A 576,716-nucleotide genomic window follows, 5' to 3' on the forward strand; every position below is an offset into this window, starting at 1 on the left:
ATAGATGGAGCAAGAGAAGATGGGGAAGCTATTGAGAGAGATGTTGCAAGAAAGGGATTCACATCAAATGTGAGGTAGGAGGAAACCTGTTGGTGGTTCATGCACACGGTATCAGAACAGAGAACAAGGATCTCAGTAGGCTTTTTAAAGCACAAATTCAATTTAGTTTCTAGGAGGCTGAACAAACAAAATACATATATTATAAGAAGCTGTTAATTACAGAAAAGGCCAGTGCTTGCCATGAGTTTTAAAGCAGTTCCAACTGTCTGAAGGGTAAAGAATGAAAGAAAACACCCTGTACTGAGAGTCAAGAAACCTGCCCTGGCTTTGCCATTAATTTATTGTGTGAAGACATTTAACAAATCTGGGTCTCAGCATGGTCCCTTCCAGCTCAAATATCTATGAAGCTATCATTATGAGGAGGATAACTACCATTGTTGGGGACCATCTAGAAATCAAAGAGCTAAGCTCAGAAGAACTGCAGAAGGCTATTTGATCTCTACAGTTATTCCCTTCTCAGTTACCTTTAGGACTGTTCTATAACAGCCATTGTTGATTGGCTATCCTGTAGCCATTCCTCCTTCTCTTTTCTAACAAAACTCTAATTCCATTCTAGTATCTACCCTCCTTCACACAGCCATATACTTCAGTGGAACCTGGGTCAAACCCCGGCTCAAGGGGATGATACTGATTATTCTATGTCAATTACATTGTTCCCATTTCTTTTGCCAATGACTGGTTTTGGAGTGAGTATATGATGCAATTTTGGCCAATGAGATGTGAGAGGATCTTGCGTGAAGGGATTGCTCCTGGGAAAGGTATATTCATTTTAAGAAGAGAAAAAAGGAAGTGATGGTTGCTTTTCTTCACTGGACATTATCAAGATAGGATATACCTCTTGAAACTGTTGTATCTATCTTGCACCCATGAGTATATAAGATACCCTCTGGGATGAAGCTGAGAAAGAATCAGGAGAGGCAGGGCTGAAGTGCTCAGGCATTAGACCTACAGCCAACCATAACCTTGAACTTTCTTTATAGTAGATAATAAATTCCTTTATTATTTAAACCAATAAAATCAAGGATTTTTGTTGCTTGTCACTGAAGGCATCCTAACTGACACATATTTGAGTTGGTGCCCTGCATAACTGCCTTAGAAAATATCTAAATCGTGTATGATTTAGAAAACCTAGATTAAAAAGAAGTAAATCCAAGTCCAATTTGGGCTCAAATTCAATTTCATAATTTATGACAGCTATACCTTTACTCTTGATATTCTTCCCTACCTGATTGCTTTATTTTATATATATTGAAATAAGTGTTAGAACCTTTCTTAAAAAAATTATAAAATTCTAGATATGTCCTGAAGACCATTTTTTTTACCTAATACATTATATGTCTTATATTTTCCATCAATAGGCCATTTGACAACTCACAATGAAAAGTATACAGTTGATAATCCTAAAGTAACCTTGATAATTAAGTTTATTTATCATATAATTACTGAGATATGCTAATAGATGTTGTTACACACTAACTGGGAAATTATGTTTCTACATTTCTTTTTTATTAATAAGATACCACAGCAAGCAGGAAGTATATACCCATATCTCAATACTATAACAATATTTCAGGGAAAAATTAAGATATCAATTTCACATACCCTACAGTTTTCAACAAAATGAAATTTAAGATTGTATCATACAATGCTATTAAAGACAGTGTATTCCATGAGTACTAACTGAATCCAAATAAGAAACTTTTCTGTAATTGTGCTTACAAACAATAATTTCCTATTGTCCTTCAAGAAAAATTTTTCTTAATTTTTTTTCTTTTTTTCAGGAAACTTTTATAAGCTTAATGTTAAAAGTCTATTTCCAAAATAAAATTTAAAAAAATAATAATAATAAAAAGTCTATTTCCATTGTCAAATAGCCCTGAATTCAAGTTCCAAATCTTCTGCTTATACTCTGTGATTTTGGGTAAGTTACTAACTCTCTCATTTCCAGTAGCTATTTAATAGTGAAAAGCAGTACAATGAGAATTGATAAAAGAATGTATATAAAATATAGCTCAGCGATACACAGCATATTCAGTACTCAATATTTATTATTAAAATTTCTAATTCAAGCTTTCTACCAGTGTTCTCTTCCTCGTTTCATATCACTAGTAGTAAAAAGAAAAGTATTTAAAGCTCTTAGATTTGAAAATTATAACCTGGGTTACTACTATAGCTGTGTACAACTTCATGCTCACAGTAAATTGTCCTATAACTTATTTCTATGTGCTCTGAATCATTATTTAGAAACATGTTTTATCTCCTGTGTAGAACAGTAGGCTTCCGGAAGGCAGAGCCGGTATCACATTCAGCTTACTAATTCCCACAATATTTCACCCACAGTGCCAGCTTCAGAGTAGACCCTTGAGGTAGGTTTGTTGACGAAATGTGTGACCAATGCCCCTATTTCCTATTCAGAAATACATTTTGAAGAGAAGTGTCAACAATCTCTTTAAACATGGGTGAGTGGGCCAATTAACACCTGAAATACATTTAATATTTACTGTGACTCAGTAATATCTGATGTTTGTCAATATCTAGAGTGTTGGATCTTATAACAAAACCAGAGGGGAAGATGTAATCCTGACCAGGAATGGGTCTTCTGCATCCTGATCTCCTGTCTAAGGCAGATACTCAAAAGTCTAACTCTTTGTGCCATACTTCATCCTCATAAAAGTGGCTTTTTTTTGAGGGAGGGGAGGAAACTGTTCTTCATCTATATAACAAGTATACTCATCACTTGCCCAAGTAAGACTGTCCCTAAGACAAGGCTAGGGAAGGAGCCAGTGCATTAAAAGTGCAAGGGAGAGATCAGTCATGTTTTAAATATATTTGCAAAAATATGTTTAAATAAGTTGCCAACATTTAAAAATTGGAGAGTTCACACTAAGTCCCAGATCTCTGACTTCTTTTGGAAAATCAGACCTGGCAGCTCAAGGTCCATATTCTAGCTGGCCAGTCATTAGCACTAAGCAGGCAGCAGCCTCTGGCCTTGGCTCCGTGCACTCAAGCTTAGCACTGGCGCCGCTTGGCCTCTCATCCATTTCCACTCCATATAACTCAAATGCCCAAAGTTCTGACCTCAGAACTGTATTTCCATTGCGTGTTCCTTAGAGTCCAGGGGTGTCATTCCGTTTCTCTAGTTTTTATAAGGCTGTGTTCGTGGTCATGGTTGTTAAGCACACCATTTGCCTTCTTTGATTTTTACCAAATGAGAAACTTTCTGGAGCTTCTTTGTTTTGAGCACCACTCCGACCCCCATCTCTATTCTTCTGCTCTTCTGTGTGTGGGTCTTGTAAGCATTGTTTGTTAGCGATAACGAGTCTGTCTGCACAGAAAGACCTGGGAGATATGAGAGCCAGTGCCTATATTTAGTCTTCTATTCCAGTGAAGTCAATGAGAAGAGGAAAAAGTCATTGAACAATCAAGTCACAGCTGACTGAAGCTGTTTAATTGCCTGGGAGACACAAGAGACAAGGTCAACAGGAATCCTATCCATGAGAGATGTCTGCAGAGGGGATAACGGTCAGGCCGGTGATGGGCTGCCTCAGAGAAAGAGAGAGCCAAGGTTCTAGTAAACAGATATTTAGCATTCTCCCTTGATCTTGGGGAAGCTCCGCTGAGCAAAGGGTGACTTAAGGATGCAGACACAGTGGTTTGTCTTCTAGTTTTTGAATTAGTTACCCTAGACAACCAATTGTCCAGGATACCTCAGCCACAAAGTAGATGTAAAGAGCATTGTCTATCATGTTGCTACGGAGTGCTTTCTCAAAGGAGGAAACGCTGTAATGCAGAGAGAGATATCATGGTTTAAACATGAAGTGTCATGAATTTGCTTCACAGGAATAATGGCACCATGTGGATATACTGCTAACATGTGACTGGATTCCTGCACCTGGACTTGGCTAAGCTTTTTCATGTCATTGCTCCTTAGCACTGCCCTGTTCTCTGCCTGGTGAACCTGTTCCTCCTTGATCTACAACACACTGCACTCTCCACTCCCATTCTCATGCTCTATTTACATCATAGCACATCTCCCCATTGTATATGTATATTTGGGAATTGCCTTTCTCTGCCCTCCATAATATAAGCTCCAGGAATGTAGCCTTTGATGTTCTGTTCACTGCTGTATCCACAATGCCCAGGACACCCAGTAAATATTTGTTGAATGAATGAATATGCCCATTTTGTACATACTTGGGTGCATATTTTACACTATTTGGTACCTTACTTTCTTCACTTAAAACACAGTTTATCTCGGAGAATATTCTGAATCAGCTAATACAGTGTGTCTGTGTCATTTTTAACAGCTGCATAGTTTTCCCCTAGATAAATGTAGCATCGTTTATTTTACCAGTTCCTGTGATGAGCCTTTAAGGTGTTTCCAAATTTTTCCTATGAAATAATGCTGCAAAGGGCATCCTTGGCCATTTGTTTTGGGTGGCATTCATACCAATGTCTATATGACAATATCTAGAAGAGGAATTGCTGGGTCAAAAGGTATATACAGTTAAAAAAATTTTGATAGCTATTACCAAATCACTTTCTAAAAAAGATGAACCTATTTACATATATGAGAGATCCAGTTTCCCCACAACTTGACCCAACACAAACTTTCATTAAACTATTTTTATCTTTACGGCTCTGATTGATGAAAAAATGGTGCAGAATATCATTGTTGTTTTAATTACTATTTCTTTAACTATGAATGAAACGGAGCAATTTTTAAGATTATGTTAAAACATTTATTTTTCTCTTTCTGCCAGCAGCCTGCATAAAACATTTGCCACTTTTTCTTTTTGATAGATTGTGGTTTAGTTTTTGTAAAAGGTCCTGGCATATCAAAATAGTTGTTAGTTTTTTGTCTCTCATATGTTGCTAATATTTTCCAGATGTGTTATTTGTTTTCATGTAAATAATTTAATTGTTATTGGTCAGATTTATTCATCTTTTCTAGTATGGCTTCTGGGTTTTACATTTTCCTTAGCATGGGTTTCACCTTTTCCTTAGCACGGGTTTCCTTACTCTTAGCTTATTATTTTAAAAATCTTATAATTTCCTCTAGTTATTTTTTTAAATGTCATTCCCTACATTTCATATTAGATCCATCTTAACTTTATTTTGGGATAAGAGATGAGGTAACGATTGACTTGTATTTTGAGTGAACCAATCCATGGTGCCCAATCCATTTATTGAATAATTCTTCATTTCCACTGAATATCCATGTTCGTTTGAGCCTGTTTCTGGACTCTGTCTTCTGTTCAATTAAACTAGACAATTCTTTTTCTATTTAAATTGAAGTATAGTGGATTTAAAATGTTGTGTCAGTTTCAGGTGCACAGCAGTGATTCAGATATATAGAAATAGATATACACATATATATATATATATTCTTCTTTCAGATTCTTTTCCATTACAGGTTATTACAAGATATTGAATACAGTTCCTTGTGCTATACAGTAGGTCCTTGTTGTTCATCTATTTTATATATTGTTGTGTGTATCTGTTAATCTCAAATTCCTAATTTATCCCTTTCCCCTTTTCCCCTTTGGTGACTCTAAATTTGTTTTCTATGTCTGTGAGTCTACTTCTGTTTTGTAAATAAGTTCATTTGTATTGTTTTTTTTAGATTCCACATACAAGTGTGAAATTAGACAATTCTTAAAACAGTATGTCCCTCTCTAACACATTTTGTAGGTTTAGTAGGAAATACATGATTTGGGTAATGCTGTTATTATTAAGATCATAGAATTAGATCAATATGAGCCCCGGGGATACATCTTAACACCATTTATTTGTGGAGTTCTCATTTATCAAAGCCCTTTCACAGGTATTCACCCTTTTGATGTTTATAACTGCATATCCATTTAATAGATTTTTGACACGAAATGTCTAAAAGTTGTGTCTAACCTGGTTTTCTCAACTAGGAAATGCAACTCAAGCTTTCTGATTCTAAGCCCTTTCTGATTCTAGTGCTCCTTCCACTACACCACAGGTAATACCAGCTCAGTAATTTAATAATAAAAACATTACAACATATATTATATATGTGTTTATCATAAACTATGTAATCTCATGTTTATAGACATAAACACCTCTTAAAATTCTTAAGAAGAATGAGGTAGGATGTACACAGAAAAAGGAAGGATGTATACAGAGAAAAAGGTAAACTTAAGTGTAGATCTGCATTTACACACTTTTAAAGATGATAGATCTATCCAGAGGCATTTCAGGGAAACACAACAAACAAACAACATTAGATAAAGATGCTTTGCACTGACCACTGAAATAGAACCACCCCTGGCACATTCAGTGATAAGAACACGGCAGTCAAATACCCTGGAGAACATATACATAATATAAATGTATAAATGTATATATAAGTAATTAACCACATTTAGGCTAACAGAGGAAACTGGCAAACGTTCACTAACTGAAGTGGAGCTTGGCCAAGACATTTATCTCTACTTCTCCTTGTTCTGATTCCAAATCAGAGAGAGTACGGGCCTTGTGTTTTCTGGTAAAGTACAGACCTATGCAACAATCAGCATGTTTTCTCGTACCAGAGCCAGTAACCCCCAACAATGAGTATTTGTGAGTCCTAACTGGTTTCTCTAGGTGGGTGGTGGAATAATAGCCTACTACAGTCATTCATTCTCTTCCTCAAAAGAACCAAGGGTCTGGAGAAGTTCTGTTCAGTCACAGGGCAATATCCCATTTTAAATACAGTATCTAGTGATGTTTGTCCATGAATAAAGTCAATAAAAATGTTTGAATCCCACTAGGCAAAAAGAGCTTAGATATATGGCTGTTGGGTGACAGTGCTGGTTGATCTTTGTGCTCTCAAAGGCTCTGATGTTCAATTACTGACCAATCATTAACCACAAAGTATTTAAGAGTAATAATGTGAGGAAAGAAAGAACAATGACTATATCTTTAACATTAATCATATTCAGCCTTAAACTAACTTTTTAGGTCCTTTCCAAACAATTTACAAGGGTGCAGATATAGGTATCTTAGGATAGCACAGGTATTTCCTTCCAGTTTGTAGGCACAGGGAAAAAGAAGAAACCTATGTTTGTAAACATATATAAATCTAGGGGGATTCTTTTCAAACTTTAACTTTGAATTAAAGTTAAAATTAAATTTAAATTCTTTTTAAACTTGAAATTAAAAGCAGGAAATACAATCTAGGGCTAACTTTATATATATATATATTTTTATCTACTAAGGAAAACAAAGCGAAACTTTGAATTCTTACACAAATCTTTAGCAAATGTCTTGAATCTTCTCCCTCTTCCCACCACCCACAAGATGAAGGACCGTGGACTTCCTGCTGGAGCAAGTAATTGCTCAGCCACTTTGGAATCCGTGGAACCCTTTGCAGTTTAGTTGGGACAGGCACATACAATTGTAAAATCTTCCTTTTTTCACATAGAACTCAGAACCTGAAGTCAGCCTCCGAGACCTTCTGCTTGATATGCCCTCACATCCCAGGTTACATACTCCCCAAACTGGCACAGATTTTATCTCAGAAAACTAGTTGTTGCTTCCATTGACGCCTTCCTATTTTTATATTAGACTCAAAACATCCCATTTTAGGTCTTTAGAGGAATATTTTCACTGTAGGGTTGGCACAATTGCCAAGCAGTGTTTAAAAGAATTTAGGTCACAGCTTTTAGGAGTCAAAAAGGAAGGGAAAGGGAATCAATTAGATGTCAGAATTGGAGATGGAATAGATCATTAAAACTCTGTTCTTCCAAGATAAAGCGAAGAAGTAGGAGAGTCTAAAATGTAGCACTAAGTGGCGGCATCAACTCTGGGCCGCATTCCCCCAAGTCACTAGCTCAGTCATTTCATAAATATGAGCTGAGCTCCCACTATGGGCCGGGCCCGAGCTAAAGCTCCTCATGCAAAGGTACCAGATTTACACTCAGAGCCCCTAAGGTTTGCGCTCATGGAATCTATCAGTCCTTTCAATGGCAATTGTTTGCCATGCTAGACGAACTCTTTAGGACGTATGGAAGGTGATTATCCTGTAATTGACTAAAAGTGATCTTTAAAGTCAATATATGGATCACAGGATAAACTCGTCTCATATTTCTGCCAAAAATGTTTGCTTGGAGTAAATCTTTACTTCTTTTCTGTCGCAAGGGGAAAACTCCTCCTACCACTCCCAAGAAGCAAGGCAAAAAAAAATTCAAATGGTTTTTTATTTAATAAGAGTGTTTACCGCCGTCAGGATAGAAGTCTGGTCGGCTCCAGCAGCCTCCCGGAGCCTAAGCGCTGGGTGCGCCGCCGCTCCGCTCTCCCCGCCCCGCCCCTGTCCCGCGGAAGGACTAAAGCCACGCCCCCACTGGCCTCTGGGCGGGGACCCAGGAGGCGCCCCGCCAGCCTCTGCGCTGAGCGACTGCCGGTCCCGTAGTGCAGCTGTCTCCGAGCCCAAGAAGTCACACCCGTCTCGGGCCGGGAGCTGAAGCCCCAGCCCACGTGGCGGCGGCTGATGAGCCCCGGCGCTGCGGGAAGCGCCCGGTGCGGTTCTTCTCTTCGCGCGGGCTGAGGAGTGGAGAGATGCCCCCCGCCCCAGCCTCTCTAAGGGGCTAGTTCCTCCGCCTTCCCTCCCAGCACGCCGCTTCAGTAGGGTTTGTTATCGCTTTGGGGATTTAAACAATGGCTTAAAAGGAGACGCGAAATTTAGTCCAAAACCTTGAAAGGAACCCGGCCGGTCCGCTCCCGGCTGTTTGCGTGCATGTGCCCCGTCTCTGTTCCTTTCTTCTTCCCTTTCTCTCCACCGTCCCTTTCCTTCCCTTTTCTCCTTTTTCCTCGCGGCGCCCTCCTCCCAAATTTCCACGTTCGGCGAGTGTTGTGAAATTGAGGAAATTTAAATGTTGGATTAGGGTCCCTTCTTAGGCAATGGTCTGGGGCGGGACCCTAGCTTTGGGTTCGAGTGGTCGTGGGCCTTAATAAAATTTCCAAAAGTAAGGCATTCTGTATGATCTTTCTTAAAGTGACGTCCAAGATTGAGCGCCAAGCCCCCCGAAACCTGGATCCTCCCTTGGCCACGTGCGTTAGTCCACCAAACTGCAGGCTTGGCCCAGAGTGCCGCGCATGTCCCAGCTGACTCGGGAGAAGGCGCTTCGGCCCTTAAAGACAAGTCTCCTTCCTGGGCCCTCCAAATCCCTAGATTTACGTGGCAGATTCCGAAGTAGAACACTAACAACTAAAGGGGAAGCTAGGGTGCTCCATCCTTGAATACATGGCTGTGAAAGCGACTCATTCGGTTTGGGGTGGCGGGGGGCTCGTTGTCCTCCACATGTGCTGCATTTCTCCATCAGGGGGCGCCCACACCCACCAAGAAACTCCCTATTCCTAGACATCTGGGTTCTGCAAGCTCGAAGCACAGCAAGTGGGGGTAGATCCGAAGGAGCGCACCGCCTCCCTCGCTCCTCCCTCCTTGCCAGCCTCCGCGGACAGAGGAGGCAGGGATTTCACACTAGCCATTCATTTGTCAGCCGTGGGGGGAGGGGACGCAGGAGCGAAAGAGACCAAGCAGAGGCTGGAAGAGGGGAAGAGAGGCAGAGAAGATGGAGACAGAGAGGGAGAGACAAAGATGAGAAACGGACACAGATAGCGAGGCTGTCCTTCCGCCTGTGGGTGTGCGCACCGCGGGACAGCTCTCCAGGCGCCGCGTAGATTTCTCCTCCCTCCCGTAGCATCTCCCGGGGAGTTGCAGGACTTGCTACGGCGCAGCTGGATCCGAGAGCAAATAGTTTAAGCTATGACACTAGTTTTCTACCTCGCTCTCCGCTGCCTAACCCACTGACTGCTCCACGCCCAGTGACACAGACAGTGAGCCTGGACAACCCTGATGCCCCCCAGCCCTCACGCACCAGGGATGTAGACCGGTGGCGCCCACGCCTCCGCAGGGAGGTGGGGCGCTCCAGCCGAGGGCGTCCCCCGGAGCTGCCGCCACTCGCTCTCCGCCGCCGCAAGACCCGCCAGTAAAGTTGCTCAACTAGGGCCGCGGGCTGGGAGGGGGTGGGGAAATGGAAGGAAAAGGAGGACTGCAGTAGTCCGGGCGAGAGGGCTGGTCCTAGAGGCCCCAGATTCGGGTCCCCGCGCCACCTTTGTCTGAAGAGCGATCTGAGCGCTGGTTTGCTCGTTGAGACCAGAGCAAAAGCCTCCACTTCGCTCCTCAGGGTGAGATAAAATTCTTGCACATCCCAACTGGTTCGGGGCAAGCTTTTCCCGCCCTGGCGCCTCGCAGACCTCCGCGTCGCTCCAAACACCCCACCCCCATCCCCTGCTCCCTCCCGGCCGGCTCCGGCGCACCGCGCGTAGGACAAAAGAACCCAGGGGCACCGGAGAGAGCCTTGACAGCCCCCGCGTCGCCGAAGAGACGCGGACCGGGGACCCTGCACCTCCCCGACCGGACCTCCTCCCAGACCGCCCGCGGGCTGAGGGGGTCACGTCCGCGCAGGTCCCGGATCGCCCTGTCAGAAGCTGCTTGGGAACAGCTTTCCAGGAACGCCGGGCACTGACCACACATCAGGGGCCGGGAGCCAGGTGGCCTGCACCAAGGCGGCTTCGGGGACTTGTATATGGGCAAGTCTCGGTGGTCCCCATTCAAACTTTTGCCTCGAGCAGGTTAAAAAAAAAAAGAAAGAAAAAAAAAGGATCAAGGTGCCACGGGTCCCTCCTCTCCAGCTCAAGACCCCACGACGTTTCTAGGGGTTCTCTGCATTCCCTTCCCTCCCTTCCCCCAATTCCATTTGTCCTTCTACTCCCACCCCACCCCGGGCTTCTTTTGTCTGGATCTTTTTCAGCACCAAGGTTCCCCTGTATTCTTCTCTCCAAACATCCTTCTGAAAGTTACCTGCATTTTTTACAGTGCACATATTTTCTTAATTTCTCAGAGCTAGTTCTCTTAGCTTTAATTAAAGCCTTCTACCAATTACAACGTACTTCTTTTTTCTAAACTCGATTTTTTTTCCTATAAGTTTTTCTTTTTCTTTTCTTTTTCTTTTTTTTTTTTTTAAGGGGGAACAAAAGAAACGTGATTACCTTGAAAGGCGGCTTTACTGCAGTTGAGGGGAAAAATTCACCTCAGCGCTGCGCGAATGGGCTCGGCGTTGCCGGGGCGGGTCACATAGGAAGCGCGGTGGCCTGGGGAAGGGTGCGGGATGGTGCTGGAGGATGCGGGAGGATGCGGGGCTGACCGCAGAGCCCGGTCCCAGCGCCTGTCCACAGCACCTAATGTTCGCGGCTGTTGCGCCCGCCCGCCTGGAGTTCCTCCCCAGAAAGGCTCGGGGCAGCTCGCCTGCAAGTTCAAATGCGGGTTGTGACACCCATCATCATTATATCACAGTACCGTCAGCACCGAGGAGGAGACTCAGCGAGGAGGAGGAGGAGGAAGAGGAGGAGGGTTCATTCACAGGCTCCTCGAGCGCTCCGCAGCTTCAGCCACTCCTAAAAGCCCAGGCTTGGAAAGCAGGCAAAGGAGCGGAAAGGCAGCTCCCCGCGCTTGCGGTAGGGACCGCCTGCCTCCCTCCCCAGGCACTCCCACCTCTCGGCGTTTCTTCCTGACAAGAAGTACCAATCGGCTTGGGGACAGCAGCGCTCCCCATTCAGCGACTCACTAAGTAACATCGCGCTGTGCGCCAAGGAAACCACTGCCTTCCCACCCCTCCCCACCCCCGCTTCCCCGCCCCCCGTGCTGCTAGTTCTGGGTTAGGGGAAAGGAGCCCCCAGGCTCCTGTGGGGCAGGCCAGCACTAGACAATTGAGTACCGTCAGTGCTTCTTGGGAGCAAATGAAACTCTGTAAAATCAGCAAAGAACTTGGTTACAGTGTGTTTACGCGGCCACCGAGCCTGCCTGTCCCATCTGAGGGACGTGTCAGGCTCCTGGCTTCTGCCAACCTGAAAGAGACACTGAGAAAACGAGATCCTTCTGAGACCTAGAGGGAAAGCGTAAGAATTCCCCATTGCTTCCCCCGGGAGCTGCCCAATGGGGAACCCAACGTCATTGCGCAATCTACAAAGACCCCGGTAATAATGGGCCGGACAGGAAATTCCCCGAAGCAAATCCCTTGTCGGATTCAAACAGATCCTCTTCCCCTGCCACAAACCTACAGAAGTCTAGATTCAGCTTTCTTCTTTCTTTCTTTCCCTCAGTGTTTCAAAGTGCCCCTCATGGTAGAACATTTAGCAATTTTTCTGAGTAACAGAGGTTCCTTGGATATATCAATCACCATCCTTGTGGTCAGGAAACGGGACCATAATCTTTCATGAGTTTATGTGATTTTTATATCTAGCCAGGTCCACCCGACTATGTAAACAGCATCAACACATGGAAGAGTCCCCTGCATTGTGTTACAAAAGACTTCCAATAGGACCTGACAGAGCAAGGGTCAACCAGTTGACACAAAGGATTTCTGCCCCTTAGAAAAGAGGGACTTTGTATCTTACTTTTCTTTGAAGTCAAGTATTGAGTTTATACAATGGAAACAAAATAAATCCAAGGTGCATATCAGTTTAACACTGGGGATACTGGAGTGGAGAGCAAACTTTTCTTTCTACACAAATATGGAAGTATTCCAAATATGGAAAATGAGATAATTCTTCTCTCTGAAGTCCCTACTTATAAAATTATATCAAACACAACACCTCACAGAGTGATGATTAAAGGAGAAAGTCCATTTTCACTCTGAATTTCTTTGAGTAGGTTGGCTTAAGCTCATACTTTAAAACTTGTAGCAGCCTAGACTCTTGTTGTAATGTTTCTTTTGAAAGTTGTATGTGTTCTGCATGATCATAGATTTTAATTAATAAACAGGTAGAAGATTTGTTAGGAGAACTTCAGTCCTCAAAATGTGCATTATTTATTTATCTGTCTATCTATCTATCTATCTACCTATCTATCTATGAGCTCACTACAGTGAACGATGTAACTATTAATTCTAGGATTTGGAAATCAACTTATTTGTTTTCAAAATGATTTATTTATTCTTAGTACAGTTATTATACGACCATTTCCAACATTGAGATTCTAGTCCATTAAAATATATTTAGAATAACAGAGTCATAGAACAGAATTGGAGTTCAACCTTTACGTTTAACAGATAAGCAAACCAAGGCCCAGAAAGTGACTTTCCTAAAATTACACGATTAATAGCAAAGCTGTTACCAGCACACAACTCTTGACTCCTGGTCCAGTGGTCTTTTCAGTGCTCCTCATAGCAACTTTATGACCGAGATGAGCTCACTCAGAAAGGGAGAAAAATGAAATAAAAGAGTCTTTATTGAAGTTTATACCCAGGCATTAGGTTAGACCTTTCTCTGAAACACTTCAAGGTATATATTATTATTCTCATTTTTAATTTGAGTGAACCTAGTTGAGTTCCAAAGAATTTAACTGTCCTGCCCACAGCCACTTTATAAGTGGTAGATCTCCCAATCTGAAAAGCTTATTATCTCCCCATTACCCTGTTCTCCCTTCATAATACAGTTAAGTAAAACTTTTCTACAAAGGAGACCTAGAGCAGAAACAAGAAACTAATAGCAGATTAATATCCATTTTCAAGCAAATGTTAATGGTTAACATTCACTACAAATAATACCATCTGCACATAATGGAACATGATTAAAATTATGGGTCAGCTACTCCTTATATACTGAGATATTTTCCTTTATCTTGCCAAATGTGTTTCTCCAGCCCTCCAACGTTTTGGTTCCTTGTAGTGTCCATAGACATTACAACTCTTGATTGAGTAGTTCTATGGGGCACTTTCTCAGGCAGACATAACTAGTCAGAACTTGGACAAAGTTGAAAAGCTTTAAACTGCATGCCTTTTCTTTACCTTGGCTTGTAACATTATTATTTAGAAAATTAAATGCTTCTTCAAGCTGTCAAATAACCAGAATGAAATGACACCCCTGAATATCTGCTTTCTTTCTCTAAGGCAGATTTCGCCCTCTAGCTATGTATGATAGAGAAAGAACAAAAAGGAAAGCATACCTGGTACATCCAGGATAGAGTCTACAGCTGTATTATTTCTATGTAACTCTCCTTGAGGACATCTTTATCTTTCTTTCTTTGTTTTTTCTTTCCTTCCCTTCCCTTTCTTTCCTTTCCTTTCCTTTCCTCTCTTTTCTTTTTCCTTCCTTCCTTCCTTTCTCTCTTTCTTTAATAAAGAAAAAGAGAATGAGAGAAAGTTATTTCTTATTCTCCTATGTCTGAAAAATCATCAAAAGTTCTTGAACGAGAAAATATATATTTGCAGCTTTTATAACTAAAACTATATTTGCCCAATACACTTGTCTGAATTAAACAGTAATTAAAATATCATTCTGTGCATCCCCCTTTAAATCATGTCCTTGTACTGGGGATGTTCTGTATGTAAACTCCATGGTCCCAGGTGTAGATAAAACAAGCTCTTCATTCCCAGCGCTGGTGTCTACAAGAAACCAGAAGCCAGAAGCTACGTGCCTTGCTTCATTGCCTTGATCTTGTCTTTAGGAACTTGGCTGAGGTCAGAGGGCAGCCAGCCAAAGACTTAGAGAAGAAAGGTGTAGATGTCAGGTGGGTCTCCAGAGAATTTCATTATCTTTATCTAAACCTCCTTCTGAGGTCCTTTAGGATCACATTTCAGTCTTCTCCTTTTTTATTGATCAGGTGAAGTGTTCTTAGACATCGTATTATCTGTTGCTGCACTAGGAATGACAAGGTTCCAGTCCCATCCACACTCCGAAAACAGAGTTCACATTTCAAGTCCCTGATCTGGCTGATCCTAGGCACAATGAAGCAAATATCCTCTCTGGGTGGTGAAAGAATGTGAAAGATTAAAAATGCACCTTTAATGAATTCCAAAGACCCTAGAAAAAGGAAGTCAACCCTTTAAGATTGCTTTAAAAAAAAAAATTTACAGATTAGGGAAAGACATTTTACCCAACACTTCAAATCTTCTTTGGTTTCTAGGAAATGCAGAACTATTCAATAATATAAGGTCTTTGTTGCTTTCTTTAAAAAATAAAAGAAAGCCTACAAAAGGCAAAGTGATGGTGACAAGCTCATTACACTTTAGCCTGAAGTATATAAATTACTCAGAGAAATTAAATACAGACAAATATCCTTAGAAAGCCATGAAGAATGCGATTTTTTCCCCCAGAAATCAGATACCAAGCTTTTGCTCCCCAACCTCCAAATCAAAATGTTACAGTAAAATGTTTCTTTCAATAAGAGAGTTCTTTTTTTTTTTTTTTTTTTTTTTTTGCTGTAAATGTCCTGTTCATGGTTGGGTAGATTTCTCCAGAACTTAACTGGAAGACCATCTACATCATGACAGAACTATGCAGGCCAAAGCCAAGTTCCAACATGGAGTGATGGGAAAGGCTGGGCTGCTGAGAGGAGATGACTTCATTGGGGAGAAGGGAGGCTCTCTGAGTAGGTCCACGCTGCAGCCAAATGGCTCAGCACATCTGCACTTGCCCTGGGGAGGCTGCCTGGAGGAGAGTATCAAAAATGCCATCGTTTTTGTAAAGGGAAAGATCAAGGCATAAATAAAGCAGTCCAACTAAATTGAATCAAAGATAGCAACCTTAGTCACTTTCTCAATCTCTTTTCTTTTCCTCCCCACAGACTGACAAGTATAAGGTGTTTTTTTTTTTAAATTTATTTTTATAAAGCATCTGTCTGACTGAACCAAGGCAAACCGAAGAATCTTGTTTCTGAACACAAGGAAGCGGTAGAGATCTTAGAATCTATGCGGCAGGGCAGAGAGCAACGCAGAGGGTTTCTTAAGAGGCAAAACTTTAGCAGTTGCTGTGTATTTTCAGTGAGTACCAGGCTCCATGTATTTAATTAGAGGACAATGGGACCCATAGGACAAGAAGCTTAATGAAAGCACCATGGCTGGGGCAAAAAGCCAACATAGCATCATTACTGTCTCCTGTGAGCAAAGGTGGAAGTAAGACAGAAAACAAAGGACGTTCTGCAGAGTGAGAAGAATGTTTGGAGAACTCTAGTACAGGTATCAGAAAAGGGAGTAGAAGTAACAGCAGTTATTTTTATTCTATCAGTAAAAAGAATTGAAGGACGAGATGAATGTCAGGGACTTTAGGCTCTTGTCACAAAATATGAGTGATCACATTTTAACCCTGTGATACAAACGAGATTAAGTATTTGCTATAACTCATCAAGAAAAAAAGAAGAGAAGAACATCTATAGACTCAGCAAATACTTGTCACAAACAGACTGCTCTCAATTTCGCTTCTATTTTCTTTGCTCAAGTCCACAAACATTTACTGAGCACCTTCTATGTGCACTGTTTTAGACCTTAGGTATTCAGGAATAATTCAGAAGGTAAGAATTGCTTCCCATCCTAAAGAAGCTTATAATTTCAATAGAAAAAAATTAATTTATTAGAGTAGTCAAGCTTATGACCTACATAATGACAAATGAACTTAGAGGGGGAAAAAAGTATTTGTGTGTGTGTGTCCTTTGGCTGGTTCACTCAGCCATCATTTAAAAATACGCCACTGGGGGCTTCACTGGTGACGCAGTGGTTGAGAGTCCGCCTGTCGATGCAGGGGACACGGGTTCGGGCCCCGGTTCGGGAAGATCCCACATGCCGTGGAGCGGCTGGGCCCGTGAGCCGTGGTCACTGAGCCTGCGCGTCCAGAGCCTGTGCTCCGCAACGGGAGAGGCCACAACAGTGAGAGGCCCGCGTACCGCAAAAAAAACCAAAATCAAAAACAAAAAAAAAACACGCCACTGACTACAAATAGATTAGGGAAGAATGGTAGCCCAACAAATCTATTTCCTTTACTAGAAAATCTCTTCACACACACATTCTACTGACATTGAATCCTGGGCATTAATCTAGTTATAGATGAAGAAACTGTGTTTCTTACTTTTCCATAATAAAAACAGTTGGCTCGATGATATGTACTCAGAATTCATTTTAAGTTTCTGAAAGTCTTCCAGAGTTGATAAATCAAACCAAAGTTAAAAAGTGGATGATCAAGTGGGGTTTATCCCAGGAATACAAGGATTCTTCAATAATCGCAAATCAATCAATGTGATAAACCATATTAACAAACTGAAGGAGGAAAACCATATGACCATCTCAATAGATGCAGAAAAAGCTATTGACAAAATTCAACACCAATTTATGATAAAAACCCTCCGGAAAGTAGGCATAGAGGGAACTTACCTCAACATAACAAAGGCCATATATGACAAACCCACAGCCAACATCGTTCTCAATGGTGAAAAACTGAAACCATTTCCTCTAAGAACAGGAACAAGACAAGATTGTCCACTCTCACCACTATTATTCAACACAGTTTTGGAAGTTTTAGCCACAGCAATCAGAGGAGAAAAAGAAATAAAAGGACTCCAAATCAGAAAAGAAGAAGTAAAGCTGTCACACTTTGCAGATGACATTATACTATACATAGAGATTCCTAAAGACTCTACCAGAAAACTACTAGAGCTAATCAATGAATTTGGTAAAGTAGCAGGATACAAAATTAGTGCACAGAAATCTCTTGCATTCCTATACACGAATGATGAAAAATCTGAAAGAGAAATTAAGAAAACACTCCCATTTACCACCACAACAAAAAGAATAAAGTACCTAGGAATAAACCTACCTAAGGAGACAAAAGACCTGTATGCAGAAAACTATAAGACACTGCTGAAAGAAATTAAAGATGATACAAACAGATGGAGAGATATACCATGTTCTTGGATTGGAAGAATCAACATTGTGAAAATGACTATACTACCCAAAGCAATCTACAGATTCAATGCAATCCCTATCAAACTACCAATGGCATGTTTCACAGAACTAGAACAGAAAATTGCACAATTTGTATGGAAACACAAAAGGCACCAAATAGCCAAAGCAATCTTGAGAAAGAAAAATGGAGCTGGAGGAATCAGGCTCCTGGACTTCAGACTATACTACAAAGCTACAGTAATTAAGACAATATGGTACTGGCACAAAAACAGAAATATAGATCAATGGAACAGGATACAAAGCCCAGAGATAAACCCACACACCTATGGTCACCTTATTTTTGATAAAGGAGGCAAGAATATACAGTGGAGAAAAGACAGCCTCTTCAATAAATGCTGCTGGGAAAACTGGACAGCTACATGTAAAAGAATGAAATTAGAACACTCCCTAACACCATACAGAAAAATAAACTCAAAATGGATTAAAGACCTAAATGTAAGGCCAGACACTATCAAACTCTTAGAGGAAAACATAGAGGTAGAGCACTCTATGACATAAATCACAGCAAGATTCTTTTTGACCCACCTCCTAGAGAAATGGAAATAAAAACAAAAATAAACAAGTGGGACCTAATGAAACTTAAAAGCTTTTGCACAGCAAAGGAAACCATAAACAAGACAAAAAGACAACCCTCAGAATGGGAGAAAATACTTGTAAATGAAGCAACTGAAAAGGATTAATCTCCAAAATATACAAGCAGCTCATGAAGCTCAATATCAAAAAAAACCCAAACAACCCAATCCAAAAATGTGCAGAAGACCTAAATAGACATTTCTCCAAAGAAGATACACAGATTGCCAACAAACACATGAAAGGATGCTCAACATCACTAACCATTAGAGAAATGCAAATCAAAACTACAATGAGGTATCACCTCACACCAGTCAGAATGGCCATAATCCAAAAATCTACAAACAATAAATGCTGGAGAGGTGTGAAGAAAAGGCAACCCTCTTGCACTGTTGGTGGAAATGTAAATTGATACAGCTACTATGGAGAACAGTATGGAGGTTCCTTAAAAAACTAAAAATAGAACTACCATACGACCCAGCAATCTGACTACTGGGCATATACAGTGAGAAAGCTATAATTCAAGAAGATTCATGTAATGTTCATTGCAGCTCTATTTACAATAGCCTGGACATGGAAGCAATCTAAGTGTCCATCGAGAGATGAATGGATAAAGTTGTGGCACATATATACAATGGAATATTACTCAGCCATAAAAAGAAACGAAATTGAGTTATTTGTAGTGAAGTGGATGGACCTTCATACAGAATGAAGTAAGTCAGAAAGAGAAAAACAAATACCATATGCTAACTCATATATATGGAATCCAAAAAAAAAAAAAAAAAAGAGGTTCTGGAGAACCTAGGGGCAGGACAAGAATAAAAATGCAGATGGAGAGAATGGAGTTGAGGACACAGTGGGTGGGGGGACAGGTATGCTGGGACGAAGTGAGTGAGTGGCATGGACATATATACACTATCAAATGTGAAATAGATAGCTAGTGGGAAGCAGCTGCATAGCACAGGGACATCAGCTTGGTGCTTTGTGACCACCTAGAGGGGTGCGATAGGGAGGGTGGGAGGGAGATGCAAGAGGGAGGAGATATATGGGGATATATGTTTATGTATAGCTGATTTACTTTGTTATAGAGCAGAAAATAACACACCATTGTAAAGCAATTATACTCCAATAAAGATGTTTAAAAAACAAGTTAAAAGGTGGAAGGAAAGCATTAAATGTCATTCTAACAAGAAAAGAATTCAAGGAAATTGCTCACTCCAAGGACACTAGGGCCCTTGGCTGTTGAACATGAGTATCAAATGTAGACATTAAAAAACTAGAAAAAAGAACATTGTGCTAAAAACTGTTATTCTTCTTAGTCCTCAGAAAGTTGAAATACTTTTATTTTAAATATAGTATCAAATTTAGTTTCACTCAAAACTGCAGTTGTGAATGTATAATGGCCCTTCCCGTGCCCTATTTCTGCAACTCCTTTGGGGAATTTTTGTCTCTTTTTCTCTCTGTTGGTAGCTGCCTGTGACTACCTCCTCCTTCCCATACCATTTCACAAAATATTTATTTTTTTCCCCTAGTTTTATTGAGATATAATTAACACACAACATTGTATAAATTTAAGGTGTAAAATGTGCTGATTTGATACATGCATATATTGTGAAAGGTTTACCACAATAAGCTTGGTTAACACATCCTTTAACTCACATAATTACCTTTTTTTTGTTGTTATGGTGAGAATATTAACACTCTACTCTAACAGCAACTTTCAAGTATACAGCACAGTGTTGTTAACTATAGTCACCATGCTGTACATTAGATCCCTGGTACTTACTCATCTTATAACTGAAAGTTTGTACCCTTTGACCAATCTCCCCCCATTTCCCCCACCTCTCATCCACTGGCAACAACCAACCTACTCTCAACATAAAAGGCCATATATGATAATCCAAGAGCTAACATCATACTCAAAAGTGAAAGGTTGAAAGCTTTCCCACTAAGATTGGGAACAAGACAAAGTGAGAGTGGTTTGCCCACTCTCACCACTCCTATTCAAAATAGTACTAGAAGTTCTAGCCATGACAATTAGGCAAGAAAAAGAAAAAAAAAATGTATCCAAATCAGAAAAGAAGAGGTAAAATTGTTTCAGTTTATTGATGATACAATCTTGTTTATAGAAAATTCTAAAGACTTCATCAAAAAACTGTTGCATTAATAAACTAGTAAAGTTGCAGAATGCAAAATCAATGCACAAAAATCAGTTGCATTTCCACACAGTAACCACTATCTGAAAAAGAAATAAAGAAAATAATAGCATCAAAAACAATAAAATATTTAGTTAAGAATAAATTTAACTGTGCGTGTGAAAGCTCTATGCACTGTAAACTAAATGACATTAAGGAAAGAAATTGAAGAAGCCACGAATAAATGGAAAGATGGCTTGTGTTCATGGTTAGAAAAGTTAATATTGTTCATACTACCCAAAGATATATATAGATTCAATGGGATCCCTATCAAAACCTCAATGACATTTTTTAGAAACAGGAAAAACACAATGTCTATCTTAGCTTGGGCTCTTGTTGAGACAAGCCCTGAAACAAGGATTTGAATGCAAGTAGTTTATTTGGGAGACAAGGCCAAGAAATGTCTATAGAGAAGTAGGGAAGGAGACAGAGCAGGGAAGGAAGCTAATGAAGGGTACATTTCAAGTAGATTGTCACTACGGGCAACTGGAGCTTGGTCCCACCAGGGGATGCTGAGAAACCATGCAGAACATGAACCTCAGTGGTATCCCATCTGAGAGAGAGGGAGCTGGAATATTTATACACCTGTCATTGGTTGAGGGCTTTTCCAGGGGGGTAAGTCTGCCACTTCTGCATGGGTGCAGGCAGACTGGGCTCTGGTGGCCAGAGAAAGCTCTCAGGTTAAATGATGCTGGGTCTGCAATGAGAAGTTGGTCCAGCATGCACAGAAATGATAACAGTAAGTGGATACAGGTGGGGTACCAATTACTGCTGCTGTAATTCTCCATATTCTAATCACCACCTGCACTGGCTAGGACTGCAGGGCTGACAACAACAGGTTTTCTACCTGGGTTAGGGTAAGATGAGATGACAGTCTTAGGATATCAGGGAGGAGTGTGAATCCATCCAGAAGCTCCTCCTTAGGCCACTTTCCAGCCACACCAGCATCATCCCTACTGCTACCTTTCCCACACCCAGCGCTGTCTTAACAGGATCCCCAGCCTGAATCTCAGTGCCTCTTCTCCCGCCCACAGATCTAGTTTGACTCCCTCATACAACTCAACCCCCAGGAAGAACTAGCCAGATGAGGCCCAAAAATTGCTGTCCTGGAAATCGTAAATGAATCTTAAATTCATGGAAGTTACAGTCTAGAAGGACTATAAATTCACTTTCTGCAAAGTCCTCTTACTTCAGACGTGTAGTCGCTGGTGGAAGTTCTGTGAGAACAGGGCCTTTATATGTTAGGTTCACGCTGTACATACAGTTCCTTAGCCCAGTGCCTGGCCCATAGTAGGTGCTCAGCATATATGTGTTGAATAGATGTGGAATGAACACTCTGCTGAGTGCATTCTATGCCCTGAGAAATAAGGAAGGTTGGGGCCAAAATGTAGCAGGCAGGGAAGATTCCCCATACCTACCCAACTCCCCTTCTTTTGGGCCATCTGTCCTCACCATGTGCCATCAGCAGCCCTGACTTCACCTGGGCCCCAGTTCCAGGGGCCAAGAGAGCCCCTTTTCCTCTTGCAGTTGAGGAATCCAAATCCCCAGCAAACCAAGTGGAAACAGTGGCTTCATTTTTGTAAGGGAATTGTAAACAATAATACCATTAATTCTGCCCTCCTCAATGTATGCTCTCAATGAGTAGGTGCCACGTGATTTAAAATCTTTGAGACAATGTATTCTGAGATCTGAAAGAACAATTTTACCTTATTCATAAGTAGAGACTGGCACGTCAGACTGTAAACAAAATAGGAAAGGATACCTCCTGTGGGAATGATAATTGTGTCCTTAGAAGTGGAGGAAGTGGAGCAGTAGAGATCAAGAATGCCCACACCTGAGCAATAAGCCAGAAACGCGATTGTAATTGGGAATTATTTCCTAAGATGACTCAGAGATGCCTAACGAAGACAGGAGGGCCTGATCACAAATAGAATATCCTGAGGGAGGACAGTGTTAACTTGGGAACAGATGAGTAGATGATGTTTGGAAAACAGTGGGAGAGTAGTAAAGAGCAAAGGTGAGAACAAAATTAGGTTGCTTAAGACCAGGTTATTTGGCAGACTCTACTCAGTGAGGTGAAAAAATAAAAACCTGGAAGTTATTGGGTTTTATTTTTCCAGTCACTACCCAAACTACTATATCAAATGTCCCCTTCACATTGAGAATAAAGTTCTTGAATCTTGGGCAGATTTCATAACAATCTGTACACTTTTCATTAATATATGCCTGTTTTTACAGAGTTTAAAATGCTAACCTCATATAGGAATTAAGGTTTTCTTTCTACCAAAGCTTCTATTTCTGTGGCTCGAGGGACATGAATCGGGGAGGGGAGGATGTGACCCAGCAGGCTGCTCTGAGACCCTGCTTTTGGTCTTTTCCTGGCTTCAGCGTCTTTGTTATGAAATGGCAGAAGAGAGGGTGAAGGAAAGGAACAAGACCCTCTGACTTAAGTGGCTGCTGTTCTAATCCTCTTTGGAATCATGAAAGCTTCCTTGGATAACAGTGACTGACAGCTGATGCCCTTGGTGTGGCAGGTATCTCAACTCTGGCCACCGAGGACACATGTGTACTTTCCAAGAGTCTCTAAGGGACATCCCCCTGTGCAATTCCCTGCCCTAGGAGATGCAGCTGTGCTTCTTTCACCCTCCTCCACTTGATCTCAGTTGATACGCCCCATATCCCCTGGTGCGGTGGTCCCCTAGTCTGACAGGCCACCCTTGGGACACCAGCAAGGCAGCTTAGTGCAGCTACTTTCTGCTCTGTTACTTAGCCCATCAAAATACTCCAAACCCTGGTTCTTCCCAGACCACATAGTGGGAACACAGGCTACCCATGCCCTCTGTCCTTCCAATCACTTCTCTCCAAATATCTTTGCTCCTGTTCAGGTAGGTACAAGGATGAGCAACAAATCCACTTCCTATGCTGAGTTCCACTTCCTACAGACATCCTGAATTTCTGTGAATTATTCTCTTGTAGCCTCCTTTTTATTTCTCCCTTGAGGAGAAGAGAGAAAATAGACAGCCCTCTACCCACACACACACACACACACACACACACACACATACACACACACACAGACACACTCACACACACACACACACACAGTGAAACATAGTATAGGTGGAAAGCAGTGTGAGAGATATCAGTGAGGTGAACAACAAGTTGTCAGGTTGTCCAGAGATGCAGCCATATGTATCTCATGGGTGAAAAAAAGATTTGCCTGCAAAGAAAGGAATTATAAAAGCCTTTCCTCCAGTCTCCTCTGCCATAGCCCCTTGGTTTTCTTTCTGTGCCCTTGTGTACCTGTGTGTGTTCATGAGCTTCATATCCCAGACCTTTATGTCTCATTTGAATAAAAACCTTCCAGGCATTCCAGGGATTAGGTAATCCCATACCAAATTCCAGAATTTCTTCTGATTCACAGCATTTTGGCAACTCCATGAAAGTAGAAGAGCTCTTCCTCTGGTTCAGCAGTACAGGAAGAGGAACACTGCCAAGCTCCTGAATTCAAAGGGCAGGTGTTTGATGTAGGGAAGAAACGGGAAGGTAGTAGTGATCTCAGTTCAGACTCAGGCAAGGTAAATAGGTTCCCGACATGTCAAGTAGTTTCTGATCTGTTTCAGATAGAGGAATTTACTAAGCTTTAAGGTCTTAAAAGTTGAGTGACACATAGAATACAAGAAAGTTGCATAATGGAAAGACCATTAGAATCGAAGTCACCAGATGGGGGTGTACATCTCAGTTCTACTACTACGTACAAGTTTTGTAAACTTAAGGAAGCCAATTGACCTGCCCGAGTATTTTCACTGGCCATATGGGGGTAACAATATCTATACAACAGAGGTGTTAACACAAAGATTTGATGAGATAACAAAATAAAGCACCCAATAAAGTGGCCAGGCCACCACGTACAGCTGTGCACTATACAAGCGTCCAGCCAAGCGAATAAGCAGGGCTTGAAATAGCTCCCAAGGTCTGTTAGTTAAGCCACTGACCCAGCACAGGGCTACACAGGACAGGAGAAAGGGGCAAACTGTCTTCCACATCCGACACAAGCCTACCACTGAGACTTGTACCAAAGATTCTATCTTCCCACAGCTGGCACCTCTTTCTAATTTTCATAATGTCTGTAATACTTTAATAGCTACTAAATGAATGACTAAATGGAAGACTGTCTTGTAACGGGGGTGCTTAGGCTAATCTTCCCAGCCCTCCTTGAGAATAGCTCTCAATACATCCACAAGAGCAGGCTCCAAAAGAATGAATTAGGACTTCCCTGGTGGCACAGTGGTCAAGAATCCGCCTGCCAATACAGGGGACACGGGTTCGAGCCCTGGTCTGGGAAGATCCCACATGCCACGGAGCAACTAAGCCCATGTGCCACAACTACTGCGCCTGTGTGCTGCAACTACTGAAGGCTGCACACTTAGAGCCCGTGCTCCGCAACAAGAGAAGCCACCGCAATGAGAAGCCCACGCACCACAACGAAGAGCAGTCCCCGCTCGCCACAACTAGAGAAAGCCCACACGCAGCAACGAAGACCCAATGCAGCCAAAATTAATTAATTAATTAATTATTTTAAAAAAAGAATGAACTAGTCAAGGACCATCTGCAGCTAGGTCAGCGTTTCTCAAGATATATCTTGTGTCACTGCAAAAAATCATTTGGAATTTATAGCTCTGACACCAAAATCACAAGCAATAGCAGGAAGATGAAAACATGGAGCTGCACGACAATTGTGCTTAAAGAAAGTGAAAAGACAATCCACAAATAGGAGACGATTTTTGCAAATCATCTGTCTTAGGGAACTTGTATCTAGAGTCTATAAAGTACTTTTACAACTCAATAAGAAAAAGACGAATAACCTAATTTTTAAAAATGAGCAGAGTGTCTGAATGGGTATTTCTCCAAAGAAGCTATACAAATAATCAGCAAACACATGAAAAGATGCTGATTAACTATCAGGAAAATATTATTCAAAACCACAATGAGATACTACTTCACACCCGCTAAGATGGCTGGAATCAAAATGTCAGATAACAGGGCTTCCCTGGTGGCGCAGTGGTTGAGAGTCCGCCTGCCGATGCAGGGGACACGGGTCCGTGCCCCGGTCCGGGAAGATCCCACATGCTGCGGAGCGGCTGGGCCCGTGAGCCATGGCCGCTGGGGCTGCACGTCCGGAGCCTGTGCTCCGAAACGGGAGAGGCCACAGCGGTGCAGAGGCCCGCGTACCGCAAAAAAAAAAAAAAAAAAAAAAGAAAAAAGGAAAAAAAAAAAGTCACATAACAAGTGTTGGTGGTATGTGCTGAAATTCAGAACCCTCACATTCCAGCACTGGGAATGTGAGATGGTGCAGCCACTTTGGGAAATGGTCTGACTATTCCTTGGAAGGTTCAACATAAAGTTACTCACTTGCCCCAGAAACTTCACTCCTAGGTATATATCTGAGAGAAATGAAAACGTATGTCCACACAGAAACTTATAATCAAATGTTCCTAGAAGCATTATTCACAGTAGCCAGAAGTGGAAACAACCTACATGCCCATCAGCTGATGAATGAATAAATAAAATACGGTATATCCATATAAAAGAATAATATTCAAAAATAAAAAGGACTGAAGTACTGATATATGCATGTTACAACATGGATGAACTTTGAAAACATTACTCTAAGGGAAACAAGCCAGACACAAAAGATCACATAATGTATGATTCCACTTACATGAAATGTCCAGAATAGGCAAATGTATATAGAGAGAATATAGACTAGTGCTTTGCCTAGGGCTGGGGAGTACGGGGAAATGGGGTTGGCTGCTAATGGGTATGGTGTTTCTTGTAGTAATGAAAATGTTATGGATTATGTTAGCACTGATGGATGCATAACTCTGTGAATACAATAAAAAGCATTTAATTGTACACTTTAAATGGGTGAGTTGTATGGTATATGAATTATATCTCAAAAGGCATTAACAAAAATGTATATTAAAAAATTACTTGTGATGCTTGTAGAATTGCAGGTGCCTGAGCCCTTCTTCAAACGCACTAAATTGGAATTTCTGTGAGTGAAATTCAGGAATGTCCAATATAAACAAGTACACTGGGTCATTCTCATTTGTATCAAGTTTGTCACCCACACAAAAAGTTTGTCCTACCAATGAATTGTATTATATCTGTGTTGCAGCTTTTGCTGGGAGACTTTTCCTTGTAATACACGTACATCTGAAGTCCAACAGTTGAGAAATAGTTTGGACAAAATAAACCTCTCTTCTCAGTGTTAATAGTTAAAGGCGACTAAATGGAAGATTCTGTCTTTCTAGTTTTCTTATTAGTGTGCTCAGTGATAAAAATGAAAGGTAATACAAGGAAAACCAAGGAAAATTTCAGTAATTCATGGAAGAAATTTCTATTACCATTGTCCCCACAATCAACCAAAATAAAGACAAGAAGGCTCTAGAGAAGGTGTCTAAAGCTTGGGGGATCTAGCTTCTACTCGCCCCTTCACCATCAAGCACTGGGATGAGATTTCATCTCCCACATCTCAAATCTGGCCATTCTTTTTACAGTGTTTGCCAAATCAGAATAAAAGTTAGTGGTGAGGGATGTTAGTTTCAGCTGCATGACACAATAAATATTAATATTAAAAATTTTCATATTAAAGATCTTTTACTCTTGGATTGTATAACTGCCTTTATATTTGTATAGAATGTTAGTATTTACAAAGTTACAAAGTTAGTGTTCACTAGTGACTTAATCCTTGAACTATCCCTGTGTAGTATATATGAAAGATAGTAACAGGCCCTCTGGCAGAGACTCCTAGTTGCTCCCTATGTTAAAAATGTACCCAGAATAAAAAAAAAGAATTAAAAAAAGAAAAGAAAAGAAAATGGTCAGAAGAACCTAGGGGCAAGACGGGAATAAAGATGCAGACCTACTAGAGAATGCACTTGAGGATACGGGGAGGGGGAAGGGTAAGCTGGGACAAAGTGAGAGAGTGGCATGGACATATATACACTACCAAACGTAAAATAGATAGCTAGTGGGAAGTAGCCGCATAGCACAGGGAGATCAGCTTGGTGCTTTGTGACCACCTAGAGGGGTGGGATAGGGAGGGTGGGAGGGAGGGAGACGCAAGAGGGAGGACATATGGGAACATATGTATATGTATAACTGATTCACTTTGTTATAAAGCAGAAACTAACACACCATTGTAAACCAATTATACTCTAATAAAGCTGTTAAAAAAAAAATGTACCCAGAATTAGTTTTAGTCAGGTATGGTAAGACTGCAGACATGGAAATGATTGTCATGAAGGAAGAAGTTTGTACTCACAGATCCCTAGAAATAGATGAACGGCATGCCCCACAGGGTCACCTGGAGAAGGACCAGGGATGGTCAAAAGCCAGAAGAGAAGCGAGAGCAGAACATGATCCAGAGCCTTTTATTATTATTATTATCATTATTATCATTATTATCATTATTTTGTGGGAGGTATGGACAAGATGGGGTAGGTTCACTGAGTAACTTTGGGGTTGGATGGTTTGAATAGTTTGGCAGGCCCTGGGCTGTAGAGGTGGTCCCTAATTGTCCAGCCCCTAGCTCCGGGAAGATGTAGGGATTGTGTTAGCTTGGTGTGTGAGCATTTGATAAAAGAGATGGTTGAGGGTATGGGCTCTGGATTGGTTGGCTTCTGAATGGGAGGCGTGCTCTTCTTTAGGAATTAGCTAGCTCCAGGAGGAGCAGTCCCTCCAGGATCAAGGCCCCAAATACCAGAGTGTCAAGAACATAGAAAACAAGGAAATATAGTCGGTGTACTTCCTCCCCATCTAACTGTCCAATAAGTCACTCCTTCTTGCATAGCATACTTGGATTATCACTACTGGGAAAATGACAACATTTCCCAGAATCTCTTGCAATCACAAAGGACCGCATGACCAAATTCTGGCCAATGTGACAGGAGGGGAAATGATGTGAGCAAATTCTAGGATATGTCCTTCAAGGATGGCAACATGGTCCCTCTTCCTTCCTCCCTTCATCCTGCCACCTGAAATGCAGATGTTGCAGTTAGCCTTCTTGGATCATGTGTATAGGACAACAGCCTAGGGATGGCAGAGAAGCAATGGAGAAGGAGCCTAGGACCTGTGACTCTGCTGTGACAGTGTTGATCTGCTTACATTCAGTTAATCAGATTGACCCATGAGAGAGAAATCAACTGATAGCTTGTTAAGTCACTAATTTTGAGCCTCTGTTACAAAGATTAAACCTGTATCCTAACGTAGATAGTTGAGCTGTGGTGTCCAGTTGTGCAAGCATCTTTCACACTGCACAGCGTACAGCCTCTGTGCTGCACATGGCACTCTAAATACAGTTCCATTTCTCCAATGAGGACAGCAAAGCTCAAGGAGGTTAGGGCACACCATTAGCAAATCTTAGACCCAAAGCCCTACAAGGATTATAGAATTGACAGAGGACAATGTGGTAGTTTCATTATAAAATAAAATATAGTAACACATCAACTTTCTTAGGCAAAAGATAAAAATATGTTAAGTACTAGAATTCAACATTTACCTACTTAAAAATAAAAGTAAGACATTTAAACAAAAATAGAGTTGGAGACAATTCTGCTGAATGTTGTTCAGCATGTTCAGAGGAGCAGGGTTATCTCCTTAAATTTGACAGCCAACATGACCGGCTGTGCATGGGGGCAGTTACGATGCCTGGATGTGTGGGTCTATCATTTGCATGCATTAAGATGGAAATTGAGCAGCCATATTTTACTTACATGTGCCAGTAAAGTGATTGCACTTCCCAAGGTCCCTTTGTACTCATAATTGCGTGATTTGTGAACCAAATGAGTAGTTTGAGGATGGAAATAGGTACATAGGAACTCCATTGGGGAGGTCCAATTTTGACATAAATGACTAGAGACTTTTTTATGAAAGAAAGATTAGATATTGGATTCAAATTTAGTTTATTTAGAACATGTGATATTTGGGGATTCATTTATTTGAAGGGTCCAATTTGATTTTCAGTACTTAAAATTGTGTTTTAATTGGGAGATGTAGTTAAGTGATGATTGAAATAATTAATTTGTAACAAGAAAACAAGTATAAAATATTTTCATCAGTAGGATATATCATATGAACTCTGCAGCTGTAAGAAAAATAGTGTCAAAATTTTATATGCACTGTAACAATATTCTGCAATTATCTGCCAGTTGCTCTAAAACACACGTGTATAATAATAGCAATTGCAAAACTGAATTTTGGGGCTTCCCTGGTGGCGCAGTGGTTGAGAGTCCGCCTGCCGATGCAAAGGACATGGGTTCGTGTCCCGGTCCGGGAAGATCCCACATGCCACAGAGCAGCTGGGCCCGTGAGCCATGGCCGCTGGGCCTGCGCGTCCGGAGCCTGTGCTCCGCAATGGGAGAGGCCACGACAGTGAGAGGCCCGCATACCGCAAAACAAACAAACAAACTGAATTTCGCCTCCACAGACCTAAGAGATACTTTTCTAAAAACACCCTAAAATTCATAGTTTAATTTACAAGTTTTCCCCTTCCTTGAAAAGTCATATTTTTTCCCTCTTGTTCAAGTACGTTTCATAGGAAATGAAATAGTCTTAAAAGCAAGCATTCTTTATTGATTCAGAACTTTTCCTACTCTAACTAGTTCTGTATTACTATAAGCAAAATACTACTATATCTCCTATGTCATAAGTTGTAATTAGTAGAAGTGCTTTCATATACTCTCATATTGCTTGAAAATTAGCTTTGCGTTTTGTATGGCTGACATGGTCTCCAGTTCTTCCTGAGGGCAAGAAGCGAAGCAGGAGGGCCTGTGGCCTGAGGTGAAGGCCCCTGGGAGTGCTGGCTTCATGTGGCTGGCATGGGGCAGTACTGTTAGCCATCTTGAAATAATGATTTTAGAACAATTTTAACCTAAAATCCTGGCTAAAGTTACATTCAAACAGTTTGCAGCCAGAAGTAGTTTTTAAACTGAATGGGGCAACCACCATTAGGTTTGAAAAAGGATGTTCTTCTTGGTTAAGGTAAATGTACAAGGCTGGCATTGATTTCTTACTTCTGTTTTGGTGGTAAGTCTAATCATTATACTATCTTCCTGTTATGGAAACCAAAATATTTTGTTTCCAGGAAAGTGTTTGGCTAAAAGAACAAAAGGTACTACAATCTCAGATGAGCTCTAAATTTCTTTCATTCATTCTCCAAACATGATTATGGTAGTGATAAAGAATAATATGACAATAATAAAAATAACAGTAATAATGACCACCAACTGCTGAGTATTTAATATAAGCCAAGCATATCTTCATAATAATCTTGAAGAATAGATATGATTACTCTAGCTTTACAGAAGGGAAACCTGAAGTTCAGAGGAAAAAGACACTACCTCAAGCAGTCAAGATACGACTGATCCCCCCCTGCTGTGTCCATGTACAGCATACCATATATGTCTCTATACAGTTTTTGGAGGAGATAGAGAAAGGGACTGAGGGCAGAGAGAGAAAGAGTGAGATTACAGCAAGCAAGCTCATATATGTCTTATGAGAGCATGACAGTGTGGATTTATGGTGACAAATTTTTTTTTTATTCTCAGACCTGAGATACCATCAGGTCCAAAGCAAAACTTAATCTAGGAAAAGGTTACAACTGAATTTCCAAAGAATAAGTATTCTTTAACTTTCCCAGGAAGCTCTTACGGTTTAGATAGAGGGCCACTTTTTTCCCCTTTTTCTTTTCTAAACTGAAGCTGAACAGAACAGGGACTGCCCTATTCCCACCCTCTTAAAAAAAAAAAAAAGAGAGAAAGAAAAAAGAGAAAAGGGGAGGGAAGTGTGTGGCAAACTGCTTATCACATTTAAGTGGCCTCAGACTTAGTTAAGTGCTCTGTAAATCCTTACCATCCCGGACGTAATGATAAACTCTATTCTGGGGACATATTATTTTGATTTTGATAATTTGTCTTCTGCCTCATTCAGTTTTACGCAAGAACACAGAAAAATCAATTGGTGTTTTGTTCCATTGCTTTTAGTCAATTAAATGCTTCTTTTTACCTTTTTTTTTTTTTTCCCTACCAAGCTTCAAAGTAACATGACGTGATAGCATCAGCCTTGGGTATTAGCCCTCACAGATAGAAATGTTCTTGAAATAAGCTCAATAGGACTTTCTGTAATAACTTATCCGTGTTCTCAGACTCCTATCAGTCCCTGAGGTAGTCATAATAAACATGAACTGAAGTTTCAAAATCTTCAGGAAATTCTGGCCTTAAAAAAAAACAAAAATAAAAAAACTGTCTTTGGAGGTTTCTTTAAAGTTAATGCAATGTTTACAAATTAAGTCAATAATCTATAAAAATAAAACCAGAAATTCTTTAAGAAGATAACTAAGAGATGTCCGTTTATATGGTACTAAAAATGATAGACTTAAAATTTTCCAACAAAAGTAAGACAGCAATTTCATAAGAATAAGACTCTGTAAGGGGAAAATGAGCATTAAAAGTTTGGGCATTTCAAGTGCTCCATTTTCCTAAAGAGAAAGTGGGATTTAGAAAAGTAGTTTATGACATTTTCATAAAAGTGTAAAGTTTGTAAAGCAGGTTTAATAAACATTAGTTCATTTATTAAAATATCTTTGAGGTGGTCTTGTTGCCATGTAAAATTTAGTTTACCAGAAAAAGTTTAGTCCAGACCCAAATTATTTTCATTTTACTGATATACCACTTAGAGATACCACGCACTGAGCAATCCTAGGTCACACATTGTGACCTGAAGTGTCTATCACAGCTAAACTCCTCAAGTTCATCTTTTTTTTTTTTTTTTCCACATCTTGGCCACAAAGCACAATGGGTTTCATGTTTATTTCTGGAAATTACTATAGCCTAATGGACACTCTTCATGTTTCAGAAATTTCCAACTCTAATATGGATGATTTTCTTACAACAAATTTTCTTCTTACAACTTAAAAATTCATTTCCTTGTGGTTTCTACCTTTGAAAACATCTGCTCTTTTATACCATCCTGCCTGCCTCATGTTGTTTCTATAGCCTGTAAACTTCTTTTTCTGCTTCCCACCTTGGTTTATCTGGAAAAAACTGACCAAAATTTCAAGACCTAGATTAAGTTTATAGTGCTCCATGAAGTTTTTCTGAGGTAGTCCCACGCTCACCCCTACCTCACCCCTGCTGCCTCTCAGAAGAGGTAGCTACTATAAATTTTATTTATTTATTTATTTATTTATTTATTTATTTATTTATTTATTTTCAGCTGCATCGGGTCTTCGTTGTTGTGTGCAGGCTTTCTCTAGTTGCAGCGAGCGAGAGCTACTCTTTGTTGCAGTGCGCGGGCTTCTAATTGCAGTGGCATCTCTTGTTGTGGAGCACGGGCTCTAGGAGCACAGGCTTCAGTAGTTGTGGCACGGGGGCTCAGTAGTTGTGGCATGCGAGCTCTAGAGCGTAGGCTCAGTAGTTGTGGTGCACGGGCTTAGTTGCTCCGCGGCATGTGGGATCTTCCCGGACCAGGGTTCGAACCTGTGTCCCCTGCATTGGCAGGCGGATTCTTAACCAGGGAATCTGCTACTATAAATTGTATGTACTTCCATTATTACATTTATCCCAGAAGGCTAAAATTCATGGGTTACATAACTATAAAGCAAGGATCATGGTTCTTTTGTTTGTTTGTTTTGTTTTATTTTGTTTTATACCTGTGTCCCAGATTTCTGGAGCAGAGTTTGACATCTAGATAACCTGAAAAATTATTTGGTGAAAAAAATGAATGCTGAGAAAGAACATCTGATTTCTATTTCAGAGATTCTTTTGTTTCCTTCTCAGTTCTCAAAATGAAATAAATTCTTTAGTGCACCTATTTTGTCGTCATTAAAAAATTATTCATAGACATATAAAGGTTGAAACAGCAATAGACTGCCTGGGTTTGAAATGTGACTTCACCACTTTACTAGCCAAATAAACCTGGAAAAGTAAATTAATTCTACCATCTCCCCAAAAGAGAAGTCTTCAATGTATTCATCTGTAAAATAGGGATTATAACCCTACTTACCTCATAGGGTTCTTGTGGGTATTGGAGGATATAACGTACACAAAGGACTTTGCCCAAGGCCCAGAACATGGGAACAATGACCAATTATCAGGCTAGTGTCTAACAATCTATTTTCATTTTTAAAATCTGAGAAGAAAATCCCTGCTTTGTGGCGACTCCCCTCTCCCTTTTCTCCCCCTCCTTCTCCTCCCCCTCCTCCAACAGCTTTATTGAAATATGAGTGACAAACATATTAATGTGTCCAGAATTGAAAAAGTGCTGCACCCAGTCAACTGTAAGAACTTACTAAATGAAGATGGGTAGCTTAGAAACCCAGTTACACATCAGCTAAACTGCAAGAGAGACCTCTAAGGGCTTTTTCACTTTATTATACTTTACATCTGATGCAGTTTATCAAGCAACTCTCATTAAATAGGGTTTGTAAAGATACTCTTGCCCTAAGTACTCTGGTGGCTGATTAACAGATCACATTATGCTTCGTGACTTTTCTGGTGTCAGCAGGGTGTTTTGTCTGTGAAGAGTAGATTTCCTAGCTTTGGGGAGTTAGGGCAAGTTAAATGCCACTCTCTGACAACTCAAAAGGAAGGTCAGCCCTGAGACGCTCTAATCTGAGTCACTGGCTATCATTTTCTGGGAAGTCACAGAGTGGAGAGTTCACGGACTTGTGGATCTGAGGGTTCTCGTTAGTGCACATTTTAAGTATCCATTCCCCTCATGTTATTCTTCCATCTTTATATTGTTTCAAATGAAAGCCAATTCAGAGGAGAAAATTATTCTAGCCTTTGGGTGAAACCAATGACATGCACATATCGGAGGTGGTGGCATGGAAAGTGGCAGCCTTCTGGGGCAAGTAAAATGGTTCCCAGAGGCTGAGCAACCTCTGGGGGAGCCTCTCAAGATGGTGAGTGTCCTGAGGCAAAGAGGAGGCCCTGACTACAAGGTGTTCATTTGTAATAAATCCCTCTAGTGCAGGTTCAGACTGGTGATGGAACTGGGCAAGTGAAACACCCTCACTGTGTGTAAAAGGCCTGTAAATAAATGTGCCCACGTTTCAGGAGTTTCGAACATGAACTTTTTGGATCCAAAGGCCCTGAAGTGAAGCAAAACGAAAACAATAGTGAAGAGTGAGAAAGAAGAGAAAGCTCAAGTGGTGTAGGCTGAAGTCTTTAAAAACTACAAAGTCAATGTTTTATCATAATTATTGAAAAATCAATTTACTATTTTCCCCCAATTTTTGTATTGTGGTAAGAAACACATAACATAAAATTTACTATTTTAAATAACCATTTTAAGTGTACAGTTCAGTGGCATCAAGTACGTTCACATTATTGTGCAACCATCACCATCATCCATCCCTAAAGCTCTTTTCATCTTCCAAAACCGAAATACTATACCTATTAAACAGTAACTTCTCATTCTTCTGTCCACCTTCCCCCTCCCCCCTGCCCTCCCGCCCCTGGAATCACCATTTTACTTTCTGTCTCTATGAATTTGACTATTCTGTGTATTTCACGTAAGTGAATGTCTGTCTTTATGCCAACTCCACACTATTTTGATTACTGTAGCTTTGTAATAAGTTTTGAAAACAGGAAATATGATTCCTCTAGCTTTGTTCTTCCTTTTCAAGATTTTTTGGCTTCTTGGAGTCCTTGAGATTCTGTATGAATTTTACGATGGGTTTTTCTATTTTTGCAGAAAAAGGCATTGGGATTTTGATAGGGATTGCACTAAATCTGTAGGTTTCTTTGAGTAGCATTGACATCTTAACAACATTAAGTTTTCCAATCTATGAACAAGGGATGTCTTTCCATTTATCTATCTTTCCTTTATTTCAGTAATGTTTTGTATATTTCATTATACGAGTCCTTCACCTCCTTGGTTAAATTAATTCTTCAGTATTTTATTCTTTTTGATGCTATTGTAAATAGAATTGCTTTCTTAATTTTTCTAGGATTGTTGTTAGTTTAGATACCAATATTAACACCAAATATAGAAATAAAATAAGTATCTCTGGCCACAGAAATAACTTGAATCTAAAATAAGAGTCAATTAACAGAGCCAAGTAAAAGAAAACACCCTTAGATCCTCAGGTATTCCAGGTGGAAATAATCCAAGGTGATTAGTCTCTGTGTTGAGTGCCCCCTTCTTTCTTTACTTCTGAGGGTTATAATGATGGCTGGCTGGATGAATGGTTGGATGGAGGAAAAAATATCTCTATATTTAGTAGATAGCACTCTTCAAAGTTTTTTTCCTAAGCCTGCTTTATCAACTTGAAATTGACCAAACTAACCTAATCATTTCCTCTAAAGATTTTAAGTCGTGTAAGCAGAGGTGGTTCACCATAAGAGATACATGTGGGGTAGGTAGCAGTAAGAAAAGCATACTTGTGGGGACTTCCCTGGTGGTGCAGTGGTTAAGAATCTGCCTGCCAATGCCGGGGATACTGGTTCAACCCCTGGTCTGGGAAGATTCCACATGCCATGGAGCAACTAAGCCTGTGCACCACAACTACTGCTCCTGTGCTCTAGAGCCTGCAAGCCACAACTACTGAGCCTGCATGTCACAACTACTGAAGCCCACACACCTAAAGCCCATGCTCTGCAACAAGAGAAGCCACTGGAATGAGAAGCTTACGCACCACAACAAAGAGTAGCCCCCACTCGCTGCAGCTAGTGAAAGCCTGTGCACAGCAATGAAGATACACCCAAAAGTAAATAAATAAAATTAATAAATTTATTAAAAAGAAAAGCATACTTTAGGTGCATGAACAACTTGCATATAACCAGTACTGTGATGGTAAGTGTTTAACAATTGGCTCTCTGCAGAGGTGCAGGATCCCTGATTTATAGTGTTTCCCAATTTTCATGGCTTAAATACTCTCACTGTGGCCAATTTCGAGTTATCAGTGTGGTATCACTGAATGAGTTCCTGGGAAGAGGTGCACACAGTTGGCCCTGTGATGATGGTACAAGCCAGATCCAGCTCACAAATGGATACAACTGAACCACTGTTCCAATGTGAATAAGTTATACATTTTCTGCAAGAGATACAGCTTTCCCCTCTGACACGCTCCTGTTAAGGCACCTGCCTTCCTAATGCCCCCTATCTTGTTCTTATGGGTCTCCTAATGCTCTACTATAAATCTCAAGTTTAAGCCCATACTCCTCACCTTCCTAATCTTTATATGCTATACTCTTGAAACAATCATTTTAAAGAACATAAATAATAAATTATTATCTCAATACATATACTTTACAGGAAAATATTAATATAATTAAGAAAAGAAATATTACTAGTTATGCCACTCTTCAGAGATAAGCACTGCAAATTCTTTGATGCATAGTTTTCTAGACATTTTTATTTACATATTTTCATATATATGTATATATACATATTTTTTCATATGTACTTCATATATTTTAAGTGCATTAAATAACAATAATACTACACTTTATACAATGTTTTATGATTTTTTTACCTTCAAAAATATTATAATTTTTAAAATGTTGAAATAACAGGGATATAGAATTAAAAGAAGAGGTTATATGGTAGAAAGCAGAGAATATAGTTTCCTAGAGCACTAATTCCGTTACCTATGTCTTGGAAAAAGGATTCTCTGATCCCATAAACATTAAATACTAACCTTCCTTTTGAAACTCCGTAATGTACTTTAGCATCTTAAACACCCTAAGTATTCTGTAGTATGTTTTACTCAGTTTTCACCGAGTAAAATTATTTAAATACTAACATCATTAATATAATAATATTTAGTAATACTAAATAACTAAAATAATTTAAAAAGAACTTATTTTTCATGCAAAACCAATTTCACTGAACATTTTAAAAAATGCTTTAAGCTTCTGTCTGGATGTACAGTGATTTAGTACTCAAGTCCTCTGCTATTGGTTATTTGCATAGTTCTAACTGGTGTCTGCTGAAACCAAAGCTGGGATGGACATTTCAGTACCAGGTAGCAAAGATGCACACATTTTACATTTCCCTCCAGAAGTTTACTTACTTAGTGCAACTGTTTCTCTGTGCCCTCAGAAACATCAGATAAAATATTACTTTTAATCGACACTAATCTGTCAGGTGATAAATAATGTTTATTCTCCTTTTAATAAGCACATCTTTGATTACTAGTCTCATACTTCACCTTTAGGCTCAACAGGTGAAAACTTTATTTGTTACTGTTGTTGTTTAGGTTTGGTTTGATTTGTGGATTTGTTTGTTTTATGTATTTATTTATGTATTGGCAATTACCATTTTTACTACTAACATTTGTTAAGTGGGAATAAAAACCTGCTGGCTGCCTTACTAGAAACCTACATCATTGATATGGAGATAGCTAGAGCAAAGAGCTTGCAGTTATAGGAAAAGTAGAGACAAAAATTACTGCATTCCTGCATTCTGCTTTCAAACAAGATAATTTCTTAAAGGAATTTAAAGAGAATACTACTATGCTTCAAAGTAGCTTAAATTACTGAAGAAATTATAAAGCTTTCTATTATTTAAAATTAATTTTAAAAATTTTTTTAATTTTCAAAAAATGTTAGAGTTTAGTAAACTAAATTCAATTAGTACTTGTGTTAATGGATAAAGGTTAATGTAAAAAAAAGCAGCTGAATTTTACCTTAAATGTTATAATATATAATTTATCTTCAAGAAACCTAGATGCCTTTTGAAAAACTTTGAAAATTCTTTTTTTGGAAAACAATTTTGCTTGAAAATCATTGGTTCAGGCTGCTTATGTTTTATGCCTATTTTTTCTCTGTATTTTTCCTTAGGGTCTGTTTTTCTTAAATCTAACTTACTTTTCTACTTTAAAAACACTATCACTTAAATGCTTCTTTATTTAATCCCTCAAAAATGGAGAGATACTTGGCATTTTTTATAAAAAACAAAGACATGAAGTTGAAATTAGAGCAAACAAGTAGAAAGCTTATTTTAAAATGCATGGTCAGTATTGAAATAAAGCTACCTTGAAGCTTGGTACTCTCTGCACATACTAGGTGCTTGTTTATTGGTGATTGCATGGGATAATGAATGAATTATGGACTTAGAGAAGAATGAAACAATAGTTTCATTCAAAATCTCTCACAGAAATCCCATGTTTCAAAATTTAAGTTATTGGTAAGATATAGACCTGCCACTGTACTCAGTTTTATATGAGACCAATATTTTTTCAAATAAATTTTGAAGCTCCTAAAGTTGAGGTTTTATTTTAGTAAGAAAACAGTAGAGCAAAATAAACTACACAAGTATTGTAATGTGTCTGTAAGACTGGTGGTAATGTATGTCAGAGAATCCTATTCTAAAATAAAATTTAAAAATTGAGCACAACTCCATGATAGACATCCTAAAAATTGACAAAGTACATAATAACAATATGACTGAACAATTTTAAATGGTTTTGTATTTTGCTGATCACAGTGGTCATACATACGTACAAGCCCTATTAACCAGCGACGCTAGATGAGTTCCTAGATACCTCACTATAGATGAGTTCCTGGATACCTTCAAATATCTCTGTAATCTACAAATTGGCTATTATTATACATGCAGGAAACAGAAGATCAATTTATGTTTGAAGAGTCTAATATTATGTTTTCAAATGATACTCACAATATTTTTCTTCAACCTCTAGACAATTTTTCAGGTGGCTAAACGCTGGGTCCAATTGCTAATCTGTAAAATAACTCTCAATACACCATTTTCTATATATTTTCAGACTCAAGGCTATCAAAAGATCTGAAAATTCTTCAGTTAAACACACACATATATATATATGCATACACATACACACAGTAACCTCACCCAAAAAGGTTTTATCTTGATTAACCTAGCACTTTCCAAACTTCTTGATGGTAAGCTCCCCAAGGACACAGACAATGTGGTCCTAGCACCTATCAAAGTTCCTGGCACATATAGATGTCAATAAGTATCAGCGGAATGAATGAATGGATGGATGGATGGATGAACGAATGAATGAAGTTTGGGAAACCACAACTAAATTTCTTTGGTGCTCTACATAGGATATATTCATAAAAACATAATTCTAAAGTAAAATTTGTTTTGACATCTGAAACAACCCAATAATATTATGAGTATCCTTTGCAGCCTTCAAAGTCTAGTATAAGTCTGGCTTCCTTGAGGACTCTTTCTCCTATTACTCTAGTTGTCATCAATCTTCTCTGAAATTTTATAGCACTTTTAGTCTCTACCACATAATTTAGCACTGAATTATACACTGTCTTGTAGAATTCACTACAGCATGTTTGATTTATGACTATCTGACTTCTGGCTACCCACATTTCTGGTGCTCTGTGAATATAACCATCATATGATAACGAACATGCAGCACATAAATATGCCTCTCATTACTAGTAACTACTGTATGATTACTAGCTATACAGCCCTTTATATTGATGCGGTTCATTTAAAACTATTATCTCATTTGGTTTCACAATAATGGGGCAGTTGACATGGGTGCAATTATCCCCATTTTACTGATGGAGAAACTAAGAACCAAAGAATTAATGTTCCAGTGATTAGATATTCATTAGATTATGGACAAAACCCCAGCATTTATGACATCTAAAGCCCATTTACTTGCTTCCTGGTCTATTTTCTGACTTGCACAAGGTAAGCCTTGTTCTGACATTCAGAACCCATCCAGCTCTCCGGTCTTTTTGCCCTGCACAACTTTTATCGGAGACATTAGTTTCTAGACAATTAGTGGTTCAAGAGGCTGAGGAGAGAAAGCGAAAGAAAGAGGAAATAGGGAGAAACCCGAGGGAGGTAGAGAAAGGGAAAGATGCTGGGAAGCAGAGACCCAGACTGGAGGACTCTAGCCCTATCTGGCCAGCAGATGTTTTGCTTGGTCGTCACAGAGCATTTTTTTAAAAAGTGAATTCATTGCCAACTTTTAAAATGGCAAGTGTTCTCATCTATATTTCTGGCTTCTCTTGAAAATACAGACGAATGGCTAATTAGTTTCAAATTTCTGCATGGCGACAACTGGCTACAGCTGAGTAGTGGCTGCTGCCTCAAGACAGTGTGTGTGCCCTCTAGCTACCCCAGTCCCAACCCCTCTCTTATCTCACTCCAGGCAGCGTCACTCTTCCAGCCTCTTCAGGGATTTGCAGCTGTTTCTTCCATATTGTATTATCTTATCACTGTCTCTGACTTTCTATAGGTATCCTCAACTTTAATGGATTTATTTTAATTATGCAATTCTAACCAGAGGACTACCTGAAGTCAAACTCTTTTTTAGCGGAATAAATCCATTCACTGAACAAATATTTATTGAGTGCCTACTATATACCTGGCATTGTTTAGGATTCAATGTCATTACTTCAGGATTATATCTTGGATTTCCCCTAAATTGACTAATGATTATGATTACAAACGGTATCTGATAAAGAGTTAGTCTTATGACTAGGATACAAACGCTTTTAATTATACACATTCAGGATCAAATTTCGACAACGATTTGGTCATCAAATCCAAGCATAGCTTTAAGGATTCCAAAATAATGAAGTAATTCTGTGGTAAATTAAAGGATTGGTTCGAATATTTTAAAGATTTGTGATCTGGTTTTCTCAACTGTGTTACAGATAATAAAAACAATACAATTTTTAAAATTAGGTTTGCCTCAAGAAGCCAGGCACACTTGGGTTTGAGAGTGACAGATGAGCCAAAGCTTACTCCCTAATTCCTTTAGGTGTTACCCAGAACTTAGAAAAAAAGAAAAGGTGAGAACAAAGCAGATACACATGGATAAGTTTCTGTAAATCTTTTTTATCATCCCCACACGTCTCTTCAAAGATGCTATCACACTCCCCAGAGAAAATCTACTGAATTTCGTTAATCCTATATGGCTATACCTTTAATTTCTGACTAATTACTGTAAAGGTCAGGCAGAATTTATGGTAAGTAAAATAAGACCATCAAAAGGTTTTATGTACTTGGTTACCATGTGTATTAAAATCTTGTGTCTGTCACAACAAATTACTACAAACTTAGTGCCTTAAAATAATAGAAATTTATTTTCTCACAATTATGGACTACAAGTCTGCAACCAAGTTGTTAGGCAGGCATCTCTCCCTCTGAAGGCTCTAGGAAGGGACCTTCCTTGCCTCTTCTAGCTTCTTGTGGTACCAGGGGTTCCTTGGTTTGTGGCTGTAAAATTTGAATATCTGCTTCTGTGTTCATATAACCTTTTCCTCTGTGTCTGTGTCTTCTCTTCTTTCTCTTATAAGGATACTTGTCATAGGATTTAAGGCCCACCAGGGTAATCCAGGGTAATCTCACTTTAAGATCCTTAAGTTAATTACACGTGCAAAGACCCTTTTTTCCAAATAAGGTCACATTTCCAGGTTCCGGGGGTTAAGAGGTGAACATATTTTTTTTTTGTCAGTCCACCCTCTGACAGAATATACCACATTTCACTGTTTGATCTCCTGATACACCTCTTAGAAACATTTATACCATACAGATATACTATTTATACTTAATGTGGCTCTCATTTTAAATTCCATGAAGGGCTGAGCATCAAGTCCTTGGTCAACAGCACAAGGCTTAATTCTGCCACGATTTCTATAGAAAAAATTAGATGTGATTTATGACATGGCTGCTTATCTGTCTTCCATGAATATTTAAATGTTAGTTCAACATTCAAATAACATTGTAAGCTCTGAGAATCCAAGCACAGTGCTTTATATTTATTTCTCTTTTCTACTCAACACCTAAGACAGCCTAATGCACATTGACGGATATTTATTGATTGCTTTTCAATTAGTATATTCATTTTGAAATCAGTCTTTTTCCCTGATCTCTGTAGAGATTTTGCTAAGAGTATGAATGTAGCAGAGGAACAAGAATAGCTTTTGTAGGACAGTATATTTTCCTTCGGGGGTCGGGTGTGAAAGCATGACCAAGACTAGCTCTAGGCTGATAATTTCTTCATTCCTCCCTCCATCCCCTACTGAGTCCTTTCTATTTGGTTATTTGGATTGACTTACATACCTGCTTCTAGAAAATACAGGTAAAAAGAGCAAGCCTGTAAAGTCTGTTCAAGAGCAAGTTACAAGATCATGGCTTAGAAATTTTGACAAAATCCTTTGATCGATTTAGTTAGGACTGAGGCTCTACAGGACTGCCACTGGGCAATATGTCTGTAGAACTCAGGGAGACTGTATTAATACCTTGGTTAGAACTGTTTGGAACGATTATCTTGAAAGGAAGGAAGGAAGTGGGTAAGGAGGGAGGGTGGAGAGAACTTTAGTTTGAATAGATATTAGGATCAATAGATAAGTTATTTTTAGGTTCAAAGAACTTCCAAGGTTTTTTTGAGACATAGTAAGAGATAAAAGAGAGAGAAATTAAACAAAAGTCTGTGGAGAAGTGAAGAAATTTTGCACTGGGTGGTTGCTTGTAGGAAACAGGAGTTAAATTCTCAGAAGGTCATGAGCTGGCTGGAGGTACTTAGTGGCAAAGAAAAACTAATGAAAAGGGGGAAAATGTGTTTGTGGAGAAGGCTGGAGAAATGTAGAGCCTTGTGCTGCAATTACAGTATGAATAGCTGGACAATCTGGGGCTGCTGGAAGAAATCATTAGCGCTGGCTAAATGAATATGTTTCTGTTGCTAAAATAATTAAGTACCTTAGAGGCATCAGAAGCTGTGTTGAAGATCTGTAGCAATTCTCTTGCTATTGCATTAATTAACTCAGACCACCCTCTCCTAAGCTTCTTTGAACCTCCACTGACAGAACTTATGGCTAATTTTTCCTAGATGGAGAAAGAAAAACTAGTGCAGTTATATCCTTTTGTTCATTCTAAGCAGTGGTCACTTAGATTTCCTTAAGCTCAGTGAAAACATTATCCAGGTGAAGATTCCACTCCACACGGAAATAACTACTAATCCAAAGTCCTAAATTAGCCTCTGAATGGTCTTCCTTTAAACAAAAAAGCCTGTAAAACTCTGAGGCTTTGGTGATGAACTGGATGAAAAGTTGGGCTACCTATATAGTCCTTCTGCTTGGGAGACGTGTGAATTCTACTACCCCTTTTCTGCATGTCTCGCCAAGGTGTCTTTGAATGCTCAAGGACTGTTTTCAAACCAAACTGATAAGAGACTAAAAAGATTCAGTCTGAGCTTGCTGGACATTATCTTTTTTCCCTAAAATGCCTACCACACTGTAACTGTGAAATACAAATAGGTAAAAATTAAATCAAATATGGTCAAAATAAATACATTTTTCTTACCAAAATGAACGTGTCTTTTACTTTTTATTTTTAGAAAGCAAAAGCAGTTACAAGGTTGAGATGCATGTCAGGTGGAGGAAGGAGAAGCTATGGGTAGGATCCATCAGCCACAGAGAACAAAGCTCCCTCTTGTTCTGGTGGGGAGTGCACAGGCGAGGGACATGTCCACTAGGTGGCGATTCATCTCTTACATTAGTCCTAGGATGGAAGAACCTGGCTGCTAAGCACTGTGATGGGCGTGAGAAAGGTAAATATGGATTGTTTGCCTTAAAAATCACTTTTCTATGAAAATCAGTTTTGAAGAATGGTGAGAACAATGCAGTTCCCCCTCTTAGGATGAAAATTGAGTACTATCATTATGGAAGATTTCATAATTAAGGTTCTGAGTATCAAGCACAGCTGAAGAATTTTGAAGCTGGACATCCCGATCATCATCCTCGTTTTGCAAGTGAAGACACTGAGAACCAAGGATATCAGATCTCTTGCCTAAGGTGATAGTATTAGATAGGGATTAGGCTCCATGTCACTTGCATCATCCTGGTCCCGGTTAAAAGCTTTCGTCAACAAATGTACATATAGGCACATTAAGCTCTAGGCACAAAGCTAGATGCTGAGGGTGCAGAAATGGCACCTGTCTTAAATCAGCCCTTATAGTATAGCTGGAGAAACAAATAATCTCATGGCCATAAAAATACAGAGAGTGCGTTAAACAATGACCAGTGCCTGGTGCTCCGAACAGAATGTGTCATGTGACAAGGCAAAGGCAGGCCTTGAGAAAAGTGAGGCAAGGCTGAGGGTGTGGGAGAGGAGGTGAGTTCAGAAGCTGGTCAAGGACTCAAACAAAGGCAAAGGTAAGGCAGTTTGGTTAGAAATGTAAAACATAAGTGCCAGGGGTTAACAGCAAGGCTGTGCCGTAACCAGGTTAGCTGCAGGATCCATGTGGGAGTCAGATGCCACACAAGCCAAAGCCCAGGCAAGTGAGTAGAGACCAGGAAGATGGCATGAGGCAATCATGAGGGAAGCCAGAGGTTAGGCAAGGTGATGAGGAAAGCACCTGGACAGCGAAGACGGGCAGCAGTTGATCAGGTAACCAGTAAGGATACAAGAATCTGGTGTGCAAATCAATTTTGTCCTAGTCAGGAAGCTTCTAATATGCTTTCTGCTGGGACAAGAAATAGTTCCAAGACGTGAGCAGCCCAGAATCTGCTGGAAAGCACACACAAGTAGGACTCCATTCATTCATTCATTCACTTATTCATTTATTCTTTCTGTTGTTCTTGATGAAGCTACATATACAGAGAGAGATTGAGTTTACTCACCTAACAACTGCACCCAGCTACGGAGTTATCCTTATCAAAATTTAACAAACTTGGTATGCAAAATTTCAGAAATCTATGCTCATCTCAAAACATACAGGAGAAGATCTGGTGAAGAAGACGTGAGGAAAAGATATTACAGTAGGCACATGGCCTCTTTTGAAGAGAAGCTATCTTGGAATGCATTTGTGAAGAATCTCTAGCTGTTCGTGACCACATACCTGCTGCCAGAAACAATTTCCAATTGAGAGGAAGCATTGGGTCTGGGAAAGATGGAAGCAAGAACACCAAGTAAATTGTCTGTGAGAAAGACAAGTTCTTCCTTTACTCTAGAAAGTGAATGCCAGATCAGGCCAATATTAACCTACTCCTACACAAATTTTGCCTCCAGGCCTTATGATATTTACCTGTTTTCTCAGGCGCCCCTCCCCCCCAAAAGCCGTAGGTGGGTCTCAGATCCTAACAGCATAATTTCATCATGAAGCAAAGTACCAGGAGGGTAGAGCTGAGTTTTCTGTTGGACGCTGACTGTATTCATTATCTCTAACTCCTAACTTGACATGTTTCACTCAAACCAAATACAAATCTTGGCTCATTGTTGGTTTGAATTTACCATGTTCAAGTGAGTCTGGAATATGCCTCTTATCTGGGATGTGAATTTTTGAAGACATGATTTATGATGTTTTTATCCTCTGAAAACATTATGGGATTATTTTAACGAACAACTCAATGTGTCACAAACCTTGGGAAGGGCCGGTGGGTTGCTGACATTGTTCTATTTCTTGACGTATGTGGTGGTTCCATGTTATTTTGTTTGTTTTATAATAATGTTATTTTATATATTATACTTTTCTTTATGTGTATTATATTTCATAGTAAAAAAAAAAGCTTAAAAAATGTTACGCTCTGTGTTTTTGAATCTGTGAGGCCCTTTAAGAAACACAGAGAAGTGCTAACGAACCCAATAGTCTTATTCACTGAGAACCACTGACAATGAAAAACTGGCTTCCAGCTGTATAATAACAATTTCTTTTATAGTTGCACTTTAAAAGTAAAGCATTTTAATGTATATTTCCACTTTCTTTTTAATGACTCAAAAACACTTCACGAATATCTTTTTGCTTTTCTTGGCCTCCCGGTAACCAGATGAGGGGATGCTGGCCCAGTTAACTACATCATATAAATTAAGAAAATGAGAATTCTGAAATTAATTTTTTCATGTTTAAACTCTATCCTTTGAACTCTCATTTCTTAGCTTTGCTTTCTCTCTGAGGAGGAGGGTGTACTTGGCATAGTGCTGCATGTCATTCATTCACCTCAGAAAAGTTAGCTGACATCTCCAAAAGCATTTGTCCTTCTGTTAACTTACTCCAGGTGTGTTAGTGACAGAACATGAGACTTGGGGCTCAGGTGTATGTTCATTACAACACACTTGAGTTTTCAATCCTTCCCTGAACATTCTGCTAGATTAAACTGGCCTTCCTGTCTCCCTTTGTTAGACTGTGTATATATATCTCCTCTATATAATACTGGAAACAATCCTTGCGAGTCTTACACTGCCATGTTTAGATCCAATCAAAATTTGTGGTTTCTGTTTCAAACTGACCTGGAACCTTTGGTGTTTGGTCTTGTTTAATCTTGGCAAAGTTTTGTTTCCTGTTTCTAAGAATGAACTATTATTAGGCTCAGAGGCTTCTTGCCCATCTAATAGTTCTTAGAAAGCCAATTGTCATTGTGTGACTGAATCTAGTAGGTTAAACATTCATTTTAAGGAAATACAGCCTGGAAGAATCCAAAAAGAAACACAAAGAAAATGTACTTGACAAAAATCACTTGTATTTAACAAAAGTCTAAAACACTCAAAAATAGTTTATAATTTTACATACTTAAAATACTAGAGAAAACCCTAGTCCCTAATACTTACTTATAAAGTGTTTCACTGTCATAAAACTTTATGAAATAACTTTTATTTAGTTTATATAAAAAAGCTCAGGCTGGAAATCAGGATACATAGATCAAATTTTCTTCTGCCAATAATCAACTACTATGTAAAATTTGTTAACCTCTGCTACAAATTTGTTTAACATTTTTTGTACAGTAAGTTAGTACATTTTTTTTTTCATTTGCACTTATTTAGTTACTTATTTAACATCTTTATTGGAGTATAATTGCTTTACATTGTTGTGTTAGTTTCTGCTGTATAACAAAGTGAATCAGCTATACGTATATTTATATCCCCATATCTCCTCTCTCTTACATCTCCCTCCCACCCTCCCTATCCCACCCCTCTAGGTGGTCACAAAGCACCAAGCTGATCTCCCTGTGCTATGCGGCTGCTTCCTACTAGCTATCTATTTTACATTTGGTAGTGTATATGTGTCCATGTCACTCCCTCACTTTGTCCCAGCTTACCCTTCCCCCTCCCCATGTCCTCAAGTCCATTCTCTACCTCTGCATCTTTATTCCTGTCCTGCCCCTAGGTTCTTCAGAACCATTTTTTTAAAAATTTTTTTAGATTCCATATATATCTGTTAGCATACGGTATTTGTTTTTCTCTTTCCGACTTACTTCACTGTATGACAGACTCTAGGTCCATCCACCTCACTACAAATAAATCAATCTCGTTTCTTTTTAGAGCTGAGCAATATTCCATTGTATATATGTGCCACATCTTCTTTATCCATTCATCTGTCGATGGACACTTAGGTTGCTTCCATGTCCTGGCTATTGTAAACAGAGCTGCAATGAACATTGTGGTACATGACTCTTTTAGAATTATGGTTTTCTTAGGGTATATGGCCAGTAGTGGGATTGCTGGGTCATATGGTAGTTCTATTTTTAGTTTTTTAAGGAACCTCCATACTGTTCTCCATAGTGGCTGTATCAACTTACATTTCCACCAACAGTGCAAGAGGGTTCCCTTTTCTCCACACCCTCTCCAGCATTTATTGTTTGTAGATTTTTTGATGATGGCCATTCTGACTGGTATGAGGTGATACCTCATTGTAGTTTTGATTTGCATTTCTCCAGTGATTAGTATTGTTGAGCATCCTTTCATGTGTTTGCTGGCAATCTGTATATCTTCTTTGGAGAAATGTCTACTTAGGTCTTCTGCACATTTTTTAACTGGATTGTTTTGGATTTTTTTTTTTTTTTTTGATATTGAGCTTTATGAGCTGCTTGTATATTTTGGAGATGAATCCTTTGTTAGTTGCTTCATTTGCAAACATTTTCTCCCATTCTGAGAGTTGTCTTTTCGTCTTGTTTATGGTTTCCTCTGCTGTGCAAAAGCTTTTAAGTTTCATTAGGTCCCATTTTTTAATTTTTATTTTTACTTCCATTTCTCTAGGAGGTGGATGAAAAAGGATCTTGCTGTGATTTATGTCATAGAGTGTTCTGCCTATGTTTTCCTCTAAGAGATTTATAGTGCCTGACCTTACATTTAGGTCTTTAATCCATTTTGAGTTTATTTTTGTGTATGGTGTTAGGGAGTGTTCTATTTCATTCTTTTACATGTAGCTGTCCAGTTTTCCACTGGACAAGAAGAACCACTTATTGAACAGGCGGCCTTTTCTCCATTGTATATTCTTGCCTCCTTTATCAAAAATAAGGTGACAATATGTGCATGGATTTATCTCTGGGCTTTCTATCCTGTTCCATTCATCTATATTTCCATTTTTGTGCCAGTACCATACAGTCTTGATTACTGTAGCTTTGTAGTATAGTCTGAAGTCTGGGAGCCTGATTCCTCCAGCTCCTTTTTTTTCCCTCAATATTGCTTTGGCTATTTGGGGTCTTTGTGTTTCCATACAAATTGTAAAATTTCTTGTTCTAGTTCTATGAGAAATGACACTGGTAGTTTGATAGGGATTGCATTGAATCTGTAGATTGCTTTAGGTAGTATAGTCATTTTCACAATATTGATTTTTCCGATCCAAGAACGTGGTATATCTAGCCATCTGTTTGTATCATATTTAATTTCTTTCATCAGTGCCTTATAGATTTTTGCATACAGGTCTTTTGTCCCCTTAGGTAGGTTTATTCCTAGGTATTTTATTCTTTTTGCTGCAATGGTAAATGGGAGTGTTTCCTTAATTTGTCTTTCAGATTTTTTATCATTCGTGTATAGGAATGCAAGAGATTTCTGTGCATTAATTTTGTATCCTGATACTTTACCAAAATCATTGATTAGCTCTAGTAGTTTTCTGGTAGAGTCTTTAGGATTCTCTATGTATAGTATCATGTCATCTGCAAACAGTGGCAGCTTTACTTCTTTTCCGATTTGGATTCCTTTCATTTCTTTTTCTTCTCTGATTGCTGTGGCTAAAACTTCCAAAACTATGTTGAATAATAGTGGTGAGAGTGGGAATCTTGTCTTTTTCCTGATCTTAGAGGAAATGGTTTCAGTTTTTCACCATTGAGAACGATGTAGACTGTGGGTTTATCATATACGGCCTTTATTATGTTGGAGTAAGTTCCCTCTATGCCTACTTTCTGGAGCATTTTTATCATAAATGGGTGTTGAATTTGTCAAAAGATTTTCTGCATCTATTGAGATGATCATATGGTTTTTCTCCTTCAATTTGTTAATATGATTTATTGTATTGATTGATTTGTGTAAAGAATCCTTGCATTCCTGGGATAAACCCCACTTGATCATGGTGTACTATCCTTGCAAGTTGCTATTGGATTCTGTTTGCTAGTATTTTGTTTGCATCTATGTTCATCAGTGATATTGGCCTGTAATTTTCCTTCTTTGTGACATCTTTGTCTGGTTTTGGTATCAGGGTGATGGTGGCCTCATAGAATGAGTTTGGGAATGTTCCTCCCTCTGCTATATTTTGGAAGAGTTTGAGAAGGATAGCTGTTAGCTCTCCTGTAAATGTTTGAAAGAATTCGCCTGTTAAGCCGTCTGGTTCTGGGCTTTTGTTTGTTGAGAGATTTTTAATCACCATTCCAATTTCAGTGCTTGTGATTGGTCTGTTTATATTTTCTATTTTTTCCTGGTTCAGTCTCGGAAAGTTGTGCTTTTCTAAGAATTTGTCCATTTCTTCCAGGTTGTCCATTTTATTGGCATATAGTTGTTTGTAGTAATCTCTCATGATCCTCTGTATTTCTGCAGTGTCAGTTGTTACTTATCCTTTTTCTTTTCTAATTGTTGATTTGTCTTCTCCCTTTTTTCTTGATGAGTCTGGCTAATCGTTTATCATTTTTTTTATCTTCTCAAAGAACCACCTTTTAGTTTTATTCTCTTTGCAATCGTTTCCTTCATTTCCTTTTCATTTATTTCTGATCTGATCTTTATGATTTCTTTCCTTCTGCTAACTTTGGGGTTTTTTGTTCTTCTTTCTCTAATTGCTTTAGGGGTAGATTAGGTTGTTTATCTGAGAGTTTTCTTGTTTCTTGAGGTAGGATTTTATTGCTATAAACTTCCCTCTTAGAACTGCTTTTGCTGCATCCATAGGTTTTGGGTCATCGTGTTGTAATTGTCATTTGTTTCTAGGTATTTCTTTACTTCCTCTTTGATTTCTTCAGTGACCTCTTGGTTATTTAGTAGCGTATTGTTTAGCCTCCATGTGTTTGTATTTTTTACAGTTATTTTCCTGTAATTGATATGTACTCTCATAGTGTTGTGGTCAGAAAAGATACTTGATATGATTTCAGTTTTCTTAAATTTACCAAGGCTTGACTTGTGACCCAAGGTATGATCTATCCTGGAGAATGTTCCATGAGGACTTGAGAAGAAAGTGCGTTCTGTTGTTTTTGGATGGAATGTCGTATAAATATCAGTTAAATCCATCTTGTTTAATGTGTCATTTAAAGCTTGTGTTTCCTTATTTATTTTCATTTTGGTTGATCTGTCCATTGGTGAAAGTGGGGTGTTATAGTCCCCTACTATGATTGTGTTACTGTCAATGTCCTCTTTTATGGCTGTTAGCATTTGCCTTATGTATTGAGGTGCTCCTATGTTGGGTGCATAAATATTTACTATTGTTATATCATCTTCTTGGATTGATTCCTTGATCATTATGTAGTGTCCTTCTTTGTCTCTTGCAATAGTCTTTATTTTAAATCTATTTTGTCTGATATGAGAATTGCTACTCCAGCTTTCTTTTGATTTCCATTTGCATGGAGTATCGTTTTCCACCCCCTCACTTTCAGTCTGTATGTGTCCCTAGGTCTGATGTGGGTCTCTTGTAGACAGCATATATACAGGTCTTGTTTTTGTGTCCATTCAGCCAGTCTATGTCTCTTGGTTGGAGCATTTAATCCATTTACATTTGAGGTAATTATCGATATGTATGTTCCTATTACCATTTTCTTAATTATTTTGGGTTTGTCATTGTAGGTCTTTTCCTTCCCTTGTGCTTCCTGCCTAGAGAAGTTCCATTAGCATTTGTTGTAAAGCTGGTTTTGTGGTGCTGAATTCTCTTAGCTTTTGCTTGACTGTAAAGTTTTACATTTCTGTGTCAAATCTGAATGAGATCCTTGCTGGGTAGAGTAAACTTGGTTGTAGGTTTTTCCCTTTCATCACTTTAAATATGTCCTGCCACTCCCTTTTGGCTTGCAGAGTTTCTGCTGAAAGATCACCTGTTAACCTTATGGGGATGCCCTTGTATGTTATTTGCTGCTTTTCCCTTGTTGTTTTCAATATTTTTCCTTTGTATCTAATTTTTGATAGTTTGATTAATATGTGTCTTGTGTGTTTTTCCTTGGATTTATCCTGTATGGGACTCTCTGTCATTCCTGAACTTGATTATTTCCTTTCTCATATTAGGGAAGTTTTCAACTATAATCTCTTCAAATATTTTCTCACTCCCTTTCTTTTTGTCTTCTTCTTCTGGGACCCCTATAATTCAAATGTTGGGGCATTTAATGTTGTCCTAGAGGTCTCTGAGACTGTCCTCAATTCTTTTCATTCCTTTTTCTTTATTCTGCTCTGTGCTAGTTATTTCCATTATTTTATGTTTCGGGTCACTTATCTGTTCTTCTGCCTCAGTTATTCTGCTATTGATTCTTTCTAGAGGATTTTCAATTTCACTTATTGTGTTGTTCACCATTGTTTGTTTGCTCTTTAGTTCTTCTAGGTCCTTGTTAAATATTTCTTGTATTTTCATCATTCTATTTCCAAGATTTTGGATCATCTTTACTATCATTATTCTGAATTCTTTTTCAGGTAGACTGCCTATTTCCTCTTCATTTGTTTGGTCTGGTGGGTCTTTAACTTGCTCCTTCATCTGCTGTGTATGTCTCTGTCTTCTCATTTTGCATAACTTACTGTCTTTGGGTTCTCCTTTTCGCAGGCTGTAAGTTTGTAGTTCCCGTTGTTTTTTGTGTCTGCCCCCAGTGGTTAAGGTTGGTTCAGTGGGTTGTGTAGGCTTCCTGGTGGAGGGGACTGGTGCCTGTGTTCTGGTGGATGAGGTTGGATCTTGTCTTTCTGGTGGGTGGGACCATATCTGGTGGTGTGTTTTGGGGTGCCTGTGGACTTATTATGATTTTAGGCAGCCTCTCTGTTAATGGGTGGGGTTGTGTTCCTGTCTTGTTAGTTGTTTGGTATGGGGTGTCTAGCACTGGAGCTTGCTGGTCATTGAGTGGAGCTGGGTCCTAGTGTTGAGTTGGAGATCTCTGGGAGCACTCTCACCAATTGATATTACATGGGGCTCGGAAATCTCTGGTGGTCCCATGTCCTGAACTTGCCACTCCCACCTCAGAGGCTCAGGCCTGACAGCCAACTGGAGCTGGAGACCCTGGAGCACCAAGACCCTGTCAGCCACATGGTTAGAGTTTGTCCTGTGGTTGTGGCTGCTGCAGTCCCTTCAGGAGCTCCCTGGCACCACGGGCATTCTGTGCATGTACCCACAGGTGTTGGAATGGGGGATCATCCCTGCCACACAGTTGGGACCCATCAGGACATTTTTTTTTGTACCATAATTCTTTATTGAAAAGACTCATCCAATTTTTCCAATTTCTTCCAACATGGGAAGAAAGCAGAGGTGGTCCCTTTGGTAAAGCTCACAGAAAGTGTAAAGATGGCACAAATGTGAATGCACGGCATTATTCACCATGGAAAGTCATCCCCATTAGCCGTAGGAAGCCAGCCTGAGGCTTCATGCTTATTGTCACTGTCTCCCAGGTGTGCTTGTCAAAGGTACATACTGAGATGCCAGATTCCTGAACCCCTGTCTTACACAAGTTTATTATATAATCATTCGTTTTTAAAATGGATTTCATCTGCTTGAAATGAGTCTCAAGGAAGTCAAACAAATGGGTGTCACTCTTGTCTGTAGCCAGTTTTGTAGTTCCAGCAATAATAGATTCACACATTGTCTGGGTGTTATGCACAGTCCATTGTGATCAGCCTGCTCTCCCATCATCAGGGCTGGCTTTATTGATATCTTGAGGCAAATGTGTCCACGTTTTTGGTTCTGCAGTCCTGTGGTGCTTTGGGGTACCTGCAAGGAGGATGTGGTCACAATGGCAGGTAACTGAGAAGAGGTGGCTGCTGCTTAATCTGGGAGGTGTGGGCCCTTGGGGCAATTTGCAGAGAATGTAGTGGTAAAATGGGAGCATGGCTTGGAGTAGCTGATCAGGAGCAAGATCTAGGTTCCAGACACATACACTTGAAGAAGGAAACTACAGTCATCCTAGGTGTTTAGCATCTGTCAACTCACTAAATTTTTATGCTATAGTTTCAATTGTCAGAAGACAATAATAGACTTCGTCTTCTGGTCATGATAGGGTACAAGAACCAAATAAATCCTTTCTTCTTAAACAATCAGAGAACATGACAAAACATGTGAAACAATAATTTTAAGACATTGGACAACAGGAATCAACATACCATTATCCCAGAGAAGGGCATGAAAGGGGAGAGCTTATTTCCTGGAGGCAGTTTACAGGTTACAGCACAGTACAATGTGCAATGTGCAAAGCATGTTGGTTTCACTGAGTTCAGGAGATAGAGATCAGAGTTTAGGAAAGCCAAGGAGTTAGAATTCATGCGACAGAGTTAGCAGAGGAAGGAACTGCACAGAGAGAAAGCTCTGGATCTGCAGAAGGGTCCCCTTGAGTCTTAGGCTGAGGACCAATCTATATAGCCATGGAAGGAAAACAAGATTCTAATTGTAAGGAAACATGAGACAACCAAAATTAAGGGACATTCTATAAAATAACATGCCTGTATTTTTCAAAGAGTCAAGGTCAAGAAAATGAAAGGAAGAGTGAAGAACTATTCGAGATGGAAGAAGTCTATAAAGAGATATAACAACTAAATGCAATGAATGATCCTGAACTGGATCCTGGAGCTCTGTGATGGTAAAAGGAAAAGTGGCAGGTGATACAGCCTCCTGGCACAAAGAGCCAACCATTCACCACTAGATTATCAATGACAAAAAGGCAGGAAACATGTCAATCTTGTTCACTACTATATACCTGGTGACTAGCACCCCAAATGCTTTACATATATGTATAGGTCCTCAAGAAATAGTTTCTAAAATAAAGAATATATGAATGAATAGCATGTTATTGGCAGATTTTTAGATCTCTTGGTTGCCATTCCCATTTTCTGAACTTGGTTGGTCTCTCAGCCAGTTGTCATTTCCATGTCTTGAGCTGCTTGGTTCCCGTAGAATTACAAGTGGGGAGAGTGTGTACTTGACCATTGCTACTCCTCCCACAGCCCTCTGCTTTCTCTCCCCTTAATGACTAAGCTTCTGACTTTCTTGCTCATAGTCACCCATGGACACACCCATAAGACTAAGAAATTCAATACAGTTCACAACCGGAAGAAAGTTCATTATCCCAAAAATAGCTGAGGTTTTTTCCATTGAGCCACTCTAGTTGCCATTCCTCCAAATTCCAATGCCTGCACTTTTCACAGCCTTAGCCTGAAGAGCTGCATAATGACTTTTTTTTTTGTTAAACAATAAGCCAGTTTGTTGGTACCTGATAAGGGCTACTGTTTCCTATAGCTGGTGGGACCATTTTGATTAATCTTAGTATCCTCTACAAGCACTGAACAGAGTGTCTTATACATGGTAGGCTCTTTTATTTATTTATTTTTTCATATTTTAAAATAGACTTCATTTTTAGAGCAGTCATAGGTTCACAACAAAATTGAGTGGAATATACAAAGAATTCCTTTTTATCCCCTGAACCTACATGTTCAACCTCCCTCCACTATCCTCCCGCATATCCCCCACCAGAGTGGTACATTTTGTCATGGTACACTCTTTTTTTTTTTTTTTGAATTAATTAATTTATTTTTTTTATTTTTATTTCGTTGTTGCTTGTGGGCTTTCTCTAGTTGCAGTGAGCGGGGGCTACTCTTCCTTGTGGTGCATGGGCTCCTCATTGCAGTGGCTTCTCTTGTTGGGGAGCATGGGCTCTAGGCACGCGGGCTTCAGTAGTTGTGGCTCACGGGCTCTAGAGCGCAGGCTCAGTAGTTGTGACACACAGGCTTAGTTGCTCCGTGGCATCTTCCCAGGCCAGGGATCGAACCCGTGTCCCCTGCATTGGCAGGCAGATTCTTAACCACCGCGCCACCAGGGAAGCCCAAAGTACACTCTTGATTATAAACACACACACACACACACACACACACACCCACACACAGAATACATTTACTGTCCATGCATCACACTTCATAATAAAGACATTAATTGATCTTGTAGGTTTCGTGTCTGCAAAACAGAAGGTGGCTGGGGTTGATTAATGGAAGCCTTCACTATGCTTTATTTAATTGTGCTATGGTAAAGGAGTCTGTATCTCCAAGCGAACAGACAATTTATGCTTCATTAAATTCTCCTCTCGTCTTTGCACTTCAGGTACTTCGATTAGATGGCAGCTCTACTTTGAATGGCTCATTCAAGCATGACAAGATGCCAGTGAATATCTGGAGAAGCAATAGAATTAAAAGCACCCTTTACATCTGGAAGACACTACCTCTCACTTCTTATAACACTCAGTTGAACCCAGTAGTTCATAAATATTCATAAGTCTGAAAAAAAGTACCTTAGATAAATGAACAAACACCACAGAATTTCTTGATGGGAGGCTCAACTAATGCTTCAAAATTAGAAAGCTATTTTTACAGAAGTGAAATGTTTGCCTCATCTGGCACATTTGAGAACAAGGCGGCTTAGAAATCTATTTATTTTTAATTACAGTATGCATAGAATATTAACCCTTCAGTGATTAAGTATGATCCACTAACATATAAAGCCTGCAATATGTAAAGTCTGAAGACTTTCTATTTTCTGAAATTGAATGATACATTGTATATTTGAATATTTTCTTTGAAATAAGTTTAATTTCAGTCCAAATATGAGCTATGTTTTAACTTTCATATATTGACTTGAATTTACAACAATAAGAAAGGTTTAAATATGTGGGGATAAAATTTTATATAAGTTCCTTTATCATCTTCATAGAGAACCGGATAGCCTGTAATTTTATCAGTGAAAAACTGAGAATCTTAAACTTGTTTCTCTTTGAAGACAAATAATAAAAGTATTACTGGTTCCTTTCAAAGTAAAAGCTTACAATATATTTAAGTTGTTTATATTCATGAGCCAACAAAGTCATGTAAAATGATTCTTCCAACTCTTTTCATTTCAGCAGACATAATCTTTAACCAAAATGTAGCCTTTATAACTGGATGTTCTAGCTCCTTTAAAAAAAAAAAGTTGCCATCTTCTCTGGGATTTCTGCATCACTTTCCATAGTGTCTGATAAAATGCCTTCCTTACTTTATTCTCCAACTTGCTGACATCCAAATGCCTTGGAAATAGAGCTAGGAGCTATTGCACTCTCTTTGCATTTATATTTTCTCTTTCCTGATGGAAACCAGGGGCTTTTAAAAGCAGCTTAATCACATTTCTCAGAGGTACAGGTTAATTCCAGAAGAAATTCAATGGAAATATGGAGACTTTCAGAGAAAAGAACGGAAAAAGCCAGAGACCAACTGAGATGGATATCAGTGATGTTCACGAGTTGAGCCCTACATGATGGATTTAATTATTCAGCAGCAACCTTACAATTTCACTGTCTTCCCTCTATGGCTGGGCAAATATTTTTTACAAAAATTGCCTTTTTAGTTTATTTACTATCTTCATGCCAAGAAGTCCTTTGAACTACTGCTGGTATTTGTCTCACCAAGACTCATCTCTTTCACTGGAGCCATGGCTCTCCCCCTTCCTGCCCCCACGCATACTTTCCTTAAACAAACATCCTTTTAAAAAAAAAAATAAGCAAAGAAAATCTCTGCTCTCCATTTTTGTTTGACTTCCCACATATTGCTGTTAACTGTTCCCCAAACACAGATGGAAGACCTGTTTGGACTCTTCCACTGATGGCTTTTTCCAAGATCTCCCCTTTTTAAATATTATGATTTATTCTCCTGAAAAGAAATTGTCCCTTTCAGCGGTTTTCCCCCTCACCAGGAATTGGTTATTTGTAACTTGCCATTTTGGAAGTAATAGCTCTCTGGGGACAAAGTGTACAAAGATGGAATGGCCAAGTGTATGGTTAAGAAACCTCACAATTGATGTTTCTCTCATTTGGCATCTCCTGAGTAAAGAGAAAGGGCTGAAGATGGAAGGAGACAAACCCACCAATAATCTCTGGTTGAAGGAAGGACACATACATGAAGAGGAAAAAAATGATTCCTTCACTTCTTTATCACCCCAAATTTTCTTGCTTTGCCACTGAGCCAGGAAGGGTGTGGCCACTGTGCTCTCAGGTGTGGGATTATTTCAGAGCACAGTTTGACCTTGTGCATGCAGGAATGTAGTAAGGACACTGTCAATTCACAATGACTCTTGGAAACCAAGATTGTTCTTTGCTGTGTGTGTGGGGAGGGCGGGGGTTGGGGGTAGGCAGACTCCTCTTTGTCACACAGAGCAAATACTTCCAACATGAGACCATATAAAAATCTATCTAGCATGATTTCAAAATGATATAAGGTTTTACTTAGAAAAGAAGAAGTTTAATGTACAGGAAGAAGTACTCAAGAGATTATCGGGAACCTAAAAATTGGTAAGAGTCTTGCACTTTGGATCTGTCACTATTAACCTCACCTGTCTTTATAAAATAAAAAGTTTCCTTAGAATCAGCTGTAGGTTTCCTTCTAATGTTAATATGTCAACAGATAGATACATAGGTCTACCTATATAAAGAGATAACTATTATATGTTGAGATATATATATGGAATTATACATAGGATAAGAATTATATATAATAGAGATTTCTATATATATAATAGAGATAGCTACACACATACATATATGTATGTATATATATATATATATATATATAGAGAGAGAGAGAGAGAGAGAGAGAGAGATGATCAATAAATCAAGTTTCACAGGATATAATTTCTTGAATTAGCTTTCTACACACATGTGTGTGTGTGCGAGTATGTGTACCCTGTATTAGTGCGATTGTTCACCAAATATTTTTAGATTTCCTTCTTGTACACACAAGGTAGGACAGCATTTCCCTGTCCCTTTGAAGTGAGATGACACCATGTGACTTGCTTGGCCGGTGAAACGTGAGCAGAAGTGGTATGTTTCACGCCCAGGTGGAAGTTTTGAGAGCCAGCGTTCATCTCATCATATTCCCTTCCAGCGGCTGTGGCAGCCGTAGAAGCATATAATGACACAAGGTCTCTGTCAGTCTGGCTTCCTGAGTGATCTGGAAGCAGAGACTCCCAGCAGCCTGTGCTGAACATGCAGTGTCAGCAAGAAATACATTTTTGCCTGACAAAACCACTGAGATATAAGTATTGTTTGTTACCACAGCATAACTTAGTCCAGAGGTTGGCATACTTTTTTGGTAAAAGGCCAGATAGCAAATATTCCACTTTTTATTTTTCTTAACAAGCCTTTAAAACAATTCTTAGTTCCAGACTACACAAAAATAAGCTGCAAACCAGATTTGGCCCTAGTTTTCCAATGCCCTTACCTAGCCTATGTTAAGTGTAAAAGGCATTTACTTCTCTCTGCATCAGTTTATTCAACCGTAAGATAGAATACAACTGTCCTAATTATCCTCTCAGAGTTTCCTTAAGAGTAAAAAGAAGAAATGGAGAGGGGTTTATTTAGAAAAAAGTAGTATTTACACTATACAAAATGCTATTATTTCAATGAAAAGATTCAAAGTAAAACTTCCAAACAAAAATAGTTAAAAAGAAATAAGTTTTCTCCATTGTATCCTCTTTATTTTCATGTAGTTAACCTATTTCAAATGGAGCCCTTTTGTACAGTGTGTTCTACACTTCCCCACGTGTGTTTTACAGAGCACTGGTCTGCTAAGATGCTACACGCAGACACACACACACACACACATGCACGCACATAGGGTCTTCGGATAAATAAATTTAGGCAATCCTACATCCTGTGTCCATGGAATACTTATTATCCATAGAGTATTTACTATCCATGGAATACATATGACCTATCAATATCCAATGGAATTTCTATTCAGCCCAGCACACTCTGGGCAGCCTTACAATGCCTCTTAGTTCGTACTGAGCTCCTTGAAGTTAAGTCAGGGATTCCCCAACCCCCGGGCCATGGACTGGTACTGGTCCGTGGCCTGTTGGAATGGGGCTGCGCAGCAGGAGGCGAGCGGCGGCAAGCAAGGGAAGCTTCATCTGCCGCTCCCCATGGCTCCCCATCTCTCCCCATCGCTCGCGTTACTGCCTTAACAATCCCCCCTCCCCCGTCCGTGGAAAAATTGTCTTCCAGGAAACCGGTCTCTGGTTCCAAAAAGGTTAGGGACCGCTGAGTTAAATCATTGCTAGTATGACTGGTCAAAGTCTGAACTTATCCTGCTTCCCCAAGTTCTATGTTTCCCCAGTCTTATGGTTGAGATCTAGGTTTACAACATCTCTGGACAATTTGCATGCCACACTTGGGCTTGAACACCAGTTGTTGGCTATGGTAAAAATTAATTTCATGCTAAAGTCCAAAACTGCAACAAATGCAAGTTATCTTGGCTTTAAAAGAAACACTCAAGAGAAAGTGCTGGATGGGAGAGGAAGAGGAAAATTTTTGATTATTTGAGTTTTTATCTTTCCAGACAAATTATTTTATAAGAATCAAGAGAATCTGCAGTAGCACTTTCTGAAGAACTTCAGGCTTTTAAAAGCAGAGCTCTACAGAGATCTTGTCATCTGAGATTGACACTGGGTTGTTTCACTCTCTTGTGTGATAATCATCTTTATTTACTATGTTATTCAAACCTAATTCAGCATGCGGCCCTAGAATGAGTAAGGAATATTTCCCATTTAGAATGGCATTAGAATGTTTTAAGTTAGCAAATCCAAGAAAGGGAGAATCGTGAGACAATAAAGAAATTTAAAGCTAAATTAAATATGCTTCAGATATACCATCTCTCTATATATATATATTATATATATATTCCTACATATATATACACATAATTTTATTATGTGACTGCAAAGAAACTTCAGAAATGTGTTAGTTGTGCCAGAATAGATATTTCTACTTCAATTTTCATAGAATTACAGAATGTTACACACACGATGATTTTGGTAATTTTCCACAAGATACAACAGGGGAAAAAACGTGTTAGAGTATAAGGTTCATGGTAGTAAGTAGGGGTCTATCCCATGAAAAGAAATTGCCTCCAAATGATACAATGTGGAGTTCTTCATGCATCCCCATCTTTCCTGCACTGAATCAAAGTGCCAGGGTAATGGAAACTGGATTTGAAAGACCTGAGCTCAAGTAAGAATTTTCCAACAAGTAATAGTGTGATGGGAGGAAAGTAACATAACCACTCTGAATTCTACTTATTCACCTAAAAAATGCAGATAATGATCTCTCTCTCCCTGAGCCTGTTGCGAAGGTACTTCTAGATAATGTATACGGAAGTGTCTACATTGTTTTATAGGCATGTGTTACATTATGTGCTTAATAAATATAGATATGAATCTGAGTCAGTTCATATGTTTGAACCAAATTATCAATGATTCAAAATGCACAGATCCAACTTCCCCTTTCAAACCAAGACTATCGGGCAGGTGCTAAGGGGTGAAAATGTGTTTCCTAGCTGTGCTTGAGCTGCAAAAATTAACAGAAAGCCAGACTTAAAACAAACTTAAACTGTAATAAAAAATGTATTTTTTCCTTCAAGATGAAGTTGAAGGTAGTGTGGCCTTCAGGGCTGGTGGATTTAGCAACTTAAGAATGTCATCAGGGCTTCCCTGGTGGCGCAGTGGTTGAGAGTCCGCCTGCTGATGCATGGGACACGGGTTCGTGCCCCGGTCCGGGAAGATCCCACATGCCGCGGAGCGGCTGGGCCCGTGAGCCATGGCCGCTGAGCCTGCGCGTCCGGAGCCTGTGCTCCGCAATGGGAGAGGCCACAACAGTGAGAGGCCAGCGTACCGCAAAAAAAAAAAAAAAAGAATGTCATCAAACATCCAGGTTCTTTCTCGTTCTTCTATCTTGTCCACAGTATTAACTTCATCCCACATCTCTTTCTCCAGTGGGAGTAAAGGCAGCTCCTCTCAACTGTAAGTCCCTCCATTGAGTCTGACTGGGCCAACTTAGGTCACTCATTCTTCAGCAAATGATTGGCTTAAGCACTGGTTCCTCAAGAAATGCTGGCAAGGAAGATGGGATTATTATAATTGGCTTAGTCAAATCAGAACCTGCCTCCAGAATTAGGGTCAGCTCCCAAACCACATGGCTGCTGCATGTAAGAGGGTCAATTACACTATCCCTGTAACTAGCTTTTTCTAAAAGACCTATATCGTTTTTTGATTAGCTTGATATAGTCACCATGCTGCTTTCAAATGCCAATAAACGATTCAATTTTGAGTTAGAAATTTATACTAATGTGATTTTTAACAGTATCTTCTCTTACTTGCTTTATCTAAACTAGTCATGTAAATTAGCCCAGATCATGCAAACAGGAAAGAAATTTAGCTTAGTTTGAGAGAAACCAGGCCATAGAAAAGAAGGAATTTTTCTTCCTAGTTAGGAATTATATATGAGTACTGCATTCCAAGACAGGGCTCTTCATCACCAACTGATGTGCCATAAGTGACATTGATGAGTAAGTTTTGACCACATAACAATTTTAGCCAGATGATATTTTAGGGTAAAAATCTGATGTCTGAGTCATGGTTCTTCCACTTTCTGTGTGACCTTCAGCTAGTTACTTTACTCCTCTGGGCTCACTTTCCTGCAATGTAAAATGGAGTCAAAAATAGTACCTACCTCATAGGGTTGCTATGAGGATTAAATGACTTAATATGTGTAAGCGGCTTATGCAGGATGTAGAAGTAGGGAAGAAGTATTTGCTATTATTACCATATTACTATTATTATTATTATTCTAATTTAAGATGGTGAGCTATCTATTAAGGATGTTTTAGTCTAGACAAGAAAAATAAAAGTGGAGATAACTCTTTATATGTATTTTCAAGATTGTTATGAAGAATTTGCTTTTAACCAAACTATACTGCATTTTAGAAAACTATGATAAGATTTGTGGGAAACACAAATCTGGAAAGACATATTTCATGCAGAATGACGGAAACTCAGCACCTCATTTTGTATGCACCATGCGGCTATAAAACTCCCCAGAACATTCTCATGCCAAGTCCCAAAGTGCAGGAAAGAATCTGGTTTGTTTTAAATAGCATTTGAGTACAATTTTAATTGCCAGTTGTTCATGAATTTAGCTTGACTCTGAAAAATACAAAATTATCAAATCTCTTCTTCAACCTATTATGTTATAGAATAATTGTCCTTATGTGATTGATATTTTTGGAATATCCTTTTAATTCCAGTAGTTTTGAAAGCCTGTGAGTGGTTTATGTTGTTCACCGATTATACGAATACAAATGTTATTCTAAAACATTTTAAAATAGTACTTAATCCAATTAATGATATAATAATAAAACAACTAGGACACTAACATAGGCTACTTTGTATAGTTTGCTCTAATGTTGAGCAAATGAGGCCAAAATTATCGATTCTATTTAAGTATGACATGGTCTAGTTTGAAAAGCTCTGTTCTATAATAAGTGCACTTCCAGGCAGCCTCCTGGGACTGCTGGCTTTTGAGGACACAAGAGAGACTAGGCAAGGGTGGGGACGCTAGAGCCTGAATCTATGCAACTGTTAGAAAGTAATTCAGAACTGTTCTTACAGATGATGGGTCAGTGAGTGGCATTATGAGTAATAATAATCATTACAATTGCAGGTTATTGAATACTTACACCTGCTAGACACAGTGATAGATGTTTTACAAAGTGTGTTTAATTTGATTTAACCTTCATAGCAATACAATGAAGGAGGTATTATTATCCCCTTTCCAAAGAAGAAGAACATGAAGCTTGGAGATTTAAAGAAGCTTGCTCATAATCACACAGCTAATAACTGGCAGAGCCATAGCAATACGTGGAAGAAATGCTTTTCTTCAGAGAACGATGTTGGAGGATGGACCTGCAGGGCAACTGCTGGGGCCACTGAGCTTACTAAAGCATTGATGTTGCTTTCCAATATTTTTTTAACTACACTCGATAGTTTTCAGACAACTGCATCAAAAGAAAAATTTTAAATATAGCAAAAATGCAAAAAAATCTCTTTCTGATTTTTTCTTTAAGGAGGAAGACTGGATAATGATAATAATAATTGGTATTATTCAGTACTTACTGTGGGTCAAGCACTGTTTAAACACATTTAATCCTCTTAATGACCTCAGGTATGAGATAGATATTATTTTACTCTCATCTTACAGATGAAGTAAATGAGGATAAAAAAGCTAAGTAATTTCCTCTAAGATCACACAACCAACCACCAAAAGGAAAACCAGGACTTAAGTAACCTCCATATAAGGACAAAAGCCCATGCTCTTACTGAGATATTACAATGACAAAAATAAACAGCAAAGAAATGCTTACATAATTTGGCGAGTTTGTGATAAAAATTGTACCAACTCTCTATTACTCCATCCAAAATTACCCTCCCTAATTTAGCTCTCAGAATCATTTATCAATGGTTTCATGGTATTATGCCTATAACGAAAGCCTCTGAGAAAATATAAATACTTCCTGGGATACAAACATGCAGAGAATGGAGTATACGAGTTCCTCACACATTTTGAATGGGATGCAGAGTCTCATCTAACTTGTTTTTCATCTAATTGGTAAAAAGTCATAATTGTGTTGATGCTTCCCTAAGGTACAGACGATCTGTATAAAATGCTTACATTTACTTACAGCATGTGTGCACTCAGCCATAAAAACAAAATGGAGAACAAATCAAATTAAATCTCATCATTTGTGCAAATACATGTCTCTTTGGTCGCACCTTCTTAATGAATAGTAGCGGACAAGCAACACAGCTAATAAGTTATTTTAATAGGGTGATGTAATGGCGTGTGAACTGTTACCTCCTGGGAGAGTGAGTGACAGATACCAGTTCTCATTACTGTGTAGATTAGTCTCAGAGAATTCATTAGTGCCCAGTGTGGCAGCTCTGTTGAGTGCCCTTAATTTGGAAAGAGAGACAGGAAGCCTCTGTGGCCAAGAAACTAAAGACGGATGATCTGGAATAGAAGGCTTTTAGGGCAAAGGACACTCCTCAGAAGGTGGCAGTTATTCACCTAGTTTTTCAGGCGATTGGTGACAGCTCTCTTCCCTGTAGTCTACATGGCTAAACACGAGGAACAACAGAGGACTGCTGGATTTCCCCTCGCATCTGAGAAGGCAGGTTTAATGCAGAATGTTTCAAAGGTATCATACATTCATATGACTTATCTCCATGATAAATGACTTTTTAAATTTTACAGAATGACAGTGGGCAGAAGTAGCACATAAAAATGCAATTTATCAATAATCCTGATTTTTCCTTTTTAGGTAATTGTTTTAATCCTTTCCACCAAACCAAGCAAGCTTGGCACTGACTGAGTTAAAAATTCTATATGTGCAGTTTCTGCCACATGCTGCTAAAGATATTTCTTCGAACTAGCTTCATAACAAACACAATCTTCTGACTTCTGGGCAATTAAAGGTACCAACATAGCACTGTCATATATTGTTAAAAAGCTTTCAAGGTTTCTTGACTGCAACCCATAGTAAGAAATACGTTTTGCACACAATCAATATCCATATACATGTAGGCATTGCATAGGTAAAATTATTGTTTCAGTACATGTGATAAACTGTTATCTGTATTGCTCTATATGAACCTCTTCCTTTCATGTATACTATTCTATAGTAGCCTAGTCTATTTTTTTAAATATTGTTTTTGTTTTTAACATCTTTATTGGAGTATAATTGCTTTACAGTGTTGTGTCAGTTTCTGCTGTATAACAAAGTGAATCAGCTATATGCATACGTATATCCCCATATCCCCTCCATCTTGCGTCTCCCTCCCACTCTCCTTATCCCACCCTTCTAGTTGGTCAAAAAGCACTGAGGTGATCTCCCTGTGCCATGCAGCTGCTTCCCGCTAGCTACCTATTTTACATTTGGTAGTATATATATGTCAATGTTACACTCTTAGTTTGTCCCAGTTTACCCTTCCCCCTCCCGGTGTCCTCAAGTCCATTCTCTACGTTTGTGTCTTTATTCCTGTCCTGCCCCTAGGTTATTCAGAACCAAGTTTTTTTTTAGATTCCATTTATATGTGTTAGCATGTGGCATTTGTTTTTCTCTTTCTGACTTACTTCACTCTGTATGACAGACTCTAGGTCCATCCACCTCACTACAAATAAATCAATTTCGTTTCTTTCTAGAGCTGAGCAATATTCCATTGTATATATTGTGCCACATCTTCTTTATCCATTCATCTGTCAATGGACACTTAGGTTGCTTCCATGTCCTGGTTATTGTAAATAGAGCTGCAATGAACATTGTGGTACATGACTCTTTTTGAATTATGGTTTTCTTAGGGTATATTCCCAGTAGTGGGATTGCTGGGTCATATGGTAATTCTATTTTTAGTTTTTTAAGGAACCTCCATACTGTTCTCCATAGTGACTGTATCAATTTACATTCCCACCAACAGTGCAAGAGGGTTCCCTTTTCTTCACACCCTCTCCAGCATTTACTGTTTGTGGATTTTTGGATGATGGCCATTCTGACTGGTATGAGGTGATACCTCATTGTAGTTTTGATTTGCATTTCTCTAATAATTAGTGATGTTGAGCATCCTTTCATATGTTTGTTGGCCATCTGTATGTCTTCTTTGGAGAAATGTCTATTTAGGTTTTCTGCCCATTTTTGGATTGGGTTGTTTGTTTTTTTGATATTGAGCTGCATGCGCTGCTTGTAAATTTTGAAGGTTAATCCTTTGTCAGTTGCTTCATTTGCAAGTATTTTCTCCTATTCTTAGCATTGTCTTTTCGTCTTGTTTATGGTTTCCTTTACTGTGCAAAAGCTTTTAAGTTTCACTAGGTCCCATTTGTTTATTTTTGTTTTTACTTCCCTTTCTCTAAGAGGTGGGTCAAAAAGGATCTTGCTGTGATTTATGTCATAGAGTGTTCGGCCTATATTTTCCTCTAAGAGTTTTATAGTGTCTGGCCTTATATTTAGGTCTTTAATCCATTTTGAGTTTATTTTTCTATATGGTGTTAGGGAGTGTTCTAATTTCATCCTTTTACATGTACCTGTCCAGTTTTCCCAGAACCACTTATTGAAGAGACTGTCTTTTCTCCACTGTATATTCTTGCCTCCTTTATCAAAAATAAGGTGACCATAGGTGCATGGGTTTATCTCTGGGCTTTGTATCCTGTTCCATTGATCTGTATTTCTGTTTTTGTGCCAGTACCATACTGTCTTGATTACTATAGCTTTGTAGTATAGTCTGAAGTCCAGGAGCCTGATTCCTCCAGCTCCGTTTTTCTTTCTCAAGATTGTTTTGGCTATTCAGGGCCTTTTGTGTTTCCATACAAATTGTGCAATTTTTTGTTCTAGTTCTGTGAAAAATGCCATTGGGAGTTTGACAGGGATTGCATTGAATCTGTAGATTGCTTTGGGTAGTATAGTCATTTTCACAATGTTGATTCTTCCAATCCAAGAACATGGTTTATCTCTCCATCTGTTTGTATCATCTTTAATTTCTTTCATCAGTGTCTTATATTTTTCCACATACAGGTCTTTTGTCATCTTTACTATCATTATTCTGAATTGTTTTTCAGGTAGATTGCCTATTTCATCTTCATTTATTTGGTCTTGTAGGTTTTTACCTTGCTCCTTTGTCCGTAACAATTTTTTTTTTTTGTCGTTTCATTGTTTTTTTTTGATGGGTGGTGCTGTATTCCTGTCTTACTGGTTGTTTGGCCTGAGATGTCCAGCACTGGAGTTTGCAGGCAGTTGGATAGGCAGTTGGATAGGCAGTTGGTCTTGGTGCTGAGACGAAGACCTCCGGGAGGCCTCACTCTGATTGATATTCCCTGGGGCCTGAGATTCTCAGTCTAGCAGTTTGGACTCAAGCTCCCACCACAGGAGCTTAGGCCTGACCTCCGGCCTGGGAACAAAGATCCCACAAGCTTCATGGCACCGTAAAAGAAAAAAAAAAGGAAGAAAGAAAAAAAGGAGCAGTACAATATTAAAGAATAGAAAACAAAATAAAATTAGAAAGATAAAAAATATATTAGGAAATATAAAACTATAATTGAAACAATTGCAACAAGGTAAAATAAAACCACAACAGGAAAAAGAAAAAAAAAGGCGGGGGTGTGTGTGGAAAAAGCCAGAAGGAGAGATCACTAACGAAGTATAAAAATAAAATAAAATTAGAAAAATGAAAGATTTATTAGGAAAAATAAAAATATTAAAGAATCAACAACAATGAATCAACAAGGTAAAACAGAACCCCAATCTAAAAGAGGAAAAAAGAAAAGAAAAAAAAAAAGCTTTGGCTATGGGGGCAGAGTTTAGGCAGGGGGTGGAACTTAGGCAGGGGCGGGGATTTGGGAGGGATGGGACCTAGGCAGGTGGGGGCGTGACGTTCAAGCATGGGGCGGGGCCTCTGCTTACGACCTACACAGAAGGGGAGAGGTCGCGTGTTGAAAGGAGGACCTCTGGAGGGTGGAGTTCCGGAGTTTGGAGGTAGGGCCCTGAGTGAGGGTGTGTGGGTGGGGTTTAGTCCCAGCGTTGGAGGGGGTCTCTGAGTGCAGTGGTAGGGCCCTGGGTGGGGGGGGTTTAGGGGCGGGGCTTGGGCTCTGTGTGGCAGGAGGGAGGCTCCGAGGGCAGAGGATTAGGCCCGGGAGCCTAATAGGCTTCCCGTTGCCTAAGTGGACAGGGAAAGCACAGGCCCCATTCCCTTCCGTTCCTCCGCACCCCTCCCCCACTGTCTCCCCCAGGGTCTCCCCGTCGCCGCTGGACCCCTAACCGTGGGTGGGTCCCGCTGGGTGTAGGAACTCCTTCCCTAACCCAGCCGCCCTTCAGGGGTGCTAGTCCTAGGGGTCCGGCCTTTACTTTTGCTCCCCCTCCCCTCCCTCCCACTCCCTCAGGACCTGTTCGGCTGGAGGGGGCCTAGGTGGGCAGAGGATCAGGTCCGGGATCTCAGCAGGTTCCTGGGGGTCCAAGTGGGCAGGGGAAACCTGGTCACGCTCCCTTTTGATCCTCTGCCTTCCCAATGGTTCCCCAGTTTCCCCCTTCGGGTGTGGGATCCCTTCCCCTCTCCCAGCCGCCCCTCAGGGCCTCCAGTCCCGTCCCGCCTTCACTCCCCCCACGCCCCACGTCCTACCCGGGCTCTGGGGGTTCCTCCCATCCCCTTAGGTGTCCGTGGTCCCCCACCGGTGCCTGGTATGTGCCCTAGTTGTGAGGAGATGTGAATTCTGTGTCCTCCTAGTACGCCATCTTGACTCTGCCCCCAAATTTTGGTTTTTAAAAGTGCTGATTTTATGTTAAAAATTGATTTTACCACCTACCAATGGATCAAGATCTTCACTTTGAAAAACTGTATGAAAGAACCATATCTCAGGACAAAAGACCTTTTCATATTAATTTTTGTAAAAATAATAATTTATTTTTTGAGTGCTTATTACAGGCCAGGCACTATGCCAGTGCTTCATAAAATTTCTTACTTAATTTACTCTCCACAACAGAGATAAAAGTAGATATTATTATTCTACTTCTCAGATGAAAAAAATCAAGCTCAGAGAGGTAATGAAAGTTGCTGCAGTTCACATAGCTGCTAAGTGGCAGAGCTATAATATTGACACATTGTAGAAATGCAATAAGTATTGATTGAATGAATAAACGAATGAATAAATTATGGTTGAGAATGAGGGCTCAAGCTGGCTGACTATTGACCATTGGGTATATTAACAACTAATCCTCAGTGCAGTATTTCTTCTGGACCACAGTCTAATACTTTGGCTCTCAACTATCTCAAAATAAAAATAAAGCTTTTATCTAAAAATGCAAAAATTATTTCTTGATTGGGAGGGGTAATAATAAATAATAATAATGATAATACTGATGATGATTGTGGCTAACATTTATTGGTTACTTAGTATGGGCCAAGCACTACTCTGAGTGCTTTCACATGTTGGTATAAAATAATAGTAGCCACCCCACTAGGTTGTTATGAGGATTGAATTTATTTAATTCTTACATCAACCCTATGGGGTAAGTACTATTCTTATCTCTGTTTTATAGCTGAGGAGACTGAGGCACAGAAAGGTTAGTGACTTGCCCCAGAACACGAGCTAATAAAACTCAAGAAGTCTGTCACCAGAGTCTAAGCTCTTAACCTTTACTCCCTCCTGTAATCACTGGAGATCAGCTAAGTTCTTTCATCGCGAAAGCAAGGTTGATACTTTCCAAAGCAAATATAATAAGAAATGCTAAATGCTTTAATGGAGTGACCCATCCATTATGAGTCATTCTGCTCTCCTAACATATTCATGATTTCTTAATTTTAGAGAATTTTTCTGAAGGTTTGGATATGGCCCATATCACTCAGCACAAATATTAAAAATTATGATTTCAGAATATCTTATATTGTCATGTATTGGTATTTTATAAAGTTAGTGATAAAATATACCTTTTAAGGAATCAGTCATATTTTATTTTTAATAAAATCAAAATAAGAAATATTTGTGTAGTTAATAGCAATTCACTCTAAGACAGTGTTGGGGAGACAAAAACACACAGTCTCAAATATAATCATGGGTACTTTACTGGTGGAGAAATCTATGGTGGGACATTTCATTGACAGAATTTAAGGGATTAATATGAGCTTGAAGAACAAACCATTGTAAAGCCAGAAGCCAGGTCATAAGCTGATCCCATGAGCAAACAAGAGAACATAGCAAAGAAGAGTGGTCAGAAGACAAGTGTGCACTGCAGATCCTTCAAGCTATTTTGCGGTGAGAGTTTCTCCCTTTGGTTCCCAGATAATCTCCTAAATTAGTTGAAGCCTATGCACCCTACCACATAAACATAGTGGTAAAATCGGTTAGAAATTTTGTAGCACAGAATGCCAGTGCCTATACATACACACAACTTTCCTCTTCTACCTGGAACCAACACTAAACCGTACTTCCTGGCCTCTTGACATTCTGACCAATGAAACATGAGTAGAAGCCATGTGCCTGGTCTCTAACAACCTCTCTTGGGATCCTCCATTCTCATTCTCTTTCCTCATCCACCTGCTAGATGACACTAGGCAAGCTTGTGTTGAGGAAGGAAGCAAATTAGGTCCCTGATCAAGTGGGTGGGGCAGGGGCTCCCTGACAGCCTGCATCAGAGAACGGCGAGAGTGAGAATAAGCTTTTACTTTATTAGGTCACTGGGATTTTAACAGCACCTAACATTATTTTTCTGAACTAAAACAGTCCTGGAGTATGCACACTGGGGCGAACGCTGCATTTTAAATAAAGATAATGATTGGTATTTAGTGATGTGTGTTGGGGAAAATGGGTGTGTTATTTGTACACGTGGCCTCACCTGCAAAGGGCTGGTTGATCCTGTTAAGAGTCATGACTGCTCCCAGCAACCACTCTGGCCCAGTAGTAGTCAGATTGGTTCTCTCTCCACTAAGTCTGCTGGAACCTGCTGAGGGACCTGCTGCCCTCCTCTCAAGTCCCATGGACCTGTGACTCCTTAAAGACTCACGTGGTGGAGTCTGGGTAAACTACCTGAGTTCAATCCTGCTTTCACCTCTTAGTGGCTGTGTCACTTGGCAGTTTGATTAACATCTCTGTGCTCATCTTTCTTATCTGTTAAGTCATTAAAATAATAATACCTATATCATAGAGTTGTTTTGAGGACTAAACAAGTTAAACAATATAAAGCATTTAAAAGAGTATCTGGCACATGGTATGCACTCAATCAATGTTAGTTATTACTGTTATCGTTTTTATCATAATACTTGAGTCATTCTTCCCCTCCTGCTTGGAATATTAAGCCTTATAACTCTTACATCTTTTCTAGGCAAAGGACCTTCTCTCACCTTTTCTTCTTCTCTCCATGTCTAGGGATGCTGGGAGGCAGTAATAAAGTTTTCTTTTACTATAATTCTATTCTTTGAGTTCACTCTTCTATGTTCTCACACAGTCAGAAGGGAAGAATCTTTTGGTTTTTTTACTTTCAGACTTATAAAAAAGAAACCTTTTTATTATTTTTTAAAATTTATTTTTGGCTGCTTTGGGTCTTCGTTGCTACGTGCGGGCTGTCTCTAGTTGTGGCAAGCAGGGGCTACTCTTCATTGCGGTATGTGGACTTCTTATTGCAGTGGCTTCTCTTGTGGAGCACAGGCTCTAGGCGCACAGGCTTCAGTAGTTGTGGCGCACAGGCTTAGTTGCTCCACGGCATGTGGGATCTTCCCGGACCAGGGATCGAACCCGTGTCCCCTGCATTGGCAGGTGGATTCTTAACCACTGTGCCACCAAGGAAATCCCAAGAAAACTTTTACATTTGAATTGGCTTAAGACACTCACAGGCAACAATAACTTGGAGGTGAGATCTGGGTCCAGGTGGATGTGCCTGTCCCCTTCCTGCTGCTGAAAGGGCATTTTTACAAGGCATGAATCTGAGTTCAGATTTCTGTTGCCCAAGCCTACCCAGTCTTTGCCACATTTTTCAGTGTGGCTGAGTTACAGTGGGAAGTTCAAGGCCAGTTTTCCTATCATGGTTGTAAGGAATGGGTAGCTCCATCATGAGCCAAGATTTTGGTTGAGGGGAGTGGAATTTATAATGAATTTTCACATATTAAGACATTCTTAATTTTTTTCCCAAATCCCTGGCAATAGGTAATGATTAATGCTTGAAAGGACATTGCTGCCCTTTCTCTTTCATTGGACACTTTATCATGGAGGCAGCCAGACTCGCTTATGAAGGTTAAAAAGTAATTATTGGCCAGAGTGTTTCAGTTCCATTTCTCTCCATTTCAAAAGTCAGTTAACTGTCCATAAGTTTAAAAACAGAACAGATGGGGTAGAAGCAGAGACCATGAATGTGACCAAAGGTACATGGTAACAACAAAGGGAACCTTGTCGATATTGGGATGACGATAATTGCTCAGACTTGCCCACACTGTCTGCACTGAGTCCATTGCTCACAGAAGATTAAAAAAAAAAAAAGAAAGAAAAAGAAACAAAGAAAAGGAAAAGAAAAAAGAAAGCATAGATGCTCACTTGATTTTTAAAGCTTGAGTACAAATCATTATCTATTTGGTTTGTTTCATAAATTAAATCCCTGAAATATTTTATTAGTGATTTATAAGTGATGCATATTTTAAAATTAAGAACTTTTGTGAAAAAAAACTTGTCTTCAATGAGAGAGGAATAAATATTTTCACTTGGAAACAGACGATGCAGAGCTTTTTGTTTGCACTTCCCCCCCCCCACCTTTTTTTTTTAAAGTGAAGGGGCAGGATTGCCAATAAAGAAAAATGATGAGTTGTAGGAGACTGAATACTAGGAAGTTAAATCAAAATACATATCTTTCAAAGCTTAAACAAAACACTTCTGTTTACCTTGTCTTTCTACCTAGTTTTCTGTTTTATACAATTAGACATGCTGAATCGAATTGCTCTTAGACTTCTTTTATAATAGCTTGAATGTTCTAATTGTACCAACATTATATTCACAAAATATAGCAGGTTTTTTTCATTATCCTTGGCTGCCAAGTATCTGAACTCCCTTCCTATATTCATCTATTATCTATTCATCATTAGACAAACTGAAAAAAGGCCAGACTCTCACTTTCCCAGTTTCTCTAAGCAAGATATAGGCATAAGACCTGACATCCACTAATCACATACATATGCCATATTTTGAATAGAAGGCTATTGATACAAAGCAGGAGCTCAGGGAATTCTTTCTAGAGTCAGTGACTATCGCAACAAGACTCCACTCCCAGGGCAGCAGGGACCATGGCTCCCTCTGGGTGAATCAGTGCCAGTGGTGTTGGCAGTTCAAACAGCAGAGAGAGCCATATGCTGGGGAGGTCAGTTTCACCACACCAGTGGTGCTGGGACAGTGCTTCTGGTTGTGTGGCCTTTGAGCCTGCTACTCCTATGATCTCAGCAAATCAATGAACTATCTGGTATCCTTTTTAAATCTTTTTCCTTGGAATTATCTTAGATTTACAAAAGAGTTGCAAAAACAGTAAACAGAGCTTCCATATACCCTTCACTCAGCTTCCTCTAATATTAACATCTTACATAACAATGGTACATCTATCAACATTAACAATGGTGCAATACTATTAACTAACCTCTATTCAGGTTGCCTCCGTTTTTCCACTAGCGACTTTTTCTGTTTCAGGATACAATTCATGACACCACACTACATGCACTCATCCTGTCTCCTCAGTCTCCTCCAGTCTGTCACGGTTTCTTGGTCTTTCCTCATCTCTTATGGCTGTGACACATTTGTGGTCAGGTATTTTGCAATATGCCCCTCAATCTGGCTTTGTCTGGTGTTTTTCTCTCATGATTAGACTGAGCTTATGGATCCTGGAAGAGGAGTCCACAGAAGTGATGTGCCTTCTCAATACATCACGTCAAGAGGTACAGGATTTGGGGACTTCCCTGGCGGTCCAGTGGTTAAGACTCCGTGCTTCCAATGCAAAGGGCGTGGGTTCAATCCCTGGTTGGGGAACCAAGATCCCACATGCCGCATGGCGCGGCCAAGAAAATATTTTTTAAAAAAACGAGGTAGGGGCTTCCCTGGTGGCGCAGTGGTTGAGAGTCCGCCTGCTGATGCAGGGGACAAGGGTTTGTGCCCCGGTCTGGGAAGATCCCACATGCCACGGAGCGGCTGGGCCCGTGAGCCATGGCCGCTGAGCCTGCGCATCCGGAGCCTTAAAAACAAAAAACAAAAAAACGAGGTACCGGATTTTGATAGGTCTTATCACTGGCGATGTTGTTGACTGTGACATGCAGGTTAACCTAGTGTTTGTTACATATCTCCAATGTGAAGTTACTATTTTTCCCTTTCTATATTCTGTTTGTTAGAAGCAAGTCACCATGTTCAGCCAGAGGAGGATATTAAGTTTCAACTTCTTGAATTTATGGACATATGTTAAAACCACCACAGTAATTAATAAATAAAGGAGATACTTTAAAGTGATGCAAACATTTCATTCCTCCTTAGAGTTTCCACCCACTAATTTCGGCATTTGTCACTGGATCCTGCCTGCAGTGCAGGTACTGTGGTGTTCTAATGGTTAGATTCATTTGTCACACTCTGCATCCCATCCTGGGTTCTCTCAACATCCTGATTAATCCTTTTACACTTGCATACAGGTTGCACAGTGTACAGGTCTATGATTTTTGACAAATGCATGGAGTCATGCATCCAGCTCCACAGTGCCACACCGACCGACTCCATGACCCTAAATTTCCCTGGGCTGCCACTTTACAGTTTCCCCATCCGTCCACCCAGAACCCCTGGAGATGGCTGATCTATCTCCTGATCCTATAGTTTTGCTTTTCCCAGAATGACATATAAGTGAAATCATATTGACACTATATGCAGCCTTTTATGTATGGCTTCTTTCACTTAACAAAATGCAATTAAGATTCATACATGCTGTTGTGTGAATCAATAGTTTGCATAAGAATTCTATTTTTCAACAGCGACCTGTCTTATGCTTTCTTCTGCAGGTCTGGAGTAGAGACATATTTTATTTGCTCAGTATTAGAAAATGCAGTATTCATTCATCTACTTGTTAAACTCCTCCTTTGGGCTCAGCACACTATGCTAAGACCTGGGAATTCATCAGTGAACAGGAAGGACTATGATATATTGTGATAACTGTATCAAGACAGCAAAACTATGCAGAGCCATGGAAGCATACTGAAGAGCTACCTCAGCCAGTCACGGCCCCAGCAGATTTCACAAAGGAAGTGACATCTTGGCTGAAGGATAAAGAAACAATAATAAGTAGGAGTTAAGAGGAGAAGTCACACAGAACAGGTAAGGGTGCAAATAGTTCCAGGCAATAGGGATTGCACTTTGAAAGGCCTATAAAACATGTGAGGAAATGAAGTATGTTCAGAAAAGTCAAAACCTGAAATTAGAATGAAGTGTCAGGGGCCCATCAGGAATAGCTGTGTATGCCACGTTAAAGTTTGTGGACTTTGTCCTCAGGTAAACTGCCTACAATAAGGCCTGGGAGTCCCAGCAGCTTTTGTCTCACCTGCTCCCAATCTTACCTCCATTTATCTCCCAATTTTTTAGTGTGAACCACAGGGAAATAGTAAACTTTGGAAATGTAGTAATTTTAATTTTCCTATTTTGAGGTTGAAGTGAACTTAGGAAGTTCTTTTGAAGCTCTGCTTTCCTTATACAGATGCAGACTCGCTTGTCCTAAGGGAGGAGATGATCAAGAGTTTGGATTCAGAACTGAAAACATGTTTTTCTTCGGGAAGGAAAGTAAACAAAAAACATGATGACAAAAGGTAAAACTCTGAATAAGATTAATGAGTTCATTGTGCTTCTGATAATAAGATTGGCTCGGAGAGCTGACTTATTTAGATTTTTTTTTTTTCTGAAGCCAGTTCTATGGCCAAAGTCTGAATGTTTTCACTGTACACTGATAGGCAGAGAGCTGCAACTGAAAATGGAGTTTAAGTATTGGATGTAGAGCGTTGATCTTGTGCTTGAAATGTTTGTCTCTCTTCTTTTGTTTACTGACATGTAATTAACAGTATTAATGATTTAAAAGGGAAAAAAAGGCATTGTCAGACAGCTCTTCCTCCCTTGAAAAAGGTATTTCATGAACATTTTCCTCATTCAGTAAAAGAATCTGATTGGAGGTCCATTGACTATGCCATATAAAGAAGCACTCGGACTGGTAAGTAAAAAACATACAGTTGTTAGTAAAATTTAAAATTTCTACCAGAAATAGTCTTTTAAAAAAGAATCTGAGGAGGAAACCTTCAAGATGATGGAGGAGTGAGACATGGAGATCACCTTCCTCCCCACAAATACATCAGAAATACATCTACACGTGGAGCAACTCCTACGGAACACCTACTGAAGGCTGGCAGAAGACCTCAGACCTCCCAAAAGGCAAGAAAGTCCCCACGTATCTGGGTAGGGCAAAAGAAAAGAGAATAAACAGAGACAAAAGAGTAGGGATGGGACCTGCACCAGTGGGAGGGAGCTGTGAAGGAGGAAAGGTTTCCACACACTAGAAGCCCCTTCGCAGGCGGAGTCTGCGGGTGGCGGAGCGGGGAAGCTTCAGAGCCGTGGAGGAGAGCGTAGCAACAGGGGTGCGGAGGGCAAAGCGGAGAGATTCCCGCACAGAGGATCGGTGCCGACCGACACTCATCAGCCCGAGAGGCTTGTCTGCTCACCCGGCGGGACGGGCGGGGGCTGGGAGCTGAGGCTCGGGCTTCAGAGCTTAGATCCCAGGGAGAGGACTGGAGTTGGTGGCGTGAACACAGCCTGAAGGGGGCTAGTGCACCACAGCTATATGGGAGGGAGTCCAGGAAGAAGTCTGGACCTGCCAAAGAGGCAAGAGACCATTGTTTCAGAGTGCGCGAGGAGAGGGGATTCAGAGCACCGCCTAAATGACCTCCAGAGTTGGGCGCGAGCCGCGGCTATCAGCGCAGACCCCAGAGATGGGCATGAGACGCTAAGCTGCTGCTGCTGCCACCAAGAAGCCTGTGAGCAAACACAGGTCACTATCCACACCTCCCCTCCCGGGACCCTGTGCATCCTGCCACTGCCAGGGTCCTGTGATCCAGGGACAACTTCCCCAGGAGAACGCACGGTGTGCCTCAGGCTGGTGCAACGTCATGCCAGCCTCTGCCGCCGCAGGCTCGCCCCGCATCCGTACCCCTCCCGCCCCCCAGCCTGAGTGAGCCAGAGCCCCCTAATCAGTGGCTACTTTAACCCCGTCCTGTCTGAGTGAAGAACAGACGCCCTCAGGCAACCTACATGCAGAGGTGGGGCCAAATCCAAAGCTGAACCCCAGGAGCTGTGCGAACAAAGAGAAAGGGAAATTTCTCCCAGCAGCCTCAGGAGCAGTGGATTAAATCTCCACAATCAACTTGATATACCCTGCATCTGTAGAATACCTGAGTAGACAACGAATCATCCCAAAGTTGAGGCAGGGGAATTTGAGAGCAACCGTAGACTTGGAGTTTGCTTTCTGCATCTAATTTGTTCCTGGTTTTATGTTTACCTTAGTACTTAGAGTTTATTATCACTGGTAGATTTGTTTTTTCATTGGGTTGCTCTCTTCCTTTTTTTTTTTTTTTAATATATAGGCATATATATATATTTTTTCCTTTTTCTCTTTTTGTGAGTGTGTGTGTGTATGCTTCTTTGTATGATTTTGTCTGTATAGCTTTGCTTTTACCATTTGTCCTAGGGTTCTATCGTTTTTTTTTTTTCTTAGTACACTTTTTAAAGCTTGTTATCATTGGTAGATTTGTGTTTTGGTTTCGTTGCTCTCCTCTTCGTGGTTTTTTTTTTTTCTTTCATTTAATTACATTTTAATCTTTTTATTTTTAATCATTCTTCCTCCCTCCCTCCCTCCCTCCCTCCCTCCCTTCCTTTCTCCCTTTTCTTCTGAGCCATGTGGCTGACAGGGTCTTGGTCCTCTGTCCAGGTGTCAGGCCTGTGACTCTGAGGTGGGAGAGCCAAGTGGTGGACCAATGTCCGAGTTCAGGACATTGGTCCACCAGAGACCTCCTGGCTCCATGGAATATCAAATGGTGAAAGCTCTCCCAGGGATCTCCAGCTCTACTCAACAACGAGCAAGCTCCAATGCTGAACACCCCATGCCAAACAACTAGCAAGACAGGAACACAACCCCACCCACTAGCAGAGAGGCTGCCTAAAATCATAATAAGGTCACAGACCCCCCCAAAACTCACCACTGGACGTGGTCCTGCCCACCAGAAAGACAAGATCCAGCCTCATCCACAGGAAGACAGGCACCAGTCCCCTCCACCAGGAAGCCTACACAACCCACTGAACCAACCTTAACCACTGGGGGCAGACACAAAAAACAATGGGAACTATGAACCTGCAGGCTGCGAAAAGGAGACCCAAAACACAGTAAGTTAAGCAAAATGAGAAGACAGAGAAATATGCAGCAGATGAAGGAGCAAGGTAAAAACCCACCAGACCAAACAAATGAGGAAATAGGCAGTCTACCTCAGGTAGACTTTTTCAAAAAGAATTCAGAGTAATGATAGTAAAGATGATCCAAAATCTTGGCAATAGAATGGAGAAAATACAAGAAACGTTTAACAAGGACCTAGAAGAACTAAAAAGCAAACAAATGATGATGAACAACACAATAAATGAAATTTAAAATTCTCTAGGGCTTCCCTGGTGGTGCAGTGGTTGAGAGTCTGCCTGCCAATGCAGGGGACATGAGTTGGAGCCCTGGTCTGGGAAGATCCCACATGCCGCGGAGCGGCTGGGCCCGTGGGCCATGGCTGCTGAGCCTGCGCGTCTGGAGCCTGTGCTTCGCAGTGGGGGAGGCCACAACAGTGAGAGGCCCGCGTACCACAAAAAAAAAAAAAAAAAATTCTCTAGAAGGAATCAATAGCAGAATAACTGAGGCAGAAGAATGGACAAGTGACCTGGACAATAAAATAGTGGAAATAACTACTGCAGAGCAGAATAAAGAAAAAAGAATGAAAAGAATTAAGGACAGTCTCAGAGACCTCTGGGACAATGTTAAACGCACCAACATTCAAATTATAGGGGTCCCAGAAGAAGAGAAAAAGAAAGGGACTGAGAAAATATTTGAAGAGATTATAGTTGAAAACTTCCCTGATATGGGAAAGGAAATAGTCAATCAAGTCCAGGAAGCACAGAGAGTCTCATACAGGATAATCAAAGGAAAAACATGCCAAAACACATATTAATCAAATTATCAAAAATTAAATACAAAGAAAAAATATTAAAAACAGCAAGGAAGGAACAACAAATAATATACGAGGGAATCCCCATAAGGTCAACAGCTGATCTTTCAGCAGAAACTCTGCAAGCCAGAAGGGAATGGCAGGACATATTTAAAGTGATGAAAGGGAAAAACCTACAACCAAGGTTACTCTACCCAGCAAGGATCTCATTCAGATTTGATGGAGAAATTAAAACCTTTACAGACAAGCAAAAGCTAAGGGAATTCAGCACCACCAAACCAGCTTTACCACAAATGCTACAGAAACTTCTCTACGCAGGAAGCACAAGAGAAGGAAAAGACCTACAATAAGAAACCCAAAACAATTAAGAAAATGGGAATAGGAACACACATATCGATAACTACCTTAAATGTAACTGGATTAAGTGCTCCAACCAAGAGAGACATAGACTGGCTGAATGGATACAAAAACAAGACCCGTATATATGCTGTCTACAAGAGATCCACTTTAGACCTAGGGACACATACAGGCTGAAACTGAGAGGGTAGAAAAAGATATTCCATGCAAATGGAAATCACAAGCAAGCTGGAGTAGCAATTCTCATGTAAGACAAAATAGACTTTAAAATAAAGACTATTGCAAGAGACAAAGAAGGACAGTACATAATGATCAAGGGATCAATCCAAGAAGTTATAACAATAGTAAATATTTATGAACCCAACATAGGAGCACCTCAATACATAAGACAAATGCTAACAGCCATAAAAGGGGAAATCGACAGTAATACAATCATAGTAGGGAACTTTAACACCCCACTTTCACCAATGGACAGATCATCCATAATGAAAATAAATAAGAAAACACAAGCTTTAAATGATACATTAAACAAGATGGACTTAATTGATATTTATAGGACATTCCATCCAAAACAACAGAATACACTTTCTTCACAAGTGCTCATGGAACATTCTCCAGGATAGGTCATATCTTGGGTCACAAATCAAGGCTTGGTAAATTTAAGAAAACTGAAATTGTATCAAATATCTTTTCCGACCACAATGCTATGAGACTAGATATCAATTACAGGAAAACACCTGTAAGAAATACAAAAACATGGAGGCTAAACAACACACTACTAAATAACCAAGAGATCACTGAAGAAATGAAAGAGGAAATCAAACAATTCTTATAAACAAATGACAATGAAAACACGATGACCCAAAATCTATGGGATGGAGCAAAAGCAGTTCTAAGAGGGAAGTTTATAGCAATAAAATCCTACCTCAAGAAACAAGAAACAACTCAAATAAACAACCTAACCTTACACCTAAAGCAATTAGAGAAAAAAGAACAAAAAACCCCCAAAGTTAGCAGAAGGAAAGAAATCATAAAGATCAGATCAGAAATAAATGAAAAAGAAATGAAGGAAACAATAGCAAAAATCTATAAAACCAAAAGCTGGTTCTTTGAGAAGACAAAATAAATTGATAAACCATTAGCCAGACTCATCAAGAAAAAAAGGAAGAAGACTCAACTCAATAGAATTAGAAATGCAAAAAGGAGAAGTAACAACTACACTGCAGAAATACAAAGAATCATGAGAGATTACTACAAGCATCTATATGCCAATAAAATGGACAACCTGGAAGAAATGGACAAATTCTTAGAAAAGCACAACCTTCCAAGACTGAACCAGGATGAAACAGAAAGTATAAGCAGACCAATCACAAGCACTGAAATTGAGACTGTGTTTAAAAATCTTCCAACAAACAAAAGCCCAGGACCAGAAGGCTTCACAGGCGAATTCTATCAAACATTTAGAGAAGAGCTAACATCTATCCTTCTCAAAGTCTTCCAAAATATAGCAGAGGGAGGAACATTCCCAAACTCATTCTATTAGGCCACCATCACCCTAATACCAAAACCAGACAAAGATGTCACAAAGAAAGAAAACTACAGGCCAATATCACTGATGAACATAGATGCAAAAATCCTCAACAAAACACTAGCAAACAGAATCTAACAGCAAATTAGAAGCATCAAACCCCATACGATCAAGTGGTGTTTATCCCAGGAATGCAAGGATTCTTTAATATATGCAAATCAACCAATGTGATAAACCATATTAACAAATTGAAGGAGAAAAACCATATCGATAGATGCAGAAAAAGCTTTCAACAAAATTCAACACCCATTTATGATAAAAACACCCCAGAAAGTAGGCATAGAGGGAACTTACCTCAACATATCAAAGCCCATATATGATAAACCCACAGTCAACATTGTTCTCAGTGGCGGGGAAACTGAAATCATTTCCTCTAAGATCAGGAAGAAGACAAGGTTGTCCACTCTCACGACTATTATTCAGCATAGTTTTGGAAGTTTTAGCCATAGTAATCAGAGAAGGAAAAGAAAAAAAAGGAATTCAGATTGGAAAAGAAGAAGTAAAGCTGCTACTCCTTGCAGATGACATGATATATACATAGAGAATCCTAAAGACTCTATCAGAAAACTACTAGAGCTAATCAATGAATTTGGTAAAGTAGCAGGATACAAAATTAATGCACAGAAATCTCTTGCATTCCTATACACTAATGATGAAAAATCTGAAAGAGAAATTAAGGAAACACTCTCATTTACCGCTGCAACAAAAAGGATAAAATACCTAGGAATAAACCTACCTAAGGAGACAAAAGATCTGTATGCAGAAAACTATAAGACACTGATGAAAGAAATTAAAGATGATACAAACAGATGGAGAGATAAACCATGTTCTTGGATTGGAAGTATCAACGTTGTGAAAATGACTATACTACCCAAAGCAATCTACAGATTCAATGCAATCCCTATCAAACTCCCAATGGCATTTTTCACAGGCCTAGAAAAAAAAATTGCACAATTTGTATGGAAACACAAAAGACACCAAATAGCCAAAGCAATCTTGAGAAAGGAAAATGGAGCTGGAGGAATCAGGCTCCTGGACTTCAGACTATACTACAAAGCTACAGAAATCAAGACAGTATGGTACTGGCACAAAAACAGAAACATAGATTAATGGAACAGGATACAAAGCCCAGAGATAAACCCATGCACATATGGTCACCTTATTTTTGATAAAGGAGGCAAGAATTTACAATGGAGAAAAGACACCTCTTCAGTAAGTGGTGCTGGGAAAACTGGATAGCTACATGTAAAAGGATGAAATTAGAACACTGCCTAACACCATACAGAAAAATAAACTCAAAATGGATTAAAGACCTAAGTGTAAGGGCAGATACTATAAGAAAACATAGGCAGTACATTCTATGACATAAATCATAAAGACTATATAAGAAAACTATGTTTTTTTAGAGGAAAACATAGGCAGAACACTTTATGACATGAATCGCAGCAAGATCCTTTTTGCCCCACGTCTTAGAGAAATGGAAATTTAAAAAAGTAAATAAACAAATGGGACCTAATGAAACTTCACAGCTTTTGCACAGAAAAGGAAACAATAAACAAGACAAAAAGACAACACTAAGAATGGGAGAAAATACTTGCAAAGGAAGCAACTGACAAAGGATTAATCTCCAAAATTTAAAAGCAGTGCATGCAGTTCAATATCAAAAAAACAAATAACCCAATCCAAAAAATGGGCAGAAGACCTAAATAGACATTTCTCCAAAGAAGATATACAGATTGCCAACAAACACATGAAAGGATGCTCTACACCACTAATTATTAGAGAAATGCAAATCAAAACTACAATGAGGTATCACCTCACACCAGTCAGAAAGGCCATCATCCACAAATCTACAAACAATAAATGCTGGAGAGGGTGTGGAGAAAAGGGGACCCTCTTGCACTGTTGGTGGGAATGTAAATTGTATGGAGGTTCCTTAAAAAACTAAAAATACAACTACCACATGACCCAGCAATCCCACTACTGGACATATACCCTGAGAAAACCATAATTCAAAAAGAGTCATGTACCACAATGTTCATTGCAGCTCTATTTACAATAGCCAAGACATGGAAGCAACCTAAGTGTCTATCAAGAGATGAATGGATAAAGAAGATGTGGCACATATAGACAATGGAATATTACTCAGCCATAAAAGGAAATGTAGTGAGGTGGATGGACCTAGAGTCTGTCATACGGAGTGAAGTAAGTCAGAAAGAGAAAAACAAATACCATATGTTAACAGATATATATGGAATCTGAAATAAATAAAAAAGGTTCTGAAGAACTTGGGGCAGGACAGGAATAAAGACGCAGATGTAGAGAATGGATTTGAGCACACGGGGAGGAGGAAGGGTAAACTGTGACAAAGTGAGAGAGTGGCATGGACTTATATATACTACCGAACGTAAAATAGATAGCTAGTGAGAAGCAGCCGCATAGCACAGGGAGATCAGCTTGGTGCTTTGTGACCACCTAGAGGGGTGGAATAGGGAGGGTGTGAGGGAGATGCAAGAGGGAGGGGATATGGGGATATATGTATATGTATAGCTGATTCACTTTGTTATAAAGCAGAAACTAACAGACCATTGTAAAGCAATTATACTGCAATAAAGATGTTTAAAAAAATAAATAAAAATAAAAAGGAATTTGAGAATGTTGTAACGCTGGCCAGCAATTTGGTCATCTTTCCCTATGATTGCCGTTGGTAATTATCTAGTGATATTGATCCAGATACTTCAAATAATGCAGCATGGAGACAGAAAAATATATGCTAGATCAGCATTTAAACTCCCTCTCACAACCCCCCACACCTTCTTCCCCAGTGCCATTTACAACTCCATGTGGTAGATACTATTAGCATCCACATTTTACAGATGAAAGAAATGAGGCTTACAAAGGTTAAATAATTGCTTTGGGTCACACATCTGGTAAGTGGGCATGAGCTGGGATTGAACCCAGATCCACTTGATTCCAAGTCTGTGGTACCCATGTGCAGTTTGCTATTTTCTTTTTCAAATTTGGAATTTCATTTGTCAGTCTTTTTAATAACTGTATAGCCATCCACTACACATTCATAATTTGCTTAATCAGACTTCTACTGAGTTGCATTGAGGCTGTTGCCAGTTTCGTGCTATTACGAAAAAACACAACCATTAAATCCTTATACCTACTTCTTTTCCCATTTGTGCAAATGTACTTACAGGATAAATTCCTATGTATTGAGCAGAAAAAGCACAATATGGTCAATTGATTTTAAAATTTCTACATACTATAATAATGGAAACATTTAATCTGTTGATGGAAAACAATACTTCATGAGAGCCTTAATTCTTCTATAAGTAGAAAATGTAGTTTTTCTTTTCCTTGTAGCTGTAGTCTATGTCTGATCCTAGAGAACATAAAGTCACCATGAAACCACAGTGTGTCGAAGAGAGTGGTACCTACTTGTTAAAAACATGTATGCCCTAGAGCCGAGATGCTGTGAATTTTTACTGAGGCTCCATTTGTTAGCTGTGTAACCTTGAACACATCATTACTATTTTCTAAGCCACAGTTTTTCATGTGAGATAGCCTAACCACCACTTTATATAAGGCTATTTTGATCATTATTTAAGAGAAGACAGGTAGAGCACTTAGCATCATACCTGGCACATAAAAAGTGGCCAATATGTATTCATTACTATTATGTGTCTATTAATTCTGTATATTTATCTTTTGTGTGTGTGACAACACTTTTAGTATCCAAACCTCCACATGAGTTAATATGTTATTCATATTCATTCATTCAACAATATTTATTGAACACTTACTATGTGCCAGGCACTGTTCTAGGTGTTGGGGATACAGTGTGCCCAGAGAAAGATGATTCATATTTAATAGCCATCCAAGTTCTATAGAAATCAGAATGTTTTAATGTACTTTTAACTTAAAAAATAACATCAATTAAAATATCCTGTGAAGCAGAATTTAGGATATTTAATTATAACTCTAAAGATTTGGTATTATTTTAAATTGATTTAGATTCTTCTTTAAAAATGAAAAATGACACTACTGTTTATGGGTCAGTGGCAAGTGGGAATCCTTTTTACACCTGCCTTGTGTCATTTTTCTTGATCAGACACTAAATAAGCCATTTTTTAATAATTTAACAAGATCATTGTTTTATACCATGGTTTCTGGATCACCAAAGAATACAGCTTAACTTTTACTTTCATCTTTCCACGTAGAAAAATAATATGTGATAGGGTTTCTGAATCCTATATTTCAATTCACCTTCTTTAAAAATATCAGTTGAACAAAAATATCAGTTACTATTGCAGAAAGTGGGAACTTAAATGTATATTTCACTAGAGATACACATTTTTGAAAATTCAGTAATTCAGTATCAAATAGGATATACTTTTCAGTATGTGTATGTATACATATATATATTTTTTTACACCACTAGCAGTGGTATTTAGTGGATAAGCAGCAATCCTCTTATTGTTATTTAAGTCTCTGTGTACAGCTTGGAAAAGTTAGTAAGGGATCAAAGTCTGCCCCGAATGATGTCATAACAAGGTAATATGGAGTCTGATTATGTGAAAAGCTGGATATTTACACAAGGAGGTCAGAAACCAGCTGGCTACATATAAACTAAAGAAAAACCAACAAATGTCTTAAGACAGTTCTTATTCTTGATCTGCTAAGGACTTGCAAGCTTAGCACAATTTTTTTAAGACCCAGATATTGAGAATGTTTTCTAAGTCAGCACAAATCCACACAAAAATTTTGTGTGGCTTGCTACCCAAATTATCCTGGAGGCAATAAGAAAATTTATTTTCCCTTTGCATGACATTATTTAAAAATTATAATGTTGTTTTGAAAAACTGTAGCAACATTTTACCTCTAAGATTAAAAAAGAATTCTCTTAGATTCAATAAAACAACTTGGGGCTATTTTTGTATGTGTTTTGCTTTTATTCTACAGATCTGAACATTTATTCAAATTGGACTTAGTGCGGAAATTCAATTGATTACTCCGGACTAGCACCAGTATCGGAAGAAACACATATCTGAAAAGTCAGCTCTGATTGTTTGCCTTCTTTCCTCCCTCCCTCTCTCCTTCCTTCTTTCTTTCTTATTTTGCTTTTTTTCCTCATTTCCCTCCTTTCTTTACTTCTGTTCTCTCTCATTTACTTTTATCCCCCCTCCCCTTCTTTTTTCATGACTAAAATATCAACAACCAATATCATGAAAGATTACTAAGTATATAAAAACTTGGGTCACTTATACTGCAAAAATCATTACTGAATTATTGAAACTATTTTACCTTCAGCAACTACATTCATTCTCTTCAAAAGATGGAAGCTGTATTCTAAACTGAGTAATGGATTATAGGAAGGAAAAGATGAACCAGAAATGTGATATTTCAGGGTTATTCCTTAAAAATAGAAGTGAGAAAAAAATGAGAATGACAAACCAAAGCTGTATATTCAGGCCTAATAACAAGGATAGAAGTCGTCTAGGATCACAATTCTAATGTTAGATTGAAGATAAGATTTGTTAAATTCTTTGATTCAAATATATCTAACTGCTATATTCATTCTATGATAACTTTATCAATTTTTTTAAACTCTTGATTGCCAAGATTATTGCATACCATCTGATTTTTATAAGGTTAAAAAGCACTCAGTGTTGCTGTCTGGAGCCATTTGTATTAGAATGCTTAAAATACCACAAGAGAAGTCCCACACAGGTATGATCCATGGATTTTGCTGATTGAGATATACATTGTCTTATTGATGAACTTTAATATCTGGTAGAATATAAAAGCACTACAGAGCCACAGAGAGACTTTGACATTCACAGGAAACTCCTTTTCTGAACATTTGGTTTTAATAAACTTGAACTTTTTAACTTGCTTTAAATCTTTAACTCTTTCTTATACTTTCATAGATACTTCATCTGGCCAATCTTTTAAAATAAAAGAAAAATGATTAACAATCCCCTTTCAGCACAATATAATGTAGCAAAGGACCACAGCCACAAGCGCCAAAAGCGCAAATACACAAATAGTAGTAAAACAATTGTGATGTAATGACCCACTTGTTTGTCACTGTGGCTCAGGATACACAGGTGGGGTCAAGATAAAACAGCTGTTAACACAAAGCTAAAATGTCAACTTACACTTGGGCTGGGCCATTTTGTCCAAAGCAATTAATGTCCTCCCTAGGCCCCCCACCTCTTATTTTCCCCAATGTCTACCTCTGCTTCCTGGTTCCTTGAAGTTAAAGCAATTTATGAAACACGACTTGTTCTTTGAAGATAATGAGTTTTACTACTTCACGTGAAAAAGGGCTAACTAACTTTTGCTTCTTTTTCCCAAGACTGGACAGAACTGCAGTAGTCTCAGAAGATCCACACGCTATTCAAAGATCTCCTGCAGGGTTGTGAAGCCTTGACTTTCTCAGGAGAACGGAATTGCTCCCTTGGAAAATAAGGGATTTGATTGCAGTACATGAGTCATTCACTCATAGTAAGCCCCAATGGAAGTTTTGTTTTATATTTTCAAATCGAAAGAACTCTGTCTTTTCCTCATAATTACAACAATATTTTGTGCTTACTCTATAAATATTAGAGAATCTAGAAAGGTAAGACGAGGTCTTAACTGTAGCTGTGCTAGGCATTACAACCATTTTGTTGCATACCCTTCTGTAATTTTTAATATGCATTCAAACACACAGAGTTGTTTACCAAAATACATCCTTTATATTGTGATGAAAAACACATAACACAAAATTTACAATCTTAACCATTTTAAGTGTACAGTTTACTCACATCGTTTTGAAACAGATCTCCAGGACTTTTTCATCTTGCAGAACTAAAACTCTATATCCATGAATCATCAGCTCTCCCCCCAGCCCCTGGCAAGTACCACTCCCTGTTTCTATGAATCTGACTACTTTAGATACCTCATATAAATGCAATCATACAGTGTTTGTCTTTTTGTGAATGGCTTATTTCACTTAGCTTAATGTCTTCAGGTTCATCCATGTTACAGCATGTAAAGGAATTTCCTTCCTTTATAAGGCTGAATTATACTCCATTGTATGTACGTACCACTTTATGTTTATCCATTTACCCACTGATGGACACTTGGGTTGCTTCTGCCTCTCATGAATAGTGCTGCTATAAATATGGGTGTGCAGTATTTATAGTTTAAAATTATTAAAATTATGAACATTATAATGAACTTCTATGAACATAAATAATTGTATAATTGGTGAATTATTTTCTTAAGAAAATTCCTAGAAGTAGAATTGCTGAGTCAAAGGGTATATGCATGGAAAATTAATGTATGTTTCAAAGTAATACATTCACAAGGTACAGATCAAACATTACAAAATTTCTTACAATCAAAATAATCGTGCTCTTTCCCATGCTTCCCCATCCTCAGCCCATTGACCAGATAGATCCAGAAGCAAATTTTCGAAATTATTTTTTTTCCATTCTCTTGGTCAGTTGCCACAGTCATTCTAGATCACTAGTTCTCAACCATAACTATACATTACAGCCACCTTAGAGGCTGTTAAAAAATCATTTATTTCTGGACTCTATCCCAGACCATTTAAAGCATAATCTCCTAAGGTGGGGTCTGGGCTTTGCCCCTTATTAAATAATATTTTTATTTTATTTATTTATTTATTTTGCGGTACACAGGCCTCTCACTGTTGTGGCCTCTCCCGTTGCGGAGCACAGGCTCCGGACGCGCAGGCTCAGTGGCCATGGTTCGCGGGCCCAGCCGCTCCGCGGCATGCGGGATCTTCCCGGACCGGGGCACGAACCCGTGTCCCCTGCATCGGCAGGGGGACTCTCAACCACTGCGCCACCAGGGAAGCCCTTAAATAATATTTTAAAAATCTTCCTAGGTGATTCTAATAATGCATAGCCAAACCTGAGACTCGCTGTTTTGGAGGAGTTTTGGAGGAGTGCTATTCGAACTCTAACGTGCATATGAAACACTGATGGAACTTGTTAAAATGCAGATTCCATTTCAGTAGTTCTGCAGGAGGTCGGGGGTGGGAGGAGCTGAGGTTCGGCTTTTCTAATAGATGATGTCAAAACCTCCGGTCTGAGCTTCCCTGGTGGCGCAGTGGTTGAGAGTCCGCCTGCCGATACAGGGGACACGGGTTCGTGCCCCGGTCCGGGAAGATCCCACATGCTGCGGAGCGGCTGGGTCCGTGAGCCATGGCCGCTGAGCCTGCGCTCCGCAACGGGAGAGGCCACAACAGTGAGAGGCCCGCGTACCGCAAAAAAAAAAGCACACAAAAAAATACCTCTGGTCTGCAGACCACACTTCATTGTATTGAGGAGCTAGATAATACGGATGTTCTTCTATTTAACTCCTTTTGACAATAGGCAGTGACTCCCTGAGTTAAAGACAGAGTTTGCTTCTTTTCATTCTCCCCTCTCACCTCCTTCTTTCAATGTTTGTTATATTATTACTTCTACTTCTACTATTGATTACTTTTGTAATTTTATTAGATAATATAACTAAATTCCAATTTCTTTCTCCTATATTGACAGTATTTCTTGATACTCAACCCCCCATTAAAAGATGAGATGATTAGAATCCTATTTTTCCTTCCATCTTTCCTCTCAGAAAACTTTTGTTCCATCTTTTGTTAGCTTTGCTTTGACATATAAATAATCCAGGTAGGTACTATTCTGTTCTCTCCTGGAACCACAGATAAATCTGCAGTTTTATGTCCTTAGGTTGTTTCTTAAAGCAGAAAACCAACAAACAAATTTGCTGGTGTCAGGCTTTAATGCAAAAACAGATCTACGCCATGCCAAGTGATGCACTAGGCTTCCAATGCCTTCTCCACGGGCCCTCGTTCAGGAATCTGGGCCACCCAAAGAATACTGTTCCTAGCATGAAGGTCCACTGATTCCTTAAAATCACAGCATTTAGGTTACTTCCTACTTTGATCAAGTACAATTTTTCCCCTGGAATTCCTATTATTTCCACCCCGACCCCATCCCTTTTGTTATTTGTCCTTTAGTTTTTCCACACTCTAAGTCATATTCGCTATTCCATGGATCGTCCCAGAAGCCTATCCCTGGGCTATGGTCCCACTCCCTGTGGCAACCTGGGACATCCCTTTACTCCTTTCCTGGGTCAGATCTATTGTTCCCCCCTTCCTAGGTTGCTGATCTGTTCTGCTGAAGCACTCTCAAGCAGCTTTGTAATAACTCATAACCTTTTTCTTCCTAGAAGCTTTTAGATTCTTCTTTTTAATTATATTGTTCTGAAATTTCACCACAATGTGGCTAGGTGGGGGTCTTTTTTCATTCATTGGGTTAAACATTCAGTGGGCCATTTCAAACTAAAGATTCTATCCTTCTTGGGCTCTGGTATGTATCTTTTTTATCATTTGCTTGGATCATTTCAACACTTCTTTGCCTCTCTCTCTCTTTACAGGTGTTTATTGGTTGAACATAGGTCCTCTCAATTTGTTCCTCATGTTCTCCCTCTTTTGCTTGTTGTTTAATATTTTGGAAGATTTCTTTGATTTTTATTTTTCTAGTATCTCTACTAAATTTTTAATTTTGGCAATTACATTTTAAATTGCTAATACCTCTTCTCGTTCCCTCATTGTTCTATTTCTTGTTTTGTAGATGTAATGCTTCCTTGAATCTTTTTGAGGACATAAGGATGATTTTTAAAGTTCTTTTTTGCTTTTCTGTTTTATAGAATTTGGTATTTCTCTTTTTATATTGCTAGTTCTCCTTACATTCTAGTGATTCCTCTCCGTCATTAAAAAAGGAGGCTTGGGTAGATGGAATAGATGTTTCTGCTTCTGTGTGAATAACACTGTTTTCCTAATGGGTGTCTTCCCTTCTGAAATTTCTTCCTAGGATGGGTCAGGCAGTGTTGACTGGTGAACTCTGATTGAGGATCAATGGAGTGAGAACTGGCTGTCAGGCTGAGTGCCTGCAAAATGCCCCAATGATAATGGCTTCCCTTTGAGGCACCAACAAATTTAGAAATGTTATCTTACCCAGTTTGTTTAATTTTAGAGAGGAGTAATCATGTTTTGCCTGGGGGTAAAATGCTGGCCGCCTGCTCATGGTGTACATGTTGGAGATGGGGTGCTGACTGGAAGAATTCAGAACATATTCAGACCTTTAAGTAATCTCTCTCTTTTTAGCTCCATCTTTCACTCTCTCCTTCTGTTATGTCTGCTGACTCTGTACCAAAGGCATCTGGGGTTCCACGGCGCAGATTAGCTTTCTTCCTCTACGTACAGAGCTGACAGAGTCTCCTCCAAGCTGATGATTTCTCTGCCCTTTTCTTCTAATGGCCCCTGTCTATATTTTGTAGTCCTGAAGTTATTAAATATCTCACCCTTTAGTAACACAGACACACCCACATGCTCTCCTGTCTGTTGTGCCAGGCAGCTGCCTTTTTGCTTTGCTTTCAGCCATTATTCACCACTCCTCTGCTCTGCTCTCCATCACAGGGAAGTGACTCCTGCAAATGACATGTCCATGCCAACTGGCTTCCACCTAGGTTCAGCCAGCGGGAGACTGATGGGATGGATATTGGAGAGGAGGAAGAAGAGAGAAGGCAGGATATTTCTCTCTTCTCTTTCTGCCTTGGGCAATATCTCTAGAAGTGGCTACATTTTTCCATCTTGTCCAATATGTCCTGACCCCAAGCAGCCCCTTTTCGCATGGTTCCAGCTCCTGCCACATAGTCCTGGCTCCTGGGCTCCAGGGGTAATAACTTCTTCTTTGGTCTTTCTAGTCCTGGTGCTGATAGTAGCACCCAATGTTGCTAATTTATCTGTTTTTTTAAACATGTTCCTACACCTTCATAAATAGTTCTGCATGGTGAGTTCTCTCTATTGAACTATTTGGCTCAACATTTTCTGGCTGAATTCTGAGAGATACAGATATAAAGGGGATATTCTATTCTATATTTCCATACTTTTAATTCAATGAGGTCTTTGAAGAAATGGGAGGCCAATGCATGTGTTCAGTCTGCCACCTTGAATTGGAAAATACATGCATTTTGAGGTTTTTGATACATATTGCTAATCTGCCTACTAAAGTGTATGCATCAAGTTACATTTCCACTAACAGTGTTATGATACCTGTATCCTGTCACCCTCAAAACACAGGGGATTGACACTTCCTTTTAATCATTGCATCCAACCTTTGTATGGGGGATCCAATAAAAATTTCAAGTTTACTTGGCTTAGAAGATCTCATATTCGTGTTGTGCTAACAGCTGGAAATGATCTCTGAGTAGATAGAGCCAATAATACTTGTCTAACATTTGATTCAAGATGGCTGGCCAAGTTATCAAGGAGCCCAGAATCCCTGCACTATGAGAAAGACACAGAAAGCAGCTTTTCCAGTGTCTGCTTCTTATATCTACAAGGGAGGAATTATTCTGGCTGTCTAGCAAAGTAAAATTCCCCTAAATAAATAAAATCATTGCTGACATCCAAATTATCAATGCATGACTCAGAGAAGAGAGTGTCTCACAAAAGACTGAGTCAAAATCAACTCCTAATGTTCCTGCTTCCTAGCTTAGACATTTCCTGGAAAAAGCTGTCTCCTCTCCACACAGGGATCTCACATAGATTCCCAACCAGAGGACTAAAAACAGTAAGAGTATTAGAAATAAGGGACTTCTGGGTTCCACTTACGGAGTAGCATTACAACTACAGCACTCACCGAAATTGTGTGGATATTTAAATCTGGAGTCTTGATTAGCCACATCTGGCCATGACTCAGTCCATTTTATAGTGCCTTTGACGAATATTTTTATCTTCCCTGCAATAATGCTCTCAATACGCGTCACCTGATCAGTTGCTGGTAGTCACTCCACCCAAGCAAGACCTCCTCTTGTGCCTCCCGTCCACATACAGAGCACACCGAGATATGATGTCATCAACTAACTGTGCTGCAAAGCACATAATTTACACTCTTTGGCCTCAGTTTTCTTATCACATGAGGCTGAATGATCCTGAAACTTCCATACAGATCAGAGCAGGAGCCATGATGGCTGGGAAATAGGTGTCTTCAGGAGAGCCATTCAGCCAGGGCCTTATATTCACAAAGGGCCTCAAATCTGGCCTTTTGATCTGCATTCCAAAAAAGGTTAGTTTATTTTTTATGTGTTTAAAGCATGCTTTTAAGTACTTAAAGTGTGATACAATTTCTGCTATCCTGTTCTGGCATTTCTTCTTCTTCTTTTTTAATATTCCAGGAGACACAAAAAAATGAAGGTGGCTCAGATCTCTCTTGACGCCCCAGAGGCCTGGGCCCTATTATTCAATGAGTCTATTCACATCTCTCTCACTCTCCCTATGGTCTATGAACAGGTTACTGAAGGATGGAGAAGAGATTTGGTTTTAGGAAGTGATGAAGTGGTGTTCTGACTAAACCCAAATGTTCTGGTGACTGCTGGGGTGGATCCCAGTAATTCTGCCAAGTTGGGATTAGCACCAGTGCTACTTTCCCTTGGTGGAAATTCAGCCCAAAATCATGGTTAACGAGAAATAAAGGGAATCCAGTGTGCAAGTGGACTTCAACGATAATAATCACCAGAAAGTTGTTTTCAGAGCTTCGAAGAAATAAAAATGAAAAACCTCATCAAACACATTAACACACCATTTGTAATTTGCCTAATGGACATATTTGTTGAAAACTATTTCCAGTGAGACAGATGAAAAGCCAAAGTGGTCAATAGATTGGGCCAAATCAGGTACAAAAAATGTCTCTGAGGCCTCTTTTATTTCATTTCACCAAGATCTTCTACACATGTGGTTTCTCATCAGTCTTGTCCATTATAACCTGTTCTTTTGAACCCTAGGCATCAAGGTTAGGTTCACAAATTGGTTTATAAAATAACCATTTATTGCTTTCTATAGTCACAAAAGTTGTAAAAATGCTCTAAATGTATGTTTTACTTTATACCTGAGAGATTTAAATTTAATCCAGTTAGCTCCTTATTAAAGATGAGACACCGGGCTTCCCTGGTGGTTCAGCGGTTGAGAATCTGCCTGCCAATGCAGGGGACACGGGTTTGAGCCCTGGTCCGGGAAGATCCCACATGCCACGGAGCAAATAGGCCCGTGTGCCACAACTACTGAAGCCGGTGCACGTAGAGCCTGTGCTCCGCAACAAGAGAAGCCACTGCGATGAGAAGTCTGTGCACCGCAACGAAGAAGAACCTCCGCTCGCCGCAACTGGAGAAAGCCCGCGCACAGCAACGAAGCCCCAACGCAGCCAAAAATAAAAAAAAAAGAAAATAAATAAAATAAATTAAAAAAAAAAAAAAAAGATGAGACACCAAAGCATTTAGCGTGACTAAAACATTCCATGTATGTTGTGCTTTTATGCAAACATAGGGTAAATTTTGGAAGTCACTTGGCTTTTTCAGTCCACTAGAGTATCATGTAGGAAATAGCTACCAGGAGTCAACAGCCTATGGGGCAGGGTTCTGAAAAACTGGGTGCCTCTTGCTCTCTGCTAACTATTTGGCTCAAGCACGCAAACTAATTTGTCCATGCAAGACACCACTTCTAGCTTGCCACTTTTAAATAAAATCTGTTCTCTCAGTGTTCTTTACTGCTCAGCAAATACCTATCCCAACCCAATCCAATTCTTTGGTAATGGCTGAGGTGAAAGATAACAGTGACATCTTTATGTATTTCCAAGATCAACTTTGGCTATCTATTCTCAGCCCAAGTAGACACATGAGTACATCTTCTCAACGTTCCAGGTGATGTCAAAAGGCAAAGCATGTTTCGTGGATAACAAATGACATCTCTGTTTGTTTGTTTGTTTTTGGCCATGGCGTGTGGCATGTGGGATCTTAGTTCCCCGACCAGGGATGGAAACTGCGCCCCCTGTAGTGGAAAAACGAAGTCTTAACCACTGGACCGCCAGGGAAGTCGTAGACATCTCTGTTTTATAGAAACTATTTCTCTGGGAAGTAAGGCATATTTTTTCCGGTTTCTGCAGATATCTGGAAATTCAGAGTCTCAAAGCACAAACAAAAGCAAAGACAAAAAACACAACAAACAACAACAAAAAAACTGAAAAATTTTCCACTTAGATGATATCCACCAACATAGAGATAGTAAGAAAAGCAAGTCCACTCTTTCTATAAGTGTATCATGCTATGTGGTTAATGAGCCCACAACCAGGCAAAGGGATGCTCTTCAGTACAAGCAAGGGTTTTCTGTCTGGCTGGAGTCTTGGACACTGGTGGGGAGTATTTGAAATTAAGTGATCTAAGAAATCACTTAGAAAATAAAAACTTCTGGAAAGCACTTTTGCACTGTGGATTAGGTTGTGACTACTGCCTCTGTACAGCATCTGCCTTATCCATGCTCAGACAAGAAGTACATATGAGCAGGTCTCGTTCTGGAGGAAGCTGCCTTCCAAAAAGAGGTTAAGTGGCTGGCTGGAGAGGAGAGAGCTAGGAAGTGGGAGAGCCAGGATTGGAACGTCAAAGTTAGTGGCTTCAGCCCATTTGATCCCACTATGACGCTACCTCCACTCTGCTGAAAAAAAATTGTTGCTGGAATTATGGAACAGGCACTCACGCTATTTGCGATCATTTGGGGGAAATGTTCCCAGTTAGCAGTAAGAAACATTTACTTCTGCTGTGGAGGTCATCACGAATGGGGTATGGGATTAATTCGTTTTGGCAGCCATATCCTGGAGGGAAAGGGAGAGCCAGAATTATCTCACAGACAAATAGAAAGGAACAGTAAGTTTTACACCCACTGGCTTGAAAACGATAGCCAGTTCCCCTTGTGACGTCTGCCTTGAGCTGAGTAATGCACTTGAGAACTGTTTTGCCAGCCACTCAGATCATAATCTTTAACCCCTTATATTAATGGAGCCTGTGACACTGTGGCATGGGAGAAATGATACACTGCCAGGTTAAAAACATGATGAAAAACTGCTTTTATCATTCTTCGTCACTTTCAGAGATGCTGGGGCCAATGCAAGTGGTAACAGCATCTGCTAATGTGGCAGAAAGGGTCAAGTCAGAACTCACAGCCTTATGGCCATAACACTGACTTATTCTGAGTCCTCTTATTAAGGATGCTGGGTGATGAGTGGATTTTCTACCTTGTTAACTGCTTCGTGCTCACAGGTTAGTGTTCTGTGTCTCCTAGTAATCTATTTGCTTTGTGGTAGGACAGGATCTCACAAACTTTGCTCTTGAATAACTCACATGGTTTTTGCTGTACTATGAAACCACCAATATCTATATAATACTTTTCTTTAAATTGACCCCCCTTTTCTACTATTTTAAAAGATTACATCACTACTGTAAATGGTTAGAGTATATTATTTGCCTTAAATAGGAGGTAGCTATAAAATATATAATGAATATAAAACAATGCTTTAAAGTTTAGGTAAATATTGTTACCTCGTGCTAAAAACGTTGAATGTGAGCCCTAGATACTCTCTCTGTCAAGAAAGAAAGAAAGGAAGAAAGGAAGAAAGGAAGAAAGAAGAAAGAAAGAAAGAAAGAAAGAAAGAAAGAAAGAAAGAAAGAAAGAAAGAAAGAAAGAAAGAAAGAAAGAAAGAAAGAAAAGAAAAGAAAAGTGGAGAGAGGGCAGGGGACACTGTAAGGAAAGTCAAACACATGCCAGCACTAACTTAAGATCTCTTTTGTGTGATCAGAGGATTGAGAGAAAATTGATAAAGGAATCAGTTTTTCATTATAGGATTCAGAGTAATGATGCTGGGTCACTGTGCCATCTTGTGTGCTCTCTTAACTTGGGAAATACTGTAGGGAAGAGTTTTTGTAAAACTTGCCTTGATTGAAAGAGCATTTCTGCTGTTCAATTAGATGCTCATGAGGAAGAGAACTTAAGACAACGTTGGGTGTTGCTTTTCCTCCACAGTCAATGCCACTTGACACACAATATGAATTATGTGCTCAGCTATTCGAGTAGCTTGTTCTCTTGGTGAGGAGGGGCAAATATATTTGAAACAAATAATGACTAAACAAATCAACGCTCAATGAAGGGTTCTTATCCAAGTATCTGGCCAGATGAAAGCACATAAGAAGTCCCTGGGCTCCTCTGCATGAATAATACACAAAACAGTGCTTCTTCTGGGCAAATCAGAAATGAGTCATGTCTGATAGAAGCAGCCCAGTGGGACCCAGGGCATGGCAAGCAGAAGGCAAGTAAAAGGAAGGTGGGATTTCTGATCCTACTTTTCTGCCCCTGGAAGTACTATCTGTGGTCAAAGAAGGACAGAAACCCTACTCAGACTCCTAAAGAATTGGCCTTTGGATGGTCTGATGGTGCAAGATCTGATGGTGTTTGCTGTGTTGAGTATGGACTAAGGTGGGCTTTAGCACAAAAGCATCCTGCAGAAGCAAAGACTGAATAAAACAATTTTTTTTGAATTTTATTTTATTTATTTTTTTTATATACAGCGGTTCTTATTAGTTATCTATTTTATACATATTAGTGTATGTATGTCAATCCCAATCTCCCAATTCATCCCACCACCACCACCACTCCGCCCCACCACTTTCCCCCCTTGGTGTCCATACGTTTGTGAATAAAACAAGTTTGTGTGTTGAAACATACTGCAAGTATTTTGAAGAACAGATTTTTATAAGGCCAACAATTTTTAAAACATTAAAGAACATGTTTTGCCTCCTGTTTAAATCATCATCCAGTGGCTTTCTAGCAAATAACTATATCAAGAGGCCAAACTTTTTGAGTATGAGAACTGTATCATGCTATACATTATATTTTCAATGTCTACGATTTGAGAAAACACACAGTGATCAAAGGCTGCTATTAATTCAGCAAAGCAAGTAAGCAAATTGGTATTTTATTCAAAATTTCATCTATAGACATCTAAAAAAATAGTAGTGTGTGTGTATATGACATATTATTTATTTAGTCTACTATACTAACTGTGCATATGGATACATAGGCCCCTTACAATAAATTCTGCTACACCCAGGGGCCCAAGACCTACTGGTTGGGAACCACAGGGTAGGACAGGCTTATGACTGATGACAATGAGGAAAGCCTGGGGCACATCTGCTGGACTTCCATTGGTTTTATCATCATGACCCTCACACTTTCTTCCTGAAACCCTGTACTTGGATTTGTTTACTGAAAATATTTTTTGTATAAACTTCAACAAGTTGGTTATGACTTTCGCAGTGGAAACTTTTTTCTTTCATGCTAAAAAATGAATTGCGCTTTGGATAGAGACTTGAACAACTAGCAGAAAAGTTGTTTTAAATTCAAGATGTACCAGTCCACTACTGCATTTAACGATATGTTCTTCCTTAAGGCAGGTGGTGATACACGGTTGTTTGCTGCACGACTTTCCATACCTTTGTAACATCTGTATTTAATAATAAATGAAAGCACAAGGATTTCCTGCATCTCAGTTAAAAAAAAAGAAAAAGAAAAAAAAAAGGGCTTCCCTGGTGGCGCAGTGGTTAAGAATCTGCCTGCCAATGCAGGGGACACGGTTCCAGCCTTGCTCTGGGAAGATCCCACATGCCGCGAAGCAACTAAGCCCGTGCACCACAGCTACTGAGCCTGCGCTCTGGATCCCGTGAGCCACAGCTACTGAGCCTGCTCTCTGGATCCCGTGAGCCACAACTACTGAGCCTGCATGCCACAACTATTGAAGCCCGTGCGCCTACAGCCTGTGCTCCGTAGCAAGAGAAGCCATTGCAATGAGAAGCCCGCGCACCACAACAAAGAGTAGCCCCCGCTCGCCACAACCAGAGAAAGCCCGCGCGGCAACGAAGACCCAACACAGCCAAGAATAAATTAATAAAATAAATAAATAAATATATATATATATATTATCACCACAGGCCAACAAAGTCTACCAATAACGTTCTTACTTGCTATACAAAGCAGAGCTAAGCAACACTGTAAACCTCTTTCTGAGTGCTTGATGGAATTTCAACTCATTTGTCTTAGCAAATGGCATCAGAACTTGGGATTCAAAATGTGCTTGTAGACTTTAGCTCAGTTGTGCTTCCATTCTTTTGTGGCTGCCTTGTGTGTGACCCTAAGGACAGTTCTGACTTTCTCACAGGCAGTTTATCCAGTCCTTCATGGGTATCTTCCTGCAGGTGCCCCCTCTCCCTCCTGCAACAACAGTGTCTCCTTACCATGGCACGACTTTCCAATAAACTTGTCTATATTTGCTGTCTACATGAATTCACGTCCTAGCCGGTTTCAACCCATTCTACTCTGACTTCTGTCCCCGTTGTCCCACTGAAAGTGCTCTTGTCATGATCACAAGCCACTTCCATATGAGCCCAAAGGTCACTTTTTGGTTCTCAGCTCACTTGCTTTCTAAGACTCATCTGACATGTTGACACTCTTTTGAATACTTAAGTTTGTATCAACTATACTCATTCATTTATTCATTCAGGAAGACTTGTTCTAAGTACAATGAATAGAACAGTGAGAAAGAAGGAGTGGGTTCTTGTCTTTATGAATGACAATGTGAGAGAGACAGAGAGGGAAATACACAGTTACAATAAAGTGTGCTAGATATTAATATTAGGGTGGGGAAAACACTGTGTTAAGAAAGGACTTATGGGCTTCCCTGGTGGCGCAGTGGTTGAGAGTCCGCCTGCTGATGCAGGGCTCACGGGTTCGTGCCCCGATCTGGGAAGATCACACATGCCGCGGAGCGGCTGGGCCCATGAGCCATGGCCGCTGAGCCTGTGCGTCCGGAGCCTGTGCTCCTCAACGGGAGAGGCCACAACAGTGAGAGGCCCGCGTACAGCAAAAAAAATAAAATAAAAAAAGAAAGGACTTATGAGGAATGCCTAATCAGGATGTAGATGGGCATGGAAACTTTCCTGAGGAAGTGAAATCTAATTCAGGACTTGAAAGATGAACAGGAGGGGAAGAGAATGGAGAAAGTGAAGTGAGAAAGGGGACCCAAGACAAACAAAAGAGCAGATGAAGGGGCTTGGAGGTGAAGAGAGATTGTGGAGAGATGGAGTAGTTTAGTGCCAGTCAAATGTAGGGTATTTGGGGGGAAAGGGTAACAAAGGCGGAATGATAAAAATGTCACCAGAGGGAAGAGGAATCATATGACAGCCCTTGTAAGACAATTTAAGAAGACTGGACTCTTTCATTTAAGGCAGTGGGGAGACACTGAAGAATGTTGAGCTGGAAAATGACTGAAGTGGAAGAAAGGATTAGAACGCGACAAGGTTAGAGGAAGGAAGACTTGTTAGGAGTCTGTCTCATTGATCCAGGCAACAGATGGTGGTAGTATTCATGGAACAGAAAAAACATTACAAAGGAAGAAACAGCAAAATCTGGTGATTGGCTGGGGCCTAGGATAGGGAACAACATCTGGTCAGGGAGATGTAAGAGTCAATAATAATCCTGATAAGGTTGGTGCCTTTCACCCATCTGGAAAACACCCAAGTAGGAACAAGATGTGGCTAAAGGCAGAAGGGAGATTATGAGTTCCGTTGACACTCTTCACAAGCAGAGACACAGACAGGCAGTGGGGACCCTGAAAGATACTGGCTCTCCTCTGTCTCTTTCAAGTATAAGTAAAGGAAGGAGGAAATAATGATGATGTCTCTGTTCCTGGGACCCATCTCAGGGAGTACATCTGAGGGACCCATGATGCATGATGTGGAGAGTGGGCATGACATGCTTCTAGGGGGAATCTACCTTTCTTCTAAGTGGGAGGACACTTCCCATGACAGTCAGACAGAAGCCACCGCTCAAGAGCCATGGCTTTGAGAATTGGGGTATCAGGACTCTGCAACGAGAATCAGATACTTAGTGCCAAAGCTCACATGACCTCATTGCCAAGTTCTCAGCAATATGCTTTAATAGGCCTCAGTGGTCATAGAGGGTAAGGAGTTTGGGGAAGTAGAAGCAGCCCTGAAATAGCTATAACCTGAGTGGGGGCTCTTGTCCTTTCTCAGGATCCTGGCAAGGTCTAAGCAATATATCCAGGTTTGGGATCAGCAAATCAGACCAAGTTGAAATGAGTCTAGACAGATTGGATGTATGGGAAGAAAAATATTAACTTTTCTCATCTTAGCTTTGTTGGCTTGTGAATTTTCTTTTGTATTTTAATGGCACAAACCATTTGCAGTGGAGGTCTTATTTCTTGCAAGATCATCACTTGTGCAATCCTATCTGGAGCAATATGTAGAAGTGAAAGAAAAAATGAGGAAATGTATTTCAGTCACTTTGAAGAAATCATTCAAATTGCTAGATATTTGTTTAATGCCAATACCTTTCTAACACACTTAGTTGAAATACTGTGCTTTTCTGTGCTGTTAGCAGGACGAAAATGAAAGAATTCAAATATTGTGGTGCAAGGGGACCATTTTTCTGTTTTCAACATGAGTTTTCCAGTTCATGTTCCCATTACTTATCATCTATCACATCCTCTGTCTCTCTCCATGCTAATATTTTACACATAAAATATTTATTTATAATTATAAATATTTATATAAAATATTTTATAAATAAATATTTGTAATTTTATAAAATAAATATAAATATTTTAATAATATAAATATAAATATTTATAATTTTTACACATAAAATATTTCCAACATAACCTGTGTCAACAGGATATCAATACACCATTAATTGAGTGTATTTCACTCTTGGAAGTCTGTTAAGAATGCCCAGAAAAATTCTATTTAGCGTATGTTAAGGGTTGAATTTTCTTCTACAAATGAGCAAATTTCTTCTAAGTTAAGAACTGTGGCAGGAGCTACGGGATATGGGCTCATCGGTGACCTGAATTTCTATACACAGAGTCCGGTCAACTTCCTGACAAGGGTGGCCAACTCCCTTCTGCTGAATTACTCATTGTCAGCCACACCAGAGAGTGATTTAACTCAGTTTATAAGACTGTTCCACTATGCTCAGTGTTTAGTTAGTCACCAGCATCAGCTTTTGTTGGTCCCACATCATACAGTCCCCATCCTTCCTCTGTAACAGTTTTGGCTGCAATGGAAGTGGCATTTTAACACTAATAACCTGTACCCCTAATGCACCTATTCTTGTGCACCAGGCGCTGTTCTAAACGCTGTTTTACATGATCTCATTTAATCCTTAGAATCACCTGCAATGTGGGATTATTAGCTGCATTTTAGAAATGATGAAACTGAAGTTCAGGGAGAGGAAGACATTTCCCAAGGGTCATCCAGAACTGGGGTTTGAACTCAGCTGTTTGACTCTTGAATCTGTCCCCTTAATCACTGGACCAATGGCTTGCAAATCTGTTCCCAAAGGATGAAGGGGCAGAGCTCCAGGATCCTATGCCAACCAAGCAACTCTTCTTTTGTTGTTTTATATACTGAGGTTCAATGTAGAGCTTATTGAAATAAGGGTCCACAGCCATGTTTTAAAAACAGTTTGAAGGGCCTGCATTGGCTCTGTTGTCTCTGGGCAGCATTTGAAGCAGTTCTACTGCACATGGAACCCAGAAGTGCCCGCATTGTGCACTTGAGGGCCACTAAATGATTGATGAAAAGAAAAACCCTACTGATTGGCTACAAAGCCTAAAATCTTATGTCAGTGACTCTGGGTTAGATCAACGAAGGCCTGTCAAACTGATCATATGACAAGACAAAGGGTAGCCCAGTACAAATTAACTCCCATCTATCTTTGGCATCAATTTATTAGCCACCTTGTCATTCAGGAATGTCCCAGGACAGGAGACATGGGCCGGTATATTTTGTTAGTGGGAAGGCCAGAGACAGTTAAAACAGTGGGGACCCACTGAAGAGCTCATGAGAGATCAAGTGGGACAAATGAGGGAAAAGCTTTTTTTTTTTTTTCTCCATAATGGGCTAGTCCCACATAGCAGAAATTAAAAAAAAAAAGAGAGATGGCTCTGATGCATTGCAGTTTATTTGAAAGGCAATTAATCAGATTTAATTTCTTAGCGGCCACTCTAAGAAACTACATGGCAAGTCTCTTTATAATTTTTCCTAATGACAGTTCTACAATTAGAAAAACATTATTGTCTTCCTTCTAGAGACAGCTATCATTTCCCAGTTCAGAAAAGATGTTGTGAGAATTTACTGTATGGCATGAAAACTTTTTGGAAGCAAAGCATCACTATTATCTAATAGATAAAGGAAGCCCAGATTATAGAGAAGTAATGTGTATAAACCACAAACACTCAGCAAATCAAATGCAATGGGATTTCCTGTTTGTCTGTACTTCAAAGTTCTTGTACACCAAAAGGCAGAAGCTGAGGAATCTGCCACTTTGATGCTGCAAGTAATTTTTTATATCCCAAGAAGTGAGACCTAGAGCAGACAGATTTTTGATTCTGTGAAAAGCGATCCAATATGGCTTTCAGTTCTGAAAAATAAAGGAAGTAACTACCCTCTGTTCTTCTTGGGGGAGAAATAATAACCTGGACTCAGACACTTAAACCCAGAGGTCCATTTAGTCACATAAATCAAATATAATCTAACAGACTTCTCTTTCTCTGAAGATACTTTTTGTGGTGGAGGAGGGCAGAATCCAGGGCAGAAAACTTTTCTTTTTCTTTATATAGATTTATGCTGCTTTACAATAGCATATTGTTTATTGTTAAGAAGACCCTCTCAGAGCATGCAGGCATGTATGTGTGTGTGTGTGTTTGTGTACATAAATGCATTGTGTTTATGCGTTACTGTTCCCATACAAGATCTTGTATCAGAGAATCTGAAGACTGCAGGGAAGTTGGGTATGTCTGAACGTGACATTTTATAAAAGATTTTTGATTGGGTTACAGATGTCCATACTTGGTGTAATAAACGACTCAATAATCACAGTTTGGGAGAAATATACTGATACTGAAAAATTTGTCTGCTGAAGTATATAGATTAAGGCTGGTTTGGGTAGAGTATGGAGCTTCCCTTGGAGAATTAACACAATCATCCTGGAAAGACAGATCCTGGGATATGCAGTGATGGGCCAGGAAGCTGACATAAGATGACGAGATAAGACTAGGCACTTCTTTTTCCTTTGGGGCCTCAAGGTAATTGGGCCAGGAGGGGAGACATGTTAGAGGAGACTCCCACTGAGGGGGGTGCATATGTGTGTGCTGGAGGGTATGTGATGATAAGCTGGTTCTTGCAACATGGCCGCATGTCACTGGTGACTCCCTATAGGTCTGGCTATGGTAATTAAATTAGTCAGTGTGGTGTACTTCCCTGGCATAGTTGCCAACTTTTTAGGTTTTCAAGTAATCAGGGTTGTAGCATAGAATGACCACCAAATTTACCAATATGGAATTCACTGGGGTCCTTGATAAAGACTTATTTAAAGTAACAGCCTGGTCTCTGCTGCACTGTGGGGAATCAAAGAAGGCTTGATGCCCCTTTTGGGGGTGAAGCAATATGGTGGGGCAGTGGCAGCTTAAGGAAACTCATTCTAGGGAGATAAAGGAATGATCAGTGGCCCACAGAAGGAAGTGGGACCTAAAGCATGAGCCAGATAGTTGGCTGAAATGATAAATGATGACCAGGGAGAACCTGTAGAGAGAAGAGCCCAACGGTCACATAAGGTGAAGGCTCAGATCTTTACTTTGGATATTTAAAGTTAATATGAACATGGCAGCGCAAATATCTCTTCAAGATAATGATTTCATTTTCTTTGGATACATACAGAAGTGGGATTCTTGGATCGTATGGCAGTTGTATTTATAATGTTTTGAAGAACCTCCATACTGTTTTCCATAATGGCCGAACCAGTTTACATTCTCACCAACAGTGCACAAAAGTTTCCTTTTTTCCACATGTTCACCAATACTTGTTATCTTTTACTTTTTTAAAAAAGAAATATTTATTTATTTGGCTGCACTGGGTATTAGTTGAGGCACGTGGGATCTTCGTTGCTGCATGCAGGATTTTTAGTTGTGGCATGTGGGATCTAGTTCCCTGACCAGGGATTGAACCCTGGCCCCCTGCATTGGGAGCATGGAGTCTTAGCCACTGGACCACCAGGGAAGTCCCTATCTTTTACTTTTTGATGATAGTCATTGTAACAGGTGTGAGGTGACATCTCATTACGGTTTTGATTTGCCTTTCTCTGATCATTAGTGTCATTGAGCATCTCTTCTTATACCTGTTGGGCGTCTTACTTCTTCTTTGGAAAAATGTCTATTCAAGACCTTTACCCATTTTAAAATATGGTTATTTGTTGTTTTTGCTATTGAGTTGTAGAAATACCTTATATATTTTGGATATTAATCCCTTATCAGATGTATGACTTGCAAATACTTTCTCCCATTCCATAGGTTGCCTTTTCATTCTGTTGATGGTTCCCTTTGCTGTGCAGAAACTTTTTAGTTTGATGCAGTTCCACTTGTTTATTTTTGCTGTCTGTGCTTTGATGTCAATTCCAAAAAAAAAATTCATTTCCAAGTCCAACATCAAGGAGCTTACCCCCTGTTTTCTTCTAGGAGTTTTATGGTCTCAGGGCATACATTTAAGTCTTTAATCCATTTTGAGTTGATTTTTGTGTATGGTGCAAGATAAGACTCCTTTCATTCTTTTGCATGTGGTAATCCAGTTTTCCCAACACCATTTATTGAAGAGACTATCTTTTCCCCATTGTGTATTCTTGGCACCTTTGTTGAAAATTAGTTCATTGAAGCATTATTAGTCACAGTAGCCAAAATATGGAAATAAAGTGTCTGTCAAAAGATGAATGAATAAAGAAAATGTGGTATATATATACATATATATATATATATAGAATGGACTATTATTCAGCTTTTAAAAAGAAGGAAATGCTGCCATTTGCAACAATATGGATGAAACTGGAGGGCATTATGCTAAGTGAAATAAGCCAGACACAGAAAGATAAATATCATATGATCTCATATAATCTTATATGTGCAATCTAAAAAAAAAAAGCCAAACTCACAGTAACAGAGAGTACGATGGTGGTTATAATAGGCTGGTGGGGGGCATGGAAGATATTGATCAAAGGGCACAAACTTTCAGTTTATAAGATACATAGTTCTAGAGACCTAATATACAGCTTGGTGACTATGGTTAATAATAATGTTTTATATACTTGAAATTTGCTGAGAGTAGATCTTAAGTGTTCTCACTTGAGTTATTTTTTCTTAAGTTTAAGTTAGTTATAAGGAATCCAGTTACTCAGTTTTCTTCTATTCAGATTTTTGTTATTATCTTGGCACTTTGGGTTATTTCTGAGTAAAGCAATTGGTAATGAGTCTAGGAGATGGAGTTTATTGTTTTTGATGGGCACATTTCTCTAGTTTGTGAATTATGGACCAGAAATGGAATGGTAGCTCAAAATAAAATTCAGGCACAAAGAAGTTTGTTTTTAATCTTCATGTAGGACCCTATAACAGTATAAGTGTCTCTACCTTCTTGGACTAAAGACATCATGCTTTCCCATGACACAAAATGGAAAATCATTCCACTGTTCCTGGCACAGCTTGGAACACACACCATGTGAAGGAGTCATAAAATATTTTACTTGTTTTATCTTACTTTTTCCTCTTGCTAGTTCCCTTTATTTTGGCAGGAGGTGGGATGTGATGACCTAAATTAGGCTTTTCCACATCTAATTCCCAGATTCTTGGACACCAGTTTTACTTTCCTACTTAAAGATATATGAACTTCCAAAAGTTACCCAGAAAGAGTTTCACCGAAGGCAAATGTCCTATCAGTTATAGCATGGTCTGAAACAATTTATTTGAATGGGATTTCCATTGCCTTTTAAGCAGATCGGTCACATGAAGCAAATTTACAGTACAGTAAGTGGTATTTCCTGAGGTGATGGATCTCCCGTCTAATGGCCTCTGAGCACAATTCGCATAAACCATAATGCTTTTTGCACACCAGCCTGTAAATGCCCAGTGCAGATTTTACCAAATAAGCTTCCTTCTGCGTACAGGGTTCTAAAAGTCTAGGCAAGCAATTCAAACAAAATTGTGTTTGCCTCTCTTCACTTTTTTCTAAGTTTATACCCCTGGGTTTTTGTTAACATTTAAAAAAAGATATTTAAAACTGCACTTCAGCCACCTTGTAAAATGAAAGAGTACATTGTACAGGCACCAAAGGTACACATCAGTGCTTTTATCACATTCAGGGTCCTGCTCGGCTACACTAATTGGAAACATGTGTTGAAAATGCAAGACAGGGTTTTCAGCTGTTCTCTAATTAAATGGAATAAAATAAGGACTAAGCCTCACATTTCTTTATAACAGGCTGCTGGGTTGTTCCATTAGCAGGACTGATGTGGGGACGCTGATACTTGCTTCAATATTTAAGACATTCTCAATGATTCTATGGTATGATTTAGCCACATTCATAGAAGGCCTGGTTGCAAATGCTTCTCTGATAAGGCGATAAAGGAAAGTGATAGAACACCTAATTATTTTCAAGTGCACTGGAAGATTGACTTGTGAAGATTTTCTATGTTCTTATAAAGTTCAGTTACTGAGAAAATCATCAGCGAGGTGGAAAAAGTGCCTCTTCACGCACTTGCCCACTGAAATCTGTGCAGAAATAGTGGCCAAAATATGTATCTACTAGAAAGACAGTGAGAAATATTGTCTCAAGTTTTCTGTTGAAACTTGAAAACTAAATATAATTTGATTTTTCAAAGAGTGTTATTTCTGCCACTTTATATTTAGGGAAAAGGTACTCCATAGCTCTTCACTGTCCTGAGATCAGAATCCCAGGGAATAAAGGGTTAGTTCACAATGTCTCCTTCCAGGATTTAAGCCCCTCTTTCATGATGCTTTATGTTATTTAACATCCATTGAATGGCACCAGTGTATTGAAATCCACGCCCTCCTTCCCCCAGTGAGGTTTGGATCCAGAACAGGTACAAAGTGCTGAAGCCTTAGGAAATAAACGTGAATATTGCTTCCAATAGCGTGGTTACACCTACAGCCTCCAGGAAGAGGTGCAAGAAGTGAATTAATGAGGACAGCGACGGCAGCTCCTCCAAAGGTGTATACGAGCCGCATTCTGCAGGAAATGGGGATGTCAAAGCAGGGCTGGGAATGTTCAAGAAAGAGGCTAGTTGCACAAGAGGCTTAAAAATATCCTGAAATCACTCTGAGAGGAAATGATGAAACCATTTCTGCTTGTACCAAAGGCCTGGGCCCAGGCACTAGAAAGGGGTTCACTCTGTTGTGAGCGCGTCGTGTCGCTCTAACAGGAGACTCGCAACTTCCAAAGATTATCGGAAAGGTTTAATCTGTGGCGGTCTGCAGTGGGTTTTGACAATTTTCCAGACAGACTGGGAATAGCATCATGGAGTTATACAAACCGCAAAGAGATGGGAGACCTCTGGGTGCCTGTGGTTATGCCCTTATGTGCTCCCTTTCAAAGTACAAATCTAATCAGGTCATCCCTTACTTCCCTTAAGATCCTTCTATAGCCGTTCACTCAAGTCAAAATCAATAGGTAGCCTGCACTGCCCTCTCAGCCTCGTGCTTCATTTTTTCTCTCTCCCTTCACTGAAGCCTCAAGGCACAGAAGATGCCACACCTACCCGTTCCTCAGAGCCTCAGCCTCTGGATCCCTCAGCCAACTGGCAAGGCCAGAGTCATCCCAGAATTCAGCTCAAACTTCTTCTGTCTCCTCTTTCAAGTTTCCCTTGGCTACAGCCTCTTCTCCCTGTACTCTCCCAACAAAATAAGATCAGGCTGATTCTCCCTGTGCACTGAGCACACGGGGCACAGCTCTTTCACAGCACTTACCACACCCTGATTGTCTGTGTACAGCTCTGCCCCTTTTCTTAGTCTTGCCTTCCAGACACTGAGAGACAAAAGTGATGTCTTATTTATTTTTCTAGCCCCAGTACCTGGCAGAGTGCTTGGCACAAAGTGTTGAGTAGACATTTGATGAGTGAATGAACACATAACACGTTAGGACTTGTGTTCTAACTATAAGTGAGAACTGTGTGTAAACTTAAGGTACCATATCCTTGTTCAGAATCCAAATTTCAAATTCTTGAGTTTAATAAGATGACTGATACAAAGGATAGTAAAAGTGAAAGTACCACTGGGTTACTATCAGCAAAAGAAATTCAACACTGGCTGATTGTAGGCAGTTAGAAAGTTACTAAATGGTAGAAATGAACTTATTTACAAAACAGAAATAGAATTACAGATGTAGAAAACAATCTTAAGGTTACCCGGGGGGAAAGGGGAGGGAGGGATAAATTGGGAGACTGGGATTGACATATACACACTACTATATATAAAACATAACTAGTAAGGACGTACTGTATAGCACAGGGAACTCTACTCAGTACTCTGTAATGATCTATATGGGAAAAGAATCTAAAAAAGAGTGTGTGTGTATATATATATATGTATAACTGATTCACTTTGCTGTACAGCAAAAAGTAACACAACATTGTAAATCAACTATACTCCAATAAAAATTTTTTTAAAATTATGAAAGTTACTGATGTCATGTATGACAGGTTAGAGCTGTAATAGGAAAAACAAAGAAATGCCTTTCAGGGACTTCCCTGGTGGCACAGTGGTTAAGAATCCACCTGCCAATGCAGGGGACATGGGTTCGAGCCCTGGTCCAGGAGGATCCCACATGCCTCAGAGCAACTAAGCCCATGCGCCACAACTACTGAGCCTGCGCTCTAGAGCATGCGAGCCACAACTACTTAGTCCATGTGCCACAACTACTGAAGCCCGCGTGCCTAGAGCCTGTGCTCCACAACAAGAGAAGCCACCGCAATGAGAAACCCGCGCACCACAACAGAGTAGCCCCTGCTCGGCGCAACTAGAGAAAGCCCACGCACAGCAATGAAGACCCAATGCAGCCAAAAATAAATAAATTAAATAAATAAATTTTAAAAAAAGAAATGCCCTTCAGAAATGTCAATATTTTATATAAAATTTCTCAAGAAAATACTAGTATTTGTTTTATTATATACTTTTTTTTCTCTCTCACCTTCCTCAAATGCCATAATTCTTACAGAATATAAAATTCTTATTAAACAAACATGGCCTTCAGATGATATATTGTTAAGTATGAAAATCTGTCTCCAAGTCAGAATTTTGACATTCTAATCATAAGGAAAGATAACCAGTTATGGCCGATACAGAAGAACTGCAATTTTATCTTTTGAGGGAGAGTATGAATAAATGAATTAATGAGTGAATACATGAACATACTTAAAGCTCTGGGATAGATTTTCTCTTCCCTAGAAAGCACTTGTACAGACACCTAAAGTGTTTTCCTCTGGAGTTCGTCATTTTTTATATTTCAGTGGCCACTCCACCTCCCTTCTGACAGTTACATTATTTCTTTAGATAGGTCAATACCTTCAATCAGGTCTTGCTTTGCCTAGAAGTCATGCCATCTTTTAAAAATGACATTGCAGGTACGGTACACAGTATTATTTTAACATTTAACACTAGGGAAAATGTAATATGAAAACATGTTCCCCGACTGATAAAAACAAGGAACAATTAAAAGAAAGAGATAATAGCTGAGTGGTTCTGCATGAGAAAATAAGAGGAATTGGGGGAAAGCTGAGAGGAGAGGAGAGGAGGGAGGAGAGAGGGAAGGGATGGATGGACAACGTGGCAGGAGGCTGGATCCAATGGAGACAAGTTGCCAATGGGAGATTCATGAGTGGGAAAGCCAGAAGACTTTAAAGAATAGAGTTATGGTAAAATCAAATATAAGTGCTCATTTTGAGGTAAACTGCCTCTCTCTGACCCACACCTTCAATAAATTCTGCTATACACAGAGATTTCTCAGTCCTTTTGTCATGTAATGACAAAATTTGTCATGTAATGACAAAATTTGTCATGTAATGAGAAAATTTCATGTAATGAAATGAGTTCCATGGCTGAGTTGGCATGGATGGGAGAAAAAAGAAAATTGGGGTTGATAAAACATGAGGCTCAGCCCCACAGAATTCAGAGCAGAGGTAGCCATGAAAATAAATCCCGCAGGAATTCACAAAATTCTTGGGAAGAGCATCAGACTTTAGAACGGATCAGGGACAAGGAGCTTGAGCTAATAAATTTCAAAGAGAGGGTCAGTGTAACTGATAATCTGGTGGTACATAACTGTGCTGATTCATTATGTGCAACACAACCATCATAAGACAGAACAGCAGTAACAATCATACGATCTTCCATATGTGCTTCACTTACTGTGAAGCAGGCACTGTGCTAAATGCTTTATCTGCATTATCTTACTTAATTCTCAATGTATGGATAAGAAAGCTCAAGTTCAGAGAATTTGCCCAAGGTTAGACAGTTAACAGCTGGCAGACACAGAGTAGAAACCTGGCTCAAGTCCCCAAATTCACATTACTAATTCCTATTTATTCTATTATCAGGTTCTAGCCAGAAGACACCAGATTTTTGTTCCATGTATATACTGAAAGCTATTACAAATGCAAAATTGTCTTTGTTATTCTATGTGATTAGCTGTTTTAGTCAGTGCTTATCAAAATACAGTTATATAACAAACTATCCCAAATCTCAGTGGCTTTGAGTAGAAAGCAATTATTCTCATGCTCACAATCAGCATGGTTGACTATAGTTCAGTTTATCTAGATTGGGCTCAGATGGAAGGCTCTTCTCTAGGTTTCAGGGTAGTGAGCTTGGCTCCAGCTTGGCAATGAGTTCAATTCCACTCTGTATCTCACGAGGGGCCCAGGCAGGAAGGGTGGCAGCTACCCGGGGCATGTCTGTCTCATGGCGGAGATCAGCATCTCCCAAAGCGAAAAGCAGAAACATGTAATGCCTCTTAACTCCTAGGCTCAAAAACGTGTATATTGTTATTTCATCCACATTTTATCAGCCAAAGCAAGTCAACTGAGTGGTGGTGGTGAAGAGCAAAAATTTATTGACAATAGTTTAACCTTTCATAGTAATCTAATTACTCCTCTGTAAACTTAGTTCCTCAGAGAGATACATTATATCTCTTAGGGGAGTGGAACAAGATTGTTTCCAATATTATTTAGTAGGGGCTCTGGAAAATTTCACATGCTTGAATTCCCTAAATGTTTGCAAAGCATAAGGACAAAACCATCTCTTTCAAGCCTACTTCTCTCATCATCTCTACCACCATTTTGTCCCAGTAGGGATTCTAGAAGTCTCATGAGGTTTTCAATCGGATCACTTAATTTAGGAGAGGCCGGGAGGGAGGGAGGGAGAGAGAGAGAGAAAGAGAGAAAGAGAAAGAGAAAGGGGGGGGGAGGGAGAGGGAGAGAGGGAGAGAGAGGGAGTACCCACTTTGCTGTACACCAGAAACTAACACAACACTGTAAATCAACTATACTTCAATAAAAAATAAATTTAAAAAAAAGTAAGTGTTTCAGGACTAACCTACATTCTATTTACTGGAACAGTGGCCACCAACATTGCTCCTGCCATTAATAGGAACATCTACTGTCAAGAAGGAAATCTCTCTCTTTTTTCTGTAGAACCAAGAGCCTTTAGGGACAAAGAGACCCTTACTCAGAAAGCATAGTTCTCAGTGAGATTGTGAGATGAGAGTTTAGGATGAAGGGCCTCCAAAAGGGAGAAGAAAAACCAACATATGAACAATAAAATTCATATTGAATTTTATTCAAATAGAGGAGAGGAAAATCAAAAAGTGAGGGTCATAGTTGGTAAATGAGAGGGTATGTGTATATTTGAAAGGGAGAAAATGAGTAAAAGGGAGGCTGGAGAGTGTTTTAGGTTGAGTAGGTTAAAGAGAGCTGGGAGACAGGACAGGAGATGGTGCTTGCCTGTCATGTATTTTCCAAGGTATCCTTTTCCAGTTATTAAAATAGAGGAAATCATTTCAGGTTTGAGCACAGAACACTTGCAAATGAAATCTGCCCTCCTGAGAAGCATTTACTAGAAGCTGTCAGATCAGCAGTGAAAAGTTTTAATTCAGACAATAGCTACACATGGATGCATGAATAGTTCTTTTGTGACTATATCGTTCTCCCTTACAAAATGTGTTAACTACCTATTTTTTTAAATTTCCTGATTTATAGGTAAGTTCATGAGGGCTTTCATGAATTTAGATGTCAGCTATTTAATTTCATTTTATTAAAAAAGGATTCTATACAAATATAACTGAGTAAAAGAATGAGAGAGACACAAAAGAATGAGGGTTGGCTGCACCTCTGGGAAATGTCTGCTAAGGGGCCTACTGACTGGCCTTCCTTTCCCATTCCCAGATGCCCAGGAAGGGTTCCATGACCTGAAGTTTTCTGGAAGCCCATACCTTCCCAAGGAGGTGCCAGTTAGAACTGTGGGGCTCAATTCTCTCCGTATCTCTATTATATAACTTAGTTTCACACTCCTAAATGCTCCAGGCCGACATTCCTCCTGGGATACCTTTTAACTTGTCTTCTTCATTCGGATGATTCACAATTACAAACTTGGAAATTAACCTCACACCTGATCCCCCAGGACCCTCTGTACTCTCCTCTGACCTGGAAGACAGCTTCACCCTCAGCTGACTTTCCCCCAACCCCTACCCATTTCTCTTAAGCCCCCAACTGGATCCTTTATCTTCTATGGATCCTCACCCACAACTTTAAATTTTTTATCCTTCTCTTTAAGCCACTTATCCTACTACTCCTTGATATTATAGTTCACCATACAGCGGTTTCGAGCCCCAATCTCAACGCCACTCTCATACACTCACTCATATACTCCACTCTTGGAGAGCAGACCCCAAATTTCACGTCACTATAAACTCCACAGTAACAGAGCAGTTGTACTATTCATTGCCTCATTTAGTGCCCAGAACAGAGATTGACACAAGCGCTTAACAAATATCTGGTGAATGGATGGATTTATCCTTAAATTCTCCACATGGCTCAGTTCTGTATTTTGTGCATAACTAATCCCTTATAAACATTTGTTGAAACAAACTTACCCAAGAGCTGCTTGGCTCCAAAACATGGGATCTAGTATTTTATAAATTTGAGTTATGCACCACTAAGAAAAAAGTTTTAAATAGTTTCTTGACCTTTTTTAAAACTACATAATAAAGATGTCTCTTCCTGGGATGGGATTTTTTTCTTCCATGAACTTCCCTAATGAAGCCTGACGCATACCATCTGATGCCAGGGTCAATCATTATAAATCTTAAGCTGAAAAAACCTTCAGAAATGCAATCACCTTGTTTTAGAAGTGAGGGCACCAAGATCAAAAAAGCCATGCTGCTAGTGGGAAGCTGCTGCGTAGCACAGGGAGATCAGCTCGATGCTCTGTGATGACCTAGAGGAGTGGGATAGGGAGGGTGGGAGGGAGGCTCAAGAGGGAGGGGATATGGGGATATATGTGTACGTATGGCTGATTCACTTTGTTGTGCAGTGGAAACTAACAGAATATTGTGAAGCAATTATATTCCAATGAAGGTATTAAATAAATAAATGAGAATAAAATCATATTCATAATCATTATCATCATCAAGAAAATAATTTAGAAAACAAAAAATGAATTGGTAGACTGAAACAAAATCATAACCATCACATCAAACTAATTGCTAACGGCCTAAACACCATCTACTGATAGAGATTAACAGAATGTGTTTTAAAAAAAAACTTAACTTTATGCTTACCACAATAGAACATAAAATATAGGTTAAAACTAAATTGACAGAAAAGGATGTACAATTCAAATAGTAATAATAATAATAAGGCTAGAGTCTTTATATTAACATCAAATAAAATCAATTTCAAAACAAAATACATTTCCAGAAATAATAATGCTGAAGATATTAAAGGTCTCTTAACTGAACAAATGTTTGAAATACAAGAAGCACCTGTCTGGTGGCAAGCCAGCATGTGTGCAGTCCTTAATAAGGAGTCCAGGCTTCTCCAGCCTTTCTATCTGTTCCAGAGGTTCTTCAACCAGCCAAGGGTGCTGGTCTCCTACCTAGGACCCAGGAACTGACACACCGGGTCTGTGGCTCTCAACCCACCCACTACCCAGAGAGGGTGCCCACCCAAACAATCTCCCTTTTTCTCTGAATCCCCTCATAGGAGCACAAGTCCTGACCCAATTGCTTTTCTTTCCATTTTTCCCAATTATGTGCATATCCATCTTATAGCCTTGGTTGTACAGGAGTCCTTATGCCAGCATAAGGACAATATGGCATAGTCTTTATGCCATCCTGGTATGTGTGATCTGGTTTCAATATAGTTTTTTTTAAATTGGAGTATGGTTGATTTAAAATGTGTGTTGGTTTCTGCTGTGCAACAAAATGAGTCAGTTATATGTATACATATATCCACTCTTTTTTAGATTCTGTTCCCATGTAGGTCATTACAGAGTATTTAGTAGAGTTCCCTGTGCTATGGGTAGATCTTTATTAGTTATCTATTTTATGTATGGGGGTTTCAATATAGTTTTGATTTGCATTTCCCTAATAAGTGATGAAGTTGTGCTTCTTTTCATGTGTTTCTTACAATTTTTATATCTTCTTTGTAAACATAACTATTCAAATCCTTTGGTAATTTTCCCACTTTACCAAGGTATAATTGGCAAATAAAATTGTATATATGTTAAAAAAAAAAAAGCCATGCTGCATTATAACTCAATTCTTGTGCCTTCCATTTCAGTGTCTTCCACAACAATCTATTTTAGAGTATGGACAATGGAAAAATGTGGGAAAAAAATCATGGCATGGAATGATAGAATCTGGACATCTTAACCAAATCTATAGATATCTGTCTATAGAGGACAAGAACTTTAAAACCACAAGAGATAGAAAAGAGGAAACTATGATTATGGGCTTATTCTGTTCTGTTCTAACCAGCTGAATTAATCTGACACATAGCAGTGGTTGAAAAGATCCACTGCCCTGAAAAAATACAACTGACCCCTGAACAACATGGGGGATAGGGGTGCTGACCCTTCAGATAGTCGAAAATCTCAGTATAATTTATAGTCAGCCCTTCTTATCTGTGGCTCCTCCATATCTTCAGATCCTCCATATCTGTAATTCTGCATCTGAAGACTCAACCAACTGCAGATTGTGTAGTACAATATTATTTACTATTGAAAAAAATCCGCTTATAAGTGGACCTGCATAGTTCAAACCTATGCTGTTCAAGGATCAACTGTACCATGAACTTTATAGATTCTCTTGTTATGATTACTTAGGAAACACTTTCCATGTATCCCTTTCTCACCACTAGTGAGTTAACAGCCAAAATTGTTTTCTTCTTCTTCTCTTTCACTAAAAAAAAAATATATATATATACATGTATATAACATATACATATATACATACATATATACACTGATGTATGCTAATTTTGGTTAGTCATTTGTGGTCTATTCATATGTGGTAGCATTATCTTGAGATTCTGGTACTTTATGTACACAATCTCCTTGGAAAGATCCAAGGTAAATCTTGGATTATATTAATTCATTATTATAGTGAGTTTCCTAGGTGACTGAGTAGAATTTTATAATTATATTTCACATATTTATATTTACATTTAATTAAAATTTTTCCTCTTAAATGGAAGCTAGTATAGAAATAAAAATGCAGTAAAATTTCTATTTAAAATATTTTGTTGTTCTATTGACTTAATAAAATCCTATTTCTGATATAAACAATAATGTATAATTTCCTTCTCATTCTCTCTCTGTAGTCAAGCCTATGTGTAAACATTATGTATATTTATTTATAATTAATCACAAAAGGTAGTTGAGCTTTCTGAACAACTATTTCTTTGTATCAAATCATCAAGCTAAATTTCAATCTTTTAATGAGTTTCTTTTCAAAGTGATCTAGTAACTTAAAGAAACTAGACGATTTGAGGGGCTACTACGTGATAGACGTGCATTTATTCCTTCAACAAACACTTACTAAGTCTCTAAGAATCCAGCCCTGTCCTAGGTACTGGAAGGTAGAGAGATAAACCAGAGGGCCATGCCTCTGCTATGATGGGGCTTACTTTCTATAGGGAGACAGAGAAACGGGGGTGGGGGGGAGGGGGGAGTTGGGGAGAGAGAGAGAAGGAAAGAGAGAGAGGGAGAGGAGGGAAGGGAAGGGAAGAAAGGGAAGTATTTAAAGTTTGGAGATATTAGCATATAGATGGTATTTAAAACCACAGATAATCTAGGGAGACAATGTAAGTAATGAAAAGAAAAGTCTAAAGATTAAGCCCAGGACACTGAAACTTTTAACTGTTGGACAAGGAGAAGGACTCAGCCAAGAAGTCTAAAAAATTAGTGGCCAGAATGGAAGAGAAATACAAACAGCATATGTTACTGCAAAAGTCAAGTGAAGAAAATGTTTCTTAAGGAGAAGTGATTGGCTGTCAAATGTTTCCCTGAGAGGCTTAATAAGATGAGGACTGAGAAAGGACCAACTAGCAACATGGTAGTCACTGTTAACTTGAGTGGCATGGAGGGAATGGATGTTCAGCTGGATAGAAGTGAATGAGAGGTCAGGAAGTAGAAACGATGAATATTTAAAAAACAAATCTGTGCCAGATGTAAATGGGGATAGATAAGTGGATACGAAAAGGTCCTTGTCTTCAAAGAGGGCCCTTGTACCTATAAGATAAACCTTTTATCAACAATCTCTGAAAAACACTCTTTGATACAAAGCAGGGTTACATTTATATTAATATATACTCTATAAAGACCTGTTACTATATTGCAGGAAAAAGTTTAACTAAATAACATCTTTTATTAAGGACACAAAATCTTCAATCAAAAGTTTTATCATCAGATTTTCAGGTTGTTTGTGTACAAACTAAAAATAGATTTTACACATCATTCCACACATTAAAATGCTCAAACATCAGTGTTCAGAATATGACTATTCAAAAAAGAATTTGTAGACATTTTCTTTGTCCTATTTTCAAAATCTTCTGAGACAGAATAGATAGCTACTACATATAATATGTGTGAACTGAATAAGGTAAATGTGACCTTTGCAACAAAAAGGTCTGAGATTTTATCTAATTCTAGGCATGCTGAATGAATAGTTTAGAATAATGCACTACTGTCATCAAATCATATCTTCACATACATGTGTAATCCATTTTGCATAATGGTTTCAGCTCAGTGTGTATGTAATTACATTGTAAAGCACACTAAGAGCTGCTGCTGAGTTGAAATTTTTCTTTTGTCATTTAAGGAAATGAATAGAAAACACAGTCTTGTGAACATCAAAGTACTTTTTGAGACAATTAAATCTCATCAAAGAGGTCTCCTGGACTACTGTTTCTTAGAGTTTCTAAAGACATGTTTTCAGCTGGGCTGTGATCCTTTTTCAGCATCTCAGGTAGTGGAGGATCAAGCCTGGAGTAAAAAGAAAAATCAAGACAATTTTATTTTGAAAAACTACATACAGAGTAAAAGAAAATTAAGAGATACATAAGTGAAATAAAAGTTAAACCCTGCTTCCAAACTGCTGCATTCACATAAAGAGAGATGAAAGGCATTTAATTTCTTTAACTGCTTTGGAATTAATCTGCCTCTATTCTGAGCTAACGAAAATTCAAGGGCCTAAAACAATATTCATAATTAAGGTCAAGAAATAAAATATCCTCTGTGCTGTACTTTTATGCCAAGATACTGAAGATTTCTCAAGCCATTTCTTTAATAATTCCATCACAATTTACACTTTCCTTCGGCTCCCTTAAGTTCTAACTATTAACATTCATTTGAATCTCAACAGCAGGAAGTTCTATCACATAAATTACTTTTAGTGGTCATTTGATTGTAAGTGTGTATATAATGACTTCACGTTTTTAGCAGTTGCTGATGAAATGCTGTTGGTCCATTCTTTTACTGAATCTACATATCTTCATTTAGTAAGTAAATTTATTCAGTTTCAGTACTGTAGTTACTACATCAATGGACTGATCTCTATATTTATGTAAATGTTCTCCGAGTCCTAGGATAAAAGGCATGATCACTAACGGATAATTGGTGTTTCAAAAATGGTGAGCTGGAGGGTAACAGAGCTCAGTCAGAAGAAGACCCTAGGAATGTATATTTATACCCTTTTATAAACCTGGTCTGAATCAACCCAGTAATACTCAGTAAAATGCCCATAATTCCAACTACAAAGGCAGAAGCATCATAGCAGTTTGGTACAGCTAAAAAAGAATAGGACTTGAGGGACCTCCCTGGTGGGTCAGTGGTTAAGAAACCACCTGCCAATGCAGGGGACACGGGTTTGATCCCTGGTCTGGGAAGACCCCACATGCCGTGGAACGACTAAGCCCGTGTGCCACAACTACTGAGCCTGTGCTCTAGAGTCCGTGAGCCACAACTACTGAGCCCGCATGCCACAACTACTGAAGCCCATGCGCCTAGAGCCCATGCTCCGCAACAAGAGAAGCCACCGCAATGCACCGCCTGTGCACCACAACGAAGAGTAGTCTCTGCTCGACGCAACTAGAGAAAGCCTGCGCGCAGGCATGAAGACCCAACACAGCCACACACACACACAAAAAGAATAGGACTTGAAGTCAGGACACATAGGGTTTAAATCTAGGTCTATTTCTTATTAGCCACGTGACTTTAGGCAAGTCATTTAACCTAACCGGACTTCTGTTCTCTCACCTCAGAGGTGGTCTAAAGATTAAATGAGATGTTATAAATGAAAGTGCTTGTAAATTCCCACAAAACATTTGGAAAATATTATTATTAGCTCCTAATATTGCATAAATTACAAAAGAGCTCCTGCTAATAGTTTCTTTAATTTAAAAGACTAATCAACTAAAGATCCCCAAATGTTATGTTTAGATTATGAGTACTTCCAAAAGCCTGCACCCATACTTAGTTGCACAGATTATTAAAAATGAATCCACCACAGGGTCCTCCTTGGCCTCATGACTGCATACAATTAACCATGGTTGGCTGCTACTAGGCCTGGGACATGTTCTGTCTTATCCTGAGCAAGCCAAGTTCAGATAACATAACCCTCACAGGAATGCGGAGGTGCTATGCATTAATGCATTGTCAAGATGACAAGTACTACCCTCTGGGAGTTTCAATGCTAAAATTAACAATAAATACTGACATAATTACTGTAACATGTAATTAAATATCTAAAAATATATTCCATAGAAGGAGAAAATGATACAGTACAGAAGTATAATTATTACATGTATAAGTTTTCAATGTCAACTCAAAACACATTATACATCTTAGAATTGCTTTTTCTCCTCCTAGCAAAAGACAGAATTGAATTATTTCAATTAAAAAGCCAGATATGGAAAAACCTCTGTAATTTCATTCGTCATCTAGACACTGTACAACCAGAACACAAAGAGTGATCAATTTAGTTAAAAAAAAATCAGCATATGACAAAAGGACCACTCTGAAGTGACAAGTCTGAAGGGAATAGATCCCTGGTTCTCCATTTAAGATTCCCATCTTTTTCTAAAGTCATGGGGAGCCTAAGATATAGATTTTGACTCTTTTGTTCTTAGTGTCTAGTACATAATACGTGTTCAATGAAAGCTGTTCCATGAATGGAGATCATTGTTCTACAGCTTTCATATCTGTGGTAAGTCAACAGAGTAAATTTAAAACTCTCCCCACAACCAAAAAAATAGTTTAATCATTTTTATAAGTAATAAATGTTTATTGTAAGACTTTATAAAACTCCTGAAAAACATGAAGAAAGTTAAAATGTCCATCATCCTACTTTATATCATTTGTATTTTCATGTCTTATTTTTTACAAATATGAGATTATATATATAATTTTGCAGCTTGATGTCTTTACTCTAAAATATATTAGAAATGTCTTTGCATGTTGAAAAATATATTTAGATCTATACTCATTAATTTTAATTTGTTTATACTAAGAATACACTGATGACTATTTGGGTTGGTTCCATTTCTTAATGCTCTTATAAACAGCACAATGATCAATAACCTTATACCTATATCTTAGTATATTTATCATATTATTTTTTCACGAGCATGCTTATTCCAAGCATTCACGCTTAGAGGTGAAATTTGAAAGCAAATAACTCAGAAACCTGTACCTGAAGTCTTAATAGAAAGTGAGCTAAAGAAGCAACTTGAAACTTGGGAGTTCCTCTCTTTCTAACTAAGTTACAACCACTAGTTATGGACCACTATAAATTCTAAATCTTCCATGAAGACTTTTTTTTTTCCATTTTTTTTAAACTTTCCACATTGAAGTTGATTTTCATTTTCTCTAATCATTTAAAGTACCGAATGTCTGCACCCAATATTTCAATACTAGTTTTGCCTTTAATCAATATTTAAGTATGTACTATGATCAGGTCATTGTGTTAGGGAAATATAACAAATGTGATAAAGGTAACACATAATTTCTGCCCTAAGGAATCTTTCAGCTAAACTTTTTACTTTCTCTAATTTTTTTCAAATATGTTTTTTCACCCTAAACATTTTATAAGTAGCTTTAAGGCAATGACTGTGTAATATAATTTGTTCACAGTGATATATCCCTTTAGGAATTTCTATAAATATTACATCAGTATATAGGATTCAAGTAGACTTTTAGATAGTTTTTATGGACAACATGGTTCAAAAGGAAGAATCCTGAATCCAAGGTTAGGCAATCTTTATTTATGCTTCACAACGTTAAGATTTTGGTCAGGTGGCAGCACCTTTCTGGATCTCTGTCTTGATTTAAGCTGTAGAAAGTTAAGGTTACTATAAATGATCTTGGAAGTTCTTTCAGTCCCTAAATTCTGAGACAGTTATACTCAAATAGACTACTTTGCAAAATACAGGCTCTCAATAAATACCTGTGGAATAAATGAAAAAAGGTGAATTAAAAAGGAAAGGTTAATGAGAGAATAAGAAATTGTCTTTGTAGAGTTAAAGGCTAAAGTATAAGGATTTTTCAAATAAAGTGAATAAATGAAACTTCTCCAGATGACAGCCTTATTAAAAAATGGCTTATAGTCTCAATAATTTGCAGAGTTTTATGTTTTATTACTTGATTTCACACTGCATTAAAACACACACACACACACACACACACACACACACACACTCTATAACTTGAATCAAAATTGCATTACCACCATCTAATTAACAGTAAATAGTGTAGATCAGAAGTTAGATTTGTCAAAAGAAATATCTCACCCTGGGAAAGTTTCTCTAAAATGTTAGAATGAATGATTGACTTCTAACTTACTGAGAGTTAAATTATCAGCATCTTTTAAAATGATTATTTCCAGTTATTGGCTCATTTTGTAAAGACATTTTCTCAGCCACGTTTAATATTGGTATTACCATGGCTGGAGTATCAACCTTTTCTTATTTAAATGAGAATCATTAGTATTGTTTGGAGTGAATTACTTGCATTTTATAACATATTCTGAAAATAATATTTCTGAAAAATGTCAAGGTGCCAGTCTGAGCAGACTGAGAGGTCCAGGAAAAGGTGTAATGATTGATGGCACTGTGACACTTGAAAAATCATTTTCCTTTGACTATGACACAAACAATGGTTCTAAAGTCAAAAACCAAAAGTCAATTTGTATGTGGCTTAACTATATCTCTACCTACACATACAATTCAATTCCAGGTGAATTAAACATTTAAATGAGAAAAGGCAAAATTTTAAAGCATTTAGAAGAAAATAGAGGAGAATTTCTTTAGGATCTTAGGATAGAAAGTTTTTTTAAGGTGGAAAGTGAAACCATAAAGGTAAAGATAGATAAATTCAATTACATTAGAAGGATTAGAAGTAAGTACTCCTATTCATCAATAGACATCTTAAAGACAGTGAAAAGACAAGTCCCAAACTGAGAGGAAATACTGCAACATATGCTACTAACAAAGGATTATCTAAAGAATTCCTACAAACGATTTTTAAAACTCCAACATTATTAAAAAATATATGCCAAAGACTTCAGGAACTTCCAAGAAGAGGGAACAGTGAGGGCAAATAAGCATATGATAATTAGCTCAACTTCATTAGAAACCAAGAAAGTGCAAATAAAAACCAGTATGAAGTATTTTATACCAGATTAGCAAAAATGAAAATGTCCAACAATAGCAAAGATCACAGAGAACATGAAATGACAAGATGAATTACTACTGGCTGGAGTATAAACATTTGAAACTACTTTAGATAACAATTTGGCAATAACTGTCCATGTACATGAAGATTTATGTACTTATAACTAGGAATTCCACTTCTAGTTACATACTCCAGGAAATATTTGCATATGTGTGTCAGGAGATATGTGCACAAATGTTCACAGGTGCATTATTTATAATAGTGAAAAACTGAAAACTACCCAAATGTCTCTCCACAGGATGGGCAAGTAAATTATGGAATTTTCACACCATGGACTATGATGCAGCTACACACATGCACGAATCTCAAACATGATGGTGAGCAAAAAAGCAAGGCACAGGGCTTCCCTGGTGGCGCAGTGGTTGAGAGTCCACCTGCCGATGCAGGGGACACGGGTTCGTGCCCCGGTCCGGGAAGATCCCACGTGCCGCAGAGCGGCTGGGCCCGTGAGCCATGGCCACTGAGCCTGCACGTCCGGAGCCTGTGCTCCGCAACGGGAGAGGCCACAGCAGTGACAGGCCCACGTACCACAAAAAACAAACAAAAACACAAACAAACAAACAAAAAAGCAAGGCACAAAATAATACACAATATGATTCTATTTACTTAAAGTCAAAAACATGCAAAACTATATAATATTACTCTTTGAACACTGATGTGTGTGTGTGTGTGTGTGTGTGTGTGTGTGTGTGTGTGTGTGTATCTGTGTATGTACATAATAGTTCTGGATCTTATTTGCTCTTCCAAGACAATGCTCTCAGATTTCTGAGTCTTATAACTTTGGCAACTGTGAAGATGGTTTTACAGAAGGGGCAGGTTGAGTACTATGCATAAAGGGTTCCATTTCAGATATAACGGGTGACTCTGAAGTGACCGCAGGATATCTAAATGGAGATAGATGTTGAGTAGGTAAATGCTTGTATAGATGTAGAGCTCAGGAGAGATGACTGGACTACATGTACAGAGATAGCAGTCACTACCATTACTACTGGCCACTAAAGACAAATGAGTTGAAGAGATCTTCAAATGAGTTGAAGAAACTCCCAGAGAGAGTCTACCAGAGAAAAAACGTTTAATATAGAATCCTGGGAAATGTTAAAATTACAGGGGCAGATGGAAAGAGAGGGAAATGAATAAAAGGAGACTGAAATAGAATGATTCAAGAGATATGGGGAGAACCAGGGAAGAGAGTTGTTGTGGCAGCCAAGAACCAAGTTTATTTTGTGTGCCCACAGCTTGTGCTACTCCCATTTGCCACCCAAATGCTGGCTTTCTATACAACTTTGACTGCTGAATCTGTAAACGCATGTTAGGTAAATTATTTTCACCCACTAAGAATTATCTGGAGCTGAGAAGAATAAGCTGGAAGGATGCTGCTATGCTTGTGATTCGTTACAGACAAGAAGAACAGGGAATGTTTTCTTTGGGAGGAAGAAAGTCTTAAACCCTTGGACTGCAGCCGTCAGAGCAAAAAATCTAGCAAAATGGTCAATGGTCAACTCCTGCCTGGACACAAAAGCAGAGCATTTTTAAGTAGCTCTTTCTCTCACATTAGGATAAAATATATTTTATATATATATATGTATATAGATAGATAGAGAGAGAGACAGAGTGGGAGAGAGAGACAGAGACAGATAGAGACAAAAAGAGAGAGAGAAAGAGAGCTTTGTTTTACTAGCAACTTCCCTGGCATCTATCCACCTCACCTCTGACTTTCCCCTGGGACTGGGGTAGAGGTCAGATGTGTGGCAAGAGATGAAGATGAGAGATGAGGTAAGGGCAATGTATTAGGAGAGAAACAGACCTGAACATTGGTTGAGACATACATTATTTGGTAATAATAAAAGCCAAATATCTAATGGTTTGTTTTTTAGGATGTAACAAATCAAACCTTCATCAAAATGGCCACAAAAACAGCCAAGTCAGAGTATTATGTACTTGTTACTATTAAATAACTAGACAGCTATCGAACTGGCCTTAACAGAGTTCTCATTATCGAACAAACTCAATTAGAGAAACACCTTTTAAATGGAAAAGTTATAAATAATGGGCTTAAAGATTTGACATCACCAACATTACCACTGTATTTTCAAATTAAATTTTAGTATTTAAAAAAATATTTGAACTTTGAATAAATGGGAAAATAGCAACACATTTCTAGTTGACCATATAAAAACCAAAAGCATCTCCTAAATAAATTAACAGACTGAAGTCATCAGGATTCAGTAAACAAGTGAATTCTAAACATTGTCTGGAATTCAATAGGCCTAGACAGCATTTCACTAGTCTGAGAAAATGAAAAGAAGTTGAAACTTTCTTTCTGGTAACCAAAATGGCAAATAAATAAATTGTGTTAGTTATTTTCAACTAAATTCCTAAATTTTTTTTAATGAATATTCTTTTGCTGTTTAACTTTATCAAGAACAAGAATAAAATAGAAATAGGCTTTTGAAATAAGTAATTTTGAATAAAACATAGAATAGAGAATTATGAAGAGTAAATATACAATGTTAAAATGCACTTACATGCTTTATAGATATTGGGAAAGAATAATTATAAAATTTCCCTGTAAAATATTCATATTATGGGTTTGAAAATAAGATTCTCTAGTTCTATCCAAGTTAACATTTAAAGTTACAAACATTAGGATCAATATGTCCATAATCCACAAGGATGCCAGAATTTATGTAGGAATTTCATAATAATAAATTGGAAGATTTTGTCATTCGTACTCTACTTTATTTAGATAAATAACATTACTGTGGTAATTCATTAGATCAGCAATATCAAAGCCCATACATGCTTTAAAAACTCAATACCTGAAAAACCCTATGTTAAACTTCCCGCATCCCTTGCAAGTTTTGAAACGGTATAGGTGACATTTGCTACTGGTGATCTGTGCGCATAAAAGCAGAAAACTGTCATCTTAATAAAAAATTATTTTCCACAACTTTATTTTTAAGATAGGCCATTGCTCTTTGCTACTTGGTGTGCTACAAATGAAGCCTCCCTCACTAGATTAGAAGCTTCTCAAGTAGAATGACTCTGCTTTATACGACCTGGCTCATAAACGTTCCAATGATTGCATGTATTAATTAATGAACAAATGATTGAATGAATGAAGTAGACAGTATTAACAAGAAGCCTCAATAAAGTTAAGCAACCTGCCCAAAGCCACACAGCCAGTAAACATGAACGTGAGCAGGCAGGCAAGTCAACAGTGAAGCCAGGGTATTAGCCTAGGTTTCCCTCACTCCGAAATCCATACCCTTCTTACTATAGCAGTATATGGGAGTCACTAATTCTTATTTCTACTGCAGAGAAAGGCAACTTGGTGCTGTGCAGTGTGTCTGAAAAAGTAATTCCATGAGGCACTCTAAAAAATAAAATCTGCAGTCTAAAATGTTTGGAAAGTATTTATTTTTCTCCATTAAGTCCTCTAAGTGTTTCATGTGCATATTATACATTTAAAGCTATTAAAGTCATTCCATAAACTTGTTAAATTATTAAGTAAAACAAAAGCAAGGTGCAGGAGAGTGTGTGTAGAAAATTAGAGTGTATACACACACACACACACACACACACACACACACAAATATATGTACAAATTTATATGTGTGTGTGTATGTGTGCATTTATATGTATATAGAATATCAGAATATCTCTGGAAGGATTCACAAGAAACCAGCAATGGCCGACTCTGGAGAGAGGAGTTTTGGCTGAAGGCCAGGGATAATTTTTGCTGGATAGTCTCTTAAACTGTTGAGATTAAAAAAACAATTTATACACAGATTATATCTTTTTAAAGTGCTTTAAGAAAAAAATAGCTTGTTTATCCTCAGTTTTACAAATGAATTTGGCAGTCAAAGCCTCTTTTCTCACTATCTCTCAATTACTAATATCCCAAGAAACAAGTGTTTCTAGAACAGCCTGCATTGCTTGCTTTCCTGAGAATATAATACCTACTAGCCTGAACCCAAAAATGTAGTGGTCCAATGAAGGAAAATAAAAACACAGAAAAAAAAAAAAAAAAAGAACTCTACTTCAGGCTACCAAGAGAAGTGTAAAAAACATGGGCAGAAAATAATACCCAGCCATGGAGGTTAGTGACTTCTAATGAACCAGGAACCAGGAGTGATAGTTTCACCACAATGTGGAACCAGCTGTTGGTTTCCTGCTGCTGCTGTAACAAATTACCATAACATAGCAGCTTAAAACAACACAAATTCATTATCTTACAGTTCTGGAGGTCGGCAATCTGACCCACGTCTCACTGGGCTAAAATGCAGGTGTTGGCAGAGCTGTGCTCCTCTCTGGAAGCTCTAGCGGAGAAACTTCCAGAGGCTACTCCCCTCCTCCATCTTCAAAGCCAGCAATGGCAGGTGGACACCTTCTCACATCACATCACTCTGAGCCGGCTTCCTTTGTCACATCTTTCTCTGACTCTCCTTCTGCCTCTCTCTTCTTTTGTGATACAATGCACCCACCCGGATAATCTAGGACAATTTAGCTACTTTTATGGTCAGCTAATTAGCAACTTTAATCCATCTGCAACCTTAATGTCCTTTTGCCATGTGCTCTAACATAGTCTCAGGTTCCAGGAATTAAGACTTTGACATCCTTTTTTTGGTGGCAGGGGGAGGGGAACGCAGTATTCTGCCTACTGCTCCAGCCTTAACTTGGTTAGGGCTCAACTGTAATCTATCAGTTCAAATGTTTCAGGATCACTTAACAGAGAAACAGGCTTTGAGTAAGAGCAGGACCCACAAGGCCCAGAGTTAAAAGAAACCTTCAAGCTGGCTGGAGGAGGCATCTGCAAAGTCTGTGCAATATGACTTGAAACTCAAAAGAATCCACACTGGGGCTTCTTATCTAGAGAAGAACTGAACCAGAATCATTGAGATAGGCTGTCAACTACATCATCCATCACCTACCGTGTCTACTATTTACTGAGTGCTTACCGAGGGTCAGAGACTGTGCAAGATGCTTGGGATATAAAGTGAACAAACAAACGGTCCAAGGCAGAGGTAACCCTGAGCGGCTGAGCTCCCCTGAACATACACTAACTACAACCCTTGTCTAGGGGATAACACAGAGACTGTTTCACTATGACAGCTCTAACGAGTGAGGCTCCACAGACAATGCTACCTTCATGGGTGTGTTACTGTGCTGTCAGTCACCCAAGGCCACAAGCTTAGAGGGGCCTCATCCCTGCTTTAATGTTCTGTTGTCACTGTCTTGAAATTCTTAATAATTTTGAACAAAAGGGCTCTGCACTTTCGTTTTACACTGGTCCTGCAAATTATTGTAGTGTGTCCAGACCACGCACTTTCAGCGACCTTCATACACCAGACCCAAACTGAACCTAAACAATTGCTCAATTGCTCACACTTATTCTGGACCAATAAACAATGGGACTTTTTTTTTAAACTAATTATGTACTGATGTATGGACTCATTCTGTCCTATTCAGAATGGAGTTTTGATCCTTAATTAGCCTAACCACCAGTAAACCTCCTTTTTAACACTTGAAAAGCACGTGCTTTTTCTCTTCAGGGAAATACTTGGTGAATTTTTTCACTGGTAATTTTTTTTTTGACCTGTAAATAAATAAGAATGAATGTAGTTTCCCGGCAAATAAATACTCTGCTTTGTTAGGTTTCTCCTTCTCCTCCCTTGCCTTCTCTCTCTCTCTCTCTCTCTTAAAGCTCCACTGTCTTTTGTTTTATAGTAAGAGAATTCAGTTTCTATTTTAATTAACAGATTTTTCCATTATTTTAGTCCTTGCTAGTGGACTTGATTCTTAGTGTTCTCAAAACTACCCACTCTAATTAATTCCTTGGCTCACAAAGCAGCAAGCCTCTCATCAGTGCCATCCTGTGCTGTGGCCTACCTATCTCTTTCCCTTTTGATTTGTTGAATATCAGTCTGCCCCAAATCCTTCCTGAATATTTTCCTAGCTTTTCATGGAATGGGTGACCAAGGATCATGTGGCAGTCAGACATTTTAAAGAAGACAGACTACTTTGTAACACCACCAACATCATAGAACTTTTAGATAAAATGAGTATCATATAACTGATACATAAAATGAACAAACAAAAAACATCTCTTCACAAAGCATACTAACTCAATGTGGTATTATTGGCAAATGTAAAGACAGTCTCTGCTCAAATTCTGGGAGATGTTCTGTCTTAAAGAAACATGCCAGAAAGGAGTCAGAGCACTGCAAGAAGGCAGATGGAAACAATCTACAAAATTCTGTGGATTTTGATTTTGAATTAAAAAGATTAAATTTTTCAGTTGACTTTAAAAATATAACCAAAGTGTAAAGTAAAACCAAGCTGTATAGAATGTTTTTAAAACAAATCACTATACCTCACAACTGGTGGCAAGTCACTGTGAGATAAGGCAGTATAAGCCATGGAGGATTCAGTCTATATGCTCAGAATGACTGGAGAAAGACCTATCTAACCTTTTTGCCCTGGAAAAGTTTATTACATGTATGGTTTTATGATTTCAATAAAAGTTCAAATGTCACTGCTAAACTGCAATCCAATCCACACAAAAAGATGTTGACTGCAGTTGTGTGTTATGTTTAGATAACTATCTTTACTAAGTGCACTATATACCTTTCTCATTGTGATATCTTTATGATTACATAAATTACCATTTTTTTCAAGACTTTTTACTGAACTAATGTTTATTTTGAGGAAGTAGAGTAAGTGCTACATATGGTTCCATTAGTGTATTAACTGGTACAGTTTGTTCTCATTCGTTTAAATGTCCCATTGCAATCTATGTCTTAAAAATAATATTATTTAGTCATAATTCTCCAAAATTCATAGTGGAGGAAGCTTTTACATGGCACTGAACTATCATTAACAAATGTAATGAGATCAGTGTCTTGTAAAGGCATTGGTTTGATTTGCCAAAATGCAGGACTGGCTGTAGCACTTAATTATTAAGGCTGGAACAGACACATTCAGTAAATAACTGATCAGCAATTTAAATAACCACTGTTACCTAACTGATCTTATTTTGCTACTATAAGAAAGCTATATATCTCAGCTTTGATCATCTGCCATCTGAACTGTACAATTATTGACATTTCTCCTTGCCTTTTATTGTTTTCTCCTTCAGCCCATCTTCCAACTGCTGCAAATGCTTTCTATACACAAGTCTGATTATTACTTTGTACTCCTACAAGGCTGTAGTTGAAACTCCCTTGGCATAGCAAAAAAAAAAAAAAATCACAAAATTTCTAGCTTCATGTCTGCCTTTCTGGTTCTAGCTATCCAATGCTCTTCCACACCAAACTTCTTGTCATCCACCAAATGCATCATTCTGTCTTCATTGCCATTCTTTTCCATACAGTTCCCTCAGCTTGAGGACTCTTTCTCCTGCCTTCTTTACTTAGCAGGCTCCTACTCATCATTAAAAGCCAAGTTCAGATGTCACTGCTTCTGGGAAACCCTCCTAGGCAGAGGAATTAATTATCTCCTATTCTCCCATAGTACATCTTAAATCAAGCAGCTCTTTGTTCCTATACCTATTGCTGTGTAATAAACGACCCTAAACTTAGTGGCACAGAACAATGACAATTTTATTATGTTCGTACTTTCCATGAATCTCACAGGGCACAGTGAGGATGGTTTGTCATTGTGCCATGGTATCCGGGCCTTAACTGGGGATACCAGAAAAACTGGGGCTGACATGATGGCTGGGAGCTGGAATCCTCTGAAAAGCTCATTCACTCATATCTGGTGCTTGGCTGGGAACCTTGAAAGAGTAGGACTGGCTCCTGGAGACTCTTCAGTGGCTTGGCTTCCTTACAGCCTGGCAGCCTAGGATAGTCAGACTTTTTACATGAAAGCTTAGGGCTGTAAGCATGAGGTGCCTTTGTTGACTTAGCCTCTCTGCAAATCACAGAGCATCACTTCTCCTGCATTCTACTGTTTACAAAAGAGTCAAAAGCCCACCTAGATACAAGGGGAGGGGATATAGAAACCACTTCTCAAAGGAAGGAATATCAACCTCAGACTTTAATTCTGCACATCTTTGTCACTTATATTGTAAGCAATCAGAGAACAAGGACTATGATTTAGAATTACTGTTTCTTTCAGAATCTGGCACAATTCCTAGAATAATGAACTATGTGCACTGAAACTGACTAAGAAGTGTCTTATTGAGGGTGTTTGCCTTTTTTCTCTAAGAGCTGAGTATGAAAAAGCTATAGCTAGTTTCATATACAATTTACACACAATAAAAACCATTCCAGATCAGAAGGGCAACTATATAGATTTTTAGAAATGCAATCACATAAAATTTATACTTCAGCAAGGAAATTTTAATTTCTGACAACTTTTGCTGGCCACTAGTTAGCTCACTTTCCATCATGAAGTAACTTAAATTATTTACTTTTCCAAGTAGTTTTGGATGTTTATAAATTTATATGCTTACAAGTTCACACAATACCATTAGTTTAGTTATACTCCACTTCACTGGAATGTTTGGGAAGGGAGATCTATGGTTAAATGAATGGTGTTTCAATCCTCGTGGCTAAAAGCCTCACTAGCAAATGCTGGTCAACTTCTAAATAAACACGCACTCAGAACCCAACTACTAGAAGGATCTAGGTAGTTGGATTTTCTATTAACTTAAGTTTCATTAAGTTATTATTATTATTACTTAAGCTTTAGGAGTGTTAGTTAATTTAAACCTCTTCTATCTGGTTATTGAGAAACAACAACAGTAAGAAGCAATCACACTTTCATTACTAATGCAAGTAAAAGTCAGAAGTGAAATAAAATCTTCATCTCCAAACATCCTTTATTCTGAGAAGAAATGTGACCCCTGTTAGCAACACGGAATTACCACCAACAATCTCACCTTCAATGACCAATGAAGAAGAAGAATCAGATTTCAAAAATCAGAAACCATCAACAGAAATTAAATGTTAAACCAAGAAATTCTAACACTTGTTTGGAATTAGGAAAGCTGTCACCCATAAATTCACATGCAGCCCCAAAAGACAACCATGAAAATTGAACAGGCTATAACCATGCATGGAAAATATTCAGCTAGATTCTACAGTCTGATCATAATTTCCCTTAAAATATATATAACCTCCAAAGTCCCCTCAAAATGTTACTAGGCCTCTGTGGATGGGTAATCAGAGAAAATCTTAAATGTTAATTCATTTAAATTGCTGTCTACAGTGCATTCTTTTACTGCTTTCTGTAAAAATAGGCCTGCTTATCATACTGCAAAAGAAGAAAGATATTTGACATTTCCTAATCTATCATTGGACACTTTTCTATAACTAAGAAATTTGGAAATGACTAGAAGGACCACCTAAAAATTCCATTTTTAAGAGTATTAAGTTTCCAGAAGGCAGGAACCATGCTTATCTTTGTATAGTTTAACCACATATAGGAGATTTACAACTTAGGAAAGAATTGTTCTTAATAGAGTTTGTTTTTAAACAAACTCAGGATACATTTTTTAGAAATGTTATAAATAATAGATTTTCTCAGATCGTTCCACTAAGACTATTTAGCCTATGATATAGACAAACTATTAGAAAGTATTAATGATGAGAACTAGTGGTCAACATAATTATAAGAATCTGTTTTTCATACATTCCTTACTTCAAGCAATATTTTCTCAGTATAAGGCACTGTGCCAGCTTCTGAGATGAACAAATAAAACATAATCCCAGACTTTGAAAATCTCACAGTCCAGTTGAACAAAAATGTATTTGAATAATTAAATATAACATGTGTGATGAAGTATGTACAAAGTATTGATTTGTAAGATTAAAAAAATATTTTACTTTCCAAATCTAGATGTCAGGAACACATCTGTGCTTATGGAAGGTTTATTTGTATTTGCAGTTGTACACATAAAAATTAACATGTTACACATTTTGATGTTTACTACATGGTAATTTCCCATAACTCTTGAAGAGATACTTGATTATTAACGATTAAAAGTAATTTTTACTCACAATAGCAATGACTGTTTTCTTTCCTTAAGCAACTTTTCTCATAAAGAAAATGGAATTGATTGCTGTATCAGAACACTGAATATTTTTTTTTTCTTTTTTGTTTTGTTTTTTGCAGTACGCGGGCCTCTCACTGTTGTGGCCTCTCCCATTGCGGAGCACAGGCTCCGGACGCATAGGCCCAGCGGCCATGGCTCACGGGCCCAGCCACTCTGCAGCATGTGGGATCTTCCCGGAGTGGGGCACGAACCCGTGTCCCCTGTATTGGCAGGTGGACTCTCAACCACTGCGCCACCAGGGAAGCCCAGAACACTGAATATTTAAGGGAAACATTTATTTATACTCATGAGAATTTTATTAAAATAATGATAGACACTATCCAGACAAACCCAATCCAAATAGCCAACATTTAGGTCGGATGCGGTTAAAAGGCTATTTCCACATCTGAATTTCCCTTATAGGTCCAAAATTCTAGTATTGTATTTTCAGGATAGAAGAGACTAGTGTAACTTTTAGGTTTCATCCAAAGTTATGAATTTAAATTTTCTGTATAACCTTCTCTCCCTAACTTATTTTGGGTGTTGAATCATAATAAAAAAAAATTCCTTAGCATGAAATTGTTACTTCTTAAACATTTGGTAAAAAGAAATAATGAAGTTTCCTAATCATTTCTTAAGAAGACTTAGACTTCAAATATAGAAATTCTAAAATCCTGTTAACAATCCTAGTAGATGCAAGCAACAAAAAATTATTTATTTGGGGGTATATAAAGTAATATATATGCCTATTACAAAGACTTCAAAAATTTCATCAAAATAGAATAAAATAAAGATTATCCTCTGTCTATTCACCTGTTGATATTTTAGTGTATATCTTTTTTGAATTTATATACATGATATTACATATACAAAGTCTTTTTAAAATAACTATACTATGAAAAGTACTTTTTATTATATTTTTCTTAAAAATTAATTGAGGAATACCTCTCTTTGTCAAGAATTGTGGGTATACATAATCATTTTTAATGGCCTCATAGTATTCCATCACACTGAGCTACCTTAAAATTATAACTAATCTTGATCCATAGACAAATACTAGAAATAATTTAAATACTTGTTGTAAATTACATTTCAATGAACATCCTTAAATATACTCTTTCTAATAATGTTAAGACAACAGGTCTATTTAATTCTAATTGAAAATGGTTGTCTATAAGACTATAGTTCCTGAAATTTCCTACTCTTAGGAATGCTCAGGGGAAAAGTACAGCTCACAACGAAGAAAGTAGCATATATGTATTTTAACTACCTGGAAATTAAATTAATTTTAGATAAAAGTTCTATGTTAAGAACAAACACAGTAACAACACATATAAACCTGGAAAAAAATAGTGATTAAAACCTGGGAAAGTGGGACTTCCCTGGTGGCGCAGTGGTTAAGAATCCGCCTGCTGATACAGGGAACATGGGTTCGAGCCCTGGTCTGGTAAGATCCCACATGCCACGGAGCAACTAAGCCCATGTGCCACAACTACTGAGCCTGCACTCTAGAGCCCATGAGCCACAACTACTGAAGCCCATGCTCCTAAAGCCTGTGCTCCGCAACAAGAGAAGCCACCACAATGAGAAGCCCCTCACACTACAATGAAGAGTGACCCCCGCTCACCGCAACTAGAGAAAGCCTGCGCGCGGCAATGAAGACACAATGCAGCCAAAAATAAATAAATAAATAAATTTATTAAAAAAAGAAAAAAAAAACCTGGGAAAGTGAAGAGAGTACTCATTAAAATAAAATAAATAAAATATTACCAACATAGAAAATAGTTAGAAATTCTTTATGTTTCTCATTGAAGACCACCCTCACTTTGCTTCTAAGTCAAAAGGTTTTGCTATTGGACTTCAGAGGTGGACCGCATAAATATTATATACTGACTGCTATTTTTATTTATTTTCCTTGGGGAAATTAGATTAGGTCATCTGACCTATTACATAAGATAAGTGTTTTGTGTCTGCTAGTTGACGTGTGGGCCAAACTCTCTTTCTTAAACATGAAATAAATGGTTATTATCAATTTGGAGATAAGGCAAAGAGTTTTTTCACAGAATTCAGGGAGAGTCAGAGCATACAATGTTTCTGAGCCTCGTGTGCAGAGGATAAGTAAAAGGACAAAAAACAAAGGTGACAACTCATTGAAAAGTTTTTTATTCATTGAGATATTGATATTTTAATTCAAGTATACATAATCATGCTCTGATGTCACTCTGCCACATATGTAACTGAAGAGAATAATTTAAGACAGAAAAAGATAACTTTTTTAGAAGAGAAACTTGACCTTTCTTGGTACAAATAAGAATCCCACCTGGAAGTTTTAGATCTTCCAACACAGTCTGAAGCTGCCCTCTCTGTCTTGTTTTTTTTCAAATTCAATATTCAAAATTCTGTTGAAAGTCTATTCAAAGTTGCTAATCTATCACTGAGAACAACAGCTAACACTTGTTAAATGTTCTCCTTATGTCAGGTACTGTGTTAAACTCCTGATTCATGTAATTGTCACGATAATCTTATGTCCTGTATGGTCTCTGTTTTCCAGATGGGAAACCAAAAGTTTAGATATTTGAGCAACTCACCCAAGTTCTCACAATTCATGAATGGCCAATGCAAGACTTGAACCCAGGCCTGCTGGCCTCCTCCATGCTTTTAACCAGTGCCTCTTTCCCTTTTTCTCTTTGCCTCAGATGTCTTTTCCTTCATTATTACATGCCCACATTCTACTTAATGTTGAAGGCTCAGCTAAAATTCTACACCTTCATGAAACTTGCCCTGAACTCTGCCTCTTTGAAATCTCATATCACGCATCACTACAGAATTATTCTAACATAAAGTAAACTAATTCTGCTCAAAACAACATAGCTTTATGTGTTACCTGGTTAATTATAATGTGTGAAATTGAAAGCAGGGCCATTTACAGCAAATATTTCTTAAAGCGCAAAAAGGTGTTTACAGTCAGATTATAAGCTCTATTTTTCCTTAAAGTCCTTAACATCACCATCTTAATGGACAAATACTTAATAAACATTTGAGAGTGAATTATGCTTTACTGGACATTGTCTGCATAATAGTCAATTGACATGGTCACTGCCCTCTTTGACCTTAAAATCTAAAACAGATGTCATGGTATAAACAAACATAGAAAGAGATAAAGGTGCTCACATACATCTGTTCAACAATTGAAATACACTGCATGAAATATTTACATTATGTTCTACTCACAGTGCAAGTGGGGTGTGTGTGTGTGTGTGTGTGTGTGTGTGTGTAGAAGGCTGAAGTGTTCATATTCAGGGTTGAGGTAAGGATTTTTCAAACGCAGGTTTTGTCTGTATAAGAAAGAAGGCAATGGCTCACATCTGGGAGACTGGGACTTTATTAGAAGAATACAGATGTCAATCACCACAGAATAACCACTGTACACATGTGAACCAGATGCTTCCATGTAAAATAACCCAGGGTGTTTCACAGATGAATCACTGAAAATGTAATTACACATTGGTCCTAGTTTATTGGTAACAGGTTCACTTATGTGGAAGCCATATGGTACTATCCATCCTGAAGTAGTGGAAAATACAAAAATGGGTACTTTGAGATGTTAAAATATAAACTCTTCTTCTGCTGCTTTGCTATATTATCCTTGTGGTGAGGTAAGTGATGATTATATGTGTTCAGTCAAATATCTTTGGGACAGATGTCTATTGCTGCATTTTATTAGTAAAGATTGTGCCAATAAAGTTTACATTATATCCTCTCCTTTTCAAAGGATTTTACTTCAACAGAAAATAAAATGTTTAGTGGCCGTACAACTCCTATAGATCTAATTAATGATTGTTAGGGTAAGTATTCATGTACAGTACCTCAGAATGTGAGCTCAGTATTAAACTACTACAAATGTTTTCTTTTGCATATAGTTTAAATGTTGATTCAATATATATGGATTCGTTGCAGATAAACAAAACCCATGTAAAAGCTGTCAGGAATCATCTATGTTTTAAAACATTGATTCTCTGAGCTCCAAGGGTCACTAGTCTGTGTTTCATAAAGCTGTCTACCTATTTACATAATCGATTGCTTGTTTTCTTCATGTGTCAGAGCACCATCTGACAAGTAGAGATGGACCTCTCTAGTTAACAGCAAAGCCTTTTAAGAGTTTAATTTTCTTTTTCGAGGAGACACTTTAAAACAAAGAAAATCAGCATGCCAAAGTCTACTTCTATGGAACACTTTGGTTAGGAAACTATATACGAGGTGGGCACACAGCATCAAAGGTATCTAGAATATTGTACCCAACCATCCCTGTTGTAGTTTAAGGCTGAGGTAGAAACAGTTGGAAGTATTCTCAAATAACCTGGGCCCTTGGGACATAATACTGAGCTGTATTTTAATGCTTTAGCCCCAGGGTTTTCTTTTATTGTTTGACTACATAGTCAAAAATGTCCTGGCAGATTGATTTGCTGTGTCTTCCCCTTTCTCTCCAGCATCAAAAGGGAAAACTCAAACCTGTTACCTTAAATTACTCAGTGTTTTCAATAACTTAAAAATAGTTTTATGTAATATTTGATACATACTATATAAATACATATAAAAATCATCATAATAAATCAAACTAATGCATTGTTACAGCTTAATTTAAGAATACAAAATTACCAATATTGTTACATCCAACATGCTCCTTCCCCAACCTTATCCCCTGGCCTCCCCACAGAGTTATAACTGTATCCTATATTATGTGTTAATCATTCCTTTGCCATAAAAGGAGAGTTTTATTACACATGTACAGATTCCTAAATAATGTATAAATCCTACTTTATTTTTGAGCTTTATAAAAATGGAATCACACTATTGCTAGCCTTCTGTGACTTGCTTCTTTCACTCAACATTAAGTAACTATGATTCCTCCATCTCATTCATTTCACTGTTGTATATTATATTGTGTGATTTTATATACATATGTATACATATTATAGTTGTGTATGTACACACATTATCTATCTATTATCTATCTATCTATCTAATACAAACAACACTGCTATGAACATTCATATATGAAATTTTTAGAGCACATAACACTAGAATTTCTCTTTGGTAATATGTCTAGAATCTAAATTTCTAGGTCATACTGTATGTGAATGTTTTAACTTTTTACAGAACAAATTGTTTTTCCAAGTGTTTGATCTAATTTTCATTCCTATTAGCAGTGTTTAAGAGTTCCTGTTGATCAACTCCTCTCCAACACTTGATACCGTCAGAACTTTAAATTTTTGCCAAAACGATGTTAAGTGGTACCTCTCTGTACCATGTTAAAAGAATTTTATTTTTGAGGTTGAAAGAAAAAGTTGAAGGCACAGTATTATTTGAAAATAAGTTGCCAATGTGTTGCCTCTGCTACCTCACTACTTTAGTGAGTATTTGGTGAGCACAAATGTCCTTGTAAACATTTTCCTACTTAACCACAATATAACCATAAAAATCAGAAAATCAGCACTGACACATTACTGCCATCTAATCCTCAGTCTCCATTTAGGTTCCAAGAGTCCCAACAATATCCTTTCTAACAAAAGGATCCAGTCCAAAATCACACATTACTTTAGTAATCACATCTCTTTAGACTCCTTTCTCAGTACCTCAGTCATTTCTTGAGGTAATTTTGACAATTATTGGCCAGTTATATTGTAGAATGTACTCAATTTGAATTTGCCTGATTTTTTTCTCGTGGCTTGATTCAAGTTACGGACCTTTGGCAGAACAATGACAGAAGTGCTGCTGTGCTCTTCTTATCGCATCTGCTCAGGTGGTGTATGATTTCAGTTTGTACCATTACTGATGCTGTTCACTTTGATCACAAGGTAGTGTCTGCCATGCTTCTCTACTATAAAGTTTCTTGTTCCCCCTTTGTCATTAATGTGTTTTATGAAGCAATAATGAAGGTGACCATATTTTCATATTTGAAAGCTATTTGTGCATATCTTCTCTGGAATGCTTGCTTAAGTCTGGCCCATTTTTCTAATGCTGTCTGCCTTTTACTTTGCTGATTTAGGAGGAGAACACAAATTCTTTTCCAATTATATAGGTTACAAATATTTTATCTCGGTATGTAGTTTGTCATTTTCCTTATGATATCTTTTGAACAGAAGCTCTTTATTTTAATGTGGTGAAATTAATATAGCTTTTCTTCTATGGGTTACACTCTTTCAGCCTTATTTAAGAAACTCTTCCTCCAGACCTTAAAAATATTCTCCTGTGTTTTCTTCCAAAATTTTAAACTATTGCCCTTTATATTCACATTTTTAATCCATTGGAAATTTATTTTCATGGAGGTGTGACGAGGGAATTAAATTTCATTATTTTTCAAAGAGAAAACCAACTGTCCTAGTAAATAGTTGATCTTTTCCCTAGTGAACTATATTACTACTTAGTCGCATACAAAATCTGTATATAAGCATGAGTGTACTGTTAGACTCTAGTTTACACAACTGTCTATGTCAGTGTCAATATCATACTTTACTACTTACTCTTCTTCTATTACAAGTCACGATATTTGGTATAGAAAGTTCCCCCATTTTATTCTTCTTCAGCACTACTTTTGGCTATTCTTAGCCTTTTGTTCTTCTGTGTAAATTTCAGAAACAACGTCCCAAAATTTTGTTGGGATATTAATTATAAATGTAGTGAATCTACAGGCAATTTTGAGAGAACTGAAATTTTTATGATAGTGAATCTTCCTATCCTTCAAAGTTTAAAATTTGCTCCACCTTTTAATAATTTAATCCTTGTTTTTTTTTTTTTTTTTTTTGCGGCACACGGGCCTCTCACTGTTGTGGCCTCTCCCGTTGCGGAGCACAGGCTCCGGACGCGCAGGCTCAGCGGCCATGGCTCACGGGACTAGCCGCTCCACGGCATGTGGGATCTTCCCGGACCGGGGCACGAACCCGTGTCCCCTGCATTGCCAGGCGGACTCTCAACCACTGCGCCACCAGGGAAGCCCCTAATCATTGTATGTTTTGAATTACATTTTCTAATTATTTTTTTTCTAATTATTTGATGCTAGTGTATAAAATTCAATTGTAGATTGCTTTTAGATTGTCTATGTAGTCAGTCATAGGAACTATGAGTATTGAAAACTTTCTAAGATCTATACATTTTATTTCTTTTTGTGCTCTACATGCATTGGCTAGGATCTCCAATACAATATTGAATTGAAGTAGTGATCGTGGGAATCTTGATCTGAAAAAATGCTTCTATTTCTCATGAGCTCTTGTTAGGTATGTAAGGAAATTCCTATAAATCCTAATTTTCAAGGAAATGTTATGCTTGGGTGGTGAATTTCATTAAATTTCTATGCACCAATTGAGTTGATCATATGTTTTTTCTCCTTTTATCTACTAATGTGATACATTATAATTATTCCTTCTGGAAATAAACCCAACTTTTTCATCATATATTTTTATGCTTAAAATATGCATTGCTAGATTTAGTTTTCTAATACCAGTCAGGATTTTTCTTTTCCACCTATATTCAGGAATAATATGGGTCTGTAATTTTCTGTGTCGAGCTGTTACTTTTTTTTTTTGGTTCCAGAACTGAGGTTATGTTAGCTTTATAGAATGAGTTGGGAGTGTTCTCCCATTCACTTTGCCAGAAAAGTTTGATAGTATTAAAATGACTCGTTCCTTGCAAAATCTGAGGACCTTCCTCCAGAGAGGATTTGTGTTTATTTCTAATGAGAGCAGGGGGTACCACCCCTGGGTGCTCAGGGCCTAATGTAGTCCTTCAGTGGCTGCATTCAATCAGCATGTTTATCTCAGGGCAGCACAATTTTTCAGTTTGTTTACTGCTTGTAGCAAGGTGCCTGCTTTGGCTTCAGCTTGCTGTTTTGGTCTTGAAGATTCTTATAATTTTCATCTCATTTTTGTGTGCACTAGAAAAAATATGTATATTCATAATTCAGCATTTTACATTTTAGTGGATCTCAGAATGTCTAGTTTGCCATAATATCAGAGAAAGATCCAGTGATTTCAATTTGTCAATAAGTAATGTCTTGTCATGGAAGAGGTACCTAGTTTGGAGTCAGATAAAGCTGGATTAAAATCTTGGATCTTCCACTTTAGTTATCATGTGATTTTGAGGAAGTCTGAACTTTTCTGAGCTTGTCTCCTCTTCAAATTGGGGACTAACCCCTACAAAATATAAATATAACTGATATTTACTGAACACCAAGAGTCAAACACTCTTACAAGTACTTATAGGTCTTAACCCATTTAATCTTTACAACAGCCCTGTGAAGTAGTAGTATTATCATCACCTTTGCATAGTTGTGTAAAATTAAAGGGTGTTAAGTAACTTCCCAAGGCCATAAAACTAATAAGTGGAGGAGATAGGAGTCAAACCTAAAGTCTGACTCTGTTGTTAAAAAAAACACTGTGCTATAATTTGAAGCATTAAATCATTCAAATTACGTAAAAAGTTTGCCATGGTACTTGGCACATAATAAGTACTTTAAAATAATAGCCAAATAATAATAACAACAATAATAATATAATTAATAGTGGGAGAATTTATAAGGTGAATAGATAAATAATCATGATACATCCACATATGGAGTGCTACTTATTAAAAGCAATGAAATATTGACACAGTTCTACATGGAAGAATCTCAAAGGCATTATGCTACGTGAAAGAAGACAGACTCAAAAATGGCTACATACCGCATGATTTTATATGACATTCCAGAAAAAGCAAAAATTGGGACGGATCAGTGTTGCCAGGGCTGAGTGTGGGAAGACAGTACAGACTACAAACAGGCGTGAAGACACTTTTTGGGATGATGGAAATATTTCCTAGCTTTATTGTTTGTTTGTCAAAATTCATAGCACTATACAACTAAGAATCATGAATTTTACTTTATGGTAATTTTACCTCAATAAGCAAAACATACAAATTAAAAACAGGTAGCAATCTTTCCCCTGAAAGAGCATTTTCAAGCTATATTCATGATGAGCTTTTCATCTCTGATTAACATACAGAGTTATGCTGTTAATTATTTTAAAAATCTACTGATTAAAAAAATACAGTGTATTGTTAGTTGTGAAACACATATCCATGGAATAGCAATAAGAGTTCCTTACCAAGCCTCTGGTAATGGAGGAAAGTGATTAAGGAAAGGGGCTTGTTAGTTTCAAACTGTCAAGGGATGTTTAATATGTTTCTTCTTAAGAATTTCTATTTCTTTCTACACTCTTTAAGACATAGATTATGAGATGCTTTCTGGCAAGAATTACTTGCTATAAGACCAAACGAAATGTACAGTACTAAAAACTAATGTTATGCAATGACAAAATTACACTTGTCAAAGCCAAACTTCAAGAAATAAACCATATTGTAGTTCAAAATGGAAGAGTGGAAAACGTGGTATTAATAGAGTATATAGATACAAAACGGATTTTCCCATAAAGAATATTAAATGTGAAATGGCTCATGCCTGGTTAGAAGGATTACTTAATTTATTTCAATCATACTTAAAAAATTAGACACAGATTCTATCATGAATAAATAAAATGGAATTTGGAGGAAAACTGCCTATTAGTAACAAGAGAACTGGCTGAAAGCAAGTAAAGTCACAATTTCTAAAAGTACAATAAGCTCAACTATGTGGTAGTTTGATTATGAGGCAGAAACATTTCCAGCCTCACTGCAAAAAGGGAATATTGACTTTGGAATTAGATCATAGTAGGGAATAGAATAGGAAATGCCTACATTTCAAGAAAGACTATTCTGTTCTACATTGTTCTAGGAAGCAACTTCATAAAAAATCACTTGAAGGGCTCCCATCTTATCTGTGAAAGTAGCAAAAAGTGGGGAGAGATCCCATTATAGTTGATGACCCGGGACCAAATCAATCTTGTGAGTTCCCAATAATTCTATTTTCAAATGATTTTTAGTCTGTTTTTACAGAGTGGGTTTGTTTTTGAATTTAAATGGTGACAGTAGGTATATTATCTTGAGTCAATCAAAATCTTTACCTTCTTAAGGTGACTACCTCATGTCAAATAGATCCCATTTACTAGAGCATATTTTATTCTTCCTAGAATAATAAAAACTGTATTTTCCTTCTTCCAGCTGCATAAAAAGCTGCAGGGATAGCAAAAGCCAACCCCATCTTATGTACTGAAAAAAAAAAGCATTGATGCAGACATCTTACTGTTTCTCTCTTACATCTGTTAGGCTGGGGCAAGGATAAGACCTGTTAACATTCTAAATAAATTAACACAGTATCCCAAGTACAACTGTGACTTTTGTAAAATTCACGTTGGTATATTGGCTGATTAAACTGGTAGTTACTTTTCAGCTTAGTTTCCCTATTATTGTCAAATGGTAACTAACTGAAATAATTTGTTGTCTAGAGACTAGCAGACTAAATAATTTTGGAATGACTGGTTTCCAGGCTTAGGTTGATGTGGATAGAAACCAGAGAGATAGAGACAGCATAAGACTATCTTTTTTGTTAACAGAGTAGCTGACAGACATAACTTATGAAAAATCCTTGAAAATTAATGGAAAGGTATATGCCTCTGTAAACAGATGATACTACCAATGTACATGAAACACTTGGGTATCTCATTACAAAACTAAGGGATAAGTATATTTTTAGGATAATCATAGAAATATTTTGTTTTGCAGTAAAATGAGAAGTAGAAATTGTAAAATATTTAAAATAAATTTTTTCTATAAGTGAATTTTAGCATATATACTGTTCCTATAGGTTATCATACTATTATACTATTATCTTGATTATTTTTATAGGATATAGAGGAAAAAATGATATATACAGGAAAAAAATGAAACTATGCTCACAGAAATAATGAGAAAGAGGATTTCCTAGACTAAGCGCCATCCATTATTCTAGTTACTGTGCATATAATTAAAGTATTTTTAAAGTTGTATCAATGGGAAAGCTCTCTTGGACCATTGATTAAACAAAACAAAACAGAATATTGCCATCTAAATGAATTCTAATCTCCTTCTCAGTTCTGCTTCGATTTCCATTAATAGCGAAGTTGTTTAGACTGTATTGGAGGCAATTATCCCAGAAAACCCTCTGCCAAAATGAAATGTGAAATTAGACCTCCCTGAGTGGCTGAGTTTACAATCTGTTTTTGAGTGGGGTGTAGACATGGTTCATTTTACCTAGGGTTTGGGTCAGAGTCCAAGAAGGTCTGGGGAGGGGTTGTGAGCTCCACGGCCCTCAGGTGAGCTGGAGATGCTGAGGAGGGGAGCAAGCCTAGTGAATACGGCCAAAACGCTATTAAAAAAAATGTTTTCCCTAGTGTTTTGGGAAGTGCCAGTATTTGGCTTCTTTCCCTACAGAATTAAAAAGTTTGATAATGCCTAATGCTGTGAAGGGTGTGGGAATGAAATTCTCAGTATCTAGTGATCAGCTAATCCAGTTTCTTGGCTCTGGGAAAATAACTAAAACCAACAGCTGCTTTTTAAATTTTACTTTTCTTGTCATCCCTGGATAATCGAATTGTCCTTTATATTATAATCTATCTGTCTTTACCTTGTTCTCACAGCCAAATCACTGATACCTGATGCACGCTATAATAAATATCCACTTGATTTATGACCTCTTTTTGTTACCATTCTAATACTTAATCCAACTTTGAAAATAGATTTCAAAACTCATGCAGATTCTGTTCAGTTTGCACAATTTCTAGAGGTCCGCAACACAGTATCAGGTGTTTTGTTCAGTCATCATCACTACTTCTATTGTTTAATTTTGACAAGAGAATACAAAGAAATGACCTCTCTCTACTTTTTACTTGGCCCAAAACTTCTAGGCAAACTTAATAATCCAAATAAAATGAAAGAAGATAAGAGAAAGATTTAATTAAAATTGTTGCCTTATTTTTACTACGATTTGAGTGGCTGGTGATTATTTGTATAACTAGAATAAATGATCTCTCTCTCCAACTGATCACACTACAACACTGTTGAGATGACTTTAATCAAAATTTCCATCTAATAACCTCTCTAAAACACCCAGCTACTAGCAATGACAGGAAATAATAATTATTCTTTACTTCTGTAACACTGGATTATTCCTTTATCTTATTTGTAGTATATATATTACTCTTTCCAAGAATGCTTCATACAGCCTTACGGCTCTTCTTTGATAAATATGACAACTAATCAAAATATTAAAAGTCAATGAAAATTATGTTAGCGCTTAGTATTTCCTGAAATAAAATATGCAATTCAAAATACGGTCTTGTATTATACAACTCACTGCACTTTTTTTGTTTTGCCATTTTGCACTCCTCTCCTTGCTTGGAAAACTCTTATTTTTACTTCAAGCCTCAGTCCAGATCTTCTAAGTAGCTTTATAAGAACTTGATCTGTCAGAGTTAGTGCTCCATGCCTGTCCTCCCACTTCCTTTCTCCCACATACCTCCCATAGCGCTCTCACTGCGCAATAATTACTAGTTTTTGTGTCTGTCTCTCACTAAATGTTGAGTACCTCAGTATATTCATTTCTGGTGATTACTGCAACAAATTATCACAAACTTGATGATTAAAAACAATACACATTGGGGACTTCCCTGGTAGCACAGTGGTTAAGAATCCATCTGCCAATGCAGGGGACAGGGGTTCGAGCCCTGGTCCGGGAGAATTCCACATGCCGTGGAGCAACTAAGCCCGTGCACCACAACTACTGAGTCTGCGCTCTAGAGCCCGCGAGCTGCAACTACTGAGCCCGTGTGCCACAACTACTGAATCTCACGTGCCTAGAGCCCCTGCTCTGCAACAAGAGAAGCCACTGCAATAAGTCCACGCACCGCAACAAAGAGCAGCCCCTGCTCGCCACAACTAGAGAAAGCCCGTGCACTGCAATGAAGACCCAACACAGCCAAAAACAAAACAAAACAAAACACATTTATTCTCTCACAGTTCTGGAGTCGATAAGTCTAAAATCAGTATCACTGGGCCAAAATCAAGGGGTCAGGAGGGCTTAGCTCCCTCCATACTCACTAGGGAAGAATCTGGTCTTTGCTCCTTCCAGCTTATACGTGTTGCAGCATCCACTGGCTTGGAGGCACATCACCCCAGTCTCTGCCTCCACCATCACACTGCTCTCTCTCCTTCTTTCTGTGTCAAATCTCCCTGTACCTCCATCTAAAAGAATATGTGTAATTGCATTTGGGTCCACCTCAATACTCTAGGATAATCGTTGGATAATCCCAAGATCCTTAACTTGATCACATCCACAAAGTCTGTGCCATGCTATATATGGTAACAGTCACATGTTCCAGGGATTAATATATGGACATCTTAGGGGGCAATTATTCAGTCTATCACACTCAGTGAGGGAGAGGTATCTTATTCATGTTGATACCTTCAGTCCTTAGTATATTACCTGGCGCAGAGTAAATGCTATATAATTGTTGCATAAACAAATACATAATTTCACTGAGGTTTTAACTGTATATAAAGTCATGCAAAATTGTGAGTTTATAGTGTTCAGTAGAATTCAGTATTGAGAAAAACTGACTAGAGGCTTTCACAGGCTAATAGTAATGTTATTAGTGGCCATATATATTGAATAGCTGAATTTGTTTTATAATTAGGTTCCCATTTAATGTCTAACAACACTCAAAAACTATGCTGACATCAAATAGGAAAAAATTCTTCAACCAGAAAAATTTACAAATAATTAAATAACTGTTAAGTGTGACAGCACCAAACATATGATAAGAAATAGCTTACCAGTACAAGCTCACTATTTTTCTAATTAAAAATACAGTTCACATATTTGCAATTATTATCTTTAAAAGGGTTGTTTTATTTAAAAATCATACATACTAGGTAATGAACTATTAACTAACTCATAGAAGTCAATTGGATCCCTCAGAGATTAAATATGAATGTCACTGGTGAACATCTAACTGGTTTCCTGGTCTTCGTGCCATTTTGGTGTGACTTAATCATGAGTAATAAGGGAAAATATCACAACACATTACAGTTTCTTTACACCTTGATCAAAGATGATAAATGTCATGATAGAGGCCATTCTTCAGGGATCACTACATCTCTGCAATTACATTAATGTTCCTACCTGTATTCCACAATTCCAGTTAATGCCATGAAATAAGCCCTCCATACTTGTGCCTGTAAGGTAGACAGATCTAACTTACCCACATAGTTTATATTATGAGGTATCAAGTTGTTTGTATGTTTGTCTCCAAAGTGTACTTGAGATTAACAGCAATTTGAAAAATAAAAAAGTGAATATTGTTAACAAATATTTAATTATTGTTAACCTTATTAACAAATATTTGCGGTGGCTTAATAGAACATACCAAGCTACCAAGAAAATAATTTAATCTAAGTTTCTCTTTGTTAATAATATAAAAGTTTCCATGAAGGAGAAGGATCTAAAATCTCTGAAAGCACTTACTTTCAAAAGATTTGGGTATTTTGTTGATGCACCCTGCTATGTCATTCCAAAATATCTGATGAAATTTGTGGCAAATTCTGCAACTTGAAAAAAATGAAGTGAAACTGATATAAACTTATAGCACCCATAATGCTCAAAACTATTGTTTACTGAATATTGGAACAACAGTGTCCATTGAAAGCTGTTATCATTTACATCATTTAAATTGCTCCCTCTTTCAATTTTGGGTACAGAGAATCCAGACTATTACGCATAACAATTTTATCTGCAATTAAAACTCTTTTGTGCAATCAAATGATTTTCTTTCACTAGGTCAGATATTACCTAAAAATGGTGTTAACGGATAATTATCAGAGTATGGGACTATATTACTTTTATCCCTTTATTAGAGCAAGGGGTATGATTTATTTATTTGACTAATAGTTTTTTTTTGTTTGTTTTTAAACTGGTGTCTGCTATGTGCTAAGATCATCCTCTTTAAAGGAATATATATTAAAGTAACATCTACTAAAAGGAGAAGTCTACAGTGTTAGGAGATATTTGAAAATCAAAAGAGAGATATATGGAGCAAAGATGTGATTAAACAATAATTAAATAATTTGACTGAGAATAAGATTTTATTTAAGATTATATTCTTGTCTAGACATAAGATGTCTAGCAATTCTTAACTCCTAAAGGTATTAGTAACAAATAACATACAAAAATCACTCTCCTTATGAAACTTAAATTTTAGGAAAAAAAGAGGCAAATAAAATAAATTAGCATATGATATTTTAGAGAGTGAAATGTTCTATGGAGAAAAATTTAAAAAGGAAGTAGATTGGAAGTGTGATGGAACTACAATATCATATAGCACAATCAAAGATGAAGTTGAGATATGAGCTAAGGTGTGAAGGAGGAAGCAAGTCGATATGTAAAGGAAGAGCATTCTAGGCAGAGGAATGCTTGTGCAAAACGAGGCTACAACTGATGTATCTGAAGAATATGCAGGAGGCTGGTGTGGCTGGAGCAGAGTGAGCCCTAGAGAGAAGAGTAGATGAGCTCAGAGAGGTAAATGGGACAGATAGGTAAAAACTGGGGGAAAAACCAACATAAATATCCTGCAGTAGTAGACTGATTATGTGTATCATGAGAACTCTGTACAATGAGATACTTTTAGAGTCATACCAAGAATAGGTTAGATCTAAATGTGTTGGTATTAAAAGATCTCAATGGCCAGGGTAAGCACTGTATAATACCATGATCCTATTTGTGTATATTTACATGTGGTCTTTATGTCAGAAAAATGCTTTCCAAAAGGATACATAGGAAACGGTTAATAGCAGGAACCTTTAGACAGAAGATCCAGAAGTGGAGTGGAGTATGAGAGAGGTTTTTACTTTTCATTTTACACTTTTCTGTACTTTTAAAAAAAAATCTCTACATATTACTTTTACTCTAAAAATACAAGAAAAAGAGCTATTTGTGTATCTGCAGCATGGTCTCTTTTCAGTCAAACCTCATCAGCAGTTGAGGTAAGAGTTTTACCTTTTGCAGTTTGGATGCCATCTCAGCATCCTTAAATGAATTTCGCAAGTGTTCTTGTTTCCTAACTTCCTTTCTCAGAGCTTATTCCAATGATTTTACCAGGTCATAATAACTTCACTAAGAAAAATCAGTTCCTCAATTTCCTCTTGGCTACTTAGCAACAATGTCAACCTTAGCACTTTCATTTCCATAACTTCTCCATGCTTACTTCTGTGCCAGCCAACTAGAATCACACATATGACTACATTCCCTCCTGCCTCCATCCTACAGATAAGCTAAGTCCTCAATCATCCAGAGGTGCATTTTCTACTCTTCTCAGAGAAAGAGTCTCTTCTTTCAAAACTCTCCTCCCATATGACGACTCTCTGAATTCATTCAGAACTTCCAAACACAATTTATCCTGTATTAACTATATGTACACATCAGTTCTGTTTCACATTAAGCATGAACTCTCTGAAAGAACAGGGACCAGGTCTTTCCTTTCCTTAGTATCTTCCTATCTTGACCTCATATGATACTCTGCACACAGATGTTCTGTTCATGTTGCTGCATTAATTGGCAATTTTATTAATTCACATTGCTTAGAAAGTACAGTTGACCCTTGAACAATGGGGAGTTAGGGGCGCAGACCCTCTGCATAGTCAAAATCCACCCCCCAAATGCAGTTTTTCTCTATCTGCAAATTCAACCAACTGCGGATCACGTAGTATTTACCATTGGAAAAAACCCCACATTTAAATGGACCCACGCAGTTTTAACTCATGCTGTTCAAAGGTCAACTGTAATTTTATAAAAGCATAGGGAATGATGGAGCCCAGAGTGGTCATGTGAATAATCTCAAAGCCTTTGTGGTAAATTCTGTGTATTTTTCTGCTCATCTTTCATTCATTCTCTTTCTAGGATAACTTTTTACTACTGCAGGAGCTGGAAAGCTAAAAACTGTATTTCTGTCTCCTTTGTAAAACTACTGAGATATCTAGAAGGTGAAAAGGCGGCAAAGGACACCTTCTTGACTTATTTTACTGTCCCCCCCATACCCCCAAAAGCAAAGTCTTAATGGAAAATTAAGAGATGGGTTTTTTTGGTTTGTTTTTTTCCTGCAGCAGATTCCTGTGCCCATTTTTCGGCTGTGTGTCAAGAGGCAGTTGTGGCTGAGGTGACGGTCAGAATACAAGTTCCAGTGGCCATTCACCAATTTTAGGGTGTCATGCAGAGGAGGTTCCTGGCAACTGGATTAGAGTTATGGTAATGACTTCTTGTGTTCTCATGGCAGCGTGAGGTAGACCATTCTTATAAGTCCACTAGAGCACAGTCCAGGTTTTCCAATGACTTTGTGTGTATTAATTTTCTGTGGCTAAATTATGACAAACTTGGTGACCCACACAAGAGAAATCTATTCTCTTACAGTTTTAGAGGCCACAAGTCTGAAAGGAGTCTTACGGGGCTCAAATTAAGGTGTTGGCAGGACTAAGCTTCCTCCAGAGGCTCTAGAATAAATCCATTTCCTTGTCTTTTCCAGTGTATAGAAATACATTTCTTGTGTTCCTTGGCTCATGTCCGCTTCCTGTGTGTTCAAAGTCAGCACCTTAGCATCTTCTCTGACTCTGCTTCCGTCACGTAGCCTCCTTCTCTTCTGTCTGAAATATCCTTCTTCCTCCTCCTAAATAAGGACACTTGTAATTGTATTTAGGGCTCATCTGGACAATCCAGAATAATTTCTGCATCTAATTATCCTTAATTTAATCACAACTGCAAAATTCACTTGTCATATAGGATAACGTTCATGGGTTCCAGGGATTAGGACTTGGATGTCTTTGGGGACTATTATTCAGCCTACCACACTACGCCTTCTTCTTTCACATGTCACCACATGGGATAACACAGTCACAGGTTCCAGGCATTAGGAAGCTGACATCTTGGGATGGTGAGTGGGAAAAAGCATTATCCTACCTACCACAGAAAGGTATAGAACACATGTGAAAACATGATATAAAAATAATAAACTTTTGGGCTTCCCTGGTGGTGCAGTGGTTGAGAATCTGCCTGCCAATGCAGGGGACACGGGTTTGAGCCCTGGTCTGGGAGGATCCCACATGCTGCGGAGCAACTGGGCCCGTGAGCCACAATTACTGAGCCTGTGCGTCTGGAGCCTATGCTCCGCAACAAGAGAGGCTGCGATAGTGAGAGGCCCATGCACCGCGATTAAGAGTGGCCCCCGCTTGCCACAACTGGAGAAAGCCCTCGTACAGAAACGAAGGCCCAACACAGCCAAAAATAAATAAATTAATTAAAAAAATAAAATAAAAAAAATAATAAACTTTTTAATGCTGCCAGGAGAATTTTTTTCTTTTATCACCTTCCCCACATCTGGCCCACCCTTCCTATTTAGCTTGGACTCCTGCTGCTCTACTAGATAAACCTCCTGCTAGAGCACATCAAGCGTCCACAGGTGGCCACATGAACTTCCCCCCTCTGGAAGGAGGTGGAATGGCCTCCTCCTTCCTCTCCCTAAAGCTCAATTCTCCCTCATTATTGCCAGGACCAACAGAAATCCTTCCCACTCCCTAAAATCTTCCCCTATCACTTCAGTTAGAGAGAGTTTTAGGATCCTGTAATATTGCCTTTACCATAATAAGATTTATGACTGTGTGCAGTTATCTTCACATATGACCACATCTTTATCCTCAGAAGGAATGTGAGCTCCTGGACATCAGATACTCTAGTTTGCATTCACAGGCAGTTAATTATTTGTCATTCCTGAATACAGCAAAAGGAAATTCACGCTACTAAGCTTAAAAAACATGTTGACCTTTTTTAAACAGTGATTCCTCTCCCGTTGCGGAGCACAGGCTCCGGATGCATAGGCTCAGCGGCCATGGCTCACGGGCCTAGGCGCTCCGTGGCATGTGGGATCTTCCCAGACCGGGGCACAAACCCATGTCCCCTGCATCGGCAGGTGGACTCTCAACCACTGCGCCACCAGGGAAGCCCAACAGTGATTTTTTTTTAAACTGAGACATAACTGAATGTAACAGTGTATAAATTTGAGGTGTACAAAATGGAGGTTTAATACATTTATTTATTAGCATATTCCTATTTTTATATATACAGAATATGTGTATTTGTTCTCTAAACTTCCTATTACATAAACATTAGTTTTAAAATTCTTATTAATTTCCTGTGCTTTCACTTTGTACTTAGACCAGTCACCAACTGCAAAGAGATGACAGTAGATGAAATGTAAAAGTTCCTCTTTCCTAAATCCTTAATCCATTTGTGAAAAGACCCAAAATAATTCTTTCTGTTCAAAAAGCACAGAAAATCACATTCCTCTAAATATTAACAAAAGTAGCTTAACAGAGCATGGATAAAATTTCAATTTTAATATTTCAATGTTTGTAATTTAATGTGATCACCATAAATAGCCATCTCAAAAGGGCAAATTACATTTTCTACGGATAATACTCTCTTAAGAGTTGATCTTACTATGCAAGAAATGAAAAGGATGGTTTCCATATCATGAATTCCTAAACATGGAACTATGGACAACTCAAATCAGATTTGAGTATTGGGATAAAACTATTAATTGAAATAATTATGAATGAAGACTAAGCTGCACAAAGATTTAATGATTATGAAAGTTAAAATTTAAAGAATGGCTTGTGGATTATACAAGGAGTAAAAGTCAGTTAGAAACATTTCATTTAAAAAACACAACTAGGATTCTATTTACTATTATTTTAAGTTTAGGAGATATTATTTAATAAGAACCTTTTTCTATTAGGTAACAAACATGCCAAATATTACAAGTACTTACATTTTCTCAGGATGTAAATAATTTTCAAAGAGAACTTTTGAATTAAGGACAAAAAACATGTTCAAAAGTGTGGAGGACTTTTGGCACTGACCCTTCTAAGGAAACCGGGTAATTATTCTGTAAAATGCCTGTATCCATATATTAAACAAGATCTCTATGTTCTCCAAAAGATAAATGGTTAAAAGTTGTCTATTTCTAGGGCTTCCCTGGTGGCGCAGTGGTTGAGAGTCCGCCTGCCGATGCAGGGGACACGGGTTTGTGCCCCGGTCCGGGAAGATCCCACATGCCGTAGAGCGGCTGGGCCCGTGAGCCGTGGCCGCTGAGCCTGCGCGTCCGGAGCCTCTGCTCCGCAACGGGAGAGGCCACAACAGTAAGAGGCCCGTGTACCGGAAAAAAAAAAAAAGAAAAAGTTGTCTATTTCTATAATATATTAAGTTCTTCCCACACACATATTTTTTCATTCAAATATCCCCTACCATGTACTACTACTTCCATCCATGTGCCTATGCTTCTATCTATTCATCTATCCATGACATTTATGTCTATTACATTAAAGGAAATAAACTGCTTACAATAAGTCAATGCTTTCTTAGTAATCTGACTACACAAGGGTTTCTCACTGGACTCAAACTTCATTTTATTGGTGGAACTCCTTCTTCAAATGAAATCTTGTAGAAGTAATCTGACAAGAAAAACAGTAAAAAGTTAAACTGCTCTGGGAATGAGGGAGAGGAGGTAGGAAGAAGACCGTCTCATTTACCACCAGCTCCCTTGGTCCTCCAAAATATATCTGACAAATTTTTAGGGCTTCATGAAACACAGTTGGAAAGGGGGGAATATATAACGTGCTTTAGTGAGACACAAAGTATACTGCGTGTTTCATAAGGGCTTTCTTCACAGAAGTTAAAAGATAAGGTTCAATCATTTATAGTTATTTGATCTGGAATTTTCTATCTGTAATTCCACATGGTTCTAGATAGGCAATCCTTTATAGCATGTACATGTAGTAAAGAACTGAATACATAACCACATAATGCCTCCTGGCTTTCACCTTACTTATGCAGTTCTCTCAATCTTCCTGCTATGCCCTACATTTCAACTAAAAAAGAACTGCTAACTGCTTTCTGCCCCTCATGCATAGTTTTTGTTTTTCTATTCCTGTGCTTCTACATCTGTCATTCTCTGTTGGGATTCTGCCTTGCCTTCACCATTCACAAACCCAGCTCTTTAACACTTTGGTATAAAGCTTCCTGATAGTCATGACTTTCAGTGTGCCCTCCACCTGGTCTACGACACCCTGCTTATGATTCTCTTAACAAATAAAAATATTTTCTTATAGTTTTCTTAAGATATATGTTCTATTTTGCCTTGAAGTATAGATTTTGTATACTTGTTCATCTCTCAGCTAAATTATAGCTATGTCCAGGGAGTTACATTAAGGAAAGCTGGTAGCCCCTCAGTGTTGAGTATAGTGTGAGATCTTTCAGAATTGCTTATGGAAGGGCCATAGATAGAAAAATTACCTATTCTCTACAACTCCTCCACTGCCCCCAAATGCCAAACAACTGGCAGAAACTATGTATAACCACTTTTTAGAAAAAAGTGAGTAAACATTACTAGTTTGAATTAATAAAATTAAAAATCCCATCAGAATTCCCTGAGTGCTTTTCGAATTCTTCCATTAGCAAAAAAGTGTGCTGGACTGAAATACTTTGGGAAAAAGTCTTGTACCTCTGTTCAATATCTGGCCAGGGTGAGGCTAGAATACATAACAGGGGGAGCGGGAATAAAGGAAACTGTGCTCTCCCTCTGGTGTAGTAATAGCCTTGAATCCCCAACACGAGCAATTCTGACTACTTACTGCCGCAGAAATAAGGTCTGACCAAAGCGTTGAACAATGAAATATTTTAGAGTTACAAAATTTCCCTTTCTCCTTTCCCCTTTTTTTGTTGTGCTCTCTTCTCTGTTCTGTATTTTGTGCCTCACAATGGAAGAAAAGAAGGCACTAAGATGAGTCAGGATTTCCAGCCTCTGTGATAGAAACACTGGCTGAGCTGAAGCACTTCAGTGATGCAGATTCCTGTTGCCTAATCGGCCCTCTCACAGGAGTTGGGGAGGGATATTGCTGCTGTGGCTTTGCACACATCATCCACTCGCCACCAGTGTCAGGTATTGTTGAAAATTCTAAACTATACAAAGTCTAAAACAACAATGGCTGGGAACTGTATCACTCCATCTCTATGACACTGACACTCCTTTGATCATAAAATTATTTTTGTTAACATAAAATCTTAAACATTTGGCACCCGAAGTCAATCTTAAGAGTCCACAATCTTAAGAGATTTACCTGATTACTTGAATGTTTTTAAGTTTGGCTCCGCTTTAAATTGTGACTATAAAGCCTAACATGGGAATTCAATAATCTGTGATTTCGTCTACTGACATATTTTTCTTTACATGTCTAAAATGAGATGAACACAGAATGACAAATTAATCTTAAATAAATTTTAATGTGATGACAAATTCCATGGTTTTTAATAACTACTCATTTTCCTACTTCTTGGTCCTCATGAATATTTACTGATGTATAGATACAAGCACTGATTATGCAACAGAACATATAGGTATCATAACAACTCTTGATGAGGACCACATGGTCTCTGCTCACTAAGAATTTGCAGTCTTCTGTAGAAAATTCACTGGACTGTTCAGGGATAAAATTGGTATGGTTAATAGTTTTGAGTTTTTTCGGGATAACTGAGCACTAATGCAAAAGATGTTCGCTGAAAACTTTTGTGAAATACATCCTACTTTCCTGATTTAATTAATAGAGCCTGCAGATTAAAGTTTAATATCTCCATCATGTGATGATCCTGAGAATCAGTTCTCACTGCGTTGTGATCCTGAGAGATTATTCTGAAGCTCCTTGGATACTGTTATTTTAAAAATACTTAATATCATCTTTCTCTTTTTTAATTAATTCTGCTTGAATTTCTAATTATTAAGGCTTTGTATAATTAAGCTGTAGTTACAGTCAGGGAGTATAATATAAAGAGGGGGTACCTTGATCTGGGTCAAGAAAGTAGAGTTGACAATGCTCTGAGATCTCTGGGTAACCTAGAAAAAGACCTTTGATTGCTGTGTCCATCCCCTGCTTTGGAAAGTGGCATCAACAGTATACTTCCCAGGACTATTGAAAGGGTAAAATAATGATAATAACAGTATAAATATATGGAAAATAAATGAAAGTAGGTTATAATTTTATTATTGTAAATCAGAATAATATGCTATAGTACAGACCCCACTAGCCAAGTATTTTACAACAATTTTATTTAGATAGACATTTCCCAATGAAATGGCTGAGAAAGTTGCTGTTTGCACAGAGGCTAAATTATGATGAATCCCTCCTTGCAGAACATATTGTTTAATGAACTTTTATTTTGATTTTCTTTGACAAATTTGGGTTAATTTCTCCAGAATAACCAACTTTTAAAAACATATTACTCATATTAAGTTAAAAACTAAAATCAATAAGGCATACTATACTACTTATTTTATTAAATTATAGACATGCATGTCTTGTGAGTATAATTCTCTGATTTGTCACTATCTTATCTAAGAACATCGTGTGTTAGTTATTTTCTAAAATACTCCTATACTGATTGCTTTATGTTAAACAATTTACCATCTTATATTTGAAAACAGGTTATATGTGTATGATTTTAGTTAGCAACAAGGTTTTATTGCTGTGGACATGTATTATAAAAGTTATCGTAACAAAATCCATATTTACACAGTAAACCCTTTTTTCCAGGACAGACTGAATTACAGAGTAAGCAAACTTATAGCATTTTGTTAATTTTTGTTAATTTTTAAATAGGTAATATATATACTTGGTAAAAACTTTAAAAGGTACACAGTGGTACACAAGAAACAGATCTTCCCTTCATTTTTATACCTTCAGCCAATAACTCTCTCTAAGAACTAACTGCTATTATCAATTTCTTAGCTACACTTCCAGAGATAATTCTAATGAAACTGAGTTTTAATGCTTTTAGATTTATATATTAACCCAGTCTAAGTTAATGTGGTAGGCCATGGTATGCTGTAGGACAGAATTTTCCAAAGGGTGATTTTCAGAATTAAACTATAGACTTAGTTCACAATAAGGGTTTCACTATTGGTGTGTTACCTGTAATAAATGTATCACACTAAAGCAAGATGTGAATAATAGAAGATGAAGGGGGGTATATATGGAAATACTCTGTACTATTTTCTCAATTTTTCTGTAAATCTAAATTAAAACTATTCTAAAAAATATAGTCCATCATAAAAAAAAAGTTCATTTGGGAGCTGAAGATTCCGTTCTAATAGGTTGCTGTCGTGAGGTCTTGGTCAGCTCAGTATAATGGTCTTCTCAGCTGCAAAATGATTAGTAAGGTTTGGGTTTTTTTCTTTTTTCCCCAATCACTATAAAATGTTCTCAGGATATGAATTAGTTAGAATTAGTTTATTTCCATGTTTGTTATTAATTCAGAAATTCAACTTCAGTTCAGTAATTCAATTTAATAAATATTTTTAGGTTGCTATATCATACCAACCAATCTGAGTGTGTCTTTAAAGGAAACAAAGTTTTTGTTTTCTGAAACAAAGGAAACATTACTCCTAGAGTTTTATCTAAATATCAATTTATGCAAAAATCTATAGTTTATGTGAAATTTTTACAGCAAAAAAGCAAAGGTAAATTTTCTCTAGACAATATCTAAATGATTATATATTTGGGAGGGCACTCAACTCTTGATTATCTGGTAGAAGATAAACTAAAGTAATAATTAATCATAAAGAGTACATTTGTAAAGAAATGAAAATTACTATGAATAAAACAACTATATACCAAAAGATATTTGTAGTAATAAATAAACGGTACAGAGCTATCTAAGATAGCCTGATAGACTAGGCCCTATCCCTCAGTTCATACAGCAGTATTTGTGGGGTACAGGCATACTTCAGAGATAATTGTGGACTGGGGTCCAGACCACTGCAATAAAGTGAATATCGCAATAAAGCGAGTCACATGAAATTTTTGGTTTCCCAGTGCATATAAAAGTATGTTTACACTATATTGTAATGCTATTGCACACTACAATATAGTGTGCAATAGCATTAAGTGTGCAATAGCATTATGTCTAAAAAATGCATATACTTTAATTAAAAAATGCTTTATTATTAAAAAATGCTAACCATCATCTGAGCCTTCAGAGAGTCACAATCTTTTTGCTGGTGGAGTGTCTTGCCTTGATGCTGATGGCTGCTGACTCATCAGGGTGGTGGTCACTGAAGGTTGGGGTGGCTGTGGCTATTTCTTAAAATAAGACAACAATGAAGCTTGCCACATCAATGACTCTTCCTTTCATGAACAATTTTTCTGTAGTATGCAATGCTATTTGATAGCATTTTACCCAGAGTAGAACTGCTTTCAAAGTTGGAGTCAATCCTCTCAAACCCTGCCATTGCTTTATTAAATAAGTTTGTGCAATATTTATTCTAAATCCTTTGTTGTCATTTCAACAATTTTCACAGCATCATCACTAGCACTAGATTCTATTTCAAAACACTTTCTTGCTCATCCATAATAAACAATTTCTCATCTGCTCAAGTTTTATCATGAGATTGCAGCAATTCAGTCACATCTTCCACTTCTAGTTCTAGTTCTCTTGCTGTTTCCACTACACCAGCAGTTTCCTCCTCCACTGAAGTCTTTTGCCCCACAAAGTCATCCATGAGGGTTGGAATCAACCTGTTCCAAACTCCTGTGAATGTTGATATTTTGACCTCTTCCCATGAAACACAAATATGCTTAATGACATCTAGAATGGTGAATCCTTTCTAGAAGGTTTGCAACTTACTTTGCCCAGATCCATCATAGGAATTACTCTTTATGGCAGCTATTGTCTTATGAAATGTATTTCTTAAATAATAAGACTCAAAAGTCAAAATGACTCCTTGATCCACGGGCTGCAGAATGGATGTTGTGTGAGCAGGCATGAATACAACATTAATCTCATTGTACATCTCCATCAGAGCTCTTGAACGACCAGGAGCATTGTCAACGAGCAGTAATATTTTGAAAGGAATTTTTTTCTGAGCAGTAGGTCTCATCAGTGGGCTTAAAACAGTAAACCATATTGTCAGCAGATGTGCTATTATCCAGGCTTTGTTGTCCCATTTACAGAGCACAGGCAGAGTAGATTTAGCATATTTCTTAAGGGCCTTAGGATTTTCGGAATGGTAAATGAGCACTGGTTTCAAGTTAGTCACCAGCTGCACCAGCCTCTACCTAACAAGAGTCAGCCAATCCTTTGAAGCTTCGAAGCCAGGCATTGACTTCTCTTCTCTAGCTATGAAAGTCCAAATAGCATATTCTTCCAGTATAAGGCTATTTTGTCTACAATTAAAAATCTGTTGTTTAGTGTATCCCCCATCATTAATAATCTTAACTAGATCTTCTGGATAACTTGTAGCTTCTACATCAGCACTTGCTGCTTCACCTTGTACTTTTATGTTATGTAGGTGGCTTCTTCCCTTCAACCTCATGAACCAACTTCTGCTAGCTTCAAACTTTTCTTCTGCAGCTTCTCCACCTCTCTCGGCCTTCACAGAATTGAAGAGAGTTAGGGCCTTGCTCTGGATTAGGCTTTGGCTTAAGGGAATGTTGTGGCTGGTTTGATCTATCCAGACCACAAAAACCTTCTCCATATCAGCAGTTAGGCTGTTTTGCTTTCTTATCTTTCGTGTGTTTACTGGCATAGCGATTTTAATTTCCTTCAGGAACTTTCCCCTTTGCATTCACAGTGTGGCTAACTGTTTGGTACAGGAATCCTAGCTATCAGCCTATCTCTGCTTTTGACATGCCTTCCTCACTAAGCTTAATCATTTCTAGCTTCTGATTTACAGAAAGAGTAAGACTCTTTCTTTCACTTGAACACTTAGAGGCCATTGTAGGGTTATTAATTGGCCTAATTTCAACATTGTATTGTATCTCAGGGAATAGGGAGGCACAAGGAGAAGGAGAACGATGGGGGAATGGTTGGTGGGTGGAGCAGTGAGAACACACACAACATTTATTGATTAAGTTTGCTGTCTTACATAGGTGTGGTTCATGGCAGCCCCAAACAACTACTGTAGTAACATCAAAGATCACTGATCATAGATCACAGTAACAAATATAATGATAATGAAAAAGTTTGAAATATTCTGAGAATTACCAAAATGTGACACAGAGTCATGAAGTGAGAAAATGCTATTGGAAAATGACTTGCTTGACACAGGGTTGGCACAAACCTTCGATTTGTAAAAAAAAAACCAAAACAACAAAAAAACCCCACAATACTTGAGAAGTGTAATAAAGTGAAGCTCAATAAAACAAGGTATGCCTGTATTCTAACACCACTGAGCAAGAATTTTAGTTGAACTTCTAATTAAGGGTAGTAATGAAAGAGAAAGGAGGCATGTGTCTGCTTAATTCAAGACTCATAAATACAAGGATCTTTACTAAGAGTTGTTTAACAGCCCAGTACTTTTTTGGCAGATAATTTACATGGTCTTGAATCCAAGTACTTGTATTTCTTTTACACTTTTGGGTAACATCTGTGGACTGTGTTGAACTACTAGATTATTCATAAATTTGTTTTATGTCATATTGTTATTAGTTTTACAGTTTTGTATTAACCATGATTCTGGGTAGTCTGTGGTTTCCTTTCTATCTATTCGTCATCCCATTTATGCCAGTTAAACAAGGGTTGAATGTAGTTTGAGTTCCAAGTAATTAGTTTTACTATATTCTCAAATTGTTTCCTGATTTGCCATGTGTCATCTGCAAATATTATCAGAGTTTTCCCTAATTATATTTGTAACCATTTTTTAACCTGAAGTTGCATTCAGTTGAATCATTCCCTCAAATCCTTTATTCTTAAATAGTTTACTCCACATAATATTAACTAAATATAAGTAGGGTATGTGGTATTCTTGTCTCTCTAATTGAATTTTCTATTGTGTTATTTGTAGGTTTTTTTGCTAGATTATACTTGATTTTCACAAGTTATTGCAGTATAAAATTAAAGTTATTTTAATTGACCCATTCTTTAAAATTTGCCATGAAAATAATCTCTCTTTTTTACAATTTGGAAGTATAGTAGATTATTGCTGTTACTTATTTTCCTTATACTTTATATTATACTACCACAATAATAATCAAAGCTTTCTTATAAGAACATCTAGTCACCAGCCAACATTTATGTGATGTCTCCTATACTATGTAATAACTGTTCTTTCAAATGCATGCTTTGCTTTAATTTTACCCACAATGAGATATAGTTGAAACCTTTCTTCACACATAAATTTAAAAATATATATCCATCATTTTCCTTTACTGTTAGGGCAGCAATATATCAATAGATAAAGCATGGATTTTAGACTGTTACTACCCAGGTTTGACTCCCTTTTATGCCACTTATAATCTGTGATTCTCTGCATCTCAGTCTTCTCATGTATAACATGGGGATAAAAATACTAGGTATGTCATAGATTTAATGGAAGGATTAACTAAGGTAATGCATGTAAAGCACTTTGAAAAACTGATACATTTTAAGTCCTTAATAGTATTAGCTATTATTATTTCTGCTGGTGTTATTTTTCAGCCTCCCAAGAACCCTTATGAGCTATTTCTCCTTGAATTAGGTCTTCCACAATTTGTTTTCTATTAAAGATGAAATTTGTGTGTCACAATAAGCTGCCTTATAGCCATCTGATTAACTTTACCCATTAAGTTATTCTGCTTATACCTTTAGTATAAATCTTGCTAAATTTTAGCTTATGAATTTGAATGATTGTTTCCAATATTTGAAAGGCTAGGTGTTTGCATAATATCTCTTGCTTAAAAGAACTAAACATGCTGAGTGTGAGTGTGTGCGTGTGTGTGTGTGTGTGTGTGTGTATACACATATACATACATTTGTTATTTTTCTTAATAGCATTGGAGAGCTGATAAAGTACTAGGGAAATTATTAGAATACAATCTAAGGAAGGCAGGACCCTAGAGGGTTAAAATGCACTAAAGCCTTTTTTTGCCTGAGGACATTTACTGGAACTTTGTGACCCTAAGCTGCAGTTTTCACACAGTTGCGGGGCACAGGGGTACAGAGACAAAGCTTAGGGCTTGCCCAAAGAGGAGACCCTCCCCCATAGAAGTGGGTCACCCGAGATTCATTTAGTAACCACAAACCTACCCTTGGGTATATTTGCAGCTCAAATTAATGTGACTTGGGTAGTTTAAAAAACAAACAAACCAAACCAAACCCTCAATGGTGAATGTGTTAGCTGGATTGTGGTAATTCTTTCACAATATACACATATCATCATGTTGTACATTTTAAATACATTACACTTTCATTTGTCAATTATACCTCAATAAAACTGAAAAACAAACAAAAACACCTCAAACCAGGTAGTTTAAAGTAGTTGAAGACCATTAGTGCCTCTTTGTGGCAGAAGCAATGACAAATATTTTTCAGAGAAAACACCTTTATACTAGGTCTTAAAGAACTCCTACCAGTAATTTTCTACGGAAAAATGAGTATCACACAGTAAAAAATTACTTCACTCATAAAGAAACAACACTTATGAACAAGAACAGTAGAAACAAGAACAACAGAAACTGGTTGCAAAGATTTCAAATATTAGAACTAACAGACAGCAATAAAATAACAATGCTTACTAAATTTCAAGAAATAAAAGATACTCTTAAGAATAGTAACAGGAAACTATAAACAATGATAAAGCATGTTTGAAAGAGAACCACATACAATTTCTAGAAAGAAAAAATATAATACCTGAAATTCAAAATTCAATGGTCAGGCTTAACAGAGATTAGGCTTTCAGATATGAAGAGAGAATTAGTAACCTGAAACATGACTAGAAGGAATTATGCAGAATTCAGCATAGGAAGTCAAAGAAAAGTTAAGAGACACAGAAAATAGAGTAAGATGGCCTTACCTAAGTGTAATTTGAGTTCCAAAAGAAAGGGACAGAGAGAATAAGGCAGAAGAGATATTTGAAGAAATAATGACTGAGAAATTTTCGGAACTAATGAAAGTGACCAATCATTCTCCTTAAAAATCACAAATCACAAGCAAAATAACCAAAAAGAAATTCACACTTCGATGTACCAGAGTGAAACTTCAGAACACCAAAGACAAAGAGGTAATCTTAAAAGTAGCCAGTGAGAAAAGGCAGATTACCTCCCAAAGAGTGATTGTGAGACTGTCAGCAAATGTTCAGTTTCCCATGAAATTAAATCTTTAGCATGTTGAAAGAAAATAACTGCTAACCCAAATTCTAGCTCCAGTAGAATTTTCACAAGAGCAAAAGTCAAAGACATTTTTCAACCCACTAAAAACTGAGAAAATTTGCCTCTAGTAGAGTTTCATTAAAGGCAATTCTGAAGAATGTATTTCAAATAAATGGAAAATAATCCCAGATAGTAGTTCTAAAATGCAAGTAGTTCTAAATCCAAGAAGGAAAATAAGAACAGTGACAGTTATAAATTTGTAGATAAATTTAAATGAGCACTGGCTATATAGATGAAATAATAAGAATGTCTTTAAAAAAAAAAGACAGAATTTAACTATCCTCAAATACATTAAAATAACATATAACTTTGTGGGATTTGGGTATTAAAGGATTTTAAGGAATTAAAGTTTAAAGGAATTTTAAACTGATTTTAAATTTTAAATTTTAAACTGATGGGAGCAAAAGGGTATGTGATTGACTTCTACACTTTCATAAGTTAAGAAAACATGTTGGAATTGTAGAGTAGCCACTAAAAGAAGAGAAACAGTATATTTACTCCAAAACAGTAAAAAGACAAAAGTTGAAAGACAAAAACTATCAGATGAGATTAAAAAAACAAAACAAAAACAAACAAACAAAAAATGCAGTTAAATGCAGTATACCAGAGAGATTTCCAAAACGTAAGGATATCTAAAGGTAAAAAGTAACAAAGATGGAAAAACATGTATACCAGGTAAATGCTAACAAAAAGAAAACTCATGTGGTTATATTAATATCTTTTATTGAGATAAACAGCATTACTAGAAATAATGAGAGTGATTTTACAATAATTTAAAGATTCCATTTTTCAGGAAGATAAAACTATTTTATCTAATAACATAGACTCAGATTAACAACTACATAAGATATAGACAAGCTTATTATGGTAGTGAAAGATTTTAACACATCTCTTTTCATAGAATAACCAGAGGAAAATGGATGTGGATATAGATTTTAATAAGAAGATTAACAAATTTGACCCACTGAACATATATAGAACACTTCACCCAACAAATGCAGACATATTCTCTTCTAGCACATATAGAACATTTATGGTGCCTAAGAAAATTTTCAACAAACTTCAAAGGACTGAATCCATATAACATGTGACCTAAACTCTGTCACTTATTAGCTTTGTGACATTGCTGAAGTTCTTTAGTCTTTCTGAGCTTCAGTCTCCTAACTTCAAAATGGGGTAACAATGGTATACGTCAGCTGTGTAACCAGAAACAGAAAGAGATGATGCACTGACGGGTCCTACACGCAATGAGAGATGGTTTAGATTTTAAAATAATGAATTTAAACAAGGAATGGTATGATTAGATATGTTTTAGAAAGATCATTTTGGCAGCAAGATGGAGAATGGCTTAGAGAAAGGGAAAACTAGAAGCAAGGTGATATGTTAGGAAAAATTATAATACATCAGATGAGAAATAATGAGGGCTTGAAGAGCATGTGAAAGGACATATCTTCACAGATACTTATCTTCCTGTTTACAATTTCAGTGCCAAAGAGAACTAACAGAAACTAGGTCTACTAAACGTATAGCTATTACTTTAAAATTCTTTGGTGAATAACTGAATATGTTAAAGCACATAATTTTTTCATTCATTATAAAGAGAGAATTTAAGACACAATCTTTAAGGCAAATGTCTCTATGACCTACACGGAAAAGCAACTGAGCTATGGTATATTTTATTTGTGTGTATATACATATATTATATAGATAACAGATATAGATTTATTTTTTAAGTAAGTCTATTTTTAAAGTATTCTCTGATCTCACTCTTTAATATCGTCTAAAGTTTAATAATCCTCACTGTTAGGTATTTCTTCACAGCCAATCCCCCAAAGCAAACACTGCATATTTCTGTTACCTGCTATTAACAGATACTTAAAATACTTGCCTATTAATGTATTCGCTAAATAATCTTAGAAAACTCAAGAGAAAATATTTCTATGCACAGATTTTTGAGGCCATTCAGTTTGTTAACACAAATGAAGCGAATATTAAAGAAAACTCTATTTTCTTTATAATTTTCATTTACTTGGAATTTGGCTAACATATAAAAGTATATGTAATTTAAATTTGAGTAAGTGAAGTTAAAATTAGTCTGAATAATATGTCTGTGTAGCATAAGCATTCTATATGGAAGAGGTCCCCCCCAACTTAGTTTTGCTTTTGCTTTTTTTATCATGGACTCAAAGGCCATAAGTGGTAGGAAGCAAGATTTAAATTTAGGGGGAATAACAGTTGGCTAGTGTAAATGATAGTGCTGATACGGACAGCTATTGCAGAGAATGCCATTGTGGCATATCCTTGCTAAAAGAGTTCTCATTTCTCATAGTACCAAATTAATTTTCATCTGCATGTCCTATACAAGAGTGTCATAAAAGAAAATGAGATTCATTCAAAATGAAAGGGTGTGCTGAAATAAAGTGTCAGAATAAGATGGATGGAACAGGCAAAGAGGTAGATGTGATTCCAAGCGATTTTACACATTGTTTCTGCCAATCATTTTGGAACTCTTCCAAACGTTACATCGAATAAAGTCAATCTCAAGAGAGATTTGTAATTTATATAATTTACACTTTGGCAAAAAGTAATGCTAAGTATCACTGCTGCTGCTATCTGGAAAGAAGAGCAGAGGGGCAAAAGGAGATCAAGGTCATGTTTATTTGCTACTTCTCTCTTATCTTCCACTGCAAAGCATCAAACTGTATCTTGAATCTGACAATACATCACCCCTTTCATCTTCCATCTGGATTAGAGCAGCCTTTTAACTGGTCTTCCAGAGTTCCACTTGGGACCACTTTCAATCAATCTACCATAGAGCAGAAAAAGTGATCTCACAATGTAAATCAAATAACAAAATTCACTGTTTAAAACCCTGCAAGTTTCCCAAAGCACAAAGAATAAAATCCAACCTCCCTTACTTTGGGCTCTAAGCTCTGTATGATCTGGCCTGCCTACCTCTCCGTGTGTGTGTGTGTGTGTGTGTGTGTGTGTGTGTGTGTGTTAAACTCCTGTGTATGTTACTACCCAACCGTGCCGAGTTTCTACCCACCTTAGAACATTTGGATATACCCTTCTTTCTTCACGGAATACCTTACTTCTAAAAGCCTATTCCTATGTAAACAGATTACATGCCTATGTAAACAGATTACATGAAGCTTAAATATTACCTGCCTCGAGTCTTTCCTGACCACATATCTCAACTCCCTGTTTTTAGCATACATCATAATGTACGATTAGTTTTTATATTTGTCAACTTTTTACAAAGTTACTTTCCTAACATGGAAGCTCTATGATGACAGAGTGGTGTGTATCTTTTCTAATGGCATCTTTTTATGTACAATTTTTTATTACAGAAATGTAAGGTAGATTATTCTATAATAATCTTACATTATTCTAATGTAAGGCACATCGTTTTTTTTACTTTGAAATAATAGCACAGTGTATTAAAAAGTGTGTTCCATGCTAATACATGACGTTTGATGAAAAAGTGGTCCTAGGTCAAACAATTCTTTGCAAGTGCTACAAACTATATGTTCTTCTTGAGGGTCCCCAATACACATTAGGATATTGAAAGCTTTGAGAAGTAAAGGAATCCTTTTAGTTTTACTCAATCCATTGATTACTGTATTTGTAGATTCTGCAAATTCCTTCTTCATTTTCTTACTTAGTAGCATTTATTAACCTCTTGAGGTATTAGTGTTCAACATAAGAAACTTTGAGAAATGATCCTATAGAGTTCCAGGGAAGAACAGTTTGTTCATCGTCTTTTCTATTTACCTACCTAAATGTATTCAAGGATTTCATCATAGCACCAAATGGTTCTCCCCCAAACCCTCCTATTCTATAAAAATGTCTTTAAATGTCCTAAAAATGCCTTTAAAAGTTCTAAAACAATGTCAAGAGGTGGAAGAAAAGCATGATCACTAAAGCTAAGTAAATTTAGATGAACTAGTAATAAATCACTAATAATTTACGCATACCTAAAATTCAGGCCTAGATCCAGACTTTCCATTTTGTGTGTTTTATTTTCAAAACATGGTCCTTTAACCATAATTATGCTAGTTTTATTGTTATTCTTATTATTTTATTGATTTTTGTTTGTTTGTTTGTTTTCTTGTGATCCAATAAGGCAACCAGAAGTCCTCTCAATTAATTCCTACAAAGCTATTCAGGTAGAATTTGCTGCTACTGGTAATCTCTGGGTATGGTTTTTATAGGCCACACATATTCTTTGAAGTAATGTAAGTGTTACTTGGATGTCCACTGCTCCTAAAACATTTTTGTTTAGCCAGTTCACTAGAAGTTTCACTGATAGTTATAAATACTTGGAGTACATGACTTTTTATAGCATAATATAGTGAAGATAAATTTCCATTGGTGAAGCTATTTTTATTACTCCTTGAACTATTTTGGTTCAAAACACCAAAAATTTAAACCTTGAATTCAATTATACTGAATCTTTGTTTTTGTTGTTCCCATCATCTTTTGATTATTTCTTTGGCACAAAATACTATTTGAGTAGAAAAAAATCTCTAAGTTTCGTCTCTGTAGTTAGGAACTTTTGTAGATATACATGCCATTGGTTAAGCACAAGTATGTCTGTTAGCCTAACAACAGATGGTGTAAATAGTCATGGTCATTTTTTTGTTGTTGTTATATTTTATTCTTTAGTCCACAGAGTGTTTAAAGTATTATTTATACCTATTTATGATAAAAAGAGAAAAAGACAAAAGTTAAACATCTTTGACCATTTTGGAAAAGAGATATAAGAGTTAAAGTTAGATACTAATGACATTATTAATATCTACAATTTTATAAGTGAAACCAACTTTAAAATATCTATACATTGGTTGCTTTTACAGTGTTAATTTAAAAGAAACTTTTGTAACCTACTCTGTTCAAAATTGCTTCTGTAGTTATAAATTCTTGTATATTCTAACCTTTTTCTTAGGTAATCTGATGTAAAATCACATTCATTCACTCATTTATTAATTCAAGAAATATCTCATGTTTGTCTAGCACTCAAAGTACAAGTATCTTGCTAAGTGCCATGGAATACAGAAGGTGCCAGGGCACTACCTCAGCATTCAAGCAGCTTAAAAACCTAGTATGGAGGTAATTCACATACATAAATACCAGGCAAAATGGATTAAAAATTAGATGATGTACTTAATAGCCTACAAGCTCAAAGAGGAAAGATTGCACTCAGGATTTACAGGAAAGTCTGGTAGAAGAGGTGACTTTTAAAGGCTAGGATTATAAAAGAAGTAGGAAATAAGAATTTTCAAGCAGAGAGTTTAGGCAAAACAAAAACATAAAAGTGAAGGGATGAGAAATATTTGCAGAATTTCAGTAAGTCTGATTTGAGAACAGTGACTGATAAGTAAATCATAGGGTAGTATTAGGAGATAAGATTGTGGAGGTTTGGTCATGAAAAAGGACATCATTTTCTTTGGGAGAGGAGGGAAGAAGCTATGGTGATATATAAGACAAATATGACTGGTGACAAATAATAAGGAGTGGAGAACATCTTCTACTGGGTCCATGACTAGAGACAAAGTCGCTGGTGTGGTGGGAATGTATCCATGGAAAGAACAGCTTAGTCAGATGACAAAAATGGAGATCCATATCTTTATTTACATTTTAAATTATAACTGTTAAATAAAATTACATTGAGCAAGAACTGGGCCAGTAATAAATCTCACTATTATTTCTATTGTTTATGACAATAGGAACTAATTCCAGTTCCTATAATATACTATATACTGAGTTTAAAAAGATGACTTTATCCTGTCACTAAATCTACAATAAAATAAAGACTTAAGTTCCTCTCTTTTCTAGTGAACTAAGAAAAATCCAAAATATACTTTTTGTCAGCTAGTCTAGAAAATAAACAAAAGACACACATTTGATGAAATTGTGAATTTACGAAAAAATAATTTCATTAATATGCAATTGATCAAACAACTAAACCAAAAAAATAAAAGGTGGGGGGAGGAAAGAAAGAATTGCTGGTCCATTAAGTTCACTGGGATGTTAACTAGCCTGTAAGTATGAGAATAAAGAAAGAGTCCTGCTGTGTTTAACTTGCAGAGCTATAAATTATTTTATCTACAAAAATAAATCATTTCATTAATTTTGAAAATATGGTACAATTCAAAATTTCATTTATATGAAATAAAATAATGCCACTTCATTACCATAAGGCAAACAGTGGGAAAGTCGAATACATATTTAAAGATTTACTTCAAATTAGATACTAGAGCTTAAGTTTGTGGCTAATGAATACCACAAAACACTCTGAATTCTTCAGCAGAAAAACATTTAGTCAATCCCAATTATTCTGGAGGATACTTACTAGAATTGGTAATAATTGTAAACAGAAAGTGCTCTCTGCAAGTGTTTTCCAAAATCCCATGAGACACTCCAGTAAAAGGTGTTTTAAATTCAAACACATTTGGGAAATGTTGATTCAATAAAGCTAACACGTAAACGTTCACTGTGAATCTCAGGGAAGGGCTATAGCCTGCAAAGTTTCCCCAAAGCAGATGGCTAGGGAACCTCTTACTTGCCGGACAGTTCTTTTTTTACTATTTCAAGGAACAAACTCTGAGATGCTGCTTTATGAGAAATGATGGGATTCAGTTTTCCCTACAAACTTTGGTAGTTTCGCTTAAACTTTCTTTACGTCTTGTTCACAGAATGTCCTCAAGTCCCACATCTTGCCCTATACCTCAAATATATATAAATACACACACATACACACAATATATATGCCGCAGTTATACAAATACAAAATTTTAAATATGTATCTTTCATATCTATCTACCTATCAAAATTTACCCTCTCTGAGCAATGCCCCAGGATCCAGTTGTTTTCTCCTTCCCTTTCTCCCAAATCAAAAGTCTTAACACATAGTGCCTCTGAATCAGGTGTCATAGAAAAGCACATAATTTGGCAGATAAAGTTGGTAACAATCAGGTGTACAGAAATTTTAAAAGCATAGGGCTATCTGTCTTAACCTAAAGAAATAAACCATAAACAGTAAATGAAGTTTGAAGGTGGATTAAGTCAGAGGGAAGATGTTCTATTCTGCTGATTCAACAACTATGCTACATAAGCATCTATCCACCTTGTTACGTGTAAGTCCAGTAACAAACTTTTATCCAAGGAAAGCACTGCTATTATTCTTTGGGAAAAGTATTTAAATTTCTCAATGTTCTTCTTCTACCCTTCCCAACACAAAAGAAAAAAACAGAGACAGAAACAGAAAATAGAAAAAGAAAGAAATAGAGAAAGAAAATTCAGGCACATTTTATAGGAAAATGACAAAACTTTTTTTTTTTTTTTTTTTTTTTTTTGCGGTACGCGGGCCTCTCACTGTTGTGGCCTCTCCCGTTGAGGAGCACAGGCTCCGGACACACAGGCTCAGCAGCCGTGGCTCACGGGCCTAGCCGCTCCGCAGCACGTGGGATCTTCCCGGACCGGGGCACAAACCTGTGTCCCCTGCATCAGCAGGCAGACTCTCAACCACTGCGCCACCAGGGAAGCCCCAAAACTTTTTTTACACATATTTTATAAATTGTATAATTGCATAATCCTAGTGTGAACTGTGACATAGAGTTATATAATTTATGAGCTGAAACTACTCTTACTGATGACCTGATCTAAAAGTCTCACTTACGTATGAAATTTTAAAAGGAAGGAGAGGTGATAAATGAACTCAAAGTCACACAAACACATGGCCTAACCAGAGCTTAAAACCCAAATCTTTCAACTCTTTGTCCCCTAGGCTTTCCAATTCACCAGAGTGCCTCCCACATTTTTGTTTTGTCTTGCTTTTGAAAATCTTCACACATTGCAGAAAAATAAGATATAGTAATACATTTTGTGCTTGTATTCTATGTACTTACATATCTAAATATTAAAAGTTACCAACAATGTTTATTTTATTTCCTTTCTAAATTTATTCATATTCATCTGCTGATTTTGAAGTCTTGACAACACATGCATAACCTACCTAAGCTGAAACATGACAAAGTAATGATTTTTGTGAGTGTACATTTCTCCTTCAAAAGTGATACTATTATTGGGACTTCCCTGGTGGTCCAGTGGTAAAGAATCCGCCTTCCAGTGCAGGGGACGTGGGTTTGATCCCTGGTTGGGGAACTAGAATCCCACATGCCGCGGGGAAGCTAGGCCCGCATGCCACAACTGCTGAGCTTGCATGCCACAACAGGAGAGCCTGTGTACCACAAACTACAGAGCCCGTGCACTCTGGAGCCTACGTGCCACAACTAGAGAGAGAAAAACCGCATGCCACAACTAGAGAGTAACCTGCACATCGCAACAAAGAGCCCGGGAGCCGCAACAAAAGATCCCGCGTGCCGCATCAAAGATCACAGGTGCTGCAGCTAAGACCCAACACAGCCCCCCCCCAAAAAAAGTGATACTGTTATTATCATGCCTAAAGAAAAGCACATCTTTACCGGCCAATATTCACAAGGGGTGGTAATTTTGTAGCATTCTACAAATCTCTGAATAGTGACTATTGACAAAAGGATAAAAATTCAATTTATTTAGATTAGAGAAAAGAAAACTGTAGAGAACTTAGACTTCTTTGTATTAATTTAGAAAATCCCTGAGCTCTCTAAATTACTACATGAGCTCTTAAACAAGAAGTCACAAATAATGAAAATTTTCCTTTTATGCAAATAATAAGGTGAAACAGATTCTTCCCAACTATTTTTCAGTCAAGAAACTGCTAGCTTGAGCCTTAATAATGTGCTTTTTAAGTGTCCAAGTAATGAAGATTTATTTTTAGCAGAGAATCCTTATAAATCATATGGTACAGAATATAATCAGAGTACTTGTAATGTAGTTATCATGCAATAAGTATTTATAAAATGAATGAAATACAGATAGACATTTAAGTTTTGACTTTCTTAAACAGAATTAATAAAAGTATCCACTTTATATATCATTCTTATATAATGTATACATAACCACATTTTTATAATTTCTCAATTGTTAAAGCTGAATTTAGTCAACAATATTTCTGTTCTCTGTTTTGGATTAAGTAAATTTAATGTATTACATAAGGGAGATGTCCAGTTTCATTTCTGATATGTAACGAGCTTGGAAGTCATCACTCCTATCCTTACAAATAAAGCTGAACAAACTGAAAATCAGTTTGTTGGACCAATCAGATAATTGAGATTGGAGAGCAAACCACCACCTCAAAATCTGGAGAGATAGGTTAATCCAGATTATCAAGGCTGAGATCTGTTTCCCTGGAGTTGAGGACCCGGGAGCCATAAATTGGTTAACTGGCAATGCATTGCTGGAGGCTGAATGTAGACTAGCTGGAGATTAAGAAACTCCTCCGGGGGTGGGGGCGGGGGGGGGCACAGTTTTGGGGAATCCCCACCCTTTCCTGGATTTTGCCTCCAGGAATCCCACCAGGTTCTCATAGTAAAGATCCAAGAAAGATCCTCTCCTGATTCTAGCAGGGGGGAGGGAATGAGTCATCTTTGTGAAATACACCCAGAGACTCTCTGTAGCAAAGGCCTACTCTCCAGGGAAAAAGACCTGATCTGAGTTTCTTCCCACATGGGGTAAGGATATTTCTCATGCTCCAGCCTCCCTCCCTTTCTTATTTCACTTAAGAGGAGAGGGGGAAAAAAGAGCTATAACACCAGATAAACACTTGTGAAACTCACAGCCCCAAGACACAGGCCTGCTGAAAGACTGATATTTAATCATAAAAAGGTAGAATGCCTTTCTCCTACACCATACCATCACACCAATAGGGTTTCAGTAAAACACAGTTGATTAGAGTCGAAAGAGCTGGAAGATGCAGACTCTCTTTGAGGAGAAGTATTCAGGGAAGTCCAAAGATAAGAGGAGAGACAAAAACAAGGGCACCGGGGGAATCTGAAGCTTCTGACAATAAACATTAGATACTGCACAACTCCTAGCACAGTAACATAAATCCTCACATTAAAGTCCTCTTCAGCTCCTATTACTCAATACATGTTCAGCTTTCAACAAAAAATTACATGACATGATAGACAGCAAGGAAAAAAAAAACAGTGTTAAGAGTAAAAGCAAGCATCAGAACCTGACTGAGACATGGAATGGATGTTGGAATCATCACACAGAGAATTTAAAATAATTACAATGAACATGTTAAGGGTGCTAATGGAAAAAGTAGACAATTTGCAAGAACAGATAAACAATGTAAGCAGAGAGATGAAAACTCTAAGAAAAAAATCAAAATGAAATGCTAGAAATCAAAAGCACTATAATAGAAATGAAGAATATATTTGATGGGCTCATCAACAGACTGCACACAGCCAAGGGAAAAAAAAATCAGTGAGCTTGAAAACAGGTAAGCAGAAAGTACCAAAACTGAAATACGAAACATTAAAAGAATGAAAAATGACGATTTCAAAAAGTATAACATATAGAGGAAGCAGAGTAGAAGAAATATCTGAAGTACTAACGTCTGAGAATTTTTCAAAATTAAAGACAGAAAACAAGCCACATATCCAGGAATGTCAGGAAATACCAAACTAGACAAACACCAGAAAAAAAAAATAAAACAAAAAACATACACCTAGGCATATCATATTCAAATTGCAGAAAACTAAAGACAAAAAAAAAATCTTGAAAGAGGCAAAAGCAGGTAAGATATCTTACCTAGAGAGGAACAAGTAAAGAATTACAGTGGACTTCTCATCAGAAACCATGCAAACAAAAAGAAAGTGGAGTGAAATATTTAAAGTGTTGAAGAAAAAGCCCAAAAACCTAAAAGTCTATATCTAGTGAAATTATCTTCAAAATCAGAGAAATAATGCTTTTCTCAGAAAACCATCAAAAAGATATAACAGACAACAAAACATAATAATCCTAAGTGTTTATGCAGCTAATAACAGGGTCAAAATACAAGAAGCAAAACTGATAGACCTGAAAGGTGTAAAAGACAAATCCACTATTAGAGTTGGAGATTCAATACCCTTATTTGAGTAATTGACAGATCAAGCAGGCAGAAAATCAGTAAGGATACAGTGGGCCTGAATAGCACTATCAATCACCTTGATTTAAATGACATTTATAGAATCCTTCATCCAACAACAGCAGGATACACACTCTTCTCAAGCTCACAAGTAATATTCACAAAGATAGACCATCCACTGGGCTATAAAACATAGCCTAACACATTTAAAAGAACAGAAATCATACAAAGTATGTTCTTAAACCATAATGGAAATAAACTGGAAACCAGTAACAGAAACGTTACAGCTGGAAAATTCCAAAGTATTTGGAGGTTAAACAACATATTTCTAATTACTTCCAAACAACATACTTCTAAACACATAGGTCAAATAAAAAATCTCAAGAGAAATTTTAAAACTCTGAAATAAATGAAAAGGAAAATACAACTTATTAAAATTCGTGGGACAGATGAAAAGCAGTACTTAGAGGGAAATTTATAGCTTTGAATGCGTATATTTGAAAAGAAGAAATATCTAAAATCAATAACCTAAGCTTCCATTTGAGGAGACAGAAGACTAACTTAAGCTTAAAACAACCAGAAGAAAGAAACAGTAAATATTAGAGCAAAAAACAATAAAATTGGAAACAAAATAGCAATAGAGAAAATCAATTAAACCAAAAGCTGTTTCGTGAAAAGATGAATAAAAATTATTACATTAGACAATGTATATGGAAGTACCTTGTAAACTGTAAATATTTTATATAATACTGAATTTATTCATTAATTTAAAATATGTCCAAATAAGAAAATTAAACATTTGGGGGAAAACTGAACATAGTACAGATGGTGAAAACACTGACAGCAATCCACAGTCTTTTGCGTAATTTATGGACGAGATATATCACAAGAATTTTATGATTAGATTCTAGATACCTGCCTGCACTTCCATCCGGAATCATCTATAAGATTAGCAAAGAAAACTATTTGCATTATAAAATGGTGTTGTAAGTTGTCAGGCTGAAATAATCAAACATCAACAGTAATAAAATTTAACTCACCTTTATTTTACAACCCTTTGGATTAACTTTTGCAGAATAAGGTCTAGAGAGCTGTGCTATCTTCTCCCTGTTACCCTGGGATGTTGAGTTGTACATTGTTTGAAAACAGATTTCCTTGTCAGATGGATAAGCTTCTGCCAATAATTTTGCACTGAAGATTTTTCTTTTTCTTCCTCATATTGTCCCTGAAACCTTATGAATGGACCAAATACCAAATCCACTGACAGATCTAGTATGTATGCCTTTCATTTCCAATTGCCTATCTAAGAATGTGTTGACTAGAACTGTGTGTGTATACATACATAGATTATGTATATACACACAAAATTCATATATATACATATACATATGTGTGTATATATGTATGAATGAAAGTGTATATGTGTCTGTATATGTGTACATACACACACACACACACACACATACACACGCACACCCCTCTCCAGTTGGTTCTGTTCCTCTGGAGAAGCTTGACTGACACAAAATTTTCTATTTGTTCATTTCTGCCTTAAGCTTCCCAGTGACACTGATGCAATGCTTAGGTCTTTGACATTTAGGACCAAGAAGATGGCTCATGTTCCTGGAATAATGATGTTCAATAAATTTTTATTTTCATCTGATCTAAGCAGCAATGGGAAAATACGTTTTCACATGATAAAAGTCCCAAACAACAAATTCTGTTCTTAATTCCATCTTTACTACCAATTAAGAAATTTTTAAGGAAGCCTTCTTATAAGGGCTTCAAGATATATACTACACATTAGTATGTACTTGCAGTCTAGCTAAGAATAATAAAAACTTTCACCAAAACCTTGCAATGTTTTATGATCTATATCAACAAATTTTTACAGTATGTGTTAAGTCGTTATGCTACATAGCTACAAATGTTAAACAATTATTTTCAAATAAAAATTACATAATAATAAAGAGAAACATTTATTATCATAAGATATACACTATGCTATGTGTTTTACATGGATTATCTCATTCAACATCAAAACAAGAGGAAAGAAACAAACAAAAAACTATAAGCTATGACCTCTTAATATGACCTTTAACAGAGAAGAAAAAAGTTTAGTGATATGAAGTAATTTGCCTGAGGTCAAAAAAGCTGGGAGCTCATGATTCTAAAGCCTGGGTTCTTAACTGCTATTTAACCAAGAAATGATTTTGAATGAATAGAATTCATTCCACCTTTCCAAACCAGTGACTGACTATGTGTTGACTTTGTTGTAGTTACTGAAGAACAGAGGTCAGTGGTACGCAATTCTTTTGAACAATTTCTAGGATAGGAATGTGACTAGCAGATAATCAGATTAGTATAAGTATCTGAAAGTAGCATTTAATATAGTCTTTGAAGCAGAAAATGCCAGGAAAAGGTAATAGCAACTATCTTTCAACAGTTTAACTCATATCTGTTTAATTTATAGCAAACATCAAAATTAACAAGAAACTGATACGTGGCAAAAAACTGATTTTGATAGCAATATGTGTTCATTGGAACCTCATAGTTACCACTATAGAGTGAGAGCTGCTATTAGGCAAGCTTATTTTGGAGTATACTATTTAGACGTGGATCTATATCCTTACTTTGCCATATCCTTGGGAAAGTTCGCTTGGGAAAGCTCCCTGTACCTCAGTTTCTTCATGAGTTGAATGAGGATAACAAGACCTACCTTGCAAGACTGTTGTAAAGACTAGAGAGAATCTATGTAGCGAATGGTGAAAACACAGTAGGTGCTAAGTAAATTATGGCTGCTGTTATTATTGCTATCATTATTACTGTTATCACAAATAAATGTAGAAGGTTGCCTGTATTATAAAGAGCAGATCTTGGAGAATCACTTCAGAGAGCCACTAAGTGAGGGTGAAGACCACAGTTGGCTGCTTTGGGCGTGGAATACAGGTGACATGCTGTCAGACGGAAAAGCGAATGTGTGAGTCAGAAAGGTCAAAGAAGAACTGTAACAGGGAGCTTCTTTTAGAGATTTTAGGCATGAAGTTGATTAGTGGAGAAAGGATACTGAAATTCACACAGACAGACCAAGTCATAGTCCATTGGTCCCAAGAGTCACATTTAGGTTTCAGTCAGAGATGTGTGGTGTGTGCTAAATTATTCTAGAACCTCACCCAGCTATGGATATTCTCTTACTAACCAAGCATTAAGGGCTGGATCTGCTGCCTTTTCTAAAGGAACCCATGACAAGGTCAGGGGATATTTTTACATGAATCCCACTTCTGATTCAAGCAAACTTTGAAAAAGGTAATAGCGAGCTCCTGTGAAAAGTCATGTTTTTAAGTTCTTGTAAATCAGACGCTACATCCCAGGAGGGTGGAGAGAAGCGGAGGTAACCACAGTCCATGCCTCCGCCCCTCTGAATAAAGCCCAAAGGAATTACCCACAGGACCAGAAAAAGTTATACAGTGCAGAATTACAAGAACATACTCATGGTTCTCAGTGGGATTTATTACTTTCAATTTACCAAAGCTCTTGTGATGAAACAAACATCCCCCTTCACTTTGATTGATATTAATTTGTTGCACAATATAGCACCACAGCCAGTTTCTCTTTGTAGAGTATTTCCCAAAACTATGAACAAATCAGAATGATTCTGAAAAGATAGTTACTTTCCATTCCTTTGTTTTACACAGAGATTCCAAAGAGAGCTTGATGACCTGTTTTTATTTACAAAATGTAGTAACTCCCCCACTTACCTCTCAATCTATCCCTTCTCTTTTCTGGTATAGTCCAATAACTCCCAGAATCCAACTCTACATTCTTTACAGTTTTTAAAAATTATTTTAAATTCTACAAGTCATACACGAATGTACTTAGACTGTACTTTAGATAAGGCTAAAATCTCCTTTTAGATACTCACCCCCGCCCCCAATTTCAACCCCCATCTGCATCAGAGGTAGCCATTATTAACAGTGTATATGTAACCTTTCAAAACCTTTATTCATCAATAGAAAATACTTGCTATTTTCTGTTCTGTTTTTTACCAATTGCCATTATAGGGTATGTACAATCTTGCAACTTGCTTTTATTAAGTTGTAAGAAATTCTAGGGTACACATATTCATTTATGGAGGCTAAAAGATTAGTGGAAACAATGGTGGACACACAGCAGGTTCTAAGAACCTGTGCACAACCATGAAATTTTGGGTATGTTACTAACTTCACTATCCTTATTTCTGAATAATCTTCCATCTCCCTCTCTTACAGGTTTTGTGTAAAAACTAAATGAAGTAATATGTGTGTGTGCTTTAAAAGCTGCACAGTTTTATATATAAATAAAATGTGATTTCTTAAATATTATCTGGAAAATAAAATCAGGTAGTGCTACTATTCTAAAACTATACACTATAGGTATTTAACTCAAAATTTTAACCAAGAAGTGCCACAATACTGAAACATTTAGCTAGTGGCATAGCATTCCTAGCTTTGAATGCTCCATTGGAAGCATTACATCAAAGGTTTAATCATGAGAAAATAAATTTGCATGTAAGCTCAAGTTATTAAACTGTTTACAAATTTGATTCAATTTTTAATTCTGTGAGCTTCTGTGCTTGATTCCTAGAGTAAATGAACAGCAGCCCTAATGTATTAAAACAGTTAGAATAACTAAATCAGAAAACAGATTTGCAAAACCATGACATTTAAAAATATTTTAAAATTTATCCCAAATCTACTATTTTAGTAAAAACAACTGTGTAAATTATTTCAGTTTAAGTTACAACTCTTTTTAGCAAAATACTCTTTATAAGATATAAGCCTGGAAGGTCTGCATTTTAAGTAAATTCAGACATTAAGATTCTTGGGGGAAATAGTTAAAAAAGAATGAACTACAAAGTCCCCCTCATTTCTAGTTTTTTTCAATAACAAACAATATCACCTTCACCTAAACTGAAAACTGCCATGTATTTGTTCTGTTTGCTTTTCATTATGAATTACTCACTTTTAGTGGGGAGGAGGGAGCTGGGGGTTCAGAGAAGGTTTTGGGGGAGTGATATGTTTTTCAACCTTTCCAATTTCCTTTATTTGAAACACATTACTTCACACTGTTTCTTCAGCATCTCCAAGTTCAAAGGGCTACCTAATTTTCACTGCTTAATATTAAAACAAAAAAGAACCATGGGCTCAACATCATTAATCATTAGAGAAGTGCAAATCAAAACTACAATGAGATATCATCACACACCGGTCAGAATGGCCATCATCAAAAAATCTAGAAACAATAAATGCTGGACAGGGTGTGGAGAAAAGGGAACACTCTTGCACTGTTGGTGGAAATGTAAATTGATACAGCCACTATGGAGAACAGTATGGAGGTTCCTTAAAAAACTAAAAACAGAACTACCATATGACCCAGCAATCTCACTACTGGGCATATACCCTGAGAAAACCAGAATTCAAAAAGAGTCATGTACCAAAATGTTCATTGCAGTTCTATTTACAATAGCCAGGACAATGTAAGCAACCTAAGTGTCCATCAACAGATCAATGGATAAAGAAGATGTGGCACATATATACAATGGAATATTACTCAGCCATAAAAAGAAATGAAATTGAGTTATTTGTAGTGAGGTGGATGGACCTAGTGTGCGTCATACAGAGTGAAGTAAGTCAGAAAGAGAAAAAGAAATACTGTATGCTAACACATATATGGAGTCTAAGAAAAAAAAAAAGGTCATGAAGAACCTAGGGGTAAGACGGGAATAAAGACACAGACCTACTAGAGAAGGGACTTGAGGATATGGGGAGGGGGAAGGGTAAGCTGTGACAAAGTGAGAGAGTGGCATGGACATATATACACTACCAAATGTGAAACAGATAGCTAGTGGGAAGCAGCCGCATACCACAGGGAGATCAGCTCGGTGCTTTGTGACCACCTAGAGGGGTGGGATAGGGAGGGTGGGAGGGAGGGAGATGCAAGAGGGAAGAGATATGGGAACATATGTATATGTATAACTGATTCACTTTGTTATAAAGCAGAAACTAACATACCATTGTAAAGCAATTATACTCTAATAAAGATGTTAAAATAAATAAATAAAAGAATCACAAAGGGCTCCCAGAGGGATCTGGTTTGATTTGGAAAATGACTAAATTGGCAAACACACCTCTCAATGGGAGGTGTCACTATTGTCTCCAGCAGCCCTAGAAATGAAGTCCCAAACACATGGAGTCATAAAAAAAAAAAAAAAAGAACGGGAAAGTACCGAAGTATATACATATATGTAAAAAATATTACATAAAGCCATAACATTTTGGGGGGTGCCAATGTGATCATAGCAAGATAACTCAGAGCTGAGTTAAGATCCTGAAACACAACTAAGTCAGAGTGATTTCCAAGTACATTCATGTCTGAGAAGGAAGGTGGGGCAGATGGAACATGTATCTAATGTCTACCTTTTAGATGCCAAGAGTGAAGGTGAACTGTAAGAATTATTTGAGGTCAATTTAATCCAACTCTAAATTATAAATCTAAGTGAGCATACACATTTAATGAGTTAGTGGAATAAAGTAGATTATAAAACTCTAATTGTATAAATCAGAACAATGAGTCATATGACAGTTTTAGGACGCATTTTAATGTTTTATAGTTTGTGCCAATTTCTCTAAATAGAGAAATTCTGACCACTGGTACTTCAAATTTTCACTCATAGGAAAAAGTAAGCAATAACACAATGACAGATGCTCAGACTAGGTACACAAAAATGAGAGAAATGAAAATTATAACTATCCATTCTACAAATTAGGTGAACAGCAGAAAAAGCACATGGAATCCCAGAAGACCACAGGCTCCCAGCCCTAGCTTCAATATACTAAAACATTTTGGATCACAGTTTCTTCAAATATAAAATGAGGAGGTTGGACTATATCTTCAATGTTCTCTACAGCCTATGATATTTCATGGGAAAAATTTCATAATGGTAGTGGGTTTATAAAACCTATGATTTGAATGCCAAAAATGGTAACCTGGGAAATTTTAATGGCTTGTGGAATATTTATTGCTGTCAACTAATTCTTTTTTTCAAAAACCATTTTTTGGGGGTCTGGCTACAGAAATAATTACACGTTATCTGTAGGCAATGTGGAAAATAGAGACAAACCCAACTAAGAAAAAGAATGACCTATAATCACTACCCAAAGATAACCTGATCTGTTAACATACCTGTTTCCATATCTATTGTTATATCAATTACTGTAATGTATTGAATCCAGTGGTTTTCAAATTTTTTTATGCGCAGAATCATTTTTTTCTAAAGAAAATCTCACATGTAACCTTAATATGTACAAGAAATAAAAGTGAAAATACTCTGAAATGGTGATGAAGGGCCAGGGTTTTTCTGAGGTGATTGTCAACACACTTCTATGGAGCCCTGTACTCAAACAAGTACTGCTTTAAAACCATTGACTTAATTTCCTAATGCTGGACATTTACACTATTTCTGTGGTTTTGTTTGTGTGTTTGTTTTTATAAATAACATTCAGATCTTTGTGCACAGTCATGGTTATTTCCTTAGGATAATTCCTGGAGGCTAAATTTCTGGATCAACTGGTTTTAAGGTATTTATTGTCATACCAGCTTATCCTAAGGATCACCCATTGTATAGTATAATCGTAGGGATAATAAATTTTAGCATTGGAGGAGGTTAAGGTTTTGTACGTAGTTGGTGCCGTATGTATTTGATACTATTCCTAACAAGGATAATCGGCTTCGCAGGCTGCGAACAGCAGTAGGATGGTTGGTATTATGCTGGCTAAGGTAAAGTGTGAGTTTAGGATTATTAGGGTTGCCATGATGAATAGTGATAATATTATGCCTTCTAGACATAATAGTGAGGACATTAAGTGGGATCGATATATTAGCAGCCCTACAAGGGATATTGTGAAAGCCATAATAATATTTATGTACACTAAAGACACTTGGTAGTTATGAGTTTAGTCATAATCTAATGAGTCGAAATCATTTGTTTTATTTTAAACTAAATACCATATTCAATTCATTCTAGCCCCTTTTGAGTTCATTCATAGGCTGGGCTAATTGCCAATAATGAGATTAGAAGTAGAGCTATGGTAAGTATTGTTTTTAGATTATTTGTTTGAGTTGCCCAAGGGAGGGGCAGTAGGAGGGCAATTTCTCGGTCAAAGAGGGGGAATGTGGGCTTCCCTGGTGGCGCAGTGGTTGAGAATCCGCCTGCCGATGCAGGGGACACGGGTTCGTGCCCCGGTCCGGGAGGATCCCACATGCCGCGGAGCGGCTGGGCCCGTGAGCCATGGCCGCTGAGCCTGCGCTTCGCAAAGGGAGAGGCCACAACAGTGAGAGGCCCGTGTACCGCAAAAAAAAAAAGAGGGGTAATGTGATTGCTACTAGGAAAAATTTTATAGAAAAGGGCAGGTGGGTGTATCCTGTGGGGTCAAATCCACATTCATAGGGACTTATTTTTTCTGTTCTAAGTGTTTAGCTGAAGGAGTCAGAAGGCGATGAGTACGAGCAACGAGGCCAGTGCTGTATTTGTTAGTAGGGTTATTATTAAGTTTCTTATTCTTTTTCGGAGTGTACCAAAACTAACTGATTGGAATTCAGTTGTACTAATTAATACTAAAAGAATTATGAGCCTCATCAATAGATGGATACGTAAAGGAATAGTCACACAACATCTACAAAATGTCAATATCAAGCAGCGGCTTCAAAGCCGAAGTGGTGGCTGGATGTGAAGTGGAATTTTAATTGGCGCAGAAAACAGACAATAAGGAAGGTGGACCCAATGATTACGTGCAGTCCATGGAACCCTGTGGCCATGAAGAAAGTTGATCCATATACTCCATCTGAGATTGTAAGTGGAGCTTCATAATACTCTGAGGCTTGTAGGAGTGTAAAATATACGCCCAGGGCAATTGTAATAAAGAGGGCTTGGAGTATGTGCTTGCGATTTCCTTCCGTAAGGCTGTGGCGGACTCAAGGAATAGACACGCCAGAGGCTAGTAGCATGGAAGTGTTGAGAAGCAGTACCTCTAGGGGGTTTAGAGGGCAAATGCCTGTTGGTGGCCAGCACCCGCCTAATTCAGGAGTAGGGGCGAGGCTTGAGTAATAGAAGGCTCAAAAGAAGCTGGTAAAAAAGAGGACTTCTGAGACGATAAATAAGATTATTCCATATCGAAGCCCTTTTTGGACAATTGGTGTATGGTGGCCTTGGAAAGTGCTCTCTCGAATAACATCTCGCCACCACTGATATGTTGTTAGAGTATTAGTTAGTAGGCCTAATATTAGTAGTTTTATCGAGTTGAAGTGGAATCACATGATTAGGCCCGATGTTATTAGGAGGGCTGAAAGGGCTCCTGTAAGGGGTCAAGGACTGGGCTTTACTATGTGGCATGTGTGGGTCTGGTGGGTCATTATTATTGTCATGCAGATAAAGGCTTACTAGGAGGGTAAACACATAGGCTTGAATTATAGCAACGGCAAATTCGAGGATAGTTAAGTAGGGTAAGAATGATGAATGTAATAAAAGCTGTGGTAGTGCTGATGCTGTGCTAAAGTTGTCCCTCCAGTTAGATGTATTAATAAATGTCCTGCTGTAATATTGGCTGTTAATCACACGACTAGTGCTACTGGTTGGATAAACAGGCTAATAGTTTCGATAATCACTAGTATGGGGATGGGGGGGAGGGTGTGCCTTGCGGCAAGAAGTGAGCTAGAGATATTTTTGTTCTGTTATGAAAACCTGTAATCACGGTGCCCGCTCATAGGGGAACTGCTACTCCTACATTTACTCAGAGTTGCGTGGTGGGTGGAAACGAGCGGGGAAGTAGTCCTAGAAGGTTGGTTGACCCAATAAATAAAATGAGTGATATTAGAATTAATGATCAAGCCTGTCCCTTGTGATTATGGGTGCTTATTATTTGTTTTGATGTAAGTTGGACTAGTCATTGTTGAAGGGAAATTATGTGATTATTAGTCATTTTGATGTTGGAAATAAAATACTTTTAAACATAATAATTAAAATAACTACAGGGAGGCCTATTATTGTTGGGGTTATGAAAGAGACAAATAGATTTTCATTCATTTTGTTTCTCAAGAGGTGGACTGTTTTTACACTTTGGTGCGTGTTGATTCTGGGTTGGGGTAATAAGTGTACTTTGTGACTTTTAGTTGAAATATAATAAACAGTGTTAGAAACATAGATGAGATGGTAAGGAATCATGTTGATGTATCTAATTGTGGCATGCCATTAAGGAGAGTCTCAGCTCTCGGTCTTTAACTTAAAAGGTTAACGCTACCTAGCTTCTTAATGAGTTTAGAATATTGATGCGGATCATTTTTCGAAGTATTTTAAGGGTACTAATTCAAGGACAATTGGCATGAAGCTAAGGTTTGATACACAAATCTCTAAACACTGTCCGTAATACAAACCTGGTCGTATTGATATTAGGGTTGTTTGATTTAGGCGCCCTGGGATTGCGTCTGTTTTCAGGCCTAGGGAAGGTATGGTTCATGAGTGTAATACATCTTCAGAGGAGATCAGTATTCGGATTGTTATTTCTATGGGCAACACTACTGGGTTATCTACTTCTAGCAGTTGTAACTCCCCTGGTTTTAAATCTGATGCTGGGATTATATAGGAGTCAAAATGTGAGTCTCTGTAGTCAGTGTACTCATAATTTCAGTATCATTCGTGGCCTATAGTTTTTACAGTAAGAGACGGGTTGTTGACCTCATCTATCATGTACAGAATTCGCAACGATGGCAGGGCAATTAAAATCAAGATAATGGCCGGTAAGATGGTTCAGATGGTTTCTACTTCTTGTGCATCTATTGTGCTGGTACATGTTAGCTTAGCTGTTAGCACTAGTGAGATGATACAAAGAACCAGAGAGCTAATTAAGAAGACAATTATTAGTGTGTGGTTGTGAAAGTGTAGTAATTCTTCCATGATGGGTGATGTTGCGTCTTGAAACCCTAAGTTGGAAAGGATATGCCATAGAGGTATACAGAATTTCCACCTGTGACTTAACTTTGACAAAGTTACATAAAACTTTACTAATATCTCAATTATGGAGAAAGACATAGTGGTTATGATGTTGGCTTGAAACCGATAAAAGAGGGTTTGACTCCTTCCTTTCTTGACTATTTTATACTGACGTTAAGTTGGCTCCTCAAATGTATGATATGGTGGAGGACATTCATTTAACCACTCTAAGTTTGTAGTAGTAAGTTCTACTGCTAGGACTTCTCGTTTGCATACGAATTCCTCTCAGATAATGAAAATTATCACCATGACAGCTGTTAATAAGATGAATGAGCCTATTGATGAGATAGTGTTTCATGTTGTATAGGCATCTGGGTAGTCGGAGTATCGTCGAGGTATGCCAGATAGACCTAAAAAATGTTGTGGGAAGAAAGTTATGTTGACACTCACAAATATGATTACAAAGTGAATTTCTGCTCATGTTGAGTTGAATGTATATCCTAAGAATAGTGAGAATCAGTGCACAAACCCTCCTGTGATAGCGAAAACAGCCCCCATTGAAAGTACATAGTGAAAATATGTGACTACATAGTAAGTATCATGAAAGACAATATCTAATGATGAGTTAGCTAGGACAATATCTGTTGGCCCACCGACTGTGAAAAGGAAGATGAAACCCAGGGCTCACATCATGGCTGGGGACCATTTAATGTTACCTCCATGGAGTGTTGCCAGTCAACTAAACACTTTCTCTCCTGTTGGGACAGCGATGATTATAGTGGCTGATGTAAACTGTGCTCGTGTGTCAACATCTATACCCACTGTGAATATGTGGTGGGCTCATACAATGAACCCTAAGTATCCAATTGACATTATAGCTCATACCATACCCATGTACCTGAAAGGCTCTTTTTTTTCCTGAGTAACAGGTTACAATGTGTGAAATCATTCCAAATCCGGGCAGGATTTAAATATATACTTCAGGGTGTCCAAAGAATCAAAACAGGTGTTGATATAAGATGGGATCTCCCCCTCCTGCAGGGTCAAAAAAGGTTGTGTTTAAGTTTCGGTCAATTAGCAGTATAGTGATTCCGGCTGCTAGTACAGGTAAGGATAATAGAAGTAATACTGCTGTGATTAATACTGATCATACCAATAATGGTGTTTGATATTGGTTTATAGTGGTGGGTTTATATTAATAATAGTGGTGATAAAATTGATAGCCCCTAGAATTGAGGACACACCAGCTAAATGTAGGGAAAAGATAGTAAGGTCAACTGAAGCTCCTGCATGTGCTAAATTTCCAGCCAAGGGTGGATATACGGTTCAGCCTGTACCTGCACCAGCTTCAACTAGTGACAATGCCAGCAACAATAAGAAAGGAGGAGGGAGTAGTCAAAAACTCATGTTATTCATATGGGGGAAAGCCATATCAGGTGCTCCAATTATTAGAGGCGTAGCCAGTTTCCGAAGCCACTGATCATAACGGGTATGACCATAAAGAAAATTATTACAAGTGCATGGGCTGTTACTACCACATTATAAATTTGGTCGTCTCCGAGCAGTGCTCCAGGCTGACCTAATTCAGCACGAATTAGTAGGCTCAGGCCTATACCTACTATTCCAGCTCAGGCACCAAATAGCAAATATAAACTACCAATGTCTTTGTGGTTGGTTGAGAATAATCAGCGGTTTTTGAACATAGGTAAAATGGCCAGAGTAGGCCTTAGACTGTAAATCTAAAGACAGGTGATGTCCTCTTTTTGCCAAGCCCTGTGGTGTATTGTTCATATTGAATTGCAAATTCGAAGAAGCAGCTTCAACCCTGCAGGGGCTTCTCCCGCTGTTTTTTTTCCTGCTGCGGGAGAAGTAGATTGAAGCCAGTTGACTAGGGTATTTAGCTGTTAACTAAAAATTCTTGGGAGATGTATCCCTCCAATCTAGTGAGGATTAGCTTCATTAAAGTGTTTGATTTATATTCAGTTGATGTAGGATATAGTCTTGCAATCCTTATTAGGCAGGAATTAAGTAAATTATACTTGCTTAGGGTTTTGAAGGCTCTTGGTCTGTTTTAACCTAAATTCCTATTCCAACACTGATAGTATTGGTGTGAGGGGCAGAAGTATTGTGGATATTACGATCATAGTTGGTAGGAGGATTATTTGTTTTGTAGAGTCAAACTGTCATTTTATTTTCACGTTTTTTATGGAGGGGAACGTGGTCAGCACCGTGGAGTATGTGAGTCGCACGTAGAAGTACAGGTTAAGTAGTGCTGTGATGGCTATAAGTGTGGGTAAAATAATATTATTGTTTTTTGTTATTTCTTGAATAATTATTCATTTAGGCATGAATCCTGATAGTGGTGGGAGTCCCCCTATTGATAGTAGAGTGCCTAGGGTAAGGGTTGTGATAACAGGTGTTTTGTTTCATGTGTGTGACAGTGACAGTGTAGTAGTGGCCGAGCTGTGAATAAATAATATGAATATAGTGAGGGTTATTATAGTGTAGATTACTAGGTTTAGAGTTGTTATAGTTGGGTTGTATAGTAAGACAGCTGTTATTCAACCTATGTGGGCGATTGATGAGTAAGCCATGATTTTTCGGAGTTGGGTTTGATTTAATCTACCTCACCCTCCGATTAGAATGGACGGTATGGATAGGGATAGTATTAGGTTTAGGTTGATTGATGGTGAGATTTGCTAAAGGATTGATAGAGGCGCAAGTTTTGGTCATGTCAATAGAATTAGGCCTGCCATTAATGGGATGCCTTGTGTTACCACGGACACTCAAAAGTGAAAAGGGGATAGTCCTAGTTTTATGGCCAGGGCTACTGTTACTACTGTTGATGCTGTTGGGTTGAATATTTTTGTAATAGTTCATTGGCCGGAATATAGTAAGTTAATGATGACTGCTATTATAAGTAGCATGGATGTGGTAGCTTGTGTTAAGAAATATTTAGTGGAGGTTTCAATGGCTAATGGGTTAAAGTTTTTTTTTATTATAATGGGGATAATGGCTAGTATATTTATTTCGATCCAATTCAGGCTAGTAATACACCCAAACCAGTTGACACCAGGAGGAGGTACCCATTTTCTGTTCTACTTTTAACAGTCACTAACCCATGTGTAACATTTGAATCAGATTCTATTTCTCTCTGACATAGTTCCTCTTCTTCCCTGTCTCTTCCTCATGATACCAAACAGGTTGCTGTTAAGGTTAAATAAGTGCCCTCTTCGAAGCATCAATAATTCGTTTTTGTTAAATGCCACCAGATGCCCAATGGATTAGTCTTTTGCTTTCTTCGAACGATGATCAGTCAAGCAGTCAGCTTCTATATAGGAATGAGCAACCAAAGCATATAGACCCCTCTGGAGGGGAATATCTTTGTTACTTGGTGCCTTAGGGCACAACATGCCTTACTTTAAGTCTTATATGTTATATCTAAGCTTTGGTTAAAATCTATTCAAAGCAGCCTCTGACCCCAGATTCCCAAAAATGAACAGTATAAAGCAGATTTTCAAATAAGAAGAGAACCTGGAGATTATCTATGTTCTTCATTTTATAGATGATGGTACTAAGGCCCACAGTGGCTTCCTAGAGCCCAAATTATGACACAAAGACAAATTATGCATTATCTCTGTCCCCAAGGAGTTGACCGCCTAGCGGGAATACCAACAAACAAATCAACAACACTATTCTGTGTGATAGATACTATGGGAGAATAAGGTAACGCAGGTACCTCAGAAGGACAGGTTGGAAGACTTTTCTGAAGAAGGCAACAGTTTTACTGTACTTTGAAGGAAGTGAATGGGCCAGTGAGATTAAGAAATAGAAAGGCAGTAGGGCCTTCTAGGCAAGGGTAAGCATAAAACTTTGGAAGAACTGGGAATAATTCAGTACTCTAAAGGATAAACCTTAAAAAGTGGCTGGAGAGGAGGACACTAGGGGGTCAAAATTTGAATGCACACAAATTACATAAATGGGTGAAACTTCATGGATTAGGTCCCTGGTAAATTAATGTCCTCTCTAAAGAGCAAAAGTCAGTATAGCCAATTGTTACCATGTGAGGGGATAATCTTATAATCTGAAGATAAGCCAGAAATCTTTTAATTTTTAAATCAGTGTTGGTACCAAATTTTAAAGAAAACATGGTACAAACAAGACCAAACACATATGTGAGTTGAATTTTGCTAATAGCCTGCCAGTTTACAACCTCAGGGCTAGAGAGTTAGGCCAGGAGCAGCTCATGAAAGGCTCTGTGTACTAAGCTGAGGGGTTTGGACTTTATCCTGAAAACTGTAGGGACTCATTAAAAGACTTGAAGTGATTAACATCTTAGAAGGGTCACTCTGGCAGCTGTGTGAAGTCTGGAAGGTTGCTATGTAACAAGTGCTTAAACCAAGGTGGTGACAGGGACACGGAAAGGAGGAGGCAGATTTGAAAGATGTTAAACAAGGCAAACAGTTTAGTAAATTACAGTTGAAACTTGAACGTAGGTCTCCTACTCCCTTGCTTGATATTCTTATAACTATACCAACATTGTAGGATGCCTTTTTGAGCAGAATACTATTTGGTTTGCAATTAATAAGTTACAGGGGAGATTCTTTGCAAACATTACCTTGAAACACCAGAATTTTTCCTATAGATACTATTAGTATAGTGTAGGCAAACACTACACTAAAGTAAACCCCAGGAAAGAGGATATACAGAGAAATCACAAGGAGATAGACAGTGGGCATAGACACTGACTGTGAATAAAGCCCATCTACCATGCTTCACTGGCTAACATTCTATGCCAGTTTACAACTAAACAATGGATGAAGATATTATTAAGTATTTGGTAAAGGAAAAGAAGGGACTATCTTACTGCATTCCTGCCTCAAAAATTCTATGACTAAAAATTACTCAATTAATGAGTTTCTGGATCATCAGCATTGTGGTTAATCCCTGCACACTTAGTGCAAGTGAAGACTACAGCTTTAATTTGGTTAGTACATTTTTTAGTTCAATGAATAACGGAGCCAGACAACAAGCAAGTCAAGTGGCAAGTGAAGTCATTAGGTGGGGTGAAGTGATATCAAATCTCTGAGTGTTTTCTCTCTTAACCTTCTGGATGGGAGCTGGACTCCATTTGTCTGACTGGCACAGATGAGTTTATAGAAGAGCATTTGTTAAATAGCTCTGTGAATAATAAAATCTACCCCTACTACCTGCTTGACAAAAAGCTGAAAATGCTGTATTTTTCTTTATTAAACAAGATATTAATTTGCAAAGTTGTTGAAGAATTTGATGTTTCCTAAAGTTTCCATATTACGCAATTACATTGGTACAGAGAGAAAATAAAACTTCCAAATCATAACATCTGGAATGATGTTATATATCTTTAAGTTTGTAATAATATAGCTAAACAGTGGCTTATTGTGACCCTCTACTCTGTTTATGGCAAGGGTGTCAATGTTTACTTCATGGAAGTGGTATTGAACTTTCAACCAATGTTGTCTTATGGTTATTTTTTTAAGCAGTACTGTGATGGTACTAAGAATATGCTATATGTAGACTAGACTCTGTGTTCTATCGGTTGGAATAGGTTAGGTTACACCACAGTAGCAAATATCCCAATAAATCAGTGGCTTGAAACAACAAAGCTCTGATTTCTCATTAGTGCCATACGTTCATCACGGGTAGCTTGGGGGCTCCACTCTGTGCTGTCCTCATTCTAGGACCTTGGATGACAGGGCAGTTAGCAGCATTGCCAGTCACCTTGGCAGAAGGAAAGAAAGTTCTCTGGCTCAGAAATTACACATGACGCTCACTTTTAATCAAAACTTGCCAGTGAGAACTAGAATCACAGCTGCACTCAGCTATAGCTATGAAGTTCAATTTTACCATGTGCCCAGATGACAGAGAACTGGAAATATTTAGTGAACAGAACTAATGACTATCACAGTCACCCAAATAATTGGTCTATTATGGTTTCATGTATCTTTTTTTTCTCTACTTGGCTGGACTGTGAAGTTAGAACCTATGACTTAAAAGGCTCCCAACAAATTCTTTTGATCCAGTACATGAAGAGAACAGCTTGATTAAAGTGTGATTTCAATAAAGTAATTATGTCCTTTTGGAACTTTTCCCCCAATACTATATTTTAAAGTTCAGTTCTGATACAGTAAAGTTGCCAGAAATAGATAACAAAATTATTCAGATGAATTGCAAGCCCAGAAAGTAATCACCTGGCTATGCAAGCCAGGTGTAATCATAAAATAGATAATCAAAAATGGACTGAATTCATTTTTCCACAGATGTTACAATCTATTAAAGAATAAAGCCTGGAACTCTGACACTACAATATTATCTCTCTTTACCTTTACTGTATTTACTGTTTAAAGCTCCACATTAGGAACCACTCAAGCACTGCTGAAGAGAAACACTCTCTCATGCCAAGTGTTCTCACTCTAAGATCATAGCCATAAATCCCAAATGTTTAGGACTCTCAAATCTTTATCTCCAGACCTCACTTCTTCCAGGAACTCCAGAATCATATATCTTGCTATCTCTGCTTTGATGTCTACTAAGTATTTTAAACATAACCTAGCCAAAACAGAACTTTTCATTTTTCTGCTCTGCAAATCTGCTTTCTTAGTCCTTCCTGTGTCTGAAAACAGCACCACTAACATAGTTCCTCAAGCTAAAAGCATAGGAATCCTCCTGATTCCCCTCCGTCCCTTATTCTTCTAAGTCAGACCTAGAAGCAAGTCCTGGCAACTTTACTGCTAAAGCATACCTGCGGTCTAAGAACGCCTCGCTCTTCCCCCAGATAGCCTGAGCCGTGACCGACTTTCTCCTGGACTACTGTAAAACGGCCTAGCTGATCTTCTGTTTTCACTAACCCCCACCTCTACATCCGTTTTCAACATAGTGGTCATAGCAATCTTTTAAACAAACATCAGACCATGACATTTCCCTCCTTAAAATCTCCCATTACACTGTGAATAAAATTTAAAGAATATCGGCCCTCAAAGCCCTGCATGATCTGACTGAATCCATCTGACTGACCACACAGTTATATTATCAATACATACCACTCCCTCGCTTTCCCCCTACATGGGCCCTCTTTTCTTCTGCATGCCAGGTTTGGCTCACCTTAGGGCCTTTGCATTACTTGTTTCCTCCCAGTCTTTGCAGCAATGTCTGCTTGTCATTTAGGTTCCGTTTTAAATATCAATTCCTCAGAGAGACCTTCCATGACCTCTTTATATAAAGAGGAACCATTTAATCACTATCTTTTACGTCACCCTCTTTTTTTTTTAAGACACCAATTGTACTTGAACATTTGTTACTTTTTTTTTTTTTTTTTTTTGGCTGTGTTGGGTCTTCATTGCTGTGCGTGGGCTTTTTCTAGTTGCAGCGAGCAGGGGCCACTCTTCATCGTGGTGCGCGGGACTCTCACTATCGCGGTCTCTCTTGTTGCGGAGCACAGGCTCCAGACGCGCAGGCTCAGTAGTTGTGGCTCACCGGCCCAGTTGCTCCGCAGCATGTGGGATCTTCCCAGGCCAGGGCTCGAACCCCTGTCCTCTGCATTAGCAGGCAGATTCTCAACCACTGTGCCACCAGGGAAGCCCACGTCACCCTCTTTTAATTATCTGCATATCTCTTGATTATTATCTGATGTGTCCTTGTTTGTTTATTGTTTGCTTATTTCACACCACTAGAATGTAACGTCAGCTGTTTTGTGCTGTGCCATATTCTCTGTGACGAGATCAGTGCCTGGCTCATGCTAGGTACTGAGCAAATATCTGTTGAAAAGGTATTTATGATTTGAGTATGTACAAGGTACATGGTATCAGCAAGCAAGATACAAATGTTACATAACATAACACTTCTAAATTCATCTTTGGCCACTTTATAATTATTCTGGAATTTCCAGTGATAAAAATTATTAATTATATAGTGATAAATATATATATAGTGATATAGTGATAAATATATAGTGATAAAAATTATTAATTATAAATTATTAAACCTACTAATACATAAATTAAATGCTTTCATAGTATAATTTTATCACAAGTAGTTAACTTGGAAGACAATTTGCATTCAAACCTAGACAGTCAGACACTAGAAGGGAAAAAGAAAATGAACAAGAACCGAGTAGCAGTAGTAACCAATGCTGAGCATCTACCACGTGACTGGCACATTATATTAGTCCCCTTATCAATTTTAATGAGGTGGGTATTACTATTCCCACTTTAGGAATTAGAATATTAAGGCTCAGAATGATAAAGTATCTTGCCCCAAATCACACAGCATGGAACAGAGTTAGGATATTAATCTATCTCTAATTCTTTACTCCATGGCATGCCCTCAGAAGGCAGTTGCCTGGGGAGTCCTGACTGAGGAGCAGCAGCTACTACAGCTGTAAAATTAGTGATCTCTCTCTCAAAGAGCTGATGGCTGGTAGACCTTTTTTGTTGTTGTTGTTGTTGTTTTTGCGGTACACGGGCCTCTCACTGTTGTGGCCTCTCCCGTTGCGGAGCAACAGGCTCCGGACGCGCAGGCTCAGCGGCCATGGCTCACGGGCGCAGCCGCTCCGTGGCATGTGGGATCTTCCCGGACCGGGGCATGAACCCGTGTCCCCTGCATCGGCAGGCGGACTCTCAACCACTGCGCCACCAGGGAAGCCCTGGTAGACCTTTTAATAGAGAGGGAACCACAGACAGGTGCAGAGCCTTCAGATAACGATCACATTTTACTGTATTCATTAACTTTATATTGTATGAAATTTTACATTTACGTTCAAGTGATACTGGTTCTCCATTTAAGATAAAGTGTAGCTTCTTCTTTAAATAAGCTATTTAATTTAAAAAGTAAAGTGATTTAATCAATAATTAACTCATAGTGAAAGTGTTACCAAGAAGTGGCAAAACTCGTGGAAGGAGGCAGTGAAACTCAGATACAATGCAAATCCAAATGGTGGCCCATGCACAACTGAAGTTTAGGAAATTCAAGGCATTCATACTTATCTTTTTAAGTAGGTTTTCAAAAAAAAAAATTAGTGACATCTGAAGAATAAAAGGTGTAACAGCAACGGAACATCCCATATTAACAGAAGTGTGGCGTCTCATTCTTCTCTGTATAGATCACACCACATCTGAAATATAAAGGGACTCTGGGAACACGACTTTAATGGAACACTGGCAAACTATACACGTTCAGTGAAAGGCAACCCCAACCAAGAGACTGCCCATGTAAAACCATGCTATATTTGGGGAGTGCTGATAAACTTAGGCTCTTCCAGTGTGCAGAGGAGAAAACTCAGAAGATGAAATGGTCTCCAAATTTAATGGAGTGATAGTTAGGGGTTGGGTTTTAATGGTATGTCTTAATGTGAAAATCATATTATCCTGAAAAACTCTTTGGAAAATATTATACTCCATCACGATATACCAATTTCAATTGGTCCAGCACCACGGGGTTTTCCTGCTATTTTGATAAATGGCTTTTTGTGAAGTAGTTATCTTGTGTTTAGTGGTCAGTTGTATGAAAAAGGTTTCTCTTTAGATGTGCTCCTCATATTATGGAAGGATAATGAGAAAACAGGGGATAAGAAGATATGTTTCCCACTTGACATCCACTCCTGGGCATGTTTGAGTAGAATGGCCCGAACTATTTAAATTGTTCTTTTTCCTCTCTCTCTCCTCCTCCCCTTTTTATGGTGGGAGAGGAGAATGGAGAGTGTATGTTGAATGTGCATAAGCTGTCATATAGTTGGAGAACACAACTCCACTATACTATATGAGTGACTTTAATGTAGAATATCTGATATGACACAGAAGGCAGAAGAAGTAGGGCTAACAGGTAGACACTGGCATGTGAAACAGGCTTTCATTTAAAGCAGTAAGACTTTTGTCTCACAAAATATTTATATAAAGGTTACGTGACCATATATTTTGGATTAGATAATAAATTCCATTCCAATACTAATACAATAATTATCTGAAGCAAGTGGGCAAAATGAAAATAAAATAGTAGGAAGAAAAGAATTACAGTCTGCTACTTTAGATCATGCACAATAGCGTCCCCTTCATTGCCTGAAATCCAAATGGGAGTGTAATAAGTAATAAATTTAAGAATCTTAGAGTAAATCAGTGATCTATGATATCTCAAAAGTTCAGACTGAATGAGTCACTGGATTGGATGTCTTATGATTATAAATTATTTTAAATAAAGAATAGAATTACAATAACTATAAAGTTTAAAGAAAAGTGCAAAAGACAGTAGAAAACGAAATAAAATAATGTAAATGCCAAAAGAAACAAGATTTTTCAAAGTTTCAGGTGACTTTAACAAAAAGAAAATTTCAATTGGGCTCACTGAAAAGACAAGGTATAATACTACCTCTGAAACATAATTCAGGAACACATTTGAGTCAGCAGTTGATTATAAAGGGCTAAATAAAATCCCTTCTGTTTTCCTATATGTAGCCTGTGTATATCTGTATTTTAAAAGTTGTTATTTTATGTAGAAATTATCTTTTTAACTATATGACTTGGCTGCTAGCTCCTTGAGAAAAAGGAATGGTACAGTGCCTGGTACTCAATAAATGTGGGCCTGAATTCTGAGATGAGATATATATGACATATTAGCGAACACCACTGACCGGGTAACTTTAAGATTAGAGTTAGAAGATGATTTTTTTTAAATGACAGCATGTTTAAAGCATGAAAAATAATTATTAATAGCAAACTTCTGAAGGAGGATTTGGCAGATATACACAAGACTCCAGACAACCAGAAAAATAAACTTTTAACCTTTACATATTATTATACTGAGATTCTTTCCCTCCCTTTTTCTTTTCTTCCCTTTTACTCCCTCTCCTTCTTCCTCTGACATTTGTTTCTTTCCAAAAATCTTTCTTTCCTTTCCTTTTTTTTTTTAAGACATGCTTTTCTAAATTTTCAAAGACACATGCTATAGGACTTCAAAAAGGAATTGAAATTTGTGATGAGTTCAAGATTTCTCTTTTTCAACTAAGACTTCAGCCCCATGAAAGCAAGGACTCTGTTTTGTTCACTATTATATCACTTAAGACAGTGCCTGTCAAATATTAGGCCTTCAAATATTTGCTGAATAATTTTTTTATTAGAAAAACTATCTCCTCCAAAGAGTCCTGCTTTAAATATGGGACTTCCTACTGGTTCACTAATAGAAATTATCATTGTTTATAAATGTATTATAGAAAATGGTGGAAGACATTTCCACACTATGTATATACTATAGAGTATGTGCAGAGAGTTGAAAGAACAAGTGATATAAACATGAAATTCACAGATGATAGCATATTAGAGATAGATGATAAAAATGATGATAAATAGAAAAGAGTTAACATGTACTGAGTGCTAGTATTTGTGCCAGGCACTGTGCTAAGCATTTTACATGCACTATCTAAAAATTCTCACAAATCTAGGTAGGCACTATTATTACCCCTTTTTTTTACTGATAAGGAAATCAAAGCATATAAAGGTTCAGTGCGATGTCCACAAGCTGACAGGTAGTAAGTTGTGAAGCTAAAACACAGACCCAGGCAGTTGGATTTCAGAATCCATACTCTAAATCACTATAATATGGTGTTTCACTACATATAAAGTAAATCAAGATAATTTTGTCTGGTTAAGTCCTACATTTTTTAGAAAGAAAAACTAAGGCCAAGAAACGTTGAATAACTTGGTCAAGATCACTATTTTCTACTTGATTTGGTCATTAACAAAAGCATAACAACACATTCTCTTACTTCCTATATTAAATAAGCAAGCAAGCAAGCCTACAGCCCTCTCTGGCTACATCTCTACTTGTCTGCTCATTTTTAGAGCAAAACTCCTTCAAAGTTTTACCCATATTCTGTGTGTCTAATTCTCACCTCATTCCACTCTAATTAGTCATCTGTCTCAAAACTCCCCCTGAGACCCTGGTAGAGTCTCTGTCCTTATTGATTTCTCAGTAGCAGTTGAGAGTTGATCTTTTCTTTTTGAAACATATTTTTAGCTTCTATTAAATCATAATCACCTCATCTTCTTCCTACGTAATAGTCCCCCTTTCTCAGAGCTTGGCCTCTCACTGGTGATATATGTAGAACCTAGTCCCCAAATCCTGAAACAAACGTTCTAAAGGCTCAGTCATGGGTATCCTTTATTCAGAATTTTCTCTGATCCTATGGTTTAAATACTAATTACAGTCAATCCTCATTATCCATGAATTCCAAATTCACCTACTAGCTAAAATTTACTTCCAACCTTCAAATCAATACTTAAAGTGTTCTCTCAGTCATTTGCAGACATGCACATGCATGGATCAGTGAAAAATTTGAGTCCCTGAAGTACATGTGCCCAGCTGAGGTGGAACGAGGTTAGCATCTTCCAGTTTCACCGCTCATACTTGTAAACACAAGTGTCCTTTTGCAGTGTATTTAGTGCCTTTTTTTTGCATTTTTGCATTTTTGTGCTTTTTATTGCAGATTTTGCTTTTTTAAATGGCCCCCAAGTATAGAACTGGAGTGCTACCTAATGTTCCCAATCACAAGAAGGCTATGATGTTCCTTATAGGAGAAAATATGTGTGTTAGATAAGCTTCATTCAAGCATGAGTTATAGTGCTGTTGGCCATGAGTTCAATGTTAATAAATCAACAATATATATCAAATATGGTGTCTTTAAACAGAAATGTACATAAAACCAGGTTATGTATTGATTGGTTGGCAAAAATGTGACCAGAGGCTCCAGGAACTTAACCCTGTATTTCCCCTAGAGACAATGACACAGTATTTGTTAATTCAGTGTCCCCAGCAACTTTATAGAACATAACTGTGAATGAGAATTGACTGTATATGCCTGTGTCCCCCAAATCTTTGTTAAACAAATGAATGAATCAAACAATTAGTTCAAGTGGCAGGGGCAAGGTCATTCAGAGCATGGTACTATTAAATGTAATATATTTTCTTATTTGCAGTCACTTATCTGCATGTCCATCCTGGGTTAACGGAAAAAAGGTAATAATTTTTCCTTTGTGTTACTGGTGCCTACCTCTAGTATTCATTTTAATTAGGCATTCCAAATGTATCTGGACCTCATATCACATGGCCTCATTATCACACTGGATCATAATTATTTACTGATCTGTTTCTGCAACTATATCATATCCTTCCAAAGGCGAAGTACCTGTTCTATCTTGTTTGGTGCTGTAGCCCTGCACCAGGCACAGTGCTTGATATATAATAGGTACTCTATTCCTATATTAAGGAGGAGATAAAAGACAGAGGCCTATAACCATATCTAATGATAATCTGTAATGGTCAGTTTTCTTTCCTGTGCTGGGTTATTTTCCTCCTTTAGAAGTTACTGGTGTATGTTCCTAACAGTTTATATGGAAGACTCCAAAAGTATACTTTAGACTGAAAGACCATCTTATTACTCAGTAAGAATATGGAGATGTTCATTTGTCTTACTTGCACACATAGCAGTTGAAAACAAATGAAATATTTTCTTTAATGGTTTCTGTGCTTTATATGGTGCTATTTATTGCTTAGCCAAAAATAAACCTCAATAAATTAAAAAGTATTATTTTCATGGTTTCTGAATATATAGGTCTGTTTGGCTTTATATCATTATCTCGTAACTTCATTAGTTTGCCAAATTCACTTGTGAGTACAATTCCTATTTTATCCCCTATAGTCTGGAAATTCCTACAAAGTCATATATCTTGGCCCTAGGCAAAACACTTTATAAAATCAGCACTATATCCATGACAGATTGTGACAGTGAAAAAGTTGATTTTCTCTGTAGTCCATAAGTAGAATATATCTCCAAGCAAGAAAAATCCCGTAACTTCAGACTACAATGAAAGTACATGTCCAAAAGGAATACTTCCTGGGATTGGAGCTAACAAGAACCCCACCTACATCAAGGAAGGCTTTCAGAGGCTATAGTACACATTCCAGAATGACAACTTTTTTAAAAATGGGACTTGGACAACAACAAAAATAAATAATTTTTAAAAATGTGACTTGGACATAGTTTACTGATTAAAATACTTTCCTATATGCTAAAAATTAATTTTAAAAAATTGAATAAAAAGAAGTAAAATAATATAAAATTAGTGTAGTATATGTCTATATACTTGAGTGTACAAATATCCCAGCCTGACAAAGAAAACTTTTCCAGTCTTCTGGGAAGTCAATGCCCATGACCACCAAGTTTTGTTTATCCAGCTTTTGCGGTAGGCTGATTTCTAAAGTAAGACAGATGACTTACTTTTATAAAGACAATGTTTAACAAATAGCTTTCAATAACTGATGAGGTTTCCCAGTTCTTCCATAGTAAGAGGATAGCAACCTTAAGTGTTTCTCAATCCATCCCTTCCCTTTTTTTCAATCACGCTCACACCTATAATCATTATTCTTCTTCAGATCATTCTTCCTGGACTACTGTAATATCCTAGCTTCACTGCCAATCTGTAAACATTCCCTCCATCAAATGTATGGTTTCCAAAGAAATGTTCCTAACGTACTGTTCATTATGATATTCTTTGGCTAAAAATGTTTAACAGGTCCTTGCTGCTTTCATAAAAGAAGTCCAAATAAATCAGCTTAGCATTTAAGTACCAAATTCCATCTACCTCGCTAGTTTTATTCACATTTCTCTGCATCTCATGATAAGGTCACTGGTTCCCTATCTTCCAGACTCTTCCTCCACACATTTACTTATGCACTCTGTTCCTCTGACAGGAAGGCCCTTCTTAGTCAGGAGATATTTCATTTCTGTAACAAACAGACCCCAAAAGCACCATGGCTCAATCCAGCTAGACATTTATTTCTCTTTCACACAACAGTCTAAAGGTAGTGGGTAGTCCGTGGTGGATATGCTGCCCTGCCCCATGAGATTGTCCAGGGACCACAATTCTTCCTCTTTTTTTACTCTACCATCTCCTAGGATGTTTTCTTTAAATGCCTGGTAGAAGACGGGCTGAGAAGGGAGAAAGAGACAGGGTTGTCAAGAATGTATGTCAAATCATTTTATGGGCAAGATCCCCAAATTGTACATATCATTCCCATTCACATCCTATTGGCAAGGACTGTGTCACATGGCCATAACTCACTGCCAGGGAGGCTGGGAAATGTATCCTCTAGGCTGGGAGCCATGTGCCCTGTTAAAACATGCAGATGCATGGGATGGCAGAACGGGTTCTATTACTAAAAGAAAGAAGGGGAATTGGGAGCCTAGATTCAATTATCAGTTTCTGCATTATCTTTCTTCAGTTTTTGTCTATAGACACCCCCATTTACTTTACAAAGCTAAACTCAAATATCACCTTCTTCTAGCCAGTCTTCTCTGATCTTATCACATCAGCTTATTCCATTGTCCTCCGAATGGAATATCAACTCTTCCTTCTCTGAAATTTCAAAATTCTTGTACCTATTATGGAGTTGAGCACATTTTAGCTATATACATATTAAAGATAGTCTGTCAGGAAATATAATGTGGCCAAAAAGGAAAAGATAAATGTATACTATTGATTAATCTTCCTTCATTGTTTTATTTCCTATACAAAGATTGTAGAAAACACAGTCTTTATTCTGTATTTCTAGAAGTGGTGTATGCAGAAGACAGCATTCAATAATGCTGGTAATGATAACACTGCCTTATTCAATTCACTGATAAATTATAATTTAAGGAATTACTTAGAAACAAAATTATTGTAAAAGATTTTCAAGTAAACAATGTCTTAAAATTTTACTGAAAAAACTTTTAGTAATGATGTTTAAACAAAGCATGTCTGTATTCTTTGTCCTTTCATAATGATTTACCAAAACTGAACAAAATCCTTGAATAATACTTATGAATAGTTATATACTTTTAGTTTATTTAGGTTTTCTGTTTGTTCATTTCTTGTTTCTTTATCCTCATATTCGATTTCCTTCACACAAGCTTAGAACATGAAACAGCCATTTTATTTCATTTCAGGATGTTTAATACAGAACAAATACCTATTTAACATTTAGTTATATATCATAGTAGATGATTTAAGTTATAGAATTTCACTGTTAAAATGTAAATTTTGAATACAGTATGCCAAATAATAAAAATTAAATGCACCTCTATTTCTTTCTTTGAATATTAAACTATAAATTATGAACAGGGAGTCACTTCCTTTGATTAATAACCCCTCTGACCAGGTATAATGAATATTTACACATTATTCTGTGTTGGTAGAGTACTTAAAATGCCTGAAATAATAATGATTATCAAGTGAAATTTGGAAAAATTTTATGTGAGAAACTCTTTCAAGTGACAGAAATATAATATATATGAAATATGTGATAAATTCCCTTTACCTAAAACACAGAAAGATTATAACAGCTTCTTATTAAAATTGTTTTAAAACAGAAATCCAAGTCTGTCAGTAATTTGAAATCTAAATGCATGTAACAGCCTGAGGGAATTGTAGTACAGGTTGTTCCCAGGGTGAGCTATAAACATGGAAATACTCTATTTAAACATCTATGTAATCTCCATTGAAACATATTATTTTGAAATTATGTTAAAAAAGAACTTAAAATGCATGTACTTATAAGCCTAAACTTCGGACACATTTAATAATCATGCTTTAAAAGGCCATAAAGCTGTGGTTGATATTGAATATGTTTTTTAAAAATATTAATATTTTGTCCTTTCTGTATAGCTAAAAAAGTCCACTCAGGCAACCTGTATCTTAAAGTGTAACTGCTGATTTTATTGGCAAACCTATAATAATGCATATGATCAATCTTTACTTAATTATTTTGAGTTGCAAACACAACTAATAAATCATCTTTGAAATGCACTGACCATAATCAGTATATTCTGGAACAAGTCCAGGGGGCCATTAATCAAAACATGCAGCAAGGAAAGTGAGAGCCGCAGCCTGAAGAGTTAGGTAAACACACAGTGAAGTTAATAAAAACCTATCTCATTTTAAAACCACCACTGTGTTTACTTTTGCAACTAAGATAAACATTATGATAAAATTAAAGTTGTATAAAAAATGAGGTTTGCTAATGATGACCAAAGCAAATATATAGCAATTGCACATACATTTTATGTCCCTAATTTGACACTAGAGAAGTTTAAAGTTCAGTTACTAAAAACCTTCAAGAATTAGATATTTAAATCTGATAAATTATATTATCCACGAAAATTAAATACACACAAGCACAGACACACACACACACACACACACATCAAATATGTTGCGGTTTAAATTAGAAAAAAAAGCAATCAAGGTATAAACATGAAAATAGGTTCTTTTTGAAAGAAGAGGATGGTCAACTACTATATTCTAAATTGGCAGATGCAAATGAATAAACTGTAAAAAACGAGTAAATGTTTGAATGAGTTTGAAATTAAATTTTAAATGAAACAAAATGATAGAATACAAATGCATATATATAATGTAAATATCTATCTATTTATTTACATACTTATTATCAACTGCTTTTAAAACCCGGTCTTCCAATTGTGTTATTTTCCTTCGATATAATCTTATTGACTGCTAATTGGAAGGAAAGACGATTTGCTGAGAAAGGTATGGGCAATCCTCATTTCCATAAGAATTATGAGGAAAGGAAACACTACAGGTTTAAAAACTCCATAAACAAAGTTTCCTTTTCAGGAAGAGATTTCCAAGATTTAGCCAAAAGCCCTGGGAAAACAGTGCTTTAAAAATAACAGTGTATCACAGTCTTAGAGCTTCCTACTTCGATGGTGCTTTCATTCATGTGATCTCATCTGACCCTCATATACATGTTGAAAGGCAGGCAGGAGGTATTATTAAACCAGTTCTTGTACTCACAGAGCTGCAGTTCTATCTCTACTGTGATATTGTAGAAATTTTGAACAAACAGTCGAGAGTCACTGAATCTGATATTTACTCAGCTCTTAATTCACTGAGTTTCTGTAAGAATTAAATGAATGAATTAAAGGAATTTAAGTGCTTAACACAACCCCTGGTGCACTCTAATCGTATTAAATATTAGTTATTGAAGCAGTATAATAAAGTAGCTAAAAAGTATGGTTTTTGGAATAAGATGATCCTAGATTCAAAATCACAGATGTAGCATTGTCTTTGGGCAAGTTATCTAATCTCTCTAGAACTGAGCTTCCTAATCTATAAAATGGGTATAGTTTAGTGAGACATATAAAGGGCATATATAAAGGGTTTAGCACAGTATCTAGGACATAAGTATTCAGTGAATGTTAAATATTATCATTATTATTGATAGACGGATTTGATTAATAACTTATGTAAATACAAAATATCATTAACAAAAATTAAAAGGCAAATGATAGTCTGGGTAAAATAAAATTAATACTCTTAGATATAAAGCAATAGGAGACAAAGACCTCCACTGAAAATCAGCTGAGGTTATGGATAGGTAATAAACAAAAGATGAAATGTCAATAATCAATAAATGTCAGAGAAGAAGGATGTCTCTAAAGGTTAGGTACAAAAATTAAACAATGAGATACTATTTATTGATTAAACGATTAAAATGACCTGGCAATGATCAGAATGAATTGGAAAATAAAAGAACAAAAGGCAAACACTGCTTGTGGGAGTACCAGCTATGATAGCTTTCTGGAGGAACTCTGTCAAAACATAACAAAGGACTAACAAGTACATATACCTAATAAGTACATTACTAACCTAGTAATTTCACTTTGGGGAATTCATACTAAGGAAACAATCAGTCATATGTGCAAATTTATGTACAAGTATATACAACATTCTTTGTGATAGTACAAATGTGGATAAGGCCTAAATGTACAGTATGGGACATGGTTAAAGAAATTATGATACATTTACACAATGGGACACTATAAATATAAAATGATGTTGAAGCAATGTATCTATTAAAGTAGAAATACATATTTGAATATTAAAATAGCAGGCTACATCATAAACAGTATGAGCCTTGTTTTGCACGTAAAGTGTGGAAGAGAAGAGATCTGCAAATATACAGAATACCATGGTGTTAATAGTGGTGGTCTCCATGTGGGTGGGTTTATGCATTTCCTAGCTACCATTTTGTTTCTGTATACTTTCTGCTTTTGCGGGGGAGATAAGCATGCGGTGCTTTTACAATTGGGAAACAAAGAAAATGAACCTCATTTTATTGAGAAATAAATGGATTCCTTTAGTAGGTAAGTGGATAAACTGTGGTACATCCAGACAATGGATTACTATTCAGCACCAGAAAGAAATGAGCTATCAAACCATCAAATGATATGTAGGAAATTTAAGTGTATATTATTATTATTATTATTATTATTTTTTGCTGTACGCGGGCCTCTCACTGCTGTGGCCTCTCCCGTTGCAGAGCACAGGCTCCCGACGCGCAGCCTCAGCGGCCATGGCTCATGGGCCCAGCCGCTCCGCGGCATGTGGGATCTTCCCGGACCGGGGCACGAACCCATATCCCCGTGATCGGCAGGCGGACTCTCAACCACTGCGCCACCAGGGAAGCCCAGGTGTATATTAAGTGAAAGAATGCAATCTGAAAAGGCTGCATACTGTATGATTCCCACTATAACACATTCTGGTTAAGGCAAAACTATGGGGATATTTCAAAGATTGGTAGCTGCCAGAGGTTAAGGGGAAAGAGGGATAAATCGGTGGAGCACAGAGGACTTTTAGGGTAATGAAACAATTCAGTATAATACTACAATGGTGGATACTTGTCATTATATATATGTCCAAATCCATAGAATGTACAACACCAAGAGTGAACCTGTAAAATACGGACCTTGGGTGATAATGATTTGTCGAGGTAGGTTCATCAATTGTAATAAATGTACTATTTTGATGGGGGTTGCTGAGAGTGGGGAAGTTGTGCATGTGTGGGGACAGAGGTACATGGGTACTCTCTGTACTTTCCACTCAATTTTGCTGTAAACCTAAAACTACTCTAAAACATATATACAATGGAATATTACTCAGCCATAACAAGAAATGAAATTGAGTTATTTGTAGTGAGGTGGATGGACCTCCAGTCTGTCCTACAGACTGAAGTCAGAAAGAGAAAAACAAATACCGTATGCTAACACATATATATGGAATCTAAAAAAAATGGTTCTGATGAACCTAGGGGCAGGACAGGAATAAAGACACAGACGAAGAGAATGGACGTGAGGACACGGGGAGGGGGAAGGGTAAGCTGGGATGAAGTGAGAGAGTAACACTGATATATATACACTATCAAATGTAAAATAGATAGCTAGTAGGAAGCAGCTATAGCACAGGGAGATCAGCTCCGTGCTTTGCAACTACCTAGAGGGGTGGGATAAGGAGGGTGGGAGGGAGACGCAAAAGGGAGGGGATATGGGGATATACATATGCATATAGCTGATTTAAACTCTATTTAAACTTTATTTGACTGCAATTGGGCTACAGTGGGGAAGTGGACTCTCTAGGACCCTGGAAGGCTCTGATAGACATGAGAACTTTGGTGCAGAGCCAGGAGAGCCTGATGTGTATAATTATTCCTCTAAACAAAAGTGCATGGATTGTGCAATTTCATCCAGGATCATGCTGTAAGCTTCTAGAATAAAAAGGAAAGACTGAGCTTTTCTGAGTCGAGGAAGATTATATCTTAAACAAATTGTATCAGTGGTGGCTGTGCAGTACCTCACCCCACTCCAAGGAGGTGAAGAAATACTATGCTAAGATGTGCTGCACCTTTTCCTGCTCTGTGTAGCCACATGGACTATGATAAGATTGTGCAACCTTGGCTAATTAAATCGTGAACTTAACGTAGGGGTGCGTGAGTCCACATGTGTGTGTGGATTCACGTGTTGATTTACAACCTAACACTCACCTAAAATATTGCAGCTACACAACTACTTAATGGGACCATTTAAAGGTTGATTCAGAACACAGAGTTAAAACTTCTTCCTTACAGTTCAAGAAGCAACATCTGTGAAAAGTTATAATTTGATATTATTTTTAAGGTTGTTTGGAACAATGTGTTAGAACTCTGTGTTTTCAGAAGACATCCATCACAAAGAAGACTAAATCATGTCTGTGTGCCTCACACAAGAGATGTGAACCTATATATTTTTACTTGATACCCTGCAGAAAGAAAGACTACATAAAAGTGTCTAAAGACTATACAAGTATTTTTTTGTACTTTTGGCCCAAACTATTTTAATGATTTTATCCTGTAGCTGAGATGATGTTGAACTCCTTCTTTTAGGGCTGTACGAATGTGTTCCAATCACTAGAATTCTCTTAGAAAATGACCCTGCTGCTCCCAGAAGGGCAGTTGGTCGGACAAGTAGGAGGTTTTCTAAGCAGTAGTATTGTGGGGAGATGGGGAGGTGGGGAGGAAGGTCCTATATACAAGCTAACATTTTGTTCTTGAGATACATTTAATGCCTAAAACTCTATAATTATGGTTGAAAGGATTTTATATACTTAAAATCACTAATGTTTGAGAATTTTGAGAGTTCGTATCCCAAACTATGGCCCTAAAGAATGCTATCCCTTGGAATGTCACTAATCCCTTTTTGGGAGGGAGGAAAGCAGACTGCATGACAGTGCTATGCTTGAGTACTTTTGAAAAATGATTAAACAAGTCAAATGAATTATTTACTATGGATTTTTTTAGATCCTTTAACATATAAATCTCCAAGTTTTAGGGTTTGGAGCATAAGGGAGCATGGTAGCTGTGGTATGCAGCAATTTCTTTTTTTTTTTGAGAGGGAAATTTAGTTTTATTTATTTATTTTTAATTGGAGTATAGTTGCTTTACAATATTGTGTTAGTTTATACTGTACAGCAAAGTGAATCAGCTACACGTATACATATATTCCCTCTTTTTTGGATTTCCTTCTCATTCACAGACTGCATTCTACAGAATTATGTAAAAGGAGATCCTAATAGGTATCCCACAGAGGGTTTCATATTCAAATAAGTTTAGAAATTCCGATTGAATTTAAAAATTGCAATTTCTAAACTTATTTGAATATGAAATCCTCTGTGGGGTACCTATTAAGATCTCCTTCTATATAATTCTGTAGAATGCAGTCTGTGAATGTTACCATAAAGAATAAATTCTGTACTCAATATCATTTAACTTTAATAAACGTCTGAGCTTTCTTGCCCCCCACTATTCAAATCTCAGAGCTAGAGGCATTTTGTTCCACCTATATATTTAGCAGCTCTTTTGATCACAGAAGCTAATGCTTTTTCTAGTCAAGAGTCATTTAAGGAGGAGCTCAGAATTAAGTTAGAGTTGCTTGAGATTTGCGATAACCCTTGTTCCTGCTCCAATAAGAACTTCATATCCCGGTTTTGATAACTAGGTCTGCACGGTGTAGCCCTGTGTTTGGCTCCTTGTCTTGGTCTCCAGTACAAACGTGATTTGGTTGTAACTTGGGTTTGGCTCTCTTCTTGGCCATCTCTCCCAGGGTCTGGAGCCTTGATTCTAAGAGAAAGTTTTCATTTACAGGTCCCTTGTTCAGATACAAATTTCAGTATCTCTTAAAAAAGTAGTTTGCTTTTGATAAAGAAAATCTACAGAAATGAGAAACAGAACAGCCAAAAGAAGGTAAAGCAGAATTTGCAGGTGGGGAGAAATGAGCTGAAATAGTTGAAGGAGTAACAGACATTAAAGTATTGATTAAATCACTTAAACTGAGCATTTTGTTTATTGGCTGACTTTGTTAACTGGTTGCTAATTTCAACAGACTGGGACATTGATTCAATTTAGACAAATAAGTGAATAATGACTGGATTAATCATTTTGTTAAAATAATCCAACTAGTCTACCTAACCATAATGATTTCATGTCATACCAACAAAATGGTATTAATAGACTTTTATTATATTAGCTTTCTGAGGATGTTGAAAGAATTAATAAGAGCTCTTAAATTTAAAAAATTGAAATGAAAATTCTTCCTCAATTATTATGTTATATGATAAAGCATTAAAAATTTAAGCTGGGTGTCTAATAAAGCCCAAATATAGTGTTATTTAATTTAAATACATATTGTGTCATTGTATATATATATATATTTTTTTTTTAATTTACTTTTATTTATTTATTTTTGGCTGCATTGGGTCTTCATTGCTGCGCATGGGCTTTCTCTAGTTGGAGCCAGCAGGGACTACTCTTCGTTGCAGTGCACAGGCTCCTCACTGCAGTGATTTCTCTTGCTGCAGAGCATGGGCTCTAGGCATATGGGCTTCAGTAGTTGTGGCACATGGGCTCAGTAGTTGTGGCTTACGGGCTTTAAAGTGCAGGCTCAGTAGTTGTGGCGTCCAGGCTTAGCTGCTCCACAGCACGTGGGATCTTCCCGGACCAGGGCTCGAACCCGTGTCCCCTGCATTGGCCGGCGGATTCTTTTTTTTTTTTTTTTTTTTTTTTTTGCGGTACGCGGGCCTCTTACTGTTGTGGCCTCTCCCGTTGCGGAGCACAGGCTCCAGACGCCCTGGCTCACGGGCCTAGCCGCTCCGCAGCATGTGGGATCTTCCCGAACCGGGGCACGAACCCGCGTCCCCTCAACCACTGCGCCACCAGGGAAGCCCTGGCAGGCGGATTCTTAACCACTGCGCCACCAGGGAGGTCCATGCCATTGTATATTTATAGAAAGTGATTTTACATTGTTTACACTCAGAATTTTACTTGATGATATTAATAAAGTATATAAGGATGAAAATAAGTTCACAGTTTCTGTAGTCTTTGTCAGCTGGTTCATTTTGTTTAATATGTAGAATTAAAAGGACATACCAAACAACTCTACAAATCATAATTTCAAGTAATGTAAGACAGTAAATAGCAAGGAATGTATAGTACATGGTTATGTTGAATAATAACTCTTAGTGTTGATGCTAGTTGACAGACAGGATGAGGGTTCCCCAAGTATAATCATATTGTGTGGATTGGTCACACTGAAATTTTTAATGAATATTTATCAATAGATACCAGATTCAAGGATTTCAGAGTCTTACTAAAAGTGGGAGATCATCAAAGATCTAAAAATATTCCTGAAAAAAATTTGTATTTACCAAAGAAAAAGGCAAAATGTCAGTACAATTCTGCACCCCAGGACTGCTAAAACATGCCAATTTAGGCTATTATCCTTGTGAGTACTCTACATAAGTTTCAGTGTGTTTTCAATTTTCTAGTTTCCTGTATTTCAAAAGAATGAAAGTTTTACTACTGGGAATCCAAAACTGTACAACATTCAGCAGTTTGAAAGCAGAATTAAAAAATGAAAAAGAAAGGAAGGACGATAGTTTTAGATAATTTTAAATGACTATATCTAAGAAGACACAATAATGACTAAAATATCAGAGATTTCTAGTCAATCTAATATTTTGATAACCCTTAAGAAGAGTCAAAAAGCAATATCAAAGTGTAGGGAAAACAAGAAGAAAAGTCCTCTGCAATGTGAGAACCAGAAATGCTATCATATACATGAGAAAAGGCTGAATTTTTAACAAGGGTCACACAGCCCAGCTTGGACTGGCCTCTGAGCAGCCTTCAGCCTCATCGCAAGCCCTCCCTTCCTTGCTCCCTCCACTGCCATCACCCTCACACAGTCCACCTCAGCGCATGTTTATAGGCTGTTTCCTCTGCCTAAATCTCTGCTCTCTACTCCACTACTGTACTCCTCATATCTATGTAATCGTATGAGTAATGTTTGTCTTCTCTCACGTAGACTAAGCTTTATGACATCAGGGACTGTGTCAAGTCTGCTCAGCATGTAAACATATGTTAAAAGAATGATACATGAATGAATGAATGAGGGAAAGCCATAGCTACAATTATTTTGTTCTCAACAAACAACAGTAACTACTGGGCATTTCCTTAGACAATGTGAAATCATGTGGTAGTCATACAATGAATGTAAATTCTACTGAGAGGCTACTGCAGGAGATACAGAGGAAATACCATTGTGAGCAACTGACAGAAATGTTTGAAATCCAGCATATGCTTAGAATTGAAAACAAGTAATGAAGTCAGGCTTCCTAGCTAAATTTAATGGGATATAATGGTTAATAAGCCATGGTAATGCAACTATAAACTCAAAACCCAATGATAAACAGACAACAAAACAATGCCACTATTAACTGTACAATGCAAACTTTTATGCAAGAAACTTGAAAACTCCCTCCTATCAGGTTCAGTTTCCTGAATGCATGGATTGTGCCTGTCTTGGCATCCTCATTGTCTATAACAGAATCCTAAAACTTCTTGCTCTCAGGACCCCTTTACACTTTCAAAAGTTCTTGAGGACCTCAAGAACTTTTATTCATGTGGACTGTATTTGCCATATTCAAAATAAAAACTGAGAAAAAACTTAAAATATGTATTAAATATTTAAAAAATAATAATGAACCGAGTATATGATAACATGAATAACATATTCTTTACAAAAATCATTATATTTCCCAAACAAAAAATCTTGCGAGATCAATGTTTTGCAAATCTGTTGATGGCTGGCTTGAATGAAAACAGTTAGATTTTCATTAGCTTCTGCACTCAAACAGATATGACCTATTATTTTAATTAAAATATACGAAGAAAATCTGGCCTCACATAGCTATGGAACTGAAGAAGGGATGACCCTGTGGATCGTCACAAAGGGCCTTGGGAACCCTCAGATCCTCATTCCATACTTTGAATACCAGTGGTCTGTAATATCATCTGCCACAAGGCTATTGTTCAACTACCATTTGCTAAATTAATGAAAAGTTTAGAGAAAAAGAAATAAAATCTTAGGGTATATATATATATATCTCACACACACGTACAAATGATTTGTACATTCATTTTGGATTCAACTGATAATATTCCGTATAAATGCAGACTGTTTTACTGCAATGAAATGTTAGTTATCCCAACACCTCAACATATGACAACTAAATTGGGATGTATACTGAAGGAGGGCAGTCTGAAGCAAAAAGTGAAAAACAGTGAAAATACAGTTTATAATTCCAAAATCTAATAGAAATAAATAGATTACTACAAAGAGACATTTTACTTGAAAAAATACCAAGCATAATCAAATCAAGTGGCTAAGCTGAATGTTCTATGAGTCTCTTTAAAGCAGTAAATTCGATCGAAGTTCTTTACTGAACACAAGCTGGATTCTAATGTTTTTAGTATCCTACATGCCATTTCTAATTAATCCATAAAAACCACAAGAAAAAAAATTTACTTATATTTTTAGCACTTCTGCTTTAAATATTAATAGGAATTACCCAAAAACCAGAGAAAATAAATTGATTCAAACATTTTACAATTTCCAAAATCATAATTTTTGTTCTTAAAAATAGCTGTAAGTAAATTCAGAAATAAAAATATAATTTTAAGATTATATATTAGATTTTTAAATGTCATCTCACTATTTGACAAAGAATAAAATGACTTACTTTTCCTTTTCTTGAAGCCGATGCTCCTGAGAAGCCATTTTAGGCTCTGTCCCAAGATTTTTTTGCATCCGCTGCCTCCTCTTTCTAGTTGGTGCAATATCAGTGACATCAGGACTTGAAATAATGGAATCATCTCTTCTTACAGCAGCTAAAATAAAATCACATAAAAATGTGACCAAACAAAATTATGCATATAATTTTTGAGCGCAGTATCAACATTGAAATATAGCAAAATTATTTTTTTTATTTATTCAGATTTGGTGAAGTGAGCTAGTTAGATAGTATATAATACTTTAATACCAATATAAAATCTGAAGTATATTGTACACACGGAACAACTTGATCAAAATGGTCTTTGCCTATCTTGAGCAACAACCTTCTCAAATGCATAGATAAAACTGAATTAGAGGCACCTCTAAAAGGTGTTTGGTGGGGGGGATACTGCTATGGGAATAATGAATCAAACTGACAGCAAAACAGTAATTGTTAGCAGGAATGGGGACCTCTAGCGCTCCAGAGATAATTTTCATAAACTTTTTAGCCAACTGTAGGGAATAAGCACAAGAAAAATGTAAGAAAATACTATCAGATGTCTCTAATGTGGCTAAACCATTAAATTACCCTGAAAAATGTTTGATATACATGAAACAGAAGCAACAATAGAAACAGGCTTGATTTATATTCCTTTATTCTCTATGAAAAACTTAATTGCCAAGAGCTTTAGGAGAGTTCAGAATATTCATTGTTCCATCCAATACACAGTATATTCTCTATAACACGTTTCTGTAAAAGAGAAGAGCTCCTTTGCTATTGGTAAATCATGAACAATATCAGTATAATTTGGACTCTGGATGTCCTGTTGGTTCATATGATTTTTTTCCAGCTTGTTAATGTTTAAAAGTGATCAGGGGCAAGCTTTCACCCCAATTAAAGAGAAAACCTTAGCAATGTATAAAGGCCTTAAAAAGTGGAGATGAGTGTCTAAAAATCCTATACAAGTCCATCCCGTTAGCACAAACAGGGGCTGGTTTAGTGGAGTCAAGAACCCTATACTTTTCAAAAGCTAAGCTCTCTGCTGAAGCTGCAATTATACCTAAAGAGCTGTGAAGACATTTCTCCCTGTATCTCAAATCAGATGTTTAATTTTGATGAAACTAGTGCAATCAAATGCATTCAATACCTCCTATCTCCTCCGTTTAAGAGGAAGTATGATGATGCAAAGGGTTGCCGACTGTGATGCTTGGTGCAAATGTTGTTAGAGATTTAATGGAGTTAATGTTTTGATTAGGATTGTAACTGGAGAACCAACAACAACAATGTAAAGCTGCATAGACTTTAAGTGCTCTGCCCAAAACTTAACTGTTTTTTCCCCATAAGCTCTATTAATTTTAGTGTGCTAATTTGCAGAGTGAGTAGTTGTTCAGGCACACATGTATCACATTCTAGAAGAAAAGTCTGCATTTTGAGTTCTCATTCTGTGCAGTCCAGGCTTCTCTGAGTGACCTGACATCACTTGGACACTACTGACCACTCTCTTGAAATGCTTCTTTTGATTTTTTTTTCCTGGAAATAACTACCATTTTTGAGAATGTATGTGCTAGACACTTTGCTATGGGTTTTATAAATATTATCTTATTAATCTTTAACCTTGTGAAGTACTTACTAACTTCATTTTATTTATGAGGAAACCAAGACCTTAGAGAGGTTAAGTAACTTGCCCAAATCACACAGCTTTTGCTTTTATATTTTATCATTATGACAGTTAAAAAATATTTCTGCCTGGTAGGCAAATTACTTATTGATAAAATATTAACTGAATGTTCATCAAAGCATATTTTACTTTCCAAAGCTGCTTAAGTTATTAAGACATGTAAGTTCCATTAGATTTCTTATACATTATTTTATTAACCTCTAAAAATGTATTGGGAGTAAAGAAAGGTAAATAAAAAGGGGTTTTTTCTCTGAACGTATTCCAGCTGAATGATTCCCTGATTTTTATTAAGCTATGAGGTGACTAAGGAAGATAATTCTGATTTCTTACCCAGTCAGCTCTTACACGGGGTTTACTCAATCACATAAGCAATCAACAAAGTACAATCTTGTCTATGAATAAAACTAGCAAAATTATCAGAGTTAGAGGATGCTTCAACTGTAGATAGACTTGTAAAATGGAGAAAGATTGCATTTAATGACATGTTGGACATTTATGAGGGAAGAATGTTAAGTTTAAATTAAAAGGTAAGGTGAACTTTTAAAAAATAAAGTTACATAAAAGTTCTGCCATTCATTTCAAAACTCCAGATAACAACTTACGCATTGGCACCCAACAGGATATTTTATACATCAAATGGTTATATTATTTGTTATAATGCCTAGAATTTACTTTAAAATGCAATGTGATTAAAGGTGTGTATTAGTAAGAGTGTGGCATCTACTCAAGAATTACGAACCAGGAGTAGTTTTCTGGGATTCTAATAATAAAGTCTATATACTTGAGGGGGCTACTAGAGGCACTTATTTTATTTGCATCTCAATAACTGATGATTTACTAATTAGTATACTGAATGACAAAAATGTGTATCTATTGGTGAAAACAAGGTATGAAAATATGCATGATGAATATTGCATATGAGCTCTCATGAGTAAAATTAAAGGCATTTAAGATACAAAAATTGGCTAAAGTATTTTAGAGATACTCCCCACCATTTTATGAACAGGCTATAAGAATCCAATGAGGTCTGTTTACTCTTAGAGACGATGCCCTGTGCTAAATCTTCAAGTAGTTCTGTGTCTAGTTGTGAACTCTGGATGATTACTGTTGCCTGATGCCAGGAAAAATTGCCATTCCTACCTCAGGAATCTTTATATTTGTCAAAAGTGAACATTTTATATGAGGGGGTGACTGGAACACCTAAAAGGACACACAGCTGGAACTTCTTCAAGCTTATAGAACAAGTTCATGAATTATTTTGTCTTTACTTGTTAGTAAATATTTAGCTGATAATTGTATATGTAGGAAAACCTAATCTGATAATTTATTATTATTCCTACAGTTTAAACTTCTTGGTGGCTATCATTATGTACCACAAAGAACTTAAGAGTTTTGTATAACCAAGAGTTTCACTACTGCACCATTTTTATTCCTTTCTCTTTACAGTTACAGTGTAGCTCTCTGTAACACTGCCGTAAGGAAAAATGACTACCATATAAGCTTAATTACTGGTTAAACCAAATATATCTTTTCTGGTTTGTGTTTGCACCATGAGAAACAGTTTTCCCTTCAGTTTACTACATACATGCAAGAGCGAATCATATTGTAATAGCTTCACTTAATATATATGTCTTTAACATGAAGTTTTGATAATAATTATATAGCCTTTTAAAAAAGGAAAACATTCCATCTTATCCTTTCCTCTTCACACTGCAATGCCAGTAACCAGGAAAATGAGGCGCTACTCCAAACATCTGGTACCTACGTGTTAAATTGCTCAGCTCGAGCATTCCTCAAATTTCAAGCCATCCCACCTCTCTCCACTACTTCTGCTGATGTTTGGTCCTCACATTCCATTTGGTCTCAAGGCTGTATACTTTATTTCTATTCTGACTGTGGATACCTTGAACAATGATTCTGGATCTCGAAACAAGCAAAGCTGTTTTATATACAAAAGAAGAGATCTGAACTATATCTACACAAAGCCAAATATGGAACTTCCAAAATGTCTATATTATTCATAACCCTAGATATTTTTAATGGTGACAAAGTTTTCACTTTCAAGTTTTGTATGCCATTTTTAAGGGAAAAAATCAATTCATATTAAGTTTACCAGGTAATACATATTCATTTTAGCTGTGAGGAAGAGTTTGAATATAGTTGGAAAGAATAACAAATGTTCAAAGGGTAATGAGAAGGAGTGTGGCCTGTTTGGAGGAGTGTTCATGAGAGAAAAAGATGCAGGAAATGAGACTGGATAAGTATGGGCAGCAGGTAAAGAGAGGAAGGAAAATGAAGATAGAGAGACATGTTAAATAAATTTGCAAGCTTTCAAATCCAGGCAGAAGAGTATGAATCTGATATTGACAGGGGAGATTTTTTCTGAGATTCCACAACCAGAATTCTCAGTTTTTAATATTAACATCAGTCTCTTTGTCATAACAATGTGTCTTTCACCATTTCCAGGAAATTAAAAAAAGAAAAGAAAAGAGAAGAGAAGAGAAGAAAAGAAAGGAAAAGAAAAAAGAAAGAAAAGAAAAAACTATTGCCAATTAACTTACTATAGCTGAAATACTGATTGGCAGAGCTGTGGGATGAATTTCAAGTTCTAATTAGCTTCACTGCATCTAGAAAATGGGGAATCTTTACACAAGCCTTGTTATTGTAAAAGGAGGCTCCACAGAAAGCCACACTTCTTCTCATCTGACAGAAGAACTGTAGGAGTTTGGCAGCAGTAGTTCAGACATGAGAGGGGCAGAGTGTTGGCCTTCCTGGGTGCTCTCAATGTTGAAGTGAAATGACACTGTTGGCTAAACTGCCTAAGCCCCATGAGTTGAACTACCTGGTAAACTTAAGTCTCTGATGATTAAACACCTAAATATTAATATTTTAAAAAATCATTTTTCAGATTTATAATTAATTTTATTAGGAATTCTTTATTATCTCATATCTATGGATTTTTTTTTCCTTCTTCATAATATACATATCTTCACATACACAAAGAGTTTATGGAACTGTAATGGAGATTGTCACCATTCTCCTTCTGGTCCCCCACCAAACATATACACCTATCTCCAGCCCCTGAACCCACCTCCCTCCCACACAAAAAAATTAATGTCCTGAGACATGTTATTCATGGCAATGGCTCCTTAGCTCTTAAATTACTGAATGAAGAAGGCTCTGATCTTCAGGTCCTTAGACCAGAAAAAAAATGTATGCTATTTACAACATGCCATATCCAAACAAAAAACTTTGAGTGGTTCCCCATCACCTATAAAATAAGGTCCTAAGATCCTAGTCCTACATTCAAATCTCCCTACAACATGACCCTCACCTGCCTCTCTGACCATACCTCCCACAAACCTTCTACCATAGAATATAAACTATTCCAAGGGCTCCAGGCTTCCTACAGCTTCCTTTTTTGTTCCTTACTTTCCTTGTCTTGAATGTCTTCCAATCAGCACAGCCCATTTCAGTCATTTCAGTCACCCCTAGTAGTTCCAATCCATACCAATCTCTCCTTTCTCTATAGGGCTTATAGTTTGAACCACTCATTTTCCACATACTATCTTGTATTGTTATTCTTTTTATATATATCTCCTATTTCCCAAATAGATTATGAACACCCAACAGCTAGAGGCCATGCCTTATAGTTTGCTATATTCCTAATGTATTACCCAATAGTGTTATACATGAGAAATGTGATGACTTGAACTCTTATTTTGAAATGTGTATCTTATTTTTTTAATCAAAACTTATTTACTTATGGACCTCAGAAGAAGTATAGGGAAAAATCCAATCAGAAGACCTGGGTTGGGATCTTTATTTCTGTTATTTACCTTTGATGTATTACAGAATCTCTAAGTTCCTCTGTGAAAAAATGTATATTAACCATGATTACATGGGATAATATAAACTGTTTTATAAATCATAGTGTCAGAAATATTTGATATTGTCAGAAATATTTGATATTTTCAGAAATATTTGATATCAGCAATAAGTATTATTAACAAAATGTGTGTGTCCTTACAAAAGATCAAACTGAGATTCATTTTTTTAAAAATTTTAAATGTTTATTATTATTATTTTCTATTATATAAGTTTCAGGTATATAGCATTATAATTCAACACCTGTGTACTGAGATTCATTTAGGTGAATCTGAAGAACTTTGAGGCTATCTTCTATAGCTTCTTAGGCACATAAAAATTAAATTTAAAAAATTAAGATAAATTCATGGTTTTCCAAATTCAAAATAACCCAACTGTCACAGAACTATCATCTGTTATGAATATAGATCAGCCAGTCTGCTGTGGCTGTTTTTTGCTATTTTATTCATTTCATAAATGTTTATTAAGTGCTGGAATCAATAAGTCATTGTGTTTTCTTTTGAAAGATGTAAAATATTGAGGAGAAAAACCAAAATCCAAACCTTAAAATACTACCCTAAGTAAATCTGAAACTTCAAAAAACATACTCTTTCTTTCACCAAGGAAAATAACCAACCAATGTGCCTCTGTAGTTTGTCTTACTGACAGGTATAAAGATAAGCAAAAAAAGCTTAGATAAGGTTAGTCACACCATACTTCAATAAGCAGTATCTTAAAGTGACTTATCTTGAGGTAGTAAATTTCTAATCTGACCAAACAAGCAAACATTATTTTTCCCTCACCGTTCGTCAAACAGCCCTTTTCTAAATCTGTAATCAGTTTCTACCCAGCTTTCACAATCTAACCTGAATAACTGATGACCATCTTACACGGAAGGTCAATGGTCTAACCTATTATTAACAATCACCAAATAAACTGATAATTAACATCGCACTAAACACTTAAAAGTGTATGTATGTGCGCACATCCATGTGCATACACTTTTCCAAAAGTCAGGCTCCTCTTTTAGCCAGCACAGATGGGAGTCAGACTTAATGACAAATACTTACTGACACTGGGGTAACCCAAAAGGTCATCTTTGGAAATCCAATACTTTCAATGTCAGAGGCAGGGTGGGCCACTAAAGATAAAATACAGGCTTCAGAAGTGTTCACAGTGTAGAAAAAATATAAGTTGAATATACTAAGTTTTGTTCCATATCTACAAAACAATCCACTTAAAAATATATTTCTAAGAATTCTAATATCAAATGAACTCAGTTCTTGAAATCTTAAGGATTCATTTATTCTTTCACTTATTCAACAAATATTTATTGAGTAGTTTCTATGTGTCAGGCACTATCCCAAAGACACCATCACCATGTACTCAAAAAGTGTATAATTGAAGGGCAGAAAGACACAACTATTTTTGCAAGAAAACCATAACTTACACAAGCAATTATAAAGGTACGGATTTGAAAGTTCTAAGGTAGGCAGAACTTTCCAGCCTTTTACTATTTTTTCCAAATTAATCTGTGAAGCTTTAATTCCTCTTTTTTCATTATGAAACACCAATTATAACTTGATTTCTTATTCCGAGTTTTTGGTTTTATTTTTTTTTTCTTGTATGGGTATTTCTTTTGAAAGCATAATTGTTAGTATCAACCAGCTCTGAAGTAGGTTTCCCAAAGGAGAAAATCAAAAGACTGGCTCACTCTGAGCGACCTAATAAGAAAAGACTGGGTTTCAAAATTAAGTTTTAAGGATGTTCCAAAATGAACTCGAACAACATATCTGAACTGAAACTGTAAAATTACCTTTATAGGTAGTCCTTCATAAGTCCCCACAACATCCTTAGTAGATTTCATCATACTTTTAATAATTTATCTAATATTTATAAAACTCCATGAAGGCAGGGGCTGAGCTTGTCTAATTCACTGTTGGTATAAGACGGACTAGCATGGTCTCTAATACATAATAATTCCTCAATAAATATTAGTTGATAGGCATAAATTCTAAAATATGAATAGAGTTAATAATAACTTTTAAAATATTATTTTAAATGTACATAAAATACTACACTATCGATTAGCTATGCCTGCTGCTGCCAGTCCAGTTAACATTAAGAAAATAAAAATATTAGTAGGGAAAAGCAGTTTATGAAAGAGCAACATTAGCCTTCAATTTATATTATTTTATGAATCAAAATAACAAACACTGGAAAGTCATTTTAATGGTTAATAAGCTTTCAGAAAACAAAACCACAATTTTTCAGCTTTCACCAGCTTTATGAAGGGGTCTCTGCCTATGACCTACATCATGCAATGTTTGGAGCCAACATAAAGCTTTCATTGTTGTACATGAGTCAGGTATGGACTTCTGTCAACTTAAGACATTTTTTTCCAGCATTTTCTTAATAGATTTAAAGCTTTTTAAAATTTTCATCCTCTTTTATGTTGGCCAACTTTTAATAAAACCTGGACATTTTACATAGCTTCAAGAGGATTTTATTGAACTAGTATAACTGAAAAAAATGGACAAAAATAAGTGAAATACAAAAACTAATGAAACGATACAGGGAATCTTCCAGTTTGTTTCTATTTTAATAATGTGTTACCATTATATTATCTTCAGTGACTCTAGGTGAACTGGTTAGAACTAGGACAAGATCACTAGTGTAACTAGCAAGTCAAAATGAAAAATGTTGACATTTTCTCTCTATTAATACCAACTTAATTTGCCTATCTGAGTAATTATTTGACTCTTTACAGTCATTATGAGTCAGGATGGAACTCAAAACCTTACCCTTGCTATTCCTGTTTCTGCTGAATCTGTACTCATCCTGAAAAATCATTCTTATACAATACTCGTAAGATGTTTTTACTAAACTATTAGAGTTAGCATCAAAGCTGATATCCAAAAAAAGTAAGCTTTTTTTTTTGTGTTTCTATTGAATCAGTACCTGAACCAGAAGTTTTAAACAAACATTTTGTGCTGAGTCCACTCTAAGACAATAACATCAGCTTTTACTCAAATGATTTATGAACTCATTAAATTTACCTCTTTTTCCTCTGCTGGTGAACGGGGTAGGTAAGAGTCATTAACCTGCAGCACAAACCCTTTCTTTGAATACTCACAGGGGTAAGAAGAAGAACTTGACTGTGGTTCTGTGACATGACAGACTTTCCCACTTCATTTGCTAGTATTTGCTTAATCTTAGATTTAGAAGAACTTTGATACATTAAGAAAAAGTGCCTTATTTGCACTTATTTAAACTCCTTTACAATAAGGTAAATGCCTCTCTGGTATCACTTAGCCAGTTTGGAGTAGTTGTATGAAGAAGCAAATATGAAGTTAAATTTCTGAGGTGTCCCTTGACAACTGTGGGATGCTTTTCAAAAGGGAGATCCCCAGATCTGTGGTGCTAGGCATGTTGTGCCAACTATCTTTCAAACCAAATGTGATTAAAGTAATACTTTCACTAAGAAAGATTAAGGAAAAATATGTGCCAAATGGTCAAATAACTAAGATAACGTTTACATGGAATTAGCAAAATACTTCACAAGGATCCTAAACCTGACTCTGTTAATCAACATCTTAATGATTTAGTGTAAATCCCGTAACAATTCTGTGAAGGTTTTTATTTTTAATCCACAAAATCAGGTGTGGAGAAGTTAGACCAAATAGTTATTTCCAGTGGCAAAAAAGATGCCCTGATTCTACAATTTAAGTTGTTATGCTTTTTAAAAATGATTACCTTAATATTATTTGGTAAGAAAAAGAAATGTGCTTTCAGACCATTTTGAAGCACTTTTAAGTTAGTTTGGGGTTAAATGTTTTAACCAAATGAGAAAGTTTTTCTTCAGAAATTTCATTTCCAAACATTTTACACTGTTTCATAATGCTTATGGAGTTTTAATTTTTCAATGAAAACCCTGTAAAGTGTTTATTTTTAAACAAATAATTTGTATATTCTTTCATCTTAATACTCAAAAGTAAACAAATAAGAGCAAAAAATATTTTAGGCATTGATTTGACAAAGAGAATAATACTTCAGAAATTTATTAGTTTATTATGAACCTATACTCCTCACATTAGAATGTATACTCTTCACATGTTTATGAAGTTTGTCTTGCAATCATTTTCAACATGTTGCTCAGTAATGTGCAGTCTCAGGACAAAGCCTTCATAATGCCATTATCCCTACAACTTGCCAATAGCCAAACAATCATTCTTGATGCCTTCCAAAACTTCATCTTACACATCCAATCAGCACCTCCTAAAAAGTTCTTAAATTTGTCTAATAATTCTCTGCATCCCCAGTACGTCCATAATCTCTTACCTAGATTATTGCTATAGCTTATAAATGGCCAAAGCAGTTACACTTCATTCCCTACAAAACATCTAGGAGAATTGTTCTAAAAATACAAATTTGATCAAGTCATGTAATCTTCTACTGCCTTGAAGACAAAGATAAAATTCCTAATAAACTTTATTGTCTCCTACTTTTCCTGATTCAGCTTACTTTTACAGCCTTATTGAATTTTGTTTGATGTTCCATTCTACCTCTCTCTCTACTCCTGAATTCTGCACATGTGATCTTCTTCTAGGAATAGTGTTCCACCATCTACCACCCACTGGCTAACTCACACCCATCCTTGATATCTCAGTAAAGATATTACTCTGTCAGGAGGCCTTAGAAGTGTCAATTAGATATCCCTTCTATGTGCCTTCATAGTACGTTTTACTCCTTCTATCACTGCAGTATAGAAGAGTGGTTAAGGTCACAGATGAAGGAAAATAGAGAAAAACTGTTTTGGGTTTTCCTAAGGAGAAGTAGATAAAGTGGGGTTAAATTTTATTGAAAAGTCAGTGAATAAGGCAAACAATCACAATTAAGCAAAACTACCCTTGAAAATTCCTTAAATTGTCCAATAAGTACAATAATACACAGTATATATAACTCTGTATAGTAATGTTCATGCAAAACTACTTAATGAATACCATAGTACATAGTTTCATAGAGAAATTATATTCAGAAAGAAAATTACCCCAGGTTTTCAATAATCTAAACACATCATGAATACAGAAAGATTCAATTCCTAGTTATTCTAGTTTAATGTCATTATCTTAACCTTCTATGAAAGATGTCAGTTCTTCTGATGCTTCCTTATTCAGATTTCTTTACGGTTCCAAATTAATTTTTCATTGTTTTCTTTCCTGGGTCACATTATCACCTTATTTGCTTGGCTACCTAAATCAGTAATTACCGTTTCCTTGTCAATAGCCCCAAACTTTAAAAGTTAGTCATACTTGTTCCTAGGTTTTTCACAATGGTATTTACTCTTGTCAGGCTTAATTTTATCCACTACTGTAGACATACACTTGTTAAGTAGAATAGTAGGCAGGCAGCAGAACTATTTAAAAATGTGATTTTCTTCATTTGTAAAATCTATATTTATCTAGAAAATTTAGTTAAATAAGGTTAAATTAAGTATATATATGATGCCACTTCACTATAATTCATAAATGACTAGTCCAAATTTCAATCTCTCAAGGTATTTTAATCATGAAATGGGAAGTAGGGACATCATACCATAGTGGGCCTCACAGAGTTATGCGTCTTACTCTCCCTGAAATTCATAAAACAAGCTTTTGCACAGATGCACTTACCATAATGTTTAGTCAAAAATGAAAATGGACAAACTGTTACTATGAAGAGCTAGAAATTTTTAGGCATTATAATTTTGTATAAAATGAAAAAAATGATAAAACTACCAATATAAGTAATGTCTTTCCAATGATGTAAATGCTGTGTATTCCCACATTTTTTATGTTTATAATTAATCCATAATAAACTGACATTTAGGAAAATAGTTCATCATGTTGCCTGGTATGTTGTAGGTGCTCAAAGTATCATTGTTGAATGAAAATATCACCAAGGAAAATACTGAAGATTTTATAAATAGACTCTAAAAGAGAGCAAACCTTTTGTAGTTAAGCATAAACAAAGATAGCAAAATAAGCCATTACAGAATATTGAGTAGAGTTCCCTGTGCTATATGGGAAAAGAATCTAAAAAAGAGTGGATATATGCATAACTGATTCACTTTTCCATACACCTGAAACTAACACAGCATTGTAAATCAACTATACTCCAATAAAAATAATTTTAAAAAAACATAGAAGTTTGACTGATTTGTTTATCCATAAACATAACTTCTAAAAAAAAAGCCTGTAATATTCATTATAAAGCAAACACTGAATTCAAAACCTAATACATTAAACTACGGTTGGCATTTAATGCCCTTGTGGAGAATATTCTAACCTTGTACAAAAGAGTATATTATTGGGCTTCGCTGGTGGCGCAGTGGTTGAGAGTCCGCCTGCCGATGCAGGGGACATGGGTTCGTGCCCCGGTCCGGGAGGATCCCACATGCCGCGGAGCGCCTGGGCCTGTGGGCCATGGCCACTGAGCCTGCGCGTCCGAAGCCTGTGCTCCGCAATGGGAGAGGCCACAACAGTGAGAGGCCCACGTACCACAAAAAAAAAAAAAAAAAGAGTATATTATTTGTAAATAATGGCTACCAGACATCTTAGCCAAGAAACACAGTTACAGAGGGAAGTTACCATAACACAGCCGGGAAAGTACAGAAGCAGAAAAAAAGTCTGTACTTGTGTTGGTGTTTATTCAGATAGATAAATGGATCCATATCTATATAAATACATATAGATTATATATAAATTAGAAAACCAAAAACTGTAAATGCCCTAAATAAATGTGAGATGTATTATGCCTAACCAAGGCCAAAGATAAAGAAAAAAATAACTGGGCAGAAACTTAGACAAATAACTTGATAGAGAAAATATAGAAACATGAGGGTGAAAGAAATGGAGACTTTCAAGAATGAGTATTCAACAGACAGTAACACATTTCTTGTTGGTCACATGATTATTGTAGATGACTATACAAAGAGGTTTAAACTCACTGTCTAAATAATTGCCATTGGATTTATTTTACCAATTCAAAGAGCAGAGGAAAAAAAGGTAAATGTAATGAGTTCATAAATCATTTGAGTAAAAGTTGATGTTTACTGTCTTAGAGTGGACTCAGCACAAAATGGTTGTTTAAACTTCTGGCTCAGGTACTGATTCAACAGAAACATAAAAAAAAATACTTACTTTTTTTGGATATCATCTTTAATGCCAACTCTAATAGTTTAGTAAAAGTATCTTAGAGTATTGTATAAGAATGATTTTTCAGGATGAGTACAGATTCAGCAGAAACAGGAATGGCAAGGGTAAGGTTTTGAGTTCCATCCTGACTCATCATGACTGAAAAGAGTCAAATAATTACTCAGAAGTAGGCAAATTAAGTTGGTTTTAATATAGAGAAAATGTCAACATTTTTTATTCAGTAACCTTAATGCGTCCCCCTGCCCACAGTCATCCCTCTGGTGGGAATATTTCTCAGAATTAATGTAGTTTTAAGTCTGAATATTCCCACGCTTTTTTGTTTTATGTTTTTCTGGTATGTAGAATATACAAAAGAGTCCACCATAAAAGAATCCATAAATGAATTGGGAAACAACTCTATTTTAACATTCTGAAGATCTTGAACATATGAAGCTTGTATTTTCTGAAACTTGTAATTCTAAAACTTTATAGACTACATCCCCAACTTCCGTACTAAAACCTATTAACATATTGACGAACTGGTGTTCTTTACAACATATTTGGAATGATATTATTGGAAGATTCCTATACAGGTGTAGCAATAGTATAAAAGATTACCTAGGGACCATACTTTCTTTAGGTGGTGGGTTTTTTTAAATCATTTCCCATAACCACCAAAACTATCTTTTATAGCAGTAGCTCTCAACAGGAGGTGCATTTTATAATCCTCAGCACGTAAAAAATGTAAAACCCCAGCCCTCACCTGTTAAAAATTCTGATGCAATAAGTCATAGGTTATTACTTATGTTTTTGAAAAGTTTCAACAGGTGTTAATCCATTAGCACAATAGTGCTAATGATGAGTAACTCAAATACCAGTTACCAATGATAACTTCAGAGTAGAGTCAAAGAACCAAAGTTCGGGTGCTTTAAATCTTCTAGCAGATTTGTTATTGTCAATTCATAAATATTTCACATCTTAAAAAGAGTACATTTTTACACAGCAAAAGCAATTAGGCATGTGTTTCTTTGCTCACAATATACAATTCTTTCTTAGATATGTATGGTAATCTGTGAGCTATTAGAAGGGTAGTGACACAGAGAGTAGTTACCAGGCAGGAGAAAGATACATACCCACAAACTTTATCATCCAAATCAAATGTCTTAGACAATTTGAAATATATTTCTGTTCAAATATTTGGACAGCAAAGACCTTCTCCCCCTTTTTTGAGCCCTATAATATCAGCACAGAGTAGTTAAAAGTACACTAGATGTGAATTAGGAGATCACAGTTTAATCCTCAGCTAAGACACCATCTAATAGTGAAATTTAAAAAAGTAACTCCACTAGTCCTAAACTTCCTAAGCTCAAAAATTATTGGGTTAGACTAGATCATTGTGTTCTAAGTGATCTAATTTCTAAGTCTAAGTCACTTTGTGTACTAACATTTAAATATATTGCAATAAATACTTTCAAAAGTAGAAAACCAACTTTGAAAGGTCACATTTCTAAATTCTAATAAGACTATTAAATGAAAATGCGTTATTGTTTTTAATCAAACAGAAACAAAATAATATTATGTAAGAAAATGGGAATGTATCTTAGTCTGTTAGGGCTGCTATAACAAAGTATGACAAACTGGGTAGCTCATAACAACAGATTTATTTCACACAGTTCTGGAGGCTAGTCAGATTGGTGAAGACTGCATTTTGCCAGTGTATCTGAATAATTGCCTCTAAATACTGATTTTGCAAGATTGGTCAGATTCTGGTGAAGGCCCTCTTCTGGGTTGCATATTGCTGACTTTTTTCTCCTTCTTCACATGGTAGAAGGGGCAAGGGAGTTTTCTTGGACCTCTTTTATAAGGGCACTAATCCCATTCATGAAGATTTCACCCTTATGACTTAATCAATTCCCAAAGCTCTCACTTCCAAACATTGGGCATTAGAATTTCAACATATGAATTTTGGGGGGACAAACATTGTGATCATAGCAGAATGCATATACTTTGCATTTACTGTTTATATAAGGAAGCACATAGGATCTACGATTGCTTACATAGAACACTGATAACAGTAAGACTTTAAGACATATTAGCATATGAATAAATTAGCTGTTATTTTAATAATAATGGCAAATACCTAGCTACATTATTCTAGTGTTTCATTTAGATTAACTCATTGAATCTCAACAACTCTATGAGATAGGCACTATTATCATCTTTATATTCCATATGAGAAATCACTCAAGAGACATTAAGTACCCAAGATCACAAAGCTAATAAATGGCTGAGCCAGTATACAGACTCCTGTAATTGTTCTTTATGGGTAAACTAATATAGTCATTAGTTAAATATATATGTCATGAAAACCATGTATTAAATAGATACCAGCCTTTTATAAAATTGCCCTTAAAAAAATTAATAGACACAATCTCTACCCATAAGGGATAATAATCTAGGAACAACAATGGAATAAAAAATAGAGATAAAAAAAAATCACCTTCCTTTCTTAACAGTTGGTACATTTTTTAAATGGTTTAAGCAGCAACTAGAAATTCTGTAAGGTTTAAAGTTTTCTCTTTTTTTTAAAGTGCATTCATATTGTATGTTGTCAAAACTTTTATTTTTTACTATTATTTTTTAATAGATCTTTATTGGAGTATAACTGCTTCACAATACTGCGTTAGTTTCTGTTGTACAACAAAGTGAATCAGTCATATGCATACATATATCCCCATATCCCCTCCCTCTTGAGCCTCCCTCCCACCCTCCCTATCCCACCCCTCTAGGTCATCGCAAAGCAATGAGCTGATCTCCCTGTGCTATGCTGCTGTTTCCCACTATAATCATTCAGGATTTAAGACCTTGCCAAGAGCTGGACCTTGGCTGCCAGTGTAACAACATAGATGTCAAGCCCATCATGACACTCAAAACAATTGCCTTGAATCCTGAATTTAGGGAAGTAGAAAGAACACAAGGAAAAATAAGAAATTAAATCATAAAGTATCAAAGTTGGGAAAGAGGATGGTATGAACACACCCTCATGCCATGCCTCTACAGTTACAGAAAATCAGGCTTTAGAGGCAATTATCCAGATACACTGGCAAAATGCAAATGTTATCTCTCAGGGAAGTAACTGGAACTTCTGCCTGATTACCCAGATCACTATCTCACCACTTTGGGAGACCTGGCCTCAAGGCTTTTTTTTCCCAGTAGATCACGGTAACACACAATAATATTAGATCCAAATTTATGTATTTATTTTTAAAATAAAGTCAGAAAGCAGGGAGGGGGAGAGAGAAACACAAAGGGTGAAGAGAGGATGGAGGAGAACGATGGGGAGGGAGAGAAGACAGACCAAGAAGGAAATATTTATTGAACCTCTATCTAAAATTAATTTATATGTTTTTCTTCACTGATCACATGAAATATTTTTAAATATCTCTCAATTATTTATTCTATCCATGTAATTTTAAGGTAAACAATCATTCATTTTAAATACAGATATCACCTAACATTTTAAAATTGGAAATTTAAATAAACTGGCACATTTTGACATTCGTGAAAAAACTTATACAGTCGTTCAAAAAGTAATTTGTGTAACTTTTCCTTATTTATTTTATATTTATTAATATGTTATTTCTATGATGACAATACAAATGATATTCTTAGGTTTCTAGTAGCTACATGTTTCTGTTTTGTTTACGTTTTTTGGACAATAAATTATTTTAAAATCTACTAACTCTAAGTTGTTATACTAAACATGATAGGTCCAAAGATCAATAAGGTCACTTCCTAGACTCCCTTCTTCAAGTCTACACGGCAACAGTTTAATTTCAAAATCTCTTGTTTCAGTAATTATAATAAAGAAAACAGGGCACCCTAATGATTTAAGCCATGAATAGTTTTTTATTACCAAAACACCTGTTGCTATTTCCACACCTATTTTCCTTAAATACAGAAGAATGTTGACTTTGTTACCCAAGGACATCAAAAGCTAAGAAAACAAACTTTCTTTAGTAGAACCATTCTCAGAACACTTCTCTCAACACAAGTGATTTTTACATGCTGCTCCTTCTCAGGATGGGGTTCCTATAAAGTGGTTTACATTAATGTTTCAAACTGGTGTGATTTATCTTTGATATGTTGCTAACATATAGCCATGTTTAACTTCTTCAACACAGTAGTAATATTAGTATTAATATATGAAACTGACCTCAGCAAAAAAATAACCTCTACAAAGCTGAATTTAATTTTATCATAACTCAGGTTAAAGGTGTTTTCAATTCCTTAGAAAGAAATAATTGATTTCCATATTGGACAGTAGTTAATGCAGGACTATCCTTCCAGAAAAAAGGGAAATACAAGAGGTGAGCCCAGGACCACTCTGTCTTTCTGACTGGTGGCACTTTCCAGGCTGCAGCACAGGGAGGTAGAAGGAACTCAAGCCGGGCATAATGATTTCACTCAACTGAAGAGGCAGAAATCAGAGTCTGGTGTCATTTAAATAGTTGGAACCTGCGGGGCTGGGTACTGAAAAAGAAATAACTGCCCCAAAAATGAGCCCCCACAAGGGTCACCTTAAGTTATTGGATGAATAACAAGCTGCAAGTGCAGACAGCAAGACTGTTGAGGCCCAGCAGAAAATAGCTGATGAGCCAAAGCTGTGAGCTGAATAGATACTCCAGATGTTAAACATATACTGAGAGATGTAGAACTTCTGACAGGCAGAGTAAAACACCACACTGAAAATGCTGAGCATTCAACGATACTCCTGAAATGTTTAAACCCACCCTAAGAAAGCTTAAAAAGAAAAGAGAAGGGTCAAACTTGTTTGCCAGAAAATTAACTGCCTGCCAGAACAAAACTCAACACTCTTTAAAGGAAGACAACAGATTCTAGACTCCCAACAACATAAAGATCGCAGTACCTAGTATATAATAAAAAAAATTACTAAACATGTACAATAGGAAAATTTAATCCATAATAAGGAAGAAACAACTAATACTTAAAGTACATGATGAGGAGAGTTATATTCAGTTTTCTACTGTATTCACCATCGTAAAATAGTACAATCTTCGGAATTTTAGAAAAATAATATCTTCAAATTACACCCATATGCCAAACATTTTAACTTTAGGTATTATCTCAAAAAGATACACTCTGAGAGCCTGCCTTCATCTGCCACATCCCTACTATCACGTACTCCCTGCTCTATTAATTTAGACTTTCTCAGTGTCTGGCATGAAGCAAGATGTAAGCTTTGCAGAGCTCTGAACATCAACTTTATGCTTGCATCTAGGGAGGCTGGTTAGGCTAACAAATTTAGCACATCCTCCTGTCTTGTCCTTCCTTTCTCCACATCATTAAAATGTGCTTCCAATTTCCTAACCTATTGCTTCCTGTATCCTGCTGACATCAGTATTCAGGATCAATGCTCTGTCAATATCTCTTTGCTAGCTCTCATTTTCATTAAATTGATCCACAATCCAGGTAACTATGTGCAGGAGATTACCTTTTTTTCATGATAAGAAACTCCTTGTTATGTACTGAATTGTGTCCCCCCCCAAATCCATATTTTTAGAGCCCTAATCCCCAATACGTCTCAGAACGCTACTGATTTTAGAGATCAGCATTTAAAGAGGTAATTAAGGTTAAATGAGATTGTATGAGTGGCCCTAATACAAAATGACTGTTGTCCTTACAAGAAGAGAGACACCAGGGATACGCACACATAGAAAAAAACCCACATGAGGACACAGCGAGAAGGAAGCCACCTGCAAACAAGAGAGTAGAAACTAAACCTGCCGACACCTTGATCTGCGGCTTCCAGCCTCCAGAAACGTAAGAAAATACATTTCTGTTGTTTAAGCCACCAGGCTTGCTATGGCAACCCTAGCAAACCAATACACTCCTGAATATATTTTCATTTTTTGCTGGAACATTCACTCAACCTTCTCATCATTGCAAAACTAACTTAATGACACTACATCCCTTAAAACATCATTCTTATCCCTCGAAGACAAGTGTATAACCAGAACACTTACCAACTACTGCTACTTCTAGACTATTACTCGAATACAACATCTCAGACTTTAAAGATAAGTTTGATTTTGAATGGAAACAATATATAAAGGTGGCGGGGGAGGGGGGGGAGAGAGAGAGGTGTCTTGTTTGCAAATACAAACAGCCATGTGGTGTTACAGAAATTACTTTTTTTTTTTTGCTGTACGGGGGCCTCTCACTGTTGTGGCCTCTTCTGTTGCGGAGCACAGGCTCCGGACGCACAGGCCCAGCGGCCATGTCTCACGGGCCCAGCCGCTCTGCGACATGTGAGATATTCCTGGACCGGGGCGCGAACCCGTGTCCCCTGCATCGGCAGGCGAATTCTCAACCACTGCGCCACCAGGGAAGCCCCAGAAATTACTTTAAGATACCCAGTTTCCTTGCTGACTGTCTGTGTAACCTTGGCAAACTACTTAATCTCACTGTGGATAATAACAGTACCTACTTCATACTGCTGTTGTAAGTTAAATATGTTAATATTTGTAAAGCACCTAGCCTGGCACATTAACTGTTATATAAGCGTTTGATATTATCAAAGGAACTGATTTTGGATGGGACTGCTAAGGGACTAAGTGTAGTGTGTGTGTGTGTGTGTGTGTGTGTGTGTGTGTGTGTGTGTGTGTCTACACACGTATATCGGTAAGTATAGTGTATGTATATATATGTAAATGTCTCACATATATATGAGACACTTGGAGGTAAATGAAGGTTGGATTCAAAAATAATTTTAAAAATAAGTAGAGCAAAACTGAAGCGTTTTAAAATTTATTTTCAGGTTAATGAGGATCAAACATTTTTACAATCTCAGAAGAAACTTGGTACAGGTGAGAGGAGAAGCATGAATGAAGCAAGACACTGAAAGAGATTAAGGAGGGCAAGTCTGTCTGGAGCAGAGTTTTTCAAACTGCAAGTTGTGACCCATTAGTAAGTTATAAAATAAATTAAGTGGATGGTGTTCAGAATTTTTTTTTTTTTTTTTTTTTTTTGTGGTACGCAGGCCTCTCACTGTTGTGGCCTCTCTCTTTGCGGAGCACAGGCTCCGGACGCGCAGGCTCAGTGGCCATGGCTCACGGGCCTAGCCGCTCCGCGGCATGTGGGATCTTCCCAGACTGGGGCACGAACCCGTGTCCCTTGCATCGGCAGGCGGACTCTCAACCACTGCGCCACCAGGGAAGCCCGGTACTCAGATTTTTTAAAACAAAATATCTTAGAGAATATCAGAGATCATAAAATATAACAAGCGTAAGTATTGTTTCATAAAGTGTGTGTCAGCTTTACACACACATACAAATGTGTTTATTCAGTTGAAATGTGAAATATATTCTTATTGTATAAGTAAAAGTTGAAAGACTTATTTTAGAGCATAAGGCATCTTTGAAAGAGATAGACTTTTCTTCTGAGGTGAGAAGAAAAAAGGGTCAGTGAACTGGCACTGGGAAAGTATTACTCTATTTCACAGAATTAATTCACATGTATATTATATTCATTACAAGAAAAACAGACTTGTGCTGTTTGGATTTTAAAATAAATAATATGAATCCAATGATTTAACAAATGTATTAACTTAAAAATCTTACAACTCAAATTTTTATTTTCTTTATTTTTTATTGCTGAATTTTTAACACAGTGAATGAATCACTCTTTGAAAGTCCTGTGGGACATTAACCAGATGTCAAATATAAAGATTGGTTTTCACACATCTGTATTACTTATTTTGGGTTACTTTAGAAACCCCTCAAAAATAATCTTTGTTTTTTCTGACAGTGCCCTTAGAGGGTAAGTTTCAGAGCTCTCAGTATCTCATGGTACTGGTTATCCCTAGAGACCTTGCCCACTTTCACAGCTTCAGAAACCACCTACACACAAAGGCACAAGCATCTACCATTGTGTGCTTTCTGGATACAGGATTCCAACTGTTTCCAGTATATTTTTGAAAAATCTGAGGTCTCGGGACTTCCCTGGTGGCGCAGTGGTTGAGAATCCACCTATCAATGCAGGGGACACAGGTTTGATCCCTGGTCCAGGAAGATCCCACATGCCGTGGAGCAACTAAGCCCATGCGCCACAATTACTGAACCTGTGTTCTAGAGCCCATGAGCCACAACTGCTGAGCCTGCATGCCACAATTACTGAAGCCTAGAGCTCACGTGCCACAACTACTGAGCCCATGCACCACAACTACTGAAGCCTGCGTGCTCTAGGGCCTGTGTGCCGCAACTACTGAGCCCGCGTGCTGGAACTACTGAAGCCCGTGTACCTAGAACCTGTGCTCCACAATAAGAGAAGCCGCCACAATGAGAAGCCCCCGCACCGCAACGAAGAGTAGCCCCCACTCACCACAACTGGAGAAAGCCCATGCGCGACAACGAAGACCCAACGCAGCCAAAATATATATATATATATATGAGGTCTCCCAAACATAAATTTAGTATGTGAAAATTTTAATTCATTACTTTTGATTTCTAGCTTTACCATCTACCTACTAAATTACGATGGAAACCTAAAAGTCAGGATGCTCCCATTCGTGTGGAAGAAATCACCAAGTTCTGTCAAATTTTATCTCCAACAGCCTGCTGTCTCTCCCCCCTCTATTTTGGAGGACACCATTTTCTCTTGTTTTTATTCAGTACCCTTTTAATTCATCTCTGCCTTCTGGGTTTCCTCTTTCCGGTCCATCCTCCACACCACTCTAACCAGAGTTTTCTTTCTAAAATGTCAGTCTAATCCTAACACTCTCAGACTTTCTGTCCAGCTCACCTCTCACCACTCTGCCACACATGTTCGGAGCCAGTCACATACAACTTGTCTCCCTTCCTTGAATTTGTCCTACTCTTTTATTCTTCTTAAAACAAACAAACAAAAAACAAAGTACCTTCATGCCTTTGCATATGTTGTTTTCTCTACCTGGAATGTCCTGTACTATCTTCTCAACCTTCTCACTCTTTAGTTTTACTCCTCACTCTTCAATATACAGCTCAAACCTCACCATCTCTGTAAACCATCCTCTTTACCTCAGGGCACTTTCTACATAGCATTTTAAACACTCATTCATTAATCATTCATTCACTTACCATATACTAAGTACCTTCTATGATGTATACTTGTTACTTTACATTGTAATTAACTGTTCCTTTCCTCAAATAGAAGTTAAACTCCTAAAAGGCAGAAACAACATCTTGTTCAATGTGGCATCCCTGGAGCCAGACATCAGGCCCAAGACCTAACAGGCACTTTAACAAATGTTGAAGTAAATAAATTAATTTGATGCTTTCTAACACACTATTTTCTTCTCCCCAACAAAATTTAAAATTTTCTGAGAACAGAATCATTAGGCACTTAATTATTAATGACATAGTCTAGTGTGAACAGGAATTAAACAACTTTTATAAAGAGATACAAGCCTACTTAAGAGATGCCTGAAACTTGGAATCATTACATCTATTGGTGGTCTCTTAGCAACTAACTATTTCTGAAAGAAAAAGTTAACCCTATTTTGCCTAGTTTCTGTGCTTCAAAAATTCTGTATCTTAAAAAATTTTACATTTCCTAAGAAAATGGTTTAATTTTTTTTTATTACTAATGAACCTGGGAGCCATATAGCTAAAAGGTATGATGTAAGCTTGCTTCTTTTATGAAGAATAAATTGACTCATGGAAAAATCAAACTTACTTCAACATCAGCAAAATCTCTCATGTAAATACAATTCTCTCTTATTTGCTCATATACACACATAGATGAATGCTTTGTGTCTACTGGCATTTATTAGTGTATATTATTTTATTTCATAGCTCATCCTTTAATATTTATCTTTGTGTTATTTAAAATCAATCTGCAAATTACAGAATTTGCTCAAGAAAGAGCTTTGTGAGCATTTAATAACATCTACTGATACAAATAAGCACTAAAAGATTATTAGCACACAGCAGCTTTGTCCAAATTCTGAAAGGCCCACAAGGATGAAGGCTCATTGTTTATCCTAACAATTTACATTTCTCTGAAGCCTGGCAGATCCTTTCCCAAAATCAAAAGTATTTGTTCAAGAGGCAAACTCTTATTTTCTGAGTACTGCCACTATAACTCTTCATAAATCTCATCAAATTCTACTAAGATTAAATTCCAGGAATATTTTTAATAAATATTTGAATTTCTAGAATGAATGCTATTGGCAACATTTTCTTTAGATATTTTTTGAAAATTTAAATAAAATATAATATTTAACAGTGGTACATCTTACCGTGACCACTACCAATAGTAATAGCGATATTAATAATAATGCTAGCTTCAGCTATTTTTTATTGAGTATTGATGGATACTATATTAAAGGTATAATTAATACTATATAAATATGTAAATCATAAAGATTTATTTAAAGAGGTTTAAATTTAAACCTTTTTGAACTTATAGTAGTCTCCATTAATCCCCTGCCCTGACTTAGCAATACAAATAAGGTAAAACATACATTTTCCTAGTGACATAGGAGAAATGTTCTAGCCCAGACTGATAAATTTTATACATTTTAAGTTTCCCCTTGATTATATTTCTAGATTATAATTTCTGATGGGAAGAATTATCAAATACCTTAGGACTTTCCAAAAATCAGATGGAGGGAAATAAAGCTGTGATTTCAGCAGTGAGTCACTTATATAATTCTTTTCAGAATTATTGGGATGGCAATAGGTAGAAGAAAACTTAGGAATACCCTTCTACCAAATGGCATTACATAGTTATCTCCTAGGCCACCACAGACTTTCCCTGACCTCATTATATTGTAGAACAAACAGTAGACTTTAAATGCATTGGAAAACCATAAATTTAGAGCTGGCTGAACTTCAGAGATTATCTAATTTTCTCCTTAAATTTTATAGAGGAGAAAAATGAGATGCAAGAGGCTAGCAAAAATGCCTTGGTGAGAGAATTAAGGTATTGGTAGCACTACAGTGGAATCTTAGGTTTCATAGTGCTGTAAATAATTGCGGTATAAATCACTCAATAATTATTATTGGTAACTAAAATTTTTTTAATGGAAGTTATAGGAAATAAACATTTCTTGATAATATATAAATTCAAGAGAGATCTGTGCTTTTCTGGGGAAGAATGAGTTGCCCCTAATGCAGCAGTCAGTAAGCAAAAAATCAATTATACTATACTAAATTAATGCTTCAAAAGTGATGTACAGTTGGTCTCACAGATTCAACCAACTGTGGATTAAAAATATTTGGCAAAACAATCCCAGAAAGCTCCAAAAAGCAAAACTTATTTGCTGCACCCTGGCAACTATTTATATAGCATTTATACTGCATTAGGCATTGTAAGTAATCCAGAGATGACTTATGGTATATGGGAGGATGTGCATAGGTTATATGCAAATACTATACCATTTTATATAAGGGACTGAGCATCCTTGGATTTTGGTATCCACCGGGGTCCTAGAACCAATACCCCACAGATACCGAGGAAGGACTCTAGTCAATTATTAACAACAGCAATAGTGCTGAAGATTAAGGAAGAGTAGAGGAGGCTTTTATTCTTTCTCTGGATTCACGTCCAGAGAAAATCAGAATTGAATCGGTTGGGTACTTCCATTTGCCTATTGCACAGACAGACACAGAACACATGGGTATGCAGGTCAAAGTTAGAGAAATAAGATTTATATTGACAATGGAATTATTCAACTATAAAGGGTTCTTTACAGATTGATCCTTTTATGCATCAAATTAAATAATAAATAATGTCTAAGTAACTGTTTATTTTCCAGTATAATAAATGTCAAAATAGCTTTCTGACTTCAATATTCTTTACATTAAATCTTGTCAGTTCACCCATATAAAATAAGATTTAACAACCAAATCTAGTTATTACTTGACAATAAAAGAACCTGAATAACAGAGTTAGTAATTAAAAAGCATAGACTTTGTTGTCAGCCACAAGTGAGTTCAAATTTTAGCTGTTTATCTTACTAAGTGAATGACCTTGGACAAATTACTTAACCTCTCTTGAATTGAGAGCTCTAAGGCCTAATATTGATCGTGGTCAAGATTAAATGAGATAAATTACGTAAAGCACACAGCATGGCATCCCAACAGAGCAGCACAAAATCAATGTTAGTTCACTTTCCCATTACTCTTTTGACCAGAAACTTACCAGACTCATTGACCTTGCTCTTGAACAGAATTTGATTAAAATAATCCTAGGTATCCTAATTTAGATATTAGAATGAAAGGGGCATAAAAGAGGTTATCTAGATGAATGTGGACAAAACTCCACATATTCAACCTCAAACTGTACGAGTAGTTTTAGATGAAAGTCCTAATGCTCTAATGCCTAGTCTTTTGCACAGCCACCTAAGAAACGGAACAGCTCAGCTACTGTTTGAATTTTTGGTTTGAGGCAATAGTTCTACTAAAGACTTTTGTGGAGCTCTCCCTAGTAAGATTTTTCATAGACCTTTTACATAAATATTAGGACAATTCAGTGTGACAAAAAATGTTGGTTACCCCTTAGGTACAAAGCACTATGCTGATGCTGGGAAGCAAGAGTAAACCATGGTATTATCCCTTTTCTTTAGGAGCTCATGTTCAGGCAAGTAGACCACTGATTAAATTGGTGGCATTGCTGAACATTTTAATATTGATCAGGAATGCAGAAAATGTAAAAGGCTGATGTAGAATATTGCAACTTTTATGTGAAAATATTTTATGGAAGCATAATTAGTTTGCACTTTGGCTTTTAAAACATTTTAGGAAAGAACATATTTCATGGAAAGAAAAGAATAATGAAGAATAAAAGTTTTCTTTGGGGTGATGTCCAACAAAATAGAGATTTAAACCAAGCTGACCTGCAGATGAAAGAAGTGTATTTTGCAGGGAAAGTCATTAAAAACACCTTATAACACGTTGTAAAGTCCAATAGCAGAGGGAATTGTGACTCATTTAAACTCTAACAAATGACGAATCCATGTAAGTGGGTCTCACAGGCAGTTTATAATCAATCATAGTCAATGAATCTGTGAGTAAGTGGCACACCAGCCAAAGAACAGAAAATGAATGGAGTCTTTTAGCTAATTTGATATAACACAATGTTTAAATAAGTGTTATGAAGCGTAGAGAAAAACAACTGAATAAACCATACTTTATCCTTCTGAAATAGGTAGGAAATTGCGCCAAATAAAAGTCATAACTGCTTGGGCTTTGTTTAGCAATATTACGATGCTAAAATAAACTCTGAGGCAGTCCTGATGTTATGCCAGGTAACAACAATAAAAGACCAAATTTGTGAAATTTTACTAATGACGTTTAAACAACATGACAGGTAAAATGAATTAAAAATAATAATCCAATGTAAACTGCATTTATTGTGTTCATGTCAAATATATTCAATTATACTGTAAAGGATGCACTCACCACTTTATAAACAAATTTAAAAATTCTATTTTGAGCAAGGCTCTGTGTTAGGTGATGCAGGAATAACAGAAAATTAACTCATCTACCTCTTAGAACACAGAACAAAGAGTATGGGAAACAAAGAAAAACGCTATCTCCTAAATGAAAGAGTAACATTGACAAGAATAATACTAGTCCATGTGCTCTAGAGAGTGCAAATACTTTCATATATATTATTGATACATGGCTTCCAGAATCCCTGCCTGATACAGAAGTAAGGGACATGTATCCTTATCCACAATAATAAAGGGAAGATTAGACATGAGCTCTCAGCTCACTGTCTAAATCTTTTCCATTAAAATAGGCTATGCTTCTCCTTATGAACATGTATTTTATTTACATGATGCTGACAATCAAATAAAGAAGTAGCACTAAAATGAGGTACCATCTAAAACATGTGGGTTGTTACCACTTATGTGATATTTAAATAAGCAGATAGAACAATACACAAGCAACCTTAGGCAAAAAGGAATTCTTACAAGAGGGTGACTTTTCAGAATTCAAATGTAAAATTTCCTTCTAAGTGAGCCACACAGATTAGTTCTTAAAGTATTTAATTTTTGATTTTTAATTCTCTGGTCCTAAATAAGCATGAAGTGAATGAAGCAACACAAAGATGCTAATAAAGTGGCAGCACCTTCATCTTATGTTTTTAAAGCGACACACTTCTTATTCTGAGTTACCAAGTGACTGAGCTGCCAATCACACTATTTGTAACTTGAGCTATAAGAAACTGGCTTGAAAATAAAGGCTTTCCAACTGACAGCATGACTATGGGAGGTTCTCCATTTAACTATCAGATGCTATTTTTTTGTTTTGTTTATCTTTGAGTTTAAAATAAAATGTAAAAGAAAGGCTGTCACTTAAAAAGCAATTAAATTTTTTAAAGAAATGACTCATTATTGCTGATCTCCTTTGTAATGGAAATTACAGCAAGTATAAAATACTTTGCACACCATGTTTTAAAGATATTGTTCACGTGAATTCTGACTCTAATGGTAGCAAAGTCTAATTTTATTTCACTTTGGAAAGCTATACCATAATATAGCAGAGAAAGATCTCCTGTGATGTCTTGATCTGCAGTTGAAAAGTCATGAAAAGAAGCCTTCAGAGTTTTCAAGAAGAAAGTCACATTAATTAGCCTTTGAAATTAGTCTTTTTTATTAAGGAAAGTGCCAAGTGTTTTGTCAGGTAAACTAAACCTATTTGACATTTTTTAATCTCTCAAAAATTGATACTATTAAAATTTTTATTTTAAAAAGTAATATTACCTAACTTCATAATTTTGCACTTCCAAATCAAGTATGCTACAAATATATCTATGAAAAAGAATAACCAATAAAAGTAAATAAAGATAAATGCACAGATCCTCTATTTCAGTAAACACTTATTAAAAACTTAATCTAGTATCAATGAAATTAACCCCAGTATAGGAAGGCAAATTAAAAAGTATATCAAATATTGTTATGCACTTTATTTAATTTTCAATAATCTCACGTTCTGTTGGAAATAAATTAACTTTCTAATCATTCAAATGGTAAAATGTGGAAAATAGTGCATGCTGTATTAAAAAGTGCATACTAATTACCATATTAAAGACTGAACAATTTAGAAGAAACATGTTTAATTTTTATTAACTCAGTGTTTTCCAAACTTATTTGGTCACAAAACTCATTTTTAGCAAAAAATATGTTAATATTTCTTGCTAGAATAGTTTTAAGGGAATGAAGATCATTTGTCAGAAGATATTTCTCTAGTTCAAATTCATCTGCCTGTTAGTACTCAATCGAACCATTTCTTCCAAATAAAAACCATTACAAATGTATTCAAAGGAAGGCATTCTTCAGAATCTGTCACTGGCCTTTTGGGTCAACAATAATAGAATTATCCCTGAAATCCTATCACCAATTGTTAACACTACTGGCCTCAGCAGTTTTAATAACCTTGGAGTCACCAAAGTGATATATTGAAGAAAGAGTTCAGCCTGACTTGTATAATCTTAGTTAATGCATCTTGTAGTCATCACAATATTTGCCATCATAATGCCTAAGAGTATCATCGTATATGTCAAAGCCTCATATCAAGGCCAGCTCACACACCAAAGTTTTTAAAAATTCACATTTACATTGCAATACCATTCCTAGTTCCCTCCCAATGCCATAAAGCCCACCTCCAATGATAAACAGTGGAGCATTAAATCAAGAGACATGGAAAGGATGAACAATAGTGTTTAAATTCTGGAGTTGTTTCTGTTGATTTTAATTATCTTTTGCTGGGATTCAGTTAAGGTGCTAATTTGCACTTGACAAATCCTCTGCAAATCAAGCTGGTCTCTGTTTTTCTGCACCAAGGGAGCTGTAATATTTGGTTGAAACACACAGAATTGCCAGTATTTGGCTATTATTGACACACATAAATCCCATATTGCTAATATAGGGATGGTAAGGTGTATTGTGCCTAAATATATCTTAATCAAAAAAAGAGACTGTAAATGTTTAAGGTAAAGGAAAAAGCAGAATATCATAAAGGGCCTCATGGAAAAGAATGCAGCCAAAACTGATGACCTGAAAAACCAGCATCTAGGGCACTTCAGTTCCGAACATTTTTTTCTTTTTTTTAATGAAGGAAGTTAACCACCGAAGTTTACATGTTATAAATGAAAAATAAAACAACAATGAAAATCTTTCAAAATAGTGTTTTTTAAAATAGTGAAATGTAGATATCTATTATGAATGGATGCTCATTAATTATTGGCCAGCATCTAAAACCCTAGATGTGGACTCAACTTTTTAGCAACTGAGCACTGGTGATTTTATTATAGTTATTCTTGAAAATATTATCAATAATTGCTTTTCAAGTGTTGGCTTACACTAGAGATTAGTTTTACCTCTTTAAAACCTTTATTCAAGTCCTACTTCAGAAAGAAACTTTGGAAGCAGAAAAGTACCTGGTTTTTGCTCTCGAGTTATTTATAATCAAGATGACATATCTAAAAGTAGTATCACAATGAGATTCAACATGAAACCAACGTTTGGTCTACCACATACATTCAAAATTACGAACAACAGACATACTTCATTGCAAAAATTGTTATACATTATTTCAATGATCACAGAACTGAGATTAAATAAAGAACTTTTTAATAAATAAAGTGCAGAGTTGTAAAATATAGATACCCAGTTTCTTTCCTAGGAAATCCCTTGACCAATCCACTTCACCAAGCATGAAGGATTCCTGACAGTGGCATGGAAAACATAACTTTTTCAGGAGATGACTCTTAGTTTTGCTGTTTTCCACGTCTAGCCAACAGCCATTCCACCATCCCTTCTTATCTGATTGCAGATACACTTTTTGTTCACCTTCCACAGGGGAGCCTTAGGGATGAAGGCTTGACTAGTTAAGCCAATCATTGAAGGTATGTCATTCTCCCTACAAGTGATGGTTTCAGAAAAGGGTTTGTGGCAATTCTTTAAGAAGCCCTGAGAAGAAATGTACATAAACATATGATAGATATGCTGAAGCAATGACAGCAGTCTTGTATTTTACCACATGAAAGAAAAAGCCTGAAGAGAATAGAGTAGAAAGATAAAAAGAACTTGAGTTCTTGATGAAAGTGTGGACATACTGAATTATCCAACCATGGAAATTCTTTATGTTCAAACTTGCTATTGAGATAGTAAACTCCTTGTTGCTACCTAAAACTGAGTCTTTGTAATACTTGCAGCTGAAATCATCCCAACTGGAAAACAAGCTAATATCTGTTAGATTGTTAGACAACAATCTTGAAAATGCATGTCACAGAGCACAGTATTAACCAGAGAAAACCATATAGATAATTTAAGACAATTACTTCTTAATTATATGAACAGTTTACTACAAACCCATTTAGTATATGACTACAACATGCTTACTACTAGTTTCGGCACTTTTATATCATCAACGGAGAAAAAACACTTTCAAAGTACATTGCATACATCTTTCTTCAGTAAAACAATATGGGGCACACACATAATTGAATTTACTAAACAAATTATTTTTAAAAAATTACTACATTTCTTTTAGTTGCAAGACACTAAATGAACTAGGTGCCATGAGGGACCACCACCTTCGAACAGCTAACAACCTAATGGAGAGAAACATATCTTCATAGTAGATTAAAATACCTCCCTAATTGACTCCTGATATAAAAGGAAGATAAGTAAAGAACAAATTAACAAATATTGGAAATATTAATAAACAAAAGTGGATCAGTTGAAAATATTTAGGCTGGAGCACAGAAATCTGAAAGGATTGAAATTATGGAAAAGAACATAAGAAACGTGTGAAACATGGTGAAAACTCTAACATGTGGAAAACTCTAATATCAGTGTAATCGTATTCTCAGAAAGGGAGAAGGGAAAGAACAGGATAGGGTCAATATCTGAAAAATTACCAGCCAATAATTTTCTAAAACTGACAAAAGATGCCAAGCTGCCAATTCAAGAAGCTCTACGACTTCAAGCAGGAAAAATAAAAAGAAGACCACACTTAGGTACATCGGAGAAAACTTGCTAAACACCAGAGCCATAGGATAAAATCAGCAAGAATAAAAAAAAAGACGTTAACTTCATAGGAGCGTCAATATAACTAAGAGCTGACTCGTTTACAAGGAGCAAAAGAAGCCAGAAGACAATGGAGCAGCATCTTCAAAGTGCTGAAGGAAAATCAACTGTCAACCTAGAAATCCATAACAGCAAAAATTCCTTAAAAAACTGAAGGCTTTCACAAAAACCACAACCAAGAGAATTTGTCAAAATCTGAAGTACGCTAAAAGAAATATTAAAGGCAATTCTCTAAGTTGAAGAAAAATAATCTGGAATGAAAACAGAAAGCATAGAAAAGAATAAAGAACAAAGTAAAAGGTAAAGATATGGATAAACGTAAATGAATATTAACTTTTCAAAGCTACAATAATACTTTATGAGGTCTAGAATATATGACAAATTCAAATACATGCTACAACAATGCAAAATAGTGATGCGGCTAAGCGGTCAAAGTGCCCTAAGTCCTAGCATTATCTAGGAAGTATGAAAGTTAAATTTACATTAGAATGTAATAGGTCAGAGATGTATGTTGCCACCTCTAGAGTAACCACTATGACAAAGATACAAAAAAAAAAAGATACAAGAATGCATAATTAACAAGTTAATGCACAATTAACAAGGGGGGAAGGTTAAATAATAAAAATAAATAGTGTCTTAGTAGATCTAAATCTAAATATATAAGTAACTACTTGAACTATAAAGGGAGTAAACAAACCAATTTAAAAGACAAAGATTATCTGGGTAGATTTAAAAAACAACTATATATTGCTAACAAATGACAGATTTTAAATATATGAAAGGTTGAAAAAAATGGAAAAACATGAAAAAGATAAACCATTGTAAACAGCAAGGAAAAGAAAGTTATAGTTATACTATTATCAGACAAAGACAACTTTAAGGAAAGAAACATTACTAGACATAAGGAGAGATATTTCATAATGATAAGAAAAAGTCAATTCATCAGAGAGATAAAACAATTCTAAAATTTCTATCCACCAAATAATATATAAACAGCATATAGAATAAGTTTATACTTAAAACTATAAATCTATGTTTTTTTAATGTCCATATGGACATTTGATAGTGTTACTTAATATTTATTTAGCACCTCTTTACCCAAGGCTTTTAAACAAGGACTGAGTATAAATCACCATTCTCCTGCCTTATTTGCTTTGCCATCAAATCATAACACAACTTCCAACAGAGACATGAACATTCCCATTCATCTTAATGGTGCATTAATGTCACCAAGCTATAGCTTTTCTAGTAGAATGTGTGCCCACTCTATTAAGTAAGAAGGAGGCCAAATATTCCATGCTTCCATTTTTAGGAGCCTTAAATTATTTTATAAAAATGAAGGCATCAAATATACTTGAATTTAAAATATGAAATCATACTCACAGAACTCTAAGATTTTAATTAGTGTTCTATTTACTGAACATGAAGAATTTTAGCACGGGAAGCATTCTCAGAGATGAGCTCTGTGGTTAGATGCCTGTGTTAGAACCTCAGCTCCATAACTTATTAGGCTTGTTACACTGGGCAAGTTCTCTAATCTTTCTGTGCCTCAGTTCTCTCAGCTGTGAAATGGTCATAATCACAGTACACACTTTGTAGGATTGTTATTAGTTGTAAATGAAACAACGCATCTAAGAAACCTAGAATAGACTCTGGCACCCATTTATAAGGGCTATGAGTAAAATAACTATGAGTCTGTAGTCGTTGTGGTGGTGGTGATGATGCTACCAGTAATAATGGTAGTGGAACCATAACAGAACAGTAATAGTAATAGAAGTAGATGTAGTAATGGTAGTGGTGGTGGTAGTGGTGATAGTAGTAGTAGTAGTAGTAGTAGTAGTAGTAGTAGTAATGATATGATAGTTAGGATAGATAGAAGAACTATTGATAGTCTTCATTGTCAGTATAACCACCAACTTCCAGGGGTCACACACTCAAATACTTCCAGAAATCATGCAAGTGATATCAATGAATGAACTAAGCCAGATCTAAGAGAAGTGTTGAGGACTACAGAAAACAGGAAACCTATGCCCTGCTTAAATGCATTCAAATTTATTATTTGAAACACTGATATCACCGAGGAAAAACAAAGTATGAGACCTAGATTGTAACAAGGATCAACAGTTTACAACCTCTGACTTAGTCCAAGTTATGCATTTAAATTTTTTAAAAAATATGGTTGTTAATATAGCTAGTCATTGTGCTTGAAAGTACCCTAAGTTTTTTTTTGTTCTGTCATCCCCCAAGTTATAACCCTTCCTCTCTCCCCACAGAATCCTGAGTGCCAATAGGTATATATTTGCAGCTACTATTTCTCAGCATTCTTGAGCTTTACAAGGCTTGAATTTGGCACTTAGGGTCTCAGTCTGAGTATTTCTTTTGCCTACCCTACTTGTAACTGTTCTCTTTCACTGCATCATGCATTCAGACTCTGCTTAGCAAGCCTGCTGATATCCATCCTTCACACATCCCCAGGCCCTCAGAGTTAAGTCGCAGCAAATATCATTGTCAATGCTGGTGGGCTGGCAACATTCCAGAACCTCATCACTGGTAACCTTCTCTATCCTTTTGATCTTAAATATGGCTTATAGGTGATATTGATGAAATGGCTAAAGGAACCAGATGTGCTGTCTGTGGTAGAGATCCCTGTCACAGTCACAGAGAGACGAGAATCCTACATATTACAGTATAGACATTCAGCTGATTTAGAGATTGCTGATGCATTACACCCATTTGTCTTAACAGGGGTTTGCAGTTTTACAGTGCCAGTGAAAATGTTTAGCTTCATTTTTCTCGGTCAAATTGATAAATGTAGTAAAACAGATTTCTGAAATCTGTTTTACTACAATGAACCCAAAAAACAGTGTAACACCTTTTGCATTTATTAGGTGTTACAATACTCAATTACACCCACAATCATCTACACCCACCCAAAGGTCTCATGACTTACATTAAGAGCTTCATAAAAACTTGGTAGTAAAATCTGACTTCTTTTTCACAATATTCTAAATCTGTTCTAGAGCCACAGAATCAGCCTGAGATGGAAGGTTTCTAAACATTAAGATCAAATAGATCTTACGTGTGTAAAATAGAGATACAATGTGAGTCACATAGAGAATTTTAAATTTCTTATTAGCCTTATTTTAAAAAGTAAAAAAGAAACAGATGAAGTTAAAAGTAATATTATATTTAACTAAATATATCTAAAATATTATTTTAATATATAATATCAAAATTTATTAGACATGTTACATTCTTTTTTCATACTAAATTTTTGAAATCCAGTGTGTGGTTTATCCTTACAGAACATTTCAATTTGGACTAGCCACATTTCCACTGTTCGAAAGCTTCATGTGACTGATGGCTATTTTATTGAACAACGCAGCTCTAGACAAACCTCCAGTCCAATGTATTAATAGATGATGACTTAGCTTCTGTCTGAACACTGCTATTTTCTCTTCTTTTCATCTCAATTTCTCACTTATTCTAAGCTTAAGTTTCCTTTTAATGAGTCTTATTCCATCTTTTCTGGTTTAAACTCCATTCTCCTAGGTCAATGGTTCTGAATCTTTTTTGGAACATGGTCCCCATTGAAAAGATAAAAAGTTTGGGTCCTTGCTCCAGAAAAACGTACATTTCCATTGTTATGAGTTGAATTGTATCCCCCCCGCCAAGAAAGATATTTTAGAGTCCTAATCCCCAGTACCTAAGAATGTGACCTCACTTGGAGATAGAGTATTTAGAGGTAATAAAGTCATGAGCTCAACTGTGTGGGCCCTAATCCAATATGATTGGTGTTCTTATTAAAAGAAGAAATTTGGACACAGGTACACATAGAGGGAAGATGATGTGAAGAGACACAGGGAGAAGATGGCCATTGACAAGCCAAGGAGAGAATTTTGGAATAGATCCTTCTCCCTCATGGCCCTCAGAAGGAACCAACCCTGTTGACATCTTGATTTCAGACTTCTAGTCTCCAGAACTTTAAGACAATTTATTTCTATTGTATAAGCTACCTAGTTTGTGGTACTTTGTTACAGTAGCCTTAGCAAACTAATACATGCATACATACATATAATTTTACATATAATTCCAAACGGCTCAAAGATCTCCCCACTAAACATTTTTTAAGAACCAGAGGTTGGGCTTCCCTGGTGGAGCCCTGGTTAAGAATCCGCCTGCCAATGCAGGGGACACGGGTTCGAGCCCTGGCCCGGGAAGATCCCACATGCTGCGGAGCAACTAAGCCCGTGCGCCACAACTACTGAGCCTGAGCTCTAGAGCCTGCGAGCCACGACTACTGAGCCCACGTGCCACAACTACTGAAGCCTACGTGCCTAGAGCCTGTGCTCCACAACAAGAGAAGCCACGACAATGACAAGCCCATGCACTGCAACGAAGAGTAGCCCCCGCTCACCGCAACTAGAGAAAGCCCACGCACAGCAACAAAGACCCAACACAGCCAAAAATAAATAAATTTATAAAAACAAATACAAACAAGAAAAAGAACCAGAGGTTAAGAACTCACTTTGGATTAAACAAATTAAAAAGCATTTATGTAGTGTTTCTGTCACTTATTAACATTAATTATATCAACCAACATTTGTCCTAAGTTCATTCTCAGATCAGGCTTCTTATCACAAGAATGGTAAAATAACATTTTTAAACTATTCTCAGAATTCCTGCAAGTCACTGCATGTTCTAAGGTTTAATATGATTCTCATGGGTTATGCTACACTTTCAGACTATAACCTTATTTACATGATCTTCTGCTCATGTTTAGTACATGTCCTCTTAAAATTGGGACATACAGAAATATGGGAAAATATTTATTTTCTTTAGATACTTCCCTTTTTCTCACCTAATTCATATACGAGTCAAAACCATATAAAGCAGGGTTTCTCACTTGGGGTCCATAGAATAATAAAGCCCATTTTAAAAGTTCCTAAGGTCTTATAATTTTGCGATCTGTTTCACAATACATTCTATCCTTCATTGTTATGCACACTAACATATTAAAGACTAGGAGAGATTATGCAGGAAAGAAAAAAATTGTTTAAGTTAAATAAGTGACCACATAGTTTTTTCTCACATATGTATTACCCATTGACACATCATGTAGATGACTACTTATGTCAAGTTGCCATACTCTGTAAAATCCTAGTCATACATACTTGGAGAACGATGGTATAAATGTAGACACAGAGCAGGCTAACCTCACGTTATTTAGATTCACTGGCCCAACCCAGTTAGCCACTGTTGGCAAGATCATTACTGCCACCAACAACACTGTTGGATGTGGGTATCACCTTCCACTGATAATTAAGTGAGACTGAGGTGGTCCAGGCATAACAGTTTCCAGTCCTCATGGCCTCCTAGGTCCTGACAGAACTCCATACCTATCAAGTTCAGGAAACAGAGGATGGGGGAACAGCAACGATAGTGGCTGGGGCAAGAACTCCACAGACTCCCAATTCTTACCTAAATTTCAGTAATTTTTTTAAGCATAAATACTTCTAATATTGCTGTTTGCTTTTTGCTCATTTCCAGAGCAATGAAGTATATGTTTATTTCTTTTTTGACAATTTTAGATACATAATTACTTTTGGAAGAGAGATTCTGCCAACCTTCTCATCACCCATAGCCAGAGACATATATTCTTAACAGTATTTATTTTTGTCTCTCCAAGAACATAAAAAAATATAGAAATAGTTGCCTAGGAGGTTATATCAAAGTTATATTTTAATAGTGGGGTATAGAGAAGTTATCACAAATTTGCTAAGTACCTTTGGTACATTTGAGAGTTCTCAGGTAAATAAAATACTAAGTCAAAATCTAAAGCAATTAATATACACAGGGAGTGAGGTAAATCAGAGACAGAGAAAGACAAATACTGTATGATCTCACTTATATGTGGAATCTAAAAAAGCCGAACTCATAAAAACAGAGTGGAATGATGGTTACTGGGGGCTGGGGGTGGGGAAATTGGGGAGTTGTTTAAGGGTACAAACTTGCAACTAGTAGATCAATAAATCCTGCAGATCTAATGCACAGCAGAGTGATTACAGTCAATAATACTGTATTATAAACTTCAAAGTTGCTAAGAGACTAGATCTTAACTGTTCTCACCACAAAAAAGAAATGATAAATATGTGATGTGATAGAGGTGTTAGCTAACTCTTCGGTGGTAATCACATTGCAATTATAAATGTACCAAATCAACACATTGTACACCTTACACAATGTTATATGTCAATTATATCTTAATTTAAAAAAATATACAGAGGGATGACCTCAATAGAAATATGTACATTCTGGAATTTTCTCCACAAGCTTTACATCATAAAGCCTAGCTTGTTCAATCTAATGATATTGACTACCTCTATGGAAAATTTATGTATAAATAGGATCTTTCTTCTCTTTAGAAGAAAAAAATGTTCTCATTATTCTATTGCATCAGTGGCAGTCTCTTTAGTGCTAGCAAAGTCCCAAGGGTTTTTACAATACCTCAAAAAGAAATGTGCAAATGTGGGCAATCTATTGTTACAGAAGGCAAATACTTTCTCATTCTTTTCTCCTGTGTGGCCAACAGTAATGTACTTAACATTTCTAGGCCTCTGTTTCCTCATCTGAAAAATGATGGGCTTGTACTAGAAGATCTAGAACTATATTAGATCTAGATTTCTCAAATATATGCCATCATTTCTCTGCAACGTTGCTTATGTATAAGAGCCCATGATCGCTAGGAAATACACTCAAATTGCTTTTCCAGTTTTGTGATAGGTTCTACTAAATCAAGCTTTTACTTAGAATTTATAAACAAATGTGCCTATGATAAACAAGCTGGATAATATTAAGGGCATAGTCTGTGATTCCAAAGCTGAATTCTGAGTAATCTCTTTGGCAGGACATGCTGTTATTCCCTCCGTGAGTAGACATTCAGTGTTCAAAGCAACGAGCTCTTTGATACTTTGAAATTTTGGATTCTGTTCTATTTTTAAAAGCTACTATATCAGTATTCATCAACTGTTTGACATGGCCATTCATTTATATTCAAAAAGGCTATTCTATAATTACCCTTCCTTTCAGGAAGCCTACCAACTAAGAGAAGCCTGAATTACTGATAGCAGTTATACAGGGACCTTCCTGTTGGTTAAGAAGGAGGACTAATTAAACTAATGTGCTAAGTCTCGGGCTAATAATTATGCAGAAAAGTGGTAAGAAAGCTTATTTTATCAGTTTTTAGTGGTTGTGCACCTTTAATATGAAGCTAAGAAGGCTAAAACATTCTAGAATAAGTATATTTCTTATTTGAACTTTTGGTAAGGCTGATTTAATTGTTCTCTAAATGTTATAAATCTGTCAACTTTTAATAGAAATAACTATAATTTTAAAATACTGGTTATTCATGAAAATAATTTTAAATAATATTAAAAATAATTAATGACACGTTAAAATAAGTCCTCTTGTGGTGGCTAAGTAGGAGCCAATTAACCATATCTTTTCAAAATGCTTCACATAAAGATCCTATTTCTATAAAATAAACCCAATTTTCCCCTAAATATTCACATGCATTATGAATTCTGTTAAGACTAAGAAGTGCTTTGTAATAATTGCCAAAATTCTTAGAACATTCATATAAATTTAAAAATTGTTTTCACATAATTCTACTTTTATTGCAGTATCAAAATGGTTATGAAACAATATAAAAATCTGCATAATCCTAAGTTATTTCTTAGGTTAGATCAGCTATTGTTGGGGCAAATGAAAGGCCACTTGCATGCACTGCTGCTTAGTGGCCTTTTGTCACTAAAATGCTATACCAATTACACTTATATCTCTGTATATTTTGGTGAGGTTCTGTTATTCAGTGGACCTAGCTCAACTTGAAGTTTCTCCACAGTGATGGACCTCAGGTATCACCTTGAATTGTAACTAAAGAAACAGGATTTCCTGTAGAGAAGGTTGTTTAATAATATCTATAATAACCCAATACGTTTCCATTGAATTAAAAAACAAAAACAACTTAGGAGGTAGGAGGAGTCCAGACTAACCAGGAAATCCTTAAAGCCACAAGGAGTTAATACCAACTAGATGAGAATGAAAGTGATCCATCCTCCTTTGTAATCCAGGAATTGAGCTATAAATAGGGAACACAGCAACTAGTTTATCTATCATAATCTTAATCTGAAACAAAGTAAATATCTATGAACTCTAGGGCTTTAGTATTCAGTCACAGTTTAGGAAATAAAGTCTGTAAAACAAGTGCTACCTCTCTAGAAATTCTGGAAATTAAGACATAGAGAAAGCAAATCTTACTAGAGAAAAACATAAAATGTAATCGTGGTGTGGTATCGACTGTGATGTTCAAGTTTTAGAATACTTCAGAGATCTACTTTTAGCTAATAAACTGTTAGTGAATACTTTAAAGGTTTTTCTTAAACCTTTGAATATGGTGTAGTACATATGAACATGATGTCACTTATTGGATTGAACTACTTATCATTAGTTATTTCCTCAACAATCCTAACGATGAGGGAAATTTAAAAACTCTGGAGGTAAAAAGTAATAAAACAGATTGCTTATTCATAAAAATGTTACCTATCAGTGTCCTACAAACTACAATATCCCTTCCCTACTTCTGGGTATATGCATAAAAATTGTTTAGTGGTTCCACAATATTCATTCTAATCTTTTACTTGAATGAATATTGTGGAACCACTAAATGATTCTGGGCTCACTAAACCTCTTCATCATGCAGGAATGAGGTAATAATGTGAACAACTCATGAGGAAATCTGGTGATTTTAATAATTAATGATGAAAATATATTTCTATAATAAAAATTACTATCAAGTTACAGATCTAGCCATTTAAAGAAATGGCTTTCTGAAAGATAAATGTATTAAATCCCATCGATTTGTTTTCCTCTAGTTTTTATTGTACAGAAAGCACACATGAACCCGCAATATCTAAAATAAATTCATGTATTTACTTGTACTCTAAGAAGTTATTGTCAAGACAGCAGAATAAGGAAGAAATTCTCACTGCTGTACCCCAAACACATAGTAGTAATATATAAAATACCAAAAGACTAAACTGTAATTAAAAAAAAAAAAAATCTCATGGACTAAGAATATATTTTGTCACCATAAAAGAATAGATTATAGAATCTGGTAAATTATGAGGCTGATTTTGTTGTTTAACATATATTTTTCCTCAGATCTATGGAATCTAGTGCTTAATGCAAAATTAAGCATTTTAGATCTAAGATTCACTTTTTTTTCCTTTAGCAAACCAGTTTCATGAACACTTCTTGCTGAAGCAGAGAGAAAAGAATAGTTAAAACTTCTAATAAAAATGCTCTTAATTCTTGACATAGAAAACTTGCCAAAAGCAAGTTAAATGCAAAAAAAAAAAAATTAGAATCAGAGACCTATGGTCAAATATGTTGTGAACTAGATATGAGTTAAAGAAAAAATTCCATGTAAAATATAGAAAAAATACGCAATGACTTAAACATTTTTGAAGAGAAATTTTGCCAAATTTAAAAGAGTACAATTATAACGTAAAGCTTTGCTTAAAAGAGACAACACATAAAGGACCCCATTCTCATATACCCATGTTTAACCGTATACTTTCTCTTCAAAAATAATTTTCATCTACATCAAAGTTTCGTGAGATACTCTGAATAGGGAACAAAATCAAAGGCCATTGTGTTTAATAAAAATTCAGAATGTTCAAATTGGAAAGAGTACAGATTCTCTTTCTTTATGAGCTTTCAATTACATCTGATTATTTTAAAAAAGGATTTCATTTTAAATGGGCCACAAATGTAAACCAAGCATAGCCTCCAAATGAAATTTTACTCTCACGTGCAAAATGAGAGTCTGTGTATGACTGACCCAATTCAAATCTAATTAGAATTAGATTAATCAATCAACTAATTTAATCAACAACAGAACGTTTCCATGAATGTAATTAGACACTTTCCTGTGTCTTTGTTCATTTATTCTACCTTCTTTCCTGTCATTAGGGGAAGTGCCCATGCTCCTAGCTAAATGAATCCTGCCGTTTGTGCATCTGATCCCATCTTATCTACTTAGAGACAGTATTCTAGCAATTCTTACCTCTGTCTACTGCCTGGACATTTTTTTCTCTCTCTCCTTATGTACTCCCATCAGTATGCAAACATGGCAGTATTTCTCTCATCTAAGAGAAAAAAAAACCCTCTTGACCTCACTTCCCCATCAAGCTCTTGACCTGGGTCTTTCCTTTTTTTTTTTTTTTACAGTAAAACTTGTTAAAAGCATTGCTTATATTTGCTATCTCTTCTCCAAATCTCTTCTCATTCTTTTTGAGGCTCCTATTCTATTCCCCACCATTCCACTGAAAATGTTTTATTAAGAGCCCCAATAACATTTATATTGCTAAATACAGCAGTCAGTGCTCATCCTCATCTTCCTTGACCAATGTTCAGCATTCAACTCAGCTGATCACAGTCTCCTCCTTGAAACACTTTGTCGACTTGGCTTTCAGGATACCATACCTACAATATTTGCTGCTCCCTCAGTCTTCTGCGTTGGTCTCCTCATCTTCCTGACCTCTGCGCACTCAAGTGTATCAGGGCTGAGTCCCTAGACCACTGCTCTTTTCGGTCTTCTCAAACTCCCTTGAGATCTCAGCCAGCTCTAAATACCATCTTATTTGTCAGCAGGAGCCCTCCCCCAAAGTCCCAATTTGTATATCCATCTCTCTACTCAATACCTCAGAATTAATGTTTCCAAAACTGAGTTCCAGCCCTTCCCCTTGCAGTCTCCCCCACCTTGCTAGGTCAACTGCACCTTTCAATAGTTCATTCCAAAAAGCTTACCATCACCGCTGTCTTTCTCTGATGACCCATACCCACTTCATCAGCAAATCCTGCTGCCTCTAAACATTTCTAGAATCTGCCCTTTGTTTACCACCTTCACTACTTTCACTCTCGTCTAAGGCCCTCTCATCCTTCAATCACTGTTGAACTAGCTTTCTGTCTATCTTCTGCACTTATCATCCTATATTCTCAACACAACAGATTAATCCTGTTAAAACTTAAATCTCATCATGCCACTTGACTAGTTAAAATTCTGTAACAGTTTCCAGTATCACTCAAATTGAAAACTGAAATCCATACAATGGCCTAGAAGACCTTATACATTATCTGGCCTCTTTGACCTCATCTCCTAATACTCCCTATCTTCATCTTTCCACTTTATGCATACTGCTCTCCATGCTATTACTTGAACACATCAGGCAAACTTCCACTTCAGGGCATTTGTACTTAACTGCTTTTTCTGCTTTCCCACAGGTAGACTTACACCTTTTCACCGAGGTCTTTTCTGGTGCCTTAGCTAAAATCACAACCCTCATCCCTATTCCCAACCTGACATTTTTTATCATCCTTCCCTGGTTTATTTTTCTCCTCAGCATTTATCACTAACATACTTTAATTTACTCATCTTTTTATTGTCTGTTTCCCTGGCTAGAATTTAAACTCCACGAAAGAGGAAATTTTTGTGTTTTGCTCTCTACTGCACAGAAGAGTTCCTGGTACATATTTGACATGAAGACATATCTTGCTTATCGTTTATGCATCTTTGTTTAATGAGGAATAGTATACTTTGATGTACATGTGTGTGTGTATGTATATACATGTGCATGCTTGCTTGTTTTGTTGTTGCCAACGAGTTGCTGGATTTTATAATAAATATTAATTTTTAACATTAAGTAGTTGAGGTTTTAGACTAAAAACCCTAAAGAATGTGTGTAGAAAAATTATTTTTATAACATTTTTCTTTAAGGTTTATTATCATAATAAGTAATAAATAATAAGCCCAAGTGAGATGTTCAACAAAGGAAATAAATGTATTTACTTTACCTGGACTGGGATTAGGTGGGATTTCACTTTCCTCATCAGTACTTTCATCATAGATTGCATCTCTGTCAGTAGTCATTTCAGAACATGTTGGAGTTTCCCTAGAAACAGAGAGAGGCAGACTTACAAATTATTGGTTCATTCCTGGCTAGGTATCAAATTCACCAGTAAGTAATTATAGAAAATATCCCTGGAAAAACATTATAATTAAACAAATATATATTGAAATAGATATAATTAAGATGAAAGCACTTTAAAGACTATATGTTAACTCTCTTAAGAACAAGTTTCTCTTTTACCTTATATAAATGTGGTTTAGTGCTCACTATAATTAATTCTTGAGTCAGTTTATTATCATTTATTATTTATCTATCAAATCACAATACTATTCTTCTAAATTACCTTCTGTGGGTCACAGAGTAATCAGTACTTTACTGATCTCAAAGCAGTTCTGCCTTTCATTTGGTCTCCCCAAAACTCTGAGATGGGTACCTTTATTCTTATTACGAAGATATCCAAGTAAGGCACAGAGAGTTTAAGGATTGTCCAAGCCATACCACAGTCATAAGTCACCTATGATTCTTCCTTAAAAATCAAGTACATATTCACACTTAGAGTCACTTGATTCTAAAATTAAGCATTGCTTAGACATCGAGATTACAAATGTGTGCCCAACTCTATGGTTCTGCAGAAGATGAAAGCTTTTAATTAATATATTTCTTAGTGATGCCTAAGAATTAAACTAGTATTATTTAGGTAAATCTCATGCCAGTTTTATGATTTAAGTCTAGGTGTGACAGTTGGGCAGTCATGGAGAGATCATGTTGAGTATTCTCTAGTCCACTGCATCTAACAACCAGAGCATCCAACCCCAGACTATCAAATGATCTCATATTACTAAAAAGTTGGCATCTAACTTTCATTAAGTTTGGGAAGAAATTGCACTAAAATGTCTGCATCTGCCATCCCAAAACAGGAAGGTCAAAATACCTTTTATGCTCGATGTTCTTTTCCAGTTCTTGAACTTCATTTAACAATTTATTTAAGCTTCTGATCTTTGCTTTCTTCTCATTCAGCACCAGAATGAACCGTTTATAAAGATCAGTCTCCAAAGCTTCCTTAGCACTCACACATTTTTCAAATCTAAAATATAAACAAACAAATAAATAAATCATGCAGGTTTTGTTTTAGTATTCAATCTAATACTGAAGACAATTTCAAGAAAATTTTTCAAGAAAAATACAATTAAAACCATTTAAACATGTTTTCATTGACTTAAAGTTTTATATAGGTAAACAAATAATTAGAACTTATTGTTCATTAGCGTTTGTAGTTTACATACTGAGAAAAGGATAGAAATTGGAAACTGACAGCAAAAAAGCTTTTAAAACATCTAAATGCCTAAATGTAATAACTTATTCACATCTTTGGTTTATTTCCAAAAGCACATATTTGTGGGAGAAATTTCAAACAAGAGTAACTATAGCCTATGTTTCTTGTACTTTGTTAATATTACTATAATAGCAACCATGATCTTGTTTTGTGATTAAGTGATTTACTTAATCAGTTCTCCCCAAATAGATTATGAACTGCTCCACAACAAGAACATGACATACCCAGTTGTATCTTATAACCCAGCAAACACACACACACACATACATATATTTATCCAACTTGAAATTTCCAAGGAGATTAATGAAACAGCAAATGTGAAACACTATACATTTTAAATTTTAGATATATAAGACAAAACATAAAATTCTCTATCATTTATAATTCTTCCTACAATGTTCAAATGAGCTAACAAGAGACTGTACTAATTTTAATCTCTCAGATATATATAAAATAAAGAAGGCAAACTAGCAGAGGTTGTATATACTTGATATGTGCATACACACACACCATGAATAAACCTCTATTTTAAAGATTCAAATATAAATTATTTCATGTAATATATTCTTTTAAAAGGAGTTTAGTTCTGCCTGGTTTTCTCTTTACCATACTGTTAATTATACTTGTTGTTTTATACAGGTATTCTAGTATTTTCATTATATATATTATTTAACTATATATATTTTTCAGTGAAATAGAAACAAAAATGTCAAAATTTGATATACACGTCCTTATACTTTCAAGAGACTACCTAGCTAGAAATGCAAAGAATTAGGGCCTCTCATGGGATGAAAGGGAACATATGGCATTATATTTTCTGGGACCAATTACAGCAGTCTTATACCATAGTCATTGCCAAGGCTGTGAACTCCGTAAGGGCAGAGAGCATGTATGTTTTATTGGCTGCTTTATCCTCTGTGCCTAGCATAGTGTTTGGCATTCAACAGATGTTGAATAGCTATTTATCAGATAAATGAATGAAGTGAGCAAGTTAATATGGACATCTTATGAAGAAATGTAAAACCAGTGATTCTGAATATTATATTTTTCACTCCTTTAATAGCTATTCACTATTGTAACAGTAATATTTTTCATCTTCTTCAAGCTTCTAAAAAATTGTGATATTTAAGTGATGCACATAATGGTACAGCTAAAAGAGTTTAGGAATAGAAAGGAAGAAAATAAATGAAAGAGCGTAGGGATGCTTAATGCTTATGTTTTGTAAAGAGGGAATCAATTACATTGCCTAAAAGGCTAATGGATTTAAAAATAAATAAATGTGACCGAAAGATGCATGAAAGTAAAATTAAAATGAAACCTGGGATGTGGGTCAGGGGAGAAAAACAAGACCAGGGGAAGTGATCAAAATTCCTCATCTTATAGCAGGGAGCACACAAGTAAATCTTAAATTTCAGAACATTAAGAAGCAGAGTGAATAAGTATATGTAGCAAATCACCAAAAGAATGAAAATAGAAATTCTAAAAATTAATTACCTCCAAGGGTAGGCTAAGGATAGAGGATTTTTAATTTCATACTCATCTGTACTTGATGAACATTTTATACAGGCTTAACTTTAATTTAAAAAATTGTTTATCCACTTGCAAAAAAAACTGTGATAAATATTAATATAGCAGTAACTCTATCATAAGCAAAGCTCTCTGAGAAAGAAGTACTCCAAAAGGTGTGGGGAAAAAAATAGAGCCAAAGTTGAGGAGAAGCTGCCAATATTGATGGCTTATTTTAAGCTGGGATATGTTACTGCATTTATATTTCAGATGCAAAGTGTTTGTAAACATTATATTCTTATTTTCTTGTACTATTTTCCAATGTAACACAAGTTTAAAAGATAACTAGAGGGCTTCCCTGGTGGCGCAGTGGTTGAGAGTCCGCCTGCCGATGCAGGAGACGCGGGTTCGTGCCCCAGTCCGGGAGGATCCCGCATGCCGAGGAGCGGCTGGGCCCGTGGGCCGTGGCCGCTGGGCCTGTGCGTCCGGAGCCTGCGCTCCGTGGCGGGAGAGGCCACGGCAGTGAGAGGCCCGCGTACCGCAAACAAAAAAAAAAAAAAAAAAGATAACTAGAACATACACCTGAGTGTACAATAATAAAATACTTTAAACATATACAAAGTAAAAATCAGTTATAAAAATTTACAATAAAAATCTTGTATAATAATTCAATATGTAAATCCATAACTATAGTAACCAATTAGTAACTTATCTGATTTAAAGGCATATTTAATTTCTATATAAATCACTTCAATAATTCTTGATTGAAAGATTATGTGTACTTATCAACTATCAAGCAAATTTCCAAACCTTTATTAAAATTAACATTTGGTATAACTCATGAATTAAAAATAGATATCAAAATGAAATATATCTTTTTTGTCTAAAGAATATTATTAATCTAAATAGATAGTGTCACGGCTACACTGTCAAAGGTAACAACATTTCTGTGATAGGAAAGCAAACTCAGTAGAATGCATGGCATTCTGTGAGTTAACCTTGCTTGGTTTTAGCAAAGCTTTAGGATTTTGTTACAACCAAACCTCTAATCATTAAACTGAATAACACTTCCTAGACAAAGCTGGGGAGTGGGGGTTGGCTAGGAAATAGTATTATTGTGAATAGTTTCAGGATATGAATTTACTCTTGATTATTAATGATTAACAAATTCAGAGAACTCTATCTTTTTATTTAATATTCAGTAACTAACAGGTACATACCATCCTCCCATCACATTTGTAATGTCATTCCTCCCTTACAGCATTATGATGTTACTATGCCTTCCATATTATTGATACTTGCCTCCTGCCAATCCTCCACGTCAAGAACTGAACAGGTATTAGTTAGTGAGACATACGGGATTCATTGCTAAGTTTAGCCATACTAAAGGAGAACTCACATACAACCAGATCAGACCACAGCTAGTCCAAGGATCATCTCTAAAGCAAAGCTCAAACCTGATGAAACCATAAATAACATCAAACAGGAAAGGCCTAATGATGCTTTATCCTTTTAACAGTGACTGGGACAACAGAACAATAAAGTTTAATTAGCAGCCTAGGACTGAGGTATCTAGGAACTCAGACCAAATGACAGTACTTAAAAAAAAAAAAAAAAACTAAACTAAAAGAGTAAAAACTAAATATGGAAAACACTGAATATTCAAATATTTCTGGATGGGAAAACAAAGAATTTAAGAATAAATCTCAAAAATAAAACAACAAAAATGAGAGCAGAAACAAGGTAATTTCATGGAGAAATAACATCCAAAATAAAAGAGTAAATGATAACCCAAAATAAAACAACAGATATGTAAATGTGAACATGTGGTACTTAGAAACAGTGCAGTAATCCTTGTATTTACAGCTCTGATCAAATTTATATCCAGGTCAGGGTTGTGCAGCAAAAGAAAATCTTCACAGAGTTCAGAGGACAAAGAATGCTAAAAAGAAATGGAAAAGCAAGCAGTGGTAAAGAGATTTAATAAGCCTCTAAGTACTGAAGAAGATGGTAAACAGCTGTTCCTCATCCTTTCTGATGACAGAACAAGAGGAAATGGCCTTCAGTACACCATGAAGGACTCAGATTACCAATAGATGGAAGGAAGAATTTTCTGCCTGTGACTGTTCTTAAACAATGTAATGGGCTACCAACAGGAGTTGAAGATATCTCTTGAGGTCTTTAAAAATTGGACTAAATTCATCTGGCTATAATGTGATCCTAGCTTGAAGGCAGAGAGATGAAGTAGAAGAGCTTTCAAGGTCTCTTCTATTCTAATGATTCCATGAGTGTCAACCCAATTCAAAATGCTGAAAACTGCCTTCAATTATAGGTTTAATAACTATAACTCAGAGTAAAGCTAGAGAGTTTCTAACTTGATGTCTGAGTGCAAACAAAAGACCTATTCAGTAACGTGGAACTTGAGAGTTGTTATTTGAAACTAAATAGGAAAAACCAGTGAAATAAATATAGCTAATGACCTAAGGATTTACATACAATATTTCTAATGTCTTCTCCTTTATCTAAACTATACAGAATTAAATTAATCCAGTAATGTCACTTGTTTAAAATGGAGCTAAGACTGCAATTATTAAATAGCAAATAAAAGAATAACAGCAAATATATATGTTAAAAGTCTACACGTTAAAGCTCATTCTTTTTACTCTTACTGTAATTCCTCACTCCTTACTCAAACCTTATTTATTCTCCACTGTCATCCCAAATGGAAACAGCTTTAGATTTGGCTCTGATTATAATAATGATACATATTTAAATACAAAAATATATGCAAAAAATACTCCAAAGAAGTAAAGGAAAATTTAATTCACAATTCCAGACACACACTATTATCATTTAATTTTCTCTTTCTAGATACTCTCTATCTGAAGACATATTTTACAAAAAAAATGAGACACTCTTCATATTTTTGGAAATTCACATTTTGCCTCAACACATCATAAACATTTTCCATGGTATAAGCACCATGTATATGATTGCTTTTTGCTCATATAATATCCTATTGTGTATTAAATATATTTCAGACCTATCTACTATAGCTTCTAAGGGAATTCTCAGCACCTATTTTGTGACCCACACCCCCACTCTCCCAGGCACACATAGTCTTGAAAAACGATAAGGAAGAAATGATTGGATCATGAATGGACACTGATGTAAGACTAATCAGAAGCAGCACGGAAACTGAACTGTGACCAGGCCTAAGGAGAAGACCTCAACTCTACTATCTATGTGGTCAGTTACCTAACTCAGTATGTTTGTATCCTATTTCTAATCTCTCTAAAGACTCTTGATCAGTACTACTGCCTTATGGAAGCAGGAGCTGTAAATCCTTTGCTCATTTCCCAGTGTACTAAGGCTCTGGAGAGGGAACACTTCAGGAAATACTGCTTGGCCATTTACAGCTCTTTAAAATGGCCACTTTCTGTATGATAGGAAAGAAAACCAAATTTGGAAATTAGATAAATCTACTAATCCAACATCTAGAATACAACCAAGAGCCTAGAATTCTCTGGAGTGGACTTTGTTTCCTCTGTTTGAAGGGCCACTCCAAGGGCACACATCTTCAATTCCTGAAGAAGATATGTGATCCAGTATTTACAAAAAAAAAAAGAATAGCTGGAGCATAATAAGACTGGTGATAAGCTACATGGCTATGCTTTTGATCAAATAGGTAACTTTTTGCCACAATAACACAAAAGAATTTTCTGGGTAATTCTGAAACAGCAAATCAAGCATCCGTGGGGCACATATTATATATACCCTCATACGCTGTTTTACAGCACAAGGTATATTTGTCTCCACTGTCTCATCTTTGTTCCCTGCTGCTTTCCATCCTATGGCAGTGGTGTTGAATACTGATGAGATAATACCTCTTTCAACCTCTTGCAGACATTTTAAAGCAATCTGCTCAAGTACCAAGTACCCAGTCTGCATTTTTGTGGGCAATTTGTGAATCAAATTTCCGATCATCCTGAGGGTATTTTGAGTTTTTAATATAATGGCTTATCACGACCAGGGTACGTCTCATTTCATTTGATTTATTTTGTATATAAAAATAGAAAAACATACTCAAACTACTGATATGAGCCCCAAAACATGCTTTCTAGAACAAATATTTGGTATTAATTCATAAGAACATGAATTTTAAAGAGAAAGAGAAATGTTAAATTATTTTTCTGTATGGTTTCCTAACATTTATATAATTTTGATTTGGTCTAATTACTTTATATAATTGGAGATAAAAATTAATTCAGAACTAAAAGAAAACAAGATATTTTATTAATATAATAAATGAGAGCCAAATAGAACCAAGTTTTAGGTGATAGGTGTTAAGTTGATGCCTTGCATTAATTAATAAATATAAGTAAATGTATAGAAACAATATCCTCTAGTCAACCTCATTTTCACATACATATATTGATGATGAAAAAACCCTTCACGTTTTTCATGCACTCTCCCATATACTTACTAATGTCCATAAAGAACAATCTTAGTGAGTGCCCTAAAAAGATCCTAAAATGGATAAATGTTCTTATGTTTTAGAGCAACTGGTTTGAATGAAAGATAAAAAATCTACTTTACATACTGGATGTAATAATAATTATTATTATTTTATATATTCTACATAATTATTTCAAATGCTGCAATGTATATATATACAAATGCATGCATATTATATTAATATATCTTTATAGAGATACAAATATTCACAACATATATTTTATTTCCTTCAAACATCTTTTACATAATAGAGTAATACAGGCTACACCCTGGAGCAGTCTAGGTTATGATATAGTTGAGAAAAATGCATAATTGAGAAGATAGGTCACTTTCTTCTTCATCGTTTAAAAGATAAGGAGCAAAATCAGGAAAATAAAGGCTTTTCAATGTCTTATTCAGTAGTAACAATTACTTCTTTTTAAAATGCTGATAGTATGAATTTTCAATCAATCAGCAAAAATAAGTCTTTATTAGGAACCAAAACACAAACTTCACCTGAAATAGATGCCATTCATAAAAAGATTCCAAATAAGGAATCAACTATGCTTATTTATATTTCATGTCTTTTTTATTCATTATTAATCTTATAATTTGAAGTCAATTAATGCTTATAAACATCAACTTCCTAAACTTTGATTAATATTAATGAGTTCTGATTCTCATTGTCCAATTACTCTTTATTGTTATTAGTTTGCCGGGGCCACCAAATACTAAGGACCTAAAAGTGTTAATGTACTCATATAATGTACAATAATGACCAATAATTTAGTTCAATCACATTAAGTAAAGGTACAATTAATGACAGATTTCATTTTAAATATATGCTAGTCTACATATATTATAAATGTATAAATCATTAACTTATAGCTACAATGATATAAAGAGCTTAGTGTTTTTATGATACAAGCACATTATGCACACACCGTCCTTGGACATCATTCCAGTCTCTCAGAAGCCTTTCATTTTCTTTCTGTAGGTGCTCATTTTTGGCTTGGTTTTCTGCAATGGTGTCCAGGCAACGACAAATAAGTTCTCTAATGACCTCAGCTGGGTTTGCAACTTTCTCTAGGTTGAAGGAACCAAGTCTGAACTAGGATGAAAGGAAAACATGATTAGCTTTGGGGGAGAATATCAAGATTGAGTGGCCCAGTTTTAAATACACATATTTTCTTCTGAGGGGATGAGGGGAAAAAAGTTTAAGATTTAAATATAGCTCATTTACCAGATATAAATACAATGAACAAAATTACTGGGCAACTTCCTACTTTCTTACTAAAGCTTATCAGATAAATCAACATATAACCTAAGAATAATGCTTTTTAAGTGGTAAGTCATTCTCCCACCTCCTAGCAGAAAAGAAAACAACATAAATACCATATAAGCATACTACCATCTGTTTGCTACTACCTAATTTAAGTCACTGTGCTCAGAATAAGGAAAGAAATTATACATGAAGACTCTTTTTTTTTTTTTTGTGGCCATGTGGCATGCATGCAGGATCTTAGTTCCCTGACCAGGGATCAAACCCGTGCCCCCTGCAGTGGAAGCGCAGAGTCTTAACCACTGGACTGCCAGGGAAGTCCCTACATGAAGATTCTCAACTCTGGTTTCTGTTAGTACTGATAGTAAAATCAAATAACTGACAGAAGCTACCTGTGAAGAAAGAGAAAAATTTTTGTAATACCTAAGAAAAATATAGGGTTTTAAAAAACAGATAAAGGAGTAATGACTGTTACCAGGTTTATCAAAAACCAACAATTTATTACTATAAATTATAAATAATAATGTCACATGTCAAACTTGAGTACTTTTGCATAAAGGTAAGACATAAAAATATCTTAATTCCTCTGTTAGAGGGCACTACAAAATAAAACCCTGTAATAAAATTTTATTATAGTTAAGGAATTCTGAAAGGAACACAGGCTCTCCTCATTTGGTAGATAAAGATACTGAAACACAATGATTTACTAATAACTATAATATCCTTACTATTAAAATTAGAATTATTGTAACTAAAATAAGCTTTTAAATGACAATTATAATTATATAGCCACCATACCTTACAATTGAAGTATAACTCAAGCATAGCACAAATACAAATTAATCTAATCATCACCAAAATGGAACTATTATATCCATTTTATAGATTTGTAAAGTGAGATTCAGAGTAGTTATCTAATATACTGAAGGAATAAAATCAAGATCCTACTATACTATCCTGTTACACTGTTTCCTGACATAAATGAGTATGCTAAACAAACAAGTAAGAGGAAGAATTAGGTTCAGAACCTACACATAATTCTGAAGAGAGATTTTAAAGGCATTAAGTAGGTGGCAAAATTGAGGGTACAAAAGGGGTTTTTTGGTTTTGTGTTGTTGTTTGTCTCCTGGATCAGTAATTTCTATTACGGCATTCACTAATAGGAATATTTCTAAAGTGTCTTGCTTGTAAAGGAGTATTTCTATAAATATGTTACATACAGATTGAGAAATATTTAATAGTGATTGATAATTCTGAGACAAATCACTGTTAGTCAATTTACAAATAAAACTAAAAGTCACTACAGTAAAAATCCAATGTTTGCAATCTGAGTGGCAATTTATAAAACATTTCAGTTAATTCCTATAATTTAGAATCATTTAGTTGTTTAACCCCACAAAGTAAACTTTTCTGGATGAATTATGTTTACCAATTTATTTTAAATTTTCAGATCGAAAACACAGGTAGATATTTTACTTAATATTTTAGAAACCCTGTGAAAAGACCTAAACACTGACAATTCCTAGGTGTTAAAAAACATTTATATATACTTGCTTAAAATGTAAAGGAAAACAAAGGATATTTATATTCTTGTATTATAGGCACACTTTAGAGGACTGAATAGTACTGGTTTAGTCACAAAGAAATTGAGTATGTATTTGTGTATTTTTTTTTGAAATCCGAGGAGGTCACAATTTCTTCTTAATCCTTTAATTTGTTTTATCTGTTTTATCTCACCTCTTTCTCTTTCTTAACAAAAGAATGGGAATCAGATTAAGAAAAATTGTCCTTTATTTCAATATTTCAATGAGTATATCCAGTTGTGTAGATAGATATATAAAACCTAAATTAGAGCTTAATTCTAATTTTAATAGTAAAATTATTATTTTAAAATAGTATAATTATTATTATTAAACCTTTACCCAAAAAAGACTTGGAAAAATTCTAAGAATTTTGAAATTATTTCAGACTATTTGTCACATCTGATTTATTTCTCTTATACTTAGAATCAAATGGCCAAAAACATTTGCATATAAGTGCATATAATGAGTCCGTTTAACAAGTATATAAGTTTAAATAGGAAAGTTTTATCTATGTAAAGAATATATAAATTGAAAGTAAATTTGAGCACTAACCTTTTAAAGCTTCTCTTATGCAAACAAACATACAAAAATTAAGATTAGCTGTAGAATATTACTTCTTTGAGTCGATACAGAACAGAAGAAAAATTAAGCTTATTTTATTTTTAGACAATAGATTACATTATCAGTAAAACATAAACCCACACTGTGATTTTGTATTCTCGCATTATCACAATTGTCAGGAAGCTTTGACTAAGATGGACATTTTTAGAAGGAAAAGAGTTTTTCATCACTTGGAAGTTTCAAAAATGCCAAATGGATAATGATCCATTATCCATTTCAAAGTGTGATATTCAGGATCACACGCTGATCCTGAATACAGTAATCAGTAAAATACAAATGCACAGATAAACACAAGTCTAGCCTCCTAACATTCCATTTTAGATGGCAAAAGAAAAAGGGAACAATTTTAAATCACTAATGACAAGAAACTTTTTTCAAAATATCATTCAAATCCTTACATCCAAAATTCCAAAAGAGAATTCTTAAATTTCTTCTTGGCTATTTAGTATAGAATAAACTTAAAATGTCATTTCTTCTTAAGAGTAGGCAAGTATTTTTCAGTTTCTATTTTTTCTAATTATATTCACTAGTTTGGGGTCCTTTAACAGGCGTGAACATCTGTTATTCCAAACAATAAAAATAATCAAGAAGTATTTAAAACTCAATCCAAGAAAAATATTTTACTTGAGATATTCTGCTTATTTTGTAGAAAAATTCTGGAATGTATGAGAGAGTGAGTCTGCTGGACCATCCTGTCTGTATACACATGGTTCAGAGCCAAGGCAGGAAGCACCCTTCCACTCTCACTACCTCTGTTCCAGCCTGTCTACCTCATAGATGCAAGGGACCACACGCCCATGTGAACTGGACTTAGAGAAGGGCCTCAAATCAGGCCTAATGAATTGAGAAGCATAAAATATTTCTGTGCTCTAACTCTATATTCAGCCCATCTTTATACCATCCCTCAAATGAAGTGGCAACTTTAGAAAAGTATTGTTTTTAAAACTAGCAAATTCCAACAAAAGTTACACTGTATGTTTTTGTCAATTTAAAAATCTTTTGCTTTAGTTTTTTGTTGGACATGTAAGGCTATTAACACAGATGTTCTTTATTAGTTCTGTAATTTCAAAATAATCTGCAATATGAAATCAGGACTTCAAATGGTACACCAGAGTCAGAAACCACAAATTAAAGACATTTTGAAAGTATATCTCTTCTTTAGAGGCATGGGCAAAAATAAATTTCTCTTTTGTAGTTAGTTCTCAAGATCGTATGGAGAATTCAGTGTACACAAACCTATACTAAGCATCTCATTCAGTCTATAATCTAAGATTTTAAGCTATGTTTTTATTTTTCCATGTAAAAAAAAGTTGAAAACAATTAACTTCTTAAATACTGGTAATCATAGTAGGTTGCACTAGTTGACTCTAAACTGTCATTATTTTAGCTAGCAAAACAGATAGCATCTTTGATCTGATCTGCATTAAAAATTCTCAATTTCAGAAAACTTATCCATTTTCTTTAGCCAGGCTTTTATTCTGGATGCCTATCTGTCAATTCTTTAAATCCAAGATTAAATGCCACACCCCCTTACTCATCACTTCAAAGTCCAGAACAAATTCTCTTAAAACTACTTTAGCCTACATTGGCTTCTCTGTTCTTGATACTTCAGAGTTTGTCTCACACAATTTTTCACTCAGTTTCATCCTCCCTATATTTTTCTCTTGTTTCAGAAATGCAGTCTTTTCCTTTAAATTTCTAGCTCTTTGAGGTCAGAGACCCTATATTATGTCTTCCTTAGTCTCCACAGTGTCTTATACAGTTCTAGACATATATTAAGTGCTCAATAAAGACTTGAATTTTTTAAAATTGCAATGATCCTTATTAATAAGAGAATACAATTATAATGTGGCAGGGTAAAGGAAATAATTGGGACAGTGATTCTCTGAATACAAATTAAGAAATATTTTAATCTGTTTAAGGATGTAACAGTTTTATTTTATTGAATAGTATAATTTCAACCAAAAGGGCATGGTTTAAATATTGCATAATAGCTCTCAATACTGTGATAATACATAAGTTTAATAAAACCTAAAAAGATACTTTTTTTTTAAAGAATGTATAAAGTTATATATGTACTCAGTTATCAGGTTCTTTGGAGTGGCCAAACAGATAAAAGAGAATATATAGTATTGGTAAAATACACTAAATAAACACTAATTCCAGGGGAATTGTTTATGGTCATTCCACATGTTTCTGGGGATAGGAGGATTATCAAGGTGTGAGTTGATACTCTGCTTAGAATATATCAACTAAAGAGCTGCATTTTGATACGTTATCAAAGTAGTCTAAATAACCTTATAAAATTAATATTTGTTACTGTCCTGGGAACCAAGATGTAAAGCTAAAGGAAAAGGAGGAATAAAGATATCTTGATGTGATTCCTAGGCAATAATGGTCAGACAGGAACTCCGTTCTTTTCAGTATGTGTTTTTAAATTTATTAGTATTAAAAAAAAAGTTTAGCTGTGCCTAGATATGTATACACTAAAAAAGTAAAGCCTATTCATTATAGTTTGTAATACAGGATATTTTGTTTATTGTAGACAAATACATAGTTATAAATATACCATTGTTGTAATACATAGTTGTAAAATTCTAGTAATAAAGGAAATCAGTCAAGTTATGTAGTAAAAAAGAAACTAAACTGTATTACTTTGGCCTAGTTATGTTAATCATCAACTGTAAGTATTCTGAATCAACTATTTCTTACTAAGGTCTTAGTATCATGAACTCTTTGGTTTTGTGACCTGCTGAAATGTTATTTTAGATTTAAATAAAAAACATTAAAAATGAATCTTCTAAAACAGTGACATACCTAGGTTGACAACTGGTCACATTTAACTTCCAAGGTAGCTAGAACTGAGAAAAGAATACTGATAAGGACTTTCTAAGCAGATAAGAGAGCTTTATTGTGAGGCTATTAATCTCACCTTTCCAACTATTTTCTTGACCAAATTTCTTAAAGCTTATTTAAAAATGTTTAAATATCTCAAGATGATTATATGATCAAACAAGGCTCTGCATATGCAGAGTTGTAGATCTGTAGATCCTATAGGTTCTTACAATTAAAATGCAATCATCTAAAAGTGAAAATACACTGAGCTCTAATTATAGGGCTAAAAATTATTAGATTTTAAGGACATGCTATATGCTTTAATATATTAAGTACCATCTAAGAATTATTTGGTATTCATAATTGCAAAATTCATTGGTGGGAGTCAGAGAATCCTTGAGAATGAAACGCCCAAAGGTCCATGTGATAAGACTATCTCAGAAGTTACTTTTACTTTGAATGACTGTAAATGTTCATTCCATTATGTCTTGAAATAGAGATGATGAGCCTTTTGGTTCAGGAAAATATAGTAAAAACTAGAAGACTTATCTGGTCTAATTAGGAGTTATAATTAACAATGAAAATTTTTACTATACATGGATTTAGAATCAACTAAAAGGCTTTTCCCACAGTTAACTGAATTGGGGGTAGTGGGGTAGGTAGAAGGCAGGGGTTACCTATTATTTGTCTGTTACTTTAATTTTGATATTAGAAAAAGAAATATTGCCTTGGATTTCCTGACACTCTACTAGATCTCATAATACTCATCTAATCATATCTTCATAGTATGCTTCTCTGTCTTCCACTTATAGCCTAAATGGTAATATTTCTTGGAATGGTCCCTTGACCTACTTCTCTTTTTTCTCTGTAGAGTTTTAGGGTTATCCACAATCACAGCTTCCATTACTACAGATAAGCTGAAAACTGCCAAACGTGTATCTACAGGTGGTACCTCTCCTAAAGTCCAGACTTCTATAAACATTTAACTCATTTTTGGAGTAATGTCACCAGTATGTCCTATACAGACCTGAAACTTCAAATGCTAAGACAGAATTCATTGTCCATCCCTCTCACTACTAAACTAACTCCTGTCTGTACTTTCCGTTAGACATTCATTCAGTTACACTTGGGTAGTCTAGTGGGTGAACATGGACAATTATCATAGCATTACAATATTAACTTTTTTTTCTCATACTAGTCTGAAAGCTGCAAAGGGATAGGGGCTACATATTACTCAAATTAGTATTCCCATTCTTACATGGGTAAACATAGAATGTATTCATTTATCAGACTTTCTGAGTATGTACTATATGTTAAGCATTGGAGATACTGTTGTGAACAAGAAAAACAATGTGTCCACTCTCTTGGACCTTATAGCTTAGTAGAGGAGGTTGATGATGCCAAATGATCAAATAATAATTTCACACAGTTGTAAATTCAATGAAGAAAATAAAATGAGTCATAAGATAGCTATTAGAGGGCAGAGTATGCTTAGATATAGTGGTCAGGGAACAAGTCCTTGCAAAAACTGAGGTAGAGAACAGAGATGAGATTGGAAAGGTAGACAGGAGAGTAGATCATATAGGATTTTGTAGGCCACAGTAACAAGTTCAGAACTTATTCTAACAAAAAGCCATCAGAAGATTACAGGCAGGAAAACAAGTGCTTACAGAGTACTCAGCATTTCCTCTAAGATTGCCCCCAATTATCCCAACCTCCTGGTACTCAGACCCCATGTAATTCCCTCTCCTTGAGTGTGGGCAGGTCTCTGACTTGCTTCTAACCAAGAGATTATGGCAAAAGTGACACATATCAGAATTTCAGACAAACTAAAAACAAACAAAGAAGCATAAAAAATATACTAGGAATCTGGTTTGGAATTACACTCATTTTCAAGTTATTTTATAAGGAGTTAACTTATTTCCAACATGAATTACAGTGTAATTTCTCCATTCAGGACCACTGTATTTCTTTATCTAATCAAGAGGTTTTTTTATATCCTTTGGTTAAGTTTCTCATTGTTAATTTTTTGTTTCTGTTTTCATTTTTAAAAAATTTTATTGAAGTATAGTTGATTTACAATGTCATATTAGTTTCAGATGTATAACATAGTGATTTGATATTTTTACAGATTATACTCCACTTAAAGTTATTATAAAATATTGACTGTATTCCCTGTGCTGTACATTATATCCTTGTATCTTATTTATTTTATACCTAGTAGTTTGCATCTCTTAATCCCATCTCCTATCTTGCTCCTTCCCTCAATCCCTCTCTCCACTGGCAACCACTAGTTTGTTATCTGTATCTGTGAGTCTGTTTCTGTTTTGTTACATTCATTCATCTGTTTTATTTCTTAAATTCCACATTTAAGTGAACACATTTGGTATTTGTTTTTCTCTGTCTGATTTACTTCACTAAGCATAACATCCTCCAAGTCCATCCATGGTGTTGCAAATGGCAAAAATTCACTCTTTTTATGGCTGAGTAATATTCCCGTGTGTGTGTGTGTGTGTGTGTACCATATCTCCTTTACCCATTCATCTCTTGATGGAAACTTAAATTGCTTCCATATCCTGGTTATTGTAAATAATGCTGCTGTGAACACTGGGGTGCATATATCTTTTCAAATTAGTGTTTTCGTTTTCTTTGGAAATACATCCAAGAGTAGAATTGCTGAATCAGATGGTAGGTCCATTTTTAGTTTATTGAGGAATGTATATACTCTTATATCCATAGTAGCTGTACCAATTGCTTATTTTTAAATCAAACTCCCTACACTGTAGCTGATAAGACTCCCAAATGATGTGTAGGTAGAAATATGAATGTAACTGCCTACTTAGTAGTCTTATTTTTTGTTATTTTGAATTTCTTGGTCATACCAAAAGGATTATATGGTATTTGGGAAAGTTAGCAATCTCTATTTTAGAATCCCAATACTGACATTTATTTGAAAGTGGGTCGTGAACAAGCAATTATAACCACTGTATTCAAAATAATGACTTATCCTATAAGACATTCATGAACACAATCTAAGGGCTGGGCATGAAGGATTTTAAAAATAAGCCACAACAGAAATAATACGAAACGGCACAAAAAACTCCACTCTCGAGTCAGTTTGAAATTGATTTGTCTTCTAAAAACGGTTGATTACTTTAACACAGTAGCATTCCAGAGTGGCTATGACAGAGAAAAATCTCACTGGGGCTGGGATCACTGTGTGCTGTTGCTTAGCTCCTAAGGCCTCATAGAAACAATAAGCAAGCCAACACTGGGAAAAAAAACACTTACAATATGATAAAATATCTATTATGAGAAACTTAGGAAATATATCTTAATAGGACATAGTACAAAATATCATGGACTATTTATTTCTGAATTTAAACCAGTTTACACTGTTTAGTAACAACTGCTTAGGTCTCTCTAACGTTCTCTAGGAAAATTAAACGAAAACAATAGAATCTTACATTTTTTTCTGATTATGAATCCTGGACTTTCGTAGTTAAAAATTACAGAAACTTAAAGCCAACCTCCAACCTCCCAATCCCAAAGCACTGAACTATATATGTTTGATGAAACAGCTTGACTGGTTATAAGGCATTATATTGACATTAGAAATTTTTGGAAACAAAGAAAATCATAAATACTTATTGTGTTAACTATAACTGCATTTCCTTAAAATCAGTTATCATAAACTAGTAAACTCAAAAGGGGTGATCTTTAAAAAGCCATAGAAGTACCAAGTATTTTAAAATCCTAGTTTAAATGAAATGATAAAATATAGGAATCCAGAAAAAATATGTCCATTTTTTGTTTGGTATATGAATTTCTTTCAAAAAAATTTCACAAAGCTTAATAATTGTCTTTTTAAACTATGGATTAAAAAATTCCATCTTGGCGGAATCAAGATGGCATACTAGGAGGACACGGAATTCGCGCCTCCTCACAACTAGGGCACCTACCAGGCACCGGTGGGGGACCACAGACATCTAAGGGGACGGGAAGAACTCCCAGAGTAGGCCCCCGGGTAGGACGTGGGGTGTGGGGGGAGTGAAGGGGGAGAAGAAGTGGAGGCGGGACGGGACTGGAGGCCCTGGAGGGTCGGCTGCGGGAGGGGAAGAGATCCCACACCCGAAGGGGGGAAATTGGGGAACAACTGGGAGGTCAGAGGATCAAAAGGGAGCGTGGCAAGGTTTCCCCTGCCCACTTGGGCCCCCAGGAACCTGCTGAGATCCCGGGCCTGATCCTCTGCCCACCTAGGCTCCCTCCAGCCGAATGGGTCCTGAGGGAGTGGGAGGGAGGGGAAGGGGAGCAAAAGTAAAGGCCGGACCCCTAGGACTAGCACCTCTGAGGGGCGGCTGGGTTAGGGAAGGAGTTCCTACACCCAGCGGGACCCACTCACGGTTAGGGGTCCAGCGGCAACGGGGAGACCCTGGGGGAGACAGTGGGGGAGGGGTGCGGAGGAACGGAAGGGAATGGGGCCTGTGCTTTCCCTGTCCACTTAGGCAACGGGAAGCCTATTAGGCTCCCGGGCCTAATCCTCTGCCCTCGGAGCCTCCCTCCTGCCACACAGAGCCCAAGCCCCGCCCCTACACCCACCCACCCAGTGCCCTACCACTGCACTCAGAGACCCCCTCCAACGCTGGGCCTAAACCCCACCCACACACCCCCACCCGGGGCCCTACCTCCGAACTCCAGAACTCGGAACTCCACACTCCAAAGGCCCTCCTTTCAACACGCCACCTCTTCCCTTCTGTGTAGGTCCTAAGCAGAGACCCCACCCCACGGTCAACCATCACCCCTCCACCCGCGTAGGTCCTTTGCCACCCAAAACCCTGCCCCTGCCTAGTTCCACCCCCTGCCTAAACTCTGCCCCTATAGCCAAGGCTTTTTTTTTAATCTTTCTTTTTTCCTCTTTTAGATTGGGGTCATTTTACCTTATTGATTCATTGTTGTTGATTCTTTTATAAACCTTTCATTTTTCTAATTTTATTTTATTTTTATACTTTGTTAGTGATCTCTCCTTCTGGCTTGTTCTCCGCCCCCCCCCACCTTATTTTTCTTTTTCCTGTTGTGGTTTTATCTTACCTTGTTTCAATTGTTTCAATTATAGTTTTACTTTTCTAATTTATTTTTTATCTTTCTAATTTTATTTTGTTTTTTATTCTTTGATATTGTACTGATCCTTTTTTTCCTTCCTTTTTTTTTTTTTTTTTTTTTTTTTAACGGTGCCATGAAGCTTGTGGGATCTTGGTTCCCAGGCCACAGGTGGGGCCCAGGCTCCTGTGGTGGGAGCTCGAGTCCAAACTGCTGGGCTGAGAACCTCAGACCGCAGGGAATATCAATCAGAGTGAGGCCTCCCGGAGGCCCTCATCTCAGCACGAAGAGCCAGCTCTATACAACTGCCTGCAAACTCCAGTGCTGGATGTGTCAGGCCAAACAACCAGTAAGACAGGAATACAGCACCACCCATAAAAAAAAGAAAGAAACGACAAAAAATTTTGTTTAGGATGAAGGAGCAAGGTAAAAACCTATATGACCAAATAAATGAAGACAAGATAGGCAAACGGCCTGAAAAACAATTCAGAGTAATGATAGTAAAGATAATCCAAAATCTCAGAAACAGAATATAGAAAACACAAGAAACTTTTAAGAAGGATCTAGTAGAAATAAAAAGCAAACAAGCAGTGATGAGCAACACAATTACTAAAATTAAAAATACTCTAGAAGGAATCAATAACAGAATAACTGAGCCAGAAGAACGGATAAGTGACCTGGAAGATAAAATGGTGGAAATAATTGCCAAGGAGCAGAATAAAGAAAAAAGAGTGAAAAGAATTAAGGTCAGTCTCAGAGACGTCTGGGACAACATTAAATGCACCAACATTCAAATTCTAGGGGTCCCAGAACAAGAAGAGAAAAACAAAGGGTCTGAGAAAATACTTGAAGAGATTATAGTCGAAAACTCCCCTAATGTGGGAAAGGAAAGAGTCAATCAAGTCCAGGAAGCACAGAGAGTACCACACAGGATAAACCCAAACAGAAACACACCAAGACACATATTAATCAAACTATCAAAAATTAAATACAAAGGAAAAATATTAAAAGCAGCAAGGGAAAAGCAACAAATAACATACAAGGGAATCCCCATAATGTTAACAGCTGATCGTTCAGCAGAAACTCTGCAAGCCAGAAGCGAGTGGCAGGACATATTAAAAGTGATGAGGGAAAAACCTACAACCAAGATTACTCTACCCAGCAAGCATCTCATTCAGATTTGACGGAGAAATTAAAACCTTTACAGATAAGCAAAAACTAAGAGAACTCAGCATCACCAAACCAGCTTTACAGCAAATGCTGTAAATGAAATTAAAACACTCCCTAACATCATACACAAAAATAATCTCAAAACGGATTAAAGACCTAAATGTAAGGCCAGACACAATAAAACTCTTAGAGGAAAACACAGGCAGAACACTCTATGACATAAATCATACCAAGATCCTTTTTGACCCACCTCCTAGAGAAATGGTAATAAAAAAATAAATAAACAAATGGGACCTAATGAAACTTCAAAGCATTTCCACAGCAAAGGAAACCATAAACAAGACAAAAAGACAACCCTCAGAATGGGGGAAAATATTTGCAAATGAAGCAACCAACAGAGGATTAATCTCCAAAATATACAAGCAGCTCATGCAGCTTAATATCAAAAAAAAAAAAACCCAAAAAAAACAACAATGCAATCCAAAAATGGGCAGAAGACCTAAACAGACATTTCTGCAAAGAAGATATACAGATTGCCAACAAACACATGAAAAGATGCTCAACATCACCAGTTATTAGAGAAATGCAAATGAAAACTACAATGAGGTATCACCTCACACCAGTCAGAATGGCCATCATCAAAAAATGGCCATCATCAAAAAGGTTACTCCACACCTTTGTGGAAAGGGTGTGGAGTAAAGGGAACCCTCTTGCACTGTTGGTGGGAATGTAAATTGGTACAGCCACTATGGAAAACAGTATGGAGGTTCCTTAAAAAATTAAAAATAGAACTACCATATGACCCAGCAATCCCACTACTGGGCATATACCCTGAGAAAAGCATAATTCAAAAAGAGTCATGTACCACAATGTTCATTGCAGCACTATTTGCAATAGCCAGGATGTGGAAGCAACCTAAGTGTCCATCGACAGTTGAATGGATAAAGAAGATCTGGCATACATATACAATGGAATATTACTCAGCCATAAAAGGAAACAAAATTGAGTTATTTTAGGGAGGTGGATGGACCTAGAGTCTGTCATACAGAGTGAAGTAAGTCAGAAAGAGAAAAACAAATACCATACGCTAGCACATATATATGGAATCTAAAAAAAAAAAAAAAAGGTTCTCATGAACCTAGGGGCAAGACAGGAATAAAGACACAGACGTAGATAATGGAGTTGAGGACACAGGGAGAGGGAAGGATAAGCTGGGACGAAGTGAGAGAGTGGCATGGACATATATACACTACCAAATGTAAAACAGATAGCTAGTGGGAAGCAGCTGCATGGTACAGGGAGATCAGCTCCGTGCTTTGCTACCACCTAGAGGGGTGGGATAAGGAGGGTGGGAGGGAGATGCAAGAGAGAGGGGATATGGGGATATATGTCTGCATATAGCTGATGCATTTTGTTATACAGCAGAAACTAACACAACATTGTAAAGCAATTATACTCCAATAAAGATGTTTAAAAAATAATAATAATAAAATAATTCTTCTGTCAGAATTTTCATCCGAATATATTTACTAAGAATCCTAACAAGCATACTTATTATAATTTAATGGCTGATCTCTAAAAACCAAATTCCAATCTAAAATATTTATATAGAAAACTAGTAATATTTACTTTGATTTATTTCTTTATTGACCTACATACAAGATAAAAAGAAATTATTGGTCTAAAAAACATTTAAAATTTTTCAAGGTAGTTTTTTTTAGGTGATAATTACCTAATAGGAAAACTGCCTGTACAGTATAAAAATTAACAACTATTTTTAATGAGATTGAGAAGAACTGGAGAGTACAATGAATGGTAACCATGCATTTAATTGAATTTTCTCACAAAGAAAAATGTAATTAAAAGTTAACATTGAGATAGTTCTAGTTCAGCTAATAGCAAAGTAAGCTGTATTAGACTAAGCCCTCCTGGAGATAACAATTATAAACTCTGACGCCCCCCCCACCCTTCAGGAAAAAAAAAAAAAAAAGAACACCCAAGAAACAAAACCCTATTTCAAAGACTGAAGAATGACAGAAAGCAGGCAGCAACTAGAAAGTACTCAAATAGGGTGAGATCCATGTTTGTATGACTGTTCCTCACATGGCACTGTCCAGTCCTAGAGCTCATGTAGAACAAGTAGAGTCCTCTTTTCCTGACTTGAGGTGTCAAAGGATGGAATTCTGGGCTAAACAAACACACACACACACACACACACACACACACACACACAAATAAGTAAACAGATGGAAAATAGGAGAGAAAATGAGAGGATCAGTACAGTACAGGATGAGTTAAAATCCACATAATAGAATTAGCCAAAAGAGACAACAAAAAAAAGCAGAAGAAATACATGAACTGAAAGATTTAAATTTCCAAATGGAAAGGGTCTACTAAGGTCCCAGCACATTTAATCAAAAGAGGACTCATAGCAAGGCACGGCATCATCAAATTTCAGAACATATGGGACAAAAAGAGAATCCTAAGAGATTACAGAGCAATAAAATAGGTTACTTGTCAATGAGTTATAAGGAATTAGAATGGCACCAGATTTCCATGGCAATGTTGGATACCAGAAGTCAATGAATTAATGTCCTCAAAATAATAAAGACATGTTCAGAGAATATGTTTCACCACTCAATGTGATGAAATAAATCAAATTATATTTCTCTGGGCTAATTGTAATAAATTCAGATTTTGAGCTCTGGATCTAAGACTAAAGTAGTACAAGGAATATATGAAATACAGTCAATAAGTTTCTGTAGAATTCTACATGAAAACTTGAAATTCAATTAAATATTCTTTCTTTAGTTCCTACCATGTATATGTACAAGGCAATCTACATTATGGAAAGATGAATCAGATAGAATATCTGCTTTACATAAATGTAAAGAGGGTGGTAGTATTTTATAAGGCCTACAATGTTAGTAGATTAATTTTAGAAAAATTGATACAAACTATAATACTACAACCATGAATTTTCATCCATTAAAAGCTCAAAGTGTAAATGTAGCCAGACAAAAATGTCGAAATACTGCAGTAGTAAAATTACTGTTTTCAATGAAGTAATGTCATTACTAGATGAAATACCAAGTGTTTTGTGGTAATTATGTAAATAAGTCATGTTACATATAATAGCACCTAGCTGTTAGCAAATATTAAAACCAGAAACTTAGTTAAGTCCAAAAGAAATCAACTGCTTTGGCATATTGTAGTTCCACTTCTGTGAACTGTTTCTTATGAAGCAATCTCAAATGAGAACACTTACCCATTGCCAAAAATGTCCAAATGGTATCGCAGTTATTGTATTTTGACAATGTAGTAATCTCCATTCATTCAATGGGGTGCTAAGGGATGAATCTCTAAAACTCAAGTGAGGGAGCAATGGAAGGGAGGGTGGCATTCTGAAAATACCGTGTATACTGAGATATATGGTTACATGAAAAGTCATAGCCAATGGGGAAATAATGTCAGACACAAAATGAATATTTCATAAAATTTTTAAAGAATAATTTTTCTTTGTATGACTCAAAAGGTCAGATCAAAGGTTTATGTTTAGCTATGAGAAATGCTTTGGCACTTATTGTCATGGTTACAACATATTAAGGGAGAAAAAAAGCACTCCCCTTAATAAGCCAGTTCAGAAAACCACAGAACGTAGACTCTTTAAAAATTATCATGACTTAATTTTATAAATCAGTGTTTGGTTATAAATTGAAGAAGGAGGCCATAATGCCTGGTGTGCACATACAGAGCTCCTCATTGGAAAGGGAGCTCTGACAGGTTTATTTAATTTTTAAACTGGGTAAGTACACTTCTCAAGTTCATGACAAGCTTTTACAAGTTCATGCTTTGGATAAACTCAAATTTGCCACTGAAATATTGCTATCTGGGCCAATGCATAAGCCAAAGAAAGTTATATGGGGATGGCCAACTGCTTTTGAAATGACTTGACCTAAACTCTTCCCAAAGGGATTCTATATATTAAGTGACAGCAATCGTCACATTCCATGTTCCTTAGAATCACTACGGAAGTAGTAACTTTAAGCAAATAAATAGAAGATGGCTCCCATAAGGTTAGGTTGTTTTCCTAAACTGGACAGAGCTAATATTTCAGTTCATTGTACATTAGTCTCATAGGAAATAGAAACCAGGCATTATTGGGGGGCTAAAAAAGGCTATTTTTTATTCTGTCCTTGTTTCCCCTTAACCAAAATACTCTCATCCATATGGATATACCTAATATACTTCCACCCTCAAAGGTCATCTGTGTAGATCTCCTCTTAATGATTTTAAGAAATCTGGCCACCTTGACTCTGCAATCTAGAAAGATTTTCTGAACTTGAATAGCTACTGGAATAGCTATCTGAAATGTAAATTCCTATTTGTTTAGCATTTGTTTAACTGAAATTTTTACTTTTAACAACTCTGTATCTTAGCAGCAACTGTTTTTATTGAGTATAAATTCAAAGTCTACTTTACAATTTTGACGTTGTCAAATGTAACAATTAAATTGGTTTTAATAGCCATTTCTTAGACCCAAATGTGATATCAAAGATTGACAATTAGATTTGAATTCTGGTTTTTCTGAACACACTTCTTTCTTCCTATGTATATTTTCCTTTTGGCTGAAGCTAAAAATATGAAAAAAAATGGGATGTGTCACAAAATGGCTCTAAAATTTGAAATTCTCTTCTTTATGTTATCTGCATTCTTGGTACTTAAATTCCAGAACAAGATATACAATATATAAATATTACTGTCTAGGATGAGGTTGCTTTACCAACAAGCTGTGACCTTGATCTTTGAACTTCAAAAATTTGAAATAATACTATCATCCAACCTGTTTACCCTAATTCCCAGGTAATTTATGAGTGACATTCAAAAAGAAAAAGAAAAACTACTATGTAACTTCAAAGAATTGTTCATTCTCACACTTTTAATCCAACAAACAGTTTAAAGGAATTTTTCACCAAATACTAATATATATATCAAAGGTACAAAGAAATAATACAGTGCTCCTGCCCACAAAGTGACTCTTATAAAAAGGTACCTGTTATATAGTATGAGAAGTGTTATTAAAGATGCTCATTAAGGGCTTCCCTGGTGGCGCAGTGGTTGAGAGTCTGCCTGCCGATGCAGGGGACACGGGTTCGTGCCCCGGTCCGGAAAGATCCCACATGCCGCGGAGCGGCTGGGCCCGTGAGCCATGGCCGCTGAGCCTGCGTGTCCGGAGCCTGTGCTCCGCAACGGGAGAGGCCACAACAGTGAGAGGCCCGCGTACCGCAAAAAAAAAAAAAAAAAAAAAAAAAAAAGCTCATTAAGATGCAAACTATCATATATAGAATGGAATGGATAAACAACAAGGTCCTACTATATAGCACAGGGAACTATATTCAATATCCTGTGATAAACCATAATGAAAAAGAATATAAAAAAGAATATATATATAAAACTGAATCACTTTGCTGTACAGCAGAAATTAACACAACTCTGTAAATCAACTATACTTCAATTTTTTTAAATGCTCATTATATTCAATGTTTTTCACAAGTTCATCAATCTCAGAATAGATGAGCACATTTTGGGGATTATAGTAGCAGTGTGAAATTTTAAGTATGATATCAATATATAGGACCATAATCAGACTCTCAATGTCAAGATTGGCAATAGCTAGTGTGATGGTTAATTTTATGTGTTAATTTTATTTGGATGCCCAGAGAGCTGGTTAAACATTATTTCTGGGTGTGTCTCTAAGGGTGTTTCTGGAAGAGATTAGCATTTGAATTACTGAACTAAGTAAAATAGATTGCCCTCCCCATTGTGGGCGGGCACCATCCATACAGTTGCCGGCCAGAATAGAACAAAAAGGCAGAGGAAAGTTAAATTCACTCTCTACCTGACAACTTGAACTGCAACATGGATCTTTTCCTGCCCTTGATTCTCCTGGTTCTTAGGGCTTCAGACCTGGACTGGAAATTCAATATCAGCTCTCCAGCTATCAGGCCTTTAAACTACACCACCAGCTTTCCTGGGTGTCCAGATAGTGAGACTTTTCAGCCTCCATACTTGTGTGACCCAATACCTTATGATATCTGTATCTATATAGATAGATACTTTATATAGGATATATATTTTTTTTCTCTGGAAAACTCTAATATAGGTAGTATTTCAGTCTTATAGTGCATATGGTTATGTCCTAAAGATAACTCATTTCCTAAATTCCCCCACTGTGCCCTGATTATCTTTTGGCCAATTCAATTAAAAAAAAGAAAAACGTGAAGTGGGTAAGAATTACCTTTATCCAGGTTTTTGTTTTTTTTAATGAGTGTTGATTGAACATTATAAATAACAAAATAAAGAAATACTGAAACAATATCTAAAAATAAAACCAGAGAATATCGCAAATAATGACTGTTTTTGGAACATATGCAGAAAACAATTTCTTGTAGACAATTCACGTCATCACTGTGAACTACCATTGAAATAGGGAACGGTCCAGAATGTTTTCAACTTGTGAGATCAACACAAAAACAGGATCACAAAAAGAATTTGTTCACAATTTTACTGAGAGGGAGAAAAAGAGCAATGATGCAAATTTTTCCATTGTTTTTGTCTCATCAGTGAGTAACCTAGAGGAACCACCCTGTCTTGGATTAAATATGATTTCCCTCTCATTGCCAACAACAATCTATGATTCTTTTTAACATGAGTATCTACCTCTAATTCCATGCAAGTATGCTTCTGTGGGATACTGGAGAGAAAGATTTTTTTAAAGTAGTTCAATATGACATTTCTGAAAAACAGAACTAAAATCTGCAGAGACAAACTCTAACAAGAAAATTTCAGTACACAAAGCACTACAAACTTCATCCTTCTAGATTTATGTATGTTCAATAATCCCATTTACATTTCATGTTTTAATCCAATCATAAAGAACTACAGTGGAAATTCTATTAATCACCTCCAATAACCAAAACCATCATTCTCAAAACACCTTAAAAAATCATAGTTTAAAATGCTCTTTAATGAATAGCAATGGTTAAGAAACCTTCGAAAAATTATAAATATTTATTGATGGATGTAAACAAAGAGAAAGCCTTTCAGTATCTTACAGAGAAAGCAACAAGAGCAAACTGGAAGCCCTATTTTCTCTATGTTCTGAACATACAACACCGTCAGGGGAGTCCAAATTCCTATACTCCAATGAAAGTATAAAAGGAACAAGACATTGAAAATGTTGAAGGGTTTCCACCATCACTGCCACTATAACAGTATTACAATGGATTATTCTTTGTCAATCAAAATGACTCTATTGATTCACTTTTGGTAGACCATAAAGGTATGCTTTAAGATTTTCCAATAGTGCTAGAGAGCTGATACCTACTTTTGTCTGTATTGCCTTTTTAGCAATTTATGTGGACACACAAAATCAGTATGTAAGTGTGAAAGTACAATCAGCACCATTTAAATCAATTTCACTGAGTTTCTGGTATGTGTTAGAAATTGTTAGGGGCTGAGAGTGAAAGCATAAACAAAGCATACTTCCTGTCCTTATGGAAATCATAATCTGGCAGGAGAAACTGAAACGTAATCAGTCAACTAAGATTCAAAATGATCTGAAAATTATGAATGGGATGATGTTACAAAAAATGATAAATACTAAGACATTTAGTCTTTATTCTCTAGGTCAGGGCTTGTAAAGTCACTGTCTTCAGGGGCTAGGCAGGTAAAGTAAATGAATAAAGTTGATGGGTTGGCAAAACTATACAGAGCATTTCCCACCTACAGGGGCAGCTACTAGTAATAATAGTGGAAGGAGTAGTTGCCTTGTAGAAATGTAGGCCAGGCTACGCAGATTTCTAATTTTTCAAGAGATGCCAGAAATCCATATTTTTAGGTATAAGCTCCTGATTTAAATTCTTGGAAACTCGTTTAAAGTGTTTTCTGCATATAAGGGCCAAACATAACCTGTCCATAGTCCATATGTGGTCCTCTGGTAAAGGCAACAAGGTGGGACTTCCACTGATTTTTAAGCAGAATAGTGTGATTAGATTTGCATTTTAGAATGTCCCTCTGGTAGTAGATGAGAGTAGGGAGGACCAGAGACAGAAAAATCAGCTGCTTGGACAAGTTCCTTCAAAAAAGATAGTGGACTTATACCTGAGCCACAGAAAAGTGCAGTCAGATTCACTTGAGTGAAGAGAACTGAGGACCAGGCAACATATAAGTTGAAGGGAAGGAGCAGATAGGGAGAAATGAAAATACAAGAGTAAAGCTGAGTGTGAGGGTGAGAACACATGCAGGTCTAATAGAGTAAATTCAAGGAGGGGTGGGAAAGACCAGGAAGGAAGAATTTAAACTTCAAATAAAAAGTCTTCCTTTTCTGAAACTAGAGGAAGAAAAGAATACAGACACATATGAAGATGGAAAAAAGAAACTGAAGAAATACATACCTAACAGCCTCTATTATTTTAATGGTAGGCAGAATTCTAAGATGCACCTCAAGATTCCAGTCCTCTGGTGTACATGTTCTGTGTAATCCTCTCCTTTTGTATGTGAGAACTTGAGAATTTAATGAGATAGTCTCACCCATGATTAGGTTAGGTTATATAGCACAGCTGACTTTTAAAAAGACAGATTATGGGCTTCCCTGGTGGCGCGGTGGTTGGGAGTCTGCCTGCCGATGCAGGGGGCGCGGGTTCGTGCCCCGGTCCAGGAAGATCCCACGTGCCGCGGAGTGAATGGGCCCGTGAGCCATGGCCGCTGAGCCTGTGCGTCCGGAGCCTGTGCTCCGCAACGGGAGAGGCCGCGGCGGTGAGAGGCCCGCGTACCGCAAAATAAATAAATAAAATTAAAATTAAAATAAATTAATTAAAAGACAGATTATTCTGGTGGGCCTGAGCAAAGCACATGAGCCCTCAAAATGGACTGGGATCTTTGTGAAGAGCAAGGAGTCAACTTGAAGGAAGTTCTCTGTTGCTGGATTTGAAGACGGAGGGAGCCATAAGAGTGGCTTCCTGGGGCTGAGAACAACCCTTGGCTAACAGCCAGCAAGGAAATAAATGCTGCCATCAACCAGGTGAGCTTGGAAGAGGAATCTAAGCTCCAGGTGAAAATGCAGTTTGGCTGACACTGTGATTTCAGACTTGTGAGATCCTGAGCAGAGAACCCACTTGTGCCATGGCTGGACTTCTGACCTATAGAAACTGTGAGATAATGGATGGTGCTTTAAGCTGCTAAATTTGTGACAATCTGTTATATAACAATAGAAAACTAATGTACTTAGTATATAGAAAATACAGTTTTTTTGAATGAAACAACAGGGACTGCTTCAAGATAAGGCTGGTGCAACTACCATGAGTGAGTCAAGCTGAATTCATTTTCTAGCAACTTTGCTTTCATTAAGCTTTACCCAAATGTCCTATCAGGCACAAAATGATTCACTAGAATGAGAAATAACCTATGTTATATAAAATCTTAAGTTATATATCAGAGGAGTTGGACAGTTACAACTAGGTTTTCAGAATGCATTCCCATGAAAAGACTGGAGAAGAAAGCAGATGGATGCAGCAAACTCACAAGATACAAAATCACTATTTCACTGGTGGTTAACAAACATGAAAAATGTTATCAAGTGATTCCTGAGAATTTAACACTTTCAGAAGAGTCTAGCCATCATACTTGCTGAAAACAAGTATACCTTCAATTTTCTCCATTCAGTAAAATAAATGACGTTTCTAATAAAACTCTTTAAAAAATCACGTATGTATGACAAAAGATTAACATAAGTTTCATAAAATTATTTCAGAAAGCATTTCAATAATTACGGTAGAAATAAAACTTATGAAAGAATGATAGCATTATTGCAGTCCTGTTGGCATTTAATCACTTAGTCTTTTGAAATCACTCTGTTTACAGTCATACTTACTGTCTGGTTTCCACAGTAATAAACACACAGCCTGTTTATTTTAAATATTTCATCCTGAAATGAGAAAGTTTTTTTTTTCTCAAGCTTATCCTGCACACTAACCAAGATCCCAAGCCAAAAAGAACACAGGAGACCAAAAGTGGGAAAGACAAGTAAGATCCAATATGAACATTATCCAGTCTTTAGATGTAGAGAAGAAAAATGTCAAACTCCAGCTGTTCTAACTTCATAGAAGGATAGCCCAGATTGGCCTAGTCTTTGTCTCTTGAGGGAGACAAGCAGCCTGTGACACGATGTGTCCATTTTGTTCATTTTATGTTAGCAAGTACAGCACTCGCTTTGTGTTTCATAATCCTCTTGTAAAAGTTCAACTCTCTTTCCCTAAAGAGAACAAAACAATTCTCTCTAGATTAAAAGTGAAAGTCTACTCCAAATCAAGGAATATAAGAAAATAAATCTTTTTTTTTTTTTCCTGCATCTTGGTGATCACATTTATTGGAAGGGTTGGACAAAAATAAAAATGCCATTTAGCTTAAGAATTTGTGAGTTATCTGCAAATCAACTTATTTCAGAAGTGGAAGAATTCTTGGTTATTTCTTAAAATCAAAACGTACGCCGGTTTCTCTTTTGAGTATCTTCTACATTTAAAGAGGCAATCATACAAAATCTCCTATTTTCCACACAGGATAAATTCTTTGTTTCAACCAACTCTCAATGGTGGGGCAACTAGCACAACACCGTCTCCCCGGACAAAGAGCATCGGAATATTCCGTTTTGTTGATTTATATATCTCTTCATATGTTTCTTCATCAATTTCTATCGTTGTCACAGTTTCTTCCACATCTCCCAATATCATATTTAAATGCTGATCATAGGCATGTAACCTGCCTCGAAGCTCTCTGTCATTTCTCATTTTCACATAGATTCGTTCATCTAGACTGAGCCTGATGAGATCCAGAGGCTCTTCTACAGTGTTGGTAGTTTGTTGCTGGTCCACGTCATCCGCCATCTTTCAAACCCTGCGCTCGTTTTTCGAAAATCAATCTTTGAGAAAATAGTATTTAAAATTTAGAGTTGTCCTCATATGAACAGTTTCAAGGAGGTATTCTTTGCTATCCAGTCAGCATATATTCTAAACCACATTTAAACTTAGCCAAACAACATAAAATCATCCATAATTTTAAAAAGGAAATGAACTATGAAAAAATGACTATTTTACAAAAAATTAGAACATAAATCTGAAACATATTCTTCAAAAAAATGGAAGGATAAAACAGATGTTAAATGATAATGGGGAAATATTAAAAACAACTTACGTTTGGCAAATTTCAACTCTAACTCAAAACAATCCAACACATCAAATAATCACACCCACTACCAGCCCCCTCAGATTCATCCCTCTTGGCTCTCTGACCAACCCCTACTCCAAGATGGACCTATGCTCTCTAAGTCAATTGTAGTGCAGTCATCCTGGATCTCCCTTCAGCATCATCTTGAGGATTCTCTTTGTTGTACACCCTGCTTCTCAGATCATGTGGCATGAGTTGAAAGCTTGGCTCATCAATCTTCAATCATTGCTAAAATATGCGTTTAAAAACTATGCTAACTCTTTAGCTTCAAGTTCTGATATGCAGTGTTTTGGCTGCTGTTCAATTCTAAATATTACATAATCTTTCTTTAAATTGCTTCTCTGGCCCATGAATTTTCTTATATGTGTATGCTTTATATTTGTGGCAGAGACAATCTTTTTGTAATTAACTATAGAAAACTAGAACTGCATGTTGATTCTCTAGTTTACCAGAGTCCTTTGTGGACTAGTACGTAGTTAAATATTGTCATGCTTTAGTAAGATTGAAAAGAAGTGGGCTTCCCTGGTGGCGCAGTGGTTGAGAGTCCGCCTGCCGATGCAGGGGACACGGGTTCGTGCCCCGGTCCGGGAAGATCCCACATGCTGCGGAGCGGCTGGGTCCGTGAGCCATGGCCGCTGTGCCTGCGGCTCCGGAGCCTGTGCTCCGCAACGGGAGAGGCCACAACAGTGAAAGGCCCGTGTAACGCGGGAAAAAAAAAAAAAAAAGAAGAAAAAAAGTGTATATTCTCTAATGTTAGATAAAGGGATCTATTTATCCATCTACCCATTTAGATAGATCTATTTATCCATCTATCCATTTATCTACCTACTTATCTGCTTATCTATCCATCCACCCATCCACCCATCCACCCATCCACCCATCCATCCATCCATCCGAGTAATCTTGTTAAAATACACTGTTCACGTCTTCTATTTTCTTGCTGTTTTCTCATATGCTTAATATATTGATTTTTGAGAGAGATGTTTTAAAAACTTTCAATATGATTTTGGATTTTTAAATTTCAACTTGTAACTGAGTCAATTAATTGTTGCTTTATGTATTTTGAGATTATGTTGTCTGGTGAATATAGGTTCTCAGAATTATTATGTTTTCCTAGTTCTTCCCTATTCACAGCAACACTTATTGGCTTCAGGCATATTTTTGGTATAATAATAAAATTCCCTCATAAATTATATTTTGATTAGTATTTGTCTGGTATATTAATTTTATCATTCTTCTCAATCATTTTGATCCTTATGTTTTAGATGTCTTTCTTATAAATAGCATAAAGTTGGATTTTGCATTTTGTAGAATCTAAAATCTCTTTCAATATGAGTTTATATTCACATAATTGATTTACCAATTTATTTCTACCATCTTACTTTGTTCCTCTATTTTCTATGTCTTTATGTTTCCTTTGCTCCATTTTATTATGTTTCATATTCCTTTAAAATATGCTTAATCACTTAAAATATGCTTAGTTTATATTACTTTTTTATATTATTTCATACTTCATGGTAATAACTGTCCTTTTTATTGTGGTTGCTGACTGTATCATGTTAGTCATGTTAGATGATTCATGTGGGCTGGAATTTTTTATTTTGAACTTGTCTTCAGAAGGGGTATTCTCTTCATAAGATTCCCATCTGCATGGGCTTTGCACTAGCTTCTATATAGCTTAGCATTTGCTTTTGCAAGAGTTTGAGAAATTATTTATGACAATCTCTTGGCCTGAGATCCCTGTGCTGTGGGGACAGTATAAACTGATTCCATTCAGACATGTGCACAAGAGGCTCCCTCCCTTTTCACCCTTGCCCTGCCTCCCACAGTGAATTCCTAGTATCCTATCACCATGTAGACATTAAATTCAAGCCTCTAGAACTATACTGGCCAAATGACCTCTCTGGCCAATGCAGCATAACTCCAGCTTCAAGTTATCTTTTCATTTCTGTCCCCTGGAGATTTCACCCCTCTTTTCATGTCTCAGCATTTCTATGAACCTGGAATGGGATGGAGGCTCATATCATAGGTCAGTCCTAGAAATCCATATAACAATTTTCTGATCACTCACATTACTTTCATGAATATCATTCGGTATTTTATTGAGTGCTCAGCTCAGCACAAATGTGAATGACAAGAAGGTCATGTTCTCTGTCCACTTGTATTTACAAAAGGCCTGTGGATTATGCATCATTGTCCTCAGCAATTTCAACATGCAGTATTACCACGATTCCAGTTTTTCTATCCAGGACATAAAATCCTCTAATTCCATAGTGTCTTCTTCATAATATTTTAAGATAAATCTAATAAAATCAATTATGTTTAGAGATTACCCTAATCATAAACATGTATATCACCTCAAGGAATGCTAGAGACTTCAGAAAGAATATCTCCTCACAGAAACTAATTTTACTTTCAGAGGTTATACCTATTTAGAAACGAGGGTTATTTCATTATTCCCTGGATCAGGAAACTTTCACATTTGTTTTCATTTTGAATTGAAAAATGATAACTAATTCTGCATGTTTGTTCAAAGTTTTAAAGCTCTAGGATGTTATTTTATTGTATAATAGGATTATCTTAAACCCTTACCTAATCAGGTCATAGTTTCTTTAACATTTCACATTATTTAGAGCATTGAGAGAAAAACAATTTTAATTACTATTTAAAATTAATTAAACATATCAAAATAAACAGATCAGACAATACACTATCATAACTTATACGTCCTCCATAAAGCAAATTCATATTCCTAACAAGTTTTATATTGCCAGCTATAATTATGAGTTTACTCCTAATAATTTCTTACAGTCTTTAACAAAATAAAATCAATGTGATTCATAGATGCAGTCTTATTTAGCTTGGGAGAAGATATGAGAGATTGAAAATTTTTTTTTAACAGAAATACTTTAATATAATATGTTACATGCCCAATATATATTCCAAAGTGTAAAATTTTAAAATTTCCTGTCCTTAATCTCAGTACTATCTAAAAAGTAATGACTTTTGACTTTTCCAAAGAATAATCTATTGAAAATGTTACTGTAAAACATGTGTAACAAAAATTTCTCTGAAGAACAGCTTAAATATGTGAAATTCACTCACAGGCTCTGCTGACAGAATAAAATTAATTACTATATATTCTAGAATTTCAAGTTCTACTTTAGAAAGTATAAAACTGAGATTTTTTTTTTTCTGTTTAGTAAATTCTTATATAGAGGTCACTAGAGTGGATAAGACTTCCAAACAGTTCAAATTTCTTTCTAAGAATCAGGTAATTTTTAAAAATTATTCTTTAAGTTAACAATCAGTAACTTTTGGTTTTGTCTCTGTTTTTGCTTTGTTTTGTTTAAGAACCTTAATGCCCTCTATTATACCATTTATTTACAAATTTCATACAAGAAGACCTTTGACATGATGGTTAGATTTTCTAAGACCTTAGGAATTCACATTTACAAAACATAAACCTTTCTAATAGCTCCTAACATTTTCAAAGCCACAGTGCTCTCAGGAGATGGGTTTCAGATATGTTTTGTTACAAGTTAAGAGCATTTTCAATATTCACCAAAATTTTCCTTCTGATCTGATGACCATTTTTCCATAAAGACACAATGTTTTGGACACTTCAAAGGCTACTGTAACAAAATATCATATTATATGTGGATAAGTAGGCAACTCTCCCATCTAAGAATCTGTGATGCAAAATTAAAATTCATAGTTACAGAAAATTACTGATCATTTCTGTCCTGTCATAGACCCTTAGGGATTGCTCATGATTTGGATATTAAAGTTATAAATATTGGAAGCCTACTGATATAATTCATGATTTAACTTTTACCTTTGGTCTTCTCCCTGAGTTAATCTAAATTGCAATGCTTTATTTTGTTTTACAGTGCTCTGTCCACAGGTATACAAGTATAGCAATGTGTCCATTAAGATCATTTCATTAATGAAACGATCCCAAATTTGGCAATGCTGATGAGTAATGAGATATCAGTCAACATTAACAAATCAGTTTGCACAACTACAGGACAATCTAAAAGAAAAATAACTTTATTTGGGACACTTCCTAACTCTTATTTATTCAGTTATCTTTCTTTTTTTCACACTAATAAACAACTGAGAAACCCAATTGCTTGAAAATAAGCTACTATAAAAAGAACTGACACAGACCTGAGAGACTCCACAACAGCAGCACGGACTATTTCAAACAGTCACAGGTGTCCACCACATGACAGCTAGCATGTTGACCATGACGTGATGAAAGTCCTCTGTCCCCAATGTATTCGTCATAAGGTGTGAGTGGCCATCTGTTCTCTATTTATGTTTCTAGAAACCCAGTAACTTTAGAGATGCCTTCACATGGGGAAAAAAGTGTATTAAAAACAAAAAGGAGACAGCTATAAAATGTCCCAGTGGCAAAATGTGTGATACATTTTAGTAGGTATATAACCAAGAGTTAATCAAAAGCCTTCCATATATTTCTTCCTTCCTTTGTCAATAAGCAAAGCAGCTGAAGAGGTGGTTGTGAGTTTACTGAAACTGGTAAACTCCATAAACTCCACTATTACAAATTGATTGTCATTAAAATAGAAATCCAAAGATAAGACAGGAAATAAAACGCAATTTAATTTAATTTTTTCCCCTGATTAACTAATGCTTAGCCAAGCGAAGTTCACATAGTTCATAGCTATTTAGTTAAAAATGACAACAGCAAGCAGGGTAACCCAACATAAGAGGGAATTAGCATCCTCACTGCAGAAAATAAATGAACTTAAATTATACATAAGCATTGGACTTCAATTTCTACTCATAGAGACTGAATAAGATTTAAAGGCATATGCCAAACTAGAATTTAAGGTAAGAGTACAAAACAGTTGCTGGTATAAGTAAGCCAAAAGTAGCAAATTCACATGAAATTATGAGTCCACATTCAAGGACAATATAGAAAATATAGTCTACTTATTAAAGTTCTTTATACTTCTAATAGAAAAGAAAAATGAACAAATACGCTTAGTGAAGGAAAGAACAGTACTTCATGAGTAACCTGGAGCAACCCAGTGCTCTACTAGCATATAATTCTACTGAGGTTTAAAAAATTGCAACTGATTTGAATTGAAATAAAATAAATGGAAGTTGAGTATATTAATAAGTATTAAAGGGATTCCCTAGACTTCTTTAATCAGATACTGTTTTTATTCTTATCTATTGAAAGGTATAATTTGTAATCATAGGGACACTTTTTAAGGTCAAAAATTTCTTATTATTCATCCAATAAAAATAAAAATAATTAAGGGCACAATGGTCATTTACTAGCTATGTGCCTCTCTGTGTATCAGCTTCCTCATCTGTAAAATGGGGATAACAGTATCAACCAAGGGACTTCCCTGGTGGTCCAGTGGTTAAGATTCTGTGTCCCCAATGCAGGGGGCCCGGGTTCGATCCCTGGTCAGTGAACTAGATCCCACATGCCACAACTAAAAGCCCGCATGCTAAAAGATCCCGTGTGCCTCAACTAAGACCCCGTGCAGTCAAATAAATAAATAAATAAACAGTATCAACTGCATACAGTTGTTGCTATTATTAAATTAGCTGACATAGCACTTATAACAATCCTAGCTCATATAAATGCTATATTAAGTGCCTGAAAAATGACAACTTACAGACTATCATGTGACAAATTTTAAAAATAACTGTTTCCAAGTAATCAAATTTATATTTGGTCTTCTTAAGTGGGGGGACAAAAGACATAGAGGTCTACACTATCTCTTATGCCACTGAGGTGACAGCAGTCTGTAAACAACCAAAAGATAAGACATGAAGATACCTTGAGAAGAAAAGCAGGAACACTCTAATGACAGGCAATCTGACTTCCTACATGAAAATGCCATCTGATTAGAATTCTGAAAGAACACTATCTGAAGTAATAATAACAAAAGAACTTCACAGCATAATATAAACAAAAGTTATCAATCATCCTATATGGTACACTGGTGATAGCTGACTACACATACTTAATATCCAATTTTGCTTATAAAAAATTTGATAACTTGGAACAAAGAGGCTATTACTAGAACATTTCAAGGAAGATACAAGTAAATGAAACAGAATTGATTAGACTACTTGCCAAATAGACACTGCACATACATAATTATAATTAATAATAATGCATCAAAGATCTATAGAATATGATTTATGTATTTGATCATGAATTTGAAAGCTGACTGCTGTACAATCACAAGCATAGGCTCCTTGAGCTTTTTCTTTTGTGTTCCCTGAAATAATTTAATAGTCTCTGATTGATACAATTCAAATGGCATACCCTGTCATTAAAAGTTAGTCTTTTACAGGGCTCTCAGAAATGTAATTATTTAATAAGCTTAATTTTTTTCTTTAATTTCAGAAATAGGGTAAAATTTGGAAGATAAGATTCAGAGCCACTTCCACTTCTTTTTTATTTTTAAAATTTTAGCTCATGACATATTGAAAATGAGAAATATCAAACACAGTCTTAAATATAAGGAACTCTTCTAAATGTTTACGTTTAACAAATTATTGATTTAACATAAAATTATGTGCCTTTATAACGGTTTAATATAAAATTCTATGCACTTCTAATCATAATAAAATCATGCATTTACAATAATAAACAGAAGCTCTGCAATATTCATAGTGCAATATAGATGATATAATCTGATAATGGGACTCAAATTTTAAGAATTAAAAGAATATTATTTTTTTATCCTGTCAGGGTGTCTCTGGTACTGTAGGTAAACTCTTATTTGAAAGTGTCATCAAAAAGTCTAAGTTTGTCTAAAAACAGAGCTACCATACAACCCAGCAATACCACTACAGGGCATATACCCTGAGAAAACCATAATTCAAAACGAGTCATGTACCACAATGTTCACTACAGCTCTATTTACAATAGCCAGGACATGGAAGCAACCTAAGTGTCCATCCACAGATGAATGGATGAAGAAGATATGGCACATATACACAATGGAATATTACTGACCCATAAAAAGAAACGAAATTGAGTTATTTGTAGTGAGGTGGATGGACCTAAAGTGGACCTAGAGACTGTCATGCAGAGTGAAGTCAGTCAGAAAGAGAAAAACAAATACCATATGCTAACACATATATATGGAATCTAAAAAAAAAAAAAAAAAAAGGTTCTGAAGAACCTAGGGGCAGGACAGGAATAAAGACGCAGACGTAGAGAACAGACTTGAGGACACAGGGAGATGGAAGGGTAAGCTGGGATGAAGTGAGTGAGTGGCATGGACATATATACACTACCAAATGTAAAACAGATAGCTAGTGGGAAGCAGCCGCATAGCACAGGGAGATCAGCTCAGTGCTTTGTGACCACCTAGAGGGGTGGGATAGGGAGGGTGGAAGGTAGATGCAAGAGAGAGGAGATATGGGGATGTATGTATATGTATAGCTGATTCACTTTGTTATAGAGCAGAAACTAACACCATTGTAAAGCAATTATACTCCAATAAAGATGTTAAAAAAAAATCTAAGTTTGTGACATATATACACTACTATATATAAAATAGATAACTAACAAGGACCTACTGTATAGCACAGGGAACTCTACTCAATACTTTGTCTTCTTCTCTTAATTTGGATGTCTGTGTCATGTATCTTGGAGAAGTATATCTTTACTTGGAGAACTATATATATCTTTACTTGGAGAAGTAATGCAATTTGGTGAGCGGTATAAGAAAACTATGAAAGGAATGAACATAACTATATGAATTAAAAAATAAATAATTTATACTTTTTGCTCAATGTTGTACACACAAGATTAGTTCTTTATGATTATCATATTTTCTATTTCATAACTAAAGAAAAAAGCACAGTTTCTTTCAGCAAAACTGGGCAACATTCCCTTCTGTCTCCTACAATTAAAATCTATTACAGTTCTCCAGCTTAATATGCCAGTCTTATGAAAAAAATATTTGTGATATTCATTATGAGTCATAAAAGACAAACACCTAGTTGTCTTTGCCCATTCATAAATTACTTCCCCCTACCTTCCTCTTTTGTTTCTCAAAATTCATGATGACTTTACAGTAGTTGACATTACTATCATCTTTGCATGAAATAACTGTTATTTTGTGTATATTAGGTAAATTTTATTGGTTTATTTTTTTAAATACATTCAAGATAAAGTCTCTTTCACAGATTGGCAATGATTTTACATTAATTATCAATATAAAATCCTCATATTGCTTCTAGAATATAGACAATAATTCTTTCACAGTCTAGAAGATCTAATCCCTGTCATATGAGGGGTGGTTGTTTTTCTTAATTTATTAAAAAGAAAACAAGAATTCTTTTTAAATGGAAAAATAACTATTAGATCTAATCCATCTCCTGTCATGGATTTATTCCTAGCCCAGAAGCATGACAGATCGTTACAGAAGATGATGTCCTAGTCCTTTACTTGATAGAAATCCCATGGTTTCACAAATTTGAAGTTACTGAATAGTCAGCTTTTCTCAATTTGTTTTCAAGAGATAAAAATCCCACATAAGCATTTAGATTTAGGGAGTGCTTCCTCAATACAATGAGATTATTATAGAGCAGTCATATCTTTATTTACAAAAACTTCCAAATTGCATTTGAATAAGCAAACTCTTCACCATACAATGTACTATCTACCTAAATGTAGGTTCTTGATAAACAGCTGATTGGATGGACAACAAATTTCAAAACAAAGATTGGTGTTTTCAATCACAGAATATCCAAAGTTTGGGGGTGTTGTGTTTTTCTTAACAGCTTTCATTCATGCACTAGTGGCCATTATCATAACTTTATTTATTAAAAATGTATTCATGTTCTTAAATGTTCACAGCACAACTTTTATGTAAAAAAAATTTTAAATCTATACTTCTCAGACTAGGTTTTATATCGTATTAGAAGTATGTGGCTATGTCCAAGGAAGTGGGCACAGCAATCCACATATTCAACTGGCACATCAAGTGAACACTTAACTCAGGCATTTTGAGAGGTGGAAATTTTTATAAATATTTAAACTATCACAAGTACAATATGGAAGAGAATATTGAAGTCATGGGTATATTTTAATTCCATTTTTAACGAAAATAATGCACACATGTAATTTAAAAAGTCAAAGAGTTCTGCAAGATTTATTCTGAAAAAGCCCCATTCCACTCCCACACCCAGATTCCAGCTCCACAGAAGCATCCCTTTTCATGCTTTTAGCTACTTTTCACAACTTGTCAATTTTAGCCATTCACTAATTATTTCCTTTATAGTCTTTCTTCAATCTCCTCACTATGCAAGATGTGAATTTAACTCTTTTTACCACTCTTCACCCCTAATTCATTTTCTCTGCTTCCACTCATTCACCACAGTTAAACTTTTCAATAAATCATTTCAGTGTTTACCTAATGATGCAATGTATAAAACTGTTCATGGCTGAACTACATAATACACTATGTTTTATTATTTTCTTCCTTGTACAGCAACAGTTAACATGAACAACACAGGTTTGAAGTGCATGGGTCCACTTATATAGTACTATATAATCCAAGATTGGTTGAATCCAGGGATGCACAGCTGCAGATACAGAGGAACTGGGAATACGGAAGAACTGTGGATATAAAGGGCCAACTGTAAAATTCCGGGCAAATTTTTTGACTGGGCAGGAGGTCAGTGCCCCTGACTACCACGCTGTTCAAGGGTCAACTTTATTTGTTTTCTCTGAATTAATTATTGCCTCATTTTTGCACCTGTATTCTACATGCTTATCACTAATTCATCCCCAAAGTCTCCAACAGAGTTATAAATGTCTCTCAACATGGACAACCATTAATTAGGCAATACATTTTCCCCTGGGTAAAACCTTCCTAAAGCCCACCATCATCTTGTCAACTCTCAGGTGGTTACTCCCTAAGGCTGAAACAAAGCAGTTATCCTGGGATTTCACCCCATCACCATCAACCTATCTTTCCCTTTGCTTCTCTCCTTGGATATCTATTTATGTAATTACCTGTATTTTCCTTCTTCCTTGGTGTACTCCCCTGTTTTAGTGAAACACACTCTTAAGAAACTTAATGAGAAGGAATTTTTGTTGGATAAAATTTCTGAGAGCTTAAATATCTGCAAGTATCCTTATTGACAACTGACAGTTTGGTTGGTTATGAAAGAATTCCCGGTTAAATATTATTGTCCCTCAAAATTTGGTCTACTTCTTGCTAGCTTCCAGTATTGCTATTGAGAATTACAAATATTTTCTCATTCCCAATGTTTAGTGTGTATTTATTCTATCTATTTTCTTCCTTTTCCAGATTTTTGGGAGTTCATCAATATATTACTGGTGCTTTGAAATTTCACAATGATATGTGAGCTGGTATGGGTCTTTTTACATTCATTGTGCTGGACACTTTCATATATGTTACATATGTCCCATGTATCCAACAAATATTCTTGTATTTTGTCTTTTAAAAATTAAATTCTTCTTTATCATTTTCCTCTTTATTTCTTTCTGGAACCCTTACTAGAGAATGCAATTTCTGGATTGATGATCAAATTTTCTTTCCTCTCCCATTTCATTCTCTTTTTCTTATAATTTTACTTCCTAGAAGACTGCCTTTGTTTATCTTCCACTATTCTAATATTTTTTTAAACTTATTTTAATTTCTCAGAACTTTGCCCTTTCTCTGACAGCTCTGTTTTAATAGCATATATCCTATCTTTGCCTTACTAATGCAAACTTCTCTTATTTATCTGAACATATTAATTATAAGTTATTAGAAATTTATTCTTTCCCCTTCAGTATCTCTGTTTATTCAAAGTTGTTTTATATTTTTTATTTGATTTGATCACTATGTTTTATATTACAGGATTTCCCCCAATGTCTGGCAATCTTTGCTAGCCATCTGTATTTGACAGTGAAAAACTAAATTTCTGTATGGGGAGGTCTCTGTATAGTGTGGTCACGCAGAGACACTGTATTCAAAGACCGCCCCCCTACCTGCTGATATCTGAGAGTCTTTACTCTTGATCAGCTCATCCTTGTCCTTAGGAGTTATAAGACTGGCTGCTTATATTCTTGCAATTAAGCATGGGAAGGGAGCCTGTTCCCATTGTTCATTATGGAGACTTTCATTTAATCCTCATGTTTTTAGTAAAGTCACTCAACCTTTCTTCAGCTTTGTTTGGTATCTGTAAACCCAGATTTTTTTTTCTTCTGAGAATGAGAAGAGGGAAAATTAGGTACATGGCTACCTGGGTGGTCTACGGGTCCCTTATTAGCCTTACACAAATTATCATGGTTTTAACACTGTTCTATACCCTTAGCTTTGGAGGTATATAACTGGTACCTCCAATTCCTGAGGCTTTCTGTTTAGGAATCTGTTTGCCTCTGTAGCAACCTCTCCTAAAAGAATTAGACTCTTTTTCCATTCCACTTACTGAGTTACAAATCGTTTGTCTCCCATCTTCAAAAATTGTATAGATATTTCTTTTTTTTTTTAACATCTTTATTGCAGTATAATTGCTTTACATTGTTGTGTTAGTTTCTGCTGTATAACAAAGTGAATCAGCTATACATAGACATATATCCCCATATCCCCTCCCTTTTGCATCTCCCTTCCACCTTCCCTACCCTACCCCTCTAGGTGGTCACAAAGCACCGAGCTGATCTATTTCTTAGATATTCTCTGCTATTCTTCTTAACTTTGTGAATTTATACTGAGTTTCTGCCATGTTAACAGAAAGCATCATATGAAATATTTAAAGCAATACACTTCAAGGAAATTTTGCATTTATGCTAGCTAATAGGCCATACACCCAGTTCACTCCCTTTAGCCAAAAAGTATAATTGAATGGAAATGTTTGAGGAACAGTGGTTAAATAAACATAGTCTCTGACATTGAAAAACTAATGAAAAACATCTTTGGCAAAAGAGCAAAGGCAAAACAATGGAGCACAGACAGTTGGTTTCAACAAATCATGCTAGAACAACTAGATGTCCATATGCAAAAAAAAAAAAAAAAAAAAACCTAGGCACAAACCTTATACACATCAGAAAAATTAACTCAAAGTGTGGATCATAGAACTATATGTATAGTGCAAAACTATAAAACTCCTAGAAGATAATATAGAAGAAAATTTAGATGACCTTAGGTACAGCAGTGAGTTTTTAGATACAACACCAAAGACACAATCCACCAAAGAAATAACTGATAAACTGAACTTCATTACAAAAAATTCTGTTCTGCAAAAGATAATTTCAAGAGAATAAAAAAACAAGTTACAGACTGGGAGAAAACATTTGCAAAGACAAATATGATGAAAGACTGTTAACCAAAATATACAATGAACCCTTAAAACTCAGTAATAAGAAAACAAACAACCCAATTTAAAAATAAGGGAAAGACCTTAACAGACACCTCACCAAAGAAGATATACAGATGGCAAATAAGCATATAAAAGATGTTCCACACCATACGTCATCAGGGAACCACAAAATAAAACAACAATGAGGTACCGCTACATACTTATCAGAAAGGACAAAATCTGGAACACTGACAATACCTAATGCTGACAGGACATAGAGCAACAGAAACTTTTTCATGAATGGTGGAATTGCAAAATGGTACCGTCACCTTGGAAGAGAGTTTGGGGGTTTCTTACAAAACTAAACATACTCTTACCACACAATCTAGCAATTGCAGTTTTTGGTATTTATTCAAAGGACTTGAAAACTTTATCTACAAAAAAACCCTGCACATAGATGTGTATAGCAGCTTTATTCATAACTGCCAAAACTTGGAAACAACTAAGATGTCCTTCAGTAGATGAATGAACAAACTGTAGTACATCCAGACAATGGAATAATATTTGGTGCTAAGAAGAAATGAGCTATCAAGCTGTGTAAAAGACATGAAGGAATCTTAAATGCGTATTACTTAATTTAAAAAGCCAATCTGAAAGTCTACATACTGTATTATTCCAACTATGTGACATTCTCTAAAAAGCAAAACCATGGAAATAATAAAAAGATCAGTGGTTGCCAGGGACTGAAGTGGAGAGAAGGATAAGTAGGCAGAGGAACAGAGGATTTTAAGGCAGTGAAAACACTCTACATGATACTGTAATTGACGGATACATGTCATTATACATTAGTCCAAACCCACAAAATGTATAACACCAAGACTAAACCCTAACATAAACTATGGACTTTGGATGATAAATGATGTGTCAATGAAGGCTCATTGATTGTAACAAATGGCGTTGATCACTGAAGAGGCTGTACATGCGTGGGAATAGGGCTGTACATATAAGGAAAATCTCTGTAATTTCCTCTCAGTTTTGCTGTGACCCTACAGCTTCTCTAAAAATATTGATTAGAAAAATAAACAATTAAAGAAATAAGATAAACCAAATCTAGTTGTAACTGTAACCATGTAAAAGTCCAACAACTGGTTAATGGATAATCAAATTGTGGTATATGAAAGCAATAGAGTATTGTTCAACGATGAGATGGAATGAACTACTGATACAGCCACCAATTGGATAAATCTCACAGATGGTATGCTGAGCAAAAGAAGCTGGCCATATCAGGTTACATACTGTATGATTCTATTTACGTAAAGTGCAAGAACAAGCAAAATTGTTCTACCTTGAGAGAAATCAGAAGGGTGACTGCCCGGTGGGGATTGACTGGATAGGGGCACAAGAAAACATTCTGAGGTGATGTTAAGGTTCTGTACCTTGATTGAGGTGGTGGTTACATAGGTGTATACATCTTCAAAAGGCATCAAACTGTACGTTTAAAATCGGTGCATTTCACTGCATATAAATTTTATTAGAAAGAAAGAGAGAAAATACATATGTGTGTATATATATCTCCAGCTAGTTAAATAACCAAAAGTTTTGCCATAAGATTAGTGATATATTTCATATTGAAGATTATATCTACCTTAAAATAGGTTGTTTTACAATAATTAATATTTTACCAAATAAATACTGAGGATTTCGATTTTAGATATGTTTAAGACATAAATCTGAGAGATACTCCCTAGTTTCAACATTTCCTTGTTCAACTAATAAAAACTAATTTTTAAGTAAGATTCATCAATTTTTTAGACCTCTTCACTACCTAAAAGTATTATCTCGCTAAGGAACTTAATTTGATGTATATGATAGTATTTCTCAGTTATGACTTTTGATTATTTTTAAAGTATATCATAATTCAAAAAGAGTCATGTACCAAAATGTTCATTGCAGCTCTATTTACAATAGCCAGGAGATGGAAGCACCCTAAGTGTCCATCAACAGATGAATGGATAAAGAAGATGTGGCACATATACACAATGGAATATTACTCAGCCATAAAAAGAAACGAAATTGAGTTATTTGTAATGAGGTGGATGGACCTAGAGTCTGTCATACAGAGTGAAGTAAGTCAGAAAGAGAAAAACAAATATGGTATGCTAACACATATATATGGAATCTAAGAAAAAAAAAGGTCATGAAGAACCTAGGGGTAAGACGGGAATAAAGACACAGACCTACTAGAGAATGGACTTGAGGATATGGGGAGGGGGAAGGGTAAGCTGTGACAAAGTGAGAGAGTGGCATGGGCATATATACACTATCAAACGTAAAACAGATAGCTAGTGGGAAGCAGCCACATAGCACAGGGAGATCAGCTCGGTCGTTTGTGGCCACCTAGAGGGGTGGGATAGGGAGGGTGGGAGGGAGGGAGACACAAGAGGGAAGAGATATGGGAACATATGTATATGTATAACTGATTCACTTTGTTATACAGCAGAAACTAACACATCATTGTAAAGCAATTATACTCCAATAAAGATGTAAAAAAAAAAGATGTTAAAAAAAAGTATATCACTGAGAATATATTAATATTTTAATGCTCACGAAATATTGTAACCTTTTAAAGAATAACTACCATAGCCTAAGTAATAAATGGCATGTTCACATGGTGGTGCTCAGTTTGCCTAACTTTTATTTTTTACATTTTATATGTTATTTCTTTTTTTTTTTTTTTTTTTTTTTTTGCGGTACGCGGGCCTCTCACTGCTGTGGCCTCTCCCGTTGCGGAGCACAGGCTCTGGATGCACAGGCTCAGCGGCCATGGCTCACGGGCCCAGCTGCTCCGCGGCATGTGGGATCTTCCCAGACCGGGGCACAAACCCGTGTCCCCTGCATCGGCAGGCGGACTCTCAACCACTGCACCATCAGGGAAGCCCTATATGTTATTTCTTAATGCCAGTTCAGCACATTTTCATTTCCTTGTGAATAACCATTTTCACAAAGAAATAGTTTTATTACTTCATAATAGTTTTTGTTTATAACATTGTGGGTCGCAAAAAGACAAAATTGTTTTGAGTTATCAATTTATCAATTTTAGTCTCTCACTTAGTGACCTAACTTCCACAGAAAATCCTTTGCGGTATACAGGATTTGAATTTGTGCCTTGGGAAAGAAATTATTTTACATCACAAATTTGGGAAGCACAACAATGTAAATTCTTGAATACCAAGGATACACTCAGAGCTATAGGCCTTTAGTCAGTCTTCATCGAGAATTTTATCATTTAGTTTTAATGTTTTTATTAAGTTTTTCTAATTACACTAAAAACACTAAGATAATAGAATACACAGTTTTTTTAAACTACTCGTACCCCATATTATCCATGAAAAGAACAATGTTTAGAAAGATGAGACAAAAAGAAATCAAAGTGCATAAAACCCTCAGCCAGAAATAAGCTACTACATGAAATACATAATGTAAAGACATATACAGTAACTAGGACTGAGATGTCTGTTATGTAATTATTATTTACTCAACTATACAAAATGTACATTTCGCACAAGCAAAAATACAATGGTAACTTGTTCATTTATTTTAGATGATATTAGCACAAACTCATAATATAATTACATAATTATATAATATAGTAATAATATGATTTCACAATACATACTCAAAATTAAATAACATTATGTATGCCTGTTTAGGAAACTTTCAGTAATTCTGCCATAATCCCTTCTCTTCCATGTTTGTATTCCATGTATCAAAGTAAGTATGAGTATTCCTAAATATAAAACATTCAAATAATTCAAAAAATAAAAGTTCTTACTTATTAAATAGCTGAAAAAGATCTATGAAACATACTATAAGTATACATAATTTAAAAACAGTAATACGTAGAGATTACTATTACTAGCATTTAGGTCCTCTAGAAACCTAAATTCAGTTCCTAAGACTCACATGTACTATGTGAATCATTCCATAAGACATTTTTTTGCTTTCTATACAATGAATAAATCACCTTGAAACAAATGTAAATATAGCAGTAGGGGCAAAAAAGAGGATGAGTAAAAGGAAAAAACAGAAGTGGCTTAAAGGGCATGACTACAATAACAATATAAATCTGAACAAAGCAAAACATTTTCTTAAAGTGAAGTCTATCAAATGATGCAATAATCTCCCTAGGTATGCAATGAACGCCCCTTCACTTAAGCCTGATCACATCTGAGAACTAGCCCAGACAAAGCACTTGAGAAAATCCCATCTGGACCAGACCATTATTGGCCGGGGAATTGCTTTGATGAATGTCTTAAATTTTCAACTGTTTGTCATTCAAAAGGCAAAGAAGATAGGTCACATTCCCTGAAGAATATACTTGTAAATAAATGATGCTTGAAGACCTCATTTCAGAATGAAAGGTTATATCCTTTTCAATTTGCCCTTCTAAAAATTTTGAAATAAAATAGTTAACAGTTCTCTGGCACTGAACATATTTCATTCACAACTGACCTATCAGTTATAATAACTTGTTTTATTTACTCTTCCATTTTAAAGCTACCAATTTCCAGAAAGCATTTAACTAATGAGAGTAAAATTAACATGTAAAAAAAATGAAGATTACAGTTCATATTGCCTGTATAAAGCTAGAGAAAAAACAGCTAAAAGTTTCAAACAAAATATCCTAGAAGTTCCTAGTTTTTAAATAATTTTTGAAAGAAATCGTTGTGTTAAAAACGACTTTTCTTAAGTTTTTCTTGGTACCAAAATGAATATTGACATTCAAATTGTGTAAATGATTTTAAAGCATTCTACATGCTAAATTACTATTAGTTAATCATATTCTAATCATGTCTATTCTTACAGCTTGAACAGCATTTTTAGGTGCATTTTTTGATGTATTAGAAAAAGGCCTAAACTATGATCATCTAAGAGCTGCTTCCTGATTTCAACTCTAAATAATTCTAGAATAGGCTAATTTAAAATGAATCTTCACCTGCTGGAATGAAATCCACTGAGGACAGAGTTAGAGACTCAATAAACATTTATTTTGTACTTTACATATAACTTATTAGTTTCCAATTTCACATCATGTAAGATCACATGAAACTAGTAAACTAGTAACTAGGCTAGTAAATACAACTAGCAGGTGACTGGTATGTATGGAACAATGAATAGTTTTGTATACTACTCGCTTGAATATAAGAACTGAGGGAAAGGTGACAAAAGTAATATTTTGTTAACTGTCTAAAGGTGACAAAAGTAATATTTGTTAAAGTATTTTAATCCTTTCCCTCTTTAGAAATACATCAAAGTTCTCTTCAGAGTTTAATGAGGACTCCCCCAAGGAGGTCTGATCGAGAATCAAATCTTGAGCATACTTTTAGCAAACAAGATCTGACAAGCTTTGTTTTTAGAAATTAAATTTTGAAGACTTTCTTTTTTAGAGCAATTTTAGGTTCACAGCAAAATTAAGAGGAAGGTACAGAAATTTCCCGTTTACCCCACACACACACAGGCATCGCCTCCCCCATTATCAACATATTCAATTATCTGATGTACCACAGCTAATTTATCTATTCACCTACTGAGGGATATCTTGGTTGCTTCCAAGTTTTGGCAATTATGGATAAAACTGCTATAAACATCCCTGTTCACGTCTTTGTGTGGACATAAGTTTATAGCAGCTTTATTTATAGTTGCCAAGACTTGGAAGCAGCCAAGATGTCCTTCAGTAGGTGACTGGATAAATAAACTGTGGTAATTTAAATTTAAAACAAAGAAACAAACTGTTACTTTTCCAAATGTGTGATTATTATAATACTGGATATGCTTGTTTAAATTATATCCATTTTCTTCCTTGTTTCTCAGCCCTAAAGCTAAGAATTATTTGTTTTAAAGAATGCATGAAGGGCTAAAAAAGAGAATTCTGGATAAGTTGAGAACATCAGCAAGAGTACAGAATAAAATAACAGAGTGGTTTCTGGGCAGACCACATGCATCTGTCTGGATATATAAGAATCCATAAGACTGGGAATGATTAGCGATGAAGGGGGATGAAGACACAAGCCAAGTAACAGGCACCTTAAAGATTACGTGAAGAAGTTTGAGCCATATCCTGTAGGGGACCAAGAGGCACTTTGTAGTTACCTCGTGACTTGTCCAGTTGATCTGTAAAGTTGGTACGTAAAGAAATCACTTACATAAAATAATCCTAGGGCTTCCCTGGTGGCGCAGTGGTTGGGAGTCTGCCTGCCGATGCAGGGGACACGGGTTCGTGCCCCAGTCCGGGAAGATCCCACATGCTGTGGAGTGGCTAGGCCCGTGAGCCATGGCCGCTGAGCCTGCGCGTCCGGAGCCTGTGCTCCGCACAGGAGAGGCCACAGCAGTGAGAGGCTCGCGTACAGCAAATAATAATAATAATAATCCTAAAAGTAACTCCATGTTTTGTCTATAATTAAATATTTAATGAATATCTACTGTGACAGTCTCAAATAATGGGCTCCCCCAAATATATTCACTTCCTGATCCCTGGAACCTGTAACTATTAATTTATATGGCAAAATATGTGATTAAGTTAGAGGTCTTGAGAGAAAGAGCTTATCCTCCTTATAAGTGAGAGAGGGAGTTTACACACATACACATACACACACACACACACACACACACACACACACACACACACACACACAAGAAGGTAATATGAAGATGAGGCAGAAACTACAGTGATGTGGCCCCAAGACAAGGAACAGCAGCTATAAAAGCAAGAAAAGGCAAATAAAATAATGTGAATGTATGTGAATGTCATTTAACTGCACACTTAAAAATGGTTAAGATGGTACATTTTATGTTACATGTATTTCACCATTTTTTTGTTGTTTTTGTTAACTCCTGCAATGTGATAATTCAGAACAGCCATATTCAGCACTCAGTGGTTTTCTCTGTATAATTCCTTGTAAAGCATATTGGTTATCACATAGGGAACTAAGGCAGGGGACCATGCCAATGTCTGAGAAACTTTCTCTAGGAAGCTGCAGGAGGGGAAGCTAGTGTGACTAAGACTTCCTGTGGTCAAGCAGGACACTTGAGAAGGGAAATGCCAGCTAGAGAGAGACATCTGAATTAAAGTCAGTTGTTCTTAACTGCAGCAATTTTGACCCTCAGGGACATTTAGCAATGCCTGGAGACATTTTTGGTTGTCACAACTGGGAAGTTGCTACTGGCATCTAGTGAGTAGAGGTCAAAGATACTGCTAAACATCCTACAACAACAGCTCCCACCACCCCCACAGCAAAGAACTGTTTAGCCCAAAATGTCAGCGGTGCTTACTTAGGCTGAGAAACTCTGACACAGATGGATGTAGTAAATGTATTTAGATGTTCATATGCAGATACAATAAAAGTTAAATTTCAAAAATATTAATGTTGATTTTAAAAGAATAGGTTTGCTGGCAAAAGACAACATAACAAGGTGTGTTTATTGAGGGTCTAGTGTGTGCCAGGTTTTGTTCTAGCTTCTGGAGTACCAACAAGACAAATTTCTTGTCCTCGTGGTATTTATGTTCTAGTTGGGAGGGTAGACCCCTAAGAACTGTGTACATTTCAGATAATAATTATAATAATAGCTCATAGTTAATTATGAATTAACTCATTTAATTCTCCCTATTAGCCTAAGAGATATGTGCTACTATAATCCCCACCTTATAAGACACTGAGGCATATAGAGGTAAGTAGCTCATCCAAGGTCCTAGAGCTGACAAACCCAATCTGACTTCTTTGAAGCATTTAAAATTGATCGTACAGTCAAACAGACTTTAGAGGTTAACTATGCTACATGATTTTTCACCACAAGTTTTTTTTCAACCAGAAAAACAAACAAACAAACAAACAAACAAACCCTGGGAGAGGCAAGGAAAGATTTTCCCCCAGAACCTCTAGAGGGAGTATGGCCCTGTCTACACAGATACCTTGATTTGGGGCCTCTGGCCTCCAGAACTGTGACAGGATAAATTTGATTTAAGCCATCCAGCTTGTGGTAATTTGTTACAGCAGCCATAGGAAATTAATACCTACTATATGCAAAAACCTTGTATTGTAAAGTAGCAAGAAGATATCTACATATCTATATCTATGTATCTACCTATCTAACTATAAATTTTAGACACAGGCAAACATGGAAAAGATAACAATTGTCTTCATAAAATTAAAACAATCATTAATGTGTATTTTACTTTTAAGAATAAACATAGTGTCTTGAAATTAGATTCAGAACTCTATGGAAAACATATATCATAATCATGACAGTATTTTCTTCACAAGGTAGCATTTTATGAGAATAGTATAGCCACTGACTGTCACAATTAGAGAAAATAAGATGAGAGACAGAATGATATTTAACATGCAGGTGGCTTTCTTCCTGGTATACCAGGTTTACCTACTGTCAAAAAAGTGATATGTCAAGAACAAGAACTGTCACTGAACTGAATCCAAAAGTAATTATCTTTTCCTTTGTAGAAGGTTTATAGAAAATCTCATCAATGAAAAGTTTTTAAATGTATATTATTTTTTATCAAACTCTAAAAGCTGATGAACAGACATTATTTCCAAGAAAGCTATAAAATCTTCAGTTAATATAAAAATGAAGGAAGCTATTTTCATTTTAGTTGTGCTTCTATTAACAACAATAAAAAAAACTTCATTTAAAACCAGTGACACACATTTTTCCATTTTGATTACCAAGGGTCTATGTGCACTGTTATTTCCGATTAATACATTTCTGCTGAAATTGCACCACTAGGGAAAAGTCACGAACCCACTCAAAGAAAAAATTAAATGTCAGTACATAATAATGTAACCTGAATATGTGGTTTAATGTGGAATAAAAACAGTAAAGCTTTATAATACATATTCAGTTCAGTAGAAATTATCCAAACCCATACATAACTACAATATTTTCTATATGCATCGTTTTCCTTGCTAAAGCACTTTGTCACTACAGACACTAGGACTGATCCCAAGGAGTACTCCAAAATGGAGCTATAGTTAGCCAGGTAGTCACAGAACTACTTACAATTCCATAAGAATGGCTTAAAATTATTATTTTCTAAGCCTATATAGTACAAAACATACTAACTTATAACTAATATTTTATAGAAATTTTTATATGATATAATAGTTCTTGGTAACTAAAGTAATGAATTAGCTGTTACCAAACTATAAAAGATTGAAAAGGTTAATTTCACTGCTGTTAATGATAGTTAAATATTGATTTCTAATTATTCAAATTAAAAAATATATATCCACGTTTAATTTTCAAGGAACTAAGAGATTCCCCCCCTTCCTAATTTAAACTTAATACCTAAGAATATATACCTGTATATAGAAGTACAATTGTTCTAGGGCTTCAAACATATTTATTTTAAATGTTTTAAGTTTAAAAGAATGTTCTGGAAAGATCCATGTTCTTTTCTTCTTATTCAATTTTTAATGTTGAGAGAATTGTGGATTCATATGCAGTTGTAGGAGTAGTACAAAGAGATCCTCTGTAGATTTTACCCAGTTTCCCAAATGGTAACATCTTGTAAAACCACTGTGCAACATCACAACCAGAAAACTGACACTGCTATACTCTACTCATCCAGATATCTACAGTTTTACATGTATTCATTTTTGTGTGTATATTAAGTTCTAAATATTGGTATTTTACGTGTAGGTTCCTGTATCCATCACCAGAATCAAGAACACATTCCATTACCACAGTTTCTTCAACTATAAGAATCCTTCATGTTGCTCTGTCCCTAAACCCTGGCAACCACTAATCTGTTCTCCATCTCTATATTTTGTCATTTCAAGAATTTGATATAAATGGCATCATTTTGCAATTGGCCTTGTTCACTCAGCATAATTCCCTTTAGATTCATCCAAGTTGCTGTGTATAGGAATAGTTCATTCACTTTTATTGTTGAGTAGTACTCCATTTTAGATGTACCACGGTTTGTACAACCATTCACCAGTTGATGGACATATGGGTTGTTTCCAGTTTCTGGCTAAGAACATAGCTACTAGGACCATTATTGAACAGTTTTTGTGTAAAGATAAGTCTTCATCTCTCTGGGATAAATGTCCAGGAGTATCATTGGTAGGTCATGTGATAAGTGTATGTTTTGTTTTATAATAACCAGCCAAATTGTTTTCCAGAGTGACTGTGACAATTTACATGCACACAAGCCATGCACCTGATTGTTTTTCCACATCTTCTCCAGCATCAGCTACTGTCACTATTTCTTATTTGAGTCATTCTTATAGGTGTGCAGTGATATTTCATTGTGGTTTTAATTTGCATTTCCCTAATGGCTAATGATGTTGAACATCTTTTCATGTGCTTATTTACCACTTAAATATTTTCTTCAGTGAACAAAACAGTGAAATGTCTGTTCATATCTTTTACCCATTGTTATAATTTAATCATTTGGTTTTATTTCTAATGCATTTTCAGAGTTCCTTATATATTCTAGACACTAGTCCTCTGTGGGAAATGTGGTTTGCAAATATTTTCTCCAGTCTATAGTTTGTCTTTTCATCCTCTTCACAGGTCTTTTGCAAAGCAAATATTTTAAATTTTTTTAAGTTCCATTTTATCAATTTCTCCTTTCATGAATCATGCTTTTGGCATCAAGACTAAGAGCTTTTTACCTATACCTAGATCCCCTAGATTCCTTATGTCACCTTTTCTAAATATATATAGTCTTATGTTTTACATTTAAACCTGTGATCCATTTTGAGTTAATTTTTGTATAAGGTATGAGGTTTAGGTTGGGCTTCATTTTCTTGCCTATGGATGCTCCAGCACCATTTGTTGAAAAGGCTATCCTACCTCCATTTACGTGCTTTTGCACTTCTATCAAAATCAGTTGGGAAAAAAAAAAAGGTGGGGGAGCAGTCCCAGGTGGCTGTAAGAGTTGCCACTTCACTTCTTTTCACCATCTTCCTCAAGAAGAGCCAGAGCAAAAAAAAAAAGTCTAATTTATGCTAATTTTAGATTAGCATAAATCTTAAACAATGATGCAAAGTGGAGCAAAGCCATCTTAATTACTATGCTCACCTCTTGAGGCACTTCCTGGTTCCCTGACCCACAGTCGACCGTTCCCTGATAATTCCTGCCTCAGGACTTTATATCTACTTTGATTACAACACTTAATGAATTAAAGTAAAATCATTTCTTGAAAACATCAATTATCATAATTGTACGGGTCTTTCAGTGGTTCTCAATTCTGTTCCATTGATCTGTGTCTATGTCTCTGCCAATACCATACTGTATTGATTAGTGTAGCCTATAGCAAGCCTTCATATCAAGTAGAGTGATTCCTCTCACTTTATTCTTCCTTGTCAAGATTGTTTAGATATTCTAGGGTCTGTGCCTTTCCATTTGAATAAAATTTATAAATTTGACAGTGTCTATAGAAAACTTACTGCAATTTGATAGAAAGTGAATTAAATCTATGGATCAATTTGGGGAGAAATGAAATCTTTACTACGTAGAGTCTTCCAATCCATGAACATAATATATCTCTCCACTGATTTAGATCTTCTTTGATTTCTGATATAGATTCTATACATGTTTTAGTAAGTTTATACCTGAGTATTTCATTTTCTTTGGAACAACAGTGAATAGCATTATTTTTTATTTTAGTTCCTACATTTTTATTGTTTCAAAGTATTTTTTAACTGGCTTACATTTGATTGGGAAAATTGTTAAAGACTTTGAAATAGGCAAAGAGATACCTCCCAGTCTTTTCAATGGAATGCTGGATGTTCTCTAGAGAGCCTTCCAAGTTATCTGATTCTATAGAGGTGTACAAACATAACTGTCTTAGACAGGCTCTTTTATAATTTGGTAAGTTATAGAAAACTGACAGTGCTAATGATTTTGTACACAGAAATGAATTTTGTCTGGAACAAATACACTCATTTTCACCCACAGAAAATATGAATCTAAATATTACATTGCCCTATAAAATATTATGCAGTGTTATGTGGATTAGTAAATTTATTTCAGAATTACTGATTAAATATACATATATATATAATATTCTCCTTTGAAATAGTTTTAACATAGGCTCCCTCATTAATTAATAAGTTAAGTAGAAATTTTTATGGGTTCATTTTATATTTATAGGAGAGTCATGATTTTTACATTTTGAAGGTATACTTTTAATAGATATAATAAAAACCAGAAGTAGGTTTCATTTTACTAACCTGCACCTGAGGGAGTTTACTTTCCTTGCTAGAGTACGTAGATATAAATTTTTCACTCTACAATTGTCAAACTGTAAAACTGGCAAAATACCTAATGCAAAGGTCAGCAAACTTTTTCAGCTAAGGGTCAGATAGTAATATTTTAGCCTTTGAGGACAATGCAGTTCTCTGTTGCAATGATTTGTCTCAGCCATGTAGCACAAAAGCAGCCATAGACAATATGGAAACAAATCAGCATGGCTATATTACAATAAAACTTTATTTACAAAAACAGCAGACAGGCTGGATCTGGCCAACAGACTAGTTTAGCCACCCTGGCCTAGAGCATTGATTTAGAAAAGCAGTTCTCAATTTTTTTTTTCTAAAATAGCACCCATATTTACAAGCAAACCACTCTGCAGATCTATCACGGTTGAAATCTCTTGACTGTGGCATTGCCAGCTGCTTCCATGCAACACCCAGTTAGTTAATTACAGCGGTGCATCGGTTTCTCACAAGTGCTTCTGACTAATATGTCTAGATGCTCTGACAAAAACTGACTACTGATGATGATTATTTCATCTTCTGATGCCAATAGAATTAAAAGGGTGATAAATCCTCTGAGTAAAGCATAGAAGACATTTTCAAGCCCACTGTATTGTTCATGGGAAACCACCAGTTCTCAAAAAGCAACAATGTTGTTTGTAACATAAAAATATGACATAGTTGGAATCTTGATTGTCCATGAAAAAATTCACAGTTTAGTGTGCAACTGAAAACTGTGGGTCTCAAAAACTATTTCAAAGGAACAGAGCAGTGCTCAAATAAACCCTTCTCTATTTTTCAAAATTCCACATTTTAATTGAGCAAAAGATTGGTTAATGATCTCACATACTTATGCTACGTATTGTGTATACATGGTCCACAACCTCAAATAAAGTAAAGCACAGCATTTTAGGAGGTAGGTTAAATATTTACAATACCTATGTCAACATACAGGGTGTTGTGGAAATACACAGAAGGAATAGAATTCAGACCTGTAAGAGAAGACGGGGTGGAGGTAAGATGGCTTGAGAAACCAAGGGGCATATGTTGATAAGTGTCAAAGTGCTGGCAGTTAGTCAGGATAAGGATAGTGAGAGAACTAGCAGCACCAGCAGAAAGAGTTTCTTCGTGAAAGTGGACAGGGAAAGTTGGAGAACACCAAATCATGAAGGGTCTCATATGCCATGATAAAAACTTTAGTTTTATCAGAAAACTTTGGAGAATTGTTAAAATATTTTAAGCAGGAAGGGGATACAGAATGTGTTACGACTAATAACAAATTATTTGGCTTTAAAAAGTCTTTATAAATTAGATGCACTTAAAATAACCAATGTAATTCTAGTTACTTTTCAAAAGTGTTTGTAGTTACATTCATGGGGAAATAGAAAAAGAAAACAGAAATGTAGCTATTGTTAACTTATTACTAGACCACTTTCACACACTATCAGAGAAATATTACTGTTCCCATTATAAGTAGGTTGAGGCATAGAAGTTTAGGAAAATGCCCTAGGCCACACACTGAGTGAATGGGCTGGCTTTGGTGACAGATAACAGGAGTTATCTATCACCAAAGCCCAAGCTCTTCTGATTACATATTGGCAACATTTTACACTTCTAGGTTCTCATTTCTCTTCCCTTAATCTACATGTATGTTTTTGTACCCGTACCATACCATTTTGATTACTGTACCTTTGTAGTGTAGTTTGAAATCACAGAATGTGATACCTTCAACTTTGTTCTTTCTCAAGATTACTTTAGCTATTCAGGATCTTTTTGTGGTTCCATACAAATTTTAGAATTATTTGTTCTAGTTCTGTGAAAAATGTTATGGGTATTTTGATAGGGACTATATTGAATCTGTAGACTGCTTTGGGTAGTATAAACATTTTAACAATATTGATTCATCCAATCCATGATCACAGTATATATTTCCATTTATCTGTGTCACCTCCAATTCCTTTCATCAATGTCTTATAGTTATCAGGGTACAGGTCTTTCACCTTCTCGGTTAAATTTATTCCTAGGCATTTTATTCTTTTGTTTTTTGTGGGTTTTTTGCGGTACGCGGTCCTCTCACTGTTGTGGCCTCTCCCGTTGCGGAGCACAGGCTCCAGATGCACAGGCTCAGCGGCCATGGCTCATGGGCCTAGCCGCTCCGCGGCATGTGGGATCCTCCCAGACTGGGGCACGAACCCGTGTCCCCTGCATCAGCAGGCGGACTCTCAACCACTGCGCCACCAGGGAAGCCCCATTTTATTCTTTCTGATGCAATTATAAATGGGATTGTTTTCTGCATTTCTCATTCTAATAATTGTTAGTATATAGAAATGCAAGTTTTCTGTATCTTAATTTTAAACCCTTCAATTTTACTAAATTAATTTATTAGTTCAAATCATATCTTTGGTAGAGTCTTTGGTGTTTTTATGTACAGTGTCATGCCACCTGTAAACAGTAATAGTTTTACTTCTTCCTTTTCAATTTGGATGACTTTTACTTCTTTTACTTGCCTAACTGCTATGGTTAGGACTTCCAATACTATGTTGAATAAAAGTGGCAAGAGTGGGCATCTGCATCTTCTTCCTGATGTTAGAGGAAAACCTTAAAGCTTTTTACCACTGAGTGTATTAGCTATGGGTTTGTCATGTATGGCCTTTATTATCTTGAGTTATGTTTCTTCTATATCCACTTTGTTGAGAGCTTTTACCATGAATAGATGTTAAATTTTATCAAATGCTTTTTCTGCATCTATTCAGATGATGATATGACTTTTATCCTTTGTTTTGTTAATGTGGTATATCACGTTGACTGATTTGTGGATGTTGAACCATGCTTGCCTCCCTGGAATAAATCCCACTTGATCATGGTGGATGAGCTTTTTAATATATTGTTGAATTTGGTTTGCTAATATTTTGTTGAAGATTTTTGCATTCATTTCCATCAAGGATATTGGCCTGTAATTTTCTTTTTTTGTAGTGTCTTTGTCTGGTATTGGTATCAGGAATAATGCTGGTCTCATAAAATGAGTTTGGAAGTGTTCCTTCTTCTTCAATTTTTTGAAATAATTTGAGAAGGACAGATATTAACTCTTCTTTCAATGTTTGGTAAAATTCACCTGTGAAGCCATGTGAATCCGGACTTTGTTGGAGTTTTATTGATTACTGATTCAATTTCATTACTAATAATTGGTCTATTTGGATTTTTTATGTCTTCATGATTCAGTCTTGGAAACGTGTATGTTTCTAGGAATTTATCCATTTCTTTTAGGTTGTCTAATTTGTTGGCATATTATTGTTCATAGTATTCTCTTATGACCCTTTATATTTCTGTGGTGCTGACTGTAATTTCTTCTCTTTCATTTCTGATTTTATTTATTTGCATCTCTCTCTTTTTTTCTTGATAAGTCTGGCTAAAGGTCTGTCGATTTTATTTATCTTCTAGACAACCAGCTCTTAGTTTCATTGATCTCTTTATTTTTTACTTTTAGTTTCTATTTCACTTATTCCACTCTGATCTTTATTATTTCCTTCCTTCTACTAACTTTGGGCTCTATCTGCTCTTCTTTTTCTAGTTCCTTTAAATATAAAGTTAGATTATTTCAGATTTTTCTTATTTCTTGGGGTAGGCCAATATCACTATGAACTACCTTCTTAGAACTGCTTTTACTGTGTCTCATAGATTTTGGAAAGTTGTGGTTCCATTTTCATTTGTCTCAAGGTATTCTTGATCTCTTTTATATCTTTGTTTACCCATTGACTATTTAGTGGCATGTTGCTTAGTCTCCATATTTTGTGTTTTTTCCAGTTTTTGTCTTGTAATTAATTTCTAGTTTCAAAGTGTTGTGCTTGGAAAAGATGCTTGATATGATTTCAGTCTTCTTAAATGTACTGAGACTTTTTTTGTGTGTGGCCTAAAGTGTGATCTATCCTGGAGAATACTCCACGTGCACTTGGAAAAAAATGAGTATTCTGCTGCTTTTGGATGGAATGCTCTGCATATATCTATTAAGTTAATCCCCTATAATGTGTTGATTAAGGCCAGTGCTTCCGTACTGATTTTCTGTCAGGATGATCTATCCATTGATGTAAAAGGGGTACTGAAGTTTCCTACTATTATATTGTTGTCTATTTCTTCCTTTATTTCTGTTCACACTTGCTTTATATGTTTAGTTGCTCCTATGTTGGGTGTATAAATCTTTACAAATTTTATATCCTCTTGTTGGACTGACCTCTTTATCATTATGCTGCTCTTCTATGTCTTTTCTTGCAGTCTTTGTTTTCAAGTCTATTTTCTATGACATAAGTATTAGCAAAGCAGCTTTCTTTTCATTTCCGTTTTTATGGAATACCTTTTTCTATCCCTTTACTTTCAGTCTGTTAGTGTCTTTAGGTTTGAAGCAAATCCCTTGTAGGCAGCAAATAGCAGGATCTTTTTTTTTTTAATCCATTCAACTACCCTATGTCTTTTGACTGGAGAATTTAGTCCGTTTATATTTAAAGTAATTAGTGATAGGTTTGTACTTATTGCCATTTTATTAATTGTTTTCTGGCTGTTTTTTTAGCTCCTCTATGTTCCTTTCTTCTTGGCAACTTTTTATAAATACTTACCTTAGGCTATCACCACAAGCAATACTGTGAAGTTACATCATACACATACTTAAGATACACAAAATCAACTCTATGTGCTTATGTAAAAAAATACAAACAAATATTTTCGGTACAAAGCACCTAAACTAAAGGTAGCTTTTACTATTTTACCTGGTGGCCAGTGAAAGAAGCAGTAATATCTTTTATCACTAGAGGAAAAAACTGCCTATGCTGCACTTATTTTAGATAGTGCCATAGATGTTATACTTAAGACGAATTTAAAGGACTTTCGAGGGTAATTTTTACTACATTCAATTATTACCTTAGGAACTGACTTTAAAACTTAGCCCTCATTCAAGACTCCACTATAATTGTAACATAAATTACAATAATTTACACTAACTCATTTTCACTTAACTTACCACTCTCTACATTGAGGGCCATAGACAAACAAACCACTTAAAAAGTGCTATATGCGGGGCTTCCCTGGTGGCGCCGTGGTTGAGAATCTTCCTGCCAATGCAGGGGACACGGGTTCGAGCCCTGGTCTGGGAAGATCCCACATGCTGCGGAGCAACTAGGCCCGTGAGCCACAACTACTGAGCCTGCGCGTCTGGAGCCTGTGCTCCGCAACAAGAGAGGCCGCGACAGCGAGAGGCCCGTGCACTGCGATGAAGAGTGGCCCCCGGGCTTCCCTGGTGGCACAATGGTTGAGTCCACCTGCCGATGCAGGGGACACGGGTTCGTACCCCGGTCTGGGAAGAGCCCACATGCCGTGGAGAGGCTGGGCCTGTGAGCCATGGCCGCTGAGCCTGTGCGTCCGGAGCCTGTGCTCCGCAATGGGAGAGGCCACAACAGTGAGAGGCCGTGTACCGCAAAAAAAAAAAAAAAAAGTGTGGCCCCCACTTGCCACAACTAGAGAAAGCCCTCGCACAGAAACGAAGACCCAACACAGCCAAAAATAAATTAATTAATTTTTAAAAAATTAAAAATAAAAAAGTGCTATATGCTTATGTTTACATAAGAATGTTTATGTAGGAATTTTGTTTTTATTTTAAACAAATCTTATTTTAAAACTTACTATATTAAAAAAACACACAAGCTCTATTTATATAATGACATATATTTCAATATAAAAAAATTCTCTTGACCAGCAGACTATGAATTATACAAACACCTAATTCCCTGAATAATTAGGTTTATGTTTATCATGAAAGTAACAATTCCAACCACACTAAATCCTAGAAATACTTCACACTAGTTTATAGCTGTGTGACAGAGCACAGAATAATTTTTGGAAAAAAATCATAGCACACAAGTCCAATAATCTTTCTCACTGTTCATATACCATCAGTGCGAGGACTTGTGTGTGTGTGTGTGTGTGTGTGTGTGTGTATATGTATTTATTTATTGATTTTTTGCGGCACGCGGGCCTCTCACTGTTGTCGCCTCTCCCGTTGCAGAGCACAGGCTCCGGAGGCGCAGGCTCAGCGGCCATGGCTCACGGGCCCAGCCGCTCCGCGGCACGTGGGATCTTCCTGAACCGGGGCACGAACCTGTGTCCCCTGCATCGGCAGGCGGACTCCCAACCACTGCACCACCAGGGAAGCCCTTGTGTGTGTGTGTATTTATGTTAAACCCTCAGTAAGTAGTAATACTCACAAATATCTTCATTGTACCTATATTTTCTGTGACTAATGAAAACAAGTTCATCTTAGAGCATGCCTTTTTCCCTTAATTGAGCAGTTAGTTAAATTACCTGAGAAACACTCTGAACTCCAAGTGACCTCTGCTATTCCAAACACTATATCCTTAGACCAGTTATACTACCACTCAAACCCTGACCTACCACATCATCCTTAGGAAGATTTAACACCAAGAGGATTCCCCTGCAAAGTAGAACACTTACTTCATTATGATAGATTGCTATGAATGTGCATCATTCAAGGACACCAAATAAAATTGGTATCAGAGAGATAACTGCTTTTTTAATATTCTCAAAAATCCCACTGTAGTGGCAAAACACAGAGACAGACAATACAAATAAAATATTTTATGAAGAATGATAGCATTACATAGAAAGCTAGACATTATTTAAAATAATAAGATGTTTTCCATGCTAATATTTAAGAGAATAGCCACAATTTGAAGATTCAATTTACTTATCAGATTTTAGATTTATACGAAAGAAGATTCTTCCTATATTTTTTAATATAGAATATTAGCAGCTCAGGCACTTGGAAAGATTCATTTCTAAGTAATCACTAACTTAGATCAAGCACTAAGTCACAGAATCAGCAATGCTATTTGGGTAAGTGGCAGCAGTTTAAGCAGCCAATCCTCAATAAGCCCTCACTGGACTCTCTGTGGGTGGTCCATTTTGACACTGCCGTCAGTTTAGCCACAGTATACCAAACAAACTGTTACATTAATAGAAATAACAACATCCTCTGCTCACTCTACTCAAAACCCAAAAAAAGTGCTGCTATATAGAACATTTACAACCTGCCAGATAGCAGCTTAGAGGATTAGCATATCAGTGCATTTATAAATCAGTTCTAACAACATCTCTTTTGATGAAATATTACTTTGGTTGGGATTAAATATTTCAAAATACTGAATCACACAGAAATGCAACTTCTTTGATCACTGCTTCAAAAAATTAAAAGGAGAACAAGAATTATAATCAAGAATACTAAAAAATATGTGGAGTTTCTTGTTGTATTGAATAAATTATTCATTTTGCTTTCAAGCCGCCTTTAATCATTACGCTGCTATTAAAGTATAACATGTGGGGCTTCCCTGGTGGCGCAGTGGTTGGGAGTCTGCCTGCTAATGCAGGGGACATGGGTTCGAGCCCTGGTCTGGGAGGATCCCACATGCCGCGGAGCAGCTAGGCCCACGAGCCACAGCTACTAAGCCTGCGCATCTGGAGCCTGTGCTCCGCAACAAGAGAAGCCGTGATAGTGACAGGCCCACGCACCGCGATGAAGAGTGGCCCCCACTTGCCACAACTAGAGAAAGCCCTCGCACAGAAACGAAGACCCAACACAAAATAATTAATTAAAGTATAACATGTAACACAATGTAACATGTAATGACACATTCATTACACATGTTTCCTATATCTCAAAAATAATAAAAATAAAAATATTGTAGACCAAGAATAAGGTAATATAACACATTTCAATGTGGTTCAGTCATTTGAAGAATACATGCTAACCCTGATTAACTAAACAGAACAAGAGCCCAACATAAACTCTATGAATACCAGAATACTATGTAAAGTGGATACTTTTCTCACATTTCAAGATCCATTAAAAAGAACCATCAATGGGTTGATCCAAATCTCTGCCTGGCTGCAGAAACCATTAGGAAATAAAAATATAAATCAATATGGTCATATTGATGTATCAACTATACGATCTGATAATTAAATACAAAATGCACTATATTTTAGTATTCTGATAATAGTAAATTTCTTGTTTTAGATAGGGCTATTCACTGTACAACACTGCAAAAATAAAATATCATAAACTCTTGTTTTTGCTGGTAGGAATTAAAGTTCTTACAGCTTGTTAAATATTCTGTTAAAAAGCATATCTATTTAGAGTACATTTAATACAATTTCGTTGCTATTTTCTTGTGTCTTTACTACAATTTCTTTATTATTATTGTACTGAATGTCCTAATTAAGCTATCTATTCCAGGGAAAGTCATTTATTCACTGATATCTTCACCCCTCACAGACCCAAAGTAAGTACCTAACACAAGGCATTATATAAAGCAGGCACTCAATAAGTATTTGGGGTTTTTTTTGTTTTTTTTTTTTTTTTTGCAGTGTGCGGCCCCCCCACTGCCGTGGCCTCTCCCGCTGCAGAGCACAGGCTCCGGACGCGCAGGCCCAGCGGCCACGGTTCACGGGCCCAGCCGCTCCGCAGCATGTGGGATCCTCCCAGACCGGGGCACGAACCCATGTCCCCTGCATCGGCAGGCGGACTCTCAACCACTGCGCCACCAGGGAAGCCCAGTATTTGTTTTTAAAAATGTAAAGTTACGGGCTTCCCTGGTGGCACAGTGGTTGAGTTCGCCTGCCGATGCAAGGGACACGGGTTCGTGCCCCGGTCTGGGAAGATCCCACATGCCGCGGAGCGGCTGGGCCAGTGGGCCCATGAGCCATGGCCGCTGAGCCTGTGCGTCCGGAGCCTGTGCTCCGCAACGGGAGAGGCCACAACAGTGAGAGGCCCGCAAAAAAAAAAAAAAAAAAAAAAAAAAAAGTAAAGTTACATAAACATGTCTTTAAGGACTTGTTTTACATTCTCCTTTACTGGAAGCTGAAGATTGAGGCTATGAATAGATAAGTGATGTCAAATCTGGTTCAGATTCATATCATTACAGGATGTCCTCTAGTGAACCATGAAAGTAGCTCCAGAAGTATTCTGAAGAATAGAGCTCCAAGAAGCTCCCATCAATCAGAGATGGCACAAGGGAAGAGACTTTGAGTTAATTCAATTCCTCATTTCATAAACATTTAACTGAGGATCAAAAGTAAGCCAAAAAGGTTCAAGGTCACAGAGCAAGTAAGTGGTCCCATGTTAAAATATAAAATTACCTAAAAAGCAAAAAAGAAGAAACTACAAAGAAGATTAAGATGAACAGAAGAATTGCCACAAAATAGCAGCTTTTACTGAGTGCCTATCGTGTATCTGGTACGATGCTAAATAATTTTATACAATAATCTCATCTTAAACTCCCATCTGCCACATGAAATAGGTATTAATTATCCACATTTTTTAAAGATAATGAAACTGAGATTCAGAGAGGTTAAGGAAGTTTTCAAAGGTCACAAGCGAGTGTAATATGTAGCCAGAATTTAAAGTCAGAACTATGTGACTTCATATCTGGTACCGTTAACCACTTTGTTTAATACTCTCTCTTCCAGCAAAAAAACTTTGATTTTCTGTTTTCCTGCAGTACATTTCACAGTTACAACAAAATTAACCTTTTGTTTTTTCCTGTGACCAAAACTACAAAGCACACCTAAACATCTTAAATTCAGGCTTCTGGACTTAGGGTTGGAAACAGAAACAGAGAAGACTAAGAGAAATAATAGAAAACATCAAATTTAATTGTCACTTTCAATAACTGACATTCATTTGAAATTAGTTTGTTTTTTAGTAAGCATAATAAAAACACAAAGGATACTAATACTTATTGAATTCCTTCTATGAGCCAGGCACTATCCTGGGTGTTGGGAATACAATGATAAACAGTTCAAGTCCTTGATATCAAAAAATTATATAAAGAACATATAAAATTAATATCATAGTGTTTCCTCCTTTCCAGGAGTATTTTTACTATCAATTATAAACTTTTTAGAGGAATCCATTTTGTCACCCCAATGCAGACACGCATGTTAATAAAATAAAACCTAAAAGGCTTTCTTGATAATGACCACACAGTCAAATAGCCACTAGGAAAGGTAACTATGAGATCATATAAACTGTGTATCAGCCAATACATGACCTGGGCTGATTACTTGTTTTTCCTCTGACTTTTCCAATTCAGTTTGAAACAGCTCAGAGAAAGTCTCCTTGCCAGATTGTTTAGTCTCACAAATCTCACCATTAGATATTTTTTCCTGAGGTTCAGCCGAACTGGCCCTTTGCTTACTTTCATTTCATAACTCTTTTGAGTGTCAATACCAGCTGCTCACTTTCCCTGGAAATTGTCCACTTTTCAAATACAGGCATGACTTTAATTAGACAAGGCATAAACTAGGACAGCAGAGAGACTGATTCTAAGAAATTAGGCCAGAGCACCAATTTCTGAACAAGCGTAAAGTTCAACAATATAAACATACTTCTTTTGAAATATGGAGAAAAGCCACAAGACCATAAGGGACTGGAGAGCTCAAAAGCTAGGTACAGATCTCTACTTCTAGTCATGGTCAAATAGTTCCCATAAAACCAAACCTACCCTAGATAACAATTACACTCTGAATAAAATAGTTTAGGAAAAAGAAAAACAAAACTGAAGGCACAGGAAAGTGAACAAAAGCAGGCTGAATCTGGAAAAAAAGGGAATTGCACTGAATAAGATTCTCATTTTTATGGCCTGAGTTAGGACCCCAATCCCTGCCATGAAGAGCAGTTAAAATTTAATAGAAAACAGTAGTCTTACTCTCCTATAGAATTGAAGACAGAATCCAGGGAAACCACAGCAAGAAAGTAAGGGGAAGAATTCTGTAAAGGAGAGAACCAGAGAAGGGAAGCTCTAAATTCTATGGATAAACTGTTCAAGTCTCTTGCTAATCCTCAAAACAAGTATGTAAGAGAAAGATTCCAAGCAGCCTTCCTAAGGTTAAAAGAACTGACCTGAAATTTCAGCTAACACCCACCACATGGGAAACAGAATTTGAAGTTGGAGTACAGCCAAGTTAAATGACTTAAAAAACAAACAGGCAAAAAAAAAATTCAATATTCTTCAAATGAGTCTAACAGAATCCACTTTCTATAATATATCGTTCACAATGTCCAGGACAAAATCTGAAAGTTCTCAACAAATGAAGAAACAAAAACATATTAAAAATAGAATACATACAATCAATGAAGATTGACATGAGTTTATCCAGATGTTGCAATTAGCAGACAAGGGTTTTAAGTCAGCCAATATAACTATGATCAAGGATTTAAAGTAAAATATGATGATAATAAATGAAAAAGCAGAGAATCTTAGCAGAGAAATAAAAGTTATAAAGAAGAACCTAAAGGAAATATTACAAATAAAAAATATTAAATTCAAAAACTACTGGATTGAGTTGAAAAATGAGACAATGTACTTGAAGAAAGATCAATATAGATGACTGAATCTGAAGAACAGAAAGAAAAAGGATTTTTTAAATAAATAGAGCCTCAAGACCCTTTAACTGAAGTCTCAGAAGGAAAGAAGAAAGAGAATGACAGTAAATAAAACTTTTTTGAGAAATAATGGCCAGAATTTCTCAATTTTAGTGAAAGACATAAATTTACAGATTCAAGAAACTCAGGAACCCCTGTGAAGTAATTTTAAACTCCACTCCTAGGCATATCATGGTCAAATTGTTTAAAACCAAATATAAAGAGAAACTATTAAAAGAAGCCAGGAAAAAAACACATTATAAACAGGAGAACAATAATTCAAATGAATGCTAAATTCTCATCAGAAACAACAGATTGAAAAACAGAAAATTAACACACTGAAATTTCTAAAACAACAACAAAAGTCTATCTAGAATTCTTTGCCCAACGAAAAGATCTTCCAAAATTGAACGCAAAATAAAGGCAACTGAAGATAAAATAAAACTAAGAGAACTCATTGTCAACAAACCTACACTACAAAAAATGCTACAGCAACATCTTTAGGCTAAAAGGAAATGATACCAGATAAGAATACAGATCAGCAGGAAGGAATAAGGAGCAAAAAGAAATGGTAAATATCTGTCCCACAGTATAATGTTAAAATTTTTGCTTTTAGCAGTCTTATTTTTTTTTAATCAAGAGGAAAAGTTAATCAAGTTGAGTGAACTTGTAATATTAACTTATACTGAATATCTTTAAAATTAAGTAACAGCTATTCCCCCCCAAAAAAATTAAGTAACAGCTGTTTTACATTACATTTCTATATTTTCATTTAATTTAAATGTTCAACAGACTTTACTATACTTAAGTATAATGGTAAATTAAAAAAAAAGAAACACTAATAAAAGTGATTCTCCAAAACTCAAAACAGCACTGGAATAGGTAAACCATTTAATCTCTGAATCACCTTAACAAATAATCATACCTATTCCACAGGGTTATAAGGAGGCTGTAAAATGACATAAAAAAAGGTTGTCACTTTTCATCAAAAAGTATTCTGTCACCGATAACTATTTGAACCTCTATATTTAAGTGGCATGAAGTGTAAAAGATCACATGACATAAATGAAGTTGCATCCCAAACAGACAAACAAACCTATTGAAAAACAGTTATGTTAAACAGGATTTGTAAAAATTATTTGAACAAGTAATTTATCTGAAGGAGATTTTAATAATGTCTAACATTTAGCACTTAGAAATAAAAATAAAATCACAGCTGGGATCTCTAAATAACAATTTTGAAATAACATACAAGGGAAATGGGCATCTCAGGGATGTCATCTACCCAGTTGCCATGTACAGAATGAGCTATTTTACCAGTGTAATCAAAATTAATGATAATTTCTTTAAAAATAAGGAAGCTTACCCAGACAAAACTTCAAAGATCCTTACAAACTTGGCAACATAAGCTCAGTATATACTGGCTGCATGTGGATGTGCAATTTGTCTTGCCATGACTCTTTCCATTTACTGCTGCTCCTTTAGCCAAGGCCCTCCCAACTTTACACCTGGAATATAGTGAATGCCTCAGAACTTTAATAAATCAATTCAATAAAAATTTGAGCACATTAACTACATCCAAAATTAAGAGACATTATATAGAGCATGGTAATTAGCCCACATGCTTTTGAAGTCACTAGCTCTGCCACTCACTAGCTATTTGGCTCCGAATTAAGTTAGACACCACTGAACGTTAGTTTCCTCATCCATAATAGTGAGAGAATAACAGGACCTATTTCATAAAATCATCAGGGTTGCATGTGGCATAATGTATGGCATACAGAGGTCATTCTCATTATTAAGCACAGTAAAAGAATGAAATATGACAATTACAATGTCCCAGACCTTATGCAGCTATAAACTGAACTCAATTCAGTGTAAATCGCATTACGACATTATTCGATGACCTATAGGAATAACAAGAAAGGTGACACCAGTTTTGAAAAAAAAGGAGAAGGCAAGTGAAAACTTCTTGAAGAATAAGGCATTTCCACATACCCACAAAAATATGCACTTTTCATAAGATAGTATATGTAAGAGATTAGAGAATAACAAGGGCCTTACAGAGGTGATCAAAATATCTGATTCATTTCTGTCACAAAGAGATTGAAATAGCATTATTTTTTCAGCACAAGGCTATTAATATATTTATCTGTTTCAGATTAGTATTTTGGGAAGTTTAACACCAAAGAAGCACACTGACTGAATAAATCTCATTGCAACACTTTAAAAGAATACCCATACAAAGGGCTAATGCCTCTAACACAGAAAGACCTCTTAACATTTCAAGTACAAAGGACCAAAATCCAACAGAAAAAAATGTAAAATACATGAACAGACCATATATTAAAAAAAGATAAAAAAAGGCCCATAAACATATAAAAAGGTGTTCGAATTCATTCAAAATTAGAGAAATGCAAATTAACACTGAGGTACCACTTTGTACCTATCAGACTGGAAAAAATTAAAAAGTTTAGCAGTACGTTCTGTTAGTGAGGCTCTGGGGAATTAGACATTTCATATGTTGCTGATGGTAATACAAACTGGTCCAACTCTTCTGGAGGGGAATTTGGCAATATCTAAGAAAACAATATATGCATTTATTTTCTAGCAATCACACATCTGGGAATTTACCCTGAAGATAAACCCCCAACAATGCAAAAATACATAGATAATTCACTGCAGCACTGTCTGAATTGCAGAATACTGGAAACAACTTAGATGCTCATACATAGGAGAGAAGTTGAAAATTTTATATTACCACACTATGGAATACGAAGTGCCTGTAAAGATGAAAGAGGAAAATCTTTATGAATTGATGTGGAGTGATTTCCAGGACACGCTGTTATGTGAAAAAATAAAAAATGCAAAAAAAAAAGTGTTTACAGCATACTACACTTCATATAAGAAAGAATAAAATGTGAAAAAATATACATGCTCATTTGTACTAAAAAAATACGGGACATATAAACCAGAAACTAATGAGCTTGGTTACCTAGAGGAGCTGCTGGGAACTTAATGAAAAAAGTATAGGAATGGGAAGAGGGTAGTAGGGATGAGGGAGAAGTAGCCCTTTTCTGAATATACCTTTGTATATAGCTGATTCTTGGCAATTGTTCACATCCCAAAAACCAAATAAATAATATCAATCAGAATGTGAGTTGAACCCAAAATGGAATAGGAACACTGAAGGGATGGGAAGGAACAAAACTAATTTAAGACATTCTGGAAAATCATATTTTAAATGTACATTGTAAGGATAAAGACAAAAAGAACTATATACAAATAGTGCACCATATTTAGAAAATTTTTCACTGGGATACAAGTAAACAATTCTGAAACTACTTTACATTTACACTAGGACTGAGTAAATAAGTAAACATATTGTGGATAATGAAAGCCAGACTTTTCACTGCCAGAGGAAGTAGCAAATAAGCAAGAGGGGAAGGCTAGAATAAACTCTGTGACACTGGGTTGAACGAAAGGTTTTTAACATATATACAAATGGAGAAATGCAGATGTGTGCACATATATTTATAAGTTTACACATGTATTTGCTAGCTCTGCTAGTCCACTGAGGGGACCCAGAAGCAATGGCACCGCAGTAGCAAGAAGCCCACCTAGTACCCACATGTTGATTATAAAATATAATCTTAAATAAAAGGAACTATTGCTCTTTGCATAAATGGTTGATTCCAGGGCTGAGTCAGGAAAGACAAGATGAGCCTGGTACATCTTGCGGTGCCAGAAAGTCAGGAAGGGCTCAAGGTAATGGAGACATATCTAAAAGACCTGAAAGTTGAAGAAGTTCCTAATGGCAAAATCGAGGACAATTTGAGCAATAAAATAAATAATGAGAGCAATTTAACCCATAGAATAAAATAAATGTACTGATAAGAGTACACACTCATATAAATAAATAATTGAATAAATAAATGGAAGAGAAGAAACAGCTTTTCCTTACAGTAGAATTCCAATTAATGAAGAATTCCAATTAATGAAGTAAAGGAATGATGAAACTAGAAAATCATAATTAGATATATCAGACTAATAACTGTTGGAGACAAAAATCATCAATGCATGTTAAAATTAGTGGGAAAAATTATGATGAAAAATAGGGTATTTGTATACTCTCAAAATTATTTAAACACAAGATACTTATTAACAACAAAAGGAAAAACTAGCAAGTTTACAGTGGAAAGAAACCTGGCAGACACTCCCTTAATCAAGTATTCAAAGTTAATATCACTAGTAATAATGCAGATAGATAACATGTACCTCATAATATGTTTCACTGAGAAGGATAGAGCATCATTTCTTTGATATTCTTGTAAAAATCCATAAATTCAACCTAACCATGAGAAAACATCAGACAAAATAACCAGCCAGTGTTCTTCAAAGGTAGGAAAACCAAGACTGAAGAACTTTCACAGACTAAAAGATAATGGAGACCATCAAATGCAATGTGAGACACTTGTATTCTGGACCAGGAAAAAAACTTTAGTGAGCATAATGAACTGAAATGTTTGTTTCTCCCCAAAATTCATACATTGAGGCCCTAACCCCTTCTAATGTGATGGTATTTGGAGGTGGGGTGTTTGGGAGGTAATTTGGTTTAGATGAATTCACAAGGGCAGGGCCCCCCTGATAGGATTAGTAACTTTATAAGAAGAGGAAGACATGTATACTCTAATATGTATAAAATAGATAACTAATAAGAACCTGCTGTATAAAAAAATAAAATAAAATAAAATTCAAAAAAAAAAAAAAGAAGAGGAAGAGATTAGAGCTAGCTCTCTGTCCACCACATAAGAATACAGCAAGAAGGCAGCCGACTGCAAGCCAGGAGGCAGGTTCTTCCCAAGAACTGAATCGGATGGTTCCTTGATCTTGGACTTCCCATCCTACAGAACTGTAAGAAATAAATTCCTGCTATGTAAGCCACCAGTCTATGGTATTTTGTTACAGAAGCCACAGCAGACTAAGAGTGGTAAAAATGGGAAAATTCAAATAAGATCTGTAGATTACTGTGTCAATGTTAATGTCCTGATTGTTAATAATTGTACCATGATTACATAAAATGTGAATATTAGGGAATATAGGATAAAGGATATACAGGAATTCTCCTTAGTATTTTTCCACTTTCTCTATAAGTCTAAAATTAAAGTATTAAAAAAGATAGCTGTCAAAAGATATAAACTGATCAAGAACCATAACAAATCAGGAAAAACATCATTATAATCCACCATTATGGTTCTAGTCACATGGGCATATCTCCACTATTGGACTGGTTTTGGATCATTTGTAGCCAGAAATATCACATCCTCTCCAGAAGTTGCACAAATAAAGCAATTAATCTTTAATTGTTATAATGGTATACCTTTTTAAACAATTATTTTTTTGCATGCTTCCAGTTTTGAATAAAATTATTTACTATGTGGCCAATTTTAATCAATGTATGTTATGCTACTATACCAGAAAATTCAACAGAGAAAATGAAGCTCTGGATCCACCAGTAAACTTACATCTGATAGAGCATACAGTATAACAATAACATGTGTTTAACAAGGCTTCTCTGAGGTCAAGGGAGTTCTAAGTCACTCCCAATTTTTTAATCTCCAGACACATTAAAAGTGAAATCAAGATTACAAAAATTATATAATCATATTTAAATTGATTTTATTTATAGTGTGCTTCAAATGATATAGCTTGAAATGGGATAAAATTTTAAACTGGCATAAAGAATGTCTGCTAAGACAATGTGTATAAACCCATTTATAGATAATATCAGAAGTATATGCTGGAGGCCCTTCTGAATACAAGGCCTCTTGGGACAGGTCACAAACCATACAATTCACCGTTAACAAAGATCTGCACACACGCATCAATCTTACTGCCCACAGCCATAAACTCTGGGTGTTCTCATTATTAGCCTATTTGAACTCAGTTTTTTCATCATTAAATAAAGACAAATGACTTGCTGAAACCCATATAATTAGAAATAGATACAAGACTCAAGACAAGATCTCAAGTTCTTTCCATTATGCCACATTTCCTCTCAACAAAAAGGTCACTCCCAAGACACCCAGATTTGCTGGAATTTCAAACTCAGCTAAGACATGGTCACTGCCCTCAAGGATTTTACCGTATAATGGAAGAGACACCCAAGTAAATAATTAATAACAACGAATATTTATAAAGTGTCTATTATAAGCAAGAACTGTCCTAGAAAAAGTATACACACACACACACCTATACACTAATTCATTAAATCCTTACAATCACTAAGTCAGGTATTAGTATTATTTCTGAACTATAAGAGAAAAACTGAGGACAAACAACTGAATAAGCTGCCCACAGTCTAACATCTGAGATCCAAATCAAGTCATCAGGCAATGGGACAGTAGCATGTCCAGAATGGGTTACACAGGTGCAGTAGGCTATAAACTGTTTTAGTAGTGAATTTTTAAAGTATAAAAGTATAGCCTTTAAAAAATGTATAATAGTTTCAATGTCATTTGAACAGTATTTCTCTCTCTATAAACTTCCTAAATTCAATATTTTTTGAAGAGGTACATACAGCTATACTATACTGCATCTCTTCCAAACTTAACCACTGAAATATCCTAGGTGGTCTAATTATTACATTAGTTATGATTTTTTATCAACATTAAAGATTTGTGTTCTGCATTCATTTTTAAAATACCTAGTTTTAATATCAACTTAATTAGCAATTAAGTTCCACAATTTTTCCTGCTAATACAAAAGTATGTACCGCCTTCATCATCATCATCACCATCTGATTTTAGATGTTCCTCAAATATTTTAGATTCTATTAATCTTCTCAATTGGTTATTTACCTACAATTTCAGGATAGTAACAGTCAATGAAAATCTGATTCTTGACTGAATTTCATAATAAACAGTTTTCTTCTAGAAATAAAAAAGCAATGCCTATCTAAGAAAACAAACAACTGAACGTAATTTGATTAAATTGATAAAGAAGACTGTAGGTCTTTATAGCTTCAGAAAATCAAGTTGTCAAAGTATAACTAATTTTAATTTTTTCTATGCAATAATTTAAAACAGTATTGAGAATGTAGGTGATTATAAAGCAATTATACTCCAATAAAGATGTTTAAAAAAAGAATGTAGGTGATCTAAAAATATTTTGCAAATTTAAAATTCTAAAGTGAGAATGTCAAAGGCCTAGAATCACCTTAAGTACTTTATCCTTAGAAGACTCAAATTTTAAATGATGATAACTTAATGACTTAGTTAAAGCTGGAGCATCATGAGAATTAAAAGAAAATCCAAATTCAAAAAAAGTAACTAAATAATGAAGATTATCACAACTCGGGTGCCTTGATAATCTTCTTCCTAACCTTAGTGTCTTAAGTGCATGGCATGAAGCAATGATACCTAGAAGACCATGCCATCCTACTCAGGGGGGAAATACCATCTCAAATTTTAAAAGTTTCTGTAGGGGCAAAATAAGTAACAAATCTAAGAGACATTATCACTACATGTGATCTAACTCAAGGTACTGTAATTGACAGACAAAGCTAACATGCTACACATAATCGCAAAATTCTTCATTTTATTACCCTGTGTAGAAAGAATGGGAATCAGATAAGGGAGTTGGAAGTATTTTACCTCAATAGGGTATAAAATTGGACCTAAAATAAATGCTCTGGTCCTCTTTAACAGAGCTTTAAAAGGCAAGACCCTAAGGATTACACTGTTCCAAAGTAACTTAAACTGTGTCCCAGAACAAAACAAAAGTTTATAGAAATACAAAAATATGCAGCACCAAGTAAGATTTACAATATTTGGCATCCAATCAAAGATTAGCAGCATGCAACAAAAAGAGAAAATATAACACAGAAAATATGATAGGGCAGAAAAATCTATCAATACCTATGCCAAAATAATACAGGTTACCAAATTAATGGACAAGGTCATTGAAAGTGACTATAATTTTATTCCATATATTCAAGAATGTAAAAAAAAAGATTGTACATGGTAAGAAGAGTTAGAAAAGACATTAAATAGATGTGAATCAAACTTTGATGAAAATCACAATTTCTGAGATAAAAGATACACTGAATGAAATTAACAGCATATTACACATAGCAAAAGAAACAGTGAATATGAAGACAGAGCAATAGAAACTATTCAAAAATAAAAATGGGGAGAAAAAAAAGAAAGGAAGAAAGAAAAGAGGATCAAGGAGCTATAGGACAAATTCAAGCAACATAATATACATGTATTGATATATATAATTGGAGTCTCCAAACAGGAAGGAAGGGAAACAGAAAAACTATTTGGATAATGACCAAATTTTGCCAAAACTGACTAAAAATATAAACTAACAGATCAAAGAGGCTCAATAAAGATAAAAAACTACACTAAGGCATATCATAATCAAATTGTTCAAAGACAGTGATAAAGAGAAAAATTTTAAAAGAAGCTGGAGAAAGAAGGCACATTGCTTAGATACGAACAATGACAACTGACTAGCCAGAAGACAATAGAGCAACATTTTTAAAGTACTGAAAGAAAAAGCTGTCAACTTAGAATTTTCTACTCAGTGAAAATATCTTTTAAAAAGAAGGGTGAAATACAGACTTTTGCAGATTCACAAAACCTGAAAGAATCCATCACAAGCAGACCTGCATGAAAAGAAACATTAAACAAAGTCCTTCTGACAGAACATAAATAATATTACATGGAAAACTGGACCTACACAGAAAAATGAATTGCTCCAGAAGAGGTAAATTTGTGGGTAAATATAAAAGACTTTCAAAATATTTAAATCACTTTAAAAGACAACTCAGAATTCTGATTTTGGACAAGATGGAGATAGCTCATTACATTCTATTACTCTCACTAATTACAAACAAAAATCCTGAAAGACTTAAAGCAACTATTAAAAGATTCTTTAAGGTAGAGAAAAGAAAGCAGATTTACTAGGAACCTTGGAACTTGAGGAAAGACTTGGCAGAAAGTTCCCTGGTTGGTTTTGTTTTGTTGACTTTCATATATCCAACCTGGATATTAAAGAAGCCTGCAACATGAAAACACCAGTGGGTACAAATAAGCAAAAAGAAAAACTACTTCTGTCTGGCCGTGGTAAGTAGAAAAGGGTAGCCAGGAAAGACAGAAGCCTTTTGCCTAAAACCCTTCCCCTCTCAGTTCAGGCTAAGAACCCAGAAGAAACATGCCTATCCCCATCCTGATCCCAATCCTGTACTAAAGACAGGAGGCTGTAGGTGGAGCCTCGTCTACCACCCTCACCCTGAACTCAGAAGGTGAAGTCCCTTCCTCTCTCTACTTGGGGCTGTGGCCATGGAAATGGTGGGCAGGGACTTAACATCCAGCCATTCTCACCCTGCACTAATCAGGTGGCACTCTTCTCTCCAGTACCACAGACATACACCATGATCAAGTATATTCCAGGAATGCAAGGCAAAAGTTCAATCTTTGTAATCCACCATATTAACAGTCTAAAAAAGGAAACTCATATAACCACGACTTGATACAGAAAAAAGCATTTAAGACAATTCAATATCTATCCATAATAAAACCATCAGCAAACTAAGAATAGAAAGAAATTTCCATAATCTGATAAAGAGCATTTGAAAAATAAAACTACAGCTAACAGCATACTTAATGGTGAAAGCCTGAATGCTTTCCCCCTAAAATGGGGCATAAGGCAAGGATTTCTGTTCTTACCACTAAAATTCCACATAGTAGTTTCATATCCTAGCCAGTGAAATAAGGCAAAGAGAGGAAATAAAAGGCATAAAGATTGGGGGGAAAAAAGGAAATAAAACTATACCCACTGGCAGACATTATTATATAAGTAAAAGATACCAACAAAACTACACACACACAATAAAACAACAACAACAAAACACTCCGGAACAAATAAGGAAATTTAGCAAGGTTGGGGATTATAAGGTCAACACAAAAAAATAAACTATATTTATATATGAGTAATGGAACTATTGGAAACTCAAATTTAAAAAAACAAAACCACTTATAATAATTCCAGAAAGACTGAAATAACTAGAAATAAATCTAACAAAACACGTACAGGATCTGTGTGCTAATAAACACTACAAAATACTGATGAAAGATATCAAAGAAAACCTAAAAAATACTGTGTTTATGGACAAGAAGACTCAATTGTGTTTTTTTTGTAAATAGAGTAAAGCTGCTTTTAAAATGTATTCGGAAAGGCAAAGAAACTAAATTATCTAAAACAACATTGAAAAAAAGAATAAAGTTAGAGGAATTACACAACCTAATTTTAAGGCTTATAATGTAGCTACAGTAATTATGCCAGTGTGGTACTGGTGGAGGGATATATACATAGATTCATGAAACAGAATACAGAGTCCAGAAATAGACCCACACAAGTACAGCCAATGAGTTTTAATAAAGGGGCAAAAGCAATTCAATGGAGAAAGGAGAGTCTTTTCAACTAATGGTCTTAGTTCAACTGGACATTCATATCCAAGAAAATGAACCTTAACCTAAACAAAAGTAACTCAAAACAGATGATAGATCTAAATGTAAAACATGAAACTATAAAACTTTTTTAAAGAAAATCATGGAAAATCTTCATGACCTAGGGATAGGTAAAGAGTCCTTACACATGACACCAAAGAATAATCCATAAAAATTTTAAAAATCCACAAATTGGACCATTCATCAAAAATAAAAACTTCTGCTCTACAAAAGACCCTATTAATAAAATGAACATACCAGGCTTCCCTGGTGGTGCAGCGGTTAAGAATCCGCCTGTCAATGCAGGGGACATGGGTTCGAGTTCTGGTCCGGGAAGATCCCACATGCCGCGGAGCAACTGGGCCTCTGCGCCACAACTACTGAGCCTGCGCTCTAGAGCCCATGAGCCACAACTACTGAAGCCTTCGCGCCCTAGGGCCGTGCTCTGCAACAGGAGAAGCTACCTCAGTGAGAGGCCCACGCACAGTAACGAAGACCCAATGCAGCCAAAAGTAAATAAATAAATAAATTTTAAAAGAAAAAAAAACAAAAAAAAACTCATTTCAACCTCCTAGAAACTTCTGGTTTCTTCTGCAATTTCTCTTAAAAAAAAAAAAAAAGTGAACATACCAGTGATAGACTAGAAGATATTTGCAAATCACATATCTGATAAATAAATACAAACAATGCAACTAAAAACATGGGTAAAATTTGAAAAGACTCTTCACCAAGATGGTTATACAGATGTCAAATAAGCACATGAAACCAACATCCCCAGCCATTAGGGAAATAGAAATTAAAGCCACAATAAGATACCATACATACCATGCCTATTAGAATGGCTAAAATAAAAAATACGGACAACACTAAGTGCTGGAAAGAGTGTGGCTCTTTCATACATTTCAGGTAGGAATATAAAATGGTACACCCACTTTGGAAAACAGTTTAGCAGTTTCTTTATAAAGGTAAACACATACTTGTCATACAAGCCAGTATTCCCAATCTTAGATATTTATCTTAAAGCAGAGACCAGCAAACTCTAAGAGGACCAAAAGCAAATATTTCAGTCATTGCACACCACAGTGTCCTGTTGTAGCTATTCAACTTTGCCATTATAACACAAAAGCAGCCACAGACAATACACAAACAAATGGGCACACTTATGTCCCAGTAAAACTTTACCAAAATGGGCAGCCGATTTACAGGATATAGTTTGCCAATCTCTGCACTAGAGAAATGAGGACTTATATTCACACAGAAACCTATGCATGAATGTTTAAAGCAGCTTTGTAATAGCCAAAAAGTAGAAATGACACAAATGTTCTTAAGTCATTAATGGATGAACAAACTGATACAGTCATACAATGGACTACTCAGAAATAAATAAAAATAAATTATGATATTTGCAACAACTTGAATGTCTCTCAAGGGCATTATTATGCTCAGTGGGTGCGGGAAGCTAATTTCAAAAGGCTACATACTATATGATTTCATTAATGTAATATTCTTGAAATAACAAAAGCGCAGTGATGAAGAACAGATAAGTGGTTGCTGAGGGTTACATTGGAGAGCCGGTACAACTATAAAGGGGTAGCACAAAGGAACAAAGAGGTTTCTTTGTGATAATAGAACAGTTCTGCACCCTGATTGTAGTAGTGGTTATATGAATCCATACATGTAATAAAATTCATATAACTATAAACACACAAAAATGAAACAAAAAAGCATAACAACAAAAAAACAGATTACTTGTAAAAAGTAGCAAAATCTGTATAAGGTTTGTAGTTTATAATATTGTGCCAATGTCAATTTCCTGCTCTTAATAATGTACTATGGTTATATATTGTTATCATTGGGGAACCCAGGTGCAGGGTATCCTGAACTCTATGTCTTATTTTTGAAACTTTTTGTCAGTCTAAAATTATTTCAAAATAGATTTTAAAAGTTAATTGGCTGTTAAAAACAAAAAGTATTACAATATATTGTGGAGTTTATAACATACATATCAACAGAAGTAAAATGTATGACCAAAATAACATAAAGGCTAAGAGAGGAAAAATGGATGCATAATGTGTGTGTGTATATATAATGTATATTGCTATAAGAGTTTTAAACTATCTGTAAAGCAGTATATCACTTCAAGGTAGACTGTGATAAGGTAAAGATACATGCTATAAACTCTAAAGCAAGCATTAAAATAGCGTAAAAATGAGTTATAAGCCAACCAAAAAGATTAAATAGTATCATAAAAAAATACTAAAGTAGGCCAAAAAAAGACACAATAAGAGAAACAAGGAAATAAGGTGAAACAGAAAGAGACAGCAGATTTTAAAACCATCATCAATAATTACATAAACTGTAAATGCCCTAAACACCCCAATTAAAAGACACAGATTGCCAGATTGGATTAAAAAAGCAAAATCCAACTATATATTTCTTAAAAGAAACCCAATTTAAATAAAGATAAAAATAGTCAAAAGCAGAAGGATGGAAAAAGATATGTCATGCTAACTCCTATCAAAAGAAAGCTGGAAGTGGATTTTAGATCAAAGAATTTTAAGTGTTAGAGGGTCATTTCATAATGATAAAGGGATCAAATCATCACGAGGACAAGACAAACCTTAATGTTTTGCACTTTATAACAAAGATTCAAAAATACATGAAGCAAGACCTGATTATGCTTCAAGGAGAATAAACCAATCCATAATTACAGTTACAGATTTGAATACATTCTCTGTCATTGGTGCAACAAGTAGATAGAAAATAAGCAAAAATATTGAAAACTTAAACAACAAGCTCAACCAACTTGATCTGACATTTATAGAACAATCCACCAAACAACAGCAGAATAAACATTTCTTTCAAGTGTTCAAAGACCACTGAACAAGAGAGACCATATTTGGAGCCTCAGTATAAGTCCAAATAAATTTAAAAGTTTAGTGGGTGCCTGGAACCTGGAGAGTAAGCAGAGTGAGGAAGAAAGGGGCTAATTGGGGATTGACCTCAAAGAGGCACAAAGGAACTGCCTAGAGTAATGAAAACTGAATTTTACATAGGTACATTCTATTGTATGTACACTACACCTAAACAACAAGAAAAATTTTACTTGATTTTGACAGAGACCTGGATTCTACCCTACCTGACTTACTACCTGTGCTTTCCTTAGGAACTTGCTTATGCTTTTAGCAACTGTTTCCTCACATACAGAGAGTGACGATGCCAACACCACATGATGAAGTGAGAGTACATGTTAACTGAAAAGGAGATTAACTGGAAAATAATAAGCAAATATTAATACTCAAAAGTTCTCTTAGAGCATAGTTTTTATATGCTAATTCCTACTTCTGTTTTTGCTCTAAGTTGTTTATTTTCTGAAAAATCCTGGAATAACTGAAAAAATTAAAATATAATGACTGAGGTGTTTCTTATAAAAGAAGAAAACACTTTAAATCAAAGCAGAGCAATATGAAAAAAGAAAAGGAAAATGAGTTCTCAAATACAAAACTGTATAACTAAAAATTAATTTTTTAAAGTAATAATTCTGAAGTCTTTTCCATGGCTTAACTACAAAACATATACTTTGAGCAGGACTTCTGCACCACTTACATTACTGATTTAGTTCCCACATTCCAAAAGGTCAGGAATTATAAAGCGTTAATACAAAAATGGCAGACGTATACAAATATTTTTATCATAGAAATAAAGAATACTGCAATTTCTTTTTGAGGCATTCAAGCAACACATTTGCAACCCATACTCCCACAAACCTGAAAATCATTACTATTTTTGACAAACTCTTTGGCAGAGTACCATAACAAATGCTCCAATTCTGATATTTCATCTGGAAATACCCATTTGATTTCAAAGTCCCCCAAACCACAGGGACACATGGCAATAATATAGGATTTTAGACTGCTGTTTTTAAAAACAACTTTGAATGTTTGGGCTAACTTATTTTACTTCATTTTTATATATCTGAGAAATGTAAGTTAAATAAATATAGAGAGGTTGTTTGAACTTTTTTAACTTCCACTTAAAAAAAGTTATGACATATAGTAAGATACAAACTAACCTATACCTTACTATATGTTGTAACATTTTTTAAACAACTGAAACAATTATTTATAATGAAAATTCTAGAGAAAGACCCTTGTAACAATAAAAGTGAATCCTTCTAAATGACTGAATGACACTTCAATCTCTCCTAAAATGTAACATGCAGAGATTGCTCCTTGTTCCTCAATATCCACCTTCCCCTTTTTACACAGTAATGAAAATTTCTGGGCATAGGACACAGCTGAAGATCACACTTCACAGATTCCCTTGCAGCTAGGTGAAGCCATGTGACAGTTCTGGACAATGGGATGCAAGCAAAAGTAATGCTTGCAATTTTACAGTGATAGTCAAAGAAAATGCATGTGTGCTTTATTTTCTCTTTAACTCAGTCTTGTTACCTGAAAGGTGAGCATAACAGTAACAATGAGATAAAAACTCCCTGGGTCCCTGCATCATAAAACCATTGTATTAACCCAGGCCTGCCTATTTGGATCATTACATCAGAGAAAAGCAAACTTCCATGCTTTTTAAGTCATCAAATTTTCAGGCTAACTGTATCCGAAGCCAATATCTGCTGGTGGGGCAGGAGAGAGGAAGGGAAAGAAAATGCAAAAAGACTTTATTTTAATTCTAACAGAAACCTAAAGCCAATTTTCATGTATGCTTCTAGTGTGTGGGGGAGGGTGTGTATGTGTGCTTATCATGTTTAATTTTCTTTCAAACCTCATGGCTTTCCTTCATTAGGACTATTTTTAGAAACATAAAACTGCAGTATGTTAGATGACCTGGAATGAATCCAAGAAATCACTTCAAAACTTTATAGATGAGAAAACAGATGTATGAGCAAGCTAAACTATGAACCCATGGTTACTCTTTTTTTTTTTTAATTTTTGAATTTCATTTTATTTATTTTTTTATACAGCAGGTTCTTATTAATCATCAATTTTATACACATCACTGTATACATGTCAATCCCAATCACCCAATTCAGCACACCACCACCACCACCCGACCCGTGGCTTACCCCCCTTGGTGTCCATACGTTTGTTCTCTACATCTGTGTCTCAAATTCTGCACTGCAAACCAGTTCATCTGTACCATTTTTCTAGGTTCCACATACATGTGTTAATATACGATATTCGTTTTTCTCTCTCTGACTTTCTTCACTCTGTATGACAGTCTCTAGATCCATCCACGTCTCAACAAATGACTCAATTTCATTCTTTTTTATGGCTGAGTAATATTCCATTGTATATATGTACCACATCTTCTTTATCCATTCGTCTGTCGATGGGCATTTAGGTTGCTTCCATGACCTGGCTATTGTAAATAGTGCTGCAATGAACATTGGGGTGCATGTGTCTTTTTGAATTATGGTTTTCTCTGGGTATATGCCCAGTAGTGGGATTGCTGGGTCAGAGGGTAATTTTATTTTTAGTTTTTTAAGGAACCTCCATACTGTTCTCCATAGTGGCTGTATCAATTTACATTCCCACCAACAGTGCAAGAGGGTTCCCTTTTCTCCACACCCTCTCCAGCATTTGTTGTCTGTAGATTTCTGATCATGCCCATTCTAACTGGTGTGAGGTGATACCTCATTGTAGTTTTGTTTGTTTGTTTGTTTTTGCGGTACGCAGGCCTCTCACTGTTGTGGCCTCTCCCGTTGCGGAGCACAGGCTCCGGACGCGCAGGTTCAGCGGCCATGGCTCACAGGCCTAGCCGCTCCGCGGCATGTGGGATCCTCCTGGACCGCGGCACGAACCCATGTCCCCTGCATCGGCAGGCGGACTCTCAACCACCGCGCCACCAGGGAAGCCCCTCATTGTAGTTTTGATTTGCATTTCTCTAATAATTAGTGATGTTGAGCAGTTTTTCACGTGCTTCTTGGCCATCTGTATGCCTTCTTTTGAGAAATGTCTATTTAGGTCTTCTGCCCATTTTCGGATTGGGTTGTTTCTTTAATATTGAGCTGCATGAGCTGTTTATATATTTTGGAGATTAATCCCTTGTCCATTGATTTGTTTGCAAATATTTTCTCCCATTCTGAGGGTTGCCTTTTCATCTTGTTTATGGTTCCCTTTGCTGTGCAAAAGCTTTTAAGTTTCATAAGGTCCCATTTGTTTATTTTTTTTTTATTTCCATTACTCTAGGAGGTGGGTCAAAAAAGATCTTGCTGTCATTTATGTCAAAGAGTGTTCTTTCTATCTTTTCCTCTAAGAGTTTTATAGTGTCTGGTCTTAACATTTAGGTCTCGAATCCATTTTGAGTTTATTTTTGTGTATGGTGTTAGGGAGTGTTCTAATTTCATGCTTTTACATGTAGCTGTCCAGTTTTCCCAGCACCACTTATTGAAGAGACTGTCTTTTCTCCATTGTATATCTTTGCCTCCTTTGTCATAGATTAGTTGACCATAGGTGCGTGGATTTATCTCTGGGCTTTCTATCTTGTTCCATTGATCTATGTTTCTGTTTTTGTACCAGTACCATATTGTCTTGATTACTGTAGCTTTGTAGTATAGTCTGAAGTCAGGGAGTCTGATTCCTCCAGCTCCATGTTTTTCCCTCAAGACTGTTTGGCTATTCGGGGTCTTTTTTGTCTCCATACAAATTTTAAGATTTTTTGTTCTAGTTCTGTAAAAAATGCCATTGGTAATTTGATGGGGATTGCATTGAATCTGTAGATTGCTTTGGGTAGCATAGTCATTTTCACAATATTGATTCTTCCAATCCAAGAACATGGTATATCTCTCCATCTGTTGGTATCATCTTTAATTTCTTTCATCAGTGTCTTATAGTTTTCTGCATACAGGTATTTTGTCTCCCCCCAGGGTTACTCTTATAAAAAAAATTAGGTCTTTTTTACATGGCTCATGAATGAAAATGTTTTCTGAAGGAACAGAGCAAATTATGAGAGAAGAAGACTTTTTTTTTTTTTTTTTTTTTTGCGGTACGCGGGCCTCTCACTGTTGTGGCCTCTCCCGTTGCTGAGCACAGGCTCCGGACGCGCAGGCTCAGTGGCCATGGCTCACAGGCCCAGCCGCTCCGCGTCATGTGGGATCTTCCTGGACCGGGGCACGAACCCGTGTCCCCTGCATCGGCAGGCAGACTCTCAACCACTGCGCCACCAGGGAAGCCCAGGAAGACATTTTTAATTAAGATGTATTATTTGCATGACAAAGTATATACTGCAAAATCCATATGAACTGTAAAAGGCAGAGCGAAAAGAGTGACACAAAGTACATGATAATCTCTTGAGTAGGCAACAGTACTTATTGTGAAGAGATAATGAGTTCTAAATGCTTGTACTAGAGTATGCTGTCATCCAGAACAATCTACTGCCAACTGAAGTGTCCTGGTGATGGAGCAGGAAGGGTCCCAGAGGTTTGTACTGTACGGAGAAAAAGAGTTAGCGTCCAACTGGCCATTCAACATTTATCCCAATGAGAATTAAGCTAAAATTAGAAGTCTATGTTATCTGTAAGGAAAAGCCAATGAGAGCAAAAATGAAATTTTGAGTATTATGAGCTCAAAACCAATCTCATGAAAATTATAGATCCATCCCTCAAAAAGAATGTATATAAACGTCAACATACACATTATACATATTAAATATTTCATTGCTTTGGAAATGGACAATTAAAACACAAGGTAATATTTCAAAAAAAACAGGTCTTCTTGAATATAAAAATTAGTAGTTATTTCCTTTTTAAAAATAGGAAAAAAAGGAGAAAATTTGATAGAAATGTAAATTTCAAATAAGTCATATGACTTGAATACTCAAAATGTTCAAATTATGCAGTGATCTTCAACACAGAATTAGACACATAAAACTTTTTGAATTGATGACAACAAATGCCCAAAAACCCTGACTCTAAGAGGTATGAAACTGGTAGCTAATGTACTTAGAACTCATGGAATATTCTTTGTCATGGGAGAGTAACCTTATGTCAACAACAGAACAGAATTCACTATAACCTTTTGAGGTGAATCTATGTTCATTCTTTTCTTCTAAGTGTAGGAGGTCATTTTTGGCAACAATCAGACATCTGTGTCATCAAGGAATGGATTACAAACTCCTTTTAAAGTTTTAGGTCATCCAAAGCAAAATTAGCCTTAAAAAGTATTCTGCCATGTTTCCAATTGTCTGCATATTTTTGCCAGCAGATGAATTTAAAAGATACTGTCACTCTGAAATTCAATTTGCAGAAGCACATCCTACAGCACTAGAAGATTCCCACGGAAATTTGGCCAAATAAACTTGTGATTTTCATCTGCATCCGTAAGGCTGACTGTAGCACCTCATACTGAAAGTTTTATCTCATTCAAACATCCAAAAATATCTCTCAAGTAAGCCAAGTCATGAACTCCTCCTCAACAAACCATTCTGAAAGTAGCCTTTCTTTTTCTCATACGCAAATTAATAAGTGAATAAATAGTGAGGCAGGAATCTAAACTGCATTGTAGTGCTTTAGGGCATATTTGTTAGGGAACCAACACTCATCTGCCTTACTAGGAATCTCTTAATCTGTTTCTATTTTTTTGAGAAAACCTGTTGAAAAGCTAGTGGTTCAAGCCTTTGGCTCTGATAAAGTTGATTAATATCAGGGTAGTAAGCAAGCTATCTTTCAGGATTATTGTCACGGTTTTTGAGTCTGATACATGCCAAGCCAGCTGTAAACAACTGAAGTCATGAGGACTTTCTTCACAAAGGCAGCAAGATCCGATGTATCGCTAAGCATGTCAAGTACTCCATCCAAACCCTCCTTTTCACCATGTCAAAGATACCAAAAGCCTTTCAGGTACCCAAAAGTACTCTCACACTCTTAATTTGTTATGCACCAGTGTAACACAACACATATGAAAACCAGAAACTGGAGGCATGAAATAATGTTAGTCATTACATACATATGCTTGTTGAGTGGGAAATGGTATTATAACCAATTTGACAATGATCTGCTTCAAAATATTAGAAGAAACAGTCAGCAGTTCCATAGTATATAACATCATTTGATTGTACTTGAGCCACAGGAAAGAGTATTTTGCGATAAATAACAAAATTTCAGTAGTCAGTTCAAACCTTACCCTAATTTAAATTATCATCTTAAGAACCTCAGCTTATTGAAACTTACATAAATTGGCAGCTAAGTACTATAAGTATGTATCTTCTAAACAATTAAGAATAATTCTAAATTTTTCAGAAACAATTACTGAAGCCAGGCTCTGTATTATTCTATACAGGATAATATATATTTCAAATTAATGATTCCATCTGTTGCTTCAAATGTTTCTCTAATTGGTGAAATCCCTTTAATCATTCTGAATTAAAGATTTTTTTTAAAAGAATTTTTTAAACTCAATTTACTTCCGGCACAAACTGTTCAATAACTGTCTCTAAATTTAAGAAAGCTTGGGTTGAAAGTTATTTCTTTCTATTTTAATACTTCTAAGTTTGATAATATAAATAAAATACCTTAATTTCTAATCAAATGTCTTACTACACTTATCTATATAATTTTGTAATTGCAAATACATGCTAATAAAGAAGAAAATAGGTTATAATTATTAAATATTCAAAGAAAAATATATTATTTTCTTTCTCAAAAATCAGTATTTCCCCAAACTCATTTCAGTAAGCCTTGTCTCATGGTCTAAAACTTCTGACACCACTTTTCATACTGCTCATTCGTGTAATTATCTCAATAATACTTAGTCTTAAAGCATTAAAAATGAAATATATTTTCCAATAGTTTTTTTCACAATTCATTAACATAAAGCATTTAATGACTATAACTTTGAAGCATTTTTCCAACTTGGAAACCAAGTACTTTTTAAACTTTTGTTTCTGAGCTATTCTGGGAATAATATGCTAGTTACTTAAATAATTTCTCAATAAGTATTCTCTAACATTTTACCAATTATAACATTATGGAAAGTTTTACTTACTGAAACATCTTTCAAGTTTTTCTCAAAGGAGAAGTGACAAGACTCTTTCGAAAAATTAAACTTGTATGTGTCAGTTGGTCCTGCTCCTGACACCAGTGCTTTTCTCAGTTCATCAACATATTTCTCTTTTTCCATTGCCATGTCATCAGCTTCTTGGGAAATCTTTGATTCACAAACTATGAGAAACAGTAATAAAAGCCTTATTTACTTGAAAATAAATTCTAAACCTAAGAATAAACATATTTACCTGTTGCTACTAATTTATTACTTATGTAACAGAAATTTAAACAAAAAGTAAAATCAATGTCTGCACCACACATTTTTAAGTCAAATTATACCTTTTAACTGAACTAGCAATCTTTGAGACATTAATTTAGTCTCACATCTCATTGGAAAGCATTAGACTCCTTGTGTTCTTTCTCTGTCCTCAGATCAAATACATGGATTATAAGTTACCACAGAAAGAACCGTCTTATGTACCTGCTCCTAGGTCATAGCAATTATTTCCTATAATGATTAATAAGCTCAATATTTTAAAACATCTTTCTTCCTTGCCTCAATTATTAAAGAGATTAAATAGTCTATAGTCTATTTCTCACTCACATGGGCAGAGTCAAATTAAAGTAAAAATGGAGTTCATTCTTCTCATCTCATTATGTGCCAACAATAAAAATGGTAGATGAAGGGAGTCGATGAGGAAGGAAAGGGAAGGGAATTAATATTTATTGTCTCCTCTATGGCTTGCATTATATTATATATCTGGCTTCCAATTCTCTCATCTAGGTACGTTTAAAGCTGATGTTTTACTCATCCGTAGAGATTTTTACTTCAATGATTACATGTTCAATTTTAGATATCCTCTGTTTCTTTTTCATAATATCTTGTTCTTGCCACACCCTTCTTTTCAATATTTGAAGGATTTAAATATATTTAAGATCTCATTCAGATCACTCTCTTTGCGTGGTTCCTAGGGTATGAATGCCATTTCTTCTAGCTGCTGACACATTCTTGCTCTGCCTTTTTTCCTTTCCTGCTTTGTGAGGTGTGAACATGACTCTCCTCTAGCCAGAGTATCAAGTGCTCTGGACAGCAGAAAGTCTTCATTTAAGACTTTACTTATTTATTTTTTTAAATAAATTTATTTATTTATTTTATTTTTGGCTGCGTTGGGTCTTCACTGCACGCGGGCTGTTCTCTGGTTGTGGTGAGTGGGGGTTACTCTTCGTTGTGGTGTGTGGCCTTCTCATTGCAGTGGCTTCTCTTGTTGTGGAGCACAGGCTCTAGGCGCGCGGGCTTCAGTAGTTGTGGCACGTGGGCTCAGTAGCTGTGGCTCATGAGCTCTAGAGCGCAGGCTCAGTAGTTGTGGCGCATGGGCTTAGTTGCTCCGCGGCATGTGGGATCTTCCCCCACCAGGGATCGAACCCGTGTCCCCTGCGTTGGCAGGCGGATTCTTAACCACTGTGCCACCAGGGAAGCCCTTCATTTAAGGCTTTAAATGAAGGTTGCTGGTTGGCCTTTCTTGTAGTCCCTACAGGTTTCACCAGTTCTGGACCAGTTTTGAAAGTTAATTTCTTCACTTGGTTTTTATACTTGTGGCAAATTTAAGACAGCTCAAATTTAAACCCCCCACCCTCACACTTATAAAACACAGACAGGATTCTGATTTCTGTTAGGACTTTTAATTTACTCATAACCCTTAGTGACTACTCTGATTCTACAACTCCAAGCCAGAGTAATTTTTTGTCTGTTTTTTTAAAGATTTTATTAACAGGATCACTTCCAGGTTACTTTCTTTATCTTTAGAGATAAAGAAATTCCTTAAGAGGCCTGCAGTCTCAACAGGCCACTCCACTCAGGTATTACAACCACAGTCGCTTAGATGTGTATCTAGTTCAGATATTCCATGAACTGATAGTTCTTTAGTTCCCATTAACCACTTCGGTTTTCAGATACCTCTTCACACATGGCACCTGGGGATTCCCTTTCTTACATTCAAAGGCTGCAATGTGTCTGTTTATTTGCTTTTAAAATTACAAGATTTAATCTAATATTTATTTGGAATGTACGTATGGTTGGGTGGTTTCCTGTATCAACTCAGGATACCACAATGATGAAAGACTCATACGGTTCTATACTTTTTTACTTAAAGGTTACATTTATCTATTTTATTCCTTACAACACTGAAAGATAGATATTCTCATTTTACAAATGACAAAAGTGAGGCTCAGAGAGATCAAGTAATGGTCTAGGGTCATGAAGTAGGTAAGTGGTAAAACTGGGGTCATACTTATATCTCTCTGGTTGTTCTGGTTTGAGGTGAAGCAGAGATATGGGACATTAGCTAAATTATTTACTTCCATAATATTAAAAAAACACACTGGTATGAAATAATATAGAAACAATAAAATCTTGATTAAAGAATCCCTAAAAATATAACAGCTTTGCATAACGTTGGTCCATGTGCTATCAAGGGTCTGGAAGCCCCATGACAGGCAATGAGGAAGAGAGTCCAGGAATGCATCCATATATTTTTCCTGATCAGTTTTTGATAAATTCTAATATTGAAATATGAGTCTCAACACAGCCTTTGAAAAAAGGTAAGAATAAAAATATGCTTGTGTAATTTTACAGCTTCTAAAATACTTCAACATATTTTTTTCTCTCTCTGAAGCACATGCATATTTAAGATGATCACCACTATCAAATCTATTGACCTTTCAAATACCCTATTAGCTCTTCTGAAAAAACATAAAAGTAAGAAGGCAAATGCATCTTATCTGAGGAATAATTTCATATTCTGTGTTTGGATAATTTTGAAGAGTTATAAGTATCTAGAGAGAGAAATTATTTCTCAGAGAAATAGGAAATAATCTGTAGAAACTATCTTTAATGCAACTATAGAAAAACTTATAAGAAAACATGCAAAAAAATAAATGATACAAATGAACTTCTTTACAAAATAGAAAGAGACTCACAGACTTCAAAAACAAATTTATTGTTACCAAAGGGGAAAGGTAGGATGGGGGGGATAAATTAGGAGTTTGGGATTAACATATACACACTACTATATATAAAATAGCTAACCAACAAGGCCCTACTGTATGGCACAGGGAACTCAATATTCTGTAATAACCTATATGGGAAAAGAATCTGAAAAAGAATGGATATATGTATATGTATAACTGAATCACTTTGTAGTACACCTGAAACTAACACAACATTGTAAATCAACTATACTCCAATATAAAATAAATATATTAAAAAAATAATAAAGTATGTCTACTGATAAAACATTTAGTAAAAAGTATTCTAAATTTCATTACAATGAAAAGATGCCTGTCTGAAAATACTTATAGAATTTATTGATTCAATTCATTTAGTCCAAAAATGCTTAATGAGCATTTACTATGTGCCAGGCACTATTCTAGGCATGAGGGATACAATCATTAGACAAAAATGCCAGCCTTATGGAGCCTTGATTCAAGTGCTGACATCTTAGATAACCTTTCAGATACCCTCTTAGTATGTTACTCCATCTGTGAATGCTGCATTGGTTAGTGTTTCAAAATATTTCATTCTTGAGAGGAAAAAAACATGTGAAAGGAAATTATTTCTATTTGTGCCTCTCCTTTAAAAAATATGTTTTGTAAAAAAAGGTATTAGTTTAAGAAGAAAAATTTACTTGAACATTTCCTATAACAGCCAATGTGAAATTCTGACTGCCTATTTAGAACTTCAATCCTAGAAAAACAATTTGGTCACCGGTTTTGAATTTTGTGCTGCAGGAAGCACAGCTGTAAGCAGTCAATGCTCCTTTAAAAACTTCAGTGACCAGGGATAAAAGCCATGAAAATAATAAAATTCAGCAAGGATACAGATGAGCAACATAATATGGCATAAAAAGTGAGCAGGCCAACATGACCAAAAAGCAAGCAATTGTTCTCAGGCAGGTAGAATCCAAGAAAGCATCACTTTAACACCATTTATGGGTAGGTGAAGATGTAAGTAAGGAAAGAAAATTCTTTACTTTGGATCCTTATGTATAATGAACCAAAAGACTGCATATCCTAAGTTTGTGTCAGAGCTGAGAAGACACACAGACGTAATAAGTCATCATATCACGGACCCACTTTTCTACTTCATTCTTTAAAAATCATTTTTCTACTGAGCTCTGTCACATAATCTCCATATAGGTCACCAAACATATCAGTGTTTAGAACAAATATAGGTGGATATAATTATTTGATAATAAATGCATTAAAAAGTTTAATTTACTCTTCAATGAACTTTACCCCAGAGATGGGTGATATAAGTTTCTTACCGCTGACTGCAATTCTTATGAAAGTCAAATAACAGTCATCGATCATTAACCCACTTTGTGACTTAACCCTGTGATATAATCCTCTATAATGTTGAAGTGATGATAGACCACATGATAATTAGACCCCAAAACATTCATTAGATAAAACACTGCTAATGGAAAAGAAATCAGTGAGTTTAGTGTGTGGGAGATTAAAAGGAACCCCACATCCTTTTAATTTCACTCAAATGAAAAGAGAAAAAAAATTATCCAAATTGAAGGTTGCAGAAATCAAAAAGTTGTACAAAAAACAGGATGAGGTATAGGAAGGAAATTCATTTTCATGTTTCAATTATTTAATTGTTTCAATTTCTTAATTATCTTATTGTCTATCTGTAAAGTGCCAAACCAAATTATATTTATGTATAAGACTTAACTAAACATGGAAACAATGTTATATTATTTGATTACGTATTTTGTCCCTGAAATTCACACGTGAGTAATAAAAGGCATTAAACATTTGTGAGATTTAAAACTTCAATATCTTTGAAAATAAATGACCAGATCCAGTGCACTATAAAATTTTCTGTTTGAAAGCTTGTTCAGTACAGGAAGCCAAAAGATTAACAATCCACCAAGGGATACAGAAGTTTGATATCACATTTTTGTCACACTAAATTTCATTAGCTGAAAAACAAATGGTAAAACATACTGCATTTATGATCAACGCCAACAAGTAAATATGAAACTGGAGTTTTCATTAAAATATATGCTAATTCTAAAATGAGTAGTTTCCTTTCTTCTTTTTCCTAACCAATTTTATATATTTCAGGCATCCTTTCATTCTTTCTTTCAGAGAATATCCATCAAGGCATGTATGTCCTATGTACTGATAGAAATACTTATGAACAGTGGTTGGCAAATCAGATGTGTACTTTGCTCTCAATGAATGTAGGCTAGTGAAACAATATTCATGTTAACAATATTAAGAACAACTGCCAGCACATTTTGTATGACATAAACAAAATGTTCCATAAATGTAAAGTTAACTTAAATTTCTGGTTAAATTAAGATTTAACCACGGTATTCTTTTTCTTTTCCCAGTCCTTAATGATATAAAAAAAAATTCAAACAACGTATTATTGTTCTTTGTCCTGGTGAATGAGGTTTACTGACTACATCAAAATTTAATATTTTTCTTTGATAATTAAGGTTCTTAAAATACCTCAAGGTCATTCGTCTGACCACAACTTCTTGTTATACAGAATAAACCATCTGTTAATTGGAAATATCTAAGTTATAAATTCCTTACATACAACCAACCACATCACCTAGGACCCGCCTCCTGGGCTGTGCTGTTGGAACTGCTCTTTTCTCCCTGAAAACTGGCATTAGACTACTGCCATGGTCTTCAACCCTGTGTACCATTTACCCCAAAACAGAGTTATTGTCGCTTGGGTATACCTTCACCAGCATACATAGAGCTAACCTGACAAATTTTCCTCCAGTCCTGCACTGCAATAACCAACCAACCACTGAATTCTCTTACATAGAAATTTACAGCTTAAATAGATACCATAACAGGTACTACAAACATTATCCTTGAAATTTCTTTATTTTACAGTAATACTTATATTACCATTCCTCATTCTCTGTCATAAAAAAATGAGTAATAAAAACCAAAACCCTGTAAATACAAATTCAGTTTGACTACATTGTATAACAGAATTTGTAACACTCAAGAAGAAAACAAAACTTCACAATGTATTGTGATTTTAAAAGGTGATATAATAATTATTACAGTAATAAATTTTAGGGGAATATTTCAAAAGTTGATAGAAGATACAAATAGCACATAAATTAACATGACAAAATTATTTTACCTAAAACATCATTTACAACATAACTCTAGAAATGACTATTTCATAACTGTAGAAATAGCTTTTTAAATCTTTCAATAAAACACTTTAGAAGTATATTATCAACAAAATTTTGCTATATGAGTAAAACATAATTCTAGATATTTTGACTTTACACCTGCAATGTTCCATAAATGATTTCAGGGTCATTAACCTCTTTAAAAAGATTATTACCAAAGATAAAAAAAGCAAAAGTCTATTTCATAAAATAACAGCCAAAATCCCATAAATGGGTTTGAACTTTGGTTTACAAAGTTTTAGGCTATTAGTTCTGCTTCATTTTGTTACAAATGTAGTACATGTTCACTGGAAAATAATTCAACAATATAAGTATATGAAATAAAAAGAAAACCACCACCACCCCACTCTCCCAAGCCTTGGCCCAGCCAATCCACCTTCCTGTGCCTCCCAATATTTCCCTGGGGTCCTAAGAAAAGATACATATAAAAAGTACTATTTATGTTTTGTATAAAGAGATCATTTTAAAAACTCTGACCAACTCCAAGAACTAAGACTCAAATGGTTATTTCTCTATCCTTCTATTGATATTACTTACAGAAAATAATATTAATATTACAAATCTGTGTGTAAATCAGACAGCAATAACAAGTAAAAGCAATCATGTTCATTTTAACTAATATCTATTAAAGAAACACTTTAATTTGAAGTATCACTGAGGACTGAAGAATAGCACATTATTGAAATTTTTCTTTAAAAAATTTGCTTTTAACATTACCTGTCCCAGTCCATGCTGACTGACCATCAGTAAGTGTAATAACAAAACCAGATCCTAGTGTTTTTTCCCAAGCAACTTGTAGAAAATGAATTATATCAGGTTCAGAAGCAAGATAGATTCTGTTTACTTTTCTCTCCATTTCTGATCACCTGTTATAAAAGAAAAAAAATATTTTTGCAAGAAATTGTGACTATCAAATAATGATGCTTTCTGTACTGGTCTCTCAGCTATACAAAGCACCAAGGAAACAAGTAAAACAAAAAGCTATATAATAGCCAACCATCAAACTCAGTAAATCACAGTTCTGTTCAATACTGATTCACAATTTTTACAGATAAAAGCAGAGGCTCATAAATGATTTGCCCAAGTTGTGTAGCTGAATAAAAATTACCATCTCCAACAATATGAAGATCACATTTTCCCCAAAGCCTCTTTCTCTACGACAAATAGTCACAAGAACTTGTGTGAGTGATCTGGGAATAATCGCAGGACTGGAATCTGATTATAATTAGTGAGGATAAATTGGATCAAGTTCTTAGTCTCTGTCTGGAGAAAGACTGTGTAAATGAAAAAGGAGAGTAGCATAAAGATTTGGAAAAGAAAATCTCAGAACCCAAGAGTTGGCCATATCTATCACATCTTCTCTAAGAAAGGGGCTCCCAGGACTCACTCTGTCCACTGAGATAGAAGTACCCTGTAATGGAGATGGATTATATCAAGCTATTACAGCCTGAGGCTAATAAACTTTTTGCATTTTTAAAACTTTATATTGAAATATTATACCCAGGCAAAAGTACAGATATCTAAAACCTAACTTGGAAGTTTTATAATTGAGCAAATCCATGTAAGCAGTACCTAGATCAGGAATCAGAACATTACCACCCCAGAACTCATTCTCACAACACCCCTTTTCCAGTCACTGTGTCCCCAAATAACCACTTTCCTAACAGATTAGAATTTTGAGTATCTTTGTACTTTCATGTAGATATAATCATACAGCACATTTTATTTTGTGTCTGGCTTCTTTTATGGAACATTATGTTTCAGAAATGCTTCTTAGAATTGTAGATCATGCTCATAGTTGTATGATATTCCATTATGTGGGTATAGTACAATTTATTTATCCATTCTACTAGCGACAGGCATTTGAGTACTTTCCAGGTTTTGACTAGCATAAATAGTGCTTCCATAAATATGCTAGCAATATCCAGGCTTTTCTGTTGGGCATATACCTATGAGTACATAACCATGAGTGAAATTTCTGGACCAGAGGATATGCATATGTTCAGTTTTAGTAGTACACAGCCAAAAACTTTCTAAAAGGTTTGTACCAATTTAAACACTTGGTATGTCAGTTCTGATCACTCCATATCCTTACAAACATTTCTCATCTTTTTTTTTTTTTTTTTTGCGGTACACGGGCCTCTCACTGTTGTGGCCTCTCCCGTTGCAGAGCACAGGCTCCGGACGCGCAGGCTCAGCAGCCATGGCTCACGGGCCCAGTCGCTCCACAGCATGTGGGATCTTCCTGGACCAGGACACGAACCCGTGTCCCCTGCATGGGCAGGCAGACTCTCATCTTTTTAATTTTAGCCATTTTGGTGGGTATGTAGTATTACACAATGGTTTATTCACATTTCCCTGATAATTAATGATGCTGAGTCCTTTTCATATCTTGATTGTGCATTTCAACATCCTGTTTTGTGGAGTATCTGTTAAATCTTGCTAATGTTTTTATTCAGTTGTATTTTTCTTATTGATGTTCTTACTGATATATTATTTTCTTTTTGTTTTGTTCTTTACTTTTTGGATTATGAATCCTTTTACAGATATATGCACAGTTCTACCATTCTGTAAGTTATCTTTTCACTCTCATAATGGTAACTTTGGATGAAAAGAAGTTCTTAATTTTCATGAAGTTAAAATTTATCAAAATCTGTATGTTATAGTTATACTTTTCTGTACTACTTAAGAACTCTTTGGTCACCAAGATGTTCTCCTATGTTTATCTAAGAGCTTTATAATTGTACCTCCCACACTTAGATCTACAATCCATCTGGAATTGATTTTTGTACATCAATTGTCAGGAGGGGTCAAAATATATTTTTTCCACATGGATATCAAATTGACCAAGTATTATTTATTAAAGACTACCCTTTCCTACTGCAATGCTGTTACTTTTGTCATAAATCATTTGACCGAATATGTGTACAAGGTTCAATTTTTGTTTTGTTCATTCTTTGCAGGTGTGCAATTTCAAATATTATACACTTGGCTTGTCAAGGTTACACTGAATAGTGACTCTGTTACTGTGATCCAGCACATTTATAATCTCTTGCTGACCCTGCCATTTAAAAGTTTAATAAACCTTGCTTCTGAGTATTAAAATCATTTATGTAAAATGTTGAGCAGAACAAGCTCAAGCATAAACTTCTGTGGCTTGCCATTAGAAACAAGCCTCTCTTAGACATCAATCACTACTACTAGGCGGGTGTACTGCTGATACCTCCATTTAAGTCACAAGGATATCAAGATGGTCCTTCGTAAAACCTACTTACTCTGCCAGTCTAGGAGTGCTATTAAAAAAAAGAAAAGAAGGGGCTTCCCTGGTGGCGCAGTGGTTGAGAGTCCGCCTGCCCATGCAGGGGACATGGGTTCGTGCCCCGGTCCGGGAAGATCCCACATGCCACGGAGCGGCTGGGCCCGTAAGCCATGGCTGCTGAGCCTGTGCGTCCAGAGCCTGTGCTCTGCAACGGGAGAGGCCACAACAGTGAGAGGCCCTCGTACAGAAAAGAAAAGAAAAGAAAAGAAAAGAAAAGAAAAGAAGGGGAGGGGAGGGGAAGGGAGGGGAGGGGAGGGAAAAGAAATTAAGACAGACATTTTTCTTAGTGATCCCACTCTCATTTCTACTGATTACAAGTTATTTTCCTATTAATTCGAGAACTATTCTTCCAGTAATTCACCCTAGAATCTTGCCCAGATTGACCTCAAACTTACCAGACTACGATATGCCACATACGATTTAGTTCAAAGCAAAAAACTATATTTTTTCTAATACTGGAATATCCTTTGCCCATTTACACTTCATTAAGAGATACTTAAGCTATAGATGCTAACAAAACTAAAGGAATACCCTAAAAATTACAAATATGCAAAGAAAAAACAATATAAAAAGTCAAAATGAGGAACAAAGCACACATTTCAAAGATGAAAAACTAGAGAATTATTCTTTAATCACATAGCATGAATCTCTTACTAGGTGACCCTAAAAAAGCTAAGAGTATAAAATTGCCTCAAATTTTTATGACCAATATAAATACTATGTTGTGACAATCCAAAGGTAAATTATTAATTGACATTTCATTGATAACTAATAAGTTTTAATAAAAGCCAAATTTTTAAATCATTTTAATTTGCTTTCTCAATTTAAAACTGTTATGTTCTCCTAAATAAAGCATCATATTTTTCTCAATTAACGAATGAATATGAAAATCAAAACAACTCTTTCTGTCAGAACCCTTCACAAAACAAAACTAACTTCTCTATCTTCTGGGGGATGAGAGGCATGCTTAATTATAGAAGGCTAGAGCTGTACTATCTTACAGAAAAAAGCACAAAGAAGCAGAGAAACTTCCAGAATGATAGAAAAACATCTAAAATTAACAGTGTAATGAGATTGCTTCAAGATGGTGGAGTAGAAGGACATGCTCTTACTGCCTCTTGCGAGAGCACCAGAATCACAACTAAATGCTGAACAATCATCGACAGGAAGACACTGGAATTCACCAAAAAAGGTACCACACATCCAAAGACAAAGGAAAAGCCACAATGAGAAGGTAGGAGGGGCACAATCACAATAAAATCAAATCCAATAACTGCTGGGTGGATGACTCACAAACTGGAGAACACTTATACCACAGAAGTCCACCCACTGGAGTGAAGGTTCTGAGCCCCATGTCAGGCTTCCCAACCTGGGGGTCCAGCAATGGGAGGAGGAATTCCTAGAGAATCAGACTTTGAAGGCAGGTGGGATTTGATTGCAGGACTTTGACAGGACTGGGGGAAACAGAGACTCCACTCTTGGAGGGCACACACAAAGTAGTGTGCGCATCGGGGTGCAGGGGAAGGAGCAGTGACCCCACAGGAGATTGAAACAGACCTACCTGCTAGTGTTGGAAAGTCTCCTGCAGAGGCAGGGCGTGGCTGTGTCTTACCGTGAGGACAAGGACACTGGCAGCAGAAGTTCTGGGAAGTACTCCTTGGCATGAGACCTCCCAGAGTCTGCCATTAGCCCCACCAAAGAGCCCAGGTAGGCTCCAGTGTTGGGTCGCCCCAGGCCAAACAACCAACAGGGAGGGAACCCAGCCCCACCTATCAGCAGACAAGTGGATTAAAGTCTTACTGAGCACTGCCCACCTGAGCAACAGCCAGCTCTACCTACCACCAGTCCCTCCCATCAGTAAACTTGCACAAGCTTCTTAGATAGCCTCATCCACCAGAGGGCAGAGAGCAGAAGCAAGAAGAACCACAGTCCTGCAGCATGTGGAACAAAAACCACATTCACAGAAACATAGACAACATGAACAGTCAGACAGATTTGTACCGCATGAAGGAAAAATATAAAACCCAAGAAAAACAACAAAATGAAGTAGAGATAGGCAACCTTCCAAAAAAAGAATTCAGAATAATGATGGTGAAGATGATCCAGGACCTCGGAAAAAGAATGGAGGCAAAGATCGAGAAGATGCAAGAAATGTTTAACAAAGATCGAGAAGAATTAAAAAACAAACAAACAGAGATCAACAATACAATAACTGAAATGAAAACTACACTAGAAGGAATCAATATTAGAATAACTGAGGCAGAAGAACGGATAAGTGACCTGGAAGACAGAATGGTGGAATTCACTGCTGCAGAAAGAATAAAGAAAGAAGAATGAAAAGAAATGAAGACAGCCTAAGAGACCTCTGGGACAACATTAAATGCAACAACATTCACATTATAGGGGTCCCAGAAGGAGAAGAGAGAGAGAAAGGGCCCGAGAAAATATCTGAAGAGATTATAGTCGAAAACTTCCCTAACATGGGAAAGGAAATAGCCACCAAAGTCCAGGAAGTGCATAGAGTCCCATACAGGATAAACCCAAGGAAAAACATGCCAAGACACATAGTAATCAAACTGGCAAAAATTAAAGACAAAAAAAAATTATTAAAAGCAGCAAGGGAAAAACGACAAATAACATACAAGGGAACTCCCATAAGGTTAAGAGCTGATTTCTCAGCAGAAACTCTACAAGCCAGATGGGAGTGGCATGATACACTTAAAGTGATGAAAGGGAAGAACCTACAACCAAGATTACTCTACCTGGCAAGGATCTCATTCAGATTCAATGGAGAAATCAAAAGCTTTACAGACAAGCAAAAGCTAAGAAAATTCAGCACTGCCAAATCAGCTCTACAACAAATGCTAAAGGAACTTCTCTAAGTGGGAAACACAAGAGAAGAAAAGGACCTACAAAAACAAACCCAAAACAATTAAGAAAAATGCTAATAGGAACATACATATCGATAATTACCTTAAACATGAGTGGATTAAATGCTCAAACCAAAAGAAACAGGCTCGCTGAATGGATACAAAAACAAGACCCATCTATATGCTGTCTACAAGAGACCCACTTCAGACCTAGGGACACATACAGACTGAAAGTGAGGGGATGGAAAATGATATTCCATGCAAATGGAAATCAATGAAAGCTGGAGTAGCAAAACTCATATCAGATAAAATAGACTTTAAAATAAAGAATGTTACAAGAGACAAGGAAGGACACTACATAAAGATCAAGGGATCAATCCAAGAAGAAGATATAACAATTATAAAAATATATGCACCCAACATAGGAGCACCTCAATATATAAGGCAACTGCTAACATCTATAAAATAGGAAATCAACAGTAACACAGCAATAGTGGGGGACTTTAACACCTCACTTACAACAATGGACAGATCACCCAAACAGAAAATTAATAAGGAAACACAAGGTTTAAATGACACAACAGACCAGATAGATTTCATTGATATTTATAGGACATTCCATCCAAAAACAGCAGATTACACTTTCTTCTCAAGTACTCACGGAACATTCTCCAGGATAGATTACATCTTGGGTCACAAATCAAGCCTCAGTAAATTTAAGAAAACTGAAATCATATCAAGCATCTCTTCTGACCACAACGCTATGAGATTAGAAATCAATTACAGGGGGAAAAAAACGTAAAAGACACAGACATATGGAGGCTAAACAATACGTTACTAAATAACCAAGAGATCACTGAAGAAATCAAAGAGGAAATTAAAACATACCTAGAGATAAATGGCAATGAAAACACGATGATCCAAAACCTATGGGATGCAGCAAAAGCAGTTCTAAGAGGGAAGTTTATAGCAATACAAGCCTACCTCAAGAAACAAGAAGAATCTTAAATAATCTAACCTTACACCTAAAGGAACTAGAGAAACAACACACAAAACCCAGTTGGCATAAGGAAAGAAATCATAAAGGTAAGAGCAGAAATAAATAAATAGAAACAATAGCAAAGATCAATACAATTAAAAGCTGGTTCTTTGAGAAGATAAACAAAATTGATAAGCCATTAGCCAGACTCATCAAGAAAAAGAGGGAGAGGACTCAAATCAATAAAATTAGAAATGAAAAAGGAGAAGTTACAATAGGCACCACAGAAATACAAAGCATCCTATGAGACTACTACAAGCAATTCTATGCCAATAAAATGGACAACCTGGAAGAAATGGGCAAATTCTTAGAAAGGTATAACCTTCGAAGTCTGAACCAGGAAGAAATACAAAATATGAACAGACCAATCACAAGTAATGAAATTGAAACTGTGACTAAAAATCTTCCAACAAACAAAAGTCCAGGACCAGATGGCTTCACAGGTGAATTCTATCAAACATTTAGAGAAGAGCTAACACCAATCCTTCTCAAACTCTTCCAAAATATTGCAGAGGAAGGAACACTCCCAAATTCATTCTATGAGGCCAACATCACCCTGATACCAAAACCAGACAAAGGTATCACAAAAAAGAGAAAATTATAGACCAATATCACTGATGAACATAGATGCAAAAATCCTCAACAAAATACTAGCAAACAGAATCCACCAACACATTAAAAGGATCATACACCATGATCAAGTGGGATTTATCCCAGGGATGCAAGGATTCTTCAACAGACGCAAGTCAATCAAAGTGATGCACCATATTAACAAATTGAGGAAGAAAAACCATATGATCATCTCAATAGATGCAGAAAAAGCTTTCGAAAGAATTCAACACCCATTTATGATAAAAACTCTCCAGAAAGTGGAAATAGAGGGAACCTACCTCAACATAATAAAGGTTGTATACGACAAACCCACAGCAAATATCATTGTCAATGGTGAAAAACTGAAAGCATTTCCTCAAAGATGAGTAACAAGACAAGGATGTCTACTCTTGCCACTATTATTCAACATAGTTTTGGAAGTCCTAGCCATGGCATTCAGAGAAGAAAAAGAAATAAAAGGAATAAAAATAGGAAAAGAAGAAGTAATACTGTCACTGTTTGCATATGACATGATACACAGAGAAACCTACAGATGCCACCAGAAAACTACTAGAGCTAATCAATGAATTTGGTAAAGTTACAGGATACAAAATTAATGCACAGAAATCTCTTGCACTCCTATACACTAATGACGAAAAATCTGCAAGAGAAATTGAGGAAACATTTCCATTTACCACTGCAACAAAAAGAATAAAATACCTAGGAATAAACCTACCTAGGGAGACAAAAGACCTGTATGCAGAAAACTATAAGACACTGATGAAAGAAATTAAAGATGATACAAACAGATGGAGAGATATACCATGTTCTTGGATTGGAAGAATCAATATTGTGAAAATGACTATACTGCCCAAAGCAATCTACAGATTCAATGCAATCCCCATCAAATTACCAATGGCATTTTTACAGAACTAGAAAAAAATCTTCAAATTCGTATGGAGACACAAAAGACCCTGAATAGCCAAAGCAGTCTTGAGGGGAAAAAACAGAGCAGGAGGAATCAGACTCCCTGGCTTCAGACTACACTACAAAGCTACAGTAATCAAGACAATATGGTACTGGCACAAAAACAGAAATAGAGATCAACAGAACAAGATAGAAAGCCCAGAGATAAACCCATGCACCTATGATCAACTAATCTATGACAAAGGAGGCAAGGATATACAGTGGAGAAAGACAGTCTCTTCAATAAGTGGTGCTGGGAAAACTGGACAGCTGCATGTAAAAGAATGAAATTAGAACACTCCCTAACACCATACACAAAAATAAACTCAAAATGGATTCGAGGGCTTCCCTGGTGGCGCAGTGGTTGAGAGTCTGCCTGCCGATGCAGGGGACACAGGTTCGTGCCCCGGTCCGGGAAGATCCCACATGCTGCGGAGTGGCTAGGCCTGTGATCCATGGCCACTGAGCCTGCACATCCGGAGCCTGTGCTCCACAACAGGAGAGGCCACAACAGTGAGAGGCCCACGTAACCCAAAAAAAAAAAAAAAAAAAAATGGAAATGGATTCGAGACCTAAATGTAAGACCAGACACTATAAAATTCTTAGAAGAAAAGATAGGAAGAACACTCTTTGACATAAATCACAGCAAGATCTTTTTTGACCCATTTCCTAGAGTAATGGAAATAAAAACAAAAATAAACAAATGGGACCTAATGAAACTTCAAAGCTTTTGCACAGCAAAGGAAACTATAAACAAGACAAAAAGACAACCCTCAGAATGGGAGAAAATATTTGCAAATGAATCAATGGACAAAGGATTAATCTCCAAAATATATAAACAGCTCATGCAGCTCAATATTAAAAACACAAACCCAATCCAAAAATGGGCAGAAGACCTAAATAGACATTTCTCAAAAGAAGACATACAGATGGCCAGGAAGCACATGAAAAGCTTCTCAACATCACTAATTATTAGAGAAATGCAAATCAAAACTACAAGGAGGTATCACCTCATACCAGTTAGAATGGGCATGATCAGAAAATCTACAAACAACAAATGCTGGAGAGGGTGTGGAGAAAAGGGAACCCTGTTGCACTGTTGATGGGAATGTAAATTGATACAGCCACTGTGGAGAACAGTATGGAGGTTCCTTAAAAACCTAAAAATAGAATTACCATATGACCCAGCAATCCTGCTACTGGGTATATACCCAGAAAAAAACATAATTCAAAAAGACACGTGCATCCCAATGTTCACTGCAGCACTATTTACAATAGCTAGGTCATGGTAGTAACCTAAATGCCCATCAACAGATGAATGGATAAAGAAAGTGTGGTACATATACACAATGGAATATTACTCAGCCATAAAAAGGAACGAAATTGGGTTATTTGTAGAGACGTGGATGAATCTAGAGACTGTCATACAGAGTGAAGTAAGTCAGAAAGAGAAAAACAAATATCGTATATTAACGCCTATATGTGGAAACTCGAAAAATGGTACAGATGCACGGGTTTGCAGGGCAAAAACTGAGACACAGATGTAGAGCACAAATGTATGGACACGAAAGGGGGAAAGCAGCGTGGGGTGGGGGTAGGGGTGTGATGAACTGGCAGATTGGGACTGACATGTATACACTAAAATGTATAAAATGGACAACTAATAAGAACCTGCTGTATAAAAAAATAAATAAAATAAAATTCCAAAAAAAAAAAACAGTGTAAGATACCTCTAAATTGGTAAGTTAGCAATAATTCTAATATCTACCTAACGTTTACTCAGAAAATTATTCTTCTTCCCAGAAGAAAAAGACAGTTATAAAATAACCATACTTGTAGCCACATCAATTATATTAATAGTTTTTAAAGATGAAATTTGTAGATATTACATCATAATTACTGAAAAAATATAATTATTTTTAAATATTTCACTTAATCAAAAATTTTTCCTACATTGAGGTCTTCTTTGCCTAGATGTACTTAATTCTGAAATGCTTCATCCACTTGTAAATATTTTCTTTAGATCAATTAGTCAATACACTTAACATGCAGTAAATTATCCACATGGTCTGCAATTCTTAAATTCGAAAATTACTGGAAAATATGTGTTACTGTTTTTCTATGCCAATCATTGAAAAAGACATACTTAGAGGCTTACATAATTCTAATGGGCCCAAAACCACAATTCTGGGAGGGAAGAAGGTAATGGAAACTACTGATGAAGTTTTTTGCCTGTATAGAATTTATATGCACACACAAAGATACACACACACTTACACAGATTATTTTTTCTTAAATGTGGCGGAAGAACCCTGGCTATTTTTAGCATTAATGAAACTTAGAATTACTCTAAAACAGCAATTGGTTTCACTGTTATTTCTTAGCAGGTTTGCAACAAGTGACAAATTTCTAATTATAGAAACAAGTTAATTTGAAATTCAATATTCCAGATGCCTATCAGTAAATCCTACTTTCACAATGATATAAAAGGCTTTAATCATAATAATGTTAAAAAAGACATTTAGGGGTCAGATTAGTTCTAACATCTTTGAATTATTCATGTTTCAAATATTTTCCAATTTTCTGATTAACTCTAGATACTCATCACAGAAACTAAACGATTTTATTTTAAAGATTCTATTCTAGTTAACTCAGATTTGAAATTTTGGATGCTACCTGTGGGCCACGCTTAGGGACTTAACATATTAATAGCTCAAATGTGACAACTCAGTATCCTATAAGTATTTTATGCCTCAATAGCCTTATAAATGTTTTTTTATATCAACTGAGTCTTAATTTCCTGATAATATACTATTTGAACCAGTTTTGAAAGCACTTCATTCTTTTACTTACTGAGGTCACCCTCTCATTAAATATCAAATACAAAACATCTAAGACTCCACCATAGAAACAGGAAAAAGGATGACTTGTAATGTCTTTTAAGATTCTGTAAGAGCGAATCAAGGATCTCTTTGCTTTCACCAGCACTGTAAATGGGAATAGTCAGCCATGGGTTTTTTGCCCCAAGACTAGTACTTGAAGAAAGGGGATGGAATTTTCAGAAGGAATGATTGATTAGGGCCATAAGAAAGCCTGTGTTTTGTTTTCTAAGGGCACTAAAGGTCAGACTAGTATCAGCACCTCTCCCAGCCAGAGCCAAGGATCTAAGACAAGCCTGCAGGTGGAAACAGTTGGGTCCCACCCCAATTTGTACATCAGTAGCTTTATTGAGAGCTCAGAACAGTTGAGAATTGAGAAGCTTATCTTTAGTACTTTGTGTCTTTGATACTTGGCTTCTCTCTTAGAAGAGAAATAAGTTGTTGGCTGATGTGATCTAGACTCTGAACAAATACCATTCACAGTTGCTTCTGAATAAACAAGACACTTTTTAAATTAGTTTACAAAGAATTTTGTATGCCCTTTTGGATGCTGATAAGAAGCAATGCAGAAGCCAATTCTCTTAGGTCAGCTCAAGTTAGTGACAACACTGTATCATTGATAACACCATTTTGAACTTGAGCTTCTTTTATTTTCCTTTATAGTGAGTTATGGCTTCCTTTCAAGCTGCTTGGGCTGCAGGTGTTCAAACTTCTGCAGCTCTGCCAAGGAGTCCTACTTATGGATCAGAAAGGGCTAAAAGCATGTTTCTAATGAAGCAATTAACTTAAGTGCCCCCTTGTTGAGAAAAGTAGGCTGATAACTAAAGTGAGTTCAGAATAAAGATTAGCACACAGCACATGCTGTTAATAGTCTGTAATTAGATTCCTGATCACATTATTTTGTTTGACCTTCCTTTTTTTAAAAACGAGGAAAAGAAAAAAATATAAATTGTAAACCAAAAGTATGGTGATAAATTTTTTTAAAGTTTATCATGTTACAAAAATTCAAGGATATATAAAAAGGAAAGAAAGGTTTATACAACAGCCACTGACTGGGCTACTTAAAGACAAACATCACGTAACAATTTCAGAAAAGAAGACTATTTTATTTGTTCAGAACTTCTTTAAAAGCAGTGACAATTCCTGTTTATCTTATCAGAATTCCCACACTGAGTATTTTTTAATTAATAATTTATTCCTAGCATTTTCATTATTAATAGCATGTCGATTTGCTGGTTGTTATCTATGTGACCAAAGGGTAAATGAAGGTCTTTTTGAAAAATGACCACAAAATCAATTTATCTTTAAATTTCCAAAGCAATTAAAACAAAACTAACCTTCTATAGAAGAAATGCTTTCCTGAAATAATGTTTTCAAGTTAGAATTTTCTAAACTTTAAGGGTAAAGAATTTACAGTATTCTTAAATACCTTTCTAATTATGTCAGGATTTTCTCCATTCGATTAAATTTGAAATGAAAGTAAGGTGACCATCTGTCCAGGCTTGCCTGAGATTTTCCCGGTTTTAACACTGAAAGTCCCATGTCCTAGGAAATCTCTCAACAACCCCAGGCAAACTAGGATGGTTGGTTAACCTAAGTAAGAGCAAAATATAATTAAGACTGTTGGTATAATCTTGTTCAAACACTTGTAATATACAGCTGATATTCAAGGAAGACATTAAATAAACAATCTGATGCTTCAGGAATAAAGCATTAGAACAATAAAATAAGTCTAAACCTAAAGTATCTTTGCCATGGTTACAGACTATTCTCAATTATCTCTTATGAGTATGGAATGCCAGCTGCTGGCATTCCAAATATATTACTGCTCATTTCCTCTGCTTATCTTTTACAAACACCATTAATAATCATTAGTTTCAGTGATTCATTCAAATTCCACTTCCTCTCCTTTCTTTTCTCTTACCCAATGAAGTGAGTATTAAAAAACAATAAAATGGCCTGAATAAATTTCCCACATAAAATCTAACACCTAGGGCTTCCCTGGTGGCGCAGTGGTTGAGAGTCCGCCTGCCGATGCAGGGGACACGGGTTCGTGCCCCAGTCCGGGAAGATCCCACATGCCGCGGAGCGGCTGAGCCCATGAGCCATGGCCGCTGAGCCTGCACGTCCGGAGCCTGTGCTCCGCAACGGGAGAGGCCACAGCAGTGAGAGGCCTGCGTACTGCAAAAAAAAAAAAAAAAAATCTAACACCTAGAATTGGACTCAAAGTTCCAAGACTATGATTTCCTTTATATTCATCAAATGGACACTCTTGATTACAAACAACCTTGGCAGAAAGAATGAGAGTATACTTAACATTTTGGAAACTTTCTAAATGTTCACAACAATACTTCCATTCTGATAGCAGTTTCATATGAGAAACACACTTAACAGAAATGAAGAAGTAAGATAGTACCTCAAATATAGTATTAGCTTAAGCAACAGTATTTTTTCATTAAGAATTTAACAATTATGATTTCTTAAGCCTCAAAACTTTGACCCTCTCTCATATTTTAATTTCAGAAAGAGTGAAGAGGTTCCTATGAAACACCATCAGTTAAGCTTACACACAGTTGTTGGGCTACACCATGCAGGCCTGCAAGGCCTGTACTTGCCCAGCTTCAAGACCGAAGAAAGAGTCTGGAGTCAATAACAGAGACATGAGTGGTTTAATGTATAAGGGGAGCTTACACGTCTGAAGCAAGATCCTGGAGTAACACCTCACCAAGTGTGGCAGACAGCAGGTAGGATGTGATGGCAGGCTTCGCTCCAGGGGGGTGGGAAGGGGGAGGTTCCCAGTTATAAGGGAAACTGACATCAGGTGGGCTCCTCAATGACCAGGGAAACTAGCAGAGGGGCACCGGCCCCTCACTGCCCCTTGATGTGAACAATCACTAGCTGGGGCAGGGGCACGTATGTAAGAAGGTTAGTCCTGTGAGGAGGGTGTAGGTGAAGCAGGCACTGGTTAAGCAGGGGATGTACAGATCAAGAGAATAGACATCTTGGGTGGCCTGATCAAAAAGATCAAAAGATTCAAGCCTTTTCTACTAGAAAAATGTGCTGCTCAGAACTGAAATGTAACTAAAAGCACTTGCATGGAAAAGAAACAAGACTTGTACTATACGTTTCCCCCACTCATAAATCCACCATTTACTTAAAACTACACCCATTTATCTGCCTATTTTCTAATGGCAAACAAGGGGATGAATGGTAAGACTGGGGTACAAATGAGAGTTAACCCTGAAAAAAAAAACCTACAACATATCCTCAATTGGTGACCCTACCTAATTCAGCCAAACAAAAATATTTAGGAACCATATGAAATTGCACATTTTTTAACCTATAAAAAAATGGCAATTTCACATGGTTCAAATAATACTAAGTTATAAATGGCACATAATTACTTAACATACCTAACTGGACGAATAATTACATACTTATCTCCCATGCTGTAATTGCTGAGTCTGAGTCATTTTCAAGCACATCCCTGAACATATTGTGGATAACTCTAGTGGGAGGAGATTCCAAGATCAAAGAAAAGATTCAATTCTGAGTCCCCTTATGTGATGCATTCTCAAATTGAATTGAAACTTTGTACCCCTAAAATTTAAATCAAGCCTTGTACAATTTAGAAGAGTACAAGTCCTAACACCAGGAGTGTCTTTTGTTTTTCATGAAGAGCCCCTTTCAATCATACCAGTGTTTATGCTAATGAGTTGACTTAGGGTGGGGTCACTAGATAGCCTCAGGATGTGGCTGGTCACCAGAAAGGCCAAAAGATTAAAGGGTTGGCACTTTCAGCCTCACCCCCACCTCAACTCCAGAGAGGAGTGTGGAGCTGGAGATTGAGCTCTATTAAAACTCTGGAACAAAGAAATTGGGGGAGGGGTGCTTCTGGGTTGGTGAACATATCAAAGTACTGGGAGAGCGGCTTGCCCAGTCAATGCACTAAAGCTCTGCACCCTAACCTATACCTTGTCCTATGCATCTCTTCCAGCTGTTCCTCAGCCGTATCTTTTTTACTGAACCAGTAAATAAAAGTAAAGTGTTTTAGTGTTTTCCTGAGTTCTGTAAGCCATTCTAGTAAATTATCAAACCTGAGGAGATGGTCATGGGAACCCCCAATTTATGGCAGGTCAGAAGTATGGGTGACCCGGGACTTGCAACTGGCATCTGAAGTGAAGGCAGTCTTGTGGGACTGAACCCTTTAACCTATGGAAACTGACACTAACTCCAGGTAGGCAGTGTAAGAATTAAATTGAATTTTTGGACACCTAGTTGGTATTGGAGAACTGGAGAATTGGTTATTGGTGCTGGAAAACACCCTAATGTGCCAAACAAAATAGGCTTAGTCCAGCTTTATTTAAGGCTATTGGTGTATATCCTCTACTAAATCGGAAATCAAGTCTTTTGTCCCCAAGCTCTTGGAATACGGAATCTTTACCTGAGAAATCTGGTCTTTTCTAATGTCACTGGATAAAGAGGCCCAGATTGGCCTCTCACAAAATAAGTGACTTTTGAAATATGACAAGTCATGCATAAATATTTATTTAGATCCTGCCAGACAACAGGTACTATGCTAGGTGCTGGGAATAGACCTATGAATAAAATAGCCATATCCCCTGACCTCAGAACATTTATACTCTCATGAATAGAAAGTCAAATAAACACATGTTACAAAACATTGAGGTTAAGAGCCATAAAGAGGTAGTAAGAGGCAACAGGGGAACCCAGATCAGACACACCCAGACTGCCAGTCATGGGAAGCTTTCTAGAGGAAATAAGATCTAAGACCTAAAGGCTGAGTAGGAATTCTGAATCCACCCTTGCAACTGCCCTTTTGCTTATGCTATTCCCTCTCCTAAAATATCTACCTCTAGTCTATACCTGTGAATATCTATCCATCCTTTCAAGGTCCAGAAGCATTGAAAGCAGTTATGATCAGCCTCCAAGGATCCCAGCTGTCAATCATTTTATTCCCCAACTGGAGAAAAAAGAAAGAAGGTCTAATATAGGGAAGATATCAGGATCATCGTGTTCAGAGAGATTCTTCCAGCTCTTCCTCCCGATGGAAGAGGGCCTGAGCTGAATTATGCCCATTGAATCACTCAACAGTGAGTTTAGAGTATACAGCTTCTGACTCTGAAATGGAATTTTGATAGCTTCAGAATTCTAGTACCACTCTGCTGACTTCCTATGGTTTGACCTCTACAACATTTGAATAAAGCAAGCAATGAAGTTGACCTAGATTAAAAGTCATTTGTTATTAAGGTATCAGAATTTTGGAGGCTGTGCTCCTACAGTGTGGAATGGCAGTGTCTGGCAGCCAATATCTGTAGCGGGCAGCAAAAAAATAAGGTCACATAGCTAAGAAAGAGCCTCTTTGCATTACCATATTAATCAGAAAGATTAATCAATCCATTGTCTTTTTCTGACTACAACAAAACATCAATTTTGAAACTAAATCCTAAAAAGATTCTGAAATAGCACTGAATCAGAGATGTTCATCCTATAAAACAATGAAAGTCATCAACAAAATTCAAACTACAGTCATCAGTGATGATTTTTCTCATTAGGAAGAAGTTGGAAATATCACATTCTTTAGAAAATAAAAGAAATAATTATTTTTTAAACAAACACTTTCCCCAAAGAATTAATAAAATATTTAGTAACAAATGAAGCTACTTTGTGGAAGAGAAGTTTAATTTTGCAATGAAGAATTTAAAAAGCTGATCTGAAAAGCCATTCAAAGTTAGTTTCAGAGTCACTTAGTACATAGAACAAAACCAAAACTTTCCATAAATTGAAATAATGAACTGACATCAATTTGAGGGAAGCCAGTTAAAAAAATTCCATTCCATTACCAGTCAAACATTCACTGAGGAAGCCCAATAAGAACTCCAGCAGATTAAAAAAAAAAAAAAAAAGGAATGATGCCTTCCCTCAGAAGCTTTTAATCCAGTTACAAGAACACGATAAAATAGAGTTCTACAAAATTATAACTAAAATACAAGGTAGTATATAATTTTGCTAGATGGGAGCTAAAGTAATAATAAAAAAGTAAGGAAGAGATACCTTAAATACATGGAAGATGATATATGAAGTTGCTACATTTTATAATGTAAAAAAAAAAAAATTACAGGCCCAGAATAAACAAAAACAAGAGATATTAAGAATATGTCCATATGAGGAATCCAATGTTTATAAAATAAAATTCCAGTAATAAACTAGTAGATTCACTAAAAACAACAACAATGTAATCCAATGCCTTGAAAATTATCTTTAATTAACAAGTGAAACACATATTAGTAAATTCATTTCTTCCTGCATGAATACTCCTCTTTGGCCAAGATACAAGAATGTCCAATGAAACATAACAGAAAATATCCAGGAAGATGCCCACTGATATAAATGCTTTTGATTTTAAAAAGGGACCTAGCTCCAAACTAAATAAAGATGTACATCAAAATAAATGATCAAATTTTCAAAAACAAAATCATATTAAATTTTTTGTGTCTTTTAGTATGGTATCTTGCTTGCTCAGAAAACACAGACAAATGATGACCATGACCAATTTTACAGAACTGCTGTTATTTGGAAATGCCTAATTTTTGGTTAAACCTTGTTTGGAAATTATCTGTAATAGAGATATCTATTTAACTGATGGCCAATAAGATTCAATCAAGTTAGACTATTCTAGGACATGAAGATCATGGTTAGAGAGTTAGATGAAAACATTCAGTTCAGGTATATCTGGTTTAATATCTAAGGAGGTTCTTAGACTCAGGACAAAATGAAAAAGAGGGTGGTAATAATCTGAGAACAAAAACAACTACGTAAACACAGAAAAATTAAGGTACATATATAGCTAATTAAAATGTACGATACAGATAGCGCTTTATTAAGTCATTAATTTATCCTAAAAACTCAAGGTATATGGTTGTCAGTGAGGGAGTGGAACAAAAATGAACTAAGCATATGTCATGAACTGTGCTGAGAATTTTACATATATTGTTTTAATCTTCAGAACCATTCTAAAAACAAGAAAACTGAAATTCAGCAAGGTGTAGTAAAGATAGAAGTGTATTCAAAACTAGGTCTATCCAACACACTGCCTTAAAAGTGTCTCAACCCTAGACAGCCTCTTTATGAGTCTCATATTTAACTCTACTTCTTAGCTCTCAGCCTCTCTCTGAATTTTCTCATTTTATACTATCAAGGTACTGAATTGCTTTTTCTTAACCTATGAGCAAAGTATCACAATGTATTAACACAAATCTAAATCATGACCCGATGTATAACCCAAAATAACCCAGGTACAGACTTCAAATAGTAGAGGGAAAGTTCTTTATACAACTTTACTATACCTTCTCTACAAACAACTGCCTTATTTTAGATGATTCTAACCACAAACAGAATTTTCAAAGTATAGAGCCAATCCTTCTTCTACTAATGAGAACTCATGAAATTCTAAAGAAAAACATTCTTTGAGTCTATATGGTTCAAGACAGGAACTCCTAACATCACTTGTTTTAAAATTAGAGAAGTGAAGAGTTACTAGGGTAATGACAAATTTATAGCCAGTAAACGTATCTATATATATAAGTATTCCTCTTCCCTTTCCCCACATTCTGACTTCTTTTATTTCCTAATACAAATTCTGTCTTAAAGTCAAATTTTGAGATATAAATAGAAAAGAATTCATAACCCACTGGCTTAACCAATACAAAAAAGAACTCATAGCCCATTGGTTGCCTTGGTAAAAGCCATAAACTTCTACATAGGATTACCTATGATATATTCATGCTAAAAAAAAAACAATTCAACAGAATCAGATCAAACCTCCGATTTATAGGAAACACAAGGGATGAAGGAACATGTTAAATGGCACTAAAGGGATGCAATCAGCAAAATCTAAACAGTGGGACACTTCATGGGGCAACTGACAGTTTTTAAACTGACAGTTTTAAACTTAAGTGCAAAAGGGAGAGGAGGGTTGGACTATTTAAGTTAAAAGAGACTTAAAAGCCACGAGCAACTGCAATTTAAAGACCTTATTTAAATCTTGACTCAACCAACAACCTATTAAAATTTATGAAGTAGTAATTTGAGGAATTTGAAGACAGATTAGGTACTTGGTAGTACTAGGGAATTACTGTTAATTTTTTAAGCTATGTTAATAGAATTGTGGTTATGTTTTCTACAGTGTCCTTACTTTTTAAAGATACATGTTAGAATATTTACAGGTGATATGATGTCTGGGATTGTTTAAAAATAATTTAGAAAAGAAGAATGAAGTTTGAGTAAGATATAAATGAAATGAGATGGGCCATGAGTTGATAATTGTTGTGCTAGATAATAGGAACCCATTATTCTCTCTACTGTTACATATGTTTGAAATTTTCCATAATAAAATGTATAAAAAGAAAATTGGTAAGCTGTGACAAAGTGAGAGAGTGGCATGGACATATATACACTACCAAACGTAAAATAGATAGCTAGTAGGAAGCAGCCACATAGCAGAGAGAGATCAGCTCAGTGCTTTGTGACCACCTAGAGGGGTGGGAGGGAGGGAGATGCAAGAGGAAAGAGATATGGGAACATATGTATAACTGATTCACTTTCTTATAAAGCAGAAACTAACACACCATTGTAAAGCAATTATACTCCAATAAAGATGTTAAAAAAAATAAAAGAAAAAGAAGGAAAAAGAAAAGTGTTTTCAAAAAAGTGTTCTTTGACCATCAGGATAATTGTTTGTATAGGGTACTTCTGTAAAAAAGAAAAAGTCATCTATTAGAAATTTATTCTTACATATATAATTTAATACTTCAAAATTTAGGAGCCTATCTAAAGAAGTATGGAACTCATTATTGGTCCTAGTAAATACTCCTATCTGATAAACATTACACTGGGGATACTAGTGCATAATGCATTGTTGAATTTTATTATACAATAATGAATCAAAGATACTAAGGATAAAAAATCTGTTTTGCATAATCAACTGAAAAGCTGATAATAAAAATACCTAAATTATTTCAATATTTATCGGCTATACATTAATAATTTGGTCTTTGGACTTCCCTGGTGGTCCAGTGGTAAAGAATCTGCCTTCCAATGCAGGAGACGTGAGTTCGATCCCTGGTCGGGAAACTAAGATGCCACATGCCGCAGGGTAACTAAGGCCATGCACCACAACTACTGAGCTCGCACGCCTCAACTAGAGTCCGCGTGCAGCAAACTACAGAGCCCATGCACTCTGGAGCCCATGCACCACAACCAGATAGAAAGCCCGCACGCCACAACGAAAAAGATCCTGCGTGCCTCAACGAAGATCCCGCGTGCCGCAATTAAGACCCAACGCAGCCAAAAAATAAAAGGAAAATAAATAATAAAATAAAATAAACAAATATTTAAAAAATAGTAATTTGGTCTTAAGGCCAAAATGTGTAAAACATTTTAATTGAACAAAATATTCAATATGAATCATAAATATATTCAAAGATTGCACAGAATATCCACAATAAAGAAACCAGAAGTAATAATTGTACTGAAACTTTCCAAAATTTCCCATCCTATGGCACATCATTAGACTCATGACATCTTTGTTTTTTTACCTAAACAATATAAGTCAAATACCTATTATAGTTCCTGGCTCGTAATCAATAAACGATTCTAACTTAAATGGCTGAATTCATTTAATCTGTACCAATTTGAATGACTCTAGTTTATACTTTTCCTCCTCCATTCTCAACTGAAGAGTTCTGTATTATTAGCTGTCACTAAACATTGGTCAGAGAATGCCATCAGTGTCTTGGTCCATGCCCCACCACAATTCAGGTTAAAAGTGTTCATTCACCCAACATTTAGAGAGAATTTGTTGATTTTTGTTACCCAATACAGACTCCCTACTGGTAGCAATAAAACTTCGAGTGACCCCCCTCACATCTGCTATTCTTATCCACAGGCTATGAGCAAGCTGACTTTTGGCCCCAAGTTCCAGCAGAACACAGACCCGGGCTAAACCAACATTACATTTTAATCCCCAGTAACTGATTCAAAGATGAGCACATGATTCAAGTTAGGACAACTAAGGCCAGTAAGGCTCAATTTCAGGACTTTTATTTGCATATAAAGGATAGATACTCTTCTCTACTGGATTTGGTGTTATGATGCTGTAAGACTGGAGCTGTTGGGAACAAAACCAAGAGAGCAGAAAGTAGAACTGAGGGGTGGTCAGATCTGATTTCAGCATCACCAGAATCTAGATCTAACTGTGAATGTTTTAGGTGTGAGGCCAAGAAATTCCTTTTTCCTTAAGCTACCTGTGTCAGTCTTTGGAATCAGGCATATTTCAGGACAAATCTTCATTGTCATTCATTGGTTATGTGAATTATCTCAAAGTACGTGCAAAACAGTTGTAAGTAAGCAAATGTATATACTCCATCAGTGGTATAAGTACACACTTTGGGAAACACTCTATTAAACATAATATTCAATACCAAACAGGAAGTTTTACATTTTCAGCTTTATATGCTTCCATTCTTATCAAATCCAAAACACATGGTATTTCAAAAACACTGGAAATTTGTTGTCACTACATAAGAAATAACCAGTAAACAGGTGGTTCAAGAAGACAACTGGTAAATATTTTGCATAAGGTGCTAATGATTCTAGAAAAAAAAATCATAATATGTCTATTCAAAACAAAGGTTCAAGTCTTGGTTACAGGGCAAAAAATGTTTCCCAAGTTTTAAAAATCACTAATTAATATTCTAATGTTTTCTCCTCAAAACTCAACATCTTACCTCAAAATATTGGCAAAGCCTCCCCAAAAGAGGGATCCAATCAATTTAAATTTTAAAATTGTGTTTTTGCTTCTGTCTTTAATGCACTGAAAATAGATCAAAAGTCTTTTATGAACCTCTAAGCAAAGCTGTTTCTTCATGTTTATCAAGTTATTTATAGAAACAAATGTAGCTTCTGCAAGAATATATGACCTCAATTGTACTTTGGATTCACTGTTCACAATATAAACATAACATTACAATATGGTAACATGATTAGATTACTGTACAAAAGCCATCAATCTTTGCTATCAGAAAAGAGAAGCAATGAGAGGACCAGTTCCAATACCCATGGTTTATGCTCTTCTAGGACTGCTTGGACTATTATTATTCTAAGAATGTTAAGTTTAACCTTCTAGAAGTCTGCAAAATAGATGTAACATTGTTTGTGTGGTTCCAATGACTTGATATAAAGGTTTCAAGCATCTATCTTTCACCAAGTGCTCTGTTATATTACAGTGATATTCATATGGGAATTAACAGCAGTGACCTGTGATACTCAATCAAACATACTGACTTTACTTGCTCATTACCCTACAGATTTTCTTCTGAGACATAGTTTTCAGATAATAACCAGGACAAATTTCTTCATTACAGTTAAACTTCAGAAGCTCATGTTTTCTCTATTGCTAAATTCTCAGAGCACAAACTTTCTGTTCCCAAAAGTATACCTAAGGCATGACGAGCCAATTTCTGTAAGAATAATGCTTAAAATGAAGAGGTTGGTTCCTAAACACAATATTATGGCAAGATTTTTTTTTTATTCATTTTAGAGATGAGTATCACAGCACCACTAATTTACAAAGTTATAAATTGCAACCATGCTGTAATTTTTAAAAAAACACTTGTTAAACCTACATATAGAACTATATTAATATACTATATTATACATGTATCTACCTACAAATTATCAAAGAAGCATCAATAAATTTTTTAAATTTAACTTTTGAAGTGCCCTAAAGTTTAGACAGATGTTATCCTATTTTCTCTGAGATTTTCTCTGAGCAGCTGTTCATTTGGACATGCTCCTTATTTATTGATATACTGTGTTCAATGCTAGTGTCACATTTCTTAAACAGGAACTTGGCAACTTCCAAATTCTATGGTAAATATTGACATATCTCAGCATGTCAATATTTATACTGTCAGGACACTTTGATGAGCCTCTTCAACAATGGCTGCATCTTATTTCTTGGCAGCCACTTGTTTCTGTTCCAACTGAGCAAGATCTTTCTTTATTCAATAAAATTCTCACTAACTGTTCAGACAAAATTACAAGTAAGCTAATAGCATCCTCTCACACAAAGACCAGATTGAACTCCTTGCTTATTTCAACATTTTGGTCACTTCTGCTGGGTTAGTAAAGCTCAAAGAAACAAGGCACAAATTCAGGAGTGTACTCCAAGTAATACTTGTTTTTGACTGCAGCAATTCCAAGCCTAATCATCATTTTCAACCCCATTGCTAAGGGTGAAAGCTGCCGAAGCCTTTTCAGAATTTATAGAATTAAATTATTTCCTTTTTTGTTAGTCCTAAAAGCTAGACAAATTTATAAAAGATTGGTTTACAGACTGCAACAATGATGATGATATTCAGAGAGAAGTTTGAATCCAGAATGCCTGCCATAAAAGGTAGTTGGAAAGTCTGGCTCATTATCTAGAATTAAACAGTGTTTTATATGCAAAATTAGTGTACCTAACTTTTGTGCCAAGTATCAGAAATCATGTTAACAAACTAACCATCATTAACTCAATCTTAAGAGCAATTTCCATCATTGGGAGAAAATCTATGCACTACCTTGTAAACACCCTGGGATCTCCCAACAGCACAAAAGCAAAAGTTTAATTTAAAGCTATTGGCAATACTGGCATCTAGTAAAAGCATGAATGCCTCATCAACAGTTAGGAATTCTCACACAGATTTTTTCTTTTGGCAACGAAAGTCTCAGTGGTGTTTTTCTTCTAGAAAGAGCCCAATTTTATCAATATTAAAAATTTGCTGGGCTTCCCTCGTGGCGCAGTGGTTAAGAGTCCGCCTGCCGATGCAGGGGACATGGGTTCGTGCCCCGGTCCGGGAAGACCTCACATGCCGCGGAGCGGCTAGGCCCGTGAGCCACGGCCGCTGAGCCTGCGCATCTGGAGCCTGGGCTCCGCAACGGGAGATGCCACAACAGTGAGAGGCCCGCGTACCGCAAAAAAAAAAAAAAAAAGAAAAAAGAAAAAATTTGCTGACTATAATAACCCTCTGTTCACTGATTTCTGCCAGTGTTTTAGAAAAAGACACAACTCACTTTCTCATCAGCTTCACAAAGGACAAGGAACAAACTGCCCAGGGCTATAAAATGCATTAATTACCTCCTACTAGTACAAAAAGAACTAGCTTGAAGATAGCCACCTTCTTTCGTGAAAACAAGGTATTGCAAATAAAGCATTGATTTTATACTTAGAAGACCCAGATTGAAATCAAAACTCTATGGCTTCGTAGCTGAGTGACTTTGGGCATGCCATTAATGCATTAAAATGTTCACTGACTACATCCTATGTACCAGGCTTTCATATCTCAAAGATGAGTAAGACATATCCCCAGCTCTCTGGTGAGACAGAAACACCCAAAGAGGATTATTATACAAGCTTGTAAAGTGCAGAGGCAGGGTGGGAGCTCATCTGAAAAGTAGCACGTTAACCAGCCTGAAATTTCAGGGGAGGCTTCCTTGAGTTATATCTGATGTAAATCTTAAAAGGTGGAAAAAGTTTAGGAGTGGAAGGAAAAAGATAAGGAAACACATTCCAGGCAGAAGAAGCTGCACAAGCAAAGGCTTGGAGACAAGAAATAGCAATGATATATGGAAATGAACAATTCAGTTTCAGACTGACTGCTGACACTAACAAGAGCATTTGGGGGAGCAATAGCCATGTTGAAGGGATCTCAAGAAAGAACAGTAGAAGGGAAATTGGGACTTGGAGCATAGAAACTCCTTAAAGGATTTTTGCTCAGAGGAGCAAATAAATGGGGTTGGAAGTAGAGAAAAGTTAAAAGAAGCATTTCTTAAGGTGAAAGAAATAACATGCAGGTCAATCAAAATTTTATGGGTCTTAATCTAAGAGCCATGGGGAAAGAGAATTTAAAAAGAGGGAAGGCCTTCCTGGTGATGCAGTGGTTAAGAGTTCGCCTGCTGATGCAGGGGACACGAACCCGTGTCCCGGTCTGGGAAGATTCCACATGCCGTGGAGGGGCTAGGCCGGTGAGCCATGGCCGCTGAGCCTGCGCTCCACAACTGGAGAGCCCACAACAGTGAGAGGCCCACGTACCACAAAAAAAAAAAAAGAAGAGGGAGGAAAAAAAGGACAAAGACGAACACTAGGTAACAAAGAACTTCAACCTCAGTCTATGGAGACTAGTTGAGGATCAAAGAAAACGAGTTAAGTAAAACCATTGTCTTTTAATATATGTGAATATCATTGAATGAGGGAAAAAAAGGAAGTCAGATAAAAGTAAATAATCAACGCTATCAATACTAGACACAAAGTAAAAAGAGAAGAGGGAAGAAAGTGGTCTGGTGGTATAAAAGTGGTATCAATTTAATTTTAAAAACCATTAATTTAAAAAACCTTTTATTGAGTGCCTAACATGCAAGTCAATCAGCCCTCCACCATTATCCCTCCCTTCAAAGAGTTTTTAATTTAGTGAAGAAAGCAAGCCAGGCACACAACAGGCAACCCTTACTGAGTGCTTAGTGTATGTCCAATACCTGGCTAGATGACTTACTTGTAATAATTCATTTAATCCTTACAATACTGGGGAAGCCTATGCATTCTCTCCACAAAAAAACATAAATACATACTATTTTTGCATACAATCCTACTGAACCCATGAAACCAAAGTTAAAAATACTCTTCTGGATGCAGGAGAGACAATAATTTTTGAAGAAGGAAATGATAAAGTCAGATTTCATTTTTAGTAAGTAAGAAAATGATCCAAGATAGTTTGAAATGAGAATCCACAGCACAGCTATGGAAAGTAGACTTTTGAAACAGCAGTGTAAGATAGTACTTACATTAGTTCACTGGCAGTGAAAACCAAGAGCAGGGAGTTTATGTGCTTAATGACCATATAGCTCAATTACCACCGCCCTAGAGATCTTGCCACACATCAGATTAACTTCGTTTGCTGTGATACGTGAAAAACAAACTACACATTTATGTATGTTCAACCTTATCTATTGCTATTTGGGCTCCTCTATGGGTAACTTGAAAATAACTGACATTGTTCTTTCCTATTTTGAAGCTGAAGTACATAAGAGCCCATGGCCTAAAATTAATTCAAATCCATAAATATAGTACATCAATTGTGATCTCTTAACAACTTCAGTTTCCTGGTGCACTTCAGGTATTACATATTACCCTAAGCGTTCCTAAAGATGAAGACAATTTTCACATGAAAGCAAAATGTCTGCAGACACAGTTACTACTTTAGAAGCCAAGCTTGATGAGTTGCACAACATAATTTCCATAACTAAGCCAAGGTTATTTAATTTGAATGGCAAGACTTGCAAGATATACTCTAAAGCAATCACAAGCCACAGCATTATGGCTTGTTTTTTGATAGGAGGAGGGTACAGTACGTTTTTATACATTTCTTATTCCCCTCTTTCCCATGCCCATTAAATTTCTGGAAGGAACAGGCCATCTTTATTCCTCTGCTGCACTCTCATGATCCCATGAATAAAGCTCAGTTAAATATTTGCTAAATTTGTGTATTGGACCAACTCATCACAATTCAATAGATTCAAAAGTAAAGTTAGTTATGGTTTAAAAAAAAGAAAAGAAAAGAAAACGTGTTGGGCTGTGGCCAACGATGTAATCACAGGAGAAACCCAAATGTTCTAATCACTGTGTTGCCCTAAATATAGAAGGGTCTCATAGTTTGGCCAAGAACAGCACATAAATCAACACCTCATGTGAGTTTCCTTTCCTCTTTTTCTCTATCCCACTTTAAGTCAAAGCATTAAAAAACTGATAACATTTTAAAAAGAATCTCGGGGTGGGGGGGGAATAAAGCCTTATCTAATGGGATTATTAAAATTAGAGAAAGCTAAAGAATAATACTACTGATTAAAAGAAAAAGTTGGCATGTTATTGATCTTGCAGCTGGACTCCTTCTCTGGAGTACCTAATCAACTACTGAACTCAGGAAACGCAGTTCCTTTCCATTTGTTACCACAGAAAGTTCCTTCCTGACCCCAACGGGCCTAGTACGTTTCAGCCCCAGATGGAACCCATTTACAAAACGCCAATGTTAGAGAAATGATCCAACACCTTCTCAACACAACCCACCGAATTCAAGTGTCCTCCTAATCCCACAACTTTACAAGGCATTTCAAAGGCGCTTTACATTCCAAAGAATCTCTCAGGTGCAAAGGGAGAAACTGAAAAGGGAGCCCAGGAGATGAACGCCCTGCGTGTAAGCCCAGGGGACCCAGGTGTTCCCGAAGAGTCCATAAACAGAAGGGCCAAAAGCTTACACATCGTAGGGGGGGGAATCCAAGCAGGAATAAATTTGCGCGGTGCAGAGTTCTACAAAGCTAAAAAAGAAAAGAACTGGACTACCGAGGCAATCGCCACTTCCGGACCCTACCTGTCAGTAACTCCACTTCCGGTCTCCTCCAAAAGGCCCGCTCCACAGGCAGACATCCAGCAGCCAATGAGAGTGTCATTTACTTCCGCGGGGCTGAATGACGTCATTTAAACCCCGCCCTTTCCTGTAGAGAGGAGCCTATCGTAGAGTCTGAGACGCGCGGCTCCGGAGGAGGTACCCTGACAGGCCCAACCAGACCGCGGAAGGAGCGAGAAAGGCAAGTCGGGCCTGCACGCCTCTTCCGCCCAGGGCCCGGAAGGGTGATGTGGCTGGGGTTTCGCCGGCCTCACTATGGTAAGAACTGGGGCTTCGGGGTCGCGGCTGAGCTTTGTGAAGGGGCTGCGGGCCCGCACAAGGGCTGGAGGGTTGGGCGGCGATCCCGGGTCCTCGGCTAGGGAACTCTGTCACTAACTTGATTTTCCCGGGCCTCGGAGGATGCACAGGCCCGGGAACCATGTGGCTCCTCCGCGTCCAACCAGGGAGAACCAGGGCCGGCAGCCCAAGAAAGACCCCGGGGCCGCGGAACCCCTCCTCACAAGCCGAGGCCACTTTCCTGACTTGTTTCGAAGAAGTGCGCTGGTTTGCTTTGACCCATCAGTTACTCAGACTCTTTGTGGTCATTTTGAGGCATTAGAGCTGCCCGGGTTTGCGCTTGTTATGTTGCGGCGCCTTATCTCTTTGCGGGCCTGATCCAGGTTTTTATTTCCCTGCTGTCAAATAAACCCCAGGTGCTACACCTTAATTTTCACATGTTGAATTAGTGGCCTTTTAGGTTCCTCCAACTACATTCTCTCAACTTTAGAGATGCTACTTTACTTTATGAGCTATATTTTAATGATTGGAGTTGTCTGCGGAGGTGGCTTCTCTTCTAGGAGCTTAATGTGCTTGGAGTGTGTCTGGCCTCGGGCCTTCCTCCCCTTCCACACATTAAGAAGGTTTTATGTGTTATTTCGTCTTATTGCAGATTCCTTTAATAGTTTGGGTCTTTTAGAAAAGCTTGAAATAAGTCACAAAAGTTCGCAAAATGCTTACGTCTCCAGGTTGAGAACAATAAAGCCAGCATAGGCAGAGGACAGATGTAATAATCAGTAGTAATAGCAAAAAGCTCCCAAGCTATGTCTGCAGGCATTTCACCTTTGTTACGGTAAATGCCAACAGCCTCTACACCAGGCCTCGCGGTGAATGTATGAGGTCCATGTGCCAGATTTGCGTTTATGAGCATATTTATGGGGAAAAGACGCATGCCTTTTATTATGGTATGAAAAGCAACCATGACAAAAAAGCTCTTCTACAGTGAAAATTTGCTGAGCTTGTGTTCCCAGAAGTTCCTGCAGAATCCCATACAGCACAAAACCCTTAGACATTTAATCGAAAACTCATTAATTGTTGTTTGCTTTATGCCAGCTACTTTGGGTGTAGCTGGGGCATAAGTCACAGTGTCTTCCCAGGAGAAGTTTACCATTTATAGAGGAGATGGCAGTTTATTAGCGGGTTATTCCTTCCTTGGCTAGCTTCTTTCTCCACCTACCACATGATAGGACGGATACACTTGTGTCATGAGTGAGCGGTTATTTAACTTAGAAAATATGGTTCCTTTTTCAATTCAAAAAGAGTAGAGAGACTGTTACTCTTAATTCTTGCATATGCTCTTCGAGGCTGAAGTTGGGTTATTTTGCTCATAGAACAGTCAGAGATAGATTATTCTTTTCATCACCTTACTGTCTTATGTACTATCTAGAAGCAAGACATACTGTGTTTAAGATTATTAGTATTTGAATTATCTGGCCATACTTGTTTTTTCAAAGTAACTATAATAGCTCTCGTTTATTAGCACTTGCTATGTGCCAGGCTGCATTTGAAAAATCAGTTTATAAGCATTGTCTTATTTCAGGCTCGAAACTGAATATATGTTTGCAGGCAATGGAAGTCAGGCACAAGGAGACTGACGTGCTTGGGGGTTATACACCTAGTAGGTAGTGAAGCCAGAACTCAAACTTATTTTAATGTCCAGATGCCAGAAGTCCTCATGCTGTTGTTAATAAAAACAACATAACTGAGGATAAAATATGTCGTAATGATTTGTTGCTCTCAAATATAACATGTCAATCAGACATGGGGAAAAATAGAAACAACTGCCCGGTGGTTAATTTTTCATTCCTGCCCTGTTCCTGTGAGCTTAAGTTGTCCACATTTCAGAAAATGTACATTGTAGTTGGAAGAGCTACACAATGAGGTTTCTTTTTGAGTTTGTACCTACACTTGGTATATTTGTGAGGTAGCCCCGTGATAATGACTTAAATCTGAATTACTGCATTTTAATGAATCCATTTTTTAAAATGCATTTGTAGACCATAAAATGTTTATCAGCAATAATAATTTACAACTATCAAAGCATAAACAGTCTGATAATTATATCATTTATGAATTAATACTTTTAATTTCGTCTCTTCCCAAGAGGCCTTCCCTGTACCTTCTGTTTACTTCTACTCCTTTTAGGTATCTATTTGGACATCTGTACTCCACGTATATACCCCCAGTGTTTCTCTTGCATAGAAAACAGCAGTAAGGTGTTGCCTTACTGCTCCCTTCTCTAGGCAGAGCTCTTAAAGTAGAAACTACGTCTTTTAATCTCTACATCACAGTGTCAGAGTTGGTACTCAAATGAATGAGAGGCTGGGGATACAAAGTCATGTAAAACGTGCTCATTGTCTTCAAGGATTTTACAGTACAGTGGGGGAGAGTATTAAATAAGTAAATTTTATGTGTTAGCTGCTAGGATGTAGAGAGACTACATGTGTGGTGGAAAGAACATGGGCTTTAGACTGAGCCAAACAGGGTTAAAATCATTCCCAGTGCCCAGCCTTTGCTTGATCAACCTGAGGAAGTTTGTCTTCATTTCTTCCTCTGTTGATGTGTTACGTGACTTACAGATATATTCATTTAATGCTCATAAACCCTGCAAAGTAGGATCTATTGCCCCCATTTTATAGTTAAATCAAATATCAGAGAAAGGGTGTGAGATAGTTTCCCTCATCTTGTAGCTGAGATACATAGGAAATACGTTAGAAACAGAGGAAAGAGTAATTGTGGCTCAGAACTGCTGGGGAGACATCCCCAAAGAGGTAACACTCTGGCCTGTATATTAAGGAGTGAGTAGGGATTAGGGAAGGAATCATTAGCTAGAGCTGGGAAAGCATTTTCTATCCTTCAGACAGATAAAGGAAATGGTAGTTATGGACACAAAGTGCATGAAGTTGAATAGTTGCTTGGGGACTGGCAGGAATAGAAGTTAAGCAGTGAAATGATGAGAGATGAGACAAGAAAGATTGGGGCCAGATCTTGAAGTCATTTCAAGGCCTTTATATTTTGATGATGTTTGTGTACCTGATAAAGACTTTGAGCAGGGCAAAGAATGGTGTGCATTTTGGAAAACCAACTGGTAACAATGTGCAGGGTCTATTTACATAGAAGATTAAGATCCGGAAGACTAGTTTAGAAACAAATACAGTGATAGTAGATGATTGAATGCCTTAACTCTTGACAATAGTAGTTAGGTTTGAAAGATAAAGATAAATAAAATCATTTTGATGGTGCTTAGTAAGGAGTGGTGAAGCACAACTCCAGTTTAGATAATTGTTTGGATTGCAAGGAAATATTGATTAAGCACCTACTCTGCCATGTGTTTTACATACAGAGCTTTATTGAAAACTTGCATTATTGGCCACAGTGTACACATGAAGAAAAAGGCGCAGAATGATTTTAGTGTCTTGCCCAAGACCATACTGCTGATAAATAGTGAAGCTCAAATTTAAACTTAACAGCTCTGTTTGTCACCAAATCTTGAGCCCTTTTTATTATACAACAATGCTGAAAATTCCACAGGAAATTCAAGAGGAAAAGCAGCGTTTGTATGCCTCAGTGGTTGAGGGTGGAGGGAGTTTGTTAAGATGGTAATTCTGTAGCTACTATTGCTTTTGCACCATCAATACAAATGGCATCACAGTAGAAAGGCAGGTATTTTCTTAGCATTATAAAAGTAGTTTTGACTGCATAAACCCATGAAAACATTCCATAAACTACACTTTGAAAACTACTACCTCAGGCTAATTAGGTAGGTATCTGAAGTAGATTCTGGTCTTCTGTAGCATAGTGACTTGTAACCTTGACTGCAAGTAAAAACTCCCAGGGAACTTTGAGAAACTCTATGCCCACCCAATTCAGTCCGAATTTCTGGGCATTGATTGTTTTTAAAAGCTCTAGGTGATTCTAATGAGTAGCCAGTACCCTGACTCGATATTTTTGCAGGTTTTTCCATTTTGTCATTCTTTCTTATCTGACTGCATGATCAGAGTACTTTTTTCATAGCAGAATTTGCACTTTTCCTTCAGAATAGTTTCTCTTATCGATCATTTATCAAGGACATGTGAAGCATTTACATCTTCATCTTCTTAAGTCTATTAATCATAGTTATATGTATGCTTTCTCTTATTAATACCTGTGACACTCTTGTTGCTTCGTATTTAGATGTGAGGTGTCCATAAAATAGCTCAAATTAAGCAGCACAAATATAGCAAATGCACTCTAGGTACCATGACAATGAGATGAAAATAGGCACAAATGACCACCGATGTTGCCAGTGGAGAACAGAGTTGAGGTGCAAAAGAAAATGTTATTATTTCTGTGTGTTATTAGAAATCTTTTCAGTCACCTGTGGTCACTTATCTTGGGCACACGGGGTGTTGGGTGTCTTTGCACATTCACATATTACCTTACATTTGTCCCTGTATTTCCACGTTCTCCATTTTAAGAGATAATAGTGGTGCATATGAATTTACAAGTAGAAACTAGTTGGGAAATGCTGACCTGACCTAGATTTGTAAATGATAAAATGCTGACCCACATTTCCAGTGCTGTATAATTTCTATCACAATTAGGTCAGGAATGTCATTTCTGGGTTTCTTTCCACCTCCAGAAAGGGATCAATGACTTTAGTTTTGTGTAAAAACAGTAGGTTTTTTTAAAAAGTAAAATTGTTAGTGTCTGGAGTTTTAAAAAATTTTGGTATTCAGTTAAACTGGAAGAATTAGTTAATATGTCAGTAAAAATGTATTTCCCACATAGTCAACATTTGAAGCTCCCAGACATATGCATAAAAGCAGGCCTTAATCAATACATTGGTTAAATAATTTGTGTTGCTAATCCTAAAAATAAGTAAATAAGCTCCGTGAAGCTCAAGTGATCCAGGACTAATGAATATACTGGAGGCTTAGTCGAAGTCTTTTCTGCAGATTAACTACAGTTAGCAACCAGTAATTTAGCCTCTTGGGCAGAGCACTGTTTAGCATATCAATATGTGTATTTCTTCTGTTTTTCTCAATGTTTCCTTCTTTGTTATGTTCTGTTGCTTGGATCTTTTCCCTGTTTTTTCCTCTATTCCTAATGTTTTGGGTATTCTTTTACTTAGACGCATTTTTATTTATACAGCTAAAAACAAAACTCTGTATTGAATTCTTGCCCTTATATCCATACTTAATATAGTTTTAACGTTCAGGAATGACTCTGAAAATAAGAAATTATATCTTTATAGATAAAATGATAGAAATTGAATCTGAAATAAATATTCTTAACTTTTCAAATTGACTTGAGAATAGAGAATTTTAAAGAGATGTGTCAACACTAGAGGTTATTTCATGTTTGGAAACTAAGCTTTGCATTGACCAGTCTCTGTCTTTCATTGATGAACAGTTTGATCTAGTGGTGACCAACTGAAAGTCTGAATTATTTTTATTTCAGTGGCCTAACAAATTGCGATTTACTTCAGATTGATTATACAAAATGACTAAGTCATTAAGTGTATTTCCTCTGGTTTGGATAAGTTAGTTTAGTACAGTGATTTGAAGCATATCAGAAGCTCTAATCAGCTAGGAGTAGTATGATGGGTCTGGAATATGGAGGGATAGTAAAAGGGGCCTTTGGAGAAAAAAAGTTTGGGATTTTCATTGCCAGTTAGGGTCAGGGCAGGGCTCCTGTATTCCAGGACCCCAAAGGTTACCATTCGGATCGTATTTGAGGATGTGCTCCAGATGTTGCTTGCTACAGGCAGCCCTGAGTCTAGGGAATGTTATTGGATACCTCTTTATAAAAAGGAAATGTAGGTGTGGTAGACAATGCCCCTCTCCCCAACCCCGTTTACAAAAAAAAAAAAAAAAACACTGTGAATATGTTATCTTACTTGACACAAGGGACTTTGCATGTGTGATTAAGTTAAGAATTTTGGAATGGGAAGATTATCTTGAATTATGGGGAGACAGGGCAGTTTATTCACAAGGATCCTTGTAAGAGGAAGGCGGGACAGTCATAACAAAAGCTGTCAAGGTCAGAGTGATCAGGAAGTCACAAAGCTAAGGAATCAGGCAGCCTTTAGAAGCTGGAAAAGGCAAGAAAAGAGATTCTTCCCTACAGCCTCCAGAAGAAACAAGTTGTCTTGTGTTTTATAACTCCTTAGTTCCAATGTGTGTTATTTAATGTTTAATAGTTAGCTAAATTTATTAAACTGAATAGCGTGCCATTGTATACTCCCTGGCATTGTCACAGGGCATTGTCACAGGGTGTACTCGATGAAAATTAGGTAAACCTTAGGTTTGAGAACTATTTGAGGTCCAAGAATTTTCTGCCAGCCAGCTTGCCTACTCAGGCATCCAGAACTCTTGAGGATGTCTCTCTCACAAATTAAGTGGACTCAGAAAAACACACACTGTCCCATATGCAGGCACCTCGAGGCTGGCTGCTCAATTGAACTTTCTCCGAATTCCAGTTAGTGATAAAAGATTTGGATGCTGAGGAGAAATTCTCTCAGACCTTTATTTTACCCTACAGCCCGGTCCTTTACCATAAACATAAATATATTTGCTTCTTCATTCTGAATTTTCCAAAATATCATTGATAAGTAAATATAAATACAAAGCAATGTGTGGTGGTTTCTCTTAAATAAAGAAAACATAGCATGCATTTTTAATTTGTAATCTAAGCGTGCTTTTGAATTTGTTAAAATGTTCTCTTGTATTTGTTAAAATGCTCATTATTTGCAATTGTTGTCAAGTTCCTGTTATTTCAGCATTTTCCAGTGACTACTGTGCACTATTTTGTTTAATAGGCACAGGGGACTGATAAGAACCTCAGTAAAATAGAGGAGACAATTACACTACAATTTGGTGGGTGGCAGGTATGTGTGTAACACATAGGTGTACAAAGATCCAGACTCTGCTTGGTGTGGAGAGTAGGGACAAGGAACACTTTTCAGAAGAGATGACTCTTGAGTTGAGACCAGAAGGTTGAAAAAAATAGATAGCATGTACAAAAACACAGAGTACCTTGAAAAAGGTTGCATGATTTGAAGGATCTGAGAAAAAAACATAGTAAATGAATTTTACTTCCCTTATCACCTTTGTTTTAATCATCTTTCCCTCTATATTGTGATCGAATATGTTTGCTTGCTTCTTAGCTTCCTCCCTTCCCTTTAATAACATTTTCATATTGAAAATCTCAGTTATTTTTCTAAAGAACAGTAACATCTGTTTCCTTTAACTCTGAGACTAAAATTTTATCAGTCGGCAACAGATGCTAAGCATTAAGAGGAATGCTTAGGTAGGCTAAGCAGTGGTAGGCTAATGTCCGTGAGTTTGAAACACTCTTGACCAGAGACTGAGTATAAAAGACTGTACCACCTAAGATTATTTGTTTAAATTTAAGGGTCTATAAACCCCAGGAACAAAGTTGTATGTATCATATAGTGCATACTTGTAAATGGGTTTCAGTTGTAAACGGTTTCACACACAGATAGATGTATATATACATACCCCACTTCTTTAATAATAGTATGTTTTTAAGTGCCTCTTAAAAATCTTTTATTTTGAAAAAATTCAAACATACAAAGGAAGAAAGAAGAGTGTAACTAAGTCTCAGATACTTAGCGTTTCATCATCAGCCCCACGCCTCCCACCATACACACTGGATTATTTAGAAACCAATCCCAGACATTTCATTTAAGCATGTTTCTTTAACAAGACATTCAAGGAATAAAAAAAGTATACGTTGCAAAATCATGAATTTAGATACTCCATTAGGAAGATGATAAACCTACTTTGCAAATTTCTTTTCCAACCACTTAACTAAGTGAATCCTTTGCTTAAAACAATAAGTCTGCTCATTATTCCCTGAACTTGCTAATTCCTGATTCTGTTGGGGACGTTTTCCATGCTTTTGTCTCCTCTGGAGCCCACTCTCTATTCTTTGCCATGTGATTGAGCCCTTTAAGGCTTGACTTAGTTCCTGCCTTCTCCTTGAAGATTCTCCTGACTTTTCTTTGGGAAAATGGCCATTTTTTCTTTCTTTTTCTTTTTTTGTGAGCATTGCTGAGTTATCATTTACATATGCTATGAGTTGCTATTGAGTTTTTAAAGTTTAATATTCTAACTCAATTATAACTGCTGTGTGCTACAGTTGTCCCATGTATAAAAGAAGGATATTAATAACAACTGCCTCAAATATGAGGATAAATAGGATAACCAAAAAAAAGAATTCCGTGAATATCAGTTATTTTTGTTGTCAGCTATAAACTGAAAAGAAGGAATCATGCTATGTCCTTTTTTTAAATTTAATATTTATTTTATATTGGGGTACAGTTGATTTACAATGTTGTGTTAGTTTCAGGTGTACAGCAAAGTGATTCAGTTATACATGTACATATATCCATTCTTCTCAGATTCTTTTCCCATATAGATTATTACAGAATATTGAGTAGAGTTCCTAGTGCTTTACAGTAGGTCTTTCTTGGTTATCTATTTTATACATAGTAGTGTGTATATATTAATCCCCAACTCCTAATTTATCCCTCCCCCCGACCTCTCCCCTTTAGTAACCATAAGTTTGTTTTCAAAGTCTGTGAGTCTGTTTCTGTTTTGTAAATAAGTTCATTTGTATCATCTTTTTAGATTCCATGTATAAGTGATATTATAATATTTTTGTTTCTCTGTCTGAATTACTTCACTTAGTATGATAATCTCTAGGCCCATCTATGTTGCTGCAAATGGCATTATTTCATTCTTTTTTATGGCTGAGTAATATTCCATTATATCTATGTACCACATCTTCTTTATCTATTCTTCTGTTGGTGGATGTTTAGGTCGGGAGATTAATCCCTTGTCAGTCACTTGGTTTGCAAATATTTTCTGCCATTTTGTGGGTTGTCTTTTCGTTTTGTTTATGTTTTCCTTTGCTGTGCAAAACCTTTTAAGTTTAATTAGGTCCCATTTGCTTATTTTTGTATTTATTTGCATTACTCTAGGAGTTGGATCCAAAAAGATATTGCTGTGATTTATGTCAGAGTGTTTTGCCTATGTTTTCCTCTAAGACTTTATAGTGTCTGGGCTTACCTTTAGGTCTTTAATCCATTTTGAGTTTATTTTTATGTATGGTGTTAGGGAATGTTCTAATTTCATTCTTTTACATGTAGTTGTCCAGTTTTCCCAGCACCACTTATTGAAGAGACTGTCTTTTCTCCATTGTGTATTCTTGCCTCCTTTGTCATAGATTAGGTGACCATAGGTGCATGAGTTTATCTCTGGGCTTTCTATCCTGTTCCATTGATCTATATTTCTGTTTTTGTGCCAGTACCATACTGTTTTGTTGACTAGCTTTGTAGTAGAGTGAAGTTAGGGAGCCTCATTCCTCCAGCTCTGTTTCTTTCTCAAGATTGCTTTGAATATTCAGGGTCTTTGTGTCTCCATACATATTTTAAGATTTTTTTGTTCTAGTTCTGTGAAAAGTGCCATTGGTAATTTGATAGGGATTGCATTGAATCTATAGATGGCCTTGGGTATTATAGTCATTTTGAAAATATTGATTCTTCCAATCCAAGAACATAGTATATCTTTCCATTTGTTTGTGTCATCTTTAGTTTCTTTCATCAGTCTTGTAGGTTTCAGAATACCTTAGCTAGGTAAGCAGGTATGTGTGTAACACATAGGTGTACAAAGATCCAGACTCTGCTTGGTGTGGAGAGTAGGGACAAGGAACACTTTTCAGAAGAGATGACTCTTGAGTTGAGACCAGAAGGTTGCCTCCTAGCCTCCTTAGCTAGGTTTAATCCTAGGTGTTTTATTCTTTTGGAAGCGATGGTAAGTGGGATTGTTTCCTTAATTTCTCTTTCTGATCTTTCGTTATTAGTGTATAGGAATGCACCTAGTGGGTAAGGTTGGTCCAGGGGTCTGTGCAGGCCTTCTGGTTGAAGGGACTGGTGCCTGCCTACTGTTGTGTGGAGCCGGGTCTTGTCCCTCTGGTGGGCAGGGCCGTGTCGAGGGATGTGTTTAGAGGTGGCTGTGAGCTCAGTAAGGCTTTAGGCAGCCTGTGTGTTGATGGGTGGGGCTGTGTTCCCACCCTGTTGGTTGTTTGGCCTGAGGCATCCCAGCTCTGGAGCCTGCAGGCCATTGGGTGAGGCCAACATGGCAGCCAGTGGGTATTCCCTGGGCCTCCACCAGCAGTGTCCTTGCCCCCACAGCCACTCCCTGCCTCCCATGAGACCCTCCAATCCCCATAAGTAGGTCTGACCCAGGCTCCTACGGAGTCACTGCTTTGTCCAGGGTCCCAGTGCACGTGAAACCTTGTGTTTGCCCTCCAAGAGTCGAGTCCTGTCCCCCAGTCCTGTGGAGCTCCTACATTAAAGCCGCACTGGCCTTCAGAGCCAAGTGCTCTGGGGGCTGCTCTTCCCACTGCCAGACCCCCAGGCTGGGGAGCCTGACGTGGGGCTCAGAACTCTCACTCCTGTGGGAGAACCTCTGCAATGTAAGTATTTTCCTATTTGTGGGTCGCCCACCTGCCAAAAGCACCTCTCCTACTGTCTCGTTGTGGCTTCTTCATCTTTGAATATAGAATATCTTTTTTGGTAGATTGGAGTCTTTTCTGTCGATGGTTGTTCAGCAGTTTGTTGCGATTTTGGTGTTTTCGTGAGAGTACATGAGCTCAAGTCCTTCTACTCCGCCATCTTGTCTCCTGTCTTGCTATGTACTTTTTTTAATCCAGTGTCTACCCTCATGCTCCAGACAAAGTAGATATCAAATACATGTTTAGTTATGTTGGCTAGGAGGAAACCTGTGCTTTATATTTCATTAGATTATTATCAAATACTATTCATCGATGAATTCATATACATGTTCAAAATATGACCTTTAAAAATAAGCATTGTGAGATACTATGATTTCTCTCTAGAGTTGATCACCATTTCTTTTATTGATTTATTTCAAGTTTAAAAATATATATTACTTGCTTTCACAGATGCAAGGTTAAAATCCAGTTCAATTAAAAACAAGACATATTAAACTTTATCCTTATTATATCCATGAAGAAATGATTTTCACAGAGAACAGCTATTAAAATAGTAATTACAAATCAATTTTACCTTGTTCAGACCATAATCGTAACACTTAGAAAATTTGAGAAATCCAGAAAAGTTGATAATTAGGTTGAAAACCTTCCAGTGATAATCACTTCATTGTCTTCTCTTTGCATAAAGGTTTACATAGCTACAGATATACCGATTGTGAAATTATGTTTTTCCATCACTTAGCATTGTACAGAAGCATTTTTTGGTTCTTAAAATATTGGCAAATAACATGTATTTTTTTTAATGTTTTGAATAGTTAGTAAATAAAAATCATTAAATGTGTAAAAGGTTAAAAAATATTATGACAGTTTCTGATAGCTAATTCTTTTTTTAGGATGTCTTGGCTATTCTTGCTTACTTATTTTTCCATATGAATTTCAGTATCAGTTGTCAATTTCAACAAAAGTAACTTGTTGCAGTTGGGTTCATTTTAAATTTATAGATTAGCTTTACAGTATTGCCTTTCAATATAAGAACCTGGCATACACTCCATTCTACTATTGTATGCTTCAGTATGTTTTAAGGCTTTGTCAATTGGTCTTTGATGCCAACATTACAGATTTCTTGTTAAGATTATTCCTATATATTTTAGCGTTTTGTTCTAATTGCTGTTATAAATGGAGTCCTTTTTTTCCATTTTGTTTCTCAACTGGTTGATATTGTAATTTTGATGATTGTTGATTTAAGTATTTTAAATATGTGCCTAGCCACCTTACTCAGTTTTAATTCCGTTATGATCTGTAATCATTTTTCACTAGATTCTTTTGGGCTTTTCAGGTAACGCTTTATATTTGCAAGTAACAATTTCACCTTAAAATAGTTTTTTTATAACTCTTATTTTTTGTCTAACTCCTGACTTTACAAGAAATACTTTTTTTTTAATTGAAGCATAGTTGATTTACAATATTCTGTTAGTTTCTGGTGTTCAGCAAAGTGATTCAGATATATTTTTTTCAGATTCTTTTCCATTACAGGTTATTACAAGATACTGAATATAGTTCCCTTTGCTATACAATAAACCCTTATCACTTATGTCTTTTATGTATAATAGTTTACATCTGCTAATCCCATACTCCTAATTTATCCCTCCTCATGTCCCCCATAAGTTTGTTTTCTGTGTCTCTGAGTCTATCTCTGTTTTGTATATAGATTCATTTGTATTATGTTTTAGATTCCACGTATAAGTGATGTCATATGATATTTGTCTTTAACTTACTTCGCTTAGTGTGATATTCTCTAGGTTCATCCATGTTGCTGCAAATGGCAGTATTTCATTCTTTTTGTGGCTGAGTGATATTCCATTGTGTGTTTGTGTGTGTGTGTATGTATGACATCTTCTTAAACCAATCCACTGTTGTTGGGCACTTGACTAGTTTTCATTGCTTGGCTATTGTAAATAGTGCTGCTATGAACACTGGGGTGCATCTATCTTTTCAAATTGGAGTTTCCATCTTTTCCAGATATATGCCTAGGGGTGGGATTGCTGGATCATATGATAGCTCTATTTTTCCTTTTTTAAGGAACCTCCATACTGTTTTCCATAGTGGCTGCACCAATTTACATTCCCACAAACAGAATAGGAGGGTTCCCTTTTCTCCACACCCTCTCCAGCATTTGTTATTTGTAGACTTTTTGATGACAGCCATTCTGATGGGTGTGAGGTGATATCTCATTGTGGTTTGGATTTGCATTTTTCTAATTAGTGATGTTGAGCATTTTTTCATATGCCTATTGGCCATCTGAATGTCTTCTTTGGAGAGATGTCTATTTAGTTTTAGGTCTTCTGCTCATTTTTTGATTGGGTTGTTTTTTTCATATTGAGTTGTATGAGCTGTTTGTGTATTTTGGATATTATCCCCTTGTAGGTCTCATCCATTGCAAATATTTTCTCCTGTTCCATAAGTGGTCTTTTCATTTTGTTGATGGTTTCCTTGTCTGTGTAATAACTTTTAAGTTTGATTAAGTCCCATTTGTTTGTTTTGCTTTTATTTCTTTTGCCGTGGGAAACTGATATAAAAAAATATTGCTACAATTTATATCTGAGAATGTTTTGCCAATGTTTTCTTCTTGGAGTTATGGTGTCATGTCTTGTATTTAGGTCTTTAATCCATTTGGAGTTTGTATGTGGTGTGAGGGAACATTCTAGTTTCATTGATTTATGTGTAGCTGTCCGGCTTTCCCAACAACACTTGTTGAAGAGACTGTCTTTTCTCCATTATATATTCTTGCTTCCTTTGTTCTGGATTAATTGACCGTAGGTGTGTGGTTTTATTTGTGGGCTCTCTGTTCTATCCATTGATCTGTATGTTTGTTTTTGTGCCAGTACCATGCTGTTTTGATTACTGTAGCTTTGTGTACTATTGTCTGAAGTCTGGAAGTGTTATGTCTCTAGTTTTGTCCTTTTTCCTCAGTATTGCTTTGGCAATTCTGGGAATTATGTGGTTCTACGTAAATTTTAGGGTTATTTGTTCTAGTTCTGTGAAAAATGTCATGGGTGTTTTGATAGGGATTGCATTAAATTTGTAGATTGCTTTGGGTAGTATGGCCATTTTAACAATGTTAATTCTTCCAGTCCAAGAGCATGGGACATCTTTCCATTTCTTTGAGTTATCTTCAGTTTTCTTCATCAGTGTTTTGTAGTTTTCAGCATATAGGTCTTTCACCTCCTTGGATAAATTTATTTTTAGGGTTTTCTTTTTTTTTTTCTTTTTGAGATGATTTTAAACAAGATTGTTTTTTTACTTTCTCTTTCTGATAGTTCATTGTTAGTGTAAAGAAAAGCAACGAAGAGAAAAAAAAGCAACAACTTTCTGTATATTAATCTTGTATCCTGCTACCTTGCTGAATTCATTTATTTTGCTTTTTTTTTTTTTTTGCGGTATGCAGGCCTCTCACTGTTGTGACCTCTCCCATTGCGGAGCACAGGCTCCGGACGTGCACGCTTAGCAGCTATGGCTCACAGGCCTAGCCACTTCGCGGTATGTGGGATCTTCCCAGACCGGGGCACGAACCTGTGTGCCGGACCTGCATTGGCAGGCGGACTCTCAACTACTGCGCCACCAGGGAAGCCTCATTTATTCTGCTAATTTTTGTGTGGAGACTTTAGGGTTCTCTGAATAGAGAATCATATCATCTGCAAACAGAGACAGTTTTACTCTTCCTTTTCAATTTGGATACCTTTTCTTTTCCTTGTGTGATTGCTGTGGCTAAGATTTTCAGTACCGTGCTGAATAGAATTGGTGAGAGTGTGCACCCTTGTCTTGTTCCTGAATTTAGTGGGAAGGCTTTTAGCTTTTCAGGGTTGAGTATTGTTGGCTGTGAGTTTGTCATAAATGGCTTTTATTGTGTTGAGATATGTTTCATCTGTATCTACTTTCACAAGAGTTTTTATTATGAATGGATGTTGAATTTTGTTTGCTTTTTCTATATGTATTGAGATGATCGTGTGATTTTTATTCATCCATTTGCTAATGTGGTATATCACATTGAGTGATTTGTGGATATTGATAAATACTTGCATCCTTGCGATAAATCCCCCTTGATCGTGGTGTATGATCCTTTTAATGTATTGTTGGATTCGGTTTGCTAACATTTTGAGTATTTCTGTATCTATATTCATCAAAGGTATTGGCCTATATTTTTCTGTTTTTGTAGTGTCTTTGGCTTTGGTAACAAGGTGATAGTGGCTTCATAGAATGAATTTGGTAGAGTTCCCTCCTCTTCAACCTTTTGGACCAGTTTGAGAAGGATAGGTTTAAGTTCTTTCTAGGTTAGGTAGAAATTCCTAGTGAAGCCACCCAGTCCTGGACTTTTGTTTGCAGGGAGTATTTTCTTACAGGTTCTATTTCACTTTGATCATTCTGTTAAAATTATGTTTCTTCTTGACTCAATTTTGGCAGGCTGTGTGTTTCTAGAAACTAGTCCATTTCTTCTGGGTTGTCCAATTTCTTGGCATATAATTGTTCATAGTATTCTCTTACGATTTTTTATATTTCTGTGGTATCAATTGTTATTTCTCTTTTTTCATTTCTTATTTTGTTTATTTGGGCCCACTGTTTTCTTCTTGGTGAGCCTGGCTAGAGTTTGTAGATTTTGTTTATCTTTTCAGAAAACCAGCTCTTCGTTTTACTGATCTTTTCTGTTAGTTTGGGGTTTTTTTAATCTTTATTTCTTCTCTCATCTTTATTTCCTTCCTTCTGCTCACTTTGGGTTTTGTTTGTTCTTTTCTAATTCCTTTAGGTAGTAGGTTAGGTTGTTTATTTGAGATTTTTCTTGTTTCTTGAGGAAGACCTGTACTGCTATGAACTTCTTCTTAGAACCACTTTTGCTGCATCCCATAGATTGTGTAAGGTTATGTTTTTATTGTCATTTGTCTCAAGGTATTTTCTGATTTTTTTCTTTTATTTCATCCTTTACCCATTGTTTTTTTTAGTAGCATGTTGTTTAGTCTCCATATGTTTGTTCTTTTCCCATTTTTCTTCCTGTGGTTGATGTCTAGTTTCATACCATTGTGGTCAGAAAAGATCCTTAAAATAATTACTATGCTCTTAAATTTGTTGAGGCTTGTTTTGTGACCCAGTATGTGGTCTATCCTAGAGAATGTTCCATGTACGCTTGAAAAAAAATGTGTATTCTGGTTTTCTGGGATGTAGTGTCTTGTAGATGTCAATTAAGTCCAACTGATCTATTGTGTCATTTAGGACATCTGTTTTCTTACTGATTTTCTGTCTGGAAGATCTGTCCATTGATGTCAGTGGGATATTAAAGTCTCCTACTATTATTGTATTTCTGCCAGTTTCTCCCTCTATGTCTGTTAGTGTTCTATTGATATATATTTAGGTGCTTATACTGGGTGCATATATGTTAATGAGTGTAATATCCTCTAATTGTATTGATCCCTTTATCATTGTCTAATGTCCTTCTTTTTCTTTATGGACTTTAAGTCTACTTTGTCTGATATGATTATTGCTACCACCACTTTACTGTCATTTCCATTTGCCTGAAATATTTTTTTCCATCTCCTCACTTTCAGTCTATGTGTCACCTTAGCCCTGAAGTGAGTCTCTTGTAGGTAGCATATTATAGGTTCTTATTTTTTATCTAATCTGCCACTCTGTGTCTTTTGATCAGGTCATTTAGTCTATTGACATTTAAAGTAGTTATTGATGGGTATGTGCTTATTGCCAGTTAATTTTGTACTTTGTTAGTTTCTTCTTTTTCCTTTTGTGGTTTGATGGTTTTCTTTCGTATTATGCTTGAGTTCCTTTCTTTTTGAATCTATCGTATGTTTTTTATTTTGTGGTTAACTGGGTTTTCAAGTATGTTGACCATAACTATCTCTACTTGCTTTTACAATTTTTGTTGTTGTTGTTTTTGTTTTTGTCTTTGCTGCATCGCATCTTCATTGCCGCACATGGGCTTTCTCTAGTTGCAGTGAGCAGGGGCTACTCTTTGTTGCGGTGTATGGGCTTTGGTAGTTGTGGCATGTAGGCTCAGTAGTTGTGCCTCGCGGGCTCTAGAGCGCAGGCTGAGTAGTTATGGCACACAGACTTAGTTGCTCCGCAGCATGTAGGATCTTCCTGGATCAGGGATTAAACCTGTGTCCCCTGCGTTGGCAGGTGGATTCTTAACCACTTTGCCACCAGGGAAGTCCCTTCTTGTTTTTAATCAATGTAATGTCTTATTTAAATGATCTTCAATCCTTTTATATATTTGCCTTTCCTATTGTAATTTTCACTTTCGTATAAATTCTTGCTCCTTTTCTCTTTTGAGGAGACCTTAGGGTAGGTTTAGTATTGCTGTATTCTTTTAGTTTTTACTTGTCTGAGAAATTCTTTATCTCTCCTTCTATTCTAAATGATATTCTTGCTGGGTAAAGTATGTTGCAGGTTTTTCCCTTTCAGGACTTTGAGTATATCATGCCACTTCCTTCTGGTTTGCAATTTTCTGCAGAGAATTCATCCAGCTGATAGCCTGATAGGGATTCCCTTGTATATAGCTCTTTGTTTTTCTCTTGCTGCCTTTAGAGTTCTCTCTTTGTTTTTAACTTTTGCCATTTTAATTATGATATGTCTTGGGATAGGTCTGTTTGGGTTCATCTTTTGGGGGACCTTCTGTGCTTCCTGTACCTGGATATCTATTTCTTTCTTTTGGCTTGGGAAATTTTTAGCCCTAATTTCCTCAAATAAATTTTCAATCCCCTTTTACCTCTCTTCTTCTGAGACCACTGGAATGTGAACATTGGTATGGTTAATGTTATACCAGAAATCTTGTAAGTTGTTTTCATTTTTTAATTTTGTTTTTCTTTAGCTGTTCTGATTGATTTCTATCGTTCTGTTCTCCAGATCACTTATTTGTTCTTAAGTGTTATTTAGTTTGCTGTTGATTGCTCTAGATTGGTTGTTATCTCAGCACTTGAGTTGTCTAATTTTGATTGCTTCATCTTAGTAGTTTCTAGTTCCTTGTTACAGTGATCTGCATTTCTATTGATAATCTTAATTCCTTTAGCATTTTCCTTATCTTCTTTTTGAACTCAGGGTCTAGGAGACTGGTGAGGTCTGCTTCATTTCTTTTAGGGGATGTCTGTCATTCTTTTAATTGGGAGTAGCTCCTCTCCTTTTTCATTTTGCTTAACTTCTGTCTGAGTTTAGGAGAAACGTTTTCTACTGTGGTCTTGAGGGGGTGTTTTCAACGTGGGAGCATCATGTGTACTCTGTGTGAGTCCAGTATTTTTGGTGTGAGGGCTGGTTTTGGTATGAATGCCAGCCACCTCTTCTCCCCAGAGTCTGCTGGCTGTTATCCCCTTGATGGGGATGTGATTGGTGTTTTGGTGTCCAGGGCCTGCACTGGGTGTTAGGCAGAACCCCCTCATTGCTCCATGGCCTGTTGGAGTCAGGGCCTCCTCCCCAGTTGTTGGAGTAGAAGCCCTGAGGGTTGGATTTGATGAGGCTCCATTGCCCTTGAGTGCGTGCCCTGTCCCAAAGGAGGTGACCGCTGAAGCAGGTGAGGCTCATGTGGTCATGGTGAACCTATGTGCCTCCCATGCAGTCCAAAGTTGCTTCCCTTTTTCCATTGTGTTCATCCTAGATGTAGTGCTAGGCAGTGATATGGAGTAGGCTGGCGCTGGGGGCCAGGGTGCTGTGGCTGCATGAATCTAGATGGTTGGGCTGCTGCCTGGGACCTTGACTGCCTCTGTGGCAGGCCTCTCCCAGGACCTGTCCACCCCAGATCCAACTCCAAGCAGAGGTGTGGGGTGGGCAGAACTGGAGCACTGAGTACTCCTCCCTAGAGGCTTTGTACCAGATACATGCCTTTCTGTGCTCCACCAGGTGCTGCTGACAAAGCCCAGACCCACCCCCTTTCCCCCCACCCCCACCTTAGGAGTGCTGACATCGGAACAGTGCCTCTGTTGTTAGACCTGGACCACACCCCAGACCCTCAGGACTAGCTCCTTGCAGCTAAATGGAGTCTTTCCCTAGGGTTTGTCTGCCAAGATTCACTGCTTAGCTGCTGTAGGTATTTGTAGCCCCACCAGATTCACACTTTGATTGGGAAGTGTGGTGAGGTACAGGTGCCAGCACCAGTCTCCCTTCACCGTGACTGTTAGCAAGCCAGTCTGCGCACACTCCTCTCAAGTAAAGTCCAGGCTTCTCTAGCCCCTCTGTCTGTCCCAGCAGGCAAGGGGGCTCCCTAAGCCTGCCTGTGTGGACCTTTTCTCCTTTACACATCCCCCCCAGAGGCTCAGGTCCCATCCTGATGCCTTTTTTTTTCTTTTCCTGTCCTACCTACTTACATGGAGGTCTTCCGTGCAGCTTTGGTTATATAGGAGATCTTCTGCCCATTTCCTATTGGTTTTCTGTGAGAATTGTTCCACATGTAGATGTATTTTCGATGTGTTTGTTGGGGGAGGTGAGCTTCACATCCTCCTACTCTGCCATCGTGATCCCCCTCGGGAAGTACTTCTGAATTTACTAAATAAGCATATTGCTGGCTACTGTGTTAGATTGATATATTTTAGCTACCTGTATATAATGGAAATGTTATTCTTTCTTATACGTACAGTAGTATTCCTGCACTTTTTAAAAATTGTTTTATTTTATTCAATCATCTCTTATTGGGCTCCCACTGTGCGGCTGGCACATAGATGCTGGAGATTCAGAGTTGATAGACAATGTCCACTCTTCAGGGATGAGTATTGTGATAAACATGTAACAGCTTTCTTCAGGAACAGAATCCTGTGTTAAATTTTATTTTAATGACTTTTAAAAAATCAGCAGTGAATGAGCAAGTGCTTTTCTTTCACCAAAATCTAATAGGCTAGTAGTATTAGTCAATAAATGGAACAAGATTACTTAAATTTAAAGCATTCTTATTCTAAAAGAATTTCAGAATTGAAAGAAACTTGAGCCAGCATTGAGTCTGTCTCCCCATTCTCCACCCAGTTTTACTGATGTGAAACAGAGATTTAGAGAAGCCAATATTCAACTGAGGTCATATAACCAGCTTACTTGCAGAGCTTGGAGACCCCATGTCCTGCCTAGTAGTCTGGGATCCTAGAATATCTCTATTAATTATTGGTTAAGCTTTGGTGAGCTGTTTTGGATTCATGACATTTTTGGTAGTGTTTTTAAGTTCTTGAATTTAGAATTTTTGTTGCATCTTCTGAATTCCTTAACCCAAAGAATGGAGAGGAAAGTATGCTCTCAAAATACCTTGTGATTTTGCTTTTAAAGTGTTCTCAGACACATCTGTTTACCTTTTTGAAGAAAAAAGTATGATTCTTAATATGAATTTGACATTTTTTACCTGTGCAGTTTATCTTCTGACATTAATTTTTCTTTTTCTCTTTTTAGTCTGCCATTTTCAATTTTCAGAGTCTGTTGACTGTAATCTTGCTGCTTATATGTACCTGTGCTTATATCCGATCCTTGGCACCCAGCCTCCTGGACAGGAATAAAACTGGGTATGTCACTAATAATGTCTAATCACCCAAATTAGTTCTTAGAGATATTGAATGTCAGTTACTGAAAGTCATTAAATAATTTAATTCCTATATGTAATTTAGTTTATAATAACTTTTTACATTATTTGTCCCTATTTTTAAAAATCCAAATTTTTATATTCACAGAAGCTTACTAAATAAAAATATAAATATCAGAAGTGACCTGAAATGTGTTGTACTGAAAAAAAAAGTGTATTTTAAAAGATGTGATAGATTTTTTTCTGAGATTGAAGCTACAATTTAGTACTTTCAAAGACAGTGTTTGGCCTTAGTATTTAATAGAATATTAGTAAAATTGGTTATCATATTTTGAAAGCATTAAACATCTTATAAGCACTGTGTCCATAAAAATAATAATATAGACATTGCCTCTTCATTCCCAGACTGGTCTAATCATACAGGCTCCTCATCTGTATCATAAAGCAAACATCTTTGGAGAAATTTATTTAGCTTACTTAAAAAAGTAATGAAAATTCAGTCTTGGGCATGTCACATCACTTTTAATTATATGTTCACACCCAAAAAACATTTAAGCTTAATATGATACCACAAAGACTTAAAATTTTTAAGTGCCATGTTCCTAATACAGAAATACATATTGAGTTCAACCAGGACAAGTATGTAAAAAAACAGAGACTATGTGGTGAAAACTATGCAGACTTTCTTCGCCTTACAGATTTATTAATTTCTTGAATTCACAATTGTCTTTAATTCTTTTGTGGTAAGATCCTGTACCTCACTTAATCATCTTAAGAAATAATAGGATGAAATAGTAGAATACTTCACATAGGAATAATTAATTATCTCCAGCACCTTTTTTGTTTTTGATGAAAGGAAAAGGGCCAAATTAAGATCCTGCAAGGTCAAACTCTGCTTTTCCACTAATAAAAAGCCCCTACAAGAGGCCAGGTAGTAGATACTCAAGCATGAGAGGAAATAATTCTCTTTTCTTCAACTCCATTATATCTTTGGGGTCATAATTAACATTTATTCAAACATCCTATTATCTAAATCATTTGGCTTTTGTTACTATTCCTTTCTTTTTATTACATAGGTTTGTTTGAACATCTATAAAGATATAAATAGAACCCCTAACCAGTTTTGAATAATGAAAATCTATAATCCTGTTCCAGTAAACTGATTGTCTGTCTCTATTGGCATGAGGGATTTTATTTAACCTACTGAAGGTGAAAATAGATGTTATTTGTCCATCAGTTTTTCTGACAATGCCTCACTTCCTTTGTAGACATTATCTTCTCATCAGTCCACCTTTTTCTCTGAACTCAGCACTCAATACTTTGTCCCTTTGTTGAAATTATATAATCTTATTTGTTGCTTAGTTGTGCCTGAAGCCTTTCTAGCCAGCCAGTTTTATTTCCTCCTACCCTTCTTCTGCAACCCCCAACGATTAACTTATAATTAAAGCATATGGTAGAATCCAGTAAACAGTATCATTGATCATTAGTTTAGATTTCTAATGTAATACATTATGTCTAATAAGAAATTTAAGTGTTTATGTCATTGAAGAATAATCTCATAGTGGCAGAACAGTGTATTTGTACTTTTCCGATGCTGCGACAAAAAAAGTAGATTGCATGTGGAAATGTCTGCTCCTCATTCCTTTGGAAGCAGGAACACATCCATAACATGCTACATTAAAAAAGGAGTTCTCAGGGCTGCCAACCTTACAGTAGAGGTTGAGTAGTAGTATATTTCTCCTACATAAAAACCAAAGAAATAACACGCCTATTTTCACATTTTAAAATATATAATGATATAGTCAACTGTTTCAAAGCTTTTTTTTAAAACTTTGCTTCTATTTATATTAATGTTAAGCCCCTTTTATTTTGACTTGTACATATGAAGTATTTTCTGTAGAAGAAATTTTTACTGGTCATTGTTCTGTTGTAATACGTATTTTTATGAGACTCAAACTAAGCTTTCCAGGCTTCCCTGGTGGCGCAGTGATTGAGAGTCCACCTGCCAATGCAGGGGACACGGGTTCATGCCCCGGTCCGGGAGGATCCCACATGCCGCGGAGCGGCTGGGCCCGTGAGCCATGGCCGCTGGGCCTGCACATCCGGAGCCTGTGCTCCGCAGCAGGAGAGGCCACAATAGTAAGAGGCCCGCCCGCGTACCGCAAAAAAAAAAAAAAGCTTTCCTTTCATTATAGTGAGTATTCCATGCTAAAGTGAAGATAATCTGGACCAATTAGATAAAATGAGTTCTTGATAACTTCACTGTTGAAAATAACAAATTAATTTTTTGCTGCTTCAAATAATATAGAACTAAAAAGCAGCAAAGAAAGATTGCTACTTTGTCTTGCTTCATATTTTCTTAGACTTAATAGTTTTATCAGCAGATAGACTTATTGGCTTATATCCTTAGAAACTAAGCAGCATATCTGCATTGGTTTTTACCAGCTAATAAAGTTCCTTTTAGCATTTGGGATATTACAGAAATGTCTAAGTAGGGAAATACGTGAAAAAGGCCAAAGCAGTACCAATTAATCTCTTAAGTTGCCAAGTTGGGAAATTTTTTTCATTTAAATAGCTTTCAGTATGCTAAGTGTGTTATACCAATTTCCTAATGAGGCTTTTAGTTATTTCTAGACTATAAGACCTGAAAAGACCTTGACTATGGTCATGTGGTTTCAGATTATTCTGTGGGGCCCTAAGCTTTCCATAGCGGAACTTCAGGTGTCCTGCCTCTGAGTACCTCAGCCAGAGGAGCTTTAAGTCAATAATGCATTTTATAATCAATAGACTTTTAGAATCAAGCATCCAGGGCTTTGCAGATCACTAACCAGTTGTCTTTCATTTTTTGATGAAATGTAAGCCAGTGTAAGTGATACCTGGAGTCATGTCACATACACCTTTAGCCTGTGTAATACTGAACACAGCGCATGTTAATCACTATTCTAAAGACTTTCTGTGTAATAACTCATTTAATCCTTGTAACAACCCTATGAGGATGAGACAAAGAGAAAAGAGGTAAAATAACTTGCCCACAGTTATGCAACCAATTAAGTAGGATTGAACTTAGGCACAATCTAGCCCTGATCCTTTGCTTTCAAGAGTGCTTATGATTTTTGTCCTTTTTATTCCTATAAGAAGAAAATTGTTTCACCTGTCAGAATGCCCATCCCTCACAATAAACTTGTATTTTTGCCCATTTCATTTAATCTGTACTAAGAGACTTCTTGCTTTGATGCCAGGAATTCACTGTATACTTCAAAGGAGGAAAGTGTATAGAACTTGATTGAATCAGCATTTTCTTTCAGTCTTAACCATTCAAATACAGTGATTCATTGCCAGCCATCTCTTTGGGCAAAAAAAAAAAAATTATAAATTTCCCTGTAATTTAAACATTATGATTTTCTTATCCCAATCCTAATAAGTAATGTTAATTTATCTTGATTTGTAACCATGTGTAACACTATTTATAATTCTATTCTTTTGTCACACCAACAAAATAGTTGTCTACAATGTGTGTTTTTTTCCAAATATCTCTTTTCATTGAATGACTTGTCCTTTTTTTTTGAGCTGGTATTTTTTAATGCATGCAAAATAAGTGATATATCCATATAATATGTATTCATAATATATTCATTCAAAGAATTGAAATGGACATATTAGTCTAATTTTTCTTATTTCCAGAGTATATGTGTTTTAAATGGCATATTTAGTTAATTGCATATACAATTATATGAAACTAGGGTTTTCCACTTACATTGAAATATATATGTTGAAATATATTGAATATATTACACTGAAATATAGGCTCATATTTTTGTATTCCTCCTTATTTAATGTTATAGTTATGTAAATGCTATCATTGGAGTTCATGATTATAGATCATTTAAATAAAGAACTATATTCAGTAAGAAGTAAGTTTATTCAGTATGAGAGTTTTATTTTTTAATGTAAAAATTTATCCAGAACCAACTGTTCCCATTTACTGTTTTCTCAAAGTTAACATTTATTTAAATGGGCATATGTATTTTCTGCTTTTGAAGGTAAAGCACTTGAAGTTGACAGAATCAATCTTTTCTAATAGTAAGCCCTGGTGCAGATTTTTGCCACTGTCACATTAATTTACTTTGGGCTTAACCTGTGAGACAACATATGTTCAGTTTCTGACAGTTTCTATACATTGATGGTTGATAAGCTATTACTGTGTCCTACTTTTCTCCATAAGTGGTGGCTCAACATCAACTACATTTCAGTTTAAAGCAAAGCATCAGCAGTTAAAATACTAGTATATAATAAATTCTCCATATAGTTCTGAATAATTCACCTTTCCCAGTAAACAGTAGATACTTTTTTTTATTCTATGCAGGTTGTTGGGTATATTTTGGAAGTGTGCCAGAATTGGTGAGTATCTATCTATAATCTCTCTCCACTTCTTCATCTGTAAATTGTTGGCCAATTTACTTGTTGTGTTCAAACAAATCAAATGTCAGTTTTTAAAGTTCAGCCTTCTCAACTATGTGCATTTTGCAGTAGAGTTCCACCTAACTCTTTTCCTGACACTATTTAAAACTAGACTTCATAGATAGCTAATAATACTTCATTAGCAGGGAGATGGAAAATATGACAAAAGTCTCTCTAATTCAGATATCAAATACTATGCATTCCTGGTTTTGGGGAGATTTCAGACAAATGTGTATAGTTTTATGCACACATACTTTAGTATAGAGCATGCAATTCTGTATAATGTGTACCATTTTGATAACTGAGGATGATTTTTCCATTTAATGAAAGGCTTGCTGAGCAACTATCTAATTGCCCTCTGCTAGGTCATAGAATCTTATTGGTTGCTTTTAGAAAACATGAACTATTTCATCTTTTGAATCCATGTATGTGGTCATACTTGAGCTTTGTGTAAATGTGGATATCTTCTAACTTTTCATAATAAGATTAGTAGCACCTTAAGTGTGTTTATGGTTAGATAACAGTATATACTATACATTGTCCCATAACACTATGTATACAATAACATTTAACACAGTGCCCAGCACATAGTAGACTCTCAAATGATTGGTGAGTAAATGAATTAAAATGCATTTTATTTGCCAGTATTCTTTTTTTATTGCAGTATAGTTGATGTAGAATATTACATAAGATACAGGTGTACAACGTAGTGATTATTTTTAAAGGTTATATTCCATTTATAGTTATTATAAAATAGTGGCTATATTCCCTGTGTTGTACTATATATTCTTGTGGCTTATTTATTTTATACATTACAGTTTGTACTTCTGAACCCCCTACTCCTGTCTTTCCCCTCCCCCCTTCCCTCTCACCACTGGTAACCACTAGTTTGTTCTCTAGATCTGTGAATCTGTTTACTTTTTCCTGTATTCACTACTTGGTTTTATTTTTTAGATTCTACATATAAGTGATATCATACAGTGTTTGTCTTTCTCTGACTGACTTATTTCACTTAGCATAAAAACCTTCAAGTCTATCCATGTGGTTGCAAATGGCAAAATTTCATTCTTTTTTATGGCTGAGTAGTATTCCAGAGAGAGAGAATGAGAGTGAGTGAGTGTATGCCACATCTTTATCAATTCACCTGTTGATGGACACTTAGGTTGCTTCCATATCATGGCAATTGTAAGTAATACTAAGTAATGCTACTTTGAACATTACGGTGCATGTATCTTTTCAAAATAATGTTTTTGTTTTGGTCGGATATGTACCCAGGAGTGGGATTTCTGGGTCATATGGTAGCTCTATTTTTACTGTTTGGAGAAACCTCCATCCTGTTTCCCGCAGTGGCTGCACCAATTTACATTCCCACCACCATCCACATCCTCAGCAACATTTGTTGTGTTCTTTCTGATGACAGGTGTTCTGACAGGTGTGAGATAACATCTCATTTTTGCATTTCTCTGATGATTAGTAGTGTTGAGCATCTTTTCATCTGCCTGTTGGTCATCTCTATATCTTCTTTGAAAAAATTTCTATTCAGGTCTTCTGCCCAGTTTTAATTGGGTTGTTTGTTTTTTTGATGTTGAGTTGTATGAGCTGTTTATAGATTTTGTATATTAATCCCTTATCAGTCATATCATTAGCAAATATTTTCTCCCATTGTGTAGGTTGTCTTTTCGTTTTGCTGATGGCTTCCTTTGCTGTGCGAAAGCTTTTATGTTTAATTAGGTCTGATTTGTTTATTTTTGCTTTTGTTTCCTTTGCTTTAGGAGACAGATCAAAAAAAATATGATTTAATGTCAAAGAGTGTTCCATTTATGTTTTCTTCTGGGAGTTTTATGGTTTCCGGTCCTACATTTAGGTCTTCAGTCCATTTTGAGATTATTTTTATATGTGGTATGAGAAACTATTCTGACTTCATTCTTTTAGCTGTTTTCATTCTTTGTAGCTGTTTTCTCAGCACCACTGAGAGGGGTGGGGAGCAGTTCCTGACACAGTTTTGTATGGAGTCCAGGGTGTCCTGAAACTTGTGTTGGCCTGCTAGTGGGCAGGACCATGTCCCAACTGGTCCCAGGGCAGGGTCTGGCCTACTGGGAGGTGTGGGCAGGCTGGGTCTGCAGATTGCAGGATTGTGGTTTTCTTGCATTTGGTGTCTGCCACCTGATGGGTGAGGCTGGTCCAGAGGCTAGAACAGGCTTCCTTGAGGGCAGGGCTGGGCTCCAGGAGTTTCTGGGGCTGGTGCCTGCCCACTGGTTGGGGAACTGGGTGCTGGGACCCTGCTGGACAGGGCCATGTCCAGAGGCAGCTGTGGGCTCAGGGGGTCTTAAGGCAGCCTGTCTGCTGATGGGTGGGGCTCTGTCCCCACTGAGTGAGTTGCTTGGCCTGAGGTGTCCCAGTACTGGCACCTATAGACTGTTGGGCCAGGGCACGGTTGGGTCCTAGCACTAATAAGCTAGAGGGAAGATTCCACAATGGCGCCTGCTAGCACCAGTGTCCCCATGGTAGAAGTAGCTCTATGAATGGCTGCCACCAGTGTCTATGTCCCCAGGGTGCGTTGCAGTTGCCTCCTGTTCCTCCGGGAGATTCTCCAAGACCAGCAAGTAGGTCTGACCCAGGCTCCTATCAAATTACTGCTTTTGCCCTGAGTCCTGGAATGTGTGAAACTTTGTGGGTGCCCTTTAAGAGTGAGGTCTCTCTCCCCGAAGTCCTATGGGACTCCTGAAATTAAGGCCCACTGGCCTTCAAAGCCAGTGCTCTGGGGGCTCGTCTTCCCAGTGCAGGACCTCCAGGCTGGAGAGCCTTATGTTCAGGTCAGACCTTTCACTCCTTTGAGAGAATCTCTACAACGTAATTATTCTCCAGTTTGTGGGTTGTCCACCCAGTGGTATGGAACTTGACTATACAGCGAGTCTTCCCCACCTACCTGTCTCCTTGTGGTTCTTTCTTTGTGTCTTTGGTTGTAGAAGATCTTTTCTGGTAGGTTCCAGTCTTTTTCATCGATGGTTGTTCTGCAAATAGTTGTGATTTTGGTGTGCTTGTGAGAGGTGAGCTCAGGGTGTTTCTACTCCACCATCTTGGCCAGTCTCCCCAAGAGATAGTATTTTCTGATGCTTTTAGATCACATTTGCAGAGTCCCAATGCAAACCCAGAAACAACAGAAGAAATCTTAAGCCCTTCAAAAGTAACCAAGAAGAGGGAGAGAAAGAGACAAAAAAGCACCCTCAAGGGCTAATGCTGATAGCTAATGGTAAATGTAAATATATATACACCAAACTCCTTGCTTCAAGCTCCAGGTCACTCAAGGAAAAAGGTAATCTCGCTAAGGAACAGGCTGGTAAGAATACCTCACGTAAACTACAAAGAGAGAACATAATGGGATTGTCTCCATAATTTCACTTTCTGATATTTCATTGTTTGTTAGTGTATAGAAATGCAACAGATTTCTGTATATTAATTTTGTATCCTGCAACTTTACCAAATTCATTGATGAGCTCTAATAGTTTCCCCATTTACCATCTCATCAAAAAGAATCGAATACCTAGCAATAAAGCTAAGGAGGTTAGAGACCTGTACTCCGAAAACTAGAAGACACTGATGAAAGAAATTGAAGATAACACAAACAGATGGAAAGATACACTGTGTTCTTGGATTAGAAGAATCAATATTGTTAAAATGACCATAGTATCCAAGGAAATCTACAGATTCCCTATCAAATTACCTATCAAATTACCTTGCATTCCCTATCAAATTACCAATGGTGTTTTACCTATCAAATTACCTTGCATTCCCTATCAAATTACCTATCAAATTACCTTGCATTCCCTATCAAATTACCAATGGTGTTTTTCACAGAACTAGAACAGATAATTTAAAAATTTGTATAGAAGCACAAAAATTCCGATTAGCCAGAATAATCTTGAGAAGGAAGAACAGCTGGAGGAATCTTGCCCTCTGACTTCAGACTATTACAAGGGTATGGTCAAAAACAGTATGGTGCCGGCACAAAAACAGACATAGATCAGTGGGACAGGATAGAAAGCCCAGAAATAAACCCCACGCACTTATGGTCAATTAATCTAGGACAGTGGAGGCAAGAATATACAATGGAGAAAAGACAGTCTCTTCAGTAAGTGGTGCTGGGAAAACTGGACAGCTATATGTAAAAGAATGAAATTAGAAGATTCTCTAACACCATACAAAAATAAACTCACATCTAGGTGTTTAATCCATTTTAAGACTGGATACTATGAAACTCCTAGAGGAAAACATAGGCGGAACACTCTTTGACATAAATCGCAGCAATATTTTTTTGGATCCGACTCCTAGAGTAATGGAAACAAAAACAAAAATAAACAAATGGGACCTAATCACACTTACATGCTTTTGCACAGCAAAGGAAACCATAAACAAAACGAAAAGACAGTCTCTGGAATGGGAGAAAATATTTGCAAATGATGTGACAGGGAATTAATGTCCAAAATATACAAACAGTTTGTACAGCTCAATATCAAAGAGATAACCCAATCAAAAAAATGGGCGGAAGCTCTAAATAGACATTTCTTCAAAGAAGACATACAGATGGCCAACAGGCACATGAAAAGAAGCTCAACATCGCTAATTATTAGAGAAATGCTAATCAGAACTACCATGAGGTATCACCTCACTCTGGTCAGAATGGCCAACGTCAAAAAGTCTGCAAATAATAAATGTTGGAGAGGGTGTGGAGAAAAGGGAACCCTCCTACACTGTTGTTGAGAATGTAAATTGGTGCAGCCACTATGGAGAACCCTTAAAAAACTAAAAATAGAGTTACCATATGATTCAGCAATCACACTCCTGGGCATATATCCAGAGAAAACCATAATTCGAAACGATACATGCACCCCAATGTTCATTGCAGTCGTAGAATATCACTCAACCATAAAAAAGAGTAAAATAATGCCATTTTGCAGCAACATGGATGGATCTAGAGATTAAGGCAGAGAAAGACAAATATCATATGATCTCACTTATATGTGGAATCTAAAAAAAATGATACAAATGAATTTATTTACAAAACAAATAGACTCATAGATATTGAAAGCAAACTTATGGTTACCAAAGGGGAAAGGCAGGGGCAAGGGGAGGGGATAAATTAGGAAATTGGGATTAACAGATATGTACTACTATATATAAAATAGATAAATAGCAGGGACCTACTATATAGCACAGGGAACTATATTCAATATCTTGTAATAACCTGTAATGGAAAAGAATCTGGAAAAAGAGTATATGTATAAATATATGTGTGTGTGTATCTATCTGAATCGCTTTGCTGAACACCTGAAACATTGAGTCAACTATTCTTCAAAAAAAAAGAGAACATATGGAAGAGCAAGACAGTTTGAGGAAGTAGAGAATATCACTGGATTAGAGTCATACTAACATTAAAGTTGCTAGCTCATGAATAAAATATTAAGGTATTTTAAATCCATCTTTTGTGTAATAAATTAGAAAACGATGTACAACTCCATTTAGTAGCCAATCCAGGTGATCCTTTTGTTCACAATTTTTACTTGAAAGTATAGCTAAAGTTTTCAGACATCTAGTTTATCGCTTTCTTCATGTTATCCTATAGTACTACCTATTTTTATGTCTAATTATAAACTGTGCCTTTTTTTGCTTGCCCATGTATTTCCATTTTCCTGTCTTGACTATATGAATACCATAGGTTAAATGGTTCAATTATTCATTTTTGCCAATTATGTGGAAAGCATTAGCTTTTCATTTTGGCAAAGTGGTTTAGAAAATGTTGATGGTGATATGCTGCTTTCTCAACCACATGCTCCTCTCTTATCTTGACACGGAATATATCCACAAAGAAAGGAAACAGTTTTAATGGGAAAAGGCCCAGCCAAATCATCTTATCATGTTACACATCACATTACAGCAACTGTTTCACATTCACTTATAGAGACCTAAGACCAGACAAGAAGTAACATTCTTACCCAAGTTCAACCAAAGATGTTTAGCCTCTACCACATGGCAGTCTCTTTTAAGAAAATTAAAAACGGGAAAATGAAACCCATATGTAAATTATAGCATTCTAAGTTGGAGGATGAGGAAGAGAAGAACTTCCTCAAAAATTAATTTCCAGCAGATGGAAAATTTAGGACAATATTAGTTTCTTCTTTTAGTGTTTAAGAAGACTGTATTAGACAGGGAGAGTATCTAGCCCTGTGGTGAGTGACAGGCTTCCTTATGAGATCTACCAGAAATTTTGGTCTGATTGTTTTGTTGGATAACTTGAGTTTTTTACCCTGAAAGAATCAGCATGGCTAAAAAATGAGGAACCACGCTATTTTTTAGTTTCAAAAGAAAGATTTTTTTTTTCCAGTTGAGATAATATTGTAAAAACACTGTATTTTCTCACTTTCTAGATTTTCCTTTAGCTGGAATGCAGTCCATCAAATGTCTACGGATAGAAAAAACTTTCAGAAAAACACCAAATGTTTATTTTATTTGTATGTGTGTAATGTCTTCTGTGAATATTGCCATTGAACAGATATATAAACTTTTTGACTGTATCACTATGATCTCAGTGAGGAAGCTCTGAAAATGAAGATGACCTTCAAGGTTTTAGTTGATAAGAGTGGTCAAGATTGACATTTTCCAGAAGTAGTTAACTGAACTTGCTAGTGAAATATGGAACTTAGTTACTAGAAAAGATTATTTTAAACATCACAGAAAAACACAGGTGAGGTGAGTATAAACCATCTCTGTAAAGGAACCAGGTACATACCCAGGATTATTCCTAGAAGTAGCACATCACTCTTTCTCCTTCTTCCTTTCTTATGTGCCCTCAAGGCAGCATAAAAATGCCTGGTGCTTTGTGCAGCCTTGCAATTACTGAAGAAACAGGAAAGAACAAGATGAGTTTGAGTTAGCTCACAATTACAGGATCTCTGTTTATAATAGAGTTTCACAAGCCAACTCCAGATCTACTTCATGCAAAGGAAAGTCTCCAAGTATAAACAAACACTCCTTAAACACATGTGAAAATTGACTAATACAGAAGTGGTTGTTCTAAGTTCTACATCTCTAACCCAGAGTAATTATACTGTAAAAGATTTGATATGAAATCCATTTCAGAAATAGTTTAGTTTTCTCTGATATGTTTTTATTAAGCATTCTACGTTATGTTGATTTTTTTAAATGCAGTTTGATTGAACACCCTGTTTATTTTCATCTAGGAATGCTTATTTTTTACCCCTTATAATTGTCATGAATTGCTATCAATGAAGAAAAAAAGTATGGCTAGAAACTGTATGTTGAATTTCTTTTTATAGGTGGAAATTTCCCTTTTTTATAGGGAAAAAACAAGCAATATTTCTTTGGTTTTAATTGAGTTTTTGAGATAATTTCATTTGGATCTTTAGCCTACATTCTGTGTTATATTTTTTAGTATCTGGGTTTATGCAGTGACACTGAAATGGCTCATGAAAGGTTTTCTAAAGGCATGAAAAGGAGGTGGTCTTAGAAATAGATCAGTATAGTTTAGCTCATTCTGGAGTATACTCACTTTTATGTTGCATGTAGTTTGTTTTGCCCACCCCTGCCCCTAAACATATGGGCTTCACAGGCAAGAATTTTATCTTGGTTTTTTACATGCCCCTCTCCTATAGTAAGTAATAACCTTACTGCTAACCACTCAGTTAATCAACGTGAATATATCTACCTTTTTTCCAACAGGTGAACGGAAGAGTCCTTATGTTGCAGTATGCTGTATTGTGATGGCCTTCAGCATCCTCTTCATACAGTAGCTTGGAAAAATGCCAGAATTCAGTTGCAATCAGATTTAAATATGAAAAAAAGGACTTATCTGCAGAAAATAATGGAAAGAATGGTTAACCCTTTTATCTTTGAACATTGAATGAGATAAATTTTCAGCTGCTGTTCTCTATTTTTGTTATTGGACCAATGTTCTATATAAATAATTAGGATGTAACCATTTAATACTCAGAGCTTAAATATGTCTGTAACATCAACCTCAGTACTGTCACTACAATATTACATTCTGCATATGTCATTCTATTATGTCAGATACCAGTTTTTAGTGAGGTATCTTTAAGGCACATAGGAGAAAACAAAATTGGTAAATTACTTAAGTTCCTTTCACCGTGATTTGGAAACGATAAATCCTTATAGAATGAGACTTTTTGGCCTAGCTTTTTTATTGGAGAAAAAAAAGGTTCAATTCGTGTTGGTAAGGACTGCATTCATATTTAATAATGCTTGCTTTTCCTCTGGCCACATCATTTTGAGCATTAACCAGAGTACCTCTACTGTTAGCAAACTGTAGTTTATTACAGGTATTTCAACTATTTAAAACAAGCCTATGCAGTTCTTAAGGAGGAAGATAAATGAGAAGTGACTTAAGAGTGCTATTGAGAAAATGTTCCTATTTAACATAAAAGAATTCCAAATACCTGACTGGTGTTATCGTCTCTGAAACCTCTGGTTAAGTATGGATAAATGTCTTAAGCATAAATTTGACCAGCTAACTGTTGTTTTTGGAATAAGGCTACATGCTTAGAGTAAAAAAGAGCTAAATGGAATGATAATCTTACACACGTTTTTCATTCTTTTTAGTGTTAGGTCTCTACATTTTAATTACCCCAAAATGCAAACTGTGCTTTTGTTTTTTAATACAGCACTTTAAATCTAGTTTATGTTTTGCCTATAAACTTGAACTGGAATCTTGTGTAACTTACTACATGATGATAAACAGTTTTCACATCTACTTACCATATGCCATGGCATAAATGTCTTTGAGCTTTGATGATAAAGGAGGACCTTCAGTAATTTTCATTGAGGCAAGAGGAACATTGGAAATGTGACATAAATTTTGTAGTAGAGCAGTTATTACACATTTATGGTTAACATTTCAAAATTCAGTTAAAGTTTCAAAGCGAAGGAAAACTTCTTAACTAAAAATTGCCCATTATACATAGTATTAATTAAATATTGTTGTCGGCTGTTAATTCCCCATAAAGATAAAAAGAATAAACTTTTTTTTTAAGAAAAAAAATTGTTTAGAATTATTTTTAAATGAGCCTGCCAGTAGCTGTTTCTGCAGAAACAAAGTATGGAACTGAAAGTTACCTATTTTTAGGACCACTTTAAAGTACTTAGAATTCTAGGAAACGTAAGAAAATCTTGTTACACATTGCCTGCTTTTTTTTTGCAAAAGATAAAAGCTGCTGTTTGGCTGTCAGTATATTTGTTTATTGTACATTTCTGGCTTATCTATAGCTGGTTTAAAATGGTATATTTTGCCTTAAACAGGTTAATCAGGTTATAATTGTTCCTACTCTGCACTGTCTCTTGGGCTTTGCATTAGGTCAAGGATTTTCAGGGTATCCCCAAAATAGGACTCTTATCAGAATATACATGCAGAGTAAGTCACCTTTCTGGGTCTAGTTTCTTGAATGGCCATCTGTTGTCCAACTCTGCTGCCAACTAGACTTTCCAAAAGCTATATCAACTAATTTTTTATATACTAACACAAATCTAATATGAAAAAGGGAGGACTATTCTAGATAATCAGTTCTAGGACATTTCTTTTAAGTTGGCATTTCAGAGGAGGTAGGTGGAAAGTAGAGGAAGAAATAATTTTTTGGAAAATTTGTGGCAACATACAAACATTTTACTGTGTGTAGATGCTGAACAGAATAAGAAGCAGCTTATTTCTTATTTCACAAACCCATGTCCCCCTGCATCGGCAGGCGGACTCTCAACCACTGCACCACCAGGGAAGCCCAATGAGCATTTTCTTTAATGTATTTTTTTTTCAAAGAATTACCACTAAATCCTATTCTCTAACCCAAAGGGCGGCGTAGGTAGTTTTAAGCCCACAGAATATTCAGATATTCCTTTTGTGGTCTTGGCGAGGTGGTAAGATGCAGAAGAGGATTAAGGATCAATTTAAACATCAGATGGACTGCCTGTGTCACACAGTCTTGGTGCAAGGCCAGATGGGATGATGGGCACTAAAGTCCACAGCTTGCTAGATTCAAATACCCTCCCTAAGCTCCTTCCTGGCTCCAAAATCTTTTGATTCCATCTTGCCTGGAATTTGTTTTGTGCTGATGTTTAGTTCCTGATTGGCCTCAGCTGTGCCAATGGCAGGAGCATGCCTTCTTTCCAGGCAGTCTTAAAAGATGTTCAATCAAAAGAAGACATAGTCTGCTGAATTCCCTCTGTGGCTTAAAAAAGTTTAGATTCAAGTCCAGTATTTTGTTAATGCCTATGCTGCTGTGCCAGACAGTACTATCCTGAATGTTCTTACATCATCAGATTCAAAACAGTCCTATGCTGGGAAAAGTAGTAATATGTAACTTGTAACAGACACCATCATCTTAGTAAAATGCAGATCAGTCTAGTTCTAACCTAGGACAAAATTGAGATTTCAGTGAAGTAACTTCTTCAAGTTCACAAAGTCAAAAATGAACAGATCTCTGCCTGGTTTTGTGAAAAAGACCTACCACTTATAAATAGAATATTTATATTTCAGCATTTTAAAGAGGCATTAAGAGAGTGCATTCAATCTATTATCACTGAACACAAGTACACAGTTTCTTCCCTCTAGTGGTTCATAATATTGTGGGTGAGAGAGAAATTAGGTTATTTTATATGAAGTGCAGTGTGATAGCATTTATTATTGAGATAACACCAGGATTCTAGAAGAAAATAAAAAGGTAACAGCTCAGTCAGGGATATGAACTTCCTTCCAGAGAAGCAAGGCTTAAGCTGAATTTAAGAGCAATATGCAAAAGCACCAGGGGTATATTATGGACCATCAGTACCTAGCTTGTCGTGCCAGCCACTTGGGGAGTACCCCTGAGCCTTGAACAACGCAGGTTTGAACTGTGCAGCTCCACTTATAGGTTGGGTTTTTTTCAGTGGTAAATGCTACAGTACTGCACAATCCCAAGTTGGTCGAATCTGTGGCTACGGAACCTCGCTTATGGATGGCTGACTGTAGGATATCCCTGGAGGGTGGACTGCGCAGACGGTCAGCGCCCCTAACCCCCACATTGTTCAAGGGTCAACTACACTACGATATAAGCCTAGAAAGGTGGAGAGAGGTTAGATCCTAGAGGGTCTTGTATTTTTCTCATTGCTGTCTATTATCTACCTCAGAATTGAAGTTCAATATGTTTCCTCCTGCCTGACAAAAAAATTCAAGAATAAAAATAAAATTCTCCCTTGGTGTATGTGTAAACAAGGTTAAATACATCCATGCCAACCTTATTTTGGACCAAGAATAATACATTACTGTCCTCTCCAGAGGCAAGCCAAGGTAACTTACCAGTCAGGTCAAATATTTTCAGGAACTCTGAGTAGCTCATACTCTATCAGTGCCAAAAGTAGTCAGGATTGTTAAAGCACACATGTGCATAAGAAGCGAAAGTGGTTGCAATTTCTACATTTCCTGGGTCCACAGAAAAGATTTCTAATAAACAAGGACATGTGCTCCTTTCAAAGCCTTTGAGAAGTACTGGATCATAGGAAACTGAAAACAAGAACGGAAGATTCTTAGGGACCCCTCTACTTTCTTTGGTATCCAGTAACAGTAGATATACAAAATATAAGTACTTGTGTAATATCAGCATTGTGAGTATTGCACAGCCCTGTTATTCTCAATCAGCAAGTTACTAGCTTCCAAAAATAGCTTCATGATTATGTAATCTATACATTGCCTTCCACAGTTTCTTTTACTTTGCCCTCAACCAGTCCCAAAATGGTAATCTGAAATGCCACTCCAATATCAGAAAAAAAAGGGTAGGTGGAAATATATTTCCTGTGGTTTTGAGAGTACAAAAAATCATCCTACTCTGTGGTTAGTGCATATGTCTATGGTATGTAATAAAAATCAAAATGAACTTGCAAGAGCCTCCTAGTTTTGTCTTATTGTCAGATGAGGGAAAGGTTTTTTAGGGGTTGGTTAGAGTATTGAAATGGCCATGTTTTGAGTAAGATGGGAATAGAGAAATATTTCTATTTGTTTTACCTGCGTTTTAAGTCATGGCTGGTCGAGGTTGGTTTGGGGAAGTTTTATTTTTATATTGTTTTGCATCTTAAAGCTGTTCAATCTATTATATTGCTGTTTTCTTTGAGTGAGCCTTCAAGAGTCTAATGAGCTTTAGATGTGAAGTCATGAATTCCCTCCAGAGATGGTGGAAATCTGATTCTGAGTGAAAGTGACAATTAATTATTGACAGTGACTTTCAACTTGTCCTCAACTGACAGCCTTCAGATGCCCAAGCCTTCTGGCAAGTAGCTATCAAAATCTGTGAGCAGTGACCATCAGAGTGAGATTATTTAGCCAATTTATACCATTTATGGAGAAATATGGAAAAAAACATATGCACTGTGTACCTTGCTTTGGGTAGCATGGTCTTTCTACTGTTATCTTCCCAGCACCCAGTTAACACAGACAAACCTTCGTTAGACCTGTTACCGGAAATAATTGACTTAACCAAGTGAATTGCAACAACTATATTTTTAGTTGAGTTTTGAATTCAAAAAGTACTTCATATACGAATAGAAAAGCTGTATCTTAGTTGTATCCTCAGTGTATATTATAAACCTCCCTCACTGCTCCATTGTAACTACGAGTTGATGTGAGACTATAGAGAAAAATTACTACGTTTCTGATTTCTAACTTAGATCAAAAGAATTCAAAATGGCTTTGCTTGAGACCATTAGTTTAACACAGTAGGAAAGCAAAATCTGTTTTCTATTCGGAGGGTTTGCATTAATATCCTGAACCATAACAGATTTGCTGGGAGAAAAAAAAAGAGAGAAACATAAATATTGGAAATAGGGTACGTCACTTCACACACACCCTGTAGAGGATGAGAGCACTTAGGAATTTCAAAATACCCAGACGCCACTACTGTTTGAGCTTTATTTGGCAAGGGAAGTAGCCTGGGAGCAAATGTGTAGTAATTGAAGGTTTGTACCCAAATTGCCAAAAACGTCTAATTTATGAGCCACTTCAACACTTTTGATCACGTAGTATGTGTAGGCTAAATGCTGGAAAAGTAATGTGCAAGGATATTAGACTGCTTAAAAAGAAATAAGGACACATTTAAGGCATGAAGGATTTCAAGAAGGCTGGCCTCAAAAAAGGAATATTTGCAGTAGTGAAGTTTTAAAGAAAAATGATCTGCAGACTCAGGGTAACACCAAAAGATTTGATCTTGGAGATTGAAAGGAAGATAGAACACTCTTTCAATAACATTTCATTAGGGCCTTAGAAAAACAAGATAGGATTTTCCTTTTGATTTTATTTAATAAAAGTATTGTTTATTCTTTGCTTGCTTTTTAGCTAATGTTATTCACAAATGGAGGAACCTCTACTAAATCTTGGAAAGTGATGAGAGTACTTTTATAAAATATGTTTAAGAGGTTTACAGTATGAAATTAAGAGAGCTGTAGAACAAAATATAGGGTAATAAAGTTAGATGAGTTTTCAGAAAAGTTAGTTTTATGAGTATGTAATCTAAACCTCATTCAGATCTCTATTAGTGGGTCACTGTTATGAGCTCTAAGTGAATCAAAGCCAAAATAACATACAGTAACAGAATTTAAAACCCATAACTTAAAACTGCATTCATACTACTGGCAACTCCAATCCTAGTTGTTTTTATTTTTAAGTATTACCATCACAGGCATCCTTTCAAAGAGGCGTAATTGAATCTGTTAAGAGAAATTGGACATAGGAAACTATTGAGATGGTTCCTGAATCCCTAGGCAATTATTTGACTTGCCATGAATAACAGAAATAAGGGTAGAATTCAGGATAATCTTTATGCCTCCAAGGAATGGAAAATTAGTCCCTCTGACATGGCTGTCCCACAAAGTAGGTTCCTCCACATCTTCCTTTCTATTTCTAGAAGAATCCTTTGAGAACTGGCTGTGTGCCAGACACAGTGCCAGCATCAGTGTATACAATGTGGAACAAGACAGCTCCTCCTGTCACAGAACCTCGATTCTAATGAAGACCAACTAACCAAAATAGACAGGCATACACAACCTCTAGTAAGGACCTTGAAGACACCAAACAAAGGATGATTTTAGATGGAGTGGTCTGAGATGGCCAGTCCATAAAGTTGATGGGTTAGGCTAAGACCTGCAGACGAAAAGAGCCTGAGCCAGGAGGCAGAAGGACCAGCATACTTGAGGACCCAGAGATGGGAAAGAGCTTGGGACTTGCTCTGGAGCAAGTGGAGAAGTTGATAGGAAACGAGCATGAACTAAATGAGACAAAGAATGGTATAAGTTGGATAGAAAAATGAGCCAAATTATGCAGTGCTTTGAGCCATAGAGAAGACTGGCAGACTCATGCAAAGGATGAGTCAATACCTGCTTGCAAAATTGGAGCAGGTATAGTGTCTATCAGGCTGTCCTTGGATCTTGTATGGGAACTGAAATCCACAGGGCAGGTAATTGGGAAGGAAAGGCTAGAAGCTTCAGGATGGACTGAAACCCATCAGTTATTATTGCTCTGATCTTGGTGCTGTAGACGTCCTGCAGAAAGAAGCCAGTGCCCTTCACCTTGGAGCTAAACACATATCTGGCCAAGGGTTAGAGAAAAACTGAAGGAGAAAGTGGAATAGTTATAGGCCCAGCCATTGCCTCATGCTAAAAAGTTTAGCACACCTGGGACAACATGTGTGAGCTAACAAAACGGTGGTTGCTGCACCTCTGCCCTCAAACTTCACACGAGACTCTCCTGTGGCCCACTCTAACCAAACCTTAGAGGAAATGGAGTTCTGGGAAATGTAGGACGGCCTAACCAATCTGACACATTACAGGGGCCTCACATCCTCTTAAAGACCCACTTGGATCGCCTCCCAGCAAGTCAAAAACATGCCAAACAAAACTGTTTATCCCTTCTGAATCTGCTTCTGTCTGGGTCTCCTTATTTTTGTAAACAGTACAACTTTCCTTCTATGATAGAAACTTTCTAACCCCCTAAACTCCTTTTTTTCCTCTCTCTCATATCCCTCCCTTGCTCCCGCCAATCTGTAGTTTAGTTCTATCATTTTTACCTCTGCAGTGCCCACCCCAGGCATATGAGTTCAGACTCACCAGGTGACTATACCATCCCACACACTGATTTCAGATTCAGTTTTATAAAAGCCTCATTCTGGAACCCCAGAAGTACAAGGGCATTCTCCCCTCCAAAGACACGTACAGGAGAGTGAGTTATGGCAGAGGTGCTAGCATGCTGTTATCATTATTTAAACCAAGAAAAACACACTGTAGACAAGATGAAAGATCTAATAAAAATCTGTTCTTATTCCTGATTCTAAAACTTTAACAGCTGGGCTTTCCCATGTGGAATAATGTTACATAAATAACTCAGCTAGGAAGCAGAGGGGCTGTGAAGAAGTCCAACGAAATGATAGATGATCTTGGTCAATCTGAATCATACCCAATGGAGTTACAAGGAAAGAAGTGGTCATTGGAAGGTACTGGTGAGCTGGTGCTGGTACAATCAGCAGACTTCACAGAACCTTAGTCATGTACACTAATTCTTCTGTAGAGGTTTTCTTTTTACTTAAGCATATCAACACTCTCTAATCTATTCCATAGGGACTTTTTCTGCTCCATCCGAAAATGTCACGGAAATCTAGAGAAACTGGCTCTCAGAGAATAAACCTGTTGAGATTTAAAACTGAAACTGAATTCTTATGCTTAATTTTCTTTGAAAGGGGACAAATATCTCTGAGTACATTCTATTTAATATTCTCGTCCACATAATCTAGGTATAGCTCATGTTACAAATCCTACTCCCACTTCTTCCATCAACTGAAGCATATGTAGTTGCAGTTGTGGCACAAATGCCAAAAGGCATAATGAGAAAATATGAGTAAGGAACAGAGCTTCAGCCTAAGAAAGTGAATGCAGTCCTCCTTTTCCACTTATATAATGGGAAAGTGGTGAGAAGGGAGCCGCCATCTGTATGATAGATACAAAACTTTGGGGCGAGTCTCCTCATCTTTCTCAGATTTGAGTTAGATGATCTCTAAAAGCCTGTCCAGCTCTAAAAACCGATGACTATCCTGTATTCATAGTACAAGTTGTTCTTCACTGGCCCCCACTTATATTTCTCAGCAGTTGGTTAAACAAAGAAAAAGAGCTCTTAGAGAATGAAGATTCATTTGTTTTCTTCTAGGCATATTCTTGGAAAACCCACTGTGGTTGGAAATTCTACTTTGTGAAATGTACCCAGGAATTTCACCTTGCCAGAAATTCTATAAAGACTCACTCGATCATTTTAAAGACTTACAGCAGACATTCTGTGATTTGAACAGTGGTTATTTCAGTAGGAAATATTCAAGGAGCATGTGCTTGTTGCTCCTCTTTTTTTTTTAACCTAATCCTGAGATTAACCTATTCTATGAATATCAGCAAGAATCAGCTCACCCATTAGCTACACCATGCAAAGGGAAATGTCCTCATCAACTTGAAAGAAAAGGAGGAGGAAAAAAATAGAAAGAAAATAACTTTTAGGCCTTGAATTGCTAATCACTTCCCCCTACTCTCTGCTGTCCAAATGTTTTTACTCATGATAATCCAAGGAAACATGCTAATGTAGCTGCCCCTTACCTCTCATCACCCTAGCACAGTATGAGTCACTCAGCAGGAGATACTTATAATTTCTGCTATTGATTCTGCCTTTTAAGAGAATGGCAACCTCTGAATGACAAGCCATCTGCTTGAGAGATGGTATAATGAGCCCCTTCAAATTTTTTTATCTCACTACAAAGTTGAAATCTATGAATTACAGAAAACTTAAAAAATATAAATACACAAAAAGAAAAAAAATAGAAGTTTCCAATAATCCTATCAGTCTAAAACAACCACCATTAACAATTCATGTAAAGATATTCATGCAAAGATAGCCATGTAAAGATAAAGCATGCAATTTATTTTTATAAAATAGCACATGCTATTTTGTAGCCTCCCCGTTTATCAATACATCATGGGAGATTCCTGGACAATATGTCGGAGTAGAAGGATTTGAGCTCACCTCCTCTCATGAAAACACGAAAGTCACAAATAACTGCTGAACGACCATCAGCAAAAAAGCTTGAACCTACAAAAATGATATTCTACACCCAAAGACACAGAAGAAGCCACAGCGAGATGGTAGGAGGGGTGCTTTTGCAATATAATCAAATCCCATACCCACTGGGTGGGTGGCCCACACACTGGAAAATAATTGTGTCACAGAGGTTGTCCCACAGGAGTGAGAGTTCTAAGCCCCATGTCAGGCTCCCCAGCCTAAGGATCTGCTATCAGGAGGAGGAGCCCCCAGAGCATTTGGCTTTGAAGGCCAGCAGGGCTTGAGTAAAGGAGCTCCACAGGACTGGGGGAAACAAAGAATACACTCTTGAAGGGTGCACACAAGGATTCATGTGCACTGGGGCCCAGCAAAAAGAAGTAACTCCATAGGATCCTGGGCCAGACCTACCTATAAGTCTTGGAGGGTCGCTTGGAGACGAGGGAATCAGCTGTGGCTTACTGGGGCATCAAGGACACCGGTGACAGAGGCCCCAGAGAATATTGACGGGCGTAAGCTCTCCCAGAGGTCGCAGTTTTGGCATCAAGACCTGGCCCTACCCAGCAGCCTACAGGCTCCAGTGCTGGAATACCTCAGACCAAACAACTAGCAGGATAAGATCACAGCCCCACCCATCAGCAGACAGGCTGTCTAGAACCTTACTGACCTCACAGCTCACTACCTGACATGGCCCTGCCCACCAGAAATTGAAGAGTGATTTTAAAACTTCCAACAAACAAAAGTCCAGGACCAGATGGCTCAGAGGCCAATTCTATCAAACATTTAGAGAAGAGATAAATGTTTGATATCCTATCCTTCTGAAACTATCCTATCCTATCCTTCTGACCTATCCTTCTGAAGCTCTTCCAAAAGATTGCAAGAGGAACACTCCCAAGCTCAGTCTATGAGGCCACAATCACCCTGATACCAAAAGCAGACAAAGATACCACAAAAAAAGAAAATTACAGGCCAATTTCACTGATGAACATAGACACAAAACTCCTCAACAAAAACTAGCAAACCAAATCCAAGAATGTATTAAAAGGATCATACACCATGATCAAGTGGGATTTAGCCCAGGGATGCAAGGAGTCTTCAATATACGCAAATCAAGATACACCATATTAACAAACTGAAGAATAAAAACAATACGATCATCTCAATAGATGCAGAAAAAGCTTTTGACAAAATTCAACACCCATTTATGAGAAAAACTCTCTAGAAGGTGAGCATAGAGGGAATTTACCTCAATATAATATAGGCCATATATGACAAACCCACAGCTAACATCATTCACAATGGTGAAGAGCTGAAAGCATACCCTCTAGGATCAGGAATAACACAAGGATGTCCCCTCCACCACTTTTATTCAACATAGTTTTGGAAGTCCTAGCCACAGCAATCAGAGAAGAAAAAGTAATAAAAGGAACCCAAATTGGAAAAGAAGAGGTAAAACTGTTACTGTTTGCAGATGATATGACACTATACATAGAAAATCCTAAAGATGCTACCAGAAAACTACTAGAGCTAATCAATGAATTTGGTAAAGTTAGCAGGATACAAAATTAATGCACAGAAATCTCTTGCATTCCTATACACTAACAATTAAAGTTCAGAAAGAGAAATTAAGGAAACAATCCCATTTACCATCACATCCAAAAGAATGAAATACCTAGGAATAAACCTACCTAAGGAGACAAAAGATCTGTCCTCTGAAAACTGTAAGATGCTGATGAAAGAAATCAAAGATGACACAAACAAATTAAAAGATATACCATGTTCTTGAATTGGCAGAATCAATATTGTCAAAATGACTATACTATGCAAGACAATCTACAAATTCAATGCAGTCCCTATTAAATTACCAATGGCATTTTTCACAAAACTAGAACAAAAAATTTTTAAATTTTTATGAAAACACTAAAGACCCCAAATAGCCAAAGTAATGCTGAGAAAGAAAAATAGAGCTGGAGGAATGAGGCTCCCTGACTTCAGACTATGCTACAAAGCTACAGTCATCAAAACAGTATGGTACTGGCACAAAACAGAAATATAGATCAATGGAAGAGGACAGAAAGCTGAGAAATAAACTCACGCACCTATGTCAATTAATCTATGACAAAGGAGGTAAGAATACACAATGGAGAAAAGACAGTCTCTTTAATAAGTTGTGCTGGGAAAACTGGACAGCTACATGTAACAGAATGAAATTAGGACAATTTTCTTACACTACACACAAAAATAAACTCAAAATGGATCAAAGATCTAAATGTAAGGCCAGACACTATAAAACTCTTAGAAGAAAACTTAGGCAAAAAACTCTTTGACATAAATCTCAGCAACATCTTCCTTGATCCACCTCCTGGAGTAATGAAAATAAGAACAAAAGTAAACAAATGGGATCTAATTAAACTTAAAAGCTTCTGCACAGCAAAGAAACCATAAAGAAGATCAAAAGACAGCCCTCAGAAAGGGAGAAAATAGTTGCTAATGAAGCCACCGACAAAGGATTAATCTCTGAAATATACAAATGGCTCAAGCAGCTCTATGTCAAAAAAACAAAAACCTAATCAAAACATGGGCAGAAGTCCTAAATAGATTTTTCTCCAAAGAAGACATACAGGTGACCAAAAAGCACATGAAAAGATGCTCAACATTGCTAATTATTAGAGAAATGCAAATCAAAAGTGCAATGAAATATCACCTCACACTGGTCAAAATTGCCATCATCAAAAAGTCTATAGTGAGGGCTTCCCTGGTGGCGCAGTGGTTGGGAGTCCGCCTGCCAATGCAGGGGACATGGGTTCGTGCCCCAGTCCGGGAAGATCCCACATGCCGCGGAGCGGCTGGGCCCATGAGCCATGGCTGCTGAGCCTGCGCGTCCAGAGCCTGTGTTCCAAAATGGGAGAGGCCACAACAGTGAGAGGCCCGCGTACCGCCAAAAAAAAAAAAAAAAGTCTACAGTGAATGCTGGAGAGGGTGCAGAGAAAAGGGAACCCTCCTACACTGTTGTGGGGAATGTAAATTGGTACAACCACTATGGAGAACAGTATGGAGATTCCTTAAAAAACTAAAAATAGAACTACCATGTGATCCATCAATCCCACTCCTGGGCATATATCTGAAGAAATCCATAATTTGAAAAGATCCATGCAACCCAATGTTCATTGCAGCACTATTTACAATAGCCAAGATAGGGAAGTAACCTAAATGTCAATCAACAGAAGAATAGATAAAGAAGATGTTGTACGTATATATAATGGAATATTACTCAGCCATAAAAAAGAATGAAATAATTCCATTTGCAGCAACATGGATGGACTTAGAGATTATCATACAAAGTGAAGTAAGTCAGACAGAGACAAATACCATATGATATAATTTATATGTGGAATCTAAAAAAAATGATACAAATGAACTTATTTACAAAACAGAAACAGACTCACAGACTTTGAAAACAAACTTACGGCTACTAAAGGGAAAAGGTGGGGGGAGGGACAAATTAGGGGTTTGGGATTTACATATGCACATTACTATATATAAAATAGATAACCAACAAGGACCTACTATATAGCACAGGGAACTCTACTCAATATTCTGTAATATCCTATATAGGAAAAGAATCTAAAAAAAGAATAAATATATGTATACGCATAACTGAATTACTTTCTTGTACACCTGAAACTAACACAACATTGTAAATCAACTATAATATAAAATGAAAATTCAATTTAAAAAATTTTAATAATAAAAAATTAAAACATAAAAAAATACATCATGAACATCTTTACATAAATTATAGATTTTTGCTGTTATGCCATTTAAAAATAATTGGAGAGTATTCTGCTATAGAATACAACATAATTTATCTAACCCATAGACTGTTATTGGATTGTTTCCACTTTGGTAATGACATATTTAAAAGGACAGCATGGCACAAATCATATCAGTGTCCTCTAAGATTAATGTATATTACACAGGTACCTAAGTTAAATGGATATTCCAAAGTTCCACTTAGGTCTGCATGAACAGGTCTCTTATTCAAGATAAGAGGCACATGTATGCAAAAGAGTTGACTGCTTACTTCTGATTATTTCAGGGCACTTGGAAATATCTCCCCACTTCACCTCTACCTGCAAACTGAAATCACACCGTTAAAAAGCTTAACATTCATATTTTATCAGTTTTCTCTAGAGTTGGACAGGATGGATTTTAAATTATTCCCTCCCCCAAGACCATGGGTCTTCAGTGAAGTACGTGCATGCATTAGATGGGGGAATCAGCCACTGAAGTACCATATTTGAATCCAGTTCTATCAAACATTGCAGGACACTGAGAAAAACAGAGATGTTCCCCAGGCTGGGCAAAAGAAATTAGGCATCTGGGAAGTGAGAGAGACTGAATAACATCAGACACAGGAAACTGAACAGTGAGTTGAGGCTGTGGGAGTGCTGTAGATCCTTCAGACTAAGCAAAGCACTCCTGGATGCAACAGCACTCTAGCCTACTGATGCCTCTGCTTCCACAGTTTTTCAGTCATTCAGGGTGTAGGGGGGCTGTAGCTCCATTTTAATAATGGAAGTTGTGAGGGATCAATTTACAGAATATTTTGATAGAATTCATTTATTTGTTTATTCTACAAAATGGAATATTTATGCAGCCATTAAGTGTATTTATATTGAAGTCGATTTTTGACATGAAAGGATGCACACAATATATTAAGTGATGAAATATGTTACAAAACACTTGATAGAATGAGATTCCTTAGTGTAAAAAGTCCTCTACGTGTGTGTATGTGCGTGTGTGCTCTCACACACACACACACACACACACACATTTTTAGGAAAAGACTGTAAAAATATATACCAACAAGCTAAGAATGACTTTCTCTAGGGGTAGGAATGACAGTGTTTTTTTCTTTCCTTTTATTTTTTAAATCTGCATTTTTATGGTAAACATACATGATAAAATAAATGACAAATGTACATTTGAATTTCATGCTCTACTTTTTTTCTTCATGCCTTTATTTTCAGGCCATCAAACTTTTTTTCAACTTGCTTTATTGATATTTTTCCCCTCTTTGTTTCATTCCCATGAGAATATAAAAGGTCTTTGTCATTTTATCTCCAAATCTGTTGCTCTAATCTTCCCTTTTTCCCACTTCCTCCCACGCTCATTTTCTCAAACTAGATGTTACATATGAATTTAATGTATTTAAGGATGGGCACTCCTATTTGCCTCTCTAAATCCAGAATGTGAACAGTATTTAGTAACCTTTCATCTATCATGTAAATTCTAAATTCTTCGAAGAAGCACAAATGGCCTGAATTTACCCCCTAATGCCCCAACTTCAAGCATTTTCAACCATCAAGAAAAGTAAATCATTTAAATTTAGAATTGACAAGAAACAGACTCAGTTATCTCCAACATGTATGCATTAAGACTAGTCTGCCAAGGGTTTTGTGTAAAGGCAAAAGATAATAAACTTAAAATGTATATACTAGTCAATGAAGGTTTTACATATACAACACAGTGAGTGTGATCCAAGTTCCAGAAATAAATGCCTTGCATTGAATGTAAAATTCATGCTAAGTAAATGAATTTATTTTTTTAAGTGATGAAACTCAATTCTTTTTTATCTTAAATGGAATTATATGCATCTATCTGCAATTACATGACACAAAGGTGTCAACTTTATAAAATTTCCTGACTCTCTGGTTTATGAAAATAATGGCAAACATATCTCCATCTACATTACATACTTAATACAATACTAGAGAATTTAGTATTTATTACACCACTCAATTATGTATACTTTCAGGCTTTTGAAAAAATGAAGCACTTGACAAGTCTTAGTAAGAAAATCTGAGCATGAATGATTTTGTAGCAGTTATGTATAGCTTTGGACATTTAAAACATTTTTCTATAATTCTGTTAATTACTGAAACCAGGTTAATGAATGGCATGTTGAAGAAGCCTATTATACAGAAGTTGTGGCTAATGATTGAAGCCTTCCTTCTCACTTAATGATTTATTCCACCTTCCTCACTAGGAGTTCTTAGCATATCAAAAAGGCATCTAAGTATTAACAATTAGATAAGAGGCCTGCTTGGCCGCCCACGGGGTGAGGCAGGGATTCCAGTGCCAGAAGCACAGTTAGAAGAAGCGATACATTTCCTCAACGCCTTCCTGTTCTCTTTGTGAGCAACAACATGCATTTTCCAAGAAGTTAAGTGAAACTAAGGATCCAGTTGGTGGCCACTGAACAGAGTGAAGGACATCTCAATCTGAACTAGCCACCTTTCAATGCTGAATAGCTCCATGTGGCTAGTAGCTGGCATATTGGACAATAAGCTATACTTCCAGTGGAGAAAAATTATTCACACCATTTCTTATCAGTTTGAGGGATCTTGGTTCCCAGGCTGGAGGTCAGGCCCGAGCTCCTATGGTGGGAGTGCTGAGTCCAAACCACTGGACTAACAGAGAACCTCAGACCCCAGAGAATATTAATCAGAGTGAGACCTCCTGGAGGTCCTCATCTCAGCACCAAGATCTGGCTGTACTCAACTGCCTTCAAACTCCAGTGCTGGAGGCCTCAGGCCAAACAACAAGTAAGACAGGAATACAGCCCCACCCATCAAAAAAAAAAAAAAAAAGAAACGACAAAAACATATGTTACAGACAAAGAAGCAAGGTAAAAACCTACAAGACCAAATAAATGAAGACGAAATAGGCAACATATCTGAAAAAGAATTCAGAGTAATGATAGTAAAGATGATCCAGAATCTCAGAAATAGAATGGAGAAAATACAAGAAACGCTTAACAAGGATCTCGAAGAATGAAAGAGCAAACAGTGATGATCAACAAAATAACTGAAATTAAAAATACTCTAGAAGGAATCAATAGCAGAATAACTAAGGCAGAGGAATGGATAAGTGACCTGGAAGATAAAATGGTGGAAATAACTGCCAGGGAGCAGAATAAAGAAAAAAGAATGAAAATAATTGAGGACAGTCTCAGAGACCCCTGGGACAACATTAAATGCACAAACATTCGAATTATAGGGGTCCCAGAAGAAGAAAAGAAGAAAGGGCCTGAGAAAATATTTGAAGAGATTATAGATGAAAACTTCCCTAACATGGGAAAGGAAATAGTCAATTAAGTCCAGGAAGCACAGAGAGTCCCATACAGGAAAAACCCAAGGAGAAACACACTGAGACACATGTTAATCAAACTACCAAAAATTAAATACAAAGAAAAAAATATTAAAAGCAGCAAGGGAAAAGCAACAAATAACATACAAGGGAATCCCCATATGGTTAACAGCTGATCTTTCAGTAGGAACTCTGCGAGCCAGAAGGGAGTGGCAGGACATATTTAAAGTGATGAAAGGGGAAAACCTACACCCAAGATTACTCCACCCAGCAAGGATCTCATTCAGATTCAATGGAGAAATCAAAAGCTTTACAGATAAGCAAAATCTGTAAGAATTCAGCACCACCAAACCAACTTTACAACAAATACTAAAGGAACTTCTCTAAGCAGGAATCAGAAGAGAAAAAAAGACCCGTAAAAACAAACACAAATCAATTAAGAAAATGGTAATAGGAACACACATATCGATAATCACCTTGAATGTAAATGGATTAAATGCTCCAACCAAAAGACAAGACTGGCTGAATGGATACAAAAACAAGACCCATATATAGGCTGTCTACAAGGAACCCACTTCAGACCTAGGGACACATACAGACTGAAAGTGCGAGGATGGAAAAAGATATTCCATGCAAATGGAAATCACAAGAAAGCTGGAATAGCAATACTCATATCAGATAAAATAGACTTTAAAATAAGAAATGTTACAAGAGATAAGGAAGGACACTACACAATGATCAAGAGATCAATCCAAGAAGAAAACATAACAATTACAAGTATTTATGTACCCAACATAGGAGCACCTCAGTACATAAGGCAAATGATAACAGCCATAAAAGGAGAAATCTACAGTAACACAATAATAGTGGGGGACTTTAGCACCCCACTTACACCAACAGACAGATCATCCAGACAGAAAATAAATAAGGAAACACAAGCTTTAAATGACACAATAGACCAGATAGACCTAATTGATATTTTTAGGACATTCCACCAGAAAGCACAAGAATACACTTTCTTCTCAAGTGCACATGGAATGTTCTCCAGAATAGATCATATCCTGGGTCACAAATCAACCTTTGTGATTTAAGAAAATTTAAGAAAATTGAAGTTGTATCAAGCATCTTTTCCGACCACAATACTATGAGATTAGAAATCAGTTATGGTAAAAAAAAAACAGTAAAAAACACAAATACATGGAGCCTAAACAATGTATTGCTAAATAACCAAGAGATCACTGAAGAAATCAAAGAAGAAATTAAAAAATACCTAGAAACAAATGACAACGAAAAGACAATGCTCCAGAACCGATGGGATGCAGCAAAGGCAGTTCTAAGAGGGAAGTTCATAGCAATTGAAACTCACCTCAAGAAACAACAAAAATCTCACATAAACAATCTAAGCTTACACCTAAAGCAACTAGAAAAAGAAGAACAAAGAAACCCCAAAGTTAGTAGAAGGAAGAAATCGTAAAGATCAGAGTGGAGATAAATGAAATAGAAATGAAGAAAACAATAGCAAAGATCAATAAAACTAAAAGTTGATTCCTTGAGAAGATAAACAAAATTGATAAACCTTTAGCCAGCTTATCAAGAAAAAAAGGGAGAAGGCTCAAATCAACAAAATTAGAAATGAAAAAGGAGAACTTACAACAGACACCACAGAAATACAAAAGATCATAAGAGACTATGACAAGCAACTATATGCAATAAAATGGACAACTTGGAAGAAGTGGACAAATTCTTGGAAAAGTACACCCTTCCAAGAATGAACCAGGAAGGATTAGAAAATATAAACAGACCAATCACAGGTAATGAAATTGAAACTGAAATTTAAAATTTTCCAACAAACAAAAGTCCAGGGCCAGATGGTTTCACAGGCAAATTCTATCAAACATTTAGAGAAGAGTTAACACCTATCCTTACCAAACTCTTCCAAAAAATTGCAGAGGGAGGAACACTCTCAAACTCATTCTATGAGGCCACCATCACCCTGACACCAAAACCAGACAAAGGTATCACAAAAACGAGAAAATTATAGACCAACATCACTGATGAACATAGATGCAAAACTCCTCAACAAAATAATAGCAAACAGAATCCAACAACACATTAAAAGGATCATACACTGTGATTAAGTGGGATTTATCCCAGGGATGCAAGGATTCTTCAATATATGCAAAACCATCAATGTTATACGCCATATTAACAAATTAAAGAATAAAAATCATATGATCATCTCAATAGATGCAGAAAAAGCTTTTGACAAAATTCAACACCCATTTGTGATAAAAACTCTCCAGAAAGTGGGCATAGAGGGAACCTACCTCAATATAATAAAAGCCATATATGACAAACCCCCAGCAAACATCATTCTCAATGGTGAAAAACTGAAAATATTTCCTCTAAGATCAGGAACAAGACAAGGATGTCCACTCTCACCACTATTATTCAACACAGTATTGGAAGTCCTAGCCACAGTGATCAGAGAAGAAAAAGAAATAAAAGGAATAGAAATTGGGAAAGAAGAAGTAAAACTGTTACTGTTTGCCAATGACATGATACTATATGTAGAAATTCCTAAAGATGACCCCAGAAAACTACTAGAATGAATCAATGAATTTGGTAAGGTTGCAGGATACAAAATTAATGCACAGAAATCTCTTGCATTCCTATACAGTAAAAGCAAAATATCAAAAAGAGAAAATAAGCAAACAATACCATTTACTACGGCAACAAAAAGAATAAAATACCTAGGGATAAACTTGCCTAAGGAGGCAAAAGACCTGTACTCAGAAAACTATAAAACAGTGATGAAAGAAATCAAAGGTAACATAAACAGATGGAGAGATATACTATGCTCCTGGATTGGAAGAATCAATATTGTGAAAATGACTGTACTACCCAAAGCAATCTACAAGTTCAATGCAATTCCTATCAAATTACCAATGGCATTTTTCACAGAACTAGAACAAGAAATTTTACAATTTGTATGGAAACACAAAAGACCCCGAATAGCCAAAGCAATCTTAAGAAAGAAAAACAGAGCTGGAGGAATCAGGCTCCCTGACTTCAGACTACACTAAAAAGCTACAGTAATCAAGACAGTATGGTACTGGCACAAAAACAGAAATATAGATCAATGGAACAGGATAGCAAGCCCAGAGATAAACCCCCACACATATGGTCATCTTATCTTTGACAAAGGATGCAAGAATATGCAACGGAGAAAAGACAGCCTCTTCAATAAGTGGTGTGGGGGAAACTGGACAGCTACATGTAAAAGAATGAAATTAGAACACTCCCTAACACCATACACAAAAATAAACTCAAAATGGATTAAAGACCTAAAGGTAAGGCCAGACACTATAAAACCCTTAGAGGAAAACATAGACAGAACACTCTACGACATAACTCACAGCAAGATCCTTTTTGACCCACTTCCTAGAGTAAGGGAAGTAAAAACAAAAATAAACAAGTGGGACCTAATGAAACTTAAAAGCTTTTGCACAGCAAAGACAAAAAGACAACCCTCAGAATGGGAGAAAATATTTGCAACTGAAGCAACCGACAAAGGATTAATCTCCAAAATATACAAGCAGCTCATGCAGCTCAATATCACACAAACACCCCAATCCAAAAATGGACATCTAAATAGACATTTAGATGACCTAAGACCTAAATAGACATTTCTCCAGAGAAGACATACAGATGGCCAACAAATAAATGAAAAGATGCTCAACATCACTGATCATTAGAGAAATGCAAATCAAAACAACAATGAGGTATCACCTCTCACCAGTCAGAATGGCCATCATCAAAAAATCTACAAACATAAACGCTGGAGAGGGTGTGGAGAAAAGGGAACCCTCCTGCACTGTTGATGGGAATGTAAATTGATACAGCCACTATGGAGAATAGTATGGAGGTTCCTTAAAAAACTAAAAATAGAATTACCATATGACCCAGCAATCCCACTACTGGGCACATACCCTGAGAAAACCATAATTCAAAAAGATACATATACCACAATGTTCACTGCAACACTATTTACAATAGCCAGGACATGGAAGGAACATAAATGTCCATCAAAAAATGAATGGATAAAGATCTGGCACATATATACAATGTAGTATTAGCCATAAAAAGGAACAAAATTGAGTTATTTGCAGTGAGGTGGATGGACCTAGAATCTGTCATACACAGCGAAGGAAGTCAGAAAGGGAAAAGCAAACATTGTATGCTAACGCATATATATGGAATTTTAAAAAGCAGTACTGATGAACTTAGTGGCAGGGCAAGAATAAAGACGTAGACATAGAGAAAGGAATTGAGGGCATGGGGGGGAAGGGGAAGCTGGGATGAAGTGAGAGTAGCATTGACATATATACACTACCAAATGTAAAATGGATGGCTAGTGGGAAGCTGCTGCATAGCACAAGGAGATCAATTCAATGCTCTGTTACGACCTAGAAGCATGGGATAGGGAGGGTGGGAGGGAGGCTCAAGAGAGTGGAGATATGGGGATATATGTATACATATAGCTGATTCACTTTGTTGTACAGCAGAAACTGACAGAACATTGTAAAGCATTTATACTCCAATAAAGATGTGAAAAAAACACAATTAGATAAGGAATAGAAGTGTCAGTGAGACATAATTTATTAGTTTTAGGATTGTTGATGAACATAGTTTACTGACTGAAAAAGTTTGATCACTCCTTTTGAAAGAAAGCCTACTCACTGACTCCATTACTCACATGCTCTATGTGAAAGTAGGAATCATTGAAAGTTCTCAGAAACATAAAATAAAAACTCCACCTTACACTCTGCAGAAATTCTCCACACCCTGCCATCAGAACTGTGGACCCATGAACTAATGTCCCTGCTTCCTCCACTCCTGGCCAGTCCCACTCTCTGCTTTTCCATATCCTCCACTTCCAGTAAAATCTAAGGGCTGATTCAGACAGGTTCTTATTTGCAAACACTACATACTGACCCAAACCAAGTTAAGCAGAAAATAAATTCACTGGAAGGATATTTGTTATCTCATAGAATAACCCAGAAGACCAACAAACCAGGGAAGGAAATCAAACAAGAACACAGGGAAGCTGGGTAGCCAAAATCTCAGCCAAGTTAATGCCCTGGTTGCACACTGAGCCTTGTCCTCAGCACTTCATCACTTGTCCCTGAATACAGTCTCTCTGTGGAGGAGATAAATTCTTCAGTGTCTGTTCCTATGCGTCATAGGCTATAGATTCAAAGTGCCAAGCTGAGTGTATTGGTCAACTGTTCCCACACCAGAGCTGCATAACAAAGCACTCCGAAATTCAGTGGCTTAAAAAAGCAGTATTTTATTTTTGTTCATTTGTGGGTGAGGTAGGGGTTAGCTGATCTAAGCTATACTTGGCTGTACTTGGCTCCAAACCTCAAGTTGGGTGCCACTAAAACTCCTTATCTCTCATTTTTTTTGCATCAGTCAGCTGCCTGACATCTCTTCTCACGGTGATGGCAGAAGTTCAAGATGGCAAGCCAAACTGTATAAGTATGTTTCAAATTTCTGCAACATCAAATCTACTAACATTCTGTTGGCAAATCCAAGTCACATGGCAAGCCCAAAGTCAAGGGGACAACGAACAACATTCCACCTCTAATGAGAAGAGCTGTGAAGTGACATAGCAAAAGTCACACACACAGGATGGGATGAAGAACTGGGGCTAATATTTCAATTTATTCCAGTGACAATTACTACTGGTCAAGTTTAGGCTTTCTGATAGTAGAGCAAGTATCTGGTCCTTTCTACTTCTGTAGGGGAGTAAGGGCCCTACCGGGAGGGGGTTCAAATGCTAAGCAGGTATCAAAGCAACAAATATCTATGAAAAGTGCCCAGTCATCATGCTTTCCCATTCCCTTCCATGGAGTTTCAGGAGACAGTAAAGAAGTGGCATACCTGGAAAGTGGAGACTAAATCAGAGTAGGAATTTGGAGATTTGGGCTACATGTAGGAAAAGAGGAAAAAACATCATTTTCTCTAGAATAATAACAATGAGATGATACTTGTAAGACCTTTGCCCTGTCTTTACATAGAACCCTGAATCAATATGCTATTCTTCTCTCATCCTCACACCCCAAGTGATTTACTGGAAGTAAATATATGTGAAAAGGAAAGAAAGGAACACTCTCATTTATGAAGGTGTTCAATTCTCTGCACATGCACATATCCCAGGAGCAAAAGTTAAACTCCTTAAAAAAAACGCCAAACACCACTTTTCTCTTAAGAATTTTAACAATCATTAGGTTGATAGCATCGCTATAGAAACGAAAACAAATCTGGGGCAAATCTAGTCTGATTTTACCTCTAGTCTCCTGACTTCTACAACTTTCTTGAATGTAACTTCAGGCATATCTATGTGTTGGGAAAAAAAGTTTAGAGTTAACTCGAGTGGTATTACTTGGTGAAGACAAGAATGTAGAGGCGGAAAGGTGAGCTGGTCCATGGGTAACTAGTTACCCCACATCCTTCAGGGGGGCATGTTTGGGCTGGTGCATAGGTAATATAAAGGGTGCTCCAGGAAAGGGACCTTGACCCCTGTTGCTCTTCCTTCTCATAGGTCAGGTTTGAAAGTAACATTGGTTGGAGAAACACATGATTTGGACTCAGCGGCCAAGCAAAAAAAGCCATTAGTTGTTTAGGACAATAATAAGAGATACTAGCTGCTCAGCTCCTGGAGACTTTGCAGATCCAAGTTCCCACGGGAAGTTGAGTTCAGATGCATTTCCCCACCATCAGGATTAGGTCCACCTAGCTTGTTGCTGGAGAGAGTTACAGGGTCATTCACTGGAAAATACTGCTAGGCTTAGAGATGGGCCAGGTATTATACTGCTACTGGTATGGCAAAAGTGACGCATGGAGAGGTCAATTTGTAAATAAGTAGCCGTTGCTATTGTTACTGATGACCATACATTATACTGATTTCTCTAGGTAGGAAATAGGCTCAAAACTTTCATTAACATCACCCACTTCCTAAGGAGCATCTTAAACAGCTTCTATCTTTCTGCCAGTTCAATGGACATGAGGTACCGAACACCAAGGCAATGAGGAACAGGCTGTGGCCTGGCCATCAAAATGCAGATGTATGCCTAATACTGAATTTTTCCTTAGCAAAATAAACAAAAACAAACAAACAAAAACACCCCCACAGAAAACCAAACATGTTAAGTCTGATTGAATTCGACAAGAAATAGACTTGTTCCTTCTATGGAAGTTAAACCTTTGCCCCCAACTAGGGCATTTTCCTGAAGATCAGGTAAGTTTGAGTGATGTGTACTTGACACAAGTTTCCTGAGCTAGACCCTGTCTGGTTGCCAGCCTAGCTTAGTTTTCCTGCTTCTCTGGGAATACTCCACAAAGGGCTGAATTTTCCAGGTATGGATGACACCTGGCCAGGAGAGACTATCAGATTCTTTTCCCCCAGGTATCTGAAATCTAGTTTGGAGAAACAGTGAGTCTTGGAGTAAGTGGAGTTAAAGTGCATTAATGGCAGCATTCCGGTGAGATCCTCATGAAAACCCTCAAAAGCTTTCTAGTAACTTTCCTACTCCTTTTATTTTAATATTATTATTATTTTTGCTTAAATTAGCTATATTTTGTTCTGTTGTTTGAAACTAAAGTAACTATTCCAACACATTCCTCTTGGGGTTCAAGGACATGCAAGTTACCCACAGACTCTCACAATTACACAGTGTTATTTTATACCCACTAAAGAATCCAGGAAGAGCTCATTGTCAAGTGCTCCTTCTAATAACATCCTCCAGAATACGTGGCTGGTTGAACGCTTCCCATCTTCTAACTAGGACAGGAACACCCAGATGAAGTCAAACAACAGCTAACTGATCTTTTTAAACACTGGAAAACATAAGACATGACTGGAGTGGTATCTACGCTACTTATGACTCTAGTCATAATTATGCTTCTTATTTCTCAAGCACTTTGTATATATTCAGTCCTATAATGAGGAGAGAGTTCTTAGAAGATGCCTCAAGATACCCAGGTGTTTCTAAATAAGTCATAGGTCATCTTTCTATAATGAGAAACAAATGAGAAAAGGAATCAAAGGATACTTATAATTCCTGCCAGCTTTGCCTTGACTATCCATCCACTCCATCAAATAGCCTTTTGATATAAAAGACTGCAAGAAACAATCTTATTCTGCCACACCAAGGGTTCATTCAATTAGCGGTAATTAAGATTATAGCAATGGTTTAATTACTTGTTCTTTTATCCCTTACCCCTGGGTGTAACGCCTAATTGAAGTATATCCCATAAGAGAAAAGAGGAGGGGAAAAATTGATGAAGTTTTTCAATGGCTGCTTAAATCAGAGAATCTTATAAAAAACCTTAATCAGGGGGCTTCCCTGGTGGCGCAGTGGTTGAGAGTCCGCCTGCCGATGCAGGGGATGCGGGTTCGTGCTCCGGTCCGGGAAGATCCCACATGCCGCGGAGCGGCTGGGCCCGTGAGCCATGGCCGCTGAGCCTGCGCGTCCGGAGCCTGTGCTCCGCAACGGGAGAGGCCACAATAGTGAGAGGCCCGCGTACCGCAAAAAAAAAAAAAAAAAAAACAAAACCTTAATCACAGTTAATAAGTCATCCAATTGATTCAGATGTGGCTTGATCCAGAAGTGTGATCTAGAACTGCGAATAAGACTCTGGTTGTTTACATATAGTTTTCTCAGCTCTATCCTCCATATTTTTGCTTTTGCCTCACCCTTATTTCTCTCATAATAACATTAATGGCTACAGCAATTACAGAATTTGCTTCCTTACCATGCAGTCCACAGCGAAAGAAAGGACCTCTTCCTTAGCTCCTGATGAAGAGAGGATAGACTCCTTTCCCATGATTCCCCAGCAAAAGTCCTTTCACGTTTCATTGGCCAGAATGAGGTCCTAAACCAATGACCATGACCAGGGGAAATCAGATGCTCTGATTGGCCTAACCTACCCAGATCACAGGACCATTACCAGTGGAGGAAATTAAGCACACACCCTAAAGGACATTAGTGTAAACTTGTTAAAAGACGAGGGATATCAGCGCTGGAGAGACAACCGATTCCTCTACACATACTGAAGTATATGCTCTGAGAGGCCAAAGCTGCAGCTAATAAGCTAGAGTAATAGGAGTAGCAGTTTCTAGGAAGGGCAGTAGTGAGCAGGCTAAAACGCCAGTAATTTATCCAACCTGCTGGTGAGATGCCAATTGGTAGTGAGTAAGCCACCAGGCTCAGGCTGAGCCAGGGAGGAAGGTCGATGACTCTGCCTCAGACTGGGCAGGTAAAGAGCACATGGGTCTCCATAGAATAAGGATTGACAAACTGTGGTCCACAGGCGAAAAATGGCCCCCAGCCTATTTCCATATGACCCACAAGTTAAGAATGTTTTTTAATTTTTTTAATGACTAAAACATTTTTAAAAGAACGATATTTCATGAAATAAAAATTATATAAAATTCAAGTACAGTCATCCTTTGTATCCACGGGGGAATTAGTTCCAGGAAACCGCCCCCCCCCCGCAAGATCCCCAAATCCACAGATGCTCAAGTTCCTTGTATAAAATGCAGGGTATCACTGTGCCTAAATAAACTTTGACCAAAACACAGTCACACTCATTTATCTATGTATTGTCCAGGGTTGCTTTTGAAATATTTACTGCCTGGTGCTTTATAGAAAAAGTTTATTAGATATAGAAGCATTGGTGCTTAAAGTATGATTCAGGACTAGCAGCATCATTACCACCTGGAAACTTGTTCGAAATGCTAAGCCTTGGGCTTACCCAGGCTTTCTGAATTAGAAACAATGAGAATAGAGCCCAGCAATCTGTGTTTTTAAACAAGCCAGATAGGTGACTCTGATTCAGGCTGAAGTTTGAGAACCACTGGTATAGAAGGATGTTAAGATGAAAATGATCTGAATGACGGAATCCCAACGAGAAGGGCACTGTGGCTTGTTTTCTGAAATAAGAGCACAAGGCACGGAACTTAATAATAATAAAAATAACAGTACTAATAATGGTAATGTTTATGGCAAACTTGAGTGTGTCAGACATTTTGCTTTACATTCATGATCTTATTAAAACCTCACAAAAAGTCTGTGAAGTAGTTGCTATTATTATCCCCATTTTGTAGCTAAATATATGAAGGCTTCAGGAGATTAAGAGATGAGTTACAGTGTTAGTAAGTGGTGGCTCTAGTCTGAGACTTAGATGGTTTGACACCAGGGTTAGACATTTTCATGTGATATGACTCTGAATTCTGTAAGCTAGATAAATGGAAGTGTTACTGAAAAAGTAAAGTGACACATGAACACCATCAGTTTTGGAATCAGTGTATACATTTATACAAAGTAGAGGCACTTATAACTCCATTCTCTTCTTGCCAGGGAACTAGCTTCAGCTAAACCAGACATGTAGCCTTTTCTTGAGTAAATCTAGAGGAAACCACCACCATTTGTGACCACCAGCTAAAATCTATTTCTCTGTCTTCCTACATTTCACATAAATTTAAAAAGTAAGATTTTCCCTCCCTTTCATTTTCAGATGCCTGGGACTCTTTGACTTTGACTTTACTATATAGATTGTAATGACTTATGATTTTGTTGTTTTTCACATAATTGTCAGGATAGTTCATTTTGGTCTACTTTTACATGACATTACAAGTTTTATTTTCTTTTTCTGGTCGGTAAGGCTGAGTAAGAAGGGGAGAATACATGCGATGCGGAAGGTGGGGAAGAGATGAGGAGTAAACTAACACCAGGAAAAGTAGAAGTAGAAAAACAAAACAAAAAAAGATTCTTGGTGCTGCAGGATGTCAAATCTAGGCAAAAGACACCTCATACCAGGGATCTGACCTTTTTATGTTAGAAAAACAAAGCCATGTTGAGATGTGAGAGACACTTGAAAGGGACAATTTGAATTTTGAACAATGTTTTCCATATGGTGCACATGTCATCCATAATCTTTACAGGTTTCCAGTTCACTCCTCAATGAAATTCACATTTCCGGTTTCAGTCCATCAAGACTGGAAATTATAGCTCGGCATACCTTTAAAAGGCTTTGAAAAAATATGAAAAAGGTACAAAAATTAGTTTTTATTGTATTTTATAGAGAGATTGAATAAGTACCAGCAATGATTTCTGAAGACAGAAAATTGTCGGATTAATCTATACGACTATAATAAAGCTCTTGACCTAGGAGACCAAGGGCAAGTTAGAGAACATTTTGCTTTGTGTTGCAACGTTTCTGATTCTGTTCATTAAATGCACTGAACCAACAACTGTATGTGGAGAATATTACACAATTCTGGCTGACGGTATGCAGATTGATCATCAATCATGGATTAGCCTAGAACATTAGAAAAAAATACAGCCTTATTATATAGCAAGTTCTTGCAGAGATGGAGAATGAACTAGATTAATAATTTTTACATTTCCTTGGGTCATAAATCTTTTAAGAAAGCTGACAAAACCCAAGGATCCTCTTCCCAAAAGTATGCACATACCTATAAACTATTATGCTTATATATTCAGGAGGTTATGAGCTCCAGGTTAGCAATTTCCAAACTATATGGGTTTTGGGGGTTTTTTCTGCTTAAAAAATTCTAGGATGATGTGATTTCATTTTTAAAATCATCTGAGTTAATATCAATCAGGAAGAGCTGATGGCTTATCTCATAGCTCACAGAACTCTGGGGAGTCAGGATATGGATGACCTTGGTGGAAAACCATTGAAAACCACTTCCCTATAGACCTAACAGATAATTTTCAGGATATTTTGCACTTTCAATTAATTGTAACTTTTAGTTTCTTAAACAAAGGATGGTTGATTAGAAGTAATTAATTAATTGAGCTTGGTTTTCATGTGCTAATGTAATACTGGATTTCTGATTGCACCTTCAGGAGATGCATTTTATAACTTTTATCGGTCATATCTGCAGTCCACAGAGACTTGTAGCCCTTTAGAGTTATCAAACTTAAATCCCTTTTATTCTGTGTCATAGGGAAAACTTGGCTCATCAAAATACTTCACCTTAGTTGAAGGGAAAAGACAATAAACAAAGTGACAATGATATTCAGGGGGATTTGGTTTATTTAGGGTTGAATAGCATCCTGGCACTTACTTGGTGTTAACTGCCTGGTACTAGAACTACTTTGGTTTCTGAAGGAGTGTTTTTTTTTAAATTTTGTTACTGCTTAGTCTTTGTTTTCTAAACGATGAGCTTTCCTTAGAAATATTCTGAAAGGAATAAAAAGGTAGTGGAAAAGTGTAGACCCCATTAGGGAAATAAATGGTGTAATTATATATGGCACTGAAATAAATGAAGGCTTTCCTTCTTCCAATCCTGCTTCCTCCTAATGACTCTGATAGCTGAAGTGTTGGGTTTTATTAAATAGAGCAGAATTGAACTCTCGGGAGATGAAAGTGGCTATTGAGATTCAGACCTGCTGAAATAGGAGTCTCCTCCCTTTTGTAGCTGGCAGACAGGCCCGTAATGAGCACATTTTGTAGCTGGAGAGAAAGCAAAAGAAGATGAAAGTAAAATCTTTTGAAGACTAGGAAAAAAAGGGAAAATTCCACTAATATAGTAAAACCCCTTAAATTGTTTTCTAAGAGACAGAAAAAAATACTATTTAAAGGTCACATTGGCTGTTGGAATTTGTTTGGCTTTGAGAAAATAAATATTGTGTATGGGAATATAAGAATATCTGCTAGAAACCACTTTTATACAGTGAACAAAGGAATCATCCCTAATATGTGATTAACTGATGTTCCCTGTTAACCACAAATGCTGGCTTTCCAAATACTTCAAGTGAAGGGGCTCCTTATTAATTGGCTCAAGCATCCCTTAGGACTTCTAAGAGGTTAAGGCCAGAATGATTCAAGGTTCTTTCTTTCTTGAAAAAATATGCATACAGATGTTCAAAACATGGTGACTGCAATAGCATTGTCATCTATCTTAAATTACGGAATTAACTTATCGTTAGTATTCAAAAACTTTTCAGCAACACGCCAGGTTAGCTCACTGTCGATTAAATAATGATTTTATTTTTCCTTGTACCTTCAAAAAAAAAAGTCTAATTGTAATACAATTTGCTTGTAAACCCAAATAGAGTCTGTGACTTTAAATGCAAATTACCAAATGGTTCCTGAAGCAAGTGGAAAGAAGGATTGCATCCATCATGCTGTAATTTAAAATGAATTTTAACCCCTTAGGCTGACAACGAACACAAACCCAGACTGCCACAAACAGAAGCCAGGGGGTCTGTTGAAATAAGAGCTGCCATTTCCAATAAAAACAGAGTGCTGCAATAATGCCACCACGAACAGGACTTGATGCTGAAATCACAGATCTGATCTAGATGAGATTGGCGGTGAAAAACTAGGGAAGATATGAATGAGATTTTCCATTGGGCAGTGGTAATTCGAGGAGCCTTTCACACACTGCCGAGGCAGCCATTGTTTCATAAACCCTACTTCCCACATACACACTCCTATCCATTGATTATCTTATGTTTGGAATGATTGATGCCCCTTTGACTCCGAGGAACCACGCTGGGATCTGACAGGAAATGGTGGATTGTTTATTTTTTAATTATAAAACCAGTTGAGCTCCAGAATCCATGTAAACAAAATTGGATCTTACCTTAGAAGCCACCCTGTAAGCTGGGGCTCTAAATCATGTTCTGCTTATTATAATGCGTTTATTTAGAACTTTTTACATTTTTACTGACTCTACAATTCTTTAAATGAATCATTCCCTGTATCCTCTTAGTTATGGCTAATAGCTCAATTCTTCAACACTGTTAATGGTGCAGGCTGGTTCATAGCCATTACTTGTTCAGGGGGCTGTGTGTCTGTGCTGTCCCAGCCATCACCAGTCCTGCTCTCTCTGAAATGTGGCTGGGTGCCCAGGACTAGCTACTGCCTGGTAGAGAGGAGAATCAAAGACTGGCACTTGGCAGGGACCCCTGCTCTTGCAGCTGCTGAGTGCTAAATTATTACTGATGTGCTTCTCCAGCCGTGCACGGCAGGGCTGGCCTAATGCAGCACGGAGCCCCCCTCCTCTGGCCCTTAACACAGGACTTGGGTTTCAGAGCTGGAATCAAGGGGGCACGCTGAGCTGGCTTCTGCCAGAGGTAGTGAGCGTATCCGTCCCTCACAGATGCTGAGATGCGCAGGACACGTTTCCTGCTCTTCGTGTGCATCAGAACATGTCTAGACTCCCTCGTGTGATTGCTTCAGAAGCTTGGTGGGGTTTGCATAGGTATATGAGCTGATCAAATTGAACTTCTGAGGCAGAGTGACACCATTCAGACAGAGCTTTCCTAACTCTGAGGTCTCAGTGAGAGACACAGTGAAAGGGTAGAAGCAGCTTTTCTTCCTTCTGCTTCAAGAAAAGAATCAGGATCGGGGCTTCCCTGGTGGCGCAGTGGTTGAGAATCTGCCTGCTAATGCAGGGGACACGGGTTCAAGCCCTGGTCTGGGAGGATCCCACATGCTGCGGAGCGACTAGGCCCGTGAGCCACAACTACTGAGCCTGCGCGTCTGGAGCCTGTGCTCCACAAGAGAGGCCGCGATAGTGAGAGGCCCGTGCACCGCGATGAAGAGTGGCCCCCGCTTGCCACAACTAGAGAAAGCCCTCACACAGAAACGAAGACCCAACACAGCAAAAATAAATTAATTAATTAATAAACTCCTACCTCCAACATCTTCTTAAAAAAAAAAAAAAAAGTAATAGTCTCCCCAGCTGTAAGCCAGGGACAATAGCGCCTACCTCATAAAGTCACTGCACTCAACAACAAAAAAAAAAGAATCAGGATCAATCAACCTGAATTTTGTGAGCAGGTTTTTATTAACCTGACATTAGGTGTTCTGTAGTCTCCCAGAACACTAGTTAGGTCTATCTGCTGAGGTTGATATTTGTAAAAGAGGCAGGGATCGTTCCTAGGAAGAACCCAAGGTCACAGAGCCCCAGTCCAGGACCCCCTGCATGACTGTATGATTGCAAATAACTTGGGCTTTCTGTGCCTGTTTTCTCACCTGTGTGTGTTAGGTACACAGACTGCTAGTCTTGGTTACTGGGTTCCTGCCTACAATTTCAAGATGAATCTCCTGCAGTGCCAGTGTAGATGCCATTGTATGAATAGTCAGGTTATAAATTGTAACATAAATTATGTTTTTATGCTGTCCCCTTCTCACGTCTCATGCTCAGTTCTACCCATCAGAGTAAGACAAATTCTTCACTGAACCTCTTTTCCCAAGGCTCTTCCACAAAAAGACAGGGCCTTCTCTCCTTTTGGATAATTTTCTTCTAAGAGCTGCTCAGAGCAGAGGGTGACCATATTTATTGGCAACTGATTTATCTTGCTTACAGTGATAAACTTTAATTAAATTTAGAAATTTTATGATCAGATCTACCTACGTTGCTATGTAAAACTGAAACATTCTGTGTGGCTCTCATTTCTTTCTTCTCAAGAGAATGCACTCAAGGAAGAATAATTTAAAAGCCAAAATTTTGTTCAAAATGAAAAAGCACACACATTTGCCTTCCATACCAGCTGAAGCCTGTTCTTCGCTCATCTTTCAAGAAGAAATTTACATTTAGCAAACTAAGCTGGCTCTTGTTAATTGTTTGCCCTGGCTGTCTGATAGCTGCTACAGTCCAAACAATTGATATGTCACTATTTTATTTTTCGACAGGTTGCTTTGCTGTAATATGGATACTACTGCCTTAGAACACTTTCATGCTTTTAAAAATGTTGCAAGTGGAATATGAAAGAAGCTACATCTCCACTTCAGAGGTAAACCCATAAAAGCACTGGTATAAGTGCTCTACACAGTGGCACATATTTCATTATACATTTAAATTTTCTCACTGACAAGTCCTTCAAGAAGTGGGTCTCCAGCGTCCCTTTTTACATGTAATCTTCAAGCTAATAAGCGTGAAAAGTCAAGAAAGCTTCTTATCTCTGTAGGTGGTTTTTCATGGCAGCAAAAATCATCTCAGAGAAATTGCTTTAGTGTAGCACAATTCCAGCTATTTGGGGTGTATTTTTAGATTTATAGAAAAATTGTAAAGATAGTACAGAGAGCCTCCATTCACCTCGAACCCAGTTTCCCCAAATATTAATATCTTATATTAGTATGGTACACTTGTCATAATTAATAGACCAATGGTGATACATTGTTATGAAGTGAAGTCCATGCTTTATTCAGATTTCCTTAGTTCTTTCCTAATGTCCTTTTTCTGTGCCAGTCTACCACATTACATTTAGACTTCATGTCTCTTTAGGCTCCTGTTGGCTGTGACAGTTTCTCAGGCTTTTCTTGTTTTTAAAAACATTCACAATTCAGAGGAGCACTAGTCAGGCATTTTGTAGAATGGCTCTCAACTGGGATTTCTTTGATTTTTTTTTTTTTTTTTCATCATTAGACTGAGGTTATGAGTTTGGGGGAGGAAGAGCACAGATGTAAAGTGCCCTTCTCATCACACACTATGCATATGACTTATGACTGTGATGTTAACCTTGACCACTTGGTTCAGGCGGTGTTTGTCAGATTTCTACACTCTAAAGCTTCTCTTTTTTACCTTTTCCATACAGTACACTTGGTCAGGAAGTTAGTTAATATGTGTAGTCCAAACTAAAATAGTAGGGAATTATGCTCCACCTCCCTGAGGGCAGAATAGCTTCATAAATTATTTGGAATTATTTTTGCATGAAAGATTTGTCTCTTTACCCAATTTATCATTATTATTTTATTTTATTTTATTTTATTTATTTATTTATTTTTTGCGGTACGCGGGCCTCTCACTGTTGCGGCCTCTCCCGTTGCGGAGCACAGGCTCCGGACGCGCAGGCTCAGTGGCCATGGCTCACGGGCCCAGCTGCTCCGCGGCATGTGGGATCTTCCCGGACCAGGGCACGAACCCGCATCCCCTGCATCGGCAGGCGGACTCTCAACCACTGCGCCACCAGAGAAGCCCCTATTATTATTTTTTAACCAACCCTATTTTCTTATAGCTGTCTGGACTCATGAATATTTATTTTAGACTTTGGGTTATTATCCAATACAACTTTATTTACTTGGCTGCTCAAATCATTTCTACTTTGGCTGGGCTATTGGGAGAGCTTTCAGTTGGTGTCTGTATTTCTTTGCCATCCCCCACATCATTGTGGTCTTTTTAGATTCTTTTTGTTTTGTTGTTTTGTTTTGTTTTGTTTTTGAGAACTTCCTTACTTTCTGGCACTACGTTCCAGGATCATTTTATATATTTCCTGTCCTAGTCCTAGAATCAGATGTTCCTCCGAGAAGCCCTGGTTTCTTTTATTGGAGAATGGTAAAACACAAAACAAAACAACAAGATCTGATTGCTAGGTACTTATCATTTTATAAAGCATTGTTAGTAATTTATAATCAGTTTCCCCTGAAAAAAGTGAGCAACTATCCTGAACGGTTTCCAGGTTACACATTTACACATGGTAAAATTTGAAGAGCATCTTTAGCCTGGCATTCCTGTCAATGGCAATCCAGGTGTAGGATAGAAAATGTACCCAAGCCAAGCAAATAACACTTTTCATAATCTTTTTGTGTGTGTGATGTGAGTCAGATATGAAAGACAGCAAGTGATTTGAATTTAATGTTATTTATGTTACATTACATTATATTACACCCCCCAAAAAATCACCTCAGTAAAATAGAAAGGAAAATGTGTTGGTCCCTTGCCCTACCTGCCCATCCCAGTACCACACAATCATTAAGAACTTTTTTCTAAGAACTTACAAAAAGATTTTTTTCTCAAGGTAACGTTGGACTAGGCCAAGTGAATATTTTACTAAAACATTCCACTGGAGCTGGTCTTGGAGGAAAGAAGGGAGGCATTTCTTCCAACTATGGAAGCACTAATGCAAACCAGTTCTGCTGTTTGTTTGATTCCTTTGCTTCTAATTCAAAAGGGCAGTGACCTCATTCTAGCCCTGCCCTATGTTGGGTTGGTAATTCTACACTCTTCGTTTTGGCCACCCCAGCATTTTCCACAGCCAGCTGCCCTTCCCACCCCCATCCTTCTATCTGTACCCGGGCAGTGTCTTTAGTCTTCACATGCATCTTGCTCCCACTTACACTTAACCCTTCAGATATTCCCATTAACTCTTCAGTTTTAGGTCATTTTGGTCTGAGGAGAAGTAAATCACACATCCCTGTTGTAATTCTGAGACCATGATTTAAGCTTATACTATTTCAGATTCTTATTGAACTTTTGAAACAAAACCTAAAAAATGATGAATTGCTCAACGACATGTGCTATATTAAAGCTGTATTTGGGAGTTCTATAATCTAGCAAAGATTTTAAGAAAACTGTAGCCTGTGTTCTCATTTTTTTCTCTCTCCCGAGACAATATATTTGAATTAATATGTATCTCCTCTCATTTTCTCTCTTTCTCATCATAGTGTCATTTAATCCAAGATTTCACCCAAACCAAGGATCTTTTTACAAAATCCCTGAGAGTTGACTGTTTACCATCTACTCAAACATTTCCACTGCCTGGAATTCATTTCTTTGTGAAGTTTGCTGTTTCATTTTTGGACAGGTCAATTTATGGAAAGCTGTCTTTCATACTGAACTGAAATTTATCTTATCGTCTGCACCCATCCTTCCTAGAATCCAATGAGATACTATATGCAGAAACGTTTTAAAACAGCAAAGCCCTGAATAAATATAAAGAATATTAATATCAATTCTACCATGTAGAGTTTGAAATTTTGACAAGCATAATGTCTTATCCAAGCCATTGGAATAGGTGAATATGACAATAGGGCAAAGGATACTCTGCACAGGTTTCTGAAAAGCTCCCTCCAGTTTCACATTAATCCATTACTCAGTGTTCTTTAAACAGCTCTATTTAAGCAATAAAAAACAAGGGCCAAGCTAAGCTTAGAGCTAGGAAATAGAAACAAAGCCCAAACAAGAAAGAAACCAGAACCCAAGACTAAAGCCGATCAGAGGCCAGAAGAGGTAGGAAGAGGTTGGTGTGGCTGAATCATCTCTGCTGGTTAGGATACTTCTGTCTTTGAGATCAGTGGAGGCAGTGGTTTCATTTCTGCTTCTCTCCTCATGGTCAAAGACAGCCTCAGAGTACTTGAGAAATTGTTCCAATTCGAGCGCACCAAATAAGCAGCAGCAGCAGTTTGGAAAAGAGTCCCAGCTGAAGGCCTCAGATGATTCCCAAATTTACTCTCAAAATGTCATTTTGAAAGCAGTCCTTAAGGCTTGGATGGGTGTGCTCCACTTCCAAGCTGAGCTATGTATGAACTACCCTGCCAGCAATCCTGGATTTGGGGGTCAAGGGAGGGCAAGGACAGAGCAGGACCGGACCCCACGTCTAGGGGGTGTCCACTAGACAAATTTGACAAGCACTCCCATATCCAAACTTCCACAGAAGGTCAGAAATCACTGGAAGCTGTGTGCTATTCCAAAGGCTGTAAATAGAGCACCTTGATCCAAGTAACACAGAACACTTGGATACACACTAGATGGCCTATGGGGGAATTTCAGGCTCATAAAACATCCCAGGCAGTTCTCATAGAGGGTGAGAAATTGGTTCAATATATAACATAAATGATTAAATATGAGTAACTTCCAGATCCTTTGGAATTGAAATTAACACTATATATCACTTGAGACATAAATTCAGAGTTCATGGTAAGGTCTAGGATATGGCACATGACCTTATACCATGATAATTAGACCCTTATACCCAGGGACCTTATACGCCTTTACAAAGTCAGAATCTCAATACTTTCTTAATCTCATCGTGATCTTTCCATAAATGTTAGCTTTGATAGCAATCTTAACTTTAGGATAAGAGGCCTAAACTAGCTAGAAAATTTCTAAGATATTTATTGTACATACTACTGTTCAATGTAATGAATATAAATCTATAAAATGCTCTTGGCTCAACTAAAAGATCATGCTGATAAATTTTCTCTAAAGAATATTAAAAATAAATGGTAAAAACCCTGCTTGGACTGTTTAGTCAATAAGAAGAGTTATATCTTATACTGTACCCTCCTCTCCAAACTGGAATATAATACAACAAGCCAAATTCTAAGTGGAAGTATATTAGCCATTCTTACCATTATTTTTTTCAACCTTATGTAGGTATAATTGACAAACTAAAATTGTATGTATTTAAGGGGTACGATGTGCTGTTTTGATAAATGCATACATTGTGAAATGTTTACCACACTCAAGCTAATTAACATACCTATCACCTCACATTGTTATCTTTTTTTTTTTGGTGAGAAAGATTAAGATCTATTCCCTTAGCTGATTTTAAGCGTACAATACAGTATTGTTAACAATAGTTAACAATAGTTACCATGCTGTACATTCAATCTCCAGAATGTACTCATTCTGCATAACTGAAGCTTTGTACCTTCTGACCAACATTTCTGCATTTTTCCCACCCCCATCCTCTGGTAACTAGTATTCTATCCTCTGCTTCTAAGAGTTTGACTTTTTAAAATTCCACATATAAGTGAGATCATGCATATTTATTTTTCGGTGTCTGGCTTATTTCACTTAGCATAATGTCCTCCAGTTTTAACCATATTATTGCAAACAATAAGGATTTTCTTCTTTTTAAGACTACATGATATTTCTAGTTTGTTGAAGATTTTTATCCTGAAAGGGTGTTGAATCCTATCATCTTGTCAGATGATTTTCTGCATCTATTGAGCTAATTATATGATCTTTTAAATTAGGCATTATTGAATGCTAACTGAATGATACCATTTAGTAAACAGAAAAACGGACTCAGTGTACAATTTAGAATAAAAACTGAGATCCACCTTTCATGAGAAAATTTGACCACAGTACTGAAGTGACAGTCTGTGTATCATGTTCCAAGTCCATTTTAACTATCTCTATTTTGTTTTTTAAACAATAGAATATAGAGAGTGCTTAGTGATAGTCTTAGCTGAGTTGAAGCAAAGTCCTAGAATCAACTTGATCTCTGCCCGTTACTGCTGCTCAAGCACTCTTCATTGTAGTATGGATTTGGTCCAAGAAAATGAACTTCCTGTTTTCTCATAATACAGAGCATAATAGACATCCACGGTTTAACTAGCTACTTAAAAATACTTTCCATGGAAGGTGATGTAAAGAAAAACCTTTCATCATATCCACTTACTTGTAGCCTCACTTTTCTTTTTCTTTCAAATTAAACTCTCAAGGAGGTTGTCCTGAGCACCAAAAACTCCTGAAGTACTTTCATTGACTCCCGAAGACAGAATTGGAGGGCAGACCTTAAAGGTGACCTTAAAGGTCACATAGTTCAGCCACCCCCACAAACACTCTCACTTCCGAGCTTCTTCTGGGTTATGTCACCTCCCTTAGTTCCCAATGGAATGAGACGTTTAAATTACAACAGCTCATTCAGAAACAGAGCAGCTGCTGATTTGACTTGGCCTCAGTATTTGTGTTTGAGAGAGGGTCTTGGTTGTCTGTTTCACTCCAGAAAATTATTATAGATGGTGCAGTTGGGTGACATGACACAAGGTTTAAAAAATAAGCAACCCTCTTATTGACACATGACCTAGAACTAAGACAGAGGCTTTAGTTCTTGTGATGAAATATTTGGCTCTGTGGAAATGTTTTTCTCAGCATGGGAAGCCAATTTATATTTTCATATTAGGACTGATTTTCAACTGTGTCAGCCTTGTGGTATCTCAATAAATTGGACCACTCAAAAGTTGCTTTCTGCTCTGCAAGAATAAGCTACAAAAGCTTTTTGAAATAAGAGACTTTAAGAGCCATTCTCTCTTCTTTCTGTGCTCTTCCTGGCTGCTGGCTTGCTGACCTGAGGCTTTTTACCTGGTGGTCTGATGAGTCATGGCATTTAAAAAAAAAAAAAAAGAGAAGATAACGAAGATATTTGGGTGGTTAGATGTAGAGGTAATTAAAAACCTGCTGGGTAGGCTTTTTCCTGTAAGGCCTGGATGCTGATTTGGAAGATAGTAGTGGATTCCCTTTGTGGTGCCTACAAATATTCTAGAAAATGGAGTAGGAAGGGAATGTGAAGCCAGACCCATCAGAACAGACTGTCCACAAATTCTTAGTCTCCATGAATTTTATACTCTTTGAAAGATCTCCAAGAAAGTTACATTTAAAAAAAATTTTCAGCTATAAAATTGACTTGGAAGAACAATCTGGACCAAGCAAGCTTGATCATGGAGGGAAGTGTGTCTGGTGGTGGGCTGTAATACAACTCTTTATCCTGTCTCTTAAACCAGTTCCTTCTGTGTTCTCTCTCTTTGTTGATACTGTTCACAGCCACCAATAGCCAGCTAGATGAAAGACTTTGGAACGCTCTTTGATTCCCCTTCCTCAACCATTCACACATGGTAAGTTACTTCTCAAATATTTCTTGTCACTTCCTTTTGCCATGGCTACCATACAAGTTGAGGGCCTCATTTCATCACCATGGGGTCCTGCAGCACTCTTTGAACTCTCTCCATTCTCTCTATCCTATCCTATGTCCCCAGAATGATCTTTTCTAAAATTCAAGTCTAAACACACCCCTGCTTAAAAACCTTCAATGGCTCATTGCATAAGAATCAAATTCAGATTTTTAATGAAGTACGAAATGGGGTTTTACAAGCTAACCTGATCTACATTTGGGAGGCATATAGCTTAAGAGTGTGGGTTCTGGAGTGTGGGTGAGCTTGACTGTTTCCTTTACCATTTGTGTGATTTTCAGGAATTACTGAACCACTCTGAACTTCAGTCACTTCGTGTGTAAAATAGGGAAAGTAACAGGATTTACCTTATGAAATTGTTGTGAGGATTAAATTAGATAACACAAAAATTCTTGACATGACAGATAGCTACTGCTCAATGCTTGAAAAATTTTATTACTGTTGTTGTTTTTACTTTTCTAGCTCTAGTATTTGTTTTTTCCCAAACATTTTCTAGCCGTATTCAACTTTTGTCTGTCTCTGGAGGATATCCTGTGATTTCCCACCATTTTTCAGATCCTGCCCAGGAGGAAGAGGCAGACTTGATAGAGAAGTGATTTAAGGAGCTATGGATCATTGGAAGGTGTTAGACTTGGGGTTGAATGGAGGTGGCGTTGTCCAAGAATTTTCCACAATTATGCTGAGATATGAACCATTGCTAGGGTCAAAGTGTAAGACAGATTGGCTCCTTTATCGAGCCAACGGGGTAGAGGTCAAGGTACAGAATAGTAGCAGATGGGTCATACAAAGCTGGTGAAAAGTGGAGTTTCAAGAAGAAAAGTTTAGTAAAATTGAGCATGCAATGGGAAATTCTACATTGTGGGACACATCACATTCTGCCAGAAAGGGGCAGGTTCTTAAAAGTGCCACACCAGGTTGGGCAACTCTCTTCGTCACCTGGATTGGCCTTCTTTGCTCATTCCTTTTCATCTTTCAATGACCCTTCTCTATTAACCTTCCCTAACTCCCCCAGTGTTACATATCCACTCCTGGAAGCTCTCTAACTCGTTGCTTCTATTAGAGCACACACCATGGTACATGTAGTCATCTTTGGCTTATTATATGTCTTCCTTGTTAGGTACTGACTCCCTCAATCATTGTCAGATACATGGTAGGAATCAAGTGAGTACTTGGTAAATGGCAGTACACAAAGCAAATTTCTTCTTAAGATATGTTTTTGACCTGGCTGAATTTTATTTCTGCTCTTCTAATTTTTCTCAGGTACAGGGTACTTTGAAAGGTAGAAAAACTTATAAGACCTTTTATTGACAACCTTAAAAAAACCCAAAACTGTGTAAGGATACCAACACTTGAGTCCAAGGACAACGGAAAATAGAAATCTGACTGGAATAAATGGATCACATACAGAAGACATGCTACTATATGAGTAGAGTAGAAACAAATTAGGTTGATCCATGGGAAAGCAAATAAGGGTTCTTGGAAAAAATATAGGAAATGAAGAGCTAGTGGTTATGGCTGACCTGAATGCAAAATGCTTCATTAATTTCTGCTGGCAAATTCTTTCCCCAGCAATCTGGCTCTCTGGGTCTGCTGTTTACCAACTGTGGGATCTTCCGAGTCTCAAATTTCTCATATGTTAAATGGAGTGAGAATGCCTGTTCTGCCTACTTTATTGGTTTTAATTTTCAAAAAAGAGGGAATATGTGATAGTGTAGTTTTGGCCTGGTCATAGCATTTCCATGAATAAGTGAGGGTAGAAAAGAAACACTGATTTGTGGTTGTTTGTCATGTTTTAACTAACATAACACTTTGGAACCTATGATTAAGCTTGAACTCATCATGGAGGTAGTCACTTTGTGTTTTCAGGTGAAAATTAATGATTACCTAAAATATTGAGTGAATGATTTCCTTATCAGAATTTTGAAACTGTTTTACTGTATAAGTCCAAATCAGAAATGTAATTATGCAGGCCTTTGTAGTTTGTATCTGAAAATTAGAATGCATCCTATGAGTAGCTTGCTAGAATGCATATCATACACAAAGCAGAACATTTTAAAGTAAAATAAGTGACTAAACTAAATAAATTTGTTTGTACTCTCACCTTTTTGGTAATTGATGTAAAATTTTAGTTTGAGAATGTGATATTAAATATGCTTTAAGTGACTTTATAGGAGCTTGATTGCTACAGTTATAAATAGTAACAACCCAGGTAACAGAGAGAGCTTTTGGGACTAGCTTTCTTTATAATAAGTAAATAAGAATAACTGGTAGTTCATTGGATGTAATTTGGTTATAATGTAATAATGTTAATTTTCATATTATTGGATTTAAACAGCTTTTGGCTGTACTTGCTTCATTTAATATTAGTGATTGAGAAATATTTCCTGGCTAGGTAGTTGATATATGAATATTTATTAAATTGTTAAAGGTATTTGAGGTATTGACACATCTTAAACTCTTTCTTTATAATCTCATTTATACCTTTCATTTTCACTAACCAGGTAAAGTTTGTTAAACAATGGTAAACTTTCCCTTTCACTTCTAATGAAATCATATCAGGGAAGAATCCATTTAAAGTCATTTGTGGGAGGGACCTTCAAGATGGCAGAGGAGTAAGACATAGATATCACCTTCCTCCCCACAAATACATCAGAAATACATCTACATGTGGAACAACTCCTACAGAACACCTACTGAACACTGGCAGAAGACCTCAGACTTCCCAGAAGGCAAGAAACTCCCCACGTACCTGGGTAGGGCAAAAGAAAAAAGAAAAACAGAGACAAAACAATAGGGACGGGACTTGCCCCTCTGGGAGGGAGCTGTGATGGAGGAAAGGTTTCCACACACTAGGAAGCTGCTTTGCGGGCAGAGACTGTGGGTGGCGGAGGGGGGAAGCTTTGGAGCCATGGAGGAGAGCGCAGCAACAGGGGTGCGGAGGGCAAAGAGGAGAGATTCCTACACAGAGGATCGGTGCCAACCAGCACTCACCAGCCCGACAGGCTTGTCTGCTCACTCACTGGGGCGGGCGGGGGCTGGGAGCTGAGGCTTGGGCTTCAGAGGTCAGATCCCAGGGAGGGTACTGGGGTTGGCTGCATGAACACAGCCTGAAGGGGGCTAGGGTGCCACAGCCAGCTGGCAGGGAGTCCGTGAAAAAGGCTGGACCTGCCTAAGAGGCAGGAGGTCATTGTTTCGGGGTGCACAAAGAGAGGGGATTCAGAGCACCACCTAAATGAGTTCCAGAGACTGGCATGAGCCGCGGCTATCAGCGCGGACTCCAGAAATGCTAAGGCTGCTGCTGCAGCCACCAAGAAGCCTGTGTGCAAGCACAGATCACTATCCGCATCTCCGCTCCTGGGAACCTGTGCAGCCCACCAATGCCAGGGTCCGGTGATACAGCGACAACTTCCCTGGGAGAACACGTGGCACGTCTCAGGCTGTTGCAACATCACATTGGCCTCTACCGCTGCAGCATTGCCCCGCATACAGTACCCCTCCCTCCCCCCAGTCTAAGTGAGCCACAGCCCCCTAATCAGCTGCTACTTTAACCCTGTACTGTCTGGGCGGGGAACAGACATCCTCAGGTGACCTACATGCAGAGGTGGGGCCAAATCCAAAGCTGAGCCCCTGGGAGCTGTGCGAACAAAGAAGAGAAAGGGAAATCTCTCCCAGCAGCCTCAGGAGCAGCCGATTAAATCTCCACAATCACCTTGATGTACCCTGTATCTGTGGAATACCTGAATAGACAACGAATCATACCAAAATTGAGGTGGTGGACTTTGGGAGCAACCATAGACTTGGTGTTTGCTTTCTGCATCTAATTTGTTTCTGGTTTTACCTTTATTTTAGTCTAGTATTTAGAGCTTATTATCATTGGTAGATTTGTTTATTGATTTGGCTGCCCTCTTCCTTTTTTTTTATATGTATATTTTTTCCTTTTTTCCTTTTTGTGAGTGTGTATGTGTATGCTTCCTTGTGTGATTTCGTCTGTATAGCTTTGCTTTTACCATTTGTCCTAGTGTTCTGTCTGTTCATTTTTTTGTTTCTGGGGTTTTTTTGTATAGTTTTTAGTGCTTGTTATCATTGTTGGATTGGTTTTTTGGTTTGGTTGTTCTTTCTTCCTTTTATTAATTACTTTTATATATTTTTATTTTTAATAATATTTTTTATTTTAATTATTTTATTTTATTAATTTTTTTTTTCTTTCTTTCTTTCTTTTTCTCACTTTTCTTCTGAGCCAAGTGGCTGGCAGGGTCTTGGGACTCTGGCCAGGTGTCAGGCCTGAGCCTCTGAGGTGGGAGAGCCAAATTCAGGACACTGATCCACCAGAGACCTCCCAGTCCCAGGTAATATCAAACAGCAAAAACTCTCCCAGAGATCTCCATCTCAACACTAAGACCAAGCTCCACTCAACAACCAGCAAGCTACAGTGCTGGACACTGTATGCCAAACAACTAGCAAGACAGGAACACAACCCCACCCATTAGCAGGGAGGCTACCTAAAATCATAATAAGGTCACAGACACCCCAAAACACACGACCGGACGTGATCCTGCCCAGCAGAAAGACAAGATCCAGTCTCATTGACCAGAACACAGGCACCAGTCCGCTCCACCAGGAAGCCTACACAACCCACTGAACAAACCTTAGCCACTGGGGGCAGACACCAAAAACAATGGGAACTACAAACCTGCAGCCTGTGGAAAGGAGAACCCAAACACAGTAAGTTAAGCAAAATGAGGAGACAGAGAAATATGCAGCAGATGAAAGAGCAAGGCAAAAACCCAGCAGACCAAACAAATGAAGAAGAAATAGGCAGTCTACCTGAAAAAGAATTCAGAGTAATGATAGTATAGATGATCCAAAATCTTGGAAATAGAATGGAGAAAATACACAAAACACTTAACAAGGACCTGGAAGAACTAAACAGCAAACAAACAATGATGAACAACACAATAAATGAAATTTAAAATTCTCTAGAAGGAATCAGTAGCAGAATAACTGAGGCAGAAAAACGGATAAATGACTTGGAAGATAAAATAGTGGAAATAACTACTGCAGAGCAGAATAAAGAAAAAAGAATGAAAAGAACTGAGGACAGTCTCAGAGACCTCTGGGACAACATTAAACACACCAACATTCGAATAATAGGGGTCCCAGAAGAAGAAGAGAAAAAGAAAGGGACTGAGAAAATATTTGAAGAGATTATAGTTGAAAACTTCCCTAATATGTGAAAGGAAATAGTTAATGAAGCCCAGGAAGCACAGAGAGTCCCATACAGGATAAATACAAGGAGAAACATGCTAAGACATATATTAATCAAACTATCAAAAATTAAATACAAAGAAAAATACTAAAAGCGGCAAGGGAAAAACAACAATTAACATACATGGGAACACCCATAAGGTTAATTGCTGATCGTTCAGCAGAAACTCTGCAAGTCAGAAGGCAGTGGCAGGACATATTTAAAGTGATGAAAGGGAAAAACGTACAACCAAGATTACTCTACCCAGCAAGCATCTCATTCAGATTCAATGGAGAAATTAAAACCTTTACAGACAAGCAAAAGTTAAGAGAATTCAGCACTACCAAACCAGCTTTACAACAAATGCTAAAGGAACTGCTCTATGCAGGGAACACAGGAAGGAAAAGACCTACAAGGACAACCCCAAAACAATTAAGAAAATGGTAATAGGAACATACATATCAATAACTACCTTAAATGTAAATGGATTAAATGCTCCAACCAAAAGACACAGACTGGCTGAATGGATACAGAAACAGGACCCGTATATAAGCGGTCTATGAGAGACCCACTTCAGACCTAGGGACACATACAGACTGAAAGTGAGGGGATGGAAAAACATATTCCATGCAAATGGAAATCAAAGGAAAGCTGGAGGAGGAATTCTCGTATCAGACAAAATAGACTTTAAAATAAAGACTGTTATAAGAGACGAAGAAGGACACTACATAATGATCAAGGAATCAATCCAAGAAGAAGATATAACAATTATAAATATACATGCACCCAACATAGGAGCACCTCAATACATAAGGCAAATGCTAACAGCCATAAAAGGGGAAATTGACAGTAACACAATCATAGTAGGGAACTTTAACACCCCACTTTCACTAATGGACAGATCATCCAAAATGAAAATAAATAAGGAAACACAAGCTTTAATGACAGATTAAACAAGAGGGACTTAATTGATATTTATAGGACATTTCATCCAAAAACATCAGATTACACTTTCTTCTCAAGTGCTCATGGAATATTCTCCAGGATAGATCATAGCTTTGGTCACAAATCAAGCCTTGGTAAATTTAAGAAAATTGAAATTGTATCAAGTATCTTTTCTGACCACAACGCTATGAGACTAGATATAAATTACAGGAAAAAATCTGTAAAAAATACAAACACATGGAGGCTAAACAATACACTACTAAATAACCAAGAGATCACTGAAGAAATCCAAAAATACCTAGAAACAAATGGCAATGAAAACATGATGACCCAAAACCTATGGGATGCAGCAAAAGCAGTTCTAAGAGAGAAGTTTATAGCAATACAATCCTACCTCAAGAAACAAGAAACAACTCAAATAAACAACCTAACCTTACACCTAAAGCAATTAGAAAAGGAAGAACAAAAAAACCCCAAAGTTAGCAGAAGGAAGGAAATCATATAGATCAGATTAGAAATAAATGAAAAGATATGAAGGAAACAATAGCAAAGATCAATAAAACTAAAAGCAGTTTCTTTGAGAAGATAAACAAAATTGATAAACCATTAGCCAGACTCATTAAGAAAAAAGGGAGAAAACTCAAATCAATAGAATAGAAAATAGAATAGGAGAGGTAACAACTGACACTGCAGAAATACAAAGGATCATGAGAAATTACTACAAACAACTATACGCCAATAAAATGGACAACCTGGAAGAAATGGACAAATTCTTAGAAAAGCACAACCTTCTGAGACTGAACAAGGAAGAAATAGAAAATATGAACAGACCAATCACAAGCACTGAAATGGAAACTGATTAAAAATCTTCCAACACACAAAAGTCCAGGAATGGATGGCTTAACAGGTGAATTCTATCAAACATTTAGAGAAGAGCTAACACCTATCCTTCTCAAACTCTTCCAAAATATAGCAGAGGAAGGAAAACTCCCAAACTCATTCTGTGAGGCCACCATCACCCTGATACCAAAACCAAAGATGTCACAAAAAAAGAAAACTACAGGCCAATATCACTGATGAACATAGATGCAAAACTCCTCACCAAAATACTAGCAAACAGAATCCAACAGCACATTAAAGGGATCAGACACCATGATCAAGTGGGGTTTATCCCAGGAATTCAAGGATTCTTCAATATATGAAAATCAATCAACATGATACACCATATTAATAAACTGAAGGATAAAACCATATGATCATCTCAATAGATGCAGAAAAAGGTTTTGACAAAATTCAATATGCATTTATGATAAAAACGCTCCAGAAAGTAGGCACAGAGTGAACTTACCTCAACATAATAAAGGCCATATATGACAAACCCACAGCCAACATTATCCACAATAGTGAAAAACTGAAACCATTTCCACTATGATCAGAAGAAGACAAGGTTGCCCACTCTCACCACTGCTATTCAACATAGTTTTGGAAGTTTTAGCCACAGCAATCAGAGAAGAAAAAGAAATAAAAGGAATCCAAATCAAAGAAGAAGAAGTAAAACTGTCACTGTTTGCAGATGACATGATACTGTACATGGAGAATCCTAAAGATGCTACCAGAAAACTACTAGAGCTAATCAATGAATTTGGTAAAGTAGCAGGATACAAAATTAATGTAGAGAAATCTCTGGCATTCCTATACATTAATGATGAAAAATCTGAAAGTGAAATCAAGAAAACACTCCCATTTACCATTGCAACAAAAAGAATAAAATACCCAGGAATAAACCTACCTAAGGAGACAAAAGACCTGTATGCAGAAAACTATAAGACACTGCTGAAAGAAATTAAAGATGATACCAACAGATGGAGAGATATTCCATGTTCTTGAACTGGAAGAATGAACATTGTGAAAATGACTATACTACCGAAAGCAGTCTACAGATTCAATGCAATCCCTGTCAAACTACCAATTGCCTTTTTCACAGAAGTAGAGCAAAAAATTTCACAGTTTGTATGGAAACACAAAGGACCCCGAATAGCCAAAGCAATCTTGAGAAAGAAAAACAGAGGTGGAGGAATCAGGCTCCCTGACTTCAGACTATACTACAAAGCTACAGTAATCAAGACAGTATGGTACTGGCACAAAAACAGAAACATAGATCAATGGAACAGGATAGAAAGCCCAGAGATAACCCCCCACACATATGGTCACCTTATATTTGATAAAGGAGGGAAGTATATACAATGGAGAAAAGACAGCCTCTTCAATAAGTGGTGCAGGGAAAACTGGACAGCTACATGTAAAAGAATGACATTTGCACACTCCCTAACACCATACAGAAAAATAAACTCAAAATGGATTAAAGACCTAAATGTAAGGCCAGACACTATAAAACTCTTACAGGAAAACATAGGCAGAACTCTCTATGACATAAATCACAGCAAGATCCTTTTGACCCACCTCCTAGAGAAATGGAAATAAAAACAAAAATAAACAGATGGGAACTAATGAAACTTCAAAGCTTTTGCACAGCAAAGGAATCCATAAAGAAGACAAAAAGACAACGCTCAGAATGGGAGAAAATATTTGCATATTAAGCAAGTGAAAGAGGATTAATCTCCAAAATATAGAAGCAGCTCATGCAGCTCAATATCAAAAAAACAAACAACCCAATCCAAAAATGTGCAGAAGACGTAAAGAGACATTTCTCCAAAGAAGATATACAGATTGCCAACACACACATGAAAGGACACTCACCATCACTAATCATTAGAGAATCAATAGAGAAATGCAAATCAAAACTACTATGAGGTATCACCTCACACCAGTCAGAATGGCCATCATCAAAACATCTACAAACAATAAATGCTGGAGAAGGTGTGGAGAAAAGGGAACCCTCTTGCACTGTTGGTGGGAATGTAAATTGATACAGTATGGAGAACAGTATGGAGGTTCCTTAAAAAACTAAAAATAGAACTACCATATGACCCAGCAATCCCACTACTGGGCATATACCCTGAGAAAGCCATAATTCAAAAAGAGTCGTGTACCACAATTTTCATTGCATCTCTATTTACAATAGCCAGGACATGGAAGCAAACTAAGTGTCAATTGACAGATGAATGGACAAAGAAGATGTGGCACATACATACAATGGAATATTTCTCAGCCATAAAAAAGAAACACAATTGAGTTATTTGCAGTGAGGTAGATGGAAGTAGAGACTGTCATACAGAGTGAAGTAAGTCAGAAAGACAAAAACATATACCATATTCTAACACATATATATGGAATCTGAAAAAAAAAAAGGTTCTGAAGAACCTAGGGGCAGAACAGGAATAAAGATGCAGATGTAGAGAATGGACTTGAGGACACGGGGAGGAGGAAGGGTAAGCTGGGAGGAAATGAGAGAATGGCATGGACATATATATACTACCAAATGTAAAATAGCTAGCAGAAAGCAGCCTCATAGCACAGGGAGATCAGCTTGGTGCTTTGTGTCCAGCTAGAGGTGTGGGATAGGGAGGGTGGGAGGGAGATACAAGAGGGAGGAGACATGGGGATAAATGTATATGTATAGCTGATTCACTCTGTTATACAGCAGACACTAACACACCACTGTAAAGCAATTACACTCCAATAAAGATGTTAAAAAAAAATAAAGTCATTTGTGGAAAGAGGTCTGAATAGCTAGTTCAATAAATAAATAAAGGTTTTGCATATTTTGAAATAGGATATGATACCAAAATAAGCAGTTAGTTGTTTTACAAAGTTCATTCAAACACCTTTGTTCATCACTTCATGAATAAGCACCAGCCACCAGGTAATTTTCTGTAGATCTTTTCCAGCTAATATTCAATTGTAAGTGCAGAACTAAATGAATTTGTTTATGTTGTCAGTTTTGGGTACCTGATGTTATAAACCTGGAAACATGATGTCAACATGCTCTCTTTAGGAGTTTGATTATATGACTTATTTTATGAAGCAAGAAATAATAAAATTTTTAGTTATTTTAATCAAGAAACATTTGAATGCTCATAAATTAAAGATATTTAGGTGACAAGGCAATAAAGCCTATGAAATGAAATGGACCAGATAACTGTTTAAAAGAATACCCATGTGTCAAGTTGCATAAATAACATGGCCTAGATGTGAGGATTAATTTTCTCTCAGATAACATGTTATCTTGTTTTAATGTGATTAAAAATCCCCACTGGGCTTGATGCTAATCTTTCCTCCAAAGGCTTGGATCTTATCAAATTTGGAGCTACTCTGGAAATAAGAGAGTGCTCTACAGAAGAACTCTCAAGAGCCGGTATCAGTTTTTTTAATCTGTTTCTGGGCTAATGAGAGAGTGGTTGAGTTTACACAGATTATCATTTGTGGCTGTCTCATCAACTTGACATTGAACAGGGGGAGAACTCAAAGCTCAAGGAGGCTCAGACAAGGTCAGACAGGTAAAAATTGGGAAAACATTTTTAGTTTTTTGCCTTAAGATGCTTTAGGTTTTTTCTTTTCTTTTCTTTTTTTTTAAATCTTCTCCTTCTGATGTCCCTAAAATTTCTCTTTCTAGCCCAGAGGCTTACATTATATAAAGAGTCTTTGCTTTTAAAAATTCAACATGTTATTCATTGAAAAAAACTTTTTTTTTTTTTTTTTTTTTTGCGGTACGCGAGCCTCTCACTATTGTGGCCTCTCCCATTGCGGAGCACAGGCTCCAGACGTGCAGGCTCAGTGGCCATGGCTCACGGGCCCAGCCGCTCCGCAGCATGTGGGATCTTCCCAGACCAGGGCACGAACCCGCGTCCCCTACATCGGCAGGTGAACTCTCAACCACTGCGCCACCAGGGAAGCCCAAAAAAGAACATTTATTGAGTGTCTGTTATGTGCCAGTTACTGGGCATAGGGACTGGGGATGTAGCTTTGAATGAGGACCATGAGGTGCTTGTCCTTCTGAGGCTCACAGTGGTGGTGACGTTGGCACTAACTTGACACTACACAAGAACAGTGAGGGCCCTGAAAATGTCTTTCCTCTTTAAATACTTTTTATCACTGCAACCTTCTCTTATGATACTTATTGCCTGTATTTAAGTCCTCCTGTCACTTTATATTTGAATATAATGAATATTCATCTATCCATTCATTATTCTTTCAACAAATCATTTGAGTGACTCTATCATCTTTCTAACAATTGAGTGGTAGGAAGATGAATTAGTACTGCCCTCGAAGACCTTAATAGACATCTCTCCAAAGAAGACATATAGATGGCCAGTAGGCATGTGAAAAGCTGCTCAACATCACTAATTATTAGAGAAATGCAAATCAAAACTACAATGAGGTACCAACTCACACCAGTCAGAATGGCCATCATCAAAAAGTCTACAAACAATAAATGCTGGAGAGGGAGTGGAGAAAAGGGAGCCCTCCTACACAGTTGGTGGGAATGTAAGTTGGTACAGCCACTGTAGAAAACAGTATGAAGATTCCTCAGAACACTAAAAATAGCATTACCATATGATACAGCAATCCCACTCCTGGGAATATACCCAGACAAAACTATAATTCAAAAAGATACATGCACCCCTATGTTCATAGCAGCACTGTTCACAACAGCCAAAACATGGAAACAACCTAAATGTCCATCGACAGATGAATGGATAAAGAAGATGTGGTACATATATACAATGGAATACTACTCAGCCATACAAAAGAATGAAATAATGCCATTTGCAGCAACGTGGATGCAACGAGAGATTATCATACTAAGTGAAGTAAGTCAGAAAGAGAAAGACAAATACCATATGATATCACTTATATGTGGAATCTAAAATATGGTACAAATCAAACTATCTACAAAACAGAAAGTCTCACAGACATAGAGAACAGACTTGTGGTTGCCAAGGGGAAGCGGGGAGGGAGAGGGATGGACTAGGAGTTTGGGGTTAGCAGATGCAAACTATTATATATAAGATGGATAAACAACAAGGTCCTACTGTGTAGCACAGGGAGCTATACTCAAAATCCTGTGATAAACCATAATGGAAAAGAATTTAAAAAAAAGAATGTGTGTATGTGTATAATTGGATCACTTTGCTGTACAGCAGAGATTGGCACAGCATTGTAAATCAACTATACTTCAATTAAAAAAAATTTTAAAATTGGTCCTGCCCTCAAGCATCTTATAGTCTAGTGTGGGAGATAATATATGCATATACATGATGATGATGATACCACTCCATCCGAGTTATGGAAGTTCAGATGAAGGAGGGATTATTTCCAGTTGACAGGGTCAGGAAAGTCTTCATGGATGAAGAGGCTGTAAATGTAGCCTTATATAGTGGGGTTATGAACACGTGGCAAAAAGAGAAAGGTAGCCCATGTAAAGGACAGGAGAACAAAGGCATAAAATTGCGAACTCAGAGACAATCAACAAAGCAAGAGCAAGCATTCAGTTTGGCTGACTTATCTCAGTTTTGATGGGTCAGTTGGGAAGAGTAAAGAGGTATAAAGAGAAATAGAGGTGCATTAAAAGCAACTAGTAGATACTTGTCATGGACCACCACAAAATCCTCACGTATTTGGAAGCTTCTTTAATGAGACACACATTGAAACTGTAGGTGTTCTATAGCCACCCATTCCATGGTGCTGGTCCTCTAAGTTCCAATTCTCTTACACTGTCTAGATATTCAGGAATGTACAATATTAAACATGATGGATACTGGGGCCAAATAATCAACAATAGTTGGAAACACGTACCTTGGAAAGACATCCTCACTTTGAAATTGAATCCCAGACAAAACTGGGATTTCAGGTCTGTTCTGAAGGTCGAACTTGTACAAAGTTCACCAAAGTTCACTTCTAGGGATCCTGTAGAGTATTAGGTGTAAATCAGAACCAGCTGAGGTGGAAGCCTGCATACATACATTCATAGGTACAGACAGACATCCTTCAGTACTCAGGTGGAAACCATATGAAATGCCATGGCAATGCACAGCTTTGGCCAGAAGCCCAGTCAGTTCAGTGTGTTCCATCTGAACCTGAGCTTACTGCAGGGTGCATATCCTGCCCACAGAAAATAAGAAGCTTGAAGAAATAGGTGGGTCCAAACTATTGGATTGTCCTTACTGCCCAAACCTACATTCTGTAAAATTTATGACATATGTGATCACCTCACATTTCCATGTAAATTAGAGCATGAAAGGGGAAGCTGAACCTGCTGGGGCTTCCATTATTGGATTTTTCCAGTTGGCATCAATGTCTGTGCCTAGGTGGAATTATGACAAAAAGAAAAGAATGAGAGGGAGACGATATCGTCTTATCTTAATTTCACAGGATCTGTTTCACTGTAGGTTATCAATTATGTTTAGCATTTTGATTCACCTGTAAAATGTGTACATTTAACCACAATTTTGAATTGTTTGGTGAGTGGTATTTAACTTACAAAAGAATAAAACTGTGACAACTGATGCCTTTAGTGTACTTTTCCTGGCAAAATAAATCTTTAAAAAAGTTCAGCATTGCCTCTATTGGGACTTTTCTCCTTTATACAAGCCAAAGGTGCAAATTTTAGAAACAAACAGATGCTAATGTTTCTTATTTGAATATGCTTGAATAACTGAGATGATGCTTTGGTACTTTGTTTAAGAACATTAGACAGAAAGTTGTGTGCAGTATGGCTTAATGTGTATTTATCACATCAACTGAAAACATATTTGAGCTTTGTATCTTCACCCCCTGCATAGTACAATAAAAAGTTACTGAGTTCTAAAATGGTGCTAAAAAACATCGCCACATGAGTGAGTGAAATGTACAAACAAGGGCGATGTGTTTTGATGTTGTAAAACAAGCTTGAAAGGCAGGCATCAAAATGAATCTATTTTTAAAGGCCCGAATTTCATACAGAGTGATAATGTGCATTTTATTGCTCATTTGCAAGGTCCGGTACAAAGGAGTACGGTATCCCTCTCCCACCAGGCTGTAGTCATTCAGTACATTTCAGACATGTTGGCTCCAATAGGAAAAAGGAAAGTGCATGTGTTCTAATACACATTATTTCCATATCTAAGATGTCTATCACCATAACAACAAAGTTTATTTATATTTTTCCAAGTGACTTGCCTTCTTAGTTTAAGCCATCAGGTTAAAATGAAAAAAAAAAAAATGAGGAAAAGAAAGACCACATTTCCTTTCAAAGAAAGGTGTAATCATTGATTTTTCTTGCAATGTTCCACAAGAAAGTGGCACCACTGAGTGATATGTGCACCCCAGGGCTAGCAGCTGGAGGGCAAAAACCACTTTTTATCCATGATGGACAAATAATACATAATGAGAAGAGAGAGGCAATTCAAGTTTTAAATTTCACTCTCTCTGGATTTTCAGGGCAGCTGGGCACTGCTGTTCTCACTTGGTAACCTTTGAGGTGCTGCCAGGAAAGGGGACCTGAGTGACAATTGTTTCGCTCCTCCTACAATCCCCCAAAGCTCTATAAATATGTGTGGCTTGCTCCTTCAAAGAGGATCCAGCTGCTAACAATTCCACCGTTTCTCCCCGAAATGAAAATCCTGGGGGTCTGGAAATGTATTGCATGGTTATAATGACCACAGTAGAGTAAGGCTGAGATTTAAAATCCCTACAAGTGGCCTCGCAAGTGGGGAGTCCATTGCTAACTGATGCCTAAGCAGTTGGAGAGGGAGGAGTAGAGTCTACTGAAAAGAAAAATCACATCAGAGCTCTGTCGCTTTCATAAATGAGTGCTGAAGATATTCAAAATTTTTACATTTCACAAAATCAAGACATGCTTAATGTAAATAATCTAGGAAACATGTAAGAGAAAAATCTTCATAAGAAGTAAAAAGCTAGAGATAGCTGGTGTTAACATTTTTGGTCTCTTTTAGATTTCTTCCTACATCCCCATCTCTATATTTTTTCCGTGTCAGTACTCATATCTGTATCTTTATCTCTCTGTAACTGTATCTACATACAATACAAATCCTTATATACTTGCATTCATCCATCAGTCTAAGTGGCTACGCCATATGGCCTTTCTTCCTAATCCCTCCACCTCCAACCAAAATGGTGTTCCCTCTGAGTTTTCCATCACAACCACAAATGACGATTCCATCCTTCCAAACAATAGATACTAATCAGGCCTAAAATCTTGGATTCATCCTCTACTTTTCTTTTTCTCTCACACCCCTTCTACTGCATCAGCATACCTGTTGACTCAATCTTAAGTATTTATTCAGAATCCAACCAGTTGTCATCTCCTCCTTTCTACCACCCTGGTTCAGCCATCATCATCCTTTACATGGATTATTGTGACAGCCTCTTAACTGGTCTCTGTGCTTCTGCTGTGGTCTTCTTCACCTCCAACACGACGGCTAGGCTGAGCCTTGATAAATATGTTAGCCCACTCACTCTCCTGCACTGAGATCTCTAATGGCTTCCCATCTCATTCGGAGTAAAGGCCATTGTTGCCAAATGGGCAAAACAGTTTTCCACCATACAAAAGAGTCCTACAGAGTGTCTCTGCTCTCCTTAAGTGCCAGTAGGGTCCCAGAGTCCTTGTGACAACTAAAAAAACCTCTCTCCCACATTTCCAGCTGCACCCTAAGGGGGAACTCCCTCCACGTCGGAAAAATATTTTGGCTTCCCTACACACAATCCTCTCCTAAATCATCTCTACTATTTCCCCTGGCTTACTCTGTTGCAGTTTTGCTGTTCGTTGGGTAGACTAAGAATTTTGCTAACAGGGTGCCTTGCACTTGCTGCTGTATTTACACAAATGTCATCTTCTCAGTGAGGCAGCCTTCTCACTCAACACTTCATATCCCCTCACTCTATATTATTTTTGTTCCTTAGCACTAATCACTATTAAACATACTATTGGCTTCCTTATTAATCTTGGTCATTATGGCCAACGTTCTGCCTCACTAGAATATAAACTCCATGAGGGCAGAGGCTTGGTCTATTATGTTCACAATGATATCTCAATATTTAGAGCTTTCCTGGCACAACGTAGGCACTCAATAAATAATGATCATCAGAGATTTAAAAAATAGAACTATTTTAATATATTGTGTATCTGGAGAATTAATAAGTTAATGGTTCTTAATCTTTTTTAGGTCAGGAAACTTTCTGACGATCCAGTGGAAGCTATGAATCCTCTCCCGAGGAAAGTATATATTTATGTGTTATGCATGTGCACTTGAGGGATTCAACATTTCTTTTCCCACAGTATTCTTAAAGACAGATAAAAAAAACTAACAATAGAGTTGGGTGGATCACTGACAGGTAAATGACTCTTCTCAAAACATACTGAGGGACCAGCTTGAATCTGGAAACCAGGAAGAAGGACCTGAAGCAAAGTCCTTTCCTGCTCTGCTTGTTTTCTAGTGACTTGGAGGAAATAATTGACTACACATGAAATTTGCAGAGACAGAAATCAAGGAGAGAGCATGAGTGGAGGCTTCCGGGAAGATGGTGGAAGAGTAAGACGCGGAGATCACCTTCCTCCCCACAGATACACCGGAAATACATCTGCACGTGGAACAACTCCTACAGAACACCTACTGAACGCTGGCAGAAGACCTCAGACCTCCCAAAAGGCAAGAAACCCCCCACGTACCTGGAGGGGATTCAGAGCGCTGCTTAAAGGAGCTCCAGAGACGGGCGCGAGCCGCGGCTAAAAGCGCGGACCCCAGAGACAGGCATGAGACGCTAAGGCTGCTGCCGCCGCCACCAAGAAGCCTGTGTGCGAGCACAGGTCACTATCCACACCCCACTTCCGGGGAGGCTGTGCAGCCCACCACTGCCAGGGTCCCGGGATCCGGGAACAACTTCCCTGGGAGAACGCACGGTGCACCTCAGGCTGGTGCAACGTCATGCCGGACTCTGCCGCCGCAGGCTCGCCCCGCACTCCGTGCCCCTCCCTCCCGCCCCCCCACACCCGGCCTGACTGAGCCAGAGCCTCCGAATCAGCTCCTCCTTTAACCCCGTCCTGTCTGAGCGAAGAACAGACGCCCTCCGGCGACCTACATGCAGAGGTGGGGCCAAATCCAAAGCTGAGCCCCTGGGAGCTGTGAGAACAAAGAAGAGAAAGGGAAATCTCTCCCAGCAGCCTCAGAAGCAGCGGATTAAAGCTCCACAATCAACTTGATGTACCCTGCATCTGTGGAATACATGAATAGACAACGAATCATCCCAAATAAAGGAGGTGGTCTTTGAGAGCAAAATTTATGATTTTTTTCCCTTTTCCTTTTCTTGTGAGTGTGTATGTGTATGCTTCTGTGTGAGATTTTGTCTGTATACCTTTGCTTCCACCATTTGTCCGAGGGTTCTGCCCGTCAGTTTTTTTTTTCTTAAAAATTACTTTTTATTTTAATAACTTTCTTTTATTTTACTTTATCATCGTTCTTTCTTTCCTTCCTTCCCTCCTTCAGACAACGAATCATCACAAATTGAGGAGGTGGACTTTGAGAGCAAGATTTATGATTTTTTCCCCTTTTCCTCTTTTTGTGAGTGTGTATGTGTATGCTTCTATGTGAGATTTTGTCTGTATACCTTTGCTCCCACCATTTGTCCTAGGGCTCTATCCGTCCGTTATTTCTTTTTCTCTTAATAATTATTTTATTTTAATAACTTTATTATATTTTATCTTTATTTTATTTTACTTTATCTTCTTTCTTTCTTTTTTCCTTCCTTCCCTCCTTCCTTCCTTCCTTCCTCCCTCCCTCCCTCCTTTCTTTCTTTCTTTATTTTTACTTCTACTAATTCTTTCTTTCTACTTTTTCTCCCTTTTATTCTGAGCCATGTGGATGAAAGGCTCTTGGGGCTGCAGCCAGGAGTCACTGCTGTGCCTCTGAGATGGGAGAGCCAACTTCAGGACACTGGTCCACAAGAGACCTCCCAGCTCCACATAATATCAAACGGCGAAAATCTCCCAGAGATCTCCATCTCAACTCCAGCACCCAGCTTCACTCAACGACCAGCAAGCTACAGTGCTGGACACCCTATGCCAAACAACTAGCAAAACAGGAACACAAACCCACCCATTAGCAGAGAGGCTGCCTAAAATCATAAGTCCACAGACACCCCAAAACACACCACCAGACGTGGACCTGCCCACCGGAAAGACAAGATCCAGCCTTATCCATCAGAACACAGGCACTAGTCCCCTCCACCAGGAAGCCTACAAAACCCACTGAACAAACCTTAGCCACTGGGGACAGACACCAAAAACAACCAGAAGTATGAACCTGCAGCCTGCAAAAAGGAGACCCCAAACACAGTAAGATAAGCAAAATGAGAAGACAGAAAAACACACAGCAGATGAAGGAGCAAGATAAAAACCCATCAGACCTAACAAATGAAGAGGAAATAGGCAGTCTACCTGAAAAAGAATTCAGAATAATGAGAGTAAATATGATCCAAAATCTTGGAAATAGAATAGACAAAATGCAAGAAACATTCAACAAGGACCTAGAAGAACTAAAGATGAAACAAACAATGATGAACAACACAATAAATGGAATGAAAAATACTCTAGATGGGATCAATAGCAGAATAACTGAGGCACAAGAACAGATAAGTGACCTGGAAGATAAAATAGTGGAAATAACTACTGCAGAGCAGAATAAAGAAAAAAGAATGAAAAGAACTGAGGACAGTCTCAGAGACCCCTGGGACAATATTAAATGCACCAACATTCGAATTATAGGGGTTCCAGAAGAAGAAGAGAAAAAGAAAGGGACTGAGAAAATATTTGAAGAGATTATAGTTGAAAACTTCCCTAATATGGGAAAGGAAATAGTTAATCAAGTCCAGGAAGCACAGAGAGTCCCATACAGGGTAAATCCAAGGAGAAATACACCAAGACACATATTAATCAAACTGTCAAAAATTAAATACAAAGGAAACATATTAAAAGCAGCAAGGGAAAAACAACAAATAACACACAAGGGAATCTCCATAAGGTTAACAGCTGATCTTTCAGCAGAAACTCTGCAAGCCAGAAGGGAGTGGCAGGACAGATTGAAAGTGATGAAGGAGAAAAACCTGCAACCAAGATTACTCTACCCAGCAAGGATCTCATTCAGATTTGATGGAGAAATTAAAACCTTTACAGACAAGCAAAAGCTGAGAGAGTTCAGCACCACCAAACCAGCTCTACAACAACTGCTAAGGAACTTCTCTAGGCGAGAAACACAAGAGAAGGAAAAGACCTACAATAAGGAACCCAAAACAATTAAGAAAATGGGAATAGGAACATACATATCGATAATTACCTTAAATGTAAATGGACTAAATGCTCCCACCAAAGACACAGATTGGCTGAATGGATACAAAAACAAGACCCATATATTTGCTGTCTACAAGAGACCCACTTCAGACCTAGAGACACATACAGACTGAAAGTGAGGGGATGGAAAAAGATATCTCATGTAAATGGAAACCAAAAGAAAGCTGGAGTAGCAATTCTCATATCAGACAAAATAGATTTAAAAATAAAGACTATTAGAAGAGACAAAGAAGGACACTACATAATGATCAAGGGATCGATCCAAGAAGAAGATATAACAATTGTAAATATTCATGCACTCAACATAAGAGTACCTCAATATATAAGGCAAATATTAACAGCCATAAAAGGGGAAATCGACAGTCACACATTCATAGTAGGGGACTTTAACACCCCACTTTCACCAATGGACAGATCATTCAAAATGAAAATAAATAAGGAAACACAAGCTTTAAATGATACATTAAACAAGATGGACTTAATTGATATTTATAGGACATTCCATCCAAAAACAACAGAATACACATTTTTCTCTAGTGCTCGTGGAATATTCTCCAGGATAGATCATATCTTGGGTCACAAATCAAGCCTTGGTAAATTTAAGAAAATTGAAATTGTATCAAGTATCTTTTGCAACCACAATGCTATGAGACTAGCTATCAATTACAGGGAAAGATCTGTAAAAAATACAAACACATGGAGGCTAAACAATACACTACTTAATAACGAAGTGATCCCTGAAGAAATCAAAGAGGAAATAAAAAAATACCTAGAAACAAATGACAATGGAGACACGACGACCCAAAACCTATGGGATGCAGCAAAAGCAGTTCTAAGAGGGAAGTTTATAGCAATACAAGCCCACCTTAAGAAACAGGAAACATCTCGAATAAACAACCTAACCTTGCACCTAAAGCAATTAGAGAAAGAAGAACAAAAAAACCCCAAAGTTAGCAGAAGGAAAGAAATCATAAAAATCAGATCAGAAATAAATGAAAAAGAAATGAAGGAAACGATAGCAAAGATCAATAAAACTAAAAGCTGGTTCTTTGAGAAGATAAACAAAATAAATAAACCATTAGCCAGACTCATCAAGAAAAAAAGGGAGAAGACTCAAATCAATAGAATTAGAAATGAAAAAGGAGAAGTAACAACTGACACTGCAGAAATACAAAAGATCATGAGAGATTACTACAAGCAACTCTATGCCAATAAAATGGACAAACTCTTAGAAATGCACAACCTGCCAAAACTGAATCAGGAAGAAATAGAAAACATGAATAGACCAATCACAAGCACTGAAATTGAAACTGTGTTTAAAAATCTTCCAACAAACAAAAGCCCAGGACCAGATGGCTTCACAAGTGAATTCTATCAAACATTTAGAGAAGAGCTAACACCCACCCTTCTCAAACTCTTCCAAAATATAGCAGACGGAGGACCACTCCCAAACTCATTCTACGAGGTCACCATCACCCTGATACCAAAACCAGACAAGGATGTCACAAAGAAAGAAAACTACATGCCAATATTACTGATGAACATAGATGCAAAAATCCTCAACAAAATACTAGCAAACAGAAACCAACAGCACATTAAAAGGATCATACACCATGATCAAGTGGGGTTTATTCCAGGAATGCAAGGATTCTTCAATATATGCAAATCAAACAACGTGATACACCATATTAACAAATTGAAGGAGAAAAACCATATGATCATCTCAATAGATGCAGAGAAAGCTTTCAACAAAATTCAATACCAATTTATGATAAAAACCCTGCAGAAAGTAGGCATAGAGGGAACATAATAAAGGCCTCAACATAATAAAGGCCATATATGACAAACCCACAGCCAACATCGTCCTCAATGGTGAAAAACTGAAAGCATTTCCACTAAGATCAGGAACAAGACAAGGTTGCCCACTCTCACCACTGCTATTCAACATAGTTTTGGAAGTTTTAGCCATAGCAATCAGAGAAGAAAAGGAAATAAAAGGAATCCAAATTGGAAAAGAAGAAGTAAAGCTGTCACTGTTTGCAGATGACATGATACTATACATAGAGAATCCTAAAGATGCTACCAGAGAACTATTAGAGCTAATCAATGAATTTGGTAAAGTAGCAGGATACAAAATTAATGCACAGAAATCTCTGGCATTCCTATCCATTAATGATGAAAAATCTGAAAGTGAAATCAAGAAAACACTCCCATTTACCATTGCACCAAAAAGAATAAAATATCTAGGAATAAACCTACCTAAGGAGACAAAAGACCTGTATGCAGAAAACTATAAGACACTGATGAAAGAAATTAAAGATGATACAAATAGATGGAGAGATATACCATGTTCTTGGATTGGAAGAATCAACATTGTGAAAATGACTCTACTACCCAAAGCAATCTACAGATTCAATGTAATCCCTATCAAACTACCACTGGCATTTTTCACAGAACTAGAACAAAAAATTTCACAATTTGTATGGAAACACAAAAGACCCCGAATAGCCAAAGCAATCTTGAGAACGAAAAATGGAGGTGGAGGAATCAGGCTCCCTGACTTCAGACTATACTACAAAGCTACAGTAATCAAGACAATATGGTACTGGCACAAAAACAGAAAGATAGATCAATGGAACAGGATAGAAAGCCCAGAGATAAACCCATGCACATATGGTCACCTTATCTTTGATAAAGGAGGCAGGAATGTACAGTGGAGAAAGGACAGCTTCTTCAATAAGTGGTGCTGGGAAAACTGGACAGGTGCATGTAAAAGTATGAGAGTAGATCACTCCCTAACACCATACACAAAAATAAGCTCAAAATGGATTAAAGACCTAAATGTAAGGCCAGAAACTATCAAACTCTTAGAGGAAAACATAGGCAGAACACTCTATGACATAAATCACAGCAAGATCCTTTTTGACCCACCTCCTAGAGAAATGGAAATAAAAAGAAAAATAAACAAATGGGACCTAATGAAACTTCAAAGCTTTTGCACAGCAAAGGAAACCATAAACAAGACCAAAAGACAACCCTCAGAATGGGAGAACATATTTGCAAATGAAGCAACAGACAAAGGATTAATCTCCAAAATTTATAAGCAGCTCATGCAGCTTAATAACAAAAAAACAAACAACCCAATCCAAAAATGGGCAGAAGACCTAAATAGACATTTCTCTAAAGAAGATATACAGACTGCCAACAAACACATGAAAGAATGCTCAACATCACTAATCATAAGAGAAATGCAAATCAAAACTACAATGAGATATCATCTCACACAAGTCAGAATGGCCATCATCAAAAAATCTGCAAACAATAAATGTTGGAGAGGGTGTGGAGAAAAGGGAACGGTCTTGCACTGTTGGTGGGAATGTAAATTGATACAGCCACTGCAGAGAACAGTATGGAGGTTCCTTAAAAAACTACAAATAGAACTACCGTATGACCCAGCAATCCCCCTACTGGTCATATACCCTGAGAAAACCAAAATTCAAAAAGAGTCATGTACCAAAATGTTCATTGCAGCTCTATTTACAATAGCCTGTAGATGGAAACAACCTAAGTGTCCATCATCGGATGAATGGATAAAGAAGATGTGGCACATATATACAATGGAATATTACTCAGCCATAAAAAGAAGCGAAATTGAGCTATTTGTAATGAGGTGGATAGACCTAGAGTCTGTCATACAGAGTGAAGTAAGTCAGAAAGAGAGAGACAAATACCGAATGCTAACACATATATATGGAATTTAAGAAAAAAAAATGTCATGAAGAACCTAGGGGTAAGACAGGAATAAAGACACAGACCTACTAGAGAATGGACTTGAGGATATGGGGAGGGGGAAGGGCAAGCTGTGACAAAGCGAGAGAGAGGCATGGACATATATACACTACCAAACGTAAGGTAGATAGCTAGTGTGAAGCAGCGGCATAGCTCAGGGAGATCAGCTCGGTGCTTTGTGACCACCTAGCGGGGTGGGATAGGGAGGGTGGGAGGGAGGGAGATGCAAGAGGGAAGAGATATGGAAACATATGTATATATATATAACTGATTCATTTTGTTGTAGAGCAAAAACTAACACACCACTGTAAAGCAATTATACTCCAATAAAGATGTTTAAAAAAAAAAGAAATCAAGGAGAGAGAGTTCTAGAATCAAATCCAAGAAAACCTTGAGAGGTTGGAATAATGGGCCAACATAGACATGATGAGATTTAATGGGGATAAATATGAAGTCTAGAAGGCTAATTGTGGAAGCACACGATGGTGACGATGAGCTTTAACAGAACCTGGTGGTGCAACTCGGTTCCAGTCGACTGCAACCACATGTGAGTCAACAGAGATTTGTAGCTGCCAAAACAACTAATTAAACTTCAAGACTGCATAAATAAAGTTATTGTAACAAAGTGATTCAGTATTCTCTGCTATGCTCTGTTGGACCAGAAAATACCTGTAATGTTCTGGCCAGTTTGGGGCGCCAAGAATTTTGATGGAATATAACGAACCAGAGAAGAAATAACCAGAGGGTGAAGACAGTCTTACTAACCAGAAACCAAATGTGTTTCATCTGAAGAATGGAAGACTTTGAGGAAACTATGATCATTGTCTTTAAATATAAAAAAAGTTTGTCACATGTGATTATTGTTACCCCAGAGGGAAACTGAAGGACTAATGGGGGAAAGTTACAATAAATCATCTTTTCCTTACATGCAAAAAAGAATGCTTATGAAGTACAAATTGTGAAAATTTAAATGGGCTTGCCCTCATCAGACAGCTGAAGATATAAAAAATCAATTTGGTAGGAATATCATAAAAATAATTAAAGCACTGGATTGCCTTTCTTTAGATCCCTTCTTGCTATGGGATTCCGTCACCTGCATTGTATTCTGCTCCCCCCGATTGTGGGACACTAGTAAATAGCTTCCCTGGCAATGTCTCAGTGTGACATCCTGTAGTTCAAACGACAGTTTTCTTTCTGTGTATAGAATTTCTCTGTATTTCCATTAATACACCTGAATGCAACAACTGACTTAACTTCTCCTTGAGGTTTTCCTACATGAGGAGGGTAAGCTACTTTTTCAAAGACGGTTGAGAAAATTGCTTTCACCAGGCCATTGTTGAAATAGGTGTAGAGCTCTGGGTAGAGGTAATGAGCCTTAGGGACTTTTTTCTGAAGGAAAAAGGATCAACATTTCTGGTAGGAATTGCAAACGTAAATGTATAGCATCCAACAGGTATCACAAATCAGTATAGCCCCCTCGGTGTGAGACAACCATGAATGGTGGGCTGTGGCACACCAGACAGCCTGCATCTTACTGAAAACGGGCAGGTTTTACCAACTCTAGCCAATTTTGTCATGTGGTAGGGCAGGCTCAGTGTTGCTAGATTTTCCCATTTTCAAGAAAAGCTAGAAATTCAGATTTTTACATGAGATCTTCTGATTTTAAATGCTGGCAAATAATTCAAATTAAAAATTAACCCCCCAAAGAAACAAACCCTGTGCTAACAACACACATGTCTTTCAGAGTGTCACAAACTACCAGTTCGTGATCTCTACTGTAAAATCAGTTTCTGGGTTCTCTCCAAAGTTTGGTTCATCTTACAACGCACCCCTGGTGTTCCAGAAAAATCAGTTATCAAACTGAATTCAACAAATGTTTCTGAGCCTCTAATAAGTGAAAATAGTTTCCTAGATATTTGGAAAAACGAACGTGGATAGCAATGATCTTTGTTCTCAACGTTTACAGTTTTGTAGTGAGGTTAAGACAAACACCAATTCAACTACAATTTAAGACTAACATGTAGTTTTGTGGGAGATATAATAAAATATTGAGAAGAGAATAATTGAAAACTGGGGGAATCTGGGAAAGGTTCATTAAGGGGGACCATTTGTGGTTAACTGGAAGATTTTCAGTGACAAATGAAGTGGGGAGACATTCTAAGGGGAAAGAGAGAACATGAGAAAAGATACAGTGATAGAAGAGTGAGAGGTTATTTGGGGAACCAGTGTTTAAGTACTAGTTTACCTGGAGCAAAGGATAGGTGTTGGGGATTTGCATGAGAAAACTTCTAAGGAAGGTTAGAAATCAATGGTAGGCTAAAGAGGTTTGATCTGATTATGCTGTGAGAGGCTGCATGATATCACAGAAAGTGGCATGTATTAAAAGCTCAAGTCTCAGCAGCATTTACCGGTTAGCTGTGTAACCCTGAACAAATCTTTTAAATTCACTACATGCCATTTTACTACTTGTCATATGAGGCATAACCTACTTCAAAATGTGGTGTGAAACATAAAAGATGTCAGTAAATCAATTCTTGTGAACCTTGTGAGTTAGTTATTATTAGTAATGGGCATGAACTGAAGGTTTGGGATAGGAGCAGGATGTGATGGGAACTGTGCTTTTGGGAATTTGGCTGGCAATGGTGCTTTGAATGCATTGTGAGACAGGCAAAAAGGCCACTAAAAAGTTAATTCACTTGCAATAGACATATTGCATAAACATGTATAGCCTTCAAAATTGAAAAAGTCCAAGGCGTTGGTAGAGAGAAGGAAAGCAAGTCTCTTCTCCTTGAATGTTCCCCAACCATCCAGCTATCTTTCCCTGAGGCAATCACAATGGCCAGTTTTTATCCCAGAGATTAACCACGTATTTATAAACACGCAGGTATAAGCTATTCCAGTTTTAGAGCTATTTCCATTTCAGTTTAGGAGACCCTCCGCTCTGACACGGTGTGAGCCTGCATTCCATTTCGAACTGACAAGGCAAGGCTAGACTGAAAAATATGTGGAATGTGGAGGAGCTCCCTGGAAGGTCACCTGGGGGCCTGGGGGCTTTCCAGGTCACCAGGATGTCTCTTGCTTTCTCCCTGGGGTAGGCTGACCCAGGATTTGAAAAGTATTAACCTTTTAGCTATTATGAACACTTCTATGCTTTTGAGTTTAATCTAAATGTCTGAAAGATGTTGGGTGGTCTCTGGTGATTCATTTCAAGTCTTTTGGAATTTGAAGATGCAGCTGAGGAAGAGAAAGAGAGGGGAGGAAAGAGTTCAAAAGTTATTTTTTATTTATAAATTTATTTATTTATTTATATTTTTGGCTGCATTGGGTCTTCGTTGCTGTGCATGGGCTTTCTCTAGTTGCGTGAGCGGGGGCTACTCTTCGTTGCGGTGTGCGGGCTTCTCATTGCAGTGGCATCGCTTGTTGTGGAGCACGGGCTCTAGGCACGTGGACTTCAGTAGATGTGGCGCTCAGGCTCAGTAGTTGTGGCGCATGGGCTTAGTTGCTCTGCGGCATGTGGGATCTTCCTGGACCAGGGCTCGGACCCGTGTCCCCTGCATTGGCAGGCGGATTCTTAATCACTGCGCCACCAGGGAAGTCCTTCAAGCGGTTAATTTATATTGAGAAATTGTTTTGTAAAACTCATCAATGCCTCTGTTAATCTCTGTAACCCAACTCCACTGAATTTGTCCAATCTTTTCTTCTCTTTGACTTGGTTCAAACTTTAGACTCAGTCTGCGCAGTTTCTTTTAAGGGCCCTAATATATACCATGGACACTCCGGCAACTATGCCTTCACTGGTATTGGTCCTCCTTCCTAAAATACCTCTCTCTATCCTCCTTGATTTAGAAGGACCCCTAAGTCTTGAAAGTGCTCACCAAGTTTGTCATATTCCATGGAGGCAGAATACCTTAGTAACTAAGTAACCACATGGTAGGATTTGACTCTATGGGCTCAATTCCCAATTCTGCTTTTTACTAAATTTTCAACTTGGGCAAGTTAATCTCTCTAAGCTTCAATTTCTTTGTCTGTAAAATATTGATGCTAATGATTGGAATGTATAGGGTTGTAGTGGGATTAAATGATATGTTATTAAACATATCTGATACATGGTGAGTATTCAATAGATGTTAGTATGATGTTAATAAGGCTTCTGTAATTTCTCTGAAGTACATGATTTTCCTCATCTGGTCTTTTCTATATGACTATGCCTTGATTCACAATTTAGTGGTTAATTAAATGCTATCATTTCTTGTTTATTAATTGTTTCTTATATTTTTGGATTGATGTCCTCAAATAGATTTTAAATTCTTGAGGGCAGGACTATGCATTTTAATTCTTTCTGGGTATAGTACCCGTTTTATAAATACTTAATCAATTAATATAAACAATAATTTTTCAAAGTTAAATTAGTTTTAAAGAAAAGCCCAGGGCTTCTCTGGTGGTGCAGTGGTTAAGAATCTGCCTGCCAATGCAGGTGACACAGATTTAAGCCCTGGTCTGGGAAGGTCCCACATGCTGTGGAGCAACTAAGCATGTGTGCCACAACTACTGAGCCTGAGCTCTACAGCCCGTGAGCCAGAACTACTGAGCCCAAGCACCACATCTACTGAAGCCCACGCGCCTAGAGCCCATGCTCTGCAACGAGAGAAGCCACTGCAATGAGAAATCTGTGCACCGCAAGGAAGAGTAGCCCCTGCTCGCCACAACTAGAGAAAGCCTGAGTGCAGCAACAAAGACCCAATGCAGCCAAAAATAAATAAATTAAAAGACCCTATTTCCAAATAAAGTCACATTAAAAAATATATATATATATATATAAAGAAAAGCCCAAAATTCTTTGGGGAAGAGATTTGTAAGTGCTTTAAGAACAATTATAGGGCATGAATAAAAAGAAATTCTAAAATAAAAAAAAATATTTCCTACTTTGACGCAGTCAACACTATCCAAAATACCATTTCCAGAAAGTCTTTATTTTCCTCTTGGCTTCATTAGACCTCTGAAAATCTTCATTTTTCATTTTTAAAAATCGTGGTAAACATTAACAGTCATATACAACTCTTTTTGTAAGTAAAATCTCATTTCCAGGGAAGTATTTTTGTTACTGGGTTCTGGACAGATCACTGGTTAAAATTAATTTGTGGATCATAGTAGCATCTGGCATTATATGAATCTTAATACCATCCCACTCCTGAATGCCTATCCCAAAGCTGAGGGCTTTCTACGAGAAAATGTGTTTTTCCTCTTTAATGCTAGTTTGCATGAAATCTTCTGGTTTACATTTTTAAGAGGTGATATGCACCATTGTATGAGCATGAAACATATTTGCAGAGTGCTCCTTTCTTATACTTGGATTTATCTCAGCCATTAAACTTAAAGTTTAATCTTGTCCATGACTTGTGACATGGTTGCTTGCCAGCAATATAAGAATTTCATAGCTCAAGCCAATTTATTTAATACTTAAAATATTTGTACTTTTCTTCCAAGAGTATATCAGAAGGAGTATTTGTGTTTCAGGATCTTAACTATCTCAGTTAATACCTCTCAGAAAAATGAATGGGTAGATATTGAAAGAGGCAGAAGACACTGATCGTTGCCTATGTAGAGGTACATATTCTCCATTTATTCCTACCCAAGAGAATCTCAGTTTTGTTTCATTCATTACCCTTTTATTACGCAGCCAAGTACCTCAGGGAAAGTTGACCTTGAGTGGCCATAATTCCATCACTCTACCACCTCAAACACTGGAACAAAAATGAGCATGCAACTCAATTTCGACCAAACACATTTGAGGGGGAATTTGCTGGGGGATTCAGAAAGAAGTTCTCTCTCTTTTATGAGAGAGTTCTGAAAGCTACTTTTTTCTTCTCTTGGCTGTGGTCATTTGCTGTTGTGGTGTTTATATCTTCTGAAACTATTCTGCTCCATCCTGAGGAGTGGGACGGAGCTGAGAAAACTGTCGGAGAACCCAACCAGAACCACTGGATAATGCCTCCTCCAAAGTTCACCTTACCTCTGAATTTCCAGCTATGAAAGACAATAGTTTCCTTAACGTTTAATCCATTTTGAGCTTCCTATTACTTGTGACTGAGAACATGGTAAATGATACAGAAATACTCTGAATTTATGTACATAAGTATATTAATGCAGTTATCAACATCTAATATTTGTGTAAAGATTTTGAGGTGTCTTTGAATGAGTCCCTTGGAATTATAATCGAGTTTCTCACCTTTACATTTATTACTACTGTATTCCAATCCTACATTTTTGGAATGGTAACAGAATTAAAAGGAGACAAGGAAAAAACAGGGCATTCATTGTTAACTATGATTATTTCATCAAACATGATCTTTTTTAGTCGTTGGGATACATTCAAGGAAACAAATCCAAGCCATAAATTAAAAGGAATCCTCTCGCCTCTAGGAATCAGTATCAAATTGTACCATCTGATTTTAGAAATACTTATGAATTCATGCTGATTGAGATTTGAAAGCTAACATTGATTCCCATCCCTTTTGAATAATGCCAGATATTTTCACAAAGCAATGCTTTCCTACCCCATCTACAATTATGGTAATACTCTAACCATCTGTTGATCAAGAAAATCTATACTGGAATTCAATAAACCTTTTTGGTAAATTTTCAGTTTATTCATTATGAGATCAAAACCCTAGAGATAAAAGAAATAGAGTCACATAGCTCTGTAAGACATACTACTTATTCAGTTCAAAGAAATTATTCTTGTACATCTGGATTCAAGAACCTTTGCAATACTTCCAAGGTGTCCAAGGTAGAATGTAAGTGCCTGGGGGAGGGCTCTCTGTGTGTGGTCAGCATTTTGTGTGTGATGAAACCTGTATGGGTTTTCACTTTCTTTCCTCCAAGAAATATATGTATTAATGGGAAAAGAGAAATCAGCATAAAGTGAAGTGCTAGTAGCAATGATTTATCCAATACTTATTGTGGCCAAGACTTTTACATTTGTTATATTTAAGTTTCGTAACAATTTTTGTTTTACAGATGAGGAAATTAAATCTTGGAGAAACTAACTTGTGAAGCTTCCTTGAGATGCTAAGTGGAGGAATGGGGATGTAAGGCCAGGTCTGGGTGCCTCTGGAGCCCATGCACTTAACTGTGATGTCATGCTACTTGAGAATAATAAATCAGGCCAAATGGGGTGGAGACAGGAATTCAGAGCTCCTGAATTTCAGACCGGTCTGCACTTGTCTCATCTGGCTATTCAAAGTGAATGTAGCTTCAGAATTAGAGAACTTGGTAGCATAAACACTGCAAATCAGTAGCAGAGCAGAGCTGCTTGGATTCTTAATCCACCCCTGCCATTTACTGAGCATATCAACTTGCACACCTTATTTATCTTCTCTGAGCCCCTACTTATCTCTTCAGCAGGGAGAGAATAAAAATTTCACTGTCTACATCATAGATTTTGAGGAGTCAGCCAAATTGTATTAACTGTAAAGTACAAAAAAAGTATGCATTATCATTATTATTTTGTAATTTTCTCATCCCTTCTTACTGTTTTTCCACACCTGGAAACACTAAATTTTATAATGAAAGACATCTATTTTTGTTGTTGTTGTTGCTATTAATCACATATAAAGAGACGGATTGACTATCCATTATTTGGGGAGGGAGTAAGAAAAAGGCAAAATGTTCCAGGGTTCATGCTCATTTTGGGAAACCCGATAATCTAGTGCTGGAATAAGACTTTGACCTCAACAGAATAGCCAAAGGCTATGCCACCAAGAAAAACCCTATTTTAAAAAAGGGAAACATTCCATTTCAATTTTCTCATTTGTAAGATGTAGAGCAGAATTTAAAAGATGCCTTTTCACCCCCACCCCACCAAAAAAGGAAAGTAAATCTTATTGATGTAGCAAATGCATTAGACAATGTTATACCCTTTCTACACTTGGATGAACAAAGGACATATTTTCATGATGTAGAATTGCTTGAAATGGAAAGATTATGGAGAAACTTACATGTAAAACAATTGAAAAAAAGTAGAAGATAAAAATCATACCTACAAAGTCAATTAGAACAATTCATTAATAGAGATATCCTGTCAAAGTAATGAGTTCCGGATCTAATGGATTCCTTACCACACAGATATTCCAAGTGCAATGTTAGTATGTCTGTTTTTTAATGCTGATGTTTCGCTCAGATTGATTTTTCTAGAATTGAGTGCAGTTAAAACCTAGGTTTCAAATACCAGCCAATTAGGGATACAGTTTGTTGGATTATCATCATGCAGAAAGCTATTATGAAATAATAGAAAAAGCTCTAAGATACAGATGATCTAGGTTCTAGTACTTACTGGATCTACGAAAGTAACTATGAAACACATTATGTTTGAAGATTTCAATTTTAACATCTGTTAAATGGAAATAACAATATATGCTTGGTTTACTTTAAGCTTATTATAAATGCAAAATAAAATAGGCTCTGTAGTGCTTGGTAAATTATAAACACCAAATTAGAATTCTATTAATCACCATCCCCAACACTTCTGTGCATACCTTTAGTTATTGTTGAAGTTTTAGAAAACAAAAATTCTAGTTGCTCTTTCATGTTGGCATTCTGAATGGGATGTATACTAATGCTCGAAATATAATTGAATCAAATAGTTATTAGCTGTCTCAGTTTTCTTGGGGAACACATATACCATAAATTATTTGGAAAACTGGTTTTAAAAGCAATCTATGAGGCCTTTATACTGTCTAGATCTTGTTACTTAGAGGAAACCCTTGGCGAATCCTTTGAATGTGAATTGTTACAATGCTAACTATTACCTAAAATTTATATTAATTCTAATATTTCTTTATGTATATTCAGGGATGGTCTGTATACTTAAAAAGACTCATACGACTTTGAGCATAAAAATATTTCTATTATTTCTTTAAAAACAAGATGAAAATTAAATTAGCAAACCTTTTCCCTTTCACCATTCTGGCAGCCTACTCATGTGAACCGAAATATGGATAAGGAAGCATATCTGGTTCTAATTTCTGAACTCAACACCAGATGTTGTTTTCAAGGTTTGCCTTTAAAAAAAAAAACCTAACTTTCATGAAGCCATCTCAGTCCAAGGCGTAGGGCAAATCACTGCAGATTACAATTTTGAATTTATATTTTACTATTAAACCATGCTTATGAGGAACATCTCCAGTGAATCATCCATAATGACCAAAGAGACCTTTTCAATATAAATATATACACTGCTCATACATTGTCAAATCTTTTAAAATAGAATATGGGATGTGCAGTTTTTCTGAACTAGAAACACCAAGTTCCTTATGAAGGCCCTCACACACTGCAGCAGGAGAGAGAGGACCTTGGGAAAAGTTTGTATCACAGGAGCCTTGTGAGATGGTCAGTTTTGTGATCTGTATTTACTCTACAAGTTTGTGCCATGGACAAATGTGAGTCATATATTACTGCTGAGTATAGGGAATCTCCAGCCATTCATGAAATTGAAACATATTTACCTTTTTTCTTTTTCTTTTTCAGCTTGTGACTAAGTTATTTATTTAAGCCATCTCCTGCTATAAGCAAAGGGATGGAAGATCAGTATAATGGTCATCACTGGATACAAGGAGGCGAGCTTAAGGTCCCGTACAATTTTCTGGTCCATGTGTGCAGCGTAATGGTTCAAACCAGTGCTGTGGTCTTCACTGGGTAGTGGTCCAGGTTCTCTTTGTTCGTCTTCATAGCCAATTGGAAGCGGATTCACATGAGGGTTATGGAAAGTGTATGGTTACCATCTCCCCAGGGAAAGGGCTTGGACCTGATGCGGATATAGGGGTAGGCGACGAACTCGGGTCTCTCCTCCTCTCCGTGGTGCGACTTCAGGAAGACATTCAGCATGTTCACTCCCAACCCGGGGAGCGCCACGAAGAAGGTGAGGGCCTTCCACAGGCGATCTGAGCCCTCCTCGCTGTGGGCGCCACTGTGGGCACCACTCGACATAGGCTGGCTCGACAGCCGGGAACGACCTAGCAGCCCAGAAACCTGGGCTCCAGCTGCCGCTGCCATCTTCGACCAGGACCCATATTCACCTTTTAAATAATCTTTTCCAGGTTGTTGCCCAACAGTCTTTTTCAGGCTCTTTGTAGTTGAAAGGAAATGTAATATTTGACAACTTCAAGTAGGCTCTTAACCAAACAGAATAACCAAATGTTGAAATGCTGATGGTTATTTACGTAGTTATACCTGTAGTTACTTATATGTGTTGCTCTTTCCTTAAACTAAGTATTAGGGATATGTATATTTCTCTATTTATATTAATATGGCATTTAGTGAGTTTTATCTTATTTGAATATGCTAAAAGCAGATGAGAATTGTGAATGGGGTTGTACATAAACTACGACTAAAGAGCATCTACTAACATTAATTCAACAAACAAGGGTTGAGGGCACGCAGAAATGGAGATCTAAGATGCATGTGTATGAAGCAGAATTTATAAATAAAGAGAAACAAGCATGAAAAACTGTAATCATGTATCATAAGAACTTAGAGTATTGGGTAGACTTTCAGCCATTCTTCATTTATTCAGCAGTGTTTATTGATCACCTGTTATATGCTGGGCTTCAGAGATACCATGGGGCAAAGGGAGCAAGACAGACACAGGCCTTTCCTCTTGGAGCTTACATTTCCATTTGTCCACGGGACATTCTCACCCAGATGTACATAAAAAACAATGTATGTAAAATTGACCTAATGATGTCTGCCCTGAAGTCAGCTTTTCCTTCTGGTAGCCTCACTTTTGTTAATGGCACTTCTATTCCCTCAATTTCTGTGGCCTCAAACTTGAAATTGTCATCTCTTTTCCTTTTCCTCTCATAATGGTACTGTTGAGCTTGCTTTCCAAATACCTTGCCATCTTCTCTTCTCTGTCCTCACTCTCCCCTTTTAGTTCCTCACTCCCTTTAACCTGGCATATTGCAAAGTCTATCTGATTTTACTTGTCTTCAATTTTTTTCCTCTCTCATTTATGTGGATAAAGCTGTTAGATAATTCTTCCTAAAGAAGAATACTAATCACATCACCACCTTGTTCAGGAGCCCTCAATGTCTCCCTAGTCTTTGTCTAATTAAGCAAAATCTCCCCAGTCTGTTATTTATGCCTACCATAATAGCCCTGATCCCACTAACCAATGAATATAATTTATATTTATGTCCAAATTACAATGGTGCTGAGCTACCCCCTGCAGAGGATATTCCTTAAACTTCTGGTTCTTATTATCTAACTTTGCTTTGGATTTAAAAAAAACAAGAAAAAGAAAAAGAAAGCTGTTTTCAGCTTGTGTATGGGGTTTTCCTGAAGATTGCTGTATTCCTTTATATTCCAATAACAATAGCACAGGCCTTCTTCTGCCTCTCTGATTATGTGCTCTTTTGTCTATTTTGCATTCTTGATTGTGAGAACCTACAGAATGAAACTGACAAGACAAGGGCCTCCTAGGTGGCTGGAGAAAGGGAAGAAATGGCATAGAAAAGCAAGACTCCTCTTGAGCCAGTTGGTGGATGGGAAAGGCTGGCAACAGTCATACATTAATAATTTTGAGCCCAATCACACCCATATGCCAGCTGTAGTCAACACTTAGCATCTTCCAACTTCTTCCTTTCTGCTTTCCTCTTGTCAACGCCTGCTTCATAAAAAGCTCAGTGAAGAAGCTGACCACTGTTCAATCATGAGAACACTGACACTCCTGCCAAGAGCTGGCTCCCAAGGCTGACTCCTGGACCTCACCCTACAGATGAATGGGACTGTAGGCTCTTCCCCCAAACACATCTGATTTCTTGTCCCCATGTCTTCCCTCTTTCTAAATGATATCTTCTCATTTCTGCCTGTTATAGTCCTGTCATTCAAGTTCCATATCTCATGCCAGCTACTCTCTGATGCTTCTTCCAATCTCTTTAACAGCAGGGTGATCATACTCTATGCCAAAGAAACATTCCCAACTACCCTGAATAATCTGCATTATTCAAGACTAATTTCCCCACATCATTCAAAAATGGTGACAAGCATTTCTCTTTATCAGCCCCTATGTGGGGATTGCCACATGGTAATAGCATAAAGAGAATTTTTAATTTACTTCATCTTCATACTTTGAAAATATGTAATTCATGATAAATTCTAAACATTTTGAAAGATGTACATTATTTTGAAATCTGTGTGTAAAAGGACACCTGAAATACCTCTATTTGTCCATAACTCTGCTGTAATCTAACTGAAGAATATCAGGATTATAGGCATAAAAGTTAAGTCTATATGATATAGGAATATTCAGTAAAAAAGTTCATATGAGACTAGGGCAAACGGCAGTGTCCTTCAGGAGATAGTTTTCTATATACAGTATGAGACTATTTATTGTGCTTGGGAAGCTCACTGTGCAGTGTTTGGAAAGGTCTGGAAAAACCGTATGCAACCCATACTCCATTTGGGGCCTATTTTCCCCTTGGGGTATTAGTAAAATTTGATTTAAAGTTTATCTCGTCTTTCTTTGTCTACTTCACTTCTCTGTTAAAACCTGCAGTCCCAGCTGCCCTCCTGTCACCTGTTTTAATAACTAAGTTAAAAAGTGAATAAATTTACTGATTCATCTACATGAACTGAAGCAGCTTGGGGTTCTGTAACTTTATGGAAGATATTAGGTGAATGGGGTCTCACTGTGGAGTGACAGACTTTTGTTAGCACTCTTTTTTTCTCCTCTTCTTCCATTTTCCTTTAATTTCCACTCCTGTCCATACCACTCTGATATAACCAGGAAATTCTTCCACTTGGTCTTGCAGAACAGTTTGAAGAGCAGCCTTACTTGTACCTTTAATCCCAAGAGTCTATGAAAGTTTTTTCTGAAGAATTTCAGTGTCTTCCCTGAAAAGAATTCTGGTCAACACAATTTTTTTTTTTTCATTTTTTTTCTTATACTAAGGCAGACTAGAAATCAGGACTCAAATCACATTGATGGAATTAACATACATTATATGTGATAACATGAAGACACAGTCATTTTTATTTCTGGAGCTAGTGGCAGGAACAGATTGTGTCTATTGCACGTGATTGTGTGGTGCCTAATCCAGTAACATAAAGTGAAGGTTTGGTTTTCTTCTTTATAATTAGTTTTAAAACTCAGGTATACTTAATTTACAATGTTGTGTTAGTTTCAAGTGTACAGCAAAGTGATTCAGTTATACACATCTATCTATCCTTTTTCAGATTCTTTTCCATTATAGGTTATTACAAGATACTGAGTAGAGTTCCCTGTGCTACATAATAGGTCCTTGTTGTCTACCTCTCTTATATATAGTACTGTGTATATGTTAATCCCAAACCCCTAATTTATCTCCCCCCGCCCCATCCCCTTTGGTAACCATGTTTGTTTTCTATGTCTGTGAGTCCATTTCTGTTTTGTAAATAAGTTCATTTGTATGCTACTGGTGGAGGTTACCAATAACTTAGATATCAGACAATTATATCAGTTACTTCTGTGAATGTGGCCCACACTCTAGAGATTGTCCACTGCAATGACCAGGCAAGTCTGTTTCTTAGGATACATTTTAAAACATGAGGGCAATATATGTTTAACATTTTCAGAACAGTGAGCCAATAATTCAAGGTATTTAGATTATCTCCCTGGGTTGATGTAAAAATATTATTTGTCACTAGTTGCTTAATAAGACTGTAGTGAAACAGTTCTATGGGCAAGTTCTTCCCCTGAAAGGAAAGGCTAAAGGTGTTAGGTGCTTGATGTGCCAGAAAATTTCAAAGACTCCCACGTATACTGCCAGCCCTTTGGGGGAAAATGGTTCTAAACTGATATCCAGTTACTGTTTAATAAGTAAGGTTTTCTAATTAAATTTTGGAATTTGAAAATAAAATTCTTCTGAGTCTAAGCTTTGCGTCATGTTTTTTTAAAAAGCAAGAAAAAGGAGGAATTATAGAGAAAAGAACTGAAAAATGGTCCAAATTGATTTCAAGAAATTTAACATTTCTGTCTTTATTGAATTTTTATCTTCAAGAATTTGCCAGAAAAGAACATACCAAGTTTCTTAGTGGTGCCATAGAAGGAGGACAATGTGTTAATCATGAAGGCATGAAATAAATAAAATAATGGCAGTTTTCTACTTTGAACAAAAGACCTGCTATTTTAGTGGCAAGAGTAAGTGTGCGAATACACAAATAAATCTAATATAAACAATAAGAAGCCTTTGACTGCGTTTGGAGTGATTATTTTTGGAGTGATTATTGATCCAAATGCTATCTGCTGACTGAGGCTATCCTAGCTAACGTCTCCAAATACTCAACTCTTCCGCAGTAGTTTTGTAGCTGAGGCTTTTTGAGTGCCTGTGGGAATAGCTGGGTTGGTGGCACTTACCAAGACATTTTTCTTAGTTTACACATTTGTTTTGACTTGAAAAACTTATAGCTTGGGATTCAGCCCTGAGCTCATGGGCTAACCACATCGGTTTACTTCTGTCTCATTCCTAGTATTTGCACCTAACTTCTGCTTTAAGAACAAAGAAACAACTTTCACAGAGAATCACAGATTCAAAGAGCATGAAGATACATAGTAAATGCAATGGATCAAAAATCAGGAGATCAAGAAGACTGTTCTCCATGTTCTACTAATTTCCTCAGGGGCTGCCCTCACACTGTGTTTCCTTAGCTTTGTTTGTTGAAATTGCCATGGCATCTATCATTTTTATTCAACAAAGTGAAATGAACACATCATTGTGATTTCCGAGACCTCTTTTTCCTTCACTTAAGATGAGTTAGCTGACAAATCCACTCTGTACTTTTCTTAATATTTATATTACATGGATCCTTTGAGAAAAGCAAACTTTTATTTAGACCTACTTAATTAGATAACCTAGAAGATGATCAATCATTGGGTTTTCCTTAGAGTCAAATTGTGAGTGAATTTTATTAATTAAAAAATTGTCGAATGAAAACAACCTAATATACCATATGTACACATTTATGGGCATATAAGCATATATGTTTAAGCAGATGCATTTGATTTTAGTAGTGCCCACGTCATTGTTTATCTTTGCAGGAAATTTACCTGGAGCAACTGAGTGTTGGTGTGCTGTGCTCCGTTTGTAAGGCAATTATTAATCTGCGTGAGAATGTAGCAGGATCTCACCCATCCCAAGGTTTGCCTTTATTGCTTAACGAAGAGGTCTGTTTAAACAGTAATTTTAACTTTCTGGTAAACAGTTCTTCACACCTATGCCCTTTCTTTAAAATTTCACCCATTAACTTCAAAATGGAAAATTTCCTTCCAGACTAAGGTGCGGGACATATCTGGGTATAAGTGGCTGTGCTTTATGGCACATTTCACATGATTCTGTGAAGGACTAGTCCAAAGATACTCTGAAAGAATGATTAAAGATCACATCAGTGATTTTGTCAGAAGGACAAGCACAGGTACCTGCTGGTCGATACCTGTCTTCTGTAAGGTGCAGAGGGGAAGGAGAAAGGGATTGACGTCAAAAAGACCAGCGTTGGGACCTGGCTTTACCACCATGGGCATGTTATTCTGCCCTGACATCTCCTTTTCCTTAAAGAATTGCTTCAAAGATTAAAGGTAATATACATAAAGTGTCTAGCAAAAGGTGCCTGGCATATAGTGTATATGATTGTTTTATAGGTTCAAAGATCGCATATTTCAAGCCACTCAGGAGCCGACGATTAACACTGCGTTAGAGGAAAAAGACTGGAAGAACTCACTGTACAGAGTTGGGCTATAGTTCTCAACCTGCATTTATTTATGGTTATTTGGTAGCTAGCGATCCTGTGGATATTAGTATTCCTTTCTTAATAGGGTCCTTTATCAGGGAAAACAAATAGAACAGTCTTTACAACTAGTGCCCCTTTCCCCCTAGGGTACTAGAAAAGTTACAGTTCCCAACATTTTGAAAAGAAAGAAAGATGCTAAACATTAATTATGCATAGTTACAAAATAGACTTCTCCTTGATGGAAAAGTTTTAAAAAATGAATTAGAAGCGGGGGAGGAAATGAACAGCAGAAAGGAAACTATATTTTGGCAAGCTCTGAAACATGGAAACATTATTCTTTCCTGGTTTTTCATGAATTTGAATCTCTTGACAGTTTCTCAATTATGGCTTGTAACTGTGGGCTTCAAAGCAATTCTGCAGTTCAGTTCACCTCAGCTAGTCAGTCAGTAATGTTTATTGAATTCCCATGGAGGGAAGAATACTGAGTAAGGACCCATTTTCCTTTTCCTCAGCATGGATGCCTTGATCCAGAGACTCTGTCATTCAGCCAGTCAGACCTGCTAATGTTCTTTTACTTTGAATCCTCCCTGACCGTGTTTACCCAGAGACCCTCGGAGGCTGGAGCTGACCTCCTCCCATCTGCCATCCTACATCGTGTCTCTTCCTGCCTGTACCAGATGAAAACCCTTTAGGCCGGAAGCTTTCCCAGATTAATACCAGACCCTTAATCTCATACCACCCCTCCCCACCGCCGCCCAAATTTATTTTATTAATATGTGTATTGTTTGGGTTGAAGTGAACCAAACTATAATCTCTACACGTTTAAAGCTTAGGCTCAATTATAGGATCATATGGTATCCATGTTCAAAGGGGTTTTTAAGTTTTAGTCCAATCATCTTATTTTTTCAGATTAAAATAAATCAAAACTAAAACCCAGCAAAGGAAAATTACTTGTCATAGTATAGTGAAGCGGCAATAGGCTTTGTTGTCTGAAAAATAAAACCCAGGGCTAGCTCCTGGCTCTGCAAATTGCTAGCTAGCTATTAGTACTTGAGCAGGTCACTGAACCTCTCTGTGCCTTATTTCATTTTAGTCTATAAAATGGGGGGGGGGGGTGTTAATCATTATTGTAGCATTACTGACATTTTTAAAAGGGATGGAAAATACCTGGCAAATTTGAGCTGTTCAGTAAATGATGACTGTTCTTCTCCAAGGTCAGAACGGATATAAATGGCAGACCAGAACTGGAACCCAGAGCCTCCAAGTTCAGTGCTTAATCTTTCCTGACCTGCTGCTTATTTCCAGAGGAGTACCACCCGCTGAGGGCATTCAGTAAACAGCTCTTGGGGATGGCTGTTTCCCAGACAGATCATAATTCTTTTGAGACAGGAAGGTAGGAGGGATTTTGTTATTGTTTCTTGCCTTGGGGGAAAGATTCCATCAGTAACGTAGCAATAAAAAGGTTCCTTCTATTAGTGGAAATGATTAACACTCCTTTAGTTAGCCAATATGTTCCCACCCATTTCTGAATTTGGCCTCACATGAACCAAGCCACACAGATGGGGGAATCAGAAACCTAAGAAAACAGCAACAAATTGGTTTGATGAGTGGATGTGGTTGAAATCTTTCATCTGGTTTGTCTCAATTGGTTGTGGAAGTTATATGGGTTTTGAATAAAGTCAAAAATCCAAGCAAAATGTTATGAATATTAAGCCACAGGTATCAAAGCTTGGAGAATCTGATGAAAAATGAACCAATGTAAACCAAAACATAAGGATATTACACACCTCCTTTCCCGACAATTTCTGGCAGGAAGAGACTCAACTTGCTGTAGGAGAAGAATATGCAGGCTTTCTAATGAATTATCGCCTCAGTGTTTATTTTTCAATGAATCAGTGTGCTGGAATGATTAAAGTATATGTGGCTCAGAAACTCAGGCGGGAAGGAATGAGCCAGGACTAAAAGCCAATGCTAAATGTGCCCACGTTGGCTGTCCCAGTGGAATCCAGCCTTGCCATGAATAAAAGGGTTTTCTGAGGCATAAGTACTTACACAGCCAGCCAATTTGGCTCTCCACATATCTGTGATGCTTGCTTGAAAATGGTGCTTCCAGATGGAAATCTGGGGAAGGGTGAGTAAACCAGTATAGAGGTGATATATATTGTCTACTTCCTCTGTAGAGAGTTCATGGTGCCTTATTTTAGCTTGTTTGAGAAGACATTGACCATCAGAACAAATATCTGAGATACAGCCTATGACTTATTTTGCCTCAGTCAGACCAGTGGGTGAGATTGTGCAGAACGAAGAAGCAGCTATTCTAAGTTCCAGAAGAAATGAAAACTTTGTTTTCTTGCCTTGTAGCTGTTCTTCATCCATCTTCAAAGGGTCTACAGTTATGAAATATTTTAGACTGAGGTTTTCTTTTTTTGTGTGTGTGTGATTTCACAAAGAAATGATGGTCCTCTTAAAACTCTAGCGAAACTGTGCTTGGAATCTGCTTTGTCAGAGGCCTATTTTTCAAAAGCTGCTATGTGGTTATCAAACTGCATTTTCTCAGGGCCTATAAAAAAAATCTGAGTTGCTTTAGAAATTTAGAGAAGGAAGATCCAAACTGAAAATTTTAGCTGTCCTATTTAATTATAATGAATGTTTATAATTCAGGTACAAGATGTGTCCACATATGGAAGGTCACTTTAAAATAGATTTGCTTTAGGGCTTCCCTGGTGGCGCAGTGGTTGAGAGTCTGCCTGCCGATGAAGGGGACACGGGTTCGTGCCCCAGTCCGGGAAGATCCCATATGCCACGGAGCGGCTGGGCCCGTGAGCCATGGCCGCTGAGCCTGCGCGTCCAGAGCCTGTGCTCTGCAACGGGAGAGGCCACAGCAGTGAGAGGCCTGTGTACCACAAAAAAATAAAAATAAAAATAGATTTGCTTTAATTACAACTACCTGTGAACAAACCATCACCTGGATGACTTAAAGCTCTTGTGTTTAGTTCAGAGGTATAAATATTCATGAGAAAAAAAGAAGTTAAGCCTTGTAAAAATCTCGTTAAAAAACATCATGCTGAACTTGTTAATGGATAATCTTAAATCATTCTATATAAAATAATATGTAATTACTGATCTAAACCTAAAATTTTAATTGAAAGCAAGGAGTACATTGGGAGAAGAGCTACTGACGGCTCTTGAGAAGAACAGGGCCTTGGAGAAATATGAGTTGCATACAGTGGCTCCTTGGTAACTGTCTCTTCCTGACTTGCCATGAGACAAGGACAATGCAGGGAGGAAATTCTCGTTGGACAAAGAAAATACAAGAATTTTGATTTCTTGGGTTAAATGGGCAAAGTGCTTGCCCAAGAAATTAAAATATGTAGACAATTAAAGGCTTTTGGTGGCTGAAGTAATGTCTTTCATGGCAAGCATGGCAACACCAAACTGCATCAGCTGGCTGGAGTTGACATCAAAATTCTTTTGAACATAAAAACAGGTGCAGTGCAGGTTGAAAACAGTTTTTCTGGTTGCAAATTAAAAATGGAAATAAACAGTATTAGATAAACAATAATCATTGTCACTAAAGCACAGTTGCAGGTATGCCTGGAAATGGCGGACTATGTAATGACCAGAATGGTCCCAACTGCTCTGTCAAATTACTCAGCTAGGGAGTTGTGGACCTGGTACAGAAAATAGATCTGTGGTTTCCTAGATGATTTTAAATAGCATTTCAAGTGTGCGCTTAAAATATTATTAACATTTCTAAATGTTTATTTTAATATGGTGATTGAGAATGTGCTTTGGTCTTCCACTCTATCATTTAGGGATTAGCAAGAAAACAAACCATTCTAGGCATTTTATTTATTTTTAATAAATTTATTTATTTTTTGATTTTTGGCAGCGTTGGGTCTTTGTTACTGCTTGTAGGCTTCCTCTAATTGCGGTGAGTGGGGGCTACTCTTGGTTGCTGTGAGCAGGCTTCTCAATGCAGTGGCTTCTCTTGTTGCAGAGCATGGGCTCTAGGCGCACAGGCTTCAGTAGTTGTGGCATGCGGGCTCAGCAGTTGTGGCTCGTGGGCTCTAGAGCACAGGCTCAGTAGTTGTGGCTCACGGGCTTAGTTGCTCCGTGGCATGTAGGATCTTCCCAGACCAGGGTTTGAACCCGTGTCCCCTGTGTTGGCAGGCAGATTCTTAACCACTGCACCACCAGGAAAGTCCCAGGCATTTTAAATGAAAGGAATTTAATACAGGTGATTGGTTACCACACAATCAAAATGTAGACAAGGAAAAGAGGAGATGGCAAGAGAAATAAAAGGCATATGATAGCAGGAAACCACTATTTACAAGCTCTGGGAACAGAGCTTAGAGGGTAGAACCATATAGCTATTGGTCTAGCCTTGGTCTGGGATCCTTAAACGTGGGGTAAATGGGTATTGAAGCCACAGAGAAAACAGAACTATTGCTAGAGATGCCCAAAAAAACTCAGAGGAAACGGAAGGGAAATACCCTGACTTTTCCCCTCCTCCAATCTTCCAATCTGGCAAACTAACATTCAACCCTCCTTTACCAAACCTCTAAAATTACACATACAACATGCATAAATATATAACTGCTCATGAAAATAAGACATAAAACTCAGATGACTGAAACCTGTGATGAACCCATGAATGTTAGAAAGCAGATGACGTCAAGTTAAATAGAGAAATTGTGGGCCAGGATGCGTGCAGGGGAGCACTTAGTGGTGGGTCACAGACAGAGTGAGAGGAAGCCAAGCATAGTTGGGACATTGGATAGGATCATTATTTGGAGTCAGTCGTAAGGAGTAGAAATGAATGTTGAGCTCTATTCACGTTCCTACCTTGGACCACAAAATCTAAACATAAAGTCTGCCTCCAGTTAGGGACAACGAAAACGGGCACTCTGATTACAGGAGGAATCACTGCAGATCACGAAAACAGCTTCTGCCTAGTGGCATATCTTGCCCTACCCCCTTTCTCAGTAAAAGCAGTGTGGCATGCAAACTGCAACAGCAGTGCCCACATTCTCCCAAAGAAACTACATGAATAGATGTGTCAAGACAATCTAATAAGGACTCCCAATGGTAAACATAAAGGCACAATCCAAAAAAATCCTTTCTTCAGGCACACTTAAGAAAAGCCAACAGCATAAAGGGAGGCGGTATTCTCAGGACCAAAGGAAACCGAGTCAGCAGGGCAGCCAGAGGGAATGCTAAAATATATGACATTAATATTATAAACAAGGAAGGATATTATGTCCATGAAATTAGTATAGGTAGTTTTGAAACAAAGAAGACAGATAAATCCAAATGCATCATTATTTACAATGAATATCAAGGAGGGAGAAGGATAAGAGGTTTACTTTGGTTAGAATATAAGTTCAGTCCATATTTTTCAGTCACTATTCACCTATTAACACCAAAAACTTTCAATAAATCTTGGCTTTTCTTTTGTGAGACAAACTAAAAGCATTTCTAGAGTTGGCTATAGGAACCAAGTTGAGCAGCCTAACAGAAAATACAACTACAATTTTGGTGCAAGCAACAATAACATGAAACCCTTTAAAATTAGATTCTCTCACCTCCATGAACAATAAAAATTGAGTGCCACCCTTATGAAAAGTCACTTTCTTTTTCTTTTGCATGTTCTGCTTTCAGTGCTTTGCTTCTCTGTGACCCCTCTGAGAAGAATGTGGGGGGCAGGGTGTGGGTGGAGGTGGTGTGCATCAAGTCAGATCTGTAGATGAAGGGCCTTGTCCCACCATCAATTTTAACCAAAGCTCCCTAAGACGTCATGCGAGCTCATATCTCAGCAGGATGGATTTCTGGTTATCAGAAAAGCCTTGGAAGTTGATGCATATAAGATCCACAGAGATTTCTTAGTAGCATTGCTAGGATCATTAATATGGTTTCCCCTTATCCTAATATTCTAGAAGTTAATCTCCCTCTTTTGTTCACTTTCAACCTGCAGGCACCATTATAACTCCAATTACAAGAGTAGAACTTACTGTACTTCATCCACTTTAAGATGCATGTTTTTTATCATCTCTGAAATCACAAGGCATGTTACAACTGATGGCATGTCAGCTTAGTAACTTTCCTTTCCCCCAAGTGGTACATAAATAATGGTGCATCTTGGAGTCAATGAAATTTGGCTTTTTTTTTGCATGCTTATTTTCACCAACACAGAAGATGTGACTATTTATCTTGTTAAGTATTGTAGTCATCATCCACTGTTCACAGAATGAGTGTGTGTGTTTGTACACTGGAGTATTTTTGTTTGTTTGTTTTTACAGTAAAACATTTCTAGACACATATTTTATAGAATGCTATAGAGCTGTGCTTCCTAAACCTGACCAACTAGCAGAATCGCCAGAGGAACTTTGAAAACAATACAGATATCTGAGCTCTCCTTCTGAGTTTCTGGTTCTAGATGCATCTGAGAATCTGTAATTTTAGAACTCTCCCAGGCTGATTCTGACGAGACCCATGCTACAGATGAGGAGAACAACAGAGGAATGTATCTGCTCTATAGGAAGTATGTGAAAAATAATTTTAATATATAAATATCGCTGTCTTCAAGTAGGGAAAGAAGAGTCCACCCAAAATCATGTTCTTTCATACTTAAAATTTGTTGTTTTATGAAAACAATCTACATTGTATCTTCAGTGAAATTTTTTAGCATTAAGAGGTCAACTTTATGATCCAAAATGTATTAAAAATCAATCTTCAGTGATTGTCAAATTTCAAATAGAGTTTTAACCACAGAAAATTAAATTAATTTCCACTGAGACTTGAAAATCAATTCAATTCAATTCAGTGCCCTTTTTATGTTGCTTCCAAGGTTTATGGCACACTGGTTACACGAGACATTACGGAATTATACTAGTCTCCTGAAATACTGGGTTATATTTATATAATTTTGGTAGGCTTCATTGCACATGGGGAGGCATGATTTAATGGAAAGAACCAGGAATCACAGGAGACCTACCATTAGCTGTGTGACCTTAGGCAGGTCATTTAATTTCTTTTGGCTCTAATTTTCCAATCTGTAAAATAATTAAGCAGGAGTAGATGCCTTCTAAGGTTCCTTCCACCACTCAGATTATATGGTTTTTGTGGTCTGAATGGATGCAAAGCCATATTGTATCCACAGCTGATTGACAGGAATATTTATAGTATATTTACAGCTTACTGGCAGGAACTAATTGATTGGCAATGTGAAGTTAAGAGGCAACTTTGCTACGGTGACCTTGAACTGTGATAATTCAGTACACTAATAAATGGGCTTCAGGGAAATAATTTCCAGTGAATAAAGCACCAAAAAAGGAAATGACTATGAAATTAGAGAAATCTAGAAACTAATTTAAATGAGTTTTTAAAATTTATGTTATTCCAAGGACAAAGTTCAACACAGAATATAACCTTCAAAAGTAGAAATTTGAGAGAAACTTCTTGGTCAAGTAAAAGAAAAGGAAAATTAAGAAGAAATAAAAATGAGAGTAGTTCTATCCGTTTGGATGATGTCAGTTCCAAGCAACAAAAGACAGAAGAAATTTATTGGCATATATAACTATTAGTTCATCTGTACATAGTGGGCTTCAGTCATGGTTTAACCAGGAAGTTGGCTGAAATTCCCATCAGTTCACCTGGCTCAGTCTCACTCTATGCATTGGTTTGTCTAGACTGGCCTCCATCATGATAACCAAACAGTTGCAGCAATTCCAGGTCTCACTGGCATTCATGACACTATCCAAAGCAAGAGAGAGGGCTTTTCTTCCCTCCACCATATCATAAACACCTGAATTTCACCCTGGACCAAGCTAAACCAGTCTCTGAAGTCAAATGAATGTCATGTTCCGATCGACTTTAACCTAAATGACTGTTCCTTCCTCAACCATCAGGGATTGGATGAACAGGTGGATTGATATCACAGTCCACACCTAGAGCAGGAAGTGGGGTCAATTTCATTCAAACCATATGCTTGCTGCACAATGGGGGAAGATTGATCCCCCAGAGGAAAATCTGGTTGCTCTTAGGAAGGGGAAAGACAGGAATGGATACTTGATAGGCTACCAATAAACATCTACTTCCAAATTGAACGTGTATTATTGTACCGAGTGTGGAGAAAAATAAGAACCTTTCCATCCCAAGATTTTGTCCTGAGATATAGACCAACAATAAGCAGAGAAGTTTGAATATTAAACCAAAAGTAGTTAAGTGTAAATAAACTCGATCTAACATGTGACAACAATAGCAGAGTGGTTAAGAGTTTGAGTCACAACAGACAGATTCAAATCTCAGTTCAATATAGCTATGTGACCCCATCCTCCACCTATATCGTGGCCATAATAATAATATTTATGTCACTGAGATTTTATTGTGAGAATTACATGAGAAAATGTAGGTAAAATGACTCTCAAAGTTAGCCGTAGAAGTTTTTTAGATATTAGCTTTAGTAATATACTGATGAAAACACAAAAGACAGTCATCCTGAAAAAGTTCCAAATGAAGGGAAAAAAAGAAAGGTAATTCTCAGTAGCAATTATATCAATAAAAATATAAAAATTGAATGCCACAAAAAAACTACACTTAATTATTGTGCTTAACAGAGAACTGGTAGCTCCTTGCAAAATGACTCGAGAGTTCACATCTGGAACATGATGCTTTGTTTAGCACAAGTCATACAGTGCAGAAAAGATGCTGCACACAGGTCAGTAAAGATCACCTGAGAAAGAAATTGAAGGATTGAGCTGTGTGAAAGAATAAAAAGAAAAATAAAATATTTAATTGTCAGGGAAAGCTTCCTAACTATAAGAGCTGTTAATCTCTCTAAGAAAGTGATGGAAGTTTCAATATTTGGGGACCTTAAAAATAAAATTGGGGCTTTCCTGGTGGCTCAGTGGTTGAGAGTCTGCCTGCTGATGAAGGGGACATGGGTTCGTGCCTCGATCCGGGAAGATCCCACATGCTGCAGAGTGGCTGGGCCCTTGAGCCATGGCCACTGAGCCTGCGCGTCCGGGGCCTGTGCTCCGCAACAGGAGAGGCCACAACAGTGAGAGGGCCCGCATAGAGCAAAAAAAAAAAATAAATAAATAAAATAAAATAAAATAAAATTGGATAAATTGAAAGTCTAATTCACCTAGAAGCAGCCATGCATAAAATAGGCACATAATAAATGTAAGTTGGATAAATGAAGTTCTATAAATTATTACATGTTAATTAATTTTTCCAAAGTGAAGTGAGTTCCTGCCAGATGCTATTCTATGAGCTTGGGATACTTTAGTGAACCAAAGTTCCTGCCTTTCTGGAGTTTATATCTATTATTAACTTTCTAAGTAAATACTTCTGTAATCTGAGAGTTATCTTCTCTTGGAAACACAGATAATTTGAAGGAATCTTAATCTCTTATAGACCAGAAAATCACGTTCTTTGTCTTAGTCACAATCCCCAGAGTTTAATGAAATAAATACAAATTATACAAAATATCAGCATTGAAAATAGAGATAAAAGTAAGTCTGCAATTATAAACACTTACATAGTCATAATAATTTGGACTTTTAAACATAGTAATATTTCGTTTTAAAATTCTTGCAGATTCATTACACTCCTGGTGTTCATTATTGGTACAGTGTGATGTAATGTTATTTCATTTGTGGTAGATTAGGTAGTAGCATTTCTGCTCAAGGTCTCACTCCTGGGAATTCCCTGGTGGTCCAGTGGTTAGGACTCCACGCTTCCACTGCAGGGGGCACGGGTTCGATCCCGCATGCCAAGCGGTGTGGCCAAAAAAAAAGGTCTCGCTCCTGCACTATAACTTTTATGAAGAATGGGCACAATTTCTGTCTCTTGAATGGGAGTATATAATGGAGCCTAACTGAATGTCATGGGCTTAAAAATATTATTTGTGTAACATTTGCAATAGAATACCTCAATAAGAAAACTACATTTGCTTGGAAAATATATCTTGATAATTGTACTTGAAAGTAAAAAGTTCATTCCAAGGGATATGAGTAAGGATTGCTTATTACTCTAGAGAGGCTGGAGCAAAGGAAGGAGAGGATGAACAGGGTAGGTCTAGCAAAATGGCAGAGTGAGATGTGACCTCTTCCCATGACCTTGTGAAACTTTAGGAAAGTTTTAGAATGCATGAAATTGTTAGCTCAAATTGATCTTTTGTGGACATCAGCTAAGAAATTGAATTTTGGATCTAGGTCAGCAGAGGCTGAAACAAGGCATCCTATACAGTTTCAGGGAAAATATTAGAATTCAAATTGTTACAAATTGGTAGAAAGTATGGGGAGGGCTCTGGACCCTTCTGGATCATGAAAATTAGGAGTTTATGTCAAGTATTCCTAAATCTTGTGATGAGAACATATAGGTGAGGGCAGGGAGACTTCTTGATTGGTAGATGGCTGCAGGTGGAGGTAGGAAGGCATCCAGCTGACAACTGGGTTACAATAAATACAAACAAAATTTGTAATATTCCTCTTTTCCACTGCTTGGCAAATCTGTCCTTCAATAATTCAACTAATTGTACCTTTTGGTCTTTTGGCCAAGCATCTTGCACTGATGTTTGAAATATGGTGATGGATATGCTCTGACCTTTTCATGCTTTCTTTGGGATTAATAATAGTAACTGACATTAAAGAGCAGTTACTACATGTCAAGTATTAACACTTAATGAGGAGTAGCTTTTTTAATCCTTATATCAACCTGTGAGGTAGGTACTGCTTTTTTCATTTTACAGATGAGGAACTGAGACTTACAAAGGTTAATTAGAACAACCAAACAGAAGATCAATAAGGAAATAGAGGACTTAAACAATAGGAAAGACCAATTAGACCAAATATACAGAACACTCCATTCAACAACAGGATGCACATTCTTCTTCAGTGCACATGGAACATCCCCGAGGATAGACCACATGTTAGGCCACAAAACAAATCTTAACAAACTCAAGAAGATTATAATCACACAAAGTATTTTTTTCAATCACAAATGGAATGAAACTAGAAAGTAAAATTGTGGTTACCAGGGGCTGGGAGGAGGAAAAGAGGAGTTTTTGTTTAGTGGGTATAGTTTCAGAGTTGTAAAATGAAAAAGTTCTGGAGATCTGTTTCACAACAGTGTGTTTATGCATAATACTGCTGAAGTGGATCTGGAATTTGCTTTCCAACCCAGAGCTCACAGGCTCCTAGAGTGTCATAGTTTTGTCAAAGATGGCATGAGTCCATATGCTCTAAGTACTTTCTGTTTCCTGAATAATATGGGTGGTCACATAAATCTTAGTCATCAAATACCAAGCACCCAACATACTAGGCTGATGGGAAATTCTGTCATAATCATCACTGGGTTTCCTTCCCCTTGGTTGTATCAGAGTCCTCAGTCTTTGTGTAGCACCAAAGCCTGAGGAGGCCCCTGCATTTCTCACTGGTCTCCCTGCAAGGCTTACTGCTCTCTGGCTTCCAGGCTGCCTGGATCCCTAAGGGCTCAGGACCTGCCGGAATGTGGTCTTCAAGCAACATCTGCTTTCATCTCTGTAAAAATTCCTGAGACAGGGAGATTTGAATATATTTGCTTTTGTCTGCCCTGTAACTTTTCCTTATTTTGGTAACAGCACCTTGGTTTCCTTGGGGAATACAACTCTTCCCCAATATTAGTTTGTTTGGCTTATATGGGAAGAATTTTTGCTGAGCTGGACACATAACCCAATCCTGACCAATAAGAGTATTTTATCTCTTTAACTACAGTGATTGGTAAGAGATGCACAGAAGACCCAAGCCAGGCCAGTAAGACCCAATCTAGGATAGATGAAACTATGGGGATAGAGGCTTTTTTTCTGGAGCTGCTGAGAGCTGGGGTGCGAGCCTACAAGACAATGGAAACAGTCCAAAGAAAAGCAGAGCAGAGATAGGCAGAGATAGGTAGCAACATCTGAGCTTTGGTTCTAGCCATGCTTGGACTTTCTAGGGAAGGCAGTCTGTAAGCTTTTGTGGTGATTTCACTTTGCACTGTGACGGAGAGTCCTTACTCATGGTCTTTACTGATACACTGTGCTTCATGATCACAATGCAGGGGAGGGAAAGATCAAAGAGTAAACAAAACAGATGCTAAGATCTCAAAAAATTACCCTTCCACATACATCTTCCCAGTAGAAGGGTGTTTATTCAGACTAAATGTAAATAACCACTTTCAAATTAATGACATTTCCAAAATTTAGATACGTCAGTTCAAAACAAGTATACCCCAAATTTTCTGGATGTATTCTTTTGGGTTTTCTTTCTGTTATATAGGTTAAGAAAGAAGATGCATAAAAATAAGCATTTTAACCATTGCAGTTTAAATCTTTAAAACATTTGTTACTTGCCAAAATATACAAACAGCAAGACCAATGTGTGGGCATTTCACCTGTTTGAATCATACCACATTTGTCAATATTGCTCATTTGCTCCTACAGCATGATGCCTTCCTTTCATATTATGCATTATAACAAATTGTCCTTCAATTATTATAATGGAGATTTAAAAAAAATTATGGTCATAGAGAAAAATTGGAAATTTCCATTTTTGATGCTTTCTTTGTTTAGACTCCCAGATAAATGACTTATATATTCGAATGTGCGTGGATGCTGATGGAATTTTAAAAAATAAAACATTTATTTCAAGGACATAATGAATTTATAATAGCTCTCTGACATTATATATTTCCCTAATCAGCAACTATTACAGAGAGTTTTGTCTTTTTTTAGTTTTGGTAGAATGAGTTCTTAACCTTGGGGAGTTGGAAACCACTGATGGAAGGGATTTGGTGCCCTGCACAGTAAACCAGATAGACTCTTATTGCCCTCAGGGTTCACCCAACACCAAATCTTTACCAGGGTTCAAAGTTATGTCTTTGGAGATGCAAGTTGTTTCTTATATATTAAAGCCTTTTGCTGAAGAATTTTCCTTCTTATAATCAATTTTATATACTCCAAACCCTCAAAAGAGAAAACATTTCAGGTTCCTATCAGAGAAAAACCAGCTTCTGTTGAATCCATTCAGTATTTCAAATGATAGCATGAAAGTTGACACATCTGTTAGCCTAAAGAAATGAAATTAAACAACCAAAAACCCAAAATAAATCCAACCATCACTTTCTAAGGAGAATACCTCTGATTCAGAATTAGGTAGTTTTAGGCTTAAATTTTGTGAGTTTCCCTTCACACCTCTCCTTAAAGGGGAAAATTAATACACAGTTGATGTCCCAGATATTTACAATAAAGAGTAATATCTTTTAATCCACAGACAACAAGAGCTGCATTAGTGTGCAGTTTTCCTGCCTTGATCTATTTGCACTAAGCCAGCAGGGAGACATTTCTGTACCACTTTAACTTCCATCTACAGGTAACCGCTTTGGAAGAAAACCCCATTTATCTGGGCTGCAAATAGAAGAGTTGACAACATATTGAAGATGAGATGGTTTAAGTAGCCAACAATTTATGAAGGAAATATTTTTTACATAATTCAATTTAGGTTAAAAATTTTTTGATAGTTTTTGTATTAATTCTAAGAGAAAAACATACCCTTCCCACAAATCTCAGAAAATAAATAAAAATATTTTTTAAAACTAAAAAATTCCAGTAATCCCAACACCCAATGATTGCCACTGTTATGTTGGCATATGTTTTTCCAAACTTTTTAAATGCACACACACACACACACACACACACACACACACACATACACACATGTAGGATTGCAGCAAATGCTTTTAAGAAGAAAACTAATAATCTTAAAAAATTATTTTGCTATGGTATTCTAGATCATTTTATGGTTATCCAGATAGGATGATAAGCTCCCTGGACAACTGGCATTTTATTTTATAAAGGATACTCAGGAAAATACATAGAGATACCCACTGTGAAGTGTGTTTTTCAGCTTGAGGCTATAGGAGGTCACAATTAGAAACTCATCTACCAGCCACTGGGAAGAAGAACTGGAATTGTCTGTGTGCTCATGTGCTATACTCTGTAGTGCAACAAAAACCAAACATGTGTCCAGTATAGCACACTGTTTCCCCTTTCTGTATCTTTCCTACTTTTCTTTAGTCTTTCATGTTGGGCATCTTGGAACACAGCACTGAACCAGGTGGAAAATGGCTCCTTGTAGAAATTCTTTTCTTGGCCTCCATGACTACCTTCTTCTGGTTTTCTTACTTCCCTGACTATTCTTTCTCTTTCTCTTTTGCTAGATATTTTTCCTCTATGTCTCTTGTTGATGCTCTTCCCTACTGTTCTGTCTGTAGCTCTTCTCTCTTTTCAGGATTCTCCCTCTTCTTTCTCTTCTTCTGCCATGTACTCCTAAGGCTTTACACACTATTTTTTTTTTTTTTTGGACAAGATGCGCATCTTGTGGGATCTTAGTTCCCCAACCAGGGATTGATCCCGAGCCCTCGGCAGTGAAAGCACGGAGTCCTAACCACTGGACAGCTAGGGAATTCCCTACATACTACTTTTAAACAATTATTTCCAACTACGTATCTCAAATGTCTATTCCTCCCTTGAGGTCCAAAACAGTACTACTTCCCACTACCTACTCTGACTATGTAGGTGATTATTTTAACTTGAATCCTCTCTGGAAAGTAGAGTCTGAGACAGGGTAGTTTATTTGGGGATGTGAACAGAAGTTGGAGACCAGGCAGAGGGGAAATGGAAGGAGAGAATGCTATTTTAAGGGTGTTGGAGAATGCTATGTTGCGTTGGTCTTCTCAGGAGCCTTATAAAAGCTCACACAAAACTCCTTCTAAAAGGCTTCTCAGAATTGTCCACACAGAGCATGAAAGGAAGAGGCTTTATCCATTGTCTGCCTTCCCCCATTTGTTGAGAATTGCCCCACTTGGTGTTTATTCCCTCATGCTTCTGGTGGTTCAACTCAATGCTGGGTGGACTCCCTTGGAACTGACATCCCACATGAGTCAGAGAAGCCCCTGGAAGGAAGCTAGCATTCAGGAGCTTATATCTGATGATGGGCACTGGCAGAAGGAAGTGGGTCAAAATCTATACTCAAGTGTTCACCATGACTTGGCTGGAATCAGAGGCATGGCTGAGAGTTGGCATAAACCTGGACAGGTAACTAATTTGGGCATCAATCTCCCAATCTGGAAAATGATGACTTGCACTGTCTGTCTTATGAAGCTATTATGAAGATAGAAAAGGTAATATATCTGAAGGTGTTTTGCAAACTCGAAAAGCACTACAGAAAGTTAATATTATTATGATGCCCAGTTTCCAAATATAACTTTCTTTTTAAACTTCAGGAAGCTAAACCCTATCCTATTTTGACTTAATTTCCCAAGAAAATATGATTATTTCTTTGGCTTCTATTATGGCTAGAAATATTTACTATTGAGCAAGGTCATTCAAAATATTTTATATTTTTATATAAATTGCTTTTAGCAGGATAATTTATTTCTTAAAACCTTCTTTTACAGTATTTGGTTATGCTTAGAACAGCTCAGTAATTAAAAAACAAAACTCTCAGACCTGTAATATAACTATATATATATGTATCTACGCTAAGCTACCCTCAGATATTGAAACATTTCATGAATAGCAGTGACACTCATTTATACTAATGAGTATAAATTAAAAATCATTGCAGAAAGGACAGATAGAAGATAGGACAGAGCTGCATCATGATGCTAGTTGAAAACATGAAGAATGATAAGATTTCCAAAGTTCTGATATATAGGATCTGGGCTCATATATATAAATTACATATATATATATATATATATATATATATAATAGCCTATAATTATTAAGTTCCTGGGAACTTTGACCAAGAGATTTTTTTTGCTTGTTTTCTTCATAAAACATAATATGATTTTTCATTAAGGTCTATATTTTTACAAAATCCTTACTTTGTTGAAGAATTTTCTTCTTCCCCAACAAAACAGTAATAAACAAAACATTTTAAACAAGGAAGCTACAGTTGCTTTGTAATGTTGAAAACAATCACCCACCTTTGCAAAAGAAAATACATTTTCAAATGTCTTTGAGGGCTAACTTTATGTTAAATGTGTTGAAAGAAAGAAAGCAAGCTTATGGGCTCCTATTTCTTTGAAGAGGTACAGTTTATCACTCTTTCTTTGACATGTAGTCATTATGTTGTATATGAAAGTCGACTGTAGCTCCACGGGAGGTGTCCAGGAGATTTCATCGGTGAGGTATAAAAGCTTCTTCCTTAGGAAATTACCTCAAAAGCATGCAATTTACTAACCCCTAGAGACATTGCATTCTGTAAATAGCTTCAAGAGAGCTCTCCTTATGTTAATTACAACAGAAAATGGACTTAAGCATATCTGGAAAATAGTGTAAAATTACTCTAAATTTCTCTTTCTTAAGAGAAATATATAAGCTCAAAGGCATATATATTTGATCAATTTACAACATTTACAATATACAGTGTAATAAGATTACCTTCAAATTCCCAGTTAAACCCAGTGAATCCACATTATGTTACAGACACAATGCCAGTTGAGAATAATGGGCAGATAACAGTAAGAGAAACGTTTAATTTTTTTCTCTAATTGGCATAGGCCTTTGCGAGACCCATTCGATTGATTTCATACATAGGTTTATTATGCTGGAACAAAATTAAAAGTCCAAGGTTAAAATAGTTTTGGCTTCTAATATCCACACTTTATCAACGGAGACTTTGACCTATGGTTGATGTAATGAAACTGAGACCTTTTTCCAACCCCTTATACTAGGAAATGATTACAAATGCTACAAGCAGACCAGATGGAAGTTGGTGACAAAAGTGTTGATAGAGGAGATGTCTACCCAAGTTGACAGACAGCTCAGTCTCCATCTTTGAACCAGTGCCTGTGGATCCACTGCAGTTTAAAGGACATGAAATGCATTCTTTTTGTCCCTCTTGCTCTTACTTTATCCTTCAAGAAAACAAATATATAACCCTAAAGACAGAGCTATTCCAAACAACGTCTAATATTGGGTGACAACTAGAGCTGGGGTGACCTTTTGCTCCAAAAAAACTTTTCTTCAGTTGATTTTTTTTTTTCTTTGCAGATGTTGAAAGTACTTTCAGGTCAGATGCAAATACAGATGCATTACTGCTTGACAAACCTGTCAGTCTTCAGTTTAAATGCTTTTTGGCACTTAGGGTTTAGAGACTCATAATCATGCCTTTTCACCTTAAATTATCAAGTCCTTTCATAGCTGTTACTGGCCTTTCAGGGGAGGCCTGATGGCAGTGAAGTTCCCACTTAAGGTTCAGAACATAGAGTGTCTCTCACAAAAGGTACTCAGACCCACTGCAAAATAGATTACTTCCATTCAGGGAACAGTCCAGGAAGAATGAGTAACCAACCAGACCACACCGAAGTAAACCTAGTGTTTCTCTAGTTAGGCTGTGCTTATCTGCTCCCCAAACGGCTTCCATGGATCTCAAACAGTTGTCTAGCGCAATAAATCTCAGCAAGCTGTGTTGTTGAAGCTGACTCTGTCACGGAGGAAGTAAATGAGCACGATTTATATTTATGATTCAGGTCTTTTCTTTTTTTAATGGAAGAAAAACTGGGACTATTTCTATTGTGCATAAAAACTGCAGCAATGTTACAAGTAGCTATAAGGTAATTATTTATGTCTTTCCTCATTGTTTTCTTCTTTTCTTGTCTTGCTAATGTTTGTTTTGACTACTGGGCAAAGGGACTGACTTCATTCAAGATGAGAACAAGGCTGAATGAAGGGTGCCACCCAGGTAGTTCCTAATAACCAAACTGTTGAGCGGGGCTTCTTTCTTTCAGTATTTCTAATTTGCACATTATGAACACTGAGCAGCATTTACATAATTGGAGCTATGAACTGCTAGTTTCTAAGGACACTTGCTATGTAGTCACAAGATCAATTGCATTTACAAACATTTTATTGTATTTTCCAAGTACCCTAGGATTTGGAATTAGATTTGACAGTCTGGCTGGGAGTCACTTGAGGCTCACCTGGATGAAGAGACTTTGCTGAAAAGAGGCAAAGTGAAATTGTCCACAATCATTTTCTCCAGACACTTGAAAAATCCAAATCTGATTCTTGCTAAATGGTCTGTGTCTGAGGTTGCTTGTGTGTTAAGGTGTCTCTTTACACCAACATAAAGAAAGAATTTCAGACTTGTATTGGTATAAATCAGTGGTTCTCAAAGTGTGCAGGACTAGCCTTTCCAGGAAGCTTCTGTTTAACAAATGAAAATTCTCAGATATCACATAGTCCTACTGAATCAGAAAATCTGGGGATGGGGGCCCAGCAATCTGTGTTTAACAAGCCCTCTCGGTGACCCTGATGCTCACTACATTTGAGAACCACTGGTCTAAATAAATCACAAAGAATTCCATCATAGTTGTTTTAAGCTTATGAGTAATATTAAGAGTACAGTGTTATAATTCTGAATAAAATCTACACAACTACTTGATTTACAGCTTTCATTAGGTAACATGGAGATGTGAAGTCAAATTTAGAAAGTATAATTTAAAAGTGTGACGGTGATATAAACAAAAGACTTTATTAACTGTATTACACCATCACATTGCTTTCTTTTCACTTGTTTTCAATTTAGTCAAAGAATAAAAAGTTGACTCTGGCTGAAAACAGGGTGAATCATATATGTATACTAAATATTTAGATTCCTATTTTACTTTATTTTTCTTTCTATACAATTTCCTGGTCTCCATGTTTGTTATTTTGTCAACATCCTGCCAAGTTACACAATTTAAAGGTGAAAGGAGAATTTACCTACACAGAGAGACATATACTAGAAATCAGTATTTCTATGAAAGTCAATCTCTTTCTAGAAAATTTCTTTTATTTTCTATGTGAAGAGAGAGAAGAAATCTACAAGGAACAGGCACTGTTCTTGAAGTGCCCACAGACATTAGGAGAGGCTGGTTGGTGTTTTATCCATGAAAGACAACCTTGGGATCATTGCTCACAGAGAATGGTGTGGTTTAGGATTCTGAGAGGAAGAAAGGGGAACTAATGAGGCAAAGAAAGAAAAATTTGAAACGTAAATTTCAATAAGCTTTAAGGGAAAAGTAAAGGCTTTCGATGGGAATCAAAAAAAAAAAAAAAAAAAGTGTTCTCTAGGTTTGGCCATTCCCTGAGGGAAACAATGCATTCCATTCTCTCTTTTACATCTGGAGGCAGGTTAGTTATGTGTTCTTCACATTCAGGAGGTAGCCAGAAAATAATTTTTCTCAGGCTCAGGCTGGGGCTACAGCATGCCCTCTCCCTAGTTTGGTAGAAAGAACCATAAACCAAGAGTCAGAGAAATCAAGTTCTATTCTCCTCTCTGTACTTCTGATTTAGAGACATTGGGGAAATAATCGAGTAATCCCTGCCCCTGTCCCTGCTCTTGAATTTTAATTTGTTTTCTTATCTGTCAAATGAAGGGATTGTACCAGAGAGATCTGCCGGTAGCATCCAGCTCAACCATTCTCTGGTTTTTCCATTGCCTGGCTACTAGAGTGAAAACTATTAATGATTTCCTAGCTTAAATGTAACTTATTGTTGTTTTTGGAAAAAGAGGATGATTTTGGCTATTCATCAGGAAACATGTTTTCTGAGTACTGCTTCCTGCATTTGTGATGGAATTATACTAAGCCACCCACCCTTCACTCTGTCCTCCTTGTGAATAACAGTATATGTTGACTGCCTAGGGTTAAATGTTGAACTTTCAGTTATGAATCACGGGAAAGCCTGCACTTAAACTTCCCGTTTATGACTTTCAACTCATTAGCACTGAACTTTAACCTCTAACCAGCTGTTAGGGAACCAGTTAACCAGCCACAAATACTTTACCAGCCAAGACAAAAGAAAGTTCCCTGGTTGTTCAGTCCAGTTGTATTTATAGGATGCATGAATTTGGATAAACCACTTAAACTCTCAGTTTCCTCAAGTGTAAAAGGGCCACTACGATTTGACCTTGCAGGACACTTGTGAGCTGCTTCATTTAAACCACGTAGGTCAGATTCCAGTTCTAAGCAAGTGCCCAATAATCGACAGTTGGAAGTGGTGGTGGAGATTGAACTGAAAAATGAAGTTTGCTGTTTAATGTATAGGAAACTTAAAATAGCAAAACAGATCATGTTAAAATACAAATGTGGAGACAGGTATCTTTCATATTTGCAGTTGGAAGAAATGAACCTAAAGGCAAATTGACACTGCCCCTTCCTCTCCCAGCCCCATATGTAAGCAAATGCAAACCAGTCAGAATGTAAATAATATGAGAGTAATGTGGCCAGGATTCTCAAAATCTTTATTTCCATCCCCCTATGGAATGAATCTCAATCTGTGAAGGTAGACATAAACCATTGAGAAAAGATCTATATAACATAAAATAAGAAATAAACCAATTTTTAAAAACTGTTTTTTTTTGTTTTTTGTTTTTTTTTTGCAGTACGTGGGCCTCTTACTGTTGTGGCCTCTCCCGTTGCGGAGCACAGGCTCCGCGGCCATGGCTCACAGGCCCAGCCTCTCCGCGGCATGTGGGATCTTCCCGGACCGGGGCACGAGCCTGCGTCCCCTGCATCGGCAGGCGGACTCTCAACCACTGTGCCACCAGGGAAGCCCTAAAAACTGTTTCGAGGGAGGACTTTTAGCTATCTCCTTCTTCCCCCTATCTCCTTCTTCAGAGTACCCATCATAACAATGATCTATAAGGAGGAAATGAATGCAAGAGTGTACGTTGTCCATACCTAGAAGGAAAAGCTGGATAGAATACTCTCCAGGGATATTTAAATTCTATACCTGCAGAATAACTCCTTTGAATGTATATTATTTGTTAATGTGCAATATATACCAAGTCTCCATGTTTGCACACAAAAAATGGAAACTTCTGCTCCCACTGCTGATTGGGTGCAGGTAGCTGGAGCAGAGTGAGTGAATGGGGAGAAGAATGAAAGGACTTTGGGCAGGTAAGCAGGGTCTAGAATATGAAAAACTTCTAAAGCTACAGTAAGGAGTTTGGGTTTTATTCTGAATGTAATGGAAACCTTTTGGAGGATCTTGAGCAGAAGTAAGATACGAATTGTTTCCGTTTCGAAAAGATAATTCTGTTTTTTTGTTTTGTTTTGTTTTGCGGTACGTGGGCCTCTCACTGCTGTGGCCTCTCCCGTTGCGGAGCACAGGCTCCGGACGTGCAGGCTCAGCGGCCATGGCTCACGGGCCCAGCCGCTCCGCGGCATGTGGGATCTTCCCGGACCGGGGCACGAACCCGTGTCCCCTGCATCGGCAGGCGGACTCCCAACCACTGCGCCACCAGGGAAGCCCCTGACTGTTTTTGTTTGGAGAATCAATTGTCAGGGAGCGGTGGTGGAAACTGAGAGATGAGGGATGAGCTACAAGTTCAAGGGTCAGTGCTCCACACACAGTTACTGCTCAGTACATTTGTCATGAGTTGGCAGTATAAAACTGATAACAGAAAGCCTTCTTCTTAACAAAATTATAGAGTCACACAAAGAATGTTTCATCTAAACCTAATGATATACACAAAATTCATAGTAGACAAGATATAATTCACAGAAAGTTTCTCGTAGGATTAAGTCTTTGCCAATTCAATGTGTTTGTATCTATTATAATCTTTTATTTAACAAGCACCTATAGAGCCATTAAACTCTTCTTTAAGGAAAAAATCTTCAAAAATTTTTTGAAGATTTACATCATCCAAAAAAGTCTGGATTTTCCCATTTCTCATACATAAGCTTAGAGAAAACTTCTCATTCTTTTGAATTGTGATAAATTAGCATCATGAATGAAATAGCAGCAGAATCTATAATAAATTGATATTATATACATCTAGATTCCTTGGAGATGTTCCAATTTCTCCGATAACCTGCCTGCACCATGGTCCTGTTCGGTGTATTGACATTACCTGACAGGGTAAATAAACCCTCTTCCATCAAGCTGCAACTACTGAAGAGATTGAGTTATTTGGTTTTGAAAGGAAATTTATCCTCCTGAGCTTCTCATACCATGAAAGACATAAGGCCTTCCATGGAAGCCAAGGTCTTCAAGGCCATAGCATCTGGAACTCATTCCTGAACAACTGCCCAGCTTCCCTGTATAAACATCGCCTTTCTTCCCTTCATCTTTCTTTCTGATGTTAAAAGCAAAATGCTGGTGAGAAATCTCATTTTGATAATCAAGGAATATTTACTTGAGAAATTTACATCACAAGCTTCTTCCATCCTCACAAAGCCCAAAAGATGGAAATAAACCCTAAACAGATTGCCTGTTATTTAACTAATCTCAGAGGATTTCTTTTCTTTTCTCTTTTTATTTGGAGCAATCAAATACAGATAGAAATGTTTAGAGCACAGTTAGAAGATGTACAGGTCAATCTTCCAGATCAGAGGAAAATGTGGACATATTTTTATACTTGAGGTCTGAGCACTTAAAGACTTTCTTCAATTCATAGTAACGTGTCATAGGTTTTTGAGGTAAAGCATATGTACGTTCAAAGAAAAATCAGGTTTCAACTACCGTCACTTGATGAAGAGCAATTATTTTTTGAAATGATGGTAGTCATAAGCAGTTTCATTTTCAGACATAATCTCCTGGTGCTGGGAGATTTCAGTTTCTTTGATAAGACAATCTGTTATATATTTTAAATGTTTTTAGTACACACAAACGTAAAGACATTTCTGTTTTCAATAAGAGGCAAGACAAGTAGGAAAATACTTGTGTTCAAAGATCATTTAGCATTTACTACCAAGTAAGAAGTAACAGTTTCACTGAAAAAAAGAGCAAATCTTGTCAGAATATTGGTAATATCTGTATCAGTAATATCTATATTTTCTTTTTTTCCCTAATCAGTCTGGATAGAAGTTCACTTTTCTTGATCTTCCTGAAAAGACAAACAAACCGGGGCTTCCCTGGTGGTGCAATGATTGAGAGTCCACCTGCCGATGCAGGGGACACGGGTTCATTCCCCGGTGTCGGAAGATCCCACATGCCACAGAGTGGCTGGGCCCGTAAGCCATGGCCGCTGAGCCTGCGTGTCCGGAGCCTGTGCTCCGCAACGGGAGAGGCCACAAAAGTGAGAGGCCCGCGTACCGCAAAAAACAAACAAACAAACAAAAAAACACCTTAAAAACCTAGCTTTGGGTTTTCATTGATTTCCACTCTCATACTCTCTTATCATTTTCTTTCAGTTTCATTTGCTTTTCTTTTTCCAAGATGGACCTCTCTTCTTTTCTAATATAGGCATTTAAGTGTATATATTTTCCTTAGCAACATCTCACATATATTAATTAGGTCAAGTTGGTGTTTGGCGTTAGACATTTTTATATTTCTATGAATATTCTTTTTTTTTTTTTTTTTTTTTTTTTTGCGGTACGCGGGCCACTCACTGTTGTGGCCTCTCCCGTTGTGGAGCACAGGCTCCGGACGCGCAGGCTCAGCGGCCATGGCTCACGGGCCCAGCCGCTCTGCGGCATGTGGGATCTTCCTGGACCGGGTCACAAACCCGTGTCCCCTGCATCGGCAGGCGGACTCTCGACCACTGCGCCACCAGGGAAGCCCCCTATGAATATTCTTGAAGTTTGTTCTGGGGTGCTGTTAAGTTACTTAGGAAATAGTATGATCCCTTTGGGTCTTGATTTTAAGATTTGTTAACAGGACTAGATCCAGGTTTAAACTAGGACTAATTGTTCACTCATTTAGTAAGACTATTCTAAGTATTCTGTGATGCCCTCTGAATTATGAGTTTTTTCTGTCTGACTGGTGGGACAGACAATACTTCTTGCCCTGTGTGAGTGCCATGTACTATTCTTTTTTATTTTGGGGGTAGTTTTTTCCCTAGCTCCCGGTGGTTTCCTCATGCATGCACTTATCAATACTCTGTTGAATACTCAATGGAGATACTCTGAAGAGCCTCCGGAGTTCTTTTTCTGTGCAATTTTCTCCTTTATTTTTCTGTCCTTCAAGGTCTTGCTGCTTTTATTTCCCCAGACTCTCATTATTTCCTCAACTCAGGGAATCTGCAATACTCCGCCCAAGTTCTCCTTCTCTGTGCTGTGGTCCCTGGCAGTAAACTGGGGCAATTTGCTCACTTTGTTTCTTTCCCATCTCTCAGGAATCATTGTATTTTATTGATAGATGTTCAGTGTTTTCAACACCATTGTTTCAGGTATTTTCTGATTTTTGGTTGTTTCAGGCAGGAGGGTAGATCCAGTCCCTGTTATTCCATTTTGACCTGAAGCAAAAATCCTACTCATAATTTTTCAAATAAAGAACAGATACATCCTAATTTTCAAATAAAATAATTTACTATTTGTGAAATCTTTATGATTGCAAGGACTGTTTCTTTTGAATCTGTCATGGTCTTCATCCACATGAATGAAGCAGTCCAAAACTTATCCACCTTTCAATTTTTTACCTCAGATGTTCTCACGTTTCCTGCAACCAGAAGATTCTCCTCTGATTTGTCATTACTCTTTTTACTTTATCTATGTGTATATTTTCTTCCTTCTACTAAAGTTTGAACAGTTAGAAGGGAGGGTTCAGATTCTTATTTTTTTGCTTCTGCCACAGTAATATACACAGTGCTTAGTACATTGTAGTTATATCATTTTCAAGGGGGAAGAGTGGTGTCTGATGTGGAATAAAATAGCCAGTTGAAACATTAGATGGTTATGACACCCTTCACAAATCTGATGTTTTAATTGCTTCAAGTTGTTAATTAGAATAGAGACCTGGGGCTTCCCTGGTGGCGCAGTGGTTGAGAGTCCGCCTGCCGATGCAGGGGACACGGGTTCGTGCCCCGGTCTGGGAAGATCCCACATGCCGCGGAGCGGCTGGGCCCGTGAGCCATGGCCGCTGAACCTGCGCGTCCGGAGCCTGTGCTCCGCGACGGGAGAGGCCACAACAGTGAGTGGCCCACGTACCGCAAAAAAAAAAAAAAAAAAAAGAATAGAGAACTGTGTTTGTTTCCTAAAATATGAACATAATTAATAGATGCCCTATTAATAAATGACTAATATATTTCTAAACATTTTATATTAATAGAAGGAGGAAAACATTTAACCTTAAAGATCAAGACACATAAAACAAAAGTGAGATCACTGTCTTTGGCCCCGACTCTTAATTTTAATTTGCTCAATATGTTTTTATAGCTCAGTTCCCTAAATTCAGTGATCACAATAACATAGCATATGTTCTGTAAGCAAAAAGAGGCAACTGTCAGTAAAAATGAATCTCCTCGGAGTTCCTTGAACTTCAATCATAAAGATTATTGAAATTTCTTCTTAGCCTAAACTTGCTTTGCATTTGCCAGCAGGTCTACATTATAATAGAATAAACTGTACTACCAATAGAATGATACACATATATATCACATACCATACACAAATGTGGATTTCTTAGCATTTAAGCCTTTGGACACATTTGGAGCCAATAAATATATTTTCTTGCCTTTCTTTCCCCCAATCATTTTGTGCGATGGTAATGAAGCAGATGTCAACATTATTTTTATTGAAATGGAAAATAATTTGAAGGCAGAAATCAAACTTTTTTTTTTTTACTGATTGAATTAATTTTCTATATTTTTTCAATGGCAACAGAAAGAAAAGCTGATTTCCATTTTTTTCTCCCAGCTAACAGGCATTTGTTGAGCAACGTGAGATTTTTTCCTCTTGTTTGGGGTTAAGCCATGAATAAGTATTCCCTCCTTGCCCACAAGGAACTTGTACCTCTAGTAGGAGAATACGGACATGAAATACTGTATTGTGTTTTAAGTGTTACAATAGCGATGCACAGAAGTAACAATGAGGGCAAAAAAGGGGAAGAATTATGATCCAAAAAAGGCTCCACAAAGGAGATGATTAAGCTGAATCTTCAAGAATAAGTAGGACTTTATGAAAGGAGTATTCTAGGCAGAGCAAATAATCTAAACCAAATGAAAGCTGAGAAGCATAATACTTCTTGGCACTCCATGAGAATTGCCAGAAATTTGATATGGTTAAGGCATGGGACAGAGGAAAAAGGAATTAAAGTGGGACAGAGCAGGGTATAAAACAGGAAGGGAAGCTGGGAGAGAGGAGATTAGAAAAATAGGCAGGGGTTAGCGAGTGAAGGCCTTGGATTTTATTCAGAGAGGTTTAGTTTAGCAGGGTTTCTCAGTGGAGGGTGTGATTGACATTTGAGCAGGACAAGTCTTTCTTGTTCTGGATTTTCCAAGCCTTGTAGGGTAGCCAGCCTCTCTCCCCTCGACCCACTAAATGTCAGTCATTCTCACTAGTCCCTGGACAACCAAAAATGTCCTCTGCCCAATATCTCCCAACAGCCCCTAGGAGTGGTACCACCCCTGCTGGAGAACCACGGAAGGATGGAGAGCTGACAAAGGTGTTAAAGGGAGAAATTTTTTCCTTAGATCTCTGTGCACTTTTTCTTTATTCTCACCCTCCTTCTCCTATTTTTGAATGCTGACTATGAAATTAATATACAGAGGGCTACATAGCATAGTCTCTATAACTATGAGAGCTGTCCTTTCTGTTTTTTAAAGAAGGATGTACAAACATTTATTTCTAATGCTGGGGTAACATTTATGTGTTGAAAAAACTTGTATCACTAGTGTGATTTTTCAAAAGCTTAAAAAAATATTATACAAGTGACATGATTTTTGAGGACAAATTAGAAAACATAAATAAACCAATCTGGAGAAAATATATAGAAATCAACTATACTTGCTCAACCTGAAATGACTATTTAACTTTGTGCTGTGTGTTCTGTTCTGTTTCATATCTATTATTATACACAACCATCTTTCCAGGTCAATAAATATACTGTATGTTTAGATGGATGTTATAGTCCATGATACGAATGTGCTATAATTTATCCAACTACTGTAACACTTTAACATCATATCAATTTTCCACTATAAACAATTTCATTATGTGATAAACCTCTACATATATCTGTCCGTTTTCTTAGATAAATTTCCAGAAATGGGTGGAAAGATCTTTGCATTTTAAGGCTCTTAAATACCTATTTCCAAATTTTCTTCCAGAAAGAAGAAATTTCACCAATCAGCAGTATCAAAGGTCACATCTTCAGTAAATATTGCTTTCATTTAAAAAAAATCTCTTTTAAAACTGCTCAGCAATTGGATCAGATGAGCAATGCAGAGCAGAGTTTTGCATGAGCCCAGCAGCTCACTCTGGGGCCACGGGGCAGGGTGGCCATACCCAGACGGCAGTCTCTTTCCCCCGAAGCTGTCTTCTGCTGTCAGCATAGCTCTGCTCATCCCCTTCTCTGGGAACTACTCTCCCACCCACCTAGCCACAAGGCCACTGCAAGGTCACATGTCCTTGTCACCATTGCCACAGTGAGCAAACAAAGGTGAGTACTCTCTTCAAGCTGTGACTATCAGCTCTCAATCCCTTCCCCAGAAATTCAGAATTGGGACACAGAAATATTTTTCAGTCTCTTTCCAGGTAGCTGGATGCGCATAATATAAACCTGGGAGCCCTCAGTTGTCTTTATTTTCTGTTACTGAGTTGGATCAGCAGGAGAAGCTGAGAGAGAGAGAGGAAGAGAGGGGTTGGGGGCAGGGGAGGGAGAGAGAGCGAGAGGGAGAGAGAGAGAATATTAGGCAGCAAGAAACAGAGATGAGGGAACATCCTGATGACACTGGAATCTCTGGTTCCAGTCTTTTCTGAGGCAAGGATGCATTCTTGCCCTTAGGTTCTACGGGTCATGTCCTAATGCTTGTAATAAATTTGTTTTTCTTTGCTTAAACTAACACAGTTGGTTTCTTCTACTTAAAAATCAATGAATGTAAACACATGTGATTCCCCCTGAGGGATACGCAGAAATGCTTGGAGCATGGGGTCTTCTCTGCAATGGGTTGAGGCTCATCAGCCAGTAGTATTTGGGAGTTAATCTTAATGTGACTCACTTGTGCCCCTAGGCTAGTGTGATCTAGGGACATCTAGGTTACATATTTTAAATAATATAAAAACCAGAAGCAGGCCTGATTGGAAAATCCACATTGTCCATAATGTAAAAACAAATCAATTGCTCAGGTGCTTTCAACTGTTCTTGAGACCAGAAGGAAATTTCTCCCTGGAGTCTTCATAGAGGAGACGCTGTGCAATGTACCGGAAAGATGCACAATGCCAAGAAATCATACTTTTTAGTATATATGTCCTCACATGCAGGTCCCCAGTTGGGACCTTTGCTTTAAATGAGCTCTTAGTAAGATCAAAGGAAATAAACAAAGATTTCCCTCCACTGGGTCCAGGCATTACCCTGGAATAAAAAAGAACCCAAAAGTAGGCTGTAGAAATCAAACTTCTCAGGGAATTTACTGGGCCTTCTGTTCATTAGAGTCATTAGTTAGGTTGGCCACAAAAAAACAATGCTTTGTATTAGAATTATCCCTCCCTGTCATGGAGAGTGCATGAATAAAGCAAGATCGGGCAGCTCACGATGAAAACACATCTCAGAGGACGAGAGGGGTGTCGATTTGGTTTGTACCAAAGCTAACGATTTGCGCTGGGAGTTTGGATAAAATTTTACTGCTTATGGACTTTTCCAGAAGTAGCCAAAGATTTAATAGATTAAATATTTGATCTTTCTTTTTTTTTTTTAGTACAAAAATCACAACCAATCAACTTGGGTTGTTTTTCTACTTTATCCTTTTAAATTTAGCCTTTCTTTTTTTCTCTTTCTTGCTCACTTGCTTTTCTAGCTTTCTATGATGAAAATAACTCATGGCTATAAATAAAACTTTAATAATTTAAAAGAAAACAAAATGGAGAATTAAAAGTCTTGCGGTCACTGTCCTCATCTCTATTTTCACTTTGTAGAGCAAAGCACAGTTTATAGTTTCCTGTGTTTGTTCCAAAAACTTTCTTTTTTTTTTTTTTTTTTTTTTAACTTTTGTTGCGGTACGCAGGCTTCTCACTGTTGTGGCCTTTCCCGTTGCGGAGCACAGGCTCCGGACGCGCAGGCTCAGCGACCATGGCTCACGGGCCCAGCCGCTCCGCGGCATGTGGGATCTTCCCGGACCGGGGCACGCACCCGTGTCCCCTGCATCGGCAGGCGGACTCTCGACCACTGCGCCACCAGGGAAGCCCATCCAAAAACTTTTAATGTATTTATTAGCACATGTCTGTGATTTGTACATTTCTCTCTCATCAAATGACATAGAAAGTCACCCATGATACGTTTAGTGACAAAATATCGCAGAGCAACATGTACTATATATACTCCCATTCTTACAGCAATAGTAATATGATAGTACATACATAAAATAAATTTGAAAAAATAACACACTGCACTGTTAATAGTGCTTCTCTCTCAGAGGCTGAGATAACAAGGACTTCTCCCCTAGCTTTGTTGTGTATGAATATCACAACATGTATGTATTTTTTTTTTTTTATTATTTTAAAAGGTAGGGACAAAAGGGAGATGCACTGTCAATTTGGGGAAAACATAACAGGCCACGCCTATTCTGTTTTTCAAAACAAATGTTCCGTACTTTTCACTGATTTGCTCCTTGTGACTCTAATTTCTAATCTGATTCTTTGTGACTCCTGATTTCAATTATCATAATAATCCTCTTTATCATCTAATGAAGATATATAGCAACTCTTTGCCATTATATACATTCATTCAAATGTCTGCAGGTGAAGATAAGAGCAAATTAACTGTCAGAATTATGCCTTATGACAAGCGAATTTTAGTCTTGATCTTCTATCATACATTTGCCTATAAGTCATGTCTTTACGGTAGCACCCCTACGTACCCCCTTCTTGCAGAAAAATGGGTTACGCAAACACTTGTAAAACGGATTGCTCCCAAAGTAATGAGCTCTTACAACTGATCTATCATAGAGTATCTCTCATTTTGTAGCAGAGATTTTGAGAACTGTGAATGTGAACTACCCTCAAAGAAAGAAAAAGTTAAGTATCTCCTCCTTAGGAAGTGAAGCTCATAATTTTCTACTTAAATATAGGTCTTGAGCAAGTTCCTTAAGACCCTGCATTTCCTTTAAGGAAACAGTGAAAGGCTAACAAATTGGCAATCCCCAAATTAAAATTAGAGCCCTCACGAGTACACCCTGTCCCTCCCATTGTTCCAAATTGTTCAGTGTAACAGCTAAATAGCAGCTTTAGCATGCACATCGTGTTATTTAGGGTCCAACCATAATTCTATTCCTAATTTCAATTACCATAATAATCCTTTGGTAGAACAACTTTCTAAAAGTCAAAAATCAAAGCAGTTTCTACTGAGAGCTCTCAGGACTGCCTAAGTACACTAAATCAACATTCAGCCTACTGGTCTGTGTGATTTTATTTGCACTCACGGTCTTATGTGGCTCTTTTCTGATTCAGAGAACTGAGGAGGGAATCAGGCTGAGATCTGAAGAGTCACCGACAATGGTGAAATTGTTTTGGAGGAGGTTCCTCTTCTCTTCTACTTCAAAATGAAACTCAGGTGGTTAATAAAGAGGAAGTGAAGTCTTGCCTTTGTTCTTTTCTGTTTTCCTGACCTGTTCTGTCCACTGTGTATCTTCCAGTGGACTTTGATAAGGGATAGAAGGAGTCTACAGAGTTTATGATAAGGGATAGAAGGCGTCTACAGAGTTTACATTTTTTTGGTACTCAGAGAAAATTTTTTATTTTAGAGCACAGATTTCTTCTCCTGACTTCAGTCAGGCTACTGAGTGATTTCATCCTTGTCTTCATGTTTTACCCAGTCCCTGCCCTCTAGAACAAGTGGATTAACTCTACCATGTTATGAAAATTTAATAATCCCAGCAAACTTTCCATTTTCACAAGAGGAGACTTTCCAGTTCTAACTTAAAGGACACTTGTTAGGACAGTGATATTATAACACCCTCATAATTAGACAGTGATATTATAACAGTGATATTATAACACCCTCATAATTAGAGATGCTCTATCTGCTTGCCTGAGCATTCCTTCCATCAGAGATCATGCTGTCAAGTGGTCTATAGCCCCTAACCTGAGTAGTTTCAACTTTCTTTGCTTGTTTGTTTGTTTCATGAGGCCATATTTTAATTTTTCGTTAGACCAAATGATACCAGTTGAAATAACTCCAGCCACTTACGCATTGATCCAGTTGGAGCACAGAATAGAATTATTTCTCCAATCTCTGGCATGAAAAGGGCTCATGAATCCAGCTCTAGGCTGATTCAGCCAGCAGTGAACATCTGGAAGTGTTTGTGTCCATTATAACGTTGGTTGGAAAGACACATGACGTGATGTGGTACCCTGGGGTTAAGATTATACATATCATGAAAAGATCTGGAGACTTTAGAGGAGAAATGTGTGGCTGTTTTTATCTATTACTGAGACACCTGCCCATTATCGCTTTAAGGTTATGAACCGTTATGAACTGAATTGTATGCCCCCAGCAATTCACATGTTGAAGCCCTAACCCTCAATGTGACTGTATTTGGAGATAAAGCTTTTAAAGAGGTAATTAAGGTTAAATGAGGTCATAAGGGTGGGGCCCTAATCCAACAGGACTGGTGTCTTTAAAGAAAGAGGAAGAGACTCCAGAGATGCACAGAGAAGACCACTCGAGGACACAGCAGGAGGATGTCCATCTGCCAGCCAAGGAAAAGGGCCAAAGGATAACCCAATACTGCAGACACCTTGATCTTAAACTTCCAACCCCCAGAACTGTGAGAAAGTCAATTTTTGCTGTTTAAGCTACCTAGTCTGTGTATTTTGTTATGGCAGCCCTAGCAGACTAATACATGAACCAAAGCTATTTTCTTAGTTAGCAAGGACCACTTCCAAGAGTAAAGTGCAGGGGTAGTATACCATCCAGACAGTTAAAATGATTGTGGTGATGAGAAATATATGTGTGTACTTATGCATCTGAAAACACCTGTGTCATACAATATCTCCTCATCTAGAATAGGAAAAGAAGAAAACTTGCAGTTCATAGTAAAATTTCTTGAGACATCATGATGAAAAAACTTAAAGTAGAACAAAAGGTAACAGGATAATATTTGCTCCCATGTGTGATCCATAACTATTCAACATGCGTGGTGCTAAGTTGCTACATTGCTTCAAGAACACAGCCAGTAGAATTCTCCAGGATATTAGCAGTACATCACATGTTATTGCTAGTGTATTATAGGCTGGGTATAGCACTGAACTAAATACCATAATTTGGAGATAAAGCCCAAAGGGAGTAAACCTATTTTGATACACCATTAAAAAAAACAAAAAGCTAAGTTAGTGTAGCAAATTTAAGCAAATGCAGGGATAAACCCTCACTTCTGTTAGTTATAGTGCATTATGACTAGGAAACCTAGATTCTGGATCTAGACGTGATAGTTTTGTTGAGGTTTTCCTTCAATAAACCAGAGTCGCATGATAACATTTGTATAGTTATTTCACTTTTACTGCACTGGCTCTATTTTTACCATATTTTTATGATAAAAACAATATGGTTTGGGATCAGTATTTTTATTTATTCTCATTGCTTAAAAGTGCTCTCCATGACAAAGCATGGAAAGCAGTGACTAACCAGTTCCTGGAACTCTTAACCTGAGCACACTTTTTTCTTTTTTATAGTCAGTTACAAGCACATGTAGAATATGGTCAAGAACTAGTTGATTCTGCCTATAGCTCTTAGTCACGCCTTAAATGTTAACTTAATTCTATTATAGTTTTGAAGAGAGACCTGGAATATTTCCCGTCTATTCTCATGGGGAAAACACCTCTCAAGCACCTGCTGTTATCCATTTTCCTTCAGAAAAGACAGTACCTTGAAGGGATTTCCAGAACAGTTCTTTCTAGAACAAGTGGACAGAGAAAGTATGGGAGGTAAAGAAGAGGGCATGATAATTCTCATAAAGAGGCATCTTTGAAAACTTAACGGTGACCAGCAAGTGATTTGTGAGTTCCTGTATCCAGGGGAATTTTCTATGTGGAGGGCACCTTGTGAAAGCTTAGAGGCTCTATAGCCTCAGTGCTTGGAGAAGAGACTGGTGGAATCTCAATCTATTTTGGGGGGTGACTCTGAGTCTACCACTGATTATTTGCATATCTCCCCTTCTACATCTATAGTATGTAATATGTACTGAAGATAAAACTATATGTCTTTATAGTTCTTAACGTTCTCATTCTTTCCCAGCTCCAAAGTTCTCCATCTGTCCACTGGGTTCAGACTCTGACCCCTAACTACGTATTCTGGAATCTTGAAGTCTTCTAATTGACTCCCCCTTAAATCTAAAGAATCATACCCTGAGTTTTTGGAGTCTTTATTACTCTCAGAAAAGGTGAAACATTAAGTTCCTGAGATTTCCACACTGATGTTAAGTCTTATAACAAGCCACAAAACAGTACTCTTGTGTGTAATGTGAGACTCAGGCAGCAAGAATTCTGGGATGTTATAAAATCACACTTGGATTGCCAAGAACATACCAAGTATGGTTATCTAGAGGTGGTTATATGGAATTTTTAGGTTTCTAAAAAATTTAGAATAATGTTTCTCAAACAGGGGTTTGAAAGAACACTAAAAATAACTTTCAAAGTTCTGTTTTGTATTCAACAAAAAACTAAAATAAAATTAGTAGAAGCTTAGTTTGCTATTCTGAATGATTATAGTTGAATAGCACCATCTGATTTTAGTGCTTACAGTTGCATTCTTTTCAACGTTCTTATTGGCACCAAAAAGTACCTTGTCATTGTGTGCTAGTTAGAAAAAGAACAAAAGATAACTTAATTTAGAAATGATGGCTTCCCACTAAGTAAAGAACAAATTACAGCATTAGGCATAATTTGAAATTGAAAAAGACTTGGAAGGAAACTTAAATCTTCAAAAGGCGCGCAGAGGTGTTGGCATGTGAACTCTCTATTGGTCTTGTGAATGGTGACTTCATTTCCACACAATGTACTTTATCACATAATCTGTTAATTTCAATTTTGACTTTTTCATTTTTGTAATTTTGTTTACATTGATTTGTCTGCTTTGGTTTTATAGTTGTAGCACAACTGTGAGACAACAAGCTTACAGTTCATTTTTTGGTATATGTACAATTAAAGAATATAATAAAAATTATAGTTAACATTAATGCTTCAAGAACTTTTCTCTTCATTTAAAATGTTATATTACTGAAATTCAAGAAACACTGACCTAGGTGCACCAAATTCCTCAAAGTGATGGTAAACCAAACAGAAATATTAACTATTTAAAAATAATTCTCTTTGTTGAGAAAACTAAATAATCTAATGAATAAAACAGATGTTTGAAAAAATGTTTAAATGATATAAAGAAAGGTTAGTCATTTGTTTACCATAGTCAGAAATTTCTTCTTGCACATAGCTCTTTATCAGTTGATTTGACGAGATGTCTTATTCATCATGTTACTTCAGTCTTCTATATCTTTATTATTTACTTATTTATTTCTGCTTTATGATTTTCTTTCATAGAGAAAACTGATTTATTAAATTTTTAAATTCACAATGAAGCATTTGGCTACAACTTTCATTTGCTTTGTGGCAACATTTTCTGGTGAATGTTACTCGTACTTGAAGGTTTTAGTGCTATTTTCCATATCTTCTCTTATGTAACCTTTGTATCAATACTGTATCAATTCCTTTTATTAATGAACCATTTGAATTTTCCTGAGCAACTTTTCATGGAAAGCTCCTATAGGAGAAGAAACACAACTGTAGCTTTTCAGGCTTCCTAATGCAGTGCTCTCTCCTATTCTGCTTCCTCAGAGACAGACTTCTTCCTTCTAATATGGCTTAGCTGGTTGTTTTTTATGTAACCCTGCCTTCTCTGCTTCTCTCTAATTAACCGTGTTCATGAAGACTTCTGCTGCCAGCCCTACTCACACAGGTCCTACATCCAATTCTGCCAACATGGATACAGCTTCCTCACCTCTCAATGAACCTCTCGCCTGCAGGAAGTGTTTTTTGAAATCTGCTGCCATTGGATCATCTTGTGACTCTCTTTGCTATTTTCCTCATGTTTTATGTGTGGCTTCTGCCTGGTCTTGGCTGCTTTTGGTAGCCTTCACATTTATTTTTGAGACTGTAATTTAAATCTGCTACCTAGTGTTGCCAAAATGGAGTTTGTGGGTTCTTTTTATATTTCTTGTCTCTTTGATTTCCAAGAGTAGAAGGGGGAAAATATGACTAACACTTCCATGTTAATACAGAAGTGCTTCTAATTCAAATTTAATCTGCTTCAACTTGACCTTACACAGTGCTTTTTTTGTTTTAGGACATTGAGACCAAACTGAACATGCATGGCTAGGAGGATGTTGTCCAGAGGGAAACTGTCTATAACATTGCATGTATGGATTTGCAGGGGAAAAAAAGTTAAAAACAACCTTGAAAATGATTGTTTGGAAATGACTCCATTAAATGTAAAAATAGAGAATTTGGTTATTTAAAATAATTTTAACTGGTGACATTAATGATTAGAAACCATTTTAGTGAGAACAAAAATAATATACATGTGAAAACTAGAAGAAATTACACAAAGAACACTGTCTTTGAGTTTTCTTAAAGAATAAGACAAAGTTGTTTTTGCTCTGTCTTTAATAAAATCTGCTGTAGGTCAATTTGGTCATACTTAAGATTGTAGCAAAAGTTGTGGCTTTCAGATGCAGTCTCGCTAAGCTTATACATCAAAACATTTCATTTTAGAAAAATTTACTTTAATGAGATCTACATTTCCTCATAAGGAAGGAAGAACATATGCTTATAAAAATTCTAAGGATGCTTAAGTCTTCTCTATGTAATATGTAATGTAATAAAAACATCCAAAGGGCTTTGAGTATAATGTGTATAACAGACGGTGGTGACTTTGACTAGTAAAACAGAGACTACAAGGAATGAGTTCTTCCAATATTTTGACAAAGCCAGTTTTTGCTAGGTCTTTTCTCTCTGACTGGAAGGGAAAATTAAAAAAAATGATTTGAAGAAATGTTTCCTCTGGCTTTATGCTATGGTGTGAATGTGTGTGTCCCCCCAAACTTCACATGTTGAAATTCGAATTCCCAAAAGTGATGTGATGGTATTACCAGATGGGGCCTTTGGGAGATGCTTAAGTCATGAGGGTGGAATCCTCATGAATAGGAGCAGTGTCTTATAAAAGAGGTTCCAGAGAATCTCTAGCCCCTTCTGCCATGTGAGGATATGATGATAAATCAGCCACTCAGAAGGGGGCCCTCACCTGACCATGCTGGCTCCTTGATCTCAGACTTCTAGCTTCCACAACTGTAAGAAATACATTTCTGTTGTTTATAAGCCACCCACTCTGTGGCAATTTGTTAGAGCAACTCGAATGGACTAAGACAGTTTATATATGTCAATAATCAGCTAAATGGAAAACAATATTCATTCCTCTTACAGCCATTTTCAGGTATTTTGGAAAGGACGTGTATTAGGATACAGTTGTTTTATAAGTAATACAAAGTATAATAAGTATATAATACATAACATACATTGTTATGAACTGAATGTTTGTGTACCCCTCCCAAATTCATAATTTCAAATCTTAACCCCTAATGACATAGTATTAGGAGGAGAGGCCTTTGGGAGGTACTAAGGTCATGAAGGCAGAGGCTTCATGGATGGGATTAGTGCCCTTATTAAAGAGATGCCAGTGAGCTCTCTCATCTTTCTCTCCACTGTGTGAGCAGACAATGGGAAAGACGGACAGCCTACAGCCTGGAAGATGGTTCTCACCAGAACCCAACCGTGCTGGTACTCTGACCATAGACTGCTAGTTTCCAGAAATGTGAGAAATAAGTTTCTGTTGTTTATAAGCCACCCAGACTACGATATTTTTGTTATAGCAGCCTGAAGGACTAAAATAGACATGTTACTGGTTATATTAAATGACACAATTCAGAAATCTTCCCGTGCCGGTATATTTGAGAAATATTTTACACACACACACATACACACGCACCCACTCAAATTCGTTGTCACATAGTACTTTGTTTTATGAACCTACATTAATTTATTTAACCAAATCTCTAGTTAGGAACATTTAGGTTGTTTCCAAGTTTTTTTAGTTACACTTTTGTAATATAACCTCATTGTGTAAATATTTATGAAAGTTAAATTCCTATAAGTGCATTGCTAGGTCAAATGGTATATAGATTTGAGTTTTAGTAGATATTGCACGGTTGTTTTATTACAATGTGTGAAAGGGCATCTTTTTTTGGTTGGAGCAAACAAGTGAGGTGGAGATGAGAAGGAGATCAGATCAGAGAGAGGGAGAGGAGGCAGATCATGCGGGTCTTGTAGGCCACTGTAAAGATTATTTTCACCTATCTTTTTAATCTTGCCAATCTGAGAAGTAAAACAGGATTTCTTATTATATATGCATTTTCTATTTGTGTGTTTTATTATGTAAATTGCTCATTTTATCCATGTCTTCTATTGTGTTGTTCATCCCATTCTTTTTTTTTTTGCGGTACGCGGGCCTCTCACTGTTGTGGCCTCTCCCGTTGCGGAGCACAGGCTCTGGACGCGCAGGCTCAGCGGCCATGGCTCACAGGCCCAGCCGCTCCGCGGCATGTGGGATCTTCCCAGACCGGGGCACGAACCCATGTCCCCTGCATCGGCAGGCGGACTCTCAACCACTGCACCACCAGGGAAGCCCCATCCCATTCTTTTTGATTTGTAAGATCATTTTTTAAAATATTGGGATTATGAGGTCTTTGTTTCCTATATGTCAGCACAGTTTTATTCTTAATTTTTTTTTCTTTCTAAGGATCTTAAGAAGGCTTCTCTACTTGCGAATTACATTTAAAATATACCTTTGCAAAGTAAATAAAGAGAATTTCAGGTCTATTATTTGCTTTGCCATGTTTGTCAATCACAGTATTCCAGATCTAGTAAATAATTATTAAACTTTTTAAAACAAAATTAACACATGTATTTGCTAGATCCTTAGTCACTAATGAGGTTTAGACTTTTTAGTTGCTATTTGTGGTAGGCAGAATAATATCCTGCCTCCCCCCCGACCCCCACCCCATATACTCAAAATCTGTGAATATACTTCCTTACACAGTAAAAGAAACTTTGCGTTCATGATTAAGTTAAAGATCTTGAGTCGGGAAATTATTAACCCTAAGGGTCGTTGTAAGAGGATGACTCAGAGAAGGGGAGGTGACAAGAGGTGCAGAGGTCAGAGAGGAAAGATACCTGATAATGCTGCGTAGCTAGTTTTGAAGAGGGACTGTGGGGTTATGAGCCAAAGAATGCCAGTAGCCTCGAAAAGCTCCTGTAGAGATTCCAAAAGGCACACAACGCTGCCAGCTCAGTTTAGACTTCTGACCTCCAGAACTCTAAGAAAATAAATTTGTATTTTAAGCTCATGGTAATAAGAAGCTAATACATTATTCCACCACTGACCTACATTAATCACTTTGCTAACTTCTTGGTTTGTCAGTTTCTTCATTTATAGGGTGGAATTTTAAGATATTTCATTAGTCTTTAGATTCCTTTCAGATAAAGCCCTTGGGGATTGTATATTTTGCGTCATGAAGCAGAACTCAGATTTGTCACTCTCCTGACTTTGTCTCTCAGAGGGAGGGGACAGCATGTTCACCTTAATCCCTCAGGGAATTTCTACCACATATTAGTTTGGCTGTAATGCAAGTTGCTTTGCTCTGCTCTGCTCAGTTAATAAAAGCTGTGTCGAAAAATAATCACAGGGGATGAGAAACTCTGCCATCCCAGCCTAAGTTCAAAAAAGGGTACCCAGTCCAGGCCAGGACAGAGGAGTGGTGCAGCCAGTGAAGATGGCTCTTTGTGGAAGCTCTGGACCCACACTGATTTCCTGGTCCCTCCAAGGGCCTTCCTTGTGAGGTCACTGGCTGTGTGAAATGGGCAAACATTTCAATGGCTACACAAGCAGATTAGAAGGTTACAGATGAACATAATAGAACAAAATCCACATTTAGTGGATCCCAAGAGCTCATTTTTCATTGGCAGGCAATAGGTCTTGGAATGAACCATCCAAAGATGCCCAATTCCCTCTGTGGTCTGTTCAAGGGTGACCAAGCAGGAGTTTGTCACTGTGTAAAATGCATGAATGACTCTTAGACGGACCAAACATACTACCTGGCCTTATTTATACCATGAACTAAGAGAAATGAATGCCTTGATACACTGCGTAGACAGATTATAACTACTGACGCCCTGAGCAAATAAGACTGAATATTCTTCAGACATATATGAGATGGAGAACGTAGGTCCACAAACCACCATAAACACCATCATCTCATGATTGACGTTTTAAGCCTACAGTAATCAGAATACATGAAGAACATTTGTACAGAATAAAGAATATCATTTAGAGAAGTTATATTCCTAGGACCAAGAATATATTTTTGATTAAAATGGCAGAACTATGAAGTCAAATACAAAACAAAAAAATTCTGTACTATTCCATGGATAGCCTCATGGGATTTAGAATGAGTTTTCTATTCTATTGCTCATAGTTATACTTCCATGGTTGGTTCCAAGATGTCTAATAGCTGTTCTTTCTGATTGGTCAGGAAGAGCTGGATCTGGCCACCTATATGACTGTCCTGTGGAGCAGGGACCAGATGTATCTGTCTTGCTCTTTACTGGAGGTTGCATGTGGTCTAATTGACCTGTACAGGCCGAATGTTTCCATGTTTCTGTAAGAGTATTGAATGAATAAACAACTGAGCACACTAAGCTAGTCATTAATTTACATTGGGAAGCATCACAAAATATGGTAAAAATAAAAAGAGATATTGTGTAATGTGACTTAACGGCCGCTGCTTTACGAGAAATTTCACACTATAATTGGGATAGTTGGATTTACTAATTTACTACGTGTTACAAACTAGGGTTTTCTACTTTCTCTCATCTGTTGGACAAACTATGTATTTCTCAAAGGAACAGTATCAGTTTCTTTGGTGCCTGGGCTTGGAGGCCACATTTGTGGCTGTTAACATTTTGCCAAAAGCTTTGTTAAAATAAAATAGACCATTCTCTAATCTGTGTGGAAACTCTGGGAGTGGGAAGAAGAAGCCCTTTCTTACCGTGGGGAAAAAAAAAACTAATTTTGCTTTGGTTTCAACACAGTATTCAGTTCTTACTTGACTGATGAACAATTCAATGTACACAGTTTACCCTGATGGGGATAATGTTTGGTTTTAGGGTATTGTGAATAGGAAATAACGTTAATAATTCTTTGAATATATTCTTTTACATGATTAAAGAGCACATGTATTCAAAGAACTTGTCTTCTTTCTGTTCAGTGTTTATTCACCAAGGAGTATAACAGTGGTTAAGGTAGCTTCGTCCAATCCTGAACCAGAGTAAACGGTGTCCCCTGAGGGTAATCAGTTGTTTGGGGGGAGTCTACAGGCTGCCATTCAATGTGCCAATGAAACAACTACCTCCTCCTTGCCATTTCATCATATTAATTATTACCTCCTTTCAGTGTTTATGGAGCATGCCCTTTGTACATCTTGGGTTCAGGTACCGGAAGTCTTTAGCTAATTAAGCGGCACCCTCTTCCTTACAGAAGAATCTCAACAAAATGCTCACTGATACCTGCCCTGAGAACTCTCGCAGGAAAGGTAGGGTGGTGTGGAGCAAACAGCACCAGAGTAGGAGGCAAAAAGGCAAGGGGCTTTCCTCACTTTTTTTCTGGTCATGTGATCGTGCGTGCCTCTCTTTCCCAGTAGAGCGGTGATAATATGTGTGGCCTGTTAACATCACAGGGCGAAGTGTGACATAAATCAAGAATGTGGAAGTGCTTTGTTGGCCATCCTGTGCTGGGCAAACACAGGTGTTACTCGTCCTGGATTCCACGGAGGCCCTTGCCTGGCTGATCCGAGTCTCTCCACACCACCACCGTCTACACCTGCTCTCACTCCAACAGAGGAGCAGAGCCCTCTCCTTGGCAGCCGGAAGACAGAGTCATCCTCAGAACTGGTGTTTCCCATTCAAATGGCTCATTCATCCCACCTCTGCCAGCTCCCATCTGCTGTGAGCAGATGCTATCACCCCAGGGAAGTGACCCAGTTGTCTCACCACACACAGAGCTTCCCTCCCTAAGCACACACACCCAGGACATAGGAGTGTAGCTTTGCTCCCACTTTCAGCAGAGCCCCATCCAACACAACTCATTGTCCTTGCTCTACACCCACGGTTTGCTCTTTCCTGCTGCCCTCTTGTCCGTTTTGCCCCTTAATAATGTTCCCATGTCCTGGAGGCGTCAGTATAATTTCTCTTTCATTATCCGTGTTCTCAGGATGTAACTTACTCACTATGACTCAGTGTGAATTCAAGTACTTCTAACAGTGTTGTTTACAAATTAGAAATTGGTGTTGATAATGCTGAAAAAGGACTGAGTTAATTTTTTTGCATTGCTCAATTCCCAGATGGGCCCTAAAGGTGAATCGAAAATGCAGAGAAGATGGAAGGGGGATTCAGAAGAGATCTAAGAAAATGGAATAAAGGGATAGAGAGCACAGCCTTCCAGGAAGAGTTAAAACAACTCATTATTTTGGCCTAAAGGTGAAATATGCAAAATGCTGGCCAGCTGTTCTCCATCTCCACCAAATAAGGAAACAAGGAAATGTTTAAAAATGTAGCGAGAGGGATTTAGGTTAGATATAAAGAAGAATTTCTTAATAATATGGGTTGTTAAATATCGCAAAGGTTTACAAAGGAAATTTGTGGAATTTCCTTCTGTGGCAACCTTTCCATATTAGGATGGATTCCACTTGTGTAGGATGGTTTAAATAGAGTACTTCATAATTTTTCTAAAATGTCTGTACATTCATTTTGTGAATATAATTGGGCAAATAGATTGGAGCTGCAGTATCTCTTGCTCATGATTGCCTCTGTATCTTTAGACAACTTTTGGGGAGATTCCTTTAAAATATTGCATTCTATTGTTATTACATGAATATAATGTCTTCTCACATCACAGTAGGATATTAATTAGAATGGGCAGACTGATTAAGAAAGCAAACTCTGGGACCAGGCTCCCCTGTTAGAATCATGCCTCCACCACGTACCAGCTGGATGCCCTTGGGGAACTCACCCCACTTCTCTGTGCCTCAGTTTCCTTATCTGTAAAATGAGGATGGTGATGATACATACTTGGCAAGGTAGCTGTGAGGAATACGTAAGTTAATATATATAAGGTCCTTAAAACAATGCCTGACATCAAACAAGTGCTATACAAGTGCTGTTATTAAACTCTCTTCTGTTTTCTGCCAAGTTGATTTTTCTGTTTTATTATTTTGTCCTTTTACTTCTGTGCTTCTAGTTTTCCTACATTTTTTGTTATTCAACCACTTTAAGAATAAAGAATGAGGCTCTTGGACTTCTCTGGTGGTGCAGTGGTTAAGAATCCTCCTGCCAATACAGGGACATGGGTTCAATCCCTGGTTCAGGAAGATCCCACATGCCTCAGAGCAACTAAGCCCATGAGCCACAACTACTGAGCCCACATGCCACAACTACTGAAGTCCGTGCACCTAGAGCCCATGTTCCGCAACAAGAGAAGCCACCGCAATGAGAAGCCTGCGCACCACAACGAAGAGTAGCCTCCACTCGCCACAACTAGAGAAAGCTTGTGTGCAGCAATGAAGACCCAATGCAGACAAAAATAAATAAATAAAATAAATAAATAAATTTATTTTAAAAAAAAAGAATGAGGCTCTTTAAGTGATTGGTATAAGTGTCATCTGCTGGTGTGTGAATAGGTTTTTTTCCCAAAAAGCACCCTCCACTACATTGAAATTTGACTGACAGTTTTATGTATGTGGACAAGGGTGTGTCAAATAAAATGATTTGGTGATTCAGGGTGAGTGAGCTGGACATCAGCTGATAGGTTGCAGTTTCTCTAAATGCTAGAACAAAGAGGTTTCAAACTTGTATACCACAACACAAGCCTTAGCAGTTCAAGCAATTTAGGCCGCTTGACCTTCTATTTCTGGTGCGAGGAAGGAGAGACGAGAGGTACACTGGGCAGTGATTTGGTTCACAGACCTCCAGATAATCTTTGTTTGCTCTGTTTCTCTCTCCCACACTCTTCCTTATTTGCCACCTTCAGCCTGGGGCCTCCAATGGGAAAACTGACTCCCACTTCCATCTCCACTGCAGTCTGGGATTAGTGGATTTGGACCTGCATTTTGCTGTGTTCTATTTCATGTCAATTGCCTTTTATACCCTTTCAGATTTTCAAAAATTTGTTAGAGTCTCTGTTCTGATGTTACCACCTCTAACCCCTCACTATCTTCTCTGTTAATACGATTATTTTTTTTTTTGTACTGCTGTATTATATCTTAAAATCACTGGGATTTCCATCGAGTCCTTAGAGCAATGGCAGGTTTGCTGCTCGTTCTGCCCTCCTGAACTGCAACTAACATCACAAGTATTATTGTTGGGAATCCCTGGAGATTACCAGTTAATTATGCATCCCCTCTTCTTGATTCTGAAACAATTGAAAACAAAGATAATAGTCTTCCACCTCGAAAAAGTGGCCACATTTAAACAGAAAAAAATAAGGCATTATCCCTTCCAAAAACGGAACCAAGACTAATAGATATTAGACTCTCCCTAATTGCATCAATCAATTACATCTCTTCTTCCTCTCAGGGGAAGGAAAAGTAAAATGCAGAGAAAATAGTTGTGTTTGGCCTCAAAGAATTGCCTATGAGTTGAGAAGTACTGGTCAATTTCCACCTTATGAGCTGAGATAGGAACATAGGGAGTGGAATGGTAGGGATATCTTTAAAAATTATTGTATAGGGGCTTCCCTGGTGGTGCAGTGGTTGAGAATCCGCCTGCCAATGCAGGGGACACCGGTTCGAGCCCTAGTCGGGGAAGATCCCACATGCCGCAGAGCAACTAAGCCTGTGCGCCACTTCTACTGAGCCTGTGCCACAACTACTGAAGACTGCGTGCCTAGAGCCCGTGCTCCGCAACAGGAGAAGCCACCGCAATGAGAAGCCCGCGCACTGCAGTGAAGAGTAGCCCCCGCTTGCAGCAGCTAGAGAAAGCCCATGAACAGCAACGAAGACCCAGTGCAGCCAGAAATGACTAAATTAAATAAATTAATTTAAAAACACTATTAAAAAATTATTTTATAGATGAAGTAACTGAAACTTTGCGGGGACTAAATGACTTGCTCAAGGTCACAGAATTTGTAAATGATAAAGCCAGACTCTAGCATTTCTTACTTGGAGCCCTTTAATAGTTCTTCTGTGCTACACTCCTTCTCTATAATATGCTATGGAGACCTCAAACATCAAAACACTAAACCTTCAAAGATATATTCAATGAAATTAACAATATTTATTTAGAATGATACTCTTTTACACAGTCACAATATTGTAATTCCCCAGGCAAAAAAGAAAACTAATATAGCTTAGATATTTCAAAAATATACTGGAAACAAAAGGATTTTCAGACTCTCATTACTCTACATCTTATTAAGCAGAGTTATTTTTTTTCTCCTTTTCAAGCTTTCTGATATATATTTTTCTAACATAGAAAATATTTTGATTTTCTGACTTTCTCATTTCAGTCTTTAGATGTCCTAGGAAATAGTTGACTTCATCCCTATAACTGCCCTGTAGTAAATCACAAGGGTCTGATTTCTTAGCATCAGAAAAAGCACAAAACTGAAAAGGCTCCCTCAGGAGATGTATTGTGAGGCTTCCTAAGCCTGCAGATGGCTGGAATTCAGCAGAAGTCCATTTTACCTGGGGATGGCTCCTGACACAGCTCCTCTCACAAAATAGCTGTTGATAACATTTGGCCATTTTCATGAAGCAACTAATTTTTTCCTCTGCTCAGCTTGAGATCAGTTCCCGAATTATACTCTCTGGCAGGACAGCTGAAGCAGGAAAATCTTAAGTTGCTGGCACACGGAAACTCCTTCCCTTCACCCTCAGATTCCATTAAAGCATCTCTGGCCCTTCACTGGCACTTTTTATAATAGGTATTCCCATGTTATTTGAGGAAAAAGGACAACTAGCTGAAATAAAGCTTTCTGGTGTTTTCTTCTTCGTAGCATAAAAATGATAAATTCAAAGAGAATGTGCTATACAGGTCATTTCAGCCAAAACAACACATTTGTGACCTGATTCACTAAATAGTTTAGAAACAGTGTATCTTCCTCCATTCCAGTATTTATGGGGCATCTACAATATGTTATTCAGTATGCTTGGAATTGCTATATAAAGATGACCAGAGCAAAGACCCTACTTTTAAGGAGCTCCCGGTCTAGTGAGGGACACATAAGAATGAACGATTACGATGTTCTGTGGAACACTGTAATCGAATTTGATTTAGGTGAGTATATGAACACAGTATAGGGGAGAATAGTAGCTTATCTATGCAGTGCAAAGTGTAGGCGAGGCACAGGAGATGATCTTCGAGTGAAACCCTAAAAAACAAAAACACACCTTCCGGAAAGACAAGAAAGGGCCGTCTAGGCAGAGGAGATAGAATCTTCAGGCGGGGAGGCATGAAGGAGGAATATGTGCTCAGACATAACATCCTTACAGCTGGAGCAGAGTTTGGGGTGAAGGGAGAAGTGGGGTGATGGTAGATGGGACCAGAGAATAGACAAATGGCATTGTCGATGTGAGAAGGACTTTGAACTTTATCCTCTAGACTTGCTTTTCCTAACAGGTCTGAGTTTCTCACATCTGTTTGTACACTGGATTTCTGGTGGCATCTGAGGGAAATGAACTTGCATCCATATTTATGGCAGATCTTTTTTGTCAACTGTTTGAGTAGAACTGCATCCTGCCTTGATTATACAAAGATGGCAAAGTTCCCTCGTGTTCCGTGGACATGTGCTTTCCTTGGCCCAACTTAACATTTCTCTAGGCTACTTAGCAACCCACATCCCTTCTCCATCATTTCATCATCACCTCAATTCAGTGTTCTGTGTGACAGATGTCACTGCCACAGTATTAGCCCTGGTGAACCAATAAGGCAAAACATGTGCATGTTGCCTCAAATTCAGCAACACATCTGTGAGAATGACCAGTTGAGAAAATGATGGAGAATCATTCCTAAGAATCCATTGAGATTAAGCAGGAGTGTGGCACATTTGTGGTTTAGGAACTTAATTCCCGAGGAGGAATCGTTCAGATACATTATGGTCAGAGCTTTATCTAAGCGGTGAGGATGGAGAGGAGGGTGTATATGTAAATACATATGTATATAATGTATATAATAAATAATTTGAGAAGGCAGAACAGCACTGGGATTGAGAGCATAGGCCCTGGCATTACTCACTTGGGTCTGAGCGCTTCTTCCTTTAGTTACCTGTTGTATGATATTATATGGCAAGTTATATAACATCTTTGTACCTCAGTTTCCTCAGCTGTAAAATAGGCATTAAAATAGTATGTGCTTCTTAGAGTCATTGTGAGGGTTAAATGAATTAATACATACAAAGCAATTAGAATAGTATCTGGAACAACACAAGTGCTAAGTAAGTGTTAGTATTATTATACAGGAAAGTATGATTTTACCAGAAGGAGAAAATTGATGGGATATAGGAAATGCTAGGTTAAAGGGAAATGAAAAAAGGAGAGAAGGATACCTTGAACAACTGGATTATTGATTGAGTGCATGATAAATAAGGAAAGAATATAGAAGGAGGTGAGGATTTGGGGAAGGTCATGAAAGAAGAGAGAATTTCAGTGTCTCAGGTGTTAAGTCTGAGGAAGATGTGATATATTTATATATTGAGACAACAAAGAGTCAGTTGGATACATATGAGTTTGGGGTTCATATGAAAGACTGGGCTGAGGATATAGATTTGGGGAACCATCAGCCTATGGGTGAATGTTGGGGCCATGTGGGTAGAGGATATTGCCAAGGAGAGAGTAAGGAAAAGAGAGCAATTTATCTTTTGGGCAATTACTGAAAATATTCAGATGATTTTCTCTTTTTGCCTCTTTTAAATGAATCCTGTTTTACTTTTCTGATGATGCAAGTAATACATGCCTTCTGTACGAAATTCTGAGCATTTTCTTAATGCGATTTTTCACTAGGAGCCTTTGCTCTGAGAAGAAAATGTTCTTGAGTCTTCCTGCACTGGGGCTTCGAATACAAGGCAAATGTAAAATGCCTCCTGCTCTGTTGTCTTCAGTGAAGGCCAAACAAAAGTAATCAGCTTGAATCCACCCCTTATTAGATGAAAGCCCAGCTGTGTTCCTGTCCAGACAGGGAGCTGGGAGCCAAGCGGCAGGGGGATGTGCCATGTACTCTGTGATGGAGGAAGAATACTGGGGCCCTTTGTGCTGCTGACACTCTGGCAGGACAGGCTGGTATTAGAGGAGAAAGCCTATGATTACTTCAAGTACAGACATTTTCCCTTCAGTGGCTTGACTCTGCAGCCTGGAAGTTCAACTGCTAAGTGACCACCATGGCACTATCAGGGCTCTCCCCTCGCTCACCCCACCTCAGATGCAGCAGCCCAGCCCATGTGGGGAAGAGGACTGCTTCACACCCTCCTCACTGGCCAGGAGGGCTGAGGCCTGGGACCAGCGGCCACTTCAGAGGGAAGATGATTCTGAAAGGCTTTCCACAGTTATCCAGTGTAAGCTCTGTTCCTGTGCCCCGGTCCTCTCCCTCTGCCTTCTCCAGCCCCTGTTTGGATCTGGAAGGAGTCCAGGGGTGGGTCAACCAGCAAGCAGACTCACTGTGGGCCCAGGGCACCAACAAAGCTGAGCCACCAGCCCCACACCAATAAGAGAAGTCAAGCTCCAGTGAACTCAGCCAGATTCTGCAATCAAAACATCTGGTTTGGGCTTCCCTGGTGGCGCAGTGGTTAAGAGTCCGCCTGCTGATGCAGGGGACACGGGTTCGTGCCCCGGTCTGGGAAAATCCCACATGCCGCGGAGCGGCTGGGCCCGTGAGCCATGGCCGCTGAGCCTGCGCGTCCGGAGCCTGTGCTCCGCAACGGGAGAGGCCACAACAGTGAGACGCCCGCGTACCGCAAAAACCAAAACAAAACAAAAAACAAAAAAAACCACATCTGGTTTATTGTATGTCAGTTACACCTCAATAAAGCTATTTTTTTAAATAAAAAAAGATCTAGAAAGAGGCTATTTTAATTTCAGCATTCCTGCAAGTTGTGTTTCACTCTTTAGGTATTGTTTTAAATTGCCAGTGGGAAGGACCTCATAATATTTTCCATGTTAAGAACTTCTAAAGATATTCATCTGACCCTGAGCAAATCATCAGTGTCAGTACAATGGGTTGGTATGTGGGGAGCTGGGAATATCTATTCCTCACTTATTTCTATTAAAACTACATCCATTTCCCTTGCATGTGGGGAGAAGGAAAGGACCCACTGTTCTCTTTCCAAATCCTTAGTTGTTTTTATACATCTGGTTGACCTCCTCTGCTGAGACAAGAGATAGAGATCTATGACCTGCTTCTTTTGACATTGTATCCCCTGCTGCCTGCCTTACATCCAGCGTTAGGTTTAGCCACTTATCTTCAGTAACTGTTTTTCTGCTACTCTGCTCTGCCATTGTTCAGAGACCTAACATTTCATGGACTTTTATGTCGATGACTCCTTAATACTATATGAAGTTACCCTGTATTCTTTACAGTGTGCTTTGTCCCACCGTTGTTAAACCCTGCAGAAGGTTACTGTTTATCACAAATCATTGAAGCCAAGGCCAATATATTGTGAACTCTCTCCTTGAACTTCCAGAAAATCTGCATGAGTGTAAAGTTAAAACAAAAAAGAAACATGACCAGTCTGAAAATGACTGCAAAACCCTCAAAGCTTCTGGCTCTTGGCCAGAATTTATTGTATAGGAAACCTCAAATTTCCCCTTGTTTTTCCTTGCCTTTCCTGGGTTTCAGATTGCAGGACCGTTATAATGTCACCACACAGAGCTCATGGCAGGTTAGTTAGATGAAGCTACTTAAATCCTGACAATTTCACTTTACACTTAACATCTTCAATCTTAGATCCTTCTCTTCCCACACTTCGCTTCCTCCTTCCTGTTTTTCTACAATTCCTCCCCTACCAACACATTCCCCTTAGGGAGACCAAGAAGGAAAAACAAACAAACAAACAAACCCTGACCTGTAAGAAACAACGTCTTAGAGTTTTCTCACTAATCTACATTGAAGGGAAAAAAGAAATCCAATGGAACACCTTCTCCATTCTTTTAAATCCTCCAATACTACTGGGATCGAACTGATTTTCAACTGAAAAGTCTTCACAGAATACTCAGAAACTCTGTGAACAGGAGTAGGAGAATTTTGATATATTAAGAACAAATGTTAACAGTCAAGCCATTCCAAGATTGTTCTGCTCTCTTTCTCCAGGAGAATTTCAGTTGAGCTGTCTTTAAAAGACACAATTGGATGTGTAACATTTCTGACCCTTGACCTCTTGGGTTTGGGGTGTTTTGAAGGAGGGGAGCAGTGCTAAGGCTTTTATAGTCACTTTCCAGAATGAGCCTCTTCTTTAACCATAAAGGGGTACCTCCTGCAGCTAACGGAAAAAACTAATCTTTGGAAAACAAACACCTTGGAAAGAAAAGCTTTAATGCCTGTAATTAATTCATGTTGTTTGTTGTAATCTGAGCGGGAGCTAACTGAACACTGTATATGTGTGTGTGTGTGTGTGTGTGTGTGTGTGTGTGTGTGTGTGTATGTGTCTACAAGAGAAGGATTGGGTAGAACGTAGCCCCCTCCTTTTTTAAGAGGAGTTAAAATGAATTATAGGAAGAATTTTTACACTCCCAAAAAAGATTAATTTCGGAAACATTTCTTTTGACACATTGCTCATAATTAAAGTAATTCTTCATTTTCTCTGTTTTCTTTAAGTAAAAACTTGTGGCTTTATTTGACCTTCCATCAGTTAACTCTCTCAAAAGAAAATAACCTTGAGCCCCATAAACACACACTTAATTCTCTATTGACGGAGAAAAGAGAAGCAATGACTGTCCCCCCACTGCAGGAATCCAGCATTATTGCAGCTCCAAAGTCTGTTGCCCTGTGTGCATCAACCTCCAGTTTCCTGCTCTCACTGACAGAGGGTTTGACTTTGAAGTGCTCTTCCACATTTCACCAATGCCCACGGCCATATAATTCTATCAGAACCACGCTGTTAGAAACGTTTGCACCAGAACAGTCTTAACAAATATGTCTTGAACTCCTTCATGCTAGGAACTGAGGGCATGATAGTGAGCAAAATAAACATGATTGTTTCTTTCATGGGGCTTATAAACTGGTGGGGAAGAGGGAAATTAACCAAGTAATCCAAATAACAATGAGTAGTAAAAATGCATTACAAAGAAAACTACCAAGTGCTATGAGAGTGCCTCATCAGGGGAATTGATTGATCTATATCTATCTATCTATCTATCTATCTATCTATCTATCTATCTATCTATCTATCTATCTATTTACATGGCAATGAGGTGTTGGGGGGAGTTTGTCAGATCTGAAAAGTCCTTCCTGAAGAAATGTGTGAACTAAGATCCAAAGGATGACTGGTATGTTCATACAATGGGATTCAATATAGCAAATAAAAATAAATGAGCAAAAACAACATGTATCAGAATGGATGGCCCTCTAAATCATATTGCTTGGGGAAAAAAAAAATCTCTCCTTGAGTGTGGGTGGGTCAGATGTAATCAGATGAGCCCTATTAATAGAGGTTCTAGAAGACAGGGAGACACATCAGAGAGATTTTCCTGGTGGATTCGAAAACACAAACTGTGGCTGTGGAGAGGCCACATGTCAGGCAAGTGCAGGTGGCCTCTGGAAGCTGAGTGTGATCCCCGACCACAGGCCAGCAAGAAAACAGGGACTTTACAACCACAAGGAACGGAATTCTGCCAACAACTGGTGAGCTTGGGAGAGGACCCGAGCCTCAGATGAGCTCACAGCCCCAGGTGACTCTTGATTTCAGCCTTGTAAGGCCCTGAACAGAGCATCCAGTTACATTTTGCCAAAATTCCTGAGCCGCAGAAACTGAGATGATAACTTTGTGTCGTAGTAAGCCTCTACGTTTGTGGTGATTTGTTACGCAGTGAAAGAAAACAAGTACAGCTACTGAAATAAATGTTAGGCAAATGCACAGGCTCACAAGATGAGGGGCAAGAAGGGGCACAGAGGCCAAGATAGCCTCACATTGTAGAATGAGACGGCGAGGTCTGCATGGCTGATGTGAATTGCCCGAGGATGAGCATCTAGTTAGTGACACGGGCTCACTAGAGTCCAGGAAGAAGACTGAGGACAGGATAACACGTGAGCAAGATATTGTAGAGGGGAAGGGAAGAAGAATAAGGTAGTGATTCTAGATTATTCTACCTTAGTGTCCAAGTTAAATATACAAAGAGGTAAGTGGAGTGATAAAGCAGATCTGGTTTCCAGGACCACATCGCCACTTAGTTGTTATATGGTCTTAGATAATTTGTTTCAACTTTATACGTTTCAGTTTCCTCATCTCTAAAATAACGCTAACTAGTGTGCTTATCTCATAATTACTGTGAAGTTGAAATGCGGTAATGCACTTGGAGTGCTTAACATAGAGCCTGACATAGACAAAACACTTGTTATTGTTAGCGTTAATATCACTATTGCTACCAATGTCATCACCATTAACACTGTTACTATTATTTATTTTTATCATCTGAAGTATAACCTTAAGAACAGAGCTTAACCTTAAGTACATCCTAAGGAAATGGGATACTGCGTATAACTAAACACTCCCTCTGCTTTATTAATGCCCTGTGAATGGGTTAAGCATTTTAGAAAAATTTCACTAATGTTTTTAATCTATCAGAGATTACATATATTTATTCAGATAATTCAATCAGAAATCCTCAATTTTACCTTCTGACCATGACTTTCTGTGTTTCCTTCCAGCTCACCTATTGTGTTAGGATTCTCCAGGGAAACCAAATAGACAGAACCCGGATACATAGATAGATAGATAGATAGATAGATAGATAGATAGATAGATAGGTAGATAGGTATAAGAGAGAGAGAGAGAGATTTTATGGAACTGGCTCATGCAATTATGGAGACTGGCAAGTCTAAAATCTTCAGGGTAGGCTGGCAGATTTGAGACCCAGGGCAGAGCTGATGTTGCAATTCAAGTCCAAAGGCCTCCAACTGCTTGGATGAGGCCGACCGACATTACAGAGGGCAATCTGCTTTACTCAAATCTGCTTTTCTTAAATTTACCAATTTAAATGCTAATGTCATCCAAAAACACTCTCACAGAAACATCTAGAATAACGTTTGACCAAATATCTGGGTATCATGGGCCAGTCAAATAGACACATAAAATTAACAATCAAACCTACTCTGTATGCCCACTCCATCTATCGTTTGACCTTGTCAAGAAGTCCAATCCATTGATCCTACCACTTTCAAACTCTCATCACCCCCCTTTTGTCCACCCTTCACTCCTTGCTCAGATTAATCACTCACTGTAAAAACCCTGAACTCCTTTATCTCTTTCATTGTTTAAATTCCAGAACCTACCTACTTTGTGCTAGATCAATATGTTCAACTGACTTTTCATCAGCAACACTGAATGCAAGAAAATAGTGAAACAATTTCTTCAAGATTTCTGTGGGAAAATAATTTTGAATCAAGAATGCAAACTAATGCTAAGACCTATAAGTCATGAAGTTTACCACCCACAGAACTTCTCAGAAAGAGTTTCTAGAGGATAGGTTACAGCAAAATAAAAAAATGAGTATAAGAAAAACTATGAGTTAAAAAAATAATAAGTGAGCAAGGAAAACTATAGAACTTATACTTAAATGTAAATAGTATTTGATTACTTTAAAAAAGAATAATTGGCAATTAAAATTCCAGATATTCTCAAGAAAGAAGTGAGAAGAAGAAAGGAAATATTGTGGGGATTTACGTGTTTGTATAGACTATACTTACTAATTCACTCTAGCTGTTGTTCAACAAACATGCTTCTAAATAGTATCCTTGTATCTTTTATTCTAAGGGAAACATAATAACTGAAGCGGAGAAATTTATAGCAATTATGTTTAGATAATTCAAGCCAAAACAAAATCAAAAATCTTTTTGGTTTTGCATTTTCTGAATACCTCAAATCAAAGGTAACTTTGGATTTCTCTTTACTTTCTTTTAATTATCCCCACAGAATTTTCTCAGTTTCCCACATCATTTGGCAAAGACAAAGACTTTACATTTTAAGCATATTTATAACAAGATGCTGTGGCTTTGGTTCAAATTTAACTGTACCCTCTGGCCTGCACTGCTTTGCATTTCAATACTCACCCACCACACCCTTGCCAATTTAATTTCAAATTATTTTTAATTGAGACTGAACACTTTACAAATTTGGGGTGTTGTGAATATAATTTATGGGGGCCAGCTGGAGAGCCAAAACTTTGATCAGATTGTAAATGTTAATGGAAATACCTAGATGTAAATGATTGATAGCTTAATTTGACCCATCTAATTGATTGTTTTTCACAGAAATACCTCTACTTCTTGAAGTTCTGAGACTGTCATCCTTCATTTCCAGAAAAGGAGAAAAATGTGTTAAATAGCACTTACCTTCTTTGAATGATGTGTTTTCTGTGATTTCTATTATTAATTGTAAAAACTCAATTTCTGACCTCCCTATTACATTGTTAGTTTTATCAACTAATTACTGATGTGTTTTTATAATAATATCTGAAAGCAATTTTTAAAGTTGTGTTTAAATTGTGTCGGGTTTTGTCATGAGATTTCTCATATGACTGTTAGAAAATGACTTAGAAAAATAATTGATCAGCTTAGCGTCTCTCTTCACGTACAACTGTTTCTAAACCCTGTGGCTGAATCCAGAGATCAAAGATTACAATCATTCTGGTTTTCAGATTGGATGGGTACTGAAAGGAAGAGCAGTGCTTTTGTGAATATCCAGCCATTCTACAAGTGCTGCCTCTGACTTCTGATTCTGAAATGAGAGTCAAGGGAACATTTTGGCCTGGGGCAGGGCAGGGGAGAAGAAAGAGACAATCCTTACCCCTCCCACCACTGCCTCGCCCTGTGCCCATGCCCTTGTTTCTGCTGAGAACTCGCTCTTTTTGACAGCTGCTCACACTTGAATCTTGAAGACTAAAGCTAAAGGATTCTGCTGGGCATTCCAGAACAGATCATTATTTGCCTTTATGTCCTATAAGAAAGTCCCTTTCAGCAAGATATCTCCTGCTGACGATCAGGCTATTGTATATGGTAGTGAAAAAACATTGCCTTAGGAGTCAGAATCCTAGGTATTAGTCTCAGACCTCCTATAGCTAATCTAATCCCTGAGCTACTTTTTAAAAGCCTAGACCAGCAATAGACATTTTTAATGCTACACATGTAATTTATGGGTACTAGAAGGAGACAGCCAAAACTCTCCTTTCGTCTAATTTTTTAATATTAATGAAAAAAGGCTAGAATTAAATTATTTACTTGACACTACTTGGTTCACTCTCATAGGCCTAATTATCTCCTCAATTCCTCTTCTCAGCTTCACTTGCTGCGGTGCTCTCAGCTGTCTGCACAGGGTAGCCTGTTTCTACTCCTGGGCCCAGAAAACTCAATCACAGAGCCAGGGAGAACCACCTGCTTTCATTCATTAGATGTATTATAATTTAAAGTATTGTGAAATGAAGAAAGCTAAACCTATGTTCTACTGTAATTAAAAGAAAAAAATTAAAATCTAATGGAGATATTTTGAGTGTTTTGTGTTATTGTACTAATATAGCATCTCTCTAAAGTTGACCATTAGTATCCAGGAAAAAAATGAGGAAATAATTATTGTTATTACTTATTAGGTGAAATCTCAACTTAGGATCACAGACATGGTTACTGCGTTAGATCGTCATATTTTGATTAATCTCTCTCTCCAACCAGACTCTAAGCCCCTGGATGGCAGTTCCATCCCAGTGTGTACCAACCACACTCTGATGACATATGAACCATCATAGAAGATTTTGAAAACACTGAAAATATTCTTTAGTGATAATAAAGGGTAAGAAATGAAAAACTTTTATAAAAATTAAAATAAATAAACTCAAGTGGCATGTAGAAATTAAGACTGCATTTTTTTTTTTTTAAGTTTGGGTGATATGTATGTAATGATCAGTGGGACCGCTTTTTTTTTTTTTATTATGGAATACTTCACAAATTTGTATGCCATTCTTGCACAGTGGCCATGCTAATCGTCTTTGTTTTCTTCCAATTTTAGTATATGTGCTGCCAAAGCGAGCACAGTGGGACCTTTATTTCAACTCAGTGCCTGGCACAGAATGGGCCATCAGTACATGCAGTTTTAATTAATGAAGATGGTTGATACACTGATACTCACTTGGCATAAGGCATAGTATATTCTCATCACCCTATAAAATATGTCAACTAGCAAACTTCTCTTGATTTTAGTTTTATTTTTGGTCACAATATGTTATAGGTAAACTGATCCTTTTTTAAAAAAAATATGAATCACAAGGTAAATAATAGAATGGAAAGACTTGTACCAATTTCCAAACCCTATTGAAAGGAGGAAGGTGAAGGGTTCATAGGCAGAACCAGTGCTGGCTCACAGCACACATCTTCCAGGGACCCCTTTATTTTCCCTTTACCTCCTCTCTTTTCTCCTCCCTCTTGTGTGACAAGCCTAGTAATTGAGGACATTTCTATGTATAAAAAGAAGCTAATCATTTTGGGAATCAAAATATCTTTAAAACAGCAAGATGAGCAGATCTGAGCTTTGCTAAGTCCGTCCACAGGTCAGCCACTAAATACTGGCCACAAACTTACAGCCAGATGAGAAATGCAGGCTAGAAGGGACAATTTAGGGGACTGGGAAGGTAAGTCAAGGACTTTTGCTCTAACCAGTAGAGGGATGGGGTGGGTGGTGAATTGATTTGAAGCAACCCTTGTCTGGGATTGTGGAAATGGGCAAGACAGTCATGTTTAGGGGAAATTTCACTTGGCATCTGGCCATGGTTATTTTGGGCCCCATCATGCTAGGCTTTTCAATCAGAATGAGTCACTTTCCTGCAGAATTTAATATCTGTAAAGCAATCATAACTGCTTGTCTGGTGGATATACACTAGAGGAAGATGGGCCAAGCTACTTAAGTATCTAACAAATACTTCTGTCACTTTTACTTCCCTCACAGTTTGAGTCTGCAGGTTTCTACCTGCCTACATTTATGATAACATAGTGAAAAATAGCTTAGGTTCTTTAAAAAAAGAATAGAGCAGCCTGAATGTAATACTGACTTCATCTGAATACTTGTCTTCAACCATTTAGTCCCCTTTGGTGATCTTTCCTCCGAGTGAAATAGTTGACAGCAAAGAAAGGCCTCCAGTTTCAACATGTTCACCTGTTCACTTTTGTCTTTGAGTCTGAGGTTTGCCCCGACACAACGAGCAAACACATAGAGGTTCAGAGACTAAGAGATATTCTTAGGAAGAGACAAGTATGAAAACTGCTATTTATTTTAAAAGGGCAGGTTGAGGTTGTGTGTCTTCTGTGTTTGGGAGACACACGTCAATCCTGCATGCAGAAGAAGCATGATTCTGTAGAATTAGGGTTTCACAAAGCGAATGAAAATACTGTCATTTCAAAGTTTGGCATTTTGATAACTAAAAGTTCTTTACTTAAGTAAATGAGTTTTTCTTTAAAAAATGAAATTAACCTGATAATGATTTCCGTATCTTTTTCGTTCATTTACATGTATAATGTGAAGAATTACCATCTATTTAGCTCTAGTGGGACTCAGGTCCTTTAGAGACCTTTACATACTGATTTTCTCTGCTCTGTTTCCTCTTAAAGTATTTATCAAAAGACACTGGCTTGTTAATTAATCTGCCTCTTTCTCCTCTATGCCTCAGAGTGTGATTCTCAAAGGAAGGTTCAATACCTCCTGCATTTGAATAACCTGCACAATTTATTCAATGCAGATTCCTGGGCCACATCTACTGAATCAGTTTCTCTGAGCTCAAGGCCCAGAATTTTGTATTTTTAATAAACTCATCAGGTGGTACACACTAGAATTTCAAAATTCTTTCATATTGGGAAAACGTATCTTCCAAGGAGTGGCAGCTTTAATGTAAAAGTGGGGCATGGGCAGGGAACTCAGAGCTTTTTGGCCAAGGGGACACAATCACGCTTCAAGAAGTTTTATAAGCTTGCACATTAAAAATGAACAGTTCTAATAGTATCTGGGGGGCACTTATCATACTGGTAACTTACTGGCAGGATTAATTGAACTGGGATAGATGCTTAACTTAGAAATACATATTTTTCCTTATGGGAAGTTTAAAAGTGACATAACATGACTTTATTGCATAAGCGCCCACAGAGACCTGCATTCTAGTGGACGTGCATCACAGGAGGCGTTTCTGTCCCATTGCACCACGGAGAAGTAGGAGTCGGCAACGTCCTGATCCTATAACTATTACATACACAGTTACCTGCACGTGACAAGTAGCAGAACTTGATGATAACACTTCAGTAGCTTGATATGGCACTCTCTCAACTTTAGTTAATGACTTAATATATTATCAAGTAAGTCTTTCAAAAATGTCTTCCAAAGCAGAAAATTTGAAATAGGTCATGCAGAAACACCTATCAGCACTGAGATGGACTACAGCTTGCCTCCTCTGTGCTTCCAGCAAGAGCAGTCCTTCCGGCCCCAGCTGCATGTTCTGGTCACTCAGAACTTCCTAAAAACACCCAAAACTAAGGCTCACTCCAGAACTTCCGGTTTCATTACACTGTGGTGGAAGAACCAGAAAGGAATATCTTCAGTCCTGCAAGGCTGAAGAGAGGTATATTTTGAGAAAAAAGGGCCAACATGAAATGTCTTAATAGCCAAACCACAACATTCAGCACATTCTGTTAGTGAAGACTGCAGGGTCTGAACATTAATAGTGAAAGTATAAACTCTCAACATTGAAGAGAATGGGAAGGGAGCCATCATCATCGGAACAGACGTTTCAATACTTTCCTGGAAGGGCAAGGATGATTGGGATTTGTTGATGTGGAAGAGAGGAGGCTGAAGCCTGAAAGGGGAGGGAGAGCTGCAGGTCAGATGGAAACCCATCAGCTCTCACAGCACTAGAGAATGTGGCTCATAGAATCACAGGGACAGTGGAGAGTAGGGGTGAAGCAGGGGGCACTGAATAGGGAGTGAATTGAAGTACAGAATATAGACTACCCTGCTGCAGCCTTCCCTTCCCCGGCACACAGCACTCCTGGAAGCTAGGCACACACTCCTTAAACAAACAAACCCACCAATGAAAAAAGGAGGAAGATCTTTTCTCATCGTATTGAATGAACAATCTAAGGAGAACCAGGACAGCCAGGAAGGGCACTGGAGCAAATGCCTCTGTTCTGTCATTTTAGAGTCCTCTGGTGTGAGAGCTGGCCAGTTGACTAGCCCCACTCACCCCAGAGAGACCGACTCTTCTGTGGCCTCGTGCTTAACTATAAATGAAAAACAAGGGACACTGAACATGAGAAAACCCTGCAACAAAAAAAGAGAAAGGTCAAAATTAACAAACAGGAAAACATGATCCTAGAGGAGATAGAGTTAATTCAGAAAAAAACCCCAAAACATTTCTAATTAATATAGAGAAATCAGAGAAGATTCTGCATCCATAAAACAAAACAGGATGCAATGAAAAAGAAAAATCAGAGACCAAAGACATCCCTAGATACTTAAAAATATGTTGTCTGAAGCTAAAAAATAGAAAAGCAAAAAAATGGAAGGGTTAAAAGAGAGTATTGAGTGAACTTTCTAGAATAAAAATCAAAAGGCTAAAAAGAAAATATGAGAAAAAAGCTTTAAGATATATATTCACATATATAATTATTTAAAAGCTCAACAGCCTGTCATAGGAATTTTAGAAAGAGAACAGAAAAGATAGAAGGGAGGAAACAAAAACAGAGATTTCCTAGAGTAGAAGACAAAAGTCTTCAGACTAAATAAGTCCAGTGAATCCAGAAGTGCCTCACGTATTAGAGCCCAGATTAATTGTCATATTGTCATAGATTTTCAGAATACCATGGCAAAAGACTATCCTAGTAGTTTTCAAGGAGAAGAAACAGCATATCAACAAAAATAATAAGTTTAAGCTTGGCATTGGTTATCCAGTCAACCATTTTGAATGCTAGAAGGTAATGGAGCCTTCAAAGCTTTGAATGGAAATTATTTTCAACTTAGAATCCTAAAAGCAGTCAAATCAACTGTCCAAAGAAGGACGCATTTTTAAAACCTTCAAAAGTGTACATCCCCTGAAAGATACTATCCTATTTCTTAGGATATTACTTGAGAATATGCTATAGCACAATGAGACAGTAAACGAAGAAAGAGGAAAATGTGATATCTAGCAAACAGATGATCCAGTCATCTGTGAGAGGGCTGTGATGATCCATCCTAGAGAGAAATCAGAACAACTTGGAGCAGAATAATGGAAGGCTTGGGAAAAGTATCAAAGGAAAAAAAGATTTAATACTACTCTCGAGATCCTAAAACAGTTTAAGAGACAGAAAAGGAAGGTAAAGTAAGAAAAAAAAAAAAGCACTTAGGAACTCTAAGAAAACAGACCAGATAAGAAACTAAGTATAATCCTAGCACACTACTTGGCATTGCCATGGATTCCATTTGATTCCATTTGATTTCTTAAGAATGTAAATAGTGGTTAATGACTTTCAACTTGAACAGACAACCTAAAGAGATAGTATTACACAGCTGTTACGAGCACCATCTCTAAATTTCTTACTGGCTATATGAATCTAGAAATTTTCTTGATTTCTGTACTACCCAACTTCCTTTCTGTAAGATAGAAATAATAAGTTATCTATGTTATAGTCACGTGAGGCTTGAGTTAATTTACACAAAGCACTTGTAACAGTGCTGAACACATAGAAAGTCCTCAACAGGTGTTAGCCAAACAATAACAAATCATATATTAAAAAAATAGAAGTATTTCTTGACACAGAACAAAATGAAATGTTATTAAATTTGACAATATACATATATAAGTACAGATGGTTGAAAGTGGGGAAGAACAGTAGTGAAGCAGAGTCAAGAATACTATTTGTAGTTGATAGAAACAAAAATAAACAACAAAGGCAAACTAAAAGAAAAATAAAATTTGGCAATATAATTATGTAAATGTGTTAAATCATAATGCATCATAGCAGGAAGCTAATAGCAGATTATGACTATAATGAACAAATCAAAAGCTAGCAGGTAAATTTATAATCTAGAGATACAGGAAGAAACAATAGAAGAACCAAAAAATAGATAAAAGTGTTTCTATTCAGGAATCAAGGAAGGTAAATATCTTTACCTTTCAATATCCTAAAATTTTGTCTATTAAAACCAAAAACTCAATAAAACAAACAAGTAAGAAAAGGAATGTGAAGGGGATTTGGGATGGATGGTGGGAGCAAAATATTTTTAACAAGAAGTAAAATTAGTACTATGATATCTAGAATTCTTGGTAGGAATTTCAGGAAACTCCAGGAGTTTGGAAAATATGGAAATCGTAGGAAAAGAATGCCAGTTTCTGGACAAAATTTGATCAGTTTAAAATAGTCTAGGAATTGACCATAAAAGGTAATGCGTACTTTTACTGATGAGTCAAGCAAAAATCACAGTACATCTGAAAAACGAGTGAGGCTCAATGTCTGTTACTCTTTTTTTCCCCCACCCCTTGAAATCATCAAGCATAGTTTGAGGAGGTGTTTGATTGCTGTCTTCAAGCTCTTTGGGTGTAGCTTTTGCCATCCAGTCCACGCTTCTCCTTCTGGTCTCTTTCTTTCCTGGCTGCTCTATGACTATTTCTGCATCATTAGATGTCCTTTCCTGTTTTCCCAAAGGATGAACATATTTGCAGTCAGTGCTGGAAACCTGAGATGAATCATGTGGACAGTCTTATTTTATTAAGAAAATGTGTAATACATACTAAAATAGCAAGGCTTGCTTTGTCAATTTCATCAATGTTTCTTAATCTGGACCTCATAGAACATGCATTTTTTTTGCTTTTTGATTTCCTTTATTCTTCGGTCAGTGTCTAGGACCTTAAAATTCATAATCTTAATTCAGTTGTTTGCCTAGGCTAGAGGTATCAATGATGAAATATTTCTATCTTCCAAAGCTGACCAGTGTTTCTCAGAATCTGGAAGAGAATCCACTCTGGCAGCTTTAGTCGGGTGCCTAGGAACCACAGTCTACACATTTATATATTCATGTCTCTCTTCTAAATGGTACAGAAATATTCATATGAAATTTCTGGTTTTAATGAAAGGTAAGAATATAAAATAATATGAAGTACTTTGGGAATTAATCTCAGCTGTGGCTTAAGGCTCCATTCTCATAAATTTATAGTTCCATTAGGTCTCCTCATCTTCCCTTTCTTTTCTTTCCATCACATATGATTTAGCTGTTCTTCATACTTAGAGTAAACATGTGACTTCAATAGAAGAAATTTAAAGGAGTACGGTAGGAACCGTTTTCTCCTGATGACTGTCCACTGCTAGCTTCAAGGCTGGAGTTCTTATGCAGGGGATGCATCTCCTATGGGGTCAGGAACAGAAAACTCACGTTGGAGGGAAGAGTCCCAGAGGCTACCACTAGCACCTTGAGAATGGAAGAAGGGCGGGGAAGATAATGAGGCTGAAGCTCAGCAGGGGAGAGAGTCCCAGGAGGTGAGGTCAGAGAGGGGAAACAGGATATGAGATAAGGGGGTAGGTTTTGCAGGGCCTTGGAGGTTCTGAGAGACTTTGAAGGATCTTTACTTTGGGAGAAATGGGAGAATATTGAAAAGTTTTAAGCAGAAGAATATGAGATTTTAGAGGATCACTCTGGCTGCCCTTTTGAGAGTAGACTATATGGAAGAAGAGTGACGCAGGAAAGCCAAAAGAAGGATAAGGCTACGGCAATAAACAGTAGATGATGGTTGCTTAGACCAGGAAGGTGGTGATGAAGGACATGAGGAGTGATTGGATTCTGGATCTATTGTGAAGATAGAATCAATGGAATATGCTGATCACTTGAATGTTGGGATATAAAAAAGAGAGAAGTCAGGGGTGACTCCAAGATCACGGCCTGAACAACTGGAAGGATGGAGTCACCATTTACTGAGCTGGACATGTATGTATTCAGGTAGATCAGGCTGGTGGAGGGAGATCAGGAGTTCAGTGTAAGAAATACCAAATTTGAGAAATCTGTCACAACTACAAATGGAAAGTTGATATGAATAATCAAGAAATAAACTTCTAACTTTTCTATATTTATTTTCCAAAATTGAGTTGACATAGACTAAATATCACAAGATAAATTTATAGCTTGATAATTTTCATATAAAAATTCTATAGCAGATCTATTTTTTGTTGTTTTTATTGAATAACAATTATAAACATTTCTAAAAAGACCCCAATATAAAGCGTAACAGCAAAGCTTGAAGATTAAATCTTTTACCCTTGTTCCCCAAATTGACACCAATGAGCTTCAAAAGCCCGAGGGTCCTTTACTCTCAGATCATTCATTATTATAATGAAGCATATCATGTCATAATTCATCAGGCATTTTCACAAAGCATATTTTACACTTGACTTGCCCCTAAGCATTTAGATATTTATTCCTCCCTGTAGCCACCTGTAAAGTTAGACTAGATAATTCTTAGGAGTTTGATTTTACTCAGGTGTGCTGACAAGCACAAACAATAAGTCCTTGGGAAGTTTCCAGATTTCAGTTGTCCTTTGTGCAAGTTAAATGAACCACACACACAAAGAAGGGTAGAGTTTAATTTATTCATCTTTCTCTTTACTAAAAATTTTGTAGCCAGTTTACGTGTTTCAGAGGAGGCCGTATTAGCTCTCAGATCTAGGGCAAATCCACAGTGGAGTAGATATGAGTCTACTGGGAGAGACCCGGAAGGACCTGAGGCTTGAGAATTTTCCACGGCAGCTCTCACATGTCCTGGGTCCCTGCAGCTGTTCCTCCCCACCCCTATATCCCCTCGCAAATGACTGTATCCCCTAACTCATCTTCCCCACAGCTCTTGATATCAAAACTCCAGACTGTCCAAACACCCAGACTCCAAGATCAGTCCCTCTATTCCCACTTCTGAAAGTAGCATATGCTGACTGTCGTCCTACTCCTCAAGCCCCATAAAATTTTTGCCCGTTTTCCCTCCCTGAATTACAATACTTCTTCGTAGCTTTTCATGCCTGGCATTTTCAAACAAAGGCTTATATTAACTGGTGCATGAAGCCACAGTTATCCTATGCCCTGTGGAATTCCGTTACTCCCATGTTAGGGCCTCTCCTCCTGGCAGAGTTCAATTGTTGGTCACAAGGAGAGAGACATGAAGGGACGGACTGGGAGACGTGTGTTCCAGGACAAAGGAAACGCATGCGTGACGAGGCTCTTCAATGTGGCTGTGAAGGAACAGTGAACAATTCCAGTTGCCCAATGCACAGAAAAATCGAAGGCAAATAAGTATGAAAAATAGACAAGGGGTAGATCTTATAGGGCCTCAAATGTCCAGTCCAAGAGTTTAGAATTTGAGAAGCGTAGGTAGTTGTTGAAAACTCCTCAGCTGAGTAGTAACATGATAACGAACATGGAAAACAACTAACACAGTACACTTTTGTAATTTACTAAGTTCTTTCCTATATGTGATCAGAGTTAATGGTTGGTTTTTAGTCATGAATTTTCCTCTGACGTCAAAATTTAATCTGGATCAAAGAAAGAGGAAATATTGGGAGCAAAAGACCTGTTAAACCCACTGCAATGACGTTTGGGATTTTAAGTCTGAGTGATGGGGTGGGAATAATGGGACTGAAATGATCAGAAGTGGAGGAAGGAGGACACTGAAGGCAGATGGCGATGCTTCATTCTTCAGGACATATTCAATGTGAGGTGGTAAGAAGGGAACACAGACAAGTTTTACGTGCCATTAGATCTATGGGACTCTATTTAATACACAAAGCTATAGATTCGGAAGTTATACAACTGCAACATTACGTGTGATGATCAAAGGAGATCAAGTAAAAAGAGAAATTCAAGGACAGAACTTTGATGGCAGGAGGAAGAAGAGAAACTGGAGAATATTATGCACTTTATGAAGATTGGTCCTTATCCTGATTGTTCAGTGCTGTAACCCAGCACCTAGTACTGTCGCTGGGACCGAGTAGGCTTTCAGTAAGTGTCTGTAGATTGCGTGGCTGAAGTATTGCCAAATTGCCCTCTGGTGGAAAATGTCCCTCTGCCTATCAAGACAGACCCTTTCTGCAAGTATGCATTCAAAGATGTATTCTGGGAAAAGGGAAGCAAGAAGTGTATGCAGAGATAACTGGTTTGTTCAATTTCCAACAGTGCATTTTGCTCTAAAGCCATCTAAATAAGAGCAAAAGGGGAAGAAAATGGGAAAAATATCTTGCTAGTGAGGCCAATGCTCAAAGCCAGGGTGGCTTTGGTTTCTTTTTGTTTGTGTTTTTAATGAGTAATCATTTGTTAAATTTATCCATTGACTGTCAAAAATTCCATCCTTTCTATTAATTTACAACCAGAGGAAATTCCTGGGAGATTTCTGAAGTTTTCCTTTGTCCAATATTTGGATGAGCCATGGGCTGCACAATGCTTACATAACCTTTAAAGTCAGAAGAAAATAAAAAGTAACTCAAATGGCAGTTTTATGAGACTTCTAAAGGGTGGTTTTCTGGATGACGCTTTGATTCTGCGATTGAAATCATAGTTTATTTTCAGCACTGGCTATGTGGAAAATTTGTTTTACTTTCGGCATATCACACACAATGGAAGGAGTCTGAATGTGTTTCCTTTAACCCACTTCAAACTCCTTTGTGGATGCAGGATCAACCAATCAGCTGACAAATTCATGAAGTAAAAAGTTGAATTTAATCGGATAACTTATCTCACAATACAAAAAAGATCTTAATTATTGTTAAGTACACACAAATAAGCCTATTTTCCCCACATACTGCAAAGGGGGAAAATCTAATCTTGGGAGTGAATGTGAGGCAGTGACAAATAAACATATGTCAATTTACTCCAATAACGAAAAGGAATAACCTTGTGTCCATACAGCTATACCACATATCTCAAATGGGCATATACTGTTTCCTTTCTGTGGATACCATGCACCCTTACTCCCTTTCTTTCTGGGGGACTTGTTCCTCCTCCTTCCTTCCCTCCCCATCTAACCCGTGGTTCCCACGGAAACCACCAAATTCTTACAAAGCAGTACTGTTGATTAGTCCTTTGATTAGTCCAGGGGTGGGCACCTTCCCAGCTAAGCCATTCCGAACTCTTCCCTGAGCAATGTTAACAACCAAGAAGAGACTCAGTACCCCTCTCTGGTATATAGGAACCACACAGGGAAATGAAAAGCCATCAGTGGTTTCTTGCCCCATGGAGAAGACTTCCATGAAAGAGAATGAAGGCAACTCCCCGAGAAGAGCCAGGGTGAGTCATGGAGAGGGAAAGGGGGAGAGAGAGAATGAGAATGAGAGAGACCTTGCAAAATCCAGATGGAGGTTTCCTGTTGACTTAAGACCCAGATGCATTTGTATCCTTTCTGTTTCTTCAGTCTTTAGTCTCCATGAACCAATAAATCCCCTTTCCTATTATGGTTGTCTGGCTTAGTTCAAGTTGATTTTCTGTTAGTTGCAACCAAAAAACAAAAACAAAAACAAAAAACAGACCTTCCTAGCCCTCCAAAACAAGACAAAAATAAAAACTAATATAATTGATGTTGTATAGCTGTGCCTGATTGAGTTAGGTTCAATAATTGTAACTTCATGTAGACTTCTGAAAGCCAAATTGACTTTAGCTCCGAAGAGTCCATGAGACTTAAGAGTGTAGAAGTCACATAATCAGGATAAGCTGAGAACAATCTAAGAAGTTGACAAAGGCTGGTGTTCCCCTGTGAGAGGGTGCATAACAAATACCCATTTAAAGGAGTAGAGGTGAGCAACTCAGCTCTAGATTATTCTTTCAAAGTAGGCTTATATTTGACTCATGTAAAGAATAAATGAACTGAAAACTGATATTCTCCACAGCTTTGAGCCAATTAGCCTTCCTAAGTTGCTTCCTAAACTAAAAAGAGAATAGGATCTCTTCTGGGAGAGGTGAAGGGCAAGCAGAACTACCCTGGTCTGGAAAAGATACAGACATTACAAGGCCAATTCCCAGCCTGACCCAAGCTATGCTCCTTTGATATGACTGGACTTGAAAATTGTGCACCTCCCAAATGGAGAGGAATTCTCCCCAATTATCAATCTGCAGAGAGTTCCTTGGGGAGTTTACACACTCTTTATCTGCTTTACAGAGGAAAACAAAAGATACCAAAAAAAAAAAAAAAAAAAAAACAACCTTCAAAATTCAAGTAAAAGCAAGAATGGAAGTGGGGAAGCAAATTTTAGCTGCAAACCACCAAACCCATAATTTTACACTCTATACAAGCATCTAAATAAACAAAATCATGCAGTATAAACACTGCTGATAAAGGACTAGCACACAGTGTTTAATAGCCCTAGGGGAAATAAAAAGACAGCATAAGTACTTTTTTTCACAAAAGACACATTCTCTATAGTTTCAGAAAAATTATTATTTTTAAAGAAACTAAGTGATGCCTCTCTAATTTCCCATTTAAAATAAGTATCATATACAAGAACATGAATTTAGGGAGATAACGATGTTTATGAATCAAGAGTGCCTGTAATTCGCAGTAAAGAGTTTAGTTTGAGTAACTTTCTAAAACTTTAAAGTATGATATAGTCAGTAAGTATAGTGTACACTTACTCAATATTATACAGAAAACTAATACTGTGTCCAACACTAAACATGAGGATGGATTTCCCTGCAGAGTCCCAAATTTATTAATGCTCAAAGTGAAGGTATTTAATAGTCCACAAGAATGTCTTGATGAACACAGAAGGAGAGCAAATAAATACTTGAATAATCTTGAGGAAGTATTGATATTTTACTCAGGCTATGGTGAAGAAGAAGATATTTTTATACTAAAATAGACTACGCATTCGTAATGATTGGGATATCTTTGTCAGATTCAGTGTCCTCTGCCTTTGAAAGATGTTGAATAAATGCAAAAATTCTGCATCTTGGTCTTCCCATTTCTGTAATGCAGGGAGACCACCTACCTTCTCTTTCTTTCTTTAGACTGGGAAGAATACAGCTGATGAAATTCGAATTCTTGTTCACATCAATCATATATGTTAAGATATCCCTAATCTCCTTAAACACATGCTTATAGACTATATCTTTTAGTCTGGTGATCTCGAAATTACTTAATCACATAACAAGGTATAGCTAATTCCTCTGAAGTGGCTAATTACTCTGCAGCTTGTGGGCTGCCTGAGGCCGATCATACTCCAATACACATGAGGCGCCAAGAAGTTTGTGGGAAAGAGCTCATCCCAAAGCAATGAGCAGATGGAGAGGAGCCAGTGAGCTGACACTGGAAGGGAGGGATGATTCTGGACACAATCTGTCACCTAGATTATGCCCTGGCCCAGCTCCCATGGACTCATGGCCAAGTTTATGGAGGATAAAATTTGAATGTAAAAGTAAAAGTTACTTTTACTTAACAAGTAAAAGTTAAAAAGCTATTTTTTCTTCCATCTCTCTGGGACGTTAAGAGTGCAAGGCATCTGGCCCATAGACACCAAGAGTGGCACTGGTGGTGGTGACAACATTGCTGGCAATGAAAGCAGCAACATTAGTGGAAGTGGAGTTTGCTGCAGCTGTGGCTGTTTGTCATGACTTTAGAGTGGGCAGAGTTACATTTGGTGTAGATGTAGTGACGTCTCTTTCTGCAGGCAGGAGCAGTTTCTGTTTGGGAGGCAGTGGCAGCAGCAGAAGCAGCTGCAGTGGTGTTTTTGGCAGGCGGCACAGCTGCTACTCTTGGCATCAGCTGCAGTCAGGGTCTTCATCACAAGGAGTCACGACAAAAGAGGGACAGAATTCAAATACGCCACAGTAGTCCAGAGGCTTATTTCTGCTAGCACATGGGAGAAATCCTCCGGGAAACGCAAGCTCCATTGGTGAAAAATACAGTTCCTTCTGAGCACAAAACGATGGACTCTGACAAATGCTATTTGGCTACTGGTATTGATGTCTTTTCCCCAGGCTGGTATGATTGGGGAAATCTATATCACATACCATACTCCCCACCAGCTACGCCTTTCTGGCTGGAATCACTCACTGCTGTATTTGAGTGGTAAAGGCCAAGAAATCTTTGCTGCCAACATGTGCGACTTTGAGCTGCATTCGTGGTGCTCTATCAGTTCAATGACCAATGTCAAGACCTGTATTTGTGGCCGTATAAGTGTTGACCCCTTTAGTGAGCATGAATAAAAATCTAAAATTTTCCCATACTAATCAGGCCCTTCCACTCTGAAGGCCTGTCATACGCATGATGTCTTTCAGAGAAAAGCAGCTGCAGGGGGATTCCCTGGGCATGGAGACTTATGCTTTCTGCCAGGTGACCCTGCCCTGGTCACAGTTAACTGGGCCAGGGACTGATGCCTGATACAAAAGCAGTCCGCTTAGAGGCTACTACAAAAGCTTTTTAGTAAGGATGGTGACAGGCTGAACTAATCAGATTCTCCCTCTGGGTGAATTTGAACGCCAGATATCCAGAGAGACTTGGCAGTGTAGAGTAGCGTGGGTTGAGGAAGACAGAGAAAGGAAGCAATAGGGAGATGCCATGTACCAGGAGTAAGAAGGTGCTCACAAGCAAAGAGGATAAGAGTAGAGAGCACTGGGCTTCCCTGGTGGCACAGTGGTTGAGAGTCCGCCTGCCAATACAGGGGACACGGGTTTATGCCCCGGTCTGGGAAGATCCCACATGCCACGGAGCGGCTGGGCCCGTGAGCCATGGCCGCTGGGCCTGCGCGTCCGGAGCCTGTGCTCCGCAACGGGAGAGGCCATAACAATGAGAGGCCCGCGTACCGCAAAAAAAAAAAAAAAAAAAAAAAAAAAATAGAGAGCGCTGGTCTGAAGTGGTGAAGTTGTCTCAGAAGAAGTGAAAGCAGAGGTAACTTGAGACCTATTAGAAGGACATATGAGAGTAGGAAGCATTATATTCTGAGGCCATTTTAGAACCTGTTCTGGCTCCTTGAGGCCTGAATGTGTAGCTGCTATTAGTAAACATTCAAACAATTTATTAGTTGAGTAAAAATGAATAAAACCATGGTAAAATCAAGAGAGAAATCAAAGTATTTGAGAGGCAGATCATTTAATAAACAAATGAATTCTCAGAAAATTCATGCTTTTGTTTGCTTGCTTTGCTCATGCAGCAAAATATTCATAGGTAGGACAGCTAACGCACACTTCAAAATATGTCATATATGCCGATATAAAACTCTTTTTCTTTCCCCCTGTTATTCTTACTTCAGTGGGCATCCTTATATTTAACCCCCATGGCAAGGTTCTCTGTTCCTTGTAACCTGAAAGAGCTTAAAGAGTCCTCATTTTCCCATATATCTTTAAAATAAAATCCCATAACCTGAGTACTTTGAGTGGGTCTCTGATCATCGCAACCAACAAGAACATAAGATAAAGGAGAAGAGGAAGGGGAATGGGTGAAACGTTTGTGTTGCCACCTAGAAATTGTGTGTATAGATACATTTGAATAAATTTTCTGAAGTTACAAAGAGCAAGCCGCAGGAAAAACAAAATTAGCCTTCAAGAGACCACTTCCCACTTTGTAATGTGAAGTTTCTTCCTCCTCTTTTCCCCAGCAACAGTTTATAACCAAGGATTCCTGTTAAGAGAGCTGCAGTCGACTTATGTGCCAATAAAGTGCTAATTGATCAGGACAACGCACTCACTCCTTTCAAACCTTCCCGGGGGAAAAACAGTGTAAAACTAGAATGAACCACCAACTGTGTTCACAAATTCTAATTTATCATGAGGACAAATGTTAAGCATTAAAGGTCATTATAGTTTCTGGTGATGCTCACAGAAGCAAAATGCTTATAGCCTATAATAGAGTTGCATTGAAAGACTAGGACTTTATTGTCATTTCTCTTAGCTGCTAAAAATGCTATTTCTGTAAAGTCAAAGTTTAATTCAATTCTTAGCCAAATGATTCTAAATGAACAATAAACAAGTAAGAGTCATCACTAAAATCCTGAGGGCGGGGGGACGGGGGGCAAGAGTAATTTAGTGGGTCTTTGACCTGGTACATATTGAATCATATTATAAAGCTACAGCAATGAAAACTGTGTGGTTTTGGTGTAGACCTCCAATCTGAAATATTCTTGCATAATCACACCAAAATGATCCTACAAAAGTGATCCTACTTTTTTTCTTTTATTTCCAAGAAATTTGTACCAAAGACACGTTTTACCCTTATTCTATCTCTAACCCTTACACCAAAAGTGGAGAACTTTTACTTTACTCAGTGCTACACTGTTGGGATTTTAAAAATTACATATGCATTAATTTTACAGTCATATCAATTCAATAAAATATTTCAAAAGCCTGTTATAAGTAAGCCAGCCTCCCCAAATATATTAATCCTATTCTTCTAACCACATTTACAAATTTCATATAATTCACATATATCATTGAGGCATTGTATAAATGTTAGTGTTAGGTCTGAGTCCCCCTCCGCCCCTTCTCATACCTACTCTCTTGTATCTACTTTATGTTGATTTAGACAGATTTAGAATAAGGAGGAAGTCTACAAAAAGAGGTGTATATCTTTTAGATCTTCAAATAAGTGCCATTAGTAAACAGTTCAATAACTTATTAATTGAATGTACATGAATAAGGCCATAGTAAATAGAGAAATGAAAGTATTGAAAGGCAGACCATTTAATATACAAATAAATTCTCAGAAAATGTACAAACTTTTTGCTTACTTTGCTTACGTGACGAAGTAGTCATGGGTAGGACAGATGACCCACACTTTAAATATATAATATATACCAATGTAAAACTTGTCTGTTATTTTCCTTCTTGGTCATGAGGCAAGGCCACATCCTGGTTGATAAAAGTGGGTTCTTTCCTACTCTCAGTAATCCTGGGAAACGGTTACTCTTGGGGCAGAAGTGAGACATCGAGAGGTTTCATTAGCCAGTGCAGGAATGTGAGGGGGGAGGGTATGACAACGGGGCTGGTGAGCTGTCCCTGGCCTATGAAGACAGACAAAGAGCAACTGGGGCCCTGTAGTCCCAGCTGTGCATGGAGGCAGTTACTACAGCAAGAAAACTAGTGTATCAGGTGGGTAGTCCCCGGGTAGCAAGTCAGGTTCAGCCACTGTGGAGGCCTCTAGTCCTATGGGGTGTGTCCAACTTTCACACCACCACAAATGGGAAGGGAGAGCAGCTAGGAATGAATAGAGACCTTGTGAGAACTCTTCTTTCCCTGGGATGGAGAGAGGCACCAACAGGGGACATCAGAAAAGGACAACCGTGCCCAGGGATGGCTCAGGAATTTGGTGAGGACGTCTATTTCACACAGTACTCACTGATGAGTTATCCACGGAATGATTGCTTTTTAGGCCACAGAGAAACATCCTCACTTCAAAATCGTCACATCAATGCAGTCACACCAAAATGACTGCTACTAAAGCATAGTATCAAAGTCTACCCTGATGGGAAAATGGAGCAGAATATGTGAAGTCTGAATTTGATTTTGGTTTTGCCACGTAATTGTTTATTCTAACAAAATCTCACACACAAGCCCAAATGTCTGGGAAAAAAAAAAAAATCGGTCTGGTAAAAGGGGACTGGGAGACCCAGAACCTCCAGCTCTCAGCAGACGGATCTGCTTCCTGCCCACACCCCAAGGGCTCTGAAGAGCCCTCAGAACTCTGAGTCAGTACAAAAAAATCACTGGGACGGAATCTAGAAAACACACTGACAAATCGTTGGGAATTTGCTATGCAATATAATTAGCATTTCAAATAAGCAGGGGAAGAAAATGGATAGAGAATAAATAAATAAGGAAGGGGAGGTAGGGAAAAATCTGTAAGAAGGTACATCAAAATGTTGCGTGTGATTTTTTTTTTTTTTTTTTTTGCAGTACGAGGGCCTCTCACTGTTGTGGCCCCTCCCGTTGCGGAGCACAGGCTCCGGACGCGCAGGCTCAGCGGCCATGGCTCACGGGCCCAGCCGCTCCGCGGCATGTGGGATCCTCCCGGACCAGGGCACGAACCCGGGTCCCCTGCATCGGCAGGCGGACTCTCAACCACTGCGCCACCAGGGAAGCCCTTTTGTGATTATTTTTTGATGATGAGATTATCAGTGATTTTTTCCAGTTTTTTCTTTCCATCTTTCTATATTGGAATAGCTTATAGCACATAGATTGCCTTCATAAAGAGAATAAATAATAAAGGAATTGGAATTAAAATGTAAACAAGCAAATGCAGAACACAGCACCATCTTGTAGTGCACTTTATCTTTACTGCATACCAAGAGAAAAAAGCAGATCGAAGAAAAGCCAGAGTGTAAAATGAGTCCGACTGAGGCAAATCTGAGAGCTCCATAGTGACTCAGAAGTGAGAGAGAGACGGTTCCGAGTGAGAATGAAATCAGCAGCTAACATTTATCTCACATTTGTTCATTCTCTGCTTACAGAGCCTTCGGCATCCGGGGCAGACAAAGTGTGATAACTGTTGGTGATGGGCTGTTTGTGCGCCTGATCTCTGAGGAAACAAGGTGAAATGGGAAAGAGCATATTTTACTATTTAGGCTGCAAATGCATCAGAAGCGAGAAGGCCTGTGTTGTGTCTAGATATTACTTTTTGTCAAGGCCTCCCTTTGGTAAGCGCTTTCTCTTGATGCTTAAAATTTTTTCAGTATTGAATAGGTTGACTTTTTCTTTTTTTCCCCTCTCTGCAAACAACCCAGGGAACGAAAAGTTAAAGTACCTATTTGTTTGCCTTCTTAAGCTGGAAGTAGCATATCGCAAAATTACCCAGGAACTGTTTGGCTAGACACCACGTTAGAGAATAAGTGGAGGTAGTTAGAGGCAGTCAGTGTGCAAATTTTCCAGTGTGTGTTGAATGTAACTGCACACTGGTGCTTTTACAATGCTTTCCATCAAATCCCCCCAAAATATATTCTCAGAGGCAGAGGTACGTGATGTTTTGCGTCGGTTTCTTTTCTGCAGCTTTCACGCCATCCGAAGGGAAGTGGTTGGACAGGAGAGCTGTTGAGTTGCTGCCCCTGCTGAGGAAGAAGAGGCCCAGTGCTGCCAACAGGGAAGGCTTCGGGGCAGACTCCTAGCAGGGAGTTGTTCCTCCTGCCAAAGGGGGATTTAAAATCCCCAGGTCTGCCACTGAGACCCAATATTGGGCCAGAGAGCAGAGTTCCCTAGCTGGAGAGACAGAAGGCCTACAGCATAGTCAAGCAGGCCGTCTGCATTCTGCTGAATGTGAAGGAGAGAAGCAGAGCTTTTTATAGACGTCTACTGGTAAACTCAGTACTTAAGACTATTTTGGGTGCAAAGACTGAGAACTCTCTGAGTGTAATCATTACGGTGTAAAGTGACAGGTGTGCATGCAGCTTGGGATCCACAAGAGATTCCCCAGAACCTAAGAGAAATCCCAGCTGGTCCAAACCCCGTCTCCTGCAGGTTCTGGTTAAGAATCATCAACACTTCCGTGATGAGCAGGGTCTGGGGGCTGATCGCAGAACTCACTGACCATCTTCTCAAGGCTGTTGACTAAGCTGCAGGTTCTCACACTGCTGCTTCAGGGATTCCCAGCCAATGTGTCCTGTGATAGCTACAAGAGTCTCTGCAGGTCTTGTAGAAATACAGTCACAATGGCTACTCTTTTTAAGTACTGATTTTGTGAAGGTATTTCACAGTCTTTACTCCGAATTATAATAGTCCTTCCAAGTCCCTATTTTCAGGACCACGATGAGGCAGGTGATGTACTCACTACAGAAGCAAAATTTAAGGGGGCATCAAAAAACTCAGTACTTAACAAAATATTTTCATGTAATATTTTTTTAAAAATCAAAACTAATACAAAAACTCCATGAAGAATAAAACATAATTTGAAATAAAAATTTTTAATTTTTAAAAAATTCAAAAAAAAATTTTTTTAAATAAAAATTTCAGGTTGTGTCTCACAACCCTGTACTATTATGCAATAGGAACAGTCATTCCTGGTCAGCACATCCTCCACCAGCCACTTGATTAGAGTTAGTAATGGCGTGAGTGGACTGGGCAACACAGAGCTTTGTAAGAAGGCATGTTTTTTCGCTGGAGAGCTTCTGCTAACTTTTTCTACTTGATTCAAAATATGGAAGGGTATTTTGATAAGTATATGTAGGAGGGTATATTCTTCCTTTTGTTTCAGGCCCCAACATGGCTCAACAGGGCACTACATATTATTTTCCTAAATTTAGACATTTTCCTAAATTTAGAGACGTGAGCTAACTTGCCCAAGGTCATGTAAACTAGTGAGTGTTCAGGCTGGGGTTCCATCCCGGCTCAGTTTGCCTTGCTCAGCACACTACATCCCACAGACCATAGTTAGCTCTGTAGGGACAACATTCCTTCATGTTATGCTGAAGATTCTGGCTCCCCAGTGGGCAAAGCCATGTAAGCAGCATGTCTTGAATATGCAGGGCTTCCCATGGGTATGTCTGGCTCCAGAAGTGACCTGGAAGCAGCTGGATAAGACCTGGGTCATTGGTGCCTCATTCTCCTCCAACACAAGTCCTTTTGCCGTGATCCGTTGTAAAAATGAAATTATCGGGGTTTTTTTGTTTTTTTTTTACGTAATATACCATGATGTGAAAAAGGTCAGAAGGTACAGCCTGCTGTCAGGCCCAGGCTCATTTCTACTTGGGAGTTCTAATTCTCTCCCACTCCCTCTGTACTGCTCTCCTGCCCAATCCTGAGAAAGGTTAGAACAGTGATGCTATCACTTGGCTATCTGAAGCTAGGAATTTCAATTACTATGACATAAGTAAGAGCTTTCTCATTCCTCTTCCCACCACCTCTTGCTTTATCTATGCATGAGTCTATTTGTTCCATTGAAATGTACACTTCCTAGAGTGGCTGGACCTTATGTCATTACATGGTGTCTCTTCTTCCTTTTCCCACTTCAACCCTAGAGTCCAGCACCGTGCTCTGCACACATCAATGCTTAATAAACGCTAATCAAAGTGAGAATTAGAACACAAAAATGTTTCATTGTGTCCTCCTAAGGGAGTATGTAGGGAACATGCAAATATGTACAGATCTATTTATAATTCTTAAAATAAGCTCATGATCCAGTCAACTATTCATTGTTATCATCTGTGCATTAACTACTTTAAATGTAATAATTTTTGCCATAAGCATGTATGACTTGGATAATACACACACACAAAAAAAAAATAGAGCAATTTTAAGTCCAAAAGTAAAAACTGGCTAATTGAGTTGCTAAAACTATTATTCAGACGATAGTTGCTTTTCATTCAGGTACCCAACTGAGAGATGAGGCATATGATATAATTCACTAGAAGAGGTTCCACTTTAAAATAAAATTTATTAGCAGTAATTTAGGACAGTGCTTGAAGTTACTTTGTAAAATTGCAGCTTGCTTTCTAACTCGATTTCCCCGGGAGGTTGTGCTATCTGGTAAAGGTACAATATAGAGGGTTAATTTACTTAAAGGAGAAGGGTGTGTGTGTGGATTATTAAGTCTGCTCAGCAGGGCTTTTTGGTTTTCTTTTGTTTTTAAAATCAAGACTTTCTCTCCTGGAATGTCGAAGTGGGAATGAGTTGCTTGCTAACCCCAACACTGACTGGGGGCTGTTACTCTCAAGAGCTACCACCGGGAGGAAGCTGCCCATGAATGAGATGCCTGGCGGCAACACTGCACTCAGAGGATTTCTTGCGCAGAGAGCTGCAACTCCAGAGCCCCCGGTCTTCTGGCTCACTTGAATCTGTCCTCCAGCCTATTACATATTTTTTTCACACATATAATCATTTGTTTGCAGTCTGGAAATATAAAACCACTCAAGAAATGGAGGCCAAACTGTTGGTAAGAAACTTCTAATCCACACTGAATATCTCACGATGTGTGTGGTAGGCAACTGAGTGATTTATCTTGTTCTCCTCTGTCTGCTTCTCAAGTTCTGTGTACTTCCCTTCGGATGGAAGTCATCTGTTGTCCAGCTCACAGTGAGTAACGAGCATTTGAAATTCAATGCAAAGAGAGTGGAAACACCTTTCTCATTGTTTCTCTTTTCCTTATGTTTTTCTGCTGATTTTTGTCCAGAGATGGGATTAAAATATCAAACATTAATAATTCAGGGAAAACAAGTTGAATGATGGAGGCAAACACTGTGGGTTTATTGTGAAAGAGGAAGAATATCTTAAATATATTGTCTCATCTGGTGGTCACAACAATCCACTGAAGTGTGTGTGTGTGTGTGTGTGTGTGTGTGTTTGTGTGCGCGTGCGCCCGTCTGTGTGTTTTGGGAGTGGGGTCCTATTATTATCTCAGTTTTACAGATTAGTACCTGCAACTTAGATATGTAAAGTAATCTTCAATGTCACACAGCCAGGGATTTGCAGGGCTAGGAATGAAGCCAGGCAATCTTAATCACTATGCTACACTATATTGCTGAAATGGCTTTAAATTACTCAGTTCAGGGAAAGGGAAGTTGCCTACATTGTTAATGCATGTCATATACTGCTCAGATATTAAAATCAAAATAACTCAATTGATCTCTTGAAAAGATGCTCAGAATAAAAAAGCCTCTGCCTGGTGTTCATCTGCAAAACAATGTGATTCAGAGAGAAGGTTAAAACGTCCCCGGCTTTGCTGCTGCAATAGCACAACATGACTTTATGGCAGAATTCTGGGCCATCGGAATTTTTCCCTGTATAATTATAAAGCTGTGCTTGTCCAGACAACCTGCATTTATTGGTCCCTGGGAGGGAGAAAAGAAAAAAGAGGGGAAAGGTCTTGGACAGAGATGGTGTGAAAGAGGACCTTGGGGAAAGGGACCAATCAGGGCTTCTCTCCATGCTGGTGGAAATGAGCCCTGCTCCTCTTTTGTTCCTGCTCCAAGTTATTTGGCATCCTTTTCTTCTCTCTTCTTGATTCTATTAAACTCCCTTGGGGCAGAACGATAGTCACAACAGCCAATTAGGGGGACACTGAAGGAAGAAGGGTCTCCAGTGACAGCTCCTTCTCTGTCAGCAGGGAAACAATCACCTCCCTGGAAGTGGTTGTAATTGCCCTACTCCTTTCTTCTCCTTTCCGTCCTCCCCATCCCTGCCCTCTCAATCAACGTCCTTGGCCTAAAGCTAGCGAATTACAGGACCAGAACAGCACGAATATGCTCCCTCGCAGGTGGTTTGAATTAATGTGCAGGCAAACCGAAGTCTTCTTCTGGGATCAGCTAGTGCTTGTTCCCAAGCCCTGCACATACCAGAGTGTTTCTCAAGGTGTGCGCTTGGACCACCTGCATCAGGCTCACGTGGGAGCTTGTTAAAAAGGCAGATTCCTGGGAGCCTCCCAGATCCTCTGATTCAGAAGCTCTTAGGGTAATGCTGGGAAACCAGCATTTTTAACAAGCTCCCCCGGTAATTCTTGAATATGCTATAGTTTGAAAACCACTGCCCTGCCACTTGTGAAGTGCTTTTCCGTAGATTGCCAGGCTCAAATCCCAGATTCTTCGGAGGTTTGTTTCCTTATGTCCTTTTCCGTGCTGTTGCTGTTTTCCTCTCCAGTTAGTCAAGCACCTCAAACCAGTAGGTCCTCCGTTAAGAAGACCTGAGAAACCAGAGTTAATTTCCCTGCCAAAGGTGACGATGAAAAGAAAATCACACAAGCTTAAAAAAAAAAAATTAAGACCAGAAGTGAGATACTCGTAGTGGAGGGTGGAGAGACTTAGTCTTAGCTGAATTGTCATGACGCCTGGAGCAAGACTGGGTTCGAACCCGGCTTTGTCAGTTTGGTTCAGTTTCCTCATCTGTCAAAGAGGGGTAATAAATTATTTACCTTATAGGGTTGTGGTGAGGATTAAATGAGTCAATACAGGTAAAGTGCTTAAAATAGCACCTGGCTCAATGATAGCAGCTAGTTAACCAAGGTGGCAGAGAATGCCATGTTGACAATCTACAATTCAATAAATCCAGCGTGTCTCCAAGTTACAGGTGGTGAAACTTAAGTACTATTGTCATCCTTTGTTGTCTTTAATAAAGATGTAAGAAAAAATATTAATAGAACCAAATGTTAAGAAATGTCACAGTGCCCCTTACACAGAGATTTCCCAACTTTAGCGCTAGTGTTATTTGGGGTCTGGTAATTATTTCTTGAGGGTCCGGGGACTGTCCTGTGAATTGTGGATTTTTTTTTTTTTTACCAGCATCAGTGACCACTGCCAGTAACAGTTGCAACAACCAGAAATGTCTCCACACGTTACCAAAGATCCTCTGGGGGGTGTGGCAAGATCACTCCTTGCTAGGAATTGCCTTACTTACATTTTCAGAAATGTCCACCAAAATTATATTCTCTCATTTTCTAACACCTCCACCTAAGGTGGGGAATGCTAATAGTCTATCATTGCTCCCAGTTTACAGATTAGATGATACTGAGATTAAGCAGCTTGCCCAAGGTCACTTAGCTGGTTCTCAGGATGGTTATGCTCCCAGTTTAGTTCTTGATTAATTGATACCCTCCACAGCCATGTCCATGAAGTGCAAAACAGTTGTATGCCAGCTAAAGTCCTGTAGTTTCTGATGACCTTTTATCATTTACTTCGGCACAAAGCGAGTAAGCAAGTATCATAAATTCAAAGTCTTGCCCTTCACAGGTAGCCCTCAATCATCTTCTTTCTAGAAACTATCCAATAATAATGAAAGTGTCTACAGGCTCCTATACCTCAGGAACATGATTCCTTATTCTTTCATTAGACGTTCACAGAACATCAACCATGTATGTACTGGTTACTCTGCTACCCACTGAGGAGTATAAGGCAATTAGGAGGGAGGACCATCCCTTACAGAGCCCACCAGCTAGAAGAGGATCAGTCACACACAAACACACATGGTAATAATGTGGGTAAGATAAACAAGGCTGATAAAGCGTGCAGGTATGAAATAGCCCTGAGCAGGGGAAATCGCAAGAGTCTGGGTTTGATGGAATATTCTATGTGAGAAGTGGCAGGACATAAAGCTAGACAGGCAAGGAGACACCAGAACATAAAGGGAATCTGAAGTTCCCCTAGGAGGCTGGATTTTATTTTGTGGGTGATGGGGAGACTCTGAAAAGGGAGACCCAATCAGACTCTGTTTTAATATAATCAGTCTGGCCTAGATCAAAAAGGGGGAAAGGGCTTCCCTGGTGGCGCAGTGGTTGAGAGTCCGCCTGCCGATGCAGGGGACACGGGTTCGTGCTCCGGTCCGGGAGGATCCCACGTGCCGCGGAGCGGCTGGGCCCGTGAGCCATGGCTGCTGAGCCTGCGCGTCCGGAGCCTGTGCTCCGCAATGGGAGAGGCCACAACAGTGAGAGGCCTGCGGACCTCAAAAAAAAAAAAAAAAAAGGGGGGAAAGACCAGAAAAGAGCAACACTTTGGTTTTGTATGAAATTAAAACCCCCAATATTTACTGCAAAGTTTTTTCCCCCAAAGATCCCAAGAAAAAGAACAAATCTTAAATAGAAGAAAAGATACAGCTGCTCTGGCCTAAGTGCAGAATCCTTTAATACTATCTTCTGGATGATATACATGTGTGTTTACTCAAGTCTCAGACTTAATTGGATTTAAATAAGAATCTGAGCACAATCACCCAGAAGGCCTGACATAAATAGGAGAGTAGCAAGAGGTCAGAGAAGATACATCCTGTCTGTTCCTATTGAAAGCAGATTCAAGCCTTCCCCACCTGCATCTTCCTCCCCCTCTAGTAAAAAGCTGCTCCTTATATTACTAAGCAACAAACATGCATTTGGAAAGTCTACATTCAACAACTTCCATCCTCACCCCCACTCCAAAAAAGGTCAACCAAATGCTATAATTTGGATTTATTTCTTTTGTTATCTATGTCAAGCATGATTAAAAAAAAATGCTTTGAAAAAAAATTGCTTTGTTCTACTTTGGCTTTAACAAAGAGCTGCTTCATTCTCAATCCAACTTTAAAGCTAAAGTATGGTTGGGACGCTGGCCATCATTTTGCAGGCTTAGGTTGGCATGCACACTTGTAGAACTTGATTCTTTTCCTTCTAATTACAGCTGTCTGCCTGCTCTATGAGGAAGCTCTTAGGTGAAGAGTGACCCAGGCATTATGGCCTCATGACCTGAGTCTACAGCATTCATATGCTCATGGTTAACTAGGTCTCTTTTAATCTTGGAAGTTAATTATGTTTTTTGAAAAAAACACGGTTGCAGGGGAGAGGCCAGGAGAGTCAGGGTGGCAAAAAGGGCATCTGGGGGCTTGAGGCCATGGTTACTTACTGATTACTACACAAATACTTCAGTATTGTAGCTCATGGAATAGCCTGTGCTGTATTCTGCACCAGCTGAATGTCAGCTCTGGGTATAGTTGACTCTAAAATAGAATGTTGTTCTGCTCCATGTGCACTTCTTGAATGAAGAGAGAGGGGAAAATTTCTCAAAGGAAGTGTCTTCACTTTATGACTGAGAATCTTGACCATAACATATAATTTGTTGAGAATTCACACTGATTTTTCTTTGCCAATTTCTAAAGTTCTCCTGATTACAAATTCTTTTGAATCCTTGTTCTTAGAACAGTTGTGCAATTAGCTGTCAGAGACACAAGGATAACCTCATAATAAGGTAAGTGTGGAAAAGAACCCTTCTACCTATGACTGTGAGAAAGAAAACAGAAGGGGAGAAAGAGAAATAGTGCCGAGGAGAAAAGCAGGAAGCAATACCCATCAATGATGTTCCTGTCCCCACAGCATTTTAATCAATGTTATGCATTTGGTGCTGCTGTTACTTATAGCTTTAGTAACAATAAATACTGCATATGAACAAAATAAAATTGTTTAGGACTAAGTAGTGAAACCGAGCAGGATCCTGTGGGGCTCCTGGGCTTGGGAGCCTTTCTTTGTCTCCTGTTTCTTGTTTGTAGGGAATAGACTCCAGCCTCCATGACCTTCCCTGAGTTCCAAAAGGCAGATTCCAACTGTTGCTAATCAGGGAAGGGAGGGGATGCAGAGACAAGGCAGGAGCAGTCAAGAAACAATAGTGCAACCTTGCGGCAGGGTCCTGGTTATGCCTCAAGGGATACACATAACAATATCTCTGAGCTCTTCTACAGAACTTAAACCCCAAAGAAATGGAAGATGTTAGCATTCTTCATTCCAGAGAAGGCCACAGTTTGATAACTTCAAGAAGCTTAGCAGGAGATCACCTGAGATCAGATTAAAGGAACCAGAGAAGCTCATCCGGAGACCGCCTGAGGCCAGATTAAAGGTGTGCAGGCCCTGCTCACACCCTGATCCTTATCAGAAACCCCACCCTGGAACCATCGTGATAAAACTCCTCACCAAATACCCTCTGGGTTGGGACACCCAATTTTGAGGGGCACAAGCCCGCTGTGTCCCCCATTTGCCTGGCAAAGAATAAAGATATTCTTTGCTACTTCACCCCAAACTCCATCTCCGAGATTCAATTCGGCACTGGTGCACAAAGGCCGAGTTTTCGGCATCAGTAGTCAAAGAGAACTCAAGCCTATGAGTTCAGTCCAGTTTTGTTCCCATGTGTAAGTGGTTTTGCAGGTAAATGAGGAAGAGTATTCGAAATCTCTGCTCTCTCGGAACTCCCGGACAGGACAGTGGTTGTAGGTTTGGAATGCTTAGAGAAAACTGTCATGTCCCAAATGAAACCCACCTTTGGCTACTGATTTTCCTATAGCCTCTAGCCACCAGTTAGCAATTAGAATAAAAATAGTGAGAGTAATTAAAGAACTAGGTCTCCAGATGTAGTAGGCCATATGTTTACTGAACACCAATTCTCTCTCTTTCTAAAAAACCCCTGAATTTTGTTTTAATGTATACCTGCCCACCTCCCCACCCCCCAGGCGGAATCCAGATTAGTTAGCACTGTCCAAAAGAAATACAGAGAGTCATATATGTAAATTAAAATATTCTAGTAGTCACTTTTTTTTTTTTTTTTTTTTTGCGGTACGTGAGCCTCTCACTGCTGCGGCCTCTCCCGTTGCGGAGCACAGGCTCCGGATACGCAGGCTCAGCGGCCATGGCCCACGGGCCCAGCCGCTCCACGGCATGTGGGATCCTCCCGGACCAGGGCACGAACCCGCATCCCCTGCATCGGCAGGCGGACTCCCAACCACTGTGCCACCAGGGAAGCCCTAGTAGTCACATTTTTTAAAAAAGTAAAAATAGAGCTGTCCGGGAGGATCCCACATGCCGTGGAGTGGCTGGGCCCATGGGCCACGGCCGCTGAGGCTGCGTGTCCGGAGCCTGTGCTCCGCAACGGGAGAGGCCGCAGCAGTGAGAGGCTCGCGTACTGCAAAAAAAAAAAAAAAAAAAAAAAAAGTAAAAATAAACAGGTAAAATTAACTTTAATAATATATTTTATCTTATCTAACATTATTTTAATATATAATCAATATAGAACTTATTGAGATATGTGATATAATTTTGATATTAAGTCTTTGAAATCCAGGGTATCTTTTTCACTTACAGCACACATATCATCTTAGACCAGCCACATTTCAAAGTGCCCAGTAGCCATATGTGACTAGCAGCCACCATATTGGTCACTGAAGGTCTAAGTTGACTACATTTCCTTGGAAACTATAATTCGTCTGGAGCCTAAGATTGCCCAGCCAGGCTGACAGCAGAGACCTTGCTTGTGGGTAGAGATTCTCTTTTCTCTCTCCTGCTGGACAAGAATAAGAAAGAATAAAGGCCTGATTAACACTGTCAACCTTCTTGGTATTACTAGAGGAACCAGCCTTTGGATGACATTGACACTGAATTAAGTAGAGAGGAGAGAAAGAAAGAACCTAGGGCTTTGGTGACATTGTTGGGCTGCTTGTCAAACTCGGAGTTTGCCCTGACTCTGGACTTTCCATTTAATGAGACAGTATTTGTCCTAATGGTTTAACCTGTCTTGTGTTACTTGCAGCCAAGAGTCCTAACTATATACAATTTGCAGCTGGTATGTGGTCGTTCTTTGGCCTATTAATATATCCCTCAAGGTTATGAAACAGTGGAGGAAGAACTAACCCACATGGAGTTGGAGGGAAAAAAATATATGGAAAGCACTTGAATTTACTGCATTAAATATAATGTTTAGAATGTACAACATAATAGCCATATGTATAAGTAAAAATCATCTGCAAAGCACTCATGTTCACTTTCTGTTCCAGAGCCGGGCATCTGAATTCTGAGAGAGAACAAATCCTAAGGAAAAAAAATCCCACCTTAGATTTATCTTTATAAAATAAAGTTATCTTTATAAAATCTATGTGAACTACAAAGTTATGAAGATGAAGGGAAAGCTGTTCAATAAAACGAAAGCCAGGCTTCCTCAAAGAGGTACCTTTAGAAGTGTGGTTCTATTTTAGGTTTCTCAGGAAGTGCTAATTAGAACATACACTTCAATTAAAATTAGATTGCACTTCAGGAAGTGAATTATTAAATGACCTAGCACATTTTGATGTTTTCAAATGCTGAAACTCCCAGCTTTGGAGGACAATGAGTCTTTAATGATAATTTATTCCCCTCTTGTCCCCATTATTGCTAGATAGCTGGGAGCCCTAGATACTTACAGGGCTCCTGGGACCCAGACGAGGGTACCAATTAGGCAGTTTGGTTTCACAAAGAAGCAAAGATTGCCCTGAGGTGAAAGACTCTGCCTCAGAGGGCACACCCTTGAACTTTAACTGTCTTTATTGCTTATCATTAGAAGCCAGCAAAGAATTTGGCCTTTTCCTCACCATTTCATTATCTCTACTCTTCAGCCTAAAAAGCACATACTTTCTCTTATTCTGAAGGCAACACTAAAGACAGCAAATTTACCATATACATAAAAGAGAGCAACCACTCTCTACTAGTTTTAGTAGCTACTGCTTCCAAAAATTGCCTTAGGTCACCTAAAGTTGACTGCCCCTAGAGATAAACATCTGAAGATTTTACATAAGTAATGGGTGTTTTCAGGACAGCATAATTACCTGGGGCTCCATGAAAGTGACAAGCAGCAGCCTCAAGGTTACTGAATAATATATGGTTGCATGTTTGACTCATACATAGATATAAAAAAGAACAGAAAGTTCAATCATCATGTAAATGACAATTTTATTCCTTTTTTCCCCATTCATTTAATTACTTCATTCAAAACAACTTTGAGATGCTATTTTGTGCCAGGCCCCGTACTAGGCACCTAGGATTTTATGAGGAAGACAGCAGATTTCTACCTTCTCAGATGCCCCCATTCTGGAGGGGCAGGGTGGATGCAGCAGGTGCAGAGGGGCATGGAGAATGGTGAATGAGCAGATTATTAATTCCCAGAAAATGCTACCTCCATGTACCTGGGGAGGCCAAGGAAGGTTTCTCTATTGTCTTAGAGAGTTTCGTTTTATCTAAACATCAGGGGTCTGTACATGCTACATTTCTTTTGACTCTCTCAACACTTAACCACCTTTCTGGCTACACAGTGAATTCAGTGACTTCAGATTGCCTGGTGAGAAGACACTTTTCCTTTGCTTGGAAGAAAGTAACCATTTTTGAGTTTGCAAAAGTCAGTACTTAATCATAAAAGCATTCAGAGAGTAGTATATCCTAGTCTTCTGGAAGTTCAGACTCCAGAGCCAGACTCCCTGGGTCTGAAACCCAAACTCTGCTATTACCACATGTGTAACACTGGTAAGTTGCTAAACCTCTCTGTTCCTCAGTTCCTTCATAAGTAAAATGAAAACTTTATAGGATTTTTATGTATGTGTATAGGGATGCATGCATATAAGTTTATAGAGTTATTATGAGGATTAAATAAATTAACTTACTTAATAGTACCTGAAATATAGTGTTAGCAGCATTATGTCTCCATACAAATGGAATTGTATGTTACCTGGTGATAAGGTTTGAAAATCAGTAAGTAAAGTGATATTTAAATATAATCAAATTTTCCATGAAAATCCTCAAGAAGTTACCTTTTTGGAGACCCACGGCCCATCTCTCAATATGTCTAACACTGTCAATTTTTCTTTCAATATTGGAATAGATTCCTGTTTCTCTGATTAAACACCAAGTAGCGTAGTAAGTTTGCATGTAAGAACCACGTCATTAAAAAGTCCATGTTTGTAAACATTAACCTCCTGCTGAGAAGAACTCAGGAACTGATCTAGGGAAGAGTGAACTCCTTTTTCATCCCTTCTTAGTACTGCCTCCAGTTACTCGCTTGGCCAACTCTCTAGCTTTCTTATCTTTGCTCAAATGTCATCTTCTCAATGGGATCTACTCTGTCCAATTGTCCACCACATGATACTGTCTACCCATCAATTCGTTAGGATCTCAGAGATTAAAAGGACAAAGCTCAATTGTTTTGCTTGCTATGGTCAGAGAGAGCTATGCAGATCACCCACAGCTTCTCCAAGCAAAGCAGAGAGCAGACTGTTACGTTAATCTTACATAAAGTTTTGGGAAACATGAAGTTTAAGGATTGGCAGAATTTCAGAGGCATGAATTCATTGGTAGAAGAAAGATTACTCCAAGAGACTGCTGTTGATTGGTGGGTTGGCACTCAGAGGTATGTTTTCTTGGAAGGAGTTCCTTTCTGATTGGCTGACTTTTAGAAGAAAGGGATTGACACTGATTGCTTGGCTTGTAAAAGTGTGTTCACAGAGGTGAGTTGCCCTGATTCACTGAAGTTGTCTTGTTACTAGAGCTACAAAAATAACCAGTCTTTTCCTATCAGTGTGGAACTTTTTTTCTCACTCTACACTCTCAGTCTCCCTTATCCTGCTCTACCTTTCCCCCCTGTTGTATTTATTACCTTCTAAGGTAATAGATGTTTACTTATTATGCTTACTGTTTATTGTCTGTCTTCCCTTGCTAGATCGTAAGCTCTACAAGTCAGGTATTATTATTTGTTTCATTTTCCTGATAAATCCCACTTTTCTAGGACACTGCCTGGCACAGAGTGAGCACACAATAACTATTTGTTGAATTATTGAATGTTTGAACAGTGTCCGTCCCAAGCAAGAGTAAAGAAGACCAGTAAAGTTTATTTCTATACCTTTTCCTCCCTCCCTGGACAGTCCTGGCCCACCTGCAAATACGTCTTTTATTGTGATGCCCCGTTGATATGATAGGAATATACTTTGTCAACATTTTTTATTCTCAGGGGCATATAGTTTTTTAGTTTGAATCTTGTTTGAGGGTGGATCCAGGTTTTGGGGACACTCTTCAAGAAAAAAGAATACACAAATACAAAAAGTTGCTTGGAAGGGCCCATGCATATGGAGCTCTGACTCTTCAACTTCACTCATTCCAGCCCTGCTTCTGGGATACAAGACACCACTCCTTTCTCTTATCATTTTGGAAGGAATTTCAGACAGTAGCAAATTGGAGAAACAGTGATGTCTCCTAGCATGATCTATGATGTCAACAACAGACAAGATTAAACTAAAAGGTAAAGAGAAAAATAGCAAAAAAAGTAGTTTGAGTCTGTCAGCATAATACAAGTTAAAGTGATTTACCTGAACCATTTAGGTTAATTACCATGAAGCACAATAGGTAGTACGCATGTCATTAGTTTGACGGCTTAACTTTGGCTGCCGCGAGGGAACCTGCACTTGATTCTATGATGAGCCAAGGAGCTTCTTCGGTTTCTGACATGCAACCGAAACCTTTCAGATTTTTTTGTTAAAAGCAAAGGAAGGCTGGAACAGAGTCACAGTGTGTGAGGCAAATAGCAATCGGAGGGAAAGGGGATGCTATAGACATTAACAGCATCCACAGCCTCAAATGACCTTTCATTCATCTCCAACCAACACTGCATTGTCTGTCCAGTTAGGTGATGCTTTGTTTAATTGCTTGATTGATCTAAGTCTTCCCAACTATACTGTGAACTTCATAAGAGCAGGGGCCCCTTCCAAGTTCTTCCTGCTCTCTCCCCAGAGACATGTCAACATGTCTGGCACATAAAAGGGCTCAATTAATAATTGTAGTGTAATTTGTTTTATGAATGAATACATGCTTTCAAGAAAAGTTGTCTCCCTCTAGAATCTTTCACTTGGAAGGGCATCTCCCTATTCTTTTATTTCATTTATTTCTACATCAATAACTTCTTTTCTCCTTAAGCCCAAGGCTGGAAGACTTAAGTCCCTTTATGGGAAATTCCCTAATAGCAGTTGCCTTAATCAGAACTAAATTTGACCATCAAGACATCTAGTCTGTATTTTGTCAACTTATCACCTTCATTTTCCTTGTAATTATTAACAATAAATGGATAGCAAGAGAAATGAAAAATATTATAACACACTCTCTTTACCTAACTTGAGCATATGTTTGGCCCAGTAAGTCTAAAACATTTGATATTCTTCATGGGGAAATTGGGAACTTACGTTGTCTGAAGTTGGTGCTTTCGTTTGACACGTTTTCCATAGTCATGTTACCAGTAATTTTAGAGGTCCCAGGGTAAGAAATGTATCTCCTCCCTGAGTTCAGTAATTCTGTCATCCAAAGGTGTGAGAGTTTTAACACTTGCTTTTGATTGTTTGGCTAGAGAGGAAGTTTTATGAAATGTCCTTTCTATTTTCAGAATGTATACTTAACACTAGAAAACCTCCTGGTAATTGTGCCAACAGTTAAGCTATTATTTCTTTTAAAGGGCCTATTCTACTGCATGTGCCTTTTAAATGTAACTTTAAAACTTAAGTTCAAAGGACCACCTGTCCTTTCACCAGATTGCAGGGACTTTGGAATGCTGTGAATTCATGACCCATTCTATTGCCAGTGATTCTGGCCCAGGACAATTTTCCTCTTCAACAGCCCCTGTCCTCAGTTGTCATCCATCTCCACAGTGTCCCTCTGATGCCCAGCTTTGTATTTCCTGCTGTGGACATTTCCTATGATCACCTAAGCATATGTTCCATCACTGAGAGGAAGCTGATGAGAAGTAATTATCCATAAATTTGATTCTGGATTAACTCTTCTCAGTTAAGATGTTGCAGCTTAGCAGGAGACTTTTAAAATATTATCATTTTGCAGATATAGCATTTTAATAATCACACGTATGGTTTCACTCAATACTGACAACCCCATGAAAGAGAAGACGGCTAGAAATATTGGGTTGGCCAAAAAGTTCGTTCGGGGTTTTCTATAACATCTTATGGGAAAACACAAATGAACTTTTTTGCCAACCCAATAGTATCCTCATTTTTGTAGATGACCACACTATGGTTCTGAGGGGCTAAATGATTTGCTGGTGGTGACACAATAAGTAGCAAAGTCTGAACTGAAACTAAGCC

General features: G+C 37.3%; 4 protein-coding genes across 4 annotated transcripts; 1 reads left to right on the top strand and 3 right to left on the bottom strand.

Moving 5' to 3' along the window:
- Positions 1–118,590: 118,590 nt before the first annotated feature.
- On the bottom strand, positions 118,591–377,469 carry XRCC4 (X-ray repair cross complementing 4). The gene is made up of 8 exons (XM_082836066.1): positions 377,449–377,469; positions 350,021–350,169; positions 343,066–343,241; positions 263,543–263,709; positions 256,194–256,346; positions 255,207–255,304; positions 212,432–212,579; positions 118,591–118,922 (listed from the first exon to the last, which is right to left on the bottom strand). The coding sequence occupies exons 2-8, from the start codon at positions 350,157–350,159 to the stop codon at positions 118,811–118,813; spliced, it is 993 nt and encodes a 330-aa protein (XP_082692192.1). The 5' UTR covers positions 350,160–350,169; positions 377,449–377,469; the 3' UTR covers positions 118,591–118,810.
- LOC309959674 (U6 snRNA-associated Sm-like protein LSm3) lies at positions 285,596–286,133 on the bottom strand. The gene has a single exon (XM_082836069.1). It carries the CDS (start codon positions 286,124–286,126, stop codon positions 285,818–285,820), a length of 309 nt encoding a protein of 102 aa, XP_082692195.1. The 5' UTR covers positions 286,127–286,133; the 3' UTR covers positions 285,596–285,817.
- A 178-nt stretch (positions 377,470–377,647) lies between the features above and the next one.
- On the top strand, positions 377,648–414,197 carry TMEM167A (transmembrane protein 167A). The gene is made up of 4 exons (XM_082836906.1): positions 377,648–377,742; positions 397,738–397,847; positions 402,228–402,262; positions 410,057–414,197. Exons 1-4 carry the CDS (start codon positions 377,740–377,742, stop codon positions 410,125–410,127), a joined length of 219 nt encoding a protein of 72 aa, XP_082693032.1. The 5' UTR covers positions 377,648–377,739; the 3' UTR covers positions 410,128–414,197.
- A 67,958-nt stretch (positions 414,198–482,155) lies between these two features.
- On the bottom strand, positions 482,156–482,461 carry LOC309958766 (cytochrome c oxidase subunit 6A1, mitochondrial-like; the record flags this gene model as incomplete). Its single annotated transcript, XM_082834881.1, has 1 exon — positions 482,156–482,461. One exon carries the CDS (start codon positions 482,459–482,461, stop codon positions 482,156–482,158), a length of 306 nt encoding a protein of 101 aa, XP_082691007.1.
- Positions 482,462–576,716: the final 94,255 nt, after the last annotated feature.

This window comes from Leucopleurus acutus, assembly GCF_964270905.1.
Source record: "Leucopleurus acutus genome assembly, chromosome: 3".
In the NCBI taxonomy this organism is placed as follows: Eukaryota; Metazoa; Chordata; class Mammalia; order Artiodactyla; family Delphinidae; genus Leucopleurus; species Leucopleurus acutus.

Excerpts from the sequence above, each read along its gene's own strand:
- TMEM167A (XM_082836906.1), top strand. Across the intron at positions 397,848-402,227 it reads CTGGACAGGAATAAAACTGG|GTTGTTGGGTATATTTTGGA; the intron begins GTATGTCACTAA and ends TATTCTATGCAG. Across the intron at positions 402,263-410,056 it reads TTGGAAGTGTGCCAGAATTG|GTGAACGGAAGAGTCCTTAT; the intron begins GTGAGTATCTAT and ends TTTTTCCAACAG.
- LOC309959674 (XM_082836069.1), bottom strand. The coding sequence starts at position 286,126 with ATGGCGGATGACGTGGACCAGCAACAAACTACCAACACTGTAGAAGAG.
- XRCC4 (XM_082836066.1), bottom strand. The coding sequence starts at position 350,159 with ATGGAGAGAAAAGTAAACAGAATCTATCTTGCTTCTGAACCTGATATA. Across the intron at positions 343,242-350,020 it reads GTCAGCATGGACTGGGACAG|TTTGTGAATCAAAGATTTCC; the intron begins GTAATGTTAAAA and ends TGTTTCTCATAG. Across the intron at positions 263,710-343,065 it reads AAAACTTGAAAGATGTTTCA|TTCAGACTTGGTTCCTTCAA; the intron begins GTAAGTAAAACT and ends CTTTCATCCTAG.